At 46.7% G+C, this 576716-nt stretch overlaps 4 protein-coding genes across 15 annotated transcripts in view; 1 reads left to right on the top strand and 3 right to left on the bottom strand.

Annotated features, from left to right (window-relative positions):
• The window catches only part of GLT1D1 (glycosyltransferase 1 domain containing 1), a 138113-nt gene extending 36792 nt beyond the window's left edge, over positions 1-101321 (bottom strand). For 2 of the 3 annotated variants that reach the window (XR_009534662.1, XM_060120791.1), the window contains exons 1-11: positions 101172-101321; positions 90329-90477; positions 85288-85393; positions 77799-77850; positions 65124-65160; positions 62770-62826; positions 53002-53097; positions 52328-52377; positions 38746-38789; positions 37235-37355; positions 29525-29623 (exon numbers count right to left, since the gene is read on the bottom strand). Coding sequence is in view for 2 of the 3 variants with exons in the window: in XM_060120791.1 (XP_059976774.1) it covers positions 29525-29623; positions 37235-37355; positions 38746-38789; positions 52328-52377; positions 53002-53097; positions 62770-62826; positions 65124-65160; positions 77799-77850; positions 85288-85393; positions 90329-90477; positions 101172-101239 (879 nt within the window). In the remaining variant the exon portion in view is untranslated. Of the gene's footprint in view, positions 1-13513; positions 14569-29524; positions 29624-37234; positions 37356-38745; positions 38790-52327; positions 52378-53001; positions 53098-62769; positions 62827-65123; positions 65161-77798; positions 77851-85287; positions 85394-90328; positions 90478-101171 lie in introns of those variants that run through there. The other variant, XM_060120790.1, reaches the window with a different exon arrangement.
• Positions 101322-113378: 12057 nt separating this feature from the next.
• SLC15A4 (solute carrier family 15 member 4) lies at positions 113379-233971 on the top strand. Of its 10 annotated transcripts, none has more exons than XR_009544325.1 (9): positions 113379-113913; positions 120544-120839; positions 123238-123406; positions 123840-123917; positions 124627-124795; positions 134132-134287; positions 135376-135534; positions 137013-138446; positions 138495-140044. XR_009544325.1 is itself a non-coding variant. In XM_060170311.1 (9 exons), exons 1-8 carry the CDS (start codon positions 113389-113391, stop codon positions 231551-231553), a joined length of 1710 nt encoding a protein of 569 aa, XP_060026294.1. In that variant the 5' UTR covers positions 113379-113388; the 3' UTR covers positions 231554-231597; positions 233164-233971. The 10 variants fall into 10 exon arrangements, 8 of the variants coding, with proteins under 8 accessions (XP_060026294.1, XP_060026293.1, XP_060026298.1 ...); XM_060170311.1 differs by lacking the exons at positions 137013-138446; positions 138495-140044 and adding exons at positions 231396-231597; positions 233164-233971; XM_060170310.1 differs by having other exon boundaries at positions 137013-137204; positions 137332-140044.
• Positions 203484-570087, bottom strand: TMEM132C (transmembrane protein 132C). The gene is made up of 9 exons (XM_060170309.1): positions 569980-570087; positions 436418-437306; positions 322446-322592; positions 276028-276211; positions 239425-239568; positions 216126-216331; positions 214131-214404; positions 212039-212230; positions 203484-206239 (listed from the first exon to the last, which is right to left on the bottom strand). Exons 1-9 carry the CDS (start codon positions 570062-570064, stop codon positions 205076-205078), a joined length of 3285 nt encoding a protein of 1094 aa, XP_060026292.1. The 5' UTR covers positions 570065-570087; the 3' UTR covers positions 203484-205075.
• On the bottom strand, positions 223916-224395 carry LOC132504258 (sterol carrier protein 2-like). The gene has a single exon (XM_060121455.1). The coding sequence runs from the start codon at positions 224345-224347 to the stop codon at positions 223916-223918; it is 432 nt and encodes a 143-aa protein (XP_059977438.1). The 5' UTR covers positions 224348-224395.
• Positions 570088-576716: the final 6629 nt, after the last annotated feature.

Raw genomic sequence — 576716 nt, 5'->3', positions numbered from 1 at the left:
AACCAGCATTAAGAGTTCGGAGGAGGAGATTGTGTGTGTGTGTGTGTGTGTGTGTGTGTGTGTGTGTGTGTGTGTGTGTGTGTGTGTGTGTGTGTGTGTGTGTGTGTGTGTGTGTGTGTGTGTGTAACTGATTAGGACTCAGACGTGTTACAAATCTGAACATTTATATATTTAAAATAATTTTTGTCAAATTGCAATGCAAATGATTTAGAGAAGCCAACCACAATAACTACACTTTTACCTGGTCCTATTTTATAATTCTTAGAATTTCACTGACTGCATAGACAATCAATTCCTCATGTCCTTTAAACTGGCTTTGATTTCCCACCGATTCCCTCATTAATGTGTTAAATGAAGCCTGACATAGTCTCATGTGTAGAATTATGTTTTTAACACCTTGAAAATTCTATTTGTGATATTACCCATGCCCGTGGGTTAGGGGTCGCAAGGCTAGTATGATTATTAGAGAGTTGTGCAAATGGGAGTGGGTAACTGCAAAACACCCAACTCAATACAAATTCACCTGCGTGTATTGGGTTGTCATCAGTAAAGGTGGGGAAGGAAGCCCCAGCAGAGAGAGTTAAAGGATGGGGTGGGCATCTGGGGAATTCTTTCTCATTTCCTGCACAGGTGGGCCAGTAGCAGGGATCTGACTTCACCCTGACAACTAAAAAGTGTCACTTGCACTATTTACAGTAGCCAGGACATGGAAACAACCAAAGTGTCCACTGACAGATAAATGGATAAAGATGTGGTACATATATGCAATGGAATACTACTCAGCCATAAAAAAGAATGAAATAATGCCATTTGCAGCAACACAGATGGACCTTGAGATTATCATACTGAGTGAAGTAAGTCAGGAAGAAAAAGACAAATACCATATGATATCGCTTACGTGTGGAATCTAAAATATGACATAAATGAACTTCCACAAAACAGAAACAGACCCACAGAGATAGAGAACAGACTTGTGGTTGCCAAGGGGGAGGGATAAATTAGGAGTTTGGGATTAGCAGATACAAACTACTATACATAAAATAGATAAATGACAAGGTCCTACTGTAGAGCACAGGGAACTATATTCAATATCCTGTAATAAACCATAATGGAAAAGAAAAAAACTGTCACTCGCCCTCTGGCTCTACAACGATGAAGACACTGGCCACTGCAGGCGCGGACCTTCAACACCCCCTGAAAGGGGTTCAGGGTGGAGATCAGGAAGGAGGCCCTTGGTGCTCTGGGAAAAACTGGCAGAACAGGCCTTCAGATAGTTTCAGGAGAAGATTTTATGAGTCTAATTTCTTGCATCTTCTCATGTCTAGAAAAGCACTGAAATCCTTCATGATAACGTCAGCTCCTCGTGACGAGCAGCCACCTTCTGCCAAGATGTGTGCTCGACGCACGCATCCCTTCACCAAAGTCACATATCTACTGACTTCTTCCCACCCCCACCCCCACCCCCCCGCCACCTCTTTGGAGCAGGTTCTCGGAGCTATCTGAGATGCTGTCTCCTGGGCTACAGTCCTCATTCTGCCCCAAATAAAACTCAACTCACAACTCTCACACTGTGCATTTTTTTAGTTGACAACTCCATCTCTTTTTCTGACTAGGAGTTCAGAAAGATTTTGCCTCCCTAAGACATATCGGATGATATTTACATTCTCTCAAGCAAGAACAGTTGGGACTAAATGTGGAAAGTTGTACGTGGACGATGCAACTCTCTCAAGCCATGTATCCAAGTGTGGGAAAGATCAGATGTCTTCTTTCTGGAAGTGTCACAGGTTGAGGTCCCCAGGAACCAGACCCTGAGATGGAGACTGTCGTGGAAGAAAAGGAAAAGAAGTGTCTGGAAACACAGAGCTGCAATGCTCATCCAAAGAAGGACTCAGCCCCACGGAGTTGTCCAAGGTAGGACGAGAAGGTTGGGCCTCCACAACCCACATCAGATGATCCCTGGACTCAGGGGGCCCTCCAGGAAGGAAGCTCTCTAACTTGGGCCATCACCAGACAGGGCTGAGAGCAAGAAGTCCTCCCTCCGGATGGACAGTATGAAGGACATATCCCAGCATCTGCTGTAGCAGCTTAACTTAGATGCCATCAGGCTCTCATTCTGCTGGACAAAAGAAAGACCCAACCGCTCACTTCCGGGTTAAGTTGTCATGTCAGCATTTCCTCTGCCTCTTTTTTTTTTCTTTTGAAAAGGCTTTATTAAAACTTTATAATTTAATTTAATTCAGGGACTTCCCTGGCGGTCCAGTGGTTCAGGTTCCACGCTTCTACTGAAGGCGGTGCGGATTCAATCCCTGATGGGGTAACTAAGATCCCGCATATGGCGTGCCACGGCCAAAAAGAGAGAAAAAAAAAATCTGCAATTTTATTTAATTCACCAAGTAGTTTCTGAGTACATGCTTTCAGCCACACACTGTGCAATGTCCTAGGGAAGAGACATGAATGAAAAATTGGTCTTCTCAAGGCATGATCGATTTAAAAATAACTTATAATATAAGGTGATAAGGACCATAATGGAATTAAGTACAAGAACCAGAGATAATACGGAGGAAGACATAAGAATTGCACCTGATAAAGGAGGATGGAGTAGGGAAGCTTTACAGAAAAGTTGGTTTCCTCTTTCATCCTCAGCATCTAGAACAGTATTACGAGTACTTTTCACAGGCAAGTTAAGGTCGAGTTTTATGGATGTATTAGTTTCCTATGGAGGCTATAACACATCACCACAAACCAGGTGCCTTAAGATATCCTCTGCCTCTTTATGCCTCTCTTTCCTCATCTGTATAATGTGAATCATAAATATACTTGTTTCTTAGGCTTATTGTGCAGATTAAATCCACAGAAAGCACTCAGAATCATGGCTGACCCATGGTGAGCTCTCCGTAGCATTTGGTATTATTATTATTATTATTATTATTATTACTTTGCGGTACGGGGGCCTGTCACTGCTGTGGCCTCTCCCGTTGCGGAGCACAGGCTCCGGACGCGCAGGCCCAGCGGCCATGGCTCACGGGCCCAGCCGCTCCGCGGCATGTGGGATCTTCCCGGACCGGGACACGAACCCGTGTCCCCTGCACCGGCAGGCGGACTCTCAACCACTGCGCCACCAGGGAAGCCCGGTATTATTATTACTATTAGCTTGCATATCAGGTTTAAACACAACCATTTCAGGGTTCCCCCTTCCCCTTCCTTTCTCCCCCGGGGCCCTGACACTGAAATATGGTATTTTAACCCTATTTCTAGTGTTACCGAGTTCAAGCACGCTCTGCGCACCGCACGACGGGCTGATGAATCGGAGATGAGGTGCTGAGGCAGGGAATACGACTTTATTCGGAAAGCTGGCAGACCGAAAAGACGGCAGACTAGTGTCTCCGAAAAAACATCTCATCTGGGTCCGGCTGCCAGTTTCTTTTATAGAATCAGAGAGGGAGAGGCGGTGAGGAAGTAAAGTAAAAGGGCCACCAGTCTTGCAAAACATCTCCTGGAATGGCCAGCCTCGGGGAGGGGATGTGTTAGTTTCTTCTTTTCTGCAGCCGTTCCCAAGCGGGCAGGGTTCCCTGAGGCAGGCCGTTATGTACCATTATAACAGTAAAAGCAGCCAGTGAAAGGTTACAATGAAAAGATACAGTGAAAGAGAGACAGATCCAGCGCGGAGTCCGATTTCTCTCTTCCCGGTTACACTTGCTTCTGTAAACGTGATGCTTTCACGTCTGCCCTGCAGGCACGAGCAGGACATGCCTTGTTCGGGACACCCCAGTGATGCGCCTGCGTCACCTTGCCTCGACCTCCTGCCCCCGCATCGTGCTCCCCACTCCTGGGGAGGGGTCCTCGGCCAGGAGCATTATTTCAAATGCAAACCAACCAATCCAGAGCCACGCCCCAAATCACCTGTCTTGTGGGCTTCTCACACTCAGGGCCACTGTGCCCATCCTACTCCCCAGGGGCCGAGTCCCTGAGAAGCAGAGGCAGTCCCTGTGCCCTAGAGCACCTGCAAGTATTCACGCTAGCCCAGCCCAGGGCCGCGCACCCTGCTCGGCACGCTCCTTCCCGTGGAATCCGCGATAAAGGCTCCCTCTGTCTCCTCATGGACCCTGGGGCTTCCCTGTGGGGTCCTCAACGCACAGTGCGCCCCTCCTCTTGGGAACTGTGAGTAAAAAGACTGTCTTTGAAATGGCAGCTGATTTGTTGCATCGCTACACCTCAAATTTTCCACGAACACTCTGTGTTTTAGAACAGGGGGCTTCCCCTCCAGCTCCGAGACCACTGCGGGGCAGGATGCAGCTCTGGGGCCCACCACCGGCCAAAGCTCCGCGAGGGGAGGGGTCTTCGTGCCCTGGTTACCAGGTCCCTGCATTTAGTTCACCCCCAGGCGGGGCGGAGGCGGGGAAGGAGGGCAGGTGCATCCTGTTCCACGTGTACCTAGGCTCCAGGCTTTTCTCCCAACACTTCCCCCGCAACCCCCAAAGCCCTAGCCTGGGCCGACTTCCCGGGCCCAGGTGTCTTGACTCCCCCGCTATTTTCTTTCCAATCTGATAATGAAAGCACAGACACTATGCCTCAGGCCCTTCGGGACTTTGCTTCTGATACACTGTCCAGACCTTGTCTTTCGACTGGCAGAACGTTTCTCTCTCTCTCAAAAACCCCTGCTTTGCAATTCAAAAGCCTTGGTTTTCAAGACGGTTGTTTTCTCCCTCCTGAAATTCAAAAGGCTTCTTAGCAACTCAACAGCAAGAATTTGACTCTTTCGCATCTGAATTTGGTCAGGCAATGCCCATCTCCACGCCCAAATGCAATAAGCTCAAAATGGTCTAATTTTCATAAAGAATGAACGCACATCTGTGTGTGCGCATGCAAAAAACACATACTTAGTTAATATATTAGTATATTATTCTGCCTCCAAAAAATAGAAAAGAAGTTTGCATAAAGGCAGTATCATAGCTTATGAGGTTATCCGGTGAACAGCTGTTTCCAGGCTACTAGAAAAAACACTCTAAAAACAACAAAATCTTATTTGTTTTAAGACCTATTGATCAAGATTCCATCTCGGTGCTACTTATCAACAAAGAACAATTCTTCTATGTAATTCATTCAAAATAAACGCGCTGATATTAAAACTTAAGTGAGGAGAAAAACGCTTTTTCCTCTTCCCCCTTTGGTTCAGTGGCTCGGATCCTGCAAATCTGAATGACAAAAGACAGATGAACAGGAGGAAAAGGCTCATAGAAATGAAATGAAAACCCTACAGAGGTGCTCAGACCTGGAGACTTATATACCCTTTAAACAAAGGGCAAGATATTTGTGGAGAAGTGACAAGACAAAGGAAGAGGGTTTTGAGATTCTAGGGGCAATGAATTGTGGGAAGGTAAATAGACGGGGAAACGAATGGAAGATGTTAGTTAGTAACGTTTGTTTGTGCAGGCCCATCTGGGTACTGACTTTAGCTCAAAATAATCTGTATGCCAAAGTCACACATTTAGGGGTCGCATATTCTGCTCCTTTTCAGTTCCCTTTGACTTGGGTTGAACACTTGTCTAACTCGCGTGCAAACCAGATTCCTTAGAGTCTAGCTGACAACTAACTGCGTGGAATATGGAGATAGTCCATATCTCCAACTTGTAGTGCTAGAGAGAGAGACAAGGAGAGAAAGGGGGGAGACAGAGAGAGAGAAAGAGAGGGAGAGAGATAATGAGAGAGAGGGAGAGAGAGAATGAGAGAGAGAGAGAAGAGGGGGGAGAATGAGAAAGAAAGAGAATGCGGGGGGCAGAGGAGAATGATGGGGAGGGAGAGAGAGAGAGAGAGAGAGAGAGAGAGGAGAAAATGCTCTAAGCAGCCCAGCTGAGTATGCTTCCTGGCTCCATCCCTTTCCAGCCCCGTGACTCAGGACCAGTTTCATAGCCTCGGTTTCCTCACCTGTTAAGTCACCGGGCTGGTGCGAGGACTGAGATACTGCAGATAAGGCACTGTCAAATAAGAAGCAAATCCTGACTTAGTAAAGAGGAATTTTACTGGAAAGGATTCTTGAGGATTTCTCGCAAAAGAGAGGACCCTCTGACGATAACATTTGCAAAAGCATCTCGTGGGTTTAGGCAAAGTGGGTTTTTATTTTCTAGGGAGAGTACACAAGGCTAGAGAGGGCCGGGTGTGGGGAAGCGGGATGATGGCAGAAGGCTGTGTCCTGAGGCCAGCCTATTGAGGGTGGTGGCTCTGATGGATGGGCTGTCTGCTGGCTCAGGCTGAGGCTGGACCAGAACCTGGGGAAGGAGAGGTACACACGGGCGCATCCCTGAGTTCATCTAAGTCATGTGGGGCAGGGAAGTCCTTTGCAGTAAACCATTTCCCTGAACATAAGCATGTGGGAGCATTTCTTTTTTTTTTAGCATTTCTTAACTTTTGCTGTTTTTCAGGAACACAGGGCTCGGCTGAAGTTGCATGGCGCACTGTGCCCAGCACACAGAGAGGGTCCAATTAATGTTTGTGATTACTGACAGAATTGGAGTAATGACACCATTTGAAGTCATAAACGCAGCTGCTTTTTCAAGCACTTTGTGTATTTCCATCGTTTATATACCCCCTGAGCCTCTAAATGCATTTAGACATTGGAAGAGACAGGATAGAAAAGTACAGGATGTAACAGAGAAGAGCAAGCCTGACGCATGTTGGATCTATTCCTTTAGCTTCAACCCCCGTGTTCTGTTGCCTGTGCTGAGTCCGTGCTGGCTCTGCACTTTTTGTAAAAGAATGTTGCCTGGAGCCTGAAATATACAGGAGAGCTCATTCTCAAGGCCCTGACCTTTAAAGGTATAACACTTTTCTACCCATATAGAGATAAAAAGTTGCAGAACAAGAATAACATTTGTCTTGTCGGAGGTTTGTAGGAACATGGTGACCTGACCTAGGTGGACAGATGCAAGAACAGAGGATTCCAGCACCAAGAAGTTCCCAACCACCAGCCACACCCCTCCCCTTTTAGTATAAAACAAGCCTGAATCCTAACTCAGGGAACATGGCTCTATGGGACACTAGTCCACTGTCTTCTCCATCTGCTGGCTTTTCGAATAAAGTTGATTTTCCTTGTCCTACACCTCCTCTCTTGATTTACTGACCCGTTGTACAGCGAGCAGTATGAGGTTAGACTCGGTAACAGAGAGGAAACCCATCTTAGCCAGCGGAAATCTAGCAGATCTGTAGACTCTGTGAGCTGTTTTTCCAACTATTTCTAAAATGGAGGAATTTGCACCAAATACCAAGTCAGAAAGCTAGTCTCCTACTATTACTTTGTGCCTCACTCTCTGGCTTCTTGCAAATGTCTGGTTATTAACCTTTTTGATTTGGGGGAAATACTTAGCATATTTTTGTATTAGATGCAAAGAAGAAAATCCACTTTGAAGCATGACTCTCCTTACAGCTGAGGCTTTTCTGAAGATGGTAGAACGAGTTCAAGGGCTTCTACTGAGAAAGGTATCATGATGTTCATTTTTTTGTTTTTCTTTTGTAATTTAGCAGAATTGTGTAATTTGGGGGGAAGATATTTCTCTCAGCCTGGATTTTCAAGGACTATTAATGAGTTTGAAGAAAGAAGTACATTGTAAAATAATCTCTTTAAAATAGATTGTGGCCACAGATGAAGATGAAGTTATTTTTTAAGATCCCCCTGCCACACACACACACACACACACACACACACACACACACACACACACACAACCTTTTTTTGTATTCATTTTTTACCAGAAGTTCCTTTAGAGTCTAATAAAATTCTCTTAGAAATTAGCTGTAGCGCCTTGGTTGTGGTTTTCATTCCAACTTTTGGGGTGTAACTGCCCCGTGGGTCATGTTCTCACTGACTTTTGATCCTGACCCCTTCCTGAGGGTTGGCTCCACGCTCGCTGACTGCTTGTAGCAGGCATCCATCCATGTCCGTGGGAACAGTTAAGCCCACTAGGAAGAGACCCCCCATGAGGGCAAAGAGTGTTCACTGCTGTATCTACACCAGGGAGCAGTGCCTGCCTCAACTGCTGCAAGAAATACTGGTGAAAGCTATGGAAGCAACCTGAGTGACCGTCCACAGATGAATGGATAAAGAAGAGTGGTACATGTATACGACGGAATACTACTCAGCCGTAAGAAAGAATGAAATTTTGTCATTTGCAGCTACATGGATGGACTTGGAGGGCATTATGCTAAGTGAAATAAGTCAGACAGAGACAAATACTGTACGATATCACTTATATGTGGTCTCTAAAAAATACAACAACCTAGTGCATGTAACAAAAAGAAGCAGACTCACAGATAAAGAGAACAAACTAGTGGGTACCAGTGGGGAGAGGGAAGGGGGAGGGGCAATACAGGGGTAGGAGATGAAGAGGTGCAAACTACTAGGTATGAGATAAGCTATGAGGATATATTGTGCAGCACAGGGAATATAGGCAATATTTTATAATAACTATAAATGGAGGATAACCTTTAAAAATTGTGAATCACTCTATTGTACACCTATAACATATAATATTGTACATTAACTATACTTCAATGGGGAAAAAAAGAAATACTGGCTGAATGAATGGATGAATGGTTAGATAGATACCATGAAAAGGGAATGGAACAAACCTCCCTGGGAAACAGGGAGTGCTTCTAGGGATTCAGTTCTATATATAAAATGAGAACCATCTCATAACCAGACATTCAGAGGGTGACGTTCTTCAACCTCCCTCCCTGGTTCTAACACTTGCCTGTGCCCGTGACTTAATGGGCAGGGCTGTAAATACACAACCGAAAATGCCAGACTTGTGGGGAGTCTTTGCAGATAATTTTGACCATGCAAAATTTTTGTTCTAAACACTGAACCGAAACACGATGCATGTTGGAACTTCATAACACCTTGTGTTTTTCTTTTTCATATAAATTTATTTATTTTTATCAATTACAATTTATTTATTTATTTTTTGGCTGCACCACGCGGCATGCAGGATCTTAGTTCCCAGCCAGAGTTGGAACCCGGGCCACAGCAGTGAAAGCGCAGAGTCCTAACCGCCGGACCGCCAGGGAAGTCCCAGCATCTTGTTTTTCAATGCAAATTCTTGCTTTGTTTCAGTCAAACTCTGGCTCATGGATCATTTCAGAAACGATTTCTACAGTATTTCCCAAGACCTTCCGACAGGAGCAGCGGTGTGCTTAATCATTCAGGGTAACCGGAGGAACACCCGGTGGAAAGACCAGGATTATGTAGATGGCGTCAGTACACTTCATTTTATTGTGTCTTCCGGGGCTGTGTTTCACCTAACACAGAGAAACACTGTAGGAGATTTAGATGGGAGCCTGTGTACTCTTAGACTCTTGAATTTTTAAGTGACGAGCTGCAGGGGTTGGGGTAATAATGGATACGTGGCCCTGGCTGAGGGCTTGTATACAAATGGGATCTTGGGGAGAAAGAGGTGGGCTGTGTTGGGATGGCCTTCAAGGCTTAATGAAAGCCTTGTGGAAGGCCCTTTTCTTGGCATTAAAAGGTCTTCAGTGATTAGTAAACGGTAGAATGGCTGTAACGACTGCAGAGTCTAAAACCAGTTTTTCACAGTGGCTACTGCACTACGAGCTGTTCAAATGGACATTCTCCCCCTCCCTCCCTCCCTCCCTCCCTCCCGCCCTCCCTCTCTCCCTCCCTCCCGCCCTCCCTCCCTCCCTCTCTCTCTCCCCCCTCTCTCCCTCCCTCCCTCCCTCCCTCTCCCCCTCCCTCCCTCCCTCCCTCTCTCCCTCTCTCCCTCCCTCCCTCTCTCCCTCCCTCTCTCTCTCCCTCCTTCCCTCCCTCCCTCTCTCCCTCCCTCCCTCCCTCCCTCCCTCCCTCTCTCCCTCCCTCCCTCTCTCCCTCCCTCCCTCCCTCCCTCTCTCCCTCCCTCCCTCCCTCCCTCCCTCTCTCTCTCTCTCTCTCCTTTTTTTTTTTTATACTTTAAATATTTCACTCCAATCTCATCTTGTTTGCATGGTTCCGTAACAGAAGTCAGATATAATCCTTATACTTTTTCCTCTTTAAGTGAAGTGGGTTTTGTTACCTCTGACTTCTTTCAGGAATTTTCTTTATCTTTGACCTTCTGTAGTTTGAATATGATAACCCTAGGTGTATATTTTTCTGGCATTTACCCTGCTTGGTGATCTCTGAGTTTCCTGAATCTGTGGTTTGGTGTCTGACATTGATCTTGAGAACTCTCAGTCATTATTGTTTTCAAATATTTCTTCTGCTTCCTTCTCTCTTTCTTTTCCTTCTGGTGTTCTCATTATGCACACTATACTTTTTGAAACTGTCCCATAGTTCTAGGATGGTCTGCTTTGGTCTTTCATCCCCTTCTCTTTTATTAATAGACCCTTGTTTTTTAACTAGGCACATGGCTGCTGAGAGAAAAGCCTGCAGTCTAAGCTTCCCTTGCAACTGGGTGTGGGCATGGTATGTACTCAGAAACAGGAATTGTCCTGAAAGGGAGGAAATAAATCTTTGCTCCCGCCTTGCATCTTCCTTCAGTCTGGAATTCAGGCATGGTGGTGGAGCCTGGGCAGCCACCTTACGCCATGAGGTAGAGATGGCCACATACTGAGGACGGAGGGGTCTGAGTCCCTGACCCCGGGAAACACCATCTGTGCTTTGTTAATCTCTTTACTTGACAGAAGAAGATGTCTTCATCTTCTGCTTCAGCCACCGTTGTTTTGGATTTTCTGTCAGCCGTACCCAAGTGTTAATCCTAATTAATACCCTCCCATCCAGTGTCGAGTTGGCCCCTCTTAGTGACTGTTCCATGTTCAAAGTGTTTAAATGCCAACACAATGTAAATCAAGTGAAAAGTAAAATCGCAAACCTTGCAGAAAATGCAGGATTTCCCTGAAATTGATGAAAAGGATTTTGGAGAATTACTTGAAATCCAGGCAAATGAGGCTCTGACAGGACGGAACCAGATAACGAGTGACTGTAAGTAAGCATGATGACAGGGCAGACGCTGCAAAAGAAAACTTCAACATCAAAGGAAGAAGAGAAGCTCTGGGGAATATTGATGAAATCCCCGTGGATGGTTTTGTTTACTTGTTGGTGCGAAGTATTTCTTGGCCCTGCGCTTCGAGTTTCAATTCTACCTGCAGAAATAAATCTTAGTAAACATGAGACCAATGTAACCTATCTTCTTAATGCTGGGATTCATTTCTGAATACAGAGTCACAATCCAACTTTTTCTTTGATGGTCCTTCTTTTCTATGAAATTCTGGTCCGTATTCAAGAGGGGGGTTTCCGGTCAGTAGCGGTGCATGGTGGCTGCACGTTGGATCAGGGAAGCTTTAGGTCTGGGTACCTCCGACCCCAAGACTCTGATGTAATTGGTCTGAGATGCAGCCCGAGCATCGGGAGTTTTAAAAGCCGAGGCTGGGAACTGCGGCTTTACTAAGTGGCCTCCCTGGTGAGGGTTGGCTCTGGGTGGGGAGGACTTCCTGTGTGTCATTCCACATCAGTCCCCGGACTCTCCAAGGGGAGATTGGGTCAGAAAGGGGAAGGGAGGCTGAGGCATGCGGAGAGCCAAGTGAAAAAGGGAGGGAAGGAGGAAGAAGACAAGAGCTAGCTTTCAGCATCTCATGAGGGCTGCAGTAAGCGAACTGCGAGGTCAAGTACCAGGCAGCTTCAAGGGAAGAGTTTACGCAGCTGTGCTAACTACTGTTACCGAGGATGACACAGAAGTGCAATGAACCCTTGAAGCCACAATGCCGGCTGAGGGTGCAAACGATTCCCACATCCCATCCGTAACTGATGGTGAGACCAGCTAGCAGCACATTCTAGGTCTGCTGGCTGCGCCAGGCATCAGGCCGGACCGCCTGTTCCCACGTGCACGGAGAGCCTGCTTTTGGAAACCTGAAGATACCCGATAAACCTTGCAGATCAAAACGATGCTGTTGTATTTAACTTCGCTGTGAGAGTGTGGGGAAAGCGTGAGGAGGGTTCTTCCAGCAGAAGCCGTAAGCCAGGTGTGAACACCGCCTCTTTGCTAGATGACACCATGCTATATGAAATGCATCTTCCCTCCACGTGTGAAGGTTATAGTATCTTAGTTCTATCTGGAAATGGATTGTTGCCGTCCTCCACACCTGTACATCAGCAAATTGGAAACTATACACAAAATGTTTAAACATAAAGTTGACTGACTATGAAACTGAGAGCGTCTAGAACATTTATAAGAAAAGCATTTTTTTTTTTACGTCTATACTTTGGTATTAAAATAGCAATTGCATTTCATTTATTTATTTATTTATTTATTTTGCGGTACGCGGGCCCCCCTCACTGTTGTGGCCTCTCCCATTGCGGAGCACAGGCTCCGGACGCGGAGGCTCAGCGGCCATGGCTCACGGGCCCAGCCGCTCCATGGCATGTGGGATCTTCCCGGACCGGGGCACGAACCCATGTCCCCTGCATCGGCAGGCGGACTCTCAACCACCGCGCCACCAGGGAAGCCCAGCAATTGCATTTTAAACCCCTCTTAATGAGATGCTCCAGTGTATCTTCTTTTGAAGTGCGGGGACTAGAGGCTGTGGAGGGTCTGTTTCTGGCAGGACAAGGCTCACAAAAGAAACACACCGGGGCTCTTTCTCTAGAGTGGATGGTGACACTTTATTCATTTAAAACCAACACGCCCTTCCCCAAAGGGCGTGCAGCACGTGTGAGTGTTTCTATACAGACACGACTGAACGAAGCTGAGGCTCACTGGAGCGAAGCACCTACCATGTCATTCAACCAGGACGAGAGCGGAGCTTCCCGACCACCAGCATTTTATCAACAGCAGCATCAATGGCTGGTACCCGGGACAACACGCACGCGGCCTTTCCTTAGGCTGGCATCACTGATTCCAGACTCAGACGGAGCTGTCCACCTGGAGTTTGGACTCTGTTTCTCCCTCCCTCTCTTCGCTATGGCCACAGGGGAGCCCCGACCCTAGTGACCCTCAGATGCCAGAAAAGGGGGGACTGTGAGGGGTACTGTTAGCAGGACAGCAAATCCTGGGTGCCAGGAGCATCTTCGGGTTCCAGGTAACTGCCTTTGGGAAGGGATCCTGTTCTGAGATTGAGGCGTAGAACGACTCAGGAAGGGACATGGTACAGAATCCATAAACGTGCTGTTCTTATCCCCAAGTCATTAGAGTTTAAGACGTTCGGTCTGAGGCTTACTCTTTTAAAAACAAGATGTAGGTTTGGTCGTTCACAAAAATAGGATGGTTGGAAAGAAAAGAGTCCAAGATGTCGTGAAGTCTGAGGCAAAGATGATGTGGATCCCTCCTCCCCACTCCAGGGCCTGCAGGTATTGGAACAAACACTAAGGAAACGCTTCTTCTGACGGGCTCGGAGCCACCTTCATCTCCTCCTTCTGGACCAGGTTGTTTCCTCACCTCGCACGAGAAACGGAGCATTTCGCCCCCAGTTGTTGTCATGGAACGTCCATGAGAAAGCAGGGATTTCAGGATCCAACAGAGGCAAGTACCGCCACCAAGGAGAACAAGCAAAGGGTTTGGGGAATGCAGCACCGGTGCAGCCGGGACGTCCTTACGGTGATGACGACACTTGGTTAAACTCGCCTCGTGATGGATAAGGTCAAGGGGACCCGAGTGCCGGTTCTGCGATGGGCTGGAGGCTGGTGACCAGATCGACACTCATCCTTGGGTCCCTGATGCTGGGTCCCTGATGCTGAACCCAAAGAGCCAGACTCCAGTATTTTCCAGGCCATGGGCGATAATGGGCTTTGTTCCAACTGGTCTTTTCAACCCAAATTCAACCAGGAGGCGGGTGGAGCCTATGGGGGGAGCAGGGGTTGGCCTGCTTATGTAGAGCACTACCCGCTCTTTCAGTTACATGACTGATTAGGTCAACTCATGCACAGCACTGTTTCCAGTGTTTAGAGCCTGGGGGCCCAGCCGCACATCTGTCAGGGCCCCAGATTGGCTTCAGGGTCTGTACCCATTATAATCACTGCCAGTGACCCTCTCAGCCAACATGTCTGATTTTTGCTTTTGCTCTTTGAACAGACAGTGATGGGTGACAGGTCATCAGAAGACAGGGGAGAGGGGCCTACCCTTCCCTGTGACGGCTTACAGATAAGCCCCTACGGTCCCTAGAAGTCCTAAAGCAGCTAATCAAACTCTCTCCCTGATGCCCCTTAAAACCAGTTTCCCTGCCCCAATTAGTACTGCATCTCCGTGAGGACTGATCAGGAAACACATCTGGGCTGTTACCTGGAAGCACAGAGAGGTTCTGGATGAATCGTCTTATGACAAATAATCTACGGTTCCAATGAACCCGGCTTGATTCCGACTGGACGGCCCCTCTGCCCAGAGCCCTGCCCCTGCGTGTCTGCCCAGGGCTGAGCATCTCACGGCACCGGGCACGCCCTTAGTCCTCACTGCTTCCCTCCAGCATCCTGACCAGGTGCCCATAGGTGTTTCTCTCCACCTGCCACGAATGGTACATTCTCACATACTCCCTTCCGTTGGCCACGATTTGTTTTTCTAACGCCGGCTCGCCCCCCAGTCTCTTTGCCAGCCGAACAAACTCCTGCAAAGAAGGGGGTGGAGGAGAAAGAGAGGTAAGTAGCTGGTGAAGGGGGGTTGCAAACGCACCCCAAAGCCCGCGTCTGCCTTTGCTCCTGGTCCGTCCTTTGCCCGCCTACCGTATTCTGGAGGAAAGGGCCTTCCGGAAGGATGCGCGTTAACGCAAACATTGGGACTAAGAAATTACACACACACACGTGCGAGGGTGAACATCGTGGAAAAATACTGTAGTCATCGATTATGCTTCCCCATCTTTCTTCCCTAGATTGCTCAAAGCTACTGTTTCTCACAGTAACTGAGTCCTTACAGTGACTCCACAGTTAGATCCACAGTTTCTTCCCTCCTTTGTATCAGCTGAGATATGAAGTCAGGTCTCATTCCAGAATCTGAGCTCCTCTATTCTAGACAACACTACCCCTGCCACGTTTGTTTTCCATTGTGTTGATCCTTTCATCTTTCCCAGGCACGGAGTGTGTCTTCAAATCGTGAACATCACCTGGTGGAGTGGAAAGGGCCAGGCTTCCACTGGTTCAGATCTGGGTTCAAATCCTTCTTCGACACATAACTTAGCTGTGTGGCTTTGGGCAAGCTAGTTAACCTCTCTGAACCCTACAGTGATCATCTCCAAAGGGGCAGTGGGCACTGGATGGGTAAGCCCCGCCCTGCCCCAGACTCCCCAGACTCCACTCCCAGACTCCTTCACTCACTCCATGGGTGAAGGAGGGGAGAGGGGATTTAACCGGCCTGGATTTTCTACACTTTCCTTCTGTTGCTTCAGAGGGAGGAAGTGTGCTTTGCTCTATGTTTATTGACGCTTGCAGACGCTGATGCAATGAAAAAGTGGCCACTTTTTAATATCAAAGCCCTTCATAATTGGAAAGAACTAGAATTCTTTTGATTGCTAAAGAGTATTCAGAGCGGGGAGGGGAGCACGCATTATTTATTATGTTTGCACATAAGTCAAAGCAGGGCTCACCAGCCAGGAGGCCTGCATTTAAATTCACACCCTACCCTTCACGGGAGCGACGCTGGGTGCGTTTCGTCACCTCTCTGAACCTCGGTCTCTTCATCTTTAAATTAGGAATAATTACAGTACCTGCTTTATAGCGTGTTGACAGGATTCAATGAGTTAATACACAGAACTCAGGGCAGCGCCTAGCCCAGACTTAGCTATCGTTATTATTGTGATTCCCCAACCCGTGTAAATTCCAATAAGTCAACAGTGCCTAAGATTAATACACAGTGCTTTGCGCCATTTACAAGGAACGTCCACGTATTCTCAAAATTATCGTTAATTAAACGTTGGATGATTTTTATAGCTAGCAATATAAAAAGCAATAATTACGATAGAGTGGAATTATATTTTTATGTAGTATATATACACTTTATGGTAAATTGGTGTTCTTTTTATAATAAAAATGTAACATTTATTCCCATCTCATAGGAGAACAATGTTCTTATTAAAATTATTCGAGAGGCTTATAGCTTTGGTACATTATTTTATGATGCTGGTCATATCTTTGATTTATCTGATGCAGACACTTTGGCTAAAACCCAACCCCCTGCTTATGATTTCTATAGAATATATGACCGTTTTATAACGGAATCCTGAACGAGAGCTTCTAGGAATAGGATGTGATAAAGAGCACTTTTTTTTTTTCCTCTCTGCATGGAAGACTGAACAAAGAACTCTGACTTAAACAAAGCAAGAGAGAGTTGGGTAAGGAGTGGGAAACATCTTGGCCGTTGGCATAAAACCCTGGCTGGGTGGCTGAAAGAAAAGAAAGAGAAGGAAAGAAAAATCTCACTCTTGAATTGTACTAGTCACTCCCTGAGGCCCTGGGATTCTTTTCTTCTGGGCTAAAACAGCTCCTCCGCGACAACTAAGGCAGTACTCTGAACACACGCGTGCGGACAATGAGAAAAGCCCGTTGACACAGACTGTCATTTACTGTGTGCAAGATGGTGGCCGCAGTCCCCCAGCCTTGCATGAACGTCTCTTTGAAATAGGGCTCACCCACTCCTCCAATAAAGGGGGAAGGAGGTCTGTTTCCCCATCTCCTGGATCTGGGCTGGCCCTGGAATTTGCTTTGACCAACAGAATAGGTCAGAAGTGATGTAGTTTGACTTCCAAACAAAGCTCCCAAAGGTCTGACAGCTCCCACTCTCGCCCTCCTGGAGCCTGAGGCCAGCCCATAAAGGAGCCTGAGGTCGCCTGCTGGAGGATGAATGGCCACTTGGACTGAGATGCCCAGCAACCACCCATGCCAGCGACCGGACACTCATCCAGTGGACCAAAGGACCACGTCGTAAGAGCTGTAGCAAAACTTCCGGGAAACAAGTACAAATGCCAATTCACCATCATCCCAACCAAAGCCCAAAAGGTTTTATACAACCGTCAGCTGCAGGACACGCCAGAACAGCCATCAGATCTGATCACCAAGTCCTGACTGGGGGAGGGGAGGATTCATCATTTACGTGATTTAATGATCTATTCTTGAAAATTATTCATGATAATAAGTTATGAGGCCTTAAAGGGTACACACACGGAAACAAAAGAAAATAGAAACCAAGTACTGGGATTCCACATCTTAAGAGAGTTTAAAAACAGATGTAGGCACTGCCCTAGATCAGAGCTGGAAACTCAAGTGCCCAACGGCTCCCGGCGGGGAAGGCCCGCAGCGCCGAACCCCGGCTGCCTCCGTGAGTAGGGGCCTCCACTTGTTCCCACGTTTGCTGTGTTTCTCAAGAGAAGTCGAAATTCGGCATATTTATGTAAAAGCACTCCATGCTAAATACCAACAACCAATTCAAAATTTTAAGTAAACAGCAAACTAAACAAAACACGTGTGCAGACCAGACCCACCCCAGGACCACAGGTATGCAAACACTGGCTTCAGTTACAGATTTCTAAAGTTAAAAAAAAAAAAAAATCGGCCTTCCCTGGTGGCGCAGTGGTTGAGAGTCCGCCTGCCGATGCGGGGGACGTGGGTTCGTGCCCCGGTCTGGGAAGATCCCACATGCCGCGGAGCGGCTGGGCCCGTGAGCCATGGCCGCTGAGCCTGTGCGTCCGGAGCCTGTGCTCCGCAACGGGAGAGGCCACAACAGTGAGAGGCACGCGTACCGCAAAAAAAAAAAAAAAAAAAAAAAAAAATCATGTAAAACACCATGGTTTGTTTTCATAATTATTCAATTAGCAGTTGACTGTTTTCAGAGTTTTCTTCCTTACTGAGTAGTCCCTGCTGGTGGAGAAAACTCACTGAGAAACACGTCAGGCAGAGAGAGAGAGACAAATACTGTATGTTATCACTTATAGGTGGAATCTAAAAAATACAACAAAGGAATGAATATAACAAAACAGAAAGAGACTTATGGCTACAGAGACCAAAGCAGCGGTTACCAGTGGGGAGAGGGGAGGAGGGAGGGGCAAGATAGGGGTATAAGTACAAGCAGGTACAAACTATTATGTATAAAATAAGTTACAAGGATATATTATACAGCACAGGAAATACTGCCAATATTTTATAGTAATTTTAAATAGAGTATAATGTATAAAAATATTGAATCACTATGCTGTACACCTGAGACTAATATAATATTGTAAATCAACTATATTTCAATTAAAAAATTTTTTCTCACTAAATCCTTTCGACCTGCCTTGTCGCCCCGAGGTACCAGCCAGATGCAGGGCGTGAGAAGCAGTGTCAGTTTTACAGGATGGATGTTTAGACCCCTGGTGGGATCCTTCTCATAACCGTGTCAGCTGAAAGCCACGGGGCAGGGGGGAGCCCCTCAACGAGAAACAAACGTCTCATGCAGAGAGAACACGGGAGCTGGCAGACTGAACGTGGCATGGTTTGAAAGAGCATTGCATTCCGACCACCTTCTGTAAGGGATACACACGTATTCTTCCAGGAGAAGCGAAAGTCAGTTGCATAAAGACTCTGGATTTCAGGCTCGGAAGATAACGTTCAATTAGACAACCCCGAAGCTGCTTCTCCAGAGGCTTCGAATACGATGGGAGATGGGGGATGATGGGGGATGTTGATGGGGGATGTTGATGTCACTGACGGGGGGTGTTGACAAGGAGGCTTCTGAAGACTGACAGATGTGCTGTCGTTTCGATCGTGGATTGTGGTTTTCCTCGGAACCCTGGAGTTAATTAAGGTTTAGTCTGTGCCTCTGGTCCTCACACTTCGCTTTAAGATTCTGATCGGGTAGGTCAGGGGCGAGGTCCAGGAATGGTGTCTTAGTCTGTCTGAGCTGCTATAACAAAATACCACAGACAGGGGGTGGCTTATAAACAGCGGACGGTTCTGGACGCTGGAAGTCCAAGATCAAGGCGCTGGAAGATTCGGCGTCTGGTGAGGACCTGCTTCCTGGTTCAGAGATGGCTGTCTTTTCACTATAATCCCACATGGCAGAAGGAACGAGGGATCTTTGTGGGGTCCCTTTTATTAGAGCTCTAGTGCCATTCGTGAGGGTTCCACCTTCATGGCCTAATGGACTCTCGGAGGCCCCACTTCCTAATACCATCACAGGAGAGGTTCGAATTTCAACACGTGAATTTGGGGGTGAGTGCGTGGAGGCACAAACATTCAGTCCGTGACACATGCGTGTTTTCTAACAGTTCTCCCCAAGGTGATTCTGGAGAGGCAGACTATGAAAAACACTAGTCTAGGACGGACAACTGTGCCTACCCTATTTTACACAAGTTATTTGGCCACAGAATAGATCCATCTTGGACTTCCCTGGTGGCGCAGCGGTTAAGAATCCGCCTGCCAATGCCAGGGACTCGGGTTCGAGCCCTGGTCCGGGAAGATCCCACATGCCGCGGAGCGGCTGGGCCCGTGAGCCACAACTACTGAGCCTGCGCTCTAGAGTCCACGAGCCACAACTACTGAGCCCAAGAGCCACAACTACTGAGTCCGCCTGCCACAACTACCGAAGCCCACGTGCCTAGAGCCCGTGCTCCACGACAAGAGAATCCACTGCAACGGTGCCTGGGCACCGTGACGAAGAGCAGCCCCTGCTCACCGCAACTAGAGAAAGCCTGCACACAGCAACGAAGACCCAACACAGCCAAAAATAAATAAATTTATATATAAAAAAAGAATAGATTCATCTCATTGACAACTGTAAGTTGTGAGAATCACACTTCAAGACCCATCTAGAAGTGACATGCGCGCATCTGTCTTGTTTTTCTTACACAAAACAGCATTCGCTGGTGTAGTGTTAAGCTTTACCCAAATGCCATCGTTCACAATGATGTATATGTACACGTGGCCACATAATAATTCCGTGAGCTGTTCTCTCGATGACTCCTGCTGTTGGGTAAAGTGGGGACCACTTGTAAGAACGTGCAAATAGCCTTGGAATTATTCAGCATAAACCTTCAGTCTATTTTTTTTTTTTGACCACACCACACGGCTTGTGGGATTTTAGTTCCCTGACCAGGGAATTGAACCCAGGCCCTCGAGAATGACAGCATGGAGTCCTAACCACTGGACCATCAGGGAATTCCCAGTCTTTTTTTTTTTAATTGAATTATAGTTGATTTACAATGTTGTGTTAGTTTCAGGTGTACAGCAAAGTGATTCATATATATATATATTCTTTTCCATTGTGGCTTATTTCAAGATATTGAATATAGTTTCCTGTGTTATACAGCAAGACCTTGTTGTTTATCTATTTTATACATAGTGGTGTGTATCTGTTAATCCCAAACTCCTAATTTATGCCCCCTCTTCCCCTCTGGTAACCATAAGTTTGTTTTCTATGTCTGTGAGTCTGTTTCTGTGTTGTAAGTAAGTTCCTTTGTGTCGTATTATAGATTCCATATATAAGTGACATCATATGATATTTGTCTTTCTCTGTCTGACTTACTTCACTTAGTATGATCATCTCTAGGTCCATCCATGTTGCTGCAAATGGCATTACTTCATCCTTTTTTATGGCTGAGTAATATTCCAGTGTGTGTGTGTGTGTGTGTGTGTGTGTGTGTGTGTGTGTGTGTACCACATCTTCTTTATCCATTCATCTGTTGATGGACATTTAGGTTGTTTCCATGTCCTGGCAACTGTAAATAGTGCTGCTATGAACACTGGGTGCATGTATCTTTTCAAATTATCATTTTCTCTGGATATACGCCCAGGGTGGGACTGCTGGATCGTATGGCAACTCTATTTTCAGTTTTTCAAGGAACCGCCATACTGTTCTCCATGGTCAGCCTATCTTTTAAACTTGCAGCAGCGATAACCGAGTTTGGGGAGGGCTGCTTGTTCCCATGACAACGTAATGGTTAGAGAGAGCAGCTGACTTTAAAACGAATATCAACAATATCAAGCGTGAGAACCTTGGGCCGATGTGGGAGCAGAAGCCAACCTGGGTAGGTGCAGAAGCAACTTCCCGGCAGATCATCCCCATGCACACTGCCCGCCCGATGCAGAGCCAGAGAAGGTGGCAGGGGCTCGGGCCCCTGACCATGACCCGTGGCCGTCGAACGGCGGCAGCTGGGAGTCTGATGTGGCTCTTTCCCGCCCGTCCCTTCCGAGACTGGCGGCTGCAGAGTCTGTCTAGGCGTCCCGTTCACTCACACTGCAAGCTCAGGCCCTTTAACAGGACAATTCCTGAGCTCGCGTCTAACAAGCCCGCTCACAGCCAGGCCCCAAACCCAGCGATACCCAGGAGTGGTGGGGCAGAGCCCTGGAGGCTCTGGCCTGTGATCTAGACCACTGTTCTCGGGTGGCCCGTGAGAGGTAGCGGGAGCGAACGACCGTGGGCCACTTGGTGAGAAAGCGGACCGCCTTTCAGTTCTCTTCCGTCCCTGGCTGAGTCAAGCAGAAAGCCTCGGTGAGGTGCCAACCTGTTCTCTACCTTCTCAACGGTGACACCTGGTCTCTGGCCAAGAGCCTCCCACAGGGGCCAGAACTGGTCAGAATTTATAACCACAGTCAACGGTTAGCAAGAGCTTATACCCAGGTAACAACCAGTCATGTTTCAGAATCCAGGATTTGGGGTTTTTAATAAAATGGTCTCCGTGCCCTTTTAGTAACATACGCCCTCCAGGGGTCTAACGCAGCGCCCCATAAACAACACACCGGAACTTCCAAATCAAACTTAAGAACCGTCCCACCAAGCAGGCTAAACAAAGCCACGAATAACTTCACATCAGCTCAGATATGAGTTTGCTGCCAACTGAGTTTTGGCACCCAACTTACTAAAAATAAAACTGTTTTTCAAGTGCCTTTTGGATTTTGGAATTGCAGAAAAGGGACGAGGACTCTGTGCTATCACTATGACTCTTTTCACAGAGACAGAAACAGGGGCACAGAGAGGTCCAGGAACCTGCCCGAGGTAGCACAGCAGTAAGTGGCAGAAATGGGAATTAAACTCAGACAGTGCAGCCCCAGAGTCGAGGTCCTTTTCCACCAGGCCTGGCTGCTTCACGGGAGGATGGAGCAAACCTACAAAGCTACCGCACAGATCCATGAGATCTGGGAACTACTAAAAGCAAAGGATAGTGAATATTAAACTAAAAGCAAGGATAGTGAATATTCTCTGTGTCTCCCACTCTCTTGCTTCCCAGATTCCGACCAGAGCGTCATTTCAATACACGAGCTGGCAGAAAATTGCTCACGCCCCCCTGGCTGGTTCGGAGGCAGGGAAGAGGAGAATGTCAGGAAGGAAAGGGAAGAAAGTGAGGAAAGGCTTGGAAGAGAAGAGGTGGACCCGGGAGATGGCTCTGGTGGGCACGCTGCCAGCGGCAGAAAGTCAGAGGGAAAGAGCAAAACCCAGAAGAAATGTGCAAGGAAATCTGCAATTAAGTCATCCTGGTCGTACTCGGGGGAGATGGCATGAGCATGAGCACCAACTGGCAGTGTCACCCAAGGAATGCTGACTTCAGCGAGGCTGTGGAAAGAACCACCCAGGGAGGGAGTCCGGGCAGAGTTCAGAGGCCGAGGCTGTCCTCTGCTACTTTGCAAAGAAAACAGGAAAAGAAAGCAGTTCAACTACACCTGGGTGGCACGCGGTGTAGATTCATATCAAACTAAAATAATCAAAGGTGTTTGGTTACCACCCAAGAAAGACTATCCCTTTAACGCCCTGGGGTAAGTACCTCTCCTGATAGTTGCGGGGCACCCATTTGTGCCGGGACCACCACGAGGGGCCACGTGAGTAAGCCAGCATGACCACCAACCTGGGGGGCATTCATTCATTCGGGTGGGGAGGTCATGTATGACAAAAGCAAGGGTGCGCGTGTGAACCGCGCAGAGGGTTACGAAGGAACAGCACAGGGCGGGGGTCGGGGGGGATGGAGAAGATGGGGGAGGGTGACTGGGAAAGCCTCTCAAGAAAGAGACAGTGAAGCCGAGGGGGAAGGATGCTCCCGGCGGCCCGGCTGCGGGAAGAACCAGGGGTGGGCAGGGAGCAGAGGAAGAGAGGCGTGAAGCCCCGAAGCCGAGTCGGGAGGTGTCTTTTCTCTGCGGCCACAGGAAGTCACAGGGGGGTTTTGCAGCGGGGATGGATGGGACGGCATCTGCATTTTATAAAGGTCCCTTTGGCTGCTAGGAGGAGAGTGCGTGGGATGGAGCGGAGGAAGCTATTCTAAACGTCCAGACAAGACCCAGTAGTGCCTTGGAATGGGGGGAGGGTGTAAGGGTCTGGACACAGCAGTATTCTGGGGACAGAGCCCCTGAGAGGCGGGGACAGATGGAAGCAGCATGTAGATACAGAGCCCAGGACAGTGGTGCGGGGCTGCTCGCGTGCGCACACGCCGCACTGGTCGGGAGGCCGCGGGGAGGGGCCTGAGCTGGCTGCCGGGGTCCCGCGCCTTCTCCTACAGCATCACCCTGGCAGCTGCAGCCCCCGAGGATCCTGCACAGGCCACTCACCTGAATTCTGCCAGTGCCAAGAAGTCACCATCATCTCCTTACTCTGAATTTCAGGATCAGCTGCAAATGCACCTACAGGGCTGATTCCTGGAGCGGGCTGGGCACCGCGTTTGCTGTACCGACATCTTGTCACCAGGCTCCCCGGAAGAGGGACAAACTCACAGGGTGATGGGCAGGGCACCGGCCGGCAGCGCTGGGGCCGAGGGTCCCTTTGGTGTGGTCAGGCTGGGTCAGGCAGGCCGCTCTCCTGATCGCAAGCCCCCAAACTACAAGTAGATGGTTTTCTAAATATCAAATTCTATTTCATGCCGCATAGATTGCAAAACACAGTTATTCCTCTTAACGCATGTTGAAGGCGTATTTTTTACACGTGAACATGTTTTGCATCATGGCGATTATGGATGGTCAGAGCCTTGAAACTGAATATATTTAATAAAGTAGCTAAAAATTATCACTTTCAAAAAAAAAAAAAAAGCCCCCAAACCACAAGGTGCTTGTTCACACGCAGAGCGGGTGTGCACAGCCGGCGGGTCTGAGAGTCGCACACGTAGCCTGTGAGACACGGGCGGCCAGCAGAGGTCAGGCCAGCAGGTCAGTTCCGAGATGCAGCTCCTGCCCTGCAAAGGCGGGTGGAGAGGCCACAAGCAGAGAAAAACGGTCCTCCCGTCCTCCTGTTTTAAGAGAATGTCAGACTTTGCCTGCCGGCCGGGAGTGCAAAAGCCTGGACCAGAGCCGGGGAGGGCCCTGCGCTCCATCCCTCATTGGCTCCCGGCCTGGCCTGGCCTTTCCTGAGCAGCAAGCCTCACCTGGCGGCTCCACCCTCGTCCTTCTCACCTGGCCAAGCCCGAGCCTGTGCAGCACTGCTCAGCGCTGTGCCCACCCGAGGCGTCCCTCTGCCCCCACCACCTCCAGCCCTCTGGGTCATTCTGACCCCAGGGACCAGCCACAGGCAGAGAAGCGAAGCAGGACTGGGCCTTAGAAAGAGGTCCGTTCTCCCCAAGAAGTCGGACAAAATGGTGAGCAGAATCCTCTTAGAGGACGGTCCCATGGAAGAGTGTCCCCTCTCTGGCCAGGCAACAGAGGAGGGGAGGGAGGGAGAAAGAGAGAGATGGTGAGGGAGACAGAGACAGAGACAGAGGGAGAGACACAGACACCGAGAGAGACACAGATAGAGGGTGAGAGAAAGAAATAGAGGGAAAGACAGAAACAAACGGAGATAAAGAAAGAAGGAAAGATGGAGATGGGAGAAAGAGACACAGAGAGGAGGAGAGACAGGCACAGAAAACTGGGCGAGAGCCAGAGACACAGGCAGAGCCAGAGACAGAGAAAGGAGGAGAGAGAGATGCAAAGACAGAGAGAGGGAGAGTCAGAGAGTGAGAGACAGAGACAAAGGTAGAGACAGAGACATACAGAGATAGAGGGAAAAACAGAGACAGAGAAAGAAGGAAAGACAGAGACAGAGGGAGAGACAGCCACACGAGGCATCGTGCAAACGCTCTCGGGGTGGCCGAGCGCCCGTCAGGCTGAGACCTCGAGTCCCAGCCCTGTCAGCTCCCGCTGAGCTTCGCAGGTACATGCCCCACCCTCTCTGGGATCATCACGGCAACAACACCTGTGTGGGGTTCCCGTGAGGATCAGTAAGAGAAACGGGCAAGGTCCCTATAGTGGTGCCCGGCACACAGAGGAGGCCTGGCTGGGACCACCTGCCCCATCGCTCCCTCTCCGGGGAGCAGTGCCGCCCAGCACCCACTCTGAGCTCTGGAAATGTGGCCAGTGTGCCCGGGAACTGCATTTTAAATGATTCACTTGAATGGACTTAAACTGAAATTTTGACACTGGTGCTTGATTCAGGCATTACGAAGCTTTACAAGTACACTTGCAACAACCTGGACATGTGAATCTACTTTTGCAGCTGCAAATGGTATGGAGTCTCAATGCAGACCAAGTATTTCGATACAAATTTAATCTCCAGGCTGAGATGAGCTGGTGGGTAAAATACACGCAGGATTTCAGAGTCTCGAAAAAAAAGAATGTAAGGATCTCATTAAAAATTGTTTATATTGCACTGAAACCAACGGTCAGTTCTATGGGCAGGTGGGAGGGGGAAAAACATTGTTTATATCGATTACATGCTGAGATGATGCAAGTCTGGATAGATGAAGTTAAATAAAATATATTCTTGATAGGAATTTCATCTGTTTCTTTTTATTTTCTTTCAACGTGGCTATTAGAAAACTCTGCCTCCCCTACGTGGCTGGACGCACCCTTGATCCCTAACAAATACCAGCTATGCATCTGATCCCAGCTGTTCAAGCAGACGGTCCTTACCTAGGTCATTTGGTTCAGGTTCATGGCCGTCATCCCAGCATAATTATCAGTAACACCCCTTTCACTCTCAAAGCTACCTGGTTTTTCACAATGAACAATATGGTCACCCTGTGGACAAATCCATGCAAAAAAAAAATATTGGACTGACTTCCATTTTAGTTCACATAGAGTTTGCCCAGAGTTTCCTTTGGGCTTAAATGGAAATCCAACGAACACTGGTCCAGCCTGCATCTGTGCTTTCACACTTCAGAGGGACTGGTTGGGGGCTTACACATCACATCTTGTGTTTAACATCCAAGAACTCTAAATGTTTGGTTAAAAAGTTAAAAATTGTTTTAAGTACAAAATAAAAAGAAGAAAGAGAGAAATGATATTTTGCATGACGCTGGCCAGATTTCACAAGGAGAACGTCTCGCTGTACTGAGTTTGATTCCACTGCTTAAACCTAAGGGCTCAGCAGACCGTACAGCTCACGAGCGGCAGCAAACAGCTTCACCCAGTGGCGCACCGTGAACGTGATTAACTCTGCGTCCACGCAGCTTTCCTCGGAGCCCAAGGACGGCACTCCGCCCCACGTGCTTTCTGCTACTCCCCGAAGACGGGCATCATTATCTGCATCTTACGGACCAAGGAACGAGCACAGGAAGAAGAAACGTGTCCAGGATCACTCAGATTTCGAGGGGGAAAACTCGAGACCCAAGCACAGTTCTGCCCAAACAAAAGTTTGGAGGCTGATGTGTCTCCAACACGCCTTGCTTCTTCCAAACGTTAAACTGTTCATGGACCATCAAAAGTCAAAGATTTACAATGAAACAGTCTCAATAAAAGTGTAGATCCATGCTGATGGCAAAGAACAGACGCCGGCACATAACACACAGGCGCTAAATGTTAGCTGTCATCATCATCATTATTCCGAAAGTTATGACTTTTTTTATAGTTGCCTAAAAAACAAACAGAACCTCCCAGCGAAATTAGTTTGGGCCACACTTCAAAAGTCTGTCCTTGAGAGAGGAAATGGATTCACAGTTTCTATTACATGTCAAGTGGATTTTAATTTCGAAGCTATAAAATGTAGCCATAAAATAGCTCAGCTCTTTTCTTCTTAAAAAGAAAAAGAATGGGACTGTTGCAGTAACCAAAAAAAAAAAAAAAAAAAAAAAAATCAAGGTTTAGTAGGTTTGGAAAGCTTCACTTAAATTAAGGTTTTCCGGGGCTGAGGTGTATAAAAATAGAGATTATTTTGTTCCTACCACAGCTGAATACTTTTAATCATCGTTTTGTTGAAAATCCAAAGTATGACTTTTCTGCATTCGATATGTCTGTCTGTCTGTCTGTATCTATGTATCTATCTGTCTATGCATCTATCCACATTAACTTTATGAGGCTGACACCCTGGCATGGAAGTCCCTTCTCAAGAAGTGAAATGGAGCTTTGAATACGTATTTGAAGGCACACTTGGAATAAACCTTGCAAACGCTGGCAACAAACCAGTGGCTGCTTCCGTCTGCGCTCCTGAGCTAGATGACAGTAACCACGGCCACTGACTTACGGAAAATGCTCCCACTCTGTGCTAGGTCGAGTCTGCTCGTGACTATAAAACACAGTCACGCGTGACATCCGCGTCGAGCAAGCTTTTCAAAACGTGTTAAGAAAACGCAGCCTCCCCCAGATGCTACCCCTAGAGCGTTCTGTTCTTTTGTAACGTCCTTTGTAAAAGTAACATTAAAGCGCCGGGAACAAGATAAGCCCACGCCTTAACTGTGTGAGCACTGCAGAACTGTGTCTGGTGACTCACGGGAAGCCGGTAACGCAGAAATAACTTGGACGTGTCAGAGATGGGACAGTTATTTGCAAATATTGAAAGGAATGCCTTACGAGGAATGTAAAATGAAGTCAGGATAGCCAGACTGCTCTCGTTCTAGCGCTGGACCTGATACAGCCATTTATAAGTGATGGCTGTTCAGACACTCACTGATAAAATTATCGTGCTCTGAAATTGAGCTATAAAATAAATAGACATTGGGTTTGGGGAGATGAAAATAAAATCTCTTTGCCCACGGGGAGACAATACTCTGTGACCTCCAGCTTGGCTGGCGTGGACGTTGGGAGATGCAGAATGTGGTAAAAAGCCATATGCCTTTGTCTGGAGGATCGGCAAGGAACCGCTGCACACTCTGCATGTGCGGGTATTGTTTTAGCTTTTAGGGGTCGCTATTCAAGGGAAAGGCATTCATGTTAGATGTGCCTCTTGTTAGATAATAACTGATAAGCCCCGGGCCTGCCCTTTGCTCTTTCAGTTGTTTCCCCGGTGAGAGGCTGCATCCACACAGCACCTGGTGACGCCCGACTCCCTGCAATCCCGCCCCTCCCCGAGGGAAGCTGGCTTCCATCTTGTTCGCGTGCCTGTGATAAGAAGGCAGTGAAACTAGGTGACGCATAATTATACTATGGGGAAGGGGAAGCGATGTGGGATTAAGTATCTGCGGTAGGAAAGCTGAAAAACGGCATTTTCAAATACTGGAGTTGACCCGAGCTTTCAAGTATAAATCCCTTTATTTCTGTTATATAACATGTGCCTTCATAAAGATGATAAGAACCTAATTTCTAAATCTAAAGACTTGAAGAGCAAAGGATGGGCCTCAGATTCTTTTTTTGCTGCCACCGAACACGAGCCGTAGGCAGCAGCGATGGGCTCTCCTTTTGGTGATAACGGGGACCCAGAGCCCTGGCCGTGTGCCGTGACCACCGCTCAGCCCTGTATATCAACCCCTTCAGCCCACATCACACCTCTAAGAGCAAGAGTTATAATTAGCTCTTGTAATCGTACGGAGGCCAAGACAGAGCTTGGAGACTCAGGCTACACGCCCTGCACAGGGTCCCAAGGGCTTCAAGTGTAGGCACATCCTTGGAACCCCAGACTTTGTGACCGGGACCCCTTCACACATGTCCTGGGAGGTCCTAGCACACGGGTGTGCCCCAGATGACACTGGCTCCACCAGCTGTGCCCACTATCAGCTGCATTCACCTTTATTTTAATTTCAGATACACACGTGTATAAACACAACTACGCTGCCTCTTCCGTACACTGCTTTGAAGGACTGCAAGGGATCAGATATATGGCAGTCTTCTGAACACCAGGAGATGTCCTGGGAGTTTGGGGTTAGCACATGCAAACTATTGGGTTGGCCAAAAAGTAACATCTTACAGAAAAACCTGAACGAACTTTTTGGCCAACCCAATACTATCTGTAGGACGGACAAACAAACAAGTTCTACTGTAGCGCACAGGGAACTGCATTCAGTATCCTGTGATAAACCATCATGGAGAATATGAAAAAATACGTACATCATGTATAACTGTCACCGTGCTGTGTAGCAGAAATTAACACAGTACTGTAAATTTACTATACTTCAATAAAATAAAATAAAAAAAAGAAACCAGAAACCCAAGCATATAAGGGGGAAGGGACTGGCTCAAGGTCACAATGATCATCACCAGAGGCCTCAGAAATAGAACTCAAGTCTTGACTTTCTTGAAAGTCCCTAGGTGTCTTTTAGTGACACGTGCAGGCAGCTGCCCACGTGACAACGGTGACACAGTGCTGCACACTCTCTCCTACTGATTATAAAGGGAACACCAAGAGCTAACCACAAAGACGCAAATCACAGAATCTTGATCACCGCACACAGACGAAAGCTACCCAGACCAGGTGAACATGGGGAAATTACTCTCCTTTACCTGAGGGTCAGAAAACAGCAATCCTGTAACTTCGTGCTTCACCACTGCCGCGTTCCCAGGGATGTTCCTTGCCAACACAGGGACTTCCAAATCCATTGCCTACGAGGACGAAAAGAACAGAGGAGAGGTGGGCGATCCCTGTAAGAGCTTCTGTGGCCAGACGAGCCAGTCTGTGGGAGAATAACTTCTTAGCTTAACTGGACCCCTTGCACCGCACAAAAAGTACCCCAAAAGCTTGCCGAAAATGATTTCCCAGTCCAAACCCCAGACTTTCCAACTACATACTGAATCTTAATGACTGACTGGATTTGCGAGTCTTGGGAAACTACATGCCGTAATGGTCTGTCTGACGTCGTTACTGCGATGTCACCAAGAAACCCTCTCTCTCCAAATGTTCAGTCGACACTTCTTCGGCGGCAGTGTAGAGTATGCATTTTAAACTACCGTCGTTACTTTCCCCGATGAGTAATTTTCTCCCAGCGCCAGCCATACACATGCCACCGGGACTGCACACGTCCCTTTGGCATGTGCACAGCAGGGAGGAGAAGCACGATTTATCATTCCAATTATCCACTAAGCAGCCTTTCCAGTCCCAAAGGGCTGGGATCAGCCAGGCTGGGGCACCCCAGAGTCGGCACAACCTGGCATTGAGGCCTCAGAAAGATGCCCAGAAGCGTGGCATGCAGTGTTGGCCTCCCCTGCCCGGTAGGGGGGCATCTAGAAACATACAGGATTAGGCCAGCCCTTCCCAGCTCCATTTCAGCTCCCTGCATGGACTCTCCCATGGTGACTTTCACAGGGGCCAGCCCAGCTTTCATGTGACAGGTGCCTTTCAGCAGGGGAGAGGGACATCCCTTCACACCTTGGTGTCCAGAGGCAGCCCTGAGGGGGTGCTATCAGCAAACCAATATTCCGGCTCTTACTATACACAAGGATGTTTTAGGCACTCCAATTCGGCAGGCGGTGTCTCATTTCACGTAATAAACAATTTGGTCACGAAGGGGTGACATTCGGTTTTCAGAAAGGTAAAGTTCCCCAGTCTCAGCCGCTTAGTATATTACCATGGGAAGCTCTGACACCAGGGACTTCACATGGCACAAAGGCCACCAACGCCCAAGTGCCCGGAGCCATGTGTGACACACAGTTAAGAGCTCAACCGATGCTTGTGGATCAAAAGTTCCAGAAGCATCTGAACGCAAATTAATCATAAGTCAATGGTTCACACTAGGATCACCTTCTCTCGTCAGCAGTTTTCTTGGTGAGCTCACCTGGTTTTCTGGTTCTGTGTCGCCTGTATCTTCCCAGTACACGTTGAGTTTGAGATCCAGGCCCTGCATAAGGTCGGAGGAGAGAACAGCCCTCCTTTCTGCCCCCCTGAGACTGTGCTGTTCCCACCATCGGGGACGGCAGTGGAGCTGGCTGGCTGCTCGGACTGGAGCCCTCCTGCTTGCCCCCAGCTTCAGAGTCCCCTCCCCAGCAGCGCGACAGCCTCTCATGGTGGCCTTTCATGGTCACAGAAAGTCTCCAAGTCATGATATTCCGCTCTCATCTTGTAGGGTAAAAATCGGGACCTTCCACTGTCACTACATTCAGGAACAAAGAAACTCAGCAGCACAGGCAAACAGTCACCCCAAACGGCCACATCTCGACATTAGGGTCACAGGTGCTTTATGAACCCACTGGTTGGATCTTGCGTTCTGACATTCCGTGGGTGCAATCTGGTATTTTGGAGAAGGGCACAAGCCAGGACTTGTGAGACCTTGGTCTTGCCCTGGTGGAGGCTTTGCCCTCGACTAACATGGCGGGTCTCAAATTCATTGCTCATCAGTCATTCTGGGGAAATGGAGTCGAAGTTCGACACCCGGTACCGGACCTCTTCCTGGGCTCCAGTTTTATCATTTGGGAACGAGGGGCTAAACTTTCCAGAATAAATGAAAACTTCAGCTGTCATTCTGCACAAATACCGCTTAGGTGGTTGACGGCTTGAGCTGACATTGACTATGTAAGTTACAGGGTCGTGATACAGTCAAGGTGAGACGACATGATGTCTGATGGTTCCTTTCCCTGCTGGTCACCCTGTTCAGGTCATTAGCTCATCAAACGCGCATGACCCACTGTGATTCCATTTCTAGGCGTCTGTCAAGGGACTGCAGAATCTTCCAGGTAGCTGAGACCTTCCAGACTGTCTCATCTCATCCCACCGATGAGGGGATGAGGGGAGGTTCGCTAGAGGCCGATCACACACGTCAGGGCGCACGGCTAGCTCTGTTCTCATCGTTCCCTGTCCCAGGTGGGCCCTGGAGCATCTTCCAATCCACATGGTACATTTATCCACTGATGTCGTTAAGCACCGGTGCATTTTAGAGAAACTATGGCAGACACACAGATTGAGAGGAGATTCTATAAATACAGATACGAAGATGTAAGTGTAGATCTATAAAACTGGCCATCAGAGAATCTCAGAACCGGCTGGTCCTGAGGGAGGACAGAGTTTATATCCCTGTTTCAGCAAAAAATAAAAAAGATCCCATCGTTCCTCCTGTAGTATAGACTTACTTGTCTATCAACCAGTGCACACCAAGCACCCAACACACAAGTAAGGCTGTGGGCCGGTAAGATCACCCATTCCTTGTCCCTCACTCAACAAATAATCATCAACCTGCAAAGGGCAAGACACAGGAGGTTTGGGCGATGAGACCAGCTGATTAAAGGCGAGTCAAAAAGGTGATACCGTATAGTAGTTTAGCTTTGCTCAATCCAGTGAATATTTATTGATTATTGATTAGTGGGGGAGGGTTCAAGGTTGCAGAGGACATGCTCCTTGCCTTCAAGGAAAACTGCAGTTCAGCAGAAAGAATGAAATTCAGTCTGGAAATGTTGCCATTTGCAACGACATGGATGAACTTGGAGGGCATCATGCTAAGTGAAATAAGTCAGAAAGAGAAAGACAAATACTGCATGATATCACTTATATGTGGAATCCCCCCCCCCAAAAAAAAACAAACAAAGAAGAAGCAGACTCACAGATACAGAGAACAAACTAGTGGTCACCAGTGGGGAGAGGGAAGGGGGAGGGGAAAGATAGGGGTAGGGGCTTAAGAGGTACAAACTACTACATATAAAATAAATAAGCTACTAGGATATACTGTACAGCACAGGGCATATAGCCAATATTTTGTAATAACTATTAATGGAGTATAACCTTTAAAAGTTGTGAATCACTATGGTGAACATCTGAAACTTATAAGGTACATCAACTATACCTCAAAAAGAAAGAGAGGGCTTCCCTGGTGGCGCAGTGGTTGAGGGTCCGCCTGCCGATGCAGGGGACACGGGTTCGTGCCCCGGTCCGGGAAGATCCCACATGCCGTGGAGCGGCTGGGCCCGTGAGACATGGCCACTGAGCCTGCGCGTCCGGAGCCTGTGCTCCACAAAGGGAGAGGCCACAACAGTGAGACGCCCGCGTACAACAAAAAAAAAAAAAAAAAAAAAAAAGAGAGAAATACAACCTGAGTCTTGAAGTTGTGAGTTGGGTGGAGGAAGATGATACTTACATGTTCTCTGAAAGCTGTATATTCAGAGAAAACTAATTTCAAAGCCCCCTCTTAAAAATAAACTGTCTTTAAGAAAGGAGACGTCTTGATAAACAGCAAGGATTTACCGTATAGCACAGGGAACTATATTCAATATCTTGTAATAACGTATAATAGAAAAGAATCAGAAAAAAAGAATATAGATACATAGATATACATATGTATAACTGAATCACTTTGCTGTACACCTAAAACTAACAAAATATTGTAAAGCAACTATACTCCAACAAAAGAAAAAAGAGAAACAAAGGAATGAGGGATCTTAAGAATAAGTAAGCATGTGGAAATGCTATTTTCATAGAGCCAGGACATGGCATTAAGGAATCAGATGGCTGATTCACAAGTCACTTTCTTCAGGTGCGAAGTCACCTCTTTAAAAACAAACTGTGTCTGCAAGAAGGGCAAAGTCCTGGAACACAGCAGTGCTGTGACGCTGGTCCTGACGAGAACCGGGCCTGGCAATGTCTTGGGTGAGACGGTGTTTGGAGATGGGCGAGCTCGCCCTCTGAACCCCTTCTGGTCGTGACAGTGGAGGGAAAGGGGCAGTGGAGGGGGTGGGCCTTGGAGCAGAGAGTCGCTCAAACCTGGAATCTGGGGCCCCGTTTTGGGACAAAAAAGAGGAAACATCAGGGCTGAAGGGGCACCTAACAGCCGGTCGAGTTTGCAGTCACTGAATTTCTCTTGCCCCCTGATGAGCTCTTCAACCTTCCAGCAGGTAGGTGGAAGCTTCCTATTTGACCTTTTTAAGAAGCTCTGTCACTGGTGCACCGTCTTCAGCGGGGCTAACAGAGGTTTCCAGAGACACGGCCCCCAGTCTACACGGAGAAGAGCCTTTGGAAGCACGGCCGCCAGGGCTCCGCGTCAGCACAGCCAAGAGAGCTTTTGCAGGGCACCGTCACGCATACCGATGGTTTTTTAAGCTTCAGAGGGAATTCTGATGCACACCCTAGGTGGAAACCTCTGGGGTCCAGATTTCCTTGCAGAGAGGTCTGCGTGCATTTCAGTGGCCTTAACTGGGCACACGTCCAGCACCGTGATCACTGCTTGTCACGTGGGGATGCGGCTGGTCTGAGTGCCCCACTGATGTGCATGCACAGTGCGTCCGGATCTGACACCATGGAGTTTAGAGCGCTTCTTGACGGGGACGCCAATGGCATCTTGCGGACAGACCTTTGATGCAAAGCATCTTGCACGTTGAAAAATACTTTGCCTGTCTGCACTCCCTCCCCGCCAAAATAACTGCAAGTAGCAGCCTCCTAGTTGCGACAACTCCAAAAGCCCTCCCGTTTCAAAAGTGGGAAGGGCACAGCTCTGCCCCACACACTTTTGAAATTAGCCAAGGTCAAATGACACAGGGTCACAGTTATCCTTGAAAAGCCCTGAAATGAATCTTTCATCACTAGGTCCTGGGCCTGGAAGCTAAGAGCCCAAGAATTACCTTTTTACTGCTCTTTGCTTTAGAAGATGCCTTCCTCTCCTCTGGGCAGTGAAAACTTTGACCTGGAGGTTGGGGGGGTGTGTGTGTGTGTGTGTGTGTGTGTGTGTGTGTGTGTGCTCCAGGGCAGGGAGGAGAGCCCAGTGAGGAAGTGTGGGATAAGCAAATAACTTTCTGGGACTTCCCCGGCGGTCCAGTGGTCAGGACTCCGCGCTTCCACTGCAGGGGGCCCAGGTTCGATCCCTGGTCAGGGAACTAAGATCCCGCATGCCACACGGCCAAAACAAAACAAAAATTAATAATAATAATAATTTTTTGTATTCTTCTAATTCTGTGTAGAGTTCAACTCCATCACAAGCCCAAACTTGAAACCACAGATTCGTTGCAGGGATGTCCACTCTACCGCCCGGGCATCCAGCTAACGCTTGATTTTTGGAGTTTATCAGCAAAAGAAAAGAAGTGTGTCATAGCAAATGGATTTTTACATGCTTCCATGACAAAACAAAGCTACTTCTGAAAGGTCGAAGGATCCCTTCCTTCAAAAGTGATATGCACTTATTCTGTGATTAACCACTTTGGTTCTTTGAATTGATTCTAATGAAATCCACCCTCCACAGGACTCCTCTAAAATCAGTTTCATTCAAAACCCTCAGCCCAAAGGTTATTTTGGAATTTTCAAAAGGAACACAGTGTCCACATTTGAAGGCAGACAGAATTGCTAACAGCTGCCTTTCCTTTGAAGTAAATGAAATTCGACAGCCATTCATCTGCAGTGAACTGCTGTGTGTGCTGCTTATAAAATCATTCCCGAACTCCACTTTACCTTTTCTTAAGAAGTTGGGGGAGAAAAAAATGTGTATTTACATACAAAGGAGCGATCCGGCAATGGCTTGAGGACGTGGTACTGTAAGAACAGACATTTTTAAAGCTAACAGGGAGAGTACAATGTATCGCTCCAGTGGCTCTAGTCCAAAGCTGATTCTAAACCACAACGGAGATTAATGCTAATCATTAGGCTTAGACTGAGGTACTCAAACATCTGGCTGAAGATGAACATGTTACCAATCCAAGCTCTGTGCTTTGAAAGCTTCTCAACACGGGAATTACAGGCATCAGTATATATCACCCCCGCCCACAATATTTTGTTTTTGGTTTTCTTTGTTTGCTTTTTTAAATGATGCCACATTCACAGAAAATATTAGGCATGCGATATCAGTCATTTCTTAAATTTAGGGAGCATGATTTTTTTTTCCTGCTTTAATTATTTACCAGGGTCTCTGAAACACTGAAATTCACCAAGTGTAACTTTGGCTGGTAAACTCAACTAGCATCCAAAAGAATAAATGGATGTTACAAATACTCAGGATAAAATAATAGCATCGCTCTAAGTAGACCCTGAGGTAAGAAACTAGCACCGTGAGAAAGGGGATGTGAAACGCGATTTAAAGACCTGCAGGGCCAATCACCAAACGTTTCTGTTTCTACAGCAAGTTTTATCACGCGCTAACCACGAGGACTTAACAAGGCATCTATTGTGTGAGAACTAAAGGAGACGCCATGCGAGGGATGGCTTGTGATTTAATGATATGAAGAGAATCCAGCACTGAATGCTGGTTATGACGGGAGGGACGGAGTCTCCTCTTTGCCAAGATCCCTCTTGAAAAGGAACCCCGTGTGCTGTGAACCGACAGCAAAATAAGGGAAAGGAAAATCCTTTTGCATTAGCGGCACGCTGGGGATTACTCAGGTCATCAGCATGAAGCAGTTTAAGAGATCCTGGTAATACACCCCATCACGTAAAACGCTCAGTGAGGAGAAGGGATTGCAAAGGGCTGTGAGGTTGGATTAAGTCCCTCTAACCCAGGAGCTGATACACTCAATCCAGAGGCTGCCAGGATCAAGTGCAGGGGCTTTTTATCTCAGCCGCTCCCTGCAAAACACAGATAACTCCAGCAACAGACTGCGCGGTTGTGCTGGGCTGTGCACACTTAGCCCAAGTAGTGTAAGAGATTTTCAGAGCTGAACACCAGACAGAGAGATGAGGTCCACACTCACCCCCACCGCCTCGTGCATCTGCAACTACTCTCCTCCGCGTACGAAGCCCCACCCCCTGCCATGTGCACAAGCCCAACCCTTTCTTTCTTTTGTTCTTTGGCTGCGCCAGTGCCTGCGGGATCTTTGTTCCCCAACCAGGGATCGAACTCGTGCCCCTTGCAGTGGAAGCGCAGAGCCTTAACCACCGGACCGCCAGGGGAGTCCAAGCCCAACCCTTTCTTATCCCCTAAATTCTGGGATCATAGGACACACTGAAAAGAGGGCGGAGACATCAAGACAAAAGGAGGCTCCCTACAAAACACACCTTCACCCCACATCCTGTCCCGACCCTTCAGAGCCTCAGCCGCCTTCCCGTTGAAGCTAAGTGGCGAGTCAGAGAGGCGACACTACCCTAGTTTTATTTCATTTTGTAGCTGGCAAGGAAAAATGGCAAGGAGAAAGGAAACAGTATTCTTAAGCCCCAGACAGAACTTAACAACTACTTTAGAACTCCCGAGGAAATGCCGTTTCACTTTGTTAGCTCTGAGAAGCGCACAATTTTATTGACAAAGGCGTCACCTCCATAACTGAGAAAAGGGGTGATGGACAATTTCATATTTCCACTTTCAGTACCCGTTAGATCATTACCTCCAGGATTGCGGCTGACATGCCTTCAGAGACAGAGCTATTCACCACCGCGAAGCAATTCTTCACGACCGCGTGGAGGTCCTCCCGAGCCATCTCCCCGATCAACCGTACCCCAGGGGTCCTGGAACAACACGGGGCAGAGAGAGGGCTTACGGCTGGGAATCTTACGGGGAGGGGCTGGGAGAAGGGGAGACGACGATTTTGGAGAAATACCCTAGATCCACAGGGAAGCATTACTGCTAAAGGATTCCATACAGAAAACCATGCTGGAGTGAGAACCTATTCTACATCCATCCCTGATAGGAGAGAGAGGAAGCCTGTTAACACACCCGCCGTCATTCTGAAGCCCTCTGACCAAGGAGACACGTGCTTCTCAGATACCGGACGTCAGAGATACAGCTCTTGCCATTTTTCTCTGGATGATTTAGAAAACAAACCTTTCCTAATAATGCAACCTTTCTTCAAATTCTTTTTTAAAGATACACAGAAAGAGAATCATAAACAGAGAGAAATAGTAAAATAGAGAAACTCAACCAATACCCAGGTTCCCAGCACTTTGTCACATGGGTTTTGTCTTGTTTTTCTTTTTTTTTCACCCCAAAATATGGACATTCTTCTCCATCCCCTGCCCCTCTCCACCAGTCTCAGGATTTTGAGGTTATCCTTTCACATAATTGGTTGTACTTTCACATACATGCATTCTGTATCTATGAGCAACGTAAAGACAGCTGAGTGCATATGGAGATGAAATCCGTTTCCCAGTCCCCTGGGCTGATGGTGTGGCCAGTGAGAGGAGCTGGAACCCTGGGGGTGTGAGGAAATTCACATAAAAAGGGGCTGACCCGAACGCGAGGTAACCCTTCTGGCTCTTGCCCTTCCCCATCTCCCCACTTAAAATTCGGAATGTGATGCGTGAGTTCTACAGCCACTGTCACCTTAGGGATGGAAGCCACAGGTAGGGACCGCAGGACAGCAAGACAGGAGCTGAAGTCTTACTTGGTCCTGGACCAACGACCTCAGATTTTTCTTATGTGAGCAGTTAAGCGCCAGGGTGTGTAAGCCAGTGTTATCGGGTTACTGGCAGACAAACGCAATTGATGACAAAGACTCTGACAAACTGCCCTTTAAAGGGGTGGCAGCAACTTTCACCGTCACCAGCAGATGTTTTAAGTCTTTTCAGTTCTGGCCAATGTGATCAGTGACAACTGTAACCTCAAAGTGGGTTTCCTGGGAATTTCCTGACCTAGTGAGGCTGCACGTCTTCACACGTGTGTCCATGCTGCCGCCCCTTAGGGAACTGCTGATGCTTCCAGGATATCAGCTTCCTGGCTTGTAAATGGGGAGAATCATAGCGCCTAGGATGGCACAGGATCACCCTAGTCGCACAGGCGATTAAAGGAGGAATTATTAGTAAACTGCTGGGAACAGCGCCTGGGACACGGTGAGTGCCTGGGAACTGGGATCATATATCGGTCGCTAGGTTTCCTCTCCTGCAAAACACCTACACTTACCTCTTTACTTTGGCTTTTACTTCCCTTGTGAACACCGGATCAACCTGAAAAGAGACAAAGATGGATTTTAGGAAAAGCCGGAAGTGAATCTGAGTCTCAAGAGAATTGCAGATTATGGCAACAGAGCCAAACCTAACAATTCAGAAAGGGACAAAACAAATCAAATAGGAAATAATATCCCCGAGTCCAGCTACTACAAAGCAATAAAGGAGAGAGAAGGACTTGAGAGAAAGTTTAAAGAAATATACATGTAGAGTCGTCCCACAGGGGGTTGGTGCCAGGACCCCTTCAGATACCGAAATCCGCAGATGTCAAGTCCCTTATATAAGATGGTGCAGTGCTTGCATATAACCTACGCACATCCTCCTGCATACTTTAAATCCCTCTAGATTACTTACACCACCAATATAATATAAATGCAATGGAATAGTTGCCAATGCACAGCAAATTCAAGTTTTGCTTTTTGGAACTTTCTGGAATTTTTTTCTGAATATTTTCCATCCATGGTTGGTTGAATCCGCAAATGCAGAACCCACAGATACAGGGGGCCAACTGTATTCCTGTTTCCTGTTGGGCCTGTAAGATAAGAGCCTGGTGAAGCCCCAGGTACAAAAGTGCAAGAGCCGTCCACCCAACTCAAGGTCTTGAAACAGAAGTCATTTACAGTCAAGGGAAAATCGGACAACACAACACTTGACTGGAAGGATTGTCTGGTTCACTACAGTGGTGGATTTTGTCATAAAACCCTTGAGGCAGAAGGAGTTGGAACCCTTGGTACATCTAAGACAAAGGATCTGACCACATTAAAATTTTATTTTTAACAGGGAGCCTTCCCAGACACACAATTTTAAAGCCAAGGGCACATCCATGAGCTGATACATGGGAAACAAAATGTGGTCTGTCCATACAATGAAATATTATTCAGCCACAAAAAGGAATGAAGTATTGATTTATGCTACAATGTGGATGAACCTTGAAAACATGATGCTAAGTGAAAGAAGCCAGACACAAAAGGCCATAAATTGTGGCTCTTTTTAATGTGAAATGTCCAGAATAGACAATTCCATAGAGAAAGAAAGTAGATTAGTAGTTGCTAGGGACTGGGGGGTGGGGAGAACGGGGAATGACTGCTAATGAGTATGGGAGTTTTGAGGGGGTGATGAAAATGTTCCAGAATTAGATAGGAGTGATGGTAGCAGCACTTTATGACTATACTAAAAACCATTGGATTATATACTTTAAAATGGTGCGTTTTATGGCATATGAATTATATTTCAAGTTTTAAAAAGCCAGGTCCAGGTCTTCCCTGGTGGCACAGTGGTTAAGAATCCACCTGCCAATGCAGGGGACATGGGTTCCAGCCCTGGTCCGGGAAGATCCCACACGCCGCGGAGCAACTAAGCCCGTGCACCACAACTACTGAGCCTGTGCTCTAGAGCCCGCGCACCACAACTACTGAAGCCCGTGTGCCTAGAGCCCGTGCTCCGCAACAAGGGAGGCCACCGCAATGAGAAGCCCGCACACCGCAACGAAGAGTAGCCCCCACTCGCCGCAACTAGAGCAAAGCCCGCGCGTAGCAACGAAGACACAACCCAGCCAAAACTAAAAAATAAATAAATTAATTAAAAAGCCAAGTCCAACATTTTAATTAGTTACGATCTAATATGCTTGAGTCTGCATTTCACTCCTATTTCACATCTGGAGGAAATGTGTCCTTTGGGACAGGCACCGTGTTTTGTCCTATTGCATCCCTGGTGGTCAATATGTTTGTTGAATTAATGCAAAATTTAATAGCAGTGTTTTCAAGCTGATCCGCTATACCAACATTTTTGATGCCATGTGTTTTTAATCAAATTTGTATGTAGCTATCCAGAGGCCAGAAAGAGAGGCAGTACAGGCTGAGAGGGGCTCTGGAGACAGATCACCTGGGTGAAATCCCCCCCAAAACCAGTCACTAGTCACATGGCCGTGCATACATTAATGGACATCTCTGGGCCTTGGGTTCTTCACCTCATAAAATGAGAAACACGTTCAGCGCTTACAGCTATTTCTGAGACATAGTAACTGCTATACAAGTAGTAGAAGAAAACAGAAAAGAATAAGAATGAAATCTGCAGATTGCACCACTAATACAAAAATATGTATACACTTAATCTCAGTGACACTGCCACACTTCTCAGCAAGAGAAAGACACCTGGACACCTGAAGGTAATCATCATATCCACGGAGGAGCACACCTTATTCCCAAACATCAGAAGCCAAACTATAATACTCTTTGCGCACAATGAGCTCTTCTCAGGTCAATTTACTTACTGAGGTACCAGGAGGATCTTAAGGGATACTTTTCCATCTGTTACAGCGTCCCTATAAGACTAGTTAGGATGGAGCTGCAGAATATATTTATCACATCTGGTTCATCCAATTGCAAACTCTTCAATGAAACAATCAATAGACTGGTTTTGCCCTGCACCACCCCTCCAACGGTTTTATTAACAATGAAAACAATTTTAAAATAACTGACAAAATATTTTTAAATTTATGCACGTGTAAGACAAATTTCTAAACGTGTCTTCAGAGATAGAGGCAGGGCTTCCCTGGTGGCGCAGTGGTTGGGAGTCCGCCTGCTGATGCAGGGGGCACGCGTTCGTGCCCCGGTCCGGGAAGATCCCACATGCCGCGGAGCGGCTGGGCCCGTGAGCCATGGCCGCTGAGCCTGCGCGTCCGGAGCCTGTGCTCCGCAACGGGAGAGGCCACAGCAGTGAGAGGCCCGCGTACCACAAAAAAAATAAAAAGATAGAGGCAGATGAGGGTGTAAGCACATTTTACGAATGCAGTGTCTGCCGGCTTGTCCTGTTACTGCTAATGAGCTTAGAAGTGAAAGCAGATTCAATTTCTATTCTCATTCACGCTTCACCAGTACGTACCAGGAATTACAATCCAAGTCAGTTTAATGAATATGATATCCCTAGAGAGTTTATCATACTAACTGAATAAGTTTGTGTTTTCCAGAAACTTCATTTGAGTTCCATTTGGCAAGGAAATGCTGTGTGTGTGTGTGTAACCCCAAATCCTTCAAACTACTCACACGCCCGAGATGTATCCCAAGAAACCAGAAATGCAAAGCTCACTTCCATCCCCGAGATCATAACATCACTTTGACGGCGAACACAGCAAATCTGGATGCCTAAAGAAACTGAAATTATTCCTAGACTTTTTTTATAGCTTAATTTATTTTAATAACAAACTTGCAGGAACAGTACAGAAGGCACAAACCACTAAACACAGGTATGTAAAGCAACTCAGAAAAGTGTAGTGAATGGATGGAATCTACCGTACGATTAAAATGCTGCAAAGACCATTTAGTTGTCATTAGCTGGAAATTTACTTGTTTTAAATATCATAGGATATCGCTTTATCTGGAATCTAAAAAAATGATACAAACGAACTTATTTACAAAACAGAAATAGACTCACAGACCTAGAAAACAAAACTATGGTTACCAAAGGGGAAAGGGAGGAGGGGGGGGATAAATTAGGAGTTTGGTATTAATAGATACACACTACTATATACAAAATAGGTAAGCAACAAGGTCCTACTTTATAGCTATACTCAATATCTTGTATAATATATACTATATAACTATACTCAATATCTTGTAATAATCTATAATGGAAAAGAATCTAAAAAAGAATAGAGATACATATATGTATATACGTATTTATGTATAACTGAACCACTGTGCTGTACACCTGAAACTAACACAACACTGCAAATCAACTATATTTCAATAAATATTTTTTAAAAAAGAAATTTACTTTAAGAAAATCCAAACGCTGGAATTATCCAGAATATTTGAACAGGTTTATTTATAATTTTTATAAAATTCAACTTCTGAAGCTTGTTTGCTGAAACATTATGACCTGAATTACTGTCTCTGCTTTTACATTAAAAATTCACATACAAAATGAAACTGGAAAAACTGCCAATCCCTGATTTCTGCCCCCTATTTTTCCACTCAGCATTCAAACACTTAGGTACCTTTTGCGTCCATCGGCGGGCAAAAAACCTAACGTTCAGAACTATCAAAGAAGAGAATTTCTTTGAAACAATGAAAGGTTTCCCATCTGAGTCATCTTAAGCATGTTCTTATGTAACATGTAAGCAGCGTGCTGGCTGGATGTCCTTTGGCCGAACTATTACACATTGGGCGTGGATCGCACACAGGCTGGGGTCTTCCAAAAAGACAACCAGACGGGCTTTGCTGGCCTCTCTCAAAGCACAGATAGCTGCACTCTGAAAGTGCAGATCTGTTTGGAAGTTCTGAGCAATTTCTCGCACCAGACACGGGAAGGAACGCCTGCCAATCAGAAGTTCAGTGGACGTGATAACGTCTTTTTTCCGCGAGCTGCTACAGTCCTGTAACGATGAGTTTCTTCACCTCTCCAGTAAAGGGCGCACTCTTTTTATTTTATTTTATTGAAGCATAGTTGATTTACAATGTTGTGTTAATTTCTGCTGTATAGCAAAGTGATCCAGTTATATATATATATATATATATATATATATATATGTAACCTTCATATTCTTGATACTGAACATAGTTCCCTGTGCTCTACAGTAGGACCTTGTTTATCCATTCTGTATGTAATAGTTTGCATCTGCTAATCCCATACTCCCACTCCATCCCTCCTCCACCCCCCAACTCCCTCCCCTCCCCTGCCCCGCCCCAGCAACCACAAATCTGTTCTCTGTGTCTGAGTTTATTTGTTTTGAAAATAAGTTCATTTGGGTCATACTTTAATTCCACACATAAGGGATATCATATGATATTTGTCTTTGTCTGACTTACTTCACTTAGTATGATAAGCTCTAGTTGCATCCATGTTGCTGCAAATGGCATTATTTCATTCTTTTTTATGGCTGAGTAAGACTCCATTGTATATATGTACCACATCTTCTTTATCCATTCATCTGTCGATGGACACTTAGGTTGCTTCCATGTCTTGGCTATTGTGAATAGTGCTGCTGTGAACATAAGGGTGCATGTACCTTTTAGAACTATAGTTTTTTCCAGATATATGCCCAGGAGTGGGATTGCTGGATCATGTGGTAGCTCTATTTTTAGCTTTTTAAGAATCCTACATACTGTTCTCCGTAGTGGCTGCACCAGCTTACATTCCCACCAACTGTGTAGGAGGGTTCCCTTTTCTCCACACCTTCTCCAGCATTATGACTTGTAGACTTTTTGATGATGGCCATTCTGACCAGTGTGAGGTGGTACCTCATTGTAGTTTTGATTTGCATTTCTCTAATAGTTAGCGATGTTGAGCACCTTTTCATGTACCTGTTGGCCATCTGTATGCCTTCTTTGGAGAAATGTCTCTTTAGGTCTTCAGGGAGAACTGTCGCAAGAGGCTTTTGTAGTCAGTTGCTTCCTGGGGGCTTCACCCTCCGTGGACTTGCAGGCAGTCATTTTTGCAGGAGCCACTGAACAGAGACCTCCTTACTCAGCCCCCTTGTCCTTAGGCTGGAGCTCTGCAAGCTAGGGGCAACAGTGGGGTTACAGAGGGACACAAGGAACTACAAACACAATGCTATTGCTAGAAAGATCTTTAAAGAATAAACTCAAAGCCATGCATGACTTATTGCTTACTGTTGCTGTTAACAGTCAGTACTCATTCGCTGCTTACTCTGGGCCTAAGCTATGCCAGGTCCTATGTGTGCATTACTTCTTGCCAACAATCCTGCAATCATCATCCCCACTTTAGGAGGGAGGCCAGTGGAGCTCAGAGAGCTGGTGTAACTTAGCCAGGATCACACAGCTAGGAAGGTGCTGCGCCAGGAGTCAAACTCAGGCAGTCTGACTCTGGAGACGGCACTCTTACCCAAGTTCCACTGCCCCTCTGGTTTCTACTCAAAGGATTTTTATCATATAGTTTATACAAAGCCCATGTGGGTTATGGAACCCCTAACTACTTACTTATTTATGTCACAGGGAAGAACAAACCTGACTCCATATTGGATCTGTTTCTTTTACTTTAACTTTTGTATTCTATTGCTTTTGCTACAAGTTAAGAATGTTGCCTGTAGCCTGAAATATACAAGAGCCCATTCTTACAGCTATAACACTTTTCCATTCATACGGAGATAAAAAGCTGCAGAACACAGAATAACATTTGTCTTGTTGGAAGTTTACAGGAACAGTGTGATCTGACTTTCACGAACAGCTGCAAGAACAAAGGATTCCAAGAAGTCTGTGACAACCAACCACACCCCCTCCACTTTTAGTATAAAAGAAGCCTGAATTCTAACTCAGGGAAGACGATTCTTTGGGACACTAGTCCACCATCTTTCCGGTCTGCTGGCTTTCCAAATAAAGCTGCTGTCCCTTGCCCCAGCTCCTCGTTTCCTGACTTACTGGCCTGTCGTGCGGTGGGCAACATGAGCACGGACTCCGTAACATTTACTCTCCACTTCTCACCTCTCTCCTAACTGCATGTCTTCCTTTCCACCAGGAATGCCACCCTCTGTCCCTAAAACCCATTCATCCCCCAAGGCACAGACAAATGTCAACTTTCGGAGAAACTCTGCCCAGTTATCCAAACCAGAAGTAACATCTCCTCCCAAACTTTTCTACCCCCTCCCACCAAAAGTGGGCCTACTTTTTGGGGTACTTGTCCATCTCTTCTCCTTAGACATGTTCATTTTCCTCCCAATGTCATGCTAGTTCTATACGGGCTCTACCTTTCCATTTCCCACTTCTGATCCTTTTCCTTCAAATTATCCTAAACCATTGAATTGCATTATATAACCCTAACATCCCATCATGAAAAGATAAACAGTGCAATGAAAGACTTCTTTTGGCAATACATGTTAATTCTGACATGCATGTTTTACTTATGATAAATTTTAGTTAGAAATTCTTCTTGTTTTCAATTTTTTTTAATAAATTTATTTTATTTATTTTTGGCTGCGTTGGGTCCTCGTTGCTGTGCACAGGCTTTCTCTAGTTGCAGCGAGCGGGGGCTGCTCTTTGTTGTGGTGCGCGGGCTTCTCATTGCGGTGGCTTCTCTTGTAGCAGAGCACGGGCTCTACGCACATGGGCTTCAGTAGTTGTGGCTCGCAGGCTTGGTAGTTGTGTTTCACGGGCTTAGTTGCTCCGCGGCATGTGGGATCTTCCTGGACCAGGGCTTGAACCCGTGTCCCCTGCATTGGCAGGCAGATTATTGACCACTGCGTCACCAGGAAAGCCCCACTGTTTTTAATTTTTTTTAACACTTTTCTGCTCTCATGATTAACTATTTAGGGGAAAAGAATTCATGAAGGGAAAAAAATTTTTTTACAAGACAGCTGAAACACCTAACCCTTTAACTACAATTTTGAAGGTATAACATCAAGTTTCAAGTTGAAAGTACAAACTGCATTAAACTTTTCTGGGTTTGTCTTCCACATCAGTTCATTTTCAAATCTCTTAGTGAAGCCAAGGGGAAGAAAACACAAGGCAAAGAAGAAAGAAGGGTAGATATTTTTATTTAATGAAAGCACATGTTATGAAATTTTAAAAAGCGAAAGCACTGCAAGCAGCAGAGAAAATTCTCATTTCCTCCTTCTGAGCTTATTTACTTTCTAGCAAAATATATTGTCTCAACTCCCAGGCTTAAGGAAAATCATCTTTGATATACGAAGTTATGGTGGAAAGTCATTAAGCTGTCATGATCGAGCCGAATGTTCCTACCACGATGCTTATCAAAGAGTATCAGAAAATGCACCCACTCCGGGCCCCCCCGCTGCGAGCAGACACCACATGCTTTGCCGAGATGGTTGTACCAAGAGATCAGAAGAAGCTTTAATAGAAAACCAATGCCTTAAACCATTCTGCAGCTAAAACAGAATTCTAGCATGTCAACACAGAAAGGAAACATCAGCACAGAAAGTTCTTTCATTTAATGCCCGTACAATGCCGCCTATGAACCAGGCGCTGGGCCAAGTATGCACTCACTTTGGCCTCTCAAGAAACGATGAGGCAGGTTACGTTTTCTTAGTCACACCCACTTTACAGATGGGGAAAACTGAGGCCCAGAGCAGTGAAGTGCACCCAGCTAGCACATAACCGCTCTACTACACAGCCATGCAAGACTACACTTTGCCTGACACAGATGATGCAATCTTGGTCCAAAGGTGTTAACTAACTTGCCAGCAGCAAACACTAATGAAGGATTAGATAGATTTCACAGGGGACTGAGATCCCGCTTTTTGAAATGTTCTTGCTAAGAATGACCACAGAAGGAAACGTATGTATCGCATTTAAAATATAAAGCACACACAAGAACATTTACTCTCCTGTTTTATAAATCGTTGGCAGAAAGGTGATGCCACCCAAAAAGCAAAGCAATACTATTCCAGAGGAGAGCGTGATAAATGCCTTCTGAGCCCGGCCACTGGACATGGCAGGAACAAAGGTGAATGCGCTATGCAGTCCAGGCCCTGGGCTCCCCTGTCCTGGCAGACACACCTCTAGCCTGCACTGACTCTGTTACGTTAACATGTCTTGGAGAAGAGCTCTGACCTCTGAAGGTATTCAGTCCTTGTCTGAGCACTCGTAAGCACAAACAGCTGATCCGCGTGTGCCACGTGCTCATCCAGCTTTTGCTTTCACTATCTGGCATCCATTTCTCCTCTTCCGCTTCGTCTGGGCGTCTTCCTCACCTCCTCCCACCGCATGTGGTCTGGTGGAAGTGGAATCGGGTGCCCGTTCCTCTCCTTACAGAAGGGCGGATGTAACCCACGCTGGACCGTGGACCTTGAAGGGAAAGATCCAGAGACTAAGCAACGGATGTAGCCAAACCTGGTCTTCAGCCTCCGCAACACTTCTCTTAGTAGCCCTTGTCGCCTCCTAATGAATTCCCTCGGGCTGAAGCTGGACTGATGCGGCACCCAAGGGGGCACTGGCTGAGCTGCATAGCCAGGTCTTCACTGGGGTCTCAGATCTGACCAGGCTCCGCGCAGAGACGTGGACAGAGAGAGAGGGAATCACTGCTGCATGCACTGCAATTATTCCCTAATAATAGGCCCTAGTAATAGGTTAGTTAATAATAATTAACTAACAGAGTCAATGCAATTTTGTACTAAGAGACCCTGCACGTGACCTGGAAAGGCTACAGTCCTCCAAAAGTGTGTAATTTAGACTTAAAGAGTTTATTCAATCACTGAGCTTAGCAGCTAACAAAGAAAAAGATGAATGGAAGAAGAGTGTACTCACAGTAGATGTCGAAAATAATTGTAACACTCAGGGTGTTTGATCTGCTCTAAGAGATAATGGTTACAAGATGAATCTTAATGTGTCCCAAGATTTGCCCTCTGACCCACTTCTCAAATCTATTTCCAAAAGATCAGCATATTAACCCATAACATTGTATTCAAATATTCAATGTCAAATGTAAAATCCTTTTAGTTTCCTCCTACATCTGAATTCAAAAGTGATGTTGGGGACTTCCCTGGTGGCGCAGTGGTTGAGAGTCCTCGGGCCAATGCAGGCGACACGGGTTCAAGCCCTGGTCTGGGAAGATCCCACATGCCGCGGAGCAACTAGGCCCATGCGCCACAACTACTGAGCCTGCACTCTAGAGCCTGTGAGCCACAAACAACTACTGAGCCTGCACGTCTGGAGCCTGTGCCCCGCAACAAGAGAGAGGCCCGTGCACCACGATGAAGAGTGGCCCCCGCTCACTGCAACTAGAGAAAGCCCTCGCACAGAAACGAAGACGCAACACAGCAAAAATAATAAAGACGCTTTCATAAAAAAAAAAAAATAGAAAAAGTGATGTTAAATTGAATTCTTGACGCTGAAAACTAATAGATGCTTGGAAATCTTATAATGCTAGTGGGGAAGAGCTTGGGTCAGAAGCACATCTGAGCCAGCCTGAGATTTGGGGAGGGAATCTCTCACTGAGGAAGCAGCCAATGCACTGGCTTTCAAGAGGGAATATGTGTAGTGGATGGAGAGAAACACACACACACACACACACACACACACACACACACACACACACACCATCAAGCATGGCCCAAGTCAGTGTTGTCCAAACTTCAGATCAGGGAGCACATCATGAAATCAATTTTGGAATAAAAATAACCTTTGTTTTAATGACATGGAATAGCAAAGCAGAGACATAGAACAGGTTTTTTAAAATAACAGAGTGTGTGAAATACATGAAGCAAGAGTATTGTTTAACAGCTTGTTTCTGGTGTGTGTGTGTGTGTGTGTGTGTGTGTGTGTGTGTGTGTGTGTGTGTGTGTGTGTGTGTGTGTGTGTGTGTGCGCGCTTTACTGAGCAAATCTCAGTAAAGCCCTGGGCTGACTGTGCCTGCCTGCACAGGGCCAGGTGCTTACGGCTGGCTTTGCTAAGCAGCACATTTGCAACCCAAGGATGCCTTTCTCCGTTTCCTTGAGGGCTTTTAATTATAGAGAGTGGAGTGCCTTGTGCAAGAAGTGCTTGTGAACTGTTACTAATTCATGGCAATGAACTTAAGGGCTAGCAGCTCTCAGATCATAACTCTTCACCACCCTTCACTCAACAGCTCCCTTTCACGGCTCCTCTTCCTCTCGTTCATTCCCTGTTGCTCTGTGTTCCCACTCCACCCAAGCAAACCAGCTCGGCGGCTGAAGATGCAGCTTCAGAACGGGCGCACGGGGGCCTTGGGGGGGCGCATTCTACAAGACTAGTCCCAGACCCGCATTTGCCCAGTAAGCATCCTGTCCTCAGGTATATCAGAGATTTATTAGACTAGTTTGGAAAAAGAGAGGAGGGGCCCCTGGAATTGCGGAAGCACTTAAGCTTCCCAAGACACGTCTTTCCACGGTCCCTGCAAATCTCCTTTGCCCCGCCCAGCTCATGTCACCCTCTGCTGCCTGATCCTTAATAGGCAAAGTCATGACAGCCTTTGCTCAAAACCACTTAGAATTGCCTCCCTCTGGAAGTTACAAAAGAGAAAATACAGAGATGCATTTTGTAGGGCCAACAAGGCAAACAGAGAGAGAGAGAGAGAGAGAGAGAGAGTGTGTGTGTGTGTGTGTGTGTGTCTGTGTGCGCACCCATGAACAAGCATAAGTACGTTTGTCTAATTAGTTCCCAGCAGTTAAAAATAAGACATTTCACACACACGGGCATTTTTTCCAAAGAGAGGAAGAAAAAGGCCTCTGGATGGTGGCTTCTCTCGCAAGGCTGACAAGGGAGCCTGCATCTTTGAATGCAAACCCTGCTGTGGCTGAATCCTGCCCCGCCCACCATTCATTCCACAGTTGGCCACAGTCTCCACCCTCCCCTACCGCCTCCCAACCTGAAGCCTGAGGGACAAGTTTCCCTGCAGTGAAATTAGCAGAAGACACATTTTTTACACTCACTGCTCTTTTAAAATTAGGCCAACTAAAGTTAGAGGGAAAGTTGTATGTTCCAAGAACACGTGGCAGAATAAATATCTTTGTCCTGAGAAGCGAAAAGCCTTCCTAATTGTTTAATGTAAAAAACAATACAACAGTGTTTCTTCTAAAGGACTATGACTTAGGAAGCCTGTAGGAGACAAATGGCATCCTTCACCTGTAGGCAACTGAGTTAAAGATGGAGATGCTTAGTAAATGCGGGAAAGCACCGCGTGTCCTGGTCACTCCCTCTTCTCTGGCCTCTGTACCAGCTCACATGCCGCCTTGGTCTTTATGTCGCTGCAGAAGGGTTTCTGGAACATATTTAGTGCTAAGCTAGAGCTTCGAAGTTTGCCACCTCCCTCTAGGTTTCCTTAAAAGGAAACACGACAGAAAGAGTCAAACGGAGAAATCAGACCAACATTACCCCGCCGTTTGCGAACGTTCTTCTCCACCAAGCGTTGTTCTTTTGGTATTTCTTCCACTGGGCACACCGACTGATTCTCTATAAAAACTGTTTCCCAAACTTTGGCTATTTGCGTACGGTCACAATTTGTCACAGCTGTGCCCCAGCTGGACTATTGCTTATTTACTACTTTTTGTGACATCAATTCATTTTTAAAGGAAATTTTCAAGCGTTGGAAAGCCAGTATCACACACCGTAAGCAGAACAAAACCATAAACGTAAAAACAATGGAAAGCAAAGCCACATGACTAAATTCTTTCAGGATAACTGTTGTTGCCGTGGCTCTAACCTCAGGCCTTCTCTCTTGGTTAGCAAGGAATTTAGCATCAAGCTAAAACTTTTTCAGTCAATCATGCTCTTCGAACAGCAGGATGGAAAGAGAATTAAAATAATAATAATAGTAACAACTTTGCCACTATGGGACCTAACATTCATTATTCAACATGCATTCATTAGCGCACTAGGGATTATCTTGTTAACCATCAAAAGGCTGGCCCTGAGCGTGTGATGGATGTGGGTATGTGCGTGCAGGCCTGGGTATGTGCGTGCCTGTGTGTGTGAGTGTCTGTCACACCAACAAGGAACATGGATGATGGGGTGATTCATCTTCCACGTGACAACCAGTGTGGCTACCCAGATTCTAGCCCTTGATATGCTTTTAGGCTAGAGGGCCTTTTTCGAGGTAAATGCAGTATTTCCAAAGGTCTTTAGTATTCTAAAGAAAAGCTTGCCACCCCCTGCATGCTCGGTGGGTCCCTAGGGAACTAGGAAACCACGACAGGAGGAATTACAGAACAGAACAGGGAGGTCATGCAGGCATTTAACGTGCACAGACTCGGCCATCCGGCTGGGCAAAAGGGAAAGGAAGCGTGAGTCGTCCTAGGGCGCAGGGGATGCACTGTGCAGCCCTGGCACAGAAGCCCCACGAAGAGAAGCCCCACGAAGAGAAGCCCCACGAAGAGAAGAAAAGTCCTTGCTACTGCAGTGTTACATCCCACCTGGCGGGAGGCGTACTTTATTTTCCAAACTGCTTGGAGCAAATCAGCGTTCACTTTCATGAGATGACCAGTGTGTCACCACCCAGATTCTCTGCGTCCTGAGCGCTTAGAATTGACTCTGGAACAGAGCACATGCTTGCTCCGGATCTGCCGGAGGGGAGAGGGGATATCCTGAGTCCCGGGGAGAGAGAGGCAGCACCTCCAAGCCCTGCCACTGGTCTCTGTTCCCCGGACAACGGCCACTGACAGGCAAGGACATGCCCCAGTGCAGACTGTATTTCTTGTGCTTTTCCACCCCACTCGGCTCCTGAATGCAAGTCAATGGCTTAATCCGGTGCTCGGGTGAAGGAACAGCTCTGTTTGTCAGGTGAGCACTTCCAGGAAGTTTCAAAGATGATCTGGACCACATGGAACGTTTGTCTCATACATGGACTTACATGGACTTTCTTCATATGACTCCTCTGTATTCCCGTAAGAATTTCTTACCCTTTGTAGCGATAAGTTAATTGTGAAGACTTATAAAGCCTCATAATCTTTAACTTTGGTCTGGTGTTCATTGTTGAAAAGGCAAACAGACTTTATTCACTTAAGAAAGCAAGAAACTTTGGGTTAGAAAAGTAACAGAAACTAATTTTAGAAAATGCATAAGAAGAATAAAGAGGAAAACAGAGAGGAGATCCATGCTTACGGCAGATCAACTTACTTCAGGGCCAACGATAACCATGTAAACGCTGGGCTCCTCTTGATGCCACTCTTGGGGAGAAAAAAAGAAAAAAAAAAGACTTTTAAAACGGTTTTAAGTCACAGCTGAAAACATAAATCAGTTTAATATTAATTACGCTACAATATAAATTATTTCATGTCATTTTGCTTTCATTCATATTAGTCAACTTATAATTATTTTAAATGTAAGTATGTGACATTTTATGGTTTTAAGGAAAATATTTTTTTCTAGCACGTTGCACATTATTCAGAGATCTAATTTATTAGGTAATTAGGATGGATACGCCATCACAATTCAGTATGGATTTTAGAATACACTGAAGCATCTATAGATTAACTAAGCAACGCAACAAAACTCCAAATGTATCATACAAATTGGCATGTGTAAAATATTGCCAGATAAAATTATTTTAGACTTATCATTATTGGCTATGTTTTATGATTTCCTCAGAAGCTGAGGGCACAGGGAAGTAGGAAACAACTGAAACGACTACACAGCGAGGTTATTTTTCTGGTTGTTTCCAAAGTGACAATCTAGAAACAGTTCTGCTGATGGGAAAAAAAATGAGAAAACTCAAAGTCCTAAGGAGAGACATGTGAAGACAGGGACCCCAGTGGAATTCCGCAGGCAAAGGGTCCCCTGAGAACACATACCTGAGAATGCATCCACCAGATAGAGAGGGTCTTTCACCTGTCGGAGTCCACAGATCAGGAGAAACACGTGTAGATTGTCAGCACTTTGGTTAATCTCTGCAACAGAAGAGTTCAGGGTATTTTCAACGAAGAGGACTTGAATCGATGACCCGGTGACAATGTCCCCGCAGACACAGCTCAGAGGCTGCTGGGCTCTGACCTCTCAGGCAGCTGCTCCCACGCCTAGATTTTATCTTCATTTCACTGCATGAACTAACCGTTCCTCCTGGTGAATCAACCTGAGCTGAACTTGGCCTAATAAAGTAAAGGTACTTTTGCTGCAGTACAGAAGGATGAGGTGATAAGAACTGCCTCAGTTATTACTGAAATGTCAGCCACAGGTCCTAGAAAATATTTCCATGCAATTCCAGTTAGGAAGAATCTTTTCTTTATGAAACTAGAAAGATGGTTTATATAGAAATGTCCTCTTGAGTTCGTATATGTCTATATATAGGGACACATGCGTAATGTATACGTGCCCACAGATACATGAAATAAGAGGTTTAGGTTTGTTACATTGAAAGTTGTCGTGTAAGGCGAGTTGCAGGTGACCACACTCTTTGTGGTCCCTCCCAGCAAGAGGTGGAACCCATTTCCCCACCCTTAGACGCTGGGCTGACCTGGTGACTGGTATCAATAACAGAGTGGGAGTGACTTCTAAGTCTTGGCTGTGGGAAGCCTGGTGTGCAGCGTCCCCACCCACTGGGATGCTGCTGCCTTCCAGTCAGGCCTGCCTGCCTCCTTAGGAGAGACCCAACCACCCATGCAGGACCCGTCAGGCCTCAGCCCAACTTACAAGTGAGCCCAGCACACACAGTGGAAGCAGGGATGACCCAAGTCCAAACCGCCAATCCGCAAACTCATGAGAAAATCCATGGCGGTTGTTTTAAGTCACCATTTGTTGAGGAGGTTTGTTCGGCAGATCATGCCGTCAACAGAAATACTGGGAACGTTCCCCGGTGGTCTAGTGGTTAAGATTCGGCGCTCTCACTGCCACGGCCTGGGTTCAATCCCTGGTCGGGAACTGTGATCCCACAAGCCACATGGCATGGATCCCCACAAAAAAGAAAAGAAAAGAAGCCACCCTGCCTTCTTTATAAAATTTCATTGAAGAAAAATAAATTATTAATATTAACCCAAGCTAGCCTAAAACTTCACCATTTCCAAACATATGTAATTGGACATAAAATCATGCAAGAAGAAGGTTTTCATTCATTCATCCCATTCTTTTTTTTTTTTTTTGCGGTGCGGGCCTCTCACTGTTGTGGCCTCTCCCGTTGCGGAGCACAGGCTCCGGACGCGCAGGCTCAGCGGCCATGGCTCACGGGCCCAGCCGCTCCATGGCATGTGGGATCTTCCCAGACCAGGGCACGAACCCGTGTCCCCTGCATCAGCAGGCAGACTCTCAACCACTGCGCCACCAGGGAAGCCCCATCCCATTCTTAATGCAAATAATTTCATTCCCTCTGTGCTTCTAGTCTTGAGTAGTAATATAATTAGAATGAATGTAATAAGATATATTGACAGCACTCTCACACAATCACAAAAGCTAATAATAATAATAATAATACATAACCAGCACTGGAGAAAGTCTTTACTGAAGTGTTAAGATTCAGATGTCCTCTTAGAAAAACCTTAAACCGTTATTACAGTCTCTGAATTGACTGTTGACAATTTCATTGAGATATGTTGAGGTTTTTTTGTTATATATTTTTCCTGTATTTTCAGTATTGAAACTAACCTTAGAAATACAGACCTTCGTGAATACTTCTTTGACCAAAAGTTTAAGCTAGAGGCTATGTCCAGAATTTGAATTTGAGATCAGAAGAATCTGAGGTCAGGCATTTGAATCTGGGGTCAGGAGACAAACTCTTCTCTTTAGTAAATGATGTAGGGGACTTCCCTGGCAGTCCAGTGGGTAGGACTCCACGCTTCCACTGCAGGGGGCACAGGTTCAACCCCTGGTCAGGGAACTAGGATCCTGTGTGCTGAGTGGTGCGGCCATAAAGAAATAAAATAAAAATAAAAATAATAAAAAATAAATAAATTTTAAAAAATGATACAAATTGAAGAATACCATTAAGGAAAGGAAGGTCAGGTGTGAAAAACAGCCCAAACCCACAGAGTTAGGCAAGAACCATCAATGAATGCTAAAACTGGTGAGGGGAAGTTTGATGAGGACAGAAATTACAAGTGCCTTCTCAAAAGTAACTTATTGATTACAAAGGAAATATAACACCTGGACATGGGGAAACCGAGAAAGACACCCGCTTAACTAAGGGAAGAAACCTTAACCCAGTGCACATGGCTTTATTTACACACACACACACACACACACACACAGAGTTGATATATTTTTTTAAAAATCACCAGTAATGGAAGAAGGTGATGTTATGTGTCTCCAGGTGTGATACAGTGAGAAGGACACAGCATCCCTTACATCATCATCATCATGTAAATACATGGAATATCCATTCAACTATACAAAAGGAGTGAAAAAAAGGAAGGCGGAAGGAGAACCATGGAAGTACCAAAAAGAGGGGGAAATCAAAGAACCTGTATTACCACATTGAAAAAAAGTAAATACAAAAACAAAACAAACACAAAGACGGCATCCAGAGACGGCACCCAAAGAAAGCCCTATTTTAAGAACCGATGTGATGTCTTGGTAAAAAGGCTGCATCTAATTCTTTCTTTTTGCTTTGTGGCAAGTGTAGCTGTTGGAAACCTACTTTGTTGCTTGACTTCGATCTGACACGTGTTAGCTACTCAGAACAGCAGGTTCGGAAGACCCGCTGGCCTTCTGGTGAGGTAAAGCTGGAGAAACGTGGCCCTCTACGTACCCCAGGATCCCTAGGAAAGCCAAGCTCGAGAGACAATAATCTATAATTTACAACACTGATCTTCACAATGTGCTGACTATGACTTACAGTAAGACGTACACACTATACTGCAACCCTGTACACGTGAAATATGTGTTTATACATACAGACACACAGACACGGTACAGTTTCAAAGAATCATTTAGATTTATTGCATACAGGCACTCTGATATTTTCTATTCTATTTTTTAAAGCGCTGCTGCCCAGTTCACTAAATGATTTTGAGATCCCCCCAACCTACCAGACCCTAGAAGTAGACGGAGTTAAATCCCATATTCTCTTGCCTCTTTCCCCCTCTTCTTCCTGGGCAGGAGATCAAATGTCATGGGAATTTAGAAACCTATATTAGAAATAGGATCAAACAAAGAACTTTGTCTTATTCTTTGTCTTATTCTAGGATTTAAGGCTTTGTCTTATTCTAGGATTTAAAAAAAATTTTTTTTAAATTAAATGCAGAGACAACATTTGGGTTTGAGAGCTTACACGCACTTTTCCCATACAACAATATCGTTTGCAGGAAATGCAGTGCAAAAATCCTGATCAAACAACCAAGGTCTCAGGCCCGACCTCATGGATGCATCAACTCTAAGTAGTTCCATTTCAGCTTCTCCCAGGGCCTTGGCCAACTTTAGGGAAATGTACCGTGTTCATTCTTAGATTTTAAAAAAGAACTAAAACGTACTGGCCTCTAGAGGTTTGGAGGTGAGGCAGGTACCTACCTAATTTTTTTAGTGGATTTCATTTCCTCATTTTAACCCCAAGCTTATTTTTCTTCTCTTTACTTTTCCTCTCACATCTGGGATTCGCAGAAGTCAAGGCTGGAACTCATCCCTTACAAATGCAACCATTGCCGTGTCTTTCCGGTATTACCATGGCCTGGAGAACGGTATTTGATCTACAAAACGAAACGCGTTGATTGCCTGGCCTGGCACCCTAGCGGTCCCAACAGACTAAGCACGACGCTCCCAAGTCCTCTAAGTGACTCATCCATCCGCTGGTTCTAGAATAGAAACCCGATCCACGTTTAAGCTACTTTCTTTGCCGTTTTCTATTCCAGCAGCTCTGTCATTTTTGGTTTTTTTCACGTGTGATTGTAAGAAGAGAATTCAAGAACTTCTGTTAATTAGACTTAGTGACTTTTAGCTGAAAAATCTCATTTGGGGGGCTGTGAATGCATACAGGGATCTAATGACATGAATTTTCCATGTGAAAAAACAAGTGAGAGGGCTTCCCTGGTGGCGCAGTGGTTGAGAGTCCGCCTGCCGGTGCAGGGGACGCGGGTTCGTGCCCCGGTCCGGGAAGATCCCACATGCCGCGGAGCGGCTGGGCCCGTGAGCTATGGCCACTGCGCCTGTGCGTCCGGAGCCTGTGCTCCGCAACGGGAGAGGCCACAACAGTGAGAGGCCCGCGTACCACAAAAAACAAACAAGAAACAAAAAACAAGTGAGTTTTCCTAGGAACAGCCTGAGGAAGGAAAATATGACCATTTGAGTTTTGCATATGAGAGTTTCCATATAGAAATACAAATCGAGTTTTAAAGAAGAAAGAGAGAAAATTAAATAAACAGTGAAAATAGAAATAAAATAAAAATAAAAACCAAGAAGGTGTGTCCGGGTCAAGTTTAAGCTTTCACAGTTTCGGGATTTGATGGCCTGAGAGGCACCATTACTCTAGATGCATTAGTTACTGGCATTTAAAAGCAAAAATCCTGCATCACTGAATCATAACAACATTTAAGACGTACCTGAAAACACAAAGACCAGATAACTAACTTGATGTCTAAACACATACCTTCGGATCAGAAGAGCTAATGAGAACATCGCGTGAAAAATTACAACAATGCCACTTAGTGCCTTTCATCTATTTTATTCTTTATTTGTTCCTAGTTGACCTGTTTGATCATGGAATCTGGTTGGCATACAACTGATTTCATGTTTTAAACTAAGGAGACTTAGTTAATTTGTTACCTTGGGCTTAGAGATATAACTGAACATTCTCAGCAAACCCGAGACATACCTTAAAGGGGAATAAACCCCGAAATTGACATCAGATATTTAAGAAGGTGACTATAAACCCTGGGGACTAATCCGCTACCCGCCTATTAATATTCAGTGTTCAGTGAGGCCCTTCCCAACCCACTCCCCTCGATTTCAAGGTTAACAATTCATAGGAATCCAGAGGGTGAGGATTTGATCACTAACGGTCTGCATCAAGTTCACTGTCACTTCTGTTTTCACTGTCTCAGCCCAGAGTGGAAGTGACAAAACACAATCATAGGTTCAGAATGCTCCAGTGGCCAGGGTGAGATAGAGGATGGGTGAGAAAGATGGTCTACCTCTGGAGTCTGAAAGTTGACAAAGATGAATGACTGTACAAATGAGAACAGACACCTGATCATAAAACCCTGAGACGCCGCTGAAATCTGCACCTTAACGCTTAAGCCATCCTCCAGCAGTCAGCTCCCGCAGTCCCCGCCGGAGCCTCCCTGAGCCCATATATTCTGAATGTATTTACAGCTTCTGATTGCACACATTAGGAGTGAAGTGAAGCCAACGTTCCCAAGAGGGGATGTTGTCTGCGGAGTAGTTTAAATGTCCTGGCTATTCCGTTAATCACTCAACAGTAAGACTGGTGAAACAAGCAACCATCAGGGTACAGACCTTGATGACAAATCACTCTCCTTTTGGAAATTATGAATCTTAGTTACACCACAACAGTGACCTCTGATATACAGAAGATGGAATAACCTTACAACAGGCCTTTTTTTTTTTTTTTTTTTTTTTTTTGCGGTACGCGGGCCTCTCACTGCTGTGGCCTCTCCCGTTGGGAAGCACAGGCTCCGGACGCACAGGCTCAGCGGCCATGGCTCACGGGCCCAGCCGCTCCACGGCATGTGGGATCTACCCGGACCAGGGCACGAACCCGCGTCCCCTGCGTCGGCAGGCGGACTCTCAACCACTGCGCCACCAGGGAAGCCCACAACAGGCCATTTAAAATGGGCCTCCTGGTTCTGAATAACGGCTTACACTTCCTGACATGATAAAGCAATTGGATGGTGTGGGTTCATTTGTAATGCTGACAGGAGTTCTGCCATTCTTGCTGAGATTGATGTAAAACACTTGGAAAACTATTTCTAATCAAATGTTTGGAAATTTCTTCTTTTCAAGGGAAGCGAACGCTGACACGGAGTACGTGTTGGAGGTTTTGTCTGAAGTTTTCGGAGTAAAAACAGGCCTGGGGTGTCCTCCTGTCTGCTGAGGGCAGGGCGCTGATTTTGCATTTTCACTCTCTTCTCTGACATTTAGAGCAGGACCTGCAACTTCAACTCCCCCTAATCGTACCCCCTGCTTTGTCGTCTTTAGAGAGAAGTATTTCTGGTTAAAAGAGATGACTTCTCAGGCCTCACATTGTATTTGCTGAGATAATTTTAGCTGTTCTAGTACCTTTACCAGAATTACAGGGCTGATCAGCCTGCAAGGCAGTTATAATCCCAAATAGCATAAACTTATGGGCTTCATCTGCGGACAACTGAAGTTTTTACACTTCAAGACATTGTACAATACAATAAAATTTTGCTTAAACAGCGTTTTTATGCTTGGGTCATGCCATGCACAGAAAACACAGTGGTACCACATGTAGAGAAAATGGTACCCTCCCAGCTTCACTGATGGACGCGCACCCTGATGTCACCTTTCCAAGCTGACACACTTACACATCACGTAAGATGTGTGAAAGCTCTGGTTAAGTGCATAATCTAATCCAGCAATTCCATTTTTAGGAATTGCTCCTAAGAAAACAGTTGGGCAAACATATGAAGATGAAAGTCCTAGAACTTTCATCCCTGCATATCAAAAAGTTTAAAAAAAAATCTAAATTCCCAGCCAAAAGGATTGTTTGGATACATTTATAGAATTTTAAATACAATAAAGGAATTAAAAACATGATGTAATTAGAACCAATAAATTTATATTTCAAGGTATAATGCCAATGTATTACAAAAATCAAGTGTATCTCTATATACTAGCAACAACTAAAATTCAAAACTGAAATAAAAAGAAAACCTTTAGGGTTTCCCCGGTGGCACAGTGGTTGAGAGTCTGCCTGCCGATGCAGGGGACACGGGTTCGTGCCCCGGTCCGGGAAGATCCCACATGCCACGGAGCGGCTGGGCCCGTGAGCCATGGCCCCTGGGCCTGCGCGTCCGGAGCCTGTGCTCCACAACGGGAGAAGCCACAACAGTGAGAGGCCCACGTACCGCAAAAAAAAAAAAAAAAAGAAAAAAAGAAAACCTTTATAGCACATCAAAAATAATAAAATCCTTAAGAATATTTTTAAAAGACATGAAAGACCTGTACAAATCATTATGAAGATAAGACCCAAGCAAAATGGAAAGATACATCATGTTCAGAGATCTTAAGACAAATTATTGTTAAGACAGCGATTCGCTCTAAAATGATCTGTGGATTCAATACAACAAGATTTTACAGAAATTGACAAGATGATTCTAAATTTTGGATATGGATATGCAAAAAACCTAGAAGAGCTAAAACAATTCTGAAACAAAGTCATAGGCTAACCCTATCTGATTTCTACACGCACCATAAATCTATAACAAGACAGCATGATACTGGCATAGAGGTAGATTTATACAGACACAAAGGAACACACACAGTAAACTGACTCTCAGCAAAGGAACCAGAGTGATTCATTGAAAAACATTTTCAATGATACTGCACTTTACAGAAAAAAAATGAATTCCGATCCCTACCTCCTAATATCACACACAAAATTTAATTTCAGATGGATTACAATCTTAATGGAAAAGCTTAAACTTGGGGAGGAAAAAACAAGGAAAATATCTTTTCGACCTTAGGGTAGGCAAAGATTTCTTAGGCAGGACCCCAGAGGACTAACTGTTAAAGAAAAAATTGGTAAGCTAGACTTCAACAAAATTTAAAACCTCTGCTCTTCAAAAGACATAGTTAAGAACACGGAAAGGTAAACCAGAGAATGGAAGAAAACATTCACAATATACGTATCTGACAAAAAGCTTCTACCCAGGGGGAAAAAAAAAGCAGAAAACCCTCCTGCAGACCAAGAATTAAAAGACAACACACTAAAACATTTGGGCAAAAGGCCTGGCTAGACACCTCACCAAGGAAGATATCGATACCTAAATGCCCAACACCAATCAAATACCATTTCATGATCCCCCCTAGGACAACTACAATTAAATAGACTGTCCACGCCAATTGTTGGCAAGGATGTACCGTAACTAGGTCTCTCATCAATGTCTGCGGAAATGTAAAGTGGTACAACACTTTCGAAAACTGTTCGGCTGTTCTTTTCTAAAGTTAAGCATGGGTCCACCCTACACTCAAGCTATTCACAAGAATGTGGAGAGAGAGCAGTTTTATTTATAGTACGTAAAAATGGAAAACAATTCAAAAGTCCATCAACAGGAGAACAGAGAAACAATGTGGGACACATCCATACAATGGAATAGGACCCGGTAATAAAAAAGGAGGAGCTACGGAGACCCACAATATGCATGAATCTCAAAAACATGATGTTGAGCAAAAAAGATGCCAGACGCAAAAAGTACTTACTGTATGATTCCACTTAGATGAAGTTCAAGAACTGGTAAAACGAATCGATGGTGATAGAGATTGGAATGGGGTCCCTTACAGAGGGATGGGAATTAAATATGGAAAAGCACAAGAGGGAACTTTCTTGAGCAGTGGGAAAGTGATCTGTCTGGATTAGGGTATTTATACATTTGTCAGGACTCATCTAATCTTACCCTAGAAGTCTGTACTTCACGCCACGTAAATTTTACTTTAGTTTAGAGATTTTTAAAAAAGAATAAGTTAGCTCATATTGTTACTAACATAATGAATAAATAAAGCAGGTTAGAGCAGTAAGTACAGTTTGACTCTACTTTTGTCTTTTAAAAATCATATATATGATTATTTATACATATGTATTATTTAAACATAAAGTATAAAGTCACACCTAATTATATATAATTTATATATAATCTATATATAATATAAATAATATAGGTATCATACATACTATGCATTTACAATAAATATACAAATATCACATATTTATATATTTACATGATTTTAAAAGACAAAAATATATAATAGGTTAATACAGCTATAATTTAATATTATATATTAATGCATGAAAAGCATTAATATATATATGTAAAATTGTTGAGAAAGATATATCAAGACACTAATAGCAGTTCCTTTTTGGTGCTGAGATTTCAAGTGGTTTAAAAGTTTGTTTCTTAATCTGATCTTCATCTTACAATGGTCACTTTTTTTTAAATTTTTGGCCACGCCACGCGGCTTGCAAGATCGTAGTTCCCCGACCAGGGATCGAAGCCGGCCCCATGGGGGATAGCGCCGAGCCCTAACCACTGGGCCGCCAGGAAGTCCCACAAGAGTCACTTCTTATGTGTGTAGCTAATAACGTAACACCGAATGAACACAGGAGGATGGCATCCTTAATAAGGACAAACGTCACAAGATACTAGGTGTTTGGGAGGTTTGTCCGAAGAGCAGCGTCGCAGAGGCTGGCACTAGGCGTCCTCCTGCGTCTCAGCTGCACCCCCATCCTCACTGGGATGGGACCACTGACGACACCTCGGCAAACGGGGAGAAACCAAGTTTGTTCTAATCATGCCTTGCTCCCTCCTTTGTTCTACCCAAAGAGTCCATTTCTTTGACCCTGGCAGCCTCTTCTTCAAAACCATGTGAACCTAGCAAGGAACTGATGCAAGTTGGCGAGATGCACTTGAGTCAAAATCCTACCAGAAGATTTCATCTCTTACCTGAACGCTGAAGGAAGGTGTTCCAGTTAAAGGTGGTGTTCGGCACTGTTGCAATTCCTGGGTCAAAGGAAAGAGAACAAAAGAAAGTTCATGCTGTTGAGACATAACCAGTTATTTTGTGTTGACATTCAACTAGCCGTCATACTCGGTTCTTATAAAGAACTAAAGTTCTGAGGGCTTTGCTGAATCCCCATGAATCTCTCCAAGCCTGTGAGGTTTAAAATGAGCCCACAGGGGACTTCCCTGGCGGTCCAGTGGTTAGGGCTCTGCGCTTTCACTGCCGAGGGCTCGGGTTCGATCCCGGGTCGGGGAAGTAAGATACCGCGTGCCACGTAGTGAGGCCAAAAACAAAAATAAAAAGTAAAATAAAATTCGCCCACAGTTCCCAAGGAGAAAAGATCCATCACTTTCAACCCCACCATCCATTCCTGGGCCAAACTGTCTCTAGGTCACAGAAAGCTTGAGTTCCTAAAAAATGCATATAGGTGACAGGTATCCCAAACATTCCCAACTAAACTCTAAAAGAAATTACACAGAAATTATGTCTGTATTTAAAATTCCTCATCTCAACCTTCTAAATCATACATAATTTCCTGCTATCTGTGTCAGTTTCTCAGCCAGCTTTCAGTTTAAAGTTCTCTGAAAAAACGAACATTTTAAGATTTCAAAAATCCAGAGGCAACATTTAACAGATTATCTCGAGAGCAGAAAAGATGTGAAATTTTATGGAATGTAAATTAAGTCGTCGAACCGCCTCTCCAAGGCACTTGTAAGCTGGCCATTCACACTGACTAATACAGACTACAGTTAGTAAAGTTTGTAGTAAAGTCCACTCCACGCCTGCCCCAGCACAGACTGTGAGTGGATGTGTTCCACCCGGTCCTGGAAACCCTTAATCCCTGTTAAGCAGGTTGAGTCCTCTCGTTTATCCGGCTGGAAACCGAGATTCATTGCAGTTAATCGGGATACAAAATGTTAGGTGTCAGAGGCTGTGTCCAAACCCACGCGCTGCATCAAAGCCCATGTTTTTCCTGCAGCACCAACGCCTTCCGTGGCTATAAACGAGGGGCTGTGGCAGAGGAATGGAAGGTCCAACCCCAGGCCTGCCCTGACACTTACACACCCCTTTTATGCATACTGAGTCAGTGCATCGTTTTTTAAATGGGGGCTCCAAGAAAGAGTTCATTTCATGAGTGATTCTGCTGCTAAAAGTATCCCTGAAACCACTAGAGCCTTGATAATGTGATGTTTATAAGGTGGACTTGTTCGCGTGACCCTGGGCTCAGCACGGGTTCACACCTAAGCTCAGAATCAGCCACATGTTCTCTGGAGCTACTGTTTCCCTGATCTCGATTTTGCACGTCAGTGGTTCTTCCCTGGTGGCGCAGTGGTTAAGAATCGCCTGCCAAGGCAGGGGACACGGGTTCGAGCCCTGGTCCGGGAAGATCCCACATGCCGCGGAGCAACTAAGCCCGTGCGCCACAACTACTGAGCCTGCGCTCTAGAGCCCACGAGCCACAACTACTGAGCCCACGTGCCTAGAGCCCGTGCTCCGCAACGAGAAGCCACCGCAATGAGAAGCCCGCGCACCACAACAAAAAGGAGCCCCCGTTTGCTGCAACTAGAGAAAGCCTGCACACAGCAACGAAGACCCAACGCAGCCAAAAATAAGTAAATAAATAAATTTATTAAAAACAAAACAATGTAGTGATAGTTTCAGGTGTACAGCAAACTGATTCAGTTTTACATATACATGTATCTACTCTTTTTCAAATTCTTTTCCCATTTAGGTTGTTACAGAATATTGAGCAGAGCTCCCTGTGCTATACAGTAGGTCCTTGTTGTTTATCTATTTTAAATACAGCAGTGTGTACATGTCAATCCCAAACTCCCTAACTATCCCTTGCTCCCACCCTTCCCCTCTGGTAACCATAAGTTTGTTCTCTAAGTCTGTGAGTCTGTCTCTGCTTTGTAAATAAGTTCATTTGTATCATTTCTTTCTAGATTCCACATATCATACGATATTTCTCTTTCTCTGTCTGACTTCACTCAGTATGACAATCTCTAGGTCCATGCCTGTTGCTGCAAATGGCATTACTTCATTCTTTTTAACGGCTGAGTAATATTCCACTGTATATATGTGCCATATCTTCTTTAACCATTCTTCTAACATTTTAAATTATTCTTTTATAAAGTAGTCTTATTTTTATCTTAATGTTAAAAATAATAAAAGTGTGCCCATTCTACTATTTTCAAGTAAATCCCAGACATCATGTTATTTCATTTCAGTAGGTATCTCTACAAGATAAAAGACTCATTTTTTTTCAAATATACATATATTTAAAATTTCTTACCTTGACTCTGGACATAGATCTTATCCTTGGCATGTGGCTTTTGAAAAGAGGGGAGAAAGAAAAAAAAGTAAGTTTGCTAGTCCATCCCCATTGCTGCTTAGAGAGAAAATGAAGGCCATAAAAATATCCTGTTGGAAAACATCACAAAGAATCATCTACACAGCCACTCACAGACTAGTTACTTTAAATATCCTGTTGGAAAACATCACAAAGAATCATCTACACAGCCACTCACAGACTAGTTACTTTATCAGAGCAAAGAGTTACCTCTGCTTTTAATGGGGGTCAGCCCATTACAAACACAGCTTATCTAAGGGAAGAAGTACAAAGAGGTCCCTTAAATCAGGCATAATGCAATATTACCAATTTATAGTTACTATGTGAGTAGAAAAGTGATGAAGCTCAGACAGAGAACATGCCAGGGATACAGCCCATCAGGTGCGTATCAGGAGCTGAGGTTGAAGGCAGACGTTTTGGAAAATGTGGTTTGTGGATACAAACCCTTGAATAGAGAGAGTACACTCCCCACCTTTGGAGAAGAAAGGAGGAGAAGAAGATGAAGACAGAGGAGGAGATGGGGATGGAGGGGGAGATGGAGATGGGGATGGAGGAGGGGTACCCAGTATGTTGGGAAACAAGAGAACAGGCACCAGGGGTCGGATTCTTCCAGGATGTGAATGGACTGGTCTCAAGGACCCTGTAAGGACCTCCCCCAAAGCCCCTTTGACATCAAGGGACACCGTGACACTTGCATGACTGATCTAGATATGTGTCCCCAGATGCATACGTACTATCCCTGGTGGTGTTTTCTGGCGGAACTTCATAAAACTACTAGAAAGAAAAAGAATCCATTTCTCAAGCTCGTTTTGAAACAGTGACACAGATATTTTTAAAATCAGGTTTAGACCCAAAGGTGGAGGTTACGGGAGCAGAGTGAGAAATCCGCTTTAAAGGGCAGCAGGGTCAAGTAGGTGCAGAGGGCTGTTTCTCGTAAGTGATCAAAGATATGGTCATTCTGGTGATAAAGTCTAAAAAGGTGCATCTTTCTACCATGTGGCCCGAATATCAGCTCCATGCATGAAACGACTAAACTAGGTAAAGAGTGGCCATCACAGAAGTTGCATCTTCGTGCTCTCTCTACCTAAACGTGTGTGAAGGGCTCTGGTGGTCCTCCAGGTGACCGGGATCCTGCGAATTGCATGTGGTCTGCTGACCCACTCTGACCTTCATCCTCAAATCAGCTTTATGTTTTGGGAAACCAACTAAAGGTGAGGCAGTCCCGACAAGGGAGAGACGATCAATGGGGAGAAGAGGGAGTTACCCTGCCCTCCGCCTGGTGGATGGGAAGGTTCTGGGAGAGGCAGCCTCTGGCCATCCTAGGACGGCTGAATGGAAGCTGGTACAGAGGGACCTCCCTGGCGGTCCAGTGGTTAAGACTCCAGGCTTCCAATGCAGGGGGTGCAGGTTCGATCCCTGGTCGGGGAACTAAAATCCCACACGCCATGCACGGCACGGCCAAAAAAAAAAAAAAATAAGGAAGTTGGTACAGAGACACAAGTCTTGGTTTGGTTTTGCTTTTGACCTTAGCACTACATTTTATATTTATCCATCAGAGGTACCTGAGACCTCTAAAAGTCTTGAGTATCCTCCTCCATACGCCACATAGCAGGATGCAGCCCCTTTTAAAATGCCCTTAAAATAGCAAGCCTGCAAAAAAAGAGCTTCAAAAATCTCTTCTCTACTAGTTAAAAAAGATATTAACCTTAATGGAAAAAAAAAACGGTTAATAGCAGCCATTTGAAATCAGAGTTTAGCTCAGAGCCCTAAAAGATTCCTTTTTGTTAAATTATAATTTCACTAGAAAACTGAAGAAAATTGTACTGGAATAGAGTGCAGGCTAAGAGTGCCTCTTCTTTAACCAGACCTAAGCCTACAACATTGGCTCAAAAAATGTCCATAAGAAGGATATTGAAGCACTCTCAAAAATATACCCGGACAGCATTTTAACTTTAAAGGTAACACGAGTGTTTGACAAAAACAGATTCACTATAATTCTATATAAATTCAATTCATGACTGTCAGGCAAAATGGAGATTACAGCCTTACTACTATTTTCATTAGAACTGTGCCGTGCAATTAGAAATATGTAAACCCCAAATGCTCCTCTCAAGAAAGTTCCTTTGGGCACAAACAAAAATTAATTAATTAAAAGGGTATCTCAACTCTATAAACAGAATAAGTTGACTCTATATGGAAATGTCTGGGTTTATCTGCTGATCTTACCTATCTCTGAGGATTATTTCCCCCAAATCTATTGAACTCCCCCCCAAAACAAGTAAGTATCAAGTCCAATATAGACTTTTAAAACATGTCATAAATGGTATTTGAAGATCTTATCTGAGCAAATCAAGAAAATAGAGGGACAGTATAAAGGAAATCTGCATCTGAGTTATTTTTAATCATTGTAAGAAAAGCGATCTGGCAAAAGCCAATTGGCTTATATTGATTTCGAAAATCATTTTCTATATTAAGATGCTCTAAATACAAATTAGCTTTCTTTGCTCAATATTTATTGTTGTTTCACTTGCCTTGAAATAACATGAGTCGAAGTCCTTATATATAACATTTCCCTTGGAAGATCAGCTCATTGATGCATAAAATGAAAAAGAAGACGTGTGTGTGTGTGTGTGTGTGTGTGTGTGTGTGTGTCTGTGTGTGTGTGTGTGTGTGTGTGTGTCGGAAGGGTGGAGAGGGAAAATTCTCCATTTTTTCCTCCATTTTTAAAGTCTATGAGAAAACATTACTTAATTTGACCCACTACTAAATATAAAAAGTCAGTGTCCTATAAACACATGTGACTTTGTAACAGACCCAAATGCTCAGTTATGCCTTTTTATAATGGACCACCAGACAGACAGCAACAACAAAAAGATTTCCCATTCTTTTATTAATATAACCTTCTGAAATTAAGCTTTCCACCAAATGGAAACCACAATAAATATTACTTTTAAAATCTATGCACAATTTCATCCTCTACATCCTAGTGACAAAAATATTATTTTACAACTTCTGATGATGGCTTTGTTAAAAGTCATTTAAAAACAGCTACAAATTACTTAGAAGAAATCATGGCCTGTAAGTGTATAGCTTTCAAAATACATCACAAAACACAGAAATTGGGCATTTTTCAGGGGACATGGGTCTCTTCTTTTCTCCCTCTTCTCTTTTCCCTTAGAAACTGTTTTTAAGTAAGGAAAGAAAATAATGTTCAGGGAATTCCCTGGCGGTCCAGTGGTTAAGACTCAGTGCTTTCACTGTCAGGGCCCAGGTTCAATCCCTGGTCGGGGAAACCAAGATCCCACAAGCCACGTGGCGTGGCAAATTAATAATAGTAATGTTCAAAATAAAAAGGAGGGGGGAACAACCTTGTCACTAAATTCCTGCAACTGAACCAGACAAGGAAAGATTTTTCAAGAAAAGGAAAAAATCCACAGATGAGATGGGGAGGACGTCTGAGAACCGAATTGGGATCCAGTTTTATGGGATCTGACATGAAACAGGCTATAAATAAAGATGAAACTCAAACAACCCTGGGCAAAATCAAAGGATGAATGTGTAACACGTAATCTAGCCCAGCAACTCAAGAAATAGGAATGCCAGCAAGAAAATTCCCAGGAAGATTAAAAAGTAAAATACAGTTAAATCTACGGAGCAAATAACATGGAATCATTGCTGATTTTATTCAAAAGCTTCCCCTACTGTTCTCTGCCTTTGCAATCTGATGAATTAGAGCAACGCTTCTGATCATCCCAAAAGCTTGTGCCCCAGGTCATGGGAAACGTTAACTCAGAATCTATGCTCTGAAATTGATGAGTTTTCCATCCTTTGAGTTCCTTTAAAACTTTTCAATTCCCAGGGATCTCACATGGGGGAAAAAAATGCAAAGGACACGTGCAGTTCTATCAAGAAATCTCTGAGGGAAGCCAATCTTAATAGAAGTTATTAAAAATGATTAGCTTCCTAAGATATGACCAATCCCTGGAGTTTTCCTTACAGGAAATTTGTGGGGAGGGCCAGCATACAAACTAGGGTTTCCAAAGATGAAACAGAGGGGTGAATGTTTTTAAGTTCACATTACAATAGAAACTATAATAAAAGATGTGGTCTGTGTAGCTCCTGCGCTGTCAGCATGATTTTTGGAGATGATCAAATACAAAGCGATGGGCCATGCAGGAAGAAGAAGAAGTAACAGTAATTCAAAGGACAGCATAATTCAGCAATTAGGCGAGAGGCAGCTCATTCAGATTAGAAAAGAACTAACACCTACATCAGCCTTTTGAGCTCCCCTGTGCCATGAACGGGCAAGTGATAGCCAATGAGATCTGTCTTGCTTTCTGTATTTCAATTTCCAAAAGAATTGTGATGAGTATATGTACACAGTGAAAGTAAAATTACTCTTTAGGTATTGCCTAACTGCTTCCAGAAAGTTACTTTTCTTTAAGGAGTGCCAAGGCAGGGTAGATGAATTAGGCCCCAGAAGACTGGGACTCAAAATTTCCAAATTAAAAAAAAAAAAATCACTAAAAAGTAATAATACCAGGAAGCTTAGTTCAGCACTAACCTCAACAAAGTGTATCCATGTGCCACGTTGGTTATCACTCTGCTTTTTCTGAATTCGATAACTGTGTCAAACAGTATTTACTCATGCTCAAGATTTTTTTAAATAGTTCATAAATAAATATTTGAATTTAGAGAAAGTCCTCTTAGCTGAGTACTTTTTTTTAGAAAAAGCATGTGAACAGTGCAGTTAAACTTTACACAGACCTGTGGGGTTTTGAACCCAGTGGAGACAAATTAAACCACAATCATTGTTTCTGCAGAGAGAAAAGCCTTCAATTAAGATATGTGGATACCTAATTTGCTTTTAATTATATTGGTGAAATAGTTACATTTCCTGGTAAAAGTCTGGTGAATTTAGAGAAAGTATTCTAAACACGGACTAGAATTAGAAGTGCCCAAACTTGTATTCTGAATGTCTATTACACACTGTAGCAAGAATCAAAATGCTATTTAGACTAGTTTTAAATTTGCACAATGCATATATCACAGTTAGACATGTGCAGTGAACCCAATTCCCAAAAACACGAAATCAAGGTTATAATATCACAGACCGACAGAGGAGCACTGTCCCAAAACACGGCCGATGTTGAACTTGGACAATGAGTACTAACTATGTAGCAGGCGGACGCCAGTACAAAGCCCCCGGGACAGCGACCCTTACAAAGTAGGCACAACATCAAAGTAAGGCTGATACAAACAACACTAAAAAAATAACAACGGGGGCTTCCCTGGTGGCGCAGTGGTTGGGAGTCCGCCTGCCGATGCAGGGGACGCGGGTTCGTGCCCCGGTGTGGGAAGATCCCACATGCCGCGGAGCGGCTGGGCCCGTGAGCCATGGCCGCTGAGCCTGCGCGTCCGGAGCCTGTGCTCCGCAACGGGAGAGGCCACAGCAGTGAGAGGCCCGCGTACCGCAAAAAAAAAAAAAACAAAAACAAAAAACAACGGGCCCAAACAAAGGCACTTTAAATTAAAAGAGATAAAATAAAACTCTCTTTATCGAACTCCAATCAAACTAATTTGTGTGAAGTTAGCCAGAGGCAGAAGGGTGCTCATCAACACAGCCTCCAAAATAATGTTTCTTTGTTTTTCCCCTCATTGTGCCTTTTTTTAAAAAAATTGAAGTATAGTTGATTTGTAGCGTTGTGTTTCTTTCAGGTGTACATACATACCTATCTATTGTTTTTCCAGATTCTTTTCCCTTTTAGGCTATTACAAAACATTGAGATAGTTCCCTGTGCTATACAGTAGGTCCCAAAATAATGTTTCCAAAGGAGCATCCTAGCTTTGTCAGAGGGCTGAAATTAACCCACAGCTTGCAAAATATACCCTCCCTTCACTCCTTCCTGTTAATGTTTCTCCACGACCAGATCGGAGCATATGTTTTGGAAAGCTTGAATCAGGGTGCTCCCCACGTGCATATCTGTGGTATGTTGCACTGTCCAATACTGCAGCCCTGGGCACGTGAGGCTACTGAGCCCTTGAAGCGGAGCTGGTCTGGATGGAAATGTGCCTCCTGAAAGTAACATGCACACTCAATTTCAAAGACTGAGTACCAAAAAAATGTGAAATAGCACCTTAGTCATTTTTATGTTGCTCATGTGTTGAAATAATAAGATTTTGGATACAGTAGGTGTGCAGTTAGGAACTTGGCCTTGGCCAAGAGGTGGTCTGGCTTTTGCCCTGGGCTTCTAGGAAATAATCTATGTGATTCCTAAGGGGCATGTATTTCTCTAGGGTGAGGCCAGCCACAGCTAACAGTCTTAGGTAGGGGCTGGCCATGCCGGAAAGACCAGCCATGTGATGGAAATTGGGCACTTTGGGCCAAGTGGTATCAATCTGCCTGAAGACTGGATTCAACCCTGTGTGCAAACAATCGATCAATCAAGTCTATGCAATGAAGCCCCAGGATAAACTCTGGACACCAAACGCAGTGAGCTTCCTGGGTTGGCAAAACTCTGTACATACGTCTCAGATCAATAACGGGACGCTGAGATGGTCATAGATCAACAGGCAGAGGGCAAAATGTCTTGACTGCCCAGGGAGAGGGCGATGGAGGACCAGCCCCGGCGTCTCTTCCTCTGGCGGATTTTAGCCTGGATCCTTTCCCAGTAATAAACCATGACAGCGAGTGTAGCTCTTCGTGAGTTCTGAGTCCTTCAAGCCATTTCTCAAACTTGAGGGTGGTGATGGGGACCCCCTGAACTTGCCCTTGGTGTCAAAAGTGAGGGCAGGTTTGGGGAGAGCACCCTTACCCTTATCCTTTGCAGCCTGGCTAACTCGGGGAGGTGGATTAAGTAAAACAGATTATTAAAACTGATCTTCCTTGTTTCCACTGACTTTTAAAAATGGGACTCTCAGAAAATGGTAAATTACATCCACGGCTCACCTTTGTAGGGTGCATTGTATTTCTATTAACAGTACTGGCATCAAGAGTGAGCCTGTGTTTTTATAAAAATGAAGTTTGAGAAAATAACAAGTTTTAGGCCGGATTTTATGCTCAAAATTATATTGATCTATATAGACTCTACATGAAACCGCAAAAGCAGTAAGAAGCAAAGACCATAAATCTTTCTAATCTGGGATAATTGGAATTTGATTCTGGTTTGATAATAATTACGTAAGGTTAACTAAGTTTGGACCTGAGCCAAGCCTGCTCACCAAAATAAAGGAGAAAATTAAAAACAAAAGGTGGCAGTTCAATAATGCAGCATGAAACTTAACTACTCAAAAACTGCATCACTGTTCCGAACACGTAACTACCAGTAGTCTCTCCACAAAAATCCATCTCAAAGCATTACATAGATGTGGCTGAACAGTGAACCTTTATATTGTTTCTACACAGTTTTCATTTGCAAAAACTAATCGAATAAAGGTATTGAGCTGAACTTTATTGAAAAATCATCCACCAAAAAAAAAGTACTACAGCGGTATTAAAAAACAGGTTCACATTCGAATTTAATAACTAACCTCCACCACTTTAAACAATAAAAACAAATTCATCCTTTCTTTTATGAGCTTTCTTGATGCTGCCTGTGACACCATCATCCAAGACAAAACAATTTTTGCCAACTTCTCCATTTCTTTCTTCAAATGCCTTGTTATTATATTTGGAAAAGCATCTGTCGGAAAACAAAGACTGCTAACCTAGGATGAGGGTAGATTTGGTGTGGCTGACCTCCTGGGTGACAGGCAAATGGTCAACTTAATCTTGACATGTAAGATGATCCTTCCAGGAGTTCCCCGGCAGTCAGTGGTTAGGACTCTGCGCTCTCACTGCTGAGGGCCTGGGTTCAATCCCTGGTCAGGGAACTGAAATCCCACCTGCCACGCGGCGCAGCCAAAAAAAAGAAAAAAAGATCTTTTGACAGGACACTGCTGGATATTCTCACCACTGCTAGCAAGCCTGCCCAAAACGTAACTGGTCTATGCATTTAACGCAGTTTTCTCATCGTTACATCGAAAAGTTAATCCCAGGCTTCCCTGGTGGCGCAGTGGTTAGGAATCGGCCTGCCAATGCAGGGGACACAGGTTCAAGCCCTGGTCCGGGAAGATCCCACATGCTGCAGAGCAACTAAGCCCGTGCACCACAACTACTGAGCCCGCACTCTAGAGCCCGCGAGCCACAACCACTGAGCCCACGTGCTGCAACTACTGAAGCCCGCATGCCTAGAGCCTGTGCTCCACAACAAGAGAAGCCACCGCAATGAGAAGCCCACGCACAGCAACAAAGAGTAGCCCCCGCTCGCCGCAACTAGAGAAAGCCCGCGCACAGCAACAAAGACCCAACGCAGCCAAAAAAATAAAAAATAAAAAATAAAATAAAAGTTAGTCCCGTCTAAGAATAATCACCGATCGCGTATCACCTCGACACTGATGACTTCCACATCTGTACCTCCAGCTGCACCCCTTTCTGATGACAGCCCCACACTGTGAGCTACATTCTGGATACTCATCCCCGAGTCCAATACTCGTCTCTAATTCAATGTGTCTGCAGCTCAAAGACCCTGTTCCTCCTCCTCTCCGCATCTATACTCCTTTCCTCGAGTTCTTCCAAAATATATTCATAAAAATGTTAACATCCCTGAGCCCTTCTTTATTTCTTCCTCACATGCTATGGTCTTCCCGCACAGAAATGGATCCATAACATGGGGCTTGTGTTAAAGAAAAAAATCTATATCCCGTGCAGGTAAAAGGGCACGGTGGTTGTGCTTTTAAAAAAAATATTCCAGAAAAAAAAGTGTGTGTGTGTGTGTGTGTGCGCGCAGGAGTGGTGGGGCAGTGGGTGAGAGTCAAATAAATAAAGATTGGAGGGAGTTCCCTGGCGGTCCAGTGGTTAGGCTTGGCGCTGTCACTGCCGTGGCCCAGGTTCCATCCCCAGTCCCCGAACTAAGATCCCGCAAGCCATGCGGCGCGGCCAAAAAAGAGAAAAAGGATTGGAGAATGGTAAGCTGGGTGGTGGACGCATAGGAGCTCACCCTACTATTCTTGCTATTTTTGTATATGCTTGGACATCTCTGTAATAAAAAGTTGTAAAGAAGGATCCCTTCCTGGCCAAGTCAATCGGACAAGAATTTATTGAACATGAGGTGGTACGTTACCCTCTAGGGATACAGGGGTGAACCACACCTTGTTCCTGTCCTCAAAGAACTCACAGCCACACGGTGCAAAAAGTGAAGGAAAGAGGTGTTACAGGGGCGTTCCTGGTGGCGCAGTGGTTAAGAATCTGCCTGCCAATGCAGGGGACACTGGTTCAAGCCCTGGTCCGGGAAGATCCCACATGTTGCAGAGCAACTAAGCCCGTGCGCCACAACAACTGAGCCTGTGATCTAGAGCCCGTGAACCACAACTACTGAACCCACGTGCCACAACTACTGAAGCCCGTGCGCCTAGAGCCTGTGCTCCCCAACAAGAGAAGCCACGGCAATGGGAAGCCCGCGCACCGCAAAGAGTAGCCTCTGCTCGCCGCAACTAGAGAAGGCCCGCGCGCAGCAGCGAAGACCTAACACAGCCAAAACTAAATCAATCAATAAATAGGTGTTACAATCTCGAGGGATAAGCACTAAGTGCGGCGGATTATTAAAATGGACCTAATCAACAGCTCCCTCCCTGCACCCCTGCTTTTTAAGGCCACGCTGAAGATCGCCCCATAAGGAGGAAGAGGCTACAGCTCCGTGCTTGACTTGCTCTGGCCCACAGACAGTAGCAAACAGCACACAGGCAGAAGCCTGCAGCCTGCTCACGCACTACTGCTGCTCTCTCCTGCCGCTGAGCCTGACAAAGGGCGACAGACCACATGGAGAGAAACACCAACTGTCCCAGCCATCCCAGCCGAGGCCCCAACACGTAAGCAAAGCCGTGCTGGACTACCCAGCCCCGCTGAGCTGACCCCGGGCAGAAATGCCCAGACAACACAAAGCATAAATGATAAATGGCTGTCTTAAAGCACTACGTTTGAGGTGATTTGTTATGCAGCAAAAATAACTGATACAGCAGTGAACACATCTGTACCAGGTTTGGAGGGCCACAGGTTTTACAGACAAAGGTGACATTTAAAACTGAGAAGTTAGGGAAAGGGGGGGAAATCATGAAGGATAAACTTGCTTCAGCAGGGAAAAGCTTTCTTTTATGTCTGGCTTAACAGAAGGCAGTTGGAGTCTCATATCTGCTGCTCTATTCAATCTGTTTCCATATGTTGCTCTGGCTGAAGTGTATAAAGAAAATCCTGCTTCTTGCTGACAGGTAACTGGAAAGGGGAGGAATATTTTAATATGGGCCTTTAAGGAGCCTTTTCAGATCATTATAGGTATTAGTCTTGGACATGACACCAAAACTCAACAAATGGTAGCTTCTTAAAGGTTAGTTGCAATATGGAACCTGAAATTATATCATACCCTGATATATTCGAATCCATAGGTCTGTCTTGCACTTTGATGGATCTGTTATCTATGCATGATTGTGATGCCACGTATTAGTCATTTGAAAAATATTGGTTCACTGAGTGATGCAGACCTCGCAAATGTTGAACCATTTCATTACACGGCATCCAAAAAAAAAAATTCACATTTGTTAACACAACCACTGATCTCATCAGGGAAGGACGTAAGGGGAAGCCGTCCACTTCCTGGTGGCTTACCAGATTCTAATTTTTGCTTTAAAATTTAAATGATATCATTGGCAATAGATACTGTCCGTTGTTTTTCTTGAAGTGACTCACTCAACTGAGTCATTTTTAAGAAAATGAGCGCCAAACGCCCAAGTCTGAGTAACCATAGTTTGGTTATCAGTCCTTCAGATAAAAAAAATGTGTTAAGACATGGCTGGTTCAGTCTGCGACCCCAATGTTGCACCAGGGCCTTTGCTCAAGATAACCCCCATCCCTCATTCAGAGGCAGCAGAAAGAGCTGATACATACTTCCTGTTTCATCACCCAGAACGTTAAAAAAAACACATGTATTCAGAGGTTAATGTTTGATAAAAATTTATCATTTTTATGCTTCATCGAGGACATTCTTAAGTGAAAAACTGGCTCTTTTTTTTTTTTAACTATAAGTGGGTAATGGTGAATAATCCGTCGGTGCAGATGGGTACCCCTGCTTTCATGACGATGAAGGCGTCAGCCATTTTCCTCGCCACTGCTCTTCACATGGTGAAAAGGTTTTTGCCTTTCATCATGCCTTTAATAATGTCTGAGCATTATGACAAAAATAGGTTTGACTTTGTGCAGATCCTGAAAGAGTCCCAGGGACCCCCCCCTTTGAGAACCACTGGTACATCACTGCCGTAAGGCAGATGGACAGTCAAACTGATACAAACACGAAACTCGGAGCCAGGAAGCTTGCCGTTTTTCATTCATTACATTGCACTGAAAAATGCACCCTCGATTCTCTGCCTGGGGAGTTTGAGGTCAAAAATAAGAATATGCACACTCTGGTTGCAGGGAATCTTCACGTTCACGTGCACGTAGTACTCTGGGCTTTGGCAAAGGTCGACCAGTCCCACAGAATACTGCATTTGCCCTTGTCCCATTGCAGCCGTTTCCAAGCGTTAGATGTTACAAAGTGAAAGCCTATAGATAAAGAATGTGCACAGCCTGTAAAATGCCACCAACAGGAATAATGCCTCCAGATGACAAGGGCCTAAGTGCTGTGCACAACGGTTTGCTGGTAAAGCACAAGGACCAGCAACGCTGGTGGTCCAGGGGCACTGCAGGGGTCACCATCTGAGAAAACAGCATCGTGCCTACGATCCACCGGAGGAAAGCAACCTTTCAGCTGGCCTTTTCTTTAGTTTTGCAGACACAAGCCCCACCAGTCCTCTACAGAACTCCCCACGGAGGATTCAGATTCCCGCCAGCTCATTTCACCCCCCCCCAAGTCATAATGAATTTTAAAAGTCAATAAATGCATTAACTTGTAGAGCTACAAAGCCCTCTACTCATTAAAGCCCTTCAAATGAAGAGTCCAGCCTAGGAAACTCCAGCTGCCACCTAAGGGATTGCTACTCCCAACGTGTACAAGGATGCGGCAACATTTACAGTCTAGTCCGTAAATCATCCCATCTGAGCACATAAAATGAAAACAGACAAAACATGAAAAGATCTGGCAGGGACTCCCCTGGTGGCGCAGTGGTTAAGACCCTGCACTCCCAATGCAGGTGGCCCGGGTTCGATCCCTGGTCAGGGAACTAGATCCTACATGCATGCCGCAACTAAGGAGCCTGCCTGCCGCAACTAAGACCCAGTGCAACCAAATAAATAAATAATTATTTTTAAAAAGAGAGAGAGATTTGCAAAAACAAACAAACAAAAAAAAAGAAAAGAGCTGGCTATTGGGCTATTTTTGCAATTCAAGAAGAACAACAAAAGAAATCAGGGATGGTCTAAGAGTATCTACCCAAATAAAAAAAATCAACATATGGGAAACATAATACACTTCTGTGGCCACCGTGGGCGGTGCCGATGGGAACCATGTCAGCTCTACTAAAACTGCCTTTCTGTTCTCTGATCCTGCAACTTTGCCAGCATAACCCAAATCAAAACGTGAAATGAACACGTACCCACTGCCTTTGTGCCGTTTCCTTCATTGACTCCGTGAAAGCGACAGCGAATCTAGAAAAGTGAGCAAAAATAATGAAAATGATTAGGGCAGAATCTAATTAACATAACTGTGAAACAGCTCTTTGGAACAAATTGTGAGAGACAGGTAAGTAGCTGAATTTACAGTGTGATCAATCTTTATTAGTCATGGTCATTGGCTGTTAGATTTCATCTCCACTCACATCCAAAAAAAAAGTTCTGTCTGCAGAAAATGAACAAATGAAGCTCAAAACTTCCTATGTTTCTTGTTCCTTCAGGGAAGGTGAGGGAAGCAGAGATAAAGACAGAAAGCAGAGGGACTTCCTTGGTGGTGCAGTGGTTAAGAATCCGCCTGCTAATGCAGGGGACACGGGTGCCAGCCTTGGTCTAGGAAGATCCCACATGCCGTGGATCAACGAAGCCCGTGAGCCACAACTACTGAGCCTGCGCTCTAGAACCCGTGAGCCACAACTACTGAAGCCCGTGTGCCTAGAGCCCACGCCCTACAAGGAGAGAAGCCTCCACAATGAGAAACGCACGCGCTGCAACGAAGACCCAACGCAGCCAAAAATAAAATAAATAAATTTATTAAAAAAAAAAAGACAGAAAACAAGATGCACTAGAGAGGCAAGGAACTTAGATAATATTCAGGGGCAGGTGATCTGGTCCACTGGCTTTGCCAAAGGAAAACTGGCAAAAGTGTTCAAGATTTACTAAATGTCCCCATTCATCAAGAAATGGCGGTTTCCAGAAGCAGGACTGGGTACACGTGGAATGAACCAGGAATATCTTTTGGGGTCAGAAAGTAAGAAAGCGCTCAAAACATGGCAAGGGCTTGTCGAAAGGATGCAGGAGTCAACGCAAAATATCTCCAATGGCCATGGCTGAGGTGATCTGGGCACCAAAATAAGTAATAGGAGTGATGGGTAACCCGTAGAGTCAAATAAAATAAATAGCCATGGGTCCGTGTTGATGTAACTAAATAACTGAGTAAGTAAAAGGGGTCAAACAGACAACTCTTCCTTATAGTAGAATTCCAATTAACAAATGTATGAGTTCCAATTAACTCATATAGTAGAATTCCAATTAACAAATGTATGTATTTTCTAGAAATAGAAAATTGTTGCAACCAAGAACCGTTAATAGGGAATTCCCTGGCGGTTGAGTGATTAGGACTCACAGCTTTCACAGCCGGGACCCGGTTTCTATTCCCAGTCGGGGAACGAAGGTCCCGCAAGCGGCACCTGGCGTGGCCAAAAAAAAAGAAAGAAAAAAAAAGAACCGTTAATAGATGATTCCTCCCCACTGGCATGACCTGGAAAGGGGAGCTCACGTCCCCCTGCCTGTGTCTTCTCCAAGCCTTCCTTCTTCCCCCTCCTCACTCTCCCCAAACCAGCCACCAATCGCAGACACAGCCAATCGCATGCCTCTTACTTAAGGGAGAAATACGGAATCCTTCCCTTTGGGTAGAATAAACGTGAGCAAGCAGGACCAGACCACACCAGACCTTGCATCTCAGCCCAGCAGGGATCGGACTGCTGGCATCACTTATGAGATGCTCTCCACGTCCCCCGAACATTGGCAAGAAACACAAATAAACTGTATGCTGAGGGCATCAACTTTACTCCAAGAAATGAGGATAAAAAGGAGAGAAGAGCAACTAAATATCAACTGCAAGGAGAGTGCAGAAGCCTTCCTTTGTGGAAGTCTGCAAAAATGAGAAACTTAAGAATCAAACAAACAACGAACTATGCATGTAAATCGCCTGGCACAGTTCCTGGTCCCTAATTCATTTAACATCTGATAAACATCTGCTATTATTATTTTCTACTAGTACTAACACCACTACTGGGACTTGTGCAAAACATTAGGGCGCCCCACGTGGCCAGTGAACAAATTATTTGACAGCCTAAAACTTTCAGAAAAAAAAAAAAGACACCAGAAGCAAGAACAGCCAACGAACAAAGAATAAGGTCAATAACACAAAGACCAAGCAGTTTACCCCATAACGGCATTTATGAACAGCCACTCATCTGGCAAGCGTGATGCTCTACTTTTTGGTGAGAATGTCAGCTCCACATGGGCTGGAACGCGGCTCTGTTCATGGCCACCTCCCAAGCCCCTGGAGTGTCTGGCACCCAGGAGATGGGCAAAAATACCTGCTGCCTGTATATGTGTATAAGTAAGAGAAGGAACAGTTCTGCCTTAAATTCCAACAGGAAGCAGGTGAGGGGGAGGGATGGGTGGAGAGGGGGAGGAAAGAGCAGGAAAATGTCCCAGGTGTGCGGAGCGGACTCTGTGTGCACGGCAGCCCGGCGGCTGACTGTGACTGTCCCCCACCCATGTGACCGTCCCCACCATCACGTCCTGCTCATTTCAGAACCCAAGATGAGGCATCAGGAGGAGCTACAGCGTCAGTTTAAGACGGCAGGGAAGGATGAGAGTCTTGGGAAGGTTCTCCTCAAAGGTGCGTGTGAAAATGTTTTCGGAGTCAGAGGGGTGAACTGGAGCTAACTTGAAAGACACGCCACTTATTCCAGGGCCACAGATAACACGGTCTTTCTTCTGGCTCCTCATATAGGAACAGGGGGCCTGGCTTTACACCCACCTAATAGATAACCTTTTAAGAGAGTTTCTAGCCCAAAGATCCTTGGAAGATAAAGATATTTAAAATAACACATTGCTACCATTTGCAACAGCCAAGACATGGAAACAACCTAAGTGTCCATCGACAGAGGAATGGATAAAGAAGATGTGGTTCATATATATAATGGAATACTACTCAGCCATAACAAAGAATGAAATAATGCCATTTGCAGCAACATGGATGGACCTAGACATGATCATACTAAGTGAAGTAAGTCAGACAGAGAAAGACAAATACCATATGATATTTATATGTGGAATCTAAAATATGACACAAACGAACTTATCTACGAAACAGAAACAGACTCACGGATGTAGAGAACAGACTGGTGGTTGCTAAGGGGGAGGGGGGTTGGGGGAGGGATGGAGTGGGAGGGTGGGGTCAGCAGATGTAAACTATTATATATAGGATGGATAAACAAGGTCCTGCTGTAGAGCACAGGGAACTATACTCAATATCCTGAGATAAACCATAATGGAAAAGAATATTTAAAAAAGAGTGTATATATATGTAAAGCTAAATCACTTTGCTGTACAGCAGAAAGTAACACAATATTGTAAATCTACTATATACTTCAATCAAAAATAAAATAAAATACTATTTAAGGTAACATAAAAAATAAAATAAAATAACACATTTTTTAGGAAAAATATAAAAGTACCACTTTTGCACTTTTGCTTGAACACTGCCATTTCAAAACACACTTACGTTGACATAGAGTTCTGTTTGTCAAAAACATCTTTAGTAACACTGAAAAAGCATATGAAATTACCAACATTCAACCAGTTTTGACCTACAGAACAGTAACTTCACATGCCATTGATTCCGTAATCGTGAGAGTATTTGTGAGGCAATTCATTTCATACAAACTCTCTTTTGCTCATTTGCTTGGCAATGTTAAGTTTTTCTAATATGCACCTGGATAAGACTTCGCTAAACAATTTCCACAAATTTCAAATACTCCTTATTTAATTTTGGTGTTTATAACTACCAAATACTTATTATAATATTCATAAGCCAAAAAGTGGATGCTAAAATAAGTTCGCATACTATACCATACAGGAAAAGTTTTCAGTACTAAAAAAAGTTGAAAAATATACCTTATAGGGAAAATGTAACTATTTAAATGAAACACTTGTTATAAAGCTAGACAAGTTCAATGCTTTGTTCTACAGAAAAGTGTGCTGTATTGTGTCAGACAAGAAATCTGTGATACATGCAACTTCCCTGCCCACTAACTCCAATCAACATCCCCAAATAAAAATCAATGTGTGGGGCTTCCCTGGTGGCGCAGTGGTTGAGAGTCCGCCTGCCGATGCAGGGGACACGGGTTCGTGCCCCGGTCCGGGAAGATCCCACATGCTGCGGAGCGGCTAGGCCCGTGAGCCATGGCCGCTGGGCCTGCGCGTCCGGAGCCTGTGCTCCGCAACGGGAGAGGCCACAGCAGTGACAGGCCCGCGTACCGCAAAAAAAAAAAAAAAATGTGTGTTTTAATAACAACACAATGTGTGTTTTAATAACAACACAATGAATAATGTTAATGATAATATCATAAGATGAATTCATTCCACATTGTTTCTCCCAAGCAGAATGATTTTCCTTCTATGAGATAGTGCATTACAAACTGCAGGAATGTAAAGGCAATAAATTCTTAGGGTGTAAGAACAACAAGAAGAAAACCTATAATGATAGATCACCTTTCGAGGTGAGCCAACACTGTTTTAATACCTTCATTTATTGTAAAACACACACACATACGCGGAGCATACTCTCTATCTTAAAAAGGTTGCATTTCCACATTTATGTCCAGGAGGTCTTCAGGAAGAAGCAGTGTCCTGAAATGCAATGCCATCTATTTGTAACCCTAGTTTTAAGAGGCAAGATTGACACCTATCTTTCCCCACAAAAAAATTAGGCTGCGAAATAGAACCTGGGGTTCTGTCCTTGGTGTGGATCAGAAATGCGACAGTTACACACACTTGAAGACGTCTGGATTCCCACAGCTTCTCAGCCATGCAAGGGTTACAGATGAGCACAGAAAATTCATGGTTAGTACAGTTTTGTTATACAGCAGAAACTAACACACCATTGTAAAGCAATTATACTCTAATAAAGATGTTAAATAATAATAATTATAATAAAAAAGAAAGAAAAAAAATTCATGGTTGGCCACTTACTGGGGACATGGAAGCAACCTAAATGTCAATCAAACGACGAATGGATAAGGAAAATGTGGCATGCACATACACTAGAATACTTTTCAGCCTTAAAAAAGGAGGACATCCCGACATCTGCAACAACATGGATGAACCTGGGACATATTTATGTTCAGGAAAACAAGCCAGATGTGGAAGGACAAATACTGTATGATTCTACAGACATGTGGAATCTAAAGTAGTCAAACTCATGGAAGCATGAGTAGCATGGGAGGGGTTGGGGGAGGGGGAAACAAAGGGAGGGGGAAACAGGGAGCTATTAGTCAAAGGTCACAAAGTTTCAGTTGTACGAGATGAACATGCCCTAGAGCTCTCCTGTACAGCAGAGAGCCTACAGGTAATAATACTGTAGGTAAACAATTTGCTAAGAGGGTAGATTTTCTGTTAAGTGTTCTTATCATAAAAATTAAGATAAAATAATAAAAATAAAGAAGGTGGGAGTAAACTTCTGGAGGTGATGGATGTGGTTACAGCATAAATTGTGACGATGGTTTCACAGGTATACACTGATCTCCAAACTCATCAAGTTGTGTGCCTTGATTACGTACAGCTTTTTGCATGGCAATCATTCCTCAGTAAAGTGGTTAAAAAATTAATAAGTAGTGTTTCCACATTTTAAAAATTCATCACCTGTTTTTTGTTTTTTTTCCCCACAATGATTCAAAAATTTACTAGAGTTGAAAGGATGCTTCAACAGTACTGGTTGGGTTTTCGGTAAGCTTTGAATTCAGGGTGATTCGATGGCAGGTGAGACTCTGAATCATCAGCAGCCAGTGGGTGCATGGGGGGCAGAGACCACATCCACCCACGTCAACCCTTCCGTGGAACCACCCCAGAAAGCCCGCCAAGAAGAGTGCTTTGCTTTGCTTTGGGTACGCATGTATATTTCTTCTTTCGATTTCATTAGCTCTTTTTTTCACAATTTTTATATGAACAGAGAGGATTTGTATTTTATTATGATGTTAGTTATTATGACTGTGATTGCTATAAAGAGAAAATGGGGTGTTTCTGTTTCCCCACCAAGCCTCCCAGTTCACTCCAGAATGCTGTACAGATATTATCATTTTCTAAGAATGCCTTGACATGAAGAAGGTTGGCAAGTACAGCTCTGGGTTCTCAGCAGGGGCAATAACTCCCATCCCAGGGGCTAGAAATGTGGGCAGGTGTGTTTAACTGCTGCAGTACCCAGCAGGTGCTGTGGACACGCAGTGTCCAGAGTCTGGGACACGCGGGGCAGCCCCACAATGAATAACTATCCTGCCCAGAATACCCACAGTGACCCTACTGAGAAACCCGCTCGCTGGTTGCTCTCACAAGTGGTTTATATATAGCCCAGAAACCCATATACGTTAAGAGCCACGTCAAAGAGATTCCTCTTGACACAACTAGAAACATGAAAATTACCACAGAAAACATCTTGTTAGTGAAGGCAAATATACAGTAAAGGTAGTAAATCAGCCGTGTATAAAGCTAGTAGGAAGGTTAAAAGACAAAGAGTAGGAGAATCACCTGTATACCACGATCTACATAGTTAAGGGAGATGCAAAACAAAAAGATGTACAATACGTACGATGTCAAAACCAGTAAATGTTGGGGGGAGCAGGTGGGGAAGTAAAAAGGCAGCGTTGTTAAAATGTGCTTGAACTCAGAGAACAGCAAGTTAACATAATCACGTAGATCGATAGACAGTAAATACAGTACGCAACTGTGTAACATCTTTGTATGGGGACAGATGGAAACTAGACTTATCGTGGGGATCATCTTCAAATGTAGACACATATTGAATCACTGTGTTGTGTAACAGGAACTAACATAGAGTTGTAGGTCAATCATACTTCAAAACCAACCAATCAAACAAACTCAGAGAAAAAGAGATCCAATTCGTGGTGGCCAGAGGCGGGGAGTGGGGAAGGGGCAATTCAATGGAGGCAACCAAAGGTACAAACTTCCAGGTGTAAGATAAATAAGTCCTAGGGATGTCACGTACAACACGATACATATAATTAACCCTGCCGCATGTTATACGTGAAAGTTAAGCAAGTAAATCCTAAGAGTTCTCACCACAAGGAAAGAAGGTTTTTTTTTCTATTTATTTGAATTTGTATCCATACGAAATGATGAATGTTCAGTAAACTTCCTGTGATAATCGTTTCAAGTACGCAAGTCAAATCATTATGTCGTACAGCTTAAACTTATACAGGGCTGCATGTCAATCGTATCTCAAGGAAACTGAAAAAAAAATTCTACTTGGCCAAACCTGATGCAAAGTCAACCCCAACTTGTGTGCTAATAGAGCTTGAGTTTATCCATCTCATCTCTTAGCAAGAATTCTGTTTCTTCCACCACTCAGAACATTCTAAGCACGTTCGTCCAATATTAACTGCAGTCAAAGAACTATTCAAGTGCAATAACTTGTTTACAATGACTATTTGTGGCAAAATAAACAGGCACCAAATGAAAGGAAAGATGAACAAAAAGAAAGAAATTGATTCTACATGGAAAGATGTAAACCTCCCAAACTACTGGTTTCCTCTGTCTTTGTGTGTCAGTGAATTTCAACCAAAAGGGTTAGATGCTTAACTCCTGTGAAATTCTCTTAAGTCTTACCTGGCTTCTTCTAGGACTTTCCCCATCACTTTGTTTTTTTCTCCCTGCTTAACGTCTTCATTTAAATCAGTTCCACCAAAGATGATTCCAAAAGGAATTCCATGACCTGCAAAATAGGATAATTAACAAAGCACAGTTTACCTTCGGAAACACCCCTTGGTAACCATCCCAAAGCGACGATATCAAAAACTGAAGTCCCCACAACGTAGGGGGCAGATTTGGTGGTTTGTTGAATTTTACCCACAGCTCTTCTGAATAGAACAGGTGTCACTGTTAAGAACATGACATGGGGTTAATCACGTGAGACAAGACGATTTTAAATCAATTTGCTTTCAATTTTAACACATGAAAAATGTTGTTGGCCTCCATCTATCAAAGCCAAGCGTATCGTTCGGAAATGGGTTAATCTGGAGCTACTGGTGCTTTTATGACAGAAAAAGAGGGCTTCAAATTTAGATCTGCTGTTCATAGTAACCGTCACCGTGCTGACAGGAACCAAGAGGGAGAGGAAAGAGACACAGACTGTACCATCAGGCACACACAGTACAACAGCAATGATAGAACGTGGAGGGCACAAATATATGGGAACCAAAAATACTGGAGATGTTGCGCGCGTCAAATGGAAAAGGATTCCCCCCGGGAGCATGTTTATTCTGAATGAAGGGCCCTGGGCTGATGGAAGGCACATTCCCTGGCTGGGTCATTTCACAAGGCACCTAGCGTGCACAGGTCAAGTTAAACAGTGTGCTCATCACACAGGGCTTCCTAGAAGGACTTCCAAAGGTCAATAAAAAGTTCAAAAGAGCAAAGGCAAACCACTAAACAGACCAGATCTAACTTCAGTCCATACTGGGGTTTCTCAAACAAGCCATCTCTACTGAGATTCAATATGTAGTGGAGAAGGTACAGATCTTTCCTTGTATTTGCCTTAGAAGTGTTTGTCACGCAAATGAGCAGATTCTATCTTTTCTCTTTCTGGTGAAGTGTCTCTCTCTTCACTGCGAAGAATTCAGCCTTTAGCTACTAAGCTCACCAATAACACATAAGAGGTACAGAAAGGCTGTGAGTAAAAAACTCAAATGAAAACTTAAAAAAAAAATTTTTTAAGTAAAAAAAAAATCAAGTGCATTTTGATTAACACAATATGTGTGTAGGAAAACAATAAACATACATTTCTCTGTACAAAGAACACCTGTGAAAGGATAAACAGAAAAAACCTAGCTGCTGTTGCCTCTATAGAAGGGACCCTGGCAGTCCAGTGGTTAGGGCTCAATGCTTTCACTGAGGGCCCAGGTTCAAGCCCTGGCTGGGGAACTAAGATTCCACAAGCTGCACGGTGTGGCCAAAAGAAAAAAGAAGGAACCCGGAAGGCGACTGATTTGGAACAGGAGAGAAACTTACTTCTTTTCTCTCTATAACACTTTATATTGTTTTCATTTCTTACTATGGACTGGTGTGACCTTTTCCAAAAATACTAAACAGTCAGGCAGACACGGAAAGGCGAGTGTGGTAGAGATGATTCCTCTTCTGCCATGGTCTTAGACTTTGGGGGATGCTGAGATGGGGAGAATGATTTTAGCACGTGGGATGGACTTGAATCTTTGGGGACCAGAGAAAGGTCTGTGGTAGGTAGAATAATGGCCTCCAAAGACGTCCATCTGTAATTCCCGGAATCTATGAATATGTCACACAGCAAAGGGAAATTAAGGCTTTGACTAATCTCTTCCTGTTTCTTGTTGAGAACATGCTTTAGGCTTGAACCTAAAAGAACAGGCAGCATCAAGTGTCTGATTAAGAAGCCAGGTTCAGGAAACCACGAGATTTTCTTCTCAGCCAGCTACTGGGAGTGACCGGTTTTCAGCATAAGCACTGATGTGGAAAGATCGCTAAGTTATGCACTTAAATATACAAAGTAGGGCTTCCCTGGTGGCGCAGCGGTCGAGGGTCCGCCTGCCGATGCAGGGGACACGGGTTCGTGCCCCGGTCCGGGAAGATCCCACATGCCGCGGAGCGGCTGGGCCCGTGAGCCATGGCCACTGAGCCTGCGCGTCCGGAGCCTGTGCTCCGCAACGGGAGAGGCCACAACAGTAAGAGGCCCGCGTACCGCAAAAAAAAAAAAAAAAAAAAAAAAAAATATATATATATATATATATATGTGTGTGTGTATATATATATATATATATATATATACACAAAGTAAGGCCTGCATGTCAAGAGAGGGTCCAACTTCCTATGGTGTGGGAAGCAAGAGAGAGAGCTGGAAGATTAAATAAGGTTTGATACAGTGCAGGGAAACAGGAAGTCACCTTTAGCAATGAAACGTCTGAAGATTTCAGAAGTTGACACATTTTGCTAAGTGAAGTGTTATCCCCGTATGATGATTACTGTAGGTAATTTGGGGCCTCAGGTGACATACTACCTCCTGAAAAGCTGCCACTGCCAGGTCATTTAATTCATATTTGGAAAAAGCCACTCACGGCTCAACAACAAAATGATCTGCCCTGCCTCTACTCGGTGGCCGCTGGGCTCTCAGTGAAGTCAAATTGGCCTTGGGAGGGTTAAGAAGAAATATCCAAATATTGTAGCTGAAGCCAAGAGGATGACTGCATGCACATCCTTTCGCGGTCCAAGGAAGCAGTGTTTTTTGTTTTCGTTTTTGATTTATTTTTATTTATTTATTTCTGGCTGCATTGGGTCTTCATTGCTGCACGTGGGCTTTCTCTAGCTGTGGCGAACAGGGGCTACTCTTCATCGTGGTGCGCGTGTTTCTCACTGCGGTGGCTTCTCTTGTTGCGGAGCACAGGTTCTAGGTGCGCAGGCTTCAGCAGTTGTGGCACACGGGCTCAGTAGTTGTGGCTCGTGGGCTCAGTAGTTGTGGCTTGCAGGCTCTAGAGTGCAGGCTCAGTGGTTGTGGAGCACGGGCTTAGTTGCTCTGCAGCATGTGGGATCTTCCCGGACCAGGGCTCGAACCTGTGTCCCCTGCATTGGCAGGAGGATTGTTAACCATTGCGCCACCAGGGAATCCCAGAAGCAGTGTTTAAAGGTCCCCGTGGATTCGTTTTCTAAGAGAAGGTACTGCTGTTTGACCTCAGTATTTACTATTAATTAAGAGCTCATGCTCTGTGCAGTTGCATCCAATACTTTGCAGGCAGAGATGCCAATCATTTTGCTGCAGTTGTAATGGTTTATGTTAGAAGTCAATTTGTCTGGTCTAAGAGAGGCCCAGAGAGCTGGTATAACATGATTTCTGGATGTGTCTGGGAGGATATTTCTGGAAGAGACTAGCATTTGAATCTGTAGTCTGAGGAAGGAAGATCTCCCTCAACAATGCAGGTGGGCCTCACCCAATCCGTTGAGGGCTTGAATAGAACTAAAAGGGGGAGGAAGGGTGAATTCATGCTCTCTGCTTAAACTGGGACATCCATCTTCTCCTGCCCTCGGACACCACCACTCCTGGTTCTTGGGCTTCTAGACTCAGACTGGGGCTTACACCGTCAGCCCCCCAATTCTCAGGCTTTCAGACTCGGGTTGAATGAAACCACCGGTTTTCCTGGGTGTCCAGCTTGCAGATGGCAGACTGTGGGAATTCTCAGCCTCTATAATCACATAGCCAATCCCTGTAATAAATCTTCACATACGTGTGTGTGTGTGTGTGTGTGTATCTATATCTACATCGGTATCTATACCTATATCTCTTCTTGGCTCTGTTTCTCTAGAAAACCCTAACACACCAGTAGAAAAGATAGCTCCCCGCAACCCTTGGGACTTCCCTGGTGGTCCAGTGGTTAAGACTTTGAGCTTCTACTGCAGGGGGCATGGGTTCAATCCCTGGTTGGGGAACTAAGATCCTGCATGCCATGCAGCACAGCCAGGAAAAAAAAAAAAAAAAAGAAAAGAAAAGAAAAGAAAGCCCCAAAGCTTACGGTTGATTGCCCTGCTGGACATAACCAGTTCTGCAGCTAACCTAATCCTAGCCTATTCAAATGTCAGTCCCTCCGTGGATGGATCTAGAGACTGCCATACAGAGTGAAGTAAGTCAGAAGGACAAAAACAAATATTGTATATTAACACATATATGTGGAAACTAGAAAAATGGTACAGATGAACCGGTTTGCAGGGCAGAAATAGAGACACAGATGTAGAGAACAAACGTATGGCCATCAAGGGGGGAAACTGGGGGTGGTGGTGGGATGAATTGGGAGTTTGGGATTGACATGTCGACACTGATGTGTACAAAATGTATGACTAATAAGAACCTGCTGTATAAAAAAAATAATAAAATTCAAAAAAAAATCTCAGTCCCTCAAATGCTCTTTAAACTGGCTTTAGTATCTTAGTTTCTTCATTAATAAATCAGTTGAATAAACTCTCTCCTATGTGCTCACTTCTATATTTTGTGAAAGAGTCACATTTTTAACTGTTGAAAATTAGACTTTGAGTTAAGAAATACACATCAAAAACATTCAGGATAAAACTCTTCATGCCGTAGGGACTTCCCTGGTGGCGCAGTGGTTAGGAATCCGCCTGCCAGTACAGGGGACAGGGGTTCAATCTCTGGTCCGGGAAGATCCCACATGCTGTGGAGCAACTAAGCCCGTGCACCACAACTACTGAGCCTGCGCTCTAGAGCCTGTGAGCCACAACTACTGAGCCCACATGCCACAACTACTGAACCCTGCGCGCCTAGAGCCTGTGCTCCGCAACAAGAGAAGCCACCGCAATGAGAAGCCCGTGCGCAGCAACGAAGACCCTATATAGCCAAAAATAAATAAATAAATAAATAAATTACTTTTAAAAATTGTAAAAAAAAAATGACCCTTCATGCCGAAAAACAGCTTCAGTATATATGCATCCATTCTCAATTGGTGTAGTTACATCGTTTTTAGAAAACTACTCCGTTTAGAAGAGCAAAGCAAAAAGATGATTGTATCCCTTCCATTTCTGAGCAGGGATAAGCTGCTTCATCGATGTTTAAGTTGAAATCGCAGGCGCTCTGGTTTTGTGACTGCTAGGGCTCCACCTTTGGGGAAGGGGGGGTTACCTGGCAGAAGTCTACCCCCTCTATATAGATGAAGAGCCATAGCTGCCTCCAAGCTCTCAGCCTTGATGAAGTTGGAGATTTCGGATGGGCTTTCAAAGTCCAAGGCATTTTTCAGAATACACACGTGACCCGCAGCTTCTAGATGGTCCCTTTATCAAAAAATACACAGAGAAAGAAAAAGACAGGAGAGAAAAGCATTAAAAGGGCACAAGTTGCTGCTGTGGTTAAAACTGAAAACCAATCCAAAGATTAGTCAAATCAGAAGTTAATACGACATATTTTCTGAATTGTCCTTGAGAGACAATCCACCTACAATACCTTCATCCACCAGGACTGGGAATGGCACCGAGGCCAGCCGGAGGAAGGGCCAATTCAGGAAGGCTTGGCAGCCTTGGCACACGAGGCACCCACGGTCACTTCCAGTGACATGTGCTGCACCAGAAAGCTCCCTCCCCTTCTTTAATTCTTTGATTTCACTTTTTCCTCCTGTTTCTCAAAGTTTGTGTTTAGGCATCTGTGACTCAGTTTTTCATCAAGAATTCAAAAGTCACCCATTATCAGAGCTTCAAGAAATACTCCATGGCCTTTCCATTCTACCTCCCAAATATCTTTCAAATATGTCTCTTTTCTTCTCATCCCGGTTCAGTTCCTTGCAACAGAAATCTAAAATACAAATCCGATAAACCAAAAAGAAACTTCCTGAGTGGCAGAAATAGCATGGGCAAAATCAAAGGACAAATGAGAAACTGGGGGGGAAAACACAACTATTTACAACACTTACAAAAGGAAAGAAGCTAATTTGCTTAATATGTAAAGAACTCTCATAAATCAATAAGAAAAAACCCTAACAACCCAATAGAAAAATAGGTATCACCATAAAATTGCAGTCCATGACAAACAAAACAAAAACAAAAACAAAAAAAACCCCCTACAATTGGGCTTTTAAATATGAGAAATGGTGATCAACTTCAGTCATCCTTTTAATGTAGAAAATCTGTAAAGAACAAGAGTCTGCCTATGGCTTCATGAAATAAACATTCCTATACTGGGTACTGGTACAACCTCTTCTGTGGGCACAGTAGAAACAGCTAATATATTTAAAATGCACAAACTCTGTGACCAAACAACTCCACTTCTCAGAACTGATTCCAAAGACACACTTGGATATGGGTGCAAAACATGCACCCAAGAATAAGCACCGAGGCTATATCCAAAGCAGCGAAAAGACTAACACTGACCTCAGTGTGCGTCCGTAGGGGACCAGTCACATTATGGCGCATATGAGGTACTCAGGTCTGATGCCATGAAAAGAGTGCAGATCACTGTGCAGTCATTTAGAATGAACTCCAAGACACAGTGTTAATGAAAAGAGGACACACTGTTAATGACGTGTTCTTCAAAAGGTGAAGAACACTTTGTGCATATATAGTATGTGTGCACAGAACACCTCTAGAAGGATACAGAGGAAACAGGTAATAATGATTCTGTCTAAAGAGGACAGGGACCAGGGTGGGGGAGAGAGTATCTTCTCATCACAGACCATTTTGCATGGCTGGATTCTTTGACCAGGTGCATATATTATCTTTTTTTTTTTTTTTGCAGTACGCGGGCCTCTCACTGTTGTGGCCTCTCCCGTTGTGGAGCACAGGCTCCAGACACGCAGGCTCAGCGGCCATGGTCACGGGCCCAGCCGCTCTGCGGCATGTGGGATCTTCCCTGACCGGGGCACGAACCTGTGTCCCCTGCATCAGCAGGCGGATTCTCAACCACTGCGCCACCAGGGAAGCCCTATCTTATCTTTTAAAATTGTTTGAGGTGCATGTGAATATACAACCAATCCAACCAGGTTCATTAAAACCCTCAAATGGGGACTCCCCTGGCAGTCCAGTGGTTAAGACTCTGTGCTTCCACTGCAGGGGATGCGGGTTTGATCCCTGGTTGGGGAACTAAGATTCTGCATGCTGCATGGCACAGCCAAAATAAAAATTAAAAAAACAAAACAAAAAACCTCAAATGGCTTGGGGTAGTCAGCCCAACTGTCAACTCCATGAGAATGGGGCCTGGATCTGTCTTGCTTACTGAATGAACTAATGGATGAGTGTGTCTCTGGGATCAAGTCCAAACACCCTAGCCTAGCACACAGCACCCTTCATAGCCTGCATCCCCTGCACAGCCAGGCACATCCCACTCTTGACACCCTTAGCTCCAGTCCAGCCCTTCCACCTGCAGGACACGCAACACATCATGTCTTCTGAGCCCCATGACCATGTCCCGACATTCCCCAATGCCAGCTCCCTTCAGTGAAATCTGACAGCCCCTGCTGCTAACACAGCCGTCTCTCTCACTGTTTCCATTGTTCTCCGAGCCCATCGCTACCACAATCACTCTGGGATGCAGTTATATGAACAAGGCAGTCACATCGTACTCAGTGCTTCTATTACAGAATCAATAACCTACAAGGACCTACTGTATAGCACAGGGAACTATACTCAATATCTTGTAATAACCTATAATGGAAAAGAATCTGAAAAAGAATGTATGTGTGTATGTGTGTGTGTGTGTGTGTGTGTGTAGAGAACTGAATCACTTTGTGGTACACCTGAAACTAATGCAACATTGTAAATCAACTATACTCCAAAAAAAAGAAACAATAGCTCAGTGATAAAACAGAGTCCTAGATCCTCCTGAAGTGATACAGATAACAATGTGATGCATCTCTTTGAGTCGTTCTGCAAGAACTAAGACCCCTCACCCAGGTGGAGGATGGTGACTACACACTGAGCGTAACCATGTGGACCCTGAGGACTGAGGTTCCCAGAACATCACTCCGTTACCTCTCCACCAACCAATCAAAAGAAAGGCATGCACCCTGCAGCCCTCATCCCAAATGTTGCCTTTAAAAACACTTCCCTGAAAACCACTGGGGAGTTTGGGTCTTTGGAACATGAGCCGCCCATTCTCCTTATTTGGCACCCGCAATAAACACTGCACTTTCCTTCACCGCAACCTGGTGTCAAGAGATCGGCTTTGTTGTGCATCGGGCGCGTGGACCCGAGGTTCGGTTGAATAGCACAGTGAGAAGTGCCCACTCGGCAGCACACACAGAGCTCCACGAGCATCTCTGCCATCTTGTCTCTCCTCTGCTGCATCATCCCAGGTCCTTCCAAATCATTTTCGAATCTCTACTCTCCCTCCCTATGTCGCCACCTCAGTCCCTCACTCTGCAATCCTGCTAGCATTCAATCCAGAACCTTCACTGTGGCAACCATTCGGCTCACGCCGGCCAGGCCAGCTGCTCTCTCCTGCTGGCTCTTCAGCTGCCTCGGCTTCTCAACTCCACAAGCCCCTTCCTGCCTCAGGGCATCCGCACATACAGGTCCCTTGGCCAGGAATGCTGTTCCCAGCCTCTCTCCCTCTTCACCCAGCTAACCTACAGGTTTGAAACCCCAGCTTAAAAAGTTATTTCTCATACACATATGTTCACAGCGGCACTATTCATAGTAGCCAGTAAGTGGAAACCACCCAAATGTCCTTCAACTGATGGATGGACAAGCAAAATGTGATATGTCCGTCAACGGAATGTATTATTCAGCTATAAAAGAATTCAGTACTGATGCATTATGTAAAGTCCTCAAAAAGGACCACATAGCATATGATTCCATTTATAGGAGAAGTCCAGAACAGGCAAATCCATGGGGACAGAAAGACTCGTGGTTGCCCAGAGCTGGGGAAGGGGCATGGGGGGGTGACTGCTAATGGGTCTGGGGTGCCTTTTGAGACGGCTGAAAATGTTCTGAAATTAGATAGTGGCAATGGTGTGTGACTTTATGAATATACTAAAACCCACTGAATTGGATGCTTTTAAAAGGGTGAATTTTATGGTATGTGAATTATACCTCAATAAAAGAAACTGTATGAGAAAGAAGAAACTATTTCTCAGGGGAGCCTCCCAGACCGCCCCCCCCAGAACTAGGTCTGTCCTTCGAACATACTCTTACCACCCAGCACTTCTTCCTAGCACTGATCATATTGTAATTAAATCATCTGTGTAATCGTATGTTCGTGCTAGAAGGCTGGAAACTTCTTTCAAACGACAGGGCTTAGCACTGAGCTGATGTGCTAAAAATTCTCTAGCTGAATGGCTGCTGGCTTCTGCAGGGCTCACCTGTCCTTCCCTGGCTCCACGCCCAGGGTCTTCACAGTGCTGTGCCCACTAGAGATGCTCAATAATAAATATTTGCCAAATGAAAACAATAACCGACAATGATTACATCAGGGGGAGGAAAGGAAATAGCCTCTTCCCACTGACTTAATGTACATCTGCAGTTTCTGAAACTGAGCAGGACCCTGTGGGGCTACTGGGCTCAGAAGCCTTTCTGTGTCCCCCATTTCTTGTTTGTAGGAAATACGCTGCAGCCTCCATGACCTTCCCTGAGTTCCAAAGGGCAGGTTCAAACAGTTGCTAATCAGCGGAGGGAGGGGATGCAGAGACAAGGGGGGAGCAGCTAAGACACAATAGAGCAGGGGGATGGGATGAAGTAGGAGACTGGGATTGACATATATACACTACTGTGTATAAAACAGATAACTAATGAGAACCCGCTCTATAGCACAGGGAACTCTACTCAATGCACTGTGGTGACCTAAATGGGAAGGAAATCTAAAAAAGAGGGGATATATGTATACATATAACTGATTCACGTTGCTGTATAGCAGAAACTAACACAACACTGTAAAGCAACTACACTCCAATAAAAATTAATTTAAAAAAAAGAAACTATAAAAAGAACTATAAAACTATAAAAAAGAAACCTTGGGGCAGGGTCCTGGTTCCACCTCAAGGGATACACAGAACAATATCTTTGAGCTCTTCTGCAGAACTAAAACCCCCCACAAATGGAAAATGTTAACTACTTGATAAAGCAGTTTTCATTCCAGAGAGAAGGTCACAGTTTTATAACCTCGGGAACCACAGAAGCTCACCAGATCCCCTGAGGCCAGATTAAAGGACTGTATCCTTATCAGCAACCCCGCCCTTGACCCATTGCTATAAAACTCCTCAGGGACTTCCCTGGTGGTCCAGTGGTTAAGACTCCGCGCAGGCGGCATGGGTTCAATCCCTGGTTGGGGAACTAAGATCCTGATTGCCGCATGGCTTGGCCAAAACAAACAAAAGCCAAAACAACTCCTCACCAGATCCTCCCAGGTTGGGACACACAGTTTTTGAGGGCATTAGCCCACTGTGGCCCCCTCTGCCTGGCAAAGCAATAAAGCTATTGTTTTCTACTTCACCCAAAACTCTGCTTCCGAGATTCGATTTGGCACTGGGGCACAGAGGCCAGGTTTTCGGCATCATTTCCTTGGCATCTTCTAAAGAAAAAGTAGAAAACTTGAATAGGCTCAGGCTTTTTTCCTTCCCATATGCTTGGCACTCACAGCAGAGTTCACACTTAGACCAGCAGAAGGCAGCTGGGCAGTAGGGTCAGGGTGGCATTGGATGCCACGATGTTTGCCTTTCTTCCTTTTTTTTTTTCCCCCTTCCAGTGAGTTTCCAGAAAGTCTTGTTTGCTTCTGTTATCTAAAGTGCTTCCCATTCAAATAAAAATACTTTTATACACCGTCTTCCAGACGAAGGCTGAAGGAAGGACACAAGTCACAGCCGCTGTACAAAGTGCTGCTGTCGCTCGGGGACGCTGCGTTCACTGGGGCACCAGGGCGCTCATCCAAGCACTGACTTCTAGGACTCCCTACCCTGGACCTCGGAAGCCTCATTCCTTCACCTTTTCTTCTTTCCCATCGCTCTCGCTTCTTATTTTGTATGTATGTATGTATGTACGTATTCTATTTTAAAATTTTTTTGGCTGTACCTTGCAGCTTGCGGGATCTTAGTTCCCCAACCAGGGACTGAACCTGGGCCCTTGGCAGTGAAAGTGCAGAGTCCTAACCACTGGACCACCAGGGAACTCCCTTCTTTTCCATCTCTTTTCCTGCATTTCCCTAAACCCTTAGCAGTGCTGCAGACAAACTCTAGGTGTGAGGCCCAGGAGTCTAGCGAGCCTCTGATAGTCCGGTTTAGAGCAAGGGGTCAGCATGCCCTCCCTGGAAATGGTCAGAGAGTAAACACCTCTGGGCTGGCAGGTGGCTGATCTCTGGCCAACTGCTCAGCTCTGCTATTTATTTCAGCCTAGCAGGAGGCGCACTTTGAAACTCTGATCTCCTGTTACCTCGTCACTAAAGCAACGGTGTGACTTTCGTTTTTGTTTTTTTTACATCTATGACTTGTGCAATTTAAACTTCGACCTTCACTGTCAGCAACTGATCTGAACCCCTTCGCCTGATTTAGAGGATCCTCAAGATTGCCTGGTTCTTCTGGAAACTGGGGATTAGAGGTGAACGGGGGCCCGTGGGTCCCCTCGCTGCACCCGGCTTCTAGCTGACCCAGGTGACACCATGGGGACACAGACCAAATGGAGACGCAGAGAGCAGCGCTGCTGGGCAGGCCAGGCTCCCTGATTCTCGTCCACACAGGAGCCCATGGAACAGTGCCAGCAAACCGCATACCCCAAGTATAGCTCCTTTTTGTTCAGAGGTGGAAAAACCTCTGATGCGGGTTCTTAACGTTTCTAGTGCTGAGGAGACAACCCCAGAGACTAGGCCCTGATTAGCGTTTTAAAAATTCTAGCAAACAGCCCCTAGGTTAGAAGGGAAAGTCAGCTGACCCAGGGCAGACTGATTGTACCGAAGGATATGTAAGGTGCCACACAGACAATAAAACGGTCCCTCTCTAGTTATCAATCCCCAGACAAATATTCCCCCCACATGCCTTCCCCATCACCTACACCTTTTAAAAAACTCCTAGACAGCAGAGGCCCAAGGTTACTACAAAGACCCCAAGATACCCAGCTTTTCTTGGTTTTCTCTCAGTATTTTCCCTCTATAATGAAGGAAGTTGTGGATTTTTTTTTTCCCCTCACTCCTGATGAAGTTAATTTGTAGATCAGGACCCACAAAGTGGAGGCCACCCCATGGCCCGGCTGATGTCACAAATCTCAGCATACGTCAGTCTGCGCCCAGGACAGGCCTCGTGGTCAAGGAAACGATACAGATCAGTCAGGATGCTCTGACCCATCTCCGGCGTGGTCTCTGACCCTAGAAAAATAGGGCCTGGGGCCTTGTAGGGGAATCCCCGATGGCCCGGCCAGTCAGGCCCTGTTTCCATGTTGCTGCTTCTGAGGTTCTATAAAAGTCGCTCTCAGCCAACATCCCTCAGAAGAGGGCTAGGCTGTGGGAGGCGCTGCGCCCCCCAATCTGTGGACTGTTTTCCCTTGAATAAGGGGCATCAGCGTCATTACTAAACTGTATTCGTTCTGTCGTTTGACACTCTCCATATTCAATTGCCAAGCCCCGTGCGTTTCACTTCTTAAATGTGTCACTTCCAAATGGCATCTCCTCTGCCACCATCCTGATCCACCCTTCAGGCTGCAGCCCAGACCACCTTCGATGACATATGAACCTGCTAGCGTTTCGTGGTTGCATCCCGTGCCTGACACAAAACTGCAGGTCCCGTGTGACGCGCATCCTACCTGCCTCTCGGCCCCGTCTGCAGGCTCCCCCGAGGGCGGGCTTTGTCAGCCTCGGTGCCACTGACACGCTGAGCTCGTTCAGTCTTTGCCGTGGGCTGTGCTGTGCATTGCAGGGTGCATGGCTGCACACCTGGCCTCTACCCGCTGGATGCCAGGAGCCCCTCACCCCCAGTTGTGACAACAAAAACGTCTCCACGTACTACTCCATGTCCCCGGGGGGCCAAATCACTCCTTCCTCCTCTGCACATTCTCTTGGCCTCTGCTCTCATGGAGAATCATTCACCTAGAACATTCTATACTGCTAAGTTTGCACAACTCAGTTTGGGAAGGGATCCGCTCTTGCCCACATCCTGCCTGCCGCCCCTCTGCCTGAGACACCCGCCCAAACACTAACCCTTCCCTGCCTCGCCAACTCGGGTTCATGTTCTGACGAAGAGCCCACGTTTGTTAAGTGCATACTGAGCACCAGGCCTGGTTCAAAACACTGAAAATGTATTAACTCACATTTGATCCTGAGAACAAGCCTCTGTGGCAGGTCTGAGCTGCAACTATGTAACCTGGCTTAGACCTTAGGGATTTTAAGCAGGGAAGCCGCCTTGTGAAGGCAGGAGGTCTGCTCCAGAGCCTGTGTCTTTCTACCAGTTTGCGATGCCTGAACCATCCCACGTCTAGCCTGGGGTGGTTCCCCAGAGCATCCTACACGTCCAGTCCTGTACAGATGTGCCCATCACAAGTCAGCACCGCTATTTATGTATCGGGTGTTCATTCACAACTACAAGCTTGAGTGTGCAAGAACAGACTCATTTCTTCTTTTTGTAAGTCTCTTCTTAATTAACTCAGACACCCTCCTCTGCGAGACTGATGAGGACCCCGACCTTACTCATTTGAGGGGGGGCTCCCTCCGCTGCTGCCCAGGGTCCCTTGAGGGTCGCAGGGGTCTTCCACAGAGAACGTTTGAGGAGCTCCTCTGGTTCTCACTGCTTCCTGGTAATTGGCTCTCAGGGAACTCTGTCACCATGGAAACCTCCCTGCCCTCCCCTTCAGGAGACCGAGCATCCTCTCCTCAAGGAACCTAGGCTTTCACAAGACAGAAGATGTCTTCCAGCAACTTCCGCTTTTCCCTTTTTCTTCCCCCCCACCCCCAGCCATCCTTCCTGAGTGAAGGGGAGACCAAAGCCTGGCTCTGAAGACAGAGCAAAGCACAAAGAACAATCTTTATTCTGCGTCATGCACAGCCAGGAAAACAAAGAACAAAGTAAGTAAAGGGCCCTGCACCCTCCTGAATGTCCGTGGAAGTGCCCGCCTGGCTCCCCTGAGGGCCCTTTGGTGGCTGCAAGCCTTTGGAAGATTGGGGCTCCGGTGTACAGCTCGAGTGAGGGGTGCAGTGTTAAATAATGGATGTTCTCGCTAGTTTCCACAGCATAAACTATGGGTGCAGGCTAAGCTGGACTGGCCCCTCTCTCTCTGACCTCCTTTCCTTGCCGTAGGCCAGAGAGCATGGATTCTTTCTGTTTCTCAAGCCTGTCAAGCTTGCTCTGACCCCAGGACCTGTATCCGTGCTGTTACTCTGTCCCAGGTCCATCCATCCTTTCAGATCCTTGAGTGGCTGCCTCCTTCTGTCACTGGGGTCTTGGCCTGGATGTCACCTCCTCAGAGAGTCCTCCTCTGAAGCCACAGCCCCAGTCGCCTCCTTCATTTCTGGCTAATCCTGCAGTCTCTCTTTCCCCCACTGGAACGTGCTCCATGAGGGCAGAGACCACCATGTGCCTCCTGGCTGTTTATGTCCAAATGGGTGACAGCTGGGACTTCCTTGGTGCTCCAGTGGTTAAGACTCTGCACTTCCACGGCAGGGGGCAGGGGTTCGATCCCTGGTGGGGGAATTAAGATCCCACATGCCACACGGCCAAAAAATAAATAAATAAACAGTGGTGAGCATAGCTGCCTTCCAAATGAGTGATAGCAGGTGCCACTGACTTAAGATAAACCTGTGCAGTGAAAATCCTCATGGGAAAAACCTAACCGTAAACTTCCGAAGACTGATGTATCCTGTCGCTGCTGCTCTTTAGGAGAACAGGACGTGAAAGGGGAGGTGTGGCCGCAATCACTCATTTGGATGATGAGGAAGGAGGCTCACAGAGGGGAAGTCAATTGAGAAATTTCATGAAGCAAGTCAGTTTGCGTAAAAAAAAAAAAAAGAAAAGCTGCTATGAAACTTCAGGCACTAATCAGCTCCCTCCCTGCCCTGGGGACTTACCTTCCAGCAGGGAGAAGAGAAAAAGTGGAGGAATAAACCTAGAAAACAAGATAACTGCAGGAAAAAACAAATGTTAAGAAGATAACCAAGCAAGGAGATGGGGAACGTGGAAATGGCTGAGGGGAAGAGGGAAGGCTACTCTGTGGGTTTTTTTGTTTTGTTTTTTCGCCACACTTCGCAGGCACGCGGGATCTTAGTTCCCCGACCAGGGATTGAACCCGTGCCCCCTGCAGTTGAAGCTTAGAGTCTTAACCATTGGACCGCCAGGGCAGTCCAAGGAAAGGCTACTTTGGATGGCAGGTCCAGTAACACTGGTTTGCACTTTTGCTGCGCCTTCTGCCTGGAAATCCTGGTCCACCCCTACTCCCACCCCCACCCCGCCAGGCCACCCCAGCTTCAAGGGACCCTCGTCGCACCCAGGATGCTGCGCAAACGTCACTCTAAGAAGGAGGCCTCCCCGGAGCATCCCGCCTAAAACAGCGCACGCGCACAAGCGGCCCTCACGGGTGTGTGTACACGGATCTATAGGTATCACTGTATATTTATGCCCATGTGTTTGTATTCTTTCTCTCCCGTCCCCGCAAACGTGCCGTGTCCCGAAGCCCCGACTTCGCGTTCCGTCGCCGCCTCCCCAAACCTAGGGCGCTCACGATCGATCAATACGGAGCGTCCGTGAAGACGGCCGCGCCGAGATGCGCCCGCACAACGCCAAGCAGCCTCCGCCGCGCTGAGGCCTGCCTCGCGGGGCCGCCCAGGCGCCGGGCACCTGGATACCTTTCCACGGCGTCAGCGGCTGAGCGGCCTCTGGGGAGCGTTAGGACCGCAGCGCCGGGCGGGTCCCGGGCACCCGCGCCGGAGCCAGGCACGCGCCCCTCGCCGCCCCGCGCTACTCCGGGCCCCGCACCCTCTGGCCGGTCCGTTTGGGCGCGCGGTTCGGGGAGGCCAGGCCGACCCCCGCGCCCCCGGCCGGTGCCCCCGCCGGGACCCGGGCCGCCGCCGCACCTACCGGACGCGCTGGGCCGTGATGGCGTTGCCCGTGTGCCGCCGAAGCACCGCCAGGAACAGGAGCCGCATGGTGCCGCCGCCGCCCGGCCGTCCACCGCCCGCCAAGGCCGGGCCCGGGGCGGGGCGGGGACGCGGGCCGGGGCGGCCGGGGTCCGTCAGCCCGCCCGCCGCTCCCCAGGCTGTGCCCGCGCTCGCCAGTTCCGGGGGCTCAGGGGCGCGCGGGGCGGCGGCGGGGGGGCGTGTCCGGGGGAGTGGGGGACCGGGGGCGGGGCCCCTCCCACGGGACCAGCGGCAGGGGATCCCTGGGTCCCCTCCAAGGGAACCAGAAGGGACTCCCATAGGGGTTCCCGGAGCGGCCGCAGGTCTGCTTCCATGGTGACTGTCACCAGAGGTGATTTTTCCACGGTGGTCGGCACCAGGGGCGATGGCCGATTCCCTGCCACAGGGACCAGAGGAGGCCATGGGTGGACTCCCAAGGGGACCAGGGTGAGCAGTGTCCACTCCCGTGGGGCCACCACCAGGGATTTCCGGTATCTCTTGAAAATGAGAGATGGGGCAATAGCAGCCACCTTTCCCACAGTACACAGAGCTAAGAAGCAGGTGCCCCTTCAGAAGTGCTGAGAGAAACTGAGGGCTATTTAAAGTTTTAGTTAGAGCAGAAGTTTACTCCAACTGGGTAGCACAGAGCCGGAAGTGGCCAGGAGGGCCCCCAAACAGGAGCTGCGGTGAGGCTTTTATACCTGAAGGCATAAGCAAAGCAAGGCAATCATTGATTGGCTACTGCTGAAAGTCTAGTTGGCTCTTTGTGATTGGTTGTCTTCAGGTTTCGATTCTGTAACCTTGAGGCATTTACAGCTTAGGTTTTGGTTTAAGGAAGAACCTGGGCATTTAAGCCCCCTCAGTCAGGTGGCCTCCTTGCTTAACAGATGGGCCCTGAGCTCCCCAGTTTACCACAGTGGTTTTAAGTGCATTTCAATTCCTTTGTGAGCTCAATCTGTATTCCTGCTGTTAGAAGTTGAAGTTTATATCTTGGCTCCATAGTCACCAGGGACAGAGACCTCTCTCTTCTCCAGCCTGGTCTTGTTTGGCCTTTATTATTTATTTAAATTTTTTATTTATTTATTTATGACTGCGTTGGGTCTTCGTTTCTGCGCCTGGGCTTTCTTTAGTTGCCGCAAGCGGGGGCTACCCTTCGTTGTGGTGCGCAGGCTTCTCATTGCGGTGGCTTCTCTTGTTGCGGAGCAGGGGCTCTAGAGCACGCTGGCTTCAGTAGTTGTGGCATGTGGGCTCAGTAGTTGTGGTGCTCAGGCTTAGTTGCTCCATGGCATGTGGGATCTTCCCAGACCAGGGCTCGGACCCATGTCCCCTGCATTGGCAGGCGGATTCTTAACCACTGCGTTACCAGGGAAGTCCCTGGCCTTTATTCTTAAGATGGCCTCTAGGTGCAATGTGACTGCCAGAGCTCCACCCATCACATTCACATTACAGGCCAGCAAGAAGGAAGGGCAAAATGGTGCATTTCATTTTAAGGGCCCCTCCTGGAATTACACACTGCCTCTGTGACTTTATCTTACTGTGCACATGACCACATCTTCCACCCAAGGCAGCTGGGAAATACAGTCTGTTAGCTGGGTACCTTGCCACCCTGAATAAAATGGTGGACTAGGATGTGGACATTATCTTTTTCAGGGCTACCATTCAATCCACTTCAGAGGCCCCTTTCACAGATGGCTGCGTGTATGAAGGCCCCCAGTGACTCATCTGGGACTGTTCTCCACACACGCCCTCCCCCTCCCCCCCACACTCTCTGTCCCTTCTGTACTGACCCCATATTCTGTTTCGTGATCAGAGAGTGGTCAGCCCACCCCTCACCCTGGTCCTGAGCTCACTTACAGCTCTAACCTCCGCTTGCTGGGGACAACATCCTGCACTGGGAAGGCCCTCAATAGATGGTTGTTGGATTAAATAAAACCACTGAATTTGCTGTTGTGAGATTTTATTCCCATGAGAGTGCATTCCTGATTTTTCTTTAGTGAAAGTCAGTGCTGCCACAATAGGATTTTCTGGGCTGAAACTGGCTTTTATTCGATTTTTCTGGAATACACTAGTTCCATAAGGTAAGAGATTCTGACATATCTTTAGGGGCCCATAACTTTATCCTTTCATGGCTTCCGTTTACCCATTTGGAAAATAAGAACTATAAACAGTATCATAGTTAATTAGTTCATTTTGATGAAGTCCTTTATGATTCTCCCAAATAGCTAATATAAAAGAGTACGAAGACAACTGTGTTATTATTCAATAATGTAGAAATAATTACGGGGGGGCGGTGGAACAGAAAAGGTTGTTGGCATCTCTTAGGAGATTTCTCCAGATGCTTCTAACATAAGGGTCTTAAAATATTTGTAGACAAAAATGTGTTTTTCCTTTGATCATAGTGTTTGCTCAGACCATCTCTTTAGTTCCTAGCACCAGGGAAAATTATCTACCCTGTATAAAAGTGATAGTGTTTTCAAGGGAGGGCACTGTGGGCATATTGACTTTAGAAATGGGTCTGTGATAAAAATCAACACTTCTGGGGAATTCCCTGTAGGTCCAGTGGTTAAGATTCTGCGTTCTCACTGCCGAGGGCCTGGGTTCCATCCCTGATCTGGGAACTAAGATCCTGCAATCCACGTGGTGCAGCCAAAAAAAAAAAAAGCAACACTTGATGTCTTTCTCTCTTTTTTTTCCTTTCATGATATTAACAAGTGAGGCATTCTGCTTATTTCCATCAGAGTTTTCCATCTTTGCACCATCATTCCTCTCCATAGTACTGAGAACTACAAATGCTGTGTGTGTGTGTGACAGAGACAGAGACAGAGACAGAGAGAGATCGTCATAAAAAAAAAAAAAGATACATGCAGAACTGAACTGTGGTTTAAGTGCACTGGTTATGTTTCCTTTTTCTGGCTTTCACTGACAGCACTTGAAAGTGACCAAATGCAAAAGAACAAAGCTGTTGGTCTGAAAGTAACTAGTTCCCTCCAGTGTCATTTAATGAACATGTGGAAGTCAACTGGGAGTGAGTGATTTTCCCTTGAGCTTCGGGCAAGAAAGCAGGCCTGTGATTCCCACTGCTGTTTTGACAGCTGCGCAGACTCATTTCATAACTTTTCGGCAGGAGGATACTCTCCCCAAAGATTCTCAGCACTGCTGAACAAGACAGTGAGTCTGACAGCATTTGGTGCAGCTATAAGGCTTCCTATTTCTAATTACGGAAGAGACACAAGTCCAATTCTGTGCACATTGGAGGTTTACTAAAGGGAAGATGTTCTAACTGCTTCCAGTAACAACCTGTTATTTGCAGAGGCCCATAGTTAATCTTTAAAAATTTCAATTAACTTTTATTACATAACCAAGTTTTGTTACATAGCCATACAGATAAACAAAACAGAATTTTAAAATCACACAGCATCCCACTATCTGAGAAAAAGGCTATAAACACTTTGGTTTCAAGTTTTTCCAGACTTCACAAATAATCATCGTAGTAGTGGTGCTCACCTGTGCTTGGCACTGTTCTAAGCACTCTGCCATACTCCTCAGTCCCCCCGCCCCCAGTCCTAGACGGTAGGCACTATGGTTCTCACCACTTTGCAGATGAGCAAACTGAGACACAGGAAGCAGGAGACCTCCCAAAGTAACACAGGCAATGCGAATTCTTTACTATGATTCTTTGGCTCTCTTTTGGACTCAGTTGTTGACTTTTATCCTGTTTTTTGTGTGTGACTGTTACAAAAAAATAGGAACACTCTACACTTTGTGGGGGGGAGTAACTGCTCTTTTTGCAATTGTGATAGGCAAAATTCTAACTTGGCCCCCAAGATTTCCCACCTCCTGTTTTACACCTTCTTCCAGTTCAAACACCCATCCAGGCGGTGCTGTGAAGAGAATTTGCAGAAGTGATTCAATTCCCAAATCAGTTGCCCTTCATATGCAGGGTGAGTCAAACCCAAGAGCTGTTTCTTTAAAGGGACTGGGCATTTCCTGATGTTGGAAAGATGCAAAGTATGAGAGAGGATACGATGTCAGGGAGATTCTCTATTGCTGGCTTTGGGGATAAAGGGGGGCTGCGTGACAAGGAGTACTGGCAGGTACGAGGGGCTGAGAGCAGCCCCCAACTGCCAGCTAGCATGAGATGGGCCCCCCTAAACCCCCGACCTCAAGGAACTACACTTGGCCACAAGCACAGGAGCTGGAAAGAGCTCTAGGTGAGATCTCAGCCCCATCCACACCTCACTGTCAGCTTTGTGAGACCCGGAGCTGAGAACCCAGTCAGGCATGCCCAGCCTCCCGACCTGCAGAGCTGCCAGATAATAGGTGCCTGTTGTTTGAGCCGCTAAGGCTGGGGTCATTTGTTACACAGCACAGAAAACTAATACAATGACATATCAGCAATACTTCTCAGAACCTACTTCTACAGTATCATGTGAGTAACTACATAACATTCCAGTGTATGCAAGCACTGTACTTTATTTAACCAATGCCTTCTTATTGTGTATCTTTGCTGTTTCTAATCTTTTTGCTATTTTAAGCAACACTGCAATGAACATTTTATATCTAAGTCTCTGCGCACATTCTTAAGTTCCCAGAACTGGAATTGCACTTTCAAAGTGTAGGCAAATGTGGTTTTCATACAAGTGACTAATTGTCCTCCAGAACAGTCGTACAATGTAACTCTGCATTGGTCATTTACACGCACACTCATCTACCAAAACACTGCGAACACTGGGTATTTCTCCATTCAAGTGACAAAGCATCCCTTTTTTTGCATTTTTAATCATCGGTGAAATTTGATTTTTTTTCCTGAAGGGCATTGTATTTTTTCTGTTCTCTCTCTGTGCAGGCATATGTATGTATTGCTTGTATTAGCTGGGGCTTTTTCAATTGCAGATGACAGAAAGTCACTCTTGCTTAATCTAAATGAGAATTTATGGGCTCACAGTTGAAATGTCCGGGGTGAGGCGGGAAGCTACTTTAAGCCAGGGTCAGAACCAAGACCTAGAAAATGTCATTTTGAAACAAGGGCTTCCTCACTTCATTTCAACCTTCTTCTGGGTTGCTTAATTCTTGGGTTTCACAAGATGGTCCCCAGCAACTCCAGGCTTATATCTTTATAATTCCAAATCTAGCAGGAAGAGGAATGTTTCTTCCTGGTTACTCCAGAATAAGTCACGGGGTTAGCTCTGATTAAACCAATTTGGGTCGCATGTCCATCTTTGAACCAGCCGCTGTAGTGCAATAGATGGACTACTGCTGATTGGATGGGCTTAGGTCACATGACCATTCCTAGCCTAGGGGACCAGCCAGTCCCACCTCAACCAGAGGGAGCATTGATTTCCCTAGAATATCCAGGTTCTCTTACCAGAGGAGGAATAGATGCTGACTAGGCCCAAGGGATAGCTCTTCCCCATAATGCCTGGACATTCACTTTGCCAATTTTATTTACGGGATGCTTATCCAATACATTTCATAAGATTCCAAAGAACTCTATAAAACAGGACAGCAACTTTGTCATATGTATTTCAATTTTTTTTTTCAGTTTGTTTGCTGTTAACTGCAATGGTTCTTTTCTTTTTTACAGATAAGTTTTATACCTTCATGGAGTCAAATCAATTAACTTTTCCTTTATGGCTTTAGTGTTAGACTTAGAAAAGCATTCCCCTCCTGAGATTTTATATTTGCCCAGTTTTCTCTTAACGCTTTTATCTTTTCGATTTGTCCATGATAATATTTTATCCGTCTGGAATTTATGTCAGTACCATATGTGAAGCCAATTTTCCCCACATTTACTTTCTTCCAACAGAATTTATTGAATAATCCATTCTTTTCCCCATGGGTTTGGAAATGCCTTTAATTATCACATGATGAATTATTTTATGTATGTGCTTCAATTTTTATCCTTTGGATTCATCTCCACTGATCTTTCCTGTAAGGCCTAATTTTCAAAATAAATACACTTGTAAGTACCAATTATCTATTTTATGATTGCAACATAAATTAAGATATTTATAAGGAATTTTTTTAAAGTGGTAGTTAAAAGAGAATGGTTAGGCGTGGTCCCACATCTGTTCACATCTTGTACTTCAAATAGGAAGAAACAGAAGTTCACTTTCTTTCACTTAACTCTCTCACTCCCTCTTATACCTCCCTTTTTTTATCTGTGAATGCCCGACTTTGGCAGATGTCTTGTAGGTCTTTAAAACCCAGGAGGGAAAAGAACCCAAGAAGCAGAGGTTGCTACTCCAAAGGTCAAATAAAGCGAGTGCTTCAAAAAAGTCAAATCAAAACCCATCTTCCTGGTCACATGCTCTCACGTCTTCTGTAAAAATAAAACACAGGTCATCCTGAAAGCTGAATTCATTCTCACAAAGGCAGGTTGGTATGGCTTTGCTTTGGGCTCCAGAAAACAAGACTTGATTCCATTCCATTGGTTGGCTCCGTTTTTAGTCCTTCTACTTTCTGCTTCTACCTAGATTATCCCCAGCCAGACAGAACTATTGCAATAGGGACTCCCTGCGATAAATAGAATTTCTGACAACTTTCCATACCTGAGGAGAGTTGAAAGACCGATGACATGGCCTGCGACCTTAGCTAATGACCTATGCCATGGCCTGATGCACAAAGGTGAGCTGGGCTTAAGTCCCTCTGCAGGGAACTGGGACACAGAAAAGCAGAAGCACTGGCCGTGAGCGCCAACAATGAGCCGTCACGACGTGTGGGGAAGGTGTTCAGCCGTTTGTGGATCGAGCGAGTGATGTGTGGAGGTGGAGAAAATCCATGATGACTATCTGTAAACCAGCATTTTGAGGAAGCTGAAACTGTGAGTAGGCACATGCCACTGTCTGGTCGCAAGGGCTGGGCCATGCAGATGTGAAATGAGAAGCAGAAATATCATGAAAAAAGAGAAATTGGGCAGCCCCTGAAATGTCCTCAACCTTGGGTGGTTTCTGAATACCTCCCATCAGAGAGCATCTTCTCTGAGTTCTGCTCTGAGAAAGGCATAGGGGACAGGGTGACGGCGGAGAAGGAAGGGCCCTGGGTTTTGAGCAAACGGTGCATTTCCAATTCTAGTCCACACCACAAGCATACCTGCGGTAAGGTCCTCTTTCCCAGAGGGCCCTGGAGGCAAAGAGGCCGCCAGTAAAACTTGATAAGACGGTGTCACCTATCCCTGGACGCCTGCTGTGTGAGTTAAGTCTTTTATTTACTTGATTATTTTAGGTGCATGGGAGAGACTCACACAACTACTTTCAGGAACAGGGGGTGTATCACAAGTATACCCAACAAAGTGGTGACACTCAACGTACATCAACTATCAGTTCTTTTAAGTATTCAATTCTTGGGGCTTAGTACACAGGCTGCAAGCTCACTGATCACAGGGACCAGGCAAAAAACTCTAAGAGGGCTTCCCTGGTGGCGCTGTGGTTACGAATCCGCCTGCCGATGCAGGGGACACGGGTTCGAGCCCTGGTCCGGGAAGATCCCACATGCTGCGGAGCAAGTAAGCCAATGAGCCACAACTACTGAGCCTGCGCTCTAGAGCCCGTGAGCCACAATTACTGAGCCCGAGTGCCACAACTACTGAGCCTGCGCTCTAGAGCCCACAAGCCACAACTACTGAGCCCACGAGCCGCAACTACTGAGCCTGCGCTCTAGAGCCTGCAAGCCACAACTACTGAGCCCACATGCCACAACTACTGAAGCCTGGTCTCTAGAGCCTGAGAGCGGTTTTCTGAGAGAAAACTCTAAGAGCGAATTGGGCTGTGTGTGTAGGGAGAAATATCAGGCTGCCCTCCCCTTATATTTTTATTTTCCCACTTTTTGATCGAATCACAATAGGTGGTTTGGGGCTACACATAACAGAAAATCCAACACAGTGGCTTAAACAATGTCAAATTTACTATCTTTTGTTATGTGACATCTCTCTGATTCTTTTTTTTTTTTTTGCGGTATGCGGGCCTCTCACCGTTGTGGCCTCTTGTGGCCTCTCCCGTTGCGGAGCACAGGCTCCAGACACGCAGGCTCAGCGGCCATGGCTCACGGGCCCAGCTGCTCCGCAGCATGTGGGATCTTCCCGGACCGGGGCACGAACCTGTGTCCTCTGCATCGCAGGTGGACTCTCAACCACTGCACCACTAGGGAAGCCCTCTGATTCTTTACTGTGCTATCCACACAGCTGGCTTCATCCTACGCTGGTATATCACATGATTGTGAAATAGCTCCCCGCGCCCCCCCGCCCCGGCAACTAGGGCTATGGGCGTCCTAAATCACGCCTGGTCTGGAAGGGTGTATCTCTCTCGCAGTCACTGGGGTCCTTTCCTTCAGGCTGGCTGGGCCCATCTATGTCACTTGTCTACTCCTGGGCCCCAGGGGAAATTCACATCCAGAATGGCTAGAGTCCGGGTTTCTGAACACTGTGAAGACGCGTTAGAGACATAGCACTGGTGTTGACTAGCCAGATCCAGATACAAGGATGAAGCTAGTTTCTTCTGAGCTCTATGGGTAGCTGGTGGGGAGCAGGGAGAAAAAGGGTGTGGATGTTGGTGACAAGGAGCCAATCGGGCCCACTGCACCTTAATATAGAGCAGGGCTGTCCAGCAGAAGTCTCTGTAGCGGTGGAGTGATCAGTACTGTGCTGTCCGATATGGCAGCCCCTGGTCACCTGGGTCCACTGAGCACTTGAAATGTGGCTGGTATGATTTGAGAAACAAAGTATTTCACTGTATGAAATTTGAATGAATTTAAGTTGGGCAGTGGACAGTGCAGATATGGGGAATAATTTCTCTACTGGGAGAAAAATAAGACAACAGAGAGTTGGGAGGATCTGCGTAAGCCAGACAGTTGGTGCCCCGTCTAAAGGTAGGGGCAGGTACCTGGTGTCAGCAGATCATGGCTCTGGGGGAAGGCAGGCGTGTTTTCATGACCTGATGCTGCCTAACTAACCTCCCCAGAACTTAGCAGCTTAACATGACAATATTTAATTTGTTCACCTGCATCTGTTAATTCTGCGAGCTGGGTGGAGGCTCAGGTGGGCAGTTTGTCCCGTTGGTCTTGCTGGTGGTTACTTGTGTGTCTTCCTTCATCGGGAAGGTGGGCTGGGAGGCTGAGGCACCAGGACCCCTTCTCCATGTAGCTGCAGGATCTCCCCCAACACGCGGTCTCCCCAGCAAGGTAGCTGGTTCAGGGCTCCCAAGGCACAAAAGAAATTCTTAAGGTTTACGCTCAGACCTGGCTCAGGGACGCTTCTGCCACAGTCTCTTCACCAAAGCAGGTCACAGTCTCAGCCCTTTGGCACTGTGACCTGCAAAGAATGCGTAAAGGCACAAATACCAGAGGCGTGGTTCATGCAGGGGCGGGAGGTGGTCACTAGTGTCACAGGCAGTCGCACGTCCCAGTGTTGCCAGGGCTCCCGTCTGCTTTTTCAAGAGCAGCAGGGCATCCAAATTTATATGTGAAACCTCCCTTTTTTTTTTTTTTTTTGCGGTATGCGGGCCTCTCACTGTTGTGGCCTCTCCCATTGTGGAGCACAGGCTCCGGACGCGCAGGCTCAGCGGCCATGGCTCACGGGCCCAGCCGCTCTGCGGCATGTGGGATCTTCCCAGACCAGGGCACGAACCCGTGTCCCCTGCATCAGCAGGCGGACTCTCAACCACTGCGCCACCAGGGAAGCCCGAAACCTCCCAATTTTTAACTGTTGGCTCACTTTTTTTTTTTTTTGGTAACAGCATTATTGAAATGTAATTCACATACCGTACAGTTCATCCATTTAAAGTGTACAATTCAGTGGTTTTTAGTATATTCACAGAGTTGTGCAACTATCACCACGATTTCAGAACATTTCATTACTACAAAAAGAAACGCCACACCTTTTAGCGGTTACTCCCCAATCTTCCCTTCCCCCCCAGCACTGGCAATCACACACCAGTCTGCATTCTGTCCCTACAGAGTTGCCTACTCCGGACACTTCATAGAAATGGAATCTTGAATTATATGGTCTTGGTTCGCTTCTTTTAAACATCGCAACCAAATGAAAACATTTCTGCCCGCTGGATTTGTTTTGCAGCCTCTGGGTACCCAGATTGGGGTGCATAGCAGACCTCCCGCGGACCAGCAACAAGTGCTCACGAGTCCTGGGTGCACATCCTAAGCTCTGTAACTGCCGCCTCCCACCTCCCAGCCCCCTTTCACCTGGCTTTATCCTTCTTAAACAAGACAACCCAACTGGGTTAGCTTGCTGTCATCCAAAATGGCCCATCTGTTTGGGGCAGAGCGTCACCACTAAGTCACCACAGGCTTCAAGCTGAATGGCTTTATTTTCATTCCACGTTTAACGTTATTCTGCTCTTTGCCTGAGCGTATCATGCCATCAGTCTTAAAACAGACACTCATAGTTTTTGACGTATGTACCAGCTGGGGTGTAGAAGAAGCACTGGACTAGGAATTAGTTTTGAGCCTTTTAACTCAAGTCTGAATTCTAATGCCTACGAGATGTGTGATCCTAGACCGGAATCTTGAGGGGTTTGCTTTTTCCACTAGCGAAATTAGGATACTAATACATGCTGTAGAACGTCACGAGAGTCTCAAAAAAAATTAGGTGAACGTAAGACGTTCTTCCGGCACCATTTACAATTCAACAAACATTCAGTTATTCATTTATTCAGTTAATTCCACACATATCTACCACTGGCGAGTGCTGTCCTAGATTCTAGGAATATAGTAGCGGACAAAACAAACAAAATCTCATCCCTCCTAGCTTTGAAGACAGCTACTAAACAGCTTCACAAAATAAATAATTATAAACTATAATGGGTGTGGTGTAAGAAAAACGTACACTGTGCTCTAATGACATATAAAAGGGGGATCTGTTCTAGTCGGGGAAGATCAGGAAAGTGACATTTGAGCTGACAGCTGAAGATGATTAGCACTAATGGAAAGGGCGGGACAAGTCCTATCTTGGCATCTGATTATTCTCTCATTAAATATGTATCTACTGCCCACTGTGTGCCACCAGCTTGCTAGGCAACAGTCAAGATGTCAGACATTTTGAAAAATAAAGTTAATGCATGCTACTTCAAGCCTTTTAGGAAGGACTACTTACCCAGATGACTTACCAGCAAGCCCACTTCCTAGGCAATTGCTCCATCCTGGTTTTAGCTGGAGTTAAGGGTGGAGGAAGAAGAAGAAATGGTCTCAGATGAACTGAATTATGACAGTCCTGGGTCCCAATTTCTGAAGCCATGCTGGAGGCCGTTTCTGGAGAACACTCTTCCGCTCCACTCTGGTGTAACGTCCCACACTGGTGTAGGCGCTGGAGGGCATGGTGAGGCACAAGAGACACAAGAACCCTGCCACCATGGAGCTCATCATTGTGGGGACCATGTACAAGCTGGGGACAAAGGAATAAACAAAAAACGTGGCAGTTACCATGGGGGAAACTAAAACAGGGTAAGGGGATGGGCGTGGGATCCACTTTAGAAGGGCTGGTCAAGAAATGCTTACAAGGAGTCACCACTCCAGTTGAGGGCTGAAGGAAAACAGGAGGTCAGCCATGCGACAAGGAAACAAGGCTCTGAGCTTGTTGTCAGGTGGTGGTTCTCAGTGCAGGCGACTTTGCTCCACCGCGGGTCATTTGGGAACGTCTGGAGACAGATTTGATTGTCACAACTGGGGAGCGGGGTGGCACAGCCATAGTGCAGTAGAGGCCAGGGATGCCGTTACCCATCCTACAATGCACAGAACGCACGCCACAAAGAACGCTCTGCTCCCAATGTCAACAGAGAAACCTGGTCCCAGGGCAGGGAGGCAGGAGGCCGGGCGCGGGAGCAGGGGCCAGCCTGAGCGAACCAGCCTGGAGGGCAGGCAGAGGCTGAAGCCTCCGTAAAAAGTCTGGGTTCGGAACCTCGGAGGGCCTGCCTCTGATTTCACTTTTAAAAACCTCTCTGCGGTCACACTCCTGCCCTCCGGCACCACCGCTAGCAGAAGCAAATCTCCCGCCCGGGCAGGCTTCCGGGGCGGAACCGGAAGTCCCGGCGGGCGACACGGCGGGCTCGCCCAATAGGGACGCTCGCGGGGCGGGCCGAGAAGGCTGGCGAGCCTAGTATCGCGAGAAGGGCGGCGGCGGCGGCAGAGCCGTGCTGAGCCCAGCGCAGTGGAGCGGCTGGTGAGCTGTGGGGCTCATGGCGGGCGCAGGCGACGAGCGGACGCCGCTGCTGGGTGCGCGGCGGCCGGCGTTCGAGGGCCGGCGCGCGGCGTGCGCGGCCGTGCTGCTGACGGAGCTGCTGGAGCGCGCCGCCTTCTACGGCGTCACGGCCAACCTGGTGCTGTTCCTCAACGGCACGGCGTTCGGCTGGGAGGGCGCGCAGGCCAGCCAGGCGCTGCTGCTCTTCATGGGCCTCACCTACCTGGTGTCGCCGTTCGGGGGCTGGCTCGCCGACGCGCGACTCGGCCGGGCGCGCGCCATCCTGCTCAGCCTGGCGCTCTACTTACTCGGCATGCTGGCCTTCCCGCTGCTGGCCGCGCCTGCCACTCGCACGGCGCTCTGCGGGGCCCTCCGCCCCACGCGCCTCCGCAACTGCTCGGCGCAGCCGTGTGCCGACGCGCCTGACCGCTACTGCGCGCCCGCCGCGCTGTCAGCGCTCGCGCTCGTGGGCCTGGGCGTGGGCGCCGTCAAGGCCAACATCACGCCCTTCGGCGCCGACCAGGTGAGGGCCGCGCAGGTGTGGGGCGAGGGGGCGGGGTCGCCCGCGGACCAGGAAACCCAAGTACCGTGGGGGACCGCGCAGGGTGGGCGCTGGCGCGCGGGGGCTGCAGACCGAGGGGCCTCCTTCCTTTAGGAGGGGGCCTTTAGGAGTTGGGGGGGGGGCTTTAGGAGTTGAGACCTGGGGGAGAGCAGAGCGGTTTCTGGACTGGGCCTCTGCAAGTGCAAAGGCCCTGGGGCCAGAAGAGAGGGATGTTGCAGCTACCGTGGCAGTCGTGTTGCAGTACAGAACACATCAGTGTACCAAGTCTGTACGTACTGTACGCCTTAAACTTCTGGCAGGTTATGCGACAAGTATGTTTCAAACAAAAGAAGAAGTGGGAACAGGGGTGGCAGGCAGGTGCTTCGTGATGTGAAGCTTTGTAAAGAGTTTGAGGTCTGTTTTGAATACAGTAGGGAGCCTTTTTGGGGGGTGTGAGCAGGGGGTAATGTGATCTGATGTATGTTTCTAAAAAATTCAGTCTCTGTAGGGCGTGGGCCTGGCAGCTGTGGCCTGCCAGCCAAATCTGGTCTACTTCCTGTTTTTGGAGGGCCCACAAGCTAAGAATATGACTGGTACTTAGTTTTTTGAACGATAGGAAAAAAGTAAAAAGAATATTTTTGTGGCAAATGAAAATGATAGGAAACTCAAATTTCAGCTTCCACAAATAAAGCTTTATTGGAACACAGCCCTGCACCTTCCTGGTCACATATGCTGTGGCTGCTTTCACAGTACGGTAGCAGAATCAAGTAGTGGTGACAGACTGAACGTCACTTAAAACTTAAACTATTTACACCCTGCCCCTTCACAGAAACAGTTTGCGGATGTCGGGTATAGAGACTAGGTTGTATGGGAAGTGCTGACAGCAGACAGATCAGGTAGGAGTCTGTTTCACTGGCCAGGTGAGAGAGGAGAGGTTTGGACGAGGACGGGGGCAGTGGACACGGAGTGAAGTGGTCGATTCAGGATAAGTTATGGAGGTAGAGGGGCCAGGGTTGCTGGTGGATCTTATGCAAGCAACAGGGAAGATAACTCCTGGGTTTTTGCGCTAAGTAGCCATGTGATTGCGAACATTTACGGAGGGCTTACTGTGCATCAGGCCGCGTGCCGAGTACTTTGTCAGAGTTCGTAGGACTCCTCTGCTGTTACCGTGCCCATTTTACAGATGAGGAAACTGGGGCTTGAGAGGTTAAATCATTTGCCCAGTGATACAGAGCTAGTACGTGACTGAGCCAGGGTGCAAGAGCCTGGCCTCTGCATCTGAACTTTAATCACCCCTGTGAAAGGCAACGCCTTATAATGATGTTGGAAATACTAGTTGCCTAATGTCCTGAATTCTTCACTTCCTTCTCTGCACCGTGGAATGTGGTTTCCATACGTGAACTCATCTGAATCTCATGTGAATCTCATACCCATGTTTTAAATGAGAAAATGGAGGTGCAAAAAGGTTTATTTCTTTTGTTGTCCTATAGGTAGTGAGTGGTCAAGCCAGGGTTTAGGTGCAGGTCTGATTTCTTAATGTGTCCTTTAACTGAGATGGGCATTCTGTGACGGCTTTGGCCTTTGGGGTGCCGGCAGTTCACAGGCCAACCGCGAAGGCACAGGACTGGGATTACCCATCTTTAAAGACCAGGCCGCAGGACTAAAGTGCGCCCTGAGTGTTTAGGTTGTGCCCCGTACTGTACCGAGCGCTCTTCCTATGCGATCTTATCTAACACCTTGCAACAATTTATATCCCGAATTGTCCCTGTTTTACAGTAAACGGAGGCTCGGGCGGTTTGACCTACCCAGGTGCACAGCACGTGAGTGGAGGAGCTGGGTTTAAACCCGGAAAGTCTGACTTAAAAATTCCTGCTTTCCAGTAGATAATAGACGAGGGATTAATATTCCTGAAAAGAATGAGTGGTTCTGTAGAGGTTCTCTAGAAGGCACGACAGAATTTGCGCTCTTTTGATGTGTAATTAGATGTGGACCTTAAAAAGAAATGTGCTCTTCTGCAAGAGAACTGACCTCATCTTCTCTAACGTGACACTGCCATGGACAAAGGAGAGCCACTCTATATTTAAGGATATCAGAGAGACTTCACAGCCAAACACAACATGTGCTTCATGATTGGAGCCCAGCTTTTCTAAAAGCCATTTATTGGGACGATTGTGATAACTTGATTATAGACCACATATTAGATAAAGTTGCATTGGTGTTAATTTTCTTAGGTGTGATAATGGTTTGTGTTATGTAGAAGAATGGCCTTATTCTTAGGAGATTCATGATGAAATCTTCGGGGTGAAATAATGATGCTGTAACTTATTTTTAAATGGTTCAGCCCAAAGAGTATTTCATATCTATACAGAAAAAGAACTCAGGCTGTAAATGAAGACTGTAGAAGTGTATGCTTTACTATTCTTTCAACTTTTCTGTATGTTTAAAATTTTTTTTACTAAAAAGTTAAGGAGATGTCCATCAACTGATGGGTGGATAAAGCACGTGTGCTCTCTCCGTACAGTGAAATATCCTTCAGCAGTAAAAAGGGATGAAGTACTTTCTTCAACGTGGATGCACCTTGAAAACATCATGTCCCTGAAAGATGCCAGGCACAAAACACGGCATGTTACGTGATTCCATTTACATGAGATGTCCAGAATAGACAGGTCCACAAAGACGAGGAGGTTAGTGGTTGCCAGGAGTCAGGAGAAGGGAAAGGGAAGCTACTGTAAGAGGAAGTTTCTTTTTGGTGAGACAAGAAATGTGGAATTGGATAGAGGAGATGGTTGCACATCTGTGAACAGACCGAAAACCACTGAGTGGTACATTTCAACAGGGTGAATTTTTTATTATGAGAATTGTATCTCGGTGAAAAAAACATGTAAAAGGAAAATATTAGTACCCTTCAGCCAAGGTGCTTGCTCTGTGCCAGGTGCTTGCTGGTCTTTGAAGGGGATTTGAGAGGCGTCCCCCAGAGGTGCCGCACAGCTTGCGGGATTATACATTTATATATTCTTTTTCAGATTCTCTCTCTTTATAGGTTATACAAGGTATTGAATATAGTTCCCTGTGCTACACAGTAGGACCTTGTTGGTTATTTTATATATAGTAGTGTGTTACCTATTAATCCCAAGTTCCCAATTTATCCCTCCCCCAGCTTTCCCCTTTGGTAACCATAAGATTGTTTTCTATGTCTGTGAGTCTGTTTTGGAAATAAGTTCATTTGTGTCATATTTTAGATTCCACATATAAGTGATGTCATATGGTATTTGTCTTTCTCTGTCTGACTTCGCTTTGTATGATCATCTCTAGGTCCATCCATGTTGCTGCAAATGGCACTACTTCATTCTTTTTTATGGCTGAGTAATACTTTGAAGGTACCTTTATGCTTCTCTATCACTGACGCCTTTGTCTGCGATACAGGGCCTCTAGGAGGCCCTCTGAGTGAGAGATGAATGGGGTCATGCTGTGCAGCCCTGAGAAGGAGACCTTAGCTGACTTTTGAAGGAAGATGCACACCAGAGGCCAGGGGTGATGCTGATGTAAATCATGTCAGCCCCGTCTTTTCCCCCGAGGGATTAACCTTCCTCAAAGGTCACAGTCATTCTAAATGGATGGCTCCTGTAGTTGAACGAGTGAACTGAAAGAACTCTTTTTTACAGACAAAGAGAGCAAAGATACATTTTTTCTAGAGGGGAAAAAAAGAGTTGCGCTGTTATGTGTTTAAAGGAATTTTTCCAAATCAGCCAACTGTCTGACTCACTCCCCAGGATCCTGTTCCTTTAGCTGCACTTCTCTGAGTTGACCGCAGCAGTGTCTTTTGACCGGTCATATGATGGTCCCGTTTACCCTTGGTCGGGTAGGGCTGGAGGCAGGTGTACAGATGGTGACGTAATGTGACCCACATGAAGTGCGGGTGTCAGTCCAGGGCATGGAGGCATGTGACTTGCGGTTTATAGGAGCCAGCAGGCTCCTGTAAGAAAATTACTGCTATGTGGTTATTTAGGGTCTAGTGATAGGCTTAGGTTCCTGAAGTAATTTTAGCGAATTACACTTGGAAGTTCAAATAAGTCAACTGTCAAGTTTACCAGGATGTATGCTGTGCCACTGTAGATACTGGGAAGGGCCGATATATAGTTCAGTTAAAACATATATTGTCTGCTTTTTTTAAAAAAATTTTTTTTAAATTTATTTATTTTTGGCTGCGTTGGGTCTTCGTTGCTGCGCATGGGCTTTCTCTAGCTGCGGCGAGCGGGGGCTACTCTTCGTTGCGGTGCGCGGTCCTCTCACTGCGGTGGCCTCTCCCGCTGTGGAACACGGGCTCCAGGCTCACGGGCTTCAGTAGTTGTGACATGCGGGCTCAGCAGTTGTGGCTCGCAGGCTCTAGAGCACGGGCTTAGTAGTTGTGGCACGTGGGCTCAGTAGTTGTGGCTCGCAGGCTCTAGGCGCACGGGCATCATTAGTTGTGGCTCGCAGGCTCTAGAGCACGGGCTCAGTAGTTGTGGCTCACAGGCTCTAGAGCACAGGCTTAGTAGTTGTGGCACGTGGGCTCAGTAGTTGTGGCTCATGGGCTCTAGAGCACGGGCTCAGTAGTTGTGGCTCATGGGCTCTAGAGCACAGGCTCAGTAATTGTGGCACACAGGCTTAGTTGCTCCGCGGCATGTGGGATCTTCCTGGACCAGGGCTCGAACCCATGTCCCCTGCATCGGTAGGCGGATTCTCAACCACTGCGCCACCAGGGAAGCCTCTGCATTAACTTTAGATATTATGTTTACTGGCTCCCTTTTAAGCTTGCCCCCCACCCTAATTACTTGTTTTTATATCTTTAGTTAAATTTTCTTTGTAACCGTGTCTGCTTACAGTTTTTTCTTCCCTCTGGTCTGTTTCCAGGATAGCATGAATATTTGAGTCCATTTTTGTGACATTTAAACGCACTGTGGGGACTTCCCTGGCGCTCCAGTGGTTAGGACTCCGCGCTTCCACTGCCCGGGGGCCCGGGTTCGATCCCTCGTCGGGGTAGTAAGATCCTGTAAGCGGCATGGCACAGCCAAAAATGATAAAAAAAAAAATAAACGCGTTGTGTTCTCACGGAGAGCTGTCTTAGAAATAAATGTAAGGCATCCTCCGTACAGATCGTTTATTCAGTGATCATGCCAGTGTTTGGTCCAGGACCTCTGCTCCCTTCTGACGTGCGGGGGCCAAGTTTAAGCTCCTCCTCCTGCTGCGGCTTATTTAAAACTCAGATTTTCAGTTTGAGACGGGGGTTACCAGATAATTACTTCAGGCATATTATTTGTTATCACAATATCCATGTTTAATCATTTTGGATTAAATATTTTTGGAGGAACAAACGATTTTGACTATATATTTACACCTGTACTTTGATCTTAAAAAGTAGAGGTTAAAGTGTCATATTGCATAATATGACTGCTAAAAAGGTAGTTTCTGTGCATCACAACTGGTTGTTTAGGCCCCCATTGAAAACCTCCTCTCTTACTTAGGAAAGGAGATTGCTCTGTGGATCAGAATTCAGATCTGTTACTGGACCAGGAATTGTCCAGCCTTTTCACAACCTGTAACTTAAGGACGAGACAACAGAAGTTCCCAACACAGCAACACCTGACAGTCTTTGTACACGGTCCATTGTCAGCCTTTAGCTAATAAAGTTTGTTTAAACCTTTTATGAGGTGAAACTGGCTAGGAATGACTCTGGCTGGTGCAGAGCACATTCTCGTGGTGTCCACGCAGATGTGAGAAGCCATCCTCGGAGGGACGTCACGGGGTGCCCACCCCACACGGACTGTCCCTGCCAGGACGGGCTCCGGCTGGGCAGGTCTTGTGGACAGTGCACACCTAGAACTCGCTTGTGTTCCCTGGTGCTTGTGTTTGTCTGCGTTGAGGAAATCAGTGATTTTTGCGCCTTCCAGGGATCTCTGTCCTTATCAGAACTTCTCCTGATTCCATTGAGAGGCTTCCTGGTCTAAAAATAGCATGCGGTTTTAGTTTGTCTGTAATTTTCCCCTTGTTCCAGATTTATCAAGGCGTGGAGCTATATGGCTGTGAGTAGAAGTCCTCTGGAAAGTTGTTTAAAATGCAGATTCCTGGGCCCCAACCCCAGAGATGGTGAGTGGGTAGTCCTGGAACGTGGGTCCTGTGAATCTGTATTTTTAAGGAGCATGCCAGGCGTTTCCAAAGCAGGTGGTCCACGGGAGATACTTGGAGAAACTCTCTAGGATTTGTTGGATCTAAGTAGAGTTAAGAGAAACACTACCCAGAATCTGCAGTAATTAAAAGCATAAAAGATACATTTTTTTTGTCAGGTTGTATCTGTAAACACCATTTTGATTGATTGGCTACATTTCTGGACTTTTTGGCTGCGTCTTGTGGGATCTTAGTTCCCCGACCAGGGATGGAACCTGGGCCCGGGCAGTGAAAGTGCAGAGTTCTAACCACTGGACCGCCAGGGAATTCCCATGTGCTGCCTCTCTTAAAGGCTGTGGTGACAACAGTAATTGATATAAAGATATAGTAATATATGAAAACATCGTATATGTTTTTCATCCTTGAGGATGATCACACGTTTTTAAGTCTCTTTCCTCCCGGTTATTTTAGGTTAAAGATCGCGGTCCAGAAGCCACGAGAAGATTTTTTAATTGGTTTTATTGGAGCATTAATCTGGGAGCAATCGTTTCTCTGGGGGGCATTGCCTACATTCAGCAGAACGTGAGCTTTGTCACCGGCTACACCATCCCCGCTGTCTGCATCGGAGTGGCTTTCGTGGCCTTCCTCTGCGGCCAGACCTTCTTCATCACCAAGCCGCCCGATGGCAGCGCCTTCACTGACGTGTTCAGGATCCTGGTGTATTCGTGCTGCCCCCAGAAGCAAATCAGGGAACGCAGTCCTAGTGGGTGAGCACTTTATTCTCATCACAGGCTCAGTTTTCCACGTGACTTACCAACTGTCATAAATAAAGTGCTGACTTATGTCTGTCCTGTGCTCACCGTGGAGGGGGACACGGGGCTGAGGTTGCAATGTCTCACGCCAGCTGCAGGAGGCGGGTGTGAGGTACTTTGTCTCCATCTTAAAGACAGACCGGCGGCCTCCCTCCTGGGCTCGTGCTTTTCATTTCTGACCTGCACGTTGGCCTTCCTCCCGCTGCTGGTGTAAGATGGAGGTTCCCGACTACGCAGTCGTGTAAAGGTGATAAAAGACAGAACCTTGCCAAGGGCATCGAAGAGTCAGTGTACCACTTGATGCATTCCTTTGAATGAGAAACCAAGCAGTCGCTTACTTGGTCGCTGCCTGTCTGTGCTCCTTAAGCAGGAAGCTGCTGTGCGGGTCCCCGTGGCCCGTCCCCCAGGGGTCACTGCAGCCGCTCTTTGAGAAGGGCAGGAAAGCAGAACTGAGATGCAGGTAGGGTAACTCCGTCATCCCCTTTGCAGGGGACTTCCCGGTTTTAGCACCATATGCCCATGACCTGAGGTCTTAAAGCCCAGAGTCCCGGGGCCCGGGGAGTCCTGGGCAAACTGTGGCGGAACGTCAGTCACCCTAGATGCAGATTAATGAAGAAAAGTCCAGAACTTAGCTCAAAAAGAGACTTCAGAATTTTTGTGTTGTTACTTTTTGATATAACAACAACCTGTAGTAAAATACGTCCCTTTTGCCTGTACAGTTCTGGGAATTGTGACAGATTCCATCATGTAACCAGAGTGCATTCAGGATACAGAGTATGTCCATCCCCCCAGAAAAGTCCCCAGGACCCTTTGGAGTTGAGCCTCTCGGAATATTTTGATCAAGGCTGGTGTTGAGATGGGCGCTCAGTCCCTGAGTGGGAGGTTGACGTCCTGCAGGAACCTTCTGCAGGCCGACCCTGCGTCTGTCTGCCCCCTCATGGCTTGTCTGCGTGTGTCTAATTTATGTCCTTGGAGCCATAACAGCTGTCTGATGTACCCGTACCAAAGCAGCTCTATGGCCCTGCCCCTTCGCTCCCGGCTAAACGTCTCTAGTTGCTTCAGCTGTCCCCATGCGGAATTCCGGCACAGCTAACCACCCCAGTGCCCTGGAATTCTAGTGGGTCAGTGTGGCATTCAGACTCATAATTCAAAACTGCAGCTGGTGGGACCACACTAAAGAATTTTTAACAGTTGAAGCCTCATTGCCTCAGCAGCAAGCAGTAGTGCTTTACCGGGGCCTCATTTTAATTAGGCAGAAGCAGGGTTTCAGATCCTAGATGTTTAGGCTACAGATTGAATGCCATTAGCAAAATATATTGTTAAATTTTCGGTGTGTCTGTGTGGGTGGTACCTGGTAGACAGTTCTGCGAGAGAACACCACTGCTTTGTGGACACTTGGGTTTTAATGCACACGTGGCATGGCGAAGTCAGTTTGGACTTAGGAATCTGTTTTCCCTTTAGATTGGTTTTTGAAGTCTTCCTTGGCACAATTAGAAAAGGACCAGCTTGCAGAAAAGTTGATGGTCTAGAGAATTCTCCAGCTGTGCTCTCCTTACGCACAGGTTAGGGCTGTATGACCTTGGGCAGGTTTATGACCTCGTAAAGCCTTCTTTACAAGGGTGGGAAAGGACCCCTCTCATAGGATCAGTGTGAGGCCTCAGTGAGCTAATAAGAGCCCGGTTAACGGTAACTAACTGATGAGGATGCTTTTGTGGAAGGTCACATCGTCAAGTTATCATCATCACCAGAAGCATCGCCCCTTCCCCTCTCGGCTCTTCCTTCACTGAAGAGCTGGTGGCTTCCCTGAGAGCCTCCCTCCCAGTCACGCTGGTGTCATAGTAAAGCAGCTCGGGTTTGTAACAGTCGGTGTGGTCGTCAAGTCTTGACGTTTGATAAATGACCTAATTTAAAATCCAAACAGTCCAGCACAGTAATTTTTTCAGATGCTCACCCAGTCATGCAGCCGACGTAGTTGTCATCAGCTTCGGATGAAACTGCGGGCCTTCCTCAGCACAGTGGGGCTGGTGGCCAGGGTGACAACGCTGGGGGTGAGGTCAGCCACCTTTCCGACGGTGAGGGGCGATCCTACCATGTCTCCTAGTCTCAAGAAAAGGATGGTGGCTGCAGTCTCACTCTGGCTAGGAAGTCCTTCTGCCAGCTGTGTCCGTGTGTCCCAGTGTTGAGGGACAATCTAGGTAGCTGTACTGGGTTGGGACCATTAGTAGGTAGCAGAATGGAGTTGAAGCAAATTCAGCACAGCAAGCTGGTTTCCTACCTCCAAACTTAATTTGTTACCAAATAATTGATTTCTGGGGGTGGAAGAAAACTAATTCCTTCATTTTATTTCCCAAAGTGAAGGCATTGGAGTCTTTCAGCAATCTTCTAAACACAGTCTGTTTGATTCATGTAAGATGTCTCATGGAGGGCCATTCCCGGAAGATAAAGTGGAAGATGTGAAAGCCCTTGTCAAGATTGTCCCCGTTTTCTTGGCTTTGATACCTTACTGGACAGTGTATTTTCAAGTGAGTGGTGACATTCAGGTTTCATTTCCTCTGTCTCCCCATGAACGCCCCCCCGGCACTCGTTCTGGCCATCACTGAAGTGCGCAGAGTTCCTGGCTTTCTTTGTCACGAGTCGTCAGGATCTCGGAATCTTGTTTTTAGTTACGGACTCCTTTTTGCTGATTGAAATGTTTTGAAAACCTTAAAACAAAGCTAAGAATGGGGATGCTTCTGTTTTTCCAGACCCCACCTTTTAATATGGTTTCTCATGGGGATAATGGTTACTTCTTTTTCAAAGTTCATCTCCAGACAACTTTTATGGTGACCAAGTAATTGACCCGTGTTTTCAAACCTGAGCGTTGCAAGTCTCAGCACGGTGTAGTCTGGGGGAGGGCGCACGCTGCGAGTGAGTGACAGCCGTGCTCATGTAATGACAGCTGCTTTCTACACCCAGATGCAGACGACGTATGTTTTACAAAGTCTTCATTTGAAGATTCCAGAAATTTCCAGTATTACAACCAATCCTCATACGGTGAGAACAGTTGAAATGATCTGAAAATTGTCTTTGGGGGTTTACGTGACAAATGGATTCCTTCTACCAATGGTAGATACTTTGTAATGACAGCAGTTAGCTTGAACTAAAAGCATTCCTTGAATGTTGAAATGGAATTTGAATGGAATGTTGAAATGGAATGTTTGCTTATTTCTGAGACTGTTTCCCATTGGTTATGTCCTTTGCTAGATTAAGTTGACTCCTGATGTTAACATTTCACTTGATTCTTCTTTCCCCCGAGAAAGCACAGAAAAACAAACGCAAATCCCTTTAGAAGTGGAAGCCTTTTCTCAGTACCAGTGTCTTGAGACAGACTATTTTCCTAGGAGATTATACTTTGTACAAATGAACTTTTTTTTTTTTTTTTTTTTTTTTTTTTTTTTTGCGGTACGCGGGCCTCTCACTGTTGTGGCCTCTCCCGTTGCGGAGCACAGGCTCCGGACGCGCAGGCTCAGCGGCCACGGCTCACGGGCCCAGCCGCTCCGCGGCATGTGGAATCTTCCCAGACCAGGGCACGAACCCGTGTCCCCTGCATCGGCAGGCGGACTCTTAACCACTGCACCACCAGGGAAGCCCTGATGAACTATTCTTGAAATAAGCTTTTCCCATTTAGATGTTAGTTGTCAGACACGTGACTGCTGACACTGCAGAAAAATAAGCAGGTGTCTTCTGTGTTTCCCGCTTCCAGTTTCCGGCAGCCTGGCTAACCATGTTCGATGCTGTGCTCATCCTCCTGTTAATTCCCTTGAAAGATAAACTGGTGGATCCCATCTTGAGAAGAAACGGGCTGCTCCCATCGTCCTTGAAAAGGATCGCGGTGGGCATGTTCTTTGTGATGTGCTCGGCCTTCGCAGCAGGTGAGAAGCCGTTTCCAGTTCCGGCTGTGGGTGATACGGAACGTGACCACACGCCGCGTGGCACTCAGGAAGTGTGTGTACTTCAAAAGAGAACATATATGGGTTATTCTAACCCTGACTGGTGTTCGTTTTCTAGTTTTTCATTTATGAAGCTTAAGGGTTTTTTCCTAAGGACTTGTCTGGGTTTTGTTTTGTTTTGGTTTGTTTTTTTTAGAACTATAGCCAGTGAAATGCTCTGGAAAGTGACTTTTGGGTTGAATCAAAGAAGGCTTGTTGTCTCCTAGTGATTTAGATTTTAGACAACTGTTAACTGCCGTGTAGATGAAACTTCATAAATTAAAGGTGTTAAATAATCCTCAGAGCTGTGATTCTTAATGTCAGGTCCATTAATCAGCTTTATATACCCTGAACCCTTTGCACTTTTATGTAAAATTTTACGTGCATCTTCCTGGAGAGAAAGGTTTTTTCGTTTTGTTTTGTTTTTAAATCAAATACAGGTTTGTAACCAGCCTCCATCCCCCAGAAAAAAAAGAAAGAGGTTAAGAACTAATGCCTGAGTATTCCAGCACCTTCTGGGGGCTCCATTCTGTTTGCATAATTCTTAGATTCTGAAGCATAAGCTGAAATATCGTGTGCTGATAAAGCTGAGCTGTTGCTGACTTTCTCACCTTGCTTTGGAGCTCTTCCTTCATTAATATTTGAAAATGATTGAACGGTGAGATAGCTTACCTATATAACAAGACAAGAAAAGCTGATATTCCTGAATCACCTATATGTCATCTGTTATGAGGAATATAATGTTAAGCACTGCTGAGATGGAATCTAATATTCTCCGACAGTGCTTCACAGCAGCCTCCATCCACTCTCGCCAGGGTGAACACAGTACTAAATGTAGTACTATCTATTGATATAGTACTCAATAGATTTAAAGAAATGAGTCCCTAGGCTTAAGAATTCTATATTCCAGACACTGGGACATCTTAGGAGACAGTTATGTTTTTTCTTAATCAAATAGGTAATTAAAGGGAGGGCGTGTCTGAATGAAGTTTCTGCTGTGTGCTTGCTGTGTGATTCGTTTCTCTTCCAGTCCTGTGCACATGGGGAGGTAAGCCAGAGCAGACGAGAGCTGGATTACAGCGGGGCTCTGATTGCAGGTCTCGTGCCGCAGAATCGGTGATGGGCAGAGCCGCTGTGCTGGGGTGGTGCCCTGAGTGCCTGCCGTGGGCCCGGCTTCTTCCTGGGCTGGGGAGCCCCCTCTCTGTACCACGACCAGCCATTCACACCCCTTGGAAAGGAGGCCTTGTCCTCTCCCTGTGGGAAAGGGGAGGCTGCTGGTTCCCCAGGCATTTTCTAGCAGACTCCGGCTTTGGTTCCTCTAATACCGTCTTGTCTTCCAGTTTCATTTATGGCTGAATAGCTTCTCCGGGCTGCCCTGAGAACCCCAGGGGCTTCCCGGTGGTTTCTTTGCCTGTTTACGTGGGAAACGACAGCAGACAGGTGACTGTTGTCCAGCGGGGCAGGCAGTGCTGTCTTAAAAGTGCGGGCCGTGTGGCAGTTCACTTCCTGCTCAGCAGGTCGGGCTGTCGTCAGGTGGCCACGGGCACCTGCAGAGAGGCAGGTGCTCTGCACTGTGTGACCACGACCGCTCTGAACTTCAGCATCTGAATTGATCACTTACACGCGGAAAACACCGCTGAGGCTGGCGTCCTAAAGAGGCGCTCTTTGCTGAGTGGCCAGAAGTTGGGAAGGAGCTTAATGGTCACTGGTTTAAAGAGTTTAAATACCTGGCAACTGGACTTAAGCACAATTTATTAAATTTAATGTAAGCAGTAACTGGTGTTTCATGCCGTTTCATTTCCAGCTCCAGTGAATATTATTTAATTGGAACATTAATGACCTTTGAATACAGACCTGAAATCATTACAGCAAACCAAAGTTTTAATAGAAAAGAGACTATTTTGCCTTTTAGCTTACTACATTCAACCATGATAAATCAGGATCTTCCATTTAGTACCATCCCTGCCGGTAATAATTCTTTCTTTAAATTTTCTTAGATGAGAATCAGGCATGTCCAAGGGGTTTCTTCTAGTCTGCTTGAGAAAAAAAGAAGTGTGTTAATTTGTCAGATTTCCTTGCCCCTTAAGACTTGTGTGTGTTCTTAATTTACAGACATCATAGATGCTCACTGGAGAAAAGGGCACCTTAGAAACATAAAGGAGAAAATAAAAATCAACTGTAATTTCCCCAGAGATGCTCATTCCTGGGATGGTGTGTATCTGTCTAATCCCGTTTGTGTGTCTCTGCATACATACACACACACCTTCTGCGTTTTTGCGAAAATGAGATACTGATGTGTAAGCAGATTTGAGCCTGATTAAGGAATACTAAGTGTAAGGAAACCATAAAAATATAATAAAAGCTACGCTTGTTACTTACTATTGGGGGGTAGAAAAATCCCCCAAATACAGATGAGCCATCTCCCCTCATTTCCCCCTTCCTCCTCCTTTTCCTTCTCTCTCTCTCTCATACACACAGATTTACGCACTCATAATTCCACCAGGGGCTTCCAAGGAAATCCTCTACCACCATTCTGCAAGTGCATGGGAAAAATTATGTATGATGTGATGTGTGTGTGCGTTTATACTTCGTCACCTGCTTTAATAAAAAAAACAAACCTAAAATATCCTTCCTCCGTGTCAAACATTCACGTGCAATCCTTTGTTGTTGGGTGTCGAGGATTCTAGTTTTCACGGTACGGTAATCACTGCAGTGAAATTGCTTTACTTCTCGAATCCCTGGAAGTGTAATCACTGCATCCTTGTCTGATGTGTGTACATGACAGAGTTACCTTCCGTCATCCCAGGCTGACGGTACCCATCCGTGTGCCTCACGGTCTGCTCTTCCACTCGGCTGTGCCGTGGATGCCCTATTACAACAGCGGTTTTTAGGCAGGAGTCTGTGCCCGGACTTCAGGGCATGGAGAGCATCCTGGAATGGAGACAGAATCATCTGAGTGCCTTTTTCTTGGGTCATAGCTTTCGTTAGGAAGGAGTTCAGAGCCACTGGTCTACAGCACCTTTTTAAAAACTGTTATCAGGGCTTCCCTGGTGGCGCAGTGGTTGGGAGTCCGCCTGCCGAGGCAGGGGACGCGGGTTCGGGCCTCGGTCAGGGAGGATCTGGAGCCTGTGCTCCGCAATGTGAGAGACCACACCGGTGAGAGGCCCGTGTACTGCAAAAACAAACAAACAAACAAACTTATCACAGAGTCAATCCATGGTCCTTAAAAGTTAAAAATACATAGATAGAAGTGCGAGGTGACCTAAATTCACTCCTAATCCTACCATCCAGTGATGACGCCTACACCTGTGTTTATATCTTCCTAGAATATTTTATTACAGCTAAATTGTTCTTTTTTAAACAACAGAAATGGAACAAACTATTCACAGTTTATAAGCTATTTTTATGTACTATATATAATACATACCATTTTTCCAAGTCAATTACAAATTTAAATTATAGTTTTTGACAACGACGTAATATTCCATTTTGGGCTGTGCTATCAGTTTTTAAAACCAGTCCTCTTATTAAACATGAGGGTTGATTCCAGTCTGTCCTACTTGAAGCAGTGCTGTGTGCACACCCTGACACGTGCGCACATGTGTGCTCATCTCGTGTGAAAGGGCCAGAGCAGCGTGCCGATGCGAGTCTGATCTCACCGTACCCTTGTCACACAGATTATTGTGTCCTGTTAATCTTCTCTTATCTGAAGGGTTACAGCATTCTATATCTTTAATGTGTACTATGAGTGATCTTAAGATTTTTTCCCAAAATGTGTCAGACATTCTATTCTGTGTACAGTTGGTGTGTTGTGACCAGTTTTCTTGTGGGTTTTTCTTGTAATAGAGTGTAGATTGTCACTACTCAGAATTTTATCTCATTTTACGAATATTTTTTCCCATTTTTTTCACTTTCCCTTTAATTTTGTTTGTGACATCTTGTGAAGTCTTATATGCTTCTTCATTTAGGTCCTGTACATTTTATGTTAGGTTTATTCCTAACTGCTTTTATGTATTTTGGTTTCTCACCTAGGAGATTTTTTAAATTCTGAGTTTCAGTGAATTATTTTCAGATGGTTGCTCGTCTTGAAATTAACATAGTTTCATTTCCTGCCTTCTTTATAAAAAGAAGGTATTTATTGTTTATTCAGGCCACACTGCCCGGCTTGTGGGACCTTAGTTCCCCGACCAGGGACTGAACCCCGGCCTGGGCAGTGAGAGCGCTGAGTTCTAACCCCTGGGCCGTCGGGGAGTCCCGTTTTCCTGCCTTCCTGCCACGCCTCCTTGTGTCTCTCCTTGTTTGGCAGGGTGGCCCGGCTTTCTCCAAGGCTGCTGGTGGTGACGGATGCCCCCCTTTATCCCTGACTTCGATGAGCGCACCTTCAGCCCCTCACTGTGGAAGGTTCACTCTCACCTCTGAGTTTGCATACGTATTCCTGACGATGTTACATATCTAAGCTTTATTTCAAGTTTGTATTTTTTGGCAGAAGTGGATGTTGAGTTTCTCTCAAATATCTTAGTTTGGTTTTCAGGAGGATTGCATGCCCTCCTTGCTCCACCCCCTCCCTGCCTTTGGCTGCTCATGGTTTTTATTTATTTTAACATCTGGTATTTAACTGTTACTGAATTTCTAAAATACACCCTGTTTGTTAAAAGGTCTGATTGGAATCTGCTAATTCCAGTCTGCTCAATAATCTGCTTTTATTGAGTGACTTTGCGTCTCTTTCTAACCAATATCAGTCTGGTTTGGTGTCAGGGTTATACAGCTTCATAAAAGGTGTTGGTAAACTCCCTATTTCTTTTCTTTTTTAAAAAAATAAATTTATTTATTTTTGGCTATGCTGGGTCTTTGTTGCTGCGCGTGGGCTTTCTGTAGTTGCGACGAGTGGGGGCTACTCTTCATTGCGGTGCGCGGGCTTCTCATTGCAGTGGCTTGTCTTGTAGTGGAGCACAGACTCTAGGTGCACGGGCTTCAGTAGTTGTGGCACTTGGGCTCTAGGTGCGGCTCGTGGGCTCTAGGTGCATGGGCTTCAGTAGTTGTGGCTCACAGGCTCTAGAGCACAGGCTCAGTAGTTGTGGCACGTGGGTTCAGTAGTTGTGGCTCACGGGCTCTACAGCGCAGGCTCAGTAGTTGTGGTGCACGGGCTTAGTTGTTCCATGGCCTGTGGGATCTTCCCGGACCAGGGCTCGAACCTGTGTCCCCTGCATTGGCAGGCAGATTCTTAACCACTGTGCCACCAGGGAAGTCCAAACTCCCTATTTCTGAAGGCAGGGAGTATTTTAACAGGATGAGAATTATCTGTCTGCTCCCAGGAAGTTCCAAGTCTTTGCCTAGAAAATCATATGAGTACATCCTCTCTGAAAGGAAATGTAACTTTTCCACCTTTTTCTCAGTTTTGTACAGATCTTGTTTTTTCTTGAATCACTTAAGCTTTTTATTTTTTTAATGTCCCTAGTAAATCATTTATTGAGTTTTAGAAAAATTGTTAGAGTGGAGATAAAAATAGTGTTTTAAATCTGATGTGTTTCCTTCCTCATTTCTAGTTTCCCTTTTTTATGTGCTCTTTTTTTATTAGGCTTGCCAAGACTGTATTTTATAATTTTTCCTTAGACGTCTGTCTTGAATTTATCATCTGATTGTTTTTATGTTTTCTAAGTAGAGAATTTAAGATATTAATTTCTATTACCTTTGGTTTGTTTTGTGGGGTTTTTCTTCTCATTTCTTGAGTTAAATTCTTCACGTCTTTTTGTTCTTTCTTGCTTAACAGTAAAAACCACGTAATGGCATGAATTGGCCTGTTACTGTTGCTTTACCAAGGTCTCTTGCACTTTGATTTGTTGTAGTGTGTTTTTTCTCCCTACGAATATTGAAACTATGTTTTTTATTTTCTTTTTGATCTAAGAGTAATTTTACAGAAGTTTTTTTCATTTCATAAAATTGATGCTTTTGTTTATCCATTTGTTAATGAAAAAGCTTTAACTGAGGAGTTGGGAAAGATCCTGGCTTTATAATTCTGTACCGTGGACTTCAAGGCTTCCGTTTTGGCCAGTGTTACTTTCTAAAAACGTTCGTGGGGGTGCCGCATAGGATGGCTCGCAGGTTGTCCTACCGTCAGCTGAGTGGGTCAGATCCCTTGTAACAAGAGCCCTGAAGTCCAGTGCTGCCAGGGGCCTAGGATCACGGCGATGGCCTGTGTCCAGGGATGCTGTGGTCTGGGCGGGGCCCATTAGAACGGAGCCCCGTGAGGGCACAGGTGTTAAGTGTCCATAAAGTTCGGGACCTGGGTCTGCCCTTGGGCCTCCGATGCAACCAGTTGCCCGGCAAAGCCTCATCTTTCCATCTGCTCGCTCTGGTGAGGACCGAGAGGGTTCCTGGGTCTCAGAGCCTTGCTGCGTTCCTAGCAGATGACGACGTTTCACTCACGAAGGTCTGTGGCTTGTGTCGTCCCTGGGGAGGGCACGCGCCGTCCTCGGGCAGTAGCGCTGTGGCGGGAGGCGCACACGGGGACCCTAAGGCCCGGCGGAAGCCCAGCTCACACCCCGACGGTCGCTGAGGCCGGCACCCCCGTCTCTGCCCAGCTGCTGGCTCCGACTTGCTTCTCCCGGGCTTGCTGCGGGCGCGGGGCCGTGCGCCTGCCCTTCAGCGTGTTCTCTTGGTGCCCGTGCGCTGTGGTTGGCACGCCTCCCTTCTCGGTGACTCTGCTCGTCCTCTCCCTCACTCAGACCTTTGCCACTTTACGCTTTAGTTCTTGCCTCGCCCGCAGCGTTGGGTTTTCTTTCGTTTTGACGTGATGTGAGTCCTTGTCTTTAACTGAAGAGTTTGGCCCGTCGATGGCTGTGGCGCTCTCCCAGCCTCGGCCCTTACGTTGGTCTGTGCCGGTGCTCCTGGGCCCGTCCATCAGGAGCTCTGCGGGCTGCGCAGCCCCTGCGTCGTCTGGAGCGCTCGCCCTCTCCCTCGGCCTCTGTTCTCTGCGCTGTCCGGCCATCGGTCCCACCAGAGAGGAGCTTCAGTGATTTCTCACATTCTTGTCTCTTGGGGCTCGACCCTCGTTATTGTGTCCCCCTTGCCAGCGCCCCTTCATTTCCATTACCTGTTCACCCCCAGTCCTCACGGAGTCGTGCTTTCCTAACTAATAAGAGTGCAGAACAGATCCCGTCCGACAGTCTACTTCCGTTCTCTGCCAGGCCTTGCAGAAGTACTAAATCCGTGTATAGTCCCCACCAGTACTGCCCTATCACGCGCACGCGTGCGCGCGCACACACACACACACGCGCACACAGGCAGACACACATATGCACACACGCAAACACGTGCACACACAGAGACGCACACACACACAGAGACACACACACACACAGACACAAACACATGCACACACAGGCAGACACACACACACACACACACACACACACAGACACACATGCACTGTCTTAAGCTTCTCTTGCCTTTCCTGTGGAGGACAAGAGTCTCCTCCAGCTTCAATATTTATTCCCTTAAAACAGGCTGAGTGGGTGCTTCCCCCTCTGCTCTTGGATTGGACGGAGCCCTTCCAGCTAGAGGGTCGGTGGCCAGCACAGCGCAGTGATCTTCCGGTCTCAGGGCAGTGGCCCTGGGCTGGCTGGAGCTCGGCCCACGCAGAGGAAGCCCACAGTGCTTTATCCTGTGCGTTGAAGGTGCTCCAACCAGGCTGACGCCACGGCCCCCTTGGTGCTGCCCGCTGCCCTGCCAGGGAGCAGAGCTGTCGCTGTGGACAGGGCCCTTAATGCCATCACCAGCGTCCTGATAAACGCTGGGCCGAGCTGCACGCGCCCCTTTCCAGAGCAGCAAGCGCTCTGCAGTGACCGCTCTGCATGCCTGGGCCCGCTCTGTGTTTCTCAGTCGCAGGACGGGTGTGAAGGTCGACTCACCTCTGGGAGGTCTCTCTTTCCCTTGGCCCTTTGATGTGTTTTCTCTTTGTTTGCACATTTCATTTGAGGTATGTTGTGGGCTGCAGATTACAGAGTTTGTCTTTCATCCCGTCAATCATACCCTGGTCCTTTCTCATGCTCAGGTTTTGAAAGGAATATTTTTAATATATTCCGTTGTCCTGTACGCAGACTCCTGTCCTTCCTCATACGGTTTTAAATCCGTATGCTTTTACATATACATTAGATATTATGGCCCATTATTTCATCTGCAGTTAGAACCCTTTAAAAACACAATCTAGCGACACCTTTACCTTGAGAAGTCGATCCCACACATTGTTTCAAGCTTTATATTGACCTGCTTATGTTTTGTTTTGTGGAGAGTAGCTGTTTCTGTCTTGCTTATCTTCCCATGTCTTTCTGCCCCACGAGACAGATGACCGATGACCCAGTGAGGTCTTGGTGCTGCTGAGGGCAGAGGGTGGTTCGAAGAGTCCGGGTTACAGTCGTCCCGCTTATCCCTGGGTTTGCTTTCCGTGGTCAGTGACCCCACGGTCAACGGTGGTCCGAAAATACCTACAGTACAATGAGATATTTAGAGAGAGGGGAAGACCATCTTCACGTAACTTTTATTACAGTGTATTGTTATAATTGTTCTATTTTATTATTAGTTACTGTTGTCAATCTCTTACTGTGCCTGATTTATAGATTAAACTTTATCAGAGGTATGTGTGTGCAGGAAAAAACATAGTATATGTAGGATGTGGAACTGTCCTGGGCTTCAGGCATCCCCTGGGGGTTTTGAACGTATCCCCCAGAGAGAAGGGGGGACCACTGTACTTTGCTGATAAGGTTAAGCCCGTCTGCACAAGGAAACTGGCATTAGTAGTAGTCGTGGTAGTTGTAATAGTGATGACGATCAGTGAATCAGCTTAAATCTGTTCCCTTGAGGAGGAAAAACATCTCCAAATTCATTACCTTCTGATAAGTAAATAGCACGATTAACCTTTTTATTGCAGGACTGTTCAGCTCTCCCCTGCTCCCCCTTTTAAGAGAAATAAAAGGTGTTTAGGTGAGCAGTCCAGAGATTTGAGGATTGCGTTAACCATGTTGAACACTGGCTTTATAAGGCACTGCAGGGCGCCCCCATGAAGTGTGGGTTATATGACCTCTGTTTCTTAGTAACCTACCTCGGAAGCTGAAAGTAGGGAGATTCCTGAGGTCGGGGGGTTCTGGGGGAAGCTGTGTTATCGGGCATTATCCTTTCATGTATTTCTCAGAATCATCAACAGACATCTTGTACCAAGCATCTAGTTTTTTAGTTTAATTGCAAATGTTAATGAACAAATGCTCATAACCTACTTATGAATTGTAGGGATTTTGGAAAGCAAACGGCTGGACCTCGTGAAGGAGAAGACCATTAACCAGACCATTGGAAATGTCGTTTACTATGCTGCGGATTTGCCAATCTGGTGGCAGGTCCCTCAGTACGTGCTGATTGGCGTCAGTGAAATATTTGCGAGCATCGCAGGTGAGGTTCCTTCCCGTCGGGGCGTCCGCGTCCAGTCCTGTCTCAGCACGATAAAGCCCGTGCTGTTTCCTTCTTTGTTAGGCCGCGTCGAGACAGAAACAGCACAGTGCTTGGTGGGTGCTGGTGGGCAGTTGTGGTGCAGAATGTGAATTGGTGAGGAAAGAGCAATGCTACGGCTGAGGCTCTCCTTTCTTGGTGTAAAAGGATCCCCAGAACATCAACATGAAGTTCATCTACCGTAGAGGGTCAACAGGAGCGAGGATAGAAGAAGGAAGACCCCCGTAAGGGCTACCTGGCAGTTGCTAATAACCACGCCCTGCAGTCCCGCCGCCACGGCCGGGCCTCGGGCGTCCCTCACTGCCTGGCCCTCAGTGTCTCCGTTCAGATTTATAAGGAAGCAAACCTAATTTTTAAAACCTGTTCTCACAGGCCTCTCTTCCCTATTGGTGAGATCATGTGGTGGCATGTGGACAAGTAAATTCCGTGCAGGCCTGTTCCCAGCTGCTGGGAGCGAGGGAAGGAGAAAATGAGTGATGCCCAGAGCGGTGGGGCTGGGAGGCCGGCACTTTTCACCTCTCCTGCCTCCTACAGCGCTCACGCGGACTGGCTAATGAACTTGTGGAGGGAATGCGTCGCACGGGGTGGCCCTTCCTTTCGAGCACAGTGCAGATCTCCATGTCTGCTTATTACAGTGGTGATTCGGTTTATAGATGCACCTGCTGAAACTGTTCTAAAAGACCTTGCCTTTCAGAGAGAAATCCTGAGTAGATTTCCCCATTTTAGTGTAAGTACTTTGTTTGCAAACTCCCGTTAGTTAAGAATGTAGGCAAATTTTGCTTCTTCAAACTCTTTCTTTCCATGAGGAACGAGAAATTCCAAGAGCTGACAAGTCAAATGCTGCCTTCAAGTGTGAAGGCGGGAGGTGACTGGCCACCTCGCGGAGTTTCTAGGGGCTGTGACAGCAGGAGGTGAGCAACCAGCCTGGGTGCTGTCTCAGAGCCGTGCCCCAGAGCCCGGGTGTCCGAGGGCAGCGGCGCGGGCGCGGGCGCCCTGCTCCTCTCCCGAAACGCCCTCCTTTTCTTCCCCAGGCCTGGAATTCGCGTACTCGGCCGCCCCCAAGTCCATGCAGAGTGCCATCATGGGCCTGTTTTTCTTCTTCTCTGGCGTCGGGTCCTTCGTGGGCTCAGGACTGTTGGCACTGGTGTCCCTCAAGGCCATCGGGTGGATGAGCAGCCACACGGACTTCGGTAAGGCCCCCCTCGCGGCCCCCCTTCCCGTCGTCGGCAGTGACCAGCGCCCCAGTCCTCGGGCCGCATGGGGCGCCCGGGACCAGACGCGGTCAGCGTCGCTGGGCTGCCCCGGGAGCCCCCGGCCTGCTCCCTGTCAGACCACCCGCCTCCCCTCGTTTACCCACGTCCCTGATGGTCTCCTGGGGACGGGTGGGCCTCTCCTGCCCCAGGTCGGCCTCCAGCAGCAGCTCTGTAGCTGCTGTTTTCTCGGAGCGTCTGTGGTGAGTAGACTGGCCCTCCCACCTTCAGGTCCAGCACTAGTTTTATTTTATTATGAGGCAAATAAAATCTGTATCACAAATTGCCCTTCATTTATCAGGTTGGCCAGAAAGTTTGTTCGGTTTTAAGTAAAGCCACGTTTTTCATTTTCATGAAGAACTTTATTGAACAACATATTCACTGACCTAACGAACTTTTTGGCCAACCCAGTATCTTATTTTCGTATTTTTTTTCTTTTCCTGACGGTACCTTTTAATTTCCTGCTGTTAAAAGAAAAAAAGAGATCAGAAGTTGCCTTGTTAAAAACAAGTATGACTCATTATCACTCCTAATGGGGTTTTACAGCTAATGCCAGTAGGTGGCAGCTTGCGCAGAATCACTCCCGAGAGATGAAAGCTTTGCTGTTTCCATATCGATGTAGCCTTTAAGCAGACCCAGGAGGTGCAGGTGTGCTTCTTCTTCGTATGTTGTACCAGTAAAAACCACCATATTGCTTTTCCTTGTATAGGCGTGTGGTGTTTGCCGTCCCCTGTAGAAGGAGCAGCAGGTGTGATCCCAGATTTTGTGGCTTCTCTGTGCTCAGTACCCCCTGGGTACTGAGCCACTTCTAGGTTCTAAATCCCCTTGAAAATCTGGTGAAAGCTTAGAGACTGTTCTCCAGAAATTGCAGAATTCCAAAAGCCCTCCCATGATTCAGTTAAAATTCCCATCTTGAGGGGGGCGTTTCGGCCCAGAGACCCCTGATGCAGCTTCCAGAAACCGGGGCCCCTGCTGCCCCCGGGCACCACTGGTGATGTGTCCAGCTGGTCCGGCTGGCTGTGAGAGCCAGTGGTGTGCGCGGCAGGCCCTCCTGGCTGTGCTGAGCGGGACTGTGCTCATTACTCCTGCCCCTCGGAGGGTAAGTCCAGTTACACAGGGTTCTGGGAGTTCTCCTGCGCTCTTGGTGTCACGTAATCTGTTTTGTACGTGTGACAGACCTCCTTCAAAGAAAGACTTGTTATAGGGACCACACCTCGGTAGTTCTTAAGATATAGATTGTTTTTTTACTTTCATGTGTATCTTAAAGGATCGATTGGTTTCTGTCATTCTCATTGCTTTCCAGTGATTTAATCCACCCCCTCCCCCTGCAGCCGTTACTAATTTAATAACTGGTAGGTAGTTTACCTGTCACTCATGCTTTACTTCTGACAGGTAATTTTAAAACTTTTCATTGTGAGGTTTATGTCCGGTATTGATGCACGTGGCACACGTGGACAGATGTTGGACCTGGATTCTGTTTGTTGTGTTATTTTCACGAAAGAGAAGTACCTTGTCGTGTGTCCTGGATCGGCTGCCCTGTCCAGGAGTGCAGGGTGGCCTCTCCTTGTTTTCCCTCCAGTCCCTCTGCCCGGAGCCCCATGTCCAGTGAGGTGAGAGGACGTGGCAGGTCGGCTCCTGCGTGGTTAGGGGCAGGTGGCTGTCACGGGCGGTGGTTTGGAGAGAGAATGGGACAGGTGACACCTCCTCCTCGCCGCCCCCACATCCTTGTTTCTGTAGGAGGAGCAGCAGGTGTGATCCCAGATTTCACGGCTTCTCTGTGTCCTGGGCTCTCCCCGGCTCTGCCTTTCGGCAGGTCCTGCCTGCATTAGGGCTCCGGCGGCAGTGGGGCTGGCTCAGCGTTTCCTGACTGACACATGGGTAACTTGCTGTCAGGTTCCAGGACCACGTCGGAAGGAAGAGTCCCCAGATTCTCCCCTCGTTGTTTTCTCCTTTCCCTGTCCTGCCCCAGGCCTGCTTGTCCTCGTTATTATTATTTAGACTGGGGATCACGTCCGTACTGTGAAGGGCACTGGTCTTAAGTGCACAGCCTGGTGTGCATTTCGTCCAGATCAAAATGCAGGACGTGGAAGGGTTCCTTCTGTCCTTTCTGACTTAAGCCCCTGGCCCCCGGCAAGATGAACTCTGTTCTGAGGTCGGCCCTGCTGAGTCCTGTGGCCTCTCTCGTCCGTGGCCGTGGCCTTTCACTCAGCACTGCGTTCTCAGAGTCATCCCAGTGATCGGTTCTTTGTTATTGCTGCGGAGTATCCGTCGTATGAATAAGTCAGAATTCATTTATCTGTTCTGCTGCGTGTGGGTGTTCGCGGTGTCTCCAGTTTGAGGCTGTCGCAAATAAAGCAGCTGGGAATGTTCTTGTGCATATGTTTGGGGGACACATGAAGCTTGTTTATTGGGGCCCAGGAGTCAGTCTTATCAAATAGGAAGCACCCAGAGTTTACCGTGTTTACATGCGATTACCTTCTGTCTGTGAAGAGGCCCAAGAAAGTACAGGGTGATCACTTTTAGGTCGTGGGCGCAGTTCTGCAAACCCTTCCTAACGCCAGGCTGCGACGGGCCCTGGCAGGGAAGACACAGCGCAGTTTGCTCAGCCTGCCAGCTTTGAGCTTTGGAAGCTGTAAATGACTTGCGGTTTGGGGAGATGGATGCTTCAGAGCTGGCACTGCAAACGGCGTGAGTGGTGTTTCGACGACAGCCGCGCTGAGGCGGCAGCAAGCAGCACTGCCGCGCCGGCGTCTGCAAACCAGGGTCCAGGGGGCGGGATCTCTGCGTCCAGGGTGGAGCCCGCCCGCACCAGGACCAAACCACTGTTTCCAACGCTGACCACTGTGGAGTAAGTGACACAGTCTAAACCACTGTTTCCAGCTCTGACCACTGTTGAGTAGATAACACGGTCTGGTAGAAATGCTAGGTAGTACTGGATCTCTTCCCAGAGCAGCAGACATAGGAAATCATTGTCTTCCACAGCCTGAAGGAGTGAGAATTCTTTAAAAACGTGTGAGTGCTTATTATACAAACGTGTATTATATCCGTTCATTAGTTCTGTTAAATAAAAGCAGTGTTAAACGTCGATTTTAATGAGTATATGTTCAGATAGAAAAAGGAAGTTGCAGAATAACCCAGCTTGACCGAGACCTTCAGAGGAAAGGAAGTCTGGCGTTTTAAATAAGCCAATGGGAGATGCTTCTGAAGCCGGTCAGAGAGCACAGCAGCTTTCCTAAGACGCCAGCGTCCTCCAGAGACGCTGCTGATGCGCCGCCCCTGTCTGCCCCTCTGTTCGGCAGTGTGCCCGGCCCTTTCCAGTGGGTGACCAGCGGCATCAGCGGTTGACCGTCCAGGGTTGCGGCGACGCCGTCTTTGTTGGGAGCCGGGGTGGCGTGCTATGTGCGGCCCCGGTGTCCCCTCCACACAGCCCTGCATCTCCACGCCGCATGGCCGCTGCTCAGGGGACAGACGGCAGCTTTACAGCCCTGGTGGCCCCGGACCTACATGTGGACTGGGGCTCCTAATGGGGCCCCGTGAAGAGGAGGCGGCCGCGTGGCCTGGGTGCTGTCTCCACATTTGACAGGCAGGGAACCTGGGCCCAGAGACCAAGACGCTGGCGTTTGAGCCTCCTTGGTGGAGCTCCGCGGTCCATGCCCTTAACCTCCGCCGCCTCGGCATTGATCGGGCACTGAACGGAGCCTCGCACGTAGGACGCCTTGTGTTGTGCTCGGGCCAGAGTCGGCCATTCAGTGTGTCAGCTCTTAGGGTTAAAGTGGGCGCCTGTGTATCAGCCTGCAGCCTGAACTTTTTAAGGAGAAACGTGAAAAGCAAGCTTGTGCCTTCCCCTAGTGCGGGGAGTGTGTGTTCAGCCGTCTGTCCCGGCCTGTGACGGTACTTCGTTTGATGTCAGGTGACGACACGGGAGTCCAGCACTCACACCTGACGTGCCGTCCAGGCTGCGTCCTGGCCCGACGCGCAGTCTTGGCGCGTGTGCAGACTGTAGACCCAGGCGAGGAGGGCCGTCCGCTGCAGGATCTGACGTGGAGACAGTGGGGGCCCCTCATCGTGTGGGGGCAGGAGGCCCCAGCCCGGAGCCCGTGTTGAGACGCAGCTGACTCACAGTGGCTTTGGAAACAAAGCACTTGTGTATTTTGAATTAGGGGTAGGATTCTTTTCTCTCTTTCTTGTTTTTCTTTTTTAATGACCACAGTTAAAAGTCACCCTGACCTTCGTAGGAACCAAGTTAAATACGTAAAACCTTTTAAACTCTCTCTAAGTGCGGCTTCCGTGCTGCTCTCTTTCCTTGTCTCTAGGCAACATCAACGGCTGCTATTTGAACTATTACTTTTTTCTTCTGGCCGCTATTCAAGGCGCTACCCTCCTGCTCTTCCTTATTGTTTCCGTGAAATACGACCTGCAGCGGCCGAGAGCAAACGGCACGCCCGCCGGCAGGAGGACCTGATGCTCCTGCAGCCCGTCAGGTCTGTTGGACGGACAGATGGACAGACGGATCCGTGGGAAGGTGCTCTGGGGGCTCGCAGAGCAAACGGCTGACTTCCCTAAAACTTGCATGGTGCCGGGGTTGGTTCCCTCTTTTCCACCCGCGGCCTAGGTAAGTGCCTTCCTGCGGTTGAGCCCTGCCGAAGGCCCCCAGGCGCCCTGCCGCCGGTTTCCCCTCTGACAGACACCTGCTGCCGCGGGTACAAAGTCTCGGAAGACGACACCCGTGCTGGTTGGCGTCCCAGTATTTTAAACACATCTCATCCTCCTTCCCACAGAACACGCTCTCACTTTCTCTTCTTCTGATGAATAAACATGTGTTTATATTGAGGAAGGGAGGGTTTGTTAAGAAATGAAAGTGTGGTCAAGTGCTGGCGAGGTTTTAAAGAAAAGTCCCGCTGATGGTTTCTCTCATGAGCCGCAGATCCCGCCCGTGCGGGTCCTCGGCACAGGCCGGTGGTGAGTGTGTTCTGTCTGCTGCTTCACGTAGTGCCGAGTTCTCAAACCATCGCCATTGCTCTCTTGTTGCTCTTTCCTTAAGAGCGCAATGTTTCATTAAAACCTATTTAAGACTGTGTGTTCCGTCTCAGCCTGCAGAGCAGCCTAACGCGTGTTTTAACCCTGCCTGGTCAGTCCTTGTGTACAATTTCATTCTGGTACCGTCGAGACTGAAGACCCACCATGGTGGGTGGAAGGAAACCCCTCTTCCGAGCAGCACCGCTGTGATTGGAGGCCGTTGGCAGCGCTCGTTGCGGGCCGGGGCTGTCCACAGTCACCGACGCTGGTCGCGCTGTTCTCCGTGACATGGGGGTTCGCATTTTGTCTAATAAACCGTTATCTATTTGTTGCTGTATTTTTGGTGTAATTTTATTATAAAAAGCACCTCGAATATGAGACCCACTGGCTCCTTCTCTGCGTGGTCTGTCCACAGTCGTCGTGTATTTGCGTTTACGTGTGGACGTCATGAGGTTCCTGAACTGTCACGGGGTACAGGGTCCTGAGTCAGGAACTGACGAAAAGTCACAATAAAATACCTGTTCCTGACGCAGCTCTTTGATTCTCTAGGATAGTGATTCTTGAGCCTCCTCTGTATTAAAATATAACTTTATGTTTGGCGAAAACAGAAAAACAAACGCAAACACGCTACTCGTTTTGGGTTATCTTGTTTTTAATACAAAGTACAGAAAAACACAAGGAGGTCGTGACTGGTGGGGTTCAGACAGATTGAGGACCGATGACTCAGTGTAACACCAGTTCTCAGAGGGGCTGAAGGTGTGAGTTTGGGTTAAAAAAATAAATAAAAAGGGTTGGAAAGCACTGCTCTAGGAAATACATAATCCCCCAGAGGTACAGTTTCTGTCTTCAAGATCTGTTGCATACTGAAGACCATTAACCCGTGCCGTCAGAAAACACATTTTCTCTGTAGGGAATTAGGCACGAAAGGGAAAAGGGAGGTGTGACGAGCCAGCCCTTTCCTGGGCTCCGTGTGGCCGGGGCACGTGAAGGCGGCAGATGGGGCCCTACGTGGGCCACCGTCCTACACCCCGGGGAGGGGGGCTGGGAATCAATGCAGGTAGAGAGCCAGGTAGGTACACGCTCTGCTGTCAAGGGGAACCTGTCCAGAAAGGCAGTCAGGCCCAGAACTGACAGCCTCTGATTTTCCACCTGAGTTTAGAGAGTGTACGACTGTGGTCACCACGTGGCTCTGAACAGCAGCTGAAGAGACAAATACACAAAACCAGTATGCTGTTGTAGGGATTTTATGTAGAAAGTACAGGCCCTGGAGACTTCGATGTGTGTCTTTGGCCGGCATTTATTGGCCTCAGAAGGCACGTGTCCATGCCATCCATTGGAAAACACCCATCCCTGCTTTATCTTCCCTGAAGGTGGACGGAACTGCGCGCCTTGTTTCTGCACAGTATCATGGGTGGGTTTAAAGAGAAGGTTTGGCTTAAGGCTGAGCTCCTGCAAGGCTGAGCTCCTGCAAGACTGAACTTACGAGCCTCCCGGTTTCGGACAGAGGCCTCACAGGCCGCTGTTGGGGACATTCCGGTCCGTCTGCCGTTCACGCCCCGCTTCACCGGCGGGGGTCCCACCTCCAAGGGGCCGCTGGAGCTCCTTGCCCCCTTCATAGCCAGATGCTGAGGTGGCCCCTTCTCGCTAGGTGGGGAAAGCACAACACTGCATGTGTTACACTGAAAAGCTTCAGAACAACAAGTCCTTTCAAAATGACACTGGGCCTCTTTGCAAAACCTCGATCACTTCTAAATTCTAGGTAGTAAAAAATGGATGGGCTTCAGTATTTTCAAACTGTTCCACTTGGTGCAAAACAGTCCCATCGCTTGAAAATCGAAGCGCATTAAAGTAGAGCAGAGTCCTGTACTAATCCGAAATCGCCACACAGCACACGGTGATTTGCTGTCATTAAAACCAGCCCAGTAGTTGACAGGCAATTTCAAGTAGAATGAAGTCATTTGAGCAGGTGTTTGGAAACGTTCTTTGTAACACCTTTTGGTGTTAAGGCCTTTTGGAAATAAGGCCTTTTGGAGGAAATAATAATACATTTTTTTAAAGTGCTTTATGGAGCTAGGACGTATTAAATAAGTGAACAGTACAAAATGCAAGGGAAAAACCAAAACACAGCAAGGCTGCGTCACCATGAAAAATCAGCATTTACTAACTTCCAAATGGACTGAGAGGCACGTGCCTCACAAAGGAAGCCGAGCTAGTGCCGGGCGGTTGCACCTGCAGGCTTACCTGTGTTGGTTTCTCCTCCAGACCAGAGCCTCAGTGGGGGAGGGGGCTGACAGGGGAGCAGACCCAGACGGAAGTGACTTCACCGGAGCCTGGCTGCGTGGCGGTGAAGACCTGACAGGCGCCAGGCTGATTTCCGAGTGGCTCTGGGTCGCAGCGAGACGGCTTGGATAGGAGTGGGGGAGCAGGCGGCCAGCTACGTGGGGCTTTGGAGAAATGTACGATGAAGCCCTTGACCTTGACCTTGGGACTCCAGCGGCAGAGTTGAAGGTGGACGGGCCAGTCAGGACCTCTGGCTTGCACGTAATTCTCCGTATCCTTCCTCAACTCTCCCCTGACGCTCAGAGCTGCAGTCGTTAGCAGTTGTTCTTAAAAATAGATCAGTATCTTGACCGAAGGGGTTTCTGCTCCCCCGACTACAGTATTTGGGTAGGAGATTCCGGTTTGGGTAGAGGATGCTTGAAGCCTGCGTTTGTGAGGGCACAAGAGGAAAGGGATGTGACGCGGCCACTCCCATGTTTCGAGGTCGAAGGGATGAGGGGTGGCGGTGTCTCTCCAGAAGGAAGTGGAGACCGAGTCTCTCTCCTGCTGAGCAGTGAGTCAGACATGGGGACCCTTGTGACCACTGTCGAGGGCTGGTGCGCTGGACGGGAGGGTCTGCAGACAGCAGAGAGGGGAGGGCTGGGCACCCGTAAAATCCCACTAACCTTGCCCTAAAGGGAGCCAGAAAGTGGGGTGGGAGCCAGGGGCCATGTGGGGCAAGGGAGGTCTTGGAGTCTCCTGTGGTTTTGAGAATGGAGAAAAGAGACAGCTTTACGAAATCCCAGCATCTGCATAAAGTGAGCGTTATGGTCGTGGCAAAGTGGTGGAATCCCAACGTGACATTCTCCCTGCTGGGGCTGGAGGTGGGGGGCTGGGCATGCGTCCAGAGAGCAAGAAGGTGGGTATGGGGTGCGAGGTTTTCAAAGGCCCTTCCCCACAGGGGCCCGAGCCTGTCAAGAGCTGCCCCCGGTGTGTGGGATACCCTGTTCCCAGTGTCCTCTCACCGCCAGCCAAAGCCTTAGGAAGAAATGCAGGGGACCACAAACTCGGGGGCAAAAAGAAAAAAAGGACACAGGAAAAGCCACGCACCCAGCACCACTCTGTACAGCGTGGGCACACGGGCCCCCAGATTCGAAACACCGCAGAGGGTGCGAGAGGCCACACCCTCCTTGAAACAGACCTGCTTCCCAGAAGCCATCCTGGTAGAGAAACGCCAGCTGCCGTGCTGTGTTGAACGGTGTCCACCCCGACCCTGTGAGTGTGACCTCACTTGGAAATAGGATCTTTGCAGGTGGAATCAAGAGAAGATGAGGTCATCAGGCTGGGCCCCCGATCCAGGACGACTGGTGTCCTAAGGAGAAGAGGGAAATCTGGACGCACAGGCACCCAGGGAGACGGCCGCGTGACCGTGACGTAGAGCGACGCGATGCTTCCGCAGGCCGAGGGCACCGAGGGGGGTGCGGCAACACCAGGGCTGGAAGAGGCCAGGGAGGGCCCCGCGCTCCCCAGGCCCTTCAGAGGGACGGCCTGCCCACACCTTGGCCTCTAGAAGTGGGAAGGGAGACGTTTCTATTAGCAGTTTCCTAGGGCCGCCTTCACCAAGTGCCGTTTGCCCTGAGGCTGAAAACAATAGAAGTGTATTCTCCCCGAGTTCTGCAGGCTAGGAATGTAACGCAGGCCTCACTGGGCCAAAGTCAAGGCCTTGGCCGGGCTGCCTTCCTTTCTGGGGGCTGCGGATAGCATTTTTTTTTTTTTGGCCGAGCCATGCAGCCTGCGGTATCTTAGTTCCCCGACCAGCGATTGAACCCAGGCCCACGGCAGTGAAAAGTGCCAAGTTGCAACCACTGGACCGCAAGGGAATTCCGCAGGGATTACTTTTCTTGCCTTTTGCAGCCTCCGGAGTCTGCCCGCATCCGTTGGCTGGGGTCCCCTCCCTCCCTCTGCAAAGCCAGCAACAGCATGCTGGGTCACCCCACATCCCTCTGACCTTCTCGGCCTCCTGTTTCCACTTGCAAGGATACTTGTGATGATACTGGGCCCACGCAGATAACCAGGGCTGATCTCAAGTCGGCTAATAAGCAAACGCAGTTATCTTTGCCAGGTGAGGTCACATAGCCACAGGTCCCGAGAGCCTGGCTGTGGACATCGTTGGGGGCCATTCTTCTGCCCATCGCCGTGGCTGACCGGCAGTCAAAATTCCAGAATGTTGAAGCCACTGCATGAGGCCTGGCATGTTTTCACAGGAGAAGCTCGTCATACATCAAAATTACCTTCCACACGTATTTGGTAAAAACGCTAAAATCGCCCCCTCTTGTTGTGGCAGTGCTAATAGCCAACAAAATTAATTTTTTTGGACAGATCCAGACATGAATGTTTATACTTTGTATTACTGCATAAATTCACTTGATGGGTACAGATGTGGACATGAACAAAAGCAGCATTTGTTGTAGAAAACTGAATTAGGAAGAGTGGGACGTTCCCCCATTGGGTCATCCATCCACGCCACCAATCAGGGCACGCTGGCCAGAAAATGAGGACGGCCATGGCCATGTCACCTTGTTTTTTTTTTTTGGCCGCACCTATGGGATCTTAGTTCCCCGACCAGGGATTGAACCCAGGGCCTCTGCAGTGGAAGCACAGAGTCCTAACCACTGGACTGCCAGGGAATAGCCTCCTTTTCATTTTTGGTCCAGGATTTTAATTTTTCTACATTCCGAACACAAAAGTAGTATGTTCCTGATGTCAAGAACATTCCCACAGGCCATTTATATCAGTTGAGAGTTCGGGACTTCCCTGCCGGTCCAGTGGTCAGGACTCCGCGCTTCCGCTGCAGGGGGCCCAGGTTCTACCCCCTGATCGGTGAACTAAGATCCCGCAAGCCTCACAGTGCAGCCAAAAAAAAAAAGAAGAAAGTTAAACATTTACTCTGCTTATGAAGGTCTATTAAGCAGCCCTTTATTACCCACGTTGCTCTGAATCCCATCCCGCCAGACAGAATGCACATCTGAGCCGCTTCTCACGTTCACGCCGCAATTTATAACCCATCAGGGAGTGTATATATGTCCATGCCACTCTCTCACTTTGTCACAGCTTACCCTTCCCCCTCCCCATATCCTCAAGTCCATTCTCTAGTAGGTCTGTGTCTTTATTCCCATCTTACCCCTAGGTTCTTCATGACTTTTTTTTTTTTTTAGATTCCATATATATGTGTTAGCATACAGTATTTGTCTTTTCTCTTTCTGACTTACTTCACTCTGTATGACAGACTCTAGATCCATCCGTCTCACTACCAAACGTAAAATAGATAGCTAGTGGGAAGCAGCCTCATAGCACAGGGAGATCAGCTCGGTCCTTTGTGACCACCTAGAGGGATGGGATAGGGAGCGAGACGCAAGAGGGAAGAGATATGGGAACATATGTATATGCATAGCTGATTCACTTTGTTATAAAGCAGAAACTAACACACCATTGTAAAGCAATTTTACTCCATTAAAGATGTTAAAAGAAAATGGAAAAAAAACCCCAGAAAACCCATCAGGGAAATAGGAAAGAGGAACTCGGGTGCTGTCACTTGGTGATGCCTTTAAGGCAGAAATGTGCTGATGGTGAGAGGCTTTAAGGCAGGGGCCCTGCCTGCCACAGGCCCCAGGGCAGGCCCAGGACACGCTGGGACAGGGCCAGGGGGTTTTCCTGATGAGTAGGTGGGCCTCAAGTTGATTTTCTGTTTTGATTGTTCAGTTTCGTTAAGGGATAGCAGATCATCACGATGTACACTCTAGATATCTTATCATTTTATTTGTCATTTAGACCCTTGTTGTTGTTGGTTTTTTTTTCTTTGGCTGCACCACGAGGCTTGTGGAATCTTAGTTCCCCAACTAGGGATCGAACCTGGCTGGGCCCTCGGCAGTGAAAGCACAGAGTCCTAAACACTGGACCGCCAGGGAATTCCTAGACCCTTGAGTGTTGATAAAGCCCTTCTCCTGCCCCAAACTGCAAAGGACGGCTCCTCGGACCTGTCAGACCCCATGCCCAGGCCTCCCAAGACCTTCAAACCCCACGCGTGCTTCCTCGAGGAATAATGAAGTCGTCAGGGCCGCACCTCGGACTTAGGTCTTTGATCCCCACGTGCTCTTTGCGGGTGTGATTGTCAGTGTGTCTGGAAACCAAAGCGAAGTTACCACCCCCTGGGAGCTACTCTTGTCTCCAGTCTCAAACAGGGCCAGCCTCCCTGGGCCGGGCAGGCTCACCCATCATCCTCCTTGTGTGTATATACAGTCTCCAGTGACTCCTGGAGGATGCTGTGGCATTGGGTCTGGAAAAATTTGTCACCCACGGGGCCCCTCATTTGAAATGAGCAAGTTCACAGAGAGTGGCCATCCAGTGGCCGGAGCAGAGCAGTCAAGGTTGGACCCTGCCCTTAGAAACAGGACACACAGTCCTCCACTCAAGGTGGCCTATTCAACAAAGCTAACTATATTTCATGGAAGCAGCCCCTAGACCATGAGCTTTTTCTTCATTCTCTATTATCTGCAGGTTAAAACTCAGATCGGCATTATGTTAGGCTGAGTACTGCCCTCCCCCCAAAGATGTCCGCATCCAAATCCCTAGAATTTAGGATATCTTCTCTCACGTGGCAAAAGATGAGGATGTGGTGAAGGATCTTGAGATGGAGAGTCTCCTGGGTTATCTGGGGGAGCTTTTGGAATCACGGGGCTCCTTATAAGTGAGAAGGGGGCTGCAGATTGAGAGCCCAGAGAAGTGAGGATGGCGGGGGGAGCCGAGTGATCCGGTTGCTGGCTTTGAAGCTGGAGGGAGGGACCACAAGCCCCTTTGCTCTTGCAAGACTCAGCCTCACTCTCCTAACCCTTCATCCTGGCCCTGCTGTGTGAATTCACTCCATCCCTCAGCCCATGGCTTGTTCATGGCTAGGATGGGGCATCCCCGCTGTTCCCCACGCTCCCAGCAAAACCTCTGCTGCTCGGACTAATTGCAGGTGGGTGATTTGTCTCAAGAACCTCGATGTGCTAGAATTTACAGCTTCCGTCCTGTCGGAGCCGTTTGTCGTTCCTGGAGCCGAAAGGGGAAGGACCCACTTCAGGGATGATCGGAGAAGCCTCCGAGTGGATTTATGCTTGCCATTTTCAATTTTAAACCCAAACCGAGCTAATTAGACCCAGAGGACTTCTTGCTTACTGCTCTTCAGGGCTCACATATTTCAAAGACATAAGTCAAACCGTGGAATTCAGCAGTTTTCTAATGTCCCGGATACCGTGTTAAGTGCAGATCATCATTCACCGTGAGGTACGGTGCCGTCGGAAACAGCAAAGTCAGAGAAGGCGATTCAGCCTGTTCGCGTGGATCAGAGGTCACGTTCATTCTTCCACTCCTGTCATTCATTCATTCAACAAACACCCCTTAGCCACCTCGTGTGTGCTAGCTCAGTTTTAAACTTGGGGGCTGCAGCCGTGAAGTCTCAGGTCTCCTGGAACTCACGTCTTAATGAGCGAGACGGACAGTAAACATGTAAGCAAACAATAACATTGCAGAAAGCATAAGGATTATGCTGAAAACGGTATAAGATGACAGGGTAGCATCATCTCCTGTGATGAGGCAATTGGATGCAGAGCAAGACTTGGGATTAGACCTCTTCCCAGGGTGATTCTCCTCCCCCTCTGGTCAGGCAATCCCTAAGCCCACGAGTTGTCTGCCATTTCTTGTTTGCCCTGCCATCTAGTGGCTGAAATTAGAACTACAGGCTATTTTCCAAAACTGCCAAGAAAGTTTTTGAATGACTCTGATACAAAAATCACCTTGTTTAAAGGGACAAACTGGGAACTAGTAGATAAATAAGTTCCGGAGATCGAATGCACAGAATAGTGATAATAGTCAACAGTACTACATTGTAAACTTCAAAGTTGCTAACAGACTAGATCTTGATCGCTCCCAACCACAAAAAAGGAATGATAATTATGTAAAAACAAGATAGAGGTCTTAACTCAGGCTCCTGGGGTAATCATAGTGCCGGTATATAAACGTATCAAGTCGACATGGACACCGTAAATTTACACAATGTCATATGCTAATTATATTTTGGTTAAAAAGGATTTTTTTTTTCATTTTAATTGTGTAGAGAAGAAAAATACAGTTAGAATCCACCAAAATTCAGTTCTGGCTGAAAAGTGTGTGCAAAAAAAGGTGTAACAGATGAAATCGTGGTTTCCCCCGTTTTTCCAACATGGCCAGGGAGAACGTCCTCCCTAAGCAAACCGGACTGTGCAAAGTGGGGAACCATTCATGGCTTTCTCTTGTGTGACTGAACAGGCATGAAAACAGATGGATGGTTTTCATTTTCACCAACACTGAAAAGTGTAGCTGGTGCAGGACCTCTGCCTACCATTCCTGCTCCAAGTAGAAACAGAACCTGCTCTTCTAGGGCCATGGAACTCCTCCAGCGGGAAGTCTCAGCTCCTACATTGTGAGCCCCAGTATTACTGAGCATACCCGGCCTCATTTTGAGTTTATACTTCAACATAATACTTTCAGATATATGGTGGTTGGGTGAAAACTACTTCCCTGGCAAGAGTGTTACTTTTATAAATGTGTAGAATAAAAGCTATTAAATAGTTTTTTTTAAAAAAAGTCATTTTTCCCAAAACCTCTTAGGGCCAGCGTAGTATTGAGACCTACTTAGAATTCATTAGAGCTAATATAATAGGTTGCATGTGTCTTTGGCTTTTTTTTTCCTCACACATGGGATCCTGTCTTGTAATATGAGCCAGCACGTTTCCTCATTGCCTGTGAGATGAAGCACGTCTCATTTCTAGCCTCGGAGGGATTTGCATGCCCTCTGAGAGCACAGCCCCATCTGTGAGGCTGCATCTCCCTGGGGAGAGCCTGCGGTGGGATCCCAGAGCGGGAAAGGGGGACGGGGAAGAGAAATGGGAAAGGAGAGCAGGTAACAGAGAAGTTACCGAGTTGGTTGCTGCCACTGTGGTACCTGGCACTGGATTCCGTGGGCCCTTCTGAAACGCGTCTCAGAGCTGTCTGCCTGCGGACACGGGGACCATCTGTCCATCCGCTGGGCCCATCCCCCCTTGTCCAGTGCGGCACCCGCTCCCCGCTCGTTGCTGGGCTGCCAAGGCTGAGTGCTGAGCGGGTCTGCACATCATCCCCCAGCCCCCCAGCCCCAGTGGAGACAGAAAAACCCCAGGGTGGGACTCCTCTGGCGCTCCAGTGGGTAAGACTCCACGCTCCCAATGCAGGGGGCCCAGGTTCGATCCCTGGTCTGGGAACTAGATCCTGCAGGTGTGCCGCAACTCAGAGTTAGCATGCCGCAACTAAAGATCCAGCATGCCGCAACTAAGACCCGGCACAGCCAAAATGAATGAATGAATGAATGAAAAACCCCAGGGCAACAAGCTGGAAGCCCCCTGGCCCGCTCAGTGGGGCTGGGAGGGTTTTGAAACGGGGAGGAGTATCCAGGGCACTTGTGAGACAGTGCCAGCTAGCCCGGGAGTCTTCCAGGAAGGCATCTCGGGGACCGAGGGGACTCCCACAAGTGAAGAAGCCGAGAGCCTGCACTCGAGGGCACCGGAGTAGACAAACCCCTCGTAACTGCATTTGGACGTTTCCCAAGATGGAAGGTGCCCAGGGACAAGGAATGGAGCCTTCCCTGGAGTGTTCGTGTGGGTGTCCTCTCCTCGTCCAGCTGCGAAAACACTTCGTAAAGAAAGAGGTTCTCGAGGGACCAGTGTTTTACCCTACAGGTTCCTAGAGCTGCGTGTCCAGATCCGCTTGCTGGCCTTGTGGGCGTGGTCCTCGCTGAGGGCTGGAGGGAGCTTGGAATGGGTCCAGGTCCTGAGTATTTGAAAAAATTCACCCAGTATATCAGTTTCCTGGGGCCGCTGTAACAGATTGCTACAAACTTTGCGGCTTAAATCAAGTGGAATTAATGCTCTCACTGTTCTGGAAGATACCAGTCCGGCATCAAGGTGTCCACAGGGCCACATTTCTTCCAGAGACTCCAGGGGAGGATCCCTCCTGCCTCTTCCAGCTCCTGGGGGCTGTTGGCTTTCTTTGGCTCACGGCTGCATCACTCGTCTCTGCCTCTGTCTTCCAAGGGCCTTCTCTTGTGTGTCTCTGTATGTCCTTTTCCGTCTCTTACAAGGACACTCATTGGTTTTAGGGCCACCCTAATTCAGTGTGATCTCATCTCCATCCTTACCTTACTTCCATCTTCAAAGACCCTATGTCCAAATAAGGTCCCATTCTGTAGTTCTAAGTAGATGTGAATTCTGGGGGGGAATACTCTTCAAACCACTACACCCAACACTGGAAAATGAGCAGATTTTTAAAAATCCGTACTTCTGAAAATAGGTCAAGACGGATTCCAGTCCCTGGGGCGTGCGCTGGAGACGCGTCCTTGGGAAGGGATGTCTTTTTGATTTGTCACAGTACCTGCCTCTCCAAGGGGCGGGGTGGGGGGCACACATACACCTTCGGCCAAGCTGGTTAACGCATTTGCATCACCTGCCTGGGTCAGGCAAGCTCTACGTTTCTGGCCCTTGATGTGAGAGAATTCAGTAGTCAGCAGAGAGTGACTATTACGGTTCGTTATGGCCAAAATGAAACAAAACTGCCTTTCTTGAAGAGTTCATCCACGTGAAAAATAGACTCTTCACACCCCTGTTCTCAGAACCTTCATAACGGTGGGTCGCAGGTTGGAACACAACCCCTGGATGAATTTGTTTGCGGCAGGCAATTCATATTGCGACAACTTATATCATCCTAATGAAGTAAAGCCATTGCGTCTCACACTCCTTAGCCCAGATCGCTCTTACCTCCTGGAGAGGGAAAGTCCATCCAAGAGGCAGATTCTATGCGGTCTTACTTTTTTTTTTTTTTGCGGTACGCGGGCCTCTCACTGCTGTGGCCTCTCCCGTTGGGAAGCACAGGCTCCGGACGCGCAGGCTCAGCGGCCATGGCTCACGGGCCCAGCTGCTCCGTGGCATGTGAGATCTTCCCGGACCGGGGCACGAACCCGCGTGCCCTGCATCGGCAGGCGGACTCTCAAGCACTGCGCCACCAGGGAAGCCCGGTCTTACTTTTTTGTCCTTGGTAAGAAGTAATCTGACTCATGTTGCCTATTATCCTGCAGAGGTTCAGTCCTGGAGAAATATGTTACTGTCATGAAGTTATGAGTGACAGAATTAATTGGTTTAAATAAGTAAAAAGCCCAGGTATGGATTTCAGGTATGGCTGGATCCAGCAGCTCACATTATGTTTTCAGAACTCCTACATTTCCCATCTTTTGAATATGGTTTTGTCTGTGTTGGCTTCACTCTCTGTCTTTCCCCACAAGACTGCAAGAGCTCCTGATCCCTAGGAGCTATATGCTTTCATTCTACCAGCTCTAAGTCCCATGAAAATACGGTTTCTGTTTACCAAAAGTTCCACTGAAAATCTTGGAGTTGATCTCATTGGCTCTACTGGCAGGATTACAGACGCATGCCCATCGCCACGGCCAGGACGGTGCAATACTATGATTGCCCAGGACTGGGTCTCATGCCACCCTGGAGACGGGTCGGACTCAGCTCCCCCAAACCAGACAAATGAAGACTGGGGGAGTGTGGCTTCCCAAGGAAAGTCTGGGAGACGGCCTCCACAGGAAGGGAAACAAATTTAGCTAACTAACCGATGCGTATTACCTATTCTGTTACCCGTTCTACCTGTTCGGACTCTTTCAGGACTTCAGCCCTTCGTCCAAGTTCAAGGCCCTCAGCAGTCAATACTCTACAGAAGACTTCATCCATTTTATTAGTAGATATAGCCTTGCCTGGATTGCTTTATCTTACTCTCTAAGCAAAATCTCCTCAAACTGAACCTCTTATCCATCTCACAAGTTGTCATCAGAACTAAATGAGGTCTTTTAATTAAAATGACACGACACAGAGGCTCGGCCCAGGAAACATTTGCCCACCCTAATCCAGTAAGGCCTCATCTGAACTTGAGTGCCTCTGCAAAGACCCTGTTTCCAAATAAGGTCACATTCTCAGGTCCTAGCGGGGAGGACTTGGGCTCATCTTTCTGGAGGACACAATCCAGCCCACGACACTGGGTACTATTTAATATATGTTTTTTCCTTGATCACTTTTTTTGGCAAGGGCAGAGAGCAACGGAGGCATGGGGGTTTAAATGCGCCTTCTTTGACTGCTGTAGAGAAACGCTGGACTGGAGGGCAAACTCCAAGGGGACAGAAGAGGGGAGGGGAGTGTGGTCATCACAAGATTTATTGTAAAAGGAAATGATATCATTGCCTGGAACGGCAAACCACGGCCATGCAGCAACAATGAAAAGGAACCATCACATTCCAGGAACGCAGCTACACACAGCTGCCTGTCAATAAAACAGGGCAATGGGCCGGAGCTGGGGCGGCGTCAACAATGCCCGACCCCGCCGAGGCTGCTTGCGGGGCCCAGGGAGGATTGAGGACGCAGTGCCTTTCTTAGCGTCTGGGTCAATGTCGTCTCACGCCGTCAGTCTGCAAGCTCAGCCGTGGCCCCACACCTCCGATTCATGCTTCCTTCAAACTCCAGTTTCCAACCATCGGGACTGTGGCAGTGGCGAGCCGGGGGCTCTCGGTGAGGCTCCCCTGCACGCTTCATTCCAGGGCTTGTGAGAACGGTGTCTGCCGGGCGGCCTCGTGGCAGCCAAGCCATGCCAGGCCCTGCTCAGACATCTCCCTGGAGACGGTCCAGCTGCTGCGCGAACTGGCGGCCTCGCTCCCCCTGGGGGGCGGGGGGTGTTTGGTCCTCAGCTCCCAACAGCAGGCCTGGCAGTGTCAGCTGTGGGAGCCTGTGAAATAAAGGCCCCCTTTGTCTCCAGATTCTGCATCGAGAGGAGGACGTGCCAGTGGCAGAGCTTAGCGACTCTCTCTTCACACACACACGACACACACGTGTGTACTCATGCATGCACACACGTACACGTTCATGAACGAATACACACATGCATGCAGCCATACATACATGCACACAAATACACAAGCTCACACACGTGCACCCAACTCATGTATGCGTGCACACGTACACCGTCACACGCGACACACATGCGAGCGCGTATGCTCATGCATGTATGTACTCATGCATGCATGCACACACGTGCACACGTAGACAGTCACACGCACCCGGGTCAGCTTTAGCCTCTGGCTCCCTCCCACCAGCTTCTCCAGGAGCCATGCTTGGAGCCGGGGCAGGAGAGCAGATGAAAATCACTCCTTCTGAATCTGGTGGGAGGGGCTTGGAGAGGAGCCCGTAAAGGAAGGGAAGGTGTTAAGACAGGGTGGGGCTGCGCGCTGGTTCCACGTCTCAGGTGATGTTACCCGGTTCTCCAATGACTCACGCCCCTTGGGTTCCGAAACTTTGCGTGCACGTTTCCTTTTACATGGAAGGCCCCTCCCCTTTTAATTACACAAACTATACAAAATTCCATACTTAAAAAATAACATACAAAACATAGCTAGCCTAGAAAGAAGAATCAAATAAGCCCCCATGTACCCACCGTCCAGTGAAGTAAATAGCATTTTACCAAAGCCCTCAGAGCGGCCGCGTGCCACACCCCCCTCCCTGGTCCTCTTCCACTGTAAATTCTGTATTTGTCGCTCTCTCTTGCCTGCATCACTTTACGGTGTGTGTATGTGTCCCTAGACGTTGCTTTTTACTTTCGGATGCATTTAAGTTTCGCATAAATGGACTCACCGAATGTATCCTTCGACGACGTGCTTCAGTAGTTCACATGAGATCCAGCTTTGTTGATGCAGCTGTTCATTCATTTTCACTCTACTTAGTATTCTTCCCCCCCCCTTTTTTTAAATTGAAGCATAGTTGATTTACAGTGTGTGTTTCTAATGTACAGCAAAGTGATTCAGTTATACATATATGTATATGTTCTTTTTCAGCTTCTTTTCATTATAGGTTATTGCAAGGTATTGAATATAGTTCCCTGTGCTCTGCAGTATACTTAGTATTCGTGTATATGAATTTGCCAGGATTTCTTTATCCAGACTCCGGCTAGTGGCATTTGGGTTGTCCCAGTGTTTTACAATAGTGGATGGAGCTGCCTACAAACAGGCTGGGACAGAACCCCTACCCATGTGTCTCTCTGGTGGCGGAATTGGCGGGGGCGGGGTGTCCTCCCTTTTCTATTTGGTGAGCACCCGATCGACCTCTAAGACTCCGTCCACAGTTGTCTCTTCTGAGAAGCCTTTGGATTCTGTCTCTCCCTCTGTCCCCCGTGCCCCACAGCTGGCCAGCAGCATGGAGCTCAAGGGACCAGTTTGTCACGGCCCCGGGCATCGCCCTCCTGTCTTATCCTGCAGACCAGTCACTTCTCTCCTGGGGGACTTGAACCTCCCACATTTCCTCTTGAGGAGCACGATAGCACAAAGGCTGAAAGTTTGGAGCTGGACCACTGAAGTTCGGGTCCCGCGCTGCCACTCGCTAAACCGCATTTGGGCAAGTCGCCTGAGATGACAGAGCGCCCACCTCCTGGGGTCGCTGGGACCGAGGGCGTCAGAGCAGCGTCGGGCACACGGCAAGTGCTGTGTGTGCGCTCTCATTCCTCTCACAGCCCACAGGATCTCCATCATCAAATCCCATCGTGCAAAACACGCCCCAGCTCCAGCCATCCCCGCTCCCCCAGTCGCTGTCCTGGCCCAGCCCCCCCCCCACCCCCGGGCTCCTACTCTGCAGCCATCCCCGCTCCCCCGGTCGCTGTCCTGGCCCAGCCCCCCCACCCCCGGGCTCCTACCCTGCAGCCATCCCTGCTCCCCCGGTCGCTGTCCTGGCCCAGCCCCCCCACCCCCGGGCTCCTACCCTGCAGCCATCCCCGCTCCCCCGGTCGCTGTCCTGGCCCAGCCCCCCCCCACCCCCGGGCTCCTACTCTGCAGCCATCCCCGCTCCCCCGGTCGCTGTCCTGGCCCAGCCCCCCCCCCCACCCCCGGGCTCTCTGCTCTCCTGGCTCCAGCCTGGTGCCACAGTCCATTCTCCATGGACCGCACAGGGCGATTCTTTTAAAATCTCCGTCAGATCTCGTCACTCACAGCGTAACCCCAGATCCTTACCTGGCCTCCTGCCAGGGCTCTGTGTCATCTGCCTCTGGCCTCGTTGCCCTCCACCACCCCTGCCCCTTGCCCACCTCTCCAGCCACGTCGGGTTTCCTGCTGCTCCTGGGACACTCCAAGCTCACTGCCATCCCCGAGCCTCCGTGCTGGCTGTTCCCTCTGGGAATGCTTTGCCCAGACACACATGTGTGGGTCTTCAACCAAATGTGTCCCCATCAGAGTGGGCTTCCCTGCTGGTTCTGTGGACACCCTCGTCACTTCCTATCCCTGCAGCTCCCTTCACTTCATCACACCATTTATTATCACCTGAGACGCATTTGCTTTTCCATGGTGTTTTCTGTCTTCACCCTTGGAACGTAAGCACCAGAAGATCTTGCTTTCTTCTGTGCTGCATCCTGGGCACAGAGTCGGTGCTCAGTACATACTTAATTGGGGCAGTGAATGGACAAGTGATGTCCATATCTTATGTACTGTCTGTATTAGTTAGCTATCGCTGTGATAATGCCGGGCAACAAACAGGCCCCCAGGGTCAACTTGGCCAAAAGCCATCCCGTGGCTGAGCCCAGTGTCAGGGGTGGAGAAGATAGACTCCACCCCCAGGGAAGCCATAGCAAGGGGGAAGGGGGAAGGGGGAAGGGGGAAGGAAGAGGTGAGAACACATGCATTCTAACCACCTTATCTTTTTTTTTTTTGCGGTACACGGGCCTCTCACTGTTGTGGCCTCTCCCGCTGCGGAGCACAGGCTCCGGACGCGCAGGCTCAGTGGCCATGGCTCACGGGCCCAGCCGCTCCGCGGCACGTGGGATCCTCCCAGACCGGGGCACGAACCCGCGTCCTCTGCATCGGCAGGCAGACTCCCAACCACCGCGCCACCAGGGAAGCCCCTAACCACCCTATCTTTTGTGCTCCCAATGGTGGCACTGCCAGCTCCCGGAGCTGTTAGTTATTTGCAGGCCGGAAAGAACCATCGTGGGCCAGTGTGGCTGAAGCAGAGAGGTGGGGGCAGGGCTTTATGGAGCACGGATTTAGGACCTGGAATGTCTCTCTGAGTGAGCCAGGGGGCCATCGGGGAGCTTTGAGCAGGGGAGTGATATGATCTAAGTGAGGTCCGTGAATCGCTGAGATCTAAGAATCGCTCCGTTCACTGGATAGAGAAGAAGTTCTAAGGGCGAAGGGTGGAAACCGGGAAGCACAAAGGAGAATTGAAACGGGAGCGTTTCTAGCGTGATGCCCATGAGGTTACTCTAATGCCCTGCCCCGCACACCATAAATCATCCCGAGTACCCTCCGTGCTGCACATCCCACATTTTGGCCTTAAAGCAGCGGTCCCTAACCTTTTTGGCACCAGGGTTGGGGACCCTGCCTTACAGCACGTCAATCATCAGATATTTAATGGGAAAAGGGAGAAACAGTGCATTGCTGATGAAGGCAGCACCACCAGAGGAATCTCAGAAGGTGGAAAGAGTCTAGGAAATAATGTATTCCATGAGCCAATGAAGCCACCCGACAGGGAGGATGCTTACTCCCCATGGCTCCTGTTTCTAGAGAGGACATTTCCATGCCTCTCCCCAAGAAGGATGACGGAACGACGTATCATCCAAACCAAGACACCTTTGGGAGTGAGGGCTTTAAACATAATTAACAGGACTTCCCTGGTGGCGCAGTGGTTAAGAATCCATCTGCCAGTGCTGGGGACACGGGTTCGAGCCCTGGTCCGGGAAGATCCCACATGCCGCGGAGCAACTAAGCCCGTGCACCGCAACTACTGAGCCTGTGCCCTAGAGCCCACGAGCCACAACTACTGAAGCCCTCGAGCCACAACTACGGAGACTGCTTGCTGCCACTACTGAAGCCTGCACACCTAGGGCCTGTGCTCCTCAACAAGAGAAGCCACCGCAATGAGAAGCCCGCGCACCGCAATGAAGAGTAGCCCCCGCTCGCCACAACTAGAGAAAGCCCGCGCACAGCCACAAAGACCCAACGCAGCCCAAAAAAACAAACAAAAAAAACCATAACGAGCACTCTACTTTTAAAAGTATTTTTAGGGGGCTTCCCTGGTGGCGCAGTGGTTGAGAGTTCGCCTGCCGATGCAGGGGACGTGGGTTCGTGCCCCGGTCCGGGAAGATCCCACATGCCGCGGAGCGGCTGGGCCCGTGAGCCATGGCCACTGGGCCTGCGCGTCCGGAGCCTGTGCTCCGCAGCGGGAGAGGCCACAACAGTGAGAGGCCCACGTACCGCAAAAAAAAAAAAAAAAAAAAAAAAAAGTATTTTTAGGGACTGAAAAATTGGCTTTATTATATTGATGGATCTTTAAAATCTATTCAAAAATTACTTTCAAAACTACAACACTTCCTAAAACATACACAACAGATGTCTGTGTACATGACAGGAAAAACGTTAACTTCTTTACATTAATTGTAAAAATGTATATTACTACACTTTGTATAAATGTTTATATTAACTTACGGATAACAAAAGCAGGCTAGTTATTCTTGGTGCCTGTATTGATGAGGTTCTCCAGAGAAATAACCAGCGATTGACTGATTGCGGGGAATTGGCTTATGTGATTATGGAAGCTGAGAAGTCCCATGATTTGCCATCTGTAATCTGGAGACCCGGGAAAGCTGGTGGTGTGATTCAGTCCAATTTCAAAGGCCTGGGGACCAGGAGAACAGATGGTGTAAGTCCCATTCTGAGGGCAGGAGAAAATGGATGTTCCAGGTCAGCAGTCAGGTAGAGAGAGGGAGGGGGGGAGAGAGGGGGAAAGTGAGAGGGAGAGAGAGAGAATTCTCCCTTCTTCTGCGTTTTTGTTCTCTTCAGGCCCTCTATGGATTGGGTGATGCCCACCCACACTGGAGAGAACCATCTGCCTTATTCAATTCACCAATTCAAATGTTAATCTCTTCCAGAAACACCCTCACAGGCACACCCAGAAACAGTGTTTAACTAGGTATCTGGGAAGCCCAGTCCAGCTGACACAGGACATTAACCATCACAGTACATATTCACATCCTTTCATTCATTTCTTAGTCATGTGTGTCCTTAATACTATGCCCCAGTTATTTTTCTAAAGAAGAAAAAATTTTTCTTAATATAATCTATCTAATATAAGCTCAGAACCAAAGCTGCTACATAAAGGGTTTTTTTTTTTAAAAAACTAAGATGTTAAATATTGCAATTAATAATAAAATATTCAGCCCAAATATTTTCACAGACCGTGTCCTTCTCTCCTTCCTTCAGAAGACCTTTCTTTGACAAACATTTTTACAGCACAAAACCTATCAAATAAATGACCTCTCCTTAAGGTTTCTTTTAATATTTCACCACATTTAGATCCTGCAAAATTGCAGGCTTTCTCAATTTTACTCCATTCTGACACAGAATATCAATTTCTCTAATTATATAGAGGAACTCTATCACAAGATTCCTCTTCCAGGTCAGGATATTTCAAAGCACCATCCTCTGATGTTTCAAAATCAAATCTCGCCCGTGGGGTTGCGCCCTCATGGTTTAATTTGCTCTGCTAATCACGTGGCTGCATAGGGGTAAACTTTGTCTTCCTGCTTCCCCGCTCCCCCCCCACCCCCGTGACTGCGATTTGCCAAAGGCTTTAAAAGCTAGAGTTTGTGATGCTCCTGTTGTTTGAATACCCTGATGACAGAGCTGCGTCTGGTTTTGAACAGAATCTCAGATTTTTACAAAACACTTCAAGGCCATTGTCAGACAGGCAGGTGCATTTATAAAGCAGTTCTCCAAAGACTCAGACATCCTAACATCGGATGAAATAGTGGCCCGAACAGACCGTGTGTCCTGCTTCGGTGAGTTGTTCACACTCAGCTCACATCCCAGGAACACTTTGAGGTCCTCTGACTCTGAATGTGTAGAAATATAGCTAAACGTTTACATCTAGAGCTTTGTAGTAGTTATCTAGGGCTGTGACACAGATTACCCCCCAAACCTGGCCGTTCAAAACGACACACAGTTGTTACCAGACAGTTTCGATCCAGGCAGAGCTCAGCTGGGTCCTCTCGTAAGGTGGAAATCAAGGTGTCGGCCGGGACCACCGTCATCTCAGGGTTGGACGGGCGGTGGGGGTGACCCAATTCTAAGCTCACTTGTGCAGCTCTTGGCGGGACCTCAGATGTTCGCCACCTGGCTTCTCCGTAGGGTGTCTCAACCTGGCAGCTCGCTTCTCCCAGAAAAGAGATGGAGCAGAGATAGGGAAACAGACTGTGGGAAATGGAAGCCAGACTCTTCCTGTAAGAGGCACTTTTGCTCCATTCCATCAGTTAGGTGAAGTCTCTCCACGCAGCCCACACCCAGGGAAGAGAATTAACGGAGGGCGTCGGGGTCTACTTAACCGGCCGCCTGCCGCGGCTTCTGCCTGTCTTGGTAGATTCCGCAACCGGATTGCACACGATTATGGATTGTTTATGTACTGTCGTCACATCACGTTCTGCTTCCCAAGGTTTTAAAATTTCGTACACTACTGCTTTTCTCCCCACTTTAAAAAAATTGAAGTCAAGTTGACTTCCAATGTTGTGTTAGTTTCAGTTGCACAATGAAGTGAGTCAGTTGTACCTACCTCTATATTCTTTTTCAGATTCTTTTCCCTTATAGATTATTACAAGATACTGAGGGAATTTCCTGGCGGTCCAGTGGTTAGGACTCCATGGTCTCACTGCCAAGGGCGCAGGTTCGATCCCTGGTCGGGGAACTAACATCCCACAAGACTCGTGGTGCATGCCCGCCCCCCCCCAAAAAAAAGAACCAAACGAAAAAAACAAGATATTGAATATAGTTCCCTGTGCTATACAGTAGGTCCTTGTTTATTTTATATAAAGTGGTGTGTGTATGTTAATCCCAAACTCCTAATTTATCTCCCCCCTTTCCCTTTGGTAACCATAACTATGTCTGTGAGTCTATTTATGTTTTGTAAATAAGTTGACTAGTGTCATTTTTTAGATTCTACATATAAGTGATCTCATATAATATTTGTCTCTCTCTGTCTGATTTACTTCACTTATTACGATAGTCTGTAGGTCCATCCATGTTGCTGCAAATGGGATTATTCCATTCTTTTTTTATGGCTGAGTGATATTATATATATATATATATATATACCACATCTTTTTTTTTTGGTCACACTGTGTGGCTTGTGGGATCTTAGTTCCCCGACCAGGGATCGAACCTGGGCCCTGCCAGTGAAAGCACTGAGTCCTAACCACTGGACCTCCAGGCAATTCCCTGTACCACGTCTTCTTTATCCATTCATCTGTCGATGGACATTTAGGTTACTTCTATTGCTTTTTTTTTTTAATCATGATTTTGTACTACACTGAAATTTGTATTCATATTATTCCTATGAAAACAAGTAACTATTTTCTCTTCAATGTTGAACTTTCCACTGGGTTTATAATAGCATTCACAATCACATCAGATATTTCATCTTCACCTTCCAAAAACTTCGCTTTGATTTCATGAACTGTATGAAAAAGTTTGAACTGTTTGTATTGTAACAACTGATTTTTATTCAAAACATCTGATATAAACTCAGCATCATTTATCTGTTGAGAATTTCATCTTCTGCTAGTGGAGCCAATACCTTTTGGTTCACTGTTTGAACATATGAAGGAAAGTAAGGGATTAATGGAGAAGTGCAGTTATTTGATCTAACGGAAAAGGCACACTTCACAGTGAGCAGCTCTACCTTGGAAAGAGAACATTTAAAGAACTATAATTGTGCAAACTCTTTAGTATGGAAAATGTCAAGCATAAAACCCCGTGTATTCCACACCCAGAGTCAACAATAATCATTTTATGGTTACTCTTGTTTCATTTTATAACCTCAACTACCTCCTTCATACATGTATTATTTTGTAGCAAATCCCAGACATTACGTATGTCATGGTGTCCATAAAAATCTTATATGTATCTCTAAAAGATCAGAGCTGTTAAAAACTGCCCAATACCATGATCATACCTAAAAAAAGGAACAGTAGCTCCATCACATCATAAAAGACCCAGTTGCTACTCAGATTTCCAATGGGCTCCTTAATGTTTTATGTACATATTCATTTTTACAGTTTGTTTCAGTCAAGATCCAGATAAGGTTGCATTGCCATTGAGTGATGTGGCAACTCTCATTTCATTTCTAGATTTTTCCTCTATTGCTCCTTCCATTCAGGCCCCACAAAACCTGGATCCACTCAAGGTTTGAGGTGCACACGGCGTTTTCTGTGACCTTTCTCATGCTCTAAGTGTTGGCAAGATGGCAGCTCAGCTCTTCACACCCTCCCAGCCCCAAGGGCAGCAGGGAGAGTGAACTACAAGGGTTCAGCTGCTCCTGCAAGGGTTGTGAGATCCAGTGGCATGAGATGCACTCAGACTGCAGGCTTACCCCCGAACCAAGCCCAGAAGCCAGGGCAAGGCCACATGCTGGCTGCGCCCCGTGAAGGGAGGAGGAGGGTAGAGGTGGTCCCTACAAAGCACAGGGCAGAGGTGGGTCCACAGACGAAAACAGCGCCTTCTCCTGGCAAAGGGGGGAAAGAATTCTAGGAAAGCATGACACAGATATGCACATCATCAGCATCCTTCCACCGTCTTTCTTTGGAACCGGATCTTCGCCCTGATCCTGTTTTAGGTTAGAAAGACCCAACATCAGATGAGAACCTTGACTGCAAGGCCTGGGCTGCCTCAGAGCTTGAAGGCCCTGCCAGCGGCCTGCCTCTCCTCGCGACGGGCTGTTTTCAAGTCCAGCAGAGGGAAGTTCCCCACTGCCCCCTCCGTCTTCTCTCCAGGGCAGCGGGTGCATTGTTGATGGGTTACTTTTGTTTTGCTTTCGTGTTATCTAAATATTGACTCTCTGGAAGCAGCAGACGCTGGATCAACCTTCAGAATTTTTTTTTCCAATCACTCCTGGAAGGAGAGAGTAAATATTTTGTTGAAGTATGTGGAGAGTGAAAACAGCAACAGGAGATGTGCTGAAGGGTTCTTTTGTGGATTTGGAACCTGGGAGAGTGAGGCTGGCTGCATTCCCCATAAACAGGAGGGGATGGTGAGGGGAGACTGCCCGCGAGGCCAGCCCTTGCTATTCAGGTGGCTTTAAATGAACTGGGAAGAAGGTGAAATAATTAGGTGAAAAGGCTGCAGCAGGTACTGGCTTCTCTCAGAGAAATGACAAAACAACAACAAGAATCCTGACGCCGGGCAAGGACCAGCCGGTGTCGGGGAACTAGCGTTCACAAGTGCCTAATTTGTGCAAGATTTTTACAGGCAATAGTGCATTTGTTTAGTTGCGCTGGGTCTTAGTTGCAGCAGGCGGGCTCCTTAGTTGCGTCATGCGTGTGGGATCTAATTCCCTGACCAGGGATCTAACCCGGGCCCCCTGCATTGGGAGTGTGAAGTCTTAACCACTGCGCCACCAGGGAAGTCCAGATAGCGCATTTAAATCTACAAATTTAAGCCATGGTTATTATAACCCCTATTGTTTTTATACAGTGCCAGGAGGTCAGAAATATTATTCCAAGTTAACTGAAGAAGAAACTTGGGTGCAGAGAAATGTACACATCTCTCATTCATTCAACAAATATTTGCTGAGCCTTTGCCACGTGCCAGGCGCTGGGGGATGGGCAGGAAAGAAATCAGTCCCAAAGGCAGCTCTCATGGAGCTCAAAATCCAGTCGGGGCTGGAGTAGGGGAGCTGGACAGGTAGTGAACAAGTAAACAGCTGAAACCAGATAATGTCACAGAGTGATCAATGCCACGTGGGAAATTAAACAAGGTGACGTGATGGTGAGTGGGAGTAGGGCTCCTTGCGACTGGGGAGGACTACAGAGAGGAGAGAGCCTCTGAGCTGAGGTCTCAGTAAGGGGAGGGAGACCAAGAAAGCTTGTCCCCATTTGCCCTTCCCAGCGAAGAGTCCGCCAGGCAGAGGGGAGAACAGGATCGTGTATGTATTAGGTCTGTTTGAAGAATAAAAAGAACAATGCATGTGGCTTGGGAGAAAAAGGGATAAGGCAGGTGTTGGTGAGAGCACAGAGGGGAGCAGATAAAGGGCTCCATGTCTCCCGTGGCCAGAAAATGGAGAGACAAGGGCCCTCGGTCCAGTTTCCAAGTCCAGGAGATGCACTTTTCAGTAGCCCATTCCAGCTCCAAACAACCAACGAATGAGGTGGATTTGGTGTTTCTCAACGGGACAGCACTCCGCATTTGGAGCAGCTAACCTTCACCTTGCGGGATTTTCCCACACGTTGTAGGACATTTACTTAGAAGCCTTATAATTCCACTAAATGCAGCAGCAGCGTCCTCTAGTGGCTGTGATGGTCCCAACCACCCTTCCCATTTTCAAATGTGCACTTGAAAAACCCTCCTAAAAGGGGTAAAGCCAGCTAGAGGGGTGTGTTGATTACGGTGATGTTCTGGTTTCTCTACTGCTGCGTTAGAAATGACTTCTCCGTACTTTGAGTAGTAAAGAAAACTTTAATTTTGCTCCTGAATCTCTAACGTGGGAGTGCTCATCTCTGCTCCACTTGGCTTCCGCTGGGGTAGCTCGAAGGCTGTTTGGTGGGGAGACTCACTCACTCCATATATGGCTGGACCTCCAGGTTGCGTCTCCATGGCTTGGGCTTCCTCACAACATGGCGGATGGAGCCCAAGGGCACATGCCCTGGGAGAGACCCAAGCAGACCCTGAAGTGCCTTTTCTAGCCTAAGCCCAGAAGCCACGCCGTGGCACTGCTGCTGCATCCTGTCAGTTAGAATGAACTGCTAGGACTGCCCACGTTTGAGAGGAGGTGGGAATAGACTCCACCTCCTTTTTTAAACAATTGAAGTACGCTTGCTGTACAATATTATGTAAGGTACAGGTGTACAGTACAGTGATTCACAATTTTTAAAGGTTATACTCCATGTATAGTTACTGTAAAATATTGGCTATACTCCCCACGTTGTACCATATATCCTTGTAGCTTATTTTGTACCAAATAGTTTGCACCTCTTATTTCCCTCCCCCTGTCTTGCCCCTCCCCCCCTCCACTGGTAACCACTAGTTTGTTCTCTGTATCTGTGAGTCTGTTTCTTTTTTCTTGTATTCACCAGTTTGTTGTATTTTTTAGATTCCATATATAAGGGATATCACACACTGTTTGTCTTTCTCTGACTTATTTCACTTAGCGTAATGCTTTCCAAGTCCATCTATGTTGCTGCAAATGGCAAATTTTAATTCTTTTTTATGGCTGAGTAATATTCCATTATATATATATATATGTATATATCTGTCTATCTATCTCACATCGTCTTTATCCATCATGTGTTGATGGACATTTAGGTTGCTTCCATGTCTTGGCAATTGTAGATAATGCCGCTATGAACATTGGGTGCATGGAACTTTTTGATTTACTTTTTTGGTTTTTGGATATATACCCAGCAGTGGAATTGCTGACTCCGTCTCCTTTTGATGGGAGAAATATTAAAGAATTCGTGGAAATGTATTAAAAACATCACAAGCAAATGCAGACAAGCCCTAACATCTCAGTGCCTACATGCGATGCAAGTTTAGTACCCACGTCATCATTCAATACAGGTTTTTGTATGTGTGTCTTTGCATCACTCATTTATTCAGGAACCCAGACTCCTTCTGTCTCATGGTTTGTTCCTCTCCTGAGTTCTCAGCGTCTTTTCAGCCATCAGAATTCTGCACAGAGCTTTAATGTGGGTTTAACCTTTTGTGGGCTGAAACCCAGCCCCACAGCCATGGTTTACTGCAAGGGAGCCAGAGTCTGCAGCCCCTTTGGGCCCATGTAGCATACTGAGATGGTGGTAAACACTTTGACACTCGCGCCAAGTGTCTCCAGATATCCTGAGTGGGAAAAGAGAAGAAAGGTGCCTATGACTGAATGTCAGTGGAACCCATATTTTGATGCTCTCTGGCAGGGCTTCTTTGGGGATCAGTGATCCCTGACTGAAAAACTGCCTAGCCGTTCCCAATTCAGAGTCCACAATCCTAAAGGTTTGTCAACTACCAGACCTTTGGTTAAAGGATTACATTTGTAAGGGCTCATAACAGTGGTTAGTTTTGGAATAAGCCTCCTTGACGAGAGAATACGGAAGTGGCAAAAAATGGAGTGGCTTCGACTACGGAAATTTATGGGCTAGAAATTCTGGGGGCTCCAAGTCCAAAGTCAAGGTCTCGGCAGGGCTGATGTCTTCTGAGGGCTGTGAGGGAGAGTGCCCAGGTCTCCCTCCTTGGCTTGTAGACGGCCATCTTCTCCATGTGTCCTTACATCGTCTTCCCTCTGTGTGTGTGTGGTAACACGTATGCAGCCGTAACAAACTGATACATGGTGACAGCAAGGGCTGGTTCCTTCTGGGGGCCCCAGGGGAGAATCTGTCCCTTGCCTCCAGAGGCTGCTGGCATTCCTTGGTTCATGGGCACCTCATTCTGATCTCTGCTTCTGTGGTCCATCTCCTCTCCGACACCCCTCTCAGGTCATCTGTCTCCTCTGCCTCCATTTTATAAGGACCCCGGTGGTTAGATTTATCCTCATTATCCAGCATAATATCCCCAAGAATGATGCTAAATCCAGTCACATCTGCAAAGTCCTTTTTGCCACGTAGAGAAACGTAATCAGGGGTTTCTGGGATTCGATGTCTACATCCCTGGGGGGTCCCGTATCCAGGTGACCACACTCATCTTTTGCCGTGATGATCTTGGAGGTCACATGCTCTGTAGAGTGTGTCCACAGGAGGCTTCCCGTCCTGCCTTGGATGAGAGTGTGAGTAAGAAACCAATCTGGGCTGCACTAGGCCACCAGGACCTGGAGATTTGCTACTATAAGAGTAAAATTGTTCAGGCATGGATGGAATCCAAGATGTTCATCGTGAGTGGCCTGCTCTAGGGAAGGGCCAGAGCTGCAGGTCAGGGATGTTGGGGGCTGACTGATGAAGAACTTGCTGAAATGATGGATTAAACTTTTATGGTTATAAAAAAGGATTGGGGTCAAATTTAACCTTCGTTCTGGAGGACAGTGGCTCAGCTGCTCCCTGGATTCCATGTGAAATGTGCTTCACACATAGTAGATTGTTTTCTACCGATATTCGATATTTCTAAATCCCACCGCACGCTGCTACACTCAGAGCAAGCGAAGCCCATGAGGTTTCCTGAGCACCTTCTGTGACGAAGGGCAGTTTCTGTCCTGGAATAATGACGCCTCCGTTGCCATCTCTAATTCCTTTGATTGCCATATGGAGAGCACTTTTCTTCCTTCCCACAAAGGAATCTTCTCGTCTTTGTTTGCTGATGAATTACCTGGCAAGACACAACATCTGAGAACTACTGTCTGGGGCCCTCCTCCCCCGCCGTAATTATTTCCCTGATACTACATGATCCTTAATTACCTCTCCATCGATTTCTCTCCCTGGGAGCGGGTTGCCACTAAGGGGATGCTCAAGGCTGATGGGAAATTCAATCTGGTTCACACATTCCGCAGCCCTGCTGAGAGCGCTAATCGATAAGAAAGTGCCACTCTTGGGCCTCCCTGGTGGCGCAGGGGTTAGGAATCCGCCTGCCGATGCAGGGGACGCAGGTTCGAGCCCTGGTCCGGGAAGATCCCACATGCCGCGGAGCGGCTGGGCCCGTGAGCCATGGCCGCTGAGCCTGTGCATCCGGAGCCTGTGCTCCGCGACGGGAGAGGCCACAACAGTGAGAGGCCCGCGCACCGCAAAAAATAAAAAATAAAAATAAATACAAAAATGATGCATAAATGTCAAGATAGTAGCTACTCTTAAGGAACAGGTGGAATTATAATTGTGGGGGGCATACACGGGGGGCTTCTGGGTTGGATGGTATACCAGTTATATGCCAGCTAGTTACCAGGCTGTTCATCTTATAATTGTGTATTAATTACTTATTAATATAATAATTTATATAATATAATTTAAATAATAAATTGAAATTTTTCTGTCTTTTTAGCTTTCTGTATTTGTGTTAGATTTAATTATTTTAAAAGTTTAAGCTAAATAAAAGGGCTGAAACAGTTTGTCAGGCCCTCAAAAAGTTAAACAGAATGACCATATGACCCACCAATTCCATTCCTGGGCTCCTACCTAAAAGAATGGAAAACAGGTGTTCAAACAGAAAACTTTTACACAACTATTCATGACAGCTCTATTCACAACAGCCAAAAGGTGAAAATAGCCCAAATGCCCATCAGTGCATGAATGGAAACAATGTGATCTATCCATACACTGGAATAGTGTTCAGCCATAAAAAGGATTGAAGTACGGATACAAGCTTCGACATGCATGAGCTTCAAGAATATGATGTTAAGTGAAAGAAGCCAGACACGGAAGGCCACGAACTGTAAGATTCCATTTTCGTGAAAGGTCTGCCATAGAGACAGAAAGCAGGCTGATGGGTGCCAGGGGCTGAGAGGGGAGGAATAGGGAGTGAGGGCTGGTGGGCACAGGGTTTCTCTTTTATGGGATGGAATCGCTCTGGAGGTGATGGCGGCACAAGGACGTGAATGTACTGAACATCACTGCGTTGTCAGGTTGCAACGTGAGCATCGCCTCAACAGAAGAAGGCAGTGTTCTGAGGGACCCCTCGTGGTAGGAAGAGACAGTAGTGGAAAAGAGCGTTGATTACACCGGGAGGTGAAGGGCTCCCTCTCCCAGGCCCACTCTGATGGGAAGCAGAGCAGCACATTCTCCGCGGACCTCTCGGCACCTGTGGGCAGCGGCTGCTGTCGTGGTGATTCCTCTGTTCTTCAGATACTAGCCCTGCAATCAGGGTCCCTGCCTGCAACAGTTCCCTGGGTGGCAGGGCTCGGGGAAGAAGGGCAAGGGGTGGGGGCAGGACCCACATGATTTGTCAGGACCTAGGAGTTTCATCTCATGATCCTTCCCTAAGAGGTTGTCCACACAGTCAGCAGGGAAGCAGCAGGGCCTCAGGAGGTCCACGTTTTCCTGGGACCCCCAGTATCAGACCCCAAGGAGACCACCACACCACAGCAGACTGAACACGCCTACTGGGGGTGAGATCGGGGGGACTGTGGTCAGGTAGGGAGAGCAGTGTGTGTGTATGTGTACACATGTGTCAGTGTGTGTGTCTGAGTGTGTTCATGACTGTTCATGTGTGTGTATGTGTTCATGTGTGTGCATCTATATGTGTGTGTGCAGGGACCATGAATGTCAGGGTTTTGTGTGTGTGTGTGTGTGTGCATGTGTGCGTGTCTATTTGTGTATATATGCATGTGCACATGTATCTGTGTGTGCACGTGTGTCTTTGCATGTCTACGTGTGTGCATGTGAGTTCACGTGCATGTGTTTGTGTGTATGCATCTGCATGTGGGGAGGCGTGTCTGTGAGGTGTGTGTGTGTGTGTGTGTGTGTGTGTGCGCGCATACACATGCACAGATCAACTAAGTGGCGACCCTGGAGACACAATCTCAGGGTATCATATGATGATAATGACACACAGGTACCATTCCCTGGGATGTCCAAACTCATCCAAGCTCTTACTTGAAGAATCAGTCCAGAGCCTCAGTCGTAGGTAATTAAATGACTTCCCAGAGACCAACCCTTGTCCTTGACCGAAGGAGAAACTCCAGTCCTCCCAAATATCAACATCTTTTTGTCACCTCAAGCCAAACTGCTTTATAATAGAAAATAAAATTACTTTATTGTATGCAGACCTCAAGTTATTCACTTCCATTGCTCCAACATTTTTATGTGCTCCTAACACATGGAAAGCGGGCATCCACGGCCCATCATCCTTTAAAATGAGAAACTGTATATTTTCTTTCCTACGATCAAGAGGAGGGGAGTGGGGCACGCCGGAGGCTTTTACTCTAGTCATCACGACGAAGGTCACTTGTTTGCTGGCAGAGAAACACCCTGTCCCATCCCAGGTGAGCTGAGCTTGGGAGCAAGGGATGCTCTGGGCACGGAGGGCTTGAAAGTGAGGATGGGAGTGTGTGATGCAAGCCTCGTCCGGAGCCCTGAGTGCCGTCTCCTCTCCCGTTCCACCTCCCGCCTCCACCTCTAGTCCCCAGACAGGCTCCCACTTCCTGTCCCTGTGGTTGGCTGTAAGGAATTTGTCCATTTTTTAAAAATTCTGGAACTTGTGGTGCATGACTTTCGTAGGGCTGCCATAACAAAGTATCGCAACGGAGTGGCTTAAAACAACAGAAATTCGCTCCCTCTCAGTCTGGAGGCTGAACGTCCAGTCGAGGCGGTGGCAGGGTTGGCTCCTAGCAGCCTGATGCTGGCAGTCCTTGGTGTGTAGACACATCAGGCTAATCTCTGCTGTCCTCATTCCGTCATGTTCTCCCCTGTCCCCCTGTGTCTGAATTTCCCTCTTCTTATAAGGACATCAGTCATTGGATTAGTGATCACCCCAGACTAGAATGACCTCATCCTGTTGTGATTCCATCTCTAAGATCCCATTTCCAAATAAGGTCACATTTTCAGGTTCCACGTGGACACGAATTTGGGGGGAGGCGTGATACTCAATCCAGTACACGTGATGAGAGTTCTGTAGACAGTGCAAAGGGCAGAAATCACACAGGGCCAAAATGGCCCTTAAAGATCTTGGGGAAATAGGCCAAGAGGCCTTGCACTGAGCTCTTGCTTTACGAGGGAAGAAGCTCTTTCTCTGAGACCCCCAGCGGACTCCACTTCATTGTTATTGGCCAGAGGGTGTCACACGTCTACCTTGGACTAGTTTTTGACAAAAGGAATGGGATTGCCGTGCTTGGCTTGGGTCAATCATGATTCATCCCCTGAGACTGGGTTTATTGTCACTTGTACAAGAGCGATGCAAACAAAAGAAGCAGGACTCACTGCTGAGCGGGGAACCCACGTCTGCCGCAAAGGGAACACAGACTTCACCCAGATTCAGCTGAATCACTCTCCAAATTATGTGGACTGATGTATGCTGCCGGGTAGATTATTGGCAAAAATGGGCTCCATTCTCCCCCATCCTGCATCTGTGTTCCTTGCAGTGTGACTCTGCCACTCCCCCATAAAGAAGTGGAGAATATTCTAGGAGTCTGTAACTGTTAAATATGGGGCCTCCATATAATGGAATATTGTTGAGCAATTAAAAGATTGAAGTAGGGATGCAGGCTACCACGCAGATGAACCTTGAAAACGTGTAAGTGAAAGAAATGTGACACAAAAGGCCATGTACTGTATGATTCCATTTGTATGAAATATTCAGAACAAGCAAATCCACAGAGACAGAAAGGAGTCATGGCTCAGGGCTGGGGTGGGGGATCGGAGGGTTAGGGGGTGAGGTTAACGGGTGAAGAGTTTCCTTTGGGGGGTAGTAAGGATGTCCTAAAGGTGATCATGGTGTTGGATGCGGAACTGTGAATACACTAAAAGCCATGGAAATGTACACTTCACATGAGTGAATTAGATGGTGTGTGAATGACATCCTACTAGAGCTGTTAAAACAAGGGTCTAGACTCTTGATTCGGGGCTGTTTCGGGGACTTGCCTTGGTTCACAGGATGTAGCGGAAGTGATGCTGCGTCACTTCCAAGGTCTCCGGAAGCCTCAAACACCATTCCTCAGGATCCTGCAGGCACCATGGGCACAAGCCCAGACCTGTCCGGTGGAAGGTGACGCATGGTCCACTCATGTCCCCTCGCCCAGCCGACAGTAAGCCAATGAGCAGACACGTGAGTGAGGCCATCGCCAGTCCTCAGCCATCTTTCCAGCTGACCACAGACCCGCGAGCAACCAGCCAAGGTCAGCCGAATCCCCCCAGCGGACCCATGAACTCAGGATCAACAATAAGCAGTTACTAAGTTACATTGTCCCGGGGCAGCGTTTACTCAGCAAAAACATACAGCAGGCATCATATATATCATATGATATCATATATCATATATATATATATCATATATATATCATATATGTCATATATCATATCATATATCATATATCCCACGTTACCTTTTGAAAATACACAGCTCAGTGGTTTTCCGTATATTCACAGACGTGGGCATCCATCCTCACGTCAACTTTAGAGCATTCTCATCATCAGAGAAGGTACCCACCAGCGGTCCCCCCGTTTCCCCTTCCCCAGCCCCTGGCTGCACAATGTACTCTCTGTGTCTATGGACTTGCCTCTTCTGGGACACTTCATGTAAGTGGAGTCATTTAATGCACGGCTTTCTGTGCCTGGCTTCGTTCACGTGACACAGTGTTTTCAAACTTCCTGCACACTGTTAGCATAGCTAACAATATGACTTTTTATTAAGGGTATTACTTAGTTGCTTCTTTATCCACTGTCTTTCTCCGGGAAAATGTAAGATGCGTGACTTCAGGGGGTTTGCTTTTGTCTTCTTAATTGTAGCGCCCTCGTTGCCTAGAAATGAGCTCCCACACACAGAACAGTCCTTAACTGAATGCATGGATTAATAGGGAAGTTTTTAAAATGTGGAGTGAATATTTAAAGGGCTGGGGAGAGCGCTGAGTGATAAGCTTGTCCGAGCCAGGCCGCATCTCGGGATGTCGTTGTCACGTGGTGGCAGAGTAAGGACCTCGATCCCGATGAGGCCACCCTGCCCGTCCCACCAAACCCGAGGGGCAGCTGTTTCCCCCTCAAGCCTCATCCCTTTCGGTTCCAGTCTTCAACAGAGCAAATGTGCTCCTTAGAGTTGGATAAGAACCACAACAAAAATCTCTTCTCTTGCTTCTGGCAACATTGACAAAATTGATAGTGGAAGACAAGGGAAATTTCCTTACCTGGTAATGAGACGACTTTTGCCTTGGGTGCAAAATGTTCCCCAGCTCCGCTTACCACTTTCCATCTAAATGTCCGTTCCTGGGAATGATGGAGACCCCACCTTCCTCCGTGGCTACTCACGCATTGACTTTAACTCCAGGGCCCTGATGAGAATGAATTACAAGGTTATTTAGACCCGCCTCACCATAAACCTTGACAAAGTCTTTCATTTAAAGGAAAAAAATGTGCTTCATTTTCAAAACTCGCTGTCGGTGGTGGGTCCAGCTGAGATCTGTTTTCCCCCGTGGGATTGGAAAAGGCTCTATCGGCATCGTTTTATCAGGCTGGGGAAGAGTAAGAAGTCCAGCGGCAAATCACCTGGATAAGATGCTGGCTGCAAGATGTAATCACGTCTGAGCCAGCATCAGGGCCCTGGGCTCTGTGTCAGCCCGAGGAACATTCCCGACCCTCCCTGGCATTCAGCAAACTTGTGAAGGTCGGAGCCTGTCTGTACGGATGCTGGTTTGTTGAAGGGCGGACACGTGGAGAGAATCATAATTTTCAGACCCCTGGAGAACCATTTGGCGTTCCGGTGCTGACGGGTCACGTGTGCTGTGACTTACCAGATGAATTTATAACCGAGGCGCCTGGCTCATACCTCTGAGAAGGGCTTTTAGGGGCTAGGGCGAAAAGGACACGTCACAAAGAAGAAACACGGTGATGCGCGTAGAAGAAAGACGGTGATGCGGTATTTGGGCGAACGGCGGACGATTCACCACAATCAAAATTCTGTTCAGGATCGACGCCACTGTGAAGGAAGCGGTGGAGAGGAGATGGTTCGTGAGCTCTGCAAGGTGCTTCGGACGCATGTGGCCCAGCTGAGGACACACAGCACAGGAAGACCAACAGCTGGGATGCTACTGGTTTTATCTGTGCAGTTAAAAACATCCCCTATCAGAAAGGTGGGTGAGAGGGATAAACTAGGAATTGGGGATTAACAGATGCACACAGATACTACTATATATATAAATAGATAACAAACAAGAGCCTACTGTATAGCACAAGGAAGTCTACTCAATATCCTTCATAGCTTATATGGGAAAAGAATGTGCAAAAAAGAATGGATATAAGTATATATATAACTGAATCACTTTGCTGGACACCTAGAACCACACAACATTGTAAATCAACTATACTTCCGTATAAAATAAAAATTAAATGAAAAAGAAATCCCCATCTCAATTTTTTTGTTCTCAGACAGTACCTGCTTGCTGTAAAAATTCAAACAATGAAAACATATATAAAGTAGAAAATGAGAGTACCTTGCCACGTCTCACCCTAGCCCATCAAGAGACGATGACTAGTACAGATTATAACCTCCTTTGCATGCTTTAGCTCTATACAGATCATGACGATTACTTTGGCTAAAATTAAATTATAATCTTGATGTTCTTATTTGTCTTACTTTTAAAAAATCTTTCTAAACAGTATGGAGGTTCCTTAAAAAATCTAAAAATAGAGCTACCATATAATCCAGCAGTCCCTCTCCTGGGCATATATCTGGAAAAGACCTAAACTCTAATTCGAAAAGACACACGCACCCCGCTGTTCACTGCAGTGCTATTTACAATAACCAAGACATGGAAGCAAACTAAATGTCCATCGACAGATGAATGGATAAAGAAGATGCGGTGTGTGTGTGTGTGTGTGTGTGTGTGTGTGTGTGTGTGTGTGTGTATACACACACACACACACACACACACACAATGGAATACTACTCAGACATAAAAAAGAGTGAAGTTTTGCCACTTGCGGCAAATGCCAGGGAAGTCCCTCCCCTGCAACTTTGTTGCTTGCTTGCTTTATCGAGATATACTTCATATATCATACAGTGAATCCATTTAAAGAGTACAATTTGACGGCTTTTAGTGTGTTTACAGAGTTGTGCAACCAGCACCGTAATCCATGCCCATTTTCACCACCCAGGAAAGACACCTTGTAATCAGCGGCAGCCACTCCCTGCGCCCCTCTCCCAGGTCCCTGACGACTACTAGCCCGCACTCTGTCTCTGTGGATTTGCCTACGCGGGACATTTCCTGGAAATGGAATCACACCCTATGTGACCTCTTGCACCTGGTTTCTTTTTTTTTTTAATTTTTTGGCCGCACTGCGTGGCATGAAGGATCTTAGTTCCCTGACCAGGGATTGAGCCCTTGCCCCCTCCAGTGGAAGTGCAGAGTTCTAACCACTGGACTGCCAGGGAAGTCCCCGTTCCTGGTTTCTTTCCCTCAGCACCACGTTTTCAAGATCCACATGTGTGATAGCAGGTTTCAACCCTTCGTTCCTTTTTTATGGGTGAGTAATATTCCATCGTATGGTTACACCACTTCTTGTTCCTTCATCAGTGGATGGACACTTGGGTAATTTACACTTTGTAAACACTTTGGCTATTATGAAAAACATTCACTATGAACATTCATGTACACATTTTTAAGAGGACATATGTTTTCCTTTCCATTGGGTGTATACCTAGGAGTAGAATTGCTGGGTCATATGGTAGCTCTACGTTTGAGCATTTGAGGAACTGTCAGACTGTTTTCCAAAGCGGCTGTCAGAGTTTACATTCCTATTAGCAGTGTATGTGTTCCAATCTCTCTACCACCTTGCCAAGACTTGTTTTAATCTGTCTTTTTAAATAAATGTCATTCTAGTGAGTGTGAAGCGGTATCACATTATGGTGCAATTTTCTTTTAAATTTAGCTGTTGATCATGGAAATATCTGTATGTCAGTATATCTGCATCTATGTTATTCTGTTTTAATAGCTGCAGGCTAGCGCATTAGACAAATGGATTGATTCAACCATTATCCCTTTGGCGAAACGTCTAGGCCATCCCCAGTTTTCCAGCATTTCAGATACCCACCACTTTCTCCACCAGGGTTTCCATGAGAATTACGCCTTCTGCCTGGCCTAAGGCATCCATTGTATGTAATAAATGAACTTTTCTCCCATGCACTGAAAATGGTGTTAGTGAATATCCCACTCTTGGGAACCCAGATAAAGTAGCCAAACTATATTCTGTGTTCTGTGGTACAGAAGAGTGGAGGAGGGCTACGCATGTTCAAATGCCTTTTTATACTTTTTAGGTAGAATTGAGAGTCAGTACAGTGTTTGGTATAGTCACAGAATTGTGCCATCATTGCCATAATCCCTGCACATTTTCACCACCCCGGAAAGAACCCCCTGCCCTTTCACACTTGGAGCTGTTCCTAAGTTGCCCTCCAAGCGGGTCAGATCCCTTTGGACCAGCAAAAACCTGGGCGTTTACGGGAGCACAAGCAGTGTAGGGACTATACCGGCCACATCACCATGTTGTCATCTTTTTTTTTTTTTTTTGCGGTACGCGGGCCTCTCACTGTTGTGGCCCCTCCCGTTGCAGAGCACAGGCTCCGGACGCGCAGGCTCAGCGGCCATGGCTCACGGGCCCAGCCGCTCCGCGGCATGTGGGATCTTCCCGGACCGGGGCACGAACCCGTGTCCTCTGCATCGGCAGGTGGACTCTCAACCACTGCGCCACCAGGGAAGCCCCAATAATCTTTTTTTACCACTTTTTTCAATTCCATAAAGCAAAGGCAAAATGTATTTCAAAGCTTTCAGATCACAACTCTCACCCCTACCTCCGAATAAGGAATTTTTGTTGTTTTTCACCCCCATCGTCTTCCATTTCAGGAGAGTTCTACTTTTTCCAGCCAAGTTCCCAGGATGGTTGGAAAGGAAAAGGGCCAAGTGCAGGGGACTTTAGTTTCTGGGGCTCAGAGGAGAGGTTGTGGCAGAGAGACACCCATTTACATCATCGTGAGGTCGTAGAGGAGCTTTACCAAGGAGAAGGATACAGAGGTGGCGCAGAGACGAGAGCCCGGACTGAGTTTTGACGAGCTGAGTCTTCATTGCCTGGGTCTCTTCTTACATTTCCCTTTGCAGCAAGTGACCAAAAACGGTCACTCGCCATCTGGTCTACAAGGGTGAAGTCACTGGCCACTGCAGCCGCTGACCTTCAACACCCCCTGAAAGGAGCTCTGGGTGGAGATCAGGAAGGAGGCCCTCGGTGCTCTGGGAAAAACTGGCAGAACAGGTCTTCAGGTAGTTAGAGATTTTCAGGGGAAGACGTTAAGAGCCCAATTCTAGTATCTCCTCATGCCTAGAAAAGCACTAACATCATTAATGGAGACACCTGCTCCTCGTGACACGCAGCCACCTTCTGCCAAGATGTGTGCTCGCCTGCACGCACCCCCTCACCAGAGTCACTTATCTACTGACCCCCGGCCCCCAACCTCTGCGGAGCAGTTCCTCGGCGCTCCTGAGAGGCTGTCTCCTGGGCTATCATCCTCATGTTGCCCCCAAATAAAACTTAACTCACAACTCTCACGTTTTGTATTTTTTTTCAGTGGACACAAGGCAAGGACACCTTCCAGAATGTCACTGCCCTGTCCTGTCCACCTCAGACCCTGCACAGCGTTGTCCTGTGTCTCCTCTTTCCTGTCTTTTTTTTTTTTTTTTTCCGTGCTCATTATCTTTTGAACAGTCTTTGTACGTTTAGGGAATGTATTAGTTTCCTATCGCTGCTGTAACAAATTACCACCAATGAAACTGGCTTGAAACAAACACAAATTCATTATTTTACAGTTCAGTAGGTCAGAAGTCGGCAATGACTTTTGCTGAGCTAAGAAACCAAGGTGTCAGCCGGGCTGGTTCCTTCTGGAAGCTCTGGGCAAGGTCTGTTTTCTTCTCTTCCACCTTTGGGAGGCTGAGGCATTCCTTGGTTTCCGGCCCCTCCCCCGCCTCCTAAGCCAGCAATGTTGCATCTCTCTGTGCCTTGTGACAGCCGTCACATCTTCCTCTGAGTGACATCTGTCTCCCTCTTCGACTGTTAAGGACCCCTGTGATTACACTGGGTCCACCTGGATAATCCAGGATACTCATCCCATCTCAAGGTCCTCCACTGAATCACATCTGCAAAGCTCCTTTTGCCATGAAGGTAACATATTCTCAGGTTCCAGGGTTTAGGATGGGGATGTCTTTAATCTGCCTCTCACAGAGAAATTCTCATATTTGAGTCTCATTTTCCCATTTGAGAAGTCAGAGTCTGAGCCTCTGGGCCCTCCACCTCCCGTCTTGTTGCAGGGTGCCGACTGTCAGGGAAGAACCCCAACCTCCCAGAGAATAAGCAGAACCAAGACCCTGAAGCTGATGACGAGGCAGGAAAGCAGGTTGGTTTCCCACAACTCCGAGGTCACCAAGAGTAGACAACAAGGCTTAATGGTCAAAAACAAAGAAACTCACAGAAAAAGAGATCAGATCGGGGCTTCCCTGGTGGCGCAGCGGTTGAGAGTCTGCCTGCCAATGCAGGGGACGTGGGTTCGAGCCCTGGTCTGGGAAGATCCCACATGCCGCGGAGCAACTAGGCCCGTGAGCCACACTACTGAGCCTGCACGTCTGGAGCCTGTGCTCCGCAACAAGAGAGGCCGCGATAGTGAGAGGCCCACGCGCCGCGATGAAGAGCGGCCCCCGCTTGCCGCAACTGGAGAAAGCCCTTGCACAGAAACGAGGACCGAACACAGCAAAAATAAATAAATAAATAAATAATAATTAAAAATGAATATCTGCTAAAAAAAAAAGATCAGATCACCAGAGGCAGGGGTTGGGGGGAGGGGGAATTGGAAATAAGGGCTAGGGATGTAAGAGGCAACATGACAATTATAATGAACATGGCTGTATGTTACATATGAAAGCTGCTAAGAGTGCAAACCCTAAGAGTTCTCATCTAAGGAAACATTTCCTTCTCTTTCTGTAATTTTGTATCGATATGAGATGATGGATGTTCACTGAACTTGAGATAATCATTTCATGATGTATGTAACGACATTTTGCTGTACACCTTAAACTTACACGGGGCTGTATGTCCATTATATCTCAATAAAACTGGAAGAGGGCTTCCCTGGTGGTTGAGAATCTGCCTGCCAATGCAGGGGACGTGGGTTCGAGCCCTGGTCTGGGAAGATCCCACATGCCGCGGAGCAACTGGGCCCACGAGCCACAATTACTGAGCCTGCGCGTCTGGAGCCTGTGCTCCGCAACAAGAGAGGCCGCGAAAGTGAGAGGCCCGCGCACTGCGATGAAGAGTGGCCCCCGCTTGCCGCAACTAGAGAAAGCCCGCGTACAGAAACGAAGACCCAACACAGCCATAAAAAAAAAAAAAAAAAAAAAACTGGAAGAAAAAAGACTTAATGGTTCTGGAGTCATGGGTGACAGGAAGGAACTGACCAGCCACAGCATGGGGAGCAACATGAATGTCTGCCTCGGAGTGCCGGGTTTACCGCCCAAATCCCACAAAGCAGGAAGCTGCAACACACCGTGGGCTACACGGCAGCCGGGTGCCAAGGGTGCCTTCGGCAGCACACACGGGGCTTGAGCAGCTGCCCATTGGTCCCTCCACGGGCACCCTGACCCTCTCAGTTGCCTACGTGACTAGCTACTGAGAGTGCTCCGAATCAGGGAATGGTAATCCTTGCAGCAAGGACACACAGAGATGCTCCAGGGCTCCAGGCGCTGCCTCTCCCCATGTGGACATGCACTTGAGCTGAGTCAATGAGATTCACCCAGATGCAACTTGAGTTCCAATGTGGGCATCGTGAACGTAGCTCAGCCTAGCGCTGCCATTTTTGTTGGTCCTTTTGCCTGAAGCGAGGTTTAGCTGTTGGCGGTGTGAGTAGCTCTAGTCCTTTCTCAGTGATGTAGGGACATGTTCCTGGGGCAGAGGTGGAATCCCCAAGGGGACGGGGAGGTCTGCACCAGCTGAGGGTCTTCTCTGGGGCTCGGCGGGCCAGCAATAGCAGTGTCAGTTTCTGCGTCTGGCTGGGTCTGCCGTGTGATGTTGGACGTGGTGCTTGGAGTTGCAGCTTCCGTGCTGCTTCTCTTGTCCTGCCCAGGGTTCTGTGAGCTCCCCAACAGCCTTGCAGGATGCATTTCTGAGCTCAGTAGCTACAGCCAACTTCTGATACTTGTGACCAAGAAACTTGATCTTAATGAAAGCTACTGTTTATTTATTTATTTTTTTGCAGGACAAAGATCCCGAATATGGGATCTTAGTTCCCCAATCAGGGATCAAACCCCTGCAGTGGAAGCACAGTCATAACCACTGGACGACCAGGGAAGTCCCCAATGAAAGCTACTCTTAAAGTATTACTTTTGGCTGCTGGACTGCTGTCTCTTCTTTTGCTTATTTGTTACTGTGTTGCACTGTAGAGGCTGTGCTAGCTGGGAAGCTGGTGTGTGTGTGTGTGTAAATTTAGCAAAGGAAAACCCTGAGAAGTTAGCCCGATTTTATACCATCTTGATTCCTGCAGAAAAACGGTATAAAATGTGTGTCAGGGTCCTGCTGGTTCAGTAAGTGACATTATCTCCTTACACATACTCATCTCCACGGGGCAGGTGGACTGCTCTCCAAATGCACTGTTTCCTTTGCTGGTTCTTCTGCACCGATGTCTGCAGAGACATAAAAGGGAATCAGAGAGGAGAACATGATTCACACTTTCTGCCTCTGGACCAGGAAAACCCAGCCTTGAGCTGCTATTGATTTAACTGTTTGGAGAGGTTGTTATCTGCTCCAGTGAAGGCTGAACGCAACTCTATCAGCTTTTCCAGCGCTGCCCCAGCGAGGATGTGCAGAACTTCCACTTGACGGATCCAACAACATCTCAGAGCCATCCACCCCAGACCCCGTGTATTTATGTCATATCCAAGATCTTGTTATCTTTTTCTAGCACCTTTGGCTAGCAGAGTGGTGGGGATGAAGAGAAGGAGAGTGACAAGAGGGATTTGCCACTTTCTTAAAGACAAGATATCGAAACCACGCACATGTTAGCTAAGGCAAGAAGAAATGACAAAATATATGTTCACTTCTGTTCAGCAACTTCTGAATCCTCTCTCCAGACACACAAGCATTTTCTTAATGCCTGTGTGTGGAGTGTACAGGGCCAGCAGTGAATGAGATGCAGTTGTTCAAAATTGTGTCCGTTCTCCAGGTGCTGGTGGGCAGAGGAAGCAAACACATAAGGAGTCATTTATGACCAGTGCTGGGTTCACATGTCAGCAAGGTCGTGGCCCCTGTAGGGCACTGATGCTCTGAGCGCTAAGTTGTTTGCTAAAGCTGGGCCGTCTTCATCTTGTCTTTTCCCAGCCCTGCATCTATTACTTCTTCTTCTGTTAACAAAACCATATAATCTGGGGGTGCGGGGGACTGAGTCCACATTTAGTCTATGAGTGTTCCTTGGCTCTGGAGGTAGGCATTTGACCCAGGCAACTAGAGCATTGAACAGTCTTGGACACATTGGTGGCTTGATAAATACATACATAATACAATGGTCTAAAGGGATTCAGTTCCGAGTATTTTGTCTGAATGGTCAGCAGAAAGAATGGTTCTTTTCACTGGAGGTACTGAGAGGTTGAAACATCAAGTCTGGCTCTCCTGGTGGCCATCATTCTGCCTGCCTGGGCATGGTGTTAACACAGAGAAAGGCAGAACTGAGAGCCCGAGAGAGTGACAACAGTTGGAGTACCTGGATTCAGCTAGACCTGACTTTTAATTTTATCTAGCCATACCCCTCCTTTTCTCTCTTAAACCATTTTGTGTTGGATTTCCTATTGCTCGAAACCAAAAGAGTCTTTCCTGCCACAGAAATCAGGCCATACTTCCCATTCTTTGTTCCCCTCCTTGTCTCCTTTTTTTTTTTATCTTGTTTGACCCTCAAATTTTGAAATTCTGTTGTTCTCAGGTGTGTTCTCTTCCACTCAATTTTCCAGCTCTCTGCTAGTAGCATCGTCAAGTTTCTTTCAGATTATAATGAATGAATCAGGCACTGGTGTCATTAAACACCATCCAAATGAAGACATACCTGGACTTGACCCTGGGCAGAGCTGTCCCGGGTCCAAAGCCACATTTGGCTTCATTTTCAAGCTCATAGATCTCCTCTGAGAGCTGGTTTCCCCCACACAGGGGTATGGACTGAAGGCTCTGTACGATCTGGGAATTCACTTTATTTTTGCCAGTTCACCAAAAGTTTAATATTTACACTCAAGTTTGTGCTTCCAAGGGAGAGTCATTATTTCCTCTCTCGGTTTCTATGATGCTTACAGAAACCATCCTGAAGCCAGCACTGGGGACTGAACAGATTCCAGTATGATCCCTGACATATGTGCAGTAAATATGTCTGCTGGGAAAACCCCCCCTCATTTTATAATCTGTCCTCCCTTCTCCCAGAAGGACCACCTTGAATAAAGCCCACGGAAGCCAGGGCCTTACTCCAGAGGCCAGCTGGACAATACCCAGAAGCAGAGGAAAAAGAACTCTGACCGTCTGTTTTGGGGCCACGTCTCTGAACATGTGGCTGAACTTGTTCCTGAAAAAAGGCACAGTTACACTTTGAACTGGAAACACAGGGAACACTGTGCCCTTTTACATGGACAGCAATTATGCAGGGAGCAGCCTCCGAATACTTAGAACACATTAAAATTTTGCATCAAATAAACATTTGGGCATCATGGGTGACAAGGACCCGAATACAGCCCAGGGTCCTGAAAAAGGGTTTCCATGGCAACCCCACTTGGCTATGAACGCAGACTTCAGACAATCACCCAGGAGAGGCCAGCTCTTTCCAACGAGACCCACCTCCTTGACTGAAATCCTGCTTTTGTGCCCTGCTCCTGAATGAGCATCCCTGGTTCGTATTTTCAAAAATGACTTCAGCACGTATCACTTGTAACTCCCCAGAGAGGGGTATGTTGGGCTGACTCTCTGTTTAAGGAAAAGGCGGCTTGAGAGAATCCACACGCCACTCACCCTCCCTAAGTATCAGAAGGTTGAGAATGTGGCTGCCCAAGGCCGGGGGGTCCCCAACTCAACTCCCGTGTTGGTTGGATGCTATTGGCCTGACCCCAACATTTGTAGGGCCCCAAAGCAACGTTCACGGTGGTCCACATACCATGTATAAATGTTTCAAAGTTACTGATCAGGCTAATCATTAAATGAAATGTGTGCCGTCCCCCAGCTCTGACGCTTCAGAACAACCCAGAGAGCCAGGCTTGATTGAACAGCCTTAGATTCTTCATAGTCACGTGCAGAAAATGTCTGAACAGGGAAATTCAGCCCCCGACACCTGGCCCACGGTCCTCCCCCACCTCTTCCTTCCCACATCCCTCTCCCAAACTTACAGAGACTTACCCGCACACACATGGCCACCTGTCCTGCAGAAGCAACCTTTCCTTAGACCCTCTGCAGACAGCGGCCCCCAGGCTCAGGGCTGGGCACACAGGCTTTCTGGTCTTCCCTTCAGAGGTTGGCCTCGAGTAGAGGCCCTGGCTGGCCTGGAAGTGGGCCTGGGGCCATTGTGCAAGGGATCCTGTGGTCCATATACCTGGAATATGGTCCAGAGGGGAGCCCAAAACTCCCAGTGGGCATGTCCCATTGGCATTAATTTCCTCAGGCTGCCATAACAAAATACCAAAGGCTGGCTGGGTTAAACCACAAAAATCAATTTCTTGGGAATTCCCTGGTGGTCCAGTGGTTAGGACGCTGCTTTGATGGGAAAAGCAGCAATTTCCCAGAGAGGGTATAGTTCTCTTCACAAGGGAGAAGCAGAAAACCGTCGTTTCTGATAGAAAAGCTCTTTTTGATTGACCAGAATATCCGGAGTTGATAGTTTGGGCCAAGGGTGCACTGAACTGAGGTTGATTTTTCCACGCTTCCACTGCAGGGGGCACGGGTTCAATCCCTGGTTGGAGAACTAAGATCCCACATGCCACGTCGTGCGGCCAAAAAAAAAAAAGTTAATCTCTTCACAGTTCTGGAGGCTGCAAGTCCAAGATCAAGGTCTTGACAGGTTTGGTTTCCTCTGAGGCCTCTCTCCTTGCTTTGCAGACAGCCTCCTTCTTGCCCGGTCTTCATGTCGTCGTCCCTCTGTGTGTGCCCACCCCTGGTGTCTCTTTGACCAGATTGTCTCTCCTTATAAGGACACCAGTCACGTTGGAGTAGGGCCCAACCTAAGAGCCTCATTTAACTCAATCTTCTCTTTAAAGGTCCTATCTTTGAATACAAACACATTCTGAGAGATTGGGGGTTAGGGCTTCAACATATGAATCTGGGGGAGGATACAATTCATCCCATAATAGCCTCCTTCCCTGGGAGGGATCCAGGTCTGTAATAATACACAGGCAGAGGAAAGCCAGACAGGGGACCTGTGCAGTGTGGGGCCTACCTTGCCTAGGTGTGAGGGTACTGCTGGGCTTTCTGTTTGCTCACTGCTAAAGCTAATGGTCTGGTCCCCTGGTTTTGGAGACCTCTTCTCACAGCTGGGTCATTTAAATGGTCTTCTCAGATCTCCTTGACCTAGAACATGATCGTATCTGCCTGTCACACTCATTCAGTGGTGAGCATGGCTGGGAGGCAGTGGCCAAAATTCATGGGCTATCAGTCCAGTCGAAGGTGGTCAGCTCATAGAAGACCACCACATCTCTTGCCGGATTAATCGTTTGCAGAGCTAAAGAAAGGGGGAAAACATCAGCCTGCGCTACTGATGGAAAAATCAGCGGTTTCCCCAAGAGGGTATAGGTCTCTTCACAAGGGAGAAGCAGAAAACCGTCGTTTCTGATGGAAAAGGTCTTTCTGATGGATCAAAAGACCCCGAGTTGACAATTTGGGCCAAGGGTGCACTGAACTGAGGTTGATTTTTCTGCTCTTGAGGGAGAGCCGAGTTTGATCATTTGCGAAAACTGAAACATTAGCAAACAGTGCATTCCCCTTTGCAGGCTCCCAGCAAAGTGGAAACTAGTACAGCAGACACGCGCTCCACTTGTCAACCTGAGCCAGCCGGGCACCGGCGTCTGACAAGTCCCGCGGGAGGTACCTCTCCTTCCGTCTTTCTTCCCAGGAACAAAGACGAAATGGTAGAATCTGCTGAACACGGATCCTCAAAGGAAATTCCCAGCCCATAGACATGCCTATATTCCCGGGACCCACCTTCGCATCTTCTGATCTAGTCTCAACACAATAAAGAAAAAAGAACAAACAAGTGATTCGTAGTTGTTGAAATTAGGAATTTTACTAATAACATTGTAACCGAAAGTGGGGTCCTACTCGCTGCTCAAAAGCCAATAAAGAGGCCAGGTCGGTGGAAAGGAAAGTTTGCTTTATTTTGGATGGGGGGCAGGGAGAAGGACGGATGCCTGTCCAAAGGCAGACCCACCCCAGCCCAATAGGTGGGCAAGCACTTTTATAGACAGAGGGAGGGGGCTACATGCAGAACCAGCACAGGTAGCTCTGACAGGCATCTTGAAACTGGTCATCAGTGGTCTGACCAGTGTCATCTTGATTGTTTTAGGTACAGTTAATCATCAGGTCCAGGGTCGGTTTGTCTCCATTTCTTTGAGGCCAGTTCTCAGAATTGTGGCAGCTTATGTCATGGCTACAGTCTGGTCATCACGTAGTTAACATCTTCCACCTGATGGGGGTTTCAGTATCTGCAAAACAGCTCCCAGGACATGGCTCAGAATATTATCTATAGCCCTTGAGGAGGAACTAAAGGTCCTTGACTATGCTTAGTGACTAAACTATTATAATTTAGTCTTGTTGGACTGTTTTCCTTTGTTTCTGCATTTTCTCACTTCTCTGATTAAACTTATTCTTTGGCTAAAGTTTTTCCACAGACAAAAGGCAGGCCGAGGACATGGGGGTAGGGGCACGGATCATAGGGTCCTGCTCCGTTTCAACATCGCTCTCCACTGAGTCACTTAGAAGAACTGGGTGCTGGGCTAAGTGTTTTGCCTGCGCAAGATGAGAAAAATCTTCTCAGTGACATTGAAGTCAGGCATCCTCCCATTTTACAGCTGAGCAAACTGAGGATAAAAGTCATTGAGGAATTTGCTAACGGCCACTCAGCTAGTACGTGCCCTGAGTCAGTCAGCTTTTCTTCTTTTTTTAAAGTGTACAATTCAGTGGTTTTCACTGTATCCACAGAGTTGGGCAACCGTCACCACAATCAATTTTGGAACATTTTCGTCACCCCCCCCAACGAAACCCCATACCCTTTGGCTTTCTTGTCCCCATTCTCCTCAGCCCCAAGCAACAACTACTTAATTTCTGTCTCTATGGTTTTGCTTATTCTTGACTTCCTATAAATGGAATCATACAATGTAAGTCCTTTTGACTCTGCCTTCTTTCAATTGACATCATAGTTTCAAGGTTCATCCATGTCGTAGCATGTATCAGAATCAGATTTCTTTTCATGGCTGTTTAATATTCCATTGTGTGGACATTTTGTTCATCTATTGATCTGTGGATGGACATTTGGGTTGCTTTCATCTTTTAGCTATTGTAAATAGCGATGATATGAACATTCATATACAAGTTTTTGTGTGAATACCTGTTTTCCTTTTTTTTTTTCTCTTTTTTTTCACCGCGTTGGGTCTTCACTGCTGCACGCGGGCTTTCTCTACCTGCAGCGAGCGGGGCTACTCCTCGTTGAAGTGCGTGGGCTTCTCATTGCGGTAGCTTCTCTTGTTGCAGACCATGGGCTCTAGGTGCGCGGGCTTCAGTAGTTGTGGCACGTGGGCTCAGTAGTTGTGGCACGTGGGCTCAGTAGTTGTGGCATGCAGGCTCTAGAGCGCAGGCTCAGTAGTTGTGGCGCACGGGCTTAGCTGCTCCGCGGCATGTGGGATCTTCCCGGACCAGGGCTTGAACCCGTGTCCCCTGCATTGGCAGGAGGATTCTTAACCACTGAGCCACCAGGGAAGTCCTCCTTTTTTTTTTTAAACACTACTTTACTGAGCTATGATTGACATGTAAAAAGCTGTACATGTACATCCTGTTGCTAAGATCTTCCAGTTTTCCCCTCATTCCATCTCCTGAAATAAATCCTTCCATTTTTCTTCTTGAAGAAATTCCCCAGTGAGGCACTGACCTCTTGCTTAATTGGAATGAATGCTCCCTCCCGCTACTGCAGAGATTCTGCAGTTTTCTTTCCAGTGGACGCCCTGATTGGTTCTCCCATTTCTTGGGTCCCACATCTTTGGGCTTTTCACCCTCATTTTCATCCACAACTTACATCTTCAATAATGTGCTCGGTTTGGGAGTCTTTGCATATCTGAAAATGAACTTACTCTGTCCTCACTCTTACATGATAGTTTGGCAAGGCTTAACTACCTAGGTTCAAAGAGATTTTTACTTGGACTTAAAAAAAAAGTTTTATTGAAATACAATTGATTTACAATGTTGCGTTAGTTTCTCTTTGTTTTTGGCCATGTGGCATGGCTTGCGGGATGTCAGTTTCCCAACCAGGGATCAGACTCAGGCCCCTGGCAGTGACAGTGCCGAGTCCTAAACACTGGACCACCAGGGAATTCTCTGTGTTAGTTTCAAGTGTACAGCAAAGTGATTCAGTTATAGATACATATATATTTATTCTTTTTCAGATTCTTTTCCATTATAGGTTATTACAAGACATTGAGTATAGTTCCCTGTGCTATACAGTAGGTCCTTGTTGGTTATCTATTTTATATATATTTACTTAGACTTTGAAAGAATTATTCCACATTTTTGTAGCACTGAGCACCATTCATGATAAGTTTGATGCAAGCTTGATTCTGAATTCCTTTATAAGTGAATTCTTTCTCTCTTGGAGCTCTTAGTATATTCTCTTTATCTTGAAAGTTCTTAAATCTCATGAGAATGTGTTAGATGTGGGTGTTTTAAAAACGTGTTGTGTTTCCATGAGACAAATTCTCTTATTCTAAGATTCATGTCTTTCTACCTCTCTGGAAATTTTTATTATTTCTTTGATATTTTTCTCCCTTCCACTAGGTCTAGTGTCTCTTGAGCTCTTCATAGCTACTGCCTTGCTGTATATTCTGGGAAAATTCCTCCAGTTCTTCTTCCAGCCATCCAACTTAATTTTCAGTTTAGTTTCAGTAAATCTTCTTTTAAATTTCCAAGAGCACTTTTCTGGTTGTTGTTCCCTGATTGCTTCTTTATCACATTCTTGTTTTCTGGGTAGTTGATTTGAAAATGATAATTAGGATTTTTTTAAGCTCTCTTCTGTTCTCTGAATTATCTTGGTTTCCAATCTGGTCAATTCATCTGCTTACTTTTATTAGTCTTTGCTTTTTTTTTTTTTTTGCGGTAAGCGGGCCTCTCACTGTTGCGGCCTCTCCCGTTGCAGAGCACAGGCTCCGGACGCGCAGGCTCAGCGGCCATGGCTCACGGGCCCAGCCGCTCCGCGGCATGTGGGATCTTCCCGGACCGGGGGACGAACCCGTGTCCCCTGCATCGGCAGGCGGACTCTCAACCACTGCGCCACCAGGGAAGCCCTTCTTTCTTTTTTTTTTTATAAATTTATTTATTTATTTATTTTTGGCTGCGTTGGGTCTTAGTTGCTGCGTGCGGGCTCTCTCTAGTTGCCGTGAGCAGATGCGGGCTTCTCATTGCGGTGGCTTCTCTTGTTGCAGAGCATGGGCTCTGGGCGTGCGGGCTTCAGTAGTTGTGGCACGTGGACTCAGTAGTTATGGCTCATGGGCTCTAGAGCGCAGGCTCAGTAGTTGTGGCGCACAGGCTTAGTTGCTCCGTGGCATGTGGGATCTTCCCGGACCGGGGCTCGAACCTGTGTCCCCTGCATTGGCAGGCGGACTCTCAACCACTGCGCCACCAGGGAAGCCCGAGCCTTTGCTTTTCTTTGTATGTCTGCTTCCCTTTGGCAGTCGATCCATGTTTGGGAACAGCTTATCCACATTTTAAAAACTGGCCAGTTGCTCTCCAGATATTTTATAACATTTAAACACCCACCATCCTGTTTGGTGACATTCCTCTCTCTCCACAACCCCCTCTATTTGGAGTGACTTCAGTAAAACAATTACAACACCAATCATTGCCAATTTGGAAGAGGACAGATGATAGACCGCTTTCGTTTGCAATCATTTGACCATTTCTGAGATGTTTATTGATTTTTTATGTGTCTTCTTTTGCCAGTTAGTAACTGGTCAACAAATGAAAACAGCAAGGAAGCAGGGAAGAGATGGCTGGGAGAGAAATTCTTGGGCATCCCTGAGTTCTCGTTAAGTACCATCCTTCTTTCTCTGCTCCCCAAGTCTGAATGGCCTGGCATTCCCCCTTCTCTCTTCCGCTCAACGAAAAGTAATAATAAGTAAGTAAGACGAGTTACTTTATTCAACTGGGAAGGGAGATAAACTAGTCGAGACCAAATAGGAGAGAATGCCTTCTCTAAACCTGCAGAATATGCTTGGCTAATGAGAAAAGAGACCTTTGGGCTACCGTTCTCCTTTATCTTCTCTGATCTATTCTCGCGGTTGCATTAGGAATTTCTACATTTTTCATTAAATTGCTCCAAGTGAGGAGAAATCACCAAGCTACAGAGGCTCCCCTTTGGAAGTCATAAAGTCAGCTCTTTAGAAATGCAGGCACAGGTTGAATCGGACAAAAAGCCCTCATGCTGTGGGCACGCTTAAAAATTCAGACCTGTGTGCACAGACTGGGGTCAGGAGCAAACGGGATGTGACGGCAGATGCCTCGGTTCTTTGGCGGGAGCCTTGCGAACTAGACCAAGAGAAGGAAGAGTAATAAGAGAAAAACAAACAGAAGTTTATTCACGTGCGCGTTGCACATACGCAGGGAAGAACTCAGTGACGAGTAATTCAAAAGGGTGGTTAGAACTTGGGCTACTAAAGCATCTTAATAAAAGCACAGTCATTTTGTATAGAAGTGACAAGACAAAGGAAAGGGACTTTGAGCTTCCAAAGGTGGCACGTTGTTTGAAGGTGAATATATAGAGGAAATTCATGGGAGAAAAGGGCTAGTTAGTAAGGTTTGTTATGTAGATTTCCCTGGTGCTGTCTCTGGGCTGATAAGACTCTATCTAGAGTTGTGTCCCGTGATTCAGAATCTTCCCGCCCTTCCTGGTAGAGAGGGAGAGGGCAGAGAGTTTTGCTTCTTTTTAATTATCTTCACCTCAAAATGATTGGAGTGGCATACTCCGAACCCCTTCAAATCCTACTGAGCACGTTGCATGTGGTGAGTCCAAACTGAGATGTGCTCTCAGGATTTTACTAGGGATTTCCTGTATTTACACAGGATTGCCTGGATTTGGGAGATTTGCTCCAAAAATACAAAATATCCATTGACAAATTTTTATTTGATTACATGTCAAAAGGATAATAATTTAGGTAAATTGGCTTAAATAAAATATTTAAATTAATTTTTTCTTTTACTTTTTAAAATGTGGCTTCCAGAAAATTTTAACTTACATATATGGCTTACATTTTGTTTTTAATAGACAGTGCTGGTCTAAGAGCACCGTGAAATGTCTCTTATCTATTCATACAGGCAACATATTTACTGAGAAACTGCTATGTGCAAAGCACAGGATACCCAAGAGGGAATAAGGACAGAATCTCTGTCTCCCTTGCCAAGGGTCCCCCTGAATTAGGAAATGACTGATCCAGGCTTTAAATCCAGGGGCGTCAGACTTTTGAGCTGTACCGGGTCCCCCCGCCACAACCCTCTCCTTGATCTATGGTTAGAATTCCACGTCCTCTCCATGCCATTGGGACAGTCATAACTTCTCCAATCCAGCGTCTGTACTTTCCCAACAGTCCGTCCTTAGCATGTTGGAGCAGGAAGCAAGAACAGGTGGATCTGTGTTATTATCATGTATGTGATAATAAGGCATGATTGGCAAAGTAGCATATATGTGGTCTGCCCAAACTCTGGACACACAGAATTGTCTCAGACACACAGACAGAGGGAGCAGTCTAGAAAACAGAGCCCTCAGCTTCTCCGGTCCTTTTCTCACTCCCTCACCATCTGGTGGCCCAGTACCTGCCCACCTGGCCAGAGCAGCCTGGGGTCCTCAGCAGCCCTGGGGGGCAGGAGTGTTGTTTGTTGGCTAAGAGGAGTGGTCATCTCATTGGTCGCTCAAGAAGCAGCAGGACTCTTCCTACAATCTGCTTGTCTTTAATTAACCAAAGAGAGAAAACAGATTCAAGAACATGACGCAGGGTGTCAGATTAGGGGAGGGAGGGAAGATGGGGGGGGCCCACAGGGCAGGTTTGCAATTACGTGGAGACTCGCACCGGTAGCCTCTCTGTGGCTGACTCTTTGGTTCTGACCTTTTATTTCAGAATTGAAATGGAGCTTAAGATCTTTCCCAAACAATGGGCTCAATGATCCTAACAGCTGGGGCTGTTGCCAGGTGCGCTGCCAGGGAGCTCGAGTGGCACACCTGGTTTTTACAGTGTTTCAGAGACATCAGATCAAACTCACGAATAGCTCACATTTATTTAATACGCATCAGGCACGCGGTGCTAAGTAGCTGGCTTGCATGCTATTCTGCGTGAGGGGCAGTGCGGAGCAGTGGTTAGGGGCTTGGCACTGGATCCAGGATGCCCAGTTCCGGTGCTGACTTTACCCCCTAAACAGACAGATGACTCTCGCGAAACAGCTGGGCCTCTTGGTGATTCACTTTTGTCATATGCAAAAGGGTGGCACTAGTAATGCTCTTACCCCATAGGTTTGTGGTAGGGAATAAATGAGTTAATATTTTTAAAGCACTTGGAACAGACCCAATACATACACAGTTTTCAATGTTCTTTGTTCTATTAGCATCGAATCTTCATAACAACCCTACGAGGCAACGTATGAGTTTCCTCTTGCTGCTGTAACAAGTGACACACTTTGTGGCTTAAAACAACGCAAACGTTTTGGTTTTGTTCTTTGTATTTTGGGAGCTCAGAAGTCCTCACGTCAAGGTGTAGGCAGGGCTGTGTTCCTTCTGGAAACTGCAGGGGAGAATCGTTTTCTTGCTTCTTTTGCCTTCTAGAGGAAGCCTTGCATTCCTTAGCTCACGACCTTTTGTTTGCATTGCTCTGACCTCTGCTTCCCTGTCACATCCTTTTCTCTGTATCCCTCCCGTCTCCCTCTTTCCCTTAGAAGCACCCTTGCAATGACATTGAACCCACTTGGATAATCCTGGGTAGTACTTTCTAAAACCGTGCAAACTCAGATTGGGACTCGAACCCACAGTCTTTTAATTGAGATCATACACCTGGTCTCAGGATTTAATGAAGCTCAGGTTCTTTAAGTCTTATGGCAGAAAGAATTCAGTGAGAGACAAAGTGATAGGTAAGAAGTGGGTTTATTTAGAGAGGTACACATTCCACAGACAGAACGCAGTCTGTCTCAAAAGGCAAGAACGGCCTTGGGAGAAACACAGAGTGTGGGCCATCTCCGAAGGCGAGAGGTTGCACAATACGGAGTGGTTAGTTTTTATGGGCTGGGTAGTTTCATAGGCCAATGAGTGGAGGATTATTCCAAGTATTTCGGGGAACGGGTGGGGATTCCCAAGACTTTAGCCGCCGCCCACTTTCTGGCCTTTTATGGTCGGCCTCAGAACCGTCATGGCGCTGGTGGGTGTGTCATATAGATGCTGACGCATTACAATGAGCGTATAATGAGGCTCCAGGTCCACCGGAAGTCGAATCTTCTCCCGTCTTGGACCTCGCTGGTTCTAACCAGTCTATGTTATGTCCTATGGCTAGATCATTCTTTTAAAGGTTGTGCCCCGCCCCCTTCCCTCCTGTTTCCATTCCATCTCCAGATCACATTTGCAAAGTCCCTTTTGTCAAGTAAGTTGAAGTTTTCACAGCTTCTAAGAATTCGGATGTCAGCATCTTTGGGGAGCCATTATTCAGACTCCCAGAAGTTGTTATTATTATTATTGTTATCATCATCATCATCACCATCATCATTATACCTGAGACATCAGTATGTCTTCCTTAAAAATAACAAGGAAGGTTAATTTGGGCCATACCCAACTGAGATTACAAATCAAACATAATGGTGGCATTTACAAGTTTGTGCAAGACAATGATTTCTTTCAGGATTGAGTTGTACATTCTAACCCGTGCAAGTGGCAGAATCAGATTTGCACCAGGTCTGTCTGATTCCTGACTCTTTGCCTTGACCACCATGTGCGAGAAGAAGGGACGTATTGTATCAGACTCCCACAAATGTTCGACAAAAACATTAATCGGGGGCCAACGGCTTACCTAGACTGGTTCTCATTTCGCCTTTTGCCCATTCATTCAGGTCTCCTGAGGCATCCTCTATGTTAAGCGTTGAGCTAAGGGTAAACATGCCAACGTGCATTGGCTATCTAGAATCCACCTTGTGCTTCCACCTGCCTGCTCTAACTCTGTGTGCTTTGCTCTGTATACTGCGGCGTTCCTGAATATTGTGTGTAGGGCAAAATCGAAACATGGCATGTATGTTTCCTCTTTAAAGACTCTTCTGGTGGGTCCTTTTGTAGAGCAAAGCTTTGAGGAAGGAGACTGATTAATGCCATGTTAAAAAATTAAACGTAGCAAATACAGATTTCAATATTTCAACTCAAGTCTGTGAGACACGCATCTTAGCTTTTCTACCATCATTTAATTTCTGTTAAGGCAGACATACCTAAACACCTACCTCAAAGACTTCCCTTACCCCCCAAAGTGGTTTGTTGCAAAGGATTTTGATGCATGCACGAGTGGCGTGGAAGTGGGGAGTGGTCTTCATAGCCCCACTAGGTTTTCCTCAGACCTGGTAAGGAGTAGGGGCCCTAGAATGATCCTGGGGAATTCTAGAGCAGTTTGGGAGTAAGTTGAACGTGAGCTGGACCCAGAGGAAGGTTGTGTTGGAATGACCCCTGCATGGACAGGGGGCCCTACTAGATATGGTCCCCATGCCCCACTCCCAGGATAATTTCATGGCACTACTTCAGCCTATTGGAACTTAGATGCATCCTTGGGGAGCAAGGAGGAGAATCCGAATTGCTTGAAATTAAACTCTTGTCCCTAAAGGTAAAAGACTTCATGAGAAAAATTAATTTCAGTTACAGAAAATAAACGAGAAAATGATATTACTTTACAGACCTGAGTTTGTGGCCTAAAAGCCATTCCACCAGAAATAAATTTTTGTATCTTGAGGTTGTTTAAATTGGAAGCCCATTTGCTTTTACTATATAAAGTCGTTTATTTATTATTTAAATCAGTTATTAAGAAGCAGAAGATTCTAGAACTTTCCATGTCCACCCGAGGCCACGAGTGTCCTTGATACAAACAGGGAAGAGTGATTTAGGGTAGAAACGAGGAACATCATCTCATTTGCTACTTCTGAACTTTGACTCTGGGTGATTACAACTTTTTTTTTTAACTTGTTTTCTTTTTTTTGGCTGCATTCGGTCTTCGTTGCTGCACGTGGGCTTTCTCTAGTTGCGGTGAGCAGGGGCTACTCTTTGTTGCGGTGTGCAGGCTTATCATTGCGGTGGCTTCTCTGGTTGCAGAGCACAGGCCCTAGAGTGTGTGGGCTTCAATAGTAGTGGCGCACGGGCTTCAGTAGTTGTGGCTCACGGGCTCTAGGGCACAGCCTCAGTAGCTGTGGTGCACGGGCTTAGTTGCTCCACGGCATGTGGGATCTTCCCGGACCAGGGCTCGAACCCGTGTCCCCTGCGTTGGCAGGCGGATTCTTAACCACTGCGCCACCAGGGAAGCCCCCTTACAATTTTCTTTTTCATGTAATTGATCTTCCTTCATTGGAAAATGCCTCGTAGGTGTTGAAACACTGCTTTGCATCCCAGTCATCCTAGTCCTAAAATTTTTATGTAACTGCAGGGTCTGCAGCAATTTGTGTTTGTTTTCCTGGGTGTGAAACTGATTGTGGACTCCACTGGGATAAGGCGCTTCATTTATACCGGGTAAAAAGATCCAAGGGGAGGTGGAGAGAGAAGAATACTACTTATTCAAACACCAGACAAGGGCTTCCCTGGTGGCGCAGTGGTTGAGAGTCCGCCTCCGATGCAGGGGACACGGGTTCGTGCCCCGGTCCGGGAAGATCCCACGTGCCGCGGAGCGGCTGGGCCCGTGAGCCATGGCCGCTGAGCCTGTGCGTCCGGAGCCTGTGCTCCGCAACGGGAGAGGCCGCAACAGTGAGAGGCCCGCGTAGCAAAAAAAAAACCAGAAAAACAGGCAAAACACACAGCAGAAACACCGACACGTTGAAGAGGGCTGACGGCTGCTTTACGCTGGCTTCACAGCCCTGATACTGCGATCCTGATCCCACACAGAACCAGCATTCTGCTACGATTGGGCTTCAAACCTCCACGGAATTTCTACAGATGTCATTTGTTGGAGTTTTTTTTTTTTAATTTTTCAATCATCATCTTAGTAAATGGATAGACTATCTGCCAATTGCACAAGTACAAATCCCAGAATCGTTCCTTTTCCTCAACCCTAGATGTGACCTATTAGCAAATCCTGCTGGTCTTACATCTCAGATTGAGTTCCTCCGGATGCAAAATCTGGGACAAGGATGTGGGAGCGAGTGATTAATTTTGCAATAGCTCCTTCCAAGGAGGCACCGAAATGGACCTGGGGAAGTGAGAGGAGAAAAGAAGGAAGGCAGCACAGGGTGGAATGAGCCCCATCCGGATGGGATGCTCTCCCCAAAGCTCTCCTCTCACAATGATGCTACCAATCTCTTCAGCACGATTCAGGGACGTTCACTCTCCTGTTCAGAAGCCTCCAGAGGCCTCCACGTTGCCCGCTCCCTTTCCTATGCCATTCTGGGCTGGCATCATCCTCCACCACTTCATCCTGCAACCTCTGCCTTGCAGCCATGCTGGCATTTTTCTAGTTCTCTAATACAGCCATCCGCTTATTCTTGCTTCAGGCTTTTGCACCTACTGTTCTCTTTGTCTGGAACCCTGTTACCCAGGGATAGCTGGGTTTATTCCTAAATTCTCCGCTTAAATGTTGTCTCACACCTACCCTATGGAAAGTAGTGCCCTTCCACGCATGGCGTCCAGTGACTCCTCACGGCTCTGTTTATTTCCTTCATAGCACCGTGTTTTCACAGTCTGATAGCATCTCATTGATTTATCTCACGTTTATCTATTTTCCCTCTAAGAATATACTTTCCAAGTATATTCCTCTCGTCTACTTGTCTACTGTTCCAACTACATAGACGAGTGTCTTATTCATAGAAAGTTCTCAGTATTTATTGAACGGACAGATGAATGAATTTCATCCTGTCTGTGCCCCGGTTTTCCTGACTATATCTAGTCATTTCATGTAATGACTCTCTCTTTCCACGGCTGAAGGCAGCTCTGAAAGTCACAGCATCCTGAGATCTCACCGTTCAACACGGCCTGGCTCTTCCAAACCCACCCTTTACTTAGAGGACAACATAAATGAGAGAAAATGTAAATCTGGACCCCGAAGTTAACCTCAGGTTTTTAAATCAATGAAATTTCACAGTCTGGTAATTTCTTTCCACCCAAATGCCCTCTTTGACAGAGGAAAAAAAGGGCTTTTTGGACAGAACATTTTGGTCGGTAGAATATAAATTGAAAAACAAAGCCACAATTTGCTTCATTCTTTGAAACATTACCTAATGTTCTGTCTCAAAGAGAATGGTAACAGGATGACCTGACTTTCCTCTTCTCCTAGTTCTACTCTGTAAAGTCTTGATCCAAATTTATTTATTTATTTATTGAGCTATTGTTGATTTACAATATTGTGTTAGTTTCAGGTGTACAGCAAAGTGATTCCGATATATATATAAACACACACATATATTCTTTTCCAGATTGTTTTCCACTATAGGTTATTACAAGATACTGAATGTAGTTCCCTGTGCTACACGGTAAATTCTTGTTGGTTATCTATTTTTAAAAAGTATGTATTAATTTATTTATTTGGTTGTGTCGGGTCTCAGTTGAGGCAGGCAGGTTCCTTACTTGTGGCTTGCCAGTTGTGGCACCCGGACTCCTTAGATGTGGCATGCAAACTCTTAGTTGTGGCATGCATGTGGGATCTAGTTCCCTGACCAAGGGATCAAACCTGGGCTCCCTGCATAGGAGCCCAGAGTCTTATCTACTGCATCACCAGGGAAGTCCCGGTTATCTATTTTATATAGAGTAGTGTGTATCTGTTAAACCCATACTCCTAATTTATCCCTCCCCCCCTTTCCCCTTTGATAACCATATGTTTGTCTTCTATGTTTGTAAGTCTGTTTGTTTTGTAAGTAAGTTCATTTGCAGATCCAAACGTTGAAGTGAGCATCTCCACCTCAGAGAACTCCTACGGCAGGAGCTGACTGTCACAGCCCTTGGGGTTTCTTTCTGTTTATTTGTTTGGTGTTTAGAAGAACTTACTTAGGAAAACCACCCAATTTTAGCTTCTTCCAGGTGGAAATTTTGAGATGCAGAGAGCAATCCAAAACATTATTATTTGGCCAAAGGTTTGAATAAAGAACTTGGAAAACATGTGCATTTTAAAAGCCAATATATTATCTGGGCCTCTGGCCTCTGTCCCCAGTAGAGCTGTGTCCTCCACAGTTGTGAGGGAAGAGAGAGTGAATTTTTTTTTTTTTTTTTTTTTGCGGTACGCGGGCCTCTCACTGTTGTGGCCTCTCCCGTTGCGGAGCACAGGCTCCGGACGCGCAGGCTCAGCGGCCATGGCTCACAGGCCCAGCCACTCTGCGGCGTGTGGGATCTTCCCGGACCGGGGCACGAACCCGTGTCCCCTGCATCGGCAGGCAGACTCTCAACCACTGCGCCACCAGGGAAGCCCGAGAGAGTGAATTTTTATATGCATGAACCCGTTTCCGTGCTGCTGGGAAAGCAATCTCTCCAGCCACATGTTTTTCAGTGGCTGGTCCTTGCCGTGCGCTCACCTCCCTGTGCAGGGTCTTTGCACCTGTGCTTCCCTCTGTTGGTGTTTTATCTAGATCACATCCTAACGCCTCTAGGGAATCCCATGCTTCAGGCCACATGTCCTCAGAGTGGCCTGCTCTGACCTCCCTGGCCACCTTGAGTGTCGCATCAGAGCTGTCCCTGCCCCAGCTACCACTCTTCCGCCATAGTTGAAACTTTTGCAAAGGTCTGTGTGAAGATTTGATTAATACAATGGAGAGTGCCTGGATCCCTGTCTCTGGGCACCATCCCGCGTGTGCCCGATCTCACCTGCTTTCCTTTCCGAGATCCAGCACCTGAGGCTTCTTCTTACCAAATCCCACTTTGCTGCCTTGCACAGACGCCAGGGAGTGCCTGGGAATTTACATCCTCCCGGGGTGGCCCTGAACCAAAGAGTCCTAGGAGGTCACCCACATAACAGCTTCGCCTTTAACACCTCCCTGTCTCGCTTTCTTAGCTTCCCGTCCAGCTGAGAAGCTGGAAATTTCCTGAAGAGGAAATTGTTTACTGGACTCACTTCCCTGCAAATCTCTTATTTCAGGAATTTCAGACCCTCAGTTCCCTGTTGCCTCCAGTGTCCTGGACAGAGTATTTGTCCATCCAGCCCGGTAAGCCTATTGCAAGCTCTGGGCTGTCACGTTTGGTTCAGCCTCTGAGCAATACAGTGTGCGTGGACAACACCCCAAGGAGAGAGCTTGGTGGCCAATGTGGGCTCACCTCTGTGCCCGGCCCCGCTCCCGGGATCTTTGCCCTCCGGTCTCCATCACCGTGGTACCGACCAGGGATCTTGGCCTCCTTAATCAATAGAAATTGATCAGAGGCCAGACAAGAAATTCAGGCCAGGCTTTACTGGGGCCCCTGCTGCAGCGGGGGGAGCGGGAACCAGTGACAGCTTCCCTTGCTCGCTCACTCCCCGAGGGCGGGGGCAGCTGGCTCATTACATGGGGTGAGGGGAGGGGTGTGTCCAGGGGTGGGGCTGGAGGCGTGGCTCAGGTGGTCTGCCCCCGCTTTGGTGGTGCTGAGTGCAGGGGGCCTGCGCGGCCCTGCGTTGGCTCCTGACACCCTGTTTTTGCTCCCAGCTCTTCAGAAGGGGCAGTTGGGTTTTTTTTTTTTTTGGTCTTTTTGTATCTTGTCCATAATTTGCCCCAACTGCTCATGCACGCAGTTATCTTTAGTCCCTTATAGTTTCTTTGTATTCTGTTACTGGAGGAGACGTGTGTCCAGGTGCAAGCCCTGCAGCAAGAGGCCCTGGCTCCCAGGCCCCAGCCTGTCTCAACTGCAGGTGCTCTCCAGTGCCCTGAAACAGCTGTTCTGTGGCCTTTAGGCCGCTTGTGTCATTATTAGCCATGGAACAGTTCGTCTGTATGAGCGACTCCTTCATCACCGTCATAGAAGGCAGGCTACTCACTGAAGCAGGCTGGCCATCACCTTGATTCCTTTCACCTCATCTTCCAGGGCTCCGTTTGCCGTTAAGGGCAAGATGTAAACTGTAGCCTCCACTTGCAAAGTGCAGCCCAGGCTGCCCGCTTGGCAAGCAGATGGTATTCTTGTTCAAAGGAGAGCCGTAAGCTTCTCCTCCAGGTGCAGGTATATTGACAAGCAAAGATTGGGCTGGATTTTAGTGCCCAGTTTCCCCCTGCCCCGAGGGGTCCCCTCATGCAGCCCACCGTCTGTCCCATGCACATGGGAGCCCTATCACCTCCGATTGAAGGCTGCGTAACTTTCCCTGTTAATTATACTTAAAAAGCAATTTTTGCACTTTGATCTCAACCGCGGAAGAAAAAAAGACATCGGAGGGCAAAAACCTAGAAGGACGTCACCAAAGCTCCAACGGGGGTGAATTCGGTCATTTTTATAAACTGTTTACAATGCTCTTGGGCTACTTTTAAAAGTGGAAAAATAATTTAAAAGTCACGTCTATAACAGTATACTTTCAAAATATGAATAGGACCGTGCAAAATTATGTCCACCATTTGAAAAAAAACTGAAGCGTGTGTAAGATGAGTTATTAATTTTTATTTCTGCGAGGAGGAACCAGAGGCATTATTTTTCTTTATTTCTTCTACTTTTCTAGATTTTGTGTCATGAGCCTGAATTGCTTTTTTTCAGTCAGTTTGATTACATTTTTAACACAAGAAAATATATGTGAAGCTTGTATTCGTGTAATAAGACCACAGTTTTTGGAGATACGGTCACGGGTTTGAGTGTGGCTCTGCTAGTTCCTAGTCTTGACCTTGAGAAGGATGCTCTGAGCCTGTTTCCTCACCTCTGATATGGGGGGAAACACACATGCCTCAGACGGTTGTTGTGAGTGAATAACAACACACACTAAGGATGTTTAATACTCAGTCTGACCCAGACTTGTTCAATGGAGTCTCATTATTACTATTCTCGTAGTTATTGTTAATATTATTCAAATAATGTTAATACACTATTGTTGATCACAATAAAGATTAATGCTAATAAATATTACAGTTGACCCTTCAACAACATGTGTTTGAACTGCAAGGGTCCACTTATACGCAGATTTTTTCCAAGGTAAATACTACAGTCTTGCAAGATCCAGGGTTGGTTGAATCCACTGATTGGGAATCACGGATAAGAAGGGTGGACTGGAAGGTCTACTTGGATTTTCCAGTGCAGGGAGGGTCGGGGCCCTAACCCCCACGTTGTGCAGGGTCAACTGTAATATTAGTCAAGATCTACTCACTTACGAGAAAGGACAATTTGTTTCTTCAGAGCCTTGTGTTCTGAGAGGCCATCAGTCTGGCTGGAGTCTACAGGTGAGCGTGGACGAGCTGGTGAGAACATAGGGCAACGGGGGGTGAAGGCACTGCCCACCCCCCCCCGATCCCCCCGCCGTCCTGTGCTTAACTGCCCCCTTCTTTGCTTCCACCCTCTGACTGGCCGCACCTTGAGGTCTTGTTAATTACTCCATTCTTTGTGTGTTCCCCAAACCAGGCACACAGCAGGTGCTCAATAAGTGCATGTGACATGAATCAGGGGACCAGCGTCCAACAGCCAAGCTACCCTTGTTCTACTTGATCATTTTAGCAGGAAGGAAGAACTGCAGACTGTCTATCTGCAAAGATATTGTTTTGTCCACCTGGCAGTCTGAGAGGCTCACCTCACCGTAAAAAGGCAGCACCTTATTTAAAATGGTGCACACTCATCTCCCTTGGGACCTTACTTGCAGCATGGAGCCGACACCCATCCTAGGGAGTCAGAGGTCAGACACCTACAGACTCATTCAGTGGGGTCCCACGTTCACATCCCAAGGGTAGGTGGGCTTGGCGGGAAGGGCAGCGCTGACGCAGGAAGGAGAGCAGACGTCCTTGAGGAACCTCCCAGTTTTTTTCAGGGTCTGGCAATACTGGAGCCGTGTCCCTCCCTAGGCGAGGTCGTATTTGAGTCTTCCATTTACAATAAAAGAGACATTTTGACACCATGAGGCCCTGATCGCCTGAAGTGACCAACGGAAAGTTTTTAATGATAGTTGGAGTCACTTATGTCTACCAGGTGGCCAAGCAGCCTGTTTCTCCTGAGAGGATTCCAGTTTTAAAAGCAGGACAGTCCCGGGGAAATGGGACCCACTGGTCCCCCCAACACGGCCTCTTAGCTCTGCCGACACCGTGGCGTGTGCTCCCTGAAGGAGGCGGTTGTCAAACAGCCTCACTGTCTCAGGCTCTCAGAACCGGGGTAGCTCGGCTGACCCCAGTGCACCGCGGAGGTATCTGCCCAACGCCAGCTGGCCTTTTTTAGAGTTTAACTTGGGGCAGAAATGAAGCAACCAGCATTAGATTCAACCACAGTCCTCTTTCTCTTGATCTGAAGCTTGATTCTTGTAAAGCAATACCTGAGCTGGCTAGGCAGGGAGCTTGCTTTAGGCGTGGACGTGGTTTCTACAGAAAAGAAGGTACTGCAGGCTGTTTTACGCCACACGTGCAGCCATGCTGTGGGAGAACAGAGCTCCCCTGGTGCCTCGATTAAGAAACAATCACAGGGGGCTTCCCTGGTGGCGCAGTGGTTGAGAGTCCGCCTGCCGATGCAGGGGACGCGGGTTCGTGCCCCGGTCCGGGAGGATCCCGCGTGCCGCTGAGCCTGCGCTCCGCAAGAGGCCACAACAGTGAGAGGCCCGCGTACCGCAAAACAAAAACAAACACAAACAAACAAAAACAAACAAGAAACACTCACAGGGACTTCCCTGGCGGTCCAGTAGTTAGGACTCCGTGCTTTCACTGCTGAGGGTCCGGATTCAATCCCTGGTTGGGGAACTGGGATCCCACAAGGTCATGCGTCGCGGCCAAAACCAAAACCCCAAAAAACAGTGACAATATATATGAACCCCATCGGCTTCTCACAGACTCTCCCATAATGATACAGATACTAGCCCCACACCACCCCCAGGCAAATCCATGCAGACAGAGAGTAGATCAGTGGTTGCCTGGGGCTGGGAATCTGGTGAGGGGGTGGGAAAATGGGGAGCGAATCTGATGAGTATGGAGTCTCTTCTTGGGATGATGAAAATTTTCTAAAATTGATGTGATGCACCACTCTCAACCATTGAATCGTACACTCTAAATGGGTCCATTTTATGTTACGTGAATTATGTCTCAATAAGGCTGTTATTAGTAGGGAGGTTTCTCAAAAAACTAAAAATAGAACTACCATACAATCCAGCAGTCCCACTACTGGGCATATACCCTGAGAAAACCATAATTCAAAAAGAGTCATGTACCACAATGTTCATTGCAGCTCTATTTACAATAGCCAGGACATGGAAGCAACCTAAGTGTCCACTGACAGATGAATGGATAAAGAAGATGTGGCACATGTATACAATGGAATATTAGCCATAAAAAGGAACAAAACTGAGTTATTTGTAGTGAGGTGGATGGACCTAGAGTCTGTCATACAGAGTGAAGTAAGAAAGAGAAAAACAAATACCGTATGCTAACACATATATATGGAATCTAAAAAAAAAAAGTTCTGAAGAACCCAGGGGCAGGACACGAATAAAGACTCAAATGTAGAGAACGGACTTGAGGACACGGGGAGGGGGAAGGGTAAGCTGGGACGAAGTGAGAGAGTGGCATGGACATATATACACTACCAAATGTAAAACAGACAGCTAGTGGGAAGCAGCCGCATAGCACAGGGAGATCAGCTCGGTGCTTTGTGACCACCTAGAGGGGTGAGATAGGGAGGGTGGGAGGGAGACGCAAGAGGGAGGAGATATGGGGACATATGTATATGTATAACTGATTCACTTTGTTATACAGCATCAACTAACACAACAATGTAAAGCAATTATACTTCAATAAAGTTGTTAAAAAATTATATAATTTTCTAAATTAAAAAAATAAAACTTATTTAAAAACATCACTCTCTTGTCTTCAACCCCCAAATTCTCTTCCCTCAACCAGCCAAAAGAACCACAATCCCACTGGAACTTCAAACAACAACAAATGCAAAAATAATCAGAATAAAAGTACACCTTTACCCCAGATGAGAGATCAACACAGTTTTCCATTCAATGTCCAGGCTCTCCTTCTCCTTCGATGTGAATTGGAAGTTCACTGGGGGGAGGGGGGGAAACAGCATCTGCATCACCCTGGAACACGTCAGGATGCACATTTTCTCCTGGTGACCCCGAGCATGCTCACATCTGAGAACTGCTGATGGAGATGACAGTGGATGGGTGACCGGAAGTTTCCCTTGTTAGGAATGACTGTGGATCAGCCCAGAAACCAAGAGGCAAACAAGCCGACAGTGTATAGTTTTCCTTCTAGACCAGCAGACGGTTTATTTCTTTAACAAGTTGTACATTTGGCGGGGAGAAGAAATAATAGGAGTTAAGTGAAATAAGAGACAGCCCACAAGATACTGACTTGTCAAGCCATGGAAAATGTTTTAATGACAATTGGCATCACAGGTATAAATAAATAGCTCCTTTTTCCCGTCTCTAATATGTGCTAGAAATATCTTTTTAAAAGGTCCAGCTAAGGTTATTGAGGCTTCGAGGACCCTTTCTTAGCTATCGATTTTAGTAATTAAAAAAATAAACACAGGAAGCATTCCCGGTATCTGCGGGCGCCGCCCCACGGAGAGCATCACGTGACAGCCGGGCGGCTTCGTCCCCAGCAGCTGCGGACAGAACGGAGTATTGGGGTGTGTGCCCCTACCTCGTGGTCTCCTCTGCCTCATACACTTCACTTTGGATGAATGCATTTTGCAATGGGCTGCTACACGACTAGGCTGGTACCAAAAAGCACAGCTGATTGACAATCTAACGTAGATTTTCGTGTTTTTCGTTTATGCCGGTATACCCTGCCTAACGAAGTAAGAAAAACAACGGAAAAACCCTCAGTTTTTTTTATCCTTGTTCATTTGGCAATAGCAGCATGTCTCGGGATAGATCTACCCTGTGAGGCTGGTGCTCGTGACTCTTGGGTCTGGTTTCTCTCTTGTGGATCTGACCTCATCTTCCCCTGGGAGAAGCATCCGCAGGACCCCAGTGATGGAGTCCTGGAGGGGTCAGGGGAACCTGGCTGGGCTCTGTGCTGTTGGCTGTGTCCCACTGGTCCAGCCTCTGCCAGTGTCCCACCCACTGGCTTTGGCCCTGTGGTGGGTGTAGTGGTGATGGGTGAAGGCATCTTCCCCCATCCCCCCAAAGGCTCTGAGAACTCCCCTGATTGTAGAAAACCCAGCAAATATCAACAAGGCTGGAGGGATACAGAAAAGCATCAAACGTAATACTTAAAGAGTGGATTAACTGACATCGTTTCTAAGCATTCATCTGATGTTTAGGAATATAATTTGTTTAATTTAGGAAAATATACCATTGGGTCCTCAGGAATAGACATTAAATATAAATCAAATGGAAGTCTAAGACACGAAAAGAAAACAGGAGGGGCAAAAAGAGAATGTGGAAGAAGAAAAGATTATTAAGTAGAGATGTAAAAATCCTCAGGTCTATCCCAAGAGGCAACCAATATTCAGAAACGTCTCCTCCCCAAGACCAGGGTGACAGTCCAAGGCTGTCCTCGGAATAGGAAAGGAATACTGAATTAAAACGGAAAATGTCTCTTAGCAGGCCCTAGTTTTAATATATTTTCTCCTTTATTAGAAATATAAACAGATGATTACTTGTCTTTTTATTTGTCTTTTTGCTTTTTTTTTTTTTTAACAAATACTTTTTGGTAGCTTGTCTGGGTTATATTTTGACTCATAAAATAACCTTCCCAATTTGGCCCTGCGCAGGTCAAACGTCTCCAAGAAGCTCCCTTCCCCGAGTTTATTCCGCCAACTTGAGAACATCTGTCGTCATCAACCTCTGATTACAAAAAAACGTCCCTTTCCGGCTTCAGAATTTCCAACTGGTTTCGAAGGGGGACCCCAACGATTCCCTGTTCAGCCCCAGAGCTACTCTGGAACCGAAGGAGGGTGTCCAAGCGCTGGCCCTTCGGCCAGAGGGGCCTAGGCTTTGTCCTTGAACTTCTCCAGGTGTTCTCTGAGCTCTTTGGGGGCGCCCACGCCCACGTCCTGGCGCACCCACTGGATGTCCTCGTCGGTCCCGCCGAGGATGGAGTTCACGGTGGGACAGCTGTCGTCGGCGGGGATGGTGGTGAAGGTGGTGAACTTCACCTTTTTCCTCTTGGAGGTGGGTGAGTGCAGGGGCTCGAGCTTCTGGTCCTTGCCCTGTCTGTCCCCGGAGTCGGCAGGCCTGGGGACCTGGCTGTGCCCGTGCTTTTGGGAACCTCCGTTGAGCAGGAGGCGGTCGCTCTCGTCTATGACGGTCGTGTGCTCGTCCTGCCGGGGGGACCCGTCGCCTACGTCCTCCAGGAGCTCCGCCTCGTTGCCCAGCCACACCCAGTCGTGCGAGTGGGTCACGGAGGCCTGGCCTTCCAGGGGCACCTGCTTGTGCCTGTACTTGAGGGCAAAGGTGGCGCAGTTGATGAGGAAGACGAGAATGGCCAGGCAGAAGACGCCCAGCAGGGCGTACATGCCGATCTCCAGGTCGCTCAGGCCGCGGGGCGCCTGCACCAGGTCGCCGGCCCCCGGCCCGCCCCCCGCCCGCGGCAGGTCCACCTGTGCCGGGAAGTTGGCGAAGTCGATGGGGATGGTCTGCAGCTGGCCCTCGCCCGCCAGCCGGGCCCCGTCCAGCCGGCTGTTCTTGCCCACCTTGTTGTCCAGCAGCGACTTGGCCGTGGGGCTGCCCCTCCGGGGGGCCCCGTCGTCGCGCTCCGCGGAGGAGCTGCCGTACCAGGGCCCCTCCTGGCCCTTCTGGCGCCGGCCGCTGGCGTGGTTCTTCATCTCGGCCTCCTCGTGGGCCCCGCCGGGGCTGGAGTCGGCGTCGTTCTGGCCGAACTTGACCCTGACAGTGCCGACGCCCACGGCCAGGACGCTCTTGCGTTTGGATTTCTGGCAAGCCTCCGCGATGGTCAGGTCCACTCGGACCAGGGGTCCCTGGCCTTCCCCTTCGGCCATGACAACGGGCCACCTGGGCGAGCGGGGCTGGGGGACTGACACGACGGCCTCGTCCAGGGACGTGGCGGTCAGGGTGAAGTCCTTGGTGTCGTAGATGTCCAGGGGCGTCACTGAGCCATCGCTGAACTGCAGCCAAGTGCTGAGCACGGCTTCCTGCAGGGAGAGGGGCAGTTAGAAAGCCACGGGGAGGCGAGGGGGGCGGACGCCTCTTCTCTGGGGATCGCGCCTGCCGCCATTCTAGAACAGAACCCAAAGACTTAGGGGCAGGACTTAAAATCCAGACCTGGTGGCTGATGAACCTGGGGAAAAAAATCCAGGTTTTATATCAAGGTCCGAGAATCACCTTAACGGAAACAAGAACCAACGTAGACAGGCAGTGACAGCTCCAGTGTAATCCTTAGCCAGGGAAAAGACCCCACAGAAAGCCCTCACTGAATCCAGGCTCCACTGAATTTATCACCAGCGACGTCACTTGAGCGCGTCTGCTGGGTCTTCACAGCTCTGATGTCCCCCCCCTCCCTCCTATCAGAACCCTTGTGATGACATTGAGTTCAGTATGTTCCGTTCTCCGCATAATCCATGGTAATCTGTCCATCTCAAGATCCTTAATCACATCTGCAAAGTCCCCTTTGACACATCAGGTACCGTATTCACAGGGTCTAGGAATCACATGTGGCCATCTATGGTGCGCCATTATTCCAGCCACCACGGTGACGATGGTAGCTAAGGTGTCCATAGTGCTTCCTGGGTACCAGCCACTGTTCTATGTGGTTTTCATTATCAACTCATTTAATCACCACAACAGTATACAAGGTACATACTATTATCTATACTTCTCATTCTGCAGGTGAGTAGCCTGGATCACAGGGGGGACCCAAGGCTCACTCAGGTTTCCACCACTAAGTGACAGAGCTGGGTTTGAGTCCAGCCAGTTCATCTCGAGTCTTAGGCATGGCTGCTAGTCAATCTCCTGGCTGCCTTTGACTCTGAGGTCACTGACCAGGCCAGGGATTGAAGGAAACAACTGTGATGTGTCTAGAATTCTTCCCTGTCCTCTAAGAACAGGCATTGAGTGGTCCAATTTTCATTCATCTGAGCATGTCAAGGACATGAGTTAAAAGCCTCCTCTGTGTCAGGCCGTGTGCCACACACTGAGTAGTCTTGGACAGAAGACTGACAGAGAATAAACAAGACACGGCTGTTCATCATGGCAGGCCGGGATGCTTCCTGGAGCTGGGCTGGGATGTCAGTTCTGCATAGGTTTGATGTGTTAAGTTTTTAATTCTTTTTGGCTGTGCCACATTACTTGTGAGATCTTAGTTCCCCAACCAGGGATTGAACCTAGGCCCTCAGCAGTGAAAACATAGGGTCCTAACCACTGGACCGCCAGGGAATTCCGTAAGTTTTACTTTTTTTTTTTTTTGCGGTACGCGGGCCTCTCACTGTTGTGGCCCCTCCCGTTGCGGAGCACAGGCTTCGGACGCGCAGGCTCAGCGGCCATGGCTCACGGGCCCAGACGCTCTGCGGCATGTGGGATCTTCCTGGACCGGGGCACGAACCCCCATCCCCTGCATCGGCAGGCGGACTCTCAACCACTGCGCCACCAGGGAAGCCCCCTACGTTTTACTTTTTAATGTACAGTTCAGTGTACAGGGAGGAAGGAAGGTGACTAGAGATTAGGAGGGAGATGGGTTGGCCCTGGCTGTGAAATGGCCAGGATAGCTCCTGCTAGACAATCTGCTGGATGTTATGAAGGTGAAGCAGGGTGCAGAGGGGGGGAAGGAAATGGGCAGTGATCTCATGGTTGGGAAGAGCTAACGGAACCCCAGGGGTCTGTTGCGGGCAAAGGATCCTGTGTTTCCTCTAATCCTGGCCTCTGGACACCATGGCAAAGGGCAGAGGGTTTGAAGTGGGAGTTTTGAATTAAATACATGGATGCACTATTTCCCCGGGAACATTTTTCTTTAAACCAATTCTTCTGGGCCTCAGTTTCCCCAGATGAAAGTGGGAATGTGAATACCTAAACCATAGGGTCTGGGATGGACATCTGTTTGGCCTGACCAGTTTCCATTCCTCCTTTCCGACGGGGGCTAGAACACTAATTTTCCTTTCAGAACCACGCCTTTTCTCCATTCAGAGTTTGAGGAGTGTGGGTGGGAGGCACCGGCCTCTCCAGTTCCAGAGGTGGGCATATGTCCAAGGTCTGGCCAATCAGAACATTTTACTACCCTCTTCACAGTGATTGGCTCAGAAAGAGGCACATGACCCAAATCAGCCAATGGGACATGACCTCTGGGCTTTTGTTGGAATTAGAGGAGAATTTATTTCCCCTGGAACTACTGAGCTGGGATGCAAGCTGGAATGGAGAGAGAGAGACAGAGAGAGAGAGAGAGAGAGAGAGAGAGAGAGAGAGAATCTTAAGAGCATGTCCCAACAACAAAGAAGGCTGGCTAAGTATAAACTAATAGAAAACTAGGTAAAAATATACAAATAAGAGATGCAAATTCCCAGGCATCAGAAATGAAAAGAGAAGGCATACTAGAGTGGTACAAATAGGTAACTGTTACTGAGACAGCTTGAGGGCGTGCAGAGCTGCTCAGAAGACCTACCAGCCAGTGGCTGGGATGGTGATGCCCACCTAGGCATGTGTCAGATTGGGGTGAAACCTTTTACGTAAAGCCAGGACTCCTCTCCACATATGCAGGTGAGAAAGCCTACCCACTGGGCCAGAGGCACATCAGTGATGCTTGTCTGTGCGCTGAGCACTGGGTGCGAAAATGTCTCCCCTGGAAATCAGAACCTCACCCCTTCCCCAGGAGTGGCGAGTCTGAAGTTATAACACCTGGTGGTGAAGGAGCTGCAAGACATTTACTTGAAACTGGACCCATACACACGCAAAACTGCACAGGAATTCCTCAGGAACCATATAAAACAAAGCAACTACAGCTCAAGAGGTGCTCATGATAAAAAAAATTACAATCCCTAGGAGGGAAGGCTCTACTATGAGAGAAAACCATAAAAATTTCACATAGAAAGATCAGCAGACGAAGGATTCGAGATAACAAAACAAATGAAAAAGACTATAAAGTAAAACAAAGCAACAACAAAAATAAGCCAAAAAAAAAATAGAGTAAAAAGGAGTAGAAACTACACTGAAAGAGTGGGAGTCACCAGAAAAAGAACAGGTAGCTGTGGAAAGAACCACACAGAACTTCTAGGCATGAAAAATACTCTGGTTGAAATTAATTACTCAGTGGATAGTGTGAACAGCAGATTAGACATGGTTGAGGAGAGAATTAGTGTAATGGGAGACTGAGCCAAGAAACTTACCCAGAATGTAACCCACAGGAATATAAAGAGACGAAACATAGGAAAGGAAGGTTGAAAGGAATGAGAAAGAGAATGAGAATGACCAATGGTTCTCTGTTAGGAGTTCCAGAAGCCAAGAATATGGGAGAACTTCAATAGTCAAAGAAATAAGGGCTGGCCATTTTCCAGAACTGAGGACAAGTGCCAATAATAAAAAGGAAGGTTTCTGATGACACCACTGGAGCGTCTGGATCTAGCTTTACCTGAAGATGCCCATGCTTGGACATGAACTGATAAAACTCTGACGTCTGACTCAACCAGCCCGAGTTAGGCCTCTGTCACTTGTAAGGAAAAGCCCAGACTATCACCAGCTTCCTGTTAGGAGTGAGTGAGAACGTTCACGAAATCTAAAGATGGTGTGTGCGTGCTGTTGGCACCTGCCCACTTTCCTACAATACCCGCCTGCTTAACTTTCAGCCGTCGAGCCCGCAAGGTGGTTTGGCCTGAGGGCATTCTGGCCTCTGGAACCCATGTGGTCATGCCCGCAGCCAGAAATGCCGAGAAATTAACACCCTCCAGAAGCAGCCCTCCACTAAGGGCTGACGGGAGGCGTGGTACATATCCCAGCTTCCTTGACCTCAGGTACAATGACTCTCCAGCCTTTTCTACACTGGCTGACGGTTTCCCCAGGAGACCCAGGCTCCAGTAGCCCACAGTGGTGGCTGAGTTGGGAACACACTCTTCTGGCTGTCTTCCCTTCCTTCCCTCACTTCCCGACGCCCTTCTGGTGCTCCCTTCACCGCCCACATGCAGTCCTTGCAGGTGGATCCTCATCTCAGGCTCAGCTATTTGGGGGATCAAAGCTAAGACGCGACTGGTTCAGGAATTTTCCTCACCGCCCTCCTCTCCTTTAGCTTCATCAACTTACAGATCATACAATGGGACGGCCCCCCTTCTAAAGCCTCAGTCGAATGCATTCACGCCGGGGGAGACCTCACTTCACTTCACCAGCCTAGCTTTCTTTAGCACTGGTAGGGCACGGGGGAGTATAATGCAACTGCCTCATATTCACAGCATAGCCATCTTTCAGATTTTGTATTTCAAAGTTGGAAATATCAAGAACAAGGGGCCAGCCTTCCACACTCCAAGGGCTGCGATAAAACCTTGTTAACGCAGCATGCAAGTTCATCGTGGCTGACTTTTCGCCTTGAGTTCATTTTTCTTCATCAACTCTAGACAGAGAATGAACTGAACATCAAACAAGCCCCCATGAACGGCAGGCAATCCGAATTAAGCCCTCAGAACCTCGTGGGCTTGCCAACCTCCATCTCCATCATCCCTGCTGTGGGATTGAGACCAAGTCCTTCCATTAGCTCATGACAGCCAGGTTGGAACATAGAGGTTGTCTCAGGAGAAGCCAACGCAATTCCCCAAAGATGAGAAATTCTGAAATACTTAAACTAACACACGTCCAGGCATGATTTAGATCTCCTATTCTTTCAAGAGTCATGTCTGCAAATGGAATGAACTCCATCCACAGATCCCCTTAGGCAGCGCCCGGGCCCTCCCATTACCATCAGCCAATGAAGACAGATGGGTGAGGCTGGATACTGGTGGGTGGCCTTGCCCCATGCCAGGGAGGTGGCAATGTCAGTTATCCCCTGATTAATTACCAGTTCTCAGCAAATAGCTTCATGCTTTCTGCTTTGCCTCCCCACTTTGCTCGCTCCGCTGTTTCTAAACCAGCAAATGCCATGCCAGTTTCCTGCCCCCAGGAGAGGTGAGCAGAGGTTCCAGCACTGGGAGCTGGACCGGGATGGGAACCTACTCCAGCTCCCTGTTGGTGATGCTCTGGAACCATACCAGGTAGCAACGCGCAGCATTTCTAGAATGGTCCACCCTAGTCCTTGGAACCTGGGAACAAAACGAGATGTCCACCCCCATGATGATGTTACATGCACAGCTGAAGTTAGGGAGAGCTGCCTGGCTGAGCTGGGTGGGTCTGGTGTAGTCACAGGAGCCTTTGGAAGCAGAGGAGTTTCTCTGGCTGGTGGCAGAGGGAAAGTCAGAGGTTGAAAGCACGAGAAGAACTCAATGCACCGTTACTTGTTCTGCAGATGATGGCGGTGGGGGGGGCGGGGGGTGCAGAGAGAAGGGAGCAGAGAGGCTCCCAGCCAGCAGCTAGCGAAGAAACAGAAACCTCAGGCATTCAGCTGCGCAGAGCTGGATTCTGCCAACCACACCAGTGAGCGCAGGAGCAGATTCTTCCCCAGAGCTTCCTGATAAGAGGCTTTGCTCTCAGCCTGTGAACCCAGGAGCGTGGCACCCAGCTGAGCCCACCTGGACTCCTGACCCGCAGAACTGTGAACGACAGCGGTTGCTGTCTTAAGCTGCTAGGCTTCTGACAGTTCTTTGCACTGATGACTAATCCATCCCCGTGCACTGGGTACCATTATTCTGGTTCATCACAGACCCCGCTTCTTGGATGATGTAACCACGTGCATTTTACACAGCCCGAATCACTCCATCCTGGAATGTGGTTTGGCCACCCTGTCCCAGTTCCTCCCACCTCCCTCCCCTTTGGCTGAATCAGGTGTGGCAACCAGCCTTGCTCCGCTCGACCTCTGGCATCCAGGCCCCTACCTGTTTGGGGGTTCGCAGCAGCTCCTCAGCTGTGGCCATAGCCGTGACGGCCTTGCTCTTCTCTGTGCTGGGGTGAAGGGTGACAGACAGCCCAGCCACGAGCTGGATGGCCAGGTCTGTCACCGAGACTTTGTCATCTAACACGGTTACTGTCTTCTCGGCCAGGATGGAGTCAGACAGTGGGGACAGCACCTGGGCAGGACACAAGATAAATCCGTCACACCTGCTTCTGGATGTTGGAACCTTTCCCTCCATCCTAAACAGGGTCCGGAATACAGTGTGAAGGAGCCACACATCTACTTCACTATATACACTAGCCCGAACTGTGCCTCTGTGAGAATCAGATAAAGTCACCCCTCCCCTGAGACATTTTAGCTCTATCTTTTGGAAAATGGACATAAAAATTAAAATCCATTCTGTCTTTTTAAAAATTAATTAATTTATTTATTTCTGGCTACATTGGGTCTTTGTTGCTGTGTTTGGGCTTTCTCTAGTTGCAGCGAGCGGGGGCTGCCTTCGTTGTGGAGCACAGGCTCTAGGCGCGTGGGCTCAGTAGTTGTGGCTCGCGGGCTCTAGAGCGCAGGCTCAGTAGTTGTGGCGCACGGGCTTAGTTGCTTCACGGCATGTGGGATCTTCCCGGACCAGGGAACGAAGCCGTGTCCCCTACACCGGCAGGCAGCTTCTTAACCACTGCGCCACCAGGGAAGCCCTCCATTCTGTCTTTGAAAGGAAATGCCCCTCCCCGTTTGGATGAGGCTGTCTTGCGTACCACACAACCTGGTCAACCGCACACGACGATCCTGCTGCCTGGACCCGTGAAGAGTCGCACACAAGCTGACCCTGCACGGCCCGACTCCCATTCTAGGTGAATTGCGGAACCAACGGGAGGCCTGAATTATAAACTGCTGACTCTCCCTTCGGGCCCCCAGCACAATGTGTCCTCTGCTGGAATATTACTTTCTGCCTCATCTCATAAACCACGTGTAGGACCTGAGATGTCTCAGGTGAGATGGTAGAAACGTATCTGTCATTTCTACCTGGGGTGGTTGTGAAAGGATCCAGAATGACATTGCAGAAGGGTGGAGTGACACACACGACTGTCTGGAAGACGGATAACCAGCAGGGACCCACTGCACAGCACAGGGAGCCCTACTCAATGCTCTGCGATAACCTATGTGAGAAAAGAAGCTGAAACAGACTGGATATATGCATATGTATAACTGAATCCCTGTGCTGTACAGCTGAAACTAACACAGCATTGTAAATCAACTATACTTCAGTAAAATTAAAAAACAAACAAACCAAAAAGGTGGAGTCAGTAGGGTGGGACTTGATGGGCTGGCTGAAAGGCCCTCATGCCCTGTCATCTGTTTTGAAATCCCACCATTCTATCCATTTCCTTGAGCAAAAGAGGCAGTAGGATTTTTTTTTTTTTTTTTTTTTTGCGGTACGCAGGCCTCTCACTGTTGTGGCCTCTCCCGTTGTGGAGCACAGGCTCCAGACACGCAGGGGCCCAGCCGCTCCACGGCATGTGGGATCTTCCCGGACCGGGGCACGAACCCGTGTCCCCTGCATCGGCAGGCGGACTCTCAACCACTGCGCCACCAGGGAAGCCCGAGGCAGTAGGATTTTGAAGAGAGTTTGTCGAATGACTGTATGACAGAATGACAGACTGACCTAAGGAAAGAAGGGAGGAAAGGAAGAAGGGACGCATCCTTCTTTGGTCGCTGGCAAGAGCAGCGCAGAGATGGGGGAAGGTTCAAAGAGGGTGTAGGAGGTGCGCATCTGGAAAGGGGCACTGAGGGTGGAGGAGTAGAGTCAGGATGGGGCAGGTTGGGTGGTGGGAATGGAGCATGCAGCAGTGAGGGGGTCATAGCGGCACTAAGGGGTATGGCCACCACCTTCTCAATTCTGTCTGGAAGGAGCTTGGGGCTCAGAGAGCTGGTCCAGGCTCACCTTTCGGGGGCCCCAGGATGCCATCACGAGGACAAGGACTTGGCCACGAGGACCCGCCCACCTAGTGAGCCTCCCCCAGGGCTGGGTACCACCTTCAGTGATGGGCGTGCCGAAGTTCCCAGCTCTGGCTTCCTACCTGGATGGTTGTCATGCCAACCTCCCTCCCGACCAGGATCCTGCTGTCCTGGAGAGTGGCCACGTGGGGTTCCTCCAGCTTCATGAAGTCTGCAACCAGGTGGGTGATGTCGAACTGCCAGTCGGGACTGAGCAGGTGGCTTGGCCGGCCCCAGGGGCTGGCGCCCTCAGACACAAACTGAGTGAGGACCCGCACGGTGGCATGCTGGTACTGCAGGGCGCAGCCTCGGCCCCGCCGCCCGTCCTCTTCCTCATCCTCGCTGTCTCGCGTGGGCCTGCCGGGAAAAGAGAAGAGGCTCTCAGGTCAGGTGATGGGATGCAAGGTGCTTGGAGTCACGAGGCAGGTGCCCCCGTCAACCTACAAGAGACAGCACCCCGGGCAGGAGCCTCAGGACCACACAGGAGCACCAGCTCTATCACCGGGCAGCACAAAGGGTGAAACGCCTCTCTCTCTCTCTCTCTCTCTCTCTCTCTCTCTCTCTCTCTTTTGTTTAATAATGCAAAGAAGCAAGCTTTATTGTACTTGCCAAAGGAGGAAGGGAAGACTTAATTGAGAAGAAAATGTGAAGATCTCTCTCCACTAAACAGCATGACCCAAAGGAGTTCTCCACATCCTATCCCTCCCGATATATGCAACCCACGAAAAATCCCATCTCTCTTTTGAAGACATGTATTGACAAATAAAAGATAGAAGAACTAACATTTACTAAACGTACACTGTCCACAAAGTAGCAGAGAACCATGCAAGGCTATTTACAACTTAATTTCAATGAAGAAAATTAAGCAAATCAAACCACTAAATTTCTCAGTCACTCCATAACCCCTTGTGCTAGTGGCTACCATGCTGGACATTGTGAGTCTAGAACATTCCACCACTGTAGAAAGGTCTCTTGGGCAGGGTGGTATGATGCTCTTGAGATGTGTCTATCCTAAGCTCTGCACGGATGGACTCTTCGAATCTCATAACACCGTGAGGCAAAACTTTAATTATTCTTATGTCCAGATGAGGAAACTGAGGCAGAGAGATTGGGTGGCTGGCCCAAACTCACAAAGCAAGAAGGTAGCTGAGCTTGGATTTGAACCCAGCAAGTGTCAGTTCTGCCTTCTTCAGGGACAGGGAACGAACCCATATCTTGGCCACTCGTGACCACTAAATGGTCTGAAGTCTTGGCTGGAGTCATGGCTGTCCTCCCCGGCAGGACAAATGCCTTCAAGTTTACCCTGTAGAAATGGATTCACCATTTCACTGCTCCATTCATCCATCCTGAGATGGACTCCAGTTGCCCCTTAAAAATCAAGACCCTGGTGCCTGGGAGACTGTTGGGAAAATAGTGCTGGTGTTTTAAGCTGGGAGATTCCACCCAGGAAACCGGAATTCAGCAACAACTCTTATTTAGCTAAACTGAGGGCCACAGAGCTGAGAAAATAAGACCCCAAACTCCTACATGAGACAATCCGGAGTCAGAATACATTAGAGGCTTTTGTTTCGGTTTAAGAGGAGGCAGCAACCCCATGGTCCAGTATAAATGCAAGTAGACTTTACCCAATATTTTGATACGCATAGAGCTTTTCAAGTTTATAGATATTCATCCAGCACAGAAAAAGGATTCACCGTTTTGCTTAGAGAAAATAAACCCAAACTTAAATTCCCTGGGGGTGGAGGGCCTAGAAAATCTTGTTACTTCTGTGGCTTCACCCTGGAGGGACCACTTGCAGGAGACAGTTTCCTAGCAGCCCGTGCAGACTGCAAATGACTGGATCTCATGCTGACCCAGCCGCTCAGCAGCCTTCCTGCCTGGCTGGGTTACCCTGGGCCTTGGTTTCCCCAGAGGGTTGTTGTTAGGCTGTAGGCATGTATGCGTTGCATCATGTCATCACCATGGTAACAGCATCACCTAGTCTGCACTGGGCCCTGCACTGGCTCCTTTAGCGTTAAGGTCAGTATCCACAGCCCTTGCCGTCACAGCTCTGATGCATCTCCCCGTCCCGGGCTTACCTCTTAGTGGCCACGATGGGGACCCTCCAGCCTTTAATCTGGCTCAGCTCCGTGTCAGAGACATCGATCTGCAGGGGCAGCCGGGGCACCCACACGGTGACGTGCAGGGGGGCGCTCAGGTGCTGGTATGTGAAGTTCACCACCGTGTCCACCTTGCCTTTCATCTCTTTGCCATTGACAAAGATGTAGTCGCAGCGGTCGGACACCTGCCGAGACAGAGAGGGGATGGAGGAGGAGAAGTTCCTGGGGCCCTGGAGACCACCCTTCTGCCATTTGTCCTTTTCTCTAGCAAAGCACACATGCTTGATCTAGGTTCCCCTCAATGCAGAGCCTGAGACAAGGATTCAGTGTGGTTGGTTTACTTGGGAGGTGACCCCAGGGAAGGGGGACCAGGGAGCAGACTGAGGGAATCAGAGAAATAAGAATAGTTGGTAGAAAGGTACATCTTTGCATTTGCTGCTGTGACCATCAGGCTCCATTTTTCTGGGCCTCATGGAAAGCACACAGAATTGTCCACCTGCAGTATGAGAGGCAGGAATATTATCTACCAGCTCCTCTCCTGTCTCTCTTTGAGTGAGGGCTGCTGTGTGAGTTAACTTTCCCACATTTTTAGGCTGAGACACAGGCCCTGGGATGGAAAGCAGAAGCAGATTGAGAGAAGCAGCAATCACTAAGTGAACTTGAACCTGCACAGAACTGCAGCTGGGACTGAACTCTGGGTGGACCCGGGGAATGTGATTTGGGCACCAGAGGTGTCTGTTCTCCAGGCCGATGTCTGCTCAGAAGATGAGCCACACCCACGTCCCGCCCCATCCAGCCTCCCAGGGTCTGAAGGGCTCGCACCGCCTTTCTCTCTAGCAGGGCTCGTCCAGTTCCTACACTCTCTGCTCCAATCACACGCAGCTCTGATGGCTCCCCATCAGGAGAACGCTCAGGCCTTCGCACATGTAGTTCCCTTTCCCTGGGAACACCCTTCCCTCCCTGTTTGCAGCACCTCCCCTGAGGCCCTAGGATTGTTTGTGTATCTGTACTGTTACTGTTCATCCAGTGAATGGCAGAATCTCATTAGTGATGACCAACTTATGTTTCCTTCCCCTGAATTTCCTCCTTTCACCGTTCCCATTTCTAGAAGATCATGGACTCAGGAAAGAGACAAGACAGAGCACAAAGGAAAACAAACACAGAGACAAATAAAATAAAAGTCTTCAAGCATCTAGATTTTGTGTTCCAATGCCTAAACCCTCAGGAAGATGCATCTGTTTACAGCCCCACGGATGTTGTCATGTGGCAAAGAAACAGCTGGAGGATGCCCATGCCCCTTGGGAGGAGGCTGCTAGGAGCAGAGTGCACAGGGGTGGGACCACATCAGAGGTAACCCGTGTGGACTCTGAATGATAATGGGTGTGCCCTAGGAACCGTGAACAGAATCCTTGAGGACTAGAAGCCTCCTCCCCAAGGCCTTGAGAGCAGTTAAATCTAGAAATTAGCCTCCGATGATGTTTCGTTGCCATAATGAATTGAAAACTGAAAAGAGAAATCAAGTTGGGTTACAGAGAAACATGACCCATCTTGCATAGTCAAGTTTATGGGATGGGATTTACACTAGCCCCATGTGTAAATTCACATTTTCAACTGCAAAACTGTAAAATCCTCGAAGGCAATAAGTACATGTTTTTCTTCTTTGACCTCTTGGTTCCTCATACCAGCTGCTCATGAAGGGGGAGCTCAGCAAAGTGGATACTGAACGGATGGATACATGAATGGATGGACGGATGGATGGATGGATGGATGGATGCATGGACGGATAAATGGATGAGTGGATGGATAGATGGATGAGTGAATGGATAGATGGATGGATGGGTGGCTGAATGGATGGATGGATGGATAAATGGATGGACAGATGGATGGATGGGTGGATGGATGGATGGATAAATGGATGAGTGGATGGATAGATGGATAGATGGATGGATGAGTGGGTGGCTGAATGGATGGATGGACGGACGGATGGGTGGATGGATGGATGGATAAACGGATGAGTGGATGGATAGATGGATAGATGGATGAATGGGTGGGTGGATGGATGGATAGATGGATGAGTAGATGGATAGATGGATGAGTGGGTGGCTGAATAGATGGATGGATGGATGGAAGGATGGATGGATGGACAGCTGGATGGATGCCTGAACATGGCCCTTTCTTCGTGGGGTACTTGCTTCAAGACAACCAAACAAAGATCTTGGGGCGAAGGAGATATGGTGAAAGACTGAGATGGAGCCGAGAGCAGTGGAAACACAAGAAGTTAATTTGAAAACTTCCAAAAAGCTCTAGAGCAGTGTTTCCTAACCTTTTAGGAGTCATGAACTCCTTTGAGAGTACACATAAAGCTAATTCTTGCCCTAGAAATGCATATACACAGTTTTGTGTAGCATTTCAGAGTTAATGAAGTCACACATGGACTCTTCACCCAGCATTACCACACTAAGCTGTAACTGCCGATTTGCTTATGTGTCTCCCGTCCAGGTTATACACGCTGAAAGGAGCAGCATTTCCTTCAGGGGTGTCCACGGCCCCGGTTAAATAACATCCAACGCTGAGCAATGAACTCTTGTGATCGCGCTCTCTTTCCCCAGCTTCTAGGAACTATGGATGGGTACCCTGGGCCCAATTTTCATCTTCAGCTCGCACTTCTGTTTGGAGCGGCAGGTGGAGAGGGCCGGGCTGAGCGCATTTCCTCCATCTGCTGGGGACAGTGGCAGGGGGTGGGTGGGAGGGGAACACATGGATGGATCTTCTCACTCACGGTCAATAGTGGTTTAAAACTGTGTACGTACTGATTAAGAGTGGAAACCAATTTTCTTCCCTGTCCCAGATTTGTCATTAGCATGTAAACACTGTCCTGGATCCGGGCAGGCATTAGCATAATAGCCAAGCAAGAGTTATATCAGTAATCACTTCTTTAATCAATGTTGTAATTTACAGACCATTGACTTTCCTCATTTATTACCTTTCTGAGCTCTGGTGGGAAGGAACCTGGCCGCTCCAGAATGCATAAATCATTAAGGGAACGCCAAGGGTATGGAGCGGCGGGCGGGACAGAGCCATTGTCACTGTTACTCCTGAAGATGCCATAAATGTCTGGGCAAGTCTCAGGATGCATCCATCATTTCCCAAGCGGCTACAGCAACGGGAACCATGGTATCATGAAGCGAGCCTGCTCATCTGCAGAAAAGGAACCCGAGGCCCCTGCGAGAATCTTGCCAGCCCCTTGCCTCCATTTCCGGGAATCTTTTTTCTCTCTCCAACCACACTGAATCTTTTTTCTCTCTCATTGTGGGGGAGCTTCTACCCACTGAGAAAACTGCTTGCTGGCCTCTTGCTCACTCTGACATTCAAACTCTCCCTTCTGAACGCACGGTGGCCGTGGAAACAGCCACTGATGTCTGCTTTTAAGGACTGGGAGGGGCTGGGGTAGGTTCCGGCTGAGCGACCTACGGTCAGCTGACACCTTCTGTTGTCGCTCAGGCCTTGGCAACTTCCTGAGGACGTTGCCTGCTTCCTAGGGGAGAAGCTGGGGACAACTTTCCATGAAGAAAGCAAAAGGCATCTGTTGGCCAGCCATCGACATCCAATGCGATTTTTGTCTTGATGCCCTCGGCCAAGCGGGTTCTCAAATTGGACGAGCATCAGAGGCGGTCAAGTGTCCACAGGCTGCTGGGCCCACTCCCAAAGTCTCAGGTTGAGCAGGTCTGGTGTGTGTGTGGGGGCGATATTTGCACTTCTAACAAGTTCCTGGGAGACGCTGATGCTTCAGGTCTGGGGACCACAATAGAGACTCACTCCTTGAAATACTGCAATTGCCCCTTCTGTGTTTCCGTGGCAGCTTAAATATCCTGTCTTAGCCCTTTGGGGCTGCAATCACAGAATACCCAGAGACGGGGCCGGGGGCTTAAACCACGGTCATTTATTTCTCACAGTCTGGAGGCTGGGAAGTCCAATACGAAGGCGCCGGCACAGTCTGTGTCTGGTGAGGGCCCATTCCTGGCTCCTAGATGGCTGTCTTCTCTCTGTGTCCTCACTTGGTGGAAGGGGTGAGGGAGCCCTCTGGAGCCTCTTATAAAAGCGCTAATTTATCCATGAAAGCTCCGCCCTCGTGGCCTAATCACCTCCCTAAACCCCTGCCTCCGACCATCACACTGGGGTTGAAAATCTCAACATAGGTATTTGGGGGGCGTCACACAAACATTCAGTCCATATATACTCCTTTCATTCCTGTAATCACTTAGCTCTGAGGCTTTAAATACCATCTCTGTATAATATAAATACCATCTCTAATAACTCCCCACATCCGACCTCCAGATAAAAAGTGCTTATTCAACATCTCTACTTGGCTCTCTAATTAGCATTTCCAACTTCATATGCTCAGAAATCTAACTCTAATAGGTTTTGCCTCTTTGGAGACTAGGGGTTGAGAATAGAAATTAAGTTCAAATACAGAAAAACGATTTACATTTCTTGTACACCTGAGTGTGTGTACCTGCTCTGTTAACATAAACTATCAAATGCTCTTACACTGTCCTGATGCCTGCTTTTACACCTGTCATGTGCTTTCCCCATCATTCTCACCCTCGGTCCTTTCTGGAGCTCTGGACAGCCATCAGGATCCCATTTTAGAGATGAGAAAACTGAGGCTCACTGAGGTTGCAGCTTGCCCAAGGTGGAGAAGAGGGGTGAAGAACAGAACCGGTTTATGACAGTCAGTGCAGGATTTGATCAGACTGTTTCAGTCGTGTTGTCTTAACAGATAATATCCTGAGATTGTGGTCTTGGAAATCGCCCTTCCTGCCATGTGAGTCTTAGAGTCTTTTCCATTTCTGTGGACTGGGGGACCAGGGAAAGGGGCCCCAAGAGAGGCCACTGGCCGCTGACTCTGACGTGGACCAGCTCAAGTCCTTTCTGCCAGTTGCCCTGGCCCTCGCTCTCTTGGCCCATTCCCAAAGCAGCCCACTCAGACAGGCCGGAACGTTGCACATCTCGTCAGGGAACAGATAGTACATGCTACCTGAAATTTAGGAGAGTTTAACAGAGGGACTCTACAAAGGTGTGGGTAGGGTTGAAGGAAACCAGCAAGAGATGGCAAAGCCCAGCACAGATAGAGGTCGGGGTAGTGCATTGAATAGCGTTCTCCAAAATCCATGCTCATCTAGGACCTTCGAGTAGGACCTGATTCGGAAATAGGGTCTCTGCAGATGTAATTAGCTAAAATGAGGGGATACCAGCCTAGGGCGGGCCCTTAAAGGGCTGGTGTCTGTGCCCAGCTTGGGCACTGTCCCTGCTCGAGAGGCCTGCCCACCTTGGCAGAAAATGCAGCCAATGTCAACTCACAACCGTGCTGCAAGGCGCCCAGAGGAATAAAACAGACCGACCTCAGTTTCCCCACCCTCCAGTGCCTGGGGGTGCCTCCCCCTGCCTCCAGCCTCGTGGGAACCCTGAGGATGACTGGGATGTAATCTACAAAGGTTAGCCTCCCAGAGCAGGGTGGGAGAAGGGCAGAGGGGTCTGGAGGGGCAAACGGCATATCCAACACAGAGACCTCTTCTCTAACATTTCCCATCTTCTTTTGTTTTGCGGGGGGGGCACACCGCGAGGCGTGTGGGATCTCAGTTCCCCGACCAAGGATCAAACCAGCGCCCCCTGCATTGGAAGCTTGGAGTCTTAACCACTGGACCGCCAGGGAAGTCCCCCATTTCCCAACTTCTTAATCTGGGACTCATGTTTAAAAATTTTTGTGAATTGTGGCCCCCTTTTAAACTCAGGAAAAACCCTTGAATGAGTCCAAGCTCCTCCCTGATGCGGCCCTTGACGTCTCTCCTAGGTGTGTCTCCCACTAATCCTCGCCTTGACTCACTCTGCCCCTGGCTGGTCCTTGAACACACCAGACAAGCTCCTGCCACAGGGCCTTTGCACTTGCTTACTCTCTATCTGAAGCATCCTCCCTAGGCGTCTGCATGACTTGCTCCGCATCTCCTTTAGGGCTTTTTGTTTTAGTTGAAGTATAGTTGATTTCCAATGTTGTGGTAGGTTCAGGGGTTTGGCAAAGTGATTCAGTTATATACATACACTCTTTTACAGATTCTTTTCCCTTATAGGTTATTACAAAATATTGAGTATAGTAGGTCCTTGTTGGTTATCTATTTTACATATAGTAGTGAATATCTGTTCATCCCAAACTCCTAATTTATCTCTCTCCCCCCTGCCCTTCCCCTTTGGCAACCATAAGTTTGTTTTCTATGTCTGTGGGTTTATTTCTGTTTTGTATATAAGTTCCTTTGTTGTTAGTGTATAGAAATGCAACAGATTTCTGTGCATTAATTTTGTATCCTGCAACCTCACTGAATTCATTGATGAGCTCCAGTAGTTTTCCGGTAGTGTCTTTAGAGTTTTCTATGAACAGTATCATGCCATCTGCAAACAGTGACAGTTTTACTTCTTTTCTAATTCGGATTCTTTTTTTTTTTTTGAGGAAGAGCTATTTTAATTTTCTATTAAACATTCTTCCAAAAACATGATTTTACTCCATATCTTACCGAGTTATTAGAAATAACAGTAGCATTAGAAAAACTAGGAAGGTAAAAGTAGGGAAAACACATCATATGCTGAAGTCTGATATGAAATTTACCTTAAAAAAAAAGGAATAAAAAGTAATATTCCTTTAAGTTGAATTAAAGAAAAAAAACTAGGAAGGTAAATTAAATGTGGCTAAACTAAACATATGAAAAAGGAAAATTATAACAAAGGAAGGAGAGCTTTACAAATTTAATTAATATGAGATTATAATGTGAAAACTGTGCATCTCAAAGCAAACTTTGTTCAATTATTTTTAACAACAGTGTTTTATGATTCTAATACATTGATATTTTTTCAAGAAGGAAACTCACTTAAAAAATATTTTTGTTTTAAAAAATAGGCCTGGGCTTCCCTGGTGGCACAGTGGTTGAGAGTCCGCCTGCCGATGCGGGGAACACGGGTTCGAGCCCTGGTCCGGGAAGATCCCACGTGCCGCGGAGCGGCTGGGCCCGTGAGCCATGGCCGCTGGGCCTGCGCGTCCGGAACCTGTGCTCCGCAACGGGAGAGGCCACAGCAGTGAGAGGCCCGCGTACCGCAAAAAAAAAAAAAAAAAAAAAAAAAAATAGGTCTGTGTTCAGCTATAGATTTTTTTCTCCCAAGCCTTGATCATATTTCTTTGATTTGGGAAGAAAATACCGTTTTGATGGCATGAAATGCAAAACTTTAGTTTTTTTTTTTTTTTAAATCCCAGTATAGAATTTTAAAAATTATCAATGGAAAAGAGATTAAGGTCATAAGTGCACAACACTAATTACTGGCCAGCTACTGGTGTCCTGTTTCTTCCCTAGTTCTCCCAAGGAAAACTTAATGAATCTTCAGCAGAATAATTCTCAAATATACTTTATAAGTAAAATAAGGGCTTTTGTTTCCATAGTTTGGGGATTTTGCTATTCCTAATTTTATTCTAAAACTCAACTTTACCCCAAACCATAATTACCATATTAACTTCATAATGCACAGTTGTATGCAGTTCAGCAAAGCAGTACTACACCATCAGGTCCTATTCACCCAGAGCTTAGGAAAAGCAGGATTGGTCACACCCCTTTAAAAACAAATCTCATGCTATTTGCCAATGTGTAGCTTCAATCTAAGTTCTGACAATGAAATATATGGATAGATATCTATACATCTCATCTTGATTTTCAAAGGTAGGCAATGGGAGTTCTTCACAGCTTAGCTTCGCCTGGCTGAAACTGACGATTTTGTAACTTCGTAGCTAGACCCATGTTGCCAGTGATTTTCAATTTGCCTTGAAAGAAGGACGACTGAGGATTCATTTTACTGGTCATCAAAGCCAGTAAGTCCGAGTCAGCCACTGTAATTGTGCAGTCGGTCTTCTTATCTGAGTTAGGGAGCACCGGTCCTTTGCCATTCTTCACGTCCACCACCCAGGTGGCTTCTTTACCTCCAGGGCCATCCTTCACCTTGAGGGCAAAAATATCACCGATTTTCTTCACAAACTGCTCTCCTTCCTCTTCAAGCTTCTTCTCAATCTCCTTAAAGACTAGATTTGCCTTAAATCCATCAACTGCAGAGCCGGTTGGAGCAGCCTCAATTTGATGAGTTCTAAAAGAACTGGCAGCTTCAGGAAAATCCATCTTGTACAGCGTGACAACTACAGCTCCCCCGGTGCGTAAATTCTGCTGCAGAGCTGGATTCCTTTTATTTCTTTTTCTTCTCTGATTGCTGTGCCTAGGACTTCCAAAACTATGTTGAATAAAAGTGGCGAGAGTGGGGCTTCCCTGGTGGCGCAGTGGTTGAGAGTCCGCCTGCCGATGCCGGGGACACGGGTTCGTGCCCCGGTCCGGGAAGATCCCACATGCCGCGGAGCGGCTGGGCCCGTGAGCCATGGCCGCTGAGCCTGCGCGTCCGGAGCCTGTGCTCCGCAACGGGAGAGGCCGCAACGGTGAGAGGCCTGCGTACCGCAAAAAAAAAAAAAAAAAAAAAGGCGAGAGTGGACATCCCTGTCTTGTTCCCTTTAGGTCTTTAATCTAATGATTCTCAACTGGGACCACTGCGTCCTCCGGGGGACACTGGACAATCTTCGGATATCTTTTTGGTTGTCACAACTAGGGAAGGAGGTTGTCACAATTTGAAGATGGGCAACTGGCATCTAACACCCTACACTATCCTACAGGACAGCCCCACAGATAGAGTCAGTCGCCAGTGCCGCGGTCGGGAAAGCCTGTCTGTAAATTCTCAGAGATCCTTTCTGAGACATTTTAATGTAAAATTGCAACTCTTCCAAGACACCTGACCCTCTTCTTTGCTTTCTTTTTCTCTATCACTTATTGCCATCTCATACACTATACATTTTACCTATTTAGTTTCGTTTTTATTTGTCTTCCCTCACCAGAGCATAAAGTCCTAGGATGACAGGGACTTTTGTCTGTTTTGTTCACTTTTGTAACCCCTAGTGCCTGAAATGGCCCCTGGCACATAACAGGTGCTCATGAAATATATGTTGAAAAATGAATGAATGAATGCATCAGAGCTTGTGGGTCACATTTGACCTGCATGGTGTTTTTAAAATAGCAAATTAGTTACCAGCATTGGAAAACCATTGCATTCAATTTTGTTAGCAGCCTGAACCCTGAACGCATTTGAGTCTTCTACCGTGATGTCTTTGCTGGTCTCATAGACCAGACTGGACGCTGCTGGGAGGGACAGTGCTGCTGGGAGGCGCTGCTGGGAGGGACAGTGGGCTGCAGCTGTCCTCGGAGGTATTGAAAGCCAGCCTCAAAGGTGCCCATAGCCCGCAGCAGGCTCCCTCCCCTTCTGTCCGCTTTCTCCCATCTTTCCCCATCTCTCCACCCGTGATAGCTAACTGCCCAAATGTATTTACTTATTTTGCTACTATTCTCTTAATTTTAGCTTTTGCACAATGTCCCCGCTGGCAGTATGCCAAGTGTGACCCCCCTGCCCACCAAGAGCCAAGCTGAGCACCCCTCGCTGGGCAGGCTGCAGACCACGCCCCGGGAGACTGTCTGGCAGACTATTTCTTCACGCAAACTACTGGCGAACAACAGGAGGTTCTCTCAATGGAGAATTAAATGGCCAGAAACCATTTCAACATCCCCAGAGCAGAGTGTTGCCAAGGCAACCAGGGCATGTGCCCTTGGCGGGAAAAAGGTACCTGGCTCCCCACTTCCTCCCTCAGGGGACACTCAGGGCTGCTCCTCCCACATTGCACCTGACACTCACCCACCCACCGCTCACACGTGGGAACATACACGAGGAGATGGACTCTCAGTGGTGACTGCATGTTTTATAACAGCAACCAATGTTCTCTGAGGGCTTGCAGTAAAGCAGGAACCATTCTAAGAGGTAACGTGAATGGTTACCTAAGAGGTAAACATTCTAAGAGGTAACATGAATCATTCACTGAATCCTCACCGTGAACATACGACAGGGCTACATTTTAAAAATCACATCCGTATTTCAAATGAGGAAACAAAAGACAGAGAGGTGATGTAACTTGCCCGAGGTCACACAGCTGGTGGTCAGTGAGTCAGAACTTAAACACCATCGACCCCAGAGCTCTGCTCTTAACCATGGTGCCCACTGGTTCGGTGCTCATTGAGTTGTTGGCTTTGATTCTTATCCCTTTTCTTCTACGGTGGGAGAATGACTCTATTTCCTATTGATGGCAAACTGGGCCACGTGACTAGCTGTGGCCAAGAGAATGCAGAGAAAGGTGACGACCAACCTCTCTCCAAGCTCAGACTCAAGAGCTGTCGTGTATTTCTGCCAGCCCTTGTGAACTATGCCACCAGAGGAACTTAAAGTAGCGGAGACCTCTCAGCCCAGCCCTGGAATGAGGCACCTGGACAGATCACAGCCCGACCTGCAGGGACGGCGGGTCCACCCCAGCCTGGCCCACAGACCACCAGACGACCCGCAAACGCGTAAGCAAGAGGACACGATCATCGCCGTCAACAACTGAATGCTGGGGTCACTTGTTACACAGCAGAGCTGACCGAGTTATTCTGCTAAGAGCTGGGGTGAACAGGACGCTGCCTGGACCTCTCAGGAGGTCTTATATTCCCTCTCCTGTCCTCCCCACTCCATTCCCCCTTTATCCTACCTCCTTTCTCTCCTCCTTAGGCAGTGGGGCGGACACGGCAGGGCTGGGAGGAAAGCAGGACTGGGAGAGCCCTGCTGCCAGGTTCAGGAAGGGCCCGCGGTTTCGGGAATTCTCCGAGTCAGAGCTTCTCATCCAGGGGCGGTGACTTCTGCCTGGCCCCAGCTTTGGGCTGGGAGCACGCTTTCCTTTCTCTGTGTCCTGTTCTCCCAAAGAACTTCTGGCTTATGTAGCATCTCACCCACAATCTGCACTCCCCCCTCAGCTGCCAGAGAGCAAGTTTTACGTTTGCAGGAGATCTGCTGCCATTTCACTACTAAAGTGTCTGACAGCTACTCTTCGGACATCTCTGGAAAAGAAGAAAAGGAAAAAGGTAGGGAAAGCAGGGCTAAGCAGTATTTCTGAGACGATGTCTCTGCTTTCCTCCTCCTTGCTTCCTGCCTCTCACTTACAGATGGCCAAACAGAAATCTGTTCTGTGATAAATCACACTTTATCCAGCTGACAATGCAAATGCAAATGCCAGGACTTGGAGATGCCGAGTGGTTCTCAGCTCAGGGCTCTGGTCCACCCGGGAGCTGGTGACACTCCCGGTCAGATGTGGGGGTCTGGCCTATGAGGGTCAACTGGACAGCAGGACCCTCGCCAGGGTGGTCAGGCCCAGAGGAAAGCGGATTTCCTCACTGGAGTGTCCCCATGTGTGGCCAGGCTTGCATTTGAGTCGTGGCTGACCCCTCACTATACCTCATCTAGCAAACGAGGATTCCTTCTTTCTATAAATACTTCCTGCACTGCTATTATGCACCAGGCGTTTTTCTAGGCACCGGAGATGCAGAAGGGAGTGATAAGGAGACTTCGTTAAGGAAGTTCCATTTTGGGGAGTGTGGGGATAGATGCTAACAGGTCAACAATAAGGTAAATGTGGGCAATAAATGCCATGAGAAAAATAAAATAAGGGAACAAGCAGGGGAAGTGATGTCTAGACAGATCCTACTATCAGGAAGGTGGCGGCCCTGAGATATTTGGGGGGAAGAAATTTCCAGGAAGATGTTCTTATCTTCCTTATCTAGTATTTATTAAGCGCCTGCTGTATGCCAAACTCTGTGCTAAGAGGACATAGGTACTGACTCCTTTTGTCTTCACTAAATCATTTTACAGGGGCGGGGGGGGGGGGGAAACTGAGGCCCAGAGAGGTTGGCTAACTTGTCCAAGCTCACACAGCCAGTTGGATTGGACTTGGATCTGAAAGCAGTTCTCTAGCTCCAGAAACGTTCCCTTTAAAAAAAACTTTGCCAATTTAATTGGTGGAAAGTTATTTCAGTTCTTTCATTTTGGAATTAAAAAGAAAGTTCTTGAGGTCTGTGATCAAGCCTTCTTTCTCTCTGTGACTTCTTGCAATTCCCAGATACTAATAGACAAGAATTTTATTAAACTGTCTTTCTCTCCTTCTCTTTTTAAAAGTTTGTCTCATATAATTATGCCCAATAACTTGTAGGAGATCAGGGCCTCATCTGCGTCACCTCAGCACATCCTGCTACAAGGAAAATTAGACGCAACGTAGTTTTTTGGAAGAAAAAGAATCTTTCTTTGATTTTTTAAAAACACCTTTACTGAGATATCTTTGACATATCAAAGTGTATCTATTTAAGATGCACGACTTGATGTTTTGATACATGTATCTACTGTGAAAAGATCACCACAATCCAGCTAAACAACTTATCCATCTCCTGACACAGTTACCATTGTCTGTGTGTAGGTGTTGAGAAGATTTAAATTAGAATCTATTCCCTTTGCAAATTTCAAGCGTCCAGTACGGTAAGCCCTGATCCTTTACTGCTCTCTTATACTATGCAAAGACCCTAACGTAGGCATATTTTGACCTGCTGTAGAAGCAGAAGGAAGGTTGGCAGATACAAGGTCAGAGAAGTCGGCGGGGGTGTGTTGGGCAGGGAGCGAAAAGCACCCCAGATTTGCTCTTACAGGAGAATTACATTGGAAAACCCGCAAATACAGAAATTAGCCCAGTGCCCGGCGCACAGCAGGCAGACAGGGAATCCGTGGAGGGCTGGGCAAGTGGAACATATTAGCCCCTAGAAGTGTGTAGACAAGGGGCTTTGATTTTTTCAGTCTTGAAGAGGAGAATGGGGTAGAAGCTTCCAGAATGACAGCCTTAAACAGCTCTGCCCCTCCTGTGTGTGCACAGCTCTCTCCAGCTTGTGCCCTGGACCACCCACTGCACCATCAGCCTGGCTTTCTCCCTAAAGATGTCACTTGAGATCCTAACGTCCTGGGACCCAGGACACAAGGCCTGGAGCTGTCCTGCTGAGGGGACTAGGTGCCTCACAGCTTCTCTTTGAAACTCCAGCCTCGTAAGAGCTTCCCCACAAGACGGAAGCCTTATTTCAAAAGCAGCAGCCCCCCCCCCCCGAACACTGGAGTGAGGAGGAAAAGGCTTAATTATAGAGGAAACCAGGCAGCAAGGATGGGAATGATCCAGCTACGCGGATCAATATGGGAGTTTGGGGAGGGATGTCGCTGGAGCCCCAGGATGAGAACTGCTGGCCATGACCACACCTGTCTTCCCTCAGAGCTCAGGGGATCTGATGCAGCTGGAAGGCTAATGAGTTTGGGTTTTGGAGTAAGTCTGTTACATTGTTACGTGTCAGGTATTTTCTCCTCTTCATTTTCCTTTTCTGATTTGGAATCACTCACACACTAAGGTGTCAATTTGTCAATTTCATTGTCAATTATCCTAGTGCTTTGTGCTGAGTAATTTGTCATTTTATTTTATTATTTTTTATTGGATTATAGTTGCTTTACAGTGTGGTGTTAGTTTCTGCCGCCCAGCGAAGTGACTCAGCCACACGCATACACACATCCCCTCCCTCTTGGACCGCCCTTGGCCAATCACAGGACCCCTCTCCTCCAGGGGGAGCTCAGGGCAGAGTCTTGCTGGGAGATCTCAGGCTCTTCCACTTCTTCTCATCCTTTGCCTCCATCAGAGTAAGTCACTGCTTTGGCTAATGTCACCAAGGGAAACCTGCTCCTGGCTGGGGCAGGAGTAGGGCTCTTCTCTAACCTGGGCCAAGTTAAGAAATGGAAGAAAGGCCCTGGGACAGGGGAACAGGGACAGGGTGGGTAGTAAAGAGCAAGGCCCTGGGGTGGGAAGGGAGAAGCCTCCACTCCAGGCACCCAGTCCTTTTCCCTGTGGCCCCAGCCCTAGTTGCATTTGGGGATCCTCTCCTCCCTCACATTAGTCCGGAGTTTTGGATGAATCTCGGCCTCCAGTCTCCAAAGCAGGGTCATGTGATGACGATCTAAGCCAATCAGAGCTTCACATTTCTCCGGTCACAGTGGTTGGCTCAGGGGTGAGCACGTGACTTAAGCTGGTACAACTGGAGGGAATCTCAGGAATTTTTCAGGTGAGACTGGACAAAGGATACTTGCTCTTTTCTGCTGGAATGCTCCATGTAAAGAGATGGTTTTGTAGCCGCCTGTAGCCACCTTGGGACAGTACGACTCGTCTGAGATGTCAGTGAGCACAGAGGATACTGAACCAAGAGAAAGAGAGCCAGACATAAACTACTGATTGATAATTCCATGTGAGCTCCTGGATGCAGCCATTCCTGAAGCCAGAATTGCTTACTGTACAGAAACAGAAGCCAAAAACAACCCTCCCTTTTTTGCTTAATTCAGTTTGAGGCACGTTGTCTGTTAACCAAAATCATGCCCTCAGATAGAAGAGGCAAGAGCTCTGCTGCACCAGCCCAGACCCACCTGTATGCATCCCTCCCCATCAGTGTCTCAGCAAGGAGGACGAGCGGAGACAGGTAAGAAGGCACAGCTGTCACTAGGCTGACACTGCATGGTGACTTTTAATCCTCTGAGAGCTCGTGGAAAGGAGAGTGAGAGTAAACGGGGAATAATAAGCTGAATTCCAGCTCAGATACAGTGGATAGTTGTTATTTTTGCTCCCCAACACCCACTCATCTTATCTCCGGTTACAGTGTTTAGGTGTTTTGAGGGGAATCTCCCTAGATGCTCATGCTCAGTCCCTGTGCTTCAATGGTCTTGACTTCAGCTACACAGTGGGGTGTACTCATAACATCACCCTGCCCCTGGCCACGGGGATTGGTCCAGGAACGGTCACATGACACTGTCTAGCCCAGTAACAGGAAGTCCAAGGATTTCTGATGGAGTGGAAGTACCATCTCATTTCTGGGAAGCTGTGGACGTAAGGCCTCTGGGGACCACATATAAAGAGTCAAAGGCAGAGCTTAGAGGGGCAGAGAAATTGATTTCTGAATCCACCTGTGCCATAGACATTTAAATAATAAGACAGTTTCTCCCCTCACTTATTAAGCCAATTTGAGAGTCTTAATCATTCAACAACCATATCATCCTTGATAAAGATATGATGAACCATCGGGAGGTTGGCATATGATATTGCCTGAGACCAAACCCTTGTTCTCAGATGGATTTCAGGTGAGAGGTCAAAGCAGGGCAGAAATGTTAATATCTGGCAGGAGAAAAAGCTAACACAGGAGGAGAACTGTTTTCCAGATCGAAATCTGTCCCAAGGCCAACCAGATACGCGATTCCAGGCTGGACTTTGCTACCCTGTGCTACATGGAGCTGGCCAGAAAATTTTCTTCAATGCAAGAGCCAGCCACGCCCAGCTGCAGGATCCCCGGGGCTTCAAAACCTCTGTTCTCAGTTAAACAAATCCAGATGGACTTCCCTTGGCTCAAGTAAAGTCTGACTCGTAAGTAAACGGTCTTATCTTTTGCAAAAGTCTTTTATTAGAGCACAGTATTCTTGGGAGCTTAAGACAGAGGGTCGGAACAACCTGCTCTTTCTTGGCCAGTCCCAAGCATTAATGCGTGGCTTAGTTCCTACCAGTTGCAGGCTCTGGGTCTTTGCTTCCCAAAGAACGTCTGTGATGATGGAAATGTCCTACACCTGTGCATCCAATGCCCTACCGGTGCGCTGTCCAACATGGTAGCCATGAGCCACCTGTGTGGCCAGTCTCACCCTCTCTCTGAGGGTGACAACCACAAGTGTCTCCAAACATTGCCAAATGTCCCCTGGCAGACATACGATCACCCCAGGGAGAGAACACTGGCTCTAGGTCTACCTGGATAGTAAGAAGAGCTAACCGAATGCATCGACCTACCTGCTTTACTTTTATAACTATGTTAAAACTCACAACAATCTTACGAGGTTGGTATGAGTATTACCCATTTTGCAGATGAATAAACTGAGGCTTGAAGAACTTGTCTGTGGCAGAGTGCAAGCTCTTAGACATGCTATTTCAACTGTTGGCGCTACAAGGAACTTTCATGGAAGGAACTTCCTTGCTTTACACTGGAGACCCCCAGCCCAGAACTGGGGCACAACTGGGCAGTGTCACTCAGCCTAGCCTGATGCCCGGGACTCCTTTGCTGTCCTTGACTTTCTTTCATTCTTAGAACCAAATGGCTCTTGAGGATAAAGACCTTTTGGCTTTTCTTCCAGAGCCTGTCTGATATGAGAAGCAAAAACGAGCAGCCCTCTTCCCTCCTTGGGAAAGAATTTGCCCATTTTCCTACTGGGCGAGGGAGTGCTACTTACAGCGGGAATCAATCTCAGGGACTCTTTAAAAACTTCAAGCTCTTATGAAAGAACCTGGCTCTCTCAAGGACTCAGAGCTGTGGAATCAATAGTAAATTCAGTGGGGAGGAAGCTTTGTGCTGAGGGGAGCCATTGCACGGGGAAGAATGTCTGTTGCTTAGGTGAGGTTGCTTTCCACGCACCAGAACTCCTTTGGTCAGCAGGGGAAGCAGGGCCCCGTGGTTGCCCATATACATTATTTTTAGCTCTGCACCGGAATCCATTAGCTGGAACTGTGCCCTGGAGGTCAGACAGGCTGCACTGGAAATTCAATAAACGAGCTTTCTTTAATGGTATTTTGAATCTCTGCATCCGCACCCTGTCGGGGGAGAGCCTGGCCTCTGTGACCTCAGAAGCTTTGGGGAAAGCACAGGCAGGGCTGCAGCCCAGGGTAGGAGCCACCCGGGAAGTACAGGGCGGGGCACCCTAGTGTCAACCTGGTTAGGATGGGGGGCTGGAGAGAGCACTGGGAAAATCAGGGATACACAGTCATAGCAGGCATCGATAGTCGTTATTTTCCCTGCCACCAGCGGGCCCAAACGCCTCCTCCTTGGAGACCTATCCAGTCACCCTTTACGCCCAGGCCACGCCCTAGCACGGCACCTGCCGCATTTCCTTTGCGGTCCTCGTCACCACCTGTGATACGCTTATCTGTTATTGTCTGTTCCCTCCATGCCAGGCTCCATGAGGGCAGGGGACATGTCCTATTTGCTGCCACGTCCCCAGTACTGGCATGGTACCTAGAGAAAGGCCAATACATCTCTGCTGAATGAGTACGTTGTCGAATCTAAGACACCATCACTTCGTGGACCACAAGTGAGAAAACCTCTGCCAACGAATCTGTGCCGTGCCGTCGGCTGCATGGCTCAGCTATGTTTCAAGCACGTTCAAGTGTGGATGAATGTGTAGAGTAAGGACTCTGTGACGGTGGTTACTTGGATGTTGCCAGTACTTTTGTCCCTGTTATGTGTCTTCCCTCCTCGTACTATTCCTGGGCTTCCGTTGGGCACATCACTGCCCTTCTCTGGGCCATTGCTTTTTCATTCCTTGAACGTCAATCAACGCAGACGCTGATGTTCGCACGTCTCTCCACTCACACGTCACTACTCCTATTGACCTAAACACCGAACACGCTGCAAACCACACCCCTCTTCACTTGCGGTTCCTTCACGCCCCACACTGACGTAGCTTCGTTTCCCAAATGCCCTCCAGTCGGGGATATTCATGAAGCATCGCAAGGGAAGAGGAGAGAAAAGGCAGGAATGTGTACCTCGTCTCTGCAGAACAAACCAGGACAGAAAAGCCCTCTGTGTGTACGTTTATATATAAACAGACTCACACACACGTCTTGATGTGTCTGTGTTTATGATCACATGAGCACGGAGAAAGGCATAGAAGGAGATCAGGTAGGTCATTAACACTGATTACCTGAGGGCTGGAAAGGTGTGCTGTAGCGTGTGTGTGTGTGTGTGTGTGTGTGTGTGTGTGTGTGTCTGTCTGTCTGTCTGTAGATCTGCCAATTTAATTAAAAAATTTTTTTCCCTTTATTTTTAATTGAAGTATAGTTGATTTACAAGTTGTGTTAGTTTCAGGTGTACAGCAAAGTGATTCAATTATACATGTATATACAAATCTCTTCTTTTTCAGATTAATTTCCATTATAGGTTACTACACGACATTGAGTATAGTTCCCTGTGCTATACAATAGGTACTTGTTTATCTATTCTATATATAGTCGTGTGGAACTGTTAATCCCAAACTCCTAATTTATCCCTCCCCCCTTCCCCTTTGGTAACTGTAAGTCTGTCTTCTATGTCTGTGAGTCTATTTCTGTTCTGTTTCATAAGTTCATTTGATCTGCCAATTTTAAAAGTCCATGATTAAAAAAAATAGTTTGTATGATAGGATCCCATTCTCATAAAATTACATCTCTCACATGGTTATCCATAAAGTGTCAAAAGAGATTATGTACAAAATGATCGCCTAACTTCTTTAGTAAGAGACCACGTACTGTACGATTCCATTTATACGAAATGCCCCGAAAAAGGCAAACCCATAAAGACAGAAAGTAGATTCGTGTCTGCCCAGGGCTAGGGGTGGGGATGGAGGTGGACAGTAATGCAGTGACAAAAGTATTCCAAGACCGGGTCATGGTGATGGTTGCCCAGCTCAGTAAGTTTCCTAAAATGTCGCTGAATCATACACTGGAGGTAAGCTGCGTCCAGTTCTAATTTTTTTTTTTTTTTGCGGTACGCGGGTCTCTCACTGTTGCGGCCTCTCCCGTTGCGGAGCACAGGCTCCGGACGCGCAGGCTCAGCGGCCATGGCTCACGGGCCCAGCCGCTCCGCAGCATGTGGGATCCTCCCGGACCGGGGCACGAACCCGCGTCCCCTGCATCGGCAGGCGGACTCTCAACCACTGCGCCACCAGGGAAGCCCCAGTTCTAATTTTTAAATAACACTGTGCTTACCACACAAAATACACCTGTAGACGGCCAGGCTGTAACCCCTGGCTTACCTAATAGGGTCATCAAGGGGACTGCCTGACTCAGGGTTAAGTCCATTCCACGTGTTGGCTTCTAGGTTAAGTCCTTTACTTGATAAATGAGACTCATGAATCCTCACCAGGACCTTTTGAATTAGGTACGTGATCGTCCCCACGTTACTCAGGACTAGAGGGAATATATGAATCGCCCAAGACTGCATAGCTTGGAAATGGCAAAGCCAAGAAGAACTTGCTGGAAGAAACTGCCCATATGATCCTCTTGTGTTTCTCGACATCTTACAAACAGAGACTCGACTGTCTTTGTCTGAATGGTCTTTTCAAGGATGTTTATATGGTGAGAAGCCTCAGGAGAGAGAGACAGAGTCCCCTTCTGGAGCAAAAGGCAGGCAGGCTGATGGCTCAATAGAGCAGAGATACTGTCTCTGTCCGGGAGAAGGCGAGGCAGGCTTTCTGCCTTAGCTCAGGCTGTGATAGCAAAATACCACAGGCTGGGGGCCTAAACAGCAGACATTTATTTCTCATAGTTCTGGAGGTGGGGAAGTCCAGGATCAGAGTGCAGCACGGTCGAGTCTTGCTAAAAGCCCTCTTCCTGGCTTTCAGACAGCCGCCTTCTTGCGGTGTCCTTACACGGCAGAGAGAGGGCAGGCTCTAGTCTCCTCCTCTTTTGAGAGCACTAATCCCACCATCCTCAGGACCTCATCTAAACCTAATCACCTCCCAAAGCTCTGTCCCTAGTGCCATCACATGGGGGATTGAAGCTTCAACACGTGAACTGTGGGAACACACAAACGTTCAGTCCCTAACACTGCCCGTTAAAAGAGACTCGGGTTCCTGAAGCCCAGGGTTCCTCTTCTGGAACAGAGACCACAGCACATGCAGTGTGGCAAAGCCCTGGGGGGACTGGAGCTTAGATGCAGGAAGATGCAGATGCACTGGCTGCCCTTTAGCCCTCTGACTCTGATCCAGGAGTCTCGTGTCTTCTGCCAGCAAACTGTGACAGGTTGATTTGTCAACCTGCACGTAGGGTGGAATCTCAGAGCCTTCAGAGGACTTTCCAGAGCTCAGGCCTGTCTAAATCCCAAACCTTACGGGCCTGTTGGAGGGCAGGCACGCATTAGGGGCCAATTCCCTCCCGCTTTCTTCTCACCACGGGACCCTAAGCTGTACCAAACTAGCTCTTCCTGTATCATTCACCTCGTCAGACCGTGAACCACAGGCTGTGTCTGGGTCCTGGGAAACGGGGTTCCCTGCTCAGACATCCTTCCTTGGCTTCTGCTGACCTGAGACTTCCCCTTGCTTTGCCAACAGCCAGGGGTATCGACTCAGAATTCATTTCAGGGGGTGGGGTGGGTTTTAGCTTGAATACATTCATTTCCCTTAAGATACTAATTACATTCCTGGAAATACTAGTCATGGGCTCCACGTCAAACCTACTTAAGAGCATCTCAGGGCAGTTATGTGTACAACTGCAGTGAAACTTGTTTTCGGGTTTTTGTAGGCTGAAAGATGGACCTCTAGAAACGTCATCAGCGCCGGAGGCGTCCTTTCAAAGGGTCACACTTATCAAGGGTCCTGGCCCTTCGGGGCACTGCAAATCAGTAACAAATGCAAATGATCAGCAAGGACCCGGTATGTGACCACGGCTGGTCCAAACCAAGTGCCTCTTCCCCTTCCCCTCCTACCAAAGTTACTTCTCAGCCACAGGAGAGAGATCCCGGCCAGAAGCAGAGCAGAGATCCCTCAGAGCAGTGCTTCTCAATGGGGGTGATGTTGTCTACAGGGGACACTTGTACTGTCTGGAGACATGTGTGTTTGTCACAACTTGGAGTGCTATGGGCATCTATTGGGAAGAGCCCAGAGATGCTTCTAAGCATCGTACAATGCGTGGGACAGTCCTCATGACAAAGAGTTAGCTGGTGCAAAATGTTAAGCGTGGTAAGGTTGCAAAATCCTGCCTCCGAGCTTAGAACTTTGCTGTCCAATGCAGCACCCACGAGCCACACGTGGCTCTGGACCACTTGAAATGGGGCCGTGATGGAGGTGTGTTCTAACACACACTGATTGGAAAGACTTAGTGCCAAAAAATATGAAATGTCCTATTAATCATTTTTACATGGACTACCTGTTGAAATAAGCTTTTAAATATAATGGGTTAAACATACGCTGTTAAAAAATCAGATTCACCGGTTTTGTTTTGTTTTTCTCTTTTTCTGAATGTGACTCGAGAGGATTTAAGTTCCCTGCGTGGCTCACGTTGTACTTCTATTGGACAGTGTTGTTTAGAACTTCTTCCACCCGCTCCCCTCCTTCCACAGGCTTTCTGGGTCTTCTGTGAAGCACTCTGGGCTCAGGGCTACCATCTGCCCATAAATCACTTTTGGTTTAGTTACAAAAAATAGTCCCTTCTTTGAGACAACACTCCCAGCGGCCAAAAGATGACGGTCACAGGATATTGTTGGGACGCTTTACTGCGACCTACTGGAAGGTCGGTGTAACAATTTAGACCGCGTGAACACGGCACCAAGTGCAGTGGACAATCCTGGCGGTGCTGGTTGCCGTGTGTCCATGCCGGGGTGGAGTCTGCAGAGAAGGATTTATTCCACCCCAATCCTCCCCTTCAACGGTCTGTAAGGTTCTCTTCCACGCACACGTGTTGTTTTTAACCCCAGAGGGAAGACTCTGATTGTTATCTGTCAGACTTGATTTGGGGAGCGGGGATGGAGACCAAACGGTTAATTTCTGGCTTGGAAAAACCCTCACTGTCTTATTCTCTGAGCAAGTATTGTGGGTACACGATCATGGTACATGTTGGTGGGAAAGACCAAAAAGTAGGGTCCTTTCCTCAAGACACTTAGTCTCCAGAGCGGGGATTTCTCTAGGCCAGCTTTTTCTTGGAAGGGCAAAATGGTAACTACTTCAGACGTGCAGGCCATATGGTCTCTGCGGAAACTACTCAAAAGCAGCCACAGACAATATGGAAATAAATTTGAAAGAACGAAGTTTTGCAATTTGCAGCAACATGGATGGAGGGCATGATGCTAAGTAAGTCAGACAGAGACACATACTGTGTGATACCACCCATACGTGGAATCTAAAAGATACAACAAACTAGTGAATATGACGAAAAAGAAGCAGACCCACAGATATAGAGAACAAACTAGTGGTTACCAGTGGGGAGAGGGAAGGGGGGCAGGGGCAATATAGGGGTAGAGGGAGAAAAACAGGATCATTAGGGGACTATATGGAATCATATGGGCTTCCCTGGTGGTGCAGTTGTTAAGAATCTGCCTTCCAATTCAGGGGACACAGGTTCGAGCCCTGGCCCGGGAAGATCCCACGTGCTGCAGAGCAACTAAGCCTGCGAGCCACAACTACTGAGCCTGCGCTCTAGAGCCCACAAGCCACAACTACTGAGCCCACGAGCCACAACTACTGAGCCCATGTGCCACAACTACTGAAGCCCACGTGCCTAGAGCCCGTGCTCTGCAACAAGAGAAGCCACGGCAATGGGAAGCCCGCGCACCGCAAAGAGTAGCCTCTGCTCGCCGCAACTAGAGAAGGCCCGCGCACAGCAGCGAAGACCTAACACAGCCAAAAATAAATAAATAAATTTATAAAAAAAGAAATCATGTGTGAAACTTTTGAAAATTGTAAAGCATTATAGAATTTAAAGAATCATTCAATAAAATTTTTAAAAAGAAATAGATTTGAGTGATCCTATTCCAATAAAACTTTATTTATAAAGCAGGTGGTGAGCTGCATTTGTCCCAAAGTTCATAATTTTCCCTATAGAGCAGTCACGGCTGCCCTATGGTCCAGACCCATGCTGCCGATGTATTTTATTTTTTTCCCATTGTAGTTGTTTTTTTTTTAAATTACCTTTGGTTGCCAACTTTGAAAAACAAGGTGACTTTTACCAAATTTGCAGCTTCTCTTGAAGACGCAGCAATCCCAAATTCACATTTATACACGCCACAACTGACGGGAGTTGGCTACTGCTACCCTTCTAGAAATGGGTTTGTCTGATTTACCACTTCACTCACTTAAATTACCAGCTTGGTTACTGTAGGTATTGGGGGTTTGACCCATAGTCCATAGCTCTCTTGATGACAGCTAGGTTGGCATGATGTCAAATTAAGCGATGGAAATGGGAAAGTTTAGTAAAGCCACCGGAAGTGTTGTGTACATAAACCAACCAGCTGAACCCCTTATTTCACCAGGCTAAACTCTCTTAGTGAATGGGAGGCCCCCATGAAGTTTCCACCAGTTCAATCCAGACGGTTAATGGAATCACTTACTTTGCACTTTTTTTGGGCCATGCCTCTCGGCTTATGGGATCTTAGCTCCCCAACCGGGGATCAAACCCATGCCCTCGGCAGTGAGAGCACCGAGTCCCAACCACTGGACCACCAGGGAAATCCCTGGAATCACTTACTTTGATGACTTCCTCGTCTGTGGACTTGCATTCCACCGACTCCGAGATATCCGTCACGGCACTGTTCTCCTCCACGGAGACCACCCTGATGGGCATGGCAACTGTCTTTCCCGTGAGGATGGCGGTGTTCAGAATCTCAGTGTCCTGCCGGAAGAACCAGACATAGCTGGGTCAAGGGAGCTGTTCAGTTCTCTCCGACCCTACGGGAAGCCTTCCAAGGTGTGTGCCAGGCTGTCTTTGTTTAGACAAGACATGCAGCACTTACCTTAGGGACCTGGGCAAAGGAGTCATTTTTGAACAATTTCCCAAGAGCGTTTCACAATTTACTTTTAGTTTATTTGTGATCGTCTTCCTAGTTTTCAACAACAACAATCCAAAAATATGTATTCTTTTTCTTTATTGCAGAGACCAAGTAAAAGTTACACATCAGTTAGGTTTGGGTTGTAAGCAACAGAAATTGACCGGCTAGTTCGAACAGGAAGGTACTCTGGTAGGTTGAATAACCAAGATGCCCATGTTCTCATCTCTAGAACCTGTGCATCTGTTGCCTTACATGGTAAAAGGAACTTTGCAGTTGTGATTAAGCTAAGGATCTTGAGATGAAAAGATTATCCTGGGTTACCTGGGGTGGACCCAATGTAACCATAAGAGTTCTTTGAAGAGGTAGCCATGGGGGCCAAATGAAGAGAACAAGATGCGGTGCTGGAAGCAGAGTGATGTGGCTGTGACCTGGGAGATGTGGGCAGCTTCTAGAAGCTGGAAAAAGAAGAGATTTCTCCCTAAAGCCTCCAGGAGGAAGACACATTAATTTTCGCCCCAGAAGACTCCTTTCTGACTTCCAACTTCCAGAACTGTAACGGACCAAAGTTGTGTTCATTTGTTAGAGCATTTGTTGTAACAGGAAATGAATTCAGGTTCTTAGTGGATAGATCCTGGGCTACTCCCGGGATCAGAGGAAAAGCTGAAGTAGGCTTTGGAAAGGCAGGACCAAGAACGACTTCCAGGATGTTGAAAAGAGGAAAGGATGGGCGAGTCTCTCTAGAGTGAAGCGGAGTGAATCCCTTCAACCATTTCTAGCCCTGAGTGACTGCTTATGATTTAAATTTTCTGGAGGGAGAGTCTGATTGGTCTCATCATGGTGCCCATCCCTTATCCAGGGAAGGATGGGGCCACTCTGATTGACATGTCTACCAAGATCGATTCCAACTGGAAAAGGGCAGTCTTAAAAAAAAATCAGAACTGTGTTATCAGAAGACAATAGAATGTGTAGATTCCCATCAGGCAAACAAGGGCAACAACAGATAGATAGTCATTACAAAAGCAATCAAAGAGTTAGGTAATTTTTACCCCCAAATGCCTGTGATCACTACTGCACCTTGGCGATGGGCTGCATCGTTTTGTGTAGCCAACCAAACTGTCTTCCTCTGTTGACCCACTGTGGCCCATCCCATCCTCTGATGACTTGGGTTTATCCTGTTCATACCGACTTCGTGCAAAATGATGAGCATCACAGCTCTCACGTGTGTTATGATTTGCAAAGTGATGAAGAAAACGCCTTCTCTTTTGAATTTGTAGGCACTCCCTGCTTGCGCTTCTGTAATCCTTTTCTTTATGGTCAAATGAAGATGAAAAAGCATCTGTGGAGACCTGCTGCCTTGTACAACTCAAATATCTGAGGGAAGATTCCAGCTCAGGTATTGCTAGGACCAGGTTCTCAAAACATGTTGCAATTAATTTCTTTCTTTCCTTTTTTTTTTTTTTTTTTTTATAAATTTATTTATTTATTTTTGGCTGTGTTGGGTCTTCGTTTCTGTGTGCGGGCTTTCTCTAGTTGCGGCGAGCGGGGGCCACTCCTCATTGCGGTGCGCGGGCCTCTCACTGTCGCGGCCTCTCTTGTTGTGGAGCACAGGCTCCAGATGCGCAGGCTCAGTAGTTGTGGCTCATGGGCCTAGTTGCTCCACAGCATGTGGGATCTTCCCAGACCAGGGTTCGAACCCGTGTCCCCTGCACTGGCAGGCAGATTCTCAACCACTGCACCACCAGGGAAGCCCTTCTTTCTTTTTTAATTGAAGTATAGTTGACTTACAATATCGTGCCCATCTCTGCTGTACAGCAAAGTGACTCAGTTATACACAGACAGACATTCTTTTTCATATTCTTTTCCATGATGGTTTATCACAGGCTATTGAATATAGTTCCCTGTGCCGTACAGTAGGACCCTGTTGTTTATCCATCCTATATATACTAGTTTCCCAATCCTTCCCTCCTCCCCTCCCCTCCCCTCCCCTCCCCTCCCTCTTGGCAACCACAAGTCTGTTCTCTATGTCTGTGAGTCTGTTTCTGTTTAATAGATAGGTTCGTTTGTGTCATATTTTAGATTCCACATATAGGTGATATCATATGGTATCTGTCTTTCTCTTTCTGACTTTCTTCCCTTAGTATGATCACCTCTAGTTGCATGCAATTAATTTCTACGGCTCCCCATCTCTTAACTCTCTTTTCCTCTGTTTGGCTTCATCAGTCAATAAGCTATTTCTACACAGTAGACCCCCAGCTATATTCTCCATGGCTCAAATCTGTGTTCTTCCCTCATACAACTCAAAGCAAAAAACAAACAAACAAAACCCCCAAACAGCCCAATTAAAAAATGGGCAAAGCACCTGAATAGACATTTTTCCAGAGAAGATAAAATCCAAATGGCCAACAGACACATGAAGAGATGCTCAACGTCACTAACCCTCAGGGGAGTGTAAATTACAACCACAAAGAGAAATGAAGAACTCCTGTACCACCCTCGGATCCCCACGAGGGAGCGATTTTCCGGTTGGATTGTACCTTCCTGGTTTCCCCCAGTTGCGAGCATAGCTATGGGATTACAGAAAACAATAGCACACGTTGTAGAAGCAGAGGGGGCAGTGAGGAGCCCAGGCATGGACTGGGCACATCGGCCAGGTCTGACCGTAAAGGTCCTCTGTCCCCTCCCAAGGACTTGGAGAGATGCTGTGCTGGGAAGGAGGGAAGCTTTCCTAGAGAGTGAAAAATGTGTGTGTGTGTGCGTGCGTGTGTGTCTGTGTGTGATCGGGACACTGCAGATTACAGAGTTATGTGGGGCTCGCTGCTGCTCCCGAATCCTTTTACGGTCAAGCCCAATTCATAGCGATGTGCCTGGCGCGCTATTTAAATGCGTACAACTGTGTGCTTTCGGAACCCCCAGCCGGACCTGGAAGAACTCATTTTGGGCAGGGCGGGCTGGGAGCAGGTGCCGCCTGCCTTTATCCTCCACGTAGCGCGGCTCTGGAGCCCAGGCTGCAGGCTGCCCTCCCTCCAGACCCCCCTGAGCTATGAGATGCTCGGCATCACGGAACGGAGTCCTCTTCTGAAAGCAGACGGGTGGACATCTCCTGTTGCCCCCAGCGGACATCAGACCCCACCCACCAATACCCTTTCAGAGCCTCACGGAACACAACTAAGGCACAACGGTCACTTGGACCCTTTTCCTGTTATTAAATGTTTGTTCTCTGCTGTCACTGTTGTTCTCTCTCCCTCCACCTCCTTCCATCAGGAACCAGAGAACTGCTCTGTGTTTCTGAAAAGAATCCATCAAGTGAGGTACTTTTAAATCACTGTCATTTCAAGCTCGGAGAAAGCCCGAGGCTTCAGAGAAAACACGCTTTGTTTGATTTGACCTCATAAATGTAAATTGGTTTGGCCATTTTCTGTATTTTTTTTACAAATTGGGTTTTTAATTTTTAAATAAATAGAGAACACAGAATTACTTCTGGAGGGTTAAAGAGGCTGAGGGGGTGTGAACTGATTAAAAAGATAAATCCAACTGGCCAGGGGAGGAGGCACTTATCCCAGGAGTGGGTGTGAAATACCCATTACAAATTCCCCAGCGGCTTCTCATCAAGAGAAATGAGGAGAGCGGAAATGTGTGGCATAGTGGACTATTATGCAGCGACAAAAAAGAAATGAGGTGCGACCACGTGGATGAACCTTGAAACGTGACGCTAAGTGAAAGATGCCAGACATAAAATGACACGTATTTTACGATTCCATTTATATAAAATGTCAAGAATAGGCAAATCCCTAGAGGTGGAAAGCAGACTGGTGGTTGCCAGGGGCTGGGGGAACAGAATGCAGAGTGACTGCTTAAAGGGTCTGAGTTTTATTTTTACGGTGATGGAAATGTTCTGGAATTAGACAGAAGTGATGGTTGCACAACCTTGTAAATATACTAAGAACCACTCAGTTAAAGATTCTAAATGGTGCTTTTTATTCCACTCGGGTATTTATTCCAAAAAAGAGACAACATTAGTTAGAAAAGATCCACGCACCCCAATGTTCATAGCAGCCTTTTTTACAACTGCCAAGATACGGAAACAACCTAAGTGTCCATCTACAGATGAATGGATAAAGAAGATGTGGTATATATATTATATATATACAATAGAATACTACTCAGCCATAAAAAAGAATGAAATGTTGCCATTTGCAGCAACATGGACGGACCTAGAGGCTATTAGGCTAAGTGAAGTAAGTCAGACAAAGACAGTACTGTATGTTATCACTTACACGTGGATTCTCAAAAATGAAACGAATGAATATATCAAAACAGAAGCAGAGTCACAGATACAGAGAACAAAGTAGTGGCTACCAATGGGGAGAGGGAAGAGGGAGGGGCAATACGGATGGGGCTTAAGAGGTACAAACTACTGTGTACGAAATAAATAAGCTTCAAGGATGTATTGTACAACACGGGGAATATAGCCAATGTTTTATAATAACTATAAATGGAGTATAACCTTCAAAAATTGTGAATCACTATGTTGTACACCTGAAACATATAATATTGTACATCGACTACACCTCAATAAAAAAATTTTTAGAATATGAAATTTAGAAAATAAATAAACAATACCCTACAGTTTTGTCAAAAAATGGTGCATTTCATAGCATGTGAATTACATCTCAATTTAAAAAGAGAAGGAAAAGTGTGTGGGAGATGTGCGGGTGCCACGGAGAGGCCACGGCGGGGCTCAGACCTGGCTCTGCCTCTTGGCTGGTCGTGTGGCCTCAGATGAGCGAATCCATCCACCCACCCTCAGTTCACTCATTCGGGAAATGGGACCAAGAGAAAACACATCTGCAGCTCCAAGACCAGACACCTCGCCTTCCACACCAATGCTGTGGGTTCAAATCTCACGAGGGTCTGAGGATGAGGCAGGTTTCATCTAAGATGTTCCAGATGGTAGAAAACAGCCTCTCTCAAGAAGAACCCTCCTACACTGTTGGGGGGAACGTAGGTTGGTGCAGCCACGATGGAGAACAGTACAGAGGTTCCTCAAAAAATTAAAAATAGAGCTACCATAGGATCCAGCAATCCCACTCCTGGGCATATATCCAGACAAAACTCTAATTCGAAAAGATCCATGCACCCCAATGTTCCTTGCAGCCCTATTCACAATAGCCAAGACATGGAAGCAACCTAAATGTCCGTCGACAGATGAATGGATAAAGAAGATGTGGTACATATATACAATGGAATAGTACTCAGCCATAAAAAAGAATGAAATAATGCCATTTGTAGCAACATGGATGGACCTAGAGATGGTCATACTAAGTGAAGCAAGCCAGACAGAGAAAGACAAATACCAGATGATGTCACTCATATGTGGAATCTAAAATATGACACAAATAAACATGTCTATGAAACAGAAACAGACTCACAGACATAGAGAACAGACTTGTGGTTGCCAAGGGGTGGGGAGGGGAGGGAAGGATTGGGAGTTTGGGATTAGTGGATGCAAACTCTTATATATAGGATGGATAAACAAGGTCCTACTGTAGAGCACAGGGAACTATATTCAATATCCTGTGATAAACCATCATGGAAAAGAACATGAAAATGAACACATCCATATACATAACTGAATCACTTTGCTGTACACCTGAAACTAACAAAGCATTGCAAGTCAACTATACTTCAATGAAAAAAAAAAGAAAAAAACCAATCTCTTTCAATGCACATGTACTTGGGAGTCATTTAGAGGTAGTACATAATAATAATAAATAAATAAACCAGGTCACATTTGGGGAGCGCTTCCTACACGCTAGGTGTTGCTAAACGCTTTCATCTCTACCACCAACCCATGAAGCAGGTGGTCTTTTTATGCCAGGTCTATGGATGGGGAACTGAGGCTCAGAGCTGGTTAAGCGATGTGTCCAGGGCACACAGCCTGGAGGTGGCCTGGCCAGGTTTGAACGTGGACCTCCAGGGCTAGAACACATGATCTCTTCTCCTACTCTGTGCTGAAGAGCTAGGACATGGGACAGAACTGCCTCGGTTCTGCCTCTGCTCTTTCCTTGTTGTGTTTTAAATTCTCCCAGCGTCAGACTCCTCGGCTGTGAACTTGGGGAATCATCTGGGTTGCTGCGAAGATTAAATCAGATAATGTTTATGAATGGCCTGTCAGGGCGTGGAACAAAGTCCTTGTTGAATGAGAGGGCAGCTATTAAGCATAAATGTGAAATGTCTGGATGAGGCAATAGCAGATGGAGAATAGCCAACACTTCTCCTGAAACTCTCTTTTCTCTATTGGAGGGAGAGGCATAGAAAATAAAATCAAATAAAGATAAGGCTGTATGTAGCAAGCACGGGAACACGCATTGCCTAGAAGAACAGAAACGTTAGCACATGGGGGTGTGGAGCGGATTACAGACGGAGAGGTGTCTATGAGAGCCTTACAGATACCTTTTTGGCACGTCAGACTTTTACAACAAGATCCAGGGGCCAAAGCCTGCCTGTGGTCTGTGTTTATATGGACTTGTGAGCTGAGAATGATTTTTACATCATCAAGGCTCTTAAAAAAAAACAAAGAAAGAGAAAATGCCAGAGACTGTATGTGTCTCCAAAAAACCTAAAACGTGTAATATCAAGCCCTTTACAGAAAAATTCTGCCAAACCCTGGACAAGAGGATCATTTTCCCAAAATGATGGGGCTCTCGTCACGCCCCCCCCAAGGGCGTCTCCTAACCCTTTGGTGTCGTCATTCTGCTTTGTAGAGCTGAGCCTACCCTTACAGCTTTGCTTTTCTTCAGTTGTTATCTCCTCTGATTCACTGTGTTTCCAGCTACAGTTCCAGGTCAGCACCACAGCCCGCACGGAAGCCCGCATTCTTTGCTCAACCTGGATAGATTTCCGTCTTGAGATAGTCTGCATCACACGGAGACCCGGGGGCTTTGGACCCACAAGAAGCACTGCCCTAGAGCACTGGGTCTTGTGTTAAATAGGAAGGGGTATTTGAATCGGGGCTGATTTTTTAAGTGTTTCCTAATTTGCAGTCGTGATTATATGCATGTTATGGCAGCGCTGGGTGCCTTGCACACACTTTTAGCTCAAGGAGGGTGAGTATGAATACTGGAAGCACAGGAAGCCCCTACAATCGGCCTTTCTTAAGGGGGGTGGATAACATTACAGATGACTGCTCAGGAGGAAGTGTATGAGTAGACACAGAGCTAGAGAAGAAATAAGTGGTTACCAGTGGGGAGAGGGACGGGGAAGGGAATCGGGGAGTAAGAGGTACAAACTATTAGGTGTAAAATAAGCTACAAGGATATACTGTACAACATGGGGAATACGGCCAATATTTTATAATAATTATAAATGGAGTATAACCTTTAAAAATTGTGAACCACTGTATTGTAGACCTGTAACTTACATAGCATTGTACAGCAACTACACTTCAATAAGAAAAGTTTTTAAAAAGTATATGCGTGGAAAAACCAACGAGCATTTCTTCCTTCATCTCTGCTGAAGTGCAGTAGGTCGGGAAAACACACAGCAGAGTTGGAGGAAGTGCGTTTGAGGCAGCTGGAGGGTCCCCAGCTCACGTGGCAGGCTCTGGGAAGATCAGAGGTCCGGTTTTTTTGAAAACCAAGAAAAGGGAGCCCAGCTGCTGGCATGCAGAGGGCTGAGACTGCTTCAGTGAGGCAACATCAGGCTGCCCATCCTGCTGCCTCACGCTTGCTGCATGGGGCTCCAGGCCCTGCCTTCTCTGTGCTTTGTTTTCCTCATCTGTGAAATGGGACAGTTCCGCTTTCCTCCAGGGTGGCTCCGGGGATTAGATGAGAGAACCTAGGCAACCCCCCTAGCTTCGTGCCTGCCACAGAGGTGGCCGTTCCAAAAACACCAGCCCCACCGTCCTCAACCCTGGGAAACGGAGTCCGAGAAACCTGACGGAATTTCCACGTCCTATTTCACCAAATCACTCTTTTTTTTTTTTAACATCTTTATTGGGGTATAATTGCTTTACAATGGTGTGTTAGTTTCTGCTTTACAACAAAATGAATCAGTTATACATATACATATGTTCCCATATCTCTTCCCTCTTGCGTCTCCCTCCCTCCCACCCTCCCCATCCCACCCCTCTAGGTGGTCACAAAGCACCGAGCTGATCTCCCTGTGCTATGCGGCTGCTTCCCACTAGCTATCTACCTTACGTTTGGTAGTGTATATATGTCCATGCCACTCTCTCACTTTGTCACAGCTTACCCTTCCCCCTCCCCATATCCTCAAGTCCATTCTCTAGTAGGTCTGTGTCTTTATTCCCGTCTTACCCCAAGGTTCTTCATGACATTATTTTTTTTTCTTAAATTCCATATATATGTGTTAGCATATGGTATTTGTCTATTTCTGACTTCACTCTGTATGACAGATTCTAGGTCTATCCACCTCATTACAAATAGCTCAATTTCGTTTCTTTTTATGGCTGAGTAATATTCCATTGTATATATGTGCCACATCTTCTTTATCCATTCATCCAATGATGGACACTTAGGTTGTTTCCATCTCCGGGCTATTGTAAATCACTCTTGAGCACCACAGCCTCTCAGCTGTAAGAGGGTGAGTGTTCAACTGTAACTGATCTGGGAACTAACTTAGCATCGCTTGGAAGTTGATGGAGGAGTCGTTTAATTACACTTTCAATTCCATCTGGAGGCAGCATCGGCAGGACCCCCGGGGGCTGCGGCGATGGGCTTTGCTGCGGGCTTCAGAAGAGGGGACAAGTGTCCCGTCTCTGGATGGTACCTATGGGAAGAGGCAAGAGAAGGTGGCTGTCCAGTGTGTCTACGAAGCAGCGGCAAAGATCTCTGGATCCCAGAGGTGGCCCGAAAAAGGCAGAGACTAGAAAAATAAATGCGTCGGGTTCGCAGGAAAAGAGACCCAAGGTCTTGTGGCCGAAAGGGGCTAGTTGGTACTCCATATCCATTCTCTTCCTTTTCCTTGGTAACTGAACCATGAAGTTTTGGCAGGTGGAGTGGGAAACAGTACCAGCTCAGAGAAGTCTAAACTCCGTCTCTCTTGCAGGGGGGTGACCGTGGAATGGGGTTCAAGTACGAGGGTTCTCAAAGTGTGGTACCTGGACCAAAAGCCTCAGCATCACCTGGGAACTTCCTAGAAACGCAAATTCCCGGGCGCCACCCCAGACACACTTAGTCAGAAACTCTGGGGGTGGAGCCTATTCACCCTTTGCTTTAACAATCTCTCCAGGTGATTCTGATGCTGCTGAAAAGTTTGAGAACTACTGTTCTAGTCCAGATGTAAGCAGCAATGTTTTTCTTCAGGAAGTCTGCTTAATGGGAGCTGGATAAGGGAAGTGGGATGTTCTTTTTGCCCTTTTCCCCTTCCTCCTACCTGGAATACAGATACAATGGCTGGAACATTAGTAGCCATCTTGGTCCATGAGTCAGACTTGGAAATGAAAGCCACTCATGGAGGATGGTGGGGGTAGAAAGACAGAAGACGTCTAAATCTCTGATGACTAAGGAGTGGTCCTGGACTTACTTATGTACATGAGGTAAACTTTACGTCTCAGCTACTAGTTTTGAGCATTTTCTACTATACTTAGCCTAACCTAAGGCTAACTCACATAGATATTTCTCTGCATGCTTGAGATTGTGAACGAAGATTGCTATCCGCTGCACTTGCATGCCACATTTCCAGTTGTGTAACCTGAAGAAGGGGACTCCATGGCAAGGGTGCTAGGCGGTGGCCTGCACTTGGGGAATGGCAGGGGATGGTAGTAAGCCCGTTGCTTTTAGCTGCTGCTGGTGGTGGAAGCAAGGCTGATAGAGGATTGTTATGAGAGGAGGGCCAAGCAGAGACTGACAATTCAGCATAATTTACAGCACCGGGCAAACTACTCCAACAGGGAGCTTCCTCTTCCCAATTCAAGGCATGCTCGTTAAAATGATGCATGGGTGGCACAGCAGCCAGTTGGCATATGCTGATTAGTGAAAGTACTTGAAATGAGGGTTCAGGATTCAGGGCAGATGAGCCCAGGGAAATGCCATCTGATAGGCTGACTTTGTTAGGTGCAACCAGCTATTTACATAATCCTGTGATGAAGAATATTATGCACACACACACAGGCATCGTAGGGGCGACCTTTCAAAGTCCCACCCGCTAACGTAATTTTCCCTCTAACCAGGCTGCGTGCAGACACCCAGCTCTGCCGCAGTTTTTCTCATCAGGGAGAGAAGGGAAACCTTATTACTGGTTGGTGTGCGAACGGCACGCCTGATGGAGCGGGCTGGATTGGACCCGCTAACCGACACCACCACCTTCTCCCCTCCCGTTTCCTAATGAAACGATCCCCAAGAGTTCTGCATGATTTGGGGGGGCAGAATTGATTCTAAAAATGCTCCGGGAGATGCTGACGGGGAAATGGAAACCAATATTATCATTTCTGCTTTGCAATGGCTTTGGGATTTCCAAGAAGCAGCGAGGGTCAGGAGGTGGACAGGCTGGGGAAGAGACGGTGTTTCCCAAGGGAAGGCTTTCTCTTCCTAACATTCCAGGGAGCAAGAGAATAGGCCTCTTCCATCAATAACCCGACAGCTCCATCCACACTGCAATTGTTCCCAGTTACACCTTCTCCTCTGTCATTTCTGTTTGTCTTCACTTTGCAACTCCTTCTAGAAATCTTAGCCCAATGGTATAGTGGACCAATGAGGGTCCACATCTGAAAACAGAAGGTGGGACTTCCCTGGCGGTCCAGTGGTTAGGACTCCATGCTTCCACTGCAGGGGGCACGGGTGTGATCCCTGGTAGGGGAACTAAGATCCTTCACGCTGTGCAGAGTGGCCAAAATAAATAAATTTAAAAAAATAAAATAAATAAAAACTGAAGGCATCTCAGTCCAGCATGCCAGAGCAGAGTGCAGACGGGGCTTTCGGAGCTGAGTCAGAAGAGCTTCCTGGATGGCTCACAGGTTCCAGGACACAATCATAAATTATCAGACCCACTCGTACTTACTGGGCATCTACAATGGGTCAGGCACTCATAGTAATCATCATCATCTCCATCATCATTTATGTGTTATCATTTATTAACACGGGTTTATGCCCGTGTTAATTTTCTAGGGCTTTTCTTATATAGGATAGCAAGATGGGGGGCTTAAAACAACAGAAATTTATTCTCTCACAGCTCCAGAGGCAAGAGTCCGAAATCAAGGCGTTGGCAGGACCACATTTCCTCTGGAACATTTTGGGGAGAATCCTTCCCTGCCTTTTCCAGCTTCTGGGCGGGGCTGGCAGCCCTTGGTGTTCCTTGGCTTGTAGACACTTCACTCCAATCTCCACCTCCATCATCTGTGGTCTTCTGTGTGTGGTGTCCAAATTCCCTCTTCCTATAAGGACACCAGTCCTGTTGGCCTAGGGCCCATTTTAATGACCTCATCTTAAGTTGATGACTTCTGCAAAGACCCTCTTTCCAAATAAGATCACATTCACAGATTCTGAGGGTTAGGATGCCAACATTTCTTTTCGGGGGGCATAATTAAATCCATAAGAATGTCTCTTTCATCCTTTGCAGAGAACCTTCATGTGGATTACTGCCACTTTGATCGTCAACATGGCAGAAGAGAAAGGGTTGATGTTACCACAGATGGGAAAACTGAGGCCCAGAGGACTTGAACCTTCCAGTCTTCTGACAGCCAAGCCGTTCAACGTGAGTGCCTGCCTTTATGCAAAACAGCCCTCGGAGCTGACACAGCACTGACTCTACCAGTGACGGTACCAACACCCGCACGGGCCAGCTCACAGCCCACTGTGATTCTGAGCCTTTGCAAGTACTGCATGCTGTTCCAGGCTTCTTTGCATGTGCTGACTTCTTTCCTCCCTTCAACAACCCCACGAGGCAGGTACTTGCCTTCTCCCCCACTTCCTAGGTTAGAAAAAAGTTTAAGAGTTGCAGAAAGTTTAAGTAACTTGCTAAAGAACCTACAGCTGCTAAGCGACAGGGTGAGAAGGGGAGGGAAGAGAGAACCCTGGCTCCGAGCCCTTACACTATCTGACGGCACTATCCCTAAAGATGCTGTAAACTGACTTTGAAAAAGCAAATACATATATTATACATCTCAGGAAAGGTCCTTAAAAAAACACAGTGTGGGGCTTCCCTGGTGGCGCAGTGGTTGAGAGTCTGCCTGCTGATGCAGGGGACACGGGTTCGTGCCCCGGTCCGGGAAGATCCCACATGCCGCGGAGCGGCTGGGCCCGTGAGCCATGGCCGCTGAGCCTGCGCGTCCAGAGCCTGTGCTCCGCGGCGGGAGAGGCCACAGCAGTGGGAGGCCCGCATACCGCAAAAAACAACAACAACAACAAAACAAAACAAAAACACAGTGTTACTGAGATACAGTTCAGATGCCGCAATTCACCGATCTAACACGTAATTGCCAGTTGCAACCATCACCCCTGTTTAGTTTGAAAACATTTTCATGCCCCCAAGGAAACTCCACGTCCATCAGCAGTCATCCCCCAGCCTCCCCTCCTTCCTGCCCCCCCCCCGGCAACCACCAGTCTACTTCCTGTCTCTACGGATCTGCCTCTCCTGGACACTTGCTATAAATGCACTCACACGCTGCATGGTCTTTTGTGTCTGCCTTATTTCAATCAGCATCATGTTTTCGAGGTTCATCCGCGTTGTAGCCTGTGTCAGGGCTTCGTTCTTTTTTTTATCGACTAATAATATTCCAGGGTATGAACAGACCTCATTGCATGTATCCGTTCATCAACGGATGGACATTTGGGTCGTTATTGGACCACGTTGTGGCTACTACTGGCTAATACGAACAATGTTGCTACGAATATTTGAGCGCAAGATTTTTGTGTGTGGTTGAAGCTTGTCGTTTCTCTGGCGAGTATACCTAGGAGTGGGGATGTGAAAATGCCTTTTTAAAGCCAGGTAATTACCTAGACTCTTTCTTAAGATGAATCATCTTCAACTTCTTGGCACTGGAAAAGTTACAATAATCCCCCCCCAATGTAGGAATCGCCTTTCCTCCAAAGCGGTCCGAGTACTTTTTTTTAATCCTATACAATCCACCTCTCTGGCGTCTGGGCAGAAGGAGGTGATTTTTTTTTTTTTTTTTTTTAACTGTCGTTTCATAAAGCCACAGAGGCAATGAGATGTCTGTGCCCCAGGTCAGAGGCTGGGATGAGCGGATGCTGACCACCGGTCAGGCGTCTGTTCCAGGGCCCCCGGTCCGCTCTCCACGTCCAGGCATGAGGGCGACGGCCCCCTCCCGCTGCTGTGAATGCCGCTTGTTGTGACTCTCAGAACGAACGCCGTGTTCCCAGCCCCGCGTGTTCCTAGACGGTGTCTCATTAATTATAGTCTCAGCCCATTGGCTGCCTTTCGAGCTGCATCTTAATTAGTGACCCCTCCCGGCTGACTCTTTCTTAGCACAGGAGTTCTTTGTTGGATCCTGTGTCTCTTCCGATTTTCAAAGCACAGATCAATGGGACGCTGTGAGGCAAACTTGTCTCCCTTCCCATTTCGGGAACAGGAAGGGATCCTTGTACGGGATGGGCTCTGCTCCCGGCACAGACCCACCCCACAGCCAACAACAGACCCCTTGATGTGCAGAGGGGGATGGCACTGGGTTCCAGCATTATCTAACCTAGGTGGCTGGATCCTATTTCGAGAGAATCTACTTTCCACCAAAGGGGTGCGCCCTTTGAAACCCGAAGGAGGTCCTGTCCTGCTCTGCTCAAACCTTCTCGTGGTTTGCATCCCACACAGAGCGAGAGGCAAAGTCCTGCAGGATCCGGACACCCTCAGACTCTTTGGTTTCCTCCTGCTACTCTCCCTTCTGCATGCTTTCCAGACACCGCCGCTTCTTTGCTGTGCGTTGAACGCGACTGAACCTTTGTACCCACTGTCCTGCCTGGAATGCTTTCTCGAGACATCCACGTGGCTCCATCCTCACGTCCCAAGCATCTCTGTCCAGATGTTACCTCCCCATATCCCCATTCTCTGCTGTGCGTTCCAGAGCTCTGACCACCCAGGACACGATGTGTTTCATTTCAGTGTTGGGGGCCGTGTCTGGGATGAAAGCTCCAAGAAGGAAGGCATCCTGTTCTCCAGTGTAGGAGCTCCACAAATGCATGGGGAAGAGATGGAAAACAGATACTGCCTGCCAGCCTTTCTAGTTTTATGTTCTAAAAGCATTTAAGGCAGGAGAATTGGAGGGCTTTCTGAAGACGGTTTTTTTTTTTTTTTTTGCGGTACGCGGGCCTCTCACTGCTGTGGCCTCTCCCGTTGCGGAGCACAGGCTCCGGACGCGCAGGCTCAGCGGCCATGGCTCACGGGCCCAGCCGCTCCGCGGCATGTGGGATCTTCCCGGACCGGGGCACGAACCCGTGTCCCCTGCATCGGCAGGCAGACTCTCAACCACTGCGCCACCAGGGAAGCCCAGTCCATTGCTTTTTAATGGGGCTGTTACATGAGTCTTAATAGGTTTTCTTGGGGGTACCCGGAGGGTCAGAACACAAAAGGTAGCTGGTCATGCCGAAATGACCTACACGTGTCCAGGCATGTGGGTTTCCAATTGTGGAGAACTGTGCTGACCGCATTAGTCACGAGAAGTGAAAAACCTCATTCTTCTCCGGATTGCAGCTCCGAGTTTCTGCCAGCAGTTAGCATGGGAGAAACACAGAGGCACAATAGTAAACCATTTAGCAAATCAATCCCGGGGAGCTGCAACTTGTCTCCAACGGTAGCTGAGCAAATTTCCTTCCCTCCCCGAGGACCTCCGCTAACAGCGCTGCGAGCTTGCAGTAACAGACCAATAATTTTCGGTTCTGTCACTACCGGGAAACGCAACTCCCACCTCATTTACCTGAAATCCATTCTCAGTGCAAACTGGGGTGCAGGAGCCGAACTTTACTTATCTGTCAATTTGCTTCTAATACAAGATGGAGATTTTATTCCAAAATGTTCATTTAAAACAAGAAAACAATTCAATTTAAGAAGGCTAGCGTCTCCGAAGGTCTAGCGCTGTAACTGAGTTATTACACGGGCTGGGATGGCACATGGGAATACGAGGCATCAACTTCCCGGAGAAATGGCACATTTGTTTGCAACCTAGCCACGAAAGGCATTGAGAAATGAGAAACGTACTCTATTTCTCCCAAGTTGTAGTCGCTTTCTGTTCTCAATAGTTCTGCCTCATGGAAGTACAGACAGATGCTGTTGCTGTGAGTCAAGGATGCTTCAAAGGCTAGTCCTGGGGGCACAGCCCCCCCACCCCAGCAATATTATGAAGGGAACAGAAGTGGCCAGTGGTCCCTGTGCTGCTTCTTATCCTTAGGACCCTTTCTGTCACCTTCCACACACACCCTGTATGAGAGACATTTCAGGGGCGCTTCGGTACCCGGACCTCCCCTCCTTCCTGAGTCACTGGGAAGAACAGGTGTCCAGACCGCTTGCAGCCAGTTAAACGTGAGTGAGTGCAATTGATGTATATCCTTTCTGGGCTGAGGCAGGTAAAAGCCAGTGGGCCGGCTCTCTGCTTTCTCTCTCCCTGGTGGGGCAATGTTGGGTGCAGGATGGGGGGAGCTAAATCCCTAAGTCGCTGGATGGAATCGAGCACAGGTCGACCTGCACCAAGCTTCGCGTGAGTGTGATAAATAAATTTTGTGCACCGCTGAAATCCCAGCTCTTGTCTGGCAGGAGCTAGCAGGACGTCTGCTGACGCAACCCCCAGAGAAGCCAGGCGTGGCGGCCACCTGAATACAAGCAAGCCCTCCAGTAAACACGCTCACATTCAAGCACGGTGGACCGAACTAACTGGACGACCCCTGCCAGAGGCACTGGGGTTTCAGGGGGAACCGCAGGGAGAGGGAAAGAAATTCTAACTCAGAGGCACAAGGTACCAACGGTGAACTCTTGAGACAACAGCCCTGGGCTCTAAGGGGAGAGAATCGTAGAGGTGGGCTCCCTTGGCTCTTCCCATCAAAATCGTACAGACAGGTTTTATCAAGTGGGAATCTGGGGTTGTGAGCACAGAAATGAGCTCTAGATAACTCAAGCCAGCAGGGAATTTGTCAGCAGGATCTCGGGTTTCAGAAGGTGGTCAGGCCCGGGAACGGGGCAGCCACCATGGTTGAATCTGGGCAACCAAGGCTGCCCCACGTCTTGTCAAGGGGATGCTAATGAATGAACCCCAACAGTTGTTTCGTGTCCTCGTATCAGGCCAGTTGAGGGTCAGAGAATCCAGCTGGTGAGTTTAGGGGCTGTGCCCTCACTGGTGGTGGCAAAGGGGTGGGAGGGAGGGAACCTGACTGGCTGGGAGAATCCTCAGCTCCGTGGGCAGTGGCTTGGACACAGTCACACCTCGTATCCCAGGCCTTCTCCAGTGGCAGGACCAGTGGTCCACTCTGAACTTCTGGGCTGCCTCAGACATAGATCAGTGAAGGCCAGAAAGTTCCTACATCTCAGTGCCCAATTAATGCCATCTCTAGCTGTTGGCACAGAGAACTTATTTACCTTTTCAACACCGCCTGCCCAAATCTGTTCAAAATCCCCATGAATCCTACTCGGCCATAATTATGCGTTGATGACTGGTCATTGACCACAGAAGTAATGGATGATAGTACCCCCTAGTGGCAGACATTGGTAATACACAGCATTGCAGCAAATGAAGAATTTTCACTTGGTACTGATTTTTCTGAACAAACACAAACCACAGCCCATATCCCTGATCCGGGTAGAATGGAATCTACTCCCTTAGTCCTGATGGCTGCTCCAGGGCCCTTCTGAGGCAAAGTATACACACTGTAAAATTCATCCGTAGTCTGATGAATTTCAGTGACTTTATGTAGTTGTGGAACTGTTACCACCATGCAGTTTCAGAACATTTCCATCAGTCTAAGTTCCCCTCGGGCCATTTGCAATTAAGCTGTGCTCCTACATCGGTCCCCAGGCAATCACTGATCGGCCTTCTGTCTCTAAAGTTGTGTCTTTTCTAAAAATTCGCATCATGGACTCCTACGGTGTGTAGTTTTTTTGTACCTGGCTGTTTTCATCTCAGTTGCTTGAGGCAGCGGTAGTTTTTTTTTTCCTTTTTACTGCAAACAGTGATCTGTCCTCTGACTATCCCTCAATTTGTTTACTTTTCTCAAGTTGAGGGATATTTGGATTTTCGGCGATGATGGGTTGTGTTGTGTCATAATGTTTGCCCACCTGTCTCCACGTGAGCAGGTGTTTTCATTTCTCTAGACCCCTGAGAGCAGCGTCACTGGGCTGTACGGCAAGTGAACCTTTAATGCATTACTAAACTGCTCAACTGTTTCCTAACAATGGTTTACCGTGTTACATTCCCACCACCGATACAGACAGATGTGTTTCCCCATACCCATGCTGACACTTGGTATTATCCGTCTTTTTGATTTCAGCCATCCTAGTGAGCGTAAACTGTGCTTTAATTTGCATTTCCCAATGACTAATTCCATCAAGCATTTAAATTCCCCTAACACTTCAGAATTAAATGAATAACTATGGTAAGTCTTGGCTACAGTCACTGAACCATCGCTCGAGCATCAAATTTAATCCGTATGTTGAAGAGGATTTGGAAGGAATCAGATAGACAGCAAGGAGGCATTTGGGCCCATCACCAACCGAAAAAAAAAAAACTGAAGAAAATGAGAAGGGTAGTTAGAAGCAGCAAACATAACAATAGTATGTTTTATGAAGGAATTCCCTGGGGGTCCAGCGGTTAGGACTCCGTGCTCTCACTGCCGAGGGTCTGGGTTCGATCCCGGGTCGGGAACTAAGATCCCACAAGTCACGCAGCCAAAAAAATAATAATAAAAAATATATATACATATATATATATTATGATAACAACCATTTAAATTCATTATCAACACACATACACATATATATAAAATTAGAAGTATTTCACATTCCCTATTTCAAGTTTCCTTGTAAAATTGGGATTTAAAAAAATCTGCCTTTTGTCTCTACCAGCAAATACAGTGTCTGAATTATGAGATAAGGGCACCAAATGCAGGCTTCGGATGCTGTCGGCTGGGCACGTGCACTGCAGCTGTCGGCTGGGTGGTTTCTCTCTGCCCTGGGTTAGCCGAGTCCCTCAGCCGAGGTTTCATTACCTCCGCCTTAATCATTAATGAGCGTGTCTGCTGAGGAGTCTGGGAGAATCCAGGAGAATGTGAGGTCCATATCAAAAGGGTACAACCAGACAGCAGTAGCCAAGAGGCTCCCCGAACTGCCCCTGGGCTAATCCTTCCGATTAAGGCAGACCTTTTGCAAATTAGTGGAGAAATGTTCCAGGTTCCTCTGCTTTCCCTCAGCTTTGTAGATTTCATTTCGCGAAGTGTAAGCAGTAATCTGGTCGTAAGAATCCCGTGTCCCACGCGGAGTTCCTGACATATTGGATAAATAAGAGCCTGGGGAGAAAAGAGATCTTGCCTCCTTCTTTCAAGTGATTAAGGGAACGAGAGCTAGTTTGTCGCCTTTGCGGTTTTTCTAGCAAATTCAAGGAAGAAGGCTTCTCTGAGGGTCCGTGAGAGATAATTACAGTCACAAGGATGGAGAGCCTTCAGACAATCGAATGTCAAACGCTGCCCCCTGTTTGTCAAATGCTCGCTGAAACCCTTCCTGGGTCTCTGCCCAGCTGTGCCAGGGGGTGGGATGGACAAGGTAACGGCACAAATCCCGATTCAAATGCATGGCCTGCCACGCATAAGCTGTGTGTCCTTGGCAAACTACTTAACCTTTCTGGGCCTCAGCGTCCTCCTCTTTAAAAAGGCGATAATAATAGTCCCATCCTGTCTTAGTTTCCTGTGGCAGCTCTTACAGAGCATCATAAACTTGGTGGCTTTAAACGACAGACATGTATTCTCTCACGGTTCTGGAGGCCGGGAGTCTGAAATCAAGGTGTCGCCAGGGCCGTGCTCCCTCCTAAGGCTCTAGAGAAGCATCCTTCCTGCCTCTTCCGGCTCCTGGTGATGGCCACGCCCCTGGCGTTCCTTGGCTCGGGGCCGCATCCCTCCCTCTTTGCCTCCAATTCACATGGCCTTCTGTGTCTCTGTGTCTCCTTTTCCATCTCTTATAAGGACTCTCTGGCTGGATTTAGGGCCACCCTGATCCACCACGATCTCAGCTTGATCCTTACCTTAACCACATCTGCAAAGACCCCATTTTCGATTAAGGTCACATTCATCGTTACCAGGGGGTAGGACTTGGACATATCCAGCCCAGCACCCATCACACAGGGACACTTGGGAGGACATGTCTGTAATTACTGGTTTATTATTATTATCGAAGGAGACTGTGGTGGGGATCAGTGAGGAAAGTGACAGAAGATGCGCCCACAAGGGGACGATGGTGTAGACAAAGGCCTGAGGCTGGAACTAGTCGTGTGAAGGGGGACCCAGCACGCCGGCTGCACTGGTGCTGAAACGTGGCTGAAGAAAGGGAGGACCCTGGTGCCAGGATGGACTGGCGGTCCCAGGTGTCATGACTCAAACCCGGACTGTTTGTCTCTAAAGTCTGCGATCCCACCAGGGACTGGTTCGAGCCCCCTGCTTCCTCCAAGCCTTCTGTGTCTCTCTTCATCCCTCCAGCCTTATGGCCTCAGAGGGGTGCAGTATTTGCACTTGGAGCTGAGCTAGGCTGCAGCACTTAAAAAAACCCCCGGCTCTTTGGGATATAGTTCACATGCCCTACCATTCACCCATTTGAAGTGTATAATCCAACGATGTCTAGTAGATTCGTAGAATGGTGCTGCCATTGCCACAATCAATTTTAGACCCTTTCATCACCCTAAAAAGAAACTGTATGTCTAAGCTGTCCACCCCTGATCCCTCCCAGTCCGGGCAGCCATAAAGTTACCTTCCCAGTCTATGGGTTTACCTACTCTAACATTTCATAGAAATGAAGTTTTATAATGTGTAGTCTTTCGTGGCTGGCTTTTTCACTTAGCGTGATGCTTTCAAGGTTCATCTGTTCTGTAATATGCATCACACTTCATTCCTTTTTATTGCTGAAAGGTTGTGGTATTCTTGAGTTGAGAGGTATAACTCCTAAGCAGGAATCATAAACTAAAATAGCCAAGTACTTCCTAAGTGCCAAGCACTGTGCAAATTACATGCATTATTTCAACTGAGATGCCTACAGAGTTTGGGCAGGCAAAACAAATGGGTGAAACAGATTCGGTAGAAACTATTACGAACCCTAGTTCGTGCTGGTCCAAAGGATTCCACTGGTTGCTGCCTGATAAGAATTTGGGCCAGAAGACTCCCTGATCTTCTGATTCTTTCAAGAGAAGTCAAGATACTGGATTTGTTTGTGTGAAATCTCTCAATTGATATACATGGACAACAAACAAAACTCATCTTCAGGCTGCATTCAGACACAGGACTTCTTCCAGTTTAGGGTCTCTGCTTATGAAGCAAAAAGATGGTCCTAAAATAACTACAGTGGACCACACACACCACTGTTTGTAACCCCAAAATCAATTTGGGAAGAAGAGTAAGCAACTCACCCTGGCTTGCCCAGACTGTCCCAGTTTTAAAACTGAAAATCCCATATCCTGGGAACCTTCTCAGTTCTGGGCAAACTGGGACGGTTGGTCACCACACTGGGAGACCAGTCTATTCCCGTGAGGTGCCCATGTCTGGGATATTGTGACTGCTCACCCTTGGGAACTACTCTTAGAGCGAAGTTATGGACACAAGAAAGGAAAGAAGTAAATCTCTTCCATTTATTGACACCTCATTTTGAATCAAAGACACCATTCTCTTTCTCCAACTTGCTCATTCATCAGATTTGACTTTTGGCTGTTCTCAAAGACAGTATCACCATTATTACCAAGACCATTCTCATCACCAATATCATCAGCATCACCATCATCATCATCACCATCACCATCATAATCATTATCATCATCATCACCACCATCAACATCATCTTTATATCATTACCATCATCACCAGTATCACCATCACCATCATCATATCATCACCATCCTCATGTCCATCATCATTATCACCATTATCACCCTCATCATCATCACCATCACCATCACCACCACCACCATCATCATCACCTTCATCATCACCATCACCATCACCACCACCATCACCATCATCACCACCATCATCACCATCACCATCACCATCACCTTCATCATCACCATCATCATCACCATCATCATCACCACCATCACCATCACCATCATCACCTTCATCATCACCACCATCACCATCAACATCATCACCTTCATCATCACCATCATCACCATCACCATCACCATCACCATCATCACACTCACCATTGCTATCATCGTCATCACCATCACCACCACTATCATCAACAGCTTCATCATCATTCACCTCCTCCTCTGCACCCTTCTACCATAGATCTTTTCCAGTATGAAGTGTGAAAATCAAGAAGAGAGACACTGGAGTTAGCTATGGGTTCAAACCCGTTTTGCACCATTCCCAAGCCATGTAACTGTAGGAATATTAGCTACACCACAGGCCTCAGTGCCCTCACCCATGAACTGAAGACAATACAGGCTCCAGACACTGCTGAAGCAGCTGCTCTAAGGACTGCATGAAACAACGAATACGAAGCACTTAGCACAGGGCCAGCGCTCAGTAACTGTTAACTACCATCATCATGGAAATGAAGCTCAATGTGATTCAGCAAACTTGGATTTCACAGATTCGCCACATCAGGGAAGCTCTAATTTCTGGAAATTTTTGCTGATTTTTGCCTCTGACTCTTGGGTTAGGCTCCCCAGGATGACACAACCACATTTTCAGAGGGATACTGGTGATGTTTGCCTCCAGGGAGGCTTCTCCATGAATGACACTGACGAACATAAAACAAGACCAAATATGGGAAAGTCTTTTACAAACTATAGAGTGCTGAGCAGATGTCAGGGAAGGGGGTTACGACCCACTGTCTAGCCTTTGGCCACTCACAGAACCAAGAAAGGCATCCAGTCCAGTTCTTTGCAGAACTGAGGATAAAACAACCCAAATCAGGCCTCCTGCGTGAAACTAGAAACTTCTGGAGATTTTGCAGATAAAGAAGGCGCTCTCATATTTCCCATGGTGTCAGCCCCCAAATTATGGGTGACATTTTTGTTTGCTGATTCCCAAAGTTCCAGAGTCCCTACCTCGACACGGAAGCCTGCCGAGAAATCAGGTCACGGAAAGGCCAACATTCACAGTGCATTTGGCAGTCCTGTTCCGGGAATTTCCACCTGCCCCAAATGTGGGAGCCAACTGGATGTTTGTATCCAGAGAGGCTTTATTTTGTTTGCTGGGTCTCCCAGAAGCAGGATTGTATGATAGGAAGGTGGGTACGGGGGCGACACCTTAAAAATGAGTTAGCAAGTGTAATTTGGAAAAGGTTATGGTAAAAGAAAAATGCCTTAGACTATAGCTACAGCCTCTTAGCCAGTCTCTTAGATTCTGGATTGGTTAGAGGGAAAAAGAAGGATCACCCACCCTGGGCAAGAGGAATAATGGAGCTGAGATAAGGAGGTTCAGGGAGGGGGGCTTCAGGAGGTGGCTGGACCCACCTTCTGGGGTCCTTAAAGGTACAGTGTGCAACATGTAGTACTTTTGTCGTAAGCTTGGAGCCTTCCCACGATATGTGGGCAAGGGGCAGCTCCCACTCAGGCCAGGATTTGGGGCAAGGAGGTGGCATGGCGGGAGTGTGCACCATGTAAATGACGTCCACTTGGTCAGCCACGGCTGCTCAGAAGTTCTCTTTAGATTCGGAAACAGAATCACAAATTACCAAGAGCTCTTAGAATTTTCTGCCGCAGCCCCGAGGGATTATAGCTTCACTGCAGGCTGCTTTTAGTTCATGGAGATCAGTTTCGGGGCTTCATATGTAACCTGGTAGCAGGTGGCCCCTCCTAGGGAAAACTGGAATGCTCCCAGATGTGTGTTTGGAAGGCAAAGGGAACACTTTCAATAAAATAAATGAATGTGCTGATTTTGACCTTTTTAAACTCCGTGACAACATCCGGATGGAGACAAAGAAAAAAATCTCATTTCATCCAGCCGTTCTTATATTAATTTATAAAGCAAAATACCAAGATTAATTCTCATTCAAATCTGCACCCACCTAAGGTTCTTGAAAATGAAATTCCATTAACAATTCCTTTCATTTTTACTTTCAAGAGCTTTTAGTATGCAGGGACTTGGGCTTCAGTGATTTCTGCACTTGAGCACAGCAGGGATTCTGTAAGCATTTGGAAAACTGTTTTTTTTTTCTTCCATTACAGGACACAATGCAGTATCTTAGAAAATTTGTTATTTAGAATCTCTTAATATTATGCAAGCAGGTATCTGAGATAATACTCACATTCGTAAGTGAATTTTAGGTCTGATGACAGTGAGTGATGGAAAATTCTTGCTCTGAGTAACTAGATCATTTCTCCCTTTTTGTGGGTGATATGTACACCCGCCCGACCCAGCATTTATCAACAAGAGTGAGGACAGTTTCAGTGGCTATGACTACCGGACAGTAGTCATTGGAAAAGGAATTATATACTGCTCACATACTAGTTTTCTTATAAATCCCCCCTTTTCAAGGTCCCTTCGGAAGGAGAGGAAGTAAGAGGGGCACCAAGAACCTTGAGCCACAGATGAAAGTCACTTTAGACTCTGCACAGGCAAGGCAGAAATAAGTCCTTAGTTCGGTGCTAAAGCCTAAAATGAGGGTGAAAGGAAAACTGCCAAAAGAATGAACATCAGATAGCATCTCTTTCCCTGTAACTAAGGAAAGTGGGTTTTACTTGGTTTGCAGATAAGTTCAGGCAGCAGGGCTGCCAAGTACAGTTGCACAGGCTTCGCACTGCACAAGGGCTTGCTTCTGGAGGTGTTCTGCAAAACAGAGGGAAGTCAAGTGTCTTATGCAAGGGCGCCTCTTTCTAATTTGCATGAAGACTCTGCTTGGGCCAGTGGTTTGGACCTTCCCTTAGGACATCATGGATTACGAAGAGGAAGCACATACGTATTTTCACAGCCATCTCTCCTAAAACAGAGAACACTGGTTTCTAAATGCAGCCTCTTTACTTTTCGATTTCATTAATGAAGGGCATGTTGATTCATGTAGCATGTAAGCAGGACCCTTGATTATTTGGTTCAGTCCTTAAACTCAAAATCTAGAACTTTAGCCTGGTATATTGTACACATCCAATAAACGTTTGTTCAATGAATGAACCACTAGGGCATTCTGTACGCGAAACCACTGCTACAGGTAAACTGACATCTGCCCTTTGCTGTTCTCCCATTGCCTTGAGAATATTAATTACTAATCCCGGATTTTTCTGGAGGGAAAGTCACGTGAAGAGGATTTTAGTTGGAAAGGTAAATAATGAATAAAAATCCGTGTTCATAGTTAACTCACACGTTTGTAAAGAACTGTTTGGTCAGGAAGACTAAATCTGGGATCCGACTCTCCCTAAACGTCTCTTTTTATTACTAGTATCCATTTCTCCCAGCCGTCCTCACAAAGTCAGAGGTCCTCAAACATTTTGGTCTTGGGATCCCTTTACAGTCTTAAAAATTATTGAGGGCCCTAAAGAGCTTTTGCCTATATAGGTTGTGCTGATTGACATTTATTGTATTAGAAATTAAAATTGGAAGTTTTGGAAACTCAAGTTTTGGAAACTCTTTGTGGTTCTTTTTGGACCTGGCCTTATTCTGGGGTACACACACCATGCTAGGCCAATCGTAATCAGTGTGGTTGCCTCAAAATGGGATGCCCAGATAAGCTAGACTCAGGGTGAGGTCTGAGACTTCTGTTGGAACTCTTGGGGAAAAGGCAGACTTTCTCCTGGGAATGCTAAATTACTTGGATGGAAGCCCGCAGCTACCTTTGGGAAACCCTGCCTGAAAAGGAAGTCTGCAGACGGAAAAGCAGAGCTTAGAAAAAAAGACAAATGGATGGAAATGTTGTTTGAGTGCCTGGATCCAACAGTGCCTGAAGGCCTTGGACAACGGTGATTAATCCTCCTTTTGGATTAAGCCAGTTGAGCTCGTTTCTTGACACCTGCTCCAAAACTGTGTTGATAAAACACAAGGAATTCAAAGATCTTCCATCATGCTTTTTCTTTTTACGTTTAACATACCAGATCGCATACAGTATGAAAAAAAAATGCAGCCCAATCACTGGACAGTCCCATAGGAACTACAGTGAGGGCTGAACAGGTGAGGAATGATGGACAGGCTTGGACTCACAGCAGGGCTGGGGCAGAATCTGGACCTACATTTCCCACTCGGTCACCTTCATTACCATCCCTCTGTATCACCGCTCCACCTAATAAAGGAGCTACTGGTCACATGTGGCTGTTTACATTACAATGAATTACATTTAGGTGAAGTTAAAAGTTAAATTCCTCTGTGGCTCTAGCCAATCTGAAGTGCTCGATGACCCCAGGTAGCTGGTGGTACCCGTATGGGACAGTGCAGATATGCAACCTTGCTACAGAAAGTTCCACTGGATAACACTGCCTTCTAAGTTTCTAAACATGTCTCTTTCCTCCTTCTTAGAGTATAACTGAAATGAATAACGTTTAGGAATGTGCAGAAGGTATATACATTATTAGAACTCATTAATTCAATGGGGATATTTGTTGAACATCTGTAGGTGCTGAGTATCATTCTGGAAGTTGAAGACACAGCCACGGACAAGTCCAAGAACATGCCCACACGAACACGCCTGGCCAGAGGGGAGATGGGTCACTGAGAGTCAAACAACATCACACAGAACCTCATGTTGGGTAGAGGCGGATGTTGCAAAGGGAAAACCGAGCAGGGAGCGGGGAGCCTTTGATCCGGGAGAGGGGTCCCTGAACCAGCAGCATCACTGTCACCAGGAAATGGCCAGAGATTCAAATCCTTGGGCGCCACCCGCCATCTACAGAGCCAGAATCACTGGGGTGGGGCTGGCGGGGCTGGCAACGCAGCCCCCAGTCACTGGGGTTTTAACAAGCCCCCAGGTGACGTTGACCATTCAGAAGTTTGAGAATCGCCTAAATAGCGCAATCTGCACTCCTTTCTCAGTCCACGACTTGCTTTTAAAGTCTTACGGTTTATGAACAAAAGCTGGACAAAAGACCCTGCGCAGCCCTTGAACTCTCTTCTCATCTGAAAAAAAATGAGTGGATGATGCTGTAAAACAGGTCTAAATACAAAGTCTATTTGTAAAAGGGATTGAAATGGCTCCAGAGAATTCATTACGTCCGCACAGACACATCTTCTGTTTTTTCCTCCAAAATATTTCCTTTTTCCTCCTGTGGGACAATTACTGAAAATGAATTGTAAATTCATTCCTAGATGAATGCTCTAACCGGTTTCAAATGCCGACATAATTATGGGGCGGCAGAAGAAAGGCTGACAATTATTGAATGTTAGCCTTGGCACTGCTAACCACACAGAAAACAGTAAGAATCATACATCTTCCTTTCAGCTGGAGAAATTCTGGCAACAAGTATTTTGGAGCAATGTCCTTTTGGCAGGAGCAGTGCCAGGGGCTGGTGATCAAACGATGGAAGAGACAGGAGTCTCTCAGTTCGAGGACAGATACGGTGGGTCATTTATTCATTCATTCAATCTACAGTTCCTTATTAAGCACCTACTGTGTGCGAGGCGTTGTTCTAGATGCTATTGATAGAGTGGTCCCTTCCCTCCTGGAGTTGACATGCCAGTGGGGAAATTCAGACAATGAACGCATAAATAAACAGGCGACTTTCTGTCCTGCTATGAAAGAAAATCAAGGCAGTCAGGGCAGACAGAGTGACTGCGCTGTGAGAAGATGAGGTCACTGAAATCAGTCTGAGAAGATTTCAGCAGGGATCTGTATAACATGGGGAAAATGCAGTACGGAATCTGGAGGAGAGGTTCCAGACACAGGAAGCAGCAAGTGCAAAGGCCCTGGGGCTGGAATGCAGTGGAAGGGGAGGTGAGGAAGATCATGAGGTCAGAGAGCAGCTGTGGGCCAGACATTCAGGGCTGCCTAGGCCCTGGTGAGTCCCACTGTACTTCATTCTTTCTTTCTTCCTTCCTCCCTCCTTCCCTCCCTCCTTCCTTTCTTCCTCTTTCTCTCTCTCTCTCTCCGTCTTTCCTTCTTTTGCAAGGGGAGTTATCAGACGAGTGCCATTCTGGAGGAGAGAGACCTGGTCAGGTTCTCAACATGAGGAATGAGCTGTCAGGGGTCAGGATGGCAGCAGGGAGATGATGGTGGCTCGGATGAGCCTGTGGCTGTAAGGCAGGGAGATGCCACAACCTCTGAGACCTGTTCGTGACAAACACAACCCAGATGGGCAGGTGCCACATCAGAGTGTGTGGCAGGCGTTAGGGGAACCGGCAGGGGGTAGAATTCTGCGCCCACGATGCGTTATTCCTGCTGTAGCATCTCACCGGCCACCTGGAGGCTTTAAGAAGCTGACTTATCCTGCCCAGTGGTTTCCAGGCCGTTCTTGACTTCCTTCCCATGGAACCGACCAGGATCCAGCATCCTCTGGAGGTGAAGATCCGTCTTCTCGGCTGGCAGTCGCTGGGGCTCCGCAGACGGCGGTGCTGCGGGAGTGCGTCTGCACCTCAGAACCCGCCGTCTTAGGTGAGAGGCAGCGGGAGGGAACAAGGGCCCCAGACGCAGAGGGGACTTTCAAAGCGGACATCGCAGGATAATGTATGGGATGCTGCACACGGGGATAGGGCCTGTTCTTTGCTGTTTCCCCAGCCTGGTGCACAGCCGGCCAGCAGACAATATTTGATGGAAGATGGAACAAATGGACGGTAAGGGACTCTAGGCCGAAATGAAATAGAGACGAAATCCCAGCTGTCACGGAGCCAACCTTCCAGATTGGGGGAGGGCTGGTGGAAGCAGGCAATAAATATGTAACCAAATAAAAACGTGGGACTTCCCTGGTGGTACAGTGGTTAAGAATCCACCTGCCAATGCAGGGGACATGGGTTCGAGCCCTGGTCCGAGAAGATCCCACATGCCGTGGAGCAGCTAAGCCTGTGCGCCACAGCTACTGAGGCTGCGCTCTATAGCCTGCAAGCCACAACTACTGAGCCCGCATGCCACAACTACTGAAGCCTGTGCGCCTAGAGCCCGTGCTCCGCCACAAGAGAAGCCACCGCAATGAGAAGCCCGTGCACTGCAACAAAGACCCAACGTAGCCAAAGATCAATTAAAAAATTAATTAATTAAAAAAATAAATAAAAACGTAAAAAAGAGAATGTCGGGGAATGATAAAAGAGGAATTTCCTCAGATATGAGGAGACTAAGATATAGTAGCACAACAGCACGGGGTCTCAGGAGACACCTGTGGATGCTATCGGGGGAGGGGGACTCTCATGGGCTGAGTCTGCAGGAACCGGGCGTGGCGGGGAGACTTGCAGGGGGAGGACTCAGCAAGGACAAGGATGCTGAGCGTGGAGGCGCTGGGCAGCACCTCAAACCACACCTGGCACACAGTAGGTGCTTAATAAGGAGAGGTTCACTGGGGCATCGCCCTCTCCCCACAGGCTGAGGTGACGGAGGGCTTGGGGTGAGGGTTTAATTCTCTGCGGCCACAGCTCTTAGTCTTTTTTGTGTCATGGGCATGTCTCACTGGCTGGTGAAGCCTAAGAATCCTTCTCAGAATAAAGTCTTTATAATTAAAAAGATACACGCACCCCAGTGTTCACTGCAGCACTATTCACAGTAGCCAAGACATGGGAGCAACCTAAGTGCCCATCGACACATGAATGGATACAGGAGATGTGGTACGTATAGGCAATGGAATACTGCTCAGCCATAAAAAAGAACGAAATAATGCCATTTGCAGCAACATGGATGGACCTAGAGATGATCATACTAAGTGAAGTAAGTCAGACAGAGAAAGACAACTATCATATGATATAACTTACATGTGGAATCTAAAGATATGGTACAAATGAACTTATTTACAAAACAGAAACAGACTCACAGATGTAGAAAACAAACTTATGGTTACCAAAGGGGGAAGAAGGGGGAAGGAATAAATTGGGAGATTTGGACTGACACACACACACAGCTATATATAAAATAGATAACTAATAAGGACCTACTGTATAGCACAGGGAACTCGACTCAATACTCTGTAATGACCTATATGGGAAAAGAATCTAAAAAAGAGTGGATATATGTATATATGTAACTGTTTCACTTTGCTGTACAGCAGAAACTAACACAACATTGTAAATCAACTATACTCCAATAAAAATTAATTTAAAAAGAATAAAGTCTTTAAATGAATAAAATAAAATACGTAGGCTTGCAAAGGAAGCCAATTGTGCTGAAATACAGGTATCAAAATATAAAGAATATCTGAACTAGAGTCATGCATGTGCTTCTGTGTTAGTGCACCTCAAAATAAGATCTAGGACTGGGTGTAAAGTGACCATAATTTCCAACTAGTGAAAAGTAGAAATGGTATTTCAGGGTGTCTGGATCGCCAGTAATATGTATGGAAATCTGTGAAACGAGTGCAGTGGTGGCTGCTAATACTTTGGGGGATCTCTGTTCATAATGGGCGGAAATGCTGAGTTTTGGTTAGAGGTTGTTAGTGAACGTGGAGGTGGAATTTTTCCCGTTCAAGTTCACAGACCTGCCTGAGGTCTCTGTGATTCCCAAAGGGACTAAAGACCCCTTCAGGCGTGCTGTGGCATTTTTACGTCCTGGTCATCTGCCACTTCCCATCCTCTCGCCACTCTCTCCCAGGACTGTTTTTCTGACATTCCAGCGGGAACGTGGGGTCGTGAGGTGGGTGACCGCATTCTCGCTGGGAACGTGGGGTTTTGGGGTCACTCGGGCTGCGGACAGATTCCCCTGGGGTGTCCCCTCCCCCATCCAAGGTGATTCTGACTACACATGGGTGAACATTTCTATACTAACATCATGTCTTTAGGGGATTTATAAACAACTGATTCAATACCTACTGAAGTATACCTACTGAAGTAGCATTTCCTTTTAAATATAATTAGAAGTTTAACATGGAACAACTTAAGGTAAAAGAGCTAGCATTTCCTGAAGGCTTACCAGTGCCAGGCAAGGAATTCTGAGTATATTTAGTTCTCAAAACAGTCCTACGAGTCTGGTATTATTTCTATTCCCACTCTACAGATGAGGCACAGAGAGGTCAAGCCACTTGTCCAAGGTCACACAGCCATTCAGAGGAAGAGCTAGGACTTATGCCAACATAGTTGGCTCCCAATTCCTATACTGTTCTCTATTAGAGAAAATATTAAGTAAAGGATAAACTCAGTGGTGTCTGGACATCGTAAAAAGTGAGAAGTTGGTGTGCTAAGGGTTGGCAGTTAATTGTGCCACGGTGCATGCGGTTTTCTCTCCTGGGGTCCCCTCTTATAGTACGTGGGCTCCGACTGACATTCAGGGTGAGGAAGAAGACAGCGCTTAGCCTGTGAGTCCCTCCCGCTAATTTTCCTATGTTAGAATCACTTTTTTTCCTCCATCTCCATCTCTCATCCCCAGTGAAGTAATATAATCTTTAAAATCAGAGCAGTTTTTACTTTCTACGCAATGTAAGTAAAATAATGGAAAGTACAAACTTGGGAAAGACCTGAGCCATTGCTCATCCCCCCACCCCTTCCTTTTACTGATGGGGAAACCCAAGATCACGTAATGATGGTGAAAACATGAATGACAATCATAATCACATTTTTGGAGTATTTTCTTTGTGGCAGGCAGTGAATAAGGTACCATTAATTGGATAACTAATCAGCAACCTTGAAACCATTGCCACCAAGTCAAAACAGCTTCTGATGAGTCATAGATCAGCTTTTTAGACACAAATCTGGGCTGGTTAGTTGGAGAGAGGGACATTTTTAAATTGAATTCCAAAGAAAATCTCCAGCTGTGGCAAGGAAAACACTTATGCTGCCCATATAGTTATTTTTCAACTGTGCAAACATTTTTCAATTGCCGAGAGCATCAAAGCCATCCTTGAAATACTCCTGGAGAATTACAAATGTAAAATCTTCAAGGTGGAGAAGGAGCGTGGAGAACAGGGTGCTTTGGGAAAATCAGAAAACATTATCTTTTCATTGTCCCTTTAAAAATAATATTATTCCACCCCTGTCAAACGAGATGTCCCTCGATTCTCTGAAATGCCTGTATTTGCCTTTCTCTAACACAGGATATTGCCAACACGCTTCCCCACGGACTTCAAAGCCAAGTTAAGTCATCCATCACTTGTAGATTGACAGGGGGTCCAAGGGCATCTCTGCAATGCCACAGGCGTGCGAATGCACGTTCCGTTCCCCAGTCTGGTTCTCTGAATTTAGCAACGACAAAGGATGCAGAGAAGTAACCACGGGATACTGCTGGGTAGAAATATCCGGCCACGGGGTTCAGATAGCCCAGTGAGATCCCTTAACCTCTCCCCTCACAGACTGAGGACAGTTGTGATGTGTCCTCTGGGAAGGAGAGTCGGAAGCACGTACCCCTCGGTATCCCTCAGCATCCTGGCTGGGAACAGAAGGTCCACTCAAAGGAGGTGAACTGGAGAGTGTGTGATGACAGAGCTGTGGGCAGGATCAAAGGAAACAGCCAGGGACGGTGCAACGCCCAGATGCCCATCTCAGCTGGGAGCCTGAGGCAAGCAGCCCAGTTACTGGTACCCAGAGGGAGGAGGACCATGGAAAACAGCCTCTTTGACAGGACAGGAGCTGTATGCAGAGAGGACCATGCCCCCTGGCGAACGTGCGGCAAGATGGGGCCGGGGGTGGGACAGGGGTGCAGCAAGAGGGGGAGGCATAGGGGTGCAGCCGTGTTCCAGAACTGCCGTAACGAAGTACCACAAACTGGGGGGCTTCAAACAACAGCAATTCATTCTCTTGTGATTCTGCAGACCCTAAGTCCAAAATCAAGGTGTCCCTCGGGCCGGGCTGCCTCTGAAGGCGCTAGGGGAGAACGTCCTTGCCTCTGTTCTAGATTCTGCAGGTTACTGGCAAGTTTTGCTTTCCTTGGCTTGCACGTGCATCTCTCCAAGCTCTGCCGCCGTCCCCAAACGGCCTTCCTCCCTGTGGTCTCCTCCAGATATCCCAATTGAGCTCTCCTTGTAAGGACGCCAGTCACTGGATGTTGGACCTCATTTTTTTTTTTTTTGGCCTCACCGCGTGGCATGCGTCTTGCGGGATCGAACCCGGGCCCTCGGCAGTGAGATTGCAGAGTCCTAACCAATGGACTGCCAGGAAACTCCCCTACCGTTTTATTTTTAAATAAACTGCAGGGAGAAGCTCTGAGACATGAACAGAACTGGGAACTGGTTACACGCCATCCCCTTGTCCCGCGTTATTCGTCTTCATGGCAGCGCCTTATCATGACCTGGTCTTAGCGTAAGAAATAGCTTCCTATTTGCTGTCTGTCTGCCTCCCACATCCCCCTGCCCCTGAGGGGAAGACCTGTTAGTTTACTGCTGACTCCTCCGATGGAACACAACGTGCACCCACAGTGCCTGCACCTCGTAAGAGCTCAGGGTGAGGTTGAGTGGATTCTGCACGTCTTTATTCTTGAAAAGAGACCAGCATCCCCGCACCCCTGCCGCCAACCTGCAGAAACTGTCACATGGAGGTCTCATGTGACACTCTCGTCGGGTCTCAACTAGCGATGTGAATACTTTTCTCTTATGTCAAAGAAGAACTGAAGCCCAAGCACTAAAGTTGCTGCTTCGTCTCCTAGTCTGTGCTGGCCCCAGGCTGCCCTGGACCAGCCTTCCGTCCTGGTCCCAGCGGCCAGACCCCTCCCTCTCTTCCACCCCAGCTGATGTGGGCACCTTGAGGGCAGGGACTGAGGACTGGCGGGGTGGGAGATGCTCGAAGGCCAAGGAGCTGGACCCTGAAGCTTTCCTGCCCCCATGCAAGGAAAGGGTCCTGTCGCTGAGTTAAGTCTGATGGCGGGGTGGGTAAATGATGGCTTTGTGAGGCCGAGTTCTCCACCCAGGATGGTGCTGGGGGCGGGCAGTGTGATCCAGGGGGCTCCCGCCTGGAAGGGTCACTCTGCTGGAGAGTTGAGGGTACCGTCCTCTGCTCCTTCCATCTCATTTACTCACTGGGAGTTGGAAGGTACTGCTGGGTGAGACAGAAGGCCACCGAGAAGCACATGGGTGGCGTCATGGCTTTCTTCCTGGATTTAGGCAGGGGTTTGAGAAGGCCTGATTTTAAGGTGAGAACTTCCCCCAACGAGGCCCATTTCCTATTCGGGAATCCTCTACGTTACCTTTGGGCAGTTTGCTTTTCTTTAGAACGAGCAACGATTGGGGCAATTAATTGTTTTCAAAGACTGACCCGTTGCCTCACTGGCTGCTGACAGGTAAACATAAAGATGTGCCTCTTGTTCCGTTTTTTAAAAAATTTCTCATCTTCTAGTCAAGCTGCCATTTCATTTGCTACTTCCTTTCAATAAAAGTTTCTGTTTTGGCCACTTCTCAAGGTACTAAAGCTCATTCCAGAAAAAAAAAAAACAACAAAAACCTTTGGAAATACAGAAAATAAGAGAATAGAAATCCCTCCAATTGCCTCTTTTGTTGTCTACTCGCTAGTGTAGTTCCTAACTGTCCACATCACTTTGCAGAGTTGATGTCAAACTGTACGTTCGAGGGGAAGCAAAAGGATGACATCACATGGGCTCTTAAATCCGGCCGTCGGAAGTCCTCGCTCTGTTCCGTGCAGTCAGCCACTCTGTGACCTTCCGGATGAAGCCAGTTTGAATTCATTTACAGTTATTTGCACACAAAAGGATTCTGGGTGTGACATAAGTCGTCATTTCACTTTACCTTAAAGCTATTACAAAAACATAATAAGCACAATAATAATGATACCGTTGCTTCAAAGAAGGCTTTCTTGTAGTCCCTTGAAAAGCATGGCCAGGGGCTTCCCTGGTGGCCCAAGGGTTAAGACTCAGGGTTTCCAAATAGCAGGGGGCATGGGTTTGATCCCTGATCGGGGAACTACGATCCCACAAGGTCCCACATGCCACGGGGCACGGCCAAAACAAAGAGCGTGGCCAAAATCCTATCTCATATACTTACAATGACTTTACTTTTCACAGTATCTGCAGGGCTTATCTTTTTGAAATAGGTAGCGTGGGAACTAGGCACCTATACCCTAGAACTGGTGTCGAGGTCCTGTGACATAGGTCTGCAAACTTTCTCTCTAAAGGGCCAGACAGAAATTATTTCAGGGTTTGGGACCCAAGGGGCAAAACTGAGCATATTAAGAAGCGACTTATATCACCGTTCAAAACGTAGCTCTTTGAAAATGCAAAAACCATTCCTAGGTTGCATGGTGTACCAAGAGAGGCAGCAGATTGAATCTGGCCCATAGGCTGTAGATTGTTGAAGCCTCTTCTAGGACATGAAAAGTCAAGAGAAGTCATTTTCTAACCTCATAGTGTTAACAAATCCTAACACCTCCTGCGGTGGACATCTGTTGCTGTGTCTGACTAGCAGCCATTGCCCCTCTTTCAGTGGAATCAGATTTTCCCATCCTGCACCACGCCTACCAGCCCTCCATCTGATCCCAGACATGCTCCAGGGGGAGGTGTTCCCCAGGCCTGGCCATTCAGAGCATCACATCCTTTTGGCTTCCGTGACTGGCTTCCCAGGTTAGACGCGTGACCCAAGCCAAGTCAATCAATCCCAATCAGAGCCAGTCCTAGGAGTTTTCCTGGGTGATCGGCAATGGTCTTTCACTCTTTTCCTGCTGGATGTGATGCTGTGACTATGCCAGCATGGCACTGCCAGGGGCCACCTTGGGGACAGAGCCTCCTGTACCGTGACTGAGCTGAGAGGGGGAGAGAAGCCACCTTCCGCGATCACGTCATTTGCACACCTGCACCCTTGGTACTCAACCTGCGCTCTGCTGTCTCTGTCTAGAGGCATTGGCGTAACTTAGGAGCTTTAAAAAATACCCAACACAGACCTCCTAAACGAGAACCTGCACCTGAGAAGGATCGTCAGGTGACCTATATGAACATTAACATTTGAGAAACACTCTTGTAGATTTTTTAAGTTATATGTGAGCTGGTTACTTCTCATCGTGCTTAAGCCAGTTTGAGTCGGGTTTTCTGTCACATGGAACTCAAAGACTTCTAATTGATATATTTCTTAACCCGGTGTCCATGAAGCCTGCTTATTCCAAAGCTGAACTGAAATTAGTTTTAGAATATCCACGTCAGGCTCCATGTCTCTGAAGGCGAATCCTGGCAAAGACCACTGGAGCTATACTTCAGAACGCTCTTCCAGTGCCTCTGAAACGCCACCCTCTATGTACCTCCATAAGGAGGACTTAACACTTGTGCACAGGCAGGTCCTGGAGAATATAGTCCCAGGGCTTGGCAGACGTGGTGAGTGACCACAGGATAGAGTTCCAGTCTAGCCCCTTATCATCCTCTTCTCTTCTCAGTTCCAGCTGCACGGGGTCTAGCTAGAAGTTGGTAACACGGGTTTGTGTATACTCTACTCGTGTCGTGTTCTACTTGTGTCAATCACATGTTGACTTACTGTGTAGTGAGGCAGAGACTGGGGTAGTCACCCAGCTTCTCCTCTGCACCTATGTTTCCCAGCCCTCTTGAAATCTGACGGGGCCACAGGACTCCTTCTGCCCAAGGATGTGTGTGAAAGTGTCCTATGTAATTTACACGCCATTGCTTAGAAGAGCTTGCGGGCCACTCTGACTGCTCCTCTGTCTTTGCCACCAAGAAGGCCACGTGTTTCTGATGTTCCAGCTCCAAGATGATGACGTATCCATCAGTCTAGATCCCTGAGGGACTGCCTGGAACAGAGCCCCCTACCATCTAAACCACGTGGCAGAAGCAAGAACAACCTAGATGGCATTAGGCACCTAAGATTTGGGGGCTGTCTGCAGCAGCAACATACCATACCCATCTTAATAGACATAGTGACCTCAAGCTTCCTTATAAGAAAGGAACAGAAGTAAAAAGAACTGGAGTAGACTTCAAGAAGAGAAAGTAAGTAAATACTATAAATTTGGCAAATGTCATGAAGCTGCTATGAAAATAGCTGAGGTTGAGACAGGCTGGATTAACGACGACAGCAACTTCCAAAGACCAGGAAGAGGGGAAATTGTGAATGCAAACGTCCCATGAAACAACTGAGGCAAACATCCTGGGAAAGAGACGAGGGACACCAGGGTACAGTCAGACAGCTGAACGCACGATCACACGCGCATCCATGATCACACCGGTCTTACCATGGCCAAGGGCACGATGCCAACCAGGTCTTTCTGGCTGATGAAGATCTCAGACACGGCGATGTCCGTGGTCCCCCTCCGTGGGTATTCCACCTGCCAGGTGATGGGCTGACTCCCCGACAGGCTGCTGAAGCTGGCGATTTCAAAGTTCATCTGCACAACCTCATTGAATAAACTGCTGCTTCTGCAAGAGAGCAGAGGAAAATAGCTTTAAGCTGACTTGGTTCGGTGGAAGGACATTCAATCCCTTTGCTCCATTCTCCTCATGATTATAACTAGAATGTAAGGACAAAGGAAATGCCTTTCAGGCACAGCACCTGGGACTTGGCAGCAACTACAATGTAGGGACCTGGGCGGGTGGGATGGAAGAGCGCCCACGCGTTAAGAATGCGGCCAAAGAATCTTGAACGCTGAGCACCAGCGTATGTGCTGGTGGGCCTCTTGGACTGATTCTGACTAGCTCCTCAGACAGTGAGTTGCTCCCGTTTGCCTAACCCTGGCACCATGGACCTGGATGACCTTGGAACTCAGTGGACCCCCTTGAAGTTCAGCGTCGTTTGTGTGGTAGGTATTGTAAGCAGCTAAATCAACGTCTTTCAACCCCTTCCTAGCTTATCCTCCTACAGAAGCTGAGAAGCATGAAATGACCTTTCTAGACTCCCCTGAAGCTACCTGCAGGACTAAAGCCAAGTTTCCACTTGTCAGAGCCACTCTACTGGTACTTAGATGTAGAAGTGGGTTATGAAGCGGCAGTGGGGAAGGAAATTAGGATTTTTCTGACAAGCATCATGGTCCGGGTTCTTCCGGGGCAGCTGTGGTGGTTCTGTCATCCAGGCCCCTGTATTATCATGCCAAGTGATGTTTCCAGTGCAGAGGTCCACTGCAGAGTTGGTCATTTTTCTTGTCTGTATTTCTTCCCTGTCTGCCCTGTCCCTGGCTGTGTAATAAACACATTCAATTCAACAGCTCTCCTAGAGATTCCTGGAATTGTCCAGTATCCCTTAAGGAAAACTCTTCTCTTAAGAAGGACTAGTTAGCTAAAGGGACTCTGATGTCTGCAACTAAGAGATCTGACCACTACCCTGTATTTGAAGTGGGCCCAGATATATGTATTTTTTAAAAGCAAGCTTGCCGCAGCAATTCTGATGCTTGGGGAATGACCGACAGTCCAAACATCTCATTTTTCGGATGACAAAACGAAAGCCCAGGAAGGGAAAATTGCTTGCTCTCGACCACACAGCTCGTTAGTGGCAGAAGCAAGCTGAACGCAGCCTCTCCCAATTCCCAGCCCTGTGCTCTCGACGGCATTCTCCTCTAATTTAGTTGGGGGTCGAGTATGAAATTACAAGACACCAAGCAAGTCTCCTTAGAACAGAGATGGGCAAACTGTGGTCTGTCAGCCAAATGCAGCCTGCTACCTGTTTTATGTAAACAGTCTCATTGGACCACATCCCTGCCCGCTTGTTTATGTTTTTTCTCTGGCTGTTTTCGTGTTACATACAAAAATATGGTTGAATAATTATGTCAGGTGATGTAACACCTGCAAAGGCTAAAGTATTCACTAACTGGACCTTTACTGAAGAGGTTGGCCAGCCCTTGTTTTTAGGAGGTCAGAGAAGGGAAAATGGGAGAAGCTTTCTGGAACTACTGAATCGAAAGAATCAATATTGGTGGAGGCAACAAGGAAGGGCATCCCAGGCATACAGCTGGGTTTGTAAGGTGGGCCAGGGAGGATCTTGAGGCCAGGCTGAGGGGCCCCCAATACCCTTTGCCTGTAGGCTAAATATTAAGTAAGTGGTGGGCCAACAGTTAGCACTCTCTCGGCTGGCAGCTTCTGGGAAGGTCACCTGATGTCAGGTGAACCGAGGGGGATTTTCCACAGCACATCAAGAAAGAAACACCAGAGATGTTAACACTGCGTCCCAAGCATGTGCTGGTAGCACTGTGAAGCGTCACGGAGAAACTCTTCCCTTTGCTGTGGGGATTATCAGTTAAAGATGCACCCACTCAATCTTCAGGTCTTGCCCAGTAACCAGAACGCTAATTTCTCACTCTGTTACCCTCAGGCCCGTTCAGAGGGCTGGGGCGGGACGTAACAGCAAGGTCGCTGCACCAGCCAAAGCACCGGCACTCATGAATCTTCCTTCCGGTACTCCGGGCTGGAAGTGGAGCCCGGAGGAGAGCGATTTATGAGCTGCTGCATATCCCTCTGGGAGGGAAAACGATTTCAGCGTCTGGAACCTCAAGCCATGGGCTGTGCAAGATCAAGAGTGAATTATTTGTCTTGGAAAATGAGGGAGACGTGTCTGGAATCTGGAGTGTTTCCAAACTAAGCCTTCTTGGCCCAGCAGCTAAGGCCTGGAGGGATCGGGGTCTGCTTAACTCAACTTCCGGACATCCCTCCTGCATGCTCTGGCCAGCCTCTCCCTGCACTCGGCTCATGACTTCCCTCATTTCAGGGGGTTTAATCTTGCCCTCTCAGGACTCACACCCTCCCTTGGTACCTCCTTATCTGCAGCAGAGCTGGCTACTTGGCTGTGCTCGCTGGAGACGTAGCTGTTGCTTATCTGACCCTCTTCAACTAAGAATTCCCTTTCCTTAGTACTGCACGTGGCAAAAATCCAGTTATCCCAAGATCCCGTCGTGGCCCCTAAAGGATGCCTACACGGAGAATAATGCTAGAGGTTTTACAATGTGCCTTCGACCTACCCCCTTCTTTAAGGCGGAAGACTCCTGCCCTAAAGACAGTGCAGTGTGGTGATTTCCAAACTGTGGTCCATGGGACCCCTAGTGTACCCGGGGGGTGTGACAGTGCTGGCTTTGGGGCTGGAACTGGTCCTTGATACAGCCCTTTCCTCCATCTCACTCCTGCTGCACAGATCCAGTGTTACATGTTGGGAATATTGGGCATCCAAGAAGTATTTCATTAAAGAATGAAAAAGAAAGGAAGTGGTAAAGGGGTAGAAAGAAAAAGAAAAAGAATGAAAAAGAAAGGAAGTGGTAAAGGGCAGGAGGGAGGTTAGTGGGTAGAAGCAAGAAGAGGACCCGTGACCCTTTCAAGGGAACACAGCCAGTGTCATGACTCATCTGCTGTCACCTTCCAAGCAGACCTCCTGAGCTCACGTCCCGGCATCAGCCGTTACCGGCTGGGTTACTTTGGGCAGCTCTGCCCTTTTTTCCCTAGTTGCCAAGTGGGAACTCAACTCCTTCCCATTTCATGGAGTTGATACGAGGATTAAATAAATGATCACCTAGGTCTCAGGCGCTTAGAACAGAACTTGGCACGACCAAAGGTTAATAAATGTGAGCTCTTCCTGTTTTTAGCAGGACTTGACACTATGTTCATCCTCTGTGACTTTAGACTTGGTCAAAAGCCACCTTTTAAACGTGCCCCTTTAGGGCTGGTCCAGGAGCTCCCGGAGAACAAGCCAGAGTATAGATGCCAATTCCCTGCTGCTCATCAGGAACTGGGATCTGTTCAGATTTGTATACAGTGCATTTACTTGGTAACTGTCCCTGTCAGACACAATACCATGGTACGATACATTATGCTAGCAGATGGGGACCAAGAAAAGAAGAAACCTGTCTGCAATTCTGTCTGTGGCCAGTGCTTTCCTACTCCCTCTGAGCCAACTGAAATCTCTGTTAAGCCTTTGCCTTGAAGGGACCAAGAACCCTCCGTGCCACCCTATATGGGGCTTGTGATATCTTTGGAGTAATAAATAGAGGAATTTAAACCCTTGAGTGACTCCAGAGAGAGCCCAAGAACCACTACTTGCTAAATCAATAGTGTAGATTTATGGCAGTAACTCTCAAAAGAAATGTTCAAAATTGGCTTAAAAAAAGCTCTTACCCAAAAGCAAATAAATTCCCCCAATAGTCACAATAAAGTTTGGACTTTGGAAACCCAATTTATCAAACCTCTTAGGTGTTGCACTCCATCTTGTAAGAAAATGAGGTGTCGGTGTATCTTAAGAAGCCAAAAGGGCTTTACCTCCCCACCGTGGAGTGTAAGGGATTTCAGCTCCCAAGTCAGACACTGATGACAGCTTACCGCCTGCAGAAAGCAATGAGACTAACAGAATGAAGAGATCAGCCTTATAACAGGGAAGCAGAAGAATTTGGCCCAGGCTTCGTCTGATTCATTTTACTTCATGTGTATTTCATGAAGGCAAAGGACACATACATCTCCTCTGGGAAAGGCTTTATTAGATAGTCCCATTGACCCCACCATCCACAGGAATGCCCTGATGATCTCTGGGTGCTCTCCACGGTGCTGCAGCATATCGGTTTGAGCTGCAAGTTCCAAGCAACAGAAAACACCTTGAGCTGACCGATAAAGAAAAGGGAACGTTACACGTGCCTCAAAATTACTAGGAAGTGTGGAGAAAAAGACACAGAGAATAGGCGGGAACAAAGGAAAAGTGGGACAAAACCAGTTCTAGACGGGACACCACTGCTGATGCCAAAACGAATTTTCTACTGTCCTTGACGCTTTGCACCACTGATCCCACGTTCAAAGTGCTGAGTGGGGATATGAGATTGGCTGAGCTGAGCTAACATCCCCTAATCCAATATGTCAGGACAGTGAGAAAGGATCTGGTCTCTTATTGAGAGAGTCATCTCTTCCACTCCTGCTGTCTGCAATCAACACGCAGGGCCGAATCCAGGATGCAGGATAACGGTGAAGGACAGAGGATGGAGAAAAGCCTTCGCAGGTTGCCCTGTTTCCAGACACACTTGGGCTAGATTGAGCTCAGATTTAATTTTTTTTTCCCTTCTCGCTATCCCAGTCCCCAAAGCCTAAAAATGTACAGGAGCAGGTAAATGTGGAAGGATGAGGAAAGAGAGAACTTTACGCAAATAATATTGATGCCAATGACACTGGTTCAAAGGTGAACTGCAACCCTTAAGGAAGTAACCTGAGCCTTCCCTTTCTACAAAGCGGGGACTCTCAACCTTGGCTGGATGTTATCAGCTGGGGAGACTAAAAAAAAAAAAAAAAAACTATGGATACCTGCGTCTACCCTGGACCATTGGAATCAGAATCTCAAGAGGTGTCACTCAGATATTAGTATTTTTAAAGCTCAGGTGATTTTAATGTGTGGCCAAGGTCGAACATTACTGCCATACCAAAAAGGCTCTCTCTCTGTGATCACCAAGCGTTTTGCTTTTGAATGATTCTTCTTTCTTTCTTTCTAGTGTCCATGCAGCAATTGTATCGGGTAGGCATTCCAACCGTGGGCTCTGAAATAGACACACTCGGGTGTGAATTCTGACTCTGCTCTCCAGTGGGGCTGTGATCTGGAGCAAGTTGCTTACTTAACCCGTTCGTCCTCAAGTTTGATGACTTATCTGGAATTATTTGGTGGAAGGGCTTTAACAAATTCTGAGGTCTGGGTCCCACACGAGGGATCTTCATTCACTGGCCTGGAGAGGGACCTGGGAACTGGGATTCTTAAGGGCTCCCCAGGTGATTCTAATATGCAGCAAAGTTGAAGGACCACTAACTTTACCTGTAGAAGAATCGGTTCCTGGATCTGTGATAAGCCACCCTTACGAGGCTGTTGGAAGGATAAAAGGTGTAATATGTGGAAAGCCGAATGCATACCAAAACAGCTATTCATCAAGTGGTAGCTCTGGCTGCAGCATTTCTCCTGTTCCATAACCTGGCAGGACTTGGACATCTTTGTGCTCCTAAGGCCGTGTGTCCTGGGATTGGCGGAACACAGCAGGTGGGGAAAAACAAGACCTTACCCAAGGCCCCTGGATCCTGATCTAAGCACCCCTCCCAGGCAGAGTGTGCCTCTAGCTCTGACCCTGACTTTGACTAGACCAGGTCCTGTCACTTATTTTCCTTCCTTCAGCGTGGTGGATGGGTGTGAGCACATGTTTTCTGAGTCAAAGCTCTGGATACGAACCTCACATTTACCCTCGAGACATTACTCATGTTACTCAGGCTTTCAATACCTCAGTTTACTCAACTCTGAAATGGGGACATATGTTCTGCTCTTTCAGGGTCTTGTGCATATTTAGGGAGATAAATGTACATCCTTAACTCCCTCTAGGAGCCTGGCACATAGCTGCGCAAATTGGTGACAGCTAACACAGAGGGAAAGCGTTGAGCTCATCCCTCAGATCCAACTGGATCATGAAGATGCCCAGAGGCAAGATCATGTGGAGAGAGTGAGGCCCAGCCATCCTGGCTCCAAACTATTGTACCAGATAAATACAGCTCCGTAAGAGTGCCTAGGAAAAACCTACAGAGGGATTGCCCAGAAAATTCCCATTTATTGAGAAATAATAGTTATTTGAAGATAGCAAGCTTGGGACAGTTTGTTACACAGCCATGGATAAAGAGATGATGTCTCTGACTGATACAAGTCTTTCACTTGATTCCTAAGGGATCTTAGAGTCTCCCATGCACTTTGCCAGCAGGATATGGCAGAGGTCTAATAGGATTCTCTCAAGATGCCAGGGGCAGGGAGGGCTTGAGAGGGAGCTCACTCCACTGCCCAGTCTCTCCTAAGGCCTGAGTGGTACAGGAAAGCAATGGAACTTTCACCTAGTTCCAGGGAAGGCTACTGAAGTTAGTCTCCTGCAGTCTTTCTCTTGCAGGGAAAGACGTCATGGATGGTGCACTCAGAGACCAGGTAGAAACACGGAAACCTCATGAACGTTAGCGCCGAACCATGACCACACCTTAGCACTGGATGACATGCCTGTGGATGAGCCATGAGCTGGATTATCTGAAGACCCAAGGTCCCCCCAGCCCCCATCCAAAGTTATCATCCTTCCCACCTGGGTCAATTTTGAAGAAAATGGGGCAGAGCTCGAAAGACTGAATCAACCGAGTTTAAACCTGAAATGCCTTAGCGAACTTGAAATCAACCAGATTAACTTTTCTACTACCAAGTAGAATGGGGGCTTAAGGCAGACCTTGAAAGCACTGACAGATAAAGGAATAGAGCTGTATATATATGGTCTGCACACTGGATTTGTAGGTTGGAAACACACCCACGACCTTTGTTAGTGGAAGTTGAACATGGCAGAGCAAGTGTTTTTTGAGGGTCCGTTCTGAGCCTGGTCCCGGAATTAGCAATGCTTTCATCTCCCAGTTCCTGATAATACAATGTCCCTGTCTCCACTATTGCACCAGTTTCCTTCTCTACCATTTTCTCCCTCGTTTATTCTACTCAAAACCACCAAGCTTCCCTCTACCTCACTGCCTTTGCACTCGCTTCACCCCCAGATATCACTGCGGTTCACCCATGACTACATTCACCCTGTTATCCGTGGCTCAGCCAGCCACTTTATCCACATCATCACACAACACATTATACGCTTATAGGCATTGGGTCGCTCGCCATCTGCCCCCTCCCCTTTTTCTCCCCTGAGAGCTCCATGAGAGCAAGGACACTGTATTGTTCACTGTGATATTCTCGTGATACGTCACAGCGCTGACCCTCGGGAGATGCTTAGTAAATATTTGTCGAATGAATAATGAATGAGTGATGCTCCAGGAGCCGGGTCCCCTGATGTTCACATTCTTCTTTCCTTCCACTAGGCAGGTTAATATTCATTTCGGCTCAAGAAGGGAGAAGGAGTTCCCCGCTCAGTTGGACAGGAGGACAGATGCAGGCTTTGAAGCTATCAGCCTTTCCAGAAGGGTTGAACTCCTTCCAAGGGAGAAGCGAAAAGCAGAGCCCACTGGAGATCTTCCAGGAAAGACATGCCCCAAGGTCCACTACGAAAACTTCGCCTTTTCCAAATATCACAGAAGACAGAAACTGGATCTGCTCCAAAGCTTGCTGTTGAATTTTAAGCCTGCTGAGTACCACTAAATACATAATGAAGAGGCTGAATTAACTATGCAAAAGTATAATTTACAGTTAATGTCTGTAATTGATGAGTTGAGGGTCTCTGTGGCAGCGCGAACCACTAAGACTAGAAGGACTAGAGGGGATAAAGGAAAGTTTTACTCTAAAATAGAAAATAGACGCGTGCTCTGCTCAGCACCCGCCATTCATCCATCCATCAAACACTTACCCTGTTTTGTGCCAGGCGTGCGCTTTGGTACTTGAGATACAGAAGTGAATGCGCTGTGGCCAACAGTGGGTCACAGACCTCCACCAGAATTCCCACCACCTGTTATTAGTTTCCCATTTATTTGCCTAAAAACACTCACAGGGAGGAGAGTGACCAGAGTGAATGCAGATGCAGCGTGTCCTGGGGCTGCTTTGCTCTGGTCCCCTGTTCCCCTCTGCGGCATCCGGCTGCCCTGGCGTCTTCCAAGCCGGGGGTGGGGTTCTGCCTGAGTTGACAAAGCAGACTAATTCTTGCTCTACCACTTCTCTCTGGATTTGGGGGTCCATCCCATCCTCATCCTGGGAGAATTTACACTGGCAGCCTCTATCCTTCTAGTTAATGCCCTCAACCCCAGCTGCACGACAGAATAACTTGTCGTGCAAAGCACCAATGCTTTTTCAGAAACACCTTCCTCGGGCTTCCCTGGTGGCGCAGTGGTTGGGAGCCCGCCTGCCGATGCAGGGGACGGGGGTTCGTGCCCCGGTCCGGGAAGATCCCACGTGCCGCGGAGCGGCTGGGCCCGTGAGCCATGGCCGCTGGGCCTGCGCGTCTGGAGCCTGTGCTCCGCAACGGGAGAGGCCACAACAGTGAAAAAAAGGAGGAACGCGCTGCTTGATACTGAGGGTTCTAGTTCTTTAAACAGGCCTTATTGCTTATATTCTCATCCTTGGGTCATTGGTCTTTCCCACTGGGGTAAGGGGTACCATCATGCCCCCCAGCCTTGAAGCCCAAGAGCTAAAAACAAGGGTTGATTTCTCTCTTTCCCCACCTTCCCTCCCCCACCCACTCCTTCAGCCAGTCCTGTTGGCTCTGCCTCCAAATCTCTCTCTCTTTTTTGCCGTTTTATTTTTTTCACCAAATCAGTTTTTAAATTTTATATTGGAATATAGTTGGTTTACAATGTCGTGTTAGTTTCAGGTGTACAGCCAAGGGAGTCAGTTATACATATACATGTATCTATTCTTTTTCAAATTCTTTTCCCAATTAGGTTATTACAGAGTATTGAGCAGAGTTCCTTGTGCTCTACAGTAGGTCCTTGTTGGTTATCTATTTTATATAGAGTAGCATGTGTATGTTAATCCCAACCTCCTAATTTATCCCTCTCCCCACCTCTCCCCTTTGGTAAACACAAGTTTGTCTTCTAAGTCTGTGAGTCTGTTTCTGTTTTGTGCAACATGGATGGACCTAGACATGATCATACTAAGTGAAGTAAGTCAGACAGAGAAAGACGAATATCATATGATATCACTTACATGTGGAATCTAAAAAATGATACAAATGAATTTACATACAAGTATATCTTGAGTCAGTTCACCTCTCTGTCTCTTTACTGTGACCTTCTGAATCCAAGCCCTCTTCATCTTTCTCCTGGACCATTGTGGTTGCCTGTTCTCCCAGATTCTACTCTTGTCTCTCTACCATCTGTCCTCTTCCCAGGAGTCAGAGGGGGTCTCTGCATAATACATACCTCCTCAGGCCATGTGCATCCTTAAAAGTCTGCCCGGCTGCCTGTCGCAATTAGAACACAACCTGAGATCCTCTCGTTGCACCCATCCTCCCCTCTGATCTCCTGTTTTGCGTTCTCTCCCTTGATCGCTATGCTCCGGCTGCACTGGGACTCTTGTCTACAAGAACACGCCAAGCTCATTCCCACTTTTGTCTTTGCGTTCCCCCTGCCTGCTGTCTGCATGGCCTCCCTCTTCTCACTTAGCATAGAAGCCAACACCTTCAAACACCTGAACACGTAACTCAAGTAGACATTCTCCAATACCCACTTCCAAAAACAATCGTATGGCTAGATTGTCATTATTGCATTTATCACTAATGAAGATATCGTTTGGTGTTCCTTTGCTCAGTTTCTGTCTCCCCCACTAAGACGGAAGTTTCTTGAGATGAGACGCTTGCGCCATCTTGGTCTCTGCTGCAACCCCCTTCCCGCCACCATGCCAAGAATACTGCCTGGTAACGCAGGAAGAGATGCATAAATCTTTATTAGTCGAATGCATAGATTCCTGTGTCACAGCTTCACGATCCTCGGCTAACACTGCTATTTGCATCAGCCGGTCATCGGGAAACTAACCTTTACTCTTTCCTAGCGACAGTTATCGGCAATATCCCCAAAAGACACATCCAACGGGTTAAGCTGATTCGGGGAAGCTAAAATAAGCGGAAGAAACGGTGGTGAGAAGGAAACTCACTTCTAGAGGTGGACTGTTGAAATGCAGAGCTTCGGTAATCCCTCCAGAATCTGCAATTTGTCACTGCTCAGTGGGGAAGTCAATACTCCCTAGGAGTCAAGGGGTAGCCCGGATGGCCCGTACACACCTTCTTTTTAGTTTCCAGAGGCCCTTCAGTGTCCTAAGGACAGGCACGGGGCCAAGCCTCCTGGCCAAACAATCCCGTCGCAACTCGACACGACTTGTACCACTTGGCATTTCCAGTTTAGGGAAAGGCTTTATTAAGTGCCCTGAAAGTGTCCTTAATAGAAAACAGACGAGCTGAAAAGAACTACCTGCATCCAAAAAAGTCGAATCTTCAGTCATACAAGTGACTTGGACCATGGGGATGACAAAGCATTTGACTCAATCAATGTTAACGAATGGCTTTCAGTCGGAAGAGCTCGTGAGTGGTGACGTTTAAGTCCGATGGGGCTGTCATGCTAAGTGTAGGGGGAAAGCAGATTCTTCAAGCCATGCATCCCATTGCCTCGGAACCTACACAGAAGGCAGCCCAGTGTGACAGGAATCAAGAGATGGCCATAGTCCTGAGGTAGTGGCTACTCCTCCTTTCAGAGCTCCCCAGCATCCACCCAATTTAATATGACTTAATAGCATGGCAGCGTCCTCTTGGAGAATCAGCCTTCTCCTACTATACCGAGCTGTGATGGGAGGTTAATTCTGGTCATTACTCCCCCGCCTCCACTTCACAGATGAAGTGGCTGAATCCTCCATTGTTCTAGTGCTGTATGGCCAATGGCTTAACCAGGTGGACGCGCCCGTCTGGGAACCGGACCGCCAAGTGTTGCAAAGAAGAGAAAAAGGAAGGAATGGCTGAATGGCTCACTCTGGCTGACCTCTCTGCCTCAAGGTTCCTGCTCTGGTTACTATCGCCTTGTCCTCTGTGTTTCACTGGTTCTTGCCCATTCCCGAGTTGGTCCTTCTGCCTCTTCCGATCCCATGACCTCCTCCTGTTCTGGGTCATGCATTGCCTTTGGCTTAAGTTTCCCAGATTCGGGTTTCTCTTGCTTTCTAATCAAGAACCCTGACCAAGACACCTGGTTGACCCTGGCCCCGCCCTGGGCCTCAGTTTCCCCTTTTGTAAAAGGAGGTGAAATGACCAGATCATCTCCGTTCCGTCATAACACTCTGGACACAGTGGTGTTTATCCCACATCAGACAGACGTCAGCACTCTGGGAGCAAACAGTGCCTGGAGACACAGCTTCAGGAGACGTCCCCACCTTCCTCAAGTTACCCGGAAGCTGCATCAAACTCTTTCATCCCTAAACGGTTCCTTGTGTTCTAACACCAAGGCGGTCTGGCTTGAAAGGCAGGCAGATGCCATGAACGTATGTCCCCCCGGGGAGCCATCACCAGACACAGCAAGAGAATCAGATATCAGGAAAAAATGTAGGCGATGGAAAAGTCAACGGAGGATCAAAACAATATTTCCCCACCCTGTTCTCCGGGGAGCAGTGTTTTTCCTCCAGCTTCACTGACCATTTTGACCCATCGTAAGAAAGGAATGCTTGCTGGCAAGCAGCTCTCTCCCCCTTCAGACGCAGCTACAATGGAGGGAGGGGGAGCCCGGGGCAGGATTTTTCACATCAAAGGCACCGGAGTAAGTAACTATTTAGCTGAGGCACTCTGAGGGGACCTCCAATTTAGAGAGAAAAAAAAAGCCGTTCTTAGGTGTCTTGGAAGCTGCCCGAAGAGAGGGTAAAGATGCTGAAATGAACCACATCCTTTGAGAAATCAGTTTAAAGGCTGCAATTTCATCTTAAAGTCCGTTTAGGTGGCCTCCCCGGACCGAGGGCTGTGGGGAACTAAATAATACTGTGTTCACACTGGCGATGGAAACATCATCCTCGTAGAAATACAGCTTCAATCCCAGAGCCTTTGCGCACCGAAGTGTTACAAAGCAGCTGCGACAGCTGTCCTTTTACTTTCCGCAATTCCCAGCGTTGGTGGCGAGGGACCGCGTCCTCCAGCTGCCGGACGGGGAGCCTCTGACCCCCTCCGCCTACTGCGTGCAACGTGCGTTCTTTCAAGAACATAGCTACTGAGTGCCTCAACACTCAGGCGATGTTGGAGGCACTGGGGACGCAGCAGCGACAGAAAAAGATCCTGCGTCTCCTGGAGATTTCATTCTAGTGTATGCATATTGCGGGGCAGGCGGGGCGGTGGGGAAACAGACCAGCAAGAGAGTCCCAGTGACTGTTCATCGTGGATGGGAAGCACGCAGCGCGTGACCTAGCGCTGAATAAATGCTCAAAGACGGGAGCTGAAGCATCATCTGACAGGTCCATCTCCTTGCCCCTGGCCTCCCAAGTTGTAGGGACCCCGCTGGGGGTGTGTGCCACACTGCAGGCGACATGGTGTCACCCGGGTGATGATGATGTTCTGATCCCAGAGGGGCTGCCGAAGCCGTTAGCGAGAGGAAGTGTCTTCACTTGGCCGGATTTCTTTGTCCTTTCTTGTTTCCTCAGCTGAGGGCTCAGAGCAAGCCTCCTCTTGGTGGTACAAACAGGCGCCCCGTGTCCTTTCCCGGCCTCAGGAGAGCCAGGGTTTGGAAGCCAGGCTCCTAACGCACCAGCGAGCATTCATTCCAGGATTCTGTAGACGAGCATGAAACACTCCATCAGAGAGGGTGGGAGGAGCTCAGGAGAGTGGAAACCGATCGTCAGGAACCACCTTGATACGTCTCTGCTCTTCAACACTGTCCACTGAATGGGAAACAGGTGGATTAGGTGGGGAAAGAGCTGTGGACCTGTGCATACACACTGCACTGAGTGTTCACCGTTCCTCAGAACGGTCCTATCTACAGTGCAATCCTTTTCAGCTCACACAGAATAAGTAAGGACACAGAGCTTTCAAACCAAGATTTGAACCCAGATCTGATGGACTCCAATTCCCACGCAGGTGTGCGACACATCCAGGTAAACGCCTGAATTTCCCTTTTCTAAACTGTGTAATGCTGGGAAAGTGTCTCTATGCAGAGCCCTGCCAAATGGGAGTGACATCACATCCCTCACAGAATTGGCTTGAATGTTAAAAGCACCAGACTTCTTTTTTTTTTTTTTGCGGTACGCGGGCCTCTCACTGCTGTGGCCTCTCCCGCTGTGGAGCACAGGCTCCGGACGCGAAGGCCCAGCAGCCATGGCTCACGGGCCCAGCCGCTCCGCAGCACGTGGGATCTTCCCGGACCGGGTCACGAACCCGTGTCCCCTGCATCGGCAGGCGGACTCTCAACCACTGCGCCACCAGGGAAGCCCAGCACCAGACTTCTGAGATATGGAAGCAACCCAAGTGTCCATCAGCAGATGAATGGATAAAGAAGATGTGGTGTATATACACAATGGAATACTACTCAGCCATAAAAAGAGTGAAATTTTGCCACTTGTAGCAACATGGATGGACTTGGACAGCATTATGCTAAGTGAAGTAAGTCAGACAGAGAAAGACAAATACAGTATGATATCACTTATATGTGGAATCTAAAAAACTACAACAAACTAGTGAATATAACGAAAATGAAGCAGACTCATAGGTACAGAGAACAAACTAGTGGTTACCAGTCTGGGGGAAAGGCAACATAGGGATGAGAGGTGGGACGTACGAAGTATTAGGTGTAAAAGACAGACTTGAGGATGTACGTACAACATGGGGAACACAGCCAATATTTTACAGTAACTATAAGTGCAGGATAACCTTTAAAAATTGTAAGTCACTGTATTGTATTCCTATAACTTATGTAACATTATACAGCAACTTTACTTCAATAAAATTTTTTACATAAAAATAAATAAAAATTAATAAAAAGCCCCACGCTTCCAGCTTAGTTGAGGGGAGAGCTCTTTCTCTTATTTTAATTTTTTAAAAAGAGAACAGAAAAGAGAGGAGAGGGGGAGAGAGAGGAAGAGGGGGAGGAAGGGGAAGAGAAGAGAGAGGAAGCATGAGGAAGCAGGAGACACTGTAGCTGCCCTCAGTGTCCCCACAGCAGAGCCAGGCTTCCTATGAAAGGGAACTTGGTCCTCAGAGGTCCCCGAAGGGCCCAGGTCTCTCAGTCCTTGACAGTGACAAGTGGCAGGGCCGGGGCCCTGATGTTAAATGGTCCGCAAGGAAAGGGACTCCGTGGGTCTCAGAGCCCTTGCTGTGCATCCCCACTGCTCCCATCCCTCTGGCAGGTGCTCCCTCCGTGCCTGTCCTGACAGGTGACGCCTCAGCCTCGGCTCCCTGTTTCCAGCCAGGACAGAGCTCAGCACTTCCTGAGGCACCCAATTTCACCTGTTGGGAGACTGACGGCTGGAAATCTCTTTATGTTGAGTGGAAATCTGCTGGGTCATGTCCAGTTGTAGCCCCTGTTCAGCTCTGGGAACCAGAGAGAAGTGCATTCATTCATTTGTTCATTCACGGAACACCTATTCTGAGCACTTGCCGTAGACTAGGAAGTGTGCTACAGGTGTGAGCTACATGAGAAGGGTAAAAATGGTAGAGCTTCCGTTGCCCCCCGGGGGGGGGTGTCCTAGAATTGAATGCCTAATGAGGGCCAAGTAGGGAATAAAAATGAATGAACTGACCCAGGTATGTAAGCGCTAAGAAGAAGCACCACGTGTAACAGCATCTTCTGCATAGCCTGGTGCCAGGGGACAGTAAAAAGCAGCGGGGAAAGGGTGACTTGGAACCTGCCGCCCCATACTGCTTTCATCATCATCATCATCATCGTCATCATCAACATCACCATCATCACCATCAGACAGGAACATTTAGCTTTTATCACTTACATACGGCTTACTGTGTATCAGGCGCCATTCTAAACCTCTAATACTCATCTAACCCCTTTAGGATAAGCACCCTTGTTATCCCCACTTTACTGATGAGGAAACGGAGGCACAGAAAGTTTAAGTGCATTGCCCAAGGTGCTGCCTAGGTGAGAAGAGGAGGAAATGGAACTTGGACCCAGGTTGTCATTTGTTCATGCATCACACAGCCACCCTGAGCCCTGGAGAATCCATGCTGAGCAAAACAGCTGCTGCCTCTGTGTCGGGAGCTAACTCTGGCATTTCTGTGTGTCTGACACCAGCCTTTCATGCTATGCAAACAGCCTTGGAAGCTGGAGATACTGTCTCCCTCTGGGGCAGAGGGCAGATTTGTTTCCAGGCCAGGAGAATAAAAAATAGTGTCTGGCTGCAGGGCAAGGGTTGGGCAGGTATGCCAGCACCCCTTGCGGGTTTGGCGGTGTCCCTGTGAGCTTAGCGTCTCTCAGAGACCCCTCTGTGCACCCCATTCCACCGAGGCTGCTCTGCCTCACCCCCACTGTCTTAGCCTGCTCAGGATGCTCTAACAAATACCATATACTATGTGACTTATTAACACAGAGATTTATTTCTCCAGTTCTGGAGCCTGGGAAGTTCAAAGCCAAGGCACTTTCAGATTTAGTGGTGAGGACCTGTTTTCTGGTTCACTGATGGCCGTATTCTTGCTGTGTCTGCACACGGCAGAAGGGCCAAGGGAGCTCTCTGTGGTCTCTTTATAAGGGCACTAATCTCATTCATGAGGGCTCCACCCTCATGACCTAATCACCCCAAAGGCCCCATCTCCAAATACCATCATATTGGGGGTTAGGATTCAACATGTGAATTTTGGGGTAACATATTCAGTCTACAGCGCCCACCCACCCTGGGGCAGGGAGACTGTTGCCATCATGAAGTTCACACTGCTGGCTGTGCTCTGAGTCATTAACCGTCTAAATATTTTGGGGTTTGCTGTTTCTTTGCCAATTGAATTTATGAAAGCATGTTAAGCAAACCTTAGGAAATGCTTGCCCATTTCACACTCAGTCTCCTGAATTAATGCTAAAAATAGGCAATACATAATTATGCAAATCTATGATTATAAACAGTGACAAAATGCTATAAAGACAAGGTATATAGGGAGCTTGTAACGGGATGGGAGATATGTGGGTGGGGAGAGAAGGTCAAGGACATTTAAACTGAAATCTGAGCCATGAAGGAAGCCTTGCTAAAGCACTGCTGGCAGAAGGGCAGCATGTGCAAAGGCCCTGAGGTGGGTGGGGGCAGGTGGGAGAGGGCAGGACAGAAGAGTAAGGGTAAGTGTGGACGAAGATCTAGGTGGAAGGGTGCAGGATGTTCAAAGGGCTGAACTTGACCCTGAGGGCAAAGGAAGGCCATTGTGGGGTTAGAAGCAGGACAGCTTGTCAGGAGATGGTTGATAGGTGAGGGTCTCACACTCTGTTCTAACTCCTGCTCTGTTCCTTGTGTATTTGCCTTTGTATCTTGTATCGAGAGAGCTGCCCCTGGCTTCTGTCCAGCTGGGGAGTCCGTTGATGCCGCTCAACACAGGGAACAGGCGTGAAAATCTGGTACCTGCCACCGGACGTGACACCCGTTGGCAACCCTGTTTGTCATCCGGTCCCAAGAGCTTAGCCAGGCAGCTCCAGCCTGGAGCCCTTCAATAAACGTCCTCGTCAAAACAGTGGAAACTTTGCGTTGTGTGCAAGAAATAGTCTCTTCAGTTTGCAAACACAGTCCCTGACTTTCTCTTTGCCGTCCTTCCCACACCAGGTCAAAGCTTCTTTCCTGCAAGCCAAGGTGATTTACAACTGAAAGGCTCTAATTATTCACAAATAAATAAGTAAACAGATAAAGAAGCGCACTACACGTGTTTTTGGAAGGGGACTTTACGGCCAGCCACGGCTGCTCTCTTGAGCTTAATTTTTTCCTACTCTAGACGCTTAGGTCGTTTTTCTGTCTTTAAAATGGGGTACATCACCATGTCCGCCCCATAGGGTTTTTACAAGAATGAATGAACTGAGTTAACATACACAACGTGCTTCAAACAGACTCCGAAAACAAACAAACAAACGAACAAACAAACCAGACTCTGGCCCAGAGGCAGCTCTCTTTGGGCATTCATTGCTGCTGCTGTTAGTTTTATTAGTCACCCTTTACTGCAGGTCCCCAAACTTCAAATTTGGCCACAGGTCACACCATCTACATGACCTGTGGCCAAATCTCAGTACATACCTTGGTGTTTTCTCTGTAAATGGTCTCACTTTTTCCTTAAACTTACATGCACTTCCTTAACACAGAATTTTCTATCAATACATCCGGTTGGAAACGAGATCCACTGGCCAACACGAAATCAACCAGGTGCATACGTGCATTAGATCTTGTTGCAGGGGAGAGTCCTGGGCCCCACAGCTGACTCCTCAGAAGGACTCAGAGAACAAGGGACAGGAGATCATCTTCTCTCTCTGTGACTCGATTGCTTTGACGTCCCCAAGTGCATGGTCCCAATCAAGCCGTCTCACGTGATAGTTCGGGAACGCTGCTTTAGCGGCTTACTTAGGTGGTGACGCTCACCATTGCCAACAACCACTGTAAACACCACCCCCAGGAGGAAACATCTTTTTAAAAAATTTTTAATGGAGTACAGTTGATTTACAATGTTGTGTTAGTTTCTGCCGTACAGCAAAGTGAATCAGTTATACATGCATATCTATCCATTCTTTTTGAGATTCTTTTCCCATATAAGTCATTACAGAGTATTGAGTGGAGTTCCCTGTGGTCTACAGTAGGTCCTTATTACTGCTCTGTTTTATATGTAGTAGATATATAGTAGTGTGTATATGTCAGCCCCAACTTATCCCTACCACGCTCCGCTCCCCCCCCCGGTAATCGTGTGTTTTTTACATCTGTGACTCTATTTCTGTTTTATAAATAATCTCATTTGTACCCTTTTTTTTTTTTTTTAGGATTCCACATACAAGCGATGGGAAACATCTTTTGAACAAAGCAGCACTGAGAAACTCTGACTCCCTCTCCTTCCTCTCTCGTGGCCTAAAGTATCTATGCATCTTGCCCTGAGTGAACAATGAAGGGCAGGAACTTGGACTCAGCATCTCCTGGTCCCTAGCACGGAGCTTTCTCTCACTCCCTGTGATCTCTGTGTCCACAGAGGTGATGAACAGCTGTCCAGGACACTCTCCCAGGGAAGCCAGTTCGCTGGGATGGCAGGAAGGCCGGGACGTGAGTCCCTCGTGGCTGCAGAGATGTGTTAAGGATGGAGAGAAGTCAGGGGAGAAACAAACACAAGCCTCCACCTAGCGTGCTGGCGGCCAGGGCTCTTTGTTTTCAATTAAATATCAATGTGCGTTCACATTGGCTTTTATGTAAGAGACAAACAGTTTAGTTCCTGGTTAATATTTGCCACAATTGTTCTTTCCATGGAAGGCATGCTTGTTTCTCTTGAAAGAAAAAGAAAAAAAAAAAAAAGGGAGGATGCAGAGGCAAAGTCTCACACATCATTAAGGAATATTTAAGTAAAGACAGCAGCTTGGCAGTTTTATTTGCTTATGTAACTGTGGAAAAATACAAGTCCAAATCCATCTTTACCCTGCAGCTTATAATCCTTTTAACCACAACAAAGAAGAATCAGGGTCTTGCAAACTAGGTCAGAGATCGCTAAATATACACTGCTAAATATATCTTTATAATATACACTATTTACTTACATAAACACAATATATTAATATAAATACATCACATGAATTACGTAGAAATATACATTACGTATTTATCACCTATAATAGGTACCTATAATGTACCTGTAATGTATATATACATTATATAACCTATAATGTATAAATACATTACGTATTTATAACCTATGTTGTTAAAGTATATTTGGCAATTTTAATTATTCACCGTTTTTTGACACTTAAAGGTGTTTTTAAAGGCAACATGCACGCACAGCAACAAAAATTCAAACAAGACAAGAATATGGTGCAAATGGAATTTCTCTCCCATCTCCGACCCTTAATTTCTCAGAGCCCCTCGCGCTGTATACCATTCCAGAGATCTGCTAGCCATTTACAAATATACTCCTTCGTTTTACTTTTAATTGTGGTAAAACGCACACAACATAAAATTTATCATCTTAACCATTTATTTTTAATTGAAGTATAGTCGATTTACAATGTTGTGTTAGTTTCAGGTGTACAGCAAAGTGCTTCAGTTATACACATATATATTCTTTTTCAGATTAACTTTCAGATTGTTTTCCATTACAGATTATTACAAGGTATTGAATATTTTATACATAATAGCACCAATCTGTTAATCCCAGACTCCTCTAATTTATCCCTCCCCCTCTTTTTCCCCTTTGGTAACCATATGCTTGTTTTCTATGTCTGTGAGTCTATTTCTGTTTTGTAAATAAATTCATTTGTATCCCTTTTTTAAATTCCACATATAAATGATACCGTATGGTATCTGTCTTTCTCTGTCTGACTTGCTTCACTCAGTATGATCATTTCTAGGCCCATCCATGTTGCTGCAAATGGCATTATTTCATTCTTTTTCATGGCCAAGTAATATTCCACTGTATATAGTAAAGTCTTTTTGTATAGATGCTTTTTCGTGAGTGTAACCACCAGGAAGTTGCCTCATAAGAGCTGAACACTTACACGTTGAAGAGAGAATCCCAAACTGTTTTCCAAAGAGTCTGTACCAACTTACAGCCCCACATGGGGTGTGTAAGTCTCCATTTCTCCTGTACCCTCAGCAACATGGGAGATTATTAAGGGCTTGAACTGACACTAACCTGATACGTGAGAAACGGCATCTCACTGTTTTCATGTACATTTCCCTAATTCCCAGTCAAGCTGAGCATTTTTCCTTAAGTTTATTGGCAACTTTTATTTCCGTTCAGCCAACATCCTGTTCATATTCTTTGCTTATTATCCATCGAGTTGTTTCTCTGTTTCTCATTCTTGGTTCTACTTCATGTGAGTCTGTTACGTGGGCTGCAAATATTTTCCACTTCCTTTCTATACGCTTGTCTCTCCAGCAAAGCCCTGTGGTCCCCGAAACCTGGGATCACAGCACTTTCATCTTTACCCCTCTATTATCTGGTTCCCCCTCTGCCACGTGGTCAGGGGGCGGGTTTGCTGAGAAAAATGCAAAGACGAGTCGTGGGGTTGAAGCCACCTCTTTGGGTCTGCAAAGCTGGCTCACATCTCCACTTTTCTCAACGGCACAAACCATCAGCTATACACGTCACCCCCGATTCATCTCTTCAGGGAATGTGAGTAAAACGTCTGCTTTCTTCATTTCCTCATAACTTGGTTCCTTTATGAGTTAGCACCACTCGGATCGCCCTGAACCGGAGCCCCCTCGAGCTAATGCAGTCAAACGAGAAGATGAGAATTCGGGGAAATTGACGTCAGCCTCCTGGCTCTGAAATACACTCCAGCTGGGTCTGAAATGTGTCTAATATCCCGCCTGGTCATTATAACGGCAAATTTTGCATTTTAAAGACTGGGAAAGAAGTTCACATTCAAGGAGCCAGGTTTGTTTTTTTTTTTTTCCTAACCGCTGTGATGAAAATTGATCGTCTTCGAAAGAAAGTCAAAGCGAGCTATGAAATATTGCTAAACCCACCGATGCGACGTGGCCCTTGCAGACGCCATAAAGAGCGTTTCCTCTCTCACTGATGGCGAGGCCTCACTGCCGACACATGCTGTACATTTGTTCAAGGGCTGGCTGGGTTCCGGAGCTCACTGTGATTTGCAAATTAAACGTTTCTTTTGTAAATGTGTACTTTGAAAGGAAAGGAAAAGAAGAAATCCCGGAATGGGGACAGCGCTGTGATCCAGTCTGAGGGCCTCACAGGTGCCGGCTCCACAGCCAAAGGCATCACTGCAATGGCTTTGTACCTGCCCCCCAAACCTGTGCAAAGTTCTCCCTGACATCTGCAGCCCCAGTGTTCCCGCCATTAATCTGACCTCCTTTTACTTCTCCATGGTGTCCTCAACTTCTGGAGCGCAGGAGGGTTTTGGGGGTACACAAGTGGTTCTCAAACAGGGGTTATTGTGCCCTCCGTCTCCGAGGACACTTGGCGATGTCTGGAGACATTTTTAGGGAAGTGCTATTGGCATCTAGTGGGTAGAGGTCAAGGACGCTGCTAAACATCCTACAGGGCACAGGATAGACCCTACGACAAAGGATTATCCGGCCCAGAGTGAACCTAAGTGAAAACATAGATGCCTATGAGGGCAGGGTGAGTCACATAACCAAGGGTCACAAGGTGCGTGAGTGGGTGGTGTAAGTTCCCTGTTGGGGGATGGGGACAGTTGCTAAGTAACGTCCCCAGCTGAGTCTTGGTCCCACGCCAGCCATTCGTGCCAAGTGGAATGTACTTCTGTCCTTTGCAAGAGCCTTCAGAAATCTAGATTTTCGGTAAAATGTGTTCATTTGACAACTTCTGCATGGAATAAAAACATGTCCTTTGGTGGTCCAATCCTCCAACGTGGGCTGAGACCTTGGCTTCCCTCTAGCCAGGCAGTGGTGCAGTAAGATTTATCTGTGCCACGATCTTTATGTGGGTCGTTATTTTTTTCATCCTTAGAACAACTCGCCACAAAATTATTCCCATTTTATAGATGAGGGAACTGAGGCTTGGAGAGATGAACGCACCTGGCCGAGGTCCCACGGCCAGTGCACATGGCGGGTTTTGAACTCCTGTCTTCCTCCTGAATCTTTCCTCACTGCTTGGGCACGCCGGGCTTTGAGGCGTGTATGCTGTTGCTGTTCCCTGACCCTCCCTTTCCTCTTTAGCTAAATCTAAGCTGCCTGTCCAGGCCTGGAGTTGTTCAGATTCCCCCACGAAGCCTTGCTTGACTGACCAGGACCATCCTTATCTCCCTCTGGATCTGTACAGCCAAGTGGATCCGGACCTCATCTTGGTTAATTTCAGGTCAGAATCAGGCAGCCTCACCTCCCCAGGAGAACTGGCAGCCCTTTGAGGGCAGGCACTCTGGCTCATCACTTCTCTCCTTCCCTCTCCCTGCCCAGGATGGAGGAGGGCACAGAGCACAGTGAATGCATCACCCCTCTAAGCGGGCTCCCTGGGTGTACCCCGTTGCGGGGGGGGGGAGGTTCTGTCACCCAATACATTTGGGAAGCAAAATGTTCTCCTGCAGGGCTCATCTGAGCCTTACTATGCAATGTGCACGAGGACACTCCAAGAAAGGGGATCAGACTGCACTGTTTCCCAAAGTTATCTGACTAGAGAACCAGGGGTCAAGGTGTTCGTCTGTAGGAGGAGTGGGTTATGCAAGAAGATCGTTTATGCTCTCCCTGCCCGGCCCAGCATATTTGCACCACGTGTCAGTCTTTCAACAGCTTTCAGAGTAATGTGTCGATAGGATGACTGATGATACACCCTTAATGGAACACATTAGAGTGGAAACGATTCTCAGTAAGGGCCAATCTGTTCAATGTGCGAATGAAGCTGGGCCACTAGATGGTGAGATATGCGGGAGACAGGCCAAGGGGGTTCCTTCATGCGAACCCATTCTCCAGCCAACCAGTGGTCCAGAGACCACTCCAGGGGCTGCGGGAGCTCCATCATTGCACCTACCCCTGAAATTCAAGATGGCGCACTCACCACTTCCATGAATAGAACTTACTTTTCTTTAGCAGTGTTTATTCATTCATTTATTTGTTTGTAGCTCCAGCATTTTACTGAAGAGACTTTGGGAAATCAATTTAATCATTAGAAGGCAGGGGTAGTACCAATAATCCCCTAAATATAAAAATCTCCAGTCATTAAAAAAATATGTATTTATTTATTTGGTTGTGCGGGGTCTTATTTGCGGCAGGCGAGCTCTTTAGTTGTGGCATGCATGTGGGATCCAGTTCCCCGATCAGGGATCAAAGCTGGGCCCCCTGCATTGGGAACATGGAGTCTTAATCACTGTGCCACCAGGGAAGTCCCAACGTCCAGTCATTTTTATTTAGAATAATGCTTCTATGGTGTTTCTGCCTTCCTAGTTATAATTCTTTATTATTAAAAAAAAAAAAACCCAAAACAAGCACGCAACCTTAAAATTTGCCAGCCACAGGTAAGCTTCATGGGAGGAAAGGATCTGTTTGGGAAATAATCTGCATTGGATAATCAATTATCAGATAGGAAGTAGGCGTTCAAGGTAGCAATGACATTGGATGGGCATTACTGAAGTGGGCACCAGTAAGAGTCAGGCTGTGAGTGGGCACCCAAGGAGCCCAGATGGAGGCCAAGGAAGGCCTGCTTAAGGTGGAAGATGAGGAATCTGACAGTGACCTTTGGATGAGACCTTGAATGACAGGACAAGACACTGAAACGGAGCGGGGCCCTACGGTCCTTCCCCACCATGTCCTCCGCCTGCCTTTTGTCTGTGGAAAAACTTCAGCCAAAGAGTAAGTTTAATCAGAGAAGTGGGAAAATGCAGAAACAAAGGAAAACAGTCCAAGAAGACTAAATAATAATAGTTTAGTCACTAAGCGTAGTCAAGGCCCTTTCGTTCGTCCTCAAGGGCTAGAGATCATATTCTGAGCCGTGTCCTGGGAGCCGTCTTGCAGATGCTGAAACCCCTACCAGGTGGAGAAGTGAACTACACGAGGAGCAGGCTGCAGCCATGACATGAGCTGCCACCATTCTGAGAACTGGCCTCAAGGAAATGGGAACAAACCGACCCTGGAACTGGAGACTCACTGTACTGAAAGCAATCAGGATGACGCTGGTCAGACGACCGCATGATCACTTTCCAGACGCCTGTCACAGCTGCCTGTGCTGCTTCTGCGTGGAGCCCCCTCCCTCCGTCTATAAAAGCGCTTGCCCCCGACTGTCGGGGGAGGGGGGAGTCGACCTTTGGACAGGTGTCCCCATCCTCCCGGACCCCGTTGCCAGCTTCCAAAATAAAGCAAACTTTCCTTTCTGCCAACCTGGCCTCTTTATTGGCTTTTGAGCAGCGAGCGGCCGGACCCCACTTCCGGTAGCAAAACCACCATCTGATGGCCCGACATTCCCCTTAGTGAGGTTCCCATACAGCACCTAGCACTAAGATGATTTTTTGTTGTTGTTTTTTTGCGGTGCGCGGGCCTCTCACTGCTGTGGCCTCTCCCGTTGCGGAGCACAGGCTCCGGACGCGCAGGCTCAGCGGCCATGGCTCACGGGCCCAGCCGCTCCGCAGCATGTGGGATCTTCCCGGACCGGGGCACGAACCCGTGTCCCCTGCATCGGCAGGCGGACTCCCAGCCACTGCGCCACCAGGGAAGCCCAGAGAGGTGAATTTTTAAAGCCTCTTTCAAGTATTCCGAGCAGCATTCTCCCCGCACCACAAAAAGTCTATTTCGCCGTGAGCATCACCATCGACAGACAACAACAAAGCTTTGCTCCAGGAGTCTGATGACCTGCCTTTGAAGCTCTGCAGCCCATGAGTGGTGCTGTCCCAGGCAAGCTGCTTAGGCTCTTGACGTCTCCGTGTCCCCATGTGTGAACCAGGGGTAACTGTAGAGGATCCCGTGGGACAGTTAAGAGATGCAAAGTGCTTGGCAAAACCTCACACAAACAGAAAGCACACAGACATGTCAGCTGTTATTACTGCTACAGAGTAACTGCAGGAGTGCCACTTGTCAGTCCGTGCAACTTACCGATGCCAAGGCACGTTTCATGTAGAGGGGGAAGGGCTCGAAGACAGGAACCACTGACCAGGGAGAACTTGCCCGCTGATGGGCTGTTTTAGTTAACTCAACACACAGAACCGTACGGCGCAGATGGGACCATCCTCTCCTTATTCAATGGCGGGCTCTTCTCTGCCCCAAATAATTTCAAAGGCTTCTGGGGAGAAGGCTTTGACCCCAACGCTCACAGACAAGGGGACGCAGCTGATACTACAGGGATGGTCCCCATCATGAATTAGACCAGAGGGGCATGTGATATCAGGAGAGACAGACAATTTCAGCCTCTGATAATCTGGTGTCCACAGATCCCTAGGAAATATTGCAAACGACTGAAAGGGACCAAAAGACTGAGTATCTTTTTTTTTTTTTTTTTTTTTTTTGGTACGCGGGCCTCTCACTGTTGTGGCCTCTCCCGTTGCGGAGCACAGGCTCCGGACGCGCAGGCTCAGCGGCCATGGCTCACGGGCCCAGACGCTCTGCGGTATGTGGGATCTTCCCGGACCGGGGCACGAACCCGTGTCCCCTGCATTGGCAGGTGGGCTCTCAACCACTGCGGCACCAGGGAAGCCCAAGACTGAGTATCTTTGATGGAAAATTATGCCTTGTTTGGAATGCAACCTTCCTATTACCATCTTTGACCTATTCTGTAATTCTGTAAATTACAGGTAGATGGTAGCAACGTAAAGAATTCTTGTCAATAGACATAAATAAAGTATGTCCAGTGGAGGGACAACTGATTTCTCCCCCGACCCGGGTGGAAGAAGGCCGTTTTCACCTCCTTATACATATATTTCATGGCCTATATATGTCTCTGCTTTCCAAATGCTTCTTTGAATAGTTATAACAGTTTTCAGGTTCCCTCATTAATCACTGGTCAACTAAAGCTTCTGACACATCCTCATTTTATATTTTTAAGAGAATTATGATTTTACCGTTTGAGGGGTGGAAATTATCCTGTAACAAGGTAAAGGCTGGTCAGAGTTATTATTCCATAATCCTGTTGCCAGGAAAGTTAAAGGAAGCACAGGGTAATCCATGTTCACAAAAGGACCAAGTATGTCCCTAAAGGGAGGCAACTGTAATGAGGCATTTTAGAGCGAAGCTTCCTTAGGTGTCAGTCCTTTATTTGGCCACAAGTTACCTCTGTTGTGGCCTATTATTCATCCACTGACCCCTTGGGAAAGGGGGTGCAAATACAAGCGTCTTCAGGGAACAGTCACACACTGGAAATGTGTGGAGAGGCCAGGCTTCACATAATAAGGGGCGCTAAGGACGCCTGGAGATTGTGTTCTCTACCTGAACTGGCTAAACCCGGTGATACAGCTCATGGATATAGGCCTCTCCTCTATGAGGGCTGAGAAATCAGTGCCGGTGCCTCAGGGGAGCTTGCTTTCTTGTCGTTGTTGTTGTTCCTTGGAACTCCCTGAATCCATGGATCTGGATCTCATGGAAAGATCCAGTCTACGTTGAATCCCTGCCAATTTTCTGGAACGGAAGCCCTCGTCTGCCCTCAGGAAGGGGGCTCTGGGGAAGGAGAATCTAGTATTTGGCCAAAAGAGGGACTTCGCTGGCGGCACCAGTGGATAAGACTCTGCACTCCCAATGCAGGGGGCCCAGGTTCGATCCCTGGTCAGGGAACTAGATCCCGCATGCATGCCGCAACTAAGGATCCCATGTGCTGCAACTAAGGAGCTAGCGAGCCGCAACTAAAGAGCCCGCCTGCCGCAACTAAGACCTGGTGTGATTAAATAAATATTTAAAAAATAATATTAAAGAATCAAATCAAATCAAATTTGGCCAAAGGAGCAAATGACATCATCCGTCATATCTGGGCAGGAGACTCGGTTCCCTGACGAGGTAACAATGAGCTACGAGCAAACGCTTCTTGACCTGTCCGAGCCTCAGTTTCCTCATCCGTAAGTCAACAGTTTCTCCCCGTTGCAATGATTAAATGCAAGTGGTTAAGTGCCTCCCCAGACTATAGTTGGCACTCAAGACACAATTGCTATTATTGTAAAAATGAAGCTCCGGATGGTAGCATTGCGATGAATCAAAATTAGTTAAGTATTCATCAGCACCACTTAGGGGAGCGATGCTCTGAGGGATCCACGGGTGAGTGAGGAAGAATGTGCGGGGGTGGGGAAGGAAACAGACCTCCCGTTCAGAGTCCGGTAAACCAGGACGAGTAAGTGCGGGTGCTGTGGAAGAGCCCAGGTGTGGGGAGACTCTGGCTCCCACCGGAACACGGGGGCCACCTCGTACACTGTGGTCGAAGTGCCCCCGGAGTGGGCATCTGTTGAGTCTGCCTGTCTAGCATATTCTTTTTCCAATAACAGGACCCGATTTCCCTTAGGGAAACCTTTTCACTGCTCTTTGGGGCTGAGGGGCTTTACCTTGGGGTCCTATCTCCATCACTCTTAGTCTAGATGTCACCAGTGGGACTGAGTGGACACCCAGTTCAAGAAGTAGGCATGTGGTCCAGGCCTGGCCAATCAGAGGCCAGCAGACATCACAAGTGGTCATGTGACCCAGGTTCAGGCCAATCAGAGGCCAGCCCAAGTTACATGATCGGTTCAGGGATAAATATGTGACTCACTCAGGTTCAGTAGACTCTACTCTGGGATTTTTATGGAAACAGTTGAGAAGAGGTAATCTCCTCTTCACCTAACTTGCACCTAAGAAGGTAGAGACCTGGCACCAGGAGAGAAGAATCTGCTTCTGAGTGGGGCCCACATAGAAGAAAAGAGAGCTACCAAGGAAAGGGAGAGAAGGCACATCTCCATGGCATAGTTCTGGTTGCTGTATCCAGCCGTGCCTGACACCAGCTCTCCTGAGGAGTTTGTGGTTTCATGAGCCAGTATATTTCTTAAAAACAATTCTTAAACACATTGCAGTTGGGCTTTTCCATGACCTACATGCATAAAGTCCTGATGAAAACACTCACTTCGAAAAGACAAATACTGTCTAATTCCAATTATACGAGGTAACCAGGCTAAAATTCATAGAAAGCAGAATGGTGATTGCCAGGGGATAGGGGAGGAGCATGGAGAGTTTTTCAACGGGCATAGAGTTTCAGTTTGGGATGATGAAGAATTTCTGGAGGTGAATAGTGGTGATGGTTGCACATCAATGAGAAAGTACCTAATGCCACAGAACTGTGCATTTAAAAAATGGTTAAAATGGGAAATTTTATGTTATGTCTATTTTACTAAAATTTAAAAAATCATTAAAAAAAACCCCACTCTCCTGTATACAGGAGCGTATATAGGCTTCACAATGGGAGACGCAAGGTTATGTAAGTACCAATACTTTGAACGTTCCAGAAACTCTAACTCAGACTGAGTTAAATGATGTGAAATGTATCACTTCTCCAAAGAGGAAGAGTGAAAGGGGGCTAGTTCAGGGTTGGCTGATCCAATGACTCAGAAATATCAAAGACATAGTTAGTCTCCAAGTTCCTGTTCTACCATCCTCAGAGCACTGGCCTTCGTTTTCAGGCTTCTCTGGCAGAGTTTCAAGGTTGCTACAGCAACTCCAGCCATTACACCTTCACACAATTATATCCAAAAGTGTAAAGAAAGGATGTCCCTCCTTCTATCTGGAGTAGCCACTGTCAGCTGCGTACCCAACACCACTCTTTCCTTCTAATTTACTAACAGAACCCTGATTCGTTCAGCTTGTGACGTGCCCAAAGTAAGAATCTTCACCTCTTCAGTCTTCCTTGCTGCTAGGGATGGCTGGCTGGGTCCTATCGAGCCGTGAGCTATAAACAGATGGCTACCGGCTGGGCTTACAAGAAAGCTGTTTTTCTGATCAAAAGAGACAGACCTGGCCAGCCTTCACCTATCGCTTTTGCCACACACGTTCCCCCATCCATCACACCTGGAACGCAAACAAGATGCCCGGAGGTATAGCTGCCATTTTGTGAACATGAGAAAGGGTGGTACATGCCAGAGACAGCAGAGCAGGAAGAGAAAAGGAGCCTGGGTCCCTGGTGGCTTTGTGGAGCCACTACACCAGCCGCAGCCCTAGACTCCGAATCTCATGTTGTGTCAAAGGGCAAAAAAACCCCAAACTATTTTGTTTGGCCACCGCAAGTCTGGTTTCTGTTGCTGGCATCGGCAACACATCCCTTAGGGCACCGAATGCTTAGAAAAAGAAGAAAAAAAACCACCCAACCAGATTCTGGAAGGAAGTCTAACCCAAGACTCATTCATCAGAGCAGTTTTTTCTGATGTGCATGTCACAACAAGATTTGTGAAGGCCCATGAACGCACTGAAGTGTTGCTAATTATTTGTAAAGGAAACTGACAACAGAAAGCTATCCCAAATGGCTGTGCTCCAGTGAAACTTCAGAACAGGTCTTGCGTGTGACTCTGGTGGTGTGTGTGTGTGTGTATTTCTCAGTCCTTGCATTTTTACCTTTTCACTCCTCTTTGGTGTTGGGGGGGCTTTACCATGAGAAAATGACCCCAGCTGCATCCGCTCCAGGTTACATGCTTTTCCACATTTTTACCTAATATGGCCAGAGTTTGTTCTGCATCTCCCCTTTCCCTTCTCATGTTAACAGCCTGAGAATAAAAGAGCATCAGAACCGATCAAGAGAGAATGTGGTGAAGAAAGAAAGAATCCAGGGGCCTGGAGGACAGAGATGACTTCAATCCATCTGAAGCGGGTCTTTGATTTTATTTCACTTTTTTTGTCTTTCATGATTTTGGCAAAAGATGGAATGTAATCAAGGTTCTATTCGAGGCAGCTGTGTAAGCAGTCCTTGTTTAACTGGAGACAATGAAAAATTAATTCAAGCCCAGCGTAACTAAGTTTTCATAGAAACAATGAAACCCCTTGAATATTATCATCCCCGACAGATGTTTGCTGACTGTCCTGATTTACCAAATTACCTGTCAGGTTTTACTACTCTCTCTACCAGCCCCGCAGAGCGCAGGCTCTGTCTCAGTGCCACCTGGCTGATAAAAAGCTGATGGTATAAATGGAAAATGTAAACTGTGCTTTCATTTTTTTCCCTTCCATGCGCCTCTCCTCCGCTCTTCACTTGTTGGTTATGAACATCTCTGCCCTGTTCTTTTTACATGCATTCATTAGAAACATACATATACACTTTAGTGGAGGTGGGTGAAAGCACTCTTTCTTTTTTCCCCATCTGAGAGCTCATTAGGACTTTTAACATCTGTCTTTGTAAGAGAGGCAGAGTGAAAATCACATTCGGACCTGATCTTTGCTGTGGAGAGGAGATTGCAAAGGAATTGGGCCCAGGCTTGTCCTGACTGGTATCATCCTTAATACCCCCCTTCTCTTCTCTCTGACCTTGACCTCACCATGGTCCCCTCATGCATCCTGCCCCAGCCACACTGCTGGTCCTTGGACACACCTAGCATGGTCCCAAATCCAGCCAGCTGTCCCTCTGTTGGGAACACCCTTCCTCCACAGAACCAAGAGGCTCCCTCTTGGACTTTATTCTGATGTCAGACATCACCTCCTCGAAGAGGACTTGGCTGACGGCTCAAACTCACCCAGCACACCGTCCTCAACATCCCTCCTCGTGCAGGTGTTCCTCTGATATATATTCATCTGTCCTCTCTCCCTTTCTCTCTTTTCTCTCTCCTCTCCGGACCGGAAGCCACGAGAGAGAAGGATCTTAGCCTAATCAGTGCACTCGGGCGTAGAAGAGCGAGCGTCTGGTACGGAGAAGCATCTTAACAAATTTGTTAAACGAACGAAACTGAAGATTGCAGTGTACCGCACAAAAGAACCCACAGTAGGCATTCTTTCTGGTGTCACCTTGACTATGCTTTTCTCTGGACCCACTGTTTCCATCTACCCGAGAGATGGGCACTTTGAAACTTTCACCTGGCGGCGCTGATTATTACTGAGGGCTGCTGGGAGGCTAAGAGGCGCATCCCCGGGCCACCCAGCAAGGGTCCAGGGTGTCATGGCGTCCATTTCGTGTACCAACCTCGCTCTTGCATTGACCTCATTTTCTTGCTTCCATCTTCTCCTTGTCGGGTTATCACGAGAGGTTAAGAGCCTTGACTCTGAGTTAGGCTTGCCTGGGTTGCAAACCCAGCTCACCAGCTGTACAAACCTGGAGAGTTTCTTAATCTCTCTGTGTTTCAGTCTCCTCCTCTGTAAACCAGGGATCATTATAGCACCTACCTCGCAGGGATGTCGAGATGAAAGGACTATGTATAATGTACTTAGAATAGTCAGGTGCAGAGCAAGCACAGTAGCACTATTTGCTATTATCATTTACTGGAAATTTCTTCTGGCTCCCCACGCTGGATGGAATATTGTAAATCACCTAAACCTCTCTGTAGAACAGGACATCGGCATCGATAATAAAGCTGTTGGAGGGAAGCCGGAGGAGAGCGTATCCTTGGAGCCACCTGGTTTAGTTTTATTTTTTCAATTTCATACATTTCAGCCCTTTCTTTCTCACTGGAACCCTCTGCTTCCTACGAGCCGTTAAACTAAACGTCTCCATCCCTCAGGGGCTCCACGAAAGGCATTTGCTCTGTCCCTGCAAGGGAACTGCTCTTCTCTGTGACTGCAAGATGACACTAGGAAGAGATGTTTGGGGAAGGAGATGAAGCAGCCACGATGATTGCTAAACACATCCCCAACATCGTGGGCTCCCTAAATCGCCCTCAGGCACGGTGGCGGCAGCAGGTGGGACGTGTTTTTGCATGTGTTCCTCAAGAGGCAGCGGCTGTGTGATGGATACTGGTTTCTGTTCCTTTTAACTTAGGATTCTTCCCATCCCTGCCTTTGATAAAGATGGGTCTGGGGGGACCATTCCCCAAAAGAGGCATAATAATGTTCTGATCTGTGGGTCTCAGAAGACCAGCCACGCTTGAGTGGCCCTGGGAAGGCTTGGAAGTGGGTCTGGATGTCTTCTGAAGGGTTGATGAACGGAATCTGCTCTTCAAAATGATGCATGCATCTGGTATTATTCCCCCTCCCCCTCAATTTCCAGTTGCTGTCCTGTGACCATGCCCATGATAAAACTATAAGGCTTGATGTTTGTGAAGCACTTTTATAAGCTCTTTCAATGAATTCTCAAACAACTGTAGGAGGCAGACGTTGCTATTATCATCCTGTTTTGCAGACGAGGAAACACAGACGTAGAGACGTTCAGTAACTTGCCAAAGTTCAGTTAGTGTGTTGAAGTATAAGAATCGGAACCCGGGCAGTCCTATTTCTGAGCCCCAGCTCTGAATCATCACGCTATATTACTTCCATGACGTGGCAAGGCGGCTGGGAATATGGTACGTATTCACCCATTGCTCGTCTGAAGGAAGATTAGATCACAGGGATGCAGCTCATGGGAAAACAGCATCCCTCTTCCATTCATCCTCAGGAATCATCTCAGCCTGACATACCCTAGATGGGCAAAAAGCGAACACTCACGTTCTTGATCATTTCCCTCTATGGTATGGTTGCAGTCAACACAGGGCTATACTGGGTCCATACAGTACAGGGTCCATACCTGTTTTATCAACACTCATATTCCCAGTGACTCGCAGGATAATTATTATTGGTTTTAATTGAAGTCGAGTTGATGTACAATGTTGTACCAATCTCTGCTGTATAGCGAAGTGACTCGGTTAGACGCATATAGACATTCTGTGTTTGTATCCTTTTCCATCATGGTTTATCACAGGATGTTGCATGCCATTTCCTGTGCTATACATTAGCTGGAAGGATAATCATTTGATTCTTGAAGACAAATACAAAAATTCAGGTTCTCGCTCTGAGACCCTCCGATCAGTCTGATACGCTCAGAAGGTTCCCTCCCATGAGGCTTTCACAGGGCATCAGATGCAACATTTGAAGACCCCTTGGCTCCCAAGCTTCTGGTGGCACAGCCTGAGCCGTCCTCTTCCCTGGAGGTCTCCGCGTCCCGTGTGGAAGCCTGGCACGAGACATCGAGAGGAAGTAGTGTCATTCTTCCTTACGACTAGCACATTTCAGGCTTGGGTGAGGCTGTGAATTTCTTGCCGGCTGGAATGACCTCTTAGGGAAATGTCTGTAAGTCGGGCAGTGCTTAGTACCACGCCAGCATATACGAATTGCTTCATAAATCCCTTAGCGGGTGAGCAGGGTTTCTCCTCCTTTGTCACAGCTACGGGACAGGATGAGAACTATAGAGGGCAGAGTAGGTTCGCGGTGGGAGGGAGCCTGGAGCATGACGGGTTTGCTTTCCATTCTCACGCCTCTTCCAGAGCCTTGGGGCTCCCATCATTGGCTCCTGGGACACTGTTCTCCCAGCTCACGTGGACTCTCTTGGCTTATTCCTTCATCTGCACAACGCGTCAGTACAGCATAACAAGCATCATTCATTTATTCAGTCATTCAGCAAATATCCCTCATACTCTGAACACAAGGACCTTCTGATTCCAATTCTTCTCCTGTAAACTGCGGACAGGATAACTCGACATATTGTTGCAAAGGTCATTCCTGTGTTTATTCACACAGCAAGGATTTTCGTCCCTGCTCTGTGCCGGGAACAGATCTAAGCACTAAGAATGGACAAGTCCGGGGCTTCCCTGGTGGCGCAGTGGTTGAGAGTCTGCCTGCCGATGCAGGGGACGCGGGTTCGTGCCCCGGTCCGGGAGGATCCTACATGCCGCGGAGCGGCTGGGCCGGAGCCTATGCTCCACAACGGGAGAGGCCACGACAGTGAGAGGCCCGCGTACCGCAAAAAAACAAAAAACAAACAAACAAAAAAAAGAATGGGCAAGTCCCTTACTTCCCTCGTGGCGTCTACATACTTTTGGGAAGAGACAGATAGTAAAGAAACAAGGTAATTTCACACTGGTGAGTTCTAGAAAGAAAACGAAACTGGTGACCCGTGTGGGCGGTCACAGACTGCCTCTCTGAGAATACGACAGGTGCACTAAGACCTAAACATCTGAATGATCCAGTCATGCAGAGTCCGGTCAGAGCAAATAGCAGGTGCAAAGGTCCTGTGGCAGGAACAAGCTTGGATCGTGAGCTACAGGTGCCACAGCGGCCAGGGTGGAAGAAGATTGGTGACTGATGACAGAAGCATAAAGGGTACGACCAGGGAGGCGGGCAGGGGCCAGATCACCTCCAGGACCTCGGAGGTCAAGGTGAAGCGCTGGGATTTTATTCTGGGTGTGATGGGAAGCTCTGGAAGGCCAAAACAATAAGAGGTTCCGCGATCTGATTTATGTTTTAAACAGAACTCTGTGGCTATTTGGAGCAGAATGGATGGGGGCTGCGACTGGGGAGCAGAGAGCTCAGATTAGGTGAGAATTCAGAGAGACCTAATGTACAGCCTATACGCCGCACGTGTTCGTAAATAGCGGCTGTCTGTACGGCAGATCCACTGCACACCCACGGGAGATGCTCCAGGGACACTGCAGACCCCGGGGCCACAGATGCCATCCCAGAACTTCCCAGGAGTTACCAGGATGGATTGGCAGCGACATCCTAAAAATCCACACCATGATTCCCACCTTGCGTGCTACTCTCAGGCTGCTTGCCAGCCCAGTCATGCACGAGGAAATAAAATCCGAGCATCAAGAGATCAAAGAGCTTGTTAGCGGGGTGTGGGTGTGGTGGACGGTGGTGTAAATCAATACGGTTTCTATGTAACATGTCAATACCCATCACATTCGCAAATGCCTCTACCACTTTCCTCGGCTAGCTCACTTCTGCAATTTATTTCACAGAAATAATCACAGAAGTTCAAGATGGTGTTTGGACAAGGTTATTCAAAGTCCAGGCCAAAGACGGTAGAACCTAAAGACCAGTTAATAATAGGGTGTTGGTTCAGATAAATGATGCCGTATATCATAATAAGTGATGCTTAAAAAAAAAGGTGAATAAAGAACTGTATGTACTGATACGGAAAAATTACAAGGTATATCGCTAGGCGAAAAAAGAAGCAACATGTGTTTAAAATTGAAGTGGGGGAGGAAATATATGTATGTGTGTGTGTGTTTTCATAGGTATAAAATAAATATCTTTGGAAAGGGATGTGATAAAGCGCGAACTCTGATGACCTCTGGGGAAGGGGGCTGGGTAAGTGGAGGAAGGTGTAGTCTTCTGGTATGTCAGCTTGTCTACATTTTGCATTTAGAACTGTGTGAATGTATTCCCTACCCCCCTGCCCCCCACCAAAATAAATGAAGAGTAAAAAAATAATAAAAGCAGAAGGGGAAAACGTGCCTTAGTAAAATGACAAACTACGACAAGCCTTAGACCGTTGGGGTTGGCTTACACATAGTCCAAGCAAGGAACAGTCAACCCACAGGTGCCCACGGGTTATTGCTGTTCCTCTGACCTCCGTCTCTGCCACCCCCTTCTAAGTTCAGGTTGCCCTGAGGGTGAGAGCAAAGCCCACAGCCAACCAGCTACGGAAACCCCATCAACTGTGAGCCAGGAGTTTCAGCAGAGGCACGAGGAGGAAGGTGGGCAGAATCGAGTTTCCAGGTCTTGGGGATGACGTCCGTGTTGGCAGGACAGTGTGGTTCAGTGATTGACATTTGCCACCATCAGGAAAGAGGGCTGCGCCTCTTTCACACTTACGATGCAAGGAAGTCTGGGCCATTGTGTAAAAAAGTCAGGAAGAACTTAAAAGAAGCTTTGCTCCACGGAAAATACAAGAACCAACACCGTACATAGGCTCCTGACAGAACCAATTCCTTTAATTCTCACGAATACTCCACGAAGGTACTTCTGTCATTCATCACCTCCCCTGCGGATAAGACGCGAGGAGATGGACTCGTCGGCACAAAACCGCACGGCTTCCAAGTAGAAGAGCTGAGTCCTGGATCCCAGTTGCCCGGGCAACAGAGGCCGTGCTGTTCGTTATTCGTGGTGCCACACTGCTTCATGGGATACTTGGGAGCGGAGACACCACGTGAGCAAAGCTTTTACTTTGGGTGTAGAAAGAAAAAAAAAATTAACATTACGTTTTTTTTTAAAGGGAAATAGTTCATTTCCACTGCTGTCTGCCACTTTCTGGTGAAGACCAGTCAGATGTGAGAAGGACCCTCAATCTGAACAAGGGTCTCCAGGTTTAAAGGATTCAGACAATGTGGATAAAACCAGGGTCTCATGGCAGCTCGGTGGTGGCTGGAGGATTCTGAATATAACACATGGAGCCTTGAGGTATTACAGCACTGTCCCCACAGCCCTGTCTAGTACCTAGTTTGCTCTCTGAGGACCAGTCGTGTAGGGACAGCTTCAGGAGGACAACTTCGCCCACGCCTCTGAGTCAGATGGGGTGCCGGAAGCAGGACCGTGGATTCCGAAATGCACCTGCTCTTGCCGGTGGCCACGGCGCTGGCCCCACATACTCCCCTTACAGTTAATTACTGGTCTGGAAAGAGCTTGGGGGACTCATGAACGTGATACAATCAACTGTTTCAGGACAGATGCTGAGAGATGTATTTACTTTATACATTTTCAGTTTGGGCTGGGGACCACACATCGGGCTGCGACGGGAGGCAGAAAACAGGAAACTCGTCATTCTGGCCATGAAAGGCTATACATGAGGCTGGGAAAGGGCCTTCAGGGTAAGAGGACAAGCCTTTCAGCATCTCTTCCTTTAGCAATCACTTCCTTGTGGTGGGAGAAGCGAGGGCAGTGCTTAGAATCAGACAGAACAGGGTTCACATGGCCCTGAATAGCTGGGCAAGGTTGGCAAGTAATTCAACCCCTCCGGGTACTCAGTGACCCAGTTTACCTGTTGTGGCGTCATAAATCGCCCTCCAAACTCAGCGGCATAAAACGATCGTTTTAATGTGAATCAAGAATTCTGGAAGGGCTCGGCTGGGTGGCTGGCTAGACGCCATCCTCTGCCTTGCTCAGGGCATACACAGGGAGAGCTGGGCCTTCTCACAGCATAGCGGCCTCAGGGCATCAGGATGCTGACACGCTGCCTGCAGGCTCTTTGGTGACCTGGCTCTCAAAGTCACGTAGCATCACCTCTGCTCGCACACTGGTCGTCAGCCCGTCACTGAAGTCTACCCAGCTTCCAGGGGAGGAGAAAAAGACTCCTTCTCTTAACGGGAGAGTAGTGGGATCCAGAGAGCAGGCCAGATGGGGACGTTGACAACACATCCATCGAGAACATTCTTGGAAAACACAACCTCTTGTACACAGGGCCATCATCGGAAGACTGATTATGTGAATATCACAGTAGGGTTTGGGGGAAATGGTGGTGTGTCCAGTGCATCCACCATCGTGCAGGCTCTCCCGGGTGCCTCGTCCTAGGCGCTGGTTTTGACCCCAGCAGCCATCCCTTCTCTGTGGAAGTATGCCGCTTTGCCTTGGACAGCAGGTGGCCTTCACTGTCGGCAGCCTCGATGGGACACTAAACCACGGATGCTCTACTTCTGTTTTTAATTAATTTTTTTTAATTGAAGTATGGTTGGTTTACAATGTTTCAGGTGTACAACAAAGTGATTCAGTTATACATATACATATATATATATATATACGCACATATACATATATATTCTTTTCAATTCGTTTCCCTTATAGGCTATTGCAAGCTACTGAGTGTACTTCCCTGTGCTATAGAGTAGGGCCTTGTTGTTCATCTATTTTATATATAGTAGTGTGTATCTGTTAATCCCAAATTCCCAATTTATCCCTCTCCCTCTTTCCCCTTCGGTAACCCTAAGTTTGTTTTATATGTCTGTGAGTCTATTTCCATTTTGTGAATTCACTGGATCATTGTTTTAGATTCCCCATAAAAGTGGTATCATACAATATTTCTCTTCTTCTGTCTGACTTAACTTCACTTAATTATGGTTGATGCTCTACTTCGAAACAGCACCAAGCAATGGAGAAACCCAATGGCCATTTCAGACGTCAGATCAAGTTTTGATGACAGAACCAGCTCTTGGGTCTCCAAGAAAAATCTCTTCTTCTCTCAGGCTGCTTCAAAGCCTATCGTCTACCTGTTCCCCCCCGCTCCCAGGGGCTTCCAGCAAATGCCCTTGGGAGAGTTTAGTTTCTATAAATCACAGGAAACACCAATAACCTCGACCATCAGGGCTTTAACCTTCGTCACAGCTGAAAGTGGGAGGAAAACAAACACTTTATGGAGCACACACACAGCGTGTATATCAATAAATTCTCTGCTGCAGATGTTGACACGAGTCTGCTGTGAGTTTAGGATGGGCCGAGTGGGGACGCTTTAGACTTCTCCCTTTAGGGACCTGGAGTGCACGCTTCACCCCACTGATGGGGGGGTTTTCATTCGTGGGCGTTTGCCTAGCAGATTTTCTGTGCCATCTTTAAACAGCTCTTACAGAAAGAACTCAGTCTGGGCAATTGCCTTCAGGGAACAGCAGATTATCTTTGTGGATCATTCCCAGAAGCTCTGCTGAAACGGTTCACATTCAGCAGCTCTGAGCACGCTCGTGTCCCAGAATTCTCCGAAAACAAACAGCTGAGCAGAGCTGTGAATCTAAGGTCTGCGATCGAGGCTGCTAAAGTGAATACTACTGGGCATCTTATTCTCCATGTTCAATGGTCTTCGCTTTTGGAAAAGCCCTTCTCCTTTTATGAGCTGCCTGACTGACCTGGTCTCCTTCGCCGCAGAGCACGCCTTAAGCGTACTGACTGAGGGGCTTGGGAGCTGTGGGCGGTGGCTGCCGTCCTGAGTAGAGGGAAGAGTGGGATGAGTACCATTTGGTTTTTCTCCGGAAGTGCAAGGACCCAGAGGATGTCTTCCGTCTAGACCGGCTGGCTGGAGGATGCTGGCTGACCTACCACTACACTAGAAGCTGGGAAGGAGGAAACACCACGCCCCAGGCAGGTTTCCTGGTAGGGCTGAAGCTTGATGAAAACCGAGGATGATCAAGGATAAGGTACAGGAGGAACAAGGAGAGTTCACAACACGTGCTGGAAGCACAGCAGTGTCATGACATGTTTAGAAGGCGTCATAGGTATGTGGTGACAGTGAAGGTGAGCTGAATCTCTGAAAGGCCTCGCCTCAGTTATAAATCCCTCTAAAAGAGACACACAGTCCAGGCCCAGGAAGGCTATTTTGCTGCCAATCTGATGCCTTGAAGACACAGGCAATTAACCCCCTAAAGAAAACAGGCACAGTTTTACCCAAAGTGGAATGTGCAACCGGTTCAAACCGGCCACTTTTGCACAATTCATTCACTGATGGACTGTTTTCCTGAACAATATTCCTTTTGGTTCATCTACACTGTGATTTTAAAAATCTGAGCAAATGTTTTTAAAAATCGGGAGATTTTTCTAGGACAGTCTGGATTTTCAGCTGTTCTAAAAAAATCCAGAGATCGGGCAACACGGGGCCTGCGTCCTCACCTGGGAAGGTTCCAGCGCCCCCCTAAGTGGGTGCGGTCTGTCCTGCTCTCCACCTACCTCACCCGGCATGCAGGGCTAGCTGTCTGGCTCCTTTGTGTCTGCAGCCCCTGATGAAATGGTCCGATTCCCGTGAGGATGCCCTGCTTGAGCCCTGCTGTGTGGGCAGCCTCTCAGCTTGCAGCTGACCACACACACCTGTAACGTAGATCTGCAAATCTCACCTGCAGCATCAAGACCCCTGCAGTCCCCCAGGAAGGGGGGTTGGGGAGGGACCATATAGCCATGGAAATGTGCACCGCTGATTTATGTACACGAAAGTGTTAGGAACAGACCGCCGAGATGCCCTACAACAGGGGGCTCTCAAAATAAATTAAGGTTTTTTTACTTAATAAGTTGTTAGGCAGCTAATGAACAAACTAAGCTTGGGGCAGGCAAAGGGCTTTGGCAACGTTAAGTTACGAAAGGGGATCTATCACAGGCTGACCCCAACTATATAAAAGTATTTATATGTATAATAATGGTAATAGCTACGTAAGGTATGGAATGTGGGTTTAAAATGTGTTTTTTAATACATTTTTTATGATTATAAAGGTGACATAGGGGCATTGAAGAAAATAAGGTTAATAAAAAGATAAGGAAGAAAAAATAAGGAGGAAAAAAAAAGAAAGTCTCCGTTTGGGGCTAGTGTATTTTTAACACCTCCTGGGTATTTGCTAATCCCTTTCTAACCCCAAGGTCAAGTGCAGAGCCTTCTGCTGGTAACACCAGCCAGCTAGCCATCAATAGTATTTGTTCATTTAAATTGTATTTGTTGACACTCGCCTTTAATTCATGCAGTGAATATAAGCTTCTCCTATGTATTTATAGACATGAAGTTTATTTTAGAAGAAAACATTGTTAAAAAAAAAAAGCATTTGCACAAATATTCAAGTGGATGCTTTCGGAATGTCTTCATTTCTTTTCTTTATCTGCCCAACAGTGTGACTCTCAGTTCAGGAAACCATGGAGAAGAGTTACTGAAATAACATACACAAAGCATTTTGTAAACTGCCAGGAACTACGAAATACAGAGTATTATTTTGTATGTTGTCAAGCACTGTGAAACATACAGAATATTACTGTTATTTAAGTTTCTGTATTTGAGATACTATGTTTGCTTCCCCAGAGAGATCTAGTCCCCCCGAATGCTAATGTTTTAAAAATAAAACCTAATATGGAACTTTTAAAATGCACCAGTGAACCCATTTAAATACAGGCGTTCAGGAGATAACAGCACAGGTGTGCGTGGCCAGGTCGGGAGGCCTGCAGGTGGTATGCAGTGACCCTCAGTGGGGAGCGAGTCCTGCTCAGAACCCAGGAGGCTGCATCGCCAGCGTGGAGTTCCCTGTTAACTTCCAAGAATGCCCATCAACAGGCACATGAAAAGATGCTCAACATCACTAATCATCAGAGAAATGCAGATCAAAACCACAATGAGGTCCCACCTCACACCTGTTAGAATGGCCATCACCAAAAAGTCTACAAATAACAAACACTGGAGAGGGTGTGGAGAAAAGGGAACCCTCTACGCTGTTGGTGAGAATGTAAGTCGGTGCAGCCACTATGGAGAACAGTATGGAGGTTCCTCAGAAAACTAAAAATAGAGCTACCATATGATCCAGCAATCCCACTCCTGGGCATATGCCCTGACAAAACTGTAATTCAAAAAGATACATGCACCCCTGTGTTCATAGCAGCACTATTCACAAGAGCTGAGACATGGAAGCAACCTAAATGCCCATCGACAGATGAATGGATAAAGGAGATGTGGTACATATATACAATGGAATACTACTCAGCCGTTAAAAAGAATGAAATAATGCCATCTGCAGCAACACGGATGGACCTAGAGGTTATCATACTAAGTGAAGTAAGTCAGACAGAGAAAGACAAATACCATATGATACTACTTGTATGTGGACCCTAAAATACGACACAATGAACTTATCTGTGAAACAGAAACAGATTCACAGACATAGAGAACAGACTTGTGGTTGCCAAGGGGGGGGCGGTGGGAGACGGGTGGATTGGGGGGTTGAGGCTAGCAGATGTAAGCTATTCTACAGAGAATGGATAGACAACAAGGTCCTACTATACAACACTGGGAACTATATTTAATAACCTGTGAAAAACGATAATGGAAAAGAATATGAAAAAGAATGTATATATATATGACTGAATCCCTTTGCTGTACAGAAGAAATTAACACAACATTGTAAATCAACTATACTTCAAAAAAAATAAGTAACTAAAATAAAAATTAAAAAAAAGAATGCCCATAGTTTAAAGAAAACCCTAATTTTTGGCGTTTCTCCTAAAGGAATGAACTTGGGAGAGTAAGACCCAGGGAAAGCTTAGGGCGAAAGCGTGGATTAGATAAAGGTGCAAGCCTGGGGTCGAGGGGAGCCCTGGGTAGGCTGTGCCCTCCCTCAATGTTGGGCTCACTTCCCAGGCTTTATGAAATTCTTGATCCCCAGGTACTCAGACTAGCCCAGATCCCAGGTTTGAAAAAGATTCAGAAGGTGGAAGGGAGAGAAAAGAGCAAGGAGAAGATGCTTCCCAAGGAACGTATGCTCAGAGGACCACAAAATGTGTTCCTGTGCTCAAACACGCCATCCACACCTTTCACCTTCTTTGCCTGCTGCCACAGAGGCATCTGCTTGGTGCTTGATTCACTTAAAGTCATGGGGTTCGGACAGGATATTAATTGCTCCCTTGGCCTCACAACCCAGAAGGGTGAAGCACAATCTAGTAGGGTGTGAGTCGATTCTGTGTGGTTGCCGAGATGCTCAGACTGCTAAAACATTACTCTAGCGGGGTGGAAACTAAATGCAGCACAGCTGGGTGTGTGTATGGCCCGGGTGCAATGTCTCTTCCTGGATCTGAGGGTGTACAGACATGGCTCCAGGACCAGAGTGCACAAGATCTTTCAGAGGTGCTGGGCTACAGGGGGAAGATGCTCCATGAAACAGCTGCCTTGAAGGATGGTCTTCTCCCTCCCAACTGTACACAGAAGAGGCTGTTTCGCCAGGGAAGGAAGCAGGGGCCCTTATGTTTCTGAGAATCTCAGGTTGGGTTGAGCCAACAAGCTCGTGAGCTTGCGAGTGGTTCCTTCCCGAGTTGAGCCTTCAGGTGAGACACCACTGAGCCTGGCTGACACCCTGATTGCAGCCTAGTGAGATACCCTCAAGAAGAGGACCCAGATGAGATGTGCCTGGATCTCTAACCCGCTGAAACTATGAGACAATAAACGTGTTGGTTTTTTTTTTTTGGTGGTACGCGGGTCTCTCACTGTTGTGGCCCCTCCCGTTGCGGAGCACAGGCTCCGGACGCGCAGGCTCAGTGGTCATGGCTCACGGGCCCAGCTGCTCCGAGGCATGTGGGATCTTCCCGGACCGGGGCACGAACCTATGTCCCCTGTATCGGCAGGCGGATTCCCAACTACTGCGCCACCAGGGAAGCCCAAACGTGTTGTTTTAAATGTCTACGTTTTGGGGACTTCCCTGATGGTCCAGTGGGTTTGACTCCACGCTCCTGGGTGGGTTTGATCCCTGGTCGGGGAGCTAGATCCCGCATGCCGTAACTGAGAGTTCACATGCTGCCACAAAGATCCCACAGGCTGCAACTAAGACCCGGCGCAGCGAAAATAAATAAATATTTTTAAAAATGATGCTCTTTAAATAAATAAATAAACATCTCAGTTTGGGGGTGTTTTCTTACAAAACACTAGATAACAAATACTCTTGGCCTGTGCTCTCCAGGCAGAGGGAAGTAAGCCCTCACATCCCTGTGAAGTCTGCACCTTCCATGTCATCGAAAGCCCTTATTTGAGCTGCGATCAGTCTGTTCCTACGTGCTCCACAGACTTTAGTTTCCTTGAAGACAGGGTCTGGACCTGACTCAGTGGGTATCGACCCGGCACGGAGCACAGCACCTCAGACTTACGTGAACCAAGCAATGTTTTCTGAAAGTCCAGCTGAGGAAGTGAGTGAGCGGGGACATGCCTCCGTTGTGTGCTGGCAAACAGGCCTTCCGACAATGGCCAGAAGTCCTGGTTTGTGATGTTTGCCAATTGCCATGGTGTAAATACTGCCGGTCACCGCATGAGAGACTGGGGAGGAGACTCGAGCAATCCAATCAGCTCTCACAAGCTGGCACTGGATGGCTTCAGCACAGCCCCGACCCCAGTCCTGACGTGGCGGCTCTTGCGCAAAGGCAACCATTCCCTTCTAAGACATCATGTAAAGAAACCCGGGAGGACGCAGGGAATTCCAGGCCCTCACAACCACCCGGCTTGTGGCCAGTCTAACTCAAAGCAGTAAAAAAACCTCTAGAATTCAGAAGGAAGGAAACGCTGATTTTAAACCACAGTTCCCGCTACCGTGACATCCAGCGCGGCTGACAGCGGAAAATCACGCATGATGTTTACGATCTCCGCAAACACACCTGGTCCCAACGTCAAATTCCCAGAAGATCAGAACACACAGGGTTGCCAGCAGGACTCTTCAGCACCTGCTCCCACACAGCAAAGCTTATCTCCCTCGCTTTGAGACTCCTTCTGACTGTGACATAAAGAACTATTTACACACACAAATCCATTGCCTGTTAATGAACACATTCCCTTTAACTTGCATGATCAACGCTAATCTTGTGGGTTAATTAGATTTTACGTGCATTTGATTCAGGAGATTTAATTTGACCTCTGATCTCGTGCTTAGAGCAAGGGACCCATGCATGCATTTCTTTCTAGCCACGTTTTCACATGGTGAAACGCCCAACACTCACCCCTCAGATGTACTAACAACCCTTCTTGGCGTCATGATGCTGAAGGTTGGTGTTTGATCCAGGAAGCTGTTCAGGACCCCAGATGTGTTTGCTGGCTACACACGGAAGGCAGGACTGAGGAAAGGGTCTTACAGATAAATGAACTGCGTGTTTCTATAAATTTATTTATTTAGTTAGTTTTGGCTGTGTTGGGTCTTCGTTGCTGTGGGCAGGCTTCTCATTGCAGTGGCTTCTCTTGTGGTGGAGCACAGGCTCTAGGCGTGCAGGCTTCAGTAGCTGTGGCACGAGGGCTCAGTAGTTGTGGCTCGCGGGCTCTAGAGCTCAGGCTCAGTAGTTGTGGCACACGGGCTTAGTTGCTCCGCGGCATGTGGGACCTTCCCGACCAGGGCTCGAACCCATGTCCCCTGCATTGGCAGGCGGGATCTTAACCACTGCGCCACAAGGGAAGTCCCGAAAGAACTGGGTGTTTCTAAATGCAGTGGAGCGTTTGTAGAGTTTTTCTGGGCAGGTTTGAAGAGTTCACTTAAGAACATACATCCAGTAATGGAAGTGGATGTTTCTTCCTTTAGCGCTCATCCCTTCAGGAAAATACACTGACAGACTGTATCAAGAGCCCTAAAAAACGATCTAACTTTTTGATTCTAAGAAGCCACCTCAAGCAAAAAGAGAAGTGGACAAAGTTCATGTGAAAGCTCGTTCGCTGCTGCATTATCTATGAAAATAAAACTTGGAAACAAATTAAATAGCCCGAACTAGGGATACGGTGATTTATGGAATGTTAAGTCTATGTGATGGAATCTTAAAATACTTCTGAGGAATAATTAATGTCAAAGGAAGATGTTATCAATATAAGTGAAATTATCTGAAGAATCTGGACATATATTATGATAGCAAATTTGTAAAATAAGTGAACCTACTACACGTTTACTGTACGCAGACGTTATCTATGCATTAAACAGGGGAAGAAAATGAATCAACGTTAGCAGTGGGTTATCCTTCGGTAGAAGGGATACTGATATATTGTTTAAGTTCTGTCCTCATATAGTTGTTTTCACAAATATTCTAAAACGAGTATGTGTTGCTTTTATACACAGAAAGCAATTATGTTAAGTAATCTTCCAGAATGTTTGTCTAGACCGTCACATACCACCCCTATGCATCACTGCCACCGACTGTCACCTCCTGTCTTTAAGGTCCTCCTGACTGAAGACTGAGTCTAATCCTTTATGAATCTGACACCAATTCTGACGTGTGTCCTTCGTCTACCACTACCAAGTAATACTCTGACACCAGCTGGGTGTCCTACACTTCACCTCAGTTCTGACACTACCTACCTGGAGATCGTGTCCGATCCCACAGGTCAAGGGCTCAGTCCCACGAAGACTGCCCCCACCTTCAGATGCCAATCGCAAGTCCACGTTGTCCCGTGTGCTTCTGACCCTCGGGCTAACGATTAGAGGCTACCATGACCCCTTCCTTGGGTTCCATTAATTTGCTGGAGCGGCTCACAGAACTCAGAGAAACATTTGACTCACCAGGTTACTGGTTATTATGAAAGGGTATAACTGAGGAACAGCCGGTGACAGAGATGCACGGGGTAAGGCACGGTGAAAGCGGGCGGAGCTGCCATGCCCTCTCCAGGCGCCACTCTCCCCCAATCTCCACGCCATCACCAACGCGGAAGCTCTCCAAAGCCACTATTTTCTAGTTCTTACGGAGGCTTCATTAAATGGGCACCGTTGATTAACTCATTGGCCATTGGCTATTGAACTCAATCTCCAGTCTCCCTCTCGAACACGGAGGCCAGGGGTGGGACTGAAAGGTCCAACCCTCCTCCAATCACATGGTTGGTACCCTGCAACCCGCATCTTAAGGGGACCTAGGAGGCTTTCCAAAAGTAACCTTATTAACGTAAACAGAAGACAGCTTTACGCTCTCATTCTGCGAAACTGCAACGGTTTTCAGAGCTCTATGCCAGGAACAGGGATGAAGACCAAATATGTATTTCTTAGTATAAATCACAATATCACACCCTTTGCGCAAAGGACAGACACTCTGTAAGAAAGCAGCCTCTGATAAGCAAGGGCAACGGCAGGGCAACGGGAGATGACACAGCCTCGAGGACAAGAGTGCAGGTGAGGAGAATGAATAAGCCTCCGCAAAGCACAATAGACCGTGCAAACTAATTCCTGCTCCCAAACCCAAACAACAGACCCGCAGAATCAGCGCCCTGCCCTTCCTGCCAGAGATGCCAGAAGCTACAACAGGTGATGTAAGCGTCCCCAGGTTTCCAAGCCGAGGTGTAACAGCTCCGCTAAGCAGTGGTTACTGTGAGTCTAAGGCAGGGATCTCAGGCGGAGACCGGGTCACGGGACCCCGGGTCAGCGACGCGGAGGGAGGGGTCCCCGCGCTTACCTGTTGCGCGCGCCGGGCGCCAGGCGCCGGCACGCCAGGGCGGCGGTGGCGTGCTTGCCGCCGTTGCCCAGCTCCGGCTTGATGTCCCACTGGCGAGGCTCGCTGGTCCGCGTGCTCAAGATGTTCACCCCCTTCTTCACCTTGGCTCTGCGGGGACGAAGAGAGCAAGAAAGAGCTAAGAGATTACTGCCTCGGCCTTTCCAAATGCGCCCCGCCTCCGCTAAGCTGCGCGCGTTGCTTTCTTTTTCAGTTTTCTGCTTTTTTCATATCCGGTGGCACAGTCAGACGAGGGGCCTCAGGCGTGGAGGACGCCGGGGAATTGGTGACTGGAGTGAGAGAGGGATCTACCCACAGACCCAGGAATCACGGGACTTGCTGTTCAGGACTGAGGGTGAGCGAAAGCGGCCTCAGGCAGTCCCCAAACCAAGAAGTAGCTCAGCGGAGGGGTCAGGAGAAAAGCCAGCCTGCCCAGGCCAGTCATTCTCGGTCAGGGGCGACTGTGTCCTGCGGGGACACGTGGTGACGTCTGGAGACATTTGAGGCTGTCTCAACCGCGGGGAGAGTGCCGGCACCCGATGCACAGAACAGCCCCCCTTCCCCAGCCCAAAGGGCCCCAAATGCCCAGGCTCAGAGACCCTGGTGGAGGTGCACACACTGCTTTCTCCACTTTGTAGCTGTGTGACTTTGGGCAAATAATAACCTCTCTGGGCCTCACTTTCCTCCCCTGTAAATGGACATGATAATGGTAACCCCCAGTATAAAGCTGTTGTGATGATGAAGTGTATTAACACATATAAAGAGATCGGAACGCTGTCGAGTATACAACACGCACTTAATAAATGTCAGTTACGGTTTTATCAGTGCAGGCAGGTCCCCAACCCGCTTCACATGACTTGCTGGGTCTCCTCTGGGAACAAGCTCAGCCAGGGACTTTTTATTTATTTATTTTTTTGCAGTACCGGGCCTCTCACTGTTGTGGCCTCTCCCGTTGCGGAGCACAGGCTCCGGACGCGCAGGCTCAGCGGCCATGGCTCACGGGCCCAGCCGCTCCGCGGCACGTGGGATCTTCCCGGACCGGGGCACGAACCCGCGTTCCCTGCATCGGCAGGCGGACTCTCAACCACTGCGCCACCAGGGAAGCCCCAGCCAGTGACTTTTTAAAAAGGCAAAGCAGTCCTCTTAGAACTGTTGTTTTAGCTATGTCTCTTAGCCTGTCTGAACCTCAGTTTTCTCATCAATAAACTGGTGAGAAAAATATCGGATCGAACACATATACCTGCTTATCCTCTTTTCCCAAATCCCACTTAAAGGAGAGTCGAGGGGACTATTTAAGACCCGTGATGATGGGGAGAAAGGTGCAGCAAACGTAAACGATCTGGGGACCAGTAAGCTGATGTACAAGGGGGTAAAAGGGTCAGCTGAACTTTCAAACTAAGTCGTGAGCCGTCCGCGAGAAAAGCTAAGAACGAGCAGAATTTATACCACGGAATCCCCCCATCTCAGGAACTGGTGGGACCACTAAAAGTTGGAGTCCAGGAGGGCTAAAATAAGGAGGATTAGCTAAAAGTATGTTTATGAAGCGGCCAGGTGCAAACACGCTTCCCTTTCCCTGTAACAGGGTGACTGCCAGGCGCCATGTTGGGCCTGGGGGGCCATGAAGATTTGATACCATGACAAACACAGAGTCACTGCGTGACATCACGCACACTGAACGTTGAGATTCCTAGGCCTTTGTCCCCAAAGCTGGACCTTCACCTTCTAAGGAAAATACCAGATTCTAGACCATTCGGTCCTGACCCTGGTTACTGGTCCGACCAGCCAGCCAGGTTACTTTTCAGGGAAGTTTGTAGTCACCAAGGCCCATCTACGGGCTCAAAGCTTCTAATGGTTTTTAGTCCTTCATTTTTTTTTTTTTTAATATGAGCAAACAAGAATCAAGAATCTTAGGACACTGATAAAGTTTCTACATGACATAGGGAACAAAACAGGCAAAAAAAAAAAAAGAAGAAAAAAGAAATCTGTAGAAAATAGAGCCTATGCAGGAAAGGCCACAATTAACAAAATACACAATCATTCACATTCACAGAGCCATCAGAGAAGATACTGCAATCATGAAACAAAAACAGATTGCTATTTAAAAAACCCAGAAAGGGAAACATAAGCCCTTGGAAATTAAAGATATTATAGAAGAAATGGAAAATCAGTGGAATGGTTGATGGATAGAGTTGAGGACATTTGTCCTAGGAAGCAGGAAAAAACCCAAAGAAATGGAAGAGGATTACTTTGAGGTTCAACATCTGAACAATGTAAAAAACACACAAAGGGAGAGTAGGAATCACCAATGATGTCATTCAAGAAATTTCCCCCAGTGAAAGGATGTGAGTGTCCAGATTGGCAGGGCCTCCTGGGTGATGAACACATGGACCCACCCCAAGGCACAGGACTGATCCAGCTTAGGACACTGGGGACAGAGAGGTGAATTCTGCAATCCTCCAGACTGAAGAAAGAATCAGGGATCAGAATGGATTCAAGATTCACAACACGCACTCTGGGAACCAGAAGGCGATGAAAAATATCTTCAAAAACCGGAGGGGAAATGATTTCCAACCTAGCATTTGATATCCAGCCTAATGATGAAGAAAATGTTTCCAGATACGCAAGTTCTCCAAAAATTTATTTCCTACATCCTTGCTCAGAAAACTACTTGAAGATGTGCTCCATCAAACAAGGGGGTAAATATAGAAAGAAATCATGAGACCCAGGAAATGAAGATCCAATGCATGACAGAGATGAACAGGAGGTTCATGGTGAATAGAGGTCCTGGATAACAGCTGAGCACCAGCATGGAGAAATTCTGGCAACACGTCTTCAGGAAACTGGAATTTTCCTGATAAATTTGATGTGAATGAATGTTCTAAGAGGAGATTTAGATAATCAGTAAAGAGTCTGGGGATAAATCAGAACAAAATAAACAGAAAATGAAGAAAAAGAATGAAACCAAATTAGTTTTTAATTCTGATGATAAAAAATCAGTATGCAGAAAAGGAAAAGTCATCATCATTTAATACTTACTTTTACTGTGATTAGCATACGTACTTGTAATATTTTAAACACTGATTATTAATCTAGACAAGATATGATTATTATTTTGCAGGGATGGAGACACAGGAAGGAGTCGGGGAGAAAAGAGAGAAAGATCCTTATTTTTCATAGTGGGAAATTTATAGACAGTGCCTAAAACTAAAAAAAAACAAGAGGTATCAGCCTTACTTACTATGTCATTCAGTGATATGGACATAAATACCAAAGTAAGAATTTTGCCTCTGTACCAGGAGAAAGGCAGTGGAAGGGAACAGACTACTGCAGCATTTCTTTAAAAATAACTTTTAATTTTGAACTACTTTGATAGTTTGAGATTAACATGAAGTTGCACAAAACATAGAGTTCTCATATACCCAAGCTGCCCCCTGTAATGCTCTCTTATATCATCATACATTGTCAAAACCAGGAAACTGGCATTGCTACCAGGCTATGAACTCATGTTCAGACCTTGTTTAGATTTCACCTGTTTTCACGTGCATTTTTTAAAAAAATTTATTTTATTGAAGTATAGTTGATTTACAATGTTAATTTCTGCTGTATAGCAAAGTGATTCCGTTATGCTATGTATATACGTGTGTAATATACATTGTTTTCCATTATGAATATGGAATACATTCATATTCTTTTCCATGATGTTTTATCACAGGCTGGTGAATAGAGTTCCCTGTGCTCTACAGTAGGACCTTGTCTTGTTTATCCATCCTATATATATAAAAGCTTATGGGCTTCCCTGGTGGCGCAGTGGTTGAGAGTCCGCCTGCCTATGCAGGGGACGCGGGTTCGTGCCCCGGTCCGGGAAGATCCCACATGCCGCGGAGCGGCTGAGCCCGTGAGTCATGGCCACTGAGCCTGCGCGTCCGGAGCCTGTGCTCCGCAACGGGAGAGGCCACAACAGTGAGAGGCCCGCGTACCGCAAAAAAAAAAAAAAAAAAAAGCTTACGTCTGCTAATCCCAACCTCCCCCTCCATCCTTCCCTCACCCCCGCCCCACCCCTTTCGCAACCACAAGTCTGTCCTCTATGTCTGTCACGTGCACTTTTTTTGGGGGGGGCGTGTATAGTTCTATAAAATCACATCACATGTGCAGACTGCAGTAACCGTCACCACAGTCAGAACACAGAAGAATTCCATCACCATAAAGACACTCCCTAATGTTACTTAATAGTCAAGCCTGCCTACCACTCAGTGCCAACAGACTCTGATCTGTTCTCTATCGCTGTAATTTTGTCACTTTGAGAATGTTATATACAGTTTTTACCAACAAACTCTGCAGAACTATTTGACTCCTTAAATTCCATGCAAGTTATGTTATCAAAGTAAAAGCTTAAAAAATTACACACAAACACACACACACATACACACACAGCCCTGCCCTGCTAACCTCACAGGGTGGAGAAGATAAATCCTTGTGAATTGTTAATGGGCTAGACATCGCCTAGCAAAGACGGGAGGCGGTGATAAAACACATCGCCCCCTTTCAAGCCCAGGGTACCCAAATTAGCATCACCTGCCCTCCCCGCTGCCACCCCAGAGTAGCAACAGCATTTTTTCTCTAGAAACTTCTTCCAAGTCTTACTTTAAAGTGACTTGCTAAGTGATTTTGCTGAATCATACTTGCCACCTTGGCCAGGAGAAGACCAAGCTATGCTTGAGGGACAACAATTAAACACACATTAGCAGGCGAAAGCCCCCCTCTGTCCTAATGCAGGGACACCTTCCACCCCGACCGCCCACAGCAACTGCCTCCTGAAATGTGACTTTGCTTGAAATTGGGTTTTTCTGCACTTGGACTTTGCTCAAGACTGGAGGTTTCACTGAAGCTACAAATTGTTCTTAACACTTCATAGTTCAAGAAAATAGGAGGATTCTTGCTGACTGGTGCAGGGCCTGATTTCATCTCTGGGGTAGGGTGATGAGCCTCTGAGATGGGGGCAAGGCACAAGTTTCAAAAGGCCAATCCTCTTAATTAGGTGTTTTCTCTGATGAGGTCAATGGATATTCCTATCTACTTCAAGGAATTAGCTGTTGCAGGAAGTTGGGTTCTAGGACCAGAAGTTTTGCAATGAGAGTCAGTGTTAAAACACAGTGGGGAGGACATTCAAGATGGTGGAGATCACCTTCCTCACCACAAATACATCAAAAGCATATCTACATGTGGAGCAACTCCTACAGAATTCCTAGTGAATGCTGGCAAAAGACCTCAGACTTCCCCAAAGGCAAGAAAATCCCCATGTACCTGGCTGTGTGGCTGACAGGGTCTTGGTGTTCCAGCCGGGTGTCAGGCCTGAGCCTCTGAGGTGGGAGAGCTGAGTTCAGGACGTTGGTCCACCAGAGACCTCCTGGCCTCACGTAATATCAATCAGCAAGAGCTCTCCCAGAGATCTCCATCTCAACGCTAAGACCCAGATCCACTCAACGACCAGCAAGCTCTAGTAGTGGACACCCCATGCCAAACAACTAGCAAGACAGGAACACAACCCCACCCATTAGCAGAGAGGCTGCCTAAAATCATAACAAGTTCATAGACACCCCCAAACACACCACCAGACACAGTCCTGCCCACCAGAAGGACAAGATCCAGCCTCATCCACCAAAACACAGGCACCAGTCCACCCCACCAGGAAGCCTACACAACCCACTGAACCAACCTTACCCACTGGGCGCAGACACCAAGAACAATGGGAACTACAAACCTGCCTACAAATAAGCCTGCAAAAAGGAGACCCCAAACACAGTAAATTAAGCAAAATGACAAGACAGAGAAACACACAGCAGATGAAGGAGCAAGGTAAAAACCCACCAGACCAAACAAATGAAGAGGAAATAGGCAGTCTACCTGAAAAAGAATTCAGAGTAATGATAGTAAAGATGACCCAGAATCTTGGAAATAGAATGGAGAAAATATAAGAAATGTTTAACAAGGACCTAGAAGAACTAAAGAGCAAACAAACAACGATGAACAACACAATAAATGAAATTTAAAATTCTCTAGAAGGAATAAATAGCAGAATAACTGAGGCAGAAGAATGGATAAGTGACCTGGAAGATAAAATAGTGGAAATAACTACCGCAGAGCAGAATAAAGAAAAAAGAATGAAAAGAATTGAGGACAGTCTCAGAGACCTCTGGGACAACATTAAACACACCAACATTCGAATTATAGGGATCCCAGAAGAAGAGAAAAAGAAAGGGACTGAGAAAATATTTGAAGAGATTATAATTGAAAACTTCCCTAATATGGGAAAGGAAATAGTCAGTCAAGTCCAGGAAGTGCAGAGAGTCCCATACAGGATAAATCCAAGGAAAAACACGCCAAGAAACATATTAGTCAAACTGTCAAAAATTAAATACAAAGAAAAATATTAAAAGCAGCAAGGGAAAAGCAACAAATAACATACAACGGAATCCCCATAAGGTTAACAGCTGATCTTTCAGCAGAAACTCTGCAAGCCAGAAGGGAGTGGCAGGACATATTTAACATGATGAAAGGGAAAAATCTACAACCAAGATTACCCAGCAAGGATCTCATTCAGATTCGACAGAGAAATTAAAACCTTTACAGACAAGCAAAAGCTAAGAGAATGCAGCATCACCAAACCAGCTTTACCACAAATGCTAGAGGAACTTCTCCTTGCAAGAAACACAAGAGATGGAAAAGACTTACAATAACAAACCCAAAACAATTAAGAAACTGGTAACAGAAACATACATATCGATAATTACCTTAAATGTAAATGGATTAAATGCTCCAACCAAAAGACATAACATAAAATTTACATAAAATCCAACCAAAAGACATGTCTTTTGGTTGGACATAGATTGGACATAGATTTTACAAAATTTACATAAAATTTACATAAAATTAATGCCCAACCAAAAGATATAGACTGGCTAAATGGATACAAAAACAAGACCCATATATATGCTGTCTACAAGAGACCAACTTCAGACCTCAATACATAAGGCAAATGCATCTCATAAGGCATCTCAATACATAAGGCAAATGCTAACAGCCATAAAAGGGGAAATCAACAGTAACACAATAATAGTGGGGGACTTCAACACCCCACTTTTACCAATGGACAGATCAACCAAAATGAAAATAAGTAAGGAAACACAAGCTTTAAATGGCACATTAAACAAGATGCGCTTCATTGATATTTATAGGACATTCCATCCAAAAACAACAGAATACACTTTCTTCTCAAGGGACCATGGAACATTCTCCAGGATAGATTATATCTTGGGTCACAAATCAAGCCTCAGTAAATTTAAGAAAGTTGAAATCATATCAAGTATCTTTTATAGATTATATCTTGGGTCACAAATCAAGCCTCAGTAAATTTAAGAAAGTTGAAATCATATCAAGTATCTTTTCTGACCACAATGCTATGAGACTAGGTATCAATTACAGGGAAAAAACTGTAAAAAATACAAACACATGGAGGCTAAACAATACTAAATAACCAAGAGATCACTGAAGAAATCAAAGAGGAAAACAAAAAATACCTAGAAACAAATGACAATGAAAACACGATGACCCAAAATCTATGGGATGCAGCAAAAGCAGTTCTAAGAGGAAAGTTGATAGCAGTACAATTCTACCTCAAGAAACATCTCAAATAATCAACCTAACCTTACACCTAAGGCAATTAGAGAAAGAGGAACAAAACCCCCCAAAGTCAGCAGAAGGAAAGAAATCATAAAGATCAGATCAGAAATAAATGATGGAAATGATAGCACAGATCAATAAAACTAAAAGTTAGCTCTTTGAGAAGATAAAAAAATAGATAAACCATAAGCCAGACTCATCAAGAAAAAAAGGAAGACTCAAATCAACAGAATTAGAAATGAAAAAGGAGAAGTAACAACTGATACTGCAGAAATACAAAGCATCATGAGAGATTACTACAAGCAACTATACTGCCAATAAAATGGACAACTGGGAAGAAATGGACACATTCTTAGAAAAGCACAACCTTCTAAGACTGAACCAGGAAGAAACAGAAGATATAAACAGACCAATCACAAGCTCTGAAATTGAAACTGTGATTAAAAATCTTCCAACAAACAAAAGTCCAGGACCAGATGGATTCACAGGCGAATTCTATCAAACATTTAGAGAAGAGCTAACACCTACCCTTCTCAAACTCTTCCAAAATATATCAGAGGGAGGAACACTCCCAAACACATTCTATGAGGCCACCATCACCCTGATACCAAAACCAGACAAAGCTGTCACAAGGAAAGAATACTACAGGCCAATATCACTGATGAACATAGATGCAAAAATCCTCAACAAAATACTAGCAAACAGAATCCAACAGCACATTAAGAGGATCATACACCATGATCAAGTGGGGTTTATCCCAGGAATGCAAGGATTCTTCAATATACACCAATCAATGTGATACACCATATTAACAAATTGAAGGATAAAAACCATATGATCATCTCAATAGATGCAGAAAAACCTTTTGACAAAATTCAGCACCCATTTATGATAAAAAGTCTCCAGAAAGTAGGCACAGAGGGAACTTACCTCAACATAATAAAGGTCATGTATGACAAACCCACAGCCAAAATCGTTCTCAATGGTGAAAAACTGAAACCATTTCCACTAAGGTCAGGAAAAAGACAAGGTTGCCCACTCACACCACTATTATTCAACATAGTTTTGGAAGCTTTAGCCATAGCAATCAGAGATGAAAAAGAAATAAAAGGAATCCAAATTGCAAAAGAAGAAGTAAAACTGTCACTGTTTGCAGATGACATGATACTATAAATAAAGAATCCTAAAGATGCTACCAGAAAACTAGTAGAGCTAATCAATGAATTTGGTAAAGTAACAGGATACAAAATTAATGCACAGAAATCTCTTGCATTCCTATACACTAACAATGAAAAATCTGAAAGAGAAATTAATGAAACACTCTTATTTGCCATTGCAACAAAAAGAATAAAATACCTAGGAATAAACATACCTAAGGAGACAAAAAGACCTGTATGCAGAAAACTCTAAGACACTGATGAAAGAAATTAAAGATGATACAAACAGATGGAGAAATATACCATGTTCTTGGGTTGGAAGAATCAACATTGTGAAAATGACTATACTACCCAAAGCAATCTACAGATTCAGTGCAATCCCTATCAAACTACCAATGGCATTTTTCACAGAACTAGAACAAAAAAGTTCACAATTTGTATGGAAACACAAAAGACACTGAATAGCCAAAGCAATCTTGAGAAAGAAAAACAGAGCTGGAGGAATCAGGCTCCCTGACTTCAGACTATACTACAAAGCTACAATAATCAAGACAGTATGGTACTTGCACAAAAACAGAAACATAGATCAATGGAAAAGGATAGAAAGCCCAGAGATAAACCCACACACATACGGTCCCCTTATCTTTGATAAAGGAGGCAAGAATATACAATGGAGAAAAGACAGCCTCTTCAATAAGTGGTGCTGGGAAAACAGGACAACTACATGTAAAAGAATGAAATTAGAACACTCCCTCACACCATACACAAAAATAAACTCAAAATGGATTAAAGACCTAAATGTAAGGCCAGACACTATCAAACTCTTAGAGGAAAACATAGGCAGAACACTCTATGACCTAAATCACAGCAAAATCCTTTTTGACCCACCTCCTAGAGAAATAAAAACAAAAATAAACAAATGAGACCTAATGAAACTTCAAAGCTTTTGCATAGTAAAGGAAACCATAAACAAGACAAAAAGACAACCCTCAGAATGGGAGAAAATATTTGCAAATGAAGCAACTGACAAAGGATTAATCTCCAAAATATACAAGCAGCTCATGCAGCTCAATATCAAAAAATCAAACAACCCAATCCAAAAATGGGCCGAAGACCTAAATAGACATTTCTCCAAAGAAGATATACAGATGGCCAACAAACACATGAAAGAATGCTCAACATCATTAATCATCAGAGAAATGCAAATCAAAACTACAATGAGGTATCATCTCACACCAGTCAGAATGGCCATCATCAAAAAATCTACCAACAATAAATGCTGGAGAGGGTGTGGAGAAAAGGGAACCCTCTTGCACTGTTGGTGGGAGTGTAAATTGATACAGCCACTATGGAGAACAGTACGGAGGTTCCTTAAAAAACTAAAAATAGAACTACCATATGACCCAGCAACCCCACTACTGGGCATATACCCTGAGAAAACCATAATTATAAAAGATACATGTACCACAATGTTCACTGCAGCACTGTTTACAATAGCCAGGACATGGAAGCATCCTAAGTGTCCATCAACAGATGAATGGATAAAGAAGATGTGGCACATATATACAATGGAATATTACTCCGCCATAAAAAGAAATGAAATTGAGTTATTTGTAATGAGTTGGATGGACCTAGAGTCTGTCATACAGAATGAAGCAAGTCAGAAAGAGAAAAACCAATACCATGTGATAACACATATATATAGAATCTAAAAAAAAAGAAGTGGTTCTGAAGAACCTGGGGGCAGGACAGGAATACAAATGCAGACGCAGAGAATGGACTTGAGGACAGGTGGAGGGGGAAGGGTAAGCTTGGACGAAGTGAGAGAGTGGCACTGACATACATACACTACCAAATGTAAAATAGATAGCTAGTGGGAAGCAGCCGCATAGCACAGGGAGATCAGCTCGGTGCTCTGTGACCACCTAGAGGGGTGGGATAGGGAGGGTGGGAGGGAGGCGCAAGAGGGAGGGGATATGGGGACATATGTATATGTATAGCTGATTCACTTTGTTATACAGCAGCAACTAACACAACAATGTAAAGTAATTGTACTCCAATAAAGATGTTAAAAAAATAAATTAAAAAAAAAACCCACAGTGGTATTAGAGGATAAACCTTGAGGATGCCTGGCTTCTAGGGAAAGAGCCAGTGCAAGTTGGTCAGTGGTGATGGGAGAGCAGCCCTTTCTCAGCATCCAGTGTGGAGGGAAAGGCACTGGACCAGATGCAGGAGACCTAGCTTCTGGTCCTGCATCTACTGTGATGAGCTCTATGACCTCTGCTCTTTTTCATTGTCTGTTCCTAGGGGGTGGCCTTAGTTCAGCGGTCCCCAGCGTGTGGGTCTGCTGTTGCTGGTTGGGAAGATGATTTCAGATTCCCAGAGACCACGCCTAATAACGCTGACACTGTCATTTTTCATCTACCATGTTAATGTTGAGGACTGACTTTCCCCAGCAGGTACTGTGCTGGACGCTGGGATGCATCAACACAGGACTCAGGTGTGGACCAGCCCTGGTCCTCTCATCCTGTCTGGCTGTACCAGCTCATGCCACCTATACCACATGTTTATTTATTTAAAAAATTTTTTTTTAACTTTTTATTTTATATTGGAGTAGAGTTGATTAACAATGTTGTGTTAGTTTCAGGTGTACAACAAAGCGATTCAGTTATACATATACATGTATCTATTCTTTTTCAAATTCTTTTCCCAATTAGGTTATTACAGAGTATGGAGCAGAGTTCCCTGTGCTATACAGTAGGTCCTTGCTGGTTATCCGTTTTAAATATAGCAGTGTGTACCTGTCAATCCCAAACTCCCTAACTATCCCTCCCCACCACCCTTCCCCCCGGTAACCATACGTTCCTTCTCTAAGTCTGTGAGTCTGTTTCTGTTTTGTCAATAAGTTCATTTGTATCTAATTGACGCTACTATTCAGTTTTTTAATGGTTAAAAAAATTCCTCCTCTTTTCAGAAATGTGCCTGACTCAGGTGTAATACAGGGATGATTAAATATTCCTTAAGGAAAATCAATGTTCAGTACAAATTCTGAACACAGGAAGCCTAATTTCCATCTTCCAAGCCATCCATCTCGGGGTCAGCTATAATCACCATGTGAAATATACTCTCTAGAAGCTTCTCAAAGCCACTGAGCTTCTAGAAGCCGCTGAGAGGGCTCCTGGAACGCGTGAGCATCTGTGTGTCTTAAGAAGGGGGTGTGGGAGAGGGCTGGATACCACTTGGTCTCTGGCCCTGTAAGTCTGAGTCTGCTGAGGGGGCTGAATCGGACCCCCAGAGTAGGTAAAAAAGGAAAAGCATAATTAGTTGCTATTATGGGTTGAACTGTACTTCCCTCCAAATTTGTATGTTGAACTGTAACCCCCAGTACCACTGAATGTGACCTTACAGGGAGACAGGGCTTATACAGAGGTGATCCAGTTAATGATACCAGGATGAACCATAATGCACTATGACTGGTGCCTTCCAAAAGGGGAAACTTATAACAGGCACAATCCAGGGAGAATACCATGTGAAGATGGAGACGGCCATCTATGACCCAAGGAGAGAGGCCTGGGACAGATGCTCCCTAAGGCACCCCTTAGAAGGACCCAGGCCTGCCCTTACCTTGATGTGGACCTCCAGCCTCCGGAACCGAGAGGCAACACACCTGTGACTTAAGCCACCCAGTCCGTGGCACCTTTTATGGCAGCTCTAGCGGACGAGTACTGTTGCCAACATCGAACTAAAATCCAAAGCTTCCATATGAAATTTTGGATTTCTCCTTTTTTTAACCCATGGTGATGTTTACTCATTCGGCAAGCACTGTTTGAACGCGTCCCATGTGCTAAATGCTGTTCCTGGCTTGGAACAACCACTGAGCCCACTTTCTTTGTTTGGAGAGCTCACATCCCAGTTGGGAGAGACAGATGATAGACCAGAACAGAAGCAAAATAGACAGCATGTCAGATACTGGCAAAGGTTATGAGGGGAAATAAAGCTGGGGAGAGAATATGGGGGTGGGGTAGAGAAAGTGCGATTTTTAGTAGGATGGCTGGGGAAGGCCGCTCTGAAGAGGGCCATTCAAGCAGAGACTGGGAGACGTTGTGGAAGAACCATGTGGACAATGGGGGGGGGGTTGACCCATTTCCAGCAGGGAAAGCCCATTGCAAAGGCCCTGTGGTAGGTAGAATTCTAAAGATGCCACCCACAATTCCTGTCCCTGGTTACTTCAAACCTAACCTTGCCATTAAGGGCTTTTTGCAGTTGGGAATTCAAAGTCCTAAATCAGCTGACCTGAACATAGAGAGGCCTAATCTCATCACGCCAGCCCTTTAAAAGCAGACTTTTCTCCAGCTGGCGGTAACTAGCTGGGGATAATATCACAGAGGTTCTGGGTATGAGACTTGGCCTGTTGTTGCTGGCTTTGAACATGGAGGGGCCATGAGGCCCTCAGGGCCTGATCGCAGCCCCTGACTGACAGCCAGCAGGGAAACAGGGTCCCCAAACCACGGCCACCAGAACTGAGTTCAGCAGACCAGTGAATTATGGTCTTGGAAGAGGAACCATCCCCAGAGCCTCCAGACAGTATCAGCCTGGCTGACACCCAGGCCTGTGAGACCTTTGCTGAGAATCCGGTTGGGCCCACTGACACTTCTGACTCACAGGACCTTGCGCTAATGAATGGGGGCTACTGTAAGTTGATGAATTTGCAGAGACCCGAATACAGACCCATGTTGCAGGAACCACGATGAGCCCAGTGAGGCCGGGGTAGAAACTGCAAGACCAGAGGACCTGGGATCTGAGGACAGTCCCAAATGGAAACCGGGAGTGAATCTGAGTAGCGGCCCTTGACACAGACTCAGCAGGCGTGCTTCAAGGTAGCTCATCAGAATCCCCTCCCACGTCCCTTCATTCATCGACATCCGGGTTTTCAACCTCGGCTCTCTTGCTATTTTGGGACAGACACTATTTTGCTTCGGGGAACGGGGGTGTTCTGTGTGCTGAAGGACATTTACCTGCTTCTACTCGCTAGATTCCAGTAGCCTCCCTCCCCAGTTGTGACAACAAAAATATCTCCAGACATTGCCAAATGTCTTCTTCAGGGGGTCAAACCATCCCTGGCTGAGAGCCACTGGTTTACAGGACCCCTCTTAGCACTGAGTATGTATATTCTTGTCCTAAGGGGACGACTAAGTTATCAGACACCTACCCAGGAAGCCACTTGGTTTTCTAGGTCAGACTGGACGCTTCATTGCTGGAATCTTCCCTCATTCTTTCCTTAGAGAACTTCAACAAAGATGCACACTTTGGGTGCTAGCCTTTCTCTACCGTGGAGTGGATATTTTAAATTTCCTATGTCCTTGGGGATCTACCACCAGCACCCCAGAGCGGCCATCCGTAGCTGCTTATCCACCAGGTTAGACGATGTGAGGCATGCAGCAGAGGTTTGCCCAAATCAGAGCATGAAAGGTTTGCCCATCTCGGGGTAGCCCAGATAAAAGGACTCACTTGTACCCTGTGTCTATGGACACCCCACAAAGGATCAAACGGATGAAGAGGGAGGTCAGAGGAATCTCTTTGTGACACATGTCTGTCTCTAAAAGTCCCACCTTGCTTTGGAGTCTCTGCTATGTGCTTTCTAAGCTGGCCGGCTAGGACAAAGTTAGGAGGCCAGCAGTCACTCAAACAGCCCATCCCTGGCCTGGCGCTCTACATGGGGTTGCAGGAAGCAAAGTCATGACAAGCAAGCAGTGCGATCAACACCCACTGCACACTCTCCACTGACAACGCTCCGGGCACTGCAGCGGGAAGGCCTCCTGCTACGTACGCAAACCAGCTTCTGCCGCCAATAAAATGAGTGCACTTTGCATCCTTTATATACATGCCGCATATGAAGGCACAGTACACTCATGTTGACCCTTCCATTATAATAAGACTCATAAATTTATATCCATATCCACCCAGTAACCTGACAAGTCCTATGAAGCTAATATGGCAGAGAAAAGAGGCTGAAGGCTTCCGGTGTTTCCAAGCACTTAAGAGAAAACAAATATCTGTCCGGGATCGGGGTCCGTATACAACTAAGATAATCGTAGGTGCTCTTACTGGTCTAATCATCTCCTCCAGTGGCTACCCTGGTATCAGGGGTTGATTAGATGCTCACTGGAGGCTGAATCCATGTGAGTTATCCACTTGGATTTCCCCAGGCCCCACCCTCAAATCGCTGACATATTCATACATTCTCTGTCATATCATTTATTTAATATTCTTCTTTAAATGAACTGCCTCTTCTTTTCTTTTTTTGCTTTAGCCAATTTATTTCAAGAAGAAACTATATGTGACTACCGCAAATAAAAATCAAACTCCTTTTTCCAAATGCGCATTAAAATAAATACATGATGCTACAAAAAAAAAAACCAAACATGTCTGTTCATGAATCTCAACAAATAGCATCTCTTGTTACAAGCGTGCATATCACACTCAGGGAGGCCCTGAGAGACGTGTAATTTAAAAAACGCAGAGTTTTCTTTCATAAATGCAGCTTTAATACGCCACCTTGGGAGACGGAAGAGGGAGGGGATATGGGGATATATGTATACGTATAGCTGATTCACTTCGTTATACAGCAGAAACTAACACACCATCGTAAAGCAATTATACTCCAATAAAGATGTTAAAAAAACAAAACATGGGAGGGAAGACTAATGAAAAGGGCCCTGCAGCAAAAATACTGAACACATTCGTTCTGTGTTTTGTTCTTAGTAGTGTGAGCTCGCTTTTGTCTCCCTGTGAAGGGAGACAGAAGCCAGGAACCACCATGAGGAACCCTGTGAATGCCATCACCCCGTCCCACCAGCGTTCCTGAGCTGGGGACAGCTGAGGTCCGGGGCGGGCACAGTGCCTTCCTCAGACCAGGACCCTGAGAGGCCTCAGGGAGTGAGATGGCACAGACAGGTTCTAAGGATGCGAAAAATGCTCTAAAGGTCATCACCGCAATTTCCTAAAAGAAGTGGTGTGTTTGTGCTTGTGTGCGTGCACGGGCATGCGTGCCGGTGAAGAATGCTCTTATTTGCCTTGTAATGCTCCACTGTAGTTGTGTGTGTGGCCACCGAAACCCAGCTCGCTCCTCTGGGTATAAAGTCCTTGCGCCCTAATGGAGTGAGAGCAGTGGTCACAGCCAGTTCAGCTGGAACAGACGCCCCTCACCTCTCTCGGACCTGCGTGCAAACGACTGCAGTCAAATGCTTTTCCAATTGACTGTCTCCTTTCACCACCTGTTTAGCTTAGCAAACACTGTCTCCTTTTGGCCGTTACCTTTTGCTGCCTCCAATTTGCCTTTGATATTGGGTGTTCATGAAAATTCCTTTAACAGAAACTCATCAAATGTTTGAAGCCAAGTCCAGAGCTCAGAGAACACTGGGGTTTCCCAAGCATTGTTTTTGCTTCGAGCTGTGTTATTGCTTTTTTTTTTTTTTGCCCTGATCTGGTCTCAGGCAATGGGCTCTCCTCACTCCTTCGATGGCAAACTTTGGCACAAGAGTTGTTCACTCATAAGATAAATACCAATGTTCTGCTTTCAGACGTTTGTTCCTAAAAACCCCCAATCCTATCGCCCACTTTAAAACTTCAGGCTGAGGCTTCCCTGGTGGCGCAGCGGTTGAGAGTCCGCCTGCCGATACAGGGGACATGGGTTCGTGCCCCGGTCCAGGAAGATCCCACATGCCGCGGAGTGGCTGGGCCCGTGAGCCATGGCCGCTGAGTCTGCGCGTCCGGAGCCTGTGCTCCACAACGGGAGAGGCTGCAACAGTGAGAGGCCCGCGTACCGCAAAAAAACAAAACAAAACAAAACACTTCAGGGTGGCCGTCATAAACCAGTGGTGTGCTGACTGTTAAATCTGCAGGAATGCTGCAAGCTGGTTGTGAAACATGGCGGTTATTCAAATAGAAGTTATATAAACCTATAATGGAATAATCCGCATTAGAAAACAAGGGTAATCAGTACTCACAACTCACGACTCCCTAATGATTTTAGCACTATTTACCGTGATCTATGCTCTCGAGATTGTGTTCACGTATCTGCATGGAGGAAATTCTATATAATGGAGTGCTACTGGACCCCTCTTCCCGACTCTGTGTTCAGTGATATCACATCGGTAGCTTGAAATTCGTTACGGTGAGAGTATTTACACCAAAGAAATTGGCCAATGCTACACATCAGGGCCCTTTCCCCCTGGAGAGCCGGTTGTTAGACATCTCCCAGCACACCACTGGTGCTAACTGGATCAGTGCTACATGGGATGATTTCCATAGTAAAACGTTCTCAGCACCACTCATGACAGTTACTGCTGGGTTCTCATCAAATCGCCTCTAGTCAGGACAAGCCTCTAAAATTCATGATGAAGATTCTCCATTTGCACCCCACGCTCCCATCCATTTCCTGCCCTTCTTTGCTCTGTTTTGTGCCCTAGGGGGCTGAGGCTGACTTCTAGGTGACTTCAGCCCCACCTACATACATACCATGGAATACGACTCAACCATAAAGAAGAAAGAAATCATGCCATTTGCAGCAACATGGAAGGACCCAGAGATGATCATACTATGTGAAGTAAGTCAGACAGAGAAAGACAAACATCATACGATATCACTCATATGTGGAACCTAATTTTTTTTTTTTTTTTTTTTTTTGCGGTACGTGGGCCTCTCACTGCTGTGGCCTCTCCCGTTGCGGAGCACAGGCTCCGGACACGCAGGCTCAGTGGCCATGGCTCACAGGCCCAGCCGTTCCACGGCATGTGGGATCTTCCCGGACCGGGGCACGAACCCGCGTCCCCTGCATCGGCAGACAGACTCTCAACCACTGCGCCACCAGGGAAGCCCTGTGGAACCTAATTTTAAAAAATGATACAAATGAACTTATTTAAAAAACAGAAACAGACTTCCAGATATCAAAAACAACCTTACGGTTACCAAAGGGGAGACGTGGTGGGGTGAGGGACAAACCAGGAGCTTGGGATGAACACACACACTACTATAGATAAGACAGATAACCAACAAGGACCTACTGTAGAGCACAGGGAACTCTACTCAATACTCTGTGATCACTTACATGAGAAAAGAATCTGAAAAAGAATGAATATATGCATATGTGTAATGGAACCACTTTGCTGTACACTTGAAACTAACACAACATTGTAAATCAACTAGACTCCAATAAAATTAAAATTAAAACATGAAAAAAAAAAACAACAGAACAGCACCACCCAGGATCTTCTTCCCTTCTGGCTCCAGCGGAGTTGGGCCAATGGGAGACACAAATACCACACTGAGGGGTAGGAAGAGGGGGGCATCTCTTACCCTTCATTCTGCACCATGATTTGGGCCGCAGCTGGGTCCCCTGTAGGGACAGCCCCACCTCGAAGACCCCAGCTGTCACCAAGCTTTGGTGAGACTGGTCCCTTCCCTACCCCTTCAGGCCTAGGAGTGATAAAGCTGGTGCCCACCTGCCTCAAACCTGCCTACACCTCTATAAACAGTTCTTTTTTTTTTTTAATTAATTAATTTATTTATTTATGGCTGCCTTTGGTCTTTGTTGCTGCGCATGGGCTTTCTCTAGTTGTGGCAAGCAGGGGCTACTCTTCATTGTGGTGCGCGGGCTTCTCATTGCGGTGGCTTCTCTTATTGCAGAGTGCAGGCTCTAGGTGCGTGGGCTTCAGTAGTTGTGGCACATGGGCTCAGTAGTTGTGGCTTGTGGCCTCAGTAGTTGTGGCTCGTGGGCTCAGTAGTTGTGGCGCACAGGCTTAGTTGCTCGGTGGCATGTGGGATCTTCCCGGACCTGGGCTCGAACCCGTGTCCCCTGCACTGGCAGGCGGATTCTTAACCACTGTGCCACCAGGGAAATCCTGACAGTTCTTTTAATAATAAATATAAACTTGGGGCAGGACTTTTGTTGGCTGCTGGGAGCCTGATGGGTATGCTAAGATGTCCTCCATCTACGGGGCCATCCAGTCTTTGGTCACTTCCTCCAAGTTTGAAGCGATATCATTCGTAGTGACAAAGCATATCTAGACATCCGTCAGTGACTGATCTTATCATATTTCCCCACAGTTTCTGCTCTGAGTCATCACAGAATCTGTATCTTAACATCCAGCTTTATATACTCTTCCTCGGCATTTAGGTAGCACACCTAGAGCTATCTCTGGGGCAAGTTTGGCGAAGCATTACGGATTAAAATAATTCAGCAGAACCAAGGCAGAAGGAAATGTCATGACAAATGTCACCCAGGCTAAAGAAAGTAGCTTGGTGCATGGAGTTTCTTTGGGTAGGTGGGTATGATAGCACTTGCTATACCATGAGAAAAATAGGCATTAACTCAACTCTCTAATAGTGACATATACGTACCCATCAGTCAGTTTCAACCACAATCCACATTTAGCCAATCTTGTTTCATTCATCCACCTCAACATTTTTATCCTGAACTATTTAAAACCAAAACCCAGACTTCATTCCATTTCACTCCCAAATACTTCAAGATTTAAAAAAACATAATCACCTTCCCATTATCATATCTAACAAAATTAATAATTTCCTAATGTTAAAAATGTCCCCTATTATCTCAAAGATGTTATTTTACAGAATTGGTTTGTTTCCATCAAAATCCAAACAAGGTCCACACATGGTACTGGTTACTATGTTCTTAAGTGTCTTTTATTTGTAGGGAGTTTTTTTTTTTTAAATTACAGATTCTATTTCACTTCTAGTGATCTGTCTGTTCAAATTATCTATTTCTTCTTGATTCAGTTGTGATGCACTGTATGTTTCTAGAAACTCGTCCATTTCTTCTAGAATGTCAGATTTGTTGGCACAAGATTGTTCATAGTATTCTTTTATGGTGTTCTGTACTTCTGCGGTATCAGTTATGTCTCCTTGTTTGTTTCTTATTTTGTTTATTTGGGTTCTCTCTCTTTTCTTCTTGGTGAGCCTGGGCAAAGGTTTGTCAATTGTGTTTACCCTTTCAAAGAACCAACTTTCGGTTTTATTGAGTTTTTTCTATTGTTTTTTAATCTCTATGTTATTTAATTCCTCTCTGATCCTTACTATTTCCTTTCTTCGGCTGACTTTAGATTTAAGTCTCTTTTATTGTATTAAGTTACCCTCCTCCTTTTATTCATGCAACTGATATTTTTTGAAATACTAAGTCTTTCGTCCTACAAAATATCTTTATTCTGGATTTATCAGATGGTGTCTTTGCATTGCCATTTAATGTGTTCCTCTACCCCTGCATTTCCTTTAAACTGGTTGTTAGATGTAGAAATGTGTTTGGATACACACTGAATGGTTTATGCTGGCCCACTTCCTGGGCGGGGCTCTGTATTTATTATTGCATCATATGCTAAGTCCAGACAGCGTCCATCTATATTGAAATAGTTTGTATACATTTTTCTGGGATGAAATTATTATTATAGCACCCTAATAAATCAGCACTCGACAGGGCAGTGTTAAGATGATATATGGGTCTATTAGGAATGCTGGTTGGACACCAGTTTAGAATGGCTGTGAAGAGATGTATAATTCTGTAAAGCATCAAAGTGTATAGTGAACCATTAGCTTTGAAACTAAAATCTCTGCAGACTCTCAGCATTTTAACACAACTCCATTTGAGGCAGGGAGTCTGTCCATGCATCCAAGCAATGCATCCATCCAGCCCTGAATATAAAGGTCTCCCGTGACGTGTACCTGGGAGGAGCCACAGTCCCATCCTGCTACAGACCATCTGCCCCAAACACCACCCTGAGCAGTGCTCCAAGGCAGTGGTTCTCAACCAGGGAGATCTGCCCCCCAGGGGACACTTGGTAGTATCTAGAGATGTGTCTGATGGTCAAGATTAGGAGATGGGGGTGAAGCTGACATCGAGTGGGTAGATGCTGAGATGGTGCTGACCACCCTACAATGCACAGCACAGCCTCCGCAGCAAAGGATCACCTGGCTCCCACTCTCAGTACCGGAGAGGGGAAGAAATACGGCTCTGAGGCAGAGCACACGGCTCAGCTGAGTGAGCCTGGCTCGTGGAAGCCGCCACAGTCTAATCATCAGATTAATGTGTGTCCCCAAACACTCCGCACATCTGTTGCTCTGAGATTACTGTGCTCGGATCCTACACGTGCAGACGGTAAAGAATTTTTATGATCTCGCTTTATGTATTTTTGAGAGTACGCTAGCACAATGCTAATTTAATTATGGGAGAATAAACTATCGGGAGGAGAGTCCGTGCTGTGCGCCAGGCGCGATTCACGGCAGGGGCCGGTGAGCAAGGACACAGAATTGCGAAGGTGGGCCTCACCTGGCTGTGCCTGAGTGCTCGTCGACAGGAAACAAAACCAAATCTTTTCTGCTGCCTTAATTTACTAGGTTCCGAGGAAGTGGGGAACTAGCCATGGAGTCTGTGCTCTGCTGTGTTTGTGAGGATATCAAACGACTAACATATATTATTCAAATTTTTGTATCAGCCAGGCTCTCTGCTAAGTGTTTTCCATGTGTTACTTAAACAATAACAACACCTGGGTGTGTCATCAGGGAAATGCAAATTAAAACAACAATGACACATACGCACTACTCTATATAAAACAGATAACCAACAAGGACCTACTGTATAGCACAGGGAACTCTACTCAGTACTCTGTAATGACCTATGTGGGAAAAGAATGTAAAAAAAGTGGGTATATGCATATCTATAAGTGATTCACTTTGCTGTACAGCAGAAACTAACACAACATTGTAAATCAACTCTACTCAATAAAAATTAATTAAAATAAATACATAAAACACTGCTGGTAAAAGTACCAAAAAAAAAAAACAAAAACAAAAAACCCAGGGCTTCCCTGGTGGTGCAGCGGTTGAGAGTCCGCCTGCTGATGCAGGGGATAGGGGTTCGTGCCCCAGTCCGGGAAGATCCCACATGCCGCGGAGCGGCTGGGCCCGTGAGCCATGGCCGCTGAGCCTGCGCGTCCAGAGGCTGTGCTCTGCAACGGGAGAGGCCACAACAGTGAGAGGCCCGAGTACCGCAAAAAAAAAAAAACCCAATAAAGATCTCTTAACAATTTCATTGAGTAGGTGCCATGACTGTGCTCCATGTTTAAACAAGTGACGAAACACAGAACAGCAAAGTAATGCACTCAGGAGCCCACAGGGGTTAAGAGGCAGAGTGAGTGCTTGACCCACGCAGTCTGATTCCCTCGTTAGACCAGTTAGTCTATCCAGTGTCTCAGCAGAGGGACTGGTGCTCCATCATAAAGTGCTGGCTTGGAATTACTGTCCTTGATGTACTTTTCCTATGGTCAGGAAAGTCGTCTGGGGGTAATTCACACACACACACACACACACACACACACACACACACACACACACACAACCTACTCCTAACTTGATAGGCAACCAGGCTACTCTTGAATCAACAACCACGGGTGCAAAAGAATGTATTAATAATAAAACCCCAAAAAGGCAGAAGAGCCCACCCATCAAATCTGTAATGGCTCCTTAAGAAACTCCTTTGCAGGTATCTGTGGCCTCCTGGAGAGATTCAGTGGCCAGTCTCGGAGGAATCTTTAGAAGGAAGACGGCTTTGGTGCAGCTGACCCGTCCATATTTGTTGAGGCTGACCTCGTAACTCGCCCCTGAAGGAGCCCTGAGTCTTTCAGTAGCACTGCTTTCCCTGGCCAGGAGGTGAACATTCCTCCCTAATAACCAGCTGAGAAGGAGACCCAGGGTGGAGGTAGCACCACATTGCAGCTGCTGTCTTGGCCCCCTCACACTCTGGCATCCCCCAAATTCATCTTTCTTTCATTCTTACTTGGGGTGCATTTCAGGACACAGTGACCAACCATTGCTGCTTTCTAATTCTTGCACAAACTTCTCAAAATGCCTTTCTTAGCTGCAGCAGAGATTCTCTGGAGGGTGATCAAGTGAAACTTCAAAAATATAGAAAGAGCTTATACAGCTCAATATCAAAAAAACAAACAACCTAATCAGAAAATGGGCAGAAGACTTAAATAGACATTTCTCCAAAGAAGATGGCCAAGAGGCACGTGAAAAGATGTTCAACACTGCTAATTATTAGATCAATGCAAATCAGAACCCCAGTGAGGTAGCACCTCATGCCGGTCAGCTCTTAAAAGCCAGGGGCCAGGGCTTCCCTGGTGGCTCAGAGGTTGAGAGTCCGCCTGCCGATGCAGGGGACGCGGGTTCGTGCCCCGGTCCGGGAAGATCCCACATGCCGCGGAGTGGCTGCGCCCGTGAGCCATGGCCGCTAAGTCTGCGCGTCCGGAGCCTGTGCTCCGCAACGGGAGAAGCCACAGCAGTGAGAAGCCCACGTACCGCAAAAAAAAAAAAAAAAAAAAAAAAAAAAGAAGAGGCCATATTTATGTGGTTTTCTTGGTATGAAGACAAACACAGGCCTTTTTGATGCCAGTGACACTTTATGTGCCATTGGCAGTCAGTGACCCCGTTGCACCTTCAGGCCTCCTAGTGGCCCCATGTGCTTCTTCGGGACGCTTTCACTTATCTCAGGGCTAACTGCTTAGCTCATCAAATGTAAGCTCCCTCTCATGGACCCGAGGCGCTGAGCAGTTAAGTCACTTACAGCTATGAAGGTTTAAGACAGTTGAACTCCAGAGCATCTGCACAGGAATCTGCATGCTTACTTCTTGCACTGCAACAAATTGTATGTCTCTTGGAAGGGCAGGTACCCAATATGGATGACCCACTGGGTGTCACTGACAGAAATAACAGTTGAGCACTTGATGTTATTGATTAGTAATACTTCGGGTTGCAAGAAATTAGTGTAGAGAATGCTTCAGAAAGAAAGGCATCTAATTGTCTCAAAGAACAGGATGTACAGGAGGTTGGCCGCCACTGGGTTTCTGTCTCAAGGATGCTCTTGGCTTTCCTCTGTTGTCATCAGTCTTAGCCTCACATCCTTTCACCGCCATCACAAGCAGGAAAAGAAAGAGTGGAATACGAATAATGGCAAAGGCTTTCTCTTCAAAGGACCTTGACCCTGCAACACACCAGAAAACTTGTCTCTATAACTCATGGGCCAGGCCACTCTGGCTAGATTGAGAATTGGGAAAAGGACTCACTGGCCAAAAAGGCGGGGAGTAGACTAGTGATGATTCGTCCTCTGAGACTTTGGGAGGGTCTACCTTCCTGAGATCAGGGTATTTCCACCTGAAACTCAGACAACATCAGACTTCCACTGGTAGCGAAGCAGGGAGCATGGCTACTGGACATCGAATCAATTCCCGGAAGTGCCTGTCTCACCAGTTATCCTGGGGGCTCCTTCTAGAGCAAGCTACAACAATCGCTACCGTCGACAAATGGAAGGGAAGGACAGACTATATTCCACTCCTCAAGGAAAGACATTCCCATATTCACTGGGCACTCTGGGCAGAGAGGGACAAGAAGGCTTTCACCGCCAGTTGTGACCAACAGCATCCTCTTGCCTGGCTCAGTGGGCAGCGCATTTACAACCGAAGCCCGTGTATTTTGAGAGAGCTGACATGTTACCTATAGAGAATTCTGTTGTTTGCACATGTGCCCTTTCTGCAAGAAAAAGAAAAAAAGAAAACGAGAGCAGAGAAACCCATCCACCCCAAAGTCGTCTTCAGAAGGACATTTCAACCCGAAACTTCACCGTGAGTTCCCTACTGCAGAATTTTCATGAGTATACTTGTTTTCTCCCGATTCACAAATTACTGTTTGTAGCTTCGTTTCTGATGAATTCTGCCCTGGAGTTGGTCTTCTAGGGCTAGAATTATCTTCTTGGTTGAAAAAAAGGTGAACAACCAGAGGAAGAAATGATATCCATGGCCATAAATGACAGCCTGTACGTGAGCTATGTAGGACTAACGCCAGCAGGGGAGGGCTTGGCCTCCTGCAGAAAGGCCCAGTGTCTAGGGAATGGCTCTCGGGCTTCACAGAGCAGCACTTAAGTAAGTCCTGGGGAGATGGTTTATACCGCTGCTAATACTTTGAACGCATACTCCCAGTATTATTAAGTTATATAGGCACTAAAATTGTGCTCTACGTATTCCCTAATTTTTTTTCTGAACGGCCCCTCGCATCGAGGGTACAGTTGACCTTCGCTATATAATACCCCTCTTCCTTTCTAATAACAGAACCCCACCTGACTCGAAGGAATCCATTCTATGTTGATCTACTGTAGGTAAACTTGTACCCATCATAACTGCCACATCCCTGAGGCATGACAATTGGTTCAAGGATGAGTCATGACCTCAGACTCATCCTTGACCAGTCAGAGTTCTTTACAGATTTTTCTCATCTAGTAACAGGAAAGAAGGTCCCTTTTTAAGGGTCATTCGGCTGGGAGGTTGTGAGTCTGAAGCTGTTGGTGACATCTATTCTATTTTGTAGAAATTTCCTGAGAAAGAGAGAGAGAGAGGCAGAAACTTGATGAAATCATTTGAACCCCTGATCCAGCGCTGTTTGAATCTAGTATTAACTCCAGGCTTTTGGGCTAGGAATGTGAATCAATTTCCTTTTCAAAAAAAATGTAAAACCTACATAACATAAAATTTACTATCTTAACGATTTTAAAAAAATCTATTTTTCTCTTTCTGACTTACTTCACTCTGTATGACAGACTCTAGGTCCATCCACCTCACTACAAATAACTCAATTTCGTTTCCTTTTACGGCTGAGTAATATTCCATTGTATATATGTGCCACATCTTCTTTACACATGTATATGGAATTTAAAAAAATGGTTCTGATGAACCTAGGGGCAGAACAGGAATAAAAACGCAGACGTAGAGAAAGGACTTGAGGACACGTGGAGGGGGAAGGGTAAGCTGGGACAAAGTGAGAGAGTGGCATGGACATTTTTACGCTACCAAATGTAAAATAGATAGCTAGTGGGAAGCAGCCGCATAGCACAGGGAGATCAGCTCGGTGCTTTGTGACCACCTAGAGGGGTGGGATAGGGAGGGTGGGAGGGAGACACAAGAGGAAGAGGATATGGGGTATATGTATACATACAGCTGATTCGCTTTGTTGTACAGGAGAAACTAACACAACATTGTACAGCATTTATACTCCAATAAAGATGTTTAAAAAATCTATTTTTTATTGAAGGAAAGATTCTTTAAATTCTATAGTGCTTTACAGTTTTCAAAAGTTTCACACACATGATTTCATATAATCTCATAATAACCCCCTTTTTTCCCCCTTCCCCTATATTGCCCCTCCTTCCTTCTCCCCACTGGTAACTACCAGTTTGTTCTCTACGTCTGTGAGTCTGTTTTCTTATCTATTTTTAAGGTGTACGGTTTAGTGGCATTAAGTACACTCACACTGGTGTACATCTCTCACCACCATCCATGCCCAAAACTTTTTCATCATCCCAAATTGACACTCTGTACTTGCTAAACAATAACTTCCATTCCCTCCTCCCCCGCCAGGCCCTGGCAACCACCATTCTACTTTCTAGCTCTATGAAATTGACTACTCTTGTGTACTTCATATAAGTGGAATCTACAGTATTGGTCCTTTTGTGATTGGCTTATTTCCCTTAACATAAGGTCCTCAAGATTCATCGACGTTGTAGCATGTGTCAGAATTTCCTTCCATCATAAGACTGAATAATATTCTATTGTATGGATAGATCACATTCTATTTATTCATCTGTTGATGGACACTTGGGTTGCTTCCACCTATTGTCAATTGTATAATGCTTCTATGAACGCTGGTATGCACTACTTCTTCGCGTCCTTGTTTTCAATTATTTTGTGTCTAGTCCCAGAAGTAGCATTGCAGGATCACTCAATTTCCTTCTGATTTTTCTTGAACAATTTGGGGATTCTGTTGTGGGCAACCAAGAGTATCCTGTCTAGTACCAATGACACTGCCAATGTCAATGGCAGTGACGGCAGCAGAATATTCCCAAATAGAGATTGGGCCCAATTTGTCTTTAACCACATATCAGGAATCACTTTAGATAAACAATGAAATGAGTCAAAACTTGTTCAAAATTTCTTAAACAGAAGTACACAACTGTTCTGGTTGCCAAAGAAATTAAGAGCAAGGCATCACCATGTAAATGTGGCAGAACACAAGCAGGGTAGATGATTCATCCATTTTTCCATGCTTCAAACACAAATGGTTCCAACCACAGGGCCTTTGCATGTGCTGTTCCTTCTTCCCAGAACACTTCTTATTCGTTTTTTTGGGATTGTCTTTTTCTGATCATTTGACAGGTCATCCCGGACTACCCTGTTTTACTTTCTAACACAACACCCTATTTTAGTTTCCTTACAGCACTGATTGTTAACTGAAGGGGTCCTATTTATATTTTTGTTTATTTTTTATAGTGTGTCTTCCCAGTTCAATATAAGCACCATGAGAACAGGGACCCCATCTGCCTTGTTCACAGCTGCATTTCCCCAGTGAAAACAGGCATTCCATAAACACGTGTAGATGATGTGAACGAACACACGTTCAATGTTGAAGACACGGTTGTGATCACTGGGCTAAATAGTGTACATACATTGCTGAATTCCCCAGGATCAGGATACCCGGAGCTCCCCACTTGGGGAAGGGAGCAGAGAGTGTTATGTAGATGAAGAAGTGTTTGGGGCAACAGACGGGTGAAACGGTGGATGTCAATGTGTAGGGTACAGAAACGTACCAAGACTCTATGGTCCTTCCCCCCAGGTGTCTTCCACCTGCCTTTTGCCTGTAGAAAAACTTTAGCCAAAGAATAAGTTTAACCAGAGAAGTGGGAAAATGTGGGTACAAGAAATATTTCACATTCTTACCATTGTCAAAACTAAACTAGCAGCTCAAGTACTACAATAGGGAGAGGTGGAAGATCTGGGCATGTGCCTGGTCTAAAGTAAGTAGTGCTTTCAGATTCTACTGGATTGCTGTTGAGAGGTAACACTGACCCATTATTGCCAGTTCTTCTGATTTGGGATGTGAAGCCATCGATATTTACTTTTATATGAAATGCTATTATTTTAGGTTATTGCAAGGACTTCACGTATTTTTAAAATATGTTAAAAACACCCCCAAACATATCTGAGCACAAGTTTCTATTCTTGGGCCACCATTTGTAACTTCTGCCTTCTCAGGACTGGCTATAGAATTTCAATGAACAAGGCAAGTCTAGCCAAGTTCACACCAGCAATCTGGTGGGGTAGGCTCAGCCAGCAGCTGTCTACCCAAATCAAGGGTGAACCTGTCTGTAATGTAGAGGGGTGAGGACGTGCAAGCAAAGAGAAGGATAAGACTCAGGCAGAGGCAGACGGAGCCAAGCATGCAATGTCACAGAAGGTCTCCCAGATATTACAGCAGAGATCTGGTCGGGCAGGTACCCAAGGTGCAGACCAACCCCTCACTCTTCCTTCCCAGCAGTCCCTGATTTTTTTCAGATCTCAGATGACCAATTACTTCAAGGGAGGTTGACCCCCTTCCTCCAGCCCTACGGAAGGAATCTTGCTGACACTGCAACCAACTTATAATTCCATTTCTTTTTCTAGTGATTGCCTTAGAAAGAGGCAGGAGATGCAATTCTGGCCGGGGATGAGGGAGCTGAGTCTGCAGGGGCAGAGGACCTCTGGGAAGAGTTTCTGTGTCCTTAAAAGGAAAGGGGAAGGGACATGTTTTTTCTTTTGAGCCCAGGCATATATCCTGTGAGGATTTTATGCACGGAACTATAGCAGCCAACTTGGTACTATGAGGGGACACGTATGAGGACAGAGGCCACCACAGTCAGGATGGAAGAGGGGGGAAAGGAAAGAATCAAGTCCTTGAGGGTGTCTTTGAGCCCTGAATGAACCAACCAGGAGGGTACCACACCTTCCTACTTTTTGTTTCATGAGCTAATGAATTCACCTAACATTGAAGCACTCATGTTCCCTTCATCTGTCCCTTGATCAAGGCAGACGTCACTCATCAATCCTGCTAATCCTACCTACAGGGCTTCCCAAACTTCCGTAACATGGTGCTCTAGGGAACCAGTGTCCAGTTGACCAGTGAACAAGAGAAAATGTGCTATCCTGGCCCAGATGATGCACAGAAAGAGACAGTAATGCACAGCCTCTTAAAATTTATTTTCAATTCCAGTAGCAACATACGGTACCCTGTTAGCTGTGAAAATTCCAAAGGCATAAGCACCCGGGTTAAAAATAACAGACTACCCCTTCCTTTAACTGTTCACATCACAATAGTTTGTTTGTTCTTCCTAATTATACTGTGACGTAGACAAGGAAGGGATGATAATCCCCAAATAACAACAACAACAATATTTGATCCACCAGCCACAGAGATAAAAATGGGCAGAGCTAAGGCTGGAGGCACCAAGCACAACATCCTCACTGGTCACACCAGGCTTATGATAGGCTTATCACGTGACTGTTTGGCAAGCTTTCAGCAAAGATGAAGAAGAGGAGGAAGAAAGTGAGGGAGAAGGAGAAGAGGGGGAGGAGGGAGGGGGAGGGGGAGGGGAGGGAGGGGGAGGGGAGGGGAGGGGGAGGGGAGGGGGAGGGGGACAGAAGAAGGAAAAAGGATGTTAACCTTAACACTCTAAAGAAATAAAAATCAGAACATACAGGAGGTACCATGTTTTCACTCTTCAAAGGAGGAAAAACTGAAATCAAGGGTTGATGAAAGTATAAAGTAACAGGAATGCTTATCTCCTGCTGAACATAAGAGTTGAGGGGAATGTAAAACGGTTAGCTACTTAGGATAGCCATAAAGCAGTGTTTCTTAAACACAGAAATGCTCTACTCTGCGAGCCAGTGAGCTACCTTCTTGGGATTTAGTGCAAAGAAATGCTTTAGCACAAAGACGTATTATGTGTGTGTTCATTGCTGCATTGATGGTGGGGATAAAAATGGGGGTCACATCTTGTGGTTTTCCCAGGAGGGTCCTAACTGTCATGGAATAATCATTGCTAAGACATCCTTTCACTCTGAGAAAGTCCCACTTTGGACAATAAAGTATAGTCACTCTTTCAGTAAGAGGATTAAACTGTAGTAGATCTATACTGTGGATTCTCTGAGACAGTCAAGGAGAGTCCGATAGAGGTCTATGGGCTAACGTGGAACGTTGTCCAGGACACGTGGATGAAGAGGAAAATTAAGTAATGCAAAGTGACGCGAAAAACCATATACCACACAGAACAATCGAAACGTTTAAACATGTCATGTATACTATGTAAATTCTACACAACAACATATAATACTACCTTCTGCTTTCTACATGCCAAGCATTTTCCAAGTGTTGTAAACATACGAACACAATTCTCACACAGAGCCAAGGGAGAGGTAGAATTATCCCCATATGACAGATGGAGACAATCTCAGTCATTATTGCCTCAAATATCAAGATCATTTTTGAGGCTCAGAAGGTCAAGTAACTTGCCCAAGGTCACACAGCTCGTAAGTATTTAAGTTGGATTCAAACCAGGGACTCTTCTGCCTCTAGTTTCTGGAATCACAAGGATGTGTGTACCACACACACACACACACTAAGGTGACTTCAAGGGAGTGAGGGAGAAGATGCAGACTGAAGATGAAGATCAAAAGAAATACTACCTTTATATGTAATGTTTCAAAAAGTTATTTTTTTTTTACAAAAGGTAGCTTCACATAATTCTTCATACTTAAAACATAATAATATATATTTAATTAATTTATTTATTTATATTGAAATATAGTTGATTTACCATGTTGTGTTAGTTTCAAGTATACAGCAAAAGGATTCAGTTATACATATATATGTATATATATTCTTTTTCCGATTCTTTTCTATTATAGTTATTAACAGATATTGAGTATAGCTCCCTTTGCTGTACAGTCAACCCTTGCTCTTTACCTATTTTATATATAGTAGTGTGTATATGTTAATCCCAGACTCCCAATTTATCCCCCCACCCAAGTATATATATATATATATATATATATATATGTATATGTATATATGTGTTTTTTTTTTAAATCCCCTGAAAAGAGGAATTGGCATCTCAGCGATCAGTCCACACATAGCATCAGGCCCAGTTCTGTCCACACAGGGACAGGTGTCCTTCTGAATTAACATGTCTCTTTCCCTAAGTACATGGACGCCAAGTCACTGAAACCGTAGGCTGGGCGACTGCGGACAGGATGGTCCTGGAGCCTGTGCAACACAGACACCATCAAACTTTCCTGTCACTCTCCCTGTAGGAGCTACTGTTGGAAAACCCCATGAGTTCATTGCAAAACAACTCCAGACCAAAATAAAAGACTCCTGGAATATACACTCAGGTGCTTTCCACTTCAATCTTGTTAATTGTCATCACGTTATTTCATTTCTGCACAAATAAATCAGTGGCTCAGAAGATACAAGCTTTATCCACCAAGGGCCCAGAAAGGGCAGGACTAAGCCTCAGAGCTTTCAGTGCACATCTGTTTGTGTCACATAAGATGTCGACTCTAATCAAAGAGAAAAGGCTAGGGCTTAACCATGCTTTTCACCCAAGGGTGAGGTCTTCCGATACCTGAATTTCAATGTTCCTCGCGGAAACTTTCAATGCAACATAATCCCGAGGTCCCTGGCTTACAGGTTTATTCTGGTCTTTGAGGCTAAGCTCCTTTGGTAGCTGACGTGCCTCCTTTTGTATCTGTCGGAGACATGCCTCCCTGGCATTACCTGAAGCTTTGCATAAATAGTACAGTCGCAACAAGGACAATGCCACCCCCGGCTCAACTAAACTCCTAGGACCAAATCTCATTTCCAAAAGACTGCCTTCACCTTACGAAGGACACAGCTGCCAGGTAAACCATGAAACATTTTTATCAATAACTTCTGCAACATCTACACTAATGTCCACCCTCCGCCAATTTTATTATGAAAAGTTCCAATGTACAGAAAGTTGCAAGATTTGTACAGTCAGCACTCATATGCCCACTACTTAGATTCTACCATTAGCATTGCATTATATTTTGTCATCTATCCATCCCTTCATCCACCCATCCATCCGTCCATCCATCCATCCATCCATCCAACCATCTTTGGATGCAGTACAATTTGCCCCTAAACAACTTTAGCATGCAAATAATTCACTTGAATTCGATTTTTTTAAGGTTCTTTTTTTTCTTTTGAGGTAAAATGTCCATACCATGAAATGCACAGATCATAGCAGTAACATTTGGTACTCACCTATGCAACTTTAACCCCTATCAAGGTACAGAACATGACCATCACTCCAGAAAGCTCCCTGATGGCCCCCTTCCTGGTTACTATCCACCCTACCCCCTAGAATCATCCAGTGTCCTGATTTTTTTCCACCATAGATTAGGTTGCCTGTTACAAACTTTCTATACATGGGATCATACAGGACGTCATCTTTCGTGTACGACATCTTTCACTTGGCACAACGCATTTGCGAACAATCCATGTAGTTGCGTGTACCAGCTGTCTGCTTCTTTCTACTGCTGAGTAGGGTTTCCCCGTATGAATAGCCACAGTCTGTTTATTTATTCTGCTGGTGGCACCTTAGCTATTTCTGGGTTTTGGCTATTATGAATGCTGCTATACACATTTTTTTTTTTTTCGGTACGCGGGCCTCTCACTGCTGTGGCCTCTCCCGTTGCGGAGCACAGGCTCCGGACGCGCGGGCCCAGCGGCCATGGCCCACGGGCCTAGCCGCTCCGCGGCATGTGGGATCTTCCCGGACCGGGGCACGAACCCGCGTCCCCTGCATCGGCAGGCGGACTCTCAACCACTGCGCCACCAGGGAAGCCCAGCTGCTATACACATTTTAATCAAGTCTTTTTGTGGATATCTTAGTGTTTTAATGGGCTGTGTTTGTTTTCAAAATATATCAGTTAAAGATACTTTCAACTGCAAATCAAAGAAAATGGAATCAAAGGTGGATATGTAGTCTCACTCTTAATTCTGCTGCTTAGTGTTTCAGGGCCAAGATGCATTCGGTTCTTGTAGTTGGCCAGGTTCAATGGCTTTTGCACTTTGGCTTGAATACTCATGCTCACAAAAAGGCTGCCACAGCTCCTGATATCACATCTTCACATCATCAAGTGCAAATGCAGGTAACAAGGGTGTGGACCTGGCAATGCAAGAGAGCTATCTGTTTATGCCTCTCTCCTTATGCACTTCCCAGGAAGCACCTATATATTTAAATGACCAGAAATGGGTTCTATGGCGATCTCTACCATGCAAGGAAGAAAACATTTGGTAATGGCTGTTGGTTAGCTGACCAACAAAGTCTGCTGTGGAAGTTCACTCGATTTTAACAAAGAACTTGCCCGACTTGCTACGGATCAAGTTATAAACATGGTAAGGCTTATAGAGCTTTGCACTACCAGTGCCCAAACTCTGTCTTTGCAGTGTAGACACTGCAAAGTTGTTCTACTCAAGGAAGTTATTACCTTGTGTTTTATTCTGCTGGGACTCAGGGTCAGCCAACACTCTGCCCACTCTATTGACATATCTTATTTTCTTAATTTGTTTATGGTCTGGGTTCCCTCATCAGAATGTGGAGCAAGCAATTTCATCTGCTGTGTTCACTCCGTTACCCCCAGTGCTGAATACGGCTCAAGAACTATTTGCTGAGTGAACAAATGTCATCTGTCGTGAGATGCAAGGGCTCCCGAAGTCATGAATGCCCAGTCTGCACGATAAAGACGCAGAAAGAACCCCCGTTCTTGGATTTTGTCACTGTCACCTCTTGGTGCTCACAATGGTCTCCCCGATAGGAACAGCCAATATATTGACTTGTTCTTTTGGGTATAGACTTTGCATCTGGGGTCAAATCAGACCTTTGAAATCCTAAGCACTGAACAAATTGTGTCCTCATATCCACCCTCCACCACCTTCCAGATGGATGAAAATCAAAATAAGACAAGATCGTGAAATAAGTGCTGGAAGTCCTGTCTGGCCATAGATGAATTACTCTCTCTCTCTCTCTGATTGCTTCCTTATCTTAGAATGAAGAGAATAATAGAGCCTATATTCTAAATCATTAGGAGAATTAAATTAGGATGCATTACTAAGGTGTTTAGAGCACAGTACGGGCTGGTATATAGAGTGCTTTGTAAACATAAATAGGAACAGTTTTCCCCATAATTACTGCTTTGATTTCTCTCAAACTATCCAATTATAAAATTCTTTCATAAACATTTCTGGGTGCCTGGGTGTTAAGGGTGTCCTAAACTCGGATGGGTCCACCCACCCTTCGTGGATGGAATCAACCCTTTTGTCTTTGAAAGAGAGGGATTTAGCTCTGTCTTTGTGTGCTGGACAGGCTGACGGCATTTCTGACTGTTCTGATTGGTGGCTATTCAGCCCGGCAAGATTTTGAGCCCGAAAACATCAGGAAAGGCGAAGCTAACTTAGATCACGCAAACGGCAGTGCTGCCGTACTCACAGTCTCTCTGTGGCCGCAGGGATGGCTGGGCCTGGAAGCCGTTTGTCCTTTGACGTGGCTTTATCTCCATTACCTCTTGGCTGTCTGTAAGGAGGAGGGCTGAGCCATGGGTCCTGGACCGCACACTGCTGGTCACCATTGAATGTGTGGGCTTTGCAAAAGGGGAGGCGGGATATAGTGTCTGAAAGTATTTCTTCAATTAAAGGAAAAGTCCTCGCATCCCCTAGCCAATTCTTTGGTGAAAATACATTTCTCCAGTGCCTACATCTCATTTTGGTACCTGTCATCTCCTCTAACCAGCATTTCCCTTCCTCTCCAAGGAGCAAAATTTCCATTATAATTGGAGATGTCATGGCTGCCCCTGAAACCACTCAGATGCTTTTCCTCTTGGTTCCCCAGGACTCGCTGCGTGTTAACTAAGTAAGATAATGACCAAGGTGTCAGAGCCGCAGAGCTAGGAGTCTCTTCCAGAAGGTTAAGAGGAGGCTCTGCAGAAAGTGTCTATCGAGCACCGTTTCTCACCCCCTAACAAACGCAAAGGAAAGGGAATTAAGATAGGCTTTGTGTTTTAGAATAGGTCATGGGATTAGATCTTAAAAATGAGTCAACGTGATTTTCATTCCTGCTGTAGCCTATCTCCTGGCCACCCCCCCAAACTGGGATTTGGGGGAGGGGGAGAGAGGTCTTTCTATACCAACCCCCCTCCTGCCAACACGCCTCCCCCTCCATCTTTCCATTTGCTCTACCCGCTGCCTGGAACAGTCTTTCCCCCTGAGCAGGTCTCTGCACAAATGTCACCTCCACGGGGAGCCCACAATGGCGTGGCACACTGCTCACCTCCACCTGCCCCTCTACCCCCTCTTCTGCGTTACGGTTCCTCCAGGCCCCTTCATCCCCGTTCATCCTCTATCGAGTCCTTATTGTGTGTTTTCCCCACCGAAAGACCATCTCCACGTCGAGAGAGCTTTGCAGGATCCCAACGCCTACGCCACTGCTTGGATCATTTGGGGTTCAGCGTACATGTGTGTTCAACGACGTTGGATCGAGAGCACAGAAAATCACCCATTCCTGGCTTTTGACTTTTCAGAAATGGAGGCAGGAGGAATCCAAGGTGGCACCAGGCCCACTGTCTTGGTGATCTGTGGGGGACAGACCCTCCCCACTGGTGGGAGTGCAGCTGACGGAGGGACATTAGGCAACATGCATCTCAATGACACGTGGCTTCTCCCTCTGACCCAGTGGTCTTGCTTCTCTTATTTAAAGTACTGTACAGCATTTACCCAGCAGATATACACAGACGTATGCAATGGCACAGGTAGAAAGCTATTTGCTGACGCATGACCCTACAATTTTTTTGAAGCATTATTTTTAATAACAGATGTTTGGAAGACACCTGAGTTCTCATGGACTGGATAAATAAATTCCAGAAGCTCCACCCAGTGGAATATTATGTGGCAATAAAAATACACAGAGAGAACAGGTGTGCTGATATGGAAAATGCTCTAGGAGATGTTGTTTATGAGAAAGGAGGGCCCAAGACAGTATATACAGAGTGTTTACCTTTGTGTAAGAAAAGGGGAGGGAAATAAGAAAAGATGATTATATTTGATGATATTTGTACAAAAAAATTGGAAGGAGATACAGGAAATGAATGTGAGGGGTTCTTGTAGGGGGCGGAAATGAGGGATGGGCCCCGAGACGGCCACGCAGACGGAATGGGGAGAACCACTTCTCTTTGCCTGACATTTCATCCCATTGTGATGACTTCTCAAGTATTTCCTTCTGAAAAAATAACGACATACATTAAAGAGCATGCCGTGGCCTGTGGGCAGTGAGGACTCCTGTGACTGAGAGAATCAGATCCCAGGTGACGCCCCAGTCTGCCTAGCAGCCCTGCGAGGGTCAGGCCGGAAAGGAGCTGGGCAGAGACGCTCTCGGCAGAAACAGAAGTGCATCGACCTCCAGGCTCTGGGGGCATCATGTCCATGCCCCTGCCATGTCACGTTGGTGGGAATGCCATTGTTGGCCTGGGACCTGGGGCCAGCCAGATCACAGCAGTGTGGTTCAGAGGCTCACCACTTTGAGCCCTCCAACAATGTGGCTTACGGAGAAGGCCCTGGGTCATACGTCAGCTGGCCCTCCTGAGAGGCTGGGCACTGAGGACAGCCGTGCTCAGGTGACGGAGGCCAGGAAAGGCGCTGGACACCGAGGCTCAGGTGAGCTAGGCGGTACTTCCCGTGTGCTGTCACACCTCGGGGCCGGGGACGTCATGCTCTGGTCACCCTGCAGAGGAGGACCGCTGGAAACGGTGTGCACGAGGCTTCTTTGGAGCCCGCCTCGTGCGCTGGATCCTGTCGCTTCTCGTTTGTACCATCCTTTGTGATAAACGCCAACAACGCCTATGACAGCCTGCCCTGAGCTCTCTGAACCCTTTTGATGAATTACGGAAACTAACAGTGGTACGGCGAATCCCCCGAACTTGCAGCGCGGGGCCAGCGTGAGGGCGGTCTGTGGACTCTCCACTAATTATCAATGCCCTGATTTTGCTCAATCCCAAATCAGGGTGTCAGCTGCCCAGCTTACCACGTACCAGGCTTCTGGAAGGTGCTTCACTAATATCTGATGAATGGCACATGAGCAGCTAAGTTTGTGAGTCGAGATGAGCACCTACTGCCGAGGAGATGCAGGGTCCTGCCCGGTGGGCAGCGTGGCTAGATCCAGACACCGCTTATCACCCCAGCCATCCATAACCTGCAGAAACTCCTGGGCCCAAACGCCAGGCCAGGCAGAGACAAGGCGCCCATGACACAACCCTTTCGCCTTGGCTGTCGACCTGTCCAGGGAGGGGGCCCACCAGCAGGACCCGGAAGGGGACAACCACGGAACAACAGAAAGGCAACAGGGAACTACTGAGATGCAGAGTGGCTGCAAATGGGTCAGCGGGTCACAGAGCCTCAAGTCACAGGCCTTCTCCAGTCTGGGGAGGAAGAGGCAGCAAGGCTGGCTAAGAGGATACGGTGTTTGCCAGCCGCCCTGGGAGGGATGCCTCCGTGGGTGTTCCCACACCCACCCACGGTCCTCTCCCTCTCGGCATCCCAGAGCCTGCCGAGGTCCTTTAATCCTGCTCGAGGAGACCCCTGCAATCTTTCCACCTTATTCGCCGCTCTGGCAACTCAGGGGGAACCGTGGTTTCCCAGGGTCATAACCCTCTGAAGGAAGCCAGCCCGGAGCCAGAGAGCTTTGGGTTCACTGCCACGCAGCTCTGGCAGTTCAGCAAGACGAACCTTCCAGACGACAGGCTCCGAGAATTTATGCAGGCAGGGGGGTGGGGTAGAAATCAGAACTTCCCGTCCAGGATAGAGCCTGAAAGACACTAGCCTGGGAAAGAGGTACAGGGTGGGAGGTGAGCCCATCCCGCCATTTATTTGTGTATTTTAAAGCAATAAAGATTCCTCCCTCTTGGTTGAGCCTGTGAGCAGGCTGCCAGGTGCCTGACCCTCTATGAAGGTCTCTTCCGGTCGCCGTTTTATCCGCCTGGAAATGTGTTCATAGTGGTTGCTTTCGGGACCCGTCAACCAAGAGGGATCACAGATTTCAAAAGAAGAGTAAGTTATGAAACACACGAGGTCGAAAAATACCAAAAAAAGGAGGAAAACTAACCCCAGGTGCCTGACCCTCGTCCCCATTCCCACCCTGAGCCCATCAACACCCACCTGCCCACCTCAGCATCCTCTTCCCGGCAGACCTTTGGGTCCAGACAGGGCACCGTCTCGGGAGTCTTGGTGAGCACCCTAATAACCATTTCTAACCTTCCTGCACCCTTCACTAGGCCTCCTTCTACTTTTTTCCCTCTCTATTCTCTGATCAGTGAAGACCAAAGCAAAATGAAAATGTGACAGGGAGTTCCCTGGCGGTCCAGTGGTTAGGACTTGGCGCTTTCAGTGCCCGGGGCCCGGGCTCGATCCCCGATCTGGGATCTTGCGAGCTGTGTGGCATGGCACAAAAACAAAAAGTGACGAAAACAGGAAAGGGGAGAAAGTCATTCCATTTGACCTGCTGATAATGGAACGCATTCTTTTCTTTTTTATCAAGAAAATGTTCTCAGGCCTGTGACATCGTACAGAAAGCCTCATCTGCCTTATTTGGGAGAAGCGTTATCACCAAATATCCCATGTGCCCTGTGCGCAGCACGGCCCCCTCCTCAGCCATCTAGCCTCCTTCTGGGCGTCTCCCTGCAGGGCCCACGCTTGCCCGGTTCTCCGAACTACTAGCTGCAAGATGGGTGAGTCATACGGACGCTCCCCACTGGGTCGGCTTGGTCCTCACATACCCAGACCAGCCCACAACTCTCTCCTTTCTCATCCTCTTTCTCATTCTCATGCATTCATCCCACAGACATCTTCTGAGGCCCCACCGTGGCCTGGGTACCAGATGGACAGAGGTGAACTCATCCCCCAGGAGCCCAGCCCTCGTAAAGTCTGCTCTTTTCTGGGAGACAAATAACCATGAAACTCAGCTATGTGGGTGAGCAATTCCGTAAGGTAGAAATACAGGGTGCCGTGGGATCCTCTAGACAGGGGTGCCCGACCCCCGGGGTTAGGGGCCTCATAGGAACCGGGCCGCACAGCAGGAGGTGAGTGGCGGGCAAGTGGGCGAAACTTCACCTGCCGCTGCTCATTGACCCCCATCGCTCGCGTTACCACCTGAAGCATCCCCCCTCCCCCGTCCGGGGAAAAACTGCCTTCCATGAAACCGATCAACTGGCCCCTGGTGGCAAGAATGTTGGGGACCGCTGCTCTACGAGGGAAAGCTGGGGGGCTGAGGTGCGGTAGGAGCAAGGGCGGGTCAGGGAAGGTATGACACTGAGCTCAACCTCGAAGGATGAACTGGAGGTGGCCTGAGTGCCTCGCGAGACATCCGGGATTAAAGGCTCCTTTTCTCTGACCCTGGGTCTTTCCCATCAGCATCTACCTTGCATACATCAACTTCCTTTGTAGGGGAGATCCTTCCTTCAATATCTGATTGGATGACTTTGAACATTCTGGTAAGTTCTTATTACCTCTCCAAGGTATCAACTCTTTCACGGCGGAAAAAAAAAAAGAATAAATAAAAACTGCACACTTACTTAAAAGGAAACAAATAAAAGTTTTCTAATAAAATTAAATCTCCTGTTAAAAGTTGTAAAGCTAGTTTAAAGAGCTAGCGAGAGGGCTTCCTCGGTGGTTCAGTGGTTAAGGATCCGCCTGCCAATGCAGGGAACACAGGTTTGAGCCCTGGTCCGGGAACATCCCACATGCTGCGGAGCAACTAAGCCTGTGCGCCACAACTACTGAGCCTGCACTCTAGAGCCCGCGAGCCCCAGCTACTGAAGCCTGTGAGCCACAACTACTGAAGCCCGTGCACCTAGAGCCTGTGCTCTGCAACAAGAGAAGCCACTGCAATGAGAAGCTCCCGCTCACTGCAACTAGAGAAAGCCTGCATGCAGCAACGAAGACCCAATGCAGCCAAAAAACAAAAAAAAGCTAGTGAGAAAATAGAAGGACAATTTCTTGCATCTGTCTCCTTATCTATTAAATGAGACTAATAATTAAAAATAGTATTGTAACCTACTCCAGGAAATGGCTATAAAGATAAAATGAGTTAATTTATGTTGTGTTCGTGGAACCTGCCACATAGTAAGATCTCAGTAAGTTTTAACTATGGATTAATACATCTTGAAAAGGAGATTCCACCACTTGCATTATACTTTCTTTACAATAATGGTTACTTTCTCCGAAGAACGCAAAAACATGAATTTGAAAAGATATATGCACTCCAATGTTCACCGCAGCATTATTCACTATAGCCAAGAGATGAAAGCAACTAAACACCCATCCATAGATGAGTGGATAAAGAAGCTGTGGTACATATATATAATGGAATACTACTCAGCCATTAAAAAACTTAAATCTTGCCATTTGTGACAACACAGAGGGATAGACCTAGAGGGTATCATGCTAAGTGACATAAGTCAGACACAGAAAGACACATACCGTATGATGTCACTTTTACGCAGAATCTAAAAGACAAAACAAATGAACGAACATAACAAAACAGAAGCAGAGTCACGGATACAGAGAACAAACAGGTGGCTGCCAGAAGGGAGGAGGGTGGGGAGAGGAGTGAAATGGGTGGAGGAAGTTAAGAGGTACAACATTTCACTTAAAAAAAACCGAATTGGGCTTCCCTGGTGGCGCAGTTGTTGAGAGTCCGCCTGCCGATGCAGGGGACGTGGGTTCGTGCCCTGGTCCGGGAAGATCCCACGTGCCGCGGAGCGGCTGGGCCCGCGAGCCGTGGCCGCTGAGCCTGCGCGTCCGGAGCCTGTGCTCCGCAACGGGAGAGGCCACAACAGTGAGAGGCCCGCGTACCGTAAAAAAAAAAAAAAAAAAAAAAAAAAAACAAACCGAATCATGGGGATGAAGTGTACAGTGTAGAGAACAGAGTCGATAATAATGTAACATCTTTGTATGGTGTCTTATCGTGGTGATGACTTTGAAATGTACAGAAATATCTAAGCACCGCGTTGTATGCCGGGAATTAACACAGCGCTGTAGGCCAATGCAACACACTAGCAAACTCAGAGAAAAGAGATCAGACCTGTGGTGATCAGAGATGGAGGGTGAGAGGAGGGGAACTGGGTGAAGGCAGTCAAACGACACAAATTTCCAGTTATAAGGTGAGTACTAGGGACCGTGAACCATGATAAGTAATAGTCACTGCTGTATGCTATGTATGAAAGCTGTTAAGAGAATAAATCTGTTTTTTTTTTTTTTTGCGGTACGCGGGCCTCTCACTGTTGCGGCCTCTCCCGCTGCGGAGCACAGGCTCCGGACGCGTAGGCTCAGCAGCCATGGCTCACGGGCCCAGCCGCTCCGCGGCACGTGGGATCTTCCCGGACCAGGGCACGAACCCGCGTCCCCTGCATCGGCAGGCGGACTCTCAACCACTGCGCCACCAGGGAAGCCCAAGGTAATAAATCTTAAAGTGTTATCATCACAAGAAAAATTTCTCTTTAACTTTATATCTATATAAGATGATGGATGTTCACCAAACTTATCGTGGGGATCATTGTGTGATGTACGTAAGTCAAATCGTTCTGCTGTAGACTGTAAACTTATACAGTGCTGTACGTCCATAATATCCCAATAAAACTGGAAGAAAAAAGTAAAATGATGGTTACTTCGACAGGGACATGGCGGGGGGGGGGCGATTGGAAGTGACTAGAAGGGTATGAGGTGGCTTTGGGAGGCTTTGGTTATATTCTGCATCTTGCACTGGATTCTGGTTACACGAGTGTTCACTTTGCAGAAACTGGAAGCTGCCCGCCTAAGGTTTGTGCCCTTTTCTGGAGGTGTGTTACACGTTGGTAAAAGGCTCCTAAGAACTAAATAAGCACAAGGAAAGATCTTTAGAAAGCAAGCAAGGCCCATATCAGGATTCGAGAGGTCGGTGTTTCAACTGGGAATTTATCTGCACAGAAAGGTCTTGGTAGGAGAGTTGGTTTACAAAACAAACCCAAAGAGAAAAGAAGGTTCTTCAGTCTCCCGTCAGGCTCTGAGCTGCCTGACAACTCCAGAAAGGCAGCTGGTGCACAACTGTCTGAGACGGGGTGAACCGGCCTCTGGGATAGGAACGGAGGCCAGCTCAGCTCACAGGCAGCCTCGGGGGGAGAGCGTGGCAGCGCCCAGCCCATCGCGTCTCATGTTCCAGACCAGATGGCTGAGGAAAGGGATGAGGCATAAGAACCAGCAGCTGGGGTGGTGGCACTCAGGTGACAAGGACAGCTGCTCTTCAGAAGGCGACTGGGGAGCAGGGGAGGTAGAACGGGGACTGGTTATAAAGAAACTCCACACGAGGAGGTCTCTGGGGTGTTCCGAGCCAGGACCGCTCCGCAAAGAGGCTGGGGAGTGAAGCAGAACATGTGCGGTGGCCGCAGGGAAGGGGCTGTGCACACAGCCTGGGCACCAGAGCCCCTGACGCCCGCCGTCTTCCTCCCCCTGCCTCTATTGTTGAGAGGATAAAACTGAACTCTGTGTCTCAATGGTCACGAAGGGGGGTTACTCACAGACAACGCAGGGCGGAAGGGGAAGCTGTGACAAAGCGAGAGAGCGGCATGGACATATATACACCACCAAACGTAAGGTAGACAGCTAGTGGCAAGCAGCCGCATAGCACAGGGAGAGCAGCTCGGTGCTTCGTGACCACCTAGAGGGGTGGGATAGGGAGGGTGGGAGGGAGGGAGACGCAAGAGGGAGGAGATATGGGAACATATGTATAACTGATTCACTTTGTTATAAAGCAGAAACTAACACACCATTGTAAAGCAATTATACCCCAATAAAGATGTAAAAAAAAAAAAGATCACCCCAGAAAAAAAAACAAAACAGGAGGGGGTCACCCACGGCGGGCGGAGGGCACCCTGTGTTTCAGGGGAATGTTTTTTGGTTGTAAGCATCAGAAGCCCAATGCAGACCGATTTAAGGAAAAAATGGGGCCCAGCAGGTCATCAGCACTCGAAGCCCTTCTCCTGACTCCGATTCCTCTGGACAGGCTGTGGGGCGCGATCTTTTTAGGAAGTAGGGAAAGCGGCAACCACCACTTCCTAATCCTGGTGGAAAGAAAGTGTTCTTTTCCTATCCCCTATGGAGGAAGTCCCAGAACGGAGTCTTACTGAGACATCCAGGTCACGATTACACCTATAAAGCAGTCCCCAGGATTCTGCTTGTTCTGACTTAGGGCACGTGCCCATTTCAGAAGCAAACTCAGCAGCTGATGGGAAGGAAACACGTTGATCGGCCAATTCCACTTCATCTGGTGGTGAGGACAGAAGCCCCAGAGTCACAGGGAGTCGGGGAGGGGTGGGCACCACCCGCAGACGCAGGGAGGGGCCCTTTTCAGAAGGAAGGGGGGGTAAGCCGGGCGGGTGAGAGCAACAGATGTCCGCCAAGCTGCAGGCGCTGGTCTCGGGCGACTGTGCCTCAATTTAAACTTGATGACTCTCACATATTATTTCTGTGTTCTCCCCAGATAACCCACTCCCACCACAGCCTCCCTCTATTTCCAAGTCTTGTAAAGGAGGAAACCTGGGAGACCTTGAGGTAGTTTCTGCAGCCATGGCAGACCCCCTCCTCGGTTTCTTCTGACTAGAACTCTGAAAGGGAAACCAAAGCCCATCTCCCATATGTCGAACTGAGCATCTGCTCCTTTGGGGAAAAAAAAACAACTAATGTCTTTTTGGTTCACAGGATCTCGCTCTTGGAAATGCTGGCTGAAGAGCTGAACAGATAAGAGACGTGGGCGCTGAGGCTGGATGAACGCAAAGCCCTCTGCACTCCTTCTCCTCTACCTGGAATGTTGGCGTGAGGTCTAGAGGTGGGTCAGCAACGTGCTGACTGTGAGAATAAAAACCACACATTAACGATGTGGGAGCAGAGAGACTGAAGGAGATGGCGTCCTTGAGGACATTCTGAGCAGCTGCACCAGCCCCGAACGGCTCCCCTCCAGACTTCTCGTTAGAGGAGAATAAACACACCGACTAACTAACAAGACCTCCAGCACTTAAGCTGCCGCTGCTCGGTGTTGGGTTACAGGCAGCAGAATGCAGTCCGTTCTGAGGTAGGAGGCTTTCCGAGGAAGAGACACCCAAGAGCTCTCTCTCCACATGCACCTGGAGGAAAGGTCAGGTGAGGGCGCAGCGAGAAGGCAGCCATCGCCACCCAAAGAGGGAACCAGACACCAACCCTGCTGCCACCTAGATCTCGGACTTCCAGTCTCCAGAACAACGAGAAACGACATTTCTGTTCTTTAAGCCCACCAGCCTGCCGTGTTCTGTCATGGCATCTCCAGCAGACTAACGCAGGAATTGTGGCAGACCGCGTTCTCCAAAGACAGCCCAGCCATTACTTCCACTGCACGTATTCACCTTAAGATGGGGTTTTGACAATCCTCCCACGGAGAGGTGGGAGTCTATGTCCCATCTGTTCGAAATGGGTGGGCTCTTTCGACTCTGGACCAGATGAGCGTGTTGGTGCTGCTTTAAGGAATGTTGTGTGTAACTTCCAAGGCTAGGTCATAAAAAGCTATTCTATTTTCATCAGTATTTTTTTATTGAAGTATAATTGATTTATAATACTGTGTTAATTTCTACTGTACAGCAAAGAATGTATTTATACATTCATTTTTCATATTCTTTTCCATGACGGTTTATCACAGGATATTGAAGAGAGTTCCCTGTGCTCTACAGCAGGACCTTGTTGTTTATCCATTCAGCATATACTAGTTTGCATCTGCTGACCCCAAACTCCCACTCCATCCCTCCCCCAGTCCCCCTCCACCTTGGCAACCACAAGTCTGTTCTCTATGTCTGTGAGTCTGTTTCTGTTTCACAGATAAGTTCATTTGTGTCCTATTTTAGATTCCACCTATAAGTGATATCACAGGGTTATTTGTCTTTCTCTCTCTGACTTACTTCACATAATATGATCATCTCTAGTTGCATCCATGTTGCTGCAAATGGCATTATTTCATTCTTCTTTATGGCTGAGTAGTATTCCATCGTATAAATGGACCACATAAGGCCATTCGATTCTAATTTGTCCCTGAGTCCACTTGCTCTTGGAGCCCCTGAGCTGCCATATACACAGTCTGACTTTCCCTGAGGGTGCCACGTTGTGAGGGAGACCCACTAACGCACATGCAAAGACCACAGGAAAGGCCCTGAGATACTTGGAAGGAAGGCAGGGAAGAGAGAGAGAGGAGAGAGCCCAGCAGTTTCCAGCTGCTCTGGTTCCAGTCCCAGCCACTGGAGAGGGACCATGAGCTAAGCTACCCAGCCAAACCCTCCCAAATTCCCAACACACATAAACCACGAGGGATCATAAAATGATTGCATTCTTGTAAGCCTCTAAGTTTTGGGGTAATTTGCTCAATAGCAGTAAATAGTTAGACCACAGTCAAGACTTGGTACTTAGATCTAGGTTTGAATGCCAGCTCTGACACTTAACAGCTGTGTGAGCTTGGGCAAGACGCTTAACCTCTCTGAGCACCCATGTCCTCATCTGTGTAATGGCGCAAACGACAGCATCTCCCTCACAGCATTGCTGAGGGGACCAAAGGATAAAGGATAGAGTAAGCACATTGTAACCCCCCGATAAAGGTCAGCAGTTGCGACTATCGTTGTAGCTTTAATGCACCAAACTAAGATTATGCCAATATAAAAAGATCTGAAAACTGAAGTTCACAGTCATACGTTTTAGAGTCTAGCTCAATTCCTCAATTTATAGGTACATCAACTAAGGCCCAAAGGCATAAATAAGTGGTCCACTGGAATGAAAAGACTAAAGCAGAAGTTGGCAGGCATCAGGCCCAGAAACATGGCATCCGGCTGTCCCCAACAGGGCCAGAAACTTCACTCCTTGCCTGCACTGTGAACTCTTCATCGTTCTGAATCAAAAGTGGGAGGATTTTCCTGACTCTACAAACTGTACACCAGACTCTGGTCAGAGAAACTCGGAAAGCCTCATCAGCAGATAATGCCTCTTTGAATGTGAGAAGCTCTGCTGTTTTGAGGTCAATGATAGCCTTCAACTTTTCTTCACTTCCTTGAAAAGAAATTATTATGTACAGGTAGAGAGCATCAAAAGTAAGGCCTTGAGAGTTAATGGGACCATGCTGGCTCGATGCCATCACTTCTGAGCACCTGAATAATGAGACACATTTTACCCTTCCTGTTTCAACAATGCTTGAGGGTAATGGCAGTGCTATTATTCCAACCTCCGATCGACAGAGCCTTCTATGATGCTCTGTGACTGGTTAAGTGGGACTGAACGGGGAGCACACTAGGGAGAACAGAGCAGATGGAAAGTTCTACGGACGTGTGTTTTCTCTGCAAAAGAAGACAGCATCCCCGCTTAGGCAGCAGCTGCGAAGCCCTCCACCACAAGTGGTGGCGTCTCTGAGTGAGTGTCACCCACTGGTGGATTAGTCAGGGGTCTTCATAGGAAAAGAACCAGTAGTCTAGCTGTAGATTTTTAAGAGGAGATTTATTATGGCAATTGGCCCACACAACGATGGAGGCTGAGAATTCCCACTGTCTGTCCTCTGCAGGCTGGAGAATCACAAAAGCCAGGGGTATAATTCAGTCCGAGTCCAACATCCTGGGGGTGCTGCTGGTGGTATAATTTCCAAGAGTCTAAAGGCCAGAGAATCAGGAACTCTGATGTCCAAGGGCAGGAAAACACGGACGTCCCAGCTCGAGAAGAGGGAAAGAGAATTCTCCCTTCCTCCACCTTTTTGTTCTTGGACTTATTGGCTTATTGGACTTATTGGCTTATTGGCTACATGAGCCCTAGATGGACTGGATGGTGCCCACCCACACTGGGGATGGTGACGGATCTTCTTTACTAGGTCTACTCATTCATAGGCTAATCTCTTCCGGAAACACCATCACAGACACCCCAGAAATAATATTTTACCAGTTGTCTGGGTACCCATGAGCCCCAGTCAAGCCGACCATAAAATTAACCATCACAGTTGGTCCCATCAGAGTTCCCAGATGAAGGGATGTTCTTTGGCCTGAGGGCCGCCGGTTGCCCAGCACCACTTGTTGAAAGACATGTTTCCGCATGGAACTGCCTTGACACCCTCGTTGGAAATCGACTGGCCTTGATTACATGCGTTTACTTCTGGACTCGTTTCTATTCCATGGACCTACATGTCTATCAAAGCTGGCACTACACAATTCTTGTGTTACGAACCTTACTGAAGCTTTGTGTTAAGTTTTTGAAATCAGGAGGTATGAGCCTTCAAGATTTGTTCTTCTTTTTGAAGATCATTTTCGCTCTTCTGGTTCCTTTGCATTTCCATATGAATATTAAGGTCTGCTTGAAAATGTCTGCAAAAGTGGCAGATGGGATTTTGACAAGTATTGTATTGAATCTGTGGATCAATCCGGGGGAGGACTGCCATCTGAACGGTAGTAAGTCTTCCAATTCCAGAACGTGGGATGTCTTTGCATTTATTCAGGTATTCTTTCACTTCTTTCAACACTATTTTGGAGTACCCAGAGTACAAGACTTGCCCTTCTTTTAAAAAACTTATTCCTAGGCATTTTTTGGATGCTATTGTAAATGGAATTGTTTCCTTAATTTCATTTTCCGATGTTCATTGCTAGGGTGTAGAAACACAATTTTTAATACTGATCTCGTATCCTGCAACTTTGCTGAACTCTTTTATTAGTTCTAATAGTTTTTTAATTGATTTTTTTAGGATTCTCTACATACATCATCAGGCCATTTGCACATAAAGATAGTTTTGCACCTTCCTTTCCAATCTGGATACGTTGTATTTCTTTTTCCTGCCTAATTGCCTTGGCTGGAAGCTACAGTAGAATGCTGAATAGAAACTCACAGAGCAGACATCCTTGTCTTGTTCGTGGTCATCCAAATTCTATTTTATAGATACTAGTAAGCAATATATACAAAGGTTTCTGCTTTTATAGAGATTATAGTTATATAAGGAGATCACTTAATTAACATAACGACATAACAAAAATTTCAGATCTTTATAGAACTTATAAATCCTAGTGAGTTAGCCCAGAGACCATAAGGATGATTGAAAAGGATGCAGAGCCACTGGTCTGGAAGAATCCATCTGAAACATCCCCTAGAGGGGATTAGTAGAGCCACAAAGGTCATTGGCAGGTAGCCGATGGGAGCACAACGAGGGTAAACCTGACGGCTAGAGCAAAGCAGAAGGGGAGAGCTGGTGACACTAATACAACCCAAAGTCCTTGAGAAGGAGCCAGAAAGGCAGTCCAGGAGCATGACGTGAAGAAGTGCTAAGTCTAAAACACGAGAATGAGCTCAGGGAGGAGGTGTGGAGGCCAAGGTCAAGCCCACCAGGGCCTGAGCTAGAACAGGAGGAAGTTGATTACAAGGTGAAAAGGCCCCGAGAGGTCTAAGGGAAGCTTCTTGAGCACCCGCCACCCAGAGGGAGCAGATGAGGATGCTTCCACTGTAAATCTGAAGTCCCAGGAATGGTGCAGGGACTAATCTCCAATTGACCCTCCCTCCCCTGGGTACCATCAGCCAGCGGACACCGCTGGGAACGTATGTGCGGCTCTCTGCTGAACAAGGCAGGGTGGGTTGAAGCTAAATTTACGGACAGAATCAGGTAGTAATTCTGAACTTCTTAAGATGCCCAAAATGTTCAGTTACAGCCAAATCCATCCACTTCAGAGCTGTTTTCCAAGGAAAAAAAAAAGGAGGCTCGAGATAGCCAAAGCTCTTGGTCCTTATCAATGATAACAAATGTCGCTACCACAGGGCAGGTTGTTTTGTTTTGCCCGTAGGTTCTCTTCACACTTCCCTTCTGTTCCCCGCCCCCAGCAAGAAAATAGCACTGTGGTCAAAAGCATGGTCTTCTGAGTCAGTAACGCTGGGCTGGACACCAGTTCCACATCTACCTGACCATGTTCTGCAGGTGAGTCATCGAAAGTCAGCCTTGATTTTCTCATCTGAAAAATGGGTATTTTAACTGGACGAGCTCATATAGCTATGAATTAAGTGAAACGAAGTGGTGAGAGTCCCTGGCACACGGTAATCAATAAAGAAAGGAAAATGATTAGCATTGATAAATTATCCCGTGGGATGGAAGGACCAGATACTATTATCTGTATTACACAGATTTAACAACTGGGACTTAGGGACTTTTCTAGAATCACATCATCAGATAGGACCAGGGCTAGTTCTGAAACCCCCATTCTTCTGATTTATCGTCAATGTTCTTCCCACTCCACTACTTAGGCTTTTTACATTGTGATTGGTTTGTTATTTAGAACTGACCAGTAGGTATATCCGCGTTAAAGTGGCTTCAGATACTCTTGATAAAGAGAATTTGTGGTGACCTGCCATTATTCGAGGTGACAATCAATGTGTTCCATCATTCCACCAGTGCGGATCTCCTGGAACCTGTTCTGCCTCTAGCTGGCTCCACTGAGATGCAAGGTCCACCCACTAAGTCATTCTTTCCAATGGTGGGAAGGGGAGGGATTGTGTTTCCCATGGTCTTGGAAGCCATTACGGTGGCCCAGATGTTCTCTGGGCATATCGGGGGAGCTTCTAAGGCAAAGTGAGGGAAAGAAAGTCTTCTGGAACTTCTGACCACTGAAGATTCAGGCTAGTTTCTAAAACATAAGCCAAACACAAGGTGGGATCTAGAATTAACCTTGCCCTGAGCTAGTTCTTGAGTCAACGCCTGCTCTTAGCTCAAAATCCATTTTTTTTCATGGACTTTTGATTCAGGGAACTGAATGTTCACCGAGATAGAGTGATATAAGGACTTTCTGTTCCCCAACACCTCCCCCATCAGCTTCCACTGATTCTCATGGCTTCACACATCATCCCCTTAATTGGAATTCAGATTGAATTCTATTTAGAAGTAATGGATAAAATGAGGACACCCAGTCTTAGGCTGTAAGGCGATGGTGCCCAGTCTTTTGAGGGTCATGACGCACTTTCAAACACTAAAATCTTGGCGGGGTACAAATACGGACCTCTAGGTTCTTTAGATCTCTTCTTCGCTCAAAAATCATGTTTCAGGATGTTGTAAAAAATCCCAGTTACCACTCGATTTCCTTAGTGGCCCTTTAACACAGGCATGTTTTTCGTGTACCTAATCCATCATGCCTAAGATGTTCACAATACAAAGATCTTACACGTTCTCGTACATCTATGATTTCTGTCGGCACCAGCTTGTGTTTACATGTCACAAGTCTGCCCCTCACTCCTTCTCACAACTGCTCAGTTCAGTCTCCATCCCACAGATGTCATGGCACCATGACAGCAGCCTGCGTAGTCTTGGTGCTGCAGCAGTTATGATCTGCTGTACACAATCCATGATAAGGGTCCATGCCTTTTTCAGTCTTTCTTCTCTGATGTTTTTGTTCTCCTTTTCTCCCTTCCCTTCCTCTTTACTTCAGCATGAGCGTGGCCAGCAAGGAGACAACGAAAAGATGGGCTGCCATGACGAGCTACAACCTCATTGCTTCATGGTGTCAGCATCTGCCTTGGCAACCCTCGTGCAGCAGGAGAACATGCTTAGAATACGTGCGGATGGGGAGGGGATGCAGGAGGGAGGAAGGTTGGGGGGGATGCTGAGTCAAGGCATCTGCTCTTTCAGGGACCAGCCCTGTTATTCTGAATCCTTGGTCTTTCCAAGGAACTGTGGTTTGGAGCTCTCCAAGGTACCTCGAGTTAACAGCCTTTAAGGGGACCCTCACATGTATTTGTGGATAAAGAGACAATTCTTGTCATGAACAACTGTGACCTTCATCAATGTAGCTGGGACAAATGGCACTCAGATTGAGAACTGAAAAGAGAATTTTATTTATAAAAGCTACCCTGATACAGATTTGTTTGGTTTTGTTTGGAAAAGGACTTGATGAAACATAAACATTCATTCAATAAGTATATATTAAGAGCCCTCCATGTCCTAGGTGCTGCAGACAACATTTCTGTCATTTGCAGAGAGTGGGCTTCTAGTTGTTGGAGCAGAGCACAAACAAATGTATATAAATATTTAATTTCGCAGGTGATCATGAATGCAATTAATTGATCCGTCGATCAAGGTAAACATTCAAAGGACAGCTGCCCAATGAGATTTCCCGAGATGATGGAAATGTTCTATAGTCTGCACTGTTCAGTGTGGTAAGCCACAAGCCACAATTTGCAAGCAGTGGGTAAATGCAGCCATCTCTGAAATCAGCTGCGGTGGGAGTATTTACACCACGGGAACCGGCAAGTACTAGAAATCGGGGCTTTGTTTTTCCCTGTGAGAGAGCCAGCCGCAGACGTGTATCTGCCTACCACTGCACATGCGGCTACTGAACACGTGACATGTACCTAGTGCAACGGAAGAACTGTGTGTTAAACCTTAAGTAGTTTTAATTTAATTAGACATGTGTGGCTAGTGGTTACTTTATGGACAGTACAGGTCTAGACAGTAAGGCCAGTGACGTCCCTTTCAGGCAGAGTGATCAGAGAAGAGTTCTCTAATAGAGTGAAATCTGAATGACAGGAGGGGTTGAGCTCTGTAGCTACATGGGGAAAGAGCGTTCCTGGCAGGAAGAACAGCACGTACGAAGGCCCTGGGGTAGAAACTTCACCGGTCTGCTCACACAATGGCAGTGTTGCTAGCACAGAGTGAACCAGACGGAGAACGGCAGGAGACGGGGTCAGACCCCTGTGAGAGACCGGATCATGTAGGGCCTGGTTGGCTATGGAAAGGATTTTAGGTTTGCTTGTCTGAGTGAGATGAGGAAGTACGGGAGAATTTTAAGCAGAGGAGTAGCATGATCTGATATTTTAATATTAATATTTTAAAGGACTCACTTTCCCTACTGTGTTGTGGACAGACTACAAACAGCAAGGAGTGAGGTTGGAGGTGCAGGAAGACCCACTGAAAGACGACTTCAGCTTTTTTCAAGATAGCCAAGAACTAGAAATAGTCTGGGTATCCATCAACAGCTGAATGGGCAAACAGACTGTGGTACATCCATACGATGGAATACTACTCAGCAATGAAAAGGAACGAACTGCTGATACGTATAAGAATGTGGCCCAGTATCAGCGGTACGCTGAGTGAAAAATACCACACACAGAGGGTGCATACGGTCTGATGCCGTGGGAGTGGAATTCTAGGGCAGGCAAAACTGACGCATGAGGACAGACATCAGATCTATTCTGATTAGTTCTTTTTTAATTTTTTTAAAAAAATTTTATTTTATATTAGAGTTGATTAGCAGTGATGTGTTAGTTACAGGTGTACAGCAAAGTGATTCAGTTTCACCCATACAAGTCTCTATTCTTTTTTTAGATTCTTTTCCCATTTATGTTATTACAGAATATTGAGCAGAGTTCCCTGTGCTATACAGTGGGTCCTTGTGGATTATCTATTTTAAATACACTAGTGTGTCCATGTCAATCCCAAACTCCTAATTTATCCGTCCCATTCTGATTACTTCTAAGGGAGAGGGTGTGCCTTGACTACAGAGGGACATGAGGGAACTTTCTGGGGTGATATTAAGGTTCTGTGTCTTGCAATGGAATACTACTCAGCCATAAAGAAGAATGAAATAGTGCCATTTGCAGCAACATGGATGGACCTAGAGGTGATCACACAAAGTGAAGTCAGACAAAGACAAATACCATATGATATCACTTATATGTGGAATCTAAAATAGGACACAAATGAACTTATTTAAGAAACAAAAACAAAATCACGGACAGAAAACAGACTTATGGTTACCAAAGGAGAAAGAGGGAGGGAAGGGATAAATTAGGAGTCTGGGATTAGCAGATACAAACTACTATACATAAAATAGATAAACGACAAGGACCTACTGCATGGCACAGAACTATATTCAATATCCTGTAATAAACCACAATGGAAAAGAACATGAAGAATGTTTATGTGCATAACTGAATCACTTTGCTGTACAACTAACACAACACTGTAAATCAACTACTTCAATAAAAAAAAAAACTTCTGTGTCTTGGTTAGCAGTTGTCAAAACTGGTTATGGGGCTTCCCTGGTGGCACAGTGGTTGGGGGTCCGCCTGCCGACTCAGGGGACACGGGTTCGTGCCCCGGTCCGGGAAGATCCCACGTGCCGTGGAGCGGCTGGGCCCGTGAGCCACGGCTGCTGAGCCTGCGCGTCCGGAGCCTGTGCTCCGCAACGGGAGAGGCCACAAGAGTGAGAGGCCCACGTATCGCTAAAAAAACAAAAACAAAAACAAAACTGGTTATGTGAGGAGCTCAAGACCTATGCATTTCACTGTTTGTTCATTGTGCCTATTTAAAAAAAAAGACGACTGCAAAAGTCCAGAGAGACATAAAAGGAGATCCTTCTTGTGTCGTTGATGCAAAGTTGCTAAGAAGTGGTTAGATCCTGGCAGAATTCTCCATTTGGGAGCTAGAACAACATCACGAAGGTGAAAAGGGAAGGCGGGTGAAATAAATGCTCTGGAAAGGATGGTTTTGAGGGGCTCATTAGAACAAGGAGTAGGGCTAGGGAGACAAGGAAGCAAAGCTCACTGAGCTCCGTGGAACCAAATACCGGCTCCGTGCTGGGTGCACAGCCACTGCAGGAAACTGATCAATGAGGCATCATCTCTCAGCTCCGAGCAAAGCAACCAGCCCTGAAGTTGCCCTGATCTGTGCCTCCTGTGTTTCCAGAAGGTCGTGGTGCCCACTTTCCCCCTCTTGCTATCAACTGGGTTTAAGTAATAAGTTTGCAGACTAGAGTAGAAATTCACACCCTCGGGAGCATGATGGCCTTGATATATTTTTTTTTTTTTTTGTATTTCACACTAGTTACAGCACTCAAAGTGCTGACTAGGGTATGTGCACACACGCACGTGTAGGTAAAGCGTCTAAAAATACATCCTGGAGAATCTGCAATTATCTCGGCAGGTGTTGTAAATTCTCTGCAAACGCTAGGTTCACACAATGAGATCAAACGGTAGCCAGGACTTTCCCTGGGCTGCCCAAGGACTGAGGGGCCCTCCCTGTCAAAACCTCCCTTCCCACAGTGTAATTTACTTGTCATTGTTTCTTCAAAGGTGGCAAGAATACACAGAGGCGAGAGGGAAAGAAAGGTAAGCATGCTGTCGAGGAAACAGAGGTAGTAAGTCTTTTCAAAGTCTCACTGCCCCACAGTATCCGCAAGGCAAGGATTTGGAAAATCCATTAGGCTAACCGTCTGAGAGGGAAGACGCCTGATGTGTCAGGAGGGATAACTCTTGGCCTCTTCGCTTGTAGATACACGTCGGGTCCATTTCCACCCAATTTATTTTCATTCTTAGTGTCCAATTTTGTGTGTTCCCTTAATTACTTTTCTTCCGCTTGAGAAATATTAGAATTCCCCAGATCTTGCCTAACTCACCAATGGTGTCAGTCTTGGAAATGTGAAGACAGGCAATGCCGCAATAAGGCTGTCACTTCTGAAGTCGACAATGTCACCCAAGGCCAGATCAAGGTGACAAGGATCTCTGAAACAGTAATACTTTGATATAAGACTACGGGAAATAAAACAAGCAGGTGTGCCTTCCAAGGCCTCACCATGCAGCCAATCTGACCATTATTCTAGGTCTAGAAGGTGTAGCTGGGTGGACTCTACTCATGAATCATCCTGTTGCCCATATCTAAAATGAAACCAACCCACAATGTGTCCATCTCTGTCTCCTCAATATGAAGGGAAATCTCCAAGGATCCAGGGAGAGGCCATCTTTTTCTGACTTGACACCTCAGATGCAACCTGGAAACGTTACATGCTATAAATATGATACACAGCTGCTATAAAAGGAAGAGTGGATACAAATCCAAAGGAAGAGGAAGGAGAAAGGACAACTGCTTTGCTGTCCCTCAGAAACCTTTCCCCTCACCTGCACATTCAGTGCATTAGCGTGATGGTTGGAAAGCAGAGAACCCCCAGTTTTTTAAATTTTTATTTCATGTTGGAGTAGAGCTGATGAACAACACTGTGTTCATTACAGGTGTTCAGCACAGTGATTCAGTTCTACACACATCTACTCTTTTCAAATTCTTTTCTCATTTAGGTTATTACAGAGCACCGAGCAGAGTTCCCCGTGCTCTGCAGTAGGTCCCTGTGGGTTTATCTATTTTAAATACAGCCGTGTGTCCACGTCCATCCCAAACTCCCAGTTTATCCCTCCCCCTGCCTTTCCCCTTTGGGGACCATAAGCTTGTTTTCTAAGTCTGTGGGTCTCTTTCTGTTTGAGAATCAACAGTCTGAGAACTCAAAACTCTTCTGGGTCATCTTATGAAGGCCTGAGACAGAGGGTTCATTACATGCTAGAGCAGATTTCTCAGCTTTGGCCCCGCTGACATGTGGGGATGGGTACGTCCTTGCTGTGAGGCCCTTCTGTGCATGTGGTTGCCTCCCACCGGCCCCCGGTCTCTACCCACTAGAAGCCAGTGGCACTGTGACAACCAAAGACATCTTCTGACAATTTCAAAGTTCCCCTGGGGAGCAAAATCGTCCCCCACCCCAAACTGAGAACCGCTGTCTTAGACCTAAAACATGGCCTTAGTACGTCACTCACAAAGCCCAATGCCTTCTCCAGTATCCTCTTCAGTAAGCCCAGGGCTCTGCTCCAACTCTCTGAAGAAGTTTATTTTAGGAAAAAGCCTGTTTCCTGGGAGTCTACCTCTAGCTACTAAAAAAAAAAGTCTTTCTTTAATTGGACTGAACTCTCTCTTCCAGGAACTTCTTCCCACGGCTGTTATCCTTCCTATATAATAGCCCTTTTCACACCTGAGAACTGCTGTTCGCTCTCCCCTGAGAACAGCGATGACAAGAAGAAGGAAGGGGTCCCGGCCGAGCAGGCGGAGATCTGGGCGGGAGAGATGGCCAGCATGCAGGAATAATGGGAGGCGGGGAAGGCTGGGAAGGCCCTGCGGGGTCAGCGCGCTCCTGGGAAATCTGCAAAGCCCGTGTGCCACCTGCCTCTCCCACCACCTCCCGCTAAAGTTCTTCCCTAGAGCAGCGTCTCTGACTGGAACCCTCCTCCATGTTCCTCTCTGCCCTTGCCCCAGTTCAAAACTTTGGCCAGAGCTGGGATCTGATAAAATCTCCCACACCCACGTACCAAAATGTTCACTGCAGCTCTATTTACAATAGCCAGGAGATGGAAGCAACCTAAGTGTCCATCATCGGATGAATGGATAAAGAAGATGTGGCACATATGTACAATGGAATATTACTCAGCCATAAAAAGAAAGGAAATTGAGTTATTTGTAGTGAGGTGGATAGACCTAGAGTCTGTCATACAGAGTGAAGTAAGTCAGAAAGAGAAAAACAAATACTGTATGCTAACACATATATATGGAACCTAAGAAAAAAAAAAAAGGTCATGAAGAATCTAGGGGCAAGATGGGAATAAAGACACAGACCTACTAGAGAATAGACTTGAGGACACGGGGAGGGGGAAGGGTAAGCTGGGACGAAGTGAGAGAGCGGCACGGACATATATACACTACCGAACATAAGATAGATAGCTAGTGGGAAGCAGCCGCATAGCACAGGGAGATCAGCTCCGTGCTTTGTGACCACCTAGAGGGATGGGATAGGGAGGGTTGGAGGGAGGGAGACACAAGAGGGAAGAGATATGGGAACATATGTATATGTATAACTGATCCACTTCGTTATAAAGCAGAAACTAACACACCATTGTAAAGCAATTATACTCCAATAAAGATGTTAAAAAAAAAAAATCTCCCACACCGAGAAGTTGACGGTGAAAGCGCCCTTCCGGAGGGGCAGGTCTCTGCATTTGAAAGGGGACGGTTTGGAGCCAGCAAGGACTTCATCCAGTGATGTGCTGGTAAACGTTTACCAACCAGCTGTCTGAAGGGGGGTGGCTGGGGAGGGGACCAACGCCTTGCTTGCGGTGTCTGTTAATTTCTGTCATGTAAAATATTTGCAGAGACGTGGATGGACCTAGAGACCGTCATACAGAGTAAAGTAAGTCAGAAAGAGAAAAACAAATATCGTGTAGTATCGCTGATACGTGGAATCTAGAAAAAACGGTCCACAGAACCTTATTTGCAAAGCAGAAATAGAGACACAGACGCAGAGAACAAATTTACGGATACCAAGGGGCGGGGGGCGGGACGGGATGAATTGGGAGATTGGGATGGACATATATACACTACTATGTATAAAATAGATAACCTGCCGCATAGCACAGGGAACTCTACTCAGTGCTCTGTGGTGACCTAAATGGGAAGGAAATCCAAAAAAGAGGGGACGTATGTATACGTATAACGGATTCACTTTGCTGTGTAGCAGAAACTAACACAACATTGTAAAGCAACGACACTCCGATAAAAATTTTTAAAAATACAATAAATAAAATAAAAGATTCCCAACATAATAGAGTTCAAACTGCCAACATGAAGACTCTGAACCAGAGTTGAGAAGGCATCTGAGGAGTATAGTGTGTAATATTTCCCCCTTTTGGATACAACGATGTGAATAATCTCAAGAGCACAGATAACATCAACCTGCGGCATAATTCTTGGGAGGTGATGAGTTTTATGACCTTTGTTTGTTTTCTTAAAATGTTTACACAATTTTTAAAGGTTACTTTCCATTGACGGTTATTACAAGTGTTGGCTCTGTTCCCCGTGTTGTACATACATCCTTGAGTCTCTCTTCCACCCAACAGTCTGTACCTCCCACTCCCAGGCCCTAGCTTGCCCCTGTTTACCCCACTCCTCATAGGTAAGCACTAGTTTGTTCTTAGGAGCTTTGCTTTTAATAGTTTCTTTAATTGTACTTTTATATAACTCAATTTTCAGTGATGGCTATGTTTCAAAACCGGCCGGTACAGTTCCTGAACATTTCACACGGGGCCCTGACCACCGGTCCTACTGATGCCTGCACACCATGGCTTCGATCCACAGAAACGCATTTATGCGTTATGCAACCTACGAAAAGCTTAGTGCGGACCAAACTCTGAATGTACTTTCTCCCAATCCTCGTAGCAATTGCATTTTACAAGCAGGGATAGCGCGGCACCAGGAGGTAAGGAACTTGCCGACATTCACGCAGTTAAGTGATGGAGGAGGGAAACCTGCGTGGTGAGTCTGCAGGGCTTCTCAAGGGTGGACAGGGCTTCCTGGAGCTCCTTCACCGCACAGATAGGGACCCCCTTCGTTGCTGTTCCTCCCCTGGAGCAAAGGTTATTTTTTGCTCTGCACCCTCTTCCCATGCTCACTTATCTGTCCACGTATGCAGATACACGCTGAGCTCCTGCTCTGTGCAAGGCTCTGTGCTAGGGGATGAGAGGCATACACACACCCCAAGAAATAAGGGTCCCCATGCTCAGGACACTGAAGGAGACCACTGTGGGAAACTCGGGGCCCTCATGGTGGCTTATTCTGCAAGATCAAGGGGAGGTCCCACAAGAAAGAGGAATCTATGGGCTTTCAAAGTGTGAAGCTGGGGCTTTGAGAGGAGTGGGGCTTGGTCTTGAAGAAGCAGAAGAAGACCAACATCTCCAGATGTGGAGAACCATTCACGCGCTCAGGGCTTCTGCTAGGGCTTTGCAACAACGCTGCAAGGGCCGACGTGACCTCACGTCCACCTGCCCATGAGGAAACAGGGCCTGCGGCAGGTGGGGCAGAGTGCCCTCAGGGTTTGCATCACCAAGCTCCCCTGCCCTCTCCCTGGCACATAGCGACACCGTTCAGCACAGTTCTGGAGTTGGCACTGAGACCCAGATGCCACGCTGGAGGCTAGTAACGTCCCTGGTGGAAGAGGCAGGATTGGGATTCTGCTTCCAGGATCAGACTGCGGGGCGGAGCTTGTGCTTTGCCACCTGTATGACAAGAGACCATCAGCTACACATTCCCAAGCCTCAGTTTCCTCATCCGTAAAGTGGGGACAAGGAGAGTGCTTAAAGCGATGGGGAAGATTCTGGAAGCTGATGCTGGGAAAGTGCTTAGCACAGGTCTGGGACACAGGAGTGCTCTGGACATGGGGCCTGCTCTGTTGACAGCGTGGGTACAGCAGAGAGGTTAACAGTGGTGGCTCTACGGCCAGACAGCCCAGCTCACATCCTGGTTCCACTCCTTACATCTACGCCACCTTGAATAAGCTTCAGAACCCTCCCCGTTTTCTGCATCTAATACAAATCATTAGGGTTGTTGGGAGGAGTATATGGCCTACTGAATGCCGGTGCTGGGCTCATAGCTGGCTTCTAGTGAACCCTTAGTAACTTATCTTAGTAAGTTGCTGATGTTATTATTATTGTTGTTATTATTATTTTAATCATTATTACTATGATAGAAGCTTTCTCTACACTAGCAGTGATACACTTAAGCATACGGATATCCATCCAAGCAGACTGTCCATGCACAAGCCTGTATTCCATTAGCAATTCACACTCACCCATTCGTTCAGGCATTCAGGTTACATTTATTTTTTTTTAGTAATTTAAAAAAAAAATAAATTTATTTATTTATTTTTGGCTGTATTGGGTCTTCATTGCTGCAGGTGGGCTTTCTCTAGTTGTGGCGAGTGGGGGCTACTCTTCATTGCAGTGTGCAGGCTTCTCATTGCGGTGGCTTCTCTTGTTGTGGAGCATGGGCTCTAGGCGTGCGGGCTTCAGTAGTTGTGGCACGTGGGTTCAGTAGTTGTGGCTCACGGGCTCTAAAGCGCAGCCTCAGTAGTTGTGACATGTGGGCTCAGTAGTTGTGGCTCGCGGGCTCTAGAACGCAGGCTCAGTAGTTGTGGTGCACGGGCTCAGTTGCTCCGCGGCATGTGGGATCTTCCCGGACCAGGGCTCGAACCCGTGTCCCCTGCAATGGCAGGCAGATTCCTATCGACTGTACCACCAGGGAAGTTCCTCGGCTTACTTTTATTAAACACCTACTATTTGCCCAACACAAGGCCAGGAGTTGGGAACAGTGATAAATAACCCAGGTTTGATCCCCACCCGCTCTGAGCCAACAGAGAGGATCTATTCACAGACCCTTTTCAAAGAGCTGACGCCTTTTCCGATGAATCACGGGCTGAAAGATTATGCGTGCATTTGAGTCATTCTTGTTCAAACAATTTGAATTGCGCGTGCCAAATGCTCTTCACATTTTCTCCCATAGGTTCACGCATCTTCCTCCTGCCAGCCTGGCTCCTTAAGGACTGGAGGCTAGTCAGGTCCATAGCCTTGATCGGGATGACATATCTGTACCCTGCATGGTAATCTGGGGGGGTCCCTGGGAGTTCCTGAAATTCAGCTCTGATGGGACCCTCAAAGAAGAGAGGATTTCTCTCACTTTAATCCGAGCATCCCTGGAAAGTCTCAGTTTCTGCATGCACTGGGTCTAGAGCCTTAGCAGAGGGCAAGCCCTTCCCGATTCCCCAGTTCACCTATGGGTTGGTTTAGCTTGGGGCTGGGATGCTGGCATTTCCTTTGCACTTCCCTGGCATCTGCTATAAATCTGTCAACCAGTGCAGATTTCTGGTACAACTTCAGTGCTTATTACAGTCTATTTCAGCCTCAGAAACAGAGAGAAGAAATACAGATTTGGCAAGGAAGGTCCAAATAGAATGATTACAGAAGCAGAAATGTATCAAATAGGCTGGGTTCCACTGCCCATGAATTCTGGGAGGAAGGTGAAAAAGGAGACTTGGTTCAGACTTTTTTTCCATCAGGGGTTTTCCTGGCAGAATTTTTCGCATCACTGAAAAGTTCATTTTTATGTGTGAGGCACCATTCTCAGCCCTTAGAATATATCAGTTCTTTTCTATTCTCACGGTATTCACGTGAGAAGGACATGATTATATCGTCACCATCATTCCCACTGTACAGAAAGGAACGCTGAAGCACGGCGGGGGTTCAAGGTCACAGTGCGAGTTAAGTAGCAGAGTCGGACTTGTCCCAGCAAGTCTGGTTTCTGAGTTTATGCTGTTAGACAGGGGTCAGCAAACATTTCCTGCAAAGGGCCAGATCATAAATATTTAAGGTTTCTTTGCTGCGACTACTTAGTTCTGCCCTCAGAGCATGAAGGCAGCCATCGTGGACACGTAACGGATGAGCATGGCCGGGCGAAACCTTATTTATAGACGCAAATCTGAATTTCATATAATTTTCACTTATCACAAATTATCTTCTTTCAATTTTGCTTTTCAATCATTTAGAGATGCAGAAGCCATGTTTAGCTCATGGGCTGTGCAAAAGCAGGTGGCTGGCCAGATTTGGCCTTTGGGCCATGGTTTGCCCACCCTACTCTTAACCAATATGCTACGTTCCCTATATTTAGACACAGAATGACCTGGATTCACGCAAAGGACACTGTCATAGGCCAGCATGTATGCAATCTCCCTCTTACCTTGTTATTATCAAAATTCACAAGCACACAAAAAAGTGGAGAGACTAGTAGATTCCGTCTCCAGCAGCCTCCTCACCAGCTACTACATCCGCCATTGTGAGATCCCGAGATACAAGCTGGGAGTGCGGGGTAGACGTGATTAAATGAATCAGAGCAACTGATTCCTCCCTGAGCCCAATGGGTTTGCAAACCATTGAGGAAGCTCCTTTGCCTTCACGGTGTCATTTAGAGACAAAGGTTGTCTTGGAGTGTCTGATGGCCGGGGCATTGCTTTACCACCTCTGGTGAGCTCTAAGATGGTACCCAGGTCATCCCAAAGAACAAAACAGGTGAGAACTTCCCAGGTTGAGGCAGAAGCAGAATGTGAGTGTAAACTGAACATTCTAATCCACCCCTGGGATAAAAGGAGAGTCGTGGGTGAGACACCTGCAAACAAAATTTTGGCGTGCTCTTTGGGCCAACATACAGGGATTAAGTTCTGCCCTGAAAGGGGGTCCCCTCCTTTGCTAAGCCTCACTATCCCCTCCTGAAGTTAAGAGAGGAGGAAGTGAGCCTTCGCTAGTTTGCTTCACGATTTATTTTCCTTAAGAACCAAAAGAGCTTAGAGATTAAAAGAGAAAAGAAACAATCAGTGTTTTTCAATAAACAGCTGATGGCTAAATCGCGGATGGAAATGCGGTCGTAATCATCTCGAATGAGCATTCATTAAGCATCTATCTGCATGTGGTACTGTGTGCGGGCTTTGAAGGAAATGATGCATTGACCTACTTTTCTCTGCTAGAGATGCTTCACCTATTTGGGTTTCAGTCAAGTTTGCAAACCATGGCAACTTTGGAAAGAACTACTCATACACCCAGGGAAGTAAGATGTCACTTGTGGGACTGAGGAGAACCTAGAAGACGTAGCAAGAAAGCATCTTAGTCTTGCTACGCCATCATTTTCTTCTCTGGATAAAACAGACCTGTTGTTCGAGAACAGACAGTCCCATCAATTTCCATCACAGAGTGACCAAGACCTACTTCCATTTTAGGAAGGCTTCTCACTGCCACTCAGCAGGATGGTCTATACAGCATTACTTGCCTCAATTCTTTATCCCTTTCCGTAGCCCCGTCGTGCGGCTTGCAGTGCCGTTCCAGTGAGTGAGTAGCTAGTGGTTTCTTTCTGAGTCCTCATCTCTGAGCTCGGCCACAGTTACTCTAATAGAACGAGGTGGAGATGATGACGGGCCAGTTCCAAACTGTGGCCTCGAGATGCCATTGACGCTTTTGCTTGCTCTATTGTGCTTTGCTCTGCTCTGCTATTACCATGAGAAGACATCCCCAAACTAACTTGCTGGCCCCAGGAGGAGGCTGAGAGGCGTACAATGCAGGAGGCATCTGCCCATCTGATGTATGAAGGGCGCCAGCCAAGATTAACAGCAAGATGAGCAGAACGCCCATCCCAGGGACTTCTCTGCTGGTCCAGTGGTAAAGAATCCGCCTGCCAATGCAGGGGACGCAGGCTCAATCCCTGGTCAGGGAGCTAAGATCCCACATGCCGCAGGGCAACTAAGCCCGCGAGCCACAACTACTGAGCTCTCGCGCCTCAACTAGAGCCTGTGTGCTGCAAACTACAGAGCCCACGTGCTCTGGACCCCAGGCACCACAACTACAGAGCCCGTGAGCCCTGGAGTCCGTGCGCCACAACTAGAGAAGAGAAAACCCGCACGCCACAACTAGAGAGAAACCTGCACACCACAACGAAGAGTCCACACGTTGCAATGAAAGATCCCGCATGCCTCAACGAAGATCCCACGTGCCGCGACTAAGACCCAACACAGACAAAAGTAAATTAAATAAATAAATAATAAATCTTTTAAAAAGTAAATAAAAGACGAAGAAGGAATTCCCTGGCGGTGCAGTGGTCAAGACTCAGTGATTTCACTGCTGAGGGCGTGGGTTGATCCCTGGTTGGGGAACTAAGATCCCACAAGCGGCACGGCACGGCCTAATAAATAATAATAATAATAATGATAATAATAAATTTTAAAAAAAAGAATGCACAGCCCAGGCAAACTTCGCAATAGTGAGAAACAACAAATGCATGTTGATTTAGGCCACTGAGGGTTTTTTCCGGTGGGGGGAGAGTGATTTGTTATACAGCAGTAGCTAACTTGTATACCAACCAACAGACGTAAAATTAAACGTCCGCAAGCCACAGAAGGAAACTACTTTTGTTGGAGAAAATAATGGTAACATATTCTACATTGAAGTGAAAGTGCAGTTTTACTCTCTGTTCAGGTTTGGATTCTCAGCATTTAAGTGGACCACTGAGGATCTGTCCTACAGATTGTGGAAAGTATAATCCTGACTTAGGGATTAGAGTACAACATACATCCCTAGACTATATAAATATCCACTGTTTCTCAACTCTGGCTGCACAACACATTCACCTGAAAATCTGACACCTGGGTCCCACTCTCATAGATCAGGAATCCACTGTCATGGAGGCAAAAGACACGAGTATTTTTTAATAAAGCTCTGCAAGGGATCATGCAGTGCAGCTAAGGCTGGGAAACCCTGGGCTACATGCTACTAAGATCTAAAGAATTAAAGCGTGATAGACTTTCAGCAAATTCTGTGGGTTTCTTCCCCCTAATACTAAATGTATTTCACAGGCACCATCAATATTAGATCAGACAGGAGGTTTTTTTCCTACATGATTTTATGATGTCGGCAGAAAACATTCTCCTTCCAGGCTGGAGGCAGCTGCAAGCCACGTGAGAAATGTTCTTTCCTTCATCATTTCTCTCTCCTTCAAGTCTCCCAGAGTCCTTAAGCCTCCTTCTGTGGCCCTGCTTTTATTCTGCAACGTACACATTCTGTGATGTGAGGATCTCTCTGTGCTGCCACGTGAGTGAATTCTACTATCCTTTCCCGAACTTGCCAGGAATGATACCCAATCCCAGGAATGTGGACTCCGTATCTTGTGGGCACATTTGACTCTGCTGTTTCAGTTCCAAGTAAATTCATCTACAGACAGCCTTTTCTGGTGGCCCTGTGTCCGGCACAGGTAACTCACGGAAGAGCACAGGGCTTATCAGAGAACAACTGGAAAGATGAGTTTGCCCTTTGCTGCCTGCCAAGAAGGAGGCAGATGCTCGGTTGCTAACTCCCATCGTGTAGTCTAAAACGTGGTTTGATTTATCGCCCAGATAAAGTTATAGAGCAAAAGTCACTGGTAGGGCAGAAATGCCTTGCTGGCTCCTGAGTCATCTGGAAGACATGAAAGTGAGCAGGAAAAAAGAGCCTCCTACTACCCCAGATCGCTACCAAAGTCCTCACTGGCAGCTCTGGGCCCCTGGGCGGACTGTGCCTCAGTTTCCTCACCTGTAGAATGGGACGCAGAGGACCCACATCACATGGAAGAGCTGGGAAGATTCAGTGATGTTACATATGTAACCCCTGGGCCTGTGCTCCTACTGTGTTCATCCTGCACGTATTAAGTACTCAACAGATGCTAGTTTGAAGAAAAAAGCTACAAAAAATGTAAATGGAAAAAAAAAAAAGAGAGAGATGGGATCTGACTGAGCTATCTGCCTTTTTTCTATGTATTTTGCCCCCACCTGGAGAAAGTGGTCTTCAATATAATCTTAAGTCTGAATAACTTTAAAAAATGAAGATATAATTCATATGTCATATAACTCACCAAACTGAAGGGTGTTAATATATTCACAGACTTGTGCAACTATCACCACCATCTCATTCCAGAACATTCCATCACCCCCAAAAGAACCCTGTGTCCATCAGCAGGTCCCTCCCCCTAGCTTCTCTCCCCACCACCTGCAACCGCTAACCTACTTTCTGTTTCTATGGATTTCTCTATTCTGGACATATGATATAAATGAGATTATGTATAAATGGAATGGAAATAAAAACAGTGTGTGACTTTCTGTGTTTAAGCCTCAGCCTTTTTTATCAGGAAAAAGAAAAAAACTGCAAGTAACTTCCTGGATGCCCAAGAAATGGCTTGTGGAACGGGTGGCGGACTGTTGTGACTGGACCACCCCACCCCTTGTCTTCTGGTTGTGTTACCCGCTTTCTCCACCTGCTGGCTGCGTGCTCAGAATTCTGGAAATGAACCTCGTGGGGCTGAAACCCTGCCATGCTCTTCCCCCAGCTGCTCTGCAAAATTGCTACCATATGTTCACCTCCTTGCCCCTGCTCCTTTCCATATGACCTCACTTCTGCTCTCCTGCACTCTGAGTGAGAAGTCGCTGGGCAGCCCACTGTCCTGAGTGGAGAAGGAGTCACAGAGGGCATTGTCTGACAACTGCTCGCAAACAGAAAGCCCAGGAGAGGGGTAGGTTTTTTCCCGAGATTTCCTATTTTCACCAATTTGTGCAGCTTGCCACTGCGAAGTTTTCAACCGACCATGGCTCAGAGGAGAGGTGTAGTCATAAATCTGGAATTCATAACAAAAATAAGGGGTTGCATGGACTGTCACAAGCCGGCTATATTGTAATTTCCCCTCCAGAGATGTCAGAATTTTCTCTACTTCAGTGAGTGTTCTCATCGGGCATTCTAATTACTCTGACGAATATCAAAATATTACCTCTGTTGTCACTGTAATCTTACTTAAGAAAATGTGTTTGAATTTAAGAAGCATTGTTCTGCTGCTTTGCTGCAAAATAACTGCGTCTCCGTTGAAGTTGTGCCATTGGCAGTTGGCTGCATCATCCTTATGGACCAATGACATCCTTGGTGTGATGTTTTTCTGGAGCATCACAGTGTGTGCTAAACGCAGTGAGGCTGGCTCCCCTGGTGGCGCAGTGGTTGAGAATCTGCCTGCCAGTGCAGGGGACACGGGTTCGAGCCTTGGTCTGGGAAGATCCCACATGCCACAGAGCAAATAAACCCGTGCCCCACAACTACTGAGCCTGCGCTCTAGAGTCCGAGAGCCACGACTACTGAGCCCACGTGCCACAACTATGAGCCCACACGCCTAGAGCCTGTGCCCTGCAACGAGAAGCCACTGCAATGAGAAGCCTGCACACCGCAATGAAGAGTAGCCCCCGCTCGCCACAACTAGAGAAAAGCCCGCGTGCAGCAACAAGGACCCAATGCAGCCAAAAATAAAATAAAATAAATAAAATTTAAAAAATAATAAATAAAGGCAGTGAGGGGCTTCCCTGGTGGCTCAGTGGTTGAGAGTCCGCCTGCCGATGCAGGGGACACGGGTTCGTGCCCCGGTCCGGGAAGATCCCACATGTCGCGGAGTGGCTGGGCCCGTGAGCCACGGCTGCTGAGCCTGTGCTCCGCAACGGGAGAGGCCACAGCAGTGAGAGGCCCACGTACCACAAAAAAAATAAAATAAAATAAAAAATAAAGGCAGTGAGGCTTTTGAGCTACGATTTAGGGAACTGGAGTTTTACCCAGAAACACAGACCACCAGCACACTGTGGGCCCAAAAGGCTGGTGAATTCCCTCCAAGAGAAAACCTATTAGGCAATGATTCTTGAAGTGGGGTCCCTGCACCAAGAGCATCAGGATCCCCTGGGAGCTTCTTAAATAAGCAAATTCCCAGGGGTCCCCTAGACTAGCCAGATCAGACACTCGGGAGCAGAACCTAGTAATCTATGGTCCATCCTTGGGCAGGTTAAGCCCTTCGGGATATACTGATGTTCAATCCAGTTTAAGGACCGCTGTTCTAGAGTTTTATGACAGAGTGATCCATCAGTGCAAAGAAGTCGCTTAATGGATCTGAGATGCCAGTCAACTAGGTTGTTATTAGCAACTTCAGCAGTTTTCAGGATGACATGACCTGTACTGGATTGAATAGCGACCCCCAAAAGATATGTCCACATCCCAGATAACTGTGAGCTTATTTGGAAAAAGAGTCTTTGCAGATGCAATTAAGGATCAAAAGATGAGATCATCCAGGCTTGTGCAGGTAGTTGGGTCCTAAATCCATCAACAAGTGTCCTTTGAGAGACACACAGAAAAGGGACCACATGAAAGAGAAGCCATGTGAAGACAGAGGCAGAGACTCTGGAGTGATGCAGCCACAAGCAAAGAAGCGCCTGGAGCCACCAGCAGAAGCCGGAAGAGGCAGAGGACAGATTCTCCCCTAGAGCCTCCAGAAGGAACCAGCTCTACCACGAACTCGACTTCAGGCTTTCAGCCTCCCGAACCATGAGAGAATACATTTCTGTTGTTTTGAGCCGCCACATTGAGGGGAATTTGTTACTGCAGCTCTCAGAAACTAACACATGGCCTGACCTTGTCTATAACGCAAATTCCGGGCTACAGGAACCTCAAGAATGGTTGCACCAGGAGGTGCCATTGAATAGCTAAAGGCTGTAGGATGAGAAGAGCTGTTTTGAAGGCCACGTTTTCAAGGAAGCGAGGCATGTTTGCTCCTATGTGAATCAAGGCCGCTGTTGACTGAGTATCTGTGTCCCCACAAAATTCATATGCTGAAAGCTAACCCCCAGTGTGTTTGAATTTGAGGTGGGCCTTTGGGAGGTGATTAGGTCATGAGGGGGGAGCCCCCATGAATGGGATTAGTGCCCTTATCAAAGAGACCCCGGAGAGCTCCCCTGCCCCTTCCACCGTATGTGGGGACACAAAGAAGACAGCCATTCATGACCAGGAAGTGGGTCCTCCCCAGATACAGAATCTGCTGGTACCTTGATCTCTGACTTCTAGCCTCCAGAACTGTGAGAAATAAATTGTTGTATAAGCACCCAGTCTGTGATATTCTGTGACAGCAGCCCAAAAAGACAAAGGCAAAGGTCAAAGCTGAGACTCTGATGCTTGCGGTCCTTTGCCCCCTGTTCAGCTCCCGATCCGGGTGTCAGCCACAGACTTTCCTAATTCCAATATGGAATCATCTCTGCTTGAAATTCACAGCAGGGCGGCGACACTAGTCCTTAACACACCGAGTATGATACACGGAGGACCTGCCTTGACATCGTCGAAGCTTTTGCCAGCTGTTCACCTGCGCCAAAGTTCTCAGTCCAGGCACGGAGGGAGAGCCATCAAAGGTGGCCTTTCCCAAGCTGCACAACCTTAACATGGAGGAGAAGGTGGGGGAAACTTCTCCCTACAGCCCTCCCCACCCTGGAGTCCCTGGGTAATGGTTAAGGGTCTGAGGAATCCAGAAATAAAGAACCACAGTTCCCTTTGATTACTGGAATTATCTTCCAAACTTGTGCGGCTGTCTGTCCTTTCTGCCCAAGAACTGCTAGCCTCCCACAAAGCATGCGCGTCCTCTGGAAGACACAGCGAAAGGTGGGGAGACGATACTGCTTACTTATCCCTGCTGTTACAGGTGAAGAGAGAAACATGGGGTTACCAAGAGGCTTTTCATCTTACATTTTCCCGTAGCCCCGCATGCCAGTCTACACACTGGTGTCGTGAATTGGCCCAGAAGCTTGTTAGAAGCAGGGTCCCACTCTCTTCCCGGACAGCTGACCTCAAGAGGCCTTTGACCCGCCAGCATCTCCCCTGGCGACTTGTGTGCCTATTGCTCAGGAAATGCCATAGCTGGTGGAGAGCAACATTTCATCAGCATTACCCCCACACATCCCCAACTTATAGTTAATGTAGTCTGGTTTGATTTTCACACTCAAGACACTACTTTCCACACTCAAGCAAATATTTCCAAATTTTCTAACTTATTGTTGCCAGGAATTGAGTATTAAACTGCCTTCTTAAGTTTTTATTTTATTTATATTACTTGACAGAGGGCTTAATTCAGGCCAGACACTATGAGATATCAATTCATTCAATGTTCAACACATCCTTACCAAGAAAGGACTAACATTATTTCCATTTTACAGATGAGAAGACCGAGGCACAGAGAGGTCAAGTAGCTTGCCTAAGGTCACACAGCCAGGTAGTGTTGGCATCCGGACTGCATCTCAGTCAGCCTGACCCCAGGATCTGTGCACACAAGCACCATTCTGTGTGGTGCTGCTTCTTGCTTAAAATGTTCCTCCCATTTTAAATCTGTCCAGTAAAGATACCTTTTAAAACTCTTATCTTATATATCTATCTCTCTTCTTCATAGCAATGTCCAGATTTAGGAGCAGGGCTTGACAACACCCTCTCATTCTGTTCAGAAGATCGAAGACCAAGATTCAGACCACAGTCAGAATTAATCCTGTAAGCTCACCCCTTGGCCAGGGGCAGTCTTCCCTTCCAAATCCTCAAATTAATGCCATAATATCTTGGCCAGAGAGACCAAACACACAGAATACAACATGAAGGGAAATCAAAGTGAAGGGCTGAAAGGAGGAGTTCTCAATCTAAGGCGATCTTGCCCCCCTGGGGAGCTCTGCCGTACCTGGAGACATTTCAGGAGATCTCCACACTGGCATTTATCAGGTAGAGGCCAGGGATGCTGCTAAACACCCTTTAATGCACAGGACAAAAAGTACCCGGTTCAGAATGTCAACAGCACCAGGTTGGGAAGCCCTGGTTCAAAGATTTCTTGCAACATATTCCACTGCAGAAAAATCTAAGTACAGAAAAGATTATAGATTATGTTTGTAAATACAGCGTGTTGGAATGCAGCATACTCATCCGTTTGTGTACTGTCTAGGGCTGCTTTTGCAATCTGATGGCGGAGTTGTAATTGTGACAAAGACCTTCTGGTTTGCAAAGATAAAAATATGTACCGTTTGGCCCTTCACTCCAAGAAAAAGTGTGCCCGCCCAATGTAAGGCGTCCATCAAAATTTGAATAGCATTCCTCTCGCGTAGTAAATTCAATCTAACGAAGTCTCTGGTTACCCCCATCTGCTCAGCTGCACGTGGCTCATGGAATCAAGGGGATCTGACTGGGATCTGACTGGGATCTGATCGGGATCTGATGGGCTCTTCAATGTGTGACTGATCCATCCTTGCATTACTAACTGCATCAGTGACCGCATTATTCCCCTTTGTCCTTTCCTACGCGTTCCTGCATATTTTCCTTTCAAATTAGCCATTGTTGGAAGATTGGCTCAAGGAGACCAGGAGGTAACAGAGAGGCAGTGATTAAACAAGCTGTTAGAAGATGCTTTAGCCCCTGCCTGCGCTAAAAAGCCAAAGGGAGATCAGTTAAGCTGGACGGTAGCTGGTCCCAGGAACCACAAGAAATTCAGACAGAAGGCAGCAAGTACCTCTCCTCTGTCAGAGTTCACTGGTTTGGAATCGTCCGACATCACCAGGACAGGGTGGCGAGTCAGCAAAGCCACTGTCTCTGCCTTGATGGGTGACCTGTCCTCTTCTCGTCACCTGGCAAAAATGAAAGGAATGGCTACCGGTCAACCTGGCATCCTGCCCATCCACACTCCACTCCAGACTCTCAGAAGCTGGTCCTATCGGGGCACAGGATTTTTCAAATCAGTATTTTTCCATTCTGGGTTTTGAAATCAATTTAGTGGTTGTCAAGCAGCCTTTTATAAGGAATGAAGGAGAACAGGTAGAAAAAATATCAGCTTGTTACACAAAGCAAAAGTACATATTGTTGGGCTTCCCTGGTGGTGCAGTGGTTGAGAGTCCGCCTGCCGATGCAGGGGACACGGGTTCGTGCCCCGGTCCGGGAAGATCCCACATGCCGCGGAGCGGCTGGGCCCGTGAGCCATGGCCACTGAGCCTGCGCGTCCGGAGCCTGTGCTCCGCAACGGGAGAGGCCACAACAGTGAGAGGCCCGCGTACCGCAAAAAAAAAAAAAAAAAAAAAAAAGTACATTTTGTGAAACTTGATGTTTAGATATAAACATGCACATACATATATATACACATGTGTGTACATATATATGTAAACACAAATACTTAAAGACATTATATAAGAACACACATTACATGGTATTATTTGTTTTGTACATTCACACTTTTATATGTGTTCTAAGTCATAATGTAACAGGTGTTTCTTTTTTTTAGTATTATTTGTAACATTTATTTTTACTTACAAGGTATTAACACATGAATTTATTTTCTTCATAAAATGTTACAATATTTCTGACCATCTATTCTTCAGAGGTAACACTTCTTCGTTTGGTGTGGACATTTCCAGATAGTTTCTGTTATTCTATTTAACTATTATTAATTGAACTATAGTTAATTTATAATGTTGTGTTAGTTTCAGGTTAACAGCAAAGTGATTCAGTTATATACATATATATATATATACACATATATATATACATATATATATATATATATACATTCATTCTTTTACAGCTTCTTTTCCACTCTAAGTTACTTACAAGATATTGAGTATAGTTCCTTGTGCTATACGGTAGATAACTGCTGGTTATCTATTTTAAATATAGTAGTGTAGATCTGTTAATCCCAAACTTCTAATTTATCCCCACCCCGACTATCCCCTTTGGTCACCATAAGTTTGTTTTTGTAACACGTATTTCTGTGTATAATAAAAAATGGTCGAGAAGCCCTGCTTTAAATGGTTTCTCTATTATCTGAGATACGAGTGCTTTTCTATAAATGGCTTAAACTGCTGGGACAGAATTACGAAGTCAGAGAGATATATTTCCATTTCCTCCTGTTAAGAAACCACAGTCAGTAGTTCCTTTGCTTCCCCTAAGCGGTTGATCTAACTTCTACCAAGGGGTATATGCCTGCCTACGAGGGTCGAGTGTAATTCTTGGTGTTCCGAAGACCTAAGAAACGCAAGTAGGAGAGAGCTAGAGAGAAACCTAGGAAAAGTAAAGTCTGACATTTCCCACACTTAGTCTTTTGAGTATTTTCATGATTTTTGTGAGAGCCATAACTCATATTCTGTGATTTAATATTTTAATTCGCTTTTATGTTTTTTCCTAAGCAATAATATCTGTGCCATCGCAGACTTTTATGTGATGATTTTTTCCCTAATACGCATACAACTAAATACATAATTCCATAAATAAAAATGTTTATGGGTCAACTAAAATAGGTGGTGTATCTAGTAATTTGGGAAATATTGACCTTGCTCAACCCTCCTCACCGATGCTCTCCTGTGGCAGCCAGAGTGATTGGGGGAGGGATGGAGTGGGAGTTTGGGGTGAGCAGATGCAAACTAGTATCTACAGGATGGATAAACAACAAGGTCCCACTGTACAGCACAGGGAACTATATTCAATATCCTGTGATAAACTGTAATGGAAAAGAATACTAGAAAAAGGACGTATATACATGTATAAGTGAATCACTTTGCTGTATAGCAGAAATTAACACAACATTGTAAATCAACTATACTTTAATAACAAAAATAAATCAAAAAATTTTTTAAATAAAATGAAAATCTGATCCGTCCCCTACTCCGTGGCTTCCCTGTGCTCTCAGGAGAAGGTCCAAGCCCCCTGCTGCCTCACCAGGGCTTCAGGCAGCACCGCCAACTCGCCATCATCCCCATCACCCAAGGCTGGTCTTTCTGTCTGGACCGCTCTTTGCCCAAGCAACGCCTTCACCTGCTTTCCAAGGGCTCACCTGAACAGGCATGCCAGCACCTACTCGACCTCGGACGTCAACTGGCATCACATCCTCATCAGACACTCCCCTGCCCTTTGCTGACGTCCTGTAGAGCCATCCCTCCCATCCCCACCCATATAACACCTGGCATAGTCCCCCTTGCACGATACCATATTTGTGTATCCGTCAGACCTACATCTGTCTCCTCCATTGGACTGTAAGCCTCGCGTGGGTAGGGACAAACACATCATGGGCACACATCACATGCCTGTTGGATGAATGAACGGACGGATGGACAGAAGGACAGAGGCAGGTGTGTTTTTGCAGAAGCAGAAACGGAGGGCTGGGGAGATCGAAGGCTTGTCCCTAATGCAGCGCATCAGAGGCCACAAATCAGAACCCCCGTCTCAGCTTGTTATCCTGCTCTCCTCCATGCCGCAGCTCTGTGCAGAAACCTAAAAACCATTCAGGCAAATCAGCCAGGAACCTATTCCAAATTTGCCCCAGGCCAGTGCTGGGAAGGTCCCTGCTTCCTCGGAGCCCCAGATCTGAGCCTGATTCCTGCTACTGAGAGGCTCAGAGGGCAGCTTGGAGCACGTTAGTTCTAATTCACGGGATGACAACATCAAGAAAGAAAGGCGAAGAAAACAAAACTTGCTCAACTGGCTCACCATCCCCCGTAACCATCTGATTAGCCACCTCGTTAAAATATAAACTAATTTAATTCAATCATTTAAGCAACAGCCCAAGCCAGCACAGCCATTATCATCAAAAACTCCGTAATGTTCACTCTCTACAAGACATGACAATTTGGTGTTTTTATTAAGAATATGAATTTCCTGCTGGTGCGGAGAAGAAAATCTCTAGCAGCTGCTGTTCTCCCATTGTCCCCGCGTGCCAACAGCATCTTTCTCAATTTCCCAAACAAAGCGATTAGGGAAGAAGCCACCCAAACACACGCGGAGTATGAGATGAGAGTGTGTATAAATAGTTCGTAAGGGGGATTTTCCTTCCAAATTAGCCATGTGTCTGATACTTGCATTATAAATGCGGCAAACTCCCAATCAGATGGGGAACCGAAGCCCAGTCCACCTTTCCTGCTCCCACAGACCTTGGAATCTCTGCACATCTTCTGTCTTTTACCTGCAAACCCTTCCCTTCTTCATCATGTTGAAACCCAACTCATAATTCAAGCACCAGCTCAAGGGCCCTACAAACTCTTCACTGGTCCCCCAGGATGAATCAACACCTCCCTCACCTCAGCACGTCTATTTATTCATCTTCTTCCAGTTTTATTGAGATGTAAGTGGCATACAACAGGGTATACATTCAAGGTGTACAGCACCATGATCTGACTTACATCCATCATGAAATGATTCCCACAGTAAGTGTGCTGAACGTCTATCATCTCACAGACATATATTAAAGAAACAGAAACACAATTTCTTCTTGATGACATGAGAACTCAGGATTTACTTTCTAAACAACCTTCCTGTACACCACGCAGCAGCGCTCATTACACTAATCATGTACATACAACGCTAGTGGATACTTTTCTGATAACTGGAAGTTCGTACCTTTTGACCCCCTTCATCCAACCCCTCCACCCCCAGCTCCCGCTCAGAACTTTTAGCGTCTGTTTCATTCTCTATGAAGCACTGGGTCTGGACTTTCCAACCTGAACAGCTACCCAGGCTGGAATGGATAACACTAAGAAGTGCAGCCTTCCAGGTGTGAGAAAATGCAGACCTGGAGGGGGAATCAGGCTCCCTTTCGTTGCAGCTGATTCATACTGCTGAACACTCTGAACTTCCGTAAGATTTCAGAAAGGTGAATTTTTCAAATGAAAAGTTGAAATGTTGGCAATGGAATGAATGAAATGGATACTTTATATAAGCTAAACGCAACATGCTCGCAGGTCCAGTGGAACCAGTGGCTGCCATTTTCCCTCCCTCTGTTGTAGGATTTTGCTTATACGACGGCTCCCTCCCAGGGCACGTGGCTTTCTGGATTTGTGGCTCCTACAGGGAAGTCAACCTGTCTCCTTCCTTTCTATGACCCTCTCTTCACAGATGATGTGAAGCGGGAGGAAGGGTGACTGGGCCCTCGTGTGTTTTCACCTTGGTGACAGCTTCCCTTTTATATAAATATTTAGCTTTTATACCTCACGTTACAAACAGTGCTGGGAAGACGAGCTACAAGGGAAACCAATGAATGCTCAGATAAGGAAATAAAAAGTCCACTTTCAAAGTTCTTTCTCCAGGGATCGTTTCAGTGGCCTACTGTAAGCTGTCTTCTTCTCTTCCTCAGATCTGCAGTGGCTCCTCCAAGATCTGCTGTGCACCCCACCTTTTAAATTCCCCTGAAGGAGTTACCTCTGATGATAACGTGTTGCCCAGTTCCAGGATTTCACAATAGACAGAAGAATTCCCGGTGGCTCCCGAGGACGCTGAACATTTCGCCTGACGAATGGTTATGGCCACCTACTGTGTGCCAGGCCCCGTGCTGGGGGTGGGAAAGCAAGATGGACAGGAGTCAGCCCTGCCCGTCGGATGGCACAGGGTGGCGTGGACTCACGGGGGCAAACAGAAAATGTTATACCAAGTTATGGCTGCATTCTTGGGGAGAGGAAGGAGGGACTCCCATCAAGAATTGGCACCCCAAATGTGATGGGAAAACTGTGGAGAGTTTTAAGCAGAAGGAGTTGACATGTTGTGATTTCTGTTATATTAAAGTCTCCCTGGCTGCCGTGCAGAGAAGAGATTATGGAGTGGGGTTGATGCTGGGGAGCAATCATGCCCTGTTGAGGTTGTCCAGGCAGGTGGTGATGGAGGCTGGGCATAGAGAGATGATGGAGGAGGTCTGGGCTGGGTCGAAGCCGGGATATATTCTGAAGTGCAGTGGACAGGATGCACAGAGCAGTAAAGGGAGAGAAAACAGCATGACTTGTGGGCTTGGGGACTGGGCAAACGGGCAGACTGCGGTGCGCTCACTGACATGGAGAATGCATGGGTGGAAAGCATGACTCAGGCTGAGTTTTCATTGTGGGGGGGAATTGGACGTGGAACCAGGGTTTTGCTTTGTCTGCAAGATTTGTGATGAATCGTAGATACCTAAACGGAAGCCCCAAATGCGAGGCTGGGTTTACAAGACAGGAATAGAGCAGGGAGCTTAGGAATTCCTACCACATGATGAGTACAATGCAAACTCCTCTGCACCTCGTCTACTTTCCTAGTCTTCTTTCAACACGCCAGCCACAATGATCCTTCTGTCCTCTGAGTGGGCCAAGCCTGCTCCTACCTCAGGGTCTTTGCACTGGCCATTCTTACCCACTGGTTCACCCTTCCCTCAGCTCTTCACACAGCCAGACCTTTCCTGTTACTCATATTCTACTCAAATATCACTTGCTGAGGAAGAAGGTCCCTGACAACCCAATCAAAAAAACCCACTCTCACAATCCTACTTTCTTGTCTTCGAAACCCTTGTTGGTACCTGCAATTATCTTATTTCTGCGTTTGTTTCCTTATTTATTGTACGTGTTTTGCTATTGGAATGTAAGTCGTAGGGAGAAAGGATTCTTGGACTGTCTTATTCACAGAGATGCTATTAAAGCATCTAACACATAGTAGGTCCTCAGCAAATCTGTGTTGAATAGTAAGAAAGCTTACATCATTATCACAGGTACTTTCTTTGTTTCTTAATATAGACCATTGTATTGAATTCCGCTTTTGTAAACAATGATGAAAACGGGAAACTGTGTTTATTACCAGAGCTCCAAGGAAGTTAGACTGCAGAGTGAAGAAGGCTCCCACCTTCTGCTGAACACATAAGCACAAGCCAGATGCTCGAAGCAGGTTATGTTTGCCATTTAGTGGAACACTTAACAGGCAGCAGAAACCTCTCAGGTGTAGAATGAAGTAGCATCCAAACGGCACTGAACAATCTAACTCAGATGCCATTCACGAGTGGGTCTTAGGCCAGGAACTACACCACCCGTGGAGAATGGAATTTACAATGATGAACCTTGGGAAGTGAACCAAAATGAAGATGAGGCTTCTTCTGGGGTCTTCAGTGGGGAAGGCAGTCCAATATGACCTTCATCACTTTTGAATGAATTACAAAAAAACAAAACAAAAAAAAACAGTTTCCTTCAGGTGCACACAGACCCATAGGGTCCTGGCTTGGTGAGCAATGACTGGGCTGCATTTCAGCCCCCATCATCTGCTCAGCTGAGCCTATTTGAGCAGTGCACAACCTGTACAACTGTGCACAGGAGTCCTGGGGAGTGAGGAGGGAGCTCCCTGAAATAAGGTGCAATGAAAACTTTGCTTCACTTTTTAGGGGTCTTAAAGCGAGAGTCTTCAGGTTAAATCCTTTGCCTAGACCTTTTCCTTTATTTCTTCTTTTGGGGGGATGATTGCTTATATAGATGCATAGATCCTACCTCTCCGTTTTGCTAATTATACTCCTCCAAGTGCACAATCTTATGTTCCCTGTCTGGTCTCCTGTGGCACCTGAATGAAGAGAAATTACATGGAGGAAAAGATTTTAGAATGTCAAATACCTCTTTTTTCCCCCTTCTAATTCACAGCTGCCAGGAGCAAACTTTCCAAGGTGAAATTTACACACAGAGAAGATAAATGGTTTTTTAATTGTGGGTCACTGACAAGGTCACCAACAGCACTATGTTATTGTTATTTTTTTCAAACATGCCTTCATTAAGTGTCTCTTAAAAATAGTAGAAAGAGAGCTTCCCTGGTGGCACAGTGGTTGAGAGTCCGCCTGCCAATGCAGGGGACACGGGTTCATGCCCCGGTCCGGGAGGATCCCACAGGCCGCGGAGCGGCTGGGCCCGTGAGCCACAATTACTGAACCTGTGCGTCTGGAGCCTGTGCTCTGCAACAAGAGAGGCTGTGACAGTGAGAGGCCCACGCACCGTGATGAAGAGTGGCCCCCGCTTGCCACAACTAGAGAAAGCCCTCACACAGAAACGAAGACCCAACACAGCCATAAATAAATAAATAAATAAATTTAAAAGGACATGATTAAAAAATAACCACAAAAAACTTGGTTTCCTAATTTCAGTCAGTGGTACCACTGTCATCCAGGCTGGAGACATGGGAGTCTTCCTTTAACCTCCCACCCCTTTTAACCTTACCATTCTACTACCAGCTTCTAACACCAACCACCCAAATCCTGGAGAGCCCAGCCCCTCTTCCCTACCCCAACCGCAGCTTCCTCCCTGGTCTCCCTACTCCAGCCCCATGCCTTCCATCCCTTCTCTACACAGCTGCTGGGAGGACTTTTCCAAAACGCAATTTTTTAAAAATTAATTAATTAAATTTTGGCTGTGTTGGGTCTTCGTTGCTGTGTGCGGGCTTTTTCTAGTTACGGTGCGCAGGCTTCTCATTGCGGTGACTTCTCTTGTTACAGAGCCCGGCCTCTAGGTGAGCAGCCTTCAGTAGTTGTGTCACTCTGGCTCAGTATTCGTGGCTTGTGGGCTCTAGAGCACAGGCTCAGGAGTTGTGGCGCACAGGCTTCGTTGCTCTGCGGCATGTGGGATCTTCCCAGACCAGGGCTCAAACCTGTGTCCCCTGCACTGGCAGGCGGATTCTCAACCACTGCACCACCAGGGAAGCCCCCCAAATACAATTTTTAATCACAGGATACTTCCCTGTTTAAAGTCCCTGTACCACAGACTTCCAGTGGTCTTAAATAATTCATCTTCTCTTTTTTCCGTACGACAAGACTCTCTGAATTTTCCCTGGGCACCTGGTGTCGACTAAATGGAGACTGAAAACTACATTTCCCAGCCTCCCTGGCAGTTCGGTATAACCACGTGTCTAAGTTCTGGTCAGTGGGATGTGAGTAGAAGTGATGACGGGCAACTTTTGGACAGTGCTCTTTAAACAGTGGTGGGATGGAGTAGCCCTGGATCGGATGGCACTGTGGTTCTCTTCTCAACTCCACATCCATGTTGGTGGCTTGAAATTGGCCACAGTGGGATATTTACAAAACGGAAATTGGCAAAAGCAACGAATCAACCTCCTCCACCCCCATCTGAGATCTGGTTGTTAAATATTCGCCAGGGCACCACTGCTTTAAAGTGGAAGAGTAAGGCTTCCTCTTCCCATTCCTCCTCCTTTGCACTGGTTGGAATCAGGGTGTGGTGACGGGCCATTGTGCTAAGGAGGGCAACAGTCCAAGGACGATGCAGCAATAAGTCAGAAGGGGGTGGAGTCAGGATGGCGTACTAGGAGGATGCGGAATTTGCATCTCCGCACAACTAGGGCACCTACCACGGACACCTAAGGGGACGGGAGGAACCCCCCGTGACCGAGTAGGACGTGGGGCATGGGGAGGAGTGAGGGGTGAGGAGAAGTGGAGGTAGGAAGGGACTGGTGCCCCTGAGGGGCGGCTGGGGGAGGGGAAGGGATCCCTCGCCGGAAGGGGGAAATCGGGGGACCATTGGGAGGGCAGAGGATCAAAACGGAGCGTGTCCAGGTTCCCCCTCCCCACTTGGGCCCCTGGGAGCCTGTTGAGATCCCGGGCCGATCCTCTGCCCACCAGGCCGCCTCCAGCTGTGTGGGTCCTGAGGGAGCGGGAGGGAGGGAAGGGGCAGCAAAAGTAAAGGCCAGACCTCCGGGACCAGCACCCCTGAGGGGCGGCTGGGGGAGAGGAGGAGTTCCTACACCCAGCGGGACCCACCCATGGTTAGGGGTCCAGCCGCGACAGGGGGAGACCCTGGGAAAGATGGTGGGGGAGGGCAGGAAGGAACGGGGCCAGTGCTTTCCCTGTCCACTTAGGCACCAGGGAGCCTGTTGGGCACCCGGGACTAATCCTCTGTACTGGGAGCCTCCCTCCTGCCGTGCAGAGCCCAGGCCCTGCCCCTAGACCCCCACCCGGGGCCCCGCCTCTAAACTCGGAGACCCCCTCTGAGACCCCCTCCAACCCGCTGGGCCTAAGCCCCACCCACACACCTGCACCCAGGGCCCCACCTCCAAACCCCGGAACTCCACACTCCAGAGGCCCTCCTTTCCACGTGCTGCCTCTCCCCTTCTGCAGGTCCTAGGCAGAGGCCCTGCCCCATGCTTGAACGTCACCCGGGCTAGGCCCCGCCCCCAAGACCTTTTCCGGCTGCTCAGGTCCTGAGCCAAGGACCGGCCCCGGATCAAACGTCACCCCCCAACCCCCCGCCCGCCTAGGACGCGCCCCTGCCTAAGTTCCACCCCCGCCTAAACTCCGCCCCCATCCAAGGCTTTTTTTTTTCTTTTTTCCTCTTTTAGGTTGGGGTGTTCTGTTTTACCTTGTTGTTGATTCATTGTTGTTAATACATTTATATTTATATTTTTTCTAATAAATCTTTTATCTTTCTAATTTGATTTTATTCTTTATACTTTTGTTACTGTTCTCCTTTTGGCTTGTTCCCCACCCCCTTTTTTTTCCTTTTTTCTGTTGTGGTTTCGTTTTACCTTGTTGCAGTTGTTTCAGTTATATTTTTATTTTTCCTAATATATTTTTTATCTTTCTAATTTTATTTGTTTTTTATTCTTTGTTATTGTACTGCTTTTTTTTTTTTTTTTTGGCCTAACCACACAGCTTGTGGGATTTTCTTTCCCAGGCCAGAGGTCAGGCACAAGCTTCTGTGGTGGGAGTTCTGAATCCAAACTGCTGGATTAACAGAGAACCTCAGACCCCAGGGAATATTGTTCAGAGTGAGGCCTCCCGGGGATCCTCATCTTAGCACTAAGACCCAGCTCTTCTACCCACCTGCCTGCAAACTCCAGTGCTGGACGCCTCAGGCCAAACAACCAGTAAGACAGGAACACAGCCTCACCCATCAAAAAAAAAAAAAAAAGAATGAAACGACAAAAAAATATGTTACAGACGAAGGAGCAAGGTAAAAACCTACAAGACCAAATAAATGAAGATGAAATAGGCAACCTACCTGAAAGAAAATTCAGAGTAATGATAGTAAAGATGATCCAAAATCTCAGAAACAGAATGGAGAAAGTACAAGAAACATTTAACAAGGATCTGGAAGAACTAAAGAGCAAACAAACAGTGATGAACAACACAATAATTGAAATTAAAAATACTCTAGAAGGAATCAATAGCAGAATAATTGAGGCAGAAGAACGGATAAGGGAGCTGAAAGATAAAATGGTGGAAATAACGGCCAGGGAGTAGAATAAAGAAAAAAGAATGAAAAGAACTGAGGACTGAGAACAGAGTCTCAGAGACCTCCGGGACAACATTAAATGCACCAACATTCGAATTATAGGGGTCCCAGAAGAAGAAGAGAAAAAGAAAGGGTCTGAGAAAATATTTGAAGAGATTATAGTCGAAAACTTCCCTAACATGGGAAAGGAACTAGTTAATCAAGTCCAGGAAGTGCAGAGAGTCTCATACAGGCTAAACCCAAAAAGAAACATGCCGAGACACATTATTAATCAAACTATCAAACATTAAATGCAAAGAAAAAATATTAAAAGCACCAAGGGAAAAGCAATCAATAACATTTGAGGGAATCCCCATAAGGTAAACAGCTGATCTTTCAGCAGAAACTCTGCAAGCCAGAAGGGGGTGTCAGGACATATTTAAAATGATGAAACAGAAAAACGTACAACCAAGATTATTCTACCCAGCAAGGATCTCATTCAGATTCAATGGAGAAATCAAAAGGTTTATAGACAAGCAAAAGCTACGAGAATTCAGCACCACCAAACCAGCTTTACAACAAATGCTAAAGGAACTTCTCTAAGCAGGAAACACGAGAGAAGAAAAAGACCCACAAAAACAAACCCAAATCAATTAAGAAAATGGTAATAGGAACATACATATCGATAATTACCTTGAATGTAAATGGATTAAATTCTCTAACTAAAAGACACAGATTGGCTGAATGGATACAAAAACAAGACCCTTATATATCCTGTCTACAAGAAACCCACTTCAGACCTAGGGACACATACAGACTGAAAGTGAGGGGATGGAAAAAGATATTCCATGCAAATGGAAATCACAAGAAAGCTGGAGTAGCAATACTCATATCAGATAAAATAGACTTTAAATAAGGACAGTTATAAGAGATAAGGAAGGACACTACATAATGATCAAGGGATCAATCTAAGAAGAAGATATAACAATTATAAATATTTATGCACCCAACATAGGAGCACCTCAATACATATGGCAAATGCTAACAGCCATGAAAGGAGAAATCAACAGTAACACAATAATAGTGGGGGACTTTAACACCCCATTTACACCAATAAACAGATCATCCAGACAGAAAATAAATAAGGAAACACAAGCTTTAAATGAAACAACAGACCACGTAGACTTAATTGATATTTTTACGACATTCCACCCAAAAGCAGAAGAATACACTTTCTTCTCAAGTGCACACAGAACGTTCTCCAGAATAGATCACATCTTGGGTCACAAATCAAGCCTTGGAAAATTTAAGAAAACTGAAATTGTATCAAGCATCTTTTCCGACCACAATGCTATAAGATTAGAAATCAATTACAGGAAAAAAATCCAGTAAAAACCACAAATCCATGGAAGCGAAACAGTGCACTGCAAAATAACCAAGAGATCACTGAAGAAATCAAAGAGGAAATCAAAAAATACTTAGAAACAAATGTCAATGAAAACATGACGATCCAAAAGCCTATGGGATGCAGCAAAAGCAGTTCTAAGAGGGAAGTTCAAGGCAATGGAAGCTTCACCTCAAGAAACAAAAATCTCAAATAAACAATCTAACCTTACACCTAAAGCAACTAGAAAAAGAAGAACAAAGAAAACCCGAAGTTAGAAGGAGAGAAATCATAAAGATCAGAGCAGAAATAAATGAAATAGAAACAAAGAAACTTAAAACCTTTTGCACAGTGAAAGAAACCACAAACAAGACGAAAAGACAACCCTCAGAATGGGAGAAGATACTTGCCAAGGAAGCAACTGACAAAGGATTCATCTCCAAAATATATAAGCAGCTCGTGCAGCTCACTATCACAAAAACAAACAACCCAATCCCCAAATGGGCAGAAGACCTAAATAGACATTTCTCCAAAGAAGACATACAGATGGCCAAGAAGCACATGAAAGAATGCTCAACATCACTAATCATTAGAGAAATGCAAATCAAAACTACAATGAGGTATCACCTCACACCCGTCAGAATGGCTGTCATCAAAAAATCTAGAAACAATAAATGCTGGAGAGGGTGTGGAGTAAAGGGAACCCTCCTGCACTGTTTGTGGGACTGTAAATTGATACAGCCACTATGGAAAACAGTATGGAGGTTCCTTAGAAAACTAAAAATGGAACTACCATATGACCCAGCAATCCCACTACTGGGCATATACCCTGAGAAAACCATAATTCAAAAAGATACATGTACCACAATGTTCCTTGCAGCACTATTTACAATAGGCAGGACATGGAAGCAACCTAAGTGTCCATCGACAGATGAATGGATAACGAAGATGTGGCACATATATACAATGGAATATTACTCGGCCATAAAAAGGAATAAATTTTTTTGTGTGTGTGTGTGTGTTACTCGGGCTTCTTGCTGTTGTGGCCTTTCCCGTTGTGGAGCACAGGCTCCGGACGCACAGGCTCAGTGGCCATGGCTCACGGGCCTAGCCGCTCCACAGCATGTGGGATCTTCCCAGACCGGGGCACGAACCCACGTCCCCTGCATCAACAGGCGGACTCTCAACCACTGCACCACCAGGGAAGCCCAAAAGGAATGAAATTGAGTTATTTGTAGTGAGGTGGATGGACCTAGAATCTGTCATACAGAGTGAAGTAAGTCAGAACGAGAAAAACAAATATCGTATGCTAACACACATATATGGAATTTAAAAAAGCAGTACTGATGAACCTACTGGCAGGGCAGGAATAAATACGTCTCTACGCGGAAGTAAAGAACGGACTTGAGGGCACGGAGGAGGAAGGGGAAGCTGGGATGAAGTGAGAGAGTGGCACTGACATATATACGCTACCAAATGTAAAATGGATGGCTAGTGGGAAGCAGCCGCATAGCACACAGTGATCAGCTCAGTGTTTTGTGACGACCTAGAGGGATGGGATAGCGAGGGTGGGAGGGAGGCTCAAGAGGGAGGGGATATGGGGATATATGTATACATATTAGCTGATTCACTCTGTTGTACAGTAGAAACTGACACAACATTGTAAAGCATTTATACTCCAATAAAGATGTGAAAAAAAGAAAAGTTAGAAGGGACCTGGGTCCCAACACTGTGAAGTGATTATACAACCCTAAACTGATGATTCCTGGATGCTATGTGAGAAAGAAAGAAACTTAAGAAAATACATTTATATTTTGTTCTATATTCTGTTCAGTATTGCTGACAGGAGCATAAAATGGTCTAAACCACACTGGGGGACTGTGTGGCCGTTTCTTAAGACGTGAAACATCTGCTTACCCTACAACCCAGAAATTTCACTCCAAAATGAATGAAAACAGATGTGCACACAAAGCCTTGCATACAAATATTCATAGCAGTTTTATGCGTGATAGCTCAAACTGGAAACAACCAGATGAATGGATAAACCCACTGTAGTCTATTGGTAGGATGAACTACAGCCCATCAATAAAAGGGAATGAAGTACTGTTACATACAACAATATGAATCAATCTCAAAAAAATTCTGAGCTAAAGAAGTGAGATGAAAAGTATTACTTATAAGTCCATTTACATGACGTTAAAAAGCATGTAACACTACTCTATGGTGATAGAAATCAGAACACTGGCTGCTTCAGTACATGGGGGAGAGGACTGCCCAGGAAGGACCATGAGGGAACTTTCTGGGATGATGAAATCGTTCTATGTCTTAAGAGAGGTGTTGGGTACATGGGCGTATACATTTGTGAAAAGTAATCATACCACCGAATTAAGATCTGTGCCTTTTAATGTATGCAATTTATGTCAATACATTATAAAAAAGAAACACAGGAAACATATAAAGCATCAGAATGCCTGTTTACTCCATAAAGAAAGAAGGAAGGAAAGGAAGAAAAACAGACAAAAGGAGGACATTTTTTCCATGCAACTCAAACAATCATGTCTGGAGACTACACTGGGCCTCATACTTTTGGTCTTCAACACCTGCCAACACCAAATCTGCCAAGATTCTAGTGTTTTCTGAAACAGAGCTACAGTTCCTGAAATACCACACGTGGTTTGCAGGCTGCCACTCCTCTCCTAGCGCATGGCCCACATCGGCAATCAATGCACCCTTCTCCCCTCCACTCGGACCTCAGAAACCTTCTCGACACATCATTCCAGGCATCCGCCGCAAACAGATCAAAGCTGACGTATTTGGCGTCCTGGACCAGAAACGTGAGCTCACAGAGATAGGGTGTACCATCTTGACCATTTCTGCTTTACAAACACCCAGCACGATATGCAACGCTGAACTGATGGAGCAGCAAGCAGTCGTGGGGGCCAGAGCATGAGTTCAGGTGGGCTGGGCAGACCTGATACCTGCCCCATCGCCTGCATGTCGCCCTCTGCTACCGCTCCCTAGTCCCTACGCATGTTGTCTTTGTTTCCTTTCCTTCTGTCTTTTTCTCCTTGGCTTTGTTGCCTTGGCTTTTAGCGTCCAGGGCGGGAAGCACCCAAAACCTGCCATTTATAAGCACCGATAAAATGGAGGTCGTGTTTACTCATTACCCACAGAACAAGATCTTTTATTTCTCCTTTGCTGATGAAAATGACCTGAGGATGGAAAATCCGCTCCGCCTCGCAGTGTCATCAACCGGGACCGTTTCACCAGCAAGCTCACATTCACAAACCGTCACATCTCTCCTAATGAATGATGTCTGTCTCGAGCGTTCCTACTTACTGGCTTCCTTGTCACTTCAAGGGACCAGGATGCAACCTTTATGGGTAAGATGCGCATCTTCCCACCCCGAACCCAAGCCGAGGCAGCTGAACCGTGTTTCCACGTCTGTTGTTTCTGATATTAGCCACCTCCAATTGGGGAAAGAGTCTGGGTCTGGAGCAATGCTGAATTCAGACAAGGATCTAGTCACTGCAGACCCACTTAACTGGATGTGACAGCCATGATTTATTTACCGAGCAACTCTTTGCTCTGAGCCACGATCACACCTAAGACTCATCTTATCTCAAACTTACTTACTTACTTGGAGTACCCAAAATTCAGATTTCTCCTGACACTCTGTAGTCATCATACAAGAGGGAGAGGGAAGGGAAAATACCACAAGGGGCTCTTGTTTTAAAAAAAATTCAGTTCTATGGCCTGAAGTTTCTACCTTTCCCAGTCACATTCACTGGTCAGTGGATACAAGGAAGAGGCAATCAGCTCACACCGTCTCTACAGTGCCATACGGAGAGGCAAGTCACCCACCTGTTCTCCGTCTGGAGGCCAATTTCAAAAGGGGACAGAATTGGTTGCCTTCTTCAGGGAGACTAGAGACCCCTTTTCTGCTTGGGCTAACCTGTCCCGAGGACCTAGCAAAGGCAGAGGACATCACTACTCAGGCACATGCCAGAAGCCACAATGCACTGAGATATCTGTTTGAGCACAAGCTTCTTTGTGGATATACCTGCCTACTGTTGGTTTTACTATCCTGTTTGGAGTTGAAGCTGCACATGGAGGATAGAAAAAATAAGAGCAATCGTGCCCCAAATCCCTTGGTCCATTTTCCCAGAAGGGCAAACCAGGAAGTTCCCAAATCCCCTCCTTGCTCTCTTCAACCACTTGCTAATCTTACCGAGATGCCCTTAGAGTAGATATGAAATCTGAGATCAGCCTCCAAACGTGCTCCAGTGTAGGGCCTGGAGAACCTTCTCTGGAAAGGGTCACAGAGGAAATATTTTAGCCCTTGCAGGTTGCGAGGCAAAACTGAAGGTGCTATGCCTGTATTCATATAATAAGAGAGGAAACAAATTTCCACCCAGTTTTTCTTGATGCTCTCACGTTAGAGCTGCATGAGCGTAACTGGCAGTGCCCCGGGCAGCAGTGGGAAGAGATGAGCCTGATGTGGGATCTTCTGCCCCTACTCCCCTCTGCCACTGTAACATGGAAGAAGCCACAGGTGATGCAGAAGGAAGGGGCACGGCCGGACTCCCATAAAACTTCATTTATGTTATTGAGGAAAAGGATTTCATATAATTTTCTTGGGTCACGAACCATTATTCTTCCTCAGTTTTTCTTTTCAGTCATTAAAAAATATACAAACCATTCTTAGTTCCCGGATTATGCAAAAATAGCTGGCAGACTGGATTTGACCCTCAGTTTGTACTTTGCTGACCCCAGAGAGGTCTGCACTTCCAAGTCCTGAATTAGCTACTTCTACGTCAAGTGAAGCATCCTGAGGGTTGCAGGACTGTTTCGTTTGGTTGATTATTTAAACTCTGATGGAAGGGAATTCTATGCAGCTTGATGGGTGTTTTCCTGGCTCTTCCTCTGTGTGAGACCAAGGAGGCTGGGATGGATGAGATCCAGTTCCCATCCTCAGGGAGCTCCCAGGCAAGGGCAAGACTGACCACGGGTGATGTGTGGTGTGCCTTTATGAACGGGAGACTTCTTCTCACTGGGATTCTCTAAGAGCTCAGGTATCACTTTTCTTGGGATGAGAGAGCATTTTTAAAATGGACAAATCATTTTAGGTGAACCTCTCAATAAAAGAGAAAGACCCTCAGAGCTTGCAGCAACTGCCCAGACCCTGGAAGAGGTGGGCATGGTCACAGGGAATGAAACAAAGGTGTAGGACCTGATGGGCTCCTGTTTTTTTTTAAATAAATTTATTTTATTTATTTATTTTGGGCCAGAGCGCAGGCTCAGTAGTTGTGGCTCGCGGGCTGTAGAGCACAGGCTCAGTAGTTGTGGTGCATGGGCTTAGTTGATCCGCGGCATGTGGGATCTTCCCGGACCAGGGCTCGAACCCGTGTCCCCTGCACTAGCAGGCGGATTCTTAACCACTGCGCCACCAGGGCAGTCCCTGGGCTCCTGATAATCAATATTTGGAGACTTAAGCAGAGTTTCATGGGGCTACTGGGGGAGCACCTGTGCTGTCGTGGGATGCTGCCCTTCCCTCCTCCCAATGTTTCTCCCATGTTCCCTCTGACCACTCACAAGTAATACTAGAAATGTTAGCAATCCTAGTTACCTCCACTGACAGATGAAGTGCTTTACCTGGGGGCGGGGGGTAATGCCCAGCTTGAGTATCTCAAATCACAAATACGGACTCAGAACCAGGCAAAGCAAGATGACTGGCGAAAGGAAACCCAGAAGAAATGTTCCATATAAGTGATTCAAACTACCACCAGGGCGGAACTCTCTCTCTGAGCCCGCCCCTGTGTCTATCCACACGTACTCTTTTCCCTCCTAATAAACACTTTACTTGTTGAACTACTTTCCGTCTTTGTGGGAATTCATTTCTGCAGAGCCGAAGGGCCAGGGCCTTGCCACTGGCCACTGGTCTAGTGGCTAGTATTCAGCACTCTCACTGCCGCTGCCCCATCTCAATCTCCGGCTGGGAACCGAAATCCTGCTACAAGCCGCTGCAGGCCGAGGCCACCCAAGACCAGCATGAGGAACCCAACCTGTAACTGCATGAAGCAGAGGCTAGTGTCCTGGCTGAGCCCTGTCTGACCAACCCAGGGCATCACGGACAAGCCAAAACTGAGCCACCAAGTTTTGGGGCGGGATACTATGCAGGGACAGAAAACTGAGATAGGTAAATCACCTCAGCAGGGACTCCTGGTCACACTGCAATGATGGGAGAATCAACAACGTTGTCTTGCATTTCTTTCTTTCTTTTTTTTTTTTTTTGCTGTACGCGGGCCTCTCACCGCTGTGGTCCCTCCCGCTGCGGAGCACACGCTCCGGACGCGCAGGCTCAGCGGCCATGGCTCACGGGCCCAGCCGCTCCGCGGCATGTGGGATCTTCCCGGACCAGGGCACGAACCCGTGTCCCCTGCATCGGCAGGCGGACTCCCAACCACTGCGCCACCAGGGAAGCCCTAGCATTTCTTTCTGTAGTTTTTGTTATATTGTTTTTGTTTTGTCTTGTTTTGTTTTGTTTTGTTTTTGGACAGAAGGCATGTATTCAGCTCACTGGGACAGCCATGTGCGTATTCCCAACACAAATGCTCTCATATCCATATACTAAACCTTCTATAATTTACTTAATATTTTTCTCTACAACCATTTGCCTTTTTGACTTATAAATGTACTAGGATATGAAACTTTGTATAACTATTATGAATGGAGAACTTGCATCCCTTGATAAAAATGGAAGGTTACCCAAACACTAAATATGTCGTTCATTATCACCACGTAAAGATAATGACCCACGGACTACCAGCCACGCACGAACCATGCTCCGGAACATTGCCTTAAGTACACTTGTGAAAACTGCTTGTTCTTCTGTTCTTTTGTCTTCCCTTTCTTTCTCAAATCATTTCTGGATCTAAAACTTGTTAAAGCATACTTAAGAAAGCTTAATTTTTGTTTAATTTTTGTCACTGCACTTTTCACTGTATTTTAAGTTAGTCTATTTTTTTTCTTTTTCTTTTTTTTTTTTTTTTTTTTGCGCGGTACACGGGCCTCTCACTGCTGTGGCCTCTCCCGTTGCGGAGCACAGGCTCCGGACGCGCAGGCTCAGTGGCCATGGCGCACGGGCCCAGCCGCTCCGCGGCATGTGGGATCTTCCCGGACCGGGGCACGAACCCGTGTCCCCTGCATCGGCAGGCGGACTCTCAACCACTGCGCCACCAGGGAAGCCCAAGTTAGTCTATTTTATTGTCTGATAATTGCCTGCCCACCCACAAAATGTAAGCTCTGTTCGGACCCTTTTGAGTCTGTTCCGATGTGTATGTAGGGATTGCGCTTAGTAGGTGCTTAATAGATATTTATTAGCTTAAGGAATAAATGAATAAATTAATGATTTATGGCTCAAAGTCTCCCACTCACCCCACCAGTCAAGAATAAACTTGTTTGATTATAAAGACTCTCCTGGGAATTTTTTTTTCATAATATTGTTTGCACAAACACAAAGTGAAATGTTCACTCCCCTTCATCTTTCAGTCGGTATGGCGATACATTTTTGATTGTGTATTTATTTTCTGCCAAGTAACAATAGGTCTGATGAAAAATGGGTAGCCCTGAACTGCTGGAAAGAGCGAGAAAGAATAATGCATTGATTAATCAACCTCGCAAAATAGGCAGCCCTCTTCCCTGCAGAGGGTAGTGGGTGGAGACACACAAATTAAAAAGGATGAAGAGGATCAATTTTCTAGGTATCAAAAAGCAAAGGGGGCCTCAGAGAAATCAAAGGCACCTTTTTTAGCTTCTGGTGCCTGTTTTTTTCCTTCTCCTATTTAGGACAAGCAGAAAAATAAATATTTCCCCCTTTTGCATTAGCCATATTCTCCTTTCTTCCCCTGTTGCTCAAGGACAGAAAACGGAAGTATATAAATACTTAACTTTTTTTTTTCCAGAACAGGATAACGCCTCAGTAGCCAAAAATCTATACATTCTGAACAAAAGCAAATGGCAAATAACCAAAATCTCTGATACTGATCTTTCAATGGGGCTTTCACTCTCTGACTGGAGAAGCACAAATGAAAAACTTCGGATCCATTTTTGTTTTCAATAAAAATCTTGTTGAACGGCATCATGAATATTCATGCTTTCGGCTTACTTCCAAATAAAAACAAGAGAAGCCAAATGAAACAAGAAAAAATAAAAAGTAGTTCACTCAGCTGCACAAAGGTTTGAAGGACAAGATTTCATGTTTTAAGACATGTGCATCTGTTTAAAAAAAAGAGAGAGAGAAAAGAAAAAGGAAACTTACAATCATCAGAGCACAAGAAAATTCCAGCATCTCCATCAGCACTTCTTCCATTTCATTTCTTTCTTTACTGACTTTGCAATGTGTGTCATGTCTGAGGACAAACTATCTCACTGTTTATGTAATACTTTTCTGTAAATGAATTCAATCCCACTGATATTTTTAGAAATTGAGCCTGAACTCGTATCTTTGACATTAAGAGTTTGATCAGCTAATTATCCTCTCCTCACACATACTGAAACAAATTATAATTAGTAAAATAAAAGAAGCACAAGCAAGAAGTAACTAAAATTTGGTGTATCGCCAGTGGCGTTCTTATCATACTTCTGGAAAGAGTTGTCAGACATTTCATTGGCCTTTAAACTTCATGAGACAGTCATTGAGAGCTGACTCTATCTGCTGAGGGGCTGGGGGTTAGAGAGAGAGAAACAACCTGATCTCAAAGCCTCGTCCTTGGTGGGACTCCAACTATAAAAGGAGTTGGGTTCTCACTATTATTTATTCTAGATATGGACACCCAGAGTCAGGGTTTAAGATCAGCATCTCCTAGACATACAGATGGCCAATAGGCACATGAAAAGATGCTCAACATCACTAATTATTAGAGAAATGCAAATCAAAACCACAGTGAGGTCCCACCTCACACCAGTCAGAATGACCATCATTAAAAAGTCTACAAGTAACAAATGCTGGAGAGGGCGTGGAGAAAAGGGAACCTTCCTACACTGTTGGTGGGAATGTGAATTGGTGCAGACACTATGGAGAACAGTATGGAGGTTCCTTAAAAACTAAAAATAGAACTACCATAGGATCCAGCAATCCCACTCCTGGGCATATATCCAGACCAAACTCTAGTTTGAAAAGAGACATGCACCCCAACATTCACAGCAGCACTATTCACAACAGCCAAGACATGGAAGCAACCTAAGTGTCCATCGACAGATGAATGGATAAAGACGATGTGGTACATATACACAACGGAATATTACTCAGCCATAAAAAAGGACGAAATAATGCCATTTACAGCAACAGGGATGGACCTAGAGATTATCATACTAAGTGAAGAAAGTCAGAAATAGAAAGACAAATACCAGATGATATCACTTATATATGGAATCTAAGAACACAAAGGAACTTATCTACGAAACAGAAACAGACTCATGGACATAGAGAACAGACTTGTGGTTGCCAAGGGAGAAGGGGTTGGGGGAGGGAAGGATTGGGAGTTTGGGATTAGCAGATGCAAACTAGTATGTATAGGATGGATAAACAACAAGGTCCTACTGTATAGCACAGGGAACTATATTCAGTATCCTGTGATAAACTGTCATGGAAAAGAATATGAAAAAGAACATATATATATATATATATATATATATATATATATATATATATATAATCACTTTGCTCAAAAAGAAAAAAAAAATCAGTCTTCTCCTGAGTTCTCTGTGCTCTTCAATATGGTAGCCACTAGCCACATGTGGCTGTTTAAATTAAAATGAATTAAAATGAAATACAATCCAAAATGTAGTGTCACCATCTCACCAGCCACATTTCAAGGGCTCAGTGAGCACCCGTGGCAAGAGGCTGCTATACTGTATGGCACGTACTTATGTAGACCATTTCCATTGTCATGCAAAGGTCTCCTCCAGAAAGCACAGAACATTCCCTCCACACCCTGAAGCTACTTTTCGCCATTTGCTTGTGAAAGGCAGGGTCCACATCCCTCTAGAGCCAGGCTGGGATCCCCAAATCTTCATAGGCATTGTGAATATTTCACTGGAAGATTCTAGAACCCACTGAATACTCAACTTGATTCCATTTTCCAGGAAGTTGTCTCATTTCTGCTTCTGTGTGTCAAATATACCTTCATCTCCTCCCAAAGCATTTCTCTATGGAAACTTCCAGTCACTTTACCAGGAAGCAGCAGTCTGATTCACTTCACTAGCTGCAGAACTAAGAAGACACCTGTCGTACAATCGCGGCTATTTCTGAGGTCTTCGGGTTACGGACAGCATTATTATCTTGTACTCGGATGGGTACACTGTAATACATACTTAGCCAAGCCCTGATAAGACTGCATCTTATGGAAGCAATCTAAATGTCCACTGACAGACGAATGGATAAAGATGTGGCACATATATACAACGGAATATTACTCAGCCATAAAAAGGAACGAAATTGAGTTATCTGTAGTGAGGTGGATAGACCTAGAGTCTGTCAGACAGAGTGAAGTCAGAAAGAGAAAAACAAATACTGTATGCTAACGCACATATGTGAAATCTTAAAACATGGTACTGAAGAACCTAGGGGCAGGGCAGGAACAAAGACACAGACGTAGAGAATGGACTTGAGGATATGGGGAGGGGGAAGGGTAAGCTGGGACGAAGTGAGAGAGTGGCATGGACATATATACACTACCAAATGTAAAATAGCTAGCTAGTGGGAAGCAGCCGCATAGCACAGGGAGATCAGCTCGGTGCTTTGTGACCCCCTAGAGGGGTGGGATAGGGAGGGAGGGAGGGAGACGCAAGAGGGAGGGGATATGGGGATATATGTATATGTATAGCTGATTCACTTTGTTATACAGCACCATTGTAAAGCAATTATACTTCCATAAAGATATATAAAAAAAAAAGACTGTGTCTTCAGACATGACATATTGGAAAACTATGATTACTTCCTCCACAATGGAATCGTGATAACATCGAACAAGATTGAAGTTTCATCCTGTCTTTGGTCCAAATGGGGAAGTCCTCTCAATAAACTGGAAACAGACCCAAAGCATAGACTAATAAGAAGCTATCTGGTGGGTTTGTTTCTTGCAGTGGAGTAGGTTAACACAAATTAACTTGATGAAAGGTGGAAGCCCACACAGCTACTGAAATGGGAAAGCAAAGCCTGTAAATGAAAATGCCTCCAGGGGTCAGGAAAGTAACTGGGGTAAGCGAGGAAGGCTTGCCTGGGAGGTGCTGGAGGGAGCAGTGGGGCTGCGAAGGGGTAGAAAACAAAAGCGCCTCCCCGCCTCCAAGGCGGCCACAAGCTGGCTCCCAACTACTGGAGGAAAAAAAATGGGCTCAAGGGCTTCCCTGGTGGCGCAGTGGTTGAGAGTCCGCCTGCCGATGCAGGGGACACGGGTTCGTGCCCCGGTCCGGGAAGATCCCACATGCCGCGGAGCAGCTGGGCCTGTGAGCCATGGCCACTGAGCCTGAACGTCCGGAACCTGTGCTCCGCAATGGGAGCAGCCACAACAGTGAGAGGCCCGCGTACCGCAAAAAAAAAAAAAAAAAAAAAAAAAAAGGGCTCAAGCCTCAGACCTTCCGATCTTTAAGAGAAAACAGAAAGCCAGAGTCTTACATAAAATTTCTTAGGTTTAAAAATACTACATAGGCCCAAGGAAACACTTCTTCAAGCCACCAGATCTTAAGCCATGTGCTAAGTTATGTTTTTATGAATTGGTTAATAAAGCAGAAACAAAGAATATAACTTTATGTTCAGCTTATTCTTTCTGATAGATGGTGAAAATGGTCATAATTTTTTCCTTCTCCATAATGAGGTCTTTTGGAATGTGACTTTGAAGTTCTGTCATTAAGAGGTGAGGTCTCTTCATCAACAGATATTCCATATATACAATGGAATACTACTCAGCCATAAAAAAGAATGAAATAATGCCATTTGCAGCAACATGGATGCAACTAGAGATGATCATACTAAGAGAAGTAATCAGAAAAAGAAAGATAAATACCGTATATCACCTCTACGTGGAAGCTAAGCAATACAACAAACTAGTGAATATAACAAAAAGGAAGCAGACTCCCAGATATAGAGAACAAACTAGTTACCACTTGGGGGGAGGGGCAATATAGGGGAGGGGAGTGGGAGGTACAAACTACTGGGTGTAAGAGAGACTCAAGGATGTATGTACAACACGGGGAGTACTGCCATATTTTGTAATAACTGTAAACAGAAAGTAACGTTTAGAAACTGTATAAAACATAAAAAATTTTTAAATTAAAATTTAAAAAATGTTTTAAAAAGAGGTGAAGTCTCTTTCCCCATTCCTCACACACGGGCTGGCCTTGTGATTTGTTGTATTGAGAGAAGAGAAGGTGGCAAAAGCCCTGTTGGATTAAGTTCATGTCAGGACCTTGTCTCTGCTCTTTCGTGGAGCCCTGGGACCACCCTGTGAACAAGCCCAAGATGGCCTGCTAGGTGCTGAGACACACATGGCCCCAAGGCCCCCATCATCCCAGCCAACAGCCAACCTGCAGAAGCAGAGCTAGAGGGCTGCCTGGCAGTTGAGTGAGCCCGCCAAGATCAGAAGAACCGCCCAGCTGAGCACAGCACAGATTACAGACCCACAGAGTCAAAAGATAAACAAGCAGTTATTGCTCTAAGCCACTAATTTCCAGGGTGGTTTATTACAGAAAAAGCTACTGTTACACCTTTTTAGTTCGGTAGCTATATCGTCAGGGTTCAAATCCCAGCTCCACCAGCTACTAACCAGGTGACTTTGGAAGAGTAAGTTAACTTTCAATGCTCCAATCTCCTCCTCCCTATAACGTAAAGATTATAATAATGATAACACCTACTTCAGAGAGCCTTTATGAGAACTTAGTGGGATAGTATAATCTATGCACAGTATTTAGACTGAGGCCTGGCACACATAAGTTCTTGGTAAGTTATTATCAACTAATAATTTTGTTGTCTTCACCCCAATGTTTCAAAAAGACCTCCAGTCCATTTTAATCAGTAACAACTAAAAAGTCTGAATTGTCCCAACTCTGCTGCTCAGCAGGCCACGTGTTTCAGAAATTGAGCATATGTGGTACCTGACTTAGGGTTTATATTAGTATGTTTTAAAAAGCAATTGAAACAATGACATGCATTTAGAGATGTGCTGAAGCTGGTGCACCTGGGCTCGTGAGGCCGACATATTAAATTTTCAGGAATTTTGCTAGCCATGTAGTAACGTGGATGGTGGGAGAATTTACACCATAGAAATAGACCGATACTACAAATAAGGGCTGTCTCTCTTCCCCCTTCCCAGAGAGCTGGTTATTAAACCTGCATCTGTAAACCTCTGCATGTATCCCTCATACACTAAACCAGGCATCAAATGTGGTTCCTTCTTTTTATAACCATTTGCTTTTCCCTTCCTAACGGCATCAGATTCCTTTGAGGGGATTATCTCCTATCCATTGTATGAAGTCCTGATATAAGAACAACTTTAAGGAACTGAAGGTGGAAGAAAGCCATATACTCCCTTAGACCTTGGACTTTTGCATACCACACGCTCTTTACTCATTTATATTTGCAGCTATGGAAACATTTTTTAGAAACCAGTAGTGCAATCAGCCCGCAGAGGCAAGCATGAAGGTATTATCAGGCCTTTCCATTTAAAAAAGGCTATTTCTTACTCCATCACTTTTTAAGCGAGTACTGATCTCGGCTGGGAATGCCTGAATTACTCCCCCCTCTGAAGCGCAGGCATCATACCTAATATAATGGTGGGATGCAAAGCAGTCCGGGAAAAGGCAGCCTCCGAATGTGGACGTCGACAGAGCTCATCTACTTAATGGGCTGACCCGTACTGTTTTCTCTCCTGGGGATTACTGCTCCCAGGCAACAGACGTTTGCTAAATAGTCGATCAAATGAATGTGATGGAGAAATACAGATGCCTCTGGGGAAACGGAAGAAAGGGAGTTTTACGACCTGGGAAGTTTACTCTCCCTAGATGTGCATGCGGTCTCTGGGTCAGGTGCTCAGATCTTGCTGGTGTAACTCCCCAGTGGAGACCCACGGTCTGTCTGCTGCTTGCTCACCCCAAAGGCTGGCAAGTCTGCCTGCATCCCTGATGGTCCGGGATCCAGAACTTCACGGTTCTGAGACTTAAGCTCAGCAAACAAGAAGGACTGAAGGAGGTCTACCCTCCCCCTTTCCCTGCCCTGTGAGTCTGATATCCCTAAAATGAGTGATGATTTTGTCCGGTCAATGGGCAGAATCATGCATTCAACCCGTCGAAAGCAGAGTTACCTTAACATATCTGAAAGGCCAAATAATGTTAACCAAAATTATATATTGGATCATTTCACCAACCTTTCCATGCAGTTTTCCTTTGCTTTTTACTTTTCATAGCATTAGCGGGGAGAAAAAGGATATACAGGAAAACGCAGCATTGTAACGTTGACACGGCTTTGAAGATGACACAGATTAATCATCTCACGCTCACTGTGATTCCATTACTGTGGTTCTTCAGTGCTTTCTGGTCTCCTCTTTCATGTTCTACGAACAGGGGCTTGGCTGTGTTTGAAGACAGAACATTCTAGAAGCCAGTGTAATATCCCCAGGGGGTGGCTTTTAATCACCACTTACTCCACGATGGGGAGTTCATTCTTCTTCCACACAGACCTTGCAGTGAGTGCCACAACACTGACAGAGACACACTCTCTGGAGATTTCGTGGATTCCAGGCACTCGGGGTGGGTCCCCTCTACGCCAGCCCAGGGAGAGTTTCTCAGTGGCAGACACAAGGATGCTCGTCAGTTAGGGCAGCGACGGACCCAAGAGCCAGAGAAGAGAAGCCAGCTTTCCCAGAGGACGTCAGCTCCAGAACACTCCTGGCCCCTCTCTAGATTCAGAGCGCCCTGGGACCAAGGCATCGCATCTTAGGTATCATCAATCATTGTCACATCACCCAGGGATGCCTCTGCTTCATGTGTACCGAGGGCTCTGAACACGCCTAGTGAAATGGCAGAGAGAACGGCAGGAGCTAAGAGCACACAACCTTAGGAGACGAAACGAGAGGGAAAAAGAGGCCACTGGAAACTGGTAAATTGCACGCTTCCCTTCTAATCCGTCCCCTTTGTTCAGTTCGCTTCGAATGTGCTCACCCCTGAACTGTCTAAATTAGCCGGCCCAAATGATCGCAATATGGAAGCAAAGACAAAAGTTGTAGGTGTTTTTAAAGTAACATTTTCTTTAACTTTTCTTATGCAAAAAAAAGGCAGCAATTTCCAGAGCAACAGTCCCGCCACCACCTGCATTTCTGGAGACAGTTCAAGAATCAAGGACAAGCAACAATGCCAGGTGCCTGCATTTCAGGATTCTGTATGAGGATGTTGCAGATACGGGTAACTTTCCATTCTTTTCTGGGTAATGCTTTCAGTGGTTTCAATTAACCTCGAGGGTGACAGAGCCCAGTATAATAATGACCTTTACACCTCTGTGCAATGTTTAAATATCTTCCTTGTAGTCTCTCCCATCTCTGTCAGGTTGAAAAACATAATTTCTTAATGAATTCTTTGCGTCTTGACTTAAGACTGCTTCTTAATGGCCTTTCCTCACAGGGTTAATTGCACTTTTCAAGTGCAGTGGGGGAACGAACAAAAAATCTAATCATATACTGTCTGTGCCAAGAAGGGGGACGATGTCCTTTACCCTGGACAAACAGGAAAGATATTTATTGCCACCATCTTCAGTCAAAGAAGAGTGGAGATGATTTCTTCCTAGAAGAGTCTAGTTGCCTGAATGTGGTCCAACTTGAAAGCGAGAATCTAAGGTTACGTGTTGCTTCCTCCATACAAATCCCTTGAGCAACTATGACTGTCATTAACAGTCAGATGAGAAGAGAATCTGAAGTCATTCAGTTCATTACCACTCTGCTCCCTCCCTTGTTTGCAAACACCAAGGACATCGTTATAGAAACATGAAAGCTTCCCATGCAGTCACAAGATCACCCTGGACCCAGACCCTCACGGCTCACCAGTATCTTTGTGAATTAAGTGTGTCTTGGACCTTCCATCTGAGAAGAAACAATTTGAGATGCTGCAGGGAATACTAGGAAGGCAGTACAGGTATTTTCAGGTTCGCAAATCCATACAGGGTAGTGCCAGGATGATAAAGGATAAGAGTGGTAAGAAAATAATGCTTTGGAGAACTTGAAGGAGGATGAGCTCCTATCTGGCTTGGAGGAAAGTGAAAAGGCAGGAGAACCAAGGTAAGTCAAGTCCTGGGTAACAAGAAGAAGCCCACTCTGTGAAGGTAGAAAGAAGAGCATTCCAGGCAGAGAGCACAGCGGGTACAAAGGCCATGAGGCAGGAGTGAGCTTTGAGTTGCAACGAGAAGGCGGCAGCGAGGCTTCAGTGCAACAAGTGTGAGAAACGAGGTTAAGGCTGGAGAGATGGGCAAGCCTGCATCTGTGGACCTCAATCTTCACTGTTTATCAGCATCACCTGGAGAGATTTTTAAAAATACTGATGATACCCAAGCACAACCCCTGAGATTCTGATTTAACTGGATTAGTGTAGGATTCAGACATTGGAATTTTTTTTCAGCTTTTCTCCAAGAGTTCTCAAGTTGTGGGAAAATTAAAAGAAGAGTATCATCAATGCCCATCTAACCTTCACCTAAATTGACAGACTTTGAAAATCCGCCATGTATGATTTTGCTTCTTCTTCTGTTTCTGTCTCTATCTGTCTCTGTCTCCCTTTCTCTTTCTCTCTGTAAATATATATACCTTCTGAAAATTTAATATCCCTCATATGAATTACATATATTTTAAAAGAACTTATACATATACATATACTAATTATATATATTCTGATGTCCACTCAAGGTGGGGCATCACTGGTTTGAACACTCTTGGTTGAGCTCTGTTCCCTGTAGCTGAGGCATTCTAGCCGATGGCCTCCCATCCTTAAGGACCATCTCCATTCTTGCGGGGGTCGAAGGTCAGTGGGGACATCAGTCCTTGTGGCATCAGCCCACACTGGCATCTGTGAGCTGTCTGTGTGTCTATCCAGGCACATACATGTCAAAGGCATATTCTCCAGTCAAAAGAGCAACTTCACAGGCGGTCCACCGATGCGCCTTGTTTATTTTGACAACAAAGCCAGCATCCCTTTAGTTGTTTCTATATCCCTTATACTGAAAAGAAAATATGGAAAATTGCATGGGGGTGAAGGCTTTTTTTGCCCAGACACCTCACACCATTTTGACCCTACTTCTTTTTCCTACCACGCTAAGCACAAGAGAACTTAGAGATCTTGCTTGTTCTTTATCTGGAAGGAGAGAAGAGATATCCACACTTTCTGGTTTCCCAAACTTCTCAGATGGACCCTCAAAGCTCAATGTTCCTTTTAGGGTCCTACCAACTTTTAACTCCTTCTAATTCCCATCTGTTGCTTTTTTTTTTTTTTTTTTTTGCTTCACCCTCAGTTTAGGAAACTGTTATCTAATTTTTTGCAATAAGAACAAACCTGATGAGAGTTTTCCAGATTTTCTGGTCCAATTCAAAAATTAAGGGTTTCACTCTCTTGTTTTCCATTTGTGCTATGTTAGCCCATTCCTTCTGGAAATCGGTATAACATGTTCTCTTTATGGCTTCAATCTTGGGAAGAACTATGGACCAAGAATGGAATAAGAAGCACAAAGGGATGACATATCACATATCAAAATATTATCCCCCAATAGAAGGGGGGCAGAGAGACAGTTAAATACCCACTGTAGCTTGGGACTTCCCTGACAGTCCAGTGGTTAAGACTCCACGCTTCCACTTCAGGGGACGTGGGTTCGATCCCTGGGTGGGGAACTAAGATCCCACATGCCACGCGGCATGGCCAAAAAATGAAAAAAAAAAAACAAACCCAACCTAGGTTGACTAGGATTGGGGAGATCATCTCTTGAACTCGTTAGAGATGCTCTAGCTCCAGCAGTCGCTGAGGTGGCCAAGCCGCTGCCCGGCCCCGCAGCCAGCAGCGCAGCTACGTGGAGGTGGCCCCTCCCCACGGCCCATCTGAACATAGCTGCCACATTCCATCCTTCGAGCTCCCCTGTGCATTTCAGGATGGCACAGCTGGGTTTGTTAGCCGGACTCAATATTTAGCCCTTCCATCTGAGACATGCTGACACTGATCTGTCAATTTTGAGAGCCAGTCCCGTGCCCACGGAGCCCATTCTGGGAAGTACTCCTTAGCAGCTAATGAAACGAGCAGCCATCTTTCTGCCAATGTGATGTCAAGGATGGCTCTGTCTTTGAACAGACCTCTCTGATGTTATCAAAGCCCTTTTCTTGTTGTTTTCTTTTCTCTTCTCTCTCTTTTTTTTTAAGGAGGGATATTAAGATATACTTATCACAGAGTATAGACAAACTAAATGAGATCCTTGCTCTTTGGGAAACATGAAAATTGGCCTCGATTTCAATAGCTTATGGCCACTTTATCTACTGCCGGCATCTAGGAGGAGCGTTTCAAAGCAGCAGAGCTTCTTACCTTGCCAGGCAAGGCCGTGACGTTCCCGACAGATGGCTTTCCCCACGTGTCCGTGGATATATTCCTGACTCACTGAGAACCCTGACTGGCTTTGAAGCCTGAGAGACAACTGGTTATAACCCATGGTCGTAGTGATGTACGCCGTGAGCAACCACTTGTTTTTCTCAGGGTGTTCCAACCTCAGCATCACTGATTGGAATTTTGAGCTGGTATAGTCTTTGGTGGCGGGGGGGGCAGGGAAGCTGTCCTGTGCTTGTAGGAGATCTACCATTGTCCCTGGTATCTACGCACGAGACACCAGTAGAAACCCCCTCCCCAGTTTTGACAACAAAACGGTCTCCAGATAATTTCCAGACTGCCCTGGGAGGGGGGTTTACCTAAGGGAAAGCAATGGGATCCTTCTTCCAACAGAATGTATGTGTTAGAGTAGAGATGGGAGTTCATCAGAATATTTTTAGCTGCAATTAGTAGCTCTAAACCAAGAGCAGATACAAAGACTATCTATGTAACTTGAGGAAAACCCATGTGATAATAAAAAATAATAATGCAATAACAACAAATATGTATAAGTGTATACCAAGCATATGTTAAATTTCTGTGTCATTTCTGCATCACCATAACCCTGTAATAATAACCCTATTATTATCCTCATACAGAAATCAAGGCACAGAGAGGTTGAGGAACCTGCCTTGGTTGTACAGCTAGGAAACCCTGAGTCCAGGATTTCAATTCGATCGTCCATCTCTGGAGCTTATACCTCCATCACTATGCTCCCGTGATGGACACCTCTTGATCTTCCGCTGCCCCGTGTACAGATCCTCCTTCTTCTACTGCCTGCATCCCAACTTTCCCTCTGTCAAGCCACTCTGCCTGTACTTTTAGTCAACAAGTTTTTAGTGGAATTAATCCACCACTTCTAACTCGAAGGGTAGTATGTTTAAATAGCTGGTCACAATAAATGTGTTAGGGATGAGTATGTGGTTGAAACCCAGCCAAGGAGACTCAATTCCAGGACATTCACTGGACAAATTATAAAGGAGAAGCCCACTTAAAATAACTTTTGTTGTGGTGATGGCAGTAAAGTACACATCATATGAAATTTACCACCTTAACCATTTTCAAGTGTACTGTTCAGTGGTATTAAATACATTTATAATGTACAACCAACACCACCCTCCATCTCCGTAATTCGATTCATCTTGTAAAACTGAAACTCTGCACCCACTGAACAATAAACCCCCATCATCCCCCCAGCCCGTCAACCACAAGTCTACTTTTTGTCTCTATGATTTTGACTCATCCAAGTACCTCACGGAAGTGGAATCATACAGCATTTATCATTTTATCATTTTGACTGGCTTATTTCACTTGATATAATGTCTTCAAGATTATTATCCTGTTGCAGCAGGTGTCACAAGTTCCTTGCTTTTTATTAAGGTGGCATAACATTCCACTGTACATTTTGTTTATGCTTTCATCCATCGATGAACACTTGGGTTTCTTCCACTTCTCGGCTGTTTTGAGTAACGCTGCAGTGAACATGGGTATATAAATATCTCTTCAAGATCCTCATTTCAATTATTTTGGGTACATACACAGAAGAGGAACTGCTGGATCATATGGTAATTCTATTTTTCATTTTTTTGATGACCGCCATATTGTTTTTCCCAATATGTAAATGCTGCACCATTTTACATTCCCAGCAATAGGACACAAGGGTTCCAATTTTTCCATATCCTCATCAACACTTGCTATTTTCTGTTTATTGGATAGCAGCCAATCTAATGGCTGCGAGGTGCTATTTCACTGTAGAAGTCCACTCTTAAACTCTCAGCATGGGGACTTCCCTGCTGGTCCAGTGGTTAAGGATCCACCTTCCAATGCAGGGGACGCGGGTTCGATCCCGGCTCAGGGAATGACGATCCCACATGCCACAGGGCAACTAAGCCTGCGTGCCACAACTACAGAGCCCACGTGCTCTGGAGCCCGCGAGCCACAAGTAGAGAGAAGCCCGTGCACTGCAACAGAAGATCCCACGTGCGGCAAATAAGACCTGACGCAGCCAAATAAATAAATAAAAAATAACTCTCAGCATGGTCGCAACTAGGAGCCACTGGGGTCACCATGTAGGGAGCCAGCAGGAGAATTATAATGACACGTAAGGAGGGGATTCGGCTGATGGAGCTAAAGAGATTGGATGCCAGAATGGGTTGTTGAGAGGACTGCATGGCGTGTTACAAATGAATGACATGCCAAACACTATGCAAGTAGTTGTGGGCTTCAGTAGTTGTGGCTTGCGGGCTCAGTAGTTGTGGCTTGTGGGCTTAGTTGCTCTGCGGCATGTAGGATCCTCCCGGACCAGGGCTCGAGACCGTGTCTCCTGCATTGGCAGGCGGATTCTTAACCACGCCAACCAGATGCTGGTATTTTAGGGACATGTAAGATGTGGTCTCCGTCTTTCAGGCACTGCCCTCACATGTCGTTCCACCTGAGGGACAGCCACCGTCCAGGTCTGGTGATGCTGGTCTTTCTAGCTGTATGCTCTCGAGGCAAGATGAAGGAGGAAGAAAGTCCTAGTTGATATAAGTTAAACTAAGGGAACAAGGTCAGGCCTTGAGAATGTGGATCCACTGTGGAGGAAAGAGGGGAGGGGGTGGGGTGGGGCAATGGGACTCAGCCACGGGGGGAGTGAGGTCACTGGATTCAGCTGGAGAAAACGGCTGGTAATTGGTCCTGAGATCCACAGCCCCTCTCCCCTCCCTTCTACCCCCTCCTACACCACAGCCTCCTGTCTGTCTTGATGTCCTAATTTCCAGGACCCTTCCCTTCTAAGTAAAACAGTGCATCGTACTTCTGAAAGTAGACTGGAGCCAGACTGGCCCTGGGGAGCACACACAGGACTAATAAACACAAGAAAAGATACTCAACATTGCTAGGAACATAGGACATGGAAGCTGAAATAGCAAGAAGTTTCCAAGAAAGGTTTTATTTTTTAATGGAAAAAAAATTCTTTTTTAAAATTTATATGCATATGTTTTGTTCTTTAAATTTTTGAAATTAATTTTTAATACAAGTTTTAAAGGTTACTTTACATTGACAGTTATTACAAAGTACTGGCTCTACTCCCCGTGTAGTACAGCACATCCTTGTAACCTGCCTTACGCCCAATAGTTTGGATCTCCCACTCCCCCTTCCCTCTCCCCACTGGTAATCATTAGTACTTTCTCTCTGTGCATCTGCTTCTTTTTTCGTCATATCCACTAGTTTGTTGTATTTTTATTTATTTTTATTTTATTTTATTTTATTTTTGCTGTACGCGGGCCTCTCACTGCCGTGGCCGCTCCCGTTGCGGAGCACAGGCTCCGGACGCGCAGGCTCAGTGGCCATGGCTCACGGGCCCAGCCGCTCCGCGGCACGTGGGATCTTCCCGGATCGGGGCACGAACCCGCGTCCCCTGCCTCGGCAGGCGGACTCTCAACCACTGCGCCACCAGGGAAGCCCCAGTTTGTTGTATTTTTAGACTCCGCCTATAAGTGATACCACACAGTATTTGTCTCTCTCCGGCTGACTTATTTCACTTAGTGAAATAAAGCAGCGGGAATGCATTCCGAACGCTTTTGAATCCGGTAAGGTTTTCTTCCCCTCTCCGAGATTTTAATTCAGCTAATAACTCTTGCGGTTGAAAGCCATAAACAGTTGAAAGTTCTGATATTAGGAACCCTGGAGCAGTGACATGACACCAAAGTAGCAGCCTATCAGTACTTTAAAATACTCCAGCATATGCATATATATCTGAGTCACTTTGCCGTACACCTGAAACTAACACAACACTGTAAATCAACTATACTTCCATTTAAAAATTAAATTAAAAAACAAAATAAAAAGAGGGACTCAAAAACAAGAGAAAAAAATCCATATGAAGAAAAATAAAATACCCCAGTACAAAATAATACTAAAATTTTGACACTCTTACTGCAATGACTACCACGCCCTTAGCCAGACTCTCTTTTCCAAAATGTCCGGATAGAAAGGGACCGTGTGTCACAGGGCCACTTATGCACGTGTCATATTGTTTGCAACAGACAAAGCTGTGATCTGGGGAAACTCGAACACTAAGATGACTTTTACATGGTTGAAAGAACGTGGAACAAAAGAGGCAGGACTTGGTCAGAAGGACTCTGCTTTTCTCTGTTCACAGAACTGGAATCAATTTTATGTTTAAATGTTTCCCACAACAGTCAAATCGTTCTCAAATGTTTCGCAGAAGCCGGGCTGCCTGGCAACCCAGATGTGTTCTGGGGGGCTGGGGAGGGGCCCCAGGCAGGAAACGTTATTTCTTTACTTCTTCCCAAGCAGAAAGAAAATTGTTCCTTTTCTCTATTCCAGCAGAATACATTTAAAACGACAAGCTGGAGAAAATGAAAACAAACCTTTCCCGGGGAGGCCTTCAACAGGGAAGGCATTTTCAACACGAGTGTGGGAAAGTGAGTCTCTAGAATTTTCTGAATTAGCTCCAAATTGGCCGTCGAGGCAAACACCATCCTGTTGGACGGTCTCCTCCGCTTCAGGGGGAGTCTGGGGACTGTGCCGTCATTCTCGAGGGTTCTACTCGACCCTGCAGATTGAGGCTCCGGTGGAAATGAAGAGCCCAAAATTATCCAGGGCAAGCCAGGTATCTGGAAATTGCCTTTGAGGGTTTTTTGTATCCTCAGACACAAAACGCATGGGGCGAAAAAACCCACACTCCCTAATATTCAATTATAACCGCACACACACAGGCTGCGCTCAGAAATTAGTGGAATGGATTTGAGGGTGCAGGTCTGGACTCCCCCAACAGAGAAGGGTTTATCCTTCACGTGGCGAAGGCACACGTTCTTATTCATAGCATCTCCTTCCCGCCGCGGGATGGAGCAATTCAGAAGAACCAAGGATGCCACAGTGGAAGGCTCTGAAATACAGCGAGTGGCCCATCTTCTCTAGGGTGGGTTGAAGAATGGCCCTTCTCCCAATGCATGTCCATCTAGAACCTCAGAATGTGACCTTATTTGTAAACAGGGTCTTTGCAGATGTAAGTAGTTAAGGATCTCAAAAATGAGATCATTCTGGATTGGGGTGGGTCTTAAATCCAATGACTCGTTTCTTTTTTTTTTTTTTTGCAAATATTTATTTTATATTGGACTACTGTTGATTTCCGATATTGTGCTAGTTTCAGGGGTACGGCAAAGGGATTCAGTGGTATGTATACATGTATCTATTCCTTTTCAAATTACTTTCCCATTTAGGTTGTTACAGAATATTGAGCAGAGTTCCTTGTGCTCTACAGTAAGTCCTTGTTGGTTATTTTAAATACAGTAGTGTGTATATGTTAAACATCCAATTTATCCCTGTCCCCCGTTCCCCTTTGGTAGCCATAAGTTTGTTTTCTATGTCTGTGAGTCTGTTTCTGTTTTGTAAATAAGTTCATTTGTATCGCTGTTTTTAGATTCAGCTTATAAGCGGTATCATATGATATCTGAATGACAGGTTTCTTTATAAGAGAAAGGAGAGGGCAATTTGAGACACAGACATAGAGGAGAAACAGATGGAAAATTGATGTGAAGACAGGGGTAGAGAGTGGAGGGATGTGGCCACAAGCCAAGGAACCCTAAAGGCTGACAGCAGCCACCAGCATCTGAAAGAGGCAAAGAAGCACTCTTCTCTAGAGCATTCAGAGGGAGCACGGCCCTGCCGTTGTCTTGATTTCAGACTTCTGGCTTCCAGAACCGTCAGAGAAAAAACTTCTGTTGTTTAAGCCATCCAGTTTGGTGCCATTTGTTACAGCAGCCCTGGGACACTAAACCACTCTACTGTGAGCCCTGACTTACGGATCAAGAGATGCAGCATGGCAACCTGCAGACCCAAGCAGGTCCCCAGGCCTGCATGGCGATGGCTGAAGAGTCATTCTGTTTGAAAGACTGTACATAAACCCTGCGTTTCCAGCTGGTCTTCAAGACCAGTAAACCTGGTTGTCATGGTCTTGGGCTCCAGAGCGGCAACAATTGCTGGGAGTTGAGAAGAGGCTGCTCCCTTTAGAAATGCACGTGAAAAAAAAAAAAAAAGAAACACACGTGATCCCCCTCTTGCTGCTTCCCTACCGGTCCCATCATTTCCACCGCGGAGGGTGCACACATCTGACTGGCCATTGCGCGGAAGTGGAGAACTGTGCGGACGTAATATACTGCCCTCGCCGGATCAAGTGTTGATCTGGGGCGGCCTCGGGGGCTGGTTAATTGAGATTACGGGGGCTGCTAAGGCCCTCTTAGCGCTCGCCCACCCCCCGCATACAGCTGCACGTGTCTATATTCCCTGGCTAGCCCGTATAGACGTCTGATGTAAGCCAGCCCATCCCTGCTTTGGCCATTCTCATTCATCCGAAACGTTGAGGCGGCTTCTCATCGTGACACGGTACAAAGCATAAGAAACGCTTTAGTGTCCGTGGGAAAGATTCAACCGGGCACGATCCTAAGAATGTCGCCAAGTGTGGGAAAGGCAACTGAACATTTGATCACTTGAGGGAAAGAGCCTCAGTTAGACTAGAGTTTTATTTTTTTTAATTCGTTCCATGTTTAATATGTGGTTAAGTTTGGAGGCAAGAAAGAAAGGTCAAGACGAATCATCTTTTCTATCACACACACCATCTGCTGGGAGATATAATGGGATGGCCAAAAAGTTCGTTCGGGTTTTTCCACGCCATCTTACAATATATCCCTATATATACATATAGATTATACTTATATATAGTTTCTTTATATATATAATTATTTACAGATGCTTATATATAATACATATGGTTTATTTATATATCTGGCTTATTTCTATATTGTATATATGGTTTAGTTTTGTATATCGTATATTTTTAAAGTATACAATTCAGTGGTGTTCGGTACATTCACAAAGTTGTACACCCATCTGCACCATCTAATTCCAAAATATTTTCATCCCTCCAAAAAGAAACCCCATACCCTTAGCAATCATTCACCACTGGCCATCTATTTCACTGGGTCCTGGCAACCGCTACTCTACCGTCTGTCTCTACGGACTTGCCTATTCTAGATATTTCCTATACATAGAATCGTACCACACGTGGTCTGTTGTGTCTGGCTTCTTCCACTCGGCTCCCTGTTTTCCAGGTTCATCCACAATGGTAGCCCGTATCAAGACTTCGTAACTTTCTACGGCCATATTCTATTCCATTGTAGGAATATACCACAATTCACTTACTCATTCACCCACTGATGGAACGTTTGGGTTTTCTCCATGTTTTGGCTATTGTGAATAATGCTGCTATGACCATTTGTGTATTTTGCGTACTTGTGTATAATTAAGTGTAAGTAGACTTAGCAGTGAAGCCGCGTGATGGGCTTCAGTCTATTAGGAGAGAGATGCCCCATGAATCCCACCATCCACCCACCAGGGGCATCCTGAGACTCTGCCCTCTGCCCTGCGCTGGTTAGGAACACAATTTGTCTGTAAAAGATGAACCTCACAAAATCCTTGTAGACTTGGAGAGAGCCAGGCTCTGCACTCTACCTGCGTTCCCTCGTTATACGCTGAGGTTCTAGAAATACATCCACCTACAGATCTTATCCTGCTTGAAGAAAAATAATACTTCCCTAACATTCTTCTTCCTTTAGCACATCTCCTTAAAAGCTTCTTGCCTGACTGCACCCTTCATCCTTGGTGTTTATTTACTGGAAAGACGCTGGGAACACAGAGCAGCACTTAAATGCACATGACGTCATGTTGATTTGGCTGGGGGACATTAGTCATTAACAAGAATGACTGTGCATATACCTCGCAGCCACACCAGGACAGAGGTAATGAACCCGTAGGTCCCACATCCGATAGCCAGGAAGGAACAGAACGATACCCCTTGCACCCCGGCGGAGGGCTGCCTCACGACTTACTCCCGTAATTTGTGATCCTGCCTCTACAAAGCAAGGGCTCTTCAGACTGGACGCCTGGCATAGCGTCATCTTCCTTCTACTCCTTCTTTATTCTTCTGGGAGGATTACCTCGTGACTTCACCATGTTTTACTTAAAAAGGAAAAATCACCTCTTAGGATTTACACCCTGAAGGCTCCATGATCACCACTGATACACAAACCTTACCCAGAAAAGGACAAAGCAGCCATGCAAACAGCTGCTCTGTGGTCAGTTCTTCTGGAGAGAAAGAGATGGAAAGATTTCTATTTCTGCTCGTGGGGGTCATGACTCGTTCTGAAGAGTCAGCTACCTTTGAGGGGAGGTGTGGTGGCCCAACCACCGGCTGACAGGACTTGGGATAACTACCTGAGCTCGACAGAAATCCAGAAATACATGGAATCCAAGACAGGTGATGTCAAGTATCTTGTTTTCTCTCTTCCTCAGTCACCTGTGAAATAGTCTGGATCCTTTGGTTTTGAACTGATTACACTGATCAGACACTTAACTCTAGATGGGGAAGGAACAGAATGAGGGAGTACACTGTCAGAAGAGAAACTGAGGAAATACGGTCTCAGCAGCTTTTGACTTTGGTCAGACGCCTAGGATGAGCCAGACTGTTTCTTCATGTCCCACCCAAATCTCCGCACAGACCATCCAGATATCCATACCCTCTGCACGTCAAAGGTGTAGACCAGTGGCTGTCAACTGGGGTGATTTTGTCCCTCAAGGGATCTCTGTCAATGTCTGGAGACAATTTGATTGTCACAACTGAAGAGAAGGTACCACTGCTAGTGGGTAGAGGCCAGAGATGCTGCTGAACCTCCTACAATGCACAGGACGGCCTCACGACAAAGAACGATCTGTCCCCAAATGCCCGTCTTGCGGAGGCTGAGAAATCCTGGCGTAGACTAAACCAGCTGGTACGCTACTTACGTTCTTTTCATTATGAGACTCGAGATAGGACGATCTGCTATGTGTAAGCTCATGGTAGCGGCATAATGTAATCCTGTAAAGAGGAAAGACTCTCTTTATGACTCTCTTAGCATCCCTAATTCCAATCACAAAGTTGCGGGGTTCTGAATTAGTTACACTCGGAGGAGGACATCCCCCGACCGTTTCTGTGAATTAGGGATTTCAATGAAGCAAGCTTATTTTAAAAGGGAGAGGACCAGTGAACCACTGCCTTGGCTTCTTTAGGGATCAATTTCAGTTGCTTCCTGCTAAGATCAGAGGTGCCACGGTGTCCCCTACTCTTCCCTTCAAAGACCTGCAAGGTAAAGAGTGACCTGCCTAACACCTGCAACTTGAGATAATGTGAACGTTGGTCCCAACACAGGGAGTAATTCCACAAAGCCAGTCTAAGATTGAGCTTTGGGTAAGATATGCGGTCCTCAGCATCCCGGCTTGTCAGCAGCATTCAGGTACGTGGAGATGGCATCGGGAATTGTCAGGACTGATGACCCCAATTGTCAATATGTTTTGAAAACCCTCGGAATAGGGAATAATGCTTATGCTTGCCGTAAGGAATCTTGATATTATTTCAAGAAGATTCAGTTAGTAAGTCATGAAGGAAAACATCCATGAAAAGGCACATCATGGTATAAATTTGACATTAGGTATTTGCTTTTGCATCGATGCAATAAATGTTTACTAGTCCTTGACTACTGGGTTGGCCAAAAAGTTCATCCGGGTTTTCCTGTTGACACCTTCTGGAAAAATCCGAATGAACTTTTTGGCCAGCCCAATATGTGCTAAGCTGTATCCCAGGGGACAAGGGACTGATACCCATGGAACTGACCTACTTAGAAGTGTCTGTAAAACATATCCAGTTGGGTATTTTCCTTTACGTTGGCCCTTATTCTATGTTTCTATTTTTCCAAAATAGGTTTCTAAAATAACGTTCTATCCACAGGAAACAAAGCTTCAACCTCCACACCTTGACTGCATCTGGAACCAATCTGGTCACAAAGCAGGGACGGCCCTTGAATTAAACGCACGACTAACTAATGAAATGCAGGCGGCTTCCTCGCGCCCACGGAAGAGAGTATCGTTTGTGAAAACGATCTCAGAAAGGAGGCTTAGGCCAAGTGTCCATGTATGTTATTGGCCCTATAAAAATTCCCAAGAAGTTTGGGTTGTCTTCAAGCATCATAGCCTTGTCGGCAAAGCCATCTTCCAGGGAGGCAATGGAGAATGTCTTTGGATTTCACGGTCAGGAAGGGTGTAGCAAAGTCCCTCCCCCCGCCCAAAAAAAATCCCCCGTGAATTTCGCAGCAGGGTTCCAGTGATGGGCCAGATGGATTTCTCCTGTGATCGACTGAACCAGTGACCATCACCGGAGACAGCTAAATAAAGGAGGATTTCCACGAGCTGCTACTTTTACTAGGAAGAAAGTGGGGTTGCCCAGACTTCACTAAGCCTCATGCAAAATTCACTATTTTGCCACATCTGTGTACATCTTTTTGTATTTTCTTACTGAATATTTTTTCCTTAGAATAATTAATTTATAAATTAAAATGAGATACGTTATCTGGAAAGGGAATACCTACTTTACCCACAGCCTTCCCATACCAATCAGGGCAGCTGCATCCTTCACGCCCAATGTCTTAGAGTCATTCTTTTTTTTTTTTTTTTTGCAGTACGTGGGCCTCTCACTGTTGTGGCCTCTCCCGTTGCAGAGTACAGGCTCACGGGCCCAGCCGCTCCGTGGCATGTGGGATCTTCCCGGACCGGGGCACGAACCCGCGTCCCCTGCATCAGCAGGCGGACTCTCAACCACTGCGCCACCAGGAAAGCCCTTGGAGTCATTCTTGACTCTGTTTCTCCTCCACCTCCTCTCTCTCCCCATGACTCTGATCCGTGGGTGGAAAGATCAGGAAGGCAGAAATAGGGCCACTGCCCTTCCCGGCATCAAGCAACATCCATGTCGTTCCGACCCTCTGTGCTCCCAAAGCTCTTGTCATTATAAAACAAATTTTTTGCTCTTTAAACAAAAGCATGGTGAAGTGAGAATCAATACAGCTTTCAGAACACACCTGGTAGCTGTTGTTTTATGCGAAGCGCAATATCCTTTCACTGCTAAAATAGAATTCAACGCTTATGGAAGTTCTGATGGGTGTTCAACAGCAACCCTTCACAGAAGCACTTTTAAGTGCCAGATACCGTTGTAAGCATCTCACAAATAAATATCAGCCCACTGAATCTTCCCATCCCTACGGCAGTAGGTACCAGAGTCTCATCTGAATTAGGAAACTAAGGCACATGGAGATGAGGTGGCATGCCTCCAGTCCCAAAGCCAGAAAGCAGACCAGAATTGAGGCCAGCTGGTTGCAGGACCTGTGTTCTCCCACATCATGCTCATCTTTGTGATGAAAAACACAGAAAACAGCTTCTCCTCTCCAGTGAACCAGGTCTGAGTGTCCCACCTGCAGCGGAAGGCCCTGCATCTTACACATGGGGACCCAGTGGCTCAGGCATACTCACCCCTCAAGCCTGCTGTGCTAAAGAGGGAAGCTAAGGATAAGTACAAGTGGGAAGATACTTATGACTCTGGAATTTTAAAACTTGTTAGCAGTACTACTGATGCCCTGCCTTCTATCCCTCTTTTCCAAAGCTCAGGATTGATATATTTATTTTGCAATAGAAGAACATGAGACCAGGGTGCTAACGGACTCAGTGGAAATGAAACTCAAACCTTCCAGATCAGTGTCTTTGCCCATCCAAGGCAGGAGGAAGCAAACCTGGATTCTTTTATCTCAATATCTGCTATCCTGGCCCTGCAGTTATAAGGCTGACACTTGCATTAAGACACTGAGTTTATCCTTCCTCCCCGCCAAAGGCAGCAGGCACCAGGCTGACCACCCATCAGTACAAATACGATGGGAATTTTTCCCCCAGGGCACAGTTTATATTTTGTAGAAGATGCAGGACTGCCGAATGTCACTGAAAGCGATGCTGTAAAGCCCTTGATCATATCCCAAACCACTGTCAAAGACGGACCTGGCAAAACTAGTCCACTTAAAAACTGAAAGAAAAAATTATAAGGATGATGACTAGACAGACACTTCAGAAGAGAATTATTCGAATCCAAAGGACTAAGAAATGCCTCAAGAAACTTATTAAAACCCTTGAAAATGGACCATTCTTATCATCAGACAACAAAATTTAAACCAAAGTGAAATATGCTACGAGATGCCATCATTCTATTTTGCGAATATTTTCCCCAGCAACTCAAGCAACATGTGATTAATTTTTTATTCTAAAAAGAACCAAAGCACAGCTGCAATTACAACCTAAGTCCTTCTTAACGATACCAGACAAAAACCTGCTATTTATCATCCTTATCTTTTAAACAAATCTCAAGCAAATAGTTTTTCATTTTTATGAAATCCTAGGCCACATTTTAAGAGGATTTGCTTCAGGTGGCTTTCCCCCCCGTTATTAGTTATCCTCAGATAACAGGCGCTCCTGATCTAAACCTTAGAATCACTGTGCAGAGAAAGAGCCCATTACAAGTTTGGGGTGATTTGCTGAACCAACAGAGGTGATGGTAGGTGGGTTGTTCTGTAGTTGTTTCAATTTAGTTTTCTTTTTTCTTTTTTTATGAGATGGAATACCTCTGCTGAAGAATCTTCTGTTGGGCAGACTCCCTGAATCATTGCTAAACTGTACTCAGAAACTGGGGTTTTCCCACCGCTAACTGGCAAGATTTAACCCCACCAAAAAAAAAAAAAAAAAAAACTTATCCTTGGCTTTTTTTTTTTCATGTTTACACCCCAAGTGAGATAGCAGAGAGTGAGATATGCCTATGTCTTTTCTTGGGCCCCCTGAACATACACTTGGCCATGCAACCAAGTATTTGTACATGTATTAAAAAAATCTGAAGCTTAAAAGAAGTCCTATCCTTCTGCCAATTCAAAGGTAATACAAGGTCAGAAGACAGCGGGTAAGTTAGTCTTGTTTCTTAGGGGAGCAATTCCGGCCCTCATTCTCCCACCCCCTAATATACAGCGAAGCTGCTGAAAGCCTGTGGCCGGGTGCAGAATGTGGCTTCTACTCTGAAGCCGGAGCGTCCCTGAAGGTGGTGAAGACGGATTCTTCTCAAATCTGCACCCCACCTTCCCGTCCGGCGTCACCGTACACACGCCCCAGACTACAGTGGGCACCTACCTCAAGATGAAGAAGTCCACGGTGGAATTGCTGGCCACGGTGACATAGGCAGTGACCACGTCTCCTTGCTTGGCCGGCCGGGAGGGCAGCCAGACGGCCACGTTGCCATCTAGGCGCAACTCGCTGAGCTGGGCGCTGTCCTGGACCCGGTAGAGGCCGACGGCGCCGATCCTCTGCAGGTGGGACGTGCTTTCCTCCAGCCCGTCCTTCCCGGGGCGGATGGCATTGCCCTTCCGGACGTCGCCGCCCGCACAGTCTCCGCGCTCGTCCCCGGGCTGCAGGGCGTAGTAGAGCTCCACGGGGCTGCCCTCGGGGGGCTCGGGCGACTTCTTCCTCCCGGCCACCACCGTGGGGGGCCCGAACCAGCCGGCCGGGAGCTCCAGCTGCGCCACGCACAGCCCCAGGGCCCCCTGCAGCCGGCAGCTGCCCCTCACCTCCCGGGTCTCCCGGAAGGCGAACACCCGCAGGCAGGGCAGCCTCTGCGCGGGGTCGGCGTCGTCCCAGTCCCTGCCCACCACGTGGAAGAGCACGTGCACGCGGGGCCGGCTCAGGGAGACCTTGTCCCGTATGATGTGCGCTTTCAGCTTCCAGTTGAAACTAACCTTGTCGGTGGGACCCAAAAAGTCTGGAGTCGACATCAGGTCCGGGGGCACGACCTTTTCCACCGAAAAAGGCCCATAGCTGGCATTTAAGATCGGGGGCCGCCTGGCTTTGTAGGGGAAGAAGGACTCGACTCGGGACTGCAGGCTGGAGTTGCGTGTCAAGTCCTGGTTGGTTTCCTTCAGGAAAAAGGAGGTCTCCGCTCTGAGCACGTGGTAGGTCACGGGCAGATAAGGGGGCAGCGAGGAAAACCTCTGGATGTTGTCTGTGACCCCACGGCCCTCGATCACTGCAGGGGGGAAAGAAAAAAGAAAAAGAGAAAGATGGGGTTATTCCGGGCTCCTTAGAGGTCACTTAGCAACGAGGGGTAATTGACGAGCAATTTAGAAACGAGGGTAAACACTCCGCAGTCCACTTGGCTAGGATTTTCATGTTCCTTCGATCAGCCAGTAAATGACAACATGCTCCGAAAATTACCTGCGTGTATTAGGTCGAAACCTACGAAAGGGAGATTTTTGTCCATTAAGAATTGTTGAACAGTGGCAACTTTATGGAGTCTGATCTAATGCTGGCAAGTGTGGGAGTGTAAAGTGGGTGGATTTATTAATAACTTGCATGAGTTTCAAACATTTTTAATGACACTGGTACATGAAGAGAAAACCAGACCAGTGGAAGGGAACAGTTCATAAACAAGCCCCTGTACATCTAGACATTTCGTATGTTTTAAAGGTGGTACCACAAATCATGAGGCAGAGACAGACTTTAAATGGTACTAGGACAACCGACCAGCCGTTTGGCAAAAAGATACAATTAGGGCCATACCTCACACCATACACAAGCATGAACTTCAAATGGATCAGTGATCTAGATGTAAAAAAATGACATTTCTTCACTACTGAATGAAAATGTGATTTCCTCTACAACCTGGGTCTAGGGAAAGCTCTCTAACGATAACCCAAACGCCGAATGCAATTAAACAGTGATAAACGTGCCTGTGTAAAACTTTTACAAGACCTTGCTCATAGCCAAAAATATCATAAAGTCGAAAGAAAAAGGGCAACCTGGGACACACTGCAAACTGCTCACTTACGGTGCTCAACTCAGCCCGCAGGTGCGTTCCGTTTGGTCCACGGTATTTTAAAAGATGGCTATGAATGGGAACCTTTTTTAAAAACTGGGGAGTGTCTGGGTTTCCAGCTTCTCTGCAAACATGAGAGGAGTGGCAGCATGTAGGCTGTCTGCCCACCCGGCAACGGTAAGAGAACAGACCCAGCAAACCACCTTTGCTCAGTACCATTTCCTGCTGGACCCTCAGGAGCACCCGAGTTTAAAAGCACCAGTTAGGGGGCTTCCCTGGTGGCGCAGTGGTTGAGAGTCCGCCTGCCGATGCGGGGGACGCAGGTTCGTGCCCCGGTCCGGGAAGATCCCACATGCCGCGGAGCGGCTGGGCCCGTGAGCCATGGCCGCTGAGCCTGCGCGTCCGGAGCCTGTGCTCCGCAGCGGGAGGGGCCACAGTGGTGAGAGGCCCGCGTACCAAAAAAAAAAAGAATACTAAAAGCACCAGTTAGAATCTCCAGCCGGGTAACTAAATGTACACTGGAGGCTGGAGGTTCAACACTGAGCCAGGGAAAAGCAGCACATCGCTCCCATCTTCCTGTCTTTCTCTGTCCATCACCCACATCATTAGCAGTACAACCAGCTGCCTCCTTGCTGATTGGAGGTTGCCCTCTACAGCTTCCCCGTGGGTTGATACTTACATTGCTGGGGACTCGCTGCTCGCCCAGGGCACGAGAGGTTACTGCACCCCAACTGCTAACTTTGCAAAGCCCAGGAAAGACCATCGCCTGGCCCTTGTCTTTCAGAACCAGACCAGAAAACCCACATAAGCCCCCATTCATACCCTGAGAGAGAACACGGGCATTCCTCTCCCCTGATGCTCCAACCTCCCCTGCCGTCCCTGCTTCTAACTGCAGCCGGCACAGCCCATCCAGCCTGTGGGGCTACCCCATTGCCTCTCTCCTCTGGAACTTCCCCTAATCCTCTTCCCGGCCAGGACACTGGCTAGCGGATCAAAGCTGCCTTTGGTGCTGCAGCCTAACGCCCTTAGGTTGTAAAGGTGGCTTTTCAAAGGAATAGCTTTCTCCCTTGTTCTTCGCCCAGAGGCGTTGTTCTGAGGTCACCGGTAACACGGGTACTTTGCCCCTCTCTCTTTAGGGATATTTTACGGCTTCCCTTTTAACCCACTCATTTCGGGACCAGGTTAAAACACTCTCAGAAGACCCTGCATAACATTCTAGAAAAGGTTCTGGCTCTATGTGCTTAAAGAAAATCATTGACTTTTTTTTTTTAACATCTTTATTGGAGTATAATTGCTTTACAATGGTGTGTTAGTTTCTGCTTTATAACAAAGTGAATCAGTTATACATATACATATGTTCCCATATCTCTTCCCTCTTGCGTCTCCCTCCCTCCCACCCTCCCTATCCCACCCCTCTAGGTGGTCACAAAGCACCGAGCTGATCTCCCTGTGCTATGCGGCTGCTTCCCACTAGCTATCTATTTTACATTTGGTAGTGTGTATATATATATATATATATATATATATATATATATATATATATATATATATGTCCATGCCACTCTCTCACTTTGTCACACTGACAAAGGATTAATCTCTAAGATTTACAAGCAGCTCATGCAGCTCAATAACAAAAAAACAAACGACCTAATCCAAAAATGGGCAGAAGACCTAAATAGACATTTCTCCAAAGAAGATATACAGATTGCCAACAAACACATGAAAGAATGCTCAACATCATTAATCATTAGAGAAAGGCAAATCAAAACTACAATGAGATATCATCTCACATCGGTCAGAATGGCCATCATCAAAAAAATCTAGAAACAATAAATGCTGGAGAGGGTGTGGAGAAAAGGGAACACTCTTGCACTGTTGGTGGGAATGTAAATTGATACAGCCACTATGGAGAACAGTATGGAGGTTCCTTAAAAAACTAAAAATAGAATTACCATACGACCCAGCAATCCCACTCCTGGGCATATACCCTGAGAAAACCATAATTCAAAAAGAGTCATGTACCAAAATGTTCATTGCAGCTCTATTTACAATAGCCAGGACATGGAAGCAACCTAAGTGTCCATCATTGGATGAATGGATAGAGAAGATGTGGCACATATATACAATGGAATATTACTCAGCCATAAAAAGAAACGTAATTGAGATATTTGTAGTGAGGTGGATGGACCTAGAGTCTGTTATGCAGAGTGAAGTAAGTCAGAAAGAGAAAAACAAACACTGTATGCTAACACATATATATAGAATCTAAGAAAAAAAAAAAAAGGTCATGAAGAACCTAGGGGTAAGACGGGAAAAAAGACACAGACCTACTAGAGAATGGGTAATCATTGACTCTTTAAGCAACTTGTAGAATTGTATCAAACCCAATGGATTAATTACTACATTTAACGCTTTTATTCTGATGTATTCATCCCCCTCCAAAAAAGCTTTTAAACCTTGAAGGGTAGAGATTTAGAGACTGGTTTGTTTGGAAAAGACAGTGGGCCAATGACTCTCTGAAGGAACAGAGCAAGGATTCTAAGGCCCGTCTGTGCAGGGTGTATTCCACAACAGGGAAGCTTGTCAACAAGCTTTCTCATCATTCTTCACTCTTCTTGCACCTAAAAATGCCTTTTTTCTCCTTTTTTTTGGTCTTTTTACTTTTAAAAAAATCCTAAAAATGAACCTTTTGCTTTGAAGCAAATGCTGAGTTTATTTTCGATGACATAAAGCTGAAGTGGGCGTGCTGTCCTCTTATCTCTTCTCTTAGGCTGCTTCCATTATTTAATGCCCTCTTTATCTTCCGTATGGGACAGAAAGTGCCTAGCTCATACCTTCCTGCTGAACCTAGATCTGAAGTTTTCCAGTTAATGAGAGATTTAGCTCGAGCCAGGAAGAGACAGACATGGTAAAGAAGGGAGTGGGGTCTAGTATAGTGGTTAAAGACATGATGTTTGGCTATAGAGATCTAGAGTTGATCTACTCAATGCCCATGTGATCTCAGGCAAGTTCTTACCTTGTTGGACAGTTTCAGTTTCCATAGATAAATGGATGGATGGATGGATGGATGGATGGATGGATGGATGGAAGGATGGATGGATGGAATGATGGATGGATGGATGGAAGGATGGATGGATGGATGGATGGATGGAAGGATGGATGGATGGATGGATGGATGGATGGATGGATGGATGGATGGATGGAAGGATGGATGGATGGATGGATGGAATGATGGATGGATGGATGGAAGGATGGATGGATGGATGGATGGATGGAAGGATGGATGGATGGATGGATGGATGGATGGATGGATGGATGGATGGATGGAAGGATGGACGGATGGACGGATGGACGGAAGGACGGATGGACGGATGGAAGGATGGATGGATGGATGGATGGATGGATGGATGGATGGATGGAAGGATGGATGGATGGATGGATGGATGGATGGATCAATGGTTGGATGGATGTTTGGATGGATGGATGGATGGATGGAAGGATGGATGGAAGGATGGATGGAAGGATGGATCAATGGCTGGATGAATGCCTGGATGGATGGATGGATCAATGGTTGGATGGATGTTTGGATGGATGGATGGATGGATGGGTACACAGGTAGATAGACAGGTGGACAGATTTCATTATATAGGATCTAACAGTACCTGTTGTAGAGCAATTACAAAATGGCTCCCATTCTCCTCCTCTTTCTACACATTTTGTGTGTGACTCTGCAATTTTCCCTTCAAAATTAGGAGTCTATTGCCCCACTCCTTGAATCTAGGTTGGCCTTGAATTTGCTCTTGTCGGCAGAATATGGCAGAAGTGACGATGTGCCAATTCCAAGCTCAGGTTTCCACTAACTCTCTTTTGAATTTCTGCAGAGACCATGTGAAGGACAGCAGAGTTATTCCAGTGGGGGCCATCCCAAATCAGCCAACCCAGAGCCTGCGGCCACCCCCAAACGAGTGAGAGAGCCCAGCCAAAATCAGCCAAGTTCAGCAAAGACTGGTTACCCCTAGACACATGAGAAATGAAAAGCGAACTAGGTCTCTAAATTTGGAGGTGGTTTTTTATGCAGCAACACCTGATGGGGTAACTAATAAATATCAAGAGATTACCAAGGATAAGAAACTAAACAAATACAGTGACACCAACATGAGACTCCGTCCTCCTCGAGGGAATTAGAGTAATGCAAACAGAACTGAAAAGGGAATCACTTTCTCATTGGTAAGACTCAAGTGGTTTCCCACCTTGTAGGTGGACCTGCAATACCCAACCTCATAGACGCTCATGAAAACGGCCCCCCTGGAGCTGTGCTAGGCCCGTCTGCACAGCCACGTGCTGTGACACCATATGGGTCTCCGAAGCTCATCTCACATTTTGGGGAGCCTTTATCTGGCAGATTAAGGGACCCGTGGTGGTTACCAGCCGTTGCGGTATTTCTCTCCTGACGCTCTATCTGCTGATTGCAAGGAAACCATCCCACGGTTGCCGTGACCTAGTGAAACACAGACAGATATCCACCCTCTAATTCGGGTTCATCCGCTCATAGCAGCGTCTCCTAGAAAGATAGGATTGTTGAGTAATTTTTACCCATCTGAAACAATACCCCTGGAAAAGTCCGATGCTGTCTGCCTCCGGACGTGGAGCGGGGAAGAGGAGAGAAGCTGACAGCTGCACCTCCGCATCTGGCCTCCCAGCTGACAGCACGTTCATTTGCTGTCTCCCTTCCTGTTTATCCATTTTCTTTATCTGTGCTTGCCTGTCAGTGTCGGGATATCGTGTCCTCCATCAGCCACTCATCAGAGAACTCTACTGCAAAGCTGCCTGCCGGAAATTGAGTTTTTGAGATTCTGAGACAGTGGACGCGGCAGGTGTCCATGCCACTTAGCACCCAGACAGAACAACCCCAGGGGAAATGACCCTCCGGCGAACGTCATGTGCCCCCTCCACTGCGATGCTCGCTTTGGGATGTGTTGACCGAGATGGATTCTTTAGCATTGATTCTCTCTGAGCTGTGACATGAAGGATGGGTTGGATCTCGGGAGGGTGAGTGGATAGGGGAAGGATCCTTGGAAGGGGGGTGCGGAGCACAGCACCAGGAAAGGGTCAGTGGAGAGAAAGCTCAGGAGCTGGGTGTGTGAGGAGTGGGAAGCTGGTCTAGGAAACGGGGCCGGGGCCCGCCGTTGCCCTGAATGTGGTAAGCGATGGATGCTCGTGTGGTACTTTGGTGAAAATGCTAGGTCCCGGTTTCCTTGTCAATTAAATAAGCTACAAGCAAACCCCGCTGGAATACTCCAGAGGCACAAGTGGTGCTGCTTCAGGATGTGCAAAGGTCCTTCCTAAAGAGTATCAGAGGTTCTCAACTAAGGGTGACTTTGCACCCTGGAGATGCCTGGCAACGTCTACAGGAGACATGTTTGATGTTCACAGCTGGGTGCTACTGTCACTAGTGGGGTGAGACTAGCGATGCTGAGAACATCCTACCATGCACGGGACAGCCCCCCGCCACAAAGAATCGTCCTGTCCAAAACGCCGGTAGTGCCAAGGATGAGAAACCCTGATCTAGCTCTATTCACAGCAGGTGTTCAGAGGTTTGTCACAGATGCCAAAGAGACAGGAGGAAGGATTGTAACCGAACCCTCTCCAGCCCAGTGAGAGGAATGCATCCCAGTGGTTAAGAGCATTCCCAAAGCCAGACCACATCCAAAAATGAACCCCTGTCCCCAACGTACTAGGTAAGTTTTTGGTTTTTTTGCAAATACCTTAAACTTTTGAGTTTGAGAATCTTCATCTTTAAAGTGGGAATCATATCAAAACCAATTCCCTTAGAGCAATAAAGAAAGTACCCAGCACCTAGAACATGCCTAATAATTGGGGAGCAGTTTCTGTTCCTGTTATTATCATTATGATCATTACCATTATTTCAATCCTGTTGATAAGTTATAGTAAAAAGGTTTTCAGGCTATAGCAACATGAAAAAAATAGGTGATAATTATAATTCGTAAAAATAAAAAAAAAGTTGGGTGACAGCCATGTGAGAAAAGAAATCTGCGATCAAGAGGGGTGGGCTCTTGTTATAACTTCAATGACCTGTTCCGACATCTCCAGTTTACCTGTGTGATATCAGAAACCTACGACACAGAAACCTGCCTTTCCCCCCAAGCCTCAAGAAAAACCCTGATTGGACTTTCCTTCCAAGTCATCGCAGCTTACTTGAAACACAAGCCGGCCTGAGTACCTGGAAGGCTTTTTTTCTCTCCCCCGACCATTTGTGATTTATAACATTCGCCAGACACAAAATGTCTCTCTGATAAATATGACACATTGTTACTTTTCTTCTTGAAACAAAAGGTACCTTGATAAATGGATTATTTGATTTCAATGCCTCTTCTGAATAAACCTCCCCCCAGTATCCTCTGCTGAAATTACATAGTGTGGTTTGCAATTTCGAAACAGTAAAACTCTCCTTTAAAGGAGCAGGTACTTATATTCCCCGTGGAGGCCATGGTGGGGTATCCCCCCCTGTTCTCTGGTTAAAGTCCATAATCACTCTCGGGCACTCCTCAATCAGTCCCCTGGAAGTACAGCAAAGGAGACATGCCTTTCAAAGACAAACTCTCTAAAACACCCAGAATCTCAGCCTTTATCAGCATGAGAATAGTGCCTTGGGTAGGCACAGAGGGAAATATTTGCTATGCAAAGTTCTAAATCTAAAACACAGTCTTTTTTTTTTTTTTTTTTTTTTTTTTTTTGCGGTACACGGGCCTCTCACTGTTGTGGCCTCTCCCGTTGCGGAGCACGGGCTCCGGACGCTCAGGCTCAGCGGCCATGGCTCACAGGCCCAGCCTCTCCGCAGCATGTGGGATCTTCCGGGACCGGGGCATGAACCTGTGTTCCCTGCATCGGCAGGCAGACTCCCAACCACTGCGCCACCAGGGAAGCCCCTAAAACGCAGTCTTTTAACTGGGCTGCAATTGGCAAATGGCTTGATCTTGGCAAACGGCCCACAAGGCCGATCCCTCCTCCCATATCCCTGCAATGTGGCTCAGACCCCAGGTCCACGAGGGGCTCCGACTGGCTCAAGACAGAGCTCCCCCGTGAGACAATGTACGTATTAGTTTCCTATTGCCGCCGTAACACATTACCACAGCTTAGTAGCGTAAACCAACAGCAAAAAAATATTTATAGTTCTGGAGGTCAGAAGTCTACCATGAAGGGGTCGGCAGGGCTGCGATCCCCCGGGAGGCTTCAGGGGACAATCACTTCCTAGCCTTTTCCGTTTGTTAGAGGCGCCTGCGTTCCGTGGCTCCTGGCCACTTCCTTCCTCTCTCTCTCTTCAAAGCCAGCAACTTCTCTTCTCTCTGACCTCCGGCCTCCGTCTTGTAAGGACCTTTGTGGTTACATCAGCTCATCTGGGTGATCCAGGACCATCTCCTCATCTCAAAATGTTCAACTGAATCACATCTGCTAAGTCCCTCTTGCCACGTAAGGTCTCACATTCACAGGCTCTGACAACTGAGGAACAGACATCTTTATGGGGGCGGATGGTGGTACCGTTCCGCTGACCAGAGATGGCATTCGGGGTGTTCGCAGAGGCAGAGCTGGTTATCACAGTGACTAGAGGGAAGAATACCACTGATGTTTAGACAGCGGGGTCCAGCTCTGCTGGATGCCCTGCAAGGCCTGAAATGGTCCCAGGCACCAAATAATTGCCCAGGCCCTGCATGACTTCTGACTGTCCCACTGGACACTCACAAAGGTGAGAAACCTATTAGGACGACCCAAGCCAAGAACCTATCTCCACTAAAAATTCCGGGAGGGGCAACAATGGAACCTGTGCATTTGCCAGTATTGCAATTACTGGGGTGCAGATTGTACTTATTTATTTATGGCTTATTTATTTATTGGTCTTCATTGCTGCACACAGGCTTTCTCTAGTTGTGGCGAGCAGGGGTTACTCTTCGTTGCAGTGTGCGGGCGTCTCATTGCAGTGGCTTCTCTTCTTGCGGAGCACGGGCTCTGGGCACATGGGGTTCAGTAGTTGCGGCACGTGGGCTCAGCAGTTGTGGCTTGCGGGCTCAGTAGTTGTGGTGCACGGGCTTAGTTGCCCCGCGGCATGTGGGATCTTCCCGGACCAGGGCTCGAACCTGTGTCCCCTGCATTGGCAGGTGGATTCTTAACCACTGCACCATCAGGGAAATCCAGGTTGTACTTTGATTTCATGAAACTTTACTAAAATCTTGTTTACCCTTTTGGCAAATTACATGAGCAATGCCCTATCTGCCTGTGAAATCTAAATTGCCCAACGAGTTATACCAGCCTGCATGTGTGGCTGACACATCCATGCTGACGCTAATACACGGGCGAGTATCTGACGAACTTCATTTGACCTTCCCTATATGTACACATATTAAAATATTATTTTCCGATCCATTACTTTGGTCATATTTTTCATCTCTAGAACAGGGCACTAGACTGATTTGTTTTTAATTATGTATATAGACAGTTTACAAGACTATGAATTTAATTTTATGATCTATAAAGCTAAGGGTTGAGAACCACTGGTCTAATCCAGGGGTTGGCACATTTTTTTCTTGAAGAGAATATAATAAACACCTTAGGCTTTGCAGCCTTGGAAGCAAAATCAATGTTACAAAGGTACTTATATAGCTATTTTAAATGTAACCATTTACATTTTTACTTTTTACCATTCTTACATGTTTACATCACCCTGACTCAGCCTGCGGGCCACACGAAACTAGGTGGTGGGCCGGATTTGGCCCATGGTCTGATGTTTGCCAATCCCTGGTTTAAACCACACAGGGTAATTCCAGATCTGTCTCCAGTAACTGGTTCAATTCTGCACAGGCCCAAACCCGTGGTTCCCACATAGGGGCAATTATGCCACCTGGGGGCCATCTGGAAATGTCTGGAAACAATTTTTTTCTTGATGTAGCTGTTTTTGTAAATTTTTAATTTTTTCAATGTATTTTTCTAATTGGGGTAACACTGACTTATACTACTATGTAAGTTTCATGTGGCCAACACTGTATGTTTACTTCTGTATACACTACAGCACGCTCACCACCGAAAACTGGTTTCCATCCGTCAGCACACAGTCAATCAATCCCCTTGACCCATGTAGCCGCCCCTCCCCCTATTTTTTTTTTTTGCGGTACGCGGGCCTCTCACTGCTGCGGCCTCTCCCGTTGCGGAGCACAGGCTCCGGACGCGCAGGCTCAGCGGCCATGGCTCACGGGCCCAGCCGCTCCGCGGCATGTGGGATCCTCCCGGACCGGGGCACGAACCCGCGTCCCCTGCATCGGCAGGCGGACTCTCAACCACTGCGCCACCAGGGAAGCCCCCCCTCCCCCTGGTAACCACTACTCTGTCCTCTGTATCTACGTATTTGTTTTTGTTTGGTTTGGTCTGTTCACTTATTCTGATTTCATGTTGCTTGGTTGGTGGGAATGTAAACGGCTGCATCCACCATGGAAGACAGTACGGAGAGTCCTCAAAAAATTAAGAATAGAGCTGCTATACGATCCAGCTATCCTACTTCCGGGTATTTATCCAAAGAATACAGAAACACTAATTTGAAAAGACATCTGCACCCCTATGTTCATTGCGGCACTGTTTACAATAGCCGAGACATGGAAACAACCTAAGTGCCCATCAGTGGGTAAATGGATAAAGAAGATGTGGTATCTATACATCTATCTATAGAGATGGATATTGACGTCTATGTAGATATCTATGTACCTGTGTATCTATAGATGTTTCTATCTATCTAGATACCTACATATAAGGGAAGACTACTCATCCATAAAAAAGATGAAATCTTGCCATTTGAGACAACACAGACGGATCTCCAGAGTATCATGCTAAGTGAAATAAATCAGATGGTGAGAGACACGTACTGTATGATTTCACTCACATGGAAGCAGTTCCACTGCCATGGTTGGGGGGGTTAGGATGCTACCGGCCTCTAGTGGACAGATGCCAGGGATGCTTCTCAGTGCTTTCCATGTGCAGGACAGCTCCACAGCTAAGAATCAGCTGGCCCCAAAGGTCAATGGCACTGAGGTTGGGAAACCATGCCCTCGGACACTTTGGGCCCAGAAGCTACAAGGGGAGGTTTGCTAGGACTCCTGGGAGAGAAGCCCTCCCCCCTAAGAGAACCATGGCAGCAAACATCTTTCTTCCCAGAGGCAAGGGAAAGACCAGTTCACCCCACTAATACTGTCACCCATCCTGAAACTGAGTGAAATCCCGAGACAAAGCCAGGATGGGGGAGGTACAGTGGCGGGATCCTGGGTCTTGACACCAAAGGGGGGGACCACTGAATACACACACACCCTCAATCTTGCCTCTCCACTGCCCTTCCTATTATGAGAACCAGTGCACAACCATAAAGGACACGGGTTTTCTCTTACTTTCAGCGGAAAGCTTCTAAGATGATACAGACTGGCTTCATCCTCTCAGGTGATCTGGCTTCACAGGTCATAGAAAGAAGGGATCGAGACACGTTTTCCGTCAAGGCCCACACAGTAAACATTTTAGGCTTAATGGGCTGAATACACTCTGTTTCAACTACTCAACCCTTCTGTTATGCCAAAAGGGCAGCCGGAGACCAGTGTAAACACGGTTGTGCCCGTGCTCCAATAAAACTTTATTTATGGACGCTGAAATCGGAACTTCATAGAATTATGACGTCAGAAACATTCTTCTTCTTTAAAATATGCTTTTTCTCCAACCATTTAAAAATGTAAGAGTATTCTAAGTTCACAGGTCATCCAAACGCAGTGGTGGCTGGATCTGCCTGTGAGCCGTTGTTTGCTGACCTCTGACATAGGCGAAGCCTTTCTAAGAGTTGTGTTTCACGCAGATGAGGACTTTCTTGGTGTTTCCTTCAGGGCTCTTTACAATCTGACAGAGATACCAGGTTTATTCATTGATCCAAATGTAAACATGCCTCTTACGATGCCTCCAAGACAGTTTGGAAAAGGATGCAAAAAAAAAAGATTGGATTCAAACATCGGCAGAGATTTGGAGTTGCATAATGTAAGCATTTACAGCAGAATTTAAATAACTGCATTTGATGTTCACATAGCATATGGTTGGTTTGGGAATGTTTTGCTGTATCTATTCAAAGAGAGAAGCATTTATTTATCACAGATGGTGGTATTATTTATCCTGAGAGTCCCAATTAGCTCAATTCATGTAAATAAAAGGGAACAGCATTCCTGTTCTTTATGATGGCTTTTCCCCCTAAAAAATAAAGAGCTTATTTATTTATTTATTTATTGCGGTACGCGGGCCTCTCACTGTCGTGGCCTCTCCCGTTGCGGAGCACAGGCTCCAGACGCGCAGGCTCAGCGGCCATGGCTCACCGGCCCAGCCGCTCCGCGGCATGTGGGATCTTCCCGGACCGGGGCATGAACCCGCGTCCCCTGCATCGGGAGGTGGACGCTCAACCACTGTGCCACCAGGGAAGCCCAAAGAGCTTATTTTTAATAGAGTCCACGTATTTTCTTTCCCACTAATTACAGATAATTTTAAAAAACCCTTCTGTAACCCACTGAGTCATCCTCATTTTTCCCCCAACACATGAGTCTCATTTGCCTGCTGGTTAGCATCTGTAGTTTTGATTGGTTGCACCAGTATTTCAGATGATTATATCAATGAGGAGTCTTAGGCTACAAAGTAGAAAATGCTTTCCTGATGGTTGAGTAAACAAAAAAGAGGAAAGAATCCATCAGAAGATGAAAGCGTTTTCTCTTTCATTATATATAGCTTTTAACTCTTCATATCGTGAAAGAAGACACTGAAACTGAGTTTTCCACAAAGGATGGAGAATTGAGAGGGGAGAATTCTGAACACTCAAGGGGAAAAAAGTCCCTTAGATGGAAGGTGAAACATTAGCCTCATAAAACCTGCATTATGGACACAGAAGGATGAACATAGCAACACCGACCATCAACAACCTGTAGGTCCAGGTGCTGCATCTCAGTCGTTTAAGCTTGGAACAGCCCTTTATGTTAAGTACTCTTATGACCCCATTTTACACACAAGAAGACTGAGGTTCAAAGAGGTTATGTAACCTACCCAAGCATCACCCAGCTAAGAGTACTAGAATCAGGATTTGAACTCAGGACCCACGTGCTCACCTGCTTCAGGACATAAGCTTTCTTTATGTTCACATCTCTCTCTTCCAGTGATGTTTTTCCTGTACAGTGCCAGCTTAGTAAAACGAACAGCAAGAGGGCTATTAACCATCTACGGCTGTGCTGGTCTAGAGATGCTGAACTCCAGCTCGGAAATCAAGTTAACATTGAGGAAAGAAGAGTCAAGAGCTGGAGCCCCTAAATCCAGCCATGCCTAAAGTCAGAGGGTCTTTGGGTGTTTCCGTTCATAGCTTAAGCCCATCTGAGATGCACTTCCCGTCACTTTGAACTAACTGATCCTCAATTTCCTGTTTTTAATTGATGAGGCCGCTGAGCTTACAACTGTTCTTATTTAATATTGCAGGGGCAAGCCTTCGATCTTGGTCTTAACATTAATCTCAAAAAAAAAAAAAACCCACTCCAACTGGGGGATATTATGAGGAATGTTCTTCATCCAATAAATATTAACTGGGAATCTTCGGTGTGTCTTGCGCTGCCTGGCTTCTGTCAGGAATGATGTGTACATAAATAAACTACGGTTATCAAGCTCATAGGACTCTAAGCCCAGGAGAGGAGACTGGCCACAGAAAGGAAGAATGACGATGGGTAGAAATAAGGATGCCAATGTGATACAAGAGCTGAGATGTGTGCCTTAGTAACTGTTCACAAGTAGAAGGTGGTCCTGTGATGAGACGGTGCTTCAGAATTGGCCAGGCTGGGAAGGAAAGTGAGGCAGGCACCTTGGACCCATACTCTGCAGGAGGTATTTGCACGAGACAGTGATGTCGCAGGGCGAGGGCGTCACATTTTGCTACTCTTGAAGTTTCCGATGGCCGGTCCACAGTGATAAGGAAGGCAGACCAACTTTCACTCAGTTTTGTTGTTGCTTTTGAATTTTTTATAGAATGTGGGCGCCCTTCTTGCCTTCTACCAGGGTATACAGCTGGACCTTGGCGTCGAAGGCTAAGTTTGCAATTGTTCCCGAAAGAGGCACCTTCCTTTGGAAACTCACAAACTTAAAAAGGCATGTACAAAATGAACTTACCTACAAAACGGAAATAGAATCACAGATGTAGAAAACAATCTTATGGTTACCAGGGGGTAAGGGGTGGGGAGGGATAAATTGGGAGACTGGGATTGACATAGACACACTACTCTATATAAAATAGATAACTAATAAGGACCTACTGTATAGCACAGGGAACTCTACTCAATACTCTGTAATGGCCTATATGGGAAAAGAATCTAAAAAAGAGTGGATATATGTATATGCATAACTGATTCACTTTGCTGTATACCTGAAACTAACACCACATTGTAAATCAACTGTACTCCAATAAAAATTAAAAAAATAAAAGGGCATGTACGAGACACAGAAAACAAACTTATGGTTACTAGGGGAAAGGGGTAGGGAGGAACAAATTGGGAATGCAGGATTAACAGATACACACTACTATATATAAAAGAGAAACAACAAGGACCTACTGTATAGCACAGGGAACTGTATTCGATATCTTATAATAACCTATAATGGAAAAGACTCTGAAAAGGAATAGACATATACACGTGTATATATATATATATATATATATATATATATATATATATATCTGAATCACTTTGCTGTACACCTGAAACACTGTAAATCAACTATACTTCAATAAAAAAGTACGGAGCATATTAGAAAGCCATTGGGGAAGCCCCACCCAGACCCTTCCCTCTCTGCCCCGGGACAAAAGCCTTAAGCTGAAGAAGAAGGAACAGCAAACCATGCTCCCCAGAGAGCAGGGGTGCTGGGAGAAGGGGAGGGGGTGTGGGGAGAGAAATAGCCTCTACCGTGGGGGAGGGGCAGAGATGCCCCAACTACTAGGCTACGAGAAGGAATACTGTGTAGACAATTAGCATTATCACACACTTACACGCCAAGTATCATAAAATATTAAAATACTTACATCAAAATAACTGTATCAATACTGATATTTATAAAAATTAGCATATATTAATAAACTTCACATAATAATTATGTTAAAATAAGAACAAACTGAAACACACTATTCTACCTTCTATCTATACATACATACAAATGTTTAGGAGAAGTTTTTTATGATAATATCACACTTACAAAAGTAATTTTTTTTTACATCTTTATTGGAGTATAATTGCTTTAGAATGGTGTGTTGGTTTCTGCTTTATAACAAAGTGAATCAGCTATGCATATACATATGTTCCCATATCTCTTCCCTCTTGCGTCTCCCTCCCTCCCACCCTCCCTATCCCACCCCTCCAGGCGGTCACAAAGCACCGAGCTGATCTCCCTGTGCTATGCGGCTGCTTCCCACTAGCTATCTATCTTACGGTTGGTAGTGTATATATGTGCATGCCTCTCCCTCGCTTTGTCACAGCTTACCCTTCCCCTCCCCATATCCTCAAGTCCATTCTCTAGTAGGTCTGTGTCTTTATTCCTGTCTTACCCCTAGGTTCTTCATGACAGTTTTTTTCCTTAGATTCCATATATATGTGTTAGCATACGGTATTTGTCTTTCTCTTTCTGACTTACTTCACTCTGTATGACAGACTCTAGGTCTATCCACCTCATTACAAATAGCTCAATTTCGTTTCTACAAAAGTGGTTATTAATCGAAAGGGAGATGAGATCTTTTGGAGGGTCACACATATCTTAGCTTTACTGGGTGTTTTCTTTTCTTTTATAAAATGAGAGCGTGTATTCACACATTACTTGTGCGATTAAAATGCTGTTTCAAGACAGCTTCCCTTGGCAACAGGGCTGCAATGATCGGATTTGGCCGACTGACACAGCAAAGCAGATGTATAGCTAGTTCTGTGTGTGACTTCTCAACAGGTGCATCATTTAAAGGTAGAATTACTCCCCCCTCCCTTTCCTTGCGATTTCTTTTTTTTTTTTAAGATTTTTTTTGATGTGGACCATTTTTAAAGTCTTTATTGAATTTGTTACAATATTGCTTTTGTTTTATGTTTTGGTATTTTGGCCGCGAGGCATGTGGGATCTTAGCTCCCCAACTGGGGATCGAACCCACACCCACAGTATTGGAAGGCAAAGTCTTAACCACTGGACTGCCAGGGAAGTCCCTTCTTTGCTATTTCTTCTAATATCCAACTTCAAAGGAGATGGAAAGCAGTGAGTTTCACATAAATACTTGTGCACCCAACATGCCTCAGCTTCATCCTAGGATCAGATGGGGGTCAGCAGACGCTGGGCTGACCAGACGATTTCCTTGTGAGCGTCCCTGGTACCCATGTGGAGGTTTAATCCAAGTTGCACAGGTGTATCTGTTGCTTTATTTTTCTGCTAAACCTTATTTTCCCCTTCCTGTGTTATTAAAAGTCCTTGTGAAATGCTCCCTTCCCTGCCTGTGGGGTTTTGAATAATAAATATGTCCACAGATTCCTTGATACTCCTGTCTTCAAGAGGCTGAGCTCTCATGGGCTGGGCTTAGTGACACCAGCAGTGTCTGGGTCCCTCTCGGCATCTTGAAGCATCATACCAACCTGGGCCACCAAACTTTGGACCATCGAAGACAACACTAATTCCAAGATAAGAAAGGCTGCTGATTCCTAGACTCACGGTAAGGAAACCCATCCACTGTCAGCTTCCTTTCAGCAGGGGTTCGAGGGTCTTAGGAAGGAGAGGCAATTTTAAAGAGTAAAAGGACGGAGCCACGTGACCATGTCTGATAGACAAGTGCTGTATGAAGTTGGGAAATCTGAATCGGGGGAGACCCTCCAATCGATCTTTGGTACGTTTGACAGTCCTTGGTTGGCTGAAGGGGGCATGGGAAAAGTTTGGGGACATTTCAGAAGAGGGAGTTTGTTCAATGTCACAGGCTGAGGGGGTTTTCTTGTCCGGTCATTTCCTGGATCAAGTGGGGATCAATTTTATAGTGATGCTGCTGTGAGGCTGTCTGTCAGGACAAGAAATTTCTCAGGACTTTTGGTTTTGTAAGAAAAATAAAGCCTCCAATTTGTCCGAACCACCCATTTTCAGGTTTCCATTACCTGCAGACTCCTAATGACATTGTTTATGCACCTCGAACCCTCTACACTTGAGGTCAGAAACTGCCATGCAGCTCTGAGCCACAGCACGTAAGCTCCCTTGCTGTGTAAGGCAGTTTGAATATCACTTGTTCTTGCCTCGCCTCCTCCAGGAAGTCTTCCTTGCCATCTCTGGCCAGCAGTGGCCCTTCCTCTTTCCCGACTATCTGTCCTACCCACAGTCTGTCCACGCACCGTGGTCCTCTCTGATGCCCTGAGGTCAGGCTCTCTCGTGCTCAAGTCCTGTTTGTCAAACTGGAATATCAACTCCTTTGGGTCAGGAGAACCACGAGGTTGAGAAAGAAGTGTGCTTTGGAGGTGACATCCTAGCTTGTTAACCTGGCCATTGGACAAGAGACTCTACCTTCATGAGCCTCAGTTTCTTCAACAATTGAAATGGGAATGGAAACCACCTTCTCCCCCGGGGCTGCTGCAGTGTTTATAGAAATCACCCACCAGAGTTCTTGAAAGCACCAGCTCCCTCTCTCCCTGGAGGGAAGAGTCTGTGTCGTGTGTACACAGCTTCTCCAGAGAGAGAGAGACAGACAGAGTGACAGTGAGAGTGGGAGCGAAAGTGACAGGAAGAGGGAGAGAGGCAGAGAAAGGCACCGGCAGCAAATTTTGCTTAAAGGTCCAGATAGCAGGCACTCGTAGACGGCAGGTATTTTAGACCAAGAGGCAAAAATCAAGAACATTATGTAAGTACTTATATAACCGTTTCAAATGCAACCATTTAAAAATGTAGACACAATTCTCAGCTACAGGCCCTACAAGCAGATGGCGGGGCCGGTCCCAGGGGCCATGGTCAAGTCAGCCCACCTGGGTCTAGAGTGCAGCTCGGGGCTGCGAACCCAGGCGTTGAAGCCTGGCTGCCTGGGCACGGATCCTGTCTCCACCCCTTAGCAGCTGTGTGGCCTAGAGCAAGGCATTTCACCTCCTTGTGCCTCAGTTTCCTTATCTGTAAAATGGGGAGAGTAGTAAGGATGACACCTTCCTCCTGAAGTAGTAACTATGTCAGTGTATATAAAATGGTTAAAACAGAGTCCTGTGTCCAGGACAGGTTCAATACATGCTATTCATGTTCCTTCCTCACGTCCAACACACAGAATGGAGCTGCTTAATCCTTTTATGGGGTCTTGGGTCTTTTGGGGACGCTGCTGAGTACTAAGGACATCTTTCCTAAGGGACATGCCTGTGCCCATTTAGCAGACATTTGCATAAAAAGTCAGGGGCCCAGGGACTCCTTTAATCTCACCAAGGGAGCCTCTGTCCAGGGAGCCTGTCTCCATCCCTGAGATTCATGCAGTGCAGTCTTGGAGGAAAGGTAAGAAAGGGCCTCCCGACTTTCTCAAAGGCCACCCCACCAGCCTGCTGCCTCAGATCACGGGCACAGCAGAACCCCAGGCTCTGGGTGTTAGAACAGACCTCAGCTGCCTCACAGGTTCTGACCGTGCTATCCACACACGGGATTGCCACCCCTCGCCCGGAGTCTGGGGGGCAGGGTGGAGCACGCGCATTTCTAACACGCTGCAGGGTGACGGGGTACTGCTGCTGCCAGCCCAGGACCCCCCTTGAAAACCCCTGCTGTAAAGCGTCAGACCTACTCTCTAGGAGTTGGTAACACACATCACGAGGACAGGCTAAAGCTGTTTGAAATGACAGCTTCCACCTGAACCCCTGCAAGGCTACTGCAGAATCTGATTCCCAAAGAGACCCCAAACCTGTCCCTTCGCTTCCATCCCCAGTCACCTTGGGCAGGAGGTACCAGCGTGTGTGTCGGGTCGACGAGCCACCCAGCCCACGCAGACTCAGAGTGATCTCTGCATGGGAACCCTCAGATCAGGACCTAAAAACCACATCCTAATCCCAGGATCTGTGAACATGGTGCAGGGAGAAGGGGAATTCAGGCTGCGGGTGGAATGAAGGTTGACTCTAAGACAGGAAGATGCTCCCGGGATGTGTGGGCAAGCCCGGTGAAATCCACAGGGTCCCTCCAAGTGGCAGGATGGGGAAGGACGGGAGGGTCAAGATGATGCCTCATGAGAAGGACTTGCTGGCTGTGAAGATGGAGGAAGGCGCCACAAGCCAAGGAGTGTGCGCAGCCTCTAGAAGCCCCAAAAGGCAAGAAAACGGATTCGCCCCTGGAGCCTCCAGAAGGGACGCAGCCCTGCAGACCCCTTGATCTTAGCCCCGTGAGACTCCCTTTGGACTTGTGGCCTCCAGAGCGCTAAGATAACAATTCTGTGTTGTGTTAGCCCGTGCACTTGAGGTGACCTTTTACAACAGTCCCGGAAAACTCAGAACCCTCCGATGGCTCCTCTGTGCCGTTAGAATAAAATCTAAACTTCTCAGTACGGCAGAGGCTGGAATCTGATCTGCCCCACGTCTACCTGGACTCACCCGATTTCACCCGCCCAGCTTGTACCACACCTGGACCGCACAGACCTGTTTATTCCACCCCAGAGATGCTCAAGCTTGCTCTCCTCCCGCCAGAGCTTCACGGGGTTGGCTCCTTTGCATTGCATCCAGCAAAGCTCACTGAGCACCTACTACATGCCCCAGCCTTTTCCAGGCACTAGAAAAACCACGGTGAACAAAACACAGTTCCCACCATCACGGTGCTTCCCTTCCAGTGGGAGAAAACAGAATGCATTTACTGTTGGGCGGTGGTAGGGACTCTGGAGAAGAAACGTATGTATCAAGGCAGGTGCTGACCTCATGGCCGTTCCAGCCAAAGTAGCTCTCACCCCGTCCCAGCCGGTCCCCATGGGCTCAACCCATTTTACTATCTTTCATGGGTCTTCTTACTCCCTCCCAAATGATGTTTATTTGTTGGTTTCTTTGTTTCGTGCGTCTCCTCTCCCGCTAGACAGGAAAACCCATGAAAGAGAGACTTTTTTTACCTTCGCTCTCCCCAGCATCTGGGCCGGTATATGGACCACGGGAGCACTGAGTAGGTACGAACGAACGAACAAATGAATGGGTGAGTGCCCTGGGAACCACAGGCGGCCAATGCCTGAGCGCCCCGAACCAATTTCCCTGTCCCGTCAGCATCTCTGGTCTTGGATCTCCCAGGACGCTCACGGCGTGTGCAGGCGCTACAGAGCCTGACAAAGCCCACCGTGCCCCCCTTCTGGCTGCCGGCACTGACTTTTTGTAGAGCTGCCTCCTGTGAATTTAGGATCTGGTGTGTGTTTAGGCAGCTGCCACTGTTTTCCTCAAGCTACGTGTGAAGCCAACAGTCTGTTAAAAAGTGGAAACAAGATCCTCCCAGTTATGGCACCAAAACCAGGGCAAGTGAAACAAACAACAGAAAACACACATGGGGGAAGCATCATCTCTGCTGCAGGGAGTGCCCAGCTCAAGCTACGTGGAGGATGATGAAACCTCCTTCCTAGGGTGGCCCACATGCAGCCTTGCTGGCAGGAATGATGAGGCTGGCGGGACATCCGCACCTTGGCTGTCTCACCCACACAGCATATGCTTCACCAGCAGAGATGCTGCTTGTGGCCAAGGAGCTCAGACCCAGAGGGACGTTCTCTGGAGGCACGGGTGCCACGCTGGTCCTCAGACAAGTTTACTGCAAGGCACGGTGTTTACAAGAAAGCCAGGGAGGATGGAAGGGGGAAACGAGGGAGCCAGAGATGGAAAGAGGGAGGAAGAGATTTTGAAAGGCAGGGCAGGTGGGTTGCTAGTTCTTTGAAATTAGAGGCAGCACGTAAAAATGCAGATTCTTAGTTGCATTTGAAAAACTGGAATTTGGGGCCATACCAGGCTGGCCTGCCTGCCTGCAGCTATTAGCTGGAGCCAGGAAGGAGCTGCCCCCTTGGGTCTCTGGGTCACCAAGATGTCCAGCTGGCTGGCCCCTGCCTCTCTGGGTCGGCCACCCCAGCCTTAGAGAGGGGCTTTCTTTCTCCACCCAGAGCCCACCCATCCCAGAGAAGAGAAGCTAATCCAGCCCAGCTCTCCAAACCAAATAGGTCCCCGATACAGATGCTTTGTCTCAGCCCAGGCTCTCTGACGTGGAGGGGGCATCCAATGTTCTAGAAGACTTGGCATCCTCTACAGAAGGTCCCAGGACGCACACAGGAATTGTGGCACAGGAGACACTTCTAAGTGCAGCCACCAGAGGGCGTGCCCTGGGGGACCCAGGAGAGGCCAAGGCCAGGGAGGTCTGCAGCCACTGGCAGGCCAGCCGAGCAAGCGGCAGCCAGCCAGCCACCTGTCCGTCCATCCATCCATCGGTCACCCAGCCCCGGAGAGCGGAAACTAGCGGTCCAGCCCTGTAGCAACAAGCCTTCAGCAGTCCCCCAGCCCCCTCCCTGCAGCGCGGGCGCCTCTCCAGAACTTGTCATTGTAATGAATGAAAAGCAGTTTGGCGCCATAGAATTGCTGGAAGCATGCACAAGAGAAGTCAGAGAACTCAAACGCTACGGGCCAAGGGGCTTGGTTTGTCGGCTCCAAGGCACACGTTTCCCCGAGCTGAGTGATGCTAGGCGCTTGGTCAGCCAAAGGTGCCCACATTTCCGAGAGCAGGGACCCCAGCCATGTCTGGAACGACAGCAGAGACAAAGTTCACCAGTGAGTCACTCCCGCCAAGGGATAGGTCCCCGGGCCAGGTCAGGGCAGCCAGACACCCTTTCTTGTCCCGAATGGGATACTGTGGACGGTAGAACACGGCACAGCTCGCTGTGCTTCTAAGTTTGGCAATCACATCTTCATTCATGCATTGGCCAGATATAAACTGAGCATCTACTAGGCACCAGGGAGCAAAAAGGGCTGCAGAGTGTGTACCCTGATGGGAGTGATAATGAGGAAGAGAGAAACAGCGTGGCGTGATGGGTGCCCTCAGGAAAGGTGAGGCATGGAAGGAGGGAGAGCTGTAGACGCCGCCCGGGGGAGGGGATCCAGGTAAGGGGACAGCCGGGCCGTACCTGGACCACGCCCGTCCCAGGCCCTGAGGTCCCAGCTGCGTCCGTCCCTAGCGTGTGACCCTCCGCCAAAGGCCCCACCTTGCTTCACCTCTACGTCCTCATCCACAAGATGCCGGAGAACGGTAATGACACCCACTACACGGGGCTGTCAACGAGATGGAAGGACCCACTCCGTGGAACAGGCTTTGGGCAACCCCAGACCAGGACGGGCGTGGTGAAGCGCTGGCTGCTCTGTGGTTTTAATCATACTCTACAGCGGACCTGTGAACAACTCCGGGGTTAGGGGCGCTGAAAATCCACATTTCCGTGGTTCCTCTGTACCCGAGGTTCTGCACTCGAGAATTCAACTCTCCACGGATCGTGAAGGACTGCAGTACTTACTGTCGAAAAATTATTATTTACACGTAAGTAAGTGGACCTGTGCAGTTTAAACCCATGTTGTTCAAGGGTCCCCTGTACTTTCTCGTCTTTCCCCACTGATCTCTTCCCAACCCCCTCACCCCCGAATCTACTCTCTGCCCCACGAGAGTGAAAAGCAGGGCTTGTGGGAGGACAGATGCAGGTTCAGGAGAAACACAAGGGAAGGGGAAATGGAGGGAAATTCCCGGGGCCGCGGCCTCTTTCAGGGGCTACGTCTGCATAAGGGTCGCATATGATCTGGAGACTTCCTTGCCCTGGAGGGGGCCCGAGGGAGAGTCCCCCCCCCGCCCCCACCGCCCCTTTAGCCAAGAGGCAAGCATTGACCTCCTAGCAGTTGAGGAAGAAAACTGGTTAAATGTTGGTCAAAGAAAGAACTGTGCCGGATCTGTGGACTGACTGGAGAGCCTCCGGGGTGAGTGAGAACTGAATTCTGGAAGCAGCGCCTGGAATCTAACCACACCTCCGATTAAAGCTCATCTGGTTGATTAGGAGTCTTGTAGGGTTCTGACCTCAGGCTCTGCTGAGTAAAATGCCCATGAAATCACCGAGGACTAATGCACAGCCCCCAGCACGCAGGGCTGGGCAGGAGGGGTCCTACCATCTACCGTCCAGCCAGCCACGGCCAAGTCCTTCCGGACCTGAGGGCTGCAGGCCGGCCAGGAGGAGGTCTTCAGTCCCAGCTCAGAGTAGGAGACAGGCTGTGAAGACAGCAGCTGATGTACACAGCCAACCTCACCCACCTTCCAACCTCCCCACCTACTCCCTTTCTCTGTTATTGAATCAAGCCGCAAATCAGATTTCCTTCCCTGGCTATGGTGGGTGTGTCGCATTTTATGCAATGGAGATGCTAGGAAGGACAGCAGTGCACAAACGGAAGTTCCTACAGCTCCTCTCTGGCTTTATGACTTCACAGACCTTTGCTCGTTTCCTAACTTCCAATTCTCCCACCATTAATTAATGATCTAAAAAGTGCCGAAGTGAATCTTTAAATGTTTCCCATGTAAAGCGGAGTTGTGATTTTATACGTATCACCAACAGTATACGGGGTGGGTATTCTTACAGTGCTGCTGACTTAACTGAAAAAGAACAAAATTCCAGGGGGAAATAAAAATCAGAAGATGGCTGACCATGCATCAGGAATTGGTGTTTGTGTTTCTAAGGTTTTCAGTAGTCCCCCCAGGACTATCAAAATAGGCGATCATGAAATAAATCAATCCTCCTAGGATTATCGAAATGGGTGAAGGAGGTCAAGAGGTACAAACACAAAGTTATAAAATAAATAAGTATGGGACTTCCCTGGTGGCGCAGTGGTTGAGAATCTGCCTGCTAATGCAGGGGACACGAGTCCAAGCCCTGGTCCAGGAAGATCCCACATGCCGCGGAGCACCTAAGCCTGTGCGCCACAACTACTGAGCCTGCGCTCTAGAGCCCGCAAGCCACAACTACTGAAGCCCACGCGCCTAGAGCCCATGCTCCGCAACAAGAGAAGCCACCGCAATGAGACGCCCACGCACTGCAATGAAGAGTAGCCCTCACTCGCCACAACTACAGAAAAGCCTGCGTGCAGCAACGAAGACCCAATGCAGCCAAAAATAAATTTAAAATAAAATAAAATAAATACTGAGGATGCAGTGTACAGCACGGTGACTGTAGTTAACACACTGTACTATATTTGAAAGTTGCTAAGACAGCAGATCTTAAAAGTTCTCATCACAGGAAAAAAAAATTGTAACTATGGGTGGCGATGAACATTAACTAGACTTACTGTGGTGATCATTTCACGATATATACAAATCTTGAATCCTTATGCTGTACCCGTGAAAACGAATATAATGTTATATGTCAATTACATCTCAGTTACAAAAAGAAAATCCTCTTAGGTCTTGTTATCCCCATTTCACAGGTGGGAAGAGTGAGGCTGAGATGTTAACTTACTTTCTAGCCATATAGGGTTTCAAACTGAGATCCAACCAAATTCCGAACCTCAGCTCTTTTCCTGACATTTTGCTACCTGCGTGTGTAAAAGCTTGAAGCAGCAGCCCATAAGGGGTCTCATACACTTCCAGACAAAGTGAGAAAAATCAAGATTGGAGGCTGTGTCCTATTCCTGGCCTGTCTGTGACCCGCTCTGGGGACATGAATAGCTCAGGTTACTGTAAAGGTTCTACGAGCTGGATGGGGCTGTGTCCTGCTTGGAGTGGGAGTCCAGCGTTAGGCTGGTCAAGTACCAGTTGTGTGTGTCGGGGAAGGGGGGTTGGTGGCCGTCACGCGAGAGTGGAGGAAGGTGAAGACGTCTCACCTGTCTTTGGTGCTGCCGCCCTGCGAGGGTAGGGCAAACATCCACCTACTAAATGAGGCCTGATTAGGTGAACCCAAAAGTCTCCAGAAACACGTGGAAAAGTCAGAACCGAACAAGACGGATGCGTAAGAAGAAAGAGCTCCCGCATCCCTCTGTGTTTTCAGGAGACGCCAGGGGAACTCGTGTGACACGGAATCACGACGCACGGGCCCACGCGGTGGCCTCACACAAGCGACGGAGGCCATCAGATGCCTGGTCCCCAGACTCGTCTCTCTTGGAGTCACAGAAACTTTGGTGTCTGATCTTTGACGTGGGAGGCAAGGATGTCTCGGCTCACGCGGGTCCTTAAAAGCTCTTGATGGAAACCAAACAGCAAGTCCTGCTGACACAGGCACCGAGGCAGGTTCCGTGGAGACCCACCCAGACCCCATGACAGTGCTGCCTGTCTGTCCCCCTGCCAGACCCCCCAGGGGCTGCTGAAGGGACACTGTCCCGTGTCCTCTCCCACGCATGACCGAGGCCCGGGTCCAGCACCTGAGACCAATGACTTGAGTTGATCAACTCACGATTTACTCTCTAAACAGTTTTCTTTGTCTTCCAAGAAGAAAAAGGCCAGACTTCAGTCCCTGCAATAATAATTTAGGTCACTCATCTCTTTTTTCCTTTGTTCCCTTTCCAACAAACAAAGGAGGGAAAGGGAACAAAGGCCTCCTTTGGTTTTGTCGGTTTAGAAAATTTTTTTTTCTTTCTTTTTTTAACTGAGCAGCTTAGCGAAAATCCCCACCTTGGTATTAGCGATCGGGCCACAGTACGGCAGCTAAACAGATGCCAGTTCTCTTAATAGTGTAAAAAGCGGAGTTACTTAGATAATCCACAAGCGTTCTGGTGCGGGAGCAGTTCTCAGTGAAAAGGCGCGGCTGCAACACCAGGGTTCCTGGAAGCAGGTCAGAACTTTGTGAGCTGTTGGAAAAGCAAAGTGGCTTAACTTTTCCCATCCCCGAGCTTCTGACTCCTTCCCGCATTAATTGTGCCTTTATGGGAAAGTACTTGCCTGGAAAAACTCATTCAAGCAGCCTCTAAAAACACCGATGGTCCCCTGCCCTGCAAAGACAAGGACGGGGGAGGGAGAAAATAGAAATCCCTGGGGGTGGAGAGAGAAATTTAGGAATGATAAAATGATTAGGAGACCAGGGGGCCTTTGTGTCACTAATCTGACCTGCCTTTATCTTGCCCTGAATCCAGGAACCCACAGGGCTTCCCAGTGGGGTGTCCAGAGGCTGAGCACCATGGGAACTGGTTCAAGCATCCATCACGGCGGATGGGCGGAGCGGGGCCCTGAGCTCCTCCAGGGCCCAGGTCAGGTTGCAGTGTTGTGTCTGTTTCACTATTATGGAAATGGATGGGCAAGTGGCAGTGTGAAGGCTGAAAGTGCACCGACTCCGTGACCCGCTTCTAAGTGTCTGCCCTAGAGAAACACACACACGCGTGCACACATGTGCACACACACATATACACAGATGCACACATATGCACCCACAGATAGAGATATATACACACACACACACTTATACACACATACATAGATACACACATATTCACACTTACATATACGCACACACATACATACACACACATATACATACATACACACACATACATACACACACATTCATAGATATATACACACATTCACGCACTTACAGACATGCACGTACACATATATGCGCACACATATACACATACACACAGATACATATACAGATAAATGAATACACACTTATACACACATATACAAATATACACAGATATACACACACGTTACACACTTACACAAGTGCACCCACAGATACACATGGATATATATACATGTATACACACTTCCACACATACACTTACACATACACACAGATATACACACAGATATACACACACATACCACATGCACTAGGAGAAATGTGCAACGAGGTTCACTCTTATGTGTTTTAGCAGAAAATCAGAAACAGCCTAAATGCCTTCTATCAACAGGAGAAAGACGGCTGACCCATAATGTATTTATGCAAAGGAATACTGCAGATTAGCGAAAAGGAAGAATCTAGCAACAGGAATGGTGACATACTGGTAATTATTAAAGCCGGAGGATGAATCCATGGAAATTCATTATACAATTCTCTCTTTTTTGTATATGTTTGAAAACTTCCCATCATCAAATGCTAACTTAAAAAGTAATAAAAAGAGTGACCTAGGTCTGTGATTTTTGTCCAGTACGGTAACTACCAGCCACCCACATGCAGCTATTGAAATTTAAATTAGCCAAAATTAGATACAATTAAAAAGTCTCCTTGGTTGCCCTTGCCGAATTTCCAGCGCTCAGTGAACACGTCCACTATTGTAGAAGTTTTGTTGGTCACCGCTGTCTGGACCTATATTTAGTAACACAGATATTAAAAATCTCTTGAGTTTAAAGAACAATGGAAAATAGTCTGTACAGTATGATGGCATTTGTGCATGTTTTCAAAACTCAGGAAATCACACTGCATTTTCTTATGGGCACGTATCTGCGGAGGTCCAAAGTGTGAAAAGGGTCCGGGGTTCATGACAAGCTCATAATAGCGGATTCCTTGGCCCAAGGAGAGGCTGAAGTATCCTGGAGTGGCAGCAGGTTGCTAAGCAATGGGCAATTAGCTTAGCCATCACGGTATTATGCATTATTTGTGTTCCCAAGAACAAAGTTAAAAATGAATACAGAAAACAACAAGAAAAGACGTGTCTGAGTGAGGTATGTGGAGGGGGGTCTTCTCCAGGATGTGGACAAAAAGGAGGCTGGAGACCCCAAACACATTGGGGCGGTACCCTTTTTGCGGCCATCATCCACCCCCCTTCGAAAGCAGGTGCCCTTTCCTCTTACGAGGTGGAGAGAGCGTCCATCACTTTTCACTGTTTTCCAAAAGCAAGGCAAGTTTCTGAGAAGCGCTCTCTTTGAGCCAGCGAAGTTTGTGTCTTGCCCCTGGCGCGCTTTCAAGCTGACAGATGTCATGTCCTTCTGAGCTGCTCTTTGTGTCTGTCCTGGTACTAAGTCCCCTCCAGCCTCCTAGCTGGGAAGTCTCCTCTGATCTGTCTCTGCTGAGCCTGCCCTGTGATTACAGCCTTCAGATGGGGGTCTTTAAAACAGACCTATATGGGAATAGAATCTAAAAAAAAGTGACTCTCTCTCCCTCTCTCTCTATGTGTGTGTGTGTGTGTGTATATGATTGACTCAGTTTGCTGTACAGCAGAAACTAACACAACATTGTAAGTCAACTATAATAAAAAATTAATTTAAAAATGTAGTATAGCCATAAAACGGATTATTCTGTCATAAAAGGGAATGAAGTTCTGAAACATGCTACAACATGGAGGAACCTTGAACACGTTTTGCTAAATGAAAGAAGTCAATCACGAAAGACCTTATTCTATTCACACTCCATGTCCAGAACGGGGAAATCTGAAGATAAAGTGGATTCGTGGTTGCTCAGGGCTGGGGCATGGGGAATAGGGCGTGATGAACAAAGGGTACAGGGGGTTTTTTGAGGTAATAAAAATGTAAGATCGGCCGTGGTGACGTTGCGTGTACCTGAGAATATACTAGAAAACCATTGCGTTGTACATTTTAAATGGCTGAATTGCATGGTATGTGAACGCACCTCAGTAAAATAGTAAATAAACGGAATTAGAAAAAATAAACATAAAACGGCGCTTCCCAGGCAGGAGACCCTAGAAGGGCTGAGAATGGACAGACTTCCTTTCTCACACCTATAGAGGTTTGCTCTTGGGATTTCAAGCCCTTTCACAAAACAGTGCCCACAACAACCCAGCTGAAGCTGTTGCTCTGCAGAGACTGACGTTTCCCCCCTTAGCACATGTATTCAGCACTATTGGCTTTATTTTTCTTAGGAGTCTCTGATCCTATTGACTGGAGGGGAATGGAACACAAAGAAGGCGGGTGGAACTCTTCAACCAGGCTGTATACGCAGCCATCCTCCTGACTCGCAGATTCCGTATTTGCGAACCCACGCACTCGCTGAACTTTATTTGCAGAGTCAAAATCAATAATCGAGGTGCTTTCACGATCATTTGCAGACAAGGCTGAGTGGAGAAAAATCTGAGTGGCCTGAATGCACGGGTCCCCTGCTGAGGTCAGAGATGATGCTTTGCCTTCTTGTTTTAGTTCTCAGACGGTATGTAAACAAATGTCCTTTTCACAGTCAATTTAATGTCATGTTTTTCACCTTTTTGTGCTTTTTGTTGCTAATTCCGCTGTTTAAAACAGCATAGTGCTGGGGCTTCCCTGGTGGCGCAGTGGTTAAGAGTCCGCCTGCCGATGCAGGGGACACGGGTTCGTGGCCCGGTCCAGGAAGATCCCACGTGCCGCGGAGCGGCTGGGCCCGTGAGCCATGGCCGCTGAGCCTGCGCGTCCGGAGCCTGTGCTCCGCAACGGGAGAGGCAGCAACAGTGAGAGGCCCGCGTACCGCAAACAAAAAAAACAAACAAAAATACCGGCATAGTGCTGAAGTGCTGGCTGGTGTTCCCAAGTGCAAGAAGGCTGTGATGTACCTTATGGGGAAAACACGTCTTAGACACACTTCATTCAAGCATGAGTTATGATGTTGTTGGCTGTGAGTTCAGTGCTAATGAATCCACAATATATATTAAGCCAGGTGTCTTGAAACAGAAACACACGTTAAAATCAGGTTACGTATTGATCGGTTGACTAAGATGCTGTGACCAGAGGCTCTCAGGATACTGACCCCACCCCTGCCCCCCGTAGTGTTTCTTTTCAAGCAATGGATAGTACTCACTAATTCAGTGTTCACGGCCACTTTCGAGAATAGAACTACTGTGAATAACAAGAATAATGAATATTGACTGTATTTCTCACTATCTCTCTGCCTTGGAAAAGAGAAATTCAAATAACACATTTTGCTACCATAGTATTTTAAATCCTGTGGCCTGTTTCTTACTGTGAATGAATTATACCCATGGCATTATGGATCTTGCGTGGAAGAAATAATTCAAGAAATGGGAGAAGAAAAGGAAGGGGAGCTCACATTTACATAAGATCTGCTGTAACACTTGATAGAGATTCTCTAATTTTGAAGCCGAGCAGGATCCTTCCTGGGGACAGACCCCCCCTCTTCCCCCCACTCCCTACACCACATCCCATGCCTCTTGTCTGTAGAAAAGCTTTAGCCTCCTAGTCTTTCCCTAAGTTTCAAAGAGCAAATTTAATCAGAGAAGTGAGAAAATGCAGAAACAAAAGAAAACCATCAAGCAAGACAAAATAGTAATCATTTAGCCATTCAACAAAGTCAAGGACCTTTAGTTCCTCCTCAAGGGCTATAGACAAGATCCTGAGCCATATCCTTGACTTGTTTTTACAGATACTGAAACCATACCAGGTAGAAGAAGTTAAAGCATACTGACCACCAGCACGCAGACCCCAGACCGGTGGAACCAGAAGGTTGATGATTGAGATTCCTGAAACATCACCCTGTTAGCTCACCACCAACCAATCAGAGGATTGTGCATGAGCTGATCACGCACCCCGAGACCCTCTCCCTCACCCTTGCCTTTAAAAACCCTTCCCTGAAAGCCATCTAGGAGTTTAGGTCTTTGGAGCATGAGCTGCCCATTCTCCTTACTTGGCACCCACAATAAACACTGTACTTTCCTTCACCACAACCCAGTGTCAGTAGATTGGCTTTGCTATGCAACAGGAGAGTGGACCCAAGTTTGGATGGTAACAGTTTAATTTGCATCTGGTAAGATGCCCTGGGCAATCCCATCCCTCAGGCATGGCTTCCTGAGCACCTACTGTGTACCAGGCATTGCTCTAGACATCAAGGTCACAACAGTGAAAAATAAAGACAAAAACCCTGCCTTTCTGGAGCTTCCTTTCTGTTGGGAGAACAGGACAACAAGCAAATAAATAAATACTACATGTAGCCGCTAAGATTTTGATAAATGCTGTTGAGTAAGATATGGAAAGAGGGACAGGAAGTTGGTGTAATCTTAGTAAGGTGATCAGAGAAGAACTCACTGAGAAAATGAAAACTGGGTAGAATATTTGAGGGAAGGAGATTTCACAGATAAGGAAGCTGAGATTAAGCGACAGGCCTGAAGTTCTTGGGTTCATCAGAGGCAGGACTGTGATAGGATAACCACTTCATGGGCTGGGCTCCTTTATATTTCTGCCTGTCCTAACACACCACCTCCAGTTCATAGTACAGCATACACTCTTGGTGAGTAATTATGGAGCAGAACTGTACTCTGACCCCATCAGCGTACATTTCCTTTCTTAGGTTGTACAGTGGCTTGAATGGCGGCTCCCCAAAAGATATGACCACTTCCAAACCCCATAACCTGTGACTGTGACCTTATTACCTTAGAAAAGGGGTCTTTGCAGGTGGAATTAAGTTAAGGATTTGTGATGAGACCATCCTCAATTTAGGGCGGAGCTTTAACCCAATGGTAAGTGTCCTTTTTTTTTTATTTTTTGCGGTACGCGGGCCTCTCACTGCTGTGGCCTCTCCCGTTGCGGAGCACAGGCTCCGGACGTTCAGGCTCAGCGGCCACGGCTCACAGGCCCAGCCGCTCCGCGGCATGTGGGATCTTCCCGGACCGGGGCACGAACCCGTGTCCCCTGCCTCTGCAGGCGGACTCCCAACCACTGTGCCACCAGGGAAGCCCGATAAGTGTCCTTCTAAGAGACAGAAGAGAAGACCCAGAGAAGAGGAGGGGCCATGAAGACAGAGGCAGAGACAGGAGGGATGCAGCCACAAGCCAAGGAAGCCAAGCCAGGGGCCACCAGAGCTGGATGGAGCAACTCTCCTAGAGTTTATGGAGAAAGGGGGGGCTTAGGCTTCTGGCCTCTAGAACAGCAAGAGAGTACATTTCTGTTGGTTTTAATCCACCCAGTTTGTGGTCATTCGTTATAGCAGTCTTCGGAAACTCACATAGGTCATAAAAAGCCCTGCAGAGAAAAACCAGTTGGAACCCCCCAAATTGTGTGGGCTGATTACCAAAGCAAATAGAGTCAGACACAGAGGCTGGTGCTCAGCTAGTCTGTAGAAACATCACCCAGGCAATTAATCTCTCTTTCCCCCCACCACCTACCCTTCCCTTCACCCACATCTTTCCTTTCCTCGACCATCAAGAGCCTGACCCCGTGTGAAGGCATGGTACACGCACAGCGGCCCAGCCCAGCATCTCTGACACTTCCTATGGTCCGGGGCAGAAAGAAATCAAGTCATCTTTTGTGTCTCAAGAACTGGTCCTCATTCCACTCACAAGGCTGGAGGAATCAGCATCTCTATGACAACTCCTTCCACCTGCAGTGATGGCTCAAGGCAGGAGACACCTTAAATAGCACCAATTTAGTGCTTTGATGAGGGCATCCTTGAAACTGTGTTCTCCCGTCAAAAACTGTGAGTGACATGAAATATATTTGTTTTATGAAATCTTGATCTCCTCTCTGGGTAATGAAAGTATAAATGAATAGATGTACTTAATGCTTCAAAACAAACCAACAAACAAACTCTGCTGCCTTCTTAAATCTCCAAGGGAGTTTTTTTTTAAAGATCTTTTTGATGTGGACCATTTTTAAAATCTTTATTGAATTTGTTACAATATTGCTTCTGTTTTGTTTGTTTTTTTCTTGGCCAAGAGACATGTGGGATCTTAGCTCCCCAACCAGAGATCGCACCTGCACCCTCTGCATTGGAAGGCGAAGTCTTAACCACTGGACCGCCAGGGAAGTCCCCGGAGTTTATTTCTTTAAATGGGTACAGGAACAACCCTAAAAGGCTGGTTAAACTGCTCAGATTCCCGGATCCATGCTGAAAGCATTCTTATCTCGCAAGTCCAATCTGGATCTCACACAAGCACAGATAACTCATCCATGGAAGTGATGTGGGCAGGGAGAAAATCTGAGTTATAAAGTCGGAGACATTAGATCTCGGAGTTGCCCTCACACCTCTAACCACCAGCCTGAGAGAAGGAACAACGCTGTTCCTAAAGGGAAGAAAGTCAGATTCCAGAGAAATGTTGATTAATCTAAAAATCTACACGGACTATTCATGAACCTGAACTATTCAGCCTAAGTGCCTTTTCTACTTCAGGGCTTAACAACGAGGAACTGGAAAGTGGAATGTAGAGCAGTGGTTTGCAGACATTTTGGGGTGTGTCCCACAGTCTGAAACATTTTCATCCTGACTTGGACACGTGCACACACGCGCACGCACGTATAAATTCATCTAACCAAAATGAAAGTTTCATAATGTCAGTATTCAATGTTTTCTATTCTTCTCCTATATACGCTGTTCCATTTGGCGCCCTTTCATTCCATGCTATTCTAATTCCTTTTTAAAAAATTACCCACTAAAGTGATCTCACCTCCTTCTAGTGGGTCAGCACTTACAGTTTAAAAAAAGGCCACCCAATCGTGCAATGGCATCACATCTTATATGGTAGGTGGATTTTATAGTTAGCTTGTAAGGCAAAAAGACACCGTAAAATACATCCTTGGAAAACACCTCTGGAAAGCATAGTGATGGGGAATAGTACAAAATCTCTTAGTTCAATGAGTCCAGCAGTTTCTCCCTCCAGCATCAGAGAAAATAGATGTTTCCACAGTTGAATGCCAGCAGTGGTCGGCATGTTTGGGGGCCGTGCATCTTTATGCAATAAACTCCCACTATGACAAACACAGAACAGAGAATAATGGGGGTGAGAGAGCCTCATATTTCGTGCCCATTTCAGGGCATGTGCCCATGTGTGCAGGCGCCAGGGAATCACACTTTCTCTTAGGGTTTCTGTTGCCAGTATGAAATGAGATTAATACCTCTGATGAGTTCTGTTTTCTCTTCTGTGAAATAAGCATTCATTCAGCCTACCAATTGTTTGGAACTCCTATGGGCAAAGCACTGTTCTAGCTTTCAAACTCCCCACAGCCTCTAAATCATGTCACGATTTGATCGGCCATTTATAAGTCAAGTCACACACTGACACACAAGCCTTGAGACCCCTGGAACCTGAGTGGTTTTATCTAATGCTTCAAGTTCATAAGCTTTGCAGTCCCTCAGTTCTTTAAGTCCACGACCCTTATTTTCCCTTCTATAGAAAGAAATATCACATGATTCTTTGATATCTGAAGTTGATAATTAACCAAAAAAGATATTCTGAAGGCTTTTTTTCCCCCTATTAAGACCTAGAGGGACAACATTGCTAATTATTAGAGAAATGCAAATCAAAACCACACTGAGGTACCACTTCACACGAGTCAGAATGGCCATAATCAAAAAGTCTACAAATAACAAATGCTGGGACTTCCCTGGTGGCACAGTGGTTAAGAATCCACCTGCCAATGCAGGGGACACAGGTTCAAGCCCTGGTCCGGGAGGATCCCACATGCTGCGGAGCAACTAAGCCCATATGCCACAACTACCGAGCCTGTGCTCTAGAGCCCATGAGCCATAACTACTGAGCCCATGAGCCATAACTACTGAGCCCACGAGCCGTAACTACTGAGCCCACGAGCCATAACTACTGAGCCCACAACGATGAGTACCTCCCGCTCGACACAACTAGAGAAAGCCCACACGCAGCAATGAAGACTCAATGCAACCAAAAATAAATAAATGAATAAATAAATAAGTTTAAAAAAACACAAACAAATAACAAATGCTGGAGAGGATGTGGAGAAAAGGGGGCCCTCCTACACTGTTGGTGGGAATGTAAATTGGTGCAGCCACTGTGAAGAACACTATGGAGGTTCCTCAAAAAACTAAAAATAGAGCTACCATATGACCTAACAATCACACTCCTGGGTATTTATCTGGAAAAGACCAAAATTCCCATTCAAAAAGATACATGCACCCCAGTGTTCACAGCAGCACTATTTACAATAGCCAAGACATGGGAAAGACCCACATGCTGTATCAACAGATGCATGGATAAAGAGGATGTAGTACATATAGACAATGGAATATTACTTGGCCATAAAAAGAATGAAATAAGGCCATTTGCAGCAACATGGATGGACCTAGGGATGATCATACTGAGTGAAGTAAGTCAGACAATGACGAATATCATATCACTTATATATGGAGTCTAAAAAATAATATAAATGAATCTATTTACAAAACAGAAAAAGACTCAGAGACCGAAAACAAACTTGTGGTTACCAAAGGGGAAAGGGGGGAGGAGGGATAAATTAGGATTGTGGAATTAACAGATACACACTACTATATATAAAATAGGTAAACAGCAAGTATTTACTATATAACACATGGAACAATATTCAGTATCTTGTAATAACCTATAATGGAAAAAAAGCTGCAAAAAATAATACATATATATATAATTGAATCACTTTGCTGTACACCTGAAACTAACCCAATATTGTAAATCAATTCCACTTAAACAAAAAGACCTTAAGCAAATAATAAAAGCAATTTTATTGTGAGACAAGTAGCAAAGTTTCAGATTCCTATCCCACCATCCCAGAACATGTTCTATCAGCTGTTTCAAAATTTAGACCCTGAGACCTCCACAAATCAGAAGAAGAAAAATAATCTCTCCAGTGCACCTGGTTACTTGGAGCCCGGGAAAGAATTCGGGCAGGCTACCACAGTATTTCTTTGGTTCGCTTCCTTCTAAAAATCCTTAACTTATGATTTCAAACATTCTCCTAGTGATTGCAGTTTCCTGATGATTAACAGCTGCAAAGTCATCACTGTCTTAAGCTTTCTCCAAAGGGAGGAGTGGAAACCAGAACAAACCCACAGCAAACCCCTGCTTAAAGGCCCAAAGCTCCCCGCCGCACTTGGAATACAACCCAAACTTCTTCTCGTGGCCTCCGAGGCTCAGCATGGTCTGGCCTTTGCCTAGTTCCCCAAACACACCTTCTCAATCTCCCCCTTGCTTCCTGCACTGCAGACCCAGTGGCCATCGTTTTTTCCCAGGACACACCATTCTCGTTCATGCCTCAAATCCACGTTTGCATCCATCACCTTTCCTGGAGCATCACACACACACACACACACACACACACACACACACACACACACACACACACACACACACACTCTCTCTCTCTCTCTCTCTCTCTCTCTCTCTCTCTCTCTCTCTCTCCTTTAAGTGCCTCATTCCCACACTTTACTTGGCTCTCAGTTCACTTGTCATCTCCTTAGAAAGTTGAATTATGTCTCCTAAAAAGATATGTCCAAGTCCTAACTCTTGGTTCTGTGAATGCGGCCTTCTTTGCAAACAGGGTCTTTGTAGATATAATTAGTTCATGATCTCAACATGAAATTATCTGAGATTTAGGGTGAGTTCTAAATCCGATGACTGGTTTCCATATCAGAGAATAGAGAGGGATTTCTGAGACATTTTATAGGCGCGGAGAAGAAACCCAGAGGGGAGGGGCCATGTGAAGAAAGGGTCAGACATGGGAGTGATGCGGCCCCTAGCCAAGGACCACTGGCAACCACCAGATATTAGGAGCCAGGCATGGAAAGAATGTTCTGCAGAGCCTCTAGAAGGAACCAACCCTGCCAACACCTTGATTTGAGATTCTTGGTCTTCAGACATTTCTTGTGCTTTACGACACCAAGTGTAGGGTAACGTGCTATGGTGGCCCCAGGAAACACACATGGGAAGATGCCCCTCACACATCCTATCGGACACGGCATCCATCCCCTTCAGTCACTCTCTGTTGCACAGAGAGCTTTTCAATCAAGGAAATTTTGTTCCGCAGAGGACATCTGGCAAGATCTGAGGGCATGCTGGGTTGGAGCCACTGGGGGATGAGCCTGGCATCTGGTTGGTAGAGGCAAGGAATTCTGCTAAGTGTCTCACCGTGCACAGAAGAGCCCTCACAAGGAAGAATCCCACGGCCAAAGGGGCAAAGTGCCGAGGCTGAGAAGCCTTGTTCTAACCCCTCACAGTCCTTTATTTGTTGTGTGTGTCCTTATCTCTGCATGAGGGGCATCATGGAGATCTTCATTTCTTGGTTGACTGCATTTTCCCTACGGAAGGTAGAGCTCCAGGAGGGCAGGGACTGTGTCCTGTTCCACATCATGTCCCCAGGGCCTAAAACAGCACCTGGCATAAAGGTGCTCAAGAGACACTGGATGAGTGAATGAACAGCTCATGAGCATCGAACGGCTCACATCAACCCATAGCCCCATCACGCGTCTCCAAATTGTAAGCACTGGTTGTCCTTCCCACACCCCCCTGCGAACCCTTCACTGTGTGGAAGAACTAGATTCACTTTTAGTCACGGCAGCTACACCCTAGGGCCCAAATCCGAGAGACACAGCAGCGATACGTGCGCCCAGTCGACAAAACCCAAATCCTGGGGCTCTTCTTGACCCCTCTCTTTCCCTCATCCCATGAGTCCGCAAGCTTTGAAAATCTACTCTCTTCTGTATGTCACACACCAACTCCATCTTAGAGTGTCCTAGTTTAAGTTCTATCATCTTTCATATAGACCATTACAACAGTGTCCCAACTGTCTCTAAGCCTCTACTTTTATCACCATCATCATTACCACCATCTTCATCACCATCATCACCATCACCATCATCATCATCACCACCATCATCACCATCGCCATGTGCTAAGGTTTACTACGTGCCAGCCACTGCTCTTCATGCTTTACCTGAATTAACTCATTAAGCCTCACTACAATCCTAAGGACGCAGACCCTCTTATTTTCCCCTTTTGAGATGAGAAAAATAAAGCACAGAGAGGGTAGGTGGGACAGGTTAAGATTTCCACCTAGGAATCTGGGCTCCAGAGCCCATGTTCTTACCAGCTCTATATTTTAAATCCAACCACTTGACACGTTGCTCCAGGAACAGAATCTAAGCTCGACGCAGAGCACACGAGGCCACCCGTGACCTCGTCCCCAGGCAGCCTTCCAGTCATTCCTCCCTGACTCTCACATGACATATTAACACAAAACTGGTGGTGCTTCTTCCGACACACCGGACAGCTTTAGACTCCCTTTCCTTAGCTCATGCCTCCACCTGCTGGGCTTTTCTACCACCACTCCCACATTCCCAAGTGACTCAACTTTTCCTTTAAGATAAGCTCAGTAGTCAACAACCTCAGATCTTCCCTGATCCCCCAGGGCACCAGGTGCTCGCCTTCTGTGCTCCATGGTACACTGTACATCTCTCTAGCCTAAGCATACGAGATGGAAGCCATCTACCTAGGACTTGATTGCATTCATCGTTTTCCCTCTGGCAAACACTGCTCGTTCACTATGCGATATTCACTCCCTTCCTCTTTCTTGCCACCTAAAGCTGATAGCGTTGAGCTCAGCAGTTTGGCAATAATTGGTCTGTCAGTCCCCAGTCCCACTTCCTTCATAGAGTGTCTCTACTCCCCAGCCTACCTTGAAGGGGGAGGTGACCCAATTCTGGTCAATTATAATTAAGGACCTATCTACCTATGGGGAAGGCTTTTCCTTTCTTGATAAGAAAGGACAGAGAGGACTGACACCATTCTTCTTCCTTTCTTGACTGAGGATGTGATGCCTAATGAGACAGAAGTAACTATTTGATCCTAAGGGAAGAAGCCAAAAAAAATCCAAGGAAAGCCACGCAGAAAGATCCCGGGTTTCTGAAGACATCTTTGAGTCACTGAACCACACCTAGGAATTCTTGCCATGTCCCCCCCAGAGTTCTTGTTCTTAAAGATAATTATAGCCTTTGTGGCTTACTATACTATTACTTGCAGCCAAAAGCATTCCTGACTAATCCAATACTGGTAGTGTTGAGCAGATGGTACTTAGCACAAAGCACCTAAGTCTTTGAACTTGAATCGAACCCTGTGTTCCCCATGGTGTCACGCTGACCCCTCTAAAATTGCTTTTAGCAAACTACATGATGAAGTAGCTCAAGAGACAAGTTCAGCAGCTAGCTGGTTTTGTAAACTTGTAAACCTCATGTTTTCGAAACTAAGCCTATTTCCCTCTTAATTTAGTAACCAAAAGGAAACTAAGCCTATTTCCCTTTTGGTTACTATAAAGCCTAGAGTTCAGCTGTCATCAGTCTTCGGTAATTGTGCCCAAGTCCTCATGGTAAGCATTTTGTTTACTAAGCTTTTAGTTTCAGCCTCCTTCCCAGCCCACATTTTCCCTTCGCTTCATTTTTCTTATTTTAAATGTACTTCATCTTTCTGTGTTGTCAGCATCTCTGTAAGTCTCCCTTTTTGAACAGGGCATGACATAAGAAGTTAATAAGCAGGCACAGAGTAGTTAAACACATCACCAACTAGCTGGGGGTAATAACTTTATACATCATATCTGGCTTTTTGTCACCAGCAAACCCAACCTTTCTCTTTTATACTCATTCGTTTCATCTTGAGATCTCTTTCCTGTCTGGCTGTCTCTGTCTCTGTCCCTGTCTCTTTCCCTCTGGAGTAAAATTTATAATTTGGATATGGAAGTCAAGGTAATTCCAGTTACATGAAACAGAAAACAACAAAGTGCGCGCGCACGCACACACACACACACACACACTTTTATAGGCAAGGGATTGTATTGCCTCTAATAAATGGAAATTCCAGAAACAAAGACTCAGCAATGGCTAGATCCTGGGGCTCAAATAATCTCACAGGACTCAGTCTCTCTCCATCTCCCAGCCTCACCTTCCCCCGTCTTGCGCATCTCAGACGGGACCTCCCTTCAGCAGGGCAAGGTGGCTGCTGGCCATCAACAGAGACAACGTAAATTACTGGTTGCCTGGGGCTAGGGGTGGGATTCTGGATTAACCCCAAAGGGGTATGAAGAATCCTACCAGGGTGACGGAAACGTCTTAAAACCGAAGTCACGGTGATGGTTGCACAATTCAGTGAAGTTGCTAAAAGTCACTGAATTGTATACTTAAAAGGGTAGATTTTAGAGTATGTAAATTATAGTTCAATAAGGATGTTTAAATGAGAAAAAAAAAAAAGATGACAGCTGTTGGAAGCTCACATTCCATCACCTCTGGATTCCCAGTGGAAGGACCATGCCTCCCCCTCAACAGAATCAGTCAAAACCCAGGACGACTCTCACTGGCTCTGATTGGTCTACTCTGTGCTACGTGCTCACCTCTGAACCAATCACTTTGGCCGTGGGTATGAATGCTTTGATTGGACAGGCGTGCGTCACGTGCCTTCCCTGGAGCCAGGATGCAAGTCAGTTGCACTTGACTTACATTGACTTAGGGTTAGGGAGGGGCAGCTCCCCAAGGAAAATCCAGGGGCTGCTACCAGCAAAGTGGAAACAGATCTTCATTAGGCAAAGCATCAACATCCACGCACCGACACACCTTCTGCCCACATGAAGCCGCAACCCTCGGCCCACGGCCTCCTCTGCACTTAAACTCCATCCCGCTCGTATCACGTGAGACTCCTGAGCCTTGTGACTGGATTAAACTGGAGCCCAAATACACAGTTTGCAATTCCCAGCTTCCATCACTTCTATCTGCACGAGGACAATGTAACACTGCTCTCAGTGGGTCACAGTGGGAGTTAGAAGAGCTGGTATGCAGAGAGACCTCAGAACAATGCCCGGGGCAGAATCGGCTCTTTCGGAGCGTCTGCGATGATCCCGGGCTTGTGCGGGAGAGGCTGAACTCTATGAATAAATACGAAACAGTCTGTTAGTTTTAGGAGCTGTGCTGGAAATTCCTGGTCTAGCCCCCGTCCATCCTCTACCTTTCTCTGTACCTTAGGGAGCTGCAGGTCTGGATCCCCAGACCTGCGGGCTCTGAGTACGGCGCGGGGTGGGGGAGATGTGGGAGGAGCGCGAGGTCAGATGCCTTTCCACTTTCCACGCGCTCCCATTTTTGATGGTTTTGGCCACGTGGCTTGTAGCATCTTAGCTCCCCGACCAGGGATCCAACGAACCCGGATCCGCGGCAGTGAAAGCGAAGAACCCTAACCACTGGTCCGCCAGGGAAGTCCCCGACGCTCTTCCTGTTGTGGTGGTACTTCCTTCCTTGTTTATATCTCCCTCCTGTTAGTCCCTCCTTCCAAGCTCTCAACATCACCCCGGGATACACAACTTCCCTCTGCTGTGTATCCCTGAGCACCTCAAAGTAGCTTGTCTGTTCCCCTGACCCTGCCCGTAACATAGTCAGTTAGTCCCTTCCCTAAAGATCCTTCATGTGCACCACACTGGGAAAATCTGGTTCTCGCTGGGATGCTGTCCACTACGGGAATCCTCCCGGATCACACCTGTGCCGTGTCCAAGGCACCATTAATAGTCCACCTCGTCTGTTGACTGTTGCCCAAAGGAAGCCATTTCAGAACTGGGGAACTGGGTGGTCTTCATGCACACGCCAGATTACTGCCGCAGGAAGGCGTGGATCCCCCTGTACTCCCAGGGTTCCGGATCCAGCAGGAGAGGCTCGCTGACCCGGGCATCTGCCAGTCTAAGCCTGAGCCCCCAGGACGGCAGTGGACAGGGTAGATGTATCACTAGATGCTGGGCAGGGGGAAATCAGTGAAGAAAAGAAGGGCTTTCACAAAATGGAAGCTCTATCAGCCAGAAACAGAGCCCGAGTCTGGATTTGAAAGCCACACCATTCATGTTTGTGGTGCAGCGTTAGCCTGGGAATCCCCGGAAATGTGAACGCCTCCACTGTGACGCGTGTACTCAGGATCAGGTACAGGGGTCTCCACAACAGGAAGAAGGACGAGATCAACATGTCCAGCAAGGACTGAAGCACCTAAGTCAGGACACCCCCAAGACAGCACGGCTTCAAAACCCAGGCCACCGCAGCCTCAGGACGGGGCGAGACACCACCCCTGAAGGAGAAACACGTCTGTCCCAAGTCCCGGACTTGTAGGCAAGAAGCACGACCCAGGTGAGCACTTTCCATCCAGGTGAGAATCGTGGGACCCTTCTCTCCAATGAAGGGTGGTGACACACACGGGTCACAGTACTGGGTGGTCACTCTGTGCCACACCCCTGATGATGCTCGTTAGCCGCATCCTGTTACATACCCTGTAACTCTGTGACACCCCATCTCACATGGGAGAAAACCAAGGCTCCCGACCCAGATGTCACCCGCCCGGCATTACGAAGTCAGGCTTCGCAGATCTGAGATTTCGCCCAGGAGGTCTGACTGTGGACACAGGCGGGGACGTAGCCCCTGATGCCTCCGTGTTCTCAGCTGTAAAAAGGGAACTAGGACAGAACTTCCTGGGGCTGCTTTGAGTTCCAGTGAGGTCATCTCTGCAGTGCTTAATATAGCGTCTGGCATTTTTTTTTTTGGCCACCCAAGCAGCTTGCAGGATCTTAGTTCCCCGACCAGGGATTGAACCCAGGCCCTGAGCGGTGAGAGCACAGTCCAACCACTGGACCACCAGGCAATTCCCGTGTCTGGCGCTTTAAAAGGGCCCAATGCTTATGTATTTTCTATAGTAGCACAGGGAACTATACCCAATATCTTGTAATAAGCTATAATGGAAAATAATCTGAAATATATATGTGAAACTGAATCACTCTGTTGTACACCTGAAACTAACACAACACACATTGTAAATCAACTGTACTTCAATTTAAAAGGGGGTGCAGTCAACAAGAGTTACCACAATCACCGTGATCACCATCCCCTCTTCTCATTTGCATCTTCATTGCCATTAAAATTGAGTGTCGCCCTGGACTTGCTAGTATCCCAATACATAAAACCAACAAGTAGCAACCACCCACTCACGTCACCCCGCCCCGCTCAGGACACTGAAATGTCCCCACAGAGCCTCAGGGAACACACTTTAGCAAAACACACACCTGGAATATCTGAAGTCATCCCGAAATACTCAGGATGCAGCAAAGCTCTCCGAAGTCTGGGGGAAGGTCAAAGCCTGCCTTTCTTCCTTTGTTGTCTGTCCTCTAACTCGGTGCACTGACTTTGCGAAAGGACACCCAGACCCTCAGTCTCCCTGTCTGCAGAATGGGCTGACAGTGCCGGCCTTGGAGGCGAAATACTACACAGTTACCTAAAAATGATAAGCAGAAAACGTGCTTTGTATTTCACAGGATCGTTTTGTGGGAGCGAAATACTTTGCAACCGATGGACAGGGGGTTATCTGAAGCTGGAAGTGAAACTCCTCCTTAAGCATATCCGTTCATCCCTCATGCCCTCATGCCCACCCTAAAACAAGGACGAGCGTAGTCGCAAAAGCAGCTGACCTTTGTGGAGCGATTACTATGTGTCAGGGACCGGGCACATGGCAGAGGAATTCATTCTTTCACCAAACTCACAGGGTCCTGTTACTGTCATTGCTGTGTTACTAGCAGGGAAATGGAAACGCAGAGAGTTTAAGGAAGTCATCAGCCCAAGATTAGAGGTCTGGTGGTTAGTTATCAGAGCTAGGCTTGGAATTCAGGTGTATCTGACCCCAGGGATGGCAGTCTCACCCACCAGGCAACCTGGCTTCTAATAACACTCCCTGGTCCCCAAACCAGATGACTCCGCTCTGTACAGCCAAGCAGGCGGTACAAATCAGTCTGGGGATGCTACGTGCAGTTGTGCAGGTTGTAAACTGCACAAGGGCTCCTAGCCAAGAGGGCTCTAGAGGGGGCTGTGCTCCACGCTCCATGTGCCCTGGCTGGGGGCTGGGTCGTCCTCGAAGAAGGGGTATTTTCTCCTTCTTATTATGCACAGAATAAGCAGATTTTTCTAATTCACATCAAGTCGCCAGGTACCAAGCAAGGGCTCTGGTAACATTCTGCATGATATGACCTCCTTCACCTCTCAAGTTCAACGGAAGGGCACTTAGCATTGTCTAGACCAGTTCCCTGACTATGGGCCAAAATAGCGTAAATCTCCTAATAGCCACACTGCAAAAGTAAAAAGAAACTGGTGAAATTCATTTAAATAGCATATTTCATTTAACCCAATAGATCCAAAACATGATCGTTTCAACCTGTAATCTCTACATACATTATTCATGAGACTTTGACATCCTTTTTTCGACAAAATGTGGTGTGTAGTTTTCACTTCCAGCACATCTCAATTTGGACCGGCCCCATTTCAAGGGCTCAGTAGCACATGTGACTGCTAGCCTTCCTGGACAGAGCAGATCAGGAGTCCCCAGGAGATAGTCACTGGAGTGGCCCGCAGGCCTCTGTAGCAGGGAAGGCACCTGAAAACAGGACCCCTCGCTTTCTACTCACTCAGATTCCTAATTTTGAATTCCAGGAAATCAGAAACCATTGACAAAGATTTAGAGTTGGAAAAATGAGAGGTTCAGATCCCTGCTTGGGTAAAAACTCTTTAGGTAGACAGAATTTAAACCCAGGAGCCTGGGTTGAGAACGACGCAGTTTTGAAGGCAAAAATGACTACTTTAAGAGACTGCCAGCCATTGAATAAAATAAGGGTTCACGAGCTAATATAAATAAATAGATAAGTAGACAATTACATAAGCTAAATAGGGCTAAGGGAAAGCTCTTATAGACCCAAACCGAGTGACAAATGTACAAGGAAGATAGGAAGGTAGAAGTTAGCAGAAAAATAAACCAGCATTTAACAACCACCACAGTAATAATTACTTTAGGCAAAAATCATCAACGGACGTGAAGACCAGTAGGTAATAGTTTGAGGAATTACGAGGTCTTTATGTTGTCTGGAAGTATTTCCCCGCAAAACACTTACTGGTATTTAGTATAATAAAGTGGCTTATTTCCACATGGCGACTTTGCAGTGAAAAACAAAGTGATGGACACGTCTGGAAGGGGACGGGCGGACAGCACACGCCTCCGGATACAATGCACAACTCCTGCGAGGTGTCCCAGACAACCGTGCGCAGTCTGAATCTACGCGTGAGGAAGCATCAGTTACACCGAACAGAGGAGCATTCTGGGAAGTAACAGCCTTGCACTCTTCAGATGTAGCAAGTTTGTGAGGTCACAGAAAGATGAGGAACTATTCTAGATTAAAGGAGAACGAAGGGCCATAACAACCAAAGGCAACACATCATCTGAGACTTGTGTTTTGTTTTAAATTTTTTTAATTGACATATAGTTGATTTATAATGTTGTTTTAGTTTCAGGTGTACAGAAAAATAATTCAGTTCTACACATATATATAATATATATATATAATATATATATTCTCTTTTTTAGATTCTTTTCCATTATAGGTTATTACAAGATATTGAATATAGTTCCCTGCGCTATACAGTAGGCCCTTGTTGTTTATCTATTTTATGTACAGCAGCGTGTATCTGTTAATGACTTTCTTTTGCTATAAAGAACATTGTCAGGAGAACTGGAGAACTCTGAATAAGGTCTAAAGATTAATTATAGTATTACATCAACGTTAATTTCTTTTTTTTTTTTTTTTTTTTTTTTGCGGTACGCGGGCCTCTCACTCTTGTGGCCTCTCCCGCTGCGGAGCACAGGCTCCGGACGCGCAGGCTCAGCGGCCATGGCTCACGGGCCCAGCCGCTCCGCGGCATGTGGGATCTTCCCGGACCGGGGCACGGACCCGTGTCCCCTGCATCGGCAGGCGGACTCTCAACCACTGCGCCACCAGGGAAGCCCTAACGTTAATTTCTTGATTTGAATTAGACTATGCTGATGTAAGAGGATGTCTTTGTTTTTAGGAAATTTCGGGATAAAAGGGCACTGTGTCTTCAATATACTATCAAATGGTTTAGAAAAAAAGTATGTGTATATATGTATTTTAGATGATATGTATATGTATTTTTACACACATGGGGGAGATGGAGAAAGCAGATGTGGTCAAATGTTAACACTTGGACATTTGGAGATGAAGAATCTGGGTGAAGCATGTACCAGATTCTTTGTACTATTCTTACAGTGCTTCCGTAAATCTGGAATTATGTCAGAATAAAAGTATTTTAAAAAATAGAGGATGCAGACAAGTGTCCAGACAGGAAATACTGAGATGAACAGAGCAGTGGAGGTGGGGCAAGAAAGGATGCAAGAGAAATCAAAGAGGTTGGATCCACGGCACTCTGTGACCCATGGGAGGGGCAGGATGGGGCAGGGAGACTCCCTGGTTTCTGGGTTAGCTCACGGCTGATGTCATCATGCAGGACGAGAACAGCGTCTGCAGAGAATCTGGACTGCGCTGGGGAGGTCAGTAACCCAAGATGGGGCGTGTCCCGTGGGACTGTGTGAATTCAAATATCAACATCACTTTCCAACCCTTTGGGTCAGGGAGCAGGGGCGAGGGGTGGGTTTGCCACCTGGATCAAGTTGCCAAAAATTACAACCCACCAGAAAAGCTAGTTTTCTCCCCTAAAGATGGGCATTTGTGCGTAACGAGCTCGTATACGTGGTATCTGGAGGAAACTTTCCTCAACGACGGTGCTCCGAGAACAGACACATCTTTGGAGTCCACCGCTCCTGAAACAGACCTACGTTCTCTCCCAAACCCTCCATGATCGGACCTCGTCAGCCTCTCCAAGCTCGCCTGTCCCCTGCTCTCTAAGCCCCATCACACTGGCTGCCTTTCTATAGAGCCCCTAACCAGGGCGGGGGTATTTTCTCCCATCTCAGGCCTCTGCCCATCGTTTCCTCCATCTGGGATGCTCTCCCCATGGCCGCTTCCATCGTTCCATTCTACTCTCAGCTCCAATGCCACCTGTGCAGAAAGCCCTTCTCTGTCGCCACTGTTCAAGGAGCTTTAAGTCCACGGTTCTTCCCAGGTCTTCTCCATCAGGTCACCTATTCCACCTATTCCACCTATTCTGACCTCACCTTGCTTATTTATGCACGTGCTTTCTTTCTGTCTCTGTCCACAGGGGTGTCCTTGGGGGATCCTGTCTTTCTTATTTCAGGCTGGAGTCCCCAGTCTGTAACACGGCACCCAGCACGTAATAGGTGCTTAATAAACGTCCGTTATAAACAAGGCTGGGAAGGATCTTAGAATGCTGCTAGAGCAGCCCCCCCATTTCACAGGGGAGGGTTCTGAGACTATTTCTGAGGATCTGAGGATTCTGAGATCTGTCTCCCCTGCTGCCTGGCAGAGGCTGGAACACATTTCCATCACACAAGCTCAAACTTCATGAACGGGAGGGAGACAAGGGCTACTTCTACGTCCTGTCCTGGCTACTGAGAGGTCAGACAGCCTCGGGGAATCCAGGAAACCATCCCAAAGCTCTGAGATCTGGGGATAGAGGAACCCTGTGCACCCGGAAAGCTGGAATATCATTAAGGGTGACTGCATGTTCTGGTGACACAGTGGTGCCCTTTTTTAAAACCCCCTCCTGCAGGACCGGCCAAGGGGAGTAAGCAAGTCTGCACTGTGCACTTGGCCATTTCGGGAAAATGGTGATAACAGTTTGCATCAAACAGCCCCATTCCGTCAAAGGCTGGCACCCCGGGAGGTCCATGGCGGGAAACATCCCAGGGAAAGCAAAGAGGAGCAGATCACAGCGCCCCCTGCATCCGAGTCCTGGGAGGCAGGGGGCGGGCCCCTCATTCTCATCAGCACGCATCTTGTCTCTGTGAGCCCCGAAAAGGGAAGCGATTCACATCCTCTTCCTAAACACCATCTCGCCAACAAAGCGGGCAATGTGTTTCATCTCGGCCCGTGGACCCAGCTGAGTTTACAGCAGTGGGTGGCTTTCAAACCTAACATTTGATCAAACTGAAAAAGTGGCCCTTCCTTTCACCCGGTGACAAGCCTGCAAGTATAAATCACAGCTCTGTCCGGGGAGGGCTGCTCAGCGTACAATCTACGGGGCAACCCGGCCATCTCCATCCCCATCTGGACAAAAGGGGCTGGGGCTTTTCCAGGGGCCCCGGCAGCTTTTAAAGGCCCCTTGTGAAAAACGAGACTCAGATACCATTCCAAGCACGACTGCAGGGCAGGGAGGGAAGCCCTCCTTGGAGATTTGCATCTTATTTGGTTTGAGGGCTCAGAGGAAACCACACTCCCAGTTAGAAGGGTGCTCCGAAATCCAACGCTAAGATCAGAGAGTAGACAAAAATGTCTACGTTTCAGACTTTTTGGGGTCTAAGTAAGGGGAATGGACAAGTGTGCATTTGGCTGGCAAAGAAGTATAAGTATGATGACGATTTTAAAATTAGTAAAGTCACTGACGAATAGTAAAAATGTTGTGTTAGTAAATTAATAATAGTCATCGTATAATAGTGTAGTATAATACGTAATAGCGTAGTAAGAATGACAATGACAGCCGCAGGTAACAATTGCATTGCGCGGTCACATAAAGCGGGCCACATGCTCAAGTATTTGACATCACGGAGCTCTACTGAGAGAGAACTGACGCATACGTTGTGTACATTTAAGGCGTGCAGTGTGATGATTTGATACACATATGCATTGTGAAATGATCACCACAATTGGTTAGTTAATACTTCCATCATCTTACATAATTATCTTTTTGGGGGGAGTTGGTGAGACTTTTAAGGTCTTCTCTACCAGCGATTTTTAAGTATATGGTGCAGTACTGTTAGTCAGGGTCGCCGCGCTGCACTTTAGATTCCCAGACCTCAGCCATCTTCTGACTCAGTCTGTAACCCCACCTCCCCCATCCTCGGCCCCCGTTCACCTTTTTTTTTCTTCTGAATCTGTTAATATCATCATAATTTCTTTCCTTTATCTGGTTATGAGATAAATTACATTAATTGATTTTCAAATGTTAAACCAATTTTTAAATTAATTTAATTAATTAATTAAATTAATTAATTTATTTATCTTTGGCTGCGTTGGGTCTTCGTTGCCGCGCACAGGCTTTCTCTAGTTGAGGCGAGCGGGGGCTACTCTTCCTTGCGGTGCACGGGCTTCTCGTTGCGGTGGCTTCTCTTGTTGCGGAGCACGGGCTCTAGGCACGTGGGCTTCAGTAGTTGTGACACGTGGGCTCAGTAGTTGTGGCTCACGGGCTCTAGAGGGCAGGCTCAGTAGTTGTGGCGCACAGGCTTAGTTGGTCCGCGGCATGTGGGATCTTCCCGGACCAGGGCTCGAACCCGTGTCCCCTGCGTTGGCAGGCGGATTCTTAACCACTGCGCCACCAGGGAAGTCCCCCCTATTTACCTTTATGTTCTCTGGTTCTGTGAGTTCCACGTGTTTAGATTCCACCTATAACTGAGATCATACGGTATTTGTCCTTCTCTGTCTGACTTACTTCACTCAGCATAACGCCCTCAAGGTCCATCCATATTGTTGCAAATGGCGGGATTTATTTTTTAATGGCTGTAATATATTCCACACTTTCTTTATCCATTCATCCATCAACGGACATTCACGTTGTTTCCTTGTCTTGGTTCTCGCAAGTAATGCTGCAATGAATGGGAGGCGGGGCGCAGATATCTCTTTGAGATCGTGATATATATATATATGTGTGTGTTGTGTGTATATATATATGTGTATGTGTGTATATATATATGTATATATATCATATGAGATCATATACATTGTGAAGGAAATGAAATCTTAATCCTTGTAACAACCCGACGCTGTGGACACTGCAATCATCCCATTTTACTGATGGGGCAAAGGAACTCACCCATAACCAGACAGCCCAGGAAGGGGCAGACCTGAGACAGGACACACCAATAGCACTTCACGGGGATGAGTCCTCACCGTGGAAAAACTGCCCTGTGTCCCCTGCCTCACTTTCTAACTCAGAACCCTGAGGGGGCTTGTTTGAACAGAAGAACCTACCAGGTCTCCAATTCCACTGTAAACAGTTGACATGGGGTCGAGGGAGAAGGTTTCAACTGGGATCTTCTTCTGAAAAGTCAAAGTTATGAAAATAATTACCTTTGATCTGCCTTTGAACCAAATGTAGGCTTTAATTAAAATCATTTGCTCACTAAAAAAAAAAAAAATGAATGTTATTTTCAGCAAAAAAATGGCAACTTGACTTATTCCTACAAAACTGAGTGATGGTACTATATAAATAGGTTTGTTATTTATACTTGACTTTTGCAGCTCAATTAGCTGCAAAAAAGAAGGCGCTTTTTTTGGCAACGGCTTAGCGTGTATCATCAATTTGACGAAAGCCGTCTCTTTGATCATCAAATCATTCTCTTTTTCCTCTCTCTTCTTCCACGTTGAGCTGGTAGATACCACCACCAGATGCTCCCTGGTTTTGTCTTCGGTGATTCTGCATGTGGTTGGAGCAGCTCGTGAAAAAAAAAAAAATCACTTTCATGGATTTGGGGAAATTCTGCATCTTTATTTGAAAACTCATTTTGTAAAACACTGCACTGCTCTGCATTACCTTGGTGGACATTTGCAACATGCCTAAATTAGCAGATGATCAAGGAAAGACTCTTGACGATAGCTGCAACACTTAAGTAGCTATTTAACTAGTCACATCATTAAGGAATCTTTTTCCTGAGAAGAAACAGTCTTTGAACACAGTCTCTTAACAGGAAATCAGATCACAGCTGTGTGGCTACCAAGATGTAACACGTTGCAAGAACTCGGTGGGTGGGGGCATGAGGGCTCCCTCCCGCTGCCCCACCTCCAGACTGTTTCCTCTCTTTCGTGGAATTTCATGTACCACTGGCTTGGTGTCTATTGCTACTGTATTTCTGTGTTGCCTTTGGGAAAGGCACTGGGGCTGGGTTTGAGCTGAGCCCCTAAGAGCTGCTTAGCTAAGCTGGTCATCTCCCGGTAAGACAGCGGGATGTGGATGGAGACACGGCATCACGGGGGCAGGGCTGGCTCCTGCCAACCTTCCTCTCCTCGAGGAATCCCCTGACCCAAGAATCTCCAGTTCCCTACGTTGCAGGCTTCCCCATCTTCCCTCACTCTGATGAATGAATTCCCCAGGGTTTAAACTGCTGAGATTGCATGATCTTGGCGTTTCAGACCTTCCTGTGATTCCCATTTGTCTCCTAACGCAAAAAAAAAAAAAAGAAAAAAGAAAAAAAATGCAGCCTCTCTTCTCTTCTACAGCAAAATGCTGAGAGGAAAGGGACTGATCCAAACGACTCATGAGTCCTCAGGATGGCTGCACACCAAACATCTTTTCCCAGAGGCTGATGTGGAGGGCTAAGTCCTCCGGAATTGGAAGCATATGGCCTTCATCTTCTCCCCCAGTCACAAGGGGAGAAGAAAAATGAAAAGAAAGAGGGGCTCGGAGAAATATGTTGCAGTTTTGCCAGCACCTCCAACACTCGAAAGCAGTTCAAGATGCGACCCGGCAAAGCCACCAGTCACCGTGCATTTTCTTTGCCCAAAATGACTAAATATTTCAAGACCACCAATGGAGACATGTGCTATTTGGGGAAGTCCTGACTTCCAAAGGTCTGCTCTTACGGAGGGCAATGGGACGGCCAAGACCAGGAGAGCAGCCTCTGTTTTCCCGGGTACCCGCTAACTGGAGATTCCCCACCCAGACTCAGACATCCTTGGAACTTCTGGCCAATACGGGGGCAGAACCCAGCCTTCCTTGGAGCTTTTCAAGTACTCACCCCGTGTTTCCCCTCTCCTGATGACCGCCACAAATGTTCTGTTCCATCACCCCTCTCTCTGCTTTGGATGGAGGGACACAGGTTTTAAGATGGGGGAATCTTCTGGTCTACCTTGGTTGACCCTTTGGGTTGCAGATGAGGGGACTCAGGTCTGCACAGGCGAGGTGAGTCGCTTGGGAAGAACTAGGACCCAAATCAGATTTACGGATGTCCTCTCTGCCCTGATCCTGCACCTTACACTTCATCAGTACAAAGACTCTGGCTAACTTCTGGGTCCCGGCACATAGCAGGTACTTATCCGATGTGTGTTGAATGAGCGGATGACACATGTGGTCTTCAAGGAGACACCGTGAACTCAGAGTCTTTGCTTGCAAGCAACTGGAAACAACTCTGGCTTCTGCGTGAATAGAAAGAACTGCCGTGTGCCCCTCAGAGCTGGGGGCACTTGGAGAATGGATGGGGCAGTTCTAGAAGCAGGCGTGGAAAGAACAGGGTAGCTGTAGCTAAGGGTAGCTCCTGAAATCCAAAAGCTTACACCGATTGAGTGTCTTTGGGGGGTTTCGCCCACGAATGAATCAGTTCCAAAGCCTCGCGAAAGATTCACATGCCAATGAAGAGGGCGTATGATTGAATGCTCTCTTCATCGTTCATTGCAGCCAGGTTATTCCTTTTTCTTTTCTTTGATGGTTCAGGCCTGACATCTATGCCGTGGGGTTAGTGGGGAGAGGAGTTTCACCCGATCATGTGGGGAAAGCATGGGGGACACATGGTTCCCTCAGAAACGTAAGGGGCCATTACCGGCAGGCACACATGGCCGTTGACACTTACATGAATGAAAATTAAATAGAATTAAGAATGCAGTTCCCCAGTGTCACTAGCTGCATCTTGAATGTCCAGTGGCCCTACTGGACAGCCCAGACACACAGCACATCTCCAGGGTCACAGAAAGTTCTGTCGGACACCACTGCTGCCACCCAATTCAGGTTCCTTCTGTCTTCCTCTCTTGTGTTGCTGTTGTTTTCTTGTGTGTGTCTGTGTGTGCGTGTTTGCCTGTGTGTGTGCGCCATGCATCGATCTAAAGTTGTTATCACACGGCACAGGGAACTCGACTCAATAATCTGTAGCAACCCAAATGGGAAAAGAATCTGAAAAAGAGTGGCCACGTATATGCATAACTGAATCCCTGTACACCTGGAGCTAACACAACACTGCAAATCAACTACACTCTAATAGAAAATAAAAATTAAATTCAAAACATAAAATTGTTGTCACAGATGTATCCATTTCACATGTGAATCTTCTCGGAGACTGTCAGATCAACAAAAGCGGGCATTATTCCTGTATATCTGGTGTCGGGCAAAACCTTACCACGAAGCTGACAACTCTATAAATACCTGCCAACCAACACACAGTGAACATTCTAAAGCCGCTGCCTTTAGCTGCACCAATCATGGGCCTGTAGAGTGGTGTCTGCTTGATAAGCAAGACCAACTTGAGCGCCCAAGAAGGAACAGAACATCCCTTGGGCGCCGGAGGTCTGTCGAGCTGCCCCAGAGAAGGAGTGGGAGACAGCACCTCAGCAGGGGGTGCTGTGACATGAGCCCCGGAGAACCCCAACAGAAGCAGGCACCTCTGTGTTTATTTATTCTCAGAATAAACGGGTCAGAGGAAGGACACGTTCAAAAGGAGTAGACAGTTCCTCACGCAGCTACAGAAAATGACAAGCAGAAGGTCCTCGAAGCTCTTCGAAAGCACCAGGAGGTAGACTGGCCACAGATGAGGGCGTGGGCCTGGACTCTGCCCCTGGGCTGCCCCTGTGACCTCACGTGTGTCTCGTAGCCTCTCTGCACCTCAGTTTTCTCATCTGCAAGATGGGGATGCTGTTGCCTCCCTTGCAGCCGGGGGTGACGGGCAAGTGACATGTGTGTGCACGTCTGGCACGTAGGAACAAGTGCACTTTGTGCGTCTGCTGCTGCCGTGTGCATGGCTCATGCCAGCTCGTCTTTCTCTTCCCGTTTTCGTTAGGAGAATATGGGACACAAATTCAAGTGCATCCCTGTGTGAGCAGGTTTTCTTACCACACACCCTTGAAGGCGTAGCGAGACATTCAGCTCTTGTCCCTGTTTCCCCCTGGCGGTCCTCAGGTCCGCTTCCTGCATGAGTCCAACGCAAAGTCCCCCTACTTGAGTCCTGATGGGCTTTGGGGTCACGCAGGTCCTCCAAGGCCTCACTCCCAGGCACCTGCTCCTGCCTCGGGGACTACAGGACTGGTCCAGGCCCTACTCTGGTGTCCTGGGTGGTCAAGACATGGACCCCGAAATCGGCATCCCTTGTGGGATGGTCTTGTGGGATGCTCAGGTACGTGCACACGCACATACACACATGCCTACACATGCAAACACACACACAGTTTAAAAAATGGTCATGATACTCTTCTGATATTACTTCATATCACTTACTACATCAATTTCTGTGAAATTGATGTGAAAAAAAAATCCAACTCTGACGTTAGAAAATGTGAAAAAGAACAGCAATACCTTCTTTTGCTTATGAAGCATGTTCGTCAATGTACGTAGCAAGCCATGGGTTTCCAATGGTTGAGCTGAGTAAGCAGATATTAAAGATTTAAAATCCACGCTATGGTTATGTCGGCATACTTCTTTCTTTACAACAAAAGAGATTTTGTAACCCGATTTTCTCTGAGTAGTTGTGACCTGGAGGGGGCCACAACTCCACCATGTTTTTAAAATTTCCAACCCTCTCATCACAGTGAAAATCTGCCCAGGGAGGGGAGCCTGCCCCATGCTGGGCCTCTCTGCTCCGGGGGCTGCAGCCCCAGAGTTGCTGGGGGTTCAGAGGCGGCTGACTTGCCTCCAGAAGTAATTCCTGCACACACCCCACCCTGAGAAGGAACAGCTATGCTAATGCAAGTAGCCAGTGTACCGAGAGCCCTGGTGGCCCTGAGCGGGCTGCTGGCCCATAATCCCCAGCAGGAGCTATACGTGTCATGCTGTGGAGTGACGGGACCCCCTGGGGGAGGACGGAAGGGGGCTCATTTCTTCTGTCGTCTCCAACAGCAGAAGCAACACGCAGAGGTACAGGACTGGATGGGCCCTGCCCTTGGCAATGGGGGCAGGGGCCCCCTTTGCATCCTTTGGACTGCTCTTAATTTAGCCATCTGACTGCATCAGGACAAAAGAACACATGTAATAGGGGTGATGGAGGTGGTATGGGAAACCCTAGGGTGGCAGCCTCCAAGAATTCAAGTGATGCAGTCAGTAAGAAAGCCAGGGTTGTAAAGGGACAGCAGATATAAGCCAGGGATGCGTGGAAGGGATGGCCAGGGGACGGAGAGGTCCTTCGTGCATCTCCCAAAGAACTGAATTCCCTTCCCATTTCGACACGATCGGGTTGGATGCATGGACCCCCCAAAGACCTATGTGATTTAAGGGGAGGCGGGCATACTGCAACCCTGTGGTCAGCTCTTTGGGTTTCTTAGTGTAATGTACAGAGACACTTAAGATGTAGGCATGGGGTGCACGTGTGTAGGTTGGGAGAGACAGAAGCAAAAAGGGACAGAGGGAGAGAGAGACACACAGAGAGACCCTACATGACTCTGACTATAAATGAGATTTCTATCTCCTATATCTACCTTGGGTAAGTTGTAAAATCCATCTCTATTTTCAGTGGAAATAAGTACACTTTGAGCACAAAAACAAAAGCAGCCTCCCAAGAAAAGTGAACCGCAGAGCCGGCAAGACTCATTGCAGGGCCGGACCTGGCATGGGGTCTCTGCAGGGATCAGGAGGCCGTGACATTAACACAGGCTTCATTACAACCGAATTAGAGGCTGGGTCCTCAAGCGCCCCAGAAATTAGGGATGGTCAGCAACAACCTGGTTTTCCCATGAAAGCAAGAGGCATCCTACTCAGTGGTGGAAAATCACTAGTTATAGCGCTGAAGCTCCTTAAATGTAGAGACACCCTCCCCCCTCCAGCTTTCTGCTTTAACTGGGTAGTTTCTGAATGTCAACATCCTCTCCTCTAGGGAGCTGGGGTCGCTGGAGAACCATTTCTTTCTTCCCAACTGAGCAGGTAAGAAAGTAACACAGTTTAAAAACCATGTGCTTGCTGCTGGGGGGAATGTGAATCGGTGCAGCCACTGTGGAGAACAGTATGGAGGTTCCTTAAAGAACTACAAATAGAACTACCATACGACCCAGCAGTCCCACTACTGGGCATATACCCTGAGGAAACCATAATTCAAAAAGAGTCATGTACCACAATGTTCATTGCAGCTCTATTTACAATAGCCAGGACATGGAAACAACCTAAGTGTCCATCATCGGATGAATGGATAAAGAAGATGTGGCACATATATACAATGGAATATTACTCAGCCATAAAAAGAAATGAAACTGAGTTATTTGTAGTGAGGTGGATGGATCTAGAGTCTGTCATACAGAGCGAAGTAAGTCAGAAAGAGAAAGACAAATACCGTATGCTAACACATATATATGGAATTTAAGAAAGAAAAAAGTCATGAAGAACCTAGGGGTAAGACAGGAATAAAGACACAGACCTACTAGAGAATGGACTTGAGGACATGGGGAGGGGGGAGGGTAAGCTGGGACGAAGTGACAGAGAGGCATGGACATATATACCCTACCAAACGTAAGGTAGATAGCTAGTGGGAAGCAGCCGCATAGCACAGGGAGATCAGCTCGGTGCTTTGTGACCGCCTGGAGGGGTGGGATAGGGAGGGTGGGAGGGAGGGAGACGCAAGAGGGAAGAGATATGGGAACATATGTATATGTATAACTGATTCACTTTGTTATAAAGCAGAAACTAACACACCATTGTAAAGCAATTATACCCCAATAAAGATGTAAAAAATAAATAAATAAATAAAAACCACGTGCTTGGGGACTTCCCTGGTGGTCCAGTGGGTAAAGACTCCACGCTCCCAATGCAGGGGGCCTGGGTTTGATCCCTGGTCGGGGAACTAGATCCCGCGGGCATGCGCAACAGAGATCCCGCGTGCTTATACCAAGACCCCGGCGCAGCTTAAATAAATAAATATTAAATAAATAAATATTAAATAAATAAATATTAAAAAACAAAAAGCCTGTGTTTGTGCATGTGTGTCCAGTGGGGTCATCACATTTGGCTGATGAAGATTCAACTCTCTAGGAAAGAGAGAACGATCGTGAATGTTACCGATCCCGACATCACTCTGAGCAGTGACTTTGTGCGCCAGGGAGACGATCTGGATTCTGATTCACTTAGCGGGCGGCTCTCAGAAGCCCAGCTTCTTTCCATGGCAGCCTCCTCTGCTGTTGGGTTATTCTAGTCTTTAAAGACACATCTGTCATTCAACTTTACTCAACATGACCGTGCAATACCAGCTAAATATTTCTTCTGGAGTTTCCATCTGAGAAAAAGCCACCGGTTCCAAGAGCAGAGGAAACAACTTCAACTTTCCAAGCCCTAAGGATTTTCAAGGGTGACTCACGCACGCGATCATTCATTCACTTATCCATCCATCCAACGCCCATCCGTTGAGTGCCTACTTGATGTCTGGCACTGTTCTGGGTGCTGAGGACACAGCAGACAACACACCAGACCAAATACCTCCCCAGTTGGGAGATGACCTGCCTGTAGTGGAAAACAAACACCAAACAAGATACAGGTGAGAAAATACAGAGTAGGTGAGATGGTGACAAGGCGGCCAGGGGAAAAGGGGTGTGGGGAGGCAACTTTACATAGGGTGCCCTGGGGAGCCTCACAGAGCAGATGGGATTTAAGTAAAGCCCCGGAAGAGGCAGACACAGAGCACGCAGGGCTTTGTAGGGAAAGGAGAGAGCACGTGCAATGGTCCTGGGGTGGGCGCTCGACTGAAGCATTTGAGACCAGTGTGGAGAAGGGGAGGGGATTTGGAGGGGAGTATGTATGGAGGCAAGATGGGAGCCACGGAAGGAGTCAAGCAGGAGGGTGACACGGACTGACTTAGCATTTAAGAGATCACCGGGCTGACAGTGGTGTGAACAGGAGTGAGCGTGGCAGCAGGAAACTAGTTTGGAACCGTAACCGTCCAGTGAGAGACAACGGGGGCTTTCATGCTACGTGGTTTTCCCCTGAGGACCACTGAAACGTAGCCTCCTATAAGAAGCAACTCCTGGTGCTTCCCTTACTACAAGCTACTGCCTCACTGCGGCCAGAGGGACGTCCTCAGATACACCTCCACGTGCGCTGCACCCTGCCGAAAACTGCCCGCTTCAGAGCATCCCTCTGGCGTCCTCACTTTCCCTCCTCTTGGTAAGCTCTCCCTTTCCCTCCCCTCTTCCCGGTCCTTGGTTAGCTAGCCGTCCAGAGGGCTGGCAACCCGAGCCATTCCAAATAAGACTTGATTTTGTGCCAACAGCTACGAGAATTCAGCCAGGCTTTCACTCACTGATCGTCCTCGTGGTCCTGTCTGCCTGTGAAAATGGAGGCTTCTCTATATTGATCCTAAGATCATTTCTTCTCCGGGCTTCTGGTTGGCTTAAAATGGAATATTCCAAAGAGGGTTTTCCTTTCCTCCTACAGACGTCCTGTCTTCGGACGTAAGTGGAAGGGATTTAGGGTCGTCATCATAAAGAAAGGGATTCCTCAAGCCAGGATGGTTTACCCCCAATGCTTGGAGGTCGTGTGCAGTGATTCTCTCTGGTAGCAGAGCTCAGAAGATGTACTTGTCACCGGCCCAGGCTGGTTTGGGCTTCAGGTTACCTGGGAATAAGGTGTATGGGGATGGAGGGAGTGATGGAGGGGGTGAGGGCGGGGATGCTACCCAGATCCAAGGGCCTCCGGCTCGTGTAACCGCTCGCTCAGTCTCTTAACAAAGCTCTAACCCTGCCTGGAGCCTTCCACGATGCGCACAGCACGCTACGGCGTGCGACTAAGTGTGCAGGTACCGTGCAAATCACACAGCCAGAATGCCTCCGGAAAACCCCTCAGAGATCACCCAAGAAAGAGCAATTCCACTGCTTCCTAAATCCAGCACAGCCTCCTCCTCTTCCTGATGGAGCCCCAGGTAAAGCCATGAATTTTGAGTTTAGATATCATGTTGTACAGACTCACAGACATAGAGGACAGACTGGCGGTTGTCAAGGGGGAGGGGGGCGGCGGAGGGATGGAGTGGGAGGCTGGGATGAGCAGATGCAAACTATTCTATATAGGATGGATAAACAACAAGGTCCTACTGTACAGCACGGGGAACTCTATTCAATCTCCTGTGATAAACCATCATGGGAAAGAATATATATATAGTATATATACATATATATATATAATATATATATATCGCTGAATCATTTTGCTGTACACCTGAAGCTAACACATTGTAAATCGACTAGACTCCAATACAATAAATATTTTAACAATAGATACCATGTTGCAAAAGGAGAAGAGAAGGAAGGAGGGAGAGAGGGAGGGAAGGAGGCGTAAAACACACTGCTCCACCTCTGCCCCCTCGACTGAGCGACATGATGGGAAGGGAAGGGCTCGGGGTGGGGGGCTCTTCAGACCCACACGTGCTCACCTGGGTGCACAGGCATGGCGGCACCCAAGGGTAGAAGTCAGTCTGTCCCTCTGTCTCGCTGGCTGAGTGCATTCAGTTTGCGTATTTCACCCAAGTTAAAGGTGCATGAGGATGCCCCAGTTGGTAGATAGGGGTTATTCACACTGGGCTCTCACGGGGAAGAGACTCCCCATGGGGCCACTCTCTCCTCTGTTGACATTGACACTTGTACAGAAATGTCATCAGAGCACCCACCTTTTTAATGACTCTATATGTCAAAATGCCCTACTCCTATCAGGCAGCTCAAATAACAAAGTATCAATCTTTTTTATAAAGGAAAAACGGGTTGCAAACAATAACAAAAGTAACCATGTGATGCTGACTTCCTGCATCTCTGTGCCCAGCACTGCTTTCCAGCCCTTCACACCTCTCCCCTCATTCATCCTCTCATGCTGCCCCTGTGAGGAGAAGAGGAAGACCCCAGGAGCTCAAGTCTCCCACCCCAAGTCACGAAGTCGGGCAGAGATGGGGCTCAGAGCCGGGCTGACCCCACGCTCTGCTCTCGAGCACTGCGGGAAAGCAGAGAACACCATTCTGGTGACACCGTTCACAGGAGGCACACACCCCAAAAGACGCCTCGATGGGAGGAGGAACTGAGCAAGGTAAGGACCTTAAATGAAATGGCTCTTTCTGAGCTGTCCTTTGTGGTCCTGCCCTGGGTTTTGAAGGAAGTGCTATGGAAAAGAGCTCCATGCAGGCTACAGCTGAATTTCCCAGAGCAGTGGCCACTGGCAGAATTGTAAGGGGCATCATCAGACTTTTGGGGTCTCAGATGACAGCTTGATAAGCACTTCTGTTCCACAGAAATCTCCCTTTCCAAGCCTGGGTCCAGGAAACCCTTGCTGCCACCATGTTGCTGGCTTTTCTCCTATGGAGGAAAGAATCATTTGTCTAAGCATGTTTCCCTTTTCACTTGGCCTGCCAGGAAACCTCTTAATAAAACTATTTTTAAAAATTAGTGGAATAATCCAGTCACTTCCTGGACCACAGAATAAGATACCTGATAAGGTCCAACAGTCCTCCAAACTTCTGAAAAAGTTAGAGTTCTAAACCATAGAGAGTTACTTTCTGAATATCAAAAGAAATAAGAAAGTAGCTTCTTCTCCAATCCCTAAACTGTGATAAGCTTTCTCCAGCTGCCACCTGACGTCATCTGTTACCCTCGACTTCCTCTCGGCCACCTACATGCAGACCCTGTGGCTGCCATCTGCTAAGTCTCGCTGGGGGCAGCTCAAGGATGCTGCTGGCTCTGCACTTGGAATAGCATGTTCAGACCCTCTGAAAACCACAAAGACCCCCTTCATCGGCGTCCTCTCCACTCTGCAGTCAGCACCCATTCACATCACCGCTGCCCAGAGCAGATCCTCACCGTACATGACGGGAAAAGAGAAGGGAAAAAGCTCTCTGTCCACTAATAGAAAACATCCCCAAGCACAAAGGGCCCAGGGGGAGGAGAGCGGCAGCCGGCAGCAGAACTCCAGCCCTGCCATCCCTGGGAAGGATCAAAGCAGGATGAAACAAAACCCATCTGGTCTAGAGAGAAGCCCTGGCTCGTGGCGCATAATCAGACGTAAAGGCTTCTCAACACTGGCCTGGCTTTTTAAGCACCTCCACAGCACAGAAAAAAAAGGAGGAGGAAATGGCGGCCGGGGGATCAAACTCTCTGAGAGTGATGAATGACACCTCCGCGGGGACAGGGGTGTCTGCTGGGAGCAGCGCCTCAGCGTCTTCCTCTGGCTTCAAACAGGTCTGGGGAAGTTTCTATCTTACGCTGTCAACATAACTCCACTCCCTGACTAATACTTTCACACGGTGGTAGTTAGTAAGGTGTTCTGAGAAACAATTTAGCATAGAAGGATGCATTTCTTCCCTGCCTTCTTCTTACCAAAACAACTTCAAAGAACTGTGGCTGGATGAACTTGTAACAAGGGAGATGGAGGTGGCTGTGGAATCCCGGGGGGGGGGGCAGGGAAACAGAGACATGGGGAGACAATGATATATAAATATTGGTGAGGATAACTCAAAGCAAAAGTGGTTTGTAAAATAGATAGAAATGTATTTCTTTCTCATTTCAAGTCCCAAGAAGTGAAGCAGTCCAGACGGGTTGGACGGTTCCGTGATGTGAGAGACCCACAAATCCACATTCTCTGCCAGTGATTTCTACCTCGTGGTCCAAGAGGGCTGCACCAGTTCTAGCCATCATGTCTACATTCTAACCAGCAGCAAGAAGAAAAGAGAAGAAGCCTGTCCCCATTCCTTCTAAAGACATTTCATAAAATCTGCACATCCGTCTGGAGCCTGTGCTCTGCAACGGGAGAGGCCGCGACAGTGAGAGGCCTGCGCACCGCGATGAAGAGTGGCCCCCGCTCGCTGCAACTGGAGAAAGCCTTCGCACAGAAACGAAGACCCAACACAGCCCCCCAAAAATAATAATTAATTAATTAAAAAGCTGCATATCCCACATCCATTTAAATCTGTTGCAGAGATTAATTAGCTCCACCCAGCTCCAGGGGAAGCTGGGTAATGTCATCTCTTTTCCTGGTAAACTACACATTTTTGCCTAAAAGTGTAGCTGACATTGAGCTAAAATATTTCAAAGTCCTTTGGAGTAATATAAAACACGTTAGGGGATAAATGATTAGTAGTGACGGTAATTTCTCTTTTACATCAACAGACTACTTTTATCTTCCCTTACAGCTCCAAATTAAAATACTTCCTGAGAATTCTCCTGACATCCAGTAAAGAGAGCAAAAGTGGTCAGCTTGCCTTTCCATCCTAAACCTCCGGGGGAACAAGTGAAAAACATCACAGAAGCTGCTCAGAGACTTCACCAGCACAGACTCAAAGAGAGAGTAGACAGTAGCAAGATCACGGGAGCAGCATACTTCCCCAAACGATGTATGTTTCATCTCATCTTCAGAGAACCCCAGTTCAGTACCCAGTTAATAGTCTGGGTCAGTGAAGGTGGCTGATGCCAAAATTAGCCAACAGACTGATCGATTGATTCACTTAATATACTGGTCCTTGGGACTTCCCTGTAGGTCGAGTAGTTGGAACGTCACCTTCCAGTGCAGGGGGTGAGGGTTCCATCCCTGGTTGAGGAACTGAGATCCCACATGCCTCACGGCCAAAAAACAAAAACATAAAACAGAAGCAATATTGTAACAAATTCAATAAAGACTTTAAAAATGGTCCATAGCAAAAAAATCTTAGGGCTTCCCTGGTGGCACAGTGGTTGAGAGTCCGCCTGCCGATGCAGGGGACACGGGCTCGTGCCCCGGTCCGGGAAGATCCCACGTGCCGTGGAGCAGCTGGGCCCGTGAGCCATGGCCGCTGAGCCTGCGCATCCGGAAAAAAAAAAAAAAAAAAAAAAAAAAAACTTAAAAAAAAAAATACCGGGTCCTTGCTTTGACTATTCGTGTCCCTTGCCTTTTTCCCCCTACGACATTATTTCTATTTCCTTATTGATTTGTAACAACTCTTTATATATTAAAGATAAAATGCCTTTGTCATCTTGTTGACATCAACATTAGCTTTAACAAAATAATGGGTCTTGAATGAAGAGCTGCAGTTGGAGTTTCCCAGTTTTGAACAGAATTAGGCAGAAACACTTTCTGACCCTGAGAAATAAGATGATGGCTTTAGGCAAGAGTAAACGTGCGAAGAGCATTTCTCACGTGAATAAAAGGCTCCCATACCATTGAGATGACTGTGTCCCCAAACTCTGGAGGCCTTCAGCGCATCCTGCAATTTCCAACGGAGTGTCTCTATCCAATGGAAAAGCAAAACGAAATAGCAGTGAAAAGTCATTTTAAGGAGCTGCTGGTGCCTTGGATGAGGAAGGTATGTGAGAGCTCCTTGCAAACTCAAAAGAAAGATCCAACTATTCTTCTTTTTGCTTCCCAACTGTCTGCACAAAGACTTGCATCCATGCCCACGTCTGTGTTAGAGGAACAGGAAGATGAAGTGGTCCAGAATCGTCCTCCAGAGGATATCTGTTTGGACACAGCTCTGCCAAGATGCCGGGCCTGTGGAGCTTCTGAGCAGCAACTCGGGCATGGAGGGAGGGGGGGTTGCTGAAGCTTCCCAGCGGTTGCTTGGAGTGGAAGAAAGGCTTGGCGACTTTCCTTTCTCCCTGGCTCGGGGTCCAGGTTTTGAAGCCTCTTTGGATGCGTGGAAAATCGCAGGCCATGCTGCCCGAGTTTCTTTTTTTTCCACCTTTTTTTCTTTTGTACTGAAGTATAGTTGATTAACAATGTTGTGTTAGTTTCAGGTACCCAGCAGAGTGGTTCAGTTACGCATATACATGTATCTATTCTTTTTCAAATTCTTTTTCCATTTAGGTTATCACAGAATACTGAGCAGAGTTCCCTGTGCTATACAGTAGGTCCTTGTTGGTTATCTATTTTAAATAGAGCAGTGTGTATCTGTTTCTTTTAAAGTACTGGTGATTGAGACCAGGGGAGTGGAGAGGCCCACAGTGGGCTGCGTGGGATGAGGACCCCCTCTGGGCAGCCACATCTTTGTGAGAGTATAATAAACAGAAGAAAGAGCAGCTGTCAGCATCGGGGACCGCTCGAAGTCCCTCCGCACGCACCCGCTTTGCTCCGTCTAAGTGGTACCTCATGCAAACAGCAGACCTCTCTGAACCAGAGCTCTTGATATGCCAGTGAAATGAAATCTGGGGACCCCCTCATTGCCCCAAACTTCCTGGCTCCTCGGATAAACTGGCAAAGGCAAGATTAGACCTGGAGAAAGACAGACCTCCAGCCCCCTGGGCTGACATCCTGCCCCTGCAGATGAACTTAAAAGGAGAAGCCTCTGTAACTTGATCCCCTTTGCCTCTGAGAGTCGGAGGCCCTTCGAGGGGCCTGGCAGGTCTCCCGAACACAGACCACATGCCTGCAGGGGGAGGCTGACCTCCAGCGCTTTGAAGGAGGGAACCTCCCCCAAGCCAGACACACACACTGCAACGGGGCTCAAAAACTAAGCAGAGAGGCTGGAAACCCTTTTTAAATTTGCCTTCCAGATGTGCAAATCCAGACAACCCAGGAGGGGCACTCCGAGAGACACAGAAGATCCTTAAATGCTTACGTTAAGTCCTCCTTAAGGATCTCATGCTAATCACTTAAGCCAACCAACATCTTTACAAAATCGAGGGAATTACCCAAAGACCTCTGTGCAGGGTATTTCTAAGTGGAGGCTCAGCCTGCTTCCTCCCCTGACATCATGTGGAATGACTCAGGTAACAGTTAATAAATCTTAAGACCTTGGGATGGATTTCATCCTCTGTGCAGGGGAAAAAAAAACATACACACACACACACACACACGCCCGCGCACACACACACGTGCATATGCATATATCTCAAGAAGAGAAATAAGAAAGAACAGGAACTAAGGGGGGGAGGGATAAATTGGGAGACTGGGATTGACGCACACACACACTACTCTCTATTTAATAGATAACTAATAAGGACCTACTTCACAGCACAGGGAACTCTACTCAATACTCTGTAATGGCCTATATGGGAAAAGAATCTAAAAAAGAGTGGATATAGTATATGTATAACTGATTCACTTTGCTGTACACCTGAAACTAACACGACACCATAAATCAACTATACCCCATTAAAATTTTTTTAAAAATTATTTAAGAATAACTAAATCTAATTACTAAGAAGAGTTGTCATAGTATAAATAATGGAAATTTATTAAAATAATTGTATCTTCTAAACCAAAAAAACAACAAAATAAAACAAACAAACAACAACAACAAAAGGAATAGGATCTGAATGTAATACCTTGACTGATCAGAAAGCTATAGTCAAAGTCAGCTAAAGGCTCAGGCAGGGATGGGAGAGGCCTGCTTCAGAGAACTTTCCCAGCCTTTCCTTCTGAATATCTACTGAGCGATGTTTACTGGACGCCCACCAGGTACAAGGCTCTGTGCTAAACACCCAAGATACATCAGTGAGCAAAACAGACAGACTCCTGCCCCAGGAGGCTCCCATCCTTCCAGGGTTTGGGGAAGACAGGCAGTAAACAAGGCACACAGTAAATAAGTATTTTATAACAGCTAAATTGTCAAGTGCTATGGAAGAATATGGAGAACGGAGAAATACGGAGAACTGAGTGAGGTGGTGGGTGTAGCTGTATTTTTTTTTTTAACAGATTTAACTTCTTAGAGCAGCTTTAGGTTTACAGAAAAAGTAGGTGGAAAGAGCAGTCTTATATATCTACCCTCCCTTCCCTATTATTTGCATTAATGCGGTACATGTTGTTACAATTGATAAACCAATACGGATACACTATTATTAATTAAAGTCCATAATTTACATTAGGGTTCACCTGTTGTGCTGTACAGTTCTATAGATTTTGTCAAATGCATAATGTCATGTATCCACAATGTCAGTATCATACAATAATTTTACTGCCCTAAAAGTCCTCTGTGCTTTACCTATTCATCCTCACCTCCTTCCCAGCCCCTGACCACCACTGATCTTTTTGCTGTCTCTATGGTTTTGCCTTTTCCAGAATGTCATAGAGTTGGTATCATATAGTAGGTAGTCTTTTCAGATCGGCTTCTTTCACTTAGCAACATGCATTTGAGGTTCCTCCACGTCTTCTCAAGGTTTGCTAGCTCACTTCTTTCTATCACGGAATAATATTCCATTGTCCGATGTGTCACAATGTATCCATTCACCTACTGAAGGACATCTTAGTTGCTTCGAAGTTTTGCCGATCATGAATAAAGCTGCTATAAACATTTGTATGCCTTTTCAACTCATTTGGGTAAAGACCAAGGAGCACGATTGCCAAATAATATAAGTCTGTAAGAACTTGCCCAACTGTCTTCCAAAGTGGCTGCACTATTTTGCGTTCCCACCTGCAGTGAAGGAGCGTTCCTGTTGCTCCACATCCTTGCCAGCATTTGGTGTTGTCAGTCGTCTGGATTTCAGTCCTTCTAGTAGATATATGGGCTGCAATTTTAATTAAGAAGATTTCTGAGAAGGTGACATGGAACAAACACTTGATGGACCTGAACAAGCAAGCCATGCAGATTACCAAAAGTCTAGTTCTGCAGACTGATTTTTTTTCTTCATATGTAAGTTGCACAAAATGGGAATGCTGCTTCTTTGGAGAGTAAGGGGGATGTGACCGTCACACTAGAAATATACAAACGTATCTAGAACGTTGTGAAGTAATTATGCCACCCAAATCGTAGGAGTGATATAGCCTGGGACCCTTTGGAGAGAAAAACCAGTGGTGGGTCCCACTGCCATTCCTGTTGGGTTTAACCACACTCCTGTTATGTCAAGCGCCAACCTGCATTTCTGTCCCTGGGCTTCTGAGATCATACATTATTTCCTCCTACACAAGTACCTGAAGTAAACGCTGTCGTCACAGTGGACCTCAGCAGACCAAGGCTGTCACTATACTTTTCCTCTCTAAATAGCTTTATCTTTCACTTTCCTCTCCACGCCTTTTCCCAAGAAACGCTCTCTTTGGAACTCCAGGTCACTGCCAGCACACCCTGAGGACGCCTCGCTTACTGGGAGAGGCAGACTGTGCAATCAATACCCCCTCCCCCACGCATCAGCTGGTCAGAACCAGAATTAGGCAAAACAAACACCAAAAGTCTGAGTATCTGCAAGTTTTCTTTAAAGATCAATTTTTTTATATATTGGACTTGATCTCTTAAAGAAACACGTAGGAAGAGAAAACAATCTTTTTAAAATTCTCACTGTCCTCAAGCAATTCAAACTAGCTTGATCATTTGATCTTTCACGGGCAAAGTTGATTAAAATGGGCTGACTAGGGTTGGCAAAGCCAGGGCGCCCTTCCGGCCACCAAAGGACAAAGGAGTCGGTTACTGAGATGCTCTCAGATCCGAGTCATGTGAAGTCATTTCTTATAAGGATACACACACCTACACAACAGACCTCAACAGGTTTTGCTTTGATGAGAGCACTGTCTTACCATGAAAGGTACTAATGATGAACCAGAAAGGAACTAGCCCCCCAAAACTATGACCCTCATTTTCTGTTTAAGTAGAAGTCTGTGTCACGTAGGTAGAGACAATTTCTACCCTAAATGATTAAGCTGTTACGACGCTGGTTATTGAAGAGTTAAGCCTCCATTAATCGAAATGATATTCCAATGAGCGCACGTGCACGAGTTTTGCTTGACCTGTAAAGACAAGTAGTGCCCCCCCTCACCACGCTCTCAAAGATGCTATGCTTAGACCTCCCCGGCTGCTCATGACATGGCTTTACCTACTAAAGAGAAAACACAATGTCTGGTGCTTCACTGAATCGGTCCTATTGCTTTGAGAGCTTCTCCAGGCGGCAGGTATAAAAGCAAAGGCAGAAAAGGCAGGTGACAGCACTGCACTGGAGCTCAAGGAGTTGAACGCAGAGAAAAGGAGTGTGGAGGTGGGGATACGTGGCTTCTGTGTTTCCTGGTGGTTATTTCGGGAACATCACACAGCTGATCTCCCCCGGGATGTCACAATCCTCAGTGTTACTATAGCTTCAGAGTCTCACACGTTTGTGAACTGGAATTTAAAAAAAAAAAAATCTACCTTCAAGTTAATGCATCCATTTCCAGAGCTCCACAAGGAAGGAATTAAGTAGACAGGAAATCATCCGAAAAGAAGGATAAAGAGACTGACAGCGAGCGTTTGAAATTTGAGAAGGGGTGCAATGAACACTCCCAAAGAAAAGAAACAGTGAAGAGGCTGATATAATTGCAAAGGGCAGCAGGGAACAAAAGAATGCGGGAAGCCAGGCAAAGACGATGCAAACCCTGAGACCCTCCTTTACTTTGCAACTGTAATTGCATGTCCAGAACTGCTGGGGCAGACGCTAATTTGGATTCCAGAAACCCCATGATAAGGTTCTTAGATTTTTGCTCTATTCGAGTAAGGTGCGTGGCTTCAAGACATTTTCTATCAATCAGTGACATTCCAACCTGAGAAACCAGAAACGGGTGGAAATGTGAGGCAAAGTCCACCTTGGAAACATCCACACACTCTTTTGAAGCATCTCTGTGACTCAGCAGCGGCTCAGCAGCAGAAGCCCAGTTACCCATGAGGCTGGGCTGTGAACACACCAGGAGTCTCTGGGAACAATGGGAAAATATAATCAAAGATTCAAATCCCAGCACATGATCATTATTGTGATCGTGTCATTCCCTCATTGAATATAATAAACCTGACGCTATAATCTTCAGGCAAAATGCTGCAGAAACAGCTGTAATAATGAAAGAACAGGCTAACAAGAGCAGAGACCATGAAAAAATTAAAAGAGGAAGAAGAAAACAAGACACTCCCAGCCCATCCTGAAGCTCTCTCTCCCTTTAAGCCGAATTTCTCTGCACCCTGTTCCTCTTGTTCTCTTGAAGCGTCCTCTTCAAGGCTGACTAGTTTCTGATTTTCATGGCTTTAGACTTAAGCGTGTCACGCCAACTTGGAAAGAGGCCAAACTCTAGATGAAAAAGCAACTTTCAACTCAAAAGCAATGGAGTCTCAGACCAACAGCTACACAAATGCCTGGAGGAGAGGTGAGCACACTCTTTGCTCTGTGCCACCTTCTCCAGAAAGCCTCTCTGGACTACCTGGAAATTGACTGGAATGTGCTTGCTCCAGACTCCTGGAAGGGAAAGGAAGACGATGGCAGAGATATGAGGTTCTTTAAACTATTCGGGATGAGCCAGATGATGGGGACTCTTGCATAAGAAATGGCAATTACCTGCTAACAAGAGGAAAGGGACCACAGCTTAGGGACAGACAGATGGTGGACCAAGACGGTTTCTTACCACGGTTGGTTGATTTCATCCTTCAGCATGGGAACAACAGTAGTAAACCCTTTGGAGGAAGGGCTGCATATTTAAGAAAAATGATGCCTATTTGATATTTAAATTTTAGAGCAAAATAAAAGGAATGACTTATCAACCTTTCTAAAGAACGGTCTTGCTAGGAATAGTAACCCGGGGTTTTAAATATAGAGTCGCAGCTGGGATGCCTTCATCGTGTAATTACTTAACTGGAGACGTTCTGCTATGAAATGGGCACACAGTGTCAGCACAATCCCCCCCGCCCACAGAACTACAGATTGTGTGGAGCAAAATTCTCTCTCTCACAAAGCTCTGTAATGACCATATATATAAATAAGTAAGCATCTATTTACATATGCACATATTCAAATGCAGTCAGAGAGGCACACATATATTTTTATAAATTCAGCCTCTTCTCATCTGATGAACAAACTCAAAAACAATTCTGTTTTATCCAGTGCAATACTATGAGTAGTAATTAAATGAAAATCACTTAAACATTTATTGCCCAATATTAGACAAGTGTTTTCACAATGAAGCTGGTTCTGTTTATTTAAAACACGAAATTATAATGGAAAATTACCCTGATCACTTAAACTCCAATACTACAGAGGCAAAATAACTTTTGTTCCCCATTGATCTAATTTAATGAGCTGGGATAAAGCACTGTGGATAATTATGGAAAAGATCTAGGAGAATATCTGCACTCTGTGTTTCCAATAAAATAATCCCAGGAGAGAAGGTTTAGAGTGACAGAAAGAACACAAGAGCAGGGCGGGGATTGACTAGGCTTGGGTTCTCACCTTGAACATCCAGGAAAGGGTTAAGAGCGCTTAGATTTGAATCCCAGCTTCCCACCCCCACCCCGCCCCATTAACAGCTGAGTGTCCTTAGACAAGTTCCTAACCCTCTCTGTGCCTTGATATCCCCATCTGTAGAATGGGTAGGTACTTGTAATGCAAGTACCTACCTAGTGCAGCTATTGTGAGGACTAAGAAGTTAATGCTGGCTTTATCACTCAGTCGCTGAGTCTACCAGATAAGTTATTTTACTTTTGCTTTTTTTTTACTTCAATATTCCTCCCTTGTAAATGGAGGTCACTATTGGCCCCTCTTCCTAGGCTACAATGGGAATTGAATGAGGTTATCTAAGCATGAGTGGTGCTCAGGACACTAAACATTTTTACAAATGTTGGCTATTACCGAGCTTTCCTGACCTCATTCAGTGCCATGACGGGAAGTTAGAATTTTAATCGGCAGTGACTGCCAATCTTTCTCAGTAGTTGATCTCTCTTTTAAATGCCAATATATAAAACATTTAAAAAGGCATTATGCATTTATTGTATAAAGTTGAAATTTATAAAATCATTATTATACAGTTGATCAATACGAAAGATGAGGATGCTTCAGTGAATAGATACATAGCTAAAATTCCTTTGCAAAGGTTAAAAAGTCAGCTATTACCACCAAAGTCATAAAATTATCCCACTATCACAACATTATTACAAGGCATATTAATCATTCACCAATAAGCAGCATCTAGGTTTGTACAACATTTAGCTGAGAATATAGAAAGGGATGGGACTTACTCAAAGTTTTACATGCATCCAATGTGCAGATCTGAATTAGAAAAAAAATTCTGGATCAATCCTCTATCTTTAGCATTTATGATACATCTAAAAAACTCCTGAGTTAAATAAAAATATATATAATGGAAACCTCTATTCAGAACTAAGAGGCTCACTGTGAGATTCAGCCAGTGTGGCACTGAAAGGAAAATTCATAGCCTTAGATGTGTGTATCAGAAAATTAAAGAAGAATGTCAATAAACAAATAATGCTTAATTTCAAGAAACTAAAAATGACAAAAGTTTTTTGCTGATGTTTATATATTCTCTACAGGGAGTCAAACCAGTAGGCTCAACAGGGAGATATTAAAAATACTCAACATCTGTCAGGCACGAGAGCTGAGGAATCAGAGTGGGGACCTGAGCCCCCCTGCCAGGCCTCTTAATGCCTCGAATCTTGGGGACATGGGTGGGAGTGGTGGTCCCAGGAGAGACGGGGCTTAGGGCAGTGGCTACTTCAATATTGTTGCAACTACTGCCACCTCTCCAGGTCACAGCAGCTGAATGTCTGTGATGAAACTAGGTGGTCTTCAAGATTCCTTCCAGCTTTTTTATGAAATCCAGAAGTTTCCAAATTCTGTTGAGTTTGGATAAGATGGAGGCAGTCACGAAAACCAGACAGATGAGAGAAAAGCAGTGGAGTTCTTCTCCCACCTCTTCCTTCTCAAAGGGAAACACACACTGTCACACAATCACACACATACAACTAACACACACAGACACACACACATGCTCAGACATAACACACACACAACAGACACACATCACACTCTCACACACGCACACAAATAACCAGCAAACACCTAGAGATTATCATGTTAAGTACGTCAGACAAAGACAAATATCATATGATATCACCTATACGTGGAATCTAAAAATGATACAAATGAACTTATTGACAAAACAGAAACAGACTCACAGATGTAGAAAACAAACTCATGGTTACCAAAGGTAAAGGGTGGGAGAGGGATAGAGTAGGAGTTTGGGATTAATAAATACACACTACTATATATAAAATAAACAACAAGGACCTACTGTATAGCACAGGGAACTCTATTCAATATCTTGTAATAACCTATAATGGAAAAGAATCTAAAAAAGCATATATATATATATATATATATATATAACTGAATCACTTTACTGTACACTTGAAACTAACACGACATTGTAAATTAACTATACTTCAACTTAAAAATATAACCAGCAAACCTCTAAACCTGACTTTCCAAAGCAGAACCCTGTGTGCCCACCTCACTGTACTTTCTAGCGCTGGCCCCTTAGATTCACAATTTCTGCAGCAGATTTTGTGCCGTCTGGGGCTGGGGTGCTCCGCAGAGCCACTGGGCAGACTTCCAAGATCCCAGGCCACCTGGAAGACATCCAGAGGCTCGGGCAACTGTAGCTCCTTGAAGAATAAAGATCATCTCGGAGACGACTGGGAAGCGTCTGATTCACCCCTGGAGGAAGCGAAGAGAGATCAAGGGCTCTGGGACACCCCAAGGAGGGAGAAGCGGTCCCTAGGACCAGCCTGTTGGCCCAGGGCAGGACGCAGAGTCCTTCCTCCAGGTACACCCAGGAGCTGCTGTAGGAACCGCGGCTGAGTGGGTTACGGCCTTTTATTTTTAATCCTTCAAGAAAATCAGAGGCAGTGCCGGAGGGTTTGCGCTTAGAACCTTGACATGTGAGAATTATACGTCTATCACTTCGAAGAATGTCACTGTGGCTCACAGCAGAGAGAGAATGAGAGAGAGAAAATACTTGTTCAACGAAGGGCAGACAGCAAATGGATGGGGCTCTTAATATTTCAAGATGATAGATGCAGGGCTGGGTGAAGAAACAGCATTTCTAACAGCAGAAAAAGGACAGCAGAGGATCAAGGAGACCCACCCTCCTCAAACAAGTCACCTGGCTCTGCCTTTCAAGAAGCCAAAGAACTAAAAGGGGCTCAAATGTCTCAAAGATGTTAAGAAAACATTGGAAACAGTCTCCTTGAGGAGTCCGTTGCCATGTGCACAGCCTACCTGGAGCATCGTCAGGGCAATCGTGAAAAACTGCAAATTTCTTACATGCCTGTCACCAAAGAACTGGTTGCAAGCGCAGGGCCCCAGCCTACGATGGAGTACAGCCCAAGAGCTGAAATGCACAAGCTCCACCCATAGGTGTCTTCAGGGCTGGAGCCTGAAAACATCACTGAAGGGAAACACAAAGCAAACTGGAGAAAGATACTCTGTGATATTCTGTATGCCCAGTTTCTAAACAAGCTAAAGAACTTTGTTACTTGTGGAGGTGCCTATATTATTAAAAGTCCAAAGACGGGGGCTGAAAAATTAACATCATATTCGCGTCAGTGGTTGCCTTCGGGGGGCAGGGGAGAGAACAGAGGGAGGGATGGATGAGGAAACACCTTCTGGGGACGGTGCAAATAGGATTTCAACGCTATCAGTAATGCTTGATTTCTTTCTTCTTGTTTTTTTTTTTTTTTTTTTTTTTTTTTTTGCGGTACGCGGGCCTCTCACTGCCGTGGCCTCTCCCGTTGCGGAGCAGACTCCGGATGCGCAGGCTCAGCGGCCATGGCTCACGGGCCCAGCCGCTCCGCGGCACGTGGGATCTTCCCGGACCGGGGCACGAACGCGCGTCCCCTGCATCAGCAGGCAGACTCCCAACCACTGCACCACCAGGGAAGCCCCTGATTTCTTTCTTTTCTTTCCTTCTTTCTTCCTTTCTTCCTTCCCTCCTTCCTTCCTTCCTTCCTTCTCTTTCTTCCTCTCTTTCTTTCTTGATTACAAAAAGATCTGAAGCCAACATGATGAATTTTTAACATCTGTAGCTTTGTGATGCATGTCTGTGATATCATTCTCTATAAGTCTATATTTTTTATGTGCCATTTTTTAAAAAGACCCCCCCTTTAGTCATGCATATGGAAAGCTGATGTTTCCAACAGCTCCCTCTTAAATTCTTCCCTGCTCATTGAAAACCAATGGATGACATTTTTCTGCTAAAATGAGATTTTTTTCCTACCAGGGATTCAGAGTGGGGACACCAGACAGAAGTGATGACAGGCATGAAAAGATGATTTACAAAAGAAAACAGTTAGAGGGATTCTAATTAAACAGAGCAGTCGGGAAACAGTCTACAGGATGAGCGCCACATCGATGTATTTAGAGGTAGACTTTTTTCGCTTTTTTTAAATTAATTTTTATCGGATTATAGTTGCTTAGAGATAGACTTTAAAACACTTTGTGTCTGCAGTCACGTGCCTAAGGTCAGCTACGGTGACACACAGCTGAGAGGAGATGGAAGAATCACCTTCGTTCATTCAATCAAATTGCTTGCCATGGCAATGGAAGCGTAAACCGAATCACCGCGTCGGCATTTGTTACGGGAGCTTCGCGGAGGAATCAGCTGGGGGTATGCACACACCAGGTACATGCTACGTGAATGTGCTGATGTGCACATGTTTGCCCACCTGTAGAGGCACCAGGGTCTGTGTCTACTCCAAATTAGGTGCTTTCTTGCCTTGAGATAAAGTTGAACTCAGATAAATAAGGAGTTCATGTTCTTAGGGCTTGAGACGTCATGTTGGTTGGGGTGATGCCTTTTCCTTCTGCTCTCTGGCTTAACCAGACCCCTCAGTTCTCTCTGGCATTGCACAGACACAACCGGAACCAAAGAGGCCCTGGCCTACAGGCAAAGAGAGTTTCATGCCACGCGATGGTTAGGGAACACACATGCACACACACATCTTAGCAAAGAGGACATCAGGAATTTGATCATGGCCACATTTCCCAAATTTCCTTCTAACACGATGAATCAAAGCTCAGCACCTCTAATAAGGGTGACCTTAACTGAACATTTTGGCTTTATATATTTGAGGAACATTTTTTTCTTATTCCCGTTTAGCAGCCCAGACATCTTGGGACCAGCATAATGGGCTCCACATGCCTTCTCCATGGGGTCCAGCTCCGTGTGTCTCCCCCAGTCATCCACATCTCTGCCTCTCCATTACAGAAACAGCAGGAGGCTGCAAAAAGCTCAGGCCTCCAGGGCTGCCAGACCTCTGCATACCATCTGAAGATCAAGGGACATCCATCTGCAGGATGATAATTTAAACCATCTCCCTGTCTACAAACACAAAGAAGAAAGGAACTGCAGGACTGGGCTCCTCTATAGATCCGAGGCAGAGAAAACACAACTTTGTTGAAACTTCTCCTCTAAGAACTGATATTTTCACAAACCAATAAAAGTTAATCCTCTTGCCTGGCCGTAATGCTGACCCCATGCGTTTGGCGGTACACAAATGGCCAGAAGGCTTTGAGGTCCCAGGCCCTCAAAGGATTCTTCTTCAGTCTTTCCAACTGCTTCCTTTCTTCCCAACTCCCTGATGGAATTCACTGAGATCAGGTTATTAAAAAAAACTTATTTTAACAGAAAGGAAAAAAATATATCGAACTAATCCTAGAGTTTTCATCTCTGAAAATAATCCCCGAGTTCCACCATATTGGAGTCTTTTAAGAGTGAAATACTGAATTACTTAGAGGAAACAGAGAGAAATGCTTTGCAAATCCCTGGGTTACCAAAGCTTTTCCCTGGCCAATGACGTCTGCACCAGGTTTTCACTCAGGGAGCAGGGCTGCCCCTTCCCTTGCAAGTCCCAGGGACAAGTCAGAAATCTCTGACTCAAGAAAATAGCAATAGGAGTTCCCATGGAAACCACCAGGGAGGGAACCAGGAAGAAAAAGTGCAGAGCTAAAAGGATAATGAAAGATACATCACAACACTTATCCCAATCTTTGCTTCCTAGGAGTTGAGAGGGAGATTTGGGTCGCCAGAGTCCACATGACCCTGGCTATTGGGTACTTGGTTTAAGTCACAGTGATATTTCAGACCTGGGTCTCCCCTCACTAGACAGCACCTCTGCCCTTCTACCTGATACGGGCTTGGGGGCACGCATCAGCTCTATTGCAATATTTCCTTCCCCAGAGTCACTGGAAATCCACAATCCCCATTTGGTCTTATCCATGTATGACCAATGTGTTTTACTTAATGATTATTTTTTCCTACCATCTCATCCAAAAATTAGCCTTGCTTTCAGCAACAACAACAAAAAAGATATTAAAGCTCTGATGAGCTAGTTATTTTGAAATACTTCAGCTTAAAAAGAGTTTTGAAAACCTAGCCATCCAATCACTGCCTCTCTTACCCCTTGTCTAACTGTCATCACACCTGACATTTTCCTGTTCACTGTTTGTTCATTTCCACCGGTCTCCCTCACTGAGTTGACCCACATTTAGAACTACCTGCCCATACGGATCTGTGAAATGAATGAATGAATGGTATGATAAGACGCTGATCTAACCTGCCTTATGATGTAACGTATGCCACAGACAAGGGGTTTGGGGAGAAAAGATAACTTAAAGGGAAAAAGAAAATCACTAAAATTTCTATATTTCTTTTTTTTTTTTACATTTTCTAACACCTTCCCCCTACAACACAGGTAAGCTTGAGCGTCCCAGAATTATACAAATTCAAGCTAAACATCAATCAATCAAAATAAAAAACGAGGCTCTGCTTTAGTGAAAATATAATTAATTCCCGAGTGCCGTTTTATGAGTGGTTGAGAAAGAAAAAAAAAAATATCGTGAAGTAATGAGATTTTGGGGCCAGGAAGACATACGACACGTCTTCACACTTTCCTGCTCCCTGCCTTCCACTCTACACACAGTCCTGGGGGTAGGTAAAGATGCCACAGGGGCTCACAGAGATTCTGATTCAACACTGCCTCCGTAAAAGTGACAGACTAATTAGCCAGGCTTTGGACAGGTCCTGGGAGGAGCCGTCTCCAGGCACCGTTTTTCCCCTTCGGTCACAGTTTCAATTCTAGGTATTGAGATTCCTTGGCTGCTGAACCGTCAGTAGGCTTGGGGCAGGATGAAAAAGCCAGACCCCTCTGAAGACCTGGGATGATCTGTGTGTCTGCGCTTGGCGAGATGCATGACCCGGAGGTGGGTAAGTGTTCATCTTTGTAAACTGTTTCTAGCAGATCTGGCAACTTGAAAGGCGCAACCCTGCCAGGCCGGGTGAAACAAGCCTCTTAGATCCAGAGGACAGGTGAGGGAGGGTCCAAGGAGGTTGGACGCTGAGTTGAGTGAGGGGGTGGGGATGAATGGAGATGGAAAAACCAAGCTAGATTTGCACCTTATTGCTTTGTTTGGAATTTTTTAAGCAATGAACTATTCCCTCACATTTGTCAAAAATACAATACAGGGCTTCCCTGGTGGCGCAGTGGTTGAGAGTCCACCTGCCGATGCAGGGGACACGGGTTCGTGCCCTGGTCCGGGAAGATCCCACATGCCGCGGAGCGGCTGGGCCCGTGAGCCATGGCCGCTGAGCCTGCGCGTCCGGAGCCTGTGCTCCGCAACGGGAGAGGCCACAGTAGTGAGAGGCCCGTGCACCGCAAAAAAAAAAAAAAAAAAAAAAATACAATACAATGTAACACATGATTATTTTTCCACCTAACTCGCGGAAATGATATTTATCTTTGAAACAACATGCATTCATTCATTCATTGACTAATTCATTCATCCCAGTACTGAGTGGATTCTGACTAATTCATTCATCCCAGTACTGAGTGGATTCGGGCCATGTCCTGAGTACCAATTCAGGAGGACCTAGGACTCCCACCCAGCACAAATCCTACAAACAAGCCACAACGGATCCCATCTGTCCTGTTCATCTGGGGTAGTGGACCCAGGTGCAAGGAGTCACCACAGCAGAACTCACACTCAAAGAAAGAGAAACTTCAGGGGACTTCTCTGGTGGTCCAGGGGTTAAGACTCCACGCTTCCACTGCAGGGGGCGCGGGTTCAGTCCCTGGTTGGGGAACTAGGATCCTGCGTGCCGAGCAGCGCAGCCAAAAAAAAAAAAAAAAAAAGAGAGAGAGAGAAACTTCAAATAGTCCAACAATCCCAGTGGAAATGGCTTTAGGTCACTTGAATGCCTTTCTTACTGGGAGGGAAGCGTGGTGATCAGGTTCTGCGGCAAAGCACAGCCAGACCACTTCAGGTCACCGTGTGCGGGACCAACAGGGTGGTACTGGGGGGACACCAGGTCCCTGTGGGTAATGGCCCCAAACTGGAAACAACCATAATTTATGGTTGTTTAATAATTTACTTAATCTGCATAGGGATTGACTAATGATGATAATGCAAGAAGTACACGTTAAAATGAAAACATCTCCAAGGCACGTTGAAGATCACGATAAAGAATGTTTTAAGTAATATTTAAAAAGAACATATATTCTTTCATATATATCTATATAGGTATATATAATGCACACACACACACAAACGCATTTTTACACAACAAACTATTAATGGTGAGCATGAAGGGAGATTAGCTGCAATGAGGTCAGCCTTCAGTTTCCACGTTCTCCTCTCCGCCACAGTCCAAATTTTGGACCAGACAGAGACACCTGGGGCGGTGGTGGTATTGTTATCTTAAACTCCCAAGAGATTATCTGGGCATTGAACTCATAGGCCTATTATTAATTTATCTCTCTATATTTCCCTATACAAAATACACAACAGCGACCCTAGTAATTATTAAGACAATGAATGGAAACGGGAAATAAAGGAATCCCTATTTGACATGAATGACTCACAGGTTTGTGGGTGGGTGGACAGCTGCGGCCTTTCTGCAAAATAACCAGGCATCGCCGGGCAGGGCCTTCAAAGCTCCTCTCCCCAACTTTAGCTCTGGCATTCAGCTTTGAGGAATTTGGTATAAGGAATTCACTCCTGGGAATTTATACTGATTGACTTAGAAAAGTAGTAAGTGGTTTACACTGAAGTCTGTTTAGGCAGTGCTATCCGGGTACAAACTTGGAAATAACTGAAACACCCATGCATGTGATTGAACATAAGACATAATCGTTCAAATCCTGCTCTCAGAGATAATTTCTTGACGTCAGGAAATGCTCACAAAATGAAGTTAAATAACCAAACCAAAAACACAAACAAACAAACAAACCCGTGAAAACCTGCAAATACCATCTGGGTAACTTTGTAAATACATATTGTTTACATAGACATATGTATCTATATATAGATATATTTGTTATATATTAATTCGTTATACATATTACATTTATATAATAATATATGCAATTATTTATATGTGTGTATACACATGTGTACGATATATAGATATACACACACACATATATATGAGCACTAGATTAAGAAAGATCGGCAGAAAATCCATAAAAATTACTGACGGTTGATGTTACTGAGTGGAGCTGACTGGTGGCTTTTATTTTATTCTTTACACGTTCTGTTAATTTTATGATCTGAAAAAACAGGGCAACAAAAGTGCCTTTGTTTAAAGTCAACGCCCCTGTAAGTTGCTATGCGTTCTTCCCTGTGTGCTTACACTCCAGTTTTCGGGAAGATGGGTTGAAGACAGGCTGATTGACAGGGGCCTCTGCTGACACTGACCAAGGTGATCCCACAGAGATTCTCTAAGACAGACCACGTGTGTTTATAAATGAGTTTCCATGTGGCACAGGGCGAATCAGGGTAAATGCATATACGATCTGCCCCTTTCTTTAAAGTTCTGCATTTTAGCCCAAGGTCTTTAGAGCAAGTTTCCTGAAAGCACTGCTTGAAGGCTTTCCCCTCCTTCTCGGGCTGGATTCCCTCCCGTCCTTTCGTCCTTTCTTTTTCTTTCCTCTTCCTTTCCCCTCTCAATCGATGCCACGGCGCCTGCGTGGAGCGTCTGCGCTGCACGCAGGTACCAAAGCTTCCGTGGAGGAGTCTGGCCAGAGAGCGGCTGAGCATCCTCAATCAGGCAAGACGCCTCCCCCGCTCCCTCCACGATGAGGTCTTGCAAAGGAGTTACATTTTCTCCTCCGCGATTGGCCGCCCGCTGGTCCACGATGCCCGCTCTGTTACCGTGCTCACTGGCAAAGCCCACAGATTCCATCTGGAGCCTGGGGAGACGACAGAGGCGCGTCTATCAGTAATCTCATTCCCCACGGCTGGTGAAAGGAGCCAATATTATAGCAGCAAAGACTCGCCTCTTGCTATACTGATTTTTATATTAACCGTAAAGGACAGTCGGGCCCCCGACAAGCAAGGCTATGAAGGGAAGATGAAGATTCCCCACTTCCCTCTTGGCCCGCAATTTGTGAATATTCTTCGGCTAAAATTCCTGCTTCGTCACGCTTGACAATCTCGCCTTTTAGGCTGGTGGGCTCCCCATTCTGTGTCCAGTGGCTCTCGGCCAATCTTCAACTGATGGACTTAATACTTTGTCTTTCACGTTCCCAATCAGCCCAGGCGCGGGAAACTTAGCTGCTTTTAATGGATAGAATTCTTGGTCCCTATTTCCTTGGACTTGCACGGAGCCAGGACCTTAATGAAATAGTCTCCTGCAGTTGGTGTCTGAATTTTGCATTTTTTCGAAGTTATCTTCCCTGATGCTCTCAATGCTTCACCAAAAAAAAAAAAAAAAAAAGGATATTAGCCGGTCCGCTTGTCTGTTTAATTCCACCCCCCTCCACTAGGATGTCAGACCCACAGGAGCAGGGACCCTGTCCAATGTGTTCACAGCTGTATCTGCAGCCCTAGAACAGCGTAGGCACTTGAAAATATATGCTGAATGAATGGATGAGTTCCGCTTTATTTTACATAATATTGCATATTTAACCTTCCCTGAGTCGTTCCTCCTGCTTCTCATTTTAATGGATATCTCCTCTTCCATATGGACAGAGCAGCAGGGTGAAACAGTCCATGGAAAAGTCAAGAAACCCTAAAGAAAACAGGAACGCTTCAGCTAGCGATGATTCAGTGCTTGTCCATAATTGATGCAAAAAATATTAAATAGAATAGCACCCCCTAGATGCTTCACAAGGATCTTCTTGGGCAGGTTCTTGGTCCTGATTTCTTCCAGTCACTGATGTTTTCCAAAGTCCCCCAGTGCCTGAAGTGAGCTCTTACAAGTGACGGGTGTGCGAAGAGATAAAACCAGTCTCCAGCCCATGCAGCAGCCATATGTTGTTTTTCCCTCTCCAGCTTCACCCTAACAGGGAATTTCCTCTTTCCCACTGCATGCAGGAAAGAAGGTAGTCCAGTTACTTATTTCTGTGTTACAGACCATCTCCCAACTTTCTGGGTTAAAACAACACTTATTTTGCTCATGAATCTGTAATTTGGGCAGGGCTCAGCCACAGCGTCTTGTCTCAGCTCCGCATGACATCGGTGGAGAGGGCTCCAATGCCGGGGATTAGAATCCTCTGAAGACTCACTCACTTGTGTGGCCGTGGACCTGTCTGTCAGCTGAACCTGTCAGCTAGAACACTCGCAGGCAGCCTCTCCGGGTGGCTCAGAGCTTCCTCACTAGGTGGCCGGTTCCAGGGGCCAGGAGACTGGGAAACGGGAGAGACACGGGAGAGTTGGGAAACGTAGGCAGAAGCCACATCACCATTTTAAATCTGATCTTCAAGTCACTTAGCACCACCAATATATTTGATCTGTCCTATAAACCACGAGACTGTCCAGGTTCAAGGGGAACTGAGATAGTTTCCACATCTTATGGAGTAGCAAGGTTCTGGAAGAATAATGGACTGGAAATAATTACTGTGGCCTGTTTTGAGGGGATATATTTTTCCACATGAAACAAGTCAAGGTCCTGGCTTCCTACTACATAAGCTGTAGGGTCTCTGATGGCTCATCCGTCACATCCTCTACTCAGTCCTGTTAAGAGTAGGCAATAGACCACATGGATACTCTCTCCCAGAAGATCTTTTTTTAACTGAAAACTTCGACAGATGTAGTTGTAAGAAATGGTAAAGAGTGATCAGGGACTCTACCAAGTTTCTCCCAATGGCAAAACGATACTACAATATCCCAACTGGGAGACTGACGTTGATACAACTCGCCATTCTTATTCAGACTCCCCCAGTTTGTGTGTCTGTGGCTTGCATTTAGTTCTACATGATTTTATCAGATGTGTAGGTTCATGTTTCCACTGCCACAGTCAAGATACAGAGTTCCATCACAAAGATTCCTCCTGCTGCCCTTTTATAACCACATCCACCGTCCTCCAACACCACCCATTCCTAAGCCCCAGCAATCACTCATCCATCCTCCGTTTCTGAAACTCTGTCTTTTCAAAAAGGTTATGTAAATGGAAGAATGCAGTACAGAACCTTCTGAGAATGGCTGTTTATCATCCAGCATATTTCCCTGAAGATTCATCCAAACTGTTGCATGTATTCATTCATTCCTTTTCATGACTGTGTAGTATTCCATGGTAGGGATGGACCACAGTTTGTTTAACCATTCCCTGTTGACGGACATCTTTCCCCAGATTTTTAAATCATAAACAGTGACACAGGGGCCACCCCTAAGGTTGGGGTTGTTGGTTTGCCTCTTTCTCAAGAATGGTGCCCTGCGCAACATTGCCCCCTGTTGGAAATCTTGGTCGAAATTCTCTTTGATCTGTTTTCCAAGCCAAATTTTGTGAGTCCCTGACAGGCTTCTGGCAAGTTTTATTTTGCTTAAATTATCCCCAGTCAGTTTCTACTGCAGGCAACCAAAGACTCCCCCTTGACACATCCCTACATGCAAGGGCTTCACATCAACAATCCAAGAAATGGATATTGACAATGGCCTCCAATTTCTCGGAAACCTATTTTTAAAACCCTTGCTATCTTATACCCCCGATGATATATTATTCATCTTCTGGATGGGTCTCTGTCAACTGGGCATTAAAAAAACAAAGGAGAATCAGCAAAATAACAGAAGGAAAAGAGGTGCAAATCTTAAATCTTTTTTTTCTTTTCTTCTTTTTTTTTTTTTTTTGCGGTAAGCGGGCCTCTCACTGCTGTGGCCTCTCCCGTTGCAGAGCACAGGCTCCGGACACGCAGGCTCAGCGGCCATGGCTCACAGGCCCAGCCGCTCCGCGGCATGTGGGATCCTCCCGGACTGGGGCATGAACCCGTGTTCTCTGCATCAGCAGGCGGACTCTCAACCACTGCGCCACCAGGCAAGTCCGCAAATCCTAAATCTTTTGGCACAAGAAACATTTCAAGAAAAAGTCACACTCCCAAATCAGCAAAAGTCAACAATAACAAAACTGACTTCTGCAATTCTACAAGATGAAGATCTGTATATACTCAAAGTGCAAAACAAAACCAAAAAATGAAAAGGAGAAGGAAAAGAAAGCTACAGGCAGAATCAGCAAAGCTACAGGCGGAATCTCACTCAATCTCACATTTCACTGCAGGTTGACTAGTGAAATAAAATGAATTGATTTTAAGAGCACGGCAATTCATCTGAGAAAAATACACGTAGAGAAAACAGCCCACAAGAATAAAAACAGAAGGGTTTCTAACAATAGCTTTGGGGGCCTCGGTTTGTCTTATTAGACTGTTGGGCAAGATGATTAAAGAAAGTTGTTTTTTCTTTTCTTTTCTTTTTTAATGTCTTTGAGATCCACAATCTTTATGCTGACAATTTTTTTTTCCCTCAACACTGCTGGTAATATTTTTATCACTTGGAAACGTCCACAGTCTCACACAGAGCAGGGCTCTTTCTCAGACGAAAGTCAGACATGTCACATATTTGTTCAAGAAGGTTTAAGATGGGAAAGGACAGTGAGGTTTGTTGCTTTTGCCTGTCCAGGAGTCAATATTCCTTCTTTCAGTTACAGTACCCTGATTTCTTATTACAGTAACTTCTGCCAAAACAGAGCATGGGAACCATGCTTAGCCACCAGCCTCTCCCAAGGGATTCTGAATCTTGAGTGGAGTGAAGGGAAGGACTACAGAGATACAGGGACCAGCTCTGGTAGGTTTCTGCTAACTAGACTAGCAGCAGGGTTCTCATGTCTGGCTTTTACTGTTACTGATGATCCTATAATACACCTTTCCTGGAATTCCTTCTCTACTAGGTTAACCACAGAGTTTCTGTTGCTGACCACCAAGGAACCCTACTCTATAGAGAAGATCAGTGACTCAAGATGCTAAACATTCTGTCATATGACTGGCATCGTATCCACCCCTCCCTACTCTGGGCATCTTACCCTAAGTCACAAAGATAGGAAATCTGAGTCAAAAGGAATTTTTTTTTTTTTTTTTTTTGCGGTACCCAGGCCTCTCACCGTTGTGGCCCCTCCCGTTGCGGAGCACAGGCTCCGATGCGCAGGCTCAGCGGCCATGGCTCACGGGCCTAGCCACTCCACGGCATGTGGGATCTTCCCGGACCGGGGCACGAACCCGCGTCCCCTGCATCGGCAGGCAGACTCTCAACCACTGCGCCACCAGGGAAGCCCAAAAGGAATTTTTAAGAGCCATCCAACTCTCGTTCTTGATATGAAGACACAAGTCCTACAGGAGAAATGGTGTGCCTTGGGTCATACTGAGAAAGGGACCTGTGCAGGGCTAGAACCCACAATTTCTGATTTCTAGTTAATGCTCTTTTCTTGCAACCCTGCCTCTCTCCGAGGAACAAATTACTTCTTTTCGGGTTTCTTTCCTAAATTTCAGGTAAGCACCGTCACAGTTTCATATTTGACGGCTACCATGCTAGACTGTAACCCGTCTCTCGGGGATCATTTAAAAATATTCAATCTATTGGGACTTCCCTGGTGGTCCAGTGGTTAAGAATCCGCCTTGCAATGTAGGGGACGTGGGTTCGATCCCTGGTCAGGGAACTAAGATCGCACATGCTGCGGGGCAACTAAGCCCACATGCCACAACTGAGACCCGATGCAGCCAAATAAAAATTTTAAAAAATTAAATTAAATTAAAAAATAAAAACATTCCATCTACTGACAAACCCCCAATTAAGTTTCTCCTGTCAATTACTTAAAGCTCAGACAAACGAAATACTGGTTTTTTATTTAAAGTTTAGTTTAAAAAATGGCACGCAATTAGCTGGCAACAGATGTGATCTCAGCAGGGTTTCAATTATGCTATGGATGGTAGTTCCCTAATTCAATACAAAGCTGTAATTAAGAATGTAATTAACTCTTGAAGTTGTCCTGATGTCATACAACACCAGATCACATAATGACCCTTGTTCTTACAAAAAAATCCTCTGGCAAGGCGAATTATTCCTCTGGGAGAGTGTGTGTTTTTACTTATCTTTCAAGTACATAAAATGATTTCTAATGGGCCTTTAGCCAAGAGGTTGGTTACATTTAGAATGCCAGGGAAATGCAAGCAACATAACTTTTCAAGCACCTGCTCCCCGGGGATTTAGGGAATTAGAAATTTGGAATTCTTTTTCATGACTGATAAAGACCCATTTGTGGTACAAATGCAACAGAAGAGAGAAACTCAAAAGCGCTCCTGTAGGTAATTACCTTCAAAAACAAGTCAAGTTCAAGATCCCGTCCCAAACTTCTGTTCTAGATTCATTCCTCAGTAAGCTTTAGAGCTGGGACCATGTCTATTTCATTCACCACTGTGTCCTCTAAGCCAAACCCCAATCTGGCATCTCCTAGGTCCTCAATAAATACCTCTTGCATCCGTGAATTCACAAACATGCCGGAGTGTCTCTAAGATATTTTTGATATCTTATCCGAGATCATAGAATAAATAAATAGCAGAGCCCGAATTTACTTGCTTTTGAAATTGCTACAATTTCCACTGATTATAAACTTCATTCTCCCATAGAGCACGGCTGTTCTAAAAATCCCCAAGGGAATTAAGGAAAAGGAAACAGAAGAGAAACAGAGTATATCAAGCTTTCTTTTAGGCTTACTGATTCATCTTTTATTCGTTGGTTAGTTTGTTTCTTGATAGATATGAGTTTATCTACTTTTCTTGTTTCGTGTTTTATCATCTGGTATTTGAACATCTAGTACCATGATCTGGAACCCAAGAACACTTAATAGACATTTCTGGCTTGAAAAGATAAATTTGCTAGCAATTGAGTTTACTGAGTGTCTGTTCTTACTTCTTTTTGTTATATAACCACACAGCACCCTGAGTTTCCTCCTGGCTTTGTTCCTCAAAGAAACCAGCTGAGAAAGGAGACAGGTTTGCTCAGAAAAAAATGAGTACATTACTGCACTTGGTGCAGAGGAATAGAAAAGAAATAGTTTACCCAGAAGACAATCATGAAATATTTGGTTCTGTGACGTCTCTGGAAAAATGTTTAGTTTTCTGAGCAAACAAAAAAATCAAGGCTTCAGAGTATTTACATAACTACATTTTAAAATGCTTAGGGGTGAGAGCCATTTAATTCAGGTTAAATGGTTGTATGCCCAGGTGCCAGCTTTTGTTTTGGGTGATGGGTTCACAGGTGCTTAGTACCTATTAAAACATAACTAATTAAATTACTATATAAATACAAGTGAGTCACACATGGTACAAAGAAGGGAGTGTGTGTCATGGAACAAGTGTGTGTCATGGAACGATGAAGCTAATTCTGCACCTGTGGTCAAAAAATAAAAATTATTTTATATTAAGCAAAATTTAAACCAAGGTGATGTAACAATAAAATATTTAAAATAAAACAAGCAAACTAGAAACTGTTAACAGTAATGAGACAGAGACAGTCTCTTTTGCCCCCTGTACCAGTGGCTCATGGGAGGGTTTCATTCTAATTTGCATCGTGGTCCTTCTGTGTCTGTAACACCCAGAGCTGCCAAGCAGGTTTCCCTGTTTCTCTAAAGCTGCATTTTTTAGTGCAAAGCCCAGCTTCCTTCACAGGTTTCACACCTTAGCCCAGGTCCTTTCTAAAGATCTTTTCTCCCTTCCCTGGAATGGAGAAGGCATGTCTCCAAATTCAACCCCAGATCTTCAAAGCTGTCTCTTGGGTCTGTTTTATTGCACAGAGAGGGGAAAATGGACAACAAGGAAGGCAGGGGAAGGGAAACTTGCCCCAACGGCGTTACAAGTGGAGTTGAGGTGGACAGACCTCCTAGGACCCCACGCGCTCGGAGCTGCCCCGAGCGAGGGCTTCAGCAGGGTCCACGGGGTTCCCCCATTGGAACAGGGTCAGTGAATCAGTGACAAAGGAAGAAATGTGCTCACATGACTGCAAGGCTGCCCGGCATCCAAAAGAAAAAAATAAACTAATTTTAAAAAAGCACTCCTTCCCCAGCTTGGGCCCTTTTTCCATTTTAAAACACAGCCCTGTCCCCTGAAGGAAGAGAAACTCCCTGTGGGCTGTTACTTTAGTGTCCTGGAGCTGCTGTAATAAAGTACGGCAAAAGGGGTGCCTTACAAAAACAGGAATTTATCCTCTGACAGCTCTGAGGCCAGAAGTCCAAAATCAAGTAGCCAGCAGGACCCCACACCCTCTGAAGGCTCAGGGGCTGCTGTGTTCCAGCCCTTTCTCTTATCTCCCTGTGGTTCCCGGCCGTCCCTGGCATTCCATGGCTGGTAGAGGCATCACTCCAATCTCTGCCTGCCTCATCACACGACCTCTCTGTCTGTGTCCTTTCCTCTTCTTACAAGGACACCAGTCATTGGATTTAGGGCCCATCCTAACAAGTATGACCTCATTTTAACTTAACTAATTACATCTGCAAAGACTCCATTTCCAAATAGAGCCAGATTGCAAAGTTCCGGGTGAACATGGATTTGGGGGAACACTATTCCTGCCCCACCACCCAATTCTCCCACCGGTAGGCTGCCCATCGTAGGCTCTTAATTAAACGTTGAGGAATCCATGAGTCAGTGATCTTTCTGCCAAAGACACATTCCACGTAACTTTGAACAGCCCCAAACCGAAGGACTGAAAGTCAGCTATTAATTCAGGCCTTCACCTATTAAAAGTTTCATCCTTGTAAATCACAAAAAGCACCTGGAAAGCAAACACTCAGATCTGCAGAAATGGAGAACACATTTCTTCCTTCTTTTCGCACTCCAGGGATGTTTTGGGCTCAAACAATAAGTGATTGAAGAAACAGATTTCTCCACCGAGGGAGATAAAAGTCCTTTGATCTCTGAGAGGCTCTTGTTTGCTTTCTGTGCCAAGAGCTATTAAACAGATTCCAAGTTCAAGTGTCTCCCAGGGACCCTAACCATTTCTAGGGTTTCCCATCTTTCTTCTCATCTGTGAGTGATGGATTTAATCAACGTCTCAGACAACTTGCAGTATGGAGAGAATATCTAGCCTCAAACAAGGGGGCAGATCTTTTTTTCTTCTGTGTGGGAACTTAAAGATGCTCTCAGGGGAAAAAATATAATAAAATAAATTAATCTCCGTACGCTCAGCCATTTCTGCACCCTCCTAATTATAACTCATTGTTCCATACACCATGTCTACACTATAATTCTGCTCACAGCGCCAGTGCTATGAAATCCCTTATATATATAACAGGAGTACTGACAGGTCATTGTGACCCTCCCTCCAGTCTTGCTAACAGGATCCCAGGCTGACCAGTTATGTACTCTTCTCTGCTGGTCCCACCTCCAGCCCCAGGGGCTGCATCCTCATTTTTCTAAGCTAATCCTAGTAAGGACCTCCAGGACCTCAAGAAAGGAAACCTCAGTGACTGTTTGCTCTAGCTAATCCACAATCCTGCCATCAGAAATGTGCTTGGCTCCTTTTAAATAAAGACAGAGAAACGTCTGTCATCATAACCGGTCAGTTCTGGCCTCTGGGAAAAGAAGCCTCACTCCTTCCGGGCCTCCAGTCTGCCTCTGGGAGGCTGCATGCAGGATGACACAGTGGCTGGGGATTCCTGCCTCAGAGACGGACAGCCGGCTGCCATTTAATGTCACCAAGTGACCCTGGACCAGTCACTTAGCTCCTCTGTGCTTTCCTCATGGGCTGGGGATGAAATGATGTGATATCATCCACCCAGGAGTCAAAAGGTTGAGGTCAAAACATCAACTGTTAGTGACACGGAGATATCTGGAAATGCAGCTTTGGAATGAGTTCCAAAAGGGCTCGCCCTACGCTTCCCCTAGGTTAAACCCGTCTCCCCCACGTGCTGAGGCTGCCCTTTGGGCCCAGAACAGACGAGAGGCCTCGAGAGGAGACAGCTGGGAAGGTGAGGCTCACTTCTCCCTCTCTGAGCTCCTCTTCCTCCCACGAGGCCTGGGAGTGAGTGGAGGGCCGAGGAGGGGGCTGGCTATGTGGCCGGGGCGGTCCTTCCACTGGGCAAACATAACAGTAAGGGAAAAGGCATGTCTCCCCTCCAGCCCCGGTTTGCAGGTGGCAAGCCTGCTGCAGCCAGAAGCCATCTTTGATTCCACTCGGTGAGAACCTGCCTGGGAATGAAGGTGCACTGTTTGCCCAGGGCTGCCATAACCAATGACCACCAACCGGGAGAGAAATCTATCCTCTCACAGCTCAGGAGGCCAGAAGTCCAAACTCAAGGTGTCTGCAAGGCTGGTTCCTCCTGGAGGCTCTAAGGGAAAATCTGTTCCCTGCCCCTCACCCAGCGCCTGGTGGTTCCTGAGAACCCTTGATGTTCCTTGGCTTACAGACGCATCACTCTTAACTAATTACACCTACAAAGACCTCACCTTCTCAGGTCCCAAGTAGACAGGAATTTGGGGGTGGGGAGGCACTATTCTTATTACCACGGAAGGCAACCCAGAAGAAATCAGAACCAAGAGAGGGAGGAAAGACTCTCAAAGATATCCTTTGAGCACCTGGATCCAGCTATACCTGCAACCATCTCTCATACTGGACTCTGTGAATGTTGAGTCCATCAGGTCCTTTCAAAGCAGTTAGGAGCTGGATTTCTGTCACTTGCAACTCAGAATCCTGAGGAAGTCAATCTGGGATAAGCTTAGAAGGACGCCCAGGGATGCAGCTCAGCTTCCGAGTTCGAGTCACCCCTGGCAGAGCACAGCCAGCTGCAGCGTGGAAACACGCTCCACAGCGGTTGGTAACGGTTGAGGGCATGGTGTGGATCACAGAACTCAGAGAAGCGAGGCCTCGCTGGACCCTGTTGTGTAGGAAGGGTTGAGCAGGCAGCTCTGGAGATAAGGGCGTCCCCTGGTGAGTCATCACCTGCAGGGGAAGGTGATGCACAGAACAAGCAGCCGCTGAGTGGGCAGCCGCCCCTGTCCCACAAGGGAGAGTGGGGACAAAATAATGATGCTGGGGGTACCGTGTGTGAATAAAACTCAGCTCTGGGCAAACCTCATCAACCCGATCTATGTTTGGTGGTAGCTCTGTCACTAGGGCAACACGTTCAGACTGATACCCTTAGAAAACAAAAGTAGAGAAGAGAGCCAGAGACATGGGTCCCCTTTTTACCATCCCTGTTGCATCGTTTTTATTTAGGGCCATAGTAGCAGTTCCACGCCAGGCACATTAAATGGGGGGAAAAACCCCAGCATCTAGTACACCAAGTAGATGATATCTCACAATTCCATAATTACTCTGAGTACCAAGAGTAATATAGTGGGAGGGAGACAAGACTGCATGTGACCTTTGCATCCAGCTTAGCCAAGTTAGTAAGTGACGGCTGGAAAGGAGCCTGGACCACCTTCGATCAAACACTTGAGACTGTTGGCTGGAACACCTGGGAAGTGGGGGGAACGTCAAGGAGTGGAGCCGCCTTCCTGTGCCTGGGTCTGACTACTTATTAGCTCTGTGGGCAAGTCATGTGTTTATTAGTTTAAGTAGTATTAACATTACTCTATAACATATGTTAATATTATGAGAATCCGTATTACTATAAAGAGTTAATAACTGTACAGTTGACCCTTGAACAATGTAGGAGTTGGGGCACTGACCCACACACAGTCGAAAATCCAGGTATAACTTAGAATCTGCCCTTCATATCAGTGGTTCCTCTGAATCTCAAGATCGAATCCTGGGGTTCGAACTCTGGACCAGGTACTATAGTATTTACGACTGAAGCTCATCTGTGCCTAAGTGGTCCCGCACAGTTCACACCCACATAGGTCAAGGGTCAACTGTATCTAAAAATATAATTTAACAGCATTAATTAGACAGTATTTACTTCGTTATATAATTAATGTAAGTGGTTAATAATAGTATTCAGCAGCAGCAGAAGCAGCATCGTTAAGATGTAGAGACTTGTTCTTGAATGCTCACAGCAGCACCATTCACAATAGCCAAAAGGCGGAAACCACCCAAATGTCCATCTGATGGGTGGATAAACAAAGTGTGGTGAACCCACCAATGGAATATCACCCGGTCATAAAATGGAACGCAAAACTGCTACACGCTACAATATGGACGAACCTCGAAATCATTATGCTACGTAAAAGAAGCCATAGGTAAAGGTCACAAATTGTATGGTTCTTTTTATATGAAATACCCAGGATGGGCAAATCCATAGAGACAGAAAGTAGGTTAGTAGGTGTTAGGGGCTGGGGGAAGGAGGGAATTGGGGAACGAGTGTTCATGGGTACCCGTGTTCTTCTAGGGTGATGAAAAAGTTTTGAAACTAGAGAGAGGTGATGGTTACACAGCATTGTGAACACACCTGACACCACTGAATTGTACATTTAAAAAAAGTTAATTGGGAACTCCCTGGCGGCACAGTGGTTGAGAGTCCACCTGCCAAGGCAGGGGACACGGGTTTGAGCCCTGGCCCGGGAAGATCCCACGTGCCGCGGAGCAACTAAGCCCGTGAGCCACAACTACTGAGTCCACGTGCCACAACTACTGAGCCCATGCGCCTAGAGCCCATGCTCCGCAACAAGAGAAGCCACTGCAATGAGAAGCCCGTGCACCTCAATGAGGAGTAGCCCCTGCTCGCCGCAACTAGAGAAAACCTGCACGCAGCAACGAAGACCCAACACAGCCAAAAATAAATTAATTAATTACTTAATTTTTAAAAATTCACAAGGTAGAAAAACTGCAAAAGGTGAATATTTGAAACCAGGGGACTGTAGTTTTCGTTTACTTTTCCTTCACTCATTGTTTGTTCCAGGGATTTCCTTCTCTGTGGAGGCAGAGGAAGTGGAAAGGGCTGTCAGGGAGATGCAAAAATAGAAGAGGGGTTCAACATAAAGCGACGGGGAAAGAATAGATTTCTGAAGCATGGTGGCTGGGAATGTCAGTGAAGAGAAAGTGGTGAAGGATGGATGGGACGGTCTCTCCCTTTGACCCCGATCGATGAACAGTATCCAGGGGTACTCAGCAGTCAATAAGAAAAGGAGAAACGCTGAGCAATACGATACTGGACCAGGTATAACGGTCTCTGCCACAACTACTGACCCTGCGCTCTAGAGCCTGCGAGCCGTAACTACTGAGCCCGAGTGCCACAACTACTGAAGCCCGTGCCCCTAGAGCCCGTGCTCCGCAACAAGAGAAGCCACCGCAGTGAAAAGCCCGCTCACCGCAACGAAGAGTAGCCCCCACTCGCCGCAACTAGAGAAAGCCTGTGCACGGCAACGAAGACCCAACGCAGCCAAAAATAAATAAATTTTTTTAAAAAACTAAAATGGTTAATTGTATGTTGTGAGAATTTCACCTCTATATGAAAAAATACACGTGTCAGTGCTTACTGTGTGCCACGAATTTCTACTTGACAAACATCTTGAGATTCTGTAAGGATTGGTAATTTACCAAATGTCACAGAGGTAAAAAGAGAAAAAAAAACCCACAAGATTCACATCCTTCTCCTTTTCTGGCTTCCCATTCCTGGGCATGACTCTCCAACACAAAAACTCAGGGTAGCTCTGAATCCAGCTCTCTTCCACCCATCCCTACTGCGCCACGTCTCAGCAGGGACAGGTGACCACATCCCAGGGGATTGCTGAAAAGACCCTTTCCTTGCTTGAATGAAGACCCCCTGCAAGTGTCTGCTGGGCTTTTTGTCATCACAGATACACCAGATATTCCAAAAGACTTGCCGAGTCCCAGCACAGAGATGACAACTATCCCCGTCACCAGAGCTGGAGGAAAAGGCTTTCCATCACATTTTTTAAATGCCATTTTCCTCTGTGGGAACCTAAGAGCTAATTAGTTCACATGAAGCGAGTCCTCTGACTACGGTGATGAGAACGGAAGCGTCCTGGAGTCTCCTGCGGAGCTGTCCGGAGAGTCTCAGAAGACACCGTGGAGCAAATCTCTAGCCATGGACCCGGCGCTCAGCGGATGCTTACTAAAGGTCAGCCTCCCCCAGGATGAGAATGGCAGCTAACAGGGTCTCCGCCCCATCCCCCCTGCCCACTTCCTACTGGAGAGAAGGCAGCCTCTCTGAGTTCACACCAAGACACACTTGCCATTCCTCCCTGTCCTTCCGTCAATCCAGCAAAGCTTTCTTGGGCACCAACAACTTGCCCGACACAATTCCAGTCTCTCTTTTGTACACTGGTCCCTGTGTCCCTTGGATCACCTTCCTCAGGACCATCTGTCGTCCCGAATAACATGCTCCCAGAATGTGTAAAAGGGAATGAATTTCCAGAGTCTCATTTACAAGAACCAAGAGGAAAGAAAGGATTGCAGGAGGGCAGTGTGTTTGACGAGACTCGGAAACACACAGAAGAACTCATTCACTAAGGTTTAAGCGGAGGAGGGAACTGCATGAGCTCCTCTGATGGAAAATCGTGGGAAATCTCCACAGGGAAATGCCGTGGTCCACACACACTGGAGACAAGAGCTCAGATGATGTGCAGAGAGCCCTCTAGGCTGCTTCCATCTGGGTGGCCACCAGCGGCTCCAAGAGTCACACCCCAGGTGAAATGAAAATGCGTTTCCTAATAGCGGCAGCCAAAGTCCCAGCACTGTTATTCGTTGCCTCTGAAAGGCCCCGCTTTGAGAATCTGCCAGACCGTGAACCAATCACTAACTCCTATGAGATACATACACCACTCTCATTGGCTGGGCCCGAGTCATGTGACTGCCCGAGGAACCTGTGGGTTAGAACCCTCATACTAACTAAGGGACTGAGAACAGGGCGGGGCAGTTACCCCCGCAAAGAGGTGCTTCTCTGTTGTAGAGAGGGCAGTGACTTCTGGGTAAGGAAAATCCTCTAGGGTGAAGGGGCCAGTGGGAAGGGGGCATTTCCCATGTGACAGCAGGACTCACAGACCAAGGGCATGAAAGTCACAGAATAGGGAAATCTGGAGTTCTTCAGAATCCTGACATCGCAAGAAACGCACCAGGAACATTAATTCCAAAAAGAAACGAAAAAGTCAAAATGCCATTAAGAGATAATACGGTTTTTGCTTTCCTTAATTATTAATAGGCACTGAGGAATAATTTAGAGTTATATTAAAACTGGATGAAGGAATTCATAATACATTTGGGTCACAGGAGATTACGGAAAGATCTGGCCTTATTTTCATGTCACCTGATAGAAATTTATCCTGCAAAACAACTGTGAAATGTAATAATATACATTTAAAATACAGGCCCTTGATAGCTTTGCTATTTTTTTTTTTCCAAATTCTGAGAGCTGGGGCTTAGGGTTTTATATGCAGGTGATTTTGAACACCTTAACATCAAATTTAACAACGTATTCATTCCTAAATTTCTAAGACACATTTCAGTGCCCAGTTGGAATATTTGTGCATTTGGACAGCTCAGCCTCTTGTCTCCTTCCCTGATGGCACTCTGATTTGGGGGGTGGGGGGAGGGCGCAGAAAGCTATCACCCTTCCCCCACTCCATCCAGTCTAAGTGAAAAAGGTGAGTCCACCAAGCTGACAGGGTCCCTGGAAGCTGCCTTCCTTTCATGGTACCATATAACCAGTGACGGGCATGTGGTCAAACTGTGGCCAACTGGATTCTAGCCAAAGCCTTTGACTCTTAAGGATGCCAAAAGCAGGAGATCATTCATTCCAGCCATGGTGAAAGGCTTCAACTAGTTCCTTCCTTTGATTCCTGTAATAATAACTCAGGGTTTTCCAGCATCTTCTCAATGCCAAGGGCCAACCCATATCCTCTTTGCTTATAATAGTCAGAGCTGTTTCTTTGCTTACAGCCAAAGAACCCTAGCTCACCCAACAGCTAATCATGCTGAAGCACCCACATTTTTCCAACATGCCAACTGCATCACCCCATTTGAGTAGGCAGGAATATGAAAGAAGAAACAAACAAAATCCCACCTCACATTTCTGGAGTAATTTAACTTTTTGGAGGACCGTCTTCTGAGTTCCTCTGGGCTGCTATAACAAAATACTACAGTCTAGGTAGCTAATAAACAACAGACATTTATTTCCTATAGTCCTGGAGGCTGGAAGTCCAAGATTAGAGGGCTGGCATGGTTGGGTTCTGGTGGGAGCTCTTTTCCCCGCTGTCCCCATATAGTGGAAGAAGCTAGAGGGCTTTATGGAATCTCATCCATAAGGGCACTAATCCCATTCATGAAGGCCCCACTCTCATGACCTAATCACCTCCCAAAGGCCCCACCTCTAACCCCATCCCCTTAGAGGTTAGCATTTCAACATACGAATTTTGGCTGGATGCAAACATTCAGACCATTGCAACCCTCGTCAATTCTTTCACTTCTGCTTCTCTCCCAAACCTCAGCCATAATCCATTTGATAGATGGGAAAACTGAGGTTTAGTAGAAGTTAACAAAGTCCTCCTCTTTTTATATGCCTTTCTTGAAGGCATCAAAAACCAGAACCTAATAACAACTACATACTTGCCACAGAAATCCTACTGTCATGTAAACATTACATCTCATACAATCTTTGGAATCTTTCATTAGCCTTTCAAAAAAAAGAACATTCCAAAAGAAAAAGCAAAAAACCCCAAACTGCACGATGGAATTTCTTCACACGGCAAAGAGGTGAGTGTTCTAAGCTGAAGTCTTTACTTGTAAACCTTTTAAACTGAAGTCAATAGGAGAGAAGTTTTTCTTGGGATGAAAAATCTGTATTCCCGGCTGGAAAACAATACTTACTGTCACTGGTACCGAACAGGACACTATTGGGATGGATACAAACTCAGACAGACTTCACTAACTGCATACAGTGAGAGATTCTGAATGCCTGAATTAAATCTCAAGTAAACCCTGAATACGGATTACTGACTCCTTGAGATCATCTCTAAAATGAGGGTCACGTCATCATCATCACCATCACCAGGTTACTGTCAGGTCAAGGCACTGTCCATAGAAGCAAACACAAACGTTCAGGATCAAACTGGACATTTCTGCCAGCAGTCAGCAAAGTCTTCAAAAATCTCCAGACGCAGACAAAGCAGGCATTACATTTTCCCTGTAATAGATTGGGGGAAGCCTTCTTAAAATGAGCGATTTGCAAATGGCAACTCTTCAGATAGCTGCGGGGAGGTCTTGTTTTTAATCACCAGCCAATTCTTCCATTAGAGCCTAAGATAATGATGTTTAAATGTCATCTAATGCCCACTGTTTAACAGCTGTGGTTTCGTCATTCCAGATAATTTAATTTTGAGTGAAAAAAAAGAAGCCACCGAAACCACAACACGAAGCCACAGAATCATCTAAAGTTCAGTGGAAACTTGGAAGTTTAAAAACTGTATTCAGCTCTCAGGCTTGATAGTAACTGTAGGATTCAGGCCTTCTGGGGGCTTGGGCAATTTGGGGGAAAGAATGGTCTAAAGGGGGTTGGGGCTTCCCTGGTGGTGCAGTGGTTGAGAGTCCGCCTGCCGATGCAGGGGACATGGGTTCGAGCCCTGGTCTGGGAAGATCCCACATCCCGCGGAGCAACTGGGCCCGTGAGCCACAACTACTGAGCCTGCGCGTCTGGAGCCTGTGCTCCGCAACAAGAGAGGTTGCGACAGTGAGAGGCCCGCGCACCGCGATGAAGAGTGGCCCCCGCTCGCCACAACTAGAGAAAGCCCTCGCACAGAAACGAAGACCCAACACAGCCAAAAATAAATAATAATAATTTTTAAAAAAATAATAAAGGGGGCCATATGCAAATAATTAAAATGTTGTCTCTTTCTCCTTACAAATAAAATCCTCACTCTTGAGACTGAGATATCACATACAACGCTCCCAAGGAAGGTTTGGTTGCAAGGATGTGGTGAAGGCAAACCCCATTTCCCATCCCTTGCTGGGGATGAACCCACTGGCCTTCACCCCTCCTCTTAGCCACCGCCCGTGGCAGCTCCAGCCTCTGCACACTAGTTTGCGTCATTGCCGGATGAGAATGTGCCCCTCCAACCACATCCCACACCCAAACCCGCCTTTCTTCCCATCCATGCTGCCCTGTACAAGGTGCCTTTCCTAAGCCACCTCGCCAGATTCACCTTTCTCCACCTCTGAACCATCAAATCTATAGGATCTCTGAGTGGAAACTGGCTCAAGTGACCCCTGAAGCAAGACTTTGGAATTCTGCAATAAAAACTTCGTATCATGGTTCCACGTATGCTTTCTCCTCCAACAGATTGTATTCCAGGCTTCCAGAAAGCTGTTTCTAAAGCTTAGCACACACTCACGCATGTGCACACACAGACAGCTCTCTCTCCCACATACAATTTTAACAAATGCCATTTCTGAATATTTACAGATGCTCATGCGGCCTACGTTTGTTCTCAGGTGCAGAGAAAAGGATAAGATGCATTTACAAAAGAAAAGCGATGTGTTTCTCCTCTCAAAAATATTTGTCAGTCCTCTATTGGTCACTCATGACCTCTGGTGACACCGACTGTATCGGTTAGTTCTTATACGTAACAAAACACCACAACACTTAGTCGGCTTGAAACAATGGCCATGTATTAAGCTCATGATTCTGGGCTGTGCTGGGTTCACACATGTGTCAGCAGTGACTACTGGGCTAGCTGGGGCTGGCTGGTCAAGCATGACCTCAGCCGGGAAGTTCCTCTCTGGCCTCTCACCTTCCAGAAGGTTCCAGGAGAGAGCCAAAATTTCCTGAGGTCTCAGATCCAAACTAACAGGTGCACCATCACTCTCATCACATTCTCTTGGCCATCACAAGGCCAGCTGCATTCAAGATGTAGGGAGACCTGACTCTGCCTGTGAACGGGAGAAGCTGCAAAGCTGTGTACACACCAGGTAAGGAGAACAGTGGCCGATTTTGCAATCTACCACGACAACCAATGATGCAGACAGACGTTCCACGTGCCGACTTCCCCTGATGCCTAAGGTTCACGACCAATTACACACCCCTTTCTGCTTATGAGTAATTGGATGAACAATCGTGTTATTGGCTTGGACTGACAGATGCCTACATGGCCAGGAGTCATCTTAAGAGACAGGCTTGAAATTGTGCAGAAAGTATGCCTATGACTCCTTGTCCTCTTTCCCCAAAGGAAGAAAACTTGGGGTGTCAGGGTCCGAAACACTGGATCCCTGTGTTGCTTTACCCTCAGAACATCTGCCTCTGAACTCCCACCGTGAAAGATCTGAGAGGCCCCTGCAGGAAGGAGGGAAACACAGGGTTGACCTGAGACTAGGTTGAAGCCACCAGAAACTTGAACCCATTTTCACTGATACATTTTGTACGCCTGCTGTCATGGTGTTCCTCTGTTTAAGAAGCACACATTTCCTTTTGCTTAAACAACAGGCAGACAGAATGACTACTTCTATTTCAACATCCAAAAGAAGAAATTTGAACCCACACATTCTAGTCAAACAATACAATCTGGAGTTTATCAATGCCCTCACAGCCAAGTAATGAATGGCTACGGATCCTATAGGGTCTTGAAAGGCAAAGCTGTGTCCTCTTCTGTCACTTCTCCCATCACTGATTTATTGATTCCCGCTCATGTTGGTGAATATCAGCTTGAGGGTGGGAAGTGGGGCTCCCACATTGTTCTAGGGTCCAAAGATGCTTCCGAAGCTATTAGCTAAAGCACTTCATTTGGAGGTATATATAAATAGACACAGGAGGGTGACCAAAATGTCTGCAAATCAAGGTTTGGAAAGAGCCTCTTGGAATAGCATCATAGCTGGATGAACCCCAACTCTGAACCAACTTTCAGCCCATGGATCTTCAATGCAATAAATCAGTTCACAAGTACGGAGGTCCGAGTTTGGAAGGTTGGTCATTACGTCACGTGGGGAGGTTTCACCTCTCACAAACTTCTTGAGGAAGTATCTGTATCTCTCAACACTCTCTGCTCCCTCAGCCCTCCCCCACCCCACAGCAGTCTGGACACAGTAGATGCTCAATAAATATTAGCCAGTTTTGTGACACAACAAGGTACGTGATACTCCTTGACTTGGCTTAACTCGAGTAATAACTACATCTTCCCGCCAAAGCTACGGCCCTAAGCTCCCGAGGGCATTTAAAGGCATTTCAGGGAGGAACAAAAAAGTCAGTCAGAGGAACCCCTATGAAGACTGGATCTCAGAGCTGCAAAAACCTGTTTTGCACACACTGCCAGCCCTTGCCTGTAGAACACATCTAACACCATTCAACCTGTGAGACACACAATAATACGACCAGACAGCCGTATAGATGACCCTTGTCAGCTCCTTCCACAGACTCTGAGGTCATTTGGTGCCAGTGACATGATACAAAAAATAAAAAGTTTTCTCCCAGACTCCTCTGCCAGGAACTTCACTAGATCCCAGGACACCAACGTCAAGTTCAAAGCTGGGTGACTCTTTGACATGCCCAACAGGTGCTGTCATTTACCCATTGGTCAGCCACCTTAGTGGGCACCATTCAGATTGGGCGTCCACTGTAGGGTCTAGTTTACATCTATTTACCGAATCAATGCAAATGAAATGGATCCCTTTCCTCCCATCCTTGTGAATTTCCTTCCTCTTTTGGTGGGGATGGTGGTATGTGAAATCAAATTGATTTAAAATAGAGATACTACCATCTTATAATTTATAGCCAATTCTTCAAAAATCAAGGCAAATACCTGGGTTCAGGAAGAGACATGGTTTCCAGGGGCAGGATCATGACAGTTTTTGGTATATGCTGGGGCCAAAGGGAGAGAGGAGAGCACTGGACAGGCAAGCCACTCTGATAACAAAAAGGTTTAAAAACTCTTTGGATGCAAGTCAAAGGACACCACTCTTAAAATAGGGAGACTTCTCTTTAAGATTTACTCTTATGTTTTCTTCTAAGAGTGTTATAGTTTTAGCTCTTGTATTGAGATCTGCGATGTATTTTTAGTGGATTTTTGCATGCAATGTGATACAGAAGTTTTGTCCAGCAATGTGGGATGCGCGATCTTAGTTCCCCGGCCAGGGATCGAACCCGCCCCCGCCTCCCATGCATTGGAAGCTCAAAGTCTTAACTACTGGACCGCCAGGCAAGTCCCTAGAGAGGCTTATTTTAAGGGGTATCTGTGGACCCTGGCAGAGCAGCATGGCAGGAACCAGAGGTAAGGAAGGGGGAATCAGCTGGATGGGCCACAACTGGCTCAGGTCTCTCTGTTCTGCTTTGTGTCCATCTCTATTTCAGCCCCTGACTTTGTTTTTTTTCTCTCCATGCTCTCTTTCCTTTCTCATGCTCTGCCCCCCCCCCCGCCCACCTCCAAGCTCTTCCATCTTCCATGGTCCCCGAGTCTGGATAGTAGCTTCCCTCCACCAGAAATCAAGTCTGGTTATCTGCCCAAATCCCAGATTTCTAAGGGAGAAGTCTCTTCTTAATCCACCTGGGTACAGATGTCCACACTTGCTTATTAGAACTGACTGGGGACCAGGATAATTTACTCAAATGTAGATGTCCCGTGTTCTCTTCCAGGTGTAGGGTTCTCAGGGAAAATGTGTCACTGTAACCCAGGTAAACCCCCCGAAGTGTGCTTCTCAGAACTCTGCTGTGAAAACTCTGTCCATAAGAGAAAGAATGCAGGACACACAAGGACACAGTGGTGGGGACTTTTGTGTCTTTCCCACCATAGGGTCTCCTCCACGAAGGGAAACAGTGGACTTCTGCTTTTCAAGAAGGTCCCAGGTTCAAGGACGATAAGCTGATGAAGCCAAAGCCTGAGCCAACACTCTTGTATCCTCCTCCCTCTGACTGTGGCTACCAAGAACCCAGAGGGGAAGAGCGGAGTTTTCCTAATCTTTGATCTCAGAGGCTTGTCTCTGAAAACCAATGGACGACTTCTCAGAAGACTTCAACAGAAACCCAATCACAGTGAACAAACAGTTCTCTCAACCAACCCATGGACCTTGGCTAACTCGTGTCCTATCTCCTTAATAACCCCGTTATTCGTGAATTTGCCTGAAAACTTACTCGAGTTGTGTATTTCCTACACTATACACACTGTTGTATTACATCTAGCCTGACACTAACTTCCTGTTCTGGGTCTCCTGGCACCAAACTCCTGGCCCCTTGAGGTGTGGGTTTTGCATACCCATCTCCGTGCTCACACCTTAGAGTTATGTGAGCCCACCTCCAGGTACGTGGTGGGGAACACCCAAGGAGTTTCACAAAAATCCAGGAATGGCAACCACGTGGGAGCCACACCCCATGGAGCTAAGACCTGAAGGGAGGTCCTGGGCTCCAGACAGCTCTGGGGACATGTCTGAAGAATTTCATGGGTCTTCACCTCAGGCTCTATATGAATACAGCCCAACTACACACACTTGCCTGATTCTCTCCAACCTTCTACCAAATGTTGCCTCTGCTTAAGAAACTGCATCTTTCAATATCCTATGATAACCCATAATGGAAAGGAATATTAAAAAAAGAATGTACATATATATACATCTGAATCAGTTTGCTGTACAGCAGAAATTAACACAACATTGTAAATCAACTCTACTTCAATTTAAAAAAAAAATTGCGGGCTTTCCTGGTGGCGCAGTGGTTGAGAGTCCGCCTGCTGATGCAGGGGACGCGGGTTCGTGCCCCGGTCCGGGAAGATCCCACATGCCGCGGAGTGGCTGGGCCCGTGAGCCATGGCCGCCGAGCCTGCGCGTCCAGAGCGTGTGCTCCGCAACGGGAGAGGCCACAACGGTGAGAGGCCCACGTACCACAAAAAAAAAAAAATTGCATCTTCCCTCACTTCTTAGAAGAGGCAACAACCACTTTCTCATGTGTATGTTTTTCTCCGTGTATCTCTGTCTCTCTTGTCAACCTCTCTCTCTCTCTCTCTCTCTCCTCTCGGACACACACACACTCACACCCGGTCTCTCTGTACCAGCATCATCATCTCACGCTACTTAAGAGCATCTCAGCTGCCACTCCTCCAGTAACCGGCCAATACCATATGCATTACTTAACTCTAATGGGTACTCTGGCTGGACCACCTTGTCTTTTCAAGCCCAGACACCCAGATATGCCTTCACTGCCCTGGGATCAGGTGTTTCTTGTCATCAAACCAGTTGTGGTTTCTGGTAGAAGGATGGAAGTCACATGGTATGAAACGTGCTGTCACCACAGCAGGCTCCGAGGAAGCAGAGAAGCCCCGGGAAAGGAGCTGGAGGCAAGGCGAATCCCATGACCCATAAATATCTTCAGCACAAACAGTGCTGAGTTTTCAGAAAATAAAGACTCCAAGTGATGGTTAAAGGTGAACGCTGGACACGGGACCCAGTCAGGATACGTGGACTTTGCTATTTCACGTCATCATTCATCACCATGAGAAACTTCTCTTACTCATCCCACAAATGTTTATGCAGTTGTTCTAAGCGTTAAATACCGTGCTTACAATACACCCCATCCCACACTGGGGAAATGACAGTAAATCAAACAGATACAACCCCTGCTCTTACAGAGCTTCAAGTTAAATGGGACGGCATACACTGACACATACATACACAGCGGGTAAGCGCTCTGATGGGTGTGTTCCTGGTGCTCAAACAGGGACCCTGGTCCTTTCCCAGCTGGGAAAAAACCTCCCTCAAGTGAGCTGAGGTCCTACGCCTGAGTAGGTATGGGTTCCAGAGGGCTTCACCCTTATCTGCAATGGTTAAACCTTTTCCCAAGGGAATGTCTTCATTTATTATCTACATCATTAAAATTTATTTAAGAATAAATAAAAAGAATGAGTAGTGAAAGGGCAAATTTCAAACGGTCACATGTTGTATGATTCTATTTCTATAACATTCTTGTAATAACAAAATAATGGAGATGAAGAGGCTGCCAGGGGTTAGGTCAGTGGGAAGAAGGGGAAGGTGTGAATCTTTGCAGCCAAGGCCAAGTTCAGTATCTTCCACATCATGGTGGCTGCAGGAATTTACACCTGGGATTCAATGACAGAACCACGCACAGGCACTGTAGCAATGTCAATTTTCTGGTTCCCATGCTGCCCTCTAGTTATGCAAGATGTAACCACTGGGGGAAGCTGCCACGTGGTGCTCTTCCCACTACCTTTTGCAACTTCCCCTGACTCTGTAATTATTTCAAGATAAAAATGAAAACAGATGAGGAAACACACAAAAATCGAAATAAGTTGTCCTGAGGTAGGAAGAAAATTTTGGCAGATTAAACAAAGCAGGATGGCTGAGGCCTGGGGGACGGGAGCGGGGGGGCAGGGGTTGAGGTCAGAGAGGTTAGACAGAAACCAGCCCCACACAGGCAATCTGGAGCTGATCTTCAGAGCCAAGGGGAGTCCCAGGAGGGGTTAAGCATGGGAAGAGCAATGATATGCTGTGCATTCTTGTTTCTTTTTTTTATGAACCAGTTTTATTTTATTTTCATTTAACATGATTATATACACATTCACGTGTCTAATAAGATCTGCACTGCTACATTAAAAATACAGTACAATAATTTGACACGAGGTACTTCCTATTTATATATTTTTCCTTCATAAATAATGCTGTAAGCTACTGAATTCAAGCACTCCGATGCCCAGGTGGCTAATGTCTTGAATTAGCGAGTTTATTTAAACACCTTAAAAAATAAAGACAGCTCAGCACAATAATCCTGTAGACATTAGACCATTTACTTAATCTTAAAGGCTCTCTCTGACAACACCCTGAACCGAGTTTTGGGCAGAAGTGGAGACGCCCATTCAAGAGTTGTTGAGAAGATTAAATGGGAGGAAATCTGAAAATGCTTTGTAACCTTTAAAACTACACCCACCGCAGCAACATGGATGGACCTAGAGATGATCATGCTAAGAGAAGTAAGTCAGCCAGAGAAAGACAAATATCATATGATTATCGCTTACATGTGGATTCTAAAAAAATGATACAAATGAACTTATTTACAAAACAGAAAGAGACTCACAGACATAGAAAACAAATTTATGGTCACTAAAGGAGAAATGGGGGAGGGAAAAATTAGGAGGTTGGGATTAACATATACACACGACTACAGTATATATAAAATAGATAACCAACAAGGAACTACTGTATAGCACTGGGAACTATACTCAATATTTTGTAATAACCTATACGGGAAAAGAATCTGAAAAAGAATATATATATATATATATGTACACATGTATAACTGAATCACTTTGCTGTACACCTGAAACTAGCACAGTATTGTTAATCAACTATACTTCAGTAAAAATAAAAATAAACTACACTCAGAGCTAAATGCAGCATTTCAAGCACGAGCAAATCAGGGAACCTAAAATAAAGGGGAGGGGGGTATTTTCCTAAAGCATTTGATATTGAATTCAGAATCATGAGGAAATAAACATTTTGTTGAACTGTTTCTTCCATTTGCTTTATGGCGAAGTACTGTTTTAATTTTGAGTTGCAGTCTGGTTGAGCAGAGACCCATAGTCTGTTTTCCAGGTTTGGGGTTCTCTAAGGCAGGAACCGGGCCGCACAGCAGGAGGTCAGCGGTGGGCAAGTGAGCGAAGCTCCGTCTGTATTTACAGCCGCTCCCGTCGCTCGCATTACAGCCTGAGCTCTGCCTCCTGTGAGATCAGTGGCGGCATTAGATTCTCTTAGGAGCGTGAACCCTACTGTGAACCGCGCATGCGAGGGGCTCCTTATGAGACTCTAATGCCTGATGATCTGAGGTGGAGCTGAGGCAGTGACGCTGGCGTTGGGGAGCGGCTGCAAATACACGTTATCATTAGCAGAGAGGTTTGCCTGCACAGAGACCATAAAAAATCAACTGCTTGCAGACTCATATCAAAACCCTATCGCTGAGTGGCAAGTGACAATTAACCTGCATCTTACGGAGTAGACTGGACATAGCAACACACTTCGGGTGTCACTGTCTCCCACCACCCCCAGATGGGACCATCTAGTTGCAGGAAAACAAGCTCAGGGCTCAGATTTTAAATGAGTACCTTTAAGATCTACTCTCTCAGGCTTCCCTGGTGGCACAGTGGTTGACAGTCCGCCTGACAATGCAGGGGACACAGGTTCGAGCCCTGGTCTGGGAAGATCGCACACGGCGCGGAGCAACTGAGCACGTGCGCCACAACTACTAAGCCTGCGCTCTAGAGCCCACGAGCCACAACTACTGAGCCCGCATGCCATGACTGCTGAGGCCCATGCACCTGGAGACCGTGCTCCACAGTGGGAGAGGCCACCTCAGTGAGAAGCCCACGCACTGCAGGGAAGAGTGGCCCCTGCCCGCCACAACTGGAGAGGGCCCGCATGCAGCAGCGGGGACCCAATGCAGTCAGGGATGAATAGATAAAACTAAAAAAAAAAAAAAAGATCTCCTCTCTCAGCAACTTTCAAGTACAATGATTCTGCATTACTGTGAGTTGTATAATTATTTCATTATATATTACAATGTAATAATAATAGAAATAAAGTGCACGATAAATATAATGTGCTTGAATCATCCTGAAACCATCCCCCCTGCCCTGGTCCGTGGAAAAATTGTCTTCCACCCTGGCGACAAAAAAGGTTGGGGACCGCTGCTCTAAGCAATTTGATCAGGCCCAGAGTAAAGGATTATGTTTTAATTTTTCCCCCAGTTTTATGGAGCTATAATTAACATATAACACTGTAAGTTTAAGGTTTTCAATGTGGTGATCTGATACAGGTATATTTTATGAAATGATCACCACGGCAAGGTTATTTGACACCTCCATCACTGCGCATAACTACTGTATTTTTTGTAGTGAGAACATTTAAGATCTACTCTCTCAGCAACTTTCAAGTATACAATACAGTCACCGCACTGTACGTTAGATCCTAGAACTTATTCCTCTTACAGTTGGACGTTTGTGCCCTTGGTCCAACATCTCCCCATTTCGCCAACTCCCCACCCAACCCCTGGCAACCACCATTCTACTCTGTTTAAGGATCATGTTTTAAAATTAAAGCAAATCATTACACTCAGAGAGTTTTCCCTTAGCATGTGGGTGTCAGAAGAAAAATGTTAAGATGAGATACTGAACCTTGAAAAAAAGGAAAGGTAGGTATTTCTATGCTCTCCAAAAGGACTTCTCCGCAGAGAGAAGGGCTGAGAATTAAAGTCTCATCTTCCCAGTTCAAATCCAGGGTGCCTCCTGAACCAGCTTTTACAGGCCCCAGTTAAACGTTAACCCAACACAGGAGAAACGTCATGGGGGGAGATTCAGCGTTAATTAAGGCAAGACAGGCACTACCCCAGGGAGGCAGCTTACTAGAGACTTGAAGCCATGCAGGAGGCCATAAGTGACTTAGAGGCATGACCAAGGAATAATCCAATAATCCGTTTATGACTTTAAGTAAATCTGGCTCCACACTAAAGGCCTTCTGAGTTTACAAACCTATAATATTCACAGCGGCTGGCCCCAAGTCAACGGGGGGCCATCACATCCAGCCTAACCTCTGCCTGGTGTTCATAACACAGAAAATTAACCAGAGGCAAGTAGTCAATGCTATATCATCTCCTGCACCGCAGTTATTTATTCTATTTGCTGCTCTCCATTTCACGTCAGTGCCAAGTGAAAAGTTGGCCAGTCTAACCCCTGAAAATAACCTCTTGCCTCTTCCTATGGAATCATGAAAGTTTAAAAACGCAAAAACTAATATATGTCCACCTCAGTTAGGGGAAAAAAAAACCCATACTTGACAGAATTACACTTGTATCTCCCATGACCATAAAAACATGGGATTCATTCCATCCAAAGATCACGGGAAGAGTTTTGGTGAAATATGCAAGTTGGAAAGTCTGGCCTAAATCCAGTGATTCCAAAAATGGCACACAGATAAATATCTTTTCTTTTTTATTGTTATCTATTAATTTTCATGCCTTTTTGAAGAAATGATTCCAAGTACATTAAACCCGGAGATTTTAAAAGTCTGATTGCTAAGTTCAAGAAATGAGTCAATTTCAAGAAAAACATGAATTCCTTGCTTACTCCTGATTTTAGTCACCCCTCTGCTCTGCCACCATCACCCCCAGGAACCTGACCAAAGGCCACCTCCATGCTTAGTTTCAGGGGTTGGTTCTGATCTAAGCGAATCCAACTCTTTTCCCTGTTGGATTAGATCCAACACTCCTTCCCCAGCTGGCTAAGGAGTGGCTCTGAGTTTTCAATATGATGAAGCAAGACAGGAAGAGAGGGGGCTATTGTGATGGTTCTCCTCCATTTTTGAAAGAAAGCCCTGAAAAGCTAGTCTCTCCCCCAGCCGTAAGAAAAGAAATTGTGCGCCCTGAATGCCATAGGCAACTATCCTGACCATGAGACCAACCAGTCTGAGGAGGAAGCCAGCCCTGATGATGATGTGGGAGAGACCAAAAGATGCTGACCGTGAAAGAAAACAAGAAGCCACAGAATCAATTAATGTGGGAACCGCCCTACTTCTGGAATTTGTACCAGACTGTATTAAAGCTGCTTTTACTTGCAGCTCAAAGCACCCAAATGATGACACCTCAATGCCAAACTCTGGTCTAAACACTGGATCTGCCCCAATGTGCTCTCTCCTGGGTTCAGGCTTCAGGTCATAAGCTTTGTAGATCAAATCATCAAATAGTCTCTAAAATACGGTGCTCCTGCAATAAATACAGGAGAGATGAAGAGGCTTGGACACATGGAAGAAAGGGAGAAGATAAGAGGAACAGAGGAAAACAATGCTTATGCATTCTTCAAAGACGTATCTCAAAACAAAGGAAGGAAGGAAGAAAGAAAGACTGAAGTTATCTCACTCTTGGTACTTCCCTGGTGGTCCAGTGGTTAAGACTCTGCGCTTCTACTGCAGGGGCTGTGGGTTCGATCCCTGGTCGGGGAACTAAGATCCCACATGCTGCGTAGCGTGGCCAAAAAAACAAAAAAGAAGTATCTCATTCTTATTATGCATGGGATACTTACTCCACAGCATCCTGAAGATGTGGAAATTAACAAGGCAAGGTACTTGTCTTCAAGAAATCACAGAGTAGAGGAGAGTAGAGGGACAGACGGAAGAATGGACAACTAACTATGATCTGAAAAGTGCAATACTCTGCATGGATAAAGAAGGAGACGTCAGGGAACTTGAGTTTTGCTGTTATCAAGGTGGTGCTTAAACCTGAAAATTCCTTGAGGGAACTAACAAGCACATGGAGGACAAAACCTGCCAGTGAAGCAAAGGGTTAGATCACACCCAGCGGAGGGAGAGTGGAAGGGGGCAGGCTGTCGCAGAGAAAGCCTTGGATGTCAGAAGTTCAGTGCAGTCGCCGTTTATTTTCCCTGGGACACTATGCGTCTCAGAGACTTCAGCTCTAGAATGGGAAGGGCAGCTGCCTTACCCTCAAGCCGGTTTGAGCCTGAGATGGAATAATACAGGTTAAAGGTCTTTGGGAAGAGCTGCACGAGATATTTATTTGGGGCTGACAGCAAACACCGGTTCCACAGATACAAGCCAAAGATGAAGGAACTATGGCGTTAAAATCAAATATTTGAAATCTGACTACAGGATCCGTCGTCAACCATCAAATGTCTCTCCATGCTCAGAATGCTGCTAACCATTTCGCCAGCTGCTTGCACCGTATACTCTTTCCAGAATCAGGGGAGGAAAATTAGCTGAAGACTGTGTCCTTGGCAATGTCCCCAAGGAGTCCTGGGGGGTGGTTTTGCTATTGTTGACTATTGTTGGGTGGTTTTAGCAGATTAGGGTAAGAAGAGAATGGCACGGACCAGACTTAGTCAAGAACATCCTGGGACATGAGTCATGTGGCCATTCCCCCGAATCTTGCTGTTCTACCACGATATCTTTGGGTAACTCACATCAGGGGTTAAGAGATGCAGAGCTGGAGTTTCTGATGCATTCCTTCCACGTCAGGACGCCTTCCGCCCACACTCCTGGAGGTGAACGCCTGAAATTTCTACTACTTGGTAAAACCCGAGATAGGTCGCCCCTCTATTTCAACCTGATTCCCCAGAAGATCCGATCATCTGATTCCCCTCTGGAAAGAGTCTGTGCCAAATGAAATCTGAGTGAGATCATTAATGATGAAAATTCACAATGCAAAATTATAATAATTACTCTGATCACATAAACATTATACCAGCATGAATAATTTAATAGGAATCACGCTCTTCGAGAGAGCGGCAATTAAAATAAAACCCAGCGAGGTGATGGGGCGGATGAACAAGTCAGACGCTTGGGTGTGCTCTGAGGGAGGCTGTATTGTCACCAGAAAGCTCACTGCTTGTCATCAAGAATCATTCCTGACCTTAGCAGGTCGGGAAACAAAGACAGTGAGAGACCTGAGAGCTTATGAATGAGTCCCACTTCTGAAAAAGATGTTTTCCCCTAAGGAAAACAAGTTCAGGTTTCTGTCTTCATCCAGCAGCAAACGAAAATCCTTAAAGAAGAAGAAGCGACCAGTCCTGTTTTGTAATAAAAAGAGACAGGGACCCTCCAGTGCCACACACACCACCACCACCCCCGCCGCTGGTGCTTCAAAATTCCATAAGGATCCAGCGCTAAGAGAAATACAAGTTTTCTGCCCCCGAGGTGGCAGATGTCCAATTAAAGCAAAAGCTCTGAGAAGAGGGAGTGACAGTTTGCATTAAAGACAAGACATAAAACCGACTTACCCTGTGCCTTTTCTTACTTATCACTCAAAGTTTTTGTTTTTAGTGTCTTGTTACGTTGGTGAACAAACTACAATTTCTGCATGAAACAGTAACCTAAGATTGCGGAATTAAATTATTTGGAAGGGCTGGTAAGTAGGGTATACGCTGGAGAGGGATACGCGCTAACGCCAGAGAGGTGTCGGGACCGGATTCTAAGGGAGATTTGCAATGCTGATGGAGAAGGATTCTGGGGACCCCACGTGCTCAGATTTACGCAAGCCCTTACCCTTCACATACAAGAAGCTGACCTCAGGTCTTGCTCCTTGGCTTTTAAACTTCTTTATTAAGATCTTTTGTCAGAAGTGCATTTTCCAGCGCAAGCTAGCATGCGCACGCGCGCGCGCACAGACACACAGAATACGTACATGTGAAATGTACTGTGAGAGCTTCTATTCTCTTCCGTGAATTAAAAAGAGCAATTGCTGGTAGCAATCTACTAAGTTGGTTTCACTGCATTCCTAGGTACTCAGTTAACAGATCTGTATAAAATGTCTGCTGTGGGAAGACTGTCGCCTGCCCTGTCAGTCAACAAAGGATGCTGACAGAGCACCCTGAGGGGACTCAGGATGGAGAAAAGCAGGACACTGGCCCTGGATAGTAAGGTGCCTACCAAAGGAATGATTTCAATGAGCCCAGACTCTTGCATCTTCCCATACACAGAAAAGTGCTAAATTCAGTAACTTGAGATGTCTGGCTCTCTTTAATTAACAGTAATTTTTTCATGTTCCAACTACCTGGTCTTTGTTGCAAAAACGCCTATATATCCTGGCTCCCCCCTCACCTCTTCAGAGCTGTCCCTCAGAGCTGAGAGTCTGTATTCCGGGCTTGAGTCTTCAGCCAATCCACCCAATAAAACATAATTCTTAAGTTTTAGGTTGTGTATTTTTTTTTTAGTTGACACTACTACGTGCTCTAGGTACCAGGGATTCAGAGTCGACCGAAGAGACAAAAATCCTGGCACTTGGGCAGCTTACATTCTAGCAGAGCCAGTTAGAAAAACAAGACAACACTTCGCACATCTGCTCCATGAGGGCGCTGGCAGGATGATCAACTTCCTTTTCATTGACACAAACCCAGGCTCAGAGTGCGGGAGGGCTGGAACCTGAAGGAGACAGGCCTGTATCCAAGGGCCTCATCTAAGTATACCTCCTTGCACCCTTTTTGGTCAGGAGTCTTTCAGCTGCAAGAAGCAGAAAGCGAACCTGAACTTGCGTGAGGGAAAAAAAAAAGGTTATTTTGTCAGGATCCAGTCTGGAAAAACAGAAACTGTTGGAGTTATTTTGACACTGGGGCTTGAACACAAGGATACAGGGATGCAGAAGCCAAAGATGGATGGTGAGGTGCCCAGATATCAGCCACTGTCAGAGCCACTGCCAGCCCCAGGGATGAAGGGACAGTGCAGGGGGTGGTGCTCTCTGAGGCCAGGGCCAGCCATGGTGCACCAAACAGGACACAGGGATGGGGGCTGCCTGATGGCCGCCTGAGTCACTGAGAAGACCCAGCCCGGGGCCACAGGCAGCGGAAGAAGCAAAGCAAGAGAAGGAAAGGAATTCTTCGGCTTCTCCCCTTCAATCTCTCTCCAGTCCCTTTCATTGCCTCCCAATGGACGTAGGCGTCTAGGGAACCTGGAAGGTCCAGTTCCCAAGGATGCAGGGAGCAGAGGAGAACAGGGATGGGCACGAGGGCAGACAGGTAATCAACCGGCCCAGGTATTCAGTGGAAGCATCCCAGGGCACATCACGCAGGTGCGGGAATTAATCAAGCCTTGGGGAAAACAGGAAGTAATCCAGGGACTCCAACCCCATCAAGACTCTCCCTTGTCTGTCATCTATTTCAGCCGCAATTTCTCCTACAAGGACGAGCTCCATTCACTCGGTTGGGATGACTGTTCCTAGCCTCATCTTCACACCGGAGGGAAGGGACATCAGGCAACAAAGGGAGACATTTTTGGTTGTCACAACTGGGAGAGGGTACTGCTGGCATCTAGTGGGTAGAGGAAGAAACCCTGAACTACGGACAGGGAGGGATGGATTTCGAAGTGCTGCATGAGTGCATAATGGCTGTGAGTTTCATTCCGGCTGTAAATATTTACTTGTCCTTGGATGTACGCTCAGAAGCCTTCCAGGATCTCCTCCTTGCCTCTGGCTCAAACCATAGGAATCTCTCGAAAGATTCCCCAATTCCCTCTTGGCCCCCCCGCTTCTACTCGGGTTAACTGGTCCAGGTCTGAAGGCTGCAGTGCTCGCGTTCACCAGGAGGGCGGCGCCCTCCCCTACAGCTGCTTTCTTTTCTGAAATGATGGAAACGTCCATTCAGGCTAGTCGTTCTCAATCGGGAGGTGGGATGCGTCTACATCAGAGTCCCAGGGGTTCGTTTAGCATTTAGAATGCTATTCCATATTTCCTACTGAGAAACTGGAAAATGACTTATGTTTTATGTGAGATGAACCACAGAAGGCCAAGTTCAAATATCTGTTGTTCTCTGGGCTTGTGGAAGATGGAAAAGGATTCTTCTCTTTTTCATGTTTTAGATTTTTATTATTATTTGTTTTAATAATACCTGGCACTTGGACTAACATCACGGATTCACAAGCCAATATTTCACACATAAAAGTAATTCACTGGGACTTCCCTGGCAGTCCAGTGGCTGAGACTCCGCGCTTCCACTGCAGGGGGGCGTGGGTTCAATCCCTGCTCGGGGAACTAAGATCCCGCCCTTAACAAACTACCTTTGTTAAGATCATTTGCCAACATCTGCATGTCGAATATATAGTGAATATATCTATAGATCTCCTCAGCTTTTTGATGAGTTACTTGTGCATACATGGAGAGTTCCTGAGGTGAGCTATTTCTTTTTTCACAGATGAAAACTGGTGACACATGTTCAGTGCAGCTATATAGCTTAGATTGGGAATACTGAGATAAAATACTGAAATAAAATTGAAGGTCCTTTTTTGGCCCGCAGCCAAAAAAAAGAAAAAAAAAGTAATTCATCAATGGAACAGTATTCTTAAGGCAGGGTATGTACCCCTCTGGGAGGAGAGGAGAAAAATCTCTGGATTTTTAGACTTATTTGAAAAGAGCATATATGTTTAAAGTTGAGAAATGCAGCCTTCGATACCGGTTTATTGATGAGAGTCACGTCTGTAACAATTCAACACCCATTCAGGAGCCTCCAAACTGATAACAGTTTAGCGGGGCGAACCCTGTGGTACGATAACTCATTACTTATGATTCTGTGTCCTGTTCTCAAACATTCCACTGTGTGTATCTGGCAGCAGAGAATTCTCCTTTTTTTATTCTTAAAATCACTCTCTTGGAATATGAGAAAATCCTTCTTCCACCTTTTCCAGAAGCCCTGGCTCCAAGTTATACAACAGAGGATGCAATCAGGGAATTCAAATCATGGAGAAAAAAAGCAGCAGATATCAGATCTGTCCACTGCCATCTGCTGCTGCCCCTAGGCCGGTGTTTGCCCAAGTTTGGAGTCTGAGATAATGTGGGGTAAACGCAGAAGGACTTTTAAACATATAGCAGTTACGTGTTTATTTTAATATTTGGGGGGGGGAAGCACAGTTAACATGCAGAACAGTGACTTTTGTGGTAAGTATTGCTTAGGGCAAAGCTCAGAAGAAAAGAAAAGATTTGAGATAGAGAAGGACTGTCATGAAGTAAATGGAAGTACGGATGATTGATGCTAATGATGGCAAAAATTGCTGAGAATCATAGGATAAACTGCAAAAGAGAAAACACTGCTTTAAAAGTTATGAGCAGTTTTCTGTCTTTGAAGATGGGGCCTCAAATAGACCTTTTGGGCAAATCTCCTTCCTTTCAAAAAGCCCTCCAAAATGAGTTTCCTGAGAGTGTGTGTGTGTGTGTGTGTGTGTGTGTGTGTGCGCGCGCGCGCGCGCGCTACACCCCTCCAAACCAAGGACCCCAAGTTCCTGGAGAAAACTGTGAAGTCACCTTCAACTTGATGCAGATGTTAAATGTTTTGTTTAGTTACGCAAATGGATGTACTAATAGGAGCATGCCCGCAGAGACAGGAACTTTACTTTTTTTTCTCCTAAATATGGATTTAGATTTCCTGGTGTCTAAAAACTAACGTGTAGTCCTGAGGGTGTGAGCACTTGGTGCGTGTAAGCACTTTCTGCAGGAGCATCTGGAACACCAGGAAGAGCTGGTTATGCCCGGGGCAGCGAACAGTGGCGAGAAGCAGGGAGATGTGATTTTCCCTTCAACTGTCACTGAAGGGAGAGCTGTGACAAGGGGCTTACATAACAGGCGACACTCGGGTGCAGCGGTGGGTGTCGGACTCCCGGGACTGGAGTGGGTTTGGACCCGAGAATGCATCAGAACAACTGCTCCCAGCGGGACACAGGGGCCCCTGTGGTCCCCTCACGTTTCTGAACATCCTCTTAAAATTCACAACGTGATCTCTGTTGTGCTGGGGAAATGGGGTGCAGGAGCCCCTCCCCGCAGCTGGGGGCAGTTTAGGACCCACGCCAGAGAGACAGCTGTGCCCCAAATGTCTGTCTCTGGGAGACTCTCGACAACAGAATTTTTTTTTTTTTTTGGCCATGCCGCACGGCATGTGGGATCTTAGTTCCCCAGCCAAGGATCGAACCCATGCCCCCTTCGCTGGAAGTGCTGAGTCTTAACCTCTGGACCACCAGGGAAGTCCCAACAGAATTCTATAAAAAGGCAGGGGCAGAAACCAAGCGTTCTTGAGGTCAGGACATCCCGGAAATAGCTGGAGTGGAGGGGAAGGGGGGAAAGGGATTTCCCACAAGTAGGCTTGTGGGGTCTTTGACAGGTTAACTGGGACATTAAAGGGAAGGATGAGTCCTGCAGGGATCACCAGGGACGTCTAAATGATACTGAGATTACACCGAACATACAATCGTCCAAACTCAGAACACAGCGTCCCGGAGGGCCAGATCCACTGAAACTGAATACAGACAGCTATTACTTCAAATCAATATGGATCAAATGCAGGGATATTCTAGCAAAAACAATGGCCTATACTTTTCAGGGTTATGCAAGACAAACAAAAAAAAGGCTGAGGAACTGTTGGTGATTTAAAGAGACTCAAAGGAACCTGACAACTAAATGCAGGTGGGATCCTGGATTGCACTATGAACCAGGAAAAACTTAGCGTTCTTTCTGCTATAAATGACATGATGGGACAATTGGCCACATTTGAATAAAGTATGTAGAGAGGTAACAGTGCTGTAAACAATGTCCTATGCTTGATTTTGATCACTGTAAAGCGGTTTCTTAAGAGAGTGCCCTTGTTTTAAGGAAACAGACACGACAGGGAGTCATGTGCAACCAATTATGAATATAATTAGTTTAGAAAAACATATATATACGTACATACATTTAAAATATATAGAGGCAGACAGACACAGAGACAGAGAGAAAGAAACATAAACAGAAAAAGAATGCTAAAGCAAACATGGTAAAATGTTAATTGGGGGGAATTTAGGGGAAAAGTATATGGGATTCTTTGTATGGTTTTGCAACTTTTCTAAAGTCTAAAATTATTTCCAAGTAAAAAGTTTAAAAAAACATTATGGTGCAGGAAGTACTTTATACACAGTGGGCTTTGTTTAAAGCCGTGTTTCTCAATCAGGACTGAGTTTTCCCCCAGGAGACATCTGGCAATGTCTGGAGATGGTGTTGGTTGTCAATAACTGGGGGGCGTGCGCGGTGGGGTGCTACTGGCATCTAGTCCTACACAAGACAGCCCCCCAACAAAGAATTATCTGGCCCAAAATGTCAGTAGGGTTCAGAAACCCTGATTTAAATATTTAAAGAAAATGAAGCAAGGTTCTTCACCGACATCTGCCACGGAAGTATTGGGAAAGCATCCTCACTTGATACAAGCCTTCCCTCTCTGTCTCTCCACCAACATCTCCACTCATTCTACCCCATCTCTGCCAGGTACACCGGAATCCTGTTTCAATGGACATAATTTGGTCTGCCTAGCATCTCTTCTCTCCCTTCTTCTGGTACCAACACATAGCTTCTTCTGGAAAGGGCTCTTCTAACTCCAACCATGTGGGCTGGATGGGAACTTCAATATTCTTAGGGCTCCTACTGCTGCAGTCACATGACATTGTGCCCCAGGAGGGCCAGTTCTAGTACCTCACCCTTCCTACCAGAGCTGAGTGGTTGAAGGCAGGAGTGGATAATTGGCTGTCCTGAGGCCACCGCCCAGACTGTTTAAACCACAAAGCGTTTAACTTACTTGGAATTTGCTGCCAAAACTTGAAAGCTGGGCCATTTCACAGTTTTAAAAATCCCGATCTCCTGGTTTACTTGAATCATTAAGACTTTGGTGCCCACAGGTGTAAGGATAACAACTGTACTCACCTCCTGGGGTCGTTATGCATATGCATATATGTTTTTATATATATACATAGGCATACATACGTGTACTACACACTCACACAAATGAGTGCATTTTCACACAAAAGAAGGTCCTTCTAGAACACTACTCACTCATTTGGTAAAAAAGGATGTTTACCTTCTCTTAGGTACTACAAATGCAAAGGTGTTTTAATTGAATTCATTTAGGATCCCCTACCCTTGATGTCTTGGTAATCTCTGGTGCTTACCAGGGACCATTATAGGGGTATCATACACTCTTGCTTTATCCTGTGGACAAGGATAAGTAAGTGTCTGAAACAAGGCAGCTGGCCAGTGTGATGTGGTCCACAGCCACCTCTGGTCAGAGATGGGCACCTTGACACGGAGAGCGTGCAGCACACTGCTTTGGTTTGAAATGTATGGACCTCTTCTAAGAAAGTGATACAGTGAAATCCAAATAAGAATACAAACCAGAGTCTTCCCCTTTCAGAATCGCTCAGGCCAACACCTTCAGGAGGGTCCAACAAGGTGGGCAGTGGATACACTGGCCAGGAGCTGGGTGTCAGAGGTCGAGTGGCTGGAAGAGCAGCCACCTGGGAAGGGGAGCTTGGGCATCACAGTCTTAGTGGGGCAAGGGGGGCAGCCAACAGCAGGTGTTGAACCTGAGAGGACTGAGGTGGGGGGAACAGAGAAATGGCCTGGTATAGAGAGCTGAGACAGGAGTTACAAAGAAAGAAAGGGAGAAATCTAGAATGAGCCTTGTGTTGTTGGATTAACATGGAGACATCTGTGTGAACTCATGGTTTTTGAGACAGACAGACAGACAGCGGTGTCACTGTGTGTACCACTATCTCCTGACTAGAGCATCCAAACAGCAATGAGCACCTCTAGAGCTTAGACTTTGGTTTCTACGCACCATTCTCCACTGAAAGAAACTGAGCTGATTCCAGGACTGGGGCAGGAGAACTACAAGATGAGCCTAGAAATTCTTATATTTAGAAAGGAAGAAAACGCTTATAGAATATTGAGGACACATCAAAAGGACATAGAAGCCGTGATGAAATGGCTCCCACTGCCAACCTGAGGATATTCTGAGCATCAAAATAACCAGTGATAATAACGGAACATAAGCCACAGAGTACAAATGAAACCCACGACCCCATTCTGTTCATAGATTCATAAATGAAATATTGAAATTCTAATAATAAACATTTACATTGTCCCTGAACATCTTCTCCTGGAATATTTATTAATTTTAAAGCGAATAAGGGTAACTTCACAGTAGAAAAGCTTGGCAAGCACTACCTTCACCAAGTGATCTAGTGCATCATTAATATTGTGACAAATTTAAATCATGTGCCACCTGATTAACTGCGAAATGGGGACAGCAGAGCATCCCTTCTGAGGCGCTCCTGCCAAAGGTGTATAATTGGAATCTAAGCACAAAGAAACATCAGACAAACCCAAACTGAGAGACAAGCCACAAAATAAGGAGCCTGTAATCTTCAAAACTCTCAAGGTCATGAAACTCAAGTAAAGACTGAAGGAAAACAAAGACCCATGACGTGAAGCAGATGACTGAGACAACAGGGGATACTGAATTAGGGTCTGAGGATTGCAGAGTAGTCAGGCGGCGATGCTTATTCCTGATTTTCATGCTGTATTGTGGTTCCGTAAGAGTGTGTCTTTGTTCGTAGGAAAACACATGGCAAACATTCAAGGGTGGTGAGTGCCTATTTGGTCAGACACTCTGAGACAGCTCAGGGGACCAGAGTTCCAGGCACGTGTTCTTACAACTTGTCCATAGGTTTGAGCTTGCTTAAACATAGTAACAACAGACGTCCAACTCTCTTCCACTATGTCCTAAAGACCAGACACAGGGGGACATAAACCTCATCTAAGGAGGCAGGAGGACACTATGGAGAACAGTACGGAGGTTCCTCAAAAAAACTAAAAAGAGAGTTGCCATATGGTCCAGCGATCTCACTGCTGAGCGTATATCTGGACAAAACTCTAATTCAGAAAGATCGTGCACCCCTATGTTCACAGCAGCATTATTCACAATGGCCAGGACATGGAAACAACCTAAATGTCCATCGACAGAGGAATGGATAAAGATGTGGTACATACATACCATAGAATACTGCTCAGCCATAAAAAAGAATGAAATAATGCCATTTGCAGCAATGTGGATGCAACTAGAGATTATCACACTAAGTGAAGTCAGTCGGAAAGAGAAAGACAAATGTCATATCATATTGCTTACATGTGGAATCGAAAATAGGACACAAATGAACTCATCTACGAAACAGACTCTCAGACGTAGAGAACAGACTGTGGTTGCCGGGGCGAGGGGAGTCGGGGAGGGATGGAGTGGGAGTTTGGGATGAGCAGATGTAAAAATGGATAAACAACAAGGTCCTACTGTACAGCACAGGGAACTATATTCAGTATCCTGTGATAAGCCATCATGGAAAAGAATGCGAAAGAGAATGTATACCTATGTACCACTGAATCACTTGGCTGTACAGCAGAAGTTAACACAACACTGTCAATCAACTGTACTTCAATAAAATAAATTATAATAAATAAGAAGACAGGAGGAGAAGTGTTCCTGACCCCAGTGAGAGCAGGAGCCTTGGACAGAGGACGCCATACAGCAGGCAGAGGCACAGGGAGCAGGGGGAGTAAACACTCCAGCCTCGCTCTCTGTCTGCCCTCCAACCTCCTACAAGTGCCCTCACTGGCCAACCCAAGACGGCACACAACAGGCACAGGAAGTGCTCCCTGACGAGGTCAGCCTTCCGGGGCACAGAGCAGGATGGAGAGCATGTCTGCAATGTGGGCAAATGGGAAAAGAAAAGCCAAATACACAAGAGCCCATTGGATCCTGTACAATAACTCTGTGAGATATGCTTTCCTGGCCCCACTGCACAGATCCAGAAACTGAGTCTCTGTGGGATTAAATAACACGCTCATATCTACACCATGGAGCAGAAATCTGACTCAGGCTCGTGTGAACCCCAAGCTTTATTCTTGCCCCTCAATTAGGAGTTATCAGGTGAGGCTGAGGCCCTGATGTGCTGCACCAAGCTCTGTCTGGATCCTATCTTTGTCTCTCCAAGCAGTACTCGGGCCCATCTGCTGCAACCGTCTCCTTTTTGTCTCTGATGTTGAAGAGATGGCTGGGTTGACAGGAGAGTGATAAACGATGCCCGCTTATCCTTGTTTCAGGCGAGTGTGACACAAACTCAGTTAGGAAAACACATCTTCAGGGCTGCTTCCTGTTCATACGTACCAGCTCAGGTGGCTGTCTGAGCAGGAAAGAGAGACAACGCGTTTGCCCGACTTTCCTCTGTCTTCCCTACCTGTGTCACTCACACTCCTAAATCTGGAGACGCAGGAATGTTTACTGCGTTTTTTAATGGCCCCAATCGTGCATGCTTTTTCTGGTGGCAGCATCCCAACTGTCCTCTGCACCCCACTGTCAGCCCTTGCAAACTCCTCCCACAGCTCCCAGACAGGATAATTAGGGCACATTGTCTTTTCCAGACCAGGTCGACTGGTTCAGAAATGGCACGTGAACCAAACAGAACCAAGGAGACACAGTATGACCTCTCCTGTGTTCATCGGGTATCGTGTAAACGAGAGTCGATCTTGACTCCACAAGGGTGGGAGCCTGGGACTGCCAAGACCCACCACATAGAACCTAAAAATGAAGCCAACACCATAATAGGCAAAGCAAAGAACTGAAGAAAAAAACCCTCTGATGTCATAATTGAGCACCTGGACTAAGCCATAACTGATGACTAGTTTGAGTGTAATTTCATCACCCCCACAAGACACCGTGCACCCATCTGCAGTCACTTTTCATTATTTCTGTAACTTACTCAGTTGTTAAGAGAAAGGCCTCATCAAGGGTGTGTTTCACTGTTTACTGTGAAATTCTAGTCTCTGTTTTAAGCTGATTTCTTTCATGTGGTCATTTCTGGGAACTCATTATCTGCAAAGCAGGGGGCCCTCCTTTCTCTCACCTGAAAGGAAGAGGCAGAGAGTACAGGGAAGGATGGCCACTTACAAATAAAGTCAGCGACTTGAGAATGTTGCCTCTGGCCAGCTCATTTGAGCATCACACTATTACGAACGTTCTCACCTCCATTCCAAGGGACAATTTCTGGGAGTGACTGATGGAGAGAAGGAATAGTGGTGGATTCTATTCTCAGTTAGGGACCCTCGATAAAATGATGGCCGTCTAAAGACTTCCAGCACATCAAACTTACCCCCCCATTTTTCTGCACTATCGAGATGTAAGAGATGAGCTTGGGGTGAAAGACAGATACTATGAGAAGCCAAAGACAGAATTAAATCATGTATTCATTTGTTCATTCACTCATTCACCAAGTATTAAGGGCCTCATATGTGCCAGGCACTGGGGCTGATGAGCACAAGAGATGTGTACAACAGTGAACAAAAGAGAAAAGACATTCTGTTGTCATGGAGCTTAAATTCTAGGGGAGAGGAAGATGGCTAGCCAAATAAGGGAAATCTATGGGTTATCAGGTGGTGATAAGTGCAAAGAGAAACACAGCAGAAAAGTGGTGTAGACAAAGGGAAACGGCTCCACTAGATACCTACATGTTACCCCACAGCAGGCATGTGCAAAGGCCCTGAGGTGGGAACCCAGTGGGGTTGTGAGAACCAGCAAGGCGGCCAGGGGGACTGGAACAGAGTGTGCGTGTAAGGGCGCGGGGGTTGAGATGAGGTCAGAAGGATGCTGGGGGTCAGAGTTCACGTTGCACCTGCAGATCACTGAATACACTGTGGCTTCAGCTCTAAATATGATGGGAGCCTCTGGAGGGTTCTGAGCAGAGGACAACATGACCTGACTGATGGTCAGGAGGGGTCTGAATGGGGCACCTCCCCAACCAAGGTGCAGCTGGTGTGTGCTGAGGATGGAGGACATGGTGGGCCTCCTCCTGGGTTATTAAAGTAAGGACTGTCTCTACAGGATTCGAAGTAACTGGATAAGGAATTGACAGCACCACACCCTTTAGCACCGTGTGTGTTTGCAGGAGAGGAGCTCAAGACATGAGAGAGAGAGAATAAAATCCCCCAGATCAAGGACTCCTCGACCACTGAGAAGGGCTAAGAAGCTGATGTCCGCAGACTTCCTGCGTCTGTGAACAAGAGAGTGAACCCCAGGACTCCTCCCAGCCAACCTCCCAGCCAAAGTAGACACCTCCTGTCACTGATGGTCCGGGGAGGTGTCCAAGGGCCAGGCCACAGCCGGGGAGATGACTGACCCATAGCGGGGACAGAAGCGCGACAGAGGAAAACGTTGAGTTTGAAAGCAGATGAGAAAAGTCTGTTCTGTGAGTCCATTCACTGGTTACAATTCAAAATGGAAACTAAAGAGAATGGTGACCCGAGGCTGTGTGCTGACCCAAAAGATTTACATGAACTGGAGAAAAGCACACGTCGCCACTTAGGGGGCAGGAGAGATGACACAGAGCTGGGGCAGAACAGTCACAAAGGGAGACATCTCCCAGGATTTTTTTTCTCATAAATGAAGATGGCAGAGCGGGAAGCCTTTTAGGGTTGCCTCCTACGGCTGAGGCATTAGAATCTGACCGGCTTTAGGAACTCAACCCTCACGGAGGAGGGAAGGTCTCATGTGCAAGACGGACCAGTAGCAGAAGATGTTACTGATGCAGCAACTGGACCATGGCTGGTACTAGAGGGATTTTTTTTTAATCTTTATTGAATTATAGTAGATTTATAATGTTGTGTTAGTTTCACGTGTACAGCAAAGTGATTCAGTCACATATGGAGAGACAGATATATAGATTCTTTTTCAGATTCTTTTCCATTATAGGTCATTACAGGATAGTAAGTAGAGTTCCCTGTGCTATACAGTAGGTCCTTGTTGGTTCTCTATTTTACATAGAGTAGTGTGTATCTGCTAATCCCAAACTCCTAATTTATCCCTCCCCCGCCTTCCCCTTTGGTCACCATAAGTCTGTTCTCTACGTCTGTGAGTCTGTTTCTGTTTCGTACATAAGTTCATTTGTGTCCTATTTTAGATTCCACGTAGAAGTGATATCACATGGTGTTTGTCTTTCTCTGTCTGACTTACTTCACTTAGTATGATCATCTCTAGGTCCATCCATGTTGCTGCAAATGGCATTCTTGTGTTCTATTTTATGGCTGAGTAGAATTCTATTATATATATGTACCACATCTTCTTTATCCATTCCTCTGTTGACGGACACTTAGGTTGCTTCCATGTCCTGGCTATTGCAAATAGTGCTGCTATGGAGGGATGTCTGATGGAGGAACAATGAATGAAAGGAGGAGAGCCAAAGCAGACAGAAACCAGAGAAGGCCCCCCAGAACCAAAGGTGCGTTGGGAGGTGGATGTCCTTGACGTAGTTGTTGATGCAGATGGCAGAAGAAGCCAGCTGACCTTACCGTGAACTGCTCCAAGAGCCTTAACTATACCTGTGAGAAGCAGCCATCCAACTGGCCTCTGGTTTCCTTCATTCTGTTCTTTGGTTGGTTGGATAGGGTCCTCCTGCCTGCCTGGCGTCCATTCCTTTTCATCTGACAAAGCCCGATCTGTCTTTGGACGCCACATCTTCTGCACTCTCTGTCCTAGTAGTTTGGGTGGAGATGACCTGAGGCTCCCAGATTGGTGTATCCCAGACCTGACCAATGGGAAACTCCATCCCTGCCCCCCCAACAGTGACTGGATCAGGGTTGGGCCAGGGACTCCAGTGACCACCATGAGATTCACACCATCAACTTTTTCTACAAGCATTTGGGAAGTCACTTTGTTTTCGTTGGGGTGTGCTGTGTGGATAGAACGTAAACCTTGAGCTGCTGGTGACAATGATGACCACTCAGAAATGAAGCCAACACCAAGAACAGAGCAGACAGAGGTGGAAAGAAACAGTGTCTGGTTACATTGATTGACCCCTGGATCCAGCCATGCCTGAAGCCTACCTGGTATTTTTTCAGTTACCTGACCAATTACTTTTTTTCGAAACCCCCCTCCCATTTTTTAATTTCACTTAATTTTTTTTTTGCTTTGGTACCATTTGCATATGCTGAGTTTTTTGGCATTTGCAACTAAAGGGGTCGAGACTAATGAACTGAATGATCTGGTGCCTATTCAAAGACCATTTCCATTGGGGAGGTGGGGAAACCCTGTGTCAGGGCCTAAAACACAACCTCACTGTTTCCAACGGAGACAAAACCATGTTTCCAGAGCCACTTCCTGTTTAAGGTGTGAGATTTTTATTTTTTAATTTTTTTGTAATTTCGGCTTAAAATCATCACTAAGCTGGAACTCCAGGATAAGAACAGAACCAGGCTTCTGCTCTGTGTGTGTGCTGGGGGTGGGATGAGTGTCTTAAAGTTCCTCTGTTTATTCTGCAAATGAGAGAATTGCCTCAAAGGACTGCTAATCTACCCCCATGTGCCAAAGTGGGCAGTGTTATATCCACATTTCTACAGACTCGGAGTCCACAGAGTCGGTGAGGAAATGCGGCAGAAATCAAGCATTATAATTAAGGGGCCAGAGGGGCCGATTAAGCAAGAACGATGAAAAGAGTGGCCTGAAGAGTTGGATGAAAAAATTAACCTAAGGGAGGCGTGGGAGCTGCTTTGGGTGTTTCTGGTGGCTCTGTGACCCCCGAGGGAGGAGGGTTGTTTAAGACAGTATCAAGAGTGTTATGAAACTAAGCCAAATGGAATTAGGTCTAAGCTGTATTTAAGCATGAAGTACATCGAGGGATGTCTCAGGATCTAACCCCCTGGCTCTCTGTTTAGGCTGATAATAAACAGACACCGCACACTCGAGGAGCTCTTCCTATTTCCTGATAGCGTCAAATCCACGGTTCTTCTAATTCTTTTTATTTTCTCTGTTTTTTAAAAAAGCATCTCTGTGTAGTTTCTATTAGATTTTTGGGTGATTTTTCTTCTCCACGGCTTTGATAACTACACATATAATAATGGCTGTGATTTCTTGACTTTTTACCATGTGCCAAATGTTACCGTGTGCAATGGGTTGAACGGTGGCCCCCAAAAGATAGGTCCACTTAGAACCTATGGATGTGGTCTTATATTTGGAAACGGAGTCTTTTCAGATGTAATTAAGTTAAAGACCTTGGGACGAGGTCATCCTAGATGAGGGTGGGCCCTAAATCAATGACCAGTGTCCTTGTAAGACAGAAGGGGGAAAGACATGCACAGAAGCCCATGTAAAGATGGAGGGAGACGGGAGGGATGCAGCCACAAGCCAGGGAAGCCAGGAGCCACCAGACGCTGAAAGAGGCAAAGCAGGAACCTCCCCTACAGTCTCTGGAGAGAGCATGGCCCTGCCTGCATTTGAGTTTAGACTTCTGGCTCCAGAACTGGCAGAAAGTACGTTTCTGTTACATTAAACTACCCAGTTTATGGTAATTTGTTACACCAGCCTCAGGAGATGAATACACTGTGCTGAGCAGCTACGCCCATTTTTTTCCTTAAAAGAGTCTCACAACCCTACAAAGTAGGCTCACAAGAGCTGTCCTTTCCTCCAAGAATTTTTGCTACACGCACCCTCTCTCTTGCCTTCCTTTGTAACAGTTCTTCAATCTTTCTCTGGGAGAAATACCCTTCTCCCTTGAATACAAAATGGTAGAACTGTCCATCAGATTGTCTTAATCTTTTCTAGACAGGGATGGGGCTAAGTAACCTGTTCTCATCCCTGGCTACACCTGAGAACCACCTGAAGAGCTTTTAGAAAGTAAAGATGATCAACCCTACTTCTATGCCCACCTCCACTCCACTACTACAAAGGTCCTGGCCCAATTGGTTAGGTGCAGAGCCTGGACTTAGCGTTCTATAAAGCTTCCTGGTGATTCTCAAGTTCAGCCACAGTAAGGGAGTCTTTCTCCCTGGAATCTAAAACATGAGCACAGAGATAAAAACAAATAAAATAATTAAAGCCCCTGTATCCCAGCAGTGGTACCCTGAAAGCAGACATCCATAATAACTACCAGGACTCTTCAACTGGCAACTTCAGACTTTTAGGAAGCTGGTCCCTTAGTGTACCTTCGGGGTCATAAGATCCCAATCCCTTAGTCCTTAGGTGGCCCTGATATGTTTCTGATGCTTCGGACCAATTCATCCAGGAACTGGCAGAACAGATACTCAAAACTAAGCTTCTGCTTCCATGATACGGGACATCCTTACTGAATCCGTAAGTGATAGCCCCCCGTGTCGCTGACGATGTGAAAGGTGTAAGGAAGAAAGAAAAAATATTTTTTGGAAGGGGATTAAGAAGTACAAACTTCCAGCCATAAAATAAATAAGTCACGGGGATGTACTACACAGTATAGGGAATATAGTCAATACTACTGCAATAACTTTGTACGGTGATAGATAGTTACTAGACTTTTCATGGTGATCAACCCGTAACGTATATAAATGTCCAAACACTATGTTGTACACCTGAAACTAACATAATACTATATGTCAACTATACTTCAATAATAGAAAAAAATACGTAGCGATGACATGGTCTTCTACATCAAGTCTTTGAGTTGCTTAGGATCCCAGACATTTGCAAGTGTGAACTTAACACTCTTACTATACCACTAAGATCATCCTTAATCAAAAAATTTAAAAAAAAAAAGAAATGTACACACTTCAGAAGACAAGGACTTACTCACTCTGGGAGATATCTTTAACCATTGTCTTGGAAATTTTGCTAATTCAGACTTTGGCTGAATTTTACCTTTGTCCTCTCCTTAGAGGGAGTAATTTCTAAATCCCTAAGGTGTAGAAACAGTTTTGTTCAGCTCAGCATACAGGTAGGAGAGAGAATCAAGTCCTGCAGAGAAAACAGTTTCAAAGGTATCAGAAGTACCCACTCAGAAATAAAGGCAAGCCAATTAAACATAATTGGTATCCTTCTTCAAAGTATATACAAATAATCTCTAAGTGGAAATTCCCTTAGCCACACCCAGGGTGTAAGATGAATGCACTTGAAAAGGATTATATGTAGAGGAAAAAATGTTGGGGATATACTGTTTTAAGGTTCTTACACAACATATAAAGCAGTATGACCTCATTTGAATGCAGGCTTTGATTAATTAAAGATAAATTTTGTAAACCTTAGGGCAATGGCTAAATTTTAAAGAGGTATAAATAATGAGCCAATATGGAGATAAAATGGAATCATAAAAAATATACTCAGTAGGAAAGCAGGCAGCAAAGAAGGAAAAAGGAGTAAAAAACAGATGGCACATAAAGCAAAAAGCAAGATGATAGATTTTAATATACACATATCAAAAATTTCATTAAATATAAATGGTCTAAATATAATGATTAAAAGACACAGATTATCAGATTGGATAAAAAGGCAAACCCCAACTACATGCTCTCTATAAACAATCTACATAAAATATAAAAACACAAATTGGTTTTTTCAAAAAACAGAAAAGATACTACAATGCAAACATAAATCAAAAGTAAGCCGAGGTGGCTGTATTAATATCAGATAAAACAGACTTCAGAATAAGGAATATTTCCAAGAATGAAGAGGGATATTACATAACGAGAAAGGAGTCAGTTCACCAAGAAGTCATTACAATCCTAAGCATATATGTACCGAAGACAGTGTTTCAAACATATAAAGGAAAAACTGACAGGACTGAAATGAAAACTAGGCAAACCCCCAACTTCAACACTTCTGTCGATAATGGACAGAACAAAAAGAGTAAAAAATAAGCAGGGATATAAAACACGTGAACATCACTAGAGACGTTTGGAGAGTCCTTGTAAATCTTAGGCAAAGATTTTTTTAGATGTGACACCAAAAGCACAATTACTGAGAAAAAAAAAAAATCAACAAACCAAACTTCATTTAAAAATCCTTTGCTCCTCCCAAGACACATACTGCGAGAATTTCTATAAACACCTATTTGAAAATGGACTTGTATCCATAATATATAAAGTGCCCTCAAAGATCAATAATATGAAAATAACAACCAACAAAAAACTGGCAAAAGATTTGAAAAAGATATTCACCAAAGAAGATATAAGGATGGTAAGTAAGCACAAGAAAGAATGCTCAACATTATAAGTCACAGGATAAAAGTTAAAACTTGAAAGGTATACTGCTACACACCTATTAGAAGTGCTACATAAAATCAAACTAAAACAAGTGATAACATTAAGTGGTCCTGAAGATACAAAGCAGCAGGAACTCTTATACGTTGCTGGTGGGATTGCAAAATGTTTCCATGTTTGAAAAAAGTTTGCAATTTCTGATAAAGTTATGTGTACAGGTACCACACCAGCCAGCAATTCTAGTCCTAGGTATTTACCCAAGAGAAGTGAACAAACATTCACTTGAAAACCTGTTTGCAAATACTTATAGTGACATTTTTCATAATGACCCACAAATGGAAGTAATCCAAATGGCTTTCAACTAGGAAATGAATAAACAAACAGTGCTGTATCCATTCACTGTAATATTATGCAGTATTAAAAAGCAATAGACCATTTGTGGTCTTTTTGATTATAGCCATCTCACAGATGTGAGGTGATATTGTGGTTTTGATTTGATGAGGAAGGGAACCCTTGATCACTGTAGTAATGTAAATTGGTGCAGCCACTGTGGAAAACAGTATGGAGGGTCCTCAAAAAACTGAAAATAGAACTACTATATGATCCAGCAATTTCACTCATGGGCATACATCTGAAGAAAATGAAAACGCTAATTCGAAAAGACAACGCACCCCAATGTTCATAGCAGCCTTTTTTACAATAGCCAAGATATCGAAGCAACCTATGTGTCCATCAACAGATAAATGGATAGAGAAGGTGTGGTACATATATACAATGGAGTGTTACTCAGCCATAAAAAAGAATGAAATTTTACCGTTTGCAATAACATGGATGGATCTGGAGGGTATTATGCTTAGTGAAATAAGTCAGACAGAGAAGGACAAATACTGTATGTTACCACTTACACGTGGAATCTATAAAATAAAACAGGGACTTCCCTGATGGCTCAGTGGTTAAGAATCCACCTGCCAATGCAGGGGACACGGGTTCGAGCCCTGGTCCGGGAAGATCCCACCTGCCACAGAGCAACTAAGCCCGTGCGTCACAACTACTGAGCCTGTGCTGTAGAGCCCATGTGCCACAACTACTGAGCCTGAGCTCTAGAGCCCATGCTCCACAAGAGAAGCCACCCCAATGAGAAGCCCATGCACCTCAATGAAGAGTAGCCTCCACTCGCCACAACTAGAGAAAGCCTGCGCGCAGCAACAAAGTCCCAATGCAGCCATAAATAAATAAATAAATGTATTAATAAGATAAAATTAAAAATAAAACCAAACTAGTGAATCTAACAACAACAAAAAAAAACAGACTCACAGATACAGAGACCAACTAGTGGTTACCAGTGGGGAGAGGAAAGGGGGAGGGGCAAGACAAGGACAAAGGATTAAGAGGTACAAACTACCATGTATAAAACAAATAAGCTACAAGGATATATTGGGCAGCCCAGGGAATACAGACAATATTTTATAACTATAAATGGAGAATAACCATTAAAATTTTGAATCATTATGTCATATGGTGGAAACATAAGATATTGTAAATCAACTATAGCTCAGCTTAAGAAAAAGAACAAAAAGGAATAGACTGTTGATATTTAGGTGAATATTAAATGCATTGTGCTGAGTGAAAGACAGAAGATTCAAACGCTGCATACTGCACGATCCCATTTTTATGGAATTCTGAAAAAGGCAAAACTATAAGGACAGAGAACACATCAGTGGTTGCCAGGGGCTGCAGGTATGGGGGAAGGGGTAGCTACATAGGAACACCCAGGAATTCGGGGGGTGATGGAAGTATCTTTATACCTCAGTTGTGTTCGTGTTTATATGGCCATGTGCATTCATCAAAATTAAAACTCTAACCTCAAAAGGGTGAATTTTACTGTTTGAAAATTACATTAATAAACCTTACTCTTAAACAACGCAGAATGCTGTAGAGAGAGATTCTATCCATCAGACTTTCCATTTATTCCATTAATTCAGTAATACTCCCTTTCACTCCAATTAAAATGCCAAAGATTCGTTTTTATTAACCATGCTTCTCATGACTATGGATGTTATAAGATATCTAACACATCCAAAAGCTTTGTTTTAACCCCTGCTCATGAAAGTGCTAACTGTTAATATAATTGAGAGTTCTGGGTTCTTCTCTGCCCAATTCTAGCCACATTTGTGATTAGGCTAAGGATGAATATTGAGATAAAGGAGGAAGAGCTGAAGGTGCAAATTCACATGGCTGAGGGGAAGGGGCCGGCAGGTAAGGGGGGGAAGAGAAGCACTTAATAAACACCACACCCAGGGGCCGGGGTGGGGGACACCCATGCATAGCTTTGGCACGATGTAGCCTTACGAGAATGTGCACCCGAGGTCGGCAGAGCGCCCACCCTCTTAGGGGAAATTGGAAATCCCAATTTTTATATGTGAATTCTCCCGATTTGGGGGAGCCTGTTCAGTTTTTTATTTTAAAAAGCACTGTGAAAAAAAAAAAAGCACTGTGGACAGAACAGTGCTTGTGTGCAGGTCATGAAGTTTGCAAGCGCTGGTCTAGAGCCCTGGGTGTAGAGCAAGACAGGCCTAGGAGTCTGGTGGTTTAATAGAACGGCTTCCGAGAGGCTGAAATCACTTCTAAGAAGCTTCAATGCAGCACGGAGTTTCAACTTGGGTAGGAAGGGGTGTGTGCTTTTAATGCAAAGAGTGTGTGTGTACTTTAAGGAAAAACAAGGCATGAGCCTTACACGTGCAATCTAAAATACAAAACAAACTAGAGAATATAACGACAACAACAATAAAACAGACTCACAGAGAGAGAGACACACTAGTGGTTACCAGTGGGAAGAGGGTGCACGTGGGAGCCGAGAAGGACCTCCCCCCTCCCCCCCGCCCCCCCACAACCTCTTCCTACTCATGACACCGCCCCAGCCCCTAAATCCCAAATCAGCAACTCAAAATCCCCAAAGCTCTGACTACCCAAAGATTGGCCGGCTGGTTTTTAATTCTTTTGGTGACCACGGCTGCGCTAAAGGACAGTGAGGCTATCTGGGGACTTTATCCTCTTCTATGTATATACTCACATCTTTCATGCAAAATGACTTATGTGTCCAATTACGGAGGCAACTCCACACCCAGCCCGGACGTGTTAGACAATATACACGGATGATCCTGGGCCTCTATCTACCTACCTACCTTCTGAATTGTGAAATATACCTGGCCCCAGACTTCCGAAAAGAGGTTTCCAGCCTGTGTGACCTTCCCGGGGGCCCCTTACGTGACTGACAACCATCACTTCACCTCTGACGGCATCTCAGCCTACCACTGCCCTTTCCTCCCCTTTACACGGGGCCAGTTCCTCAACCTGTAACTCAACGACACTTCACGTCATCTACCTCGGCCCAAGACTTAAATCTTAGGAAGACGCCCTTCTTTCAGTGCCCTGGTCTATTTATGGAACCGCCCAAGAACAATGATTCTGTTCCAAACCCTGAGGAATTGCAGAGCCTTAAATCCACAGTTGAACATCAGCTTGCAACTGGTATTAAAAACTGAACAGTGGTTTTGAGGGCTCCAGAAATCGGCGCTTAAATCCTTGGGCAAGGACAGTCAGCGATGGATTTTTTTTTTTTTAAACGACAGTAAAAATTTAAACAAGGGTCAGAAAACTTCCCTCTCTATAAGAAATTCATGGAGCAAACATTTTCTTTACAGAGGTACCTGAGAGGGTCAATGTACTGCTGCTTATGACCACGAGAAACAAAATGAAAAATATTTTGCAGACCCATATGCGGTGAAAACTGCCAAGCAAAAGCGGGGAGAGAAAACCCCACCAAATCAAGGTTGCCCTAAGCCAGGGGGAGAGGTGGCTTTGGGGGGAGGGGTGGGGCATCTCCCCCTAACCTCTAACACCCTCACCACTTGCTGTGTAAATTGCATCTTTAAAACAAAATTCCCGGGCTTCCCTGGAAGCGCAGTAGTTAAGAATCCGCCTGCCAGTGCAGGGGACACGGGTTCAAACCCTGGTCCGGGAAGATCCCACGTGCCGCAGAACAACTAAGCCCATGTGCCACAACGACTGAGCCTGCGCTCTAGAGCCCGCAAGCCACAACGACTGAGCCTGCGCGCCTAGAACCTACGCTCCTCAAGGAGAAGCCACCGCAATGAGCAGCCCGCAACCAAGAGTAGACCCCGCTCCGCTCGCCAAAACTAGAGAAAGGCCACGCGCGGCAAGGAAGACCCAACGCAGCCAAAAATAAAATAAATTAATTTAAAAAAAATTTCCCAATACCACTTTCAACAAAATTGCTGTCCCTGGCCTCTTCCACATGGATGTTTCTAATGGCCACTTCTCTAAATCAAGAGTAAAATCCTCCAGATGGTGTGCGGGGAGGAACGTGAGCTTTAATCAAGAAAAGCCCACAACTTACTTCACGGAGCACATTCAACAGTCAGAGTTCCAACCTGACTGAATCCTCTCACGGAGGGAGAAAGCCTGATCGGGGACTTTCACCTTCGCTCAAATTAAAATGGTACCACCCTCCTCAATGAAGTGCTTTCTGTCCATTAAGCCACTTTATCATCACAACATCTCTAGCAAGTATTTTGGGAAGGATTTTTTTTTTTTGAATGGCCACTTTCCATCTGGGGAAACCGAGTCCTAGAAATGATAGAACCCAGAGCTCACGGCAGAATTAAGTAACCAGATTTCCTAAGAGGTTTGTCCTCTGGAATAAAACAGAAATATGTCCCCCATCCCGTCACACACGCGCGCGTGCCCGTGCGCGCGCGCGCTCACACACACACACACACACACACACACACACACACACACTCCTGTTTACCTGGAGCTCTTGGGAGAAAGGGACAGTATTTAAAACAGCAATTTTGTCCGGTTGGTGTGTCTGGGTACCTGCACCCTTAAGGAAGGCAGATTTTTCTGGAATTCCAGCCGGTGCGCAGTGACTTTTGAAAAGCAAACGCTACTTGGTAACATCAACTGGCAACTTGTCTCTGCGAATGCATTTCCAGCTAAGCCTGAATAGCTTTAGGCGGGAGAGAGCCGTGATTCTCATCCGCTTGGACTCGGTTTACCCGCTCAGGGCCCGGGGCCGGGGCCGGAGCCGCCACGCAGCGCGAAAGGCAGGGACACTTGTGCGCATCTCGGTTTCACCCGATGGCCCCGAGACTCTTGCCCCGGCGCAGGCAGCGGAAAAACGGCGCCCCCAACCCTCTCTCCGCGCGCTGACCCGCACCCGGTTCCCGGCCCGGCCTCGGGGCGCGCAGCCGCCGTCCCCAGAGGAGCGGGGCTTCCTCGCGCGGCGCCGGCGGCCCCCGGGCTCCGAGACCCGTCTCCCCGCCCCTCCCGCCGCGGGCCCGGGCCCAACACGCACGTAATCAAAACCTGCATAATAATACCAACCTTTCCTGAGTCTTCTGGGCACCAAGCGTTCCCTCCCTGAATTCTCTTAAACCCAAGACAGGGTGATCATTCCATTGCAGAGGTGAGGAGACTGAGGTGGAAGGCCCCCCAAGCCCCGGCTGCTGGGAAGCCCAGGTCTGATTCCGACTTGCAGCCCCAGCTCTCCCACCCGCGCGATCCCCTTTACGCTCTCCTAGACCACACAGGACCTCGGCGGGGCGCCCGGAAGGGGTCCCGGGTTTCTCCCGACCTGAGGTCCCCCCGGGAGCTGCGCATTCCTTCGCGGGCCAACGCCGGCCCGCGGGACCCCACGGTGGGGGAAACGGGGCACAAAGGGCCCGGTCCGCCCTCGTGGGTCACCAGTCCCAGTCCGACCGAGCTGGGGAGGGGGACGCCAGGCTGCGGGAGAAGAAGGCGCAAAGAACCCCGCTGCCCGCTCCCGGGCCCCCGGCTCCACGTCGTGGCCGTGCCGGGTTGCGCTAAGTCTTCACGCAACTCGGGGACGGTGAACACACACAGTGTCCCTCAGCCACGCCCCCTCTTCACCCCGGGAAGCACCCCGAACCCGGAGATACTGGGTCAGCCAATTTCGCCCCAATCCCACGGACGCGGCGCCCAACGGGGCTCGCCCATCTACGGAAGGGGCCGCTCCGCGCCTGGGAGCCAGCGCCCTCACCCAGGTCCCCGCGACACCCTCACCCTTCGGCTCCTCCCGCCCGGGCTCCTGAGGACCGCGGGGAACTTCTCGAGCGCCGACGCGACCGACGCCCCCCGGCCCCGGCCTCTTACCTCTGCCCAGCAGCGCGGCCAGCACCAGGCTGAGCGCCCGGCACAGCGGCGCCACCCGCCCGGGGGCCGCGCCCTCGGAGCGCATCTTGCGTCCCGGCAGCTCAGGCCGCCCGCCGCCCGCCGGGGGCGCAGGGCCCACTCGTGGCCCCCGCCGGCTGTCCCATGCCCCGGGGCCACCCCCGGCAGCGAGTCGGCCAGCCGGGCTGCGGAGCCGGTGTTCACGCCCCGCCCCTGCCGGGTACACGCCGCTGCGCCTGCGGATCCCGCGGAGGCTCGCGCTCTGGCCGGGACAACTTTTCTTCAGCCGCCGCGGCAGCCGCGGCCCGTCCCGCCCCCAGGGCCGCCCACTCGGCCCCGCCCACTCGGAGCCCGCCCCCGCCCCCCCAGCCCCGCCCCGGGCCGCAGGCTGCTGGAGGATGCCGGGGAGAAAGTGCGCGAGTCCCGGAGCAGGCGCGCGGGAGAGGGGGTGGGGCGCGCAGGGGAGCGGGTTGCACCCGCGGGGTCCCTCCTCCTCCCTGCAGCCTTCCGCCTTCGTGCCCTGTGGCTCGCGTCCCGGAGAGTTCTGCGCAGGTACCGCGTCGCAAGATGGAGCCGGACGCTTCCCCTCGCCAGCCTCCCAGGGTCCTCATTCGCCGCACCTGAACTTCAGGTTGTTCCCTGATTCTTTGCCTTGAGAGCTGGGGACGTTGGAATTAAAACTCCCCTGCAGCTGATAAGGAAAGCTCTCCCAGAGAGATTGTTCAGTGGGAAAAAGCAACGGGCAGGACAGACTCGAAAGGGACACGGTTTCTACAGAGGCGTGCGCACATGTGTGTATATTTGTGTGTGTGTGTGTGTGTGTGTGTGTAGCAAGACAACGCGGTATCTCAGGAAGGGGACTGGAACGCTGGGAAGACGGAAAGGTTCGTTTTACACTGTGTATCCTTCTATATGGTTGGATATCACCCCCATCCCCATGTGTTTGTATGCACTCTTCTGGGGGGAAATGCGCCCTTCCCCAGTCAGACTTGCTCCTGCAATAGCTTTTTCTCTGCAGATTCAGACAAGGACTCGCCACCCCACTTGGAGCCCCAAATCTCTTCTCTGTGACTTTCCCAGCGCTGCCCTCCCTCCCCACGTGGATCCCAGCTGCTTGCCTGCAGGGTTACTGGTACACATGCTCCGGCCTCATCTGCTTCCCAGGGATGAACAATCTGAATGCAGGACCCCGACTCTCCCTCGTGTCCGTGAGTGAAAGGCAGTGCGTTCTGAGCCCAGCAGCCTTGCCCTGGAGGCCCAGCCCTCCCCCAGCCGGTGCGCTTCCCCCAAACCCCATAGCCTGGCCTGGCGGTCCCCTGGTGTCCTGGGCTCCCCAGGGGCAGGGCTCAGGGGCCCAGCTCTCACCCAGGCTGACTCGGTCCAACCTCAGAAAAGAAGCTCACGGTGTTGTCTTGTGTCACCATCGCTCCTGGTTACCAGAAGGCAGGAATGAATTTCAAAATAAAAGAAAAAAAATATCCTTGATCAGGTGAGAAGAAACAAAAGTGAAACGTCTTGAGCACTGCAAATCCTCTTCTGCTGCCCCAACTCAGTTACAGGGGATCGTGAGACAAGCATGAGGGGAAATTGGGGGTTGGGGTCAAATGGTCCAAGGGCACTCCCCATCCCTGGAGCCCTTCTCCCAGCTGGACGGCCTCCAGAGGACGAGGGCTCACTGGTCCACTCTGCTTGCCTTATGTGGGCAGAAGGCAGCTGGGAAAACTAGCCAGGCCAGAAAGAAGACTGCAAAACCTTGGTTCCCAGAGGCCTGGGTAGCAGAGACTTCATTTTTTAAGTGGACTGGCTGCCCAAGTTTTCAGTTCATTCAGCTAATCTACACCTAGCCTTGGGAGACAGTCATAAAGTAGGCTAGGCGCGGGCTCCTGAAATGGAAGGCACATTTCCTCCTCATTTTTATTTGTTAGTTTGAAAGTCACTGGAGAATAAATTTTTTTTTTTTCATTTAAATGTTTCTAGCCTCAGTGAGAAATACAGCATAGCCCATCATTTCCTGACTGACTGGTTGGGATCTGCTTCCTCTCTCCCTCCTGTTTGATTAGAGAAACAAAAGAAAAAGCCCCCAGTTATGCCGGCCACTCCCCTGCTCTTCTCTGTAGGTTCATCATTTGGTCGGCCTCACCCTCCCCACACACATCATTTCTTTGCTTTTGGCACAGAGTATCGCCCTCTCTACTGCAGAGCCAAATACAGGTTGTGGTCCAGGACTCCATGGTTCAAATAATCAGAAGGGGTCAAACTGAACAAACCACAGGGGAATACATAAAAATTCTAAAATGGGCAGAAAAAGGAGAAGAAGAGTTTCAGTCAGTTCACAGTCCCCAAAGGCATCTTCCATCCTCGGGTGTTCCAAGTCTCAGATATGCCTTGAGACCACAGAGTCTGCTAGCATCGCCTGTAAGAGACTTTCCTGCTTCTTCCAGACGGACAAAAGGAGACCCAGGTCATGGGTGCTTCTCTTCCGCAAATCGCAGTTTAGGATCCCATGTAATCTACCACGTGACCTTCTAAAAACCAAACAAGCACACACAAAACCAAACAAACAAAGGGATGATGTTGTTGATTTATCTTTTTTAGGAACCCACCCCCCAAAACAGAGGTGTGAACTTAGAGGTTCGTGGGCAAAGAGTTTCCTGTATTTATTTTTTTTAAGGCATGTATTTTTTAACCCCCAAATCATTAATTCCTTAACTTAGATTACTTCCAGATGCTTTTCTGAATTTCATAACCAACATCAGAGACCACTAATCTCCTCAAAGGCTATTGCAAAACTCCTTGTGGGCTTTGGGCAGATGGAGACAATTAACATGATTTATAGGAGAGAAGAGAGATTGGAAAGAGGAAACCTGCTGTTTCCACATGTGCCCAGGGTGCATGAGTCAAAAAGGCAAGTTCAGATTTTTTCTGTTGTTCATGCTTCAATTCCAAATTCTTAACATTGCATAAAATGAGGGTTGGAACTTGGGAATTTAGCTCAGGAATTTCTTGTAAGGTTGGCCTCTAGATAGGGGACCTATAGGTATATGTTACTAAGAACGTGGAAAAGAAGGGCTATATGTTGGCCTCATGAGGCAGCTATAGTCGTCCTGCAGATCTAATGGCAAGTCCTAACTATGGTGCTTGCTATTAAAGATGAAAAATAAGGAAGGCAGGCAGGCAGCTATATGTTGTGCTGTGCTGGTACTTTTGTTATTGTACATAGACGTCATCTCATTTCATGCTTGCAGTAACACTAATGGGAGTACTATTGCTGTCCTTTGACATTTCATCCATTCTTTCAACAAATATCTGTCTACTGCTTACCATTTGTCAGGCTCAGGTATGGGGTTCTAGCAGTGAACAAATCAGATGAAGGTCCTAAACTCATGGATCTTAGAGTCTAGGGGACAGACGCTCAGGAAATATACAAATGAATCCATCCTAGAAGCCAGTGATAGGTGCTATGAATAAAACTAAAACAGAATAAGGGGAAAAAGTCTGATTCGGGGTTACAACTTGAGAGAGGGCAGATGGAGTGGGTAAGTTGGCAGATTTCTGAGAGAAAAGCTTTTAAGGAGGAGAAAACCAAAAGTGCAAAGACCAGGAAGCAGAGGAAAAAATGATCTCACCCCGCCCCCCAGAACAGCTCTGGCCTCTTGTAGAACACAGCCTGTAGGGGGCAGCAGAGGAAGCCTGGAGTCCAGTTAAGAGCTGACTGTGGGAGGGTAGGAGGGATGCAGGCCCGGACTGGGAAGGTAGCAGGGAGTGGTGAGGTGGAGACGTGGACCAGTTAGGCTGCCCGCTCCAGGCAAAGGCAAAAGCCTTGCCGCTGGATGGGTGTGAGCTGTAGGACGGTGTTAAGAGTCCGGGGTTTCCCCAATGGTACCCTTCAGGGAGGAAAGAAAGACTGGTACTTGGGGGTACCTTGGAGCAGGTGGGAAACCTGAGGATCCAAGAGAAAGTTCAGTCACTCGCTAGTACCTGGCAGTGGTGACTTGCTAGTACCTGGCAGTGGCGACATTGAACATCAGCTCCCCACCTGCCCCACAGGTGGTGTGGTCAGCTTGTAGCCGCCAGCTTAAACTCTGGTCGTATGTTGGTAAGATCCATGACCCTTGTTTTAACGAATTCTAGGGCCTCACGCAGCCTGGCTAAGGTGGGGCTGGGTAGGTAGGGGGAAGTGGGCTGTAGAAACGACACGTCCTTCCCCACTCCCCACCCTTACTCCCTGCTGCACGTGGATAAAGGTTGCAACATTATGCCATCCGGTAAGACTCTAACTATTAGGGAATATTTACTGGGGGCTGTCACCACCCACTCTTGATCATTTATGTGTTTATTTGCTTATTATCTATCTGCAGCTTCCCGCATCCCGTGTCAGCTCCATGGGGTAGGGGCTGGCGGTTGACCTGTTCACCCCTGTGTTCCCAACACCTAGGAGGGTGTGACCCCAAATTAGCACTTGTCTGGTGAATGACTGTCCTGAAGCTGTAGATTACCAGTCCCATGTTACTAACAAGGAAACTGAGATTCACACGTTTTTACCTTCAGCTCACTTAGCCAGTAATAGTAACAATTATGATGAGAACAATATCATTTATTAGGTGCTTGTTAATTGCCAAATAATCCTGTTGACAACCCTATGGATTTGTACTATTTTTATCCCATCTTACAGACCAAGAAACTAATGTCAAAGAGGTTAAGTGGCTTGTTCAAGGACACCCAGCTGGGAAGTGGCAGAAGTGGGGTTGGATCTATAATCATTCGTCCCACTCAGCTGTGTTGCAGTGTGTGCTTAGCTCTGTGCGTTCTCTACACCAGGTGTCCTGGTCGCCTGTGTTAGGTCCCGCTGGCCAGGCCCCACTCTCTGTATCAGGTTTCACTTGCTAGACTTTTCTGTTTTTGACAAACACCGAAAAATCATTCCTTTGTAATTTCCACTTAACCTTACAGACAACTCCGCAGCACCTTGGGCTGCCCTGGTGTCTCTACTGGAACTCCGCCTCTATGGAGGTGAATTTCCCCTGAAGAGATCACGGGCCCAGCTTCTCCAGGTAAGAGGCGAGATGCAGGTGGCTTTCGGCTTTGTGAGAACAACTTTTAGGACTGATGCTCAAATGCCTCCACACCTGACCCAGATCCGATTTCCCTGCCACACTTCCAGGCTTTTATCACCCTGCTAGAGACCCACAGAGTGGATTTTCCACCCCTCACCCTTCCACTGGGGGTTCAGTAGTCCGTTTAGTAAAAGAAGTGGGTTAATATAGCTTCAGAGGGTTACAAATGGAAGTGGTTAACTGCATATATGCCGCATCACCGTCACCACCTCTGACATTTACAGATCTTTCACTTTGTGCCGAGCGCTATTTCCAGTACCTTTGCATATGTGTTCGCTCATTTAATCCTCTCAACAACCTTATGACTTTACTGTTCTTAGTAACTCCATTTACAAACCAAGAAATTGACATACAGAGTTTAGGTAACGTATCCAGTGTCACAGAGCTAGGAGTCGGCAGAGCTGGGATTCAAAGCCCGTTACTCTGGCTATAGAATCCCTGCTCTGAGTCATCAATCCTCACTCCTAGTTCTGCGTACACATCACCTTGAGGACTTGTTAACAGGTGGATCTGATTCAGTTCATCAGGGGTGGATGCCCCTTCATCTGCATCTCTAACAAGCTCCCCCAGATCATCTTGTCGCTGTGCCTCAGTGGACCATCTTTTGTGTAGCAGTTCCCTAAATCCTTACCTTATTCTGCTCCCTACATATTTATCCAAAGTCATATTACCCGAACTATATGTATTTGAAAATGTCACCAAGGGTCAAACCCCTTCCTGCTTCTCGACGCAGAGCAATCCTAAACACATTCAGTGCCCTGCATCATTCCAGAAGCAGCATGAGATTGGAGAGTTTGCCATGCAGTCAGTTAATAACAGTTATTTAGTACATACCTGTCAGTGAGCCCGATATTCGGGGTAAGCATGGCGACTGGCTTGGGTCAAGGTAGTAGTGGCTCTATCACCTGGGTCCCTGCATGACCTCAATGAGCAGAGTCCCCTGCTAAGCAGCAGTGGACACACACACACACACACACACACACACACACACACACACACGCACAGAATGAGAGATGACAGGCTGACATCTGGGGGTCGTTTGTTGCTGCACTGGAAGATAACCCACCCTCACCGAAACACCAGGCATTCACATTCATTGCGTGATACACCCGCTCAGCTCTGCCCCTGTTCTTTGTGGAGTATCAGGTCCCATTGCAGGAATAACAGTCTCCATGTCTTGTCATTCTTTAATTCAATAATCAATTGTTGAGAGATTATTATGGGTAAGCATTGAGCTCGGAGCCTGTCCTCAGAGAGCGTAATAGGGGAGATAATAGACATATACAAGTATCTTGAATAGACATCGGAAAAGAGGCACAAAGGACATGTTAGAAGAGCCCAGGGAAGATCAGTGATTTCACTGCCCACCTACACTCCATCGACACTGACGTTAAAGGCTCTGCTGATTCTGCCTCAGAGACTTTGCACCTGCCCTTTTCCCTTTCTGAAGCCCACTCCTTACAATTTCCTCTCCTTTCAAATGTCCCCCCTCAGTGATGTCTTTCTTCCCAGAACCCAGGATATAGCCCGAACACACCCTGCACTCAAGAAATATTGTCCAATATCTGATTGTTACCTTTGAGGAAGTGATGTTTGATCACAGGG

This window comes from Lagenorhynchus albirostris, chromosome 14 (assembly GCF_949774975.1).
Source record: "Lagenorhynchus albirostris chromosome 14, mLagAlb1.1, whole genome shotgun sequence".
In the NCBI taxonomy this organism is placed as follows: domain Eukaryota; kingdom Metazoa; phylum Chordata; class Mammalia; order Artiodactyla; family Delphinidae; genus Lagenorhynchus; species Lagenorhynchus albirostris.
This window is presented reverse-complemented; position numbering and strand designations above follow the sequence as displayed.

What these genes read in the sequence shown, in the direction of transcription:
- LOC132504258 (XM_060121455.1), bottom strand. Translation starts at nt 224,347, where the DNA reads ATGGATTTTCCTGAAGCTGCCAGTTCTTTTAGAACTCATCAAATTGAG.
- SLC15A4 (XM_060170310.1), top strand. Translation starts at nt 113,389, where the DNA reads ATGGCGGGCGCAGGCGACGAGCGGACGCCGCTGCTGGGTGCGCGGCGG. An exon ending in ACTGGACAGTGTATTTTCAA is followed by an intron (nt 123,407 to 123,839) that starts GTGAGTGGTGAC and finishes TTCTACACCCAG; the next exon opens with ATGCAGACGACGTATGTTTT. An exon ending in GTGCTCGGCCTTCGCAGCAG is followed by an intron (nt 124,796 to 134,131) that starts GTGAGAAGCCGT and finishes TATGAATTGTAG; the next exon opens with GGATTTTGGAAAGCAAACGG.
- TMEM132C (XM_060170309.1), bottom strand. Translation starts at nt 570,064, where the DNA reads ATGCGCTCCGAGGGCGCGGCCCCCGGGCGGGTGGCGCCGCTGTGCCGG. An exon ending in GTGGACTTCTTCATCTTGAG is followed by an intron (nt 322,593 to 436,417) that starts GTAGGTGCCCAC and finishes TCGTCCCCGCAG; the next exon opens with AGCCAAGGTGAAGAAGGGGG. An exon ending in CCCATCGTGGCCACTAAGAG is followed by an intron (nt 214,405 to 216,125) that starts GTAAGCCCGGGA and finishes TTTTCCCGGCAG; the next exon opens with GCCCACGCGAGACAGCGAGG.